The following is a 576,716-nucleotide window of genomic DNA, read 5'->3' as shown; positions in this document are numbered from 1 at the left end:
TGAAGTACCCTTTCAGTTATTTAACCGATACCGAAGCCTGCTGCTCCTCTCTGACTTGCCTTCCAATTTCAAGATCTCTCCTGTCAAGATCGTGAAGTACTGGCCCCCTTGGTCTGATGCTGAAATGCTGTCTGTGCCACAAGACACTGGTTTGATTCGAAATTAGATGAACTATGATGCACTTGAAAATGGGAAATATGAGACAGGGAGGGATGCGAGACTTAACCCAGAAGTCAAAGTTAATATGGGATGGCAAGGCTACAAAAGTGGGGGGAGAGAGAGAAAGAGAGAGAGAGAGGGATGCTGTCAAAATGGTAAAAAAAAAAAGGGGTTATATAAAGGCAAGAGAGAGGGGCAAGTTGTGAGGGGTTGTGAAAAGGTGAAAAAGGGTCTGTTATGAGTTGAGAGTGGTGCTAAAAAAGAAAAGGGGAGTGGGAGGCTGCGAAAATAGAAGTGAAAGGCTGGAAAAAGGGCATAAAGGGAAAATGTAAAATGGGAAGCAGGGACTGCGAAACACTTGTCAAACAGGTATCAAAACCCGTCAAGGTCAATTTACTGGCATCAGGACAAGCTGTGCTCAGAGATATCTGGAAGAAAAACTTCACAACCTGAGGATGGTAAACCTTCAAAGCATAAAGTATAAAGCAGCAGATTTGAAAGTATTAATACAGCTGCATCGTACAGATATTATTCAAGGGACAGAAACATGGCTCCAACCAGATGTTGCCACCTCTTCAGTATTCCCTGAAGGTTGTGCACATTTTTGTAAAGACTGCAAAACAGATGGCCAAGGAGAAGTCCATTAACCTGTAGGACTCAGCTTATGATACAGCAAAAAGACTTGAGTACTCATGCGAGATTATGGCATCAAGTAGAAATAAAAAGGAGACCACAAGACCTAGGAGCAGACTTAGGCTATTCAGCCCAGCGAATATACTCTGCCATTCAATCGTGGCTACATTTCTCACCCAATTCTCCTGTCTTTTCCATGTAAACCTTACCAATCCAAAAATCTATCTATCTCTATCTGAAATACACTCAGTGACTTGGACTTCACAGGCAGCATCCAAGGAGCAGGAAAATCAATGTTTTGGGCAAAAGCCTACATTAGGAATGGGCCCTCATTCCTGATGAAGGGCTTTTGCCCAAAATGTCGATTCTCCTGCTCCTCGGATGCTGCCTGACTTGCTGTGCTTGATTCTGATCTCCAGCATCTGCAGTACTTACTTTTTGCCCACTTGGACTTCACAGCCTGCTGCAGCAATGGGTTATTCAGATTGACCACACATTGGCTGACAAAATTCCTCCTCATCTTAATTCTAAAAGGTTGTCCCTTCATTCTGAGGCTGTGCCTCAGGTCCTTGTCTCTCGTACAAGTGTATTTATAGAATTCCTACAGTAGAAACAAGCTATTCAGCTCAACATGTCCATACCAACCCTCCAAAGAGCATCCTAGCCAGACCACCCCCCCTTATCCTATCACCCTGCATTTCTCCATGGCTAACACACCTAACCTGCACACTATGTGTAATTTAGCATGGCCAATCCACCTAAGTTGCACATCTTTGGACTGTAGGAGCAAACAGGAGCACCTGACAGAATCCCCCTCAGACACATGGAGAATTTGCAAATACAGACAGTCACCTGAGGATGGAATCGAGCCCAGGTCCCTGGTGCTGTAAGGCAGCAGTGCTGATCATTGAGCCACTATGCCACCCCTTCTCCATGTCCTCTCTATCCTGGCCTCTCAGTACTCTGTAGGTTTAAATGAGATCTTCCCTCAGCCTTCTGGACTCCAGTGAATAAAGACCCACATCCCTCAACTGCTCCACAAATGACAAATGTTCCATCCAAGGGCTCATTCTTGGAAACCTCCTCTGGGTCTTCTCCAAGGCCAACACATCCTTCCCGAGATAAGGAGCCCAAATCTGCTTATAATATTACAAATGCTGTCTGACCATAGCATTATACAGCCTCAGCAGTAAAGTCCTACTCTTACTTTCCAGCCCTCTTGAAATGAATGCTAACATTGCATTTGCCTTCCTAACTGCCAACTGAACCCATTTGTTAATCTTACGAGAATCCTGAACTAGGACTCCCAAGTACCTTTATGCTTCAGATTTCTGAAATAGTTTTCCATTTAGAAAATAGTCTATGCCTCTATTCTTCCCAGCAAACTGCACAACCCCACTTTCCACATTGAATTCTGCCACCTCCTTCAGCACCCTTCCAGCCTGTCCAAGTACTCTTGCAGCCTGTCCTGCTTTCTTAATACTATTTGCACCTCCACCTAATTTTGTGTCATCTGCAAACTTAACAACAATACCCTCAGTTCCTTGTCCAGAGATATATAGTCACTATAGGAACAGTCTATCAACCAAAGCATGGTGGTAAAGAGGAGGTTAACAAAACATTGTAAAGGAACCATAATAAGACTCTTTAAACTAACATCATGACAGGAGAAGACCTTAATCAACCCAAAGTTAATTGTAGTGTAGGAGATGCTATTCCAATTCACTACATTTATGGAAAAACTGTGAAAGATTTCTTAGATGTGATTGTTTCTGTTGGAAGAGTCCAGGTGGCTGAACAACCAGCAAGAGGGAAAAACTTTCTGGGCCTTGTGTTCATGAACAGCACAAATCTTCTTAAAGCTCACTACAGAACTAAGAATTGGTGAATACTCAGACTCCTATCTAAGCTATACGTCTTATGGAAATATAACAAAAAAGCTTGAGAGAAAATTTTCACTTCTGTCATCGGAAAAAAATTGACAAGGGAAAAATGTTTTAAAATCTTAAGAAGTTTGGGAACTGTTACTTTACTCACTTAATGCTTTTGTCAATGCATTAAAAATGGGACAATCTTCAATATGCCTTACAAGAGCACAGACAAATAGGCATCATCCATATTTTTGACCAACAGGAGAAAAATCCCATGGTTCCCAGAGATCACCATAAGCAATGCAGAAATAACAGCAGCTTTACAACAAAGGTAGGTCTAAGGAACAAATCAAGTAAAGATCACATTTTGGAATATCATACAATCTCCATGAAGGAGAACCCAAAGAGCTTCAGGTCATTGATAAAGAATTTGATTCTCCATACATCAAAATTGACAATAGAATTATACTTTATCCTGAGAATCAAGTAGAACCAATAATTAGTAAATTTTCTGGTATATTCATTGGAGAAAATTTAATACAGGCACTCAATTTAGACAGTGATAAACTAAACCTCAGTGTAGTACAGGTGGTATTTGAAATGGAAATAAGTCTCAATTAAACTCTAGGTGAAATCCGGCCCTGATTTTGTGACTATGAGCTGATAAAGTGGTTCCAGTATTGACCAATGTCTTTCAAGAAACAATCAACACCAACCATTTATCAGATCAATGGAGACAAAGAACATGTATGAGACATTCAAGAGAAGACCAGCTAGAAAATTATAGACAAAAATCTCACATCTGTGTCATTTTCAAAATGTTTGAACATTTCATTAGTTTTCATGTCAGGTAGCATTTTGAGCTCACCACAACATCCTGACAGACTGCATGTTTTTCAGATGATAAGTTGTAGCTAAACACAGCTTCTAGAAGCTGTCAGTAACCAAGCTTCAAATCTCCAAAATGATAAAACTACTCATGTGGAAATATTAGATTTCTCTAAAGCCCATGGCAACATTCCTCATGAGAAGCTCTTGTCCAAACTGCACTTTTATGAAATCAAAGGGACATTATTAAATTTGGTCCAGTATATTCTCACCAGCAGAACACGAAGAGTGATATGTGATAGCAAAATGGCAGGACCAATGGGACAATGCATGCTATGTAACAAAGCATTATATTATGTGCATCATCATCATCATCAAAAACAATTCACTAACTCACAAATTTCAAATCTGAAGTCATATTTATAGATACAAAGCCATTAGCAGATAACATGAGAAAGAGAACTTGGATTTCTGAGAAGGAATCTTTAGTATTAAACAACAAGGTCAGAGCTATAGCTTACTAAATGGTTATTTGTCCAATACAGGAAGCTGGGCAAGTTGTGCATGGGATCTGTATATGGCGAGAGTTATAAACAAGATAAAGTAATCCAAAGATGTACTGTATAATGTTACATAATCAGAATGGAAATTGCATCAATATCAAGTCATTTATCAATAATTGGGAATGGAAGTCATGAGACCATAGGAGGAAATATATATTCTATAAAATATGGAATGGACCGATAGAAATTGACAGCAGTGGTCTCGAGAAACAGCAAAATGTGAGACAGCCATTCATACAAATTATGAAGAGCATTTGTTCCCAAGAAAATAATTCAACATTTTTTCTTTCTAGAGATAATTCTACAGGGCAACAAACTGCCAAAGGAAATAGTCACAGTCCCATTGCATGAAATTTCCATTAGACTATTTCCATTTAAATGTTTTCATGACTTCAGGACTTCCATTTTAGCAGGATGTGCCTGGTTAGCAAGTACTATCCATCGCAATGTTGATATTATTTTGTTTTGTTGGAATAATTCAAACAGAAGAATTAGAAGCCATTGTTTATTGAACAGGTAACATGTCTCTATCATAGTTAAGCAGATGCTTCTGGGAAAATCGCAAAGGACGACTATTTTCCCCATGGGTCAGATTTGGGATCTGAAAATGTTTCTAATTCCTGTTTCCCACAGACAGAAATATTCAACTCCTCATGTCAACATTATATCTTCTTCAGTGGCCAAAGATAGTGTTATAACCTCTACCAGAGGAAGGACAAGGAGGTAAGTTCGAAATCCAATGCAACAGAATGGGGATCGAATCTTATATTGTTGATCGAGACCAGCTCTGCATAGGATGTATAGGAATGTATAGGATAATATGCACCTTCTTGGCCACATTATGAATTCAACTTCTGGATTCATATCCTGGGATGGTACCTGAACTTGTAGTTTCGCGCTCAGAACTCCACTACATTGTCACGAGACCCTCACTAGACATGCGATATTGACAGCAAAAGGAAAAGGTGGAATGGAATGAGCATAGCTAGTGATCTGAAAAAAAGCAAGGTATTCTGGAAAAGATCTCTAAAATCTGGTAAGTTGGCAGTACAGTCAGCTTCAGAGCCCAGGGCTCATCCACTATGTCAGCACTTCTTTTTTGTTTTTCCATTTTTTCTTGCTCTTTTCTATTTTTGTTCTCTTTCTTTCTATATTTTCTCTTCCATTTTACTTATCTCTTGTTGAAGAGCTCGGTCACGGTGATATCATTGGCAGTGAGTGGGCCCCATGTGGATTCCTGGTGGTTGGTGAATGGGCCCACTGTGGATTTCTGGTGGTCAGTGAGTGGGCCCCGTGTGGACTCCTGGTGGTCAGTGAGTGGACCCAGTGTGGATTCCTGATGGTTGGTGAGTGGGCTCAGTGTGGACTCCTGATGGTCAGTGAGTGGGCTCAGTGTGGACTCCTGGTGGTCAGTGAGTGGGCTCAGTGTGGACTCGTGGTGGTCAGTGAGTGGGCTCAGTGTGGACTCCTGGTGGTCAGTGAGTGGGCCCCGTGTGGATTCCTGGTGGTCAGTGAGTGGGCCCAGTGTGGACTCCTGGTGGTCAGTGAGTGGGCTCAGTGTGGACTCCTGGTGGTCAGTGAGTGGGCCCCGTGTGGATTCCTGGTGGTCAGTGAGTGGGCCCAGTGTGGATTCCTGGTGGTCAGTGAGTGGGCCCAGTGTGGACTCTTGGTGGTCAGTGAGTGGGTCCAGTGTGGATTCCTGATTGTAAGTGAATAGGTCTAGTGTTAATTCCTGATGGTTGGTGAGTGGGCCCAGTGTGGATTCCTGGCATTTGGTAAGTGTGCACAATGTGGACTCATGGTGATCAATGAGTGGACCCACAGTGGATTTGTTGTGGTACTCCTGGTGGTCAGTGAGTGGGCACTGCATGGACTCCTGGTGGTCGGTGATTGGGCACAGTGTGGACTCCTGATGGTAAGTCAGTGGGCACAGCATGGTGCCCTGGCATTTGGTGAATGGGCACAGCATGGAATCCTGGCAGTTGGTGAGTGGGCACAGCATGGACACGTGGTGGTCGGTAAGTGAACTCAGCATAGAATATAGAACATTACAGTGCAGTATAGGCCCTTTAGCCTTTGATGTTGCACTGACCTGCAAAACTAATCTGAAGCCCATCTAACCTACACCATTCCATTATTATCCATGTGTATGTCCAATGCCCATTTAAATGCCCTTAACGTCGGCGAATCAACTCCTGTTGCAGGCAGGCCATTCCATGCCCCTACTACTCTCTGAATGAAGAAACTACCCCTGATAACTGTCCTAAATCCAACACCCCTCAATTTAAAGCTATGACCCCTTATGTTATCCTTCACCATCTGAGGAAAAAGGCTCTCACTGTCTCTATCTAACTCTCTGATTATCTTATATGTCTCAATTAAGTCACCTCTCAACCTCCTTCTCTCCAGCGAAAACAGCCTCAGTTCCCTCAGCCTTTCCTCGTAAGACCTTCCCTCAATACCAGGCAAAATCCTAGTAAATCTTCTCTGAGCCCTTTCCAAAGCTTCCACATCCTATTTATAATGCGGTGACCAGAACTGCATGCAATACTCCAGGTGTGGCCTTACCAGTGTCTTGTACAGCTGAAGCACAACCGCATGGCTCTGAAACTCAATCCCCCTACCAAAAGTGCCAACACACCATATACCTTCTTAACAACCCTATCAACCTGGGTGGCAACTTTCAGGGATTTATGCGCCTGGACACCTACACTGCCAAGAATTTTACCATTATCCCAATACTTGGCATCTCTGTTATGTCTTCCGATGTGAACTACCTCACACCTTTTCGCATTAAACTCCATTTGCCACTTCTCAACCGAGCGCTGCATCTTATCTATGTCCCTCTGTAACCATAACATCCTTTCGTACTATCCACAACTCTATCTCTGCAAATTTGCTAACTTATCCTTCATGCCGATCTCCAGATCATTTATAAAAATGACAAACAGCAGTGGCCCCAAAACAGATCCTTGCAGTACACCACTGGTAACTGAGCTCCAGGATGAACATTTCCCATCAACCACCACTCTCTGTCTTCCTTCAGAAAGCCAATTTATGATCCAAACTGCTAAACCACATTCAATTCCAAAACTCCTCATTTTGTGCAATAGCCTACCATGTGGAACCTTATCAAATGCCTTACTGAAGTCCACATTAACCACCTTATCTTCATCCACCTGTTTCGTTATCTTCTTGAAGAACTCAATAAAGTTAGTGAGGCACAGCCTACCCTTCATCCTTGACTATCCTTAATCAAATTATTCCTTTCCAGATGATTATAAATCCTATCTCTTATAATCTTCCAACACCTTACCCACAGCCGAAGTAAGGCTCACTGGTCTGTAATTACCAGGGTTGTCCCAACTCCCCTTCTTAAACAAGGGAACATTTGCTATCCTCCAGTCTTCTGGCAGTACTTCTATCGACAATGATGACATAAAGATCGAAACCAAAAGCTCTGCAATTTACTCCCTGATTTCCCAGAGTATCCGAGGATTAATCCCTTCTGGTCCCGGGGTCTTATCTATTTTCTGATCTTCCAAAATTGCTGAAACCACCTCTTTGTCAACCTCAATCCCATCTAATCTAGTAGCCTGTATCTCTGTATTCTCACTAATATTGCCCTTTTCCAATATGAATACTGACAAAAAATATTCATTATGTGCTTCCCTATGTCCTCAGATTCCACACACAACTTCCCACTGCTATCTTTGATTGGCCCTAATCTTACTCTAGTCATTCTTTTATTCCTGATATACCAATGGAAGGCTATAGGGTTTTCCTTGATCCTATCTGCCAACAACTTCTCATGTCCCCTCCTGGCTCTTCTTCGCCCTCTCTTTAGATCTTTTTCTGGCTAACTTATAACTCTCAAGCCCCCTAACTGAACCTTCACACCTCATCCTCACAAAAGCCTTCCTCTTTCTCTTGACAAGAGCTTCAACTTCTTTAGTAAACTATGGTTCCCTCTCTCGACAACTACCTCCCTGCCTAATAGGTATATACTTATCAAGGATCCGCAGTAGCTGTTCCTTGAATAAGCTCCACATTTCAAGTGTGTCCATCCCTTCCTATGCATCCTAAATCTTGCCTAATCACATCATAATTTCCCCAAGTTATACCTCTTTCCCTGCAGTGTATACCTATTCCTGCCCATTGCTATTATAAACAGAACCGAATTATGATCAGTGTTGCCAAAGTGTTCACTTACCTCTAAATCTAACACCTGGCCGGGTTCATTCCCAAGTTCCAAACTCAATATGGAATCACCCCTTGTTGGCCTATCGACATACTGTGTCAGAAAATCCTCCTGCACACATTAAACAAAAACTGATCCATCTAAACTACTTGAACTATAGTATTCCCAGCCAATGTTCATGGGTGGCATAGTGGCACAGTAGTTAGCACTGCTGCCTCACAGTGCTAGGGACCCAGGTTCAATTCCCACCTCAGGCAACCGTCTATGTGGAGTTTGCAGGTAATGTGAATTGGCCATGCTAAATTGCCCCTAGTATTAAGTGGAGGGGAATGGGTCTGGGTGGGTTGCTCTTCAGAGGGTCAGTGTGGACTTGTTGGGCCGAAGGGCCTGATTCCACACTGTAAGTAATCTAATCTAATATTGGGGAAATTAAAGCATCCCCATAATAACTACCCTGTTATTCTCGCTCCTATCAAGAATCATCTTTGCTATAGTTTCCTCTACATTTCTGAAACAATTCAAAGGCCTGTACAAGACTCCCAACAGGTTGGCTTCTCCTTTCCTGTTTCTAACCTCAACCCAAACTACCTCAGTAGCTGAGTCCTCAAACATTATCTCAGCTGCTGTAATAGTAGCCTTCATTAACAATGTCACACTTCCGCCTTTTTACTGTCTTTTCTGTTCTTGCTGAAACATCTAAATCCCCATGAAGCCCTGGTGGTTGGTGAGTGGGCACAGCATGGACTCCTGGCAGTCAATGAGTGGGCACAGTGTGGACTCTTGGTGGTCAATGAGTGGGCTCAGTGTGGACTCTTGGTGGTTAATGAGTGGGCACAGTGTGGACTCTTGGTGGTCAGTGAGTGGGCACAGCATGGGCTCCTGGCAGTCGGTGACTAGGCCCAGTGTGGACTTCTGGCATCAGCATCAGAGAGAGTTGGGGTTCCCAATGGCTTCTGCATTGATTAGGCGGTTCTAGTATTGGCTCATGGCTGTTCCAGCAGAGATGAATTTGGGTCCCTGGCAGCACCTGTGTCCCACGTAGATTCATGGAGGCAACATAGGAAGTGAGTTTGGGACCAATATAAGATCTGACAGAATCAGCAGTGGCTGCATCAGTGAGGCGGGCCCGCAGCAGACTCATGGCGGAAGCAGGGTTGGGTTTGGGCAGGTGTGGTAATGGCAGCGGCGATAGCATCTTTGTTGGTACACCTGGTGAGGGCTCACAGTGGCACTGGCATTGGTGGGGTGAGATGGTGCCAAAGACTGGCGACTTGCATTCCAGCAGTGGCCAGTGGCAAAGGGACTTGTGCCTGGCCACCAGGACACTGGCCCATGACGGAGCACTGAACAAGAGGCACTGTCAAGTTGAACAATTTTTCTTCATTTCTTTATCCTTGTGCCTTTATATTCTGTGTTTTGGTGTGTTTTTCTGTGTTTTAAGATGGTGCTGAAGAGTGGCGATACTTTGCAACACTTCACTGGATTTTGTAACAAAATACACATGTCAATAAATGAATCCAATCAATCCAATCTCTCAATCAATGTGAAGGATTGGTCAATACTTCTAATGAGTGTCTTTAGACAATTCTGTTGCAGATTCAAATCCCCTAATTTTTTTTTTTTTAAAACTTCTTTTTGCTCTGTTGTATTGCATCTTCACCATAATCTATTCATACAATGTGGATACTAATTTCACATTGCATTTTAAAAGGACATTTAGTCCAACTCACCCAATTATCTCACTTAAACTGTCTGTTCAATGGTATTTGAATATCATTTCTCAGACTTCCAACTAACTGTAGATAATAGCAGGATTAACAGTCTGTTGATTCTGTTTAATTTGCTGCAGAGAATAACTAAGTTATGGTCTCCTCCCCTTCATTTGCCCTCTACCCTCCTTGTGCTGTTTAATACTTAATAATTACACCTCACTAATATTAAGTCAAAGTTAATTATGGCGATTATTTCCCATACTTCAGCCAAATAAATGACATTAGCACTCCCACACAAGTCATATTCTGAATTGCTGCATTTCTTCTTGAAATATATAATGTGCATAAATTATCTCTACACTTGCTTTTGAATGAAACATGTAAATTTGGCTGATTCAAAGTAAATCATAACAATATACAATGTAAAATGCATGTTCATAAACAGTTTATTTATTTTTTAATCATATCAATTTGTTTAATAGACTGTATTGGGCTTTTCTTTGGAAAAGGAACAAATTTACATTGCTTCTCTCAGTCAAAAATCATGCAGACATTTCAGATGACTTCTTCTTGCTACTAACTTTAGGTGTTTAAACATATTGAATACCCATTGAGAACCATTTTTTAATTCAAATTGCTGTATGCAGCGTCTGTCTGCCTGAAGTATTTTGAAGGAAGTGTCAAGATTACTTTGGCCTCACAAATGCTGACATGCTTCTGAAAATGGCTGACACTCTGGAACTAGCTGACAAACTGATCAGCAAACTCAACTGGCAGAACAAAATGCATGTAGAAACTAGAGCACAGAATGAACTGCCAGAAAAAGTCAGTCAGTCGAATGATTGATGGAACAAAACAACAGCACTAAACTACAAAGGATGTCAAGTAAATAATTTAGGCAAAGCATCTTCCAATAGGCAAAATGAAATGACACATGGCAAAGGCTAGCGAAAATTTGTAAGATTCAGCAAAAAAAATTAAACAATCAACCTATAACCATAATCTTATGTGGAGGCACTACCCAAAATCCCAATGGAAAAGTCAGGAGGAGCTCACATCCTCATAGCTGGAGTGTTCCAGGCTTATTTTATGACCAACATACCATTATTTGGCTCAGAGTAAGACTTTGTTCAGTGAAATCCCTCCTCCATGAGCTACCAGACATCAAACTAAGAAGTGGCTTTCCAGGTGCTGCCGCACCACTGGAAGTGGGGGCCACAACAGGAAATGCAACTAGTCCTTTCTTCCTCAGCTGAGGATTCCCAACCACTGTGTCAGATAGGGCCAATAGGCTTATTTGACCCATCTCCTGCACCTCTGCCCTCACCCTGTCCCCTCTCTCCCACAACAATGATAGGGTGCCCCCTTGGCCCTCACTTACTACCCATCAGTCTCTGTGTTCATAAACCACTATTTATGCCACCTCCAATGGGATGGCACAACAAAGCACTTATTCCCCTCTCCTCCCTTGTTTAGGGATTATCAGGAACAAATTAAAGAACAGGTCCTCAAAGGTTATAATCTCTGGATTACTGCCTGAACTATGTGCAAATTGATATAGGGACATAAGAATAAGCGAAGCAAATAGGTAGCTAAAAATGGTGTGGGAAAGAGAAGTTGTTTTTCATAGGGCATTGGCATCAGTATTGGAACAGGAGGGATATTTGCCATTGGGATGGTCTCCAACTGAACCAAGCTGGGGCCAATGTTCTAGTGAAAAGGGTAAATAGGGCGGTCAACAGCACTAGATAGTGAGGGGGAAGAGAAGGGTAAAACTCCAAGAAGTATAATGATCAATGGGAAACAAAGCTACAGGTGGAGGTGGGGCTGGATTCAACGGTACTGAAAAATATGAGAAAAAGAAAGGAGAACTCAGGAGAGGTTATTAAAGTCTCCAGAACACAAAACAGGACAGAGTGTTTGGAAAGGGTGAGGAATAAAAATTTAAACACACTGTATAAATGATTAACGATGAGAAGCGGGACTGAAAGTGTTGTATCTGAATGCACACAGTATACAAAATAAGGTAAATGAGGTTGTGGTACGGATCTATATTGGCAGGTATTAATCTGGTGGGTATCACAGAGACGTGGCTGTAAGGGGATCATGACTGGGAACTAAATATTCAAGAATGCACATCCTATCGAAAAGACAGGTGAGTGGGCAGAGGGTGTGGGGTACCTTATTAGTAAAAAATGAAATTAAATCAATAGCAATAAACGAAGTAGGGTTAGATAATGTAGAATCTGTGTGGGAAGAGTTGAGGAACTGCAAAGGTAAGAAAACCGTAATGAGAGTTATTTACAGGCCTCCAGACAGTCATCGGGATTTGGGACATAAGATACACCAGGAGATAGAAAAGGCATGTAAGAATGGCAAGGTTAAATTGATCATGGGAGATTTCAAAATGGTGGACTGGGAAAACCAGATTCGTAGCGAATCATGAAAAAAGGAATTTGTGGAATGTCTACTGGATGGCTTTTTGGAGCAGCTTGCAGTGGATGCCAGTAGGAAACAGGCAATTCTGGATTTAGTGTTGTGCAATGACACAGACTGGTTAAGGGAGCTTAAGGTGAAGGAACCCTGAGGAAGCAGTGACCATAATATGATAGAACTTACTCTGTAGTTTGATAGGGGGAAGGTGGAATCAGATGTAATAGTATTACAGTCAAATCAAGGCAACAACAGAGGCATGAGGGAGGAGCTGTGTATGATTGACAGGGAGAGGAGCCGAGCAGGAAAGACAGTGGAACAGCAATGGCAGGAGTTTCTGGGAGTAATTCAAGAGACGTAGCAGAGATTCATCCTGAGGAAAAAGCAGCATGTTATAGGGAGGGTGAGGCAACCATGGCTGACTAGGGAAGTCAGGATAGCATAAAAGCAAAAGAGAAAGCATGTAATGTGGCAAAGAGCAGTGGGAAGACAGAGGATTGGGAAGCTTACAACAACCAACAGAAGGCAACAAAGAAAGAAATAAGGAGGGAGAAGATTAAATATGTGTAAATTGCCAGTAATATTTGGAAAGACTGCAAGAGTTGTTTTAGATATGTAATGGGCAAAAGAGAGGCAAAAGTGGACATTAAGGATACAAGAAAATAACACTGGAGAGATGGTCAAGTGGAACAAGGAAATGGCTGAGGAACTAAATCATTACTTCATGTCAGAATTCATGGTGAAAGACATGAGTAACATCCCAAAAATTCAAGAGAGTTGGGGAGCAGAGCTGAGTATGGTGGCCATCACCAACGAGACGTTGTTAGAAAAACTGAACGGCCTGAAGGTGAATAAATTGCTGGACCATATCGACTACAACCAAGAGTTCTGAAGGAGATAGCTGAAGAGGCATTGGAGGTATCAGTGGTGATGTTTCAGGTATCACTGGAGTCAGGGAGGGTCCCAGAGGACTGGGAAATCACTAATGTAACCCCCCTGTTTAAAAAGGGAGTAAGGCAAAAGACAGGAAACTAGAGGCATATTTGCCTGACCTTGGTCATTGGAAAGACTTTGAAATCCATTGTGAAGGATGAGATTTCGGAATCCTTGAAAGTGCATGGTAAAATAGAGAAAAGTCAGGATGGTTTCATCAAGGGGAGGTCATGTCTGACAAATCTTAGATTCTCTGAGGTGATAATGAGCAGGTTAGACCAAAGAGAGCCAATGGATGTTATCTATCTGTACTTCCAGAAGGCCTTTGACAAGGTGTCGCACAGGAAGCTACTGAGTAAGATAAGAGCACATGGTATTAGAGGCAATGTACTGGCATGGATAGAAGCTTGGCTGTCTGGAAGAAAGCAGAGAGTGGAGTTAAATGGGTCCTTCTCAGGATGGCAGCTGGTGACAAGTGTGTTCCACAAGAATCAGTGTTGGGACAATTTTTCACTTTGTACATTAATAATCTGCATGAAGGAACTGAGGGCATTCTGGCTAAGTTTGCAAATGATACAAAGATAGATGGAGGGACAGGTAGTATTAAGGACTCAGGGAGGCTGCAGAAAGATTTAGACAGGTTAGGAGATTGAGCAAAGAAGTGGCAGATGAAATACAATATTGGAAAATGTGAGGTCATGCATTCTGGTAGAAAGAATAGAGGCATGGGCTATTTTCTAAATGGGGATAAAATTCAGAAATTGGAACTGCAAAGGGACTTGGGAGTCCTAATCCAGGATCCTCTTCAGGTTAACTTGCAGGTTGAGTCAATAGTTAGGAAGGCAAATATAATGCTGTCATTCATCTTGAGACAACTGGAATATAAAAGCAGGGATGTACTTTTGAGGCTTTATAACGCTCTGGTCAGACCACATTTAGAGCAATTGTGAGCAATTTTGGCCCCATACCTCAAGAAGGATGCACTGGCCCTGGAGTGGATCCAGTATACCCCCGGTTCATGAGAATGATCCCAGAAATACGATTTAGAGGTGTCAGTGTTGGACTGGGGTGTAAAAGGTTAAAAATCACACAACACCAGATTATAGTCCGACAGGTATATTTGGAAGCACTAGCTTTTGGTGCACTGCTCCTTCATCAGGTGGTATTGCAGTACAAGATTGTAAGACATAGAATTTATAGCAAAGGTTTACAGTGTGATGCTACTGAAATTAAATATTGAATAAGACCTGAATTATTTGTTAAGGCTCTCATCTTTTATCAACATGTTGGTTTCAGTTCTTTCATATGTAAATACCAGAACTTTTTTTTAACGTTACATTCTCAAGTGAACTTTAACAATGGGTGCCGTGGCAGCTCAGATAATGCATTGAAGGTGTGAGGTGCCCTGTGTGAGGCTGTCTGTGCCCAATGTTCAGACTGATTCTATTTCTAAAAAAGAGATTTACAGATTCTTACATGGATTCATACAGTTTTTGAGCAAAATTATATGTAATTCTGCAAGTACAAATTCACCCCACAAACTTATATGTGTGTGTGTGCAGTGGGTCACCTGCACTGCGACATGAACCCAAGGTCACAGTCTTAGTTGAGGCCTTCCCCATGGGTACCGAACTTGGCTATCAGCCTCTGCTCGGCTCATTGTTGCCTATCCCAAAGTCTGGAGGATGGTCACCCGAAGGTCCGAGGTCGAATGTCCTGGACCGCTGAAGCGTTCTCCAAATGGGAGGGAACATTCCTGTCTGTTGATTGTTGTGCAGTGTCCATTCATCCATTGCCATAGCCTCTGCTCGGTCTCGCCAATTTACCATGTCTCAGGGCATCCTTGCCTGCAGCATATCAGATCGACAATGTTGGCCGAGTAACATGAGCATCTGCTGCGTACATGTTAATGGTGGTATCTGTGTCAACACTTACTCAGCTTCTTTTCTTGTCTTTACCTGCTATCTCTAATCTCCTCGGTTATCTACCACTTTCATGTCTCCCTCTCTCTTCCTACCTCTTCCCTACTCCAGCACCCCCAACCCCACCCAACACCTCCACTCCACCTTGGCTCCAACACAAATACCACTTTTTTCTAGTTTCTAACCATTCTGATGAGTTGTCACCAGCCTCTGCTTTCTTCCCATAGATGCTGCCAGACCAGCTGAGTTTCTCCATCAATTTCTGTTTTTGTTTCAGATCACTAACATCCACAGTTCTTTGATTGAAGCAATGCTTTTAGTTCAGTAACCTGGCTACATTTTTTAGGAGCGTATTTTATTTCATAGAACACTTGGCAAAAGAAGTGAAAAGAGAAATGAATCTCTTTACTTGGGATTGAATGAGATGCAATCTAACAGTGGTTAAATGCACTGAGGTACATGTTACATAAATTAGTGGCTTTGAGGAGAGAGTTAATCATTTTCTGAGTAAATACTGCTTAAGTAATTCAAATGCTCACTCTCACTGAACAAGGACATTTAGCAGAGCGCATCTGGCAATCATATTCTGTTAAACAAAAACATGTTAAATGTATTTACACTTGACAATTATAATGAAACATGACAAGACTTTTGAGCGAGGCAAGTACAGAAGTCACTGAAAAAACATTTGGCACCCTATTCAACGAATATGCTTCACTTTGAATGTGGCCCTGTAGAATAGCTGAAGTTTGATCCGAAGATGGTCAATAAATGCTGGCCTATGCAATAATGCCCTCATCCCATGAGTAAATAAAAAACAATACAAGGGCACTTGACCCTTTGAGTCAATGTCATCGCCCTGATTTTCACTCAGACGCTTATAATTTATTGAATCTATTGGTTAATTCTTATTAAAAATGCAATATCTAGTATTGACGTAGATAATGGGAAAGAAAGTTACATACTTAAAAACTTGTTGATGGTTTAAAGATTGTCAGTAGTGTAGATAAAAGTGCAAAATCATGAAAAGATATGACAGTTTAAGTGAATGAAAGATATTTTGGCACATAAATTGCCATGTAAACCAATGTGAATCTATTCAATTTTGGGCATTCTTACAATAATGAGGTTTAATAAATTGGAATGTTTTTGGATTGTTTCTTGAATTTAGGATACAATGAAACAGGGAATGTGATCTGTTCTAAAGACTATTTGTCGACAATCCTGGGTGACATGGCTTTTAAAAATTAAAAAGAAGACCAGGTTGTCTTTTACTACCTTTGGAAAAGAATGTGAGGTGTTCACATTTGTAGACACTGGTTGAAACATTTGAGGTTGCAGTGATTCGACCAGTGGTCTCCAAAGTCCTAAGAATATATTAAGAATGCCTCTTTGTAAACATTAATGCTTGACGCTGTGTATTTACTTCAAAGATTTGAGGTCTCAAAGATAGAAAATCACCATTTTACCTGGATACCAATCCCATATTGATGGCCTTTAACAGGAAAAGAATTATAAAATTCACAGGCACAGGCAGTATTTGTAATGCACAGCACAGGAATGTGGGTGGGAGCTCATGCTCAAATGAACAAGGCCAAATTGATGGGAATTGAGAATGAAGCTGGAAGATTCAGCTTTCCCAATATGTGAGAGAAAAAAAAAATGACCAGGAAAAATCCTCACACTGAAATACAGTTCTGTGATTAAAACTTACTAGGGCATGAAATGAAATGAATGAAAAGAAATGATTGAGAACCAAAATACTGAGTTCACCCCAGTAAAATTGAAACACTACTTCATGGCCATTTCACGAGTATACAGCTCCTCTATTCTTCTCCTTCTGCCTTTTCCTTTGTTCACTTTTTGTTGTTTTTTGCTATTAAAACTTCCCAGTCCTATGGCTTACCACTAATCTTTGCCCCATCACATGTATAATTTTTCTTCAAATTCAATGCTCCATTACCACTCCCTCACCACACAATGCCTGGAGGAAGAACGCCTTAACTTCCGCCTTGGAACACTTCAACCCCATGGTATCAATGTGGACTTCACCAGTTTCCTCATTTCCCTTCCTCCCCCTTACCCCAGTTCAAACCTTCTAGCTCAGCACAGTCCTCATAACCTGTCCCACCTGTCAATCTTCCTTCTTACCTATCTGTTCCACCCTCCCCTCCGACTTATCACCATTAGCCCACCTCCATCTACCTATGGCACTCTCAGCTACCTTCTCCCCAGCCCCACCCCCTCCGATTTATCTCTCCATCCCCGAGGCTCCCAGCCTCATTCCTGATGAAGGGCTCTGGCCCAAAACGTTGATATTCCTGCTCCTCAGATGCTGCCTGACCTGCTGTGCTTTTCCAGCACCACACCGTCAACTCTTATCTCCAACATCTGCAAATCTCACTGCCTCCTGCCTGAGAGTGTAATTGAGGGGGTAACCTCACAACTTTTAATAAGTATGTGGATGAACACTTGAAGTATCATAATATTCAATGCTATGGGCCAAGTGCAGGAAAGTGGGACTAGAGAAGGCAGCAGCGTATTTTGACAGTACAGACTCGATGGGTGAAAGGCCTTTGCTCAACTGTGCAATTCTATGATTCTTAGTCTCTAACATTGTTTTAAGGGTAAAACATTCTGTACATTAATAACATGGGTCGCCACAAACATTTTTTCCTGACCTCTTAAGGCAATTAATGAGCCTGTAATGCCTTTTATAAGTTTCTTTAGGTAGTTTTTTTAGGAGTTGGCATGATGTTCCATCCAGTTGTTCAAGCACATTTGTATTATCCATTCTGATGACTGAAAATTTGATGTTGGAATTTTCAAACTCTGATTCTCTCATGAATCATTTCCAGTGCTTTCATTTAACTTCTTATTTCTTTAACCACTGCAAATATGTTCCTCTGCTACCTTCCCTGTCATAGTATCACTTTAACATATTAACATGATCCACTTGCTGATGTTTCCTGCTGTCTGGAGTACTCACTAGATAACTCACATCATTGAGCTTCTTTCAATTTGATGTGACCCAGTGAAGCTTGCTTTTAATGGTTCCCCAGAGACAGGTAACAATATTAAGGTATAAAGTAGCCACAGTCTTACCAGACCATAGGGCTGCTTTCTCATGACAGAGAGATGACTGGTGGTGATTTAACCTGAGGGTCAACATACCTCAGGTGAGGGGAGAGGTTGAGAAGAAGAGGCCTTCATGGTAACCTCAGCTGGTGAGGGAATTGAACCCATGCTGTTGGCATCACACTGTTTCACAATATTAATATATTGTCTCCAGCAACAAAATTCTGAGCTTTGGCTTTTTTGTCTGCTATCATTTTTGTTGTTTGATGAGCACACTTCAAATGCTTTTTGGCCGACTCACACACTTTGGTTAGATTTTCTTCTCAGAATCTTGAGACATTTGTCAGGAGTGCAGTCGCTGGCCTTTGGTTTATAATTTTTTTTCGCTCTGTTTACATTTAGGGAGCTTCTCACCTCATTCTATTTATCAGTTGGGAAGGTTGAATCCTGTGGTGTCGTTAGGCAAACAGTAGCAGGGTATTTTCTTTTTAATTATTATGATATGTTTGACAGTAAACTGCAATCATTGTCTTCAAAGTTTGACGACATCTTTCCATTGCTTCTTGAAACTATCATACAATAAGCTTCAATCTGCAATTTGAGAGGGAGAGGGTACAATGGGAAGTGACAATATTTCTGTTGAATAAAGGGAACTATGGAACTATGAGGGAGGAGCTGGCCAAAGTTCAATGGTGCAATACCTTAGCAGGAATGACAGTGGAGGAACAATGACGGATATTTCTGTGTATAATGCAGAAGTTGCAGGATCAGTTCATTCCAAACAGGAAGAAAGATCCTAGGAGGAGACATGGGTGGCCGTGACTGACGAGAGAAGGAAAGAAAGATATAAAGTTAAAAGAGGAAAAGTATAACATAGCAAAGATAAGTGGGAAAACGGAGGACTGGGAAGCTTTTAAAGAACAACAGAGGATAACTAAGAAGGAAATACGCAGAGAAAAAATGAGGTACAAAGGTAAACTGGCCAATAATACAAAGGATTATAGTAAAAGTTATTTTAGGTATGTGAAAGGCAAAAAAATGGTTAAGACTAAAATTGGGCCCTTGAAGACAGAAACAGGGGAATATATTACGGGGAACAAAGAAATGGCAGAAGAATTGAATTGGTACTTCAGATCTGTGTTCACTGGGGAAGACACAAGCAATCTCCCTGAGGTAACAGTGGCTGAAGGACCTAAACTGAAGGGAATTTATATTTGCCAGGAATTGGTGTTGGAGAGACTGTTAGGTCTGAAGGTTGATAAGTCCCCGGGGCCTGATGGTCTAAAGGAGGTGGCTCGAGAAATCGTGGATGCGTTGGTGATTATTTTCCAGAGTTCGATAGATTTGGGATCAGCTCCTGCGGATTCGAGGGTGGCTAATGTTGTACCACTTTTTAAGAAAGGTGGGAGAGAGAAAGCAGGAAATTATTGACCAGTTAGTCAATGGTGGGAAAGATGCTGGAGTCTATTATAAAGGATGAAATTACGACACATCTGGATAGTAGTAACAGGATAGGTCAGAGTCAGCATGGATTTATGAAGGGGAAATCATGCTTTGACTAATCTTCTGGAATTTTTTGAGGATGTAACTCTGAAGATGGATGAGGGAGATCTAGTAGATGTAGTGTACCTGGACTTTCAGAAAGCTTTTGATAAAGTACCACACAGGAGGTTAGTGAGTAAAATTAGGGCGCATGGTATTGGAGGCAAAGTACTAGATTGGATTGAAAATTGAGAGAAAGTGAGGGCTGCAGATGCTGGAGATCAGAGCTGAAAATGTGTTGCTGGAAAAGCGCAGCAGGTCAGGCAGCATCCAAGGAACAGGAGAATCGACGTTTTAGGCATAAGCCCTTCTTCAGGATTCCTGAAGAAGGGCTTATGCCCGAAACATCAATTCTCCTGTTCCTTGGATGCTGCCTGACCTGCTGCGCTTTTCCAGCAACACATTTTCAGCTCTGGATTGAAAATTGGCTGGCTGATAGGAAACAAACGGCTCCATTTCGGAATGGCAGGCAGTGACCAATGGGGTACCACAGGGATCCGTGCTGGGACCGCAGCTTTTTACAATATATGTTAATGATATAGAAGATGGTATCAGCAATAACATTAGCAAATTTGCTGATGATACTAAGCTGGGTGGCAGGGTGAAATGTGATGAGGATGTTAGGAGATTACAGGGTGACTTGGACAAGTTAGGTGAGTGGTCAGATGCATGGTAGATGCAGTTTAATGTGGATAAATGTATGGTTATCCACTTTGGTGGCAAGAACAGGAATGCAGATTACTACCTCAATGGAATCAATTTAGGTAAAGGGGCAGTACAGAGAGATCTGGGTGTTCTTGTACACCAGTCAATGAAGGCAAGCATGCAGGTACAGCAGGTAGTGAAGAAGGCTAATGACATGCTGGCCTTCATAACAAGAGCGATTGAGTATAGAAGCAAAGAGGTTCTTCTGCAGCTGTACAGGGCCCTGGTGAGACCACACCTGGAGTTCTGTGTGCAGTTCTGGTCTCCAAATTTGAGGAAAGACATGCTGGCTATTGAGGGAGTGCAGCGGAGGTTCACGAGGTCAATTCCTGGAATGGCGGGATTATCTTACGCTGAAAGACTGGACCGACTGGGCTTGTATAACCTTGAATTTAGAAGACTGAGAGGGGATATGATTGAGACATATAAGATTATTAAAGGATTGAACACTCTGGAGGCAGGAAACATATTTCCGCTGATGGATGAGTGCCGAACCAGAGGACACAGCTTAAAAATATGGGGTAGACCATTTAGGACAGAGATGAGGAGAAACTTCTTCACCCAGAGAGTGGTGTGTGTGTGGAATGCTCTGCCCCAGAGGGAAGTGGAGGCCCAGTCTCTGGATTCATTTTAGAAAGAGTTGGATAGAGCTCTCAAGGATAGTAGAATCAAGGGTTATGGAGATAAGGCAGGAACAGGATACTGATTAAGGGTGATCAGCCATGATCATATTGAATGGTGATGCAGGCTTGAAGGGCAGAATGGCCTACTCCTGCACCTATTGTCTATTGTCTATTGTCTATGGGTAAGGTGAAGATGCGAACTATTTCATTCTCAAACCATTCATTATTCCTTTAATATTTATGACTGAAATTTTGGACACTGATTTGATTGTATTTCTTTGATTATTCTACACCTTGTAAAAAAAATTTAATTGACTTCTCCGTTGTCATTTTTTTTCTGTATTTCTCCCCCAAGTCATTGCTTCATAAAATTTCATTGCATCATCCACAATTGTTACAAGATACAGACTCCCACTTCTGGTTTTAAATGTGAATGCTACACAATCTATTAGGTCTCTCTCAAAGATCTTTTTTGGAAGCTGGTATCAAATAAAAGGTACAGGGCTGATTTTTACCAACCTATCAATTTTAGTTTCATAAAGCATTTCTCTCCACAAGCCTGAGAGAATTTTCTTATACTAAGATCCCAAAGTCACCTCATTGCCTATGCACCATGTCCCCTTGATGCCTCTTCATTGTATTCTCCCAGTCACCACTGGCAGCAGTAAAAGCCACTGCTAAGATCTCCTGGGGTTCCTGGAGCTGGCACCATCTTTAAAGACCAGCCGCATACCTGGTCAAACATTAGAAGCTATTTTATTTGCTCAGACCTGTCAGACAAAAGTTAATTGGCTCACAGCCTTGCCAGTGAGGACATAGAAGTCCTATTGGATAGGGTGAGTGAGGTCAGTGCCCAAAGAACATGCCCTGATGCTTGTTGGAAGTCCAGAAGACAAGTTGGTGTCACCAGGTTGCTATCCTGATTTTCCTGAAGGGAATTTTTACTGGCTAGTTTCTGTGCAGTGGTTTCAAAAATAGGAAACTGCACATCAACGAGTCAAGGCAATGTACTGAGGAGGATGTTAATGCAAACTGATGCATTCAACCAGCCTCTCACTGCTCACTCGTGAGAATCTCACCAATCCTTCAACACTTGGATAGATAGGTGGTTAGTCAGGGGGAGATGTCAAAACTAGGTACATAGGTTTAAGGAGAGGGGGGAAATTTAAAGGAGAAATTTTTTTAAGTGCCTGGGAGGTGACAGAAGCAGATGCCATAGCAACATTTAAGAGGCATTTAGACACACATTTGAACTGGCAGGGAATAGAGGGATATGGACTATGTAGAAATGGGATTAGTTTAGATTGGCATCAGGGACAGAATAGACATAGGAGGCCAAAGGGTCTATTCCTAAAATGTATTGTTCAGTGTTCTTTCCTCAGGTCAGTCATAGTTTACTGTGTCATATAGGTTCTTACATTTCAGATTCCAAAGTTTATTATTCTTTGTTTTCTGACTATGTGTGGGTGATCCCTCTGGACATGGTAATGCAATCAGGAGTTTCAAGGCAGGCTATTTTTTGGGCAACTTTTCTAGGCTCCTTCCTTCCTGGGATGAGCAGTGCGAGCTTACACAGGGCTGCTTACCTGTGGTTGAAGCTGCGGAAATGCTGTATATTCCTTGTCCAGGAGCAAGGTGACTGAATCTGACGCATGCTGTCTCATGTGTCCATCTGTGACCAAGGACTTCCAGATATCACAGTCCTGCCCTCTCCATCACTAACTGATCGCTATCGGACTTTTATCCGGGATGTAAATAGGATTGGTACCTCTTGGGAGAACGCTTGTGCACGATGTCTTATAACGTGGGGAAGCTGGTGCACAGACAGTCACCACACAGACTTTGGCAAATGGGAATCGAAGCACAGTAGCATAGAGACGAAGACAACTAGTGGCCCTTCTCTATTTCAGCCTTCAATCCCCCTCACAAACATGGTGATCTCTAATTTAAGTTTGTGCTATCATCCTCCACCTGCTGTGCCATTGAGGTCTTGATGGATCACATTTTGTCGAGAACCTCACCCTTGTTTAGCACTTCCCCACCTGGGAAGACAGGCACACTGACCCCTGTGTCTCGGAGGAGGCCAACAGTACCATCACCATGATAGAACAGCAACTGTGATGGACCGACCATGTCATCCGAATGCCCTACTCACACCTCGCAAAACAGATCATGCACTGGCGGCTGACGGAAGGTCAGTGCAACCTCCAGTGCCCAAAAGAACATCCTCAAGAAATTCCTTATCAACTTAACACCTGAGAGTACATGGCTGGAATCACTGGAGAGACATCTTTGAGCAGGGAGCTATTTGCCATGAAAACGATATCTGCTGAACAGAAGCAATTCTCGCACAAGGAGAGACAGTCCACCACCATCTCCAACCACCAATGCTCACATTGCAGGAGAATCTATGAATTCTAGACTGGCCACTTCAACCATCTGAAGACCCACAAATAGATGCCCTCACGGAGGGTAATTGTACTCAGCCTATGTAATCGCTGAAGAAGACTGTTCTATGACAGCAAGAAGCTCCCTGTTGGCCAGCTCACACAAGGCTCCTAATTTTTTTCTAAGGTGCATGTCATTCAGAGGCTGGGTAGATTCATTCATTCTTTTAAATGCTGGTTGGTGCTTCCCACTAACCGAAACTTACACCCTGGCTGGCAAAATATAATATCTTTGTACCTTAAATAAAAATATTTTTGTAGATTAGCCTGCATTTTCCCAATACTTAAGTAATCTGCCATTCGAACATCATTATGAAACATGATGGATCTTTGTTCATTCTTCATTGACTGATATTTGAGGTGGACTCCATTTCCTCACTGACATTGTGCATTTTTAAATAATACCTTAGGCACTGGTTCTGATCGATTTTCTGACTTTGCTGTTTGATACATTTGTATCAACTCAAGATCCATCTTTTATGTTTATATTAAAGAAGATGGGCTTAACATGTCAGCCACATTCTCTTTTCTTTTCTCCTTTTCACGGATTTTTTTTTTTAAATGTTGTGTCAAATAACTGATTTTCCACATTGCCTCTGTTTTGTGTCGGCATTTACTCTTCCTCTCTAAACCTATTAGCCCGAGGTCCAGTTACAAAAGTCAGGAAACAATCCAGGGATTTCTTCCTGTAGCAACTCAGTTCCTTTTACTGCCATTGGTTGTTCTAACAGCCTCAGTGAACCCAATATTTTTGAACGAGATCCGTCATTCCTCAAGGAATTGATTCCTTCTACAGAGATTTGTTGCACTTATGCATCCAGAACCTCTCCACTTACTAAATCACTCTTTAATCCAACAAGATAATGGGACTGGTTTATAATTTCCATGTATACCTTCAGTTAATAGTTTTCCCTTCATTAGCTTCACTGGAAGACAAATTACACTGTCAGCCAGAACCAGCGACTGACTGATAGGAAGGAAATATTTCTCCCGTCGAAATAAAACAGTCGGAATAACCAGAGCTCTTTAGCAATAATCAAGGAGAAATTTTCTTGAGTAATCTCCCTTTCCTGATCGATTCTGAGGAATCGCACTTTACATATAATACTGTTGTTGTTTTAATATCCTTTTTCTTTCAGATACACCCTTTTCTGTGGATTATTTAGACATTCCTATACCTGCAATAGGTCTCCCATTTAGCTTCCACTAATTAGCTTGGTATGTCGAGTTGCATTACAATGGAAATAATATCATTTATTTTCATCCCTATAAAGTTCTAGCCTTTCTCCTTTATTATTTTGGCATCCTAGAACTAAAATGATTTTGTTCCCTAGAACTAAAATGATTTCCATACCCAGACTTTCTATTCCTTCAGTTTACTTTTTGATTCCCATATGACCATTTCCCCACATGTAGCCGTCTGCATGTTCAATTATAGGTAGCTGCCAGAACTGCTGCTTCTGAGATCTTTGATACTTGATATTCATCTAAGTCTTAAAGGTTACGGCAATATAATTTTGGTCAACCTAGCAGCCCTCACATAAGTCAAAGGAGATACTCAATTATGTCCTTCCTTTCTTAGTACTCACTATACAGAAATATAAATCAACTTAAAACTATTCATTTAAAACTAATTTAAAACCCAAGTTTCCAAATAACAATAACAATATTTCATGAAGCTTCATCACAACAGCTCTAGCTGCTCAACATTTGAAAATCAGTCTGATTGATTAATTGTTTGCAATGGTGCAGACGAGACGTGTCTTCAACCGTGCTATATTTTCTTCTGATAGAATGAGGATGTTCCTGCAGTAGCAGAAACTTCAAGGTAGGATCACTGTATGTTGGACTTACGTTATTACACAACTGCAGTGCTAGTGAAGGGAGGTTTTATATTGAGCCAGTCTGATCACTCAGGTTTATTGTAGCTATCGAATATGAGGAAGATGCTTATTAGAGGATAACGAGATTTTTGCTTATATAATGTCAGGCATAATCACCAAACAGCTAAAATTACTTCATTGCCAATGTCGTACTGTTGTACTGCAGGAAATTTGCACACAACACATGCTTACGAACAACAATGTGAAAAAGTCATCTGGGTTTTGTGATGTGATCGAGAGATAACAAAAGACTAGGCAAACTTGGTTCACACAACACATGCTTACGAACAACAATGTGAAAAAGTCATCTGGGTTTTGTGATGTGATCGAGAGATAACAAAAGACTAGGCAAACTTGGCTCAAATATCCTGGAAACCTCTTGCTGCTTGCCTTAAAAATAATACTATCTCCTTATTGACCCTTCCTGCGAGGGGTCACGTTTCTCCCTCTCGACCCTATCCATGCTCCTCACACCTTTGTACACCTCAATCAGATCCTCTCCCAGCCTTCTCTGCTTGATGGAAAATAAGTCCAGCCTTCTTAGATAAAATAAAGAACTGCGCACGTTGAAGATCTGAAACAAAAACAGCTCAGTTCTGAAGAAACGTCACTGGACTTGAAACATTAAGTCCAGAAATTTCTGTTTTTTGTATCAGCCTATTTAATCTCTCTTCAACTGAAACACCTGGGTAACATCCTGGTGAATCACTTCTGCACTGTCTCTAGTGCAGTCACATCCTTCCAGTATTATATTTTTTATCCACACATCCTTCCTATAGTGTGGCGATCAGTACTAAACCCAAGTCTGGCCTAATTAACAATATATACAACTCCACCATAGCCTCCCTGTTCTTGTTTTCAATGTCTTGACTGATGACATTGCCTCTTAACCAACTTACCTATCTGTCCGGCTGCCTTCAAGGATCTATGGAGATCCACACCAAGGTCCCTCTGATCCTTTGTGCTTTCTCGGGTCCTACTATTCAACTTGTACTCTCTTGCCTTCTTACATTTCCCAAAATTCATCACCTCAAGCTTTAAGGATTAAATTCCATTTTCCACTGTTCATCCATCTGATATATCTGATTTTATTAATCTATAGTCTACGGCTGAAGGTTATCTATGTCATCTGCAAACTTGCTAATCATACTGCCTCCATTCATGTCTAGATCACTAATGCAAACAACAAGCAGAAAGGAACCCAACACCAATTCCTCCAGTACACCACTGGATATAGGCTTCCAGTCATAAATTGAAGACCAAAATGTTGCAATCCCTGGCAAAAATGAACACCTATCTGGTACATAAAGAGTAAAAGAGTAACAATGGAAAGAGTAGGGCCCATTAAGGATCACAGCAAAAACTTGTGCATGGACTCAGAGGATGTAGATAAGATTGTAAATGAATACCTTGTGTCACTGTTTGGTATAGGTATAGATATGGGTATACCAATCAGGAATAAGGTCTGTGATATAATGAAAGAAGTTAGCATTGACAGAAAAGAGGTCCTGAGTGGTTTGGCACTCTTAAAAGTACATTAATATCTGGGGTCAGATAAAATGTATCTCAGGTGGTTGGGTGAAGTAAGAAAACATTCGGCCCACAAGAGTGATGCTGGAAGATTTGAGGACAGCCATTCATGTTATTCTAGAAGGGAGCGAGGGATAAACCAGCAAACCACAGGCTAGTCAGTCTAACCTCAGTGATGGGGAAAATATTGGAGGCAATTCTGAGGGACAGAATTAATCTGTATTTGGAGAGGCAGGAATTAGTCAAGAATAGTCAGTATGGTTTTGTTAAGGGAAAATCATGGCAGTCCAACGTGATTGAACTTTTCAAAGAGGTATCAAGCTGTAGAGATTTTGGCAATACCTTTGATGTAGTCTACTTGGACTTCAGTAAGGCTTTTGCATAGGGAGAAAAGATAAGAGCCCATGGGATCCAAGGAATGTTGGCAAATTGGATCCACAATTGGTAGTGTGGCAGGAAGCAGTGGGTGATGGTCAAGGGTGTTTTACTGACTGGACATCTGTGTCCACTGGGTCTCAAAGGGGTCAGTATTGTTGCCCTTGCTGTTTGTGGGTTCTGTAAATGATTTTAAACTTGAATGCAGATGAAGAAAAAGAAGAAAAATGAGGGGGAATCTCATAGAAACATATAAAATCATGATGGGATTGGACAGGCTAGATGCGAGAAGAATGTTCCTGTTGCTGGACAAGTCCAGAACTAGCGGTCACAGACTAGAAATAAGGAGGCTAAGCCATTCTAGACTGAGATGAGGAAGAATTTCTTCATTCAGAGAGTTATGAACACGTGGAATTCTCTGCCAAAGGAAGCTATTGTGGCCAGTTCATTAGATATATTCAAGAGGGAGCTGGACATGGCCCTTGTAGCTAAAGGGATCAAGGTATATGGGGAGAGGGTGGGAATGGGATATTGAGACTTCACATTCATCCATTATCATATTGAATGGCGGTGCAGGCTTGAAGGGCTGAGTTTTCTATGTTTCTATAATGCAAAAATTTGTGGGGTGGTAAATAATGAGAAAGACAGCCTTAAATGATACAATGGTGTAGGCTGGCTGGCTGGATGGGCTGATCAGAACAAATGGAAATATATCCAGATAACATGAGGTGATGTACTTTGGCAGGACAAGAAAGCCCAGGGAATACATGATGAACAGTAGGCTTGTGGCATGCACTGAGAATCAGAGGGACCTTGGTGTTCGTGTGCATTAAGGTCCCTTAAGGTATCAAGACTGCTGAATAAAGTCATTATGAAGACATACGGTATACTTCACTTTATCGATGAAGTATATTATTTAAGAGCAGGGAGGTTATACTGGAACTGTGTAAAACGTTGGTTAGAATCGAATTAGAGTAGTGTGTTTAGTTCAGAAATCCACATGATCGTACTGGAGAGGTTAAAGGGAAGATTTACCAGGATGCTGCCAGGGTTGGAGAGTTTCAGTAATGAAGAGAAACTGGTCAGACTGGGGCTGTTTTCCTTAGAGTCGAGGAGACTGAGCAAGGACATGATTGAGATGTGTAAAGGTATGAGGATCATAGATAGAGTAGACAGGAAAAATCCTTTCCCCTTGACGGAGTGATCAATGACCCAAGGGCATAGGTTTAAGTAAAGGCCAGGAGGTTTAGAGGAGATGTCAGGAAAATATTTTTATCCAGAGGGTGGTAGGAACCTGCAACTCACTGCCTGTAATGGTGGTAGATGCAGAACCCTCATAACATTTATGAAGCATTTGATGTGCACTTGCAATGCCAAGGCACACAAGGCTATGGGCCAAGTGCTGGAAAATTTAATAAGAATAGATGTGTCTTTTTTGATCAGTATAGACAAGGTGGGCCAAAGGGCTTTTTTTTCTGTGCTGTAAATCTCTATGACTATTAAACCAGCAAATTCATACTTTAATGTGAGATTCTTGAAAACAACTACGTAACATTAACCTGCACTTAAAGCAACTTTCCAAAGGCAGCAGGGAGGAACAATAAACTCTGATCACTCACCTCTGTGACCATTGGATCTCACTGCACACAGTTGTATGGCTAAGGCTCATACAGAACACATAGCCTTGTCCACAGTCAATAGATTTACCATGAGTCTCATTTTTAATGGTCTGTGTATTTCAAATAACCTCTTCATGCTGATACCACAGGCTACTTCCTTGGCACCATATCATCAAACATTCAAGCAAGGATGGCCACCTAATTTTCAAACCCAAGCCTACTAAGTGAATCTCCTTAAAATGAACAGCTCAACAATAGTAACAGTGTTTGTATAGTGGCATTAGCATCATAAAATATTTCAAGTCAGTTCACTGAGGTATTCTGAAACAAAACGTGACAGTAAGCCACATAAACATAAAAACAGTGCTGATCAGTGCAGAACTCAAATACTAAAGCAGGATATTTCTCTGTTGAAAAAGATGGCATTTTGAATACCACAAGTGGATACCAAAAGAGAGAGCATCCAGCTGTTCAACATGAATTTAGATGAGAGTTATGGGGAGGCAGGGTGAAGTGGTAATGTCACTGGGTTAGTAATCTTGAACCTCAGACAAATGTTCGCGAGGTATGGTTTCAAACACCACCATAGTAGACAGTGAGATTAAAACTGTGAAAATCTGGAATTAAACCTAGTCTAATGGCTGTTGATTGTGGTCAAAACTTATCTGGTTGCCTAATGCCCTTTAGGGAAGGCAATCAGCCATCTTCACCTCATCTGAATATTCACTGCCCTTCAGGTGATGGGGAATAGGAGTAAATAGAATCATAGGATCCCTACAGTGTGGAAGCAGGCCATTCGGTCCTTCAGATCCACACCAACCCCTCAAAAGAATCCCACCCAGACCCACTCTCCTACTTTATCCCTATAACCGTCCATTTCTCATGGCTAACCCACCTAGCTTTCACACCTCTGGACACTATGGGCAATTTAGCATGGCCAATCCAACTAACCTAGACATATTTGGACTATGGAAGGTAACTGGGGTAAACCCACACAGACATGGGGAGATCAAGCAAAATCCACACAGAAAGTTGCCCAAGGCTTGGATTGAACTCAAGTCCCTGGCACTGTGAGGCAGCGGTTCCAACCACTGAGCCACCATGCCACCCTGGCCTGGCTTAGTGTGAATATGAATCATGGAAAAATCAGAAACCTTTCAAACTCCACAGTGGAAATATTCAAAGCATTGCTCTCAGCTGTGAAGGTATTTAATCCGACAACAATTTTTTAATTAAATGAATGAAAAACAAAACATTTCTGAGAGTGACTATCAAAGCTGTACAGAAACACCTTAGAATGTTAAAGGATGGTACCGAAATGTCAATTCACTTGCAAGCGTAGGTTCTAATAAAATCTGATGAAGCATCAATGCAATATCCTTAATTGATTACAAAACTACAGAACAAATGAACCTGCACAACTGAATAAGTGTCAGATCGCGTAAACTATCAGAGGAAAACATTGAATCAAATACAAGCTATAAATCAGAGTTTAGAATACACTAACTGGTCAATGTGCACAAACATTATCATGAACTGAAAGCTAAGTTAAATCTCAATGGGAATGAGTGACTTTTTGGTAAATTAATTTTGGTTAGAGACTTCTAGAGGATACCTTCTCCTATAATTACCAATAGTAATGTGCTCTCAATGCTGTAAAGGAGCCATGTTAAGCTTCCTTTTAAGAGTCCTGGGCAATGAGATTAAACATTCTTTTCATATCCTCGTGGCTCACAAATTTGCCTTTAAAATGCTCGCATTTGAGGTCTCTCAGTGTCTCTGAGAGTTATTATAACAAGGCATAAAGTACAGCAAAGCATGATCCCACATTGGCGTTGAGTTATTCTAGGCTGTCTTGAATAAGATATTAAACCAATTTTCAACTGTCCCTCATGGGTGAATATAATATTGTCTGAGTGAAACTGATCAATATTTGATCCTTAATCAGCATTACTAAAACAGATGCCTGGTCATTGTCACATCACTGTTTATAGAAGGTGTGGTTGTGTCGTTCCTACATTAAAATCCTGTCTGCACTCCAAATGTATTTCATTAGCTACACTTTAGAGCTTTTAAGGAAAGGTGCTATGTAAGTGCAAATCTTGATTTTCTTTCTTAAGCAATAATGAAGGCACTGTTATCAACCTCAACATCCATGAAGGTTTTTTTTCCACTCTTCAGTGTAATGGTAATATATATTGTATTAATTACACTAGGTCAGGGCCTCCAACTCCCATCACATTGAACCGCTTTCTAAACAATAGATCTGAAGCTACAAAAGCACAGCAGGTCAGACAGCATCTGAGGAGAAGGAAAGTCAATGTTCCAGACTGAAACCCTTTGTCAGGACTGAAACGTTGACTTTCCTGCTTCTCAGATGCTGTCTAGCCTGCTTTGCTTTTCCAGCTTCATACCTATTGAGGCTGACTTCCACCATCTGCAGTCCTTACTGTCTCCAAGCAGTTTTCTAATGCTCATTGTGTAACCCATACGTGAATAATGCTGCTTTTAAAATGCTGCAGTTTTGCAGACTGATATCCATGTGTGCTTTCAGGAAAGATAAAAGATAGCAATTTGGAAAAAAAAAAGCAGCAAAGCTGACAGGCAGGTCATGCTGTTTGTCCAGTCCAGATTATTTAAGGTACATAATTGATAGGAGGTTGAGAACGTCCCCAGTGGACTGCCTCGTCCAGAGCATAATCGGTGAGGTTACAAGAAAGGGACAAGGGTCTCTCCCAGACAACTGGCAAAATTGTTTCCTCCATTTTCCAACTCCACAGCATGGAAAATCCTGCCCTCTCTCTTCATTATACAGGCCATTCCAGACAGTCTTGGACAAGAGAAAAGTGAAGGAGTGAAGCTGGTGAAGTCATTCCCTGAAGGTAATGGTTTCTTTCTTGATTGATTTTTCTGGTCAATCACTAATGTTTTATGCATGCACATGACTCAGCCACATTTTCCATTCCAAAAATATACTTCTTTCATAAGTTATCCATAACTTCATACAATGGTCCAAAATTAGATCTACACAGGCTTTGCAAAAGTTTGACATTCCTCAGTTTCAATCCAGTTGCAAAAAAGCATTTTCTAATCATGCAAGGAAACTATGTACATTCTCTCAAGGCAATGAGAAGGACTTGGATCTTAATGGACCCTCGTTATTGTTTGGCAGAAAGACAATAATCAGTGCTCTTTCCCCACTGCACCTTGCTAGCAGCTGCCTAAGCTTTACTAACTCAACCACATTTTTATTATTTCAAAAATATGGAAAGATATTCATAAAAATATCATTATGTACATACATAATCACTAAAGCAGTTCGGTTCTGAACAGTAGCATATGAAGAAACAAACAAACATTGGAGTTTGACTCTATCCAACAAACAAACCAAAGGCATTACTTGCTTGTACAAGATTATATTTACATATATTTGGTATCGGGAGTGTCCAATATTGAGCTGACCCTATTCAACTCCAGCAGAAAAACCTATGTTACTGTTAAGTCAACAGTCCTTGGAAAGGTATTTTACTACCAGCTTTTCTTGTAGTACACATTTAAATGGGTATGTGTATGTTTTCTATATGGATTGCTATCGAGTTAATGAATGTATCTTCAGGTGATTCAGAACTAGTTTCAGATTGTTCTATGGATGGTTACAACTCAGATACATACAACTCTCCAACTGTGTAATACTGTCAAAAAGTTTCAAATCCTAAATAAATGAACCTGTGCATTTTTGTATTAACCAATCCCTTGATGTTTAATAAATAAAAGGAGAAGAAACATATAACAGCATTCACACATGTTGTGCTGTTTTCTTGTGTTCCCAAGAGAACCAGCTCAATCTGCCCCAAATGGGAGTCACTCAGGAAAAAAACACTGGACATCAGAATATGTCAAGTACCATCTCTGTAGCAAAAACAGCATTAATATATCCACTCGAGGGTGGTGCACTGTCAAAGTCCCAGAATATGGCAGAGAAGAAGCCTTCTGTCCTTTTTATTGAATACAAAATGTTGACACATGTATTTAAACCAAGTGTGTGATATGACCACCAACATTTGAGTGACTGTGGTATTCTATACAATGCAAGGTGTCATGCAAGGAACAGTATCTTACGTTATCTTGTGCACTACTTAAGTTTATTTAAAATGTGATGGTTATGCATCAACTTCAGTGTCATGTGCATTTGAATCCACAGAAAGAGGCCATTTGCACAGTGGAATAATCTCTTAGGAATGCTTTGATGGCAGGCAAGGGGTGGACTTCACTCTTAGCTGGATTGTCTGTGCTGCTAAGAATCAGATGGTGGGAGTGATTTCACTCTCTGCCGTCACTCCTGGTCAGTGATCTGCTTCCATACAAAAGAATGGGTACTCTGAGAGAATGACTATTTATGAGAAATAAAGGAAGCTGCCAAGCATTGAGGCTGTTACATCTCAGGGCAACAATATGTGTATTTTGTTCTCTTCCTTAAATATGTATTGGATGCAGAAGAAATAGTTGCAGAAGCAGTTCCTACTCCAGTTCAAAGTGGTTTGAGATCATCACAATCCAAAGAGGCCCCCAGATTTGAACTATTCCATCAGAGGTGCACCCAGATGGTTAACTCAGTATCGATAAGAGTGACCATGGCACATTTCTTGTGGAAATGCAGTCCCACCTTCGCATTGAGAATAACCCTGTTGTGTTGTGGGGCTAAATGGGACAGACTTTGAACAGAGCTAGCAACTCAAAACCCTGCATCCATGAGGTGCTGTGGGCCATCAACAACAGCAGAATTATACTCCAGCACAATCTGTAGCCTCATGGGCTGGCATATCCCTCACTCAACCATTATCATCAAACCAGGGGATCAAATCTGGTTAATGGAGAGTGCAGGAGGACATGCTAGGAGCAGTATCAGGCATACCTGAACATGAGGCATCAACCTGGTGCAGCTAGCAAACAGGACTACTTGCATACTAAACAGCATATGCAGCAAGTGATACACAGAGCTCAGTGATCCCACAACCAATGGAACAGATCTGAGCTCTGCAGTCCTGCCACATCCAGTTATGAATGATGGTGGACAATTAAACACCTCACTGGAAAATGAGGCTCCACAAATATTCCCATCCTCAACGATGGAAGAGTCCAGTACCTCATTGCAAAAGATAAGGTTGAAGCATTTGCAGCAATCTTCAGCCAGCAGTGCCAAGTTGATGATCCATCTCAGTGTCTTCCACTGGATCCCAGTCTTCAGCTCCATGTGAAATCAGGAAATGGTTGGAGACACTGGATAGTGCAAAGGCTATGGGCCCTGACAATATTCTGACAATAGTACTGAAGGCTTGTGGTCCAGAACTTGCAGCTCCCCAAGCCAAGCTTTTCCAGTATAGTTACAATGCTGGCATCTACCCGACTAAGTGGAAAATTGCCCAGGTACGCTGAGTTTGTGAGTATTCTTAGAACTACACTAATTGAGGTAAGTGGAAGGTATTCCATTACAATCTGATTGTTCCTTGTAATTGGGCAAACGTTGAGAGTCGGGAGCCACAGACATCCCAGATTCTGATCTATGCCTACAGCTGCAGTATTGATATGGCTAGTCCATTTCAGTTTCTTTTCAATAGTAACCCCCACAATGGTTATAATATGGGATTCAAGAACAACAATGCATCAAATGTCAAGAGTAATGGTTCAACTTTGTCTTGTCGGAGACAGTCATTGCCTGGCAGTTCTGTGACATAAATGATACTTATCACTTATCACCATAAGCTTGAATGTTGATCAGGCCTTCTTGCATATAGTCATGGACTGCTCCAAAATCGGAACAGTCATGAATTAACTTGAACATTGTGCAATCATTAGAAACATCTGCATCTTTCACCGTCTGGTGGAGGGGTGGTTATTGATGAAGCAGCTGAAGATCGTTGGGCCTGGTGCTGTAGGAACCTCTGTGGAGACTGAGCTGATTGACTACAATAACCACAAGCATCTTCCATTATGCTAGGTATGATTCCAAACTCAGGAAAATATTTCTCCCCTTATTCCTAAAGATGCCCATTTTGCTGGTGTTCCTTGATGCTACACTGGGTTGAATGCTTCCATGATGTCAAGGGCAGTCTCTTTACTTAGTCTCTGGGATTCAGCACTTTTTGACCATATTTGGACCAGTAAATTCAGGAGATGAATGGGTATGGCAGAACCCAATCTGAGCTTCAGAGAATAGGTTATCGTTGAATAAGTCCTTCCTGATAATACCATTGATTACTCCTTCCAATGTTTTGCAGATGAATGAAAATAGCTGGAAGGGAAGCATTTGGTTGAGTTGTATTTTTTTCTGATTTTTGTGAACAGGACATACCTGACAATGAATCCCCACACTAGCTGAAATGATGTCAGTGTTCTCACTGTCCTGTAACAGTTTGACAAGTGGCACGGTTTGTTGCAGAGTGCAAATTTTCAGTGCTATTATATATACCTTATAAATACTCCAATGGCAAGTTTTTGTGAGTTCAAATTAAGCAAATTATTTACCTTTGCACACATGCATGCTTGTTGACTTGAATCTAGTTTCGGAATCTTCTTCTCAGACTGTCTGACAACTGATAATTCTGATAGCTCTGCTAGATCTGCCTGCAGTAAACTGATCTTTTAAACAAATAGAAAACAAACATTCTCCAACCATGTGGATTTTCACAAGTTCAAGGTTTTTTCCAAATGCCATTATAGATTCTACATGCTGTTTGTGGGTTGGCAAGTCTGAGAAACATCAGTCCTTTTTGGGAGGCCATTGTAATACAAACGGAATCAGATAGCAGCCATTCACTTCCATTTACCACAAATGAGTTTCAATTTTCCCTTTTGTACTGCGTGAAGCAAGGAAACAGACCAGACACTAAATCATCTTTACATGTTGTCCTCCACTTAAACAATGAGATTTGCGAATTCCTCAGATATCAGTAAAGATGTGTTAAATTAAGTGTTCATTGAAGAATTCATAGTTCAAATGTCAAAAGTGATATGCCAATGGCAACAGTTCTGAAAAAGTCATATTAGACTCAAAACATTAACCCTGTCTTGCTCTCCGCAGTTGCTGATGAACCTGCTAAGTTTCTCCAGCACTTTCAGTTTTTATTCTAAAAGTCACATAAGTTGGGTGAGCAGTCTCATTGAGCACACATAAAACAATGTCTAAAGGTTTATGATTAGATTAGATTACTTACAGAGTGGAAACTGGCCTTTCGGCCCAACAAGTCCACACCGACCCTCTAAAGAGCAACCCACCCAGACCCGTTCCCCGACATTTACCCCTTCACCTAACACTACGGGCAATTTAGCATGGCCAATTCACCTAACCTGCACATATTTGGACTGTGGGAGGAAACCGGAGCACCCGGAGGAAACCCACGAAGATACGGGGAGAATGTGCAAACTCCACACAGCCAGTTGCCTAATAAGCTTTATCTGAAAGTTTATAAAATGACTTGTCTACCCTGAGCAAAACCTTTGAAATATTTGATGGTCTTGATGTTCAAATGACAATCTTATTTATGAAATCATGTCATATGACACTTGTACTTGTTGCTGTTTGTTTATGAGACATTTAAATATTAACATAGAGCTTTCATATTGTATGTAAGCTCTCATTTAATCAACCATGAGGAATATATTTTAATTTCAATTCCTGGGCAGCCAATCTATTTCAGTGCCATTGGTTATGAATTTATTTTAGGAAATCTACTCCAACCTACTTGTTTCTCCTCTTGCTTTTAAACTCTGTGGCTCTTATGGTCAGCATCAGTTGTAGACAATCAATCTAATGCATTGTGCATCTACTTACTGTGGCAAAAAGTATATCGAGGTTAATCCTTTGGTTTAAGTCTCTCATGCAATGGATGAAAAGTATTGCTGGGCAAAATGACTCTCCTTTTAGAATCAAACAGACAGTGTCAAGGGACAGGGAGCATGAAACACTGTTCTTAATAAAAATTCAAGTGTGCCTTAGCATCTAATTTCTAGCATTTACTATCTGAAACACAGTTAATAAAGTAAAGAACTTGTTAAAAAAAGTTTATCCTCAGAAGATTTCTAATGCAGCAAAGTACCCAGAAATGATAAACAAACCTCAGCAGTTACTTAACATTGAACAAATGCTTTAGTTTTATAATTTACTAAAGTATCATTCTGGTTTGGAAAACTAATGGACTTTGTTTTAGAGGGGGAAAATAGCTTTTGAAATACTATTAATATGATAATTGGATTGCTGTTCTGATCTGTATCTAGAAATAACCGATTCACAGAAAATTACAGAACAAAAGCGTTTTTATTTAAAAATCCAATTTCCATTTATATTTTTGAGACAAAATTCAATGAAAAATTAACTTTGATGTATCTGTAACTTATCATCAATTCCCTTGGCATTTTGAATTACTCTTGGTTCTCAGTTTTGTGTGCTTCAAACGTTAATATTAAAATGAACGTATCACTGAAAAACAGATTGCTGCAGAATGCTTATATAAAACTGCATCATCCAGAACCATGACTTACACATCCACTCGAGGCCATTTATTGTCACAAACTATACGATGTCCTGTAGTTCAGTGGGACTTTCACGACTATTTATTTTCAAATCAATTCTCAATTACCAAGAGGAAGATTCACTCTCTAACCTATTTTCAAGATGAAATTATGGACTCGAGTAATGACACTTAGTCAAGGTAAGCCACTGTCCATTAACCCGTGATACTGTCACTGAGAAACCATTCAGCTACTTTATTAAACCTCACTTTTTTCAGTATCTAATTAATCACCATGGAAAAACCTTTCAGGATGCGACTGATGACCGTGCAGTGAAAACAATTTTCCTTTAACTGCCTTTTAATTTCAACTCTGGGAGAGCTCATCGACCACAGTGCACAACAACCCATCAGTGCTGTATATTTTTTGTAAATGTGCCTTCTGGGTTGTTATTGAGAAGAATGAAACAGTGATGAGGCATTGTGTTCTCTTTCATAACTCATATAATTGATAGCATGAAAGCTTCAGATAAAGGTGCTAGTGGCATTGATAGGCAGTTCCATAGAATTCAGGCCTTAAATAAAGTCTCCTGGTATGAACACTTTTTTTATTTCCATTCATCTTAAACCACAACCCACTGATTGTGCCTACCATTTTACTTACTTGCATTTGTCTATTTTCTTATTCAATCATGGGTTATGGGAATTGCTGATTGGGTCAGCATTTAATGCCTGTGTCTATTTCCTTGAGAAAGATTACACTAAAAATAGACAGTATCCTGGACAGCAAGGAAGGTTGTCATAAATTGCAGCAGGACCTTGATCAGCTGGGGATGTGGGCCAAGAAATGGCAAATGGTTTTTAATATAGATAAGTGTGAGGTTTTGCATTTTGGGAAGTCAAATCAAGATAGGAGTTTCATGGTGAATGGTAGGGCCGTAAGGAGTGTAGTGGAACAGAGGGATCTTGGAGTTCAGGTGCATGGTTCTCTGAAAGTGGAGACACAGGTAGACAGGGTAGTGAAGAAGGCTTTTGGCACAATGGACTTCATTAGTCAAGGCATTGAATATAAATGTTAGTAAGTCATGTTGTAGTTAAACACAACATTGGTGAGGCTGCATTTGGAGTATTGTGTTTGGTTTTGGTCACCTTGCTATTGAAAGGATGTTATTAAACTGGAAAGAATGCAGAAGACATTTACAAGGATGTTACCAGGACTGAAGGGTTTGAATTATAGGGAGAGGTTGGACAAGTGAGTACTTTTTTCTTTAGATGTAGGAGAACCAGGAGGGATCTTATAGAAACGTATAAGATCATGAGAGGCATGGATAGGATGACTCAGTCTTTTTCCCAGGTTTGGGGAATCAGGGTCAAGAGGGCATCAGTTTAAGGTTCGAGGGAAAAGAATAAGAAGGAACCTGAGGGGCAACTTTTTTACACAGAGGATGGTATGCATATGGAATGAGCTGCCAGCAAAAATGGTTGAGGCGATTACATTAGCAACATTTAAAAGGCATTTGGACAAATCATGGATAGGAAGGGATTAGAAGGATATGGAGACAGTGAGGTCTGCATATACTGGAGTTCATAGTTGAGAGTGTGTTGATGGAAAAGCACAGCAGGTCAGGCATAGCAGGATGAAGGGCTCTGGCCCAAAATGTTGATTTTCCTGCTCCCCTGATGCTGCCTGACCTGCTGAGTTTTTCCAGCAACACACTCTCAACTTAGAAGGATATGGGCCAAGTGCAGGGAAATGGGGCGAATGTGGATGGACATTTTGTTCAGCATGGACCAGTTTGGGCTGAAGGGCCTGTCTTTGTGCTGTAGGATTCTCTGACTCTATGTCTCTAAAGTGGTGCTGAGCTGCCTGCTTAAACTGTGCATTTCTGTGTAGGCAGACGCATAATTCCAATTTTTTTTTAACTTAGCATCACTAAAAGGAATGACAATAAATTTCCAAGGAGTACGATGAGTGGCTTGGAAAGGAACTTACATTTGGTGCTTTTGCTGCACTTGTCCTTCGAGATGGTTGTGATCATTGCTTTGGAAAGTGCTAAGGAGCCTTAGTGAATTTTTGCAATGTGTCTTCTAGATGGTATACATTGTTCTTATTCAGTGTTGATGCTGGAGGTAGTAAATGTTTGTTGATGTGGTACCAATCAATCAAGCAAGCTATTTTGTCCTGAGTTAAGAATCACACAACACCAGGTCATAGTCCAACAGGTTTAATTGAAAGCACAAGTTTTTGGAGCGCTGCTCCTTCATCAGGTGTGATTTTTCACTTTGTACACCGCAATCCAACACCAGCATCTCCAAATCATATTTTGTCTGGACATATTCAAGTTTCTTGACATTATTGGAGATGCATGCAAGTGGGGAGTATTCCATCACATTCCTGACTTCTAGCTTGTAAATGGTGGACAGAGCTGAAAATGTGTTGCTGGAAAAGCGCAGCAGGTCAGGCAGCATCCAGGGATGCTGCCTGACCTGCTGCGCTTTTCCAGAAACACATTTTCAGCTCTGATCTCCAGCATCTGCAGACCTCACTTTCTCCTCAAAAATGGTGGACAGACTTTGGGGAGTCAAGACTTGAGTTACATGCTGTAAGATTCATATCCTCTGAACTGCATTTGTAACAGTAGGTTCATGTGGCTAGTTCAGTTAAAGTTCTGGCCAGTAGCAACCTCCAAAATTGTTGATGGTGGGGGGATTCAGTGATAGTACTTCCATCGAACATTAAGAGCAATGGTTAGATTCTGTCTTGTTGGAGATAGTGGTTGCTTGGACCTCACATGCCACAATGGGTGGCATAGTGGTTCGCACTGCTGCCTCAGAGCACCAAGGACCTGGGTTCGATTCCAGCCATGGGCACTGCCTGTGTGGAGTTTGCACATTCTCCGTGCGGTCTGTGTGGGTTTCTTCCAGGTTCTGTGGTTTTCTCCCACAGTCCAAAGATGTACAGGTTAGGTGAATTGGTTGTGCTAAACTGTCCATAGTTCTTTTGGAGTATTTATGGGAAATGCAGCGTTACAAGAATAGAATATGGGAATTGGTCTTGGTGGAGTGCTATTTGGAGGATTGGTGTGGACTCAATGGCCTGTTTCCACACAGTAGGAATTCTATGATTGTCCCTACTCACACACCTGGCATTACTTAACAATGTGTCACGGGTGCACACATATAGGGTATAACTGGTCCAGCCAATATATTAGTGATTCTTATTTTCTCATTATGTTTTCTAAGCTTACCATCTGTAAGATCCAAAGGAATTTATCCTGCGCAGTTGACCACCGCAACTGCCATTGCTAATTCTTGATTAATTGCAATGAAATGTGATGCAAGCATGTAGTAATGTGAATCCTGATAATATGTGAGGCACATTAATTCTGTCAAAACTCAACCTAGTGAAGTGATGCACATTTCAAACTACAGTGTTAAGCATGAGAAACTAATTAGCTATTAAACTGTCAAGGGGCCTAGCAGAGAAGACAGTGAAGTAGCAGTGGCAGGGATCTCTGGGGGTAATTTAGGAGGCACAGCAGAAATTCATCACAAGGAAGAAGAAAGATACCAAGGGGAGGACAAGGGAAATCTGGAACAGCATAAAAGCAAAAGGAAAAGCATACAACGTGGTGAAGATTGGTGGGAAATCAAAGAAATGGGATGCCTTTAAAAACAAGCAGAGGATAACAGAAAATAAAGCAATTTGGTGGGAGAAGATGAAATATGAAGTTAGGCTAATTGGTATAATAAAAGAAGTTTGCAATAATTTTTTTTGATGTATAAACACTAAGAGGAGGGCAAGACTGGATATTGGACCACTGAAAAATGAGGCTGGAGAAGTAGTAATGGGGAACAAAGAAATGACGGAGGTACCAAATAGGGACTTTGTGTCAGTCTTCATGATGGGAGACACCAGCAGCATCTAGAAATTCAGAAGGGTCAGCGGCAGAGGCAAGTGTAGTAACCCTTACTAAGGAGAAGGTTCTGGGTAAGCTGAAAGGTCTGAAGGTGGATAAGTCACCCAGACCAGAAGGATTACACCCAGAGCTCTGAAGGAGATAGTGGAGACATTGGTCTTGATCTTTCAGGAATCTTCTGAGTCAGGGAGCATCCCAGAGGACTAGAAAATGACTAATGTAACATTCCTGTTTAAGAAGGGAGGTAGAAGACAGGATAAAGTAGACTGGTGAGCAGACATTGATTATTGCTACGATTTTAGAATCCATTATTAAGGATGAGATTGGGGAATGTTTGGAAATGCATTATAAAATAGGGCTGAGTCAGCATGGCTTCATCAAGGGGATGAATCTCTTAGAATTCTAACAAGCAAGTTAGACAAGGGAGACCCAGTGGAAGTGATCTGTTTGGACTTCCAGAAGGCCTTTGACAAATTGCCACACAGAAGACTGCTAAATAAGATAATATCCCATGGTGTTAGGGGCAAAGTACTGGCACGGATGGAGGATCAGCTGACTGGCAGAAGGCAGAGAATAGGGACAAAGGGATCTTTTTCAGGATGTAGCCTGTAACTAGTGGAGTGCCAAAGAAGTATTCACATAACACATTAATGATCTGGAAAAGAAACTGAAGTCATTGTAGTGAAGTTTGCCAGTGACGCAAAGATATGTGGAGGGACAGGTAGTATTGTGCAAGTGGAGACGTTGCAGAAGGACTCTGGACAGGCTAGGAGTGTGAACAAAGAAATTGCAGATGGAATACAAAGTGGCAAAGTATGGAGTTATGATTAGATTAGATTACCTACAGTGTGGAAACAGGCCCATTGGGCCATGCAGTCCATACCAACCCTCCGAAGAGTAACCCATCCAGACCCATTTTCCTCCAACTAATGCACCTGACACTATGGGCAATTTAGCATGGCCAATTCACCTGACCTGCACATCTTTGGACTTTGGGGGGGATCTCATGCAGACATGGGGAGAATGTGCAAACTCCACACAGATGGTGATCCGAGGCTGGAATCAAACTTGGGACCCTGGTGTGTGAGGCAGCAGTGCTAAACACTGAGCCACTGTGCCACCCCATGTACTTTCATAGGAAGAACAGAGGCATAGACTATTTTTTAAACAGGAAACAACTTCAGACATCTGAAGCACAAATAGACTTGAGATGCCTAGTTCAGAATTCTCTTAAGATTAACATGCAAGTTCAGTGGGCAGTTAGGAAGGCAGATGCAATGTAAACAGTTATTTTGAGAGGATTAGAATACAACATAGAAATATACTGTTGAGGCTGCATAAGGCTCTGGTCAGATCACATGTGGAACCTTGTGAGTAATGTTGAGCTCTGTATTCAGAGAAGGATGTATTGGCAATGGAAGGGTTCCAGAGGAGGGTTATAAAAGTGGTCTAGGGAAGAAGGGCTTATAATATGAGGAGCAGTTGAGGACTCTGGGTCTGTACTCAATGGAGTTTAAAAGGGAGAGGGGGTATCTCATTGAATTTTTCAGAATACTGAGGGGCCTGGACAGAGTTGATATGGAGAAAATGTTTCCATAGTAAGAGAGACTAGGACCTGAGGTCACAGTCTCAGCGAGAAAAGAAGACCCTTTAGAACTGAGATGAGGAGGAATTTCTTTGGCCAGAGGATGGTGAATCTGTGGAACTCATAAGGTTGTGGAGGCCATCTCATTGAGTGTCTGTACGACGGAGATAGATAATTCTTTATTAGTATGCGGGTCAACGGCTATAGGGAGAAGTCAAGAGAATGGAGATGAGAAACATATCAGCCATGATGAATGGTGGAGCAAACTTGATTGGCTGAATGGCTAATTCTTCTCCTATATAGAACATAGAACATTACAGCGCAGTACAGGCCCTTCAGCCTTCAATGTTGCACTGACTTGTGGAACCAATCTGAAGTCCATCTATCCTATACGATTCCATTTTCATCCATATGTTCATCCAATGATCATTTAAATGCGCTTAAACCTGTCTAGTCTACTACTGTTGCAGGCAGTGCATTCCACGCCCTTGTGACTCTCTGAGTAAAGAAACTACCTCTGCCATCTGACATTTACATATCTTATGGTCTGATTTGTTCAGCTAAAGGGAAGTTGAAATACAGGCTGCTATGTATGGATCTGACAGGGTTAATGCTGAAGAGTTCCATATAAACCACCTACTACTAGGAGTGAGACCTAACATCTGGTCTTCTTCAAGAGATTCTCCCAGTTAGACCAGGAAGTGATTTTCCTCTGCTACATTAGACTAAGCAGATCCTGTAGTTTTTGCAACTGAAGACAATAGTGTCAGCAATTTACAGCAATTCAAACAGTGTAGTGAGCTGGCATACCCATACAACAGAACAGATGTAACTGCAGGGATCTTCACTACAGAAACCCTTTATTGAAATCAAATCTGATTAACATTGTTCCAGGAGATTTCTCCATTGAAATATCAGTAGTGTTACTTTGATGCTGTACTGATTGATTGCAGTTCACTTGGAAAAGGACTTGGGACAAAACTGGGGGATTTGTCAGGGAAGATAGAAAAGCAATGGGGCAGAGTGACCGCAATTGTGAGGATTTTCCAGGCAGCTTGAAGTCCTCAATGGAGACAGTGATTGTACCTGTGGTCAGGAGGGGAGGACAGAGGGTATAGGAGTAATTGGGGTTGGAAACAAGTGACAAAGGAACAGAGTGGAAGGAATTTGTAGATGCTGAAATAACTCCACAGAGGTCATTACCCCATCACTAAGTCATCCTTTATTTATACGTAAAGAGTCCTTGTTACTAATCCAGCTCGCTCAGAGCCAGTTCCCAGGGTGAACAGGATATCTGACACTCCTGTTCTTATCTGAAAGCCAGAGCTCCCTGATTTGGCCAGATTAACAGTCCCAATCAGGGAGCTCATATTCTGTGAGGTCTATTGTCTAACCTTGTTATAATCACTTCAACCTGTCAATGGGAAGGGTGGGGAGGTGTGTGGGTTGGTACTCGAACAGCCTAATGACCAAGTTGAATTGAATGCCACCATGCTTCTGCTAGTGATTAGATCTTCCTTGGGTAGATTTTATGCCTCCAACCCTTTATATAATTTTCATCTACGTGGCTTAAATAGTGAAGGATTAATCACTGTAATATCAGAGGGATGAATTCTGGTCTTATGTTTGAGGTTACAGTGAGAAGATGGTGACACTTACCCTCCCAGAGTTTGGAAGATCATTCATCCCCTATCTGCATTGGGTCCCTCTTCTTAGATGCCTGCTCTGAACTGACATGCCATGAGACTTTGGTATATGTCACCCAGGTCAGATGAGAAGACTTCTAGTGTCCATCACTGAGTGAGAAGATCTCTTTCTGGCTAGGAGAGCCTGGTTCAGATTACCTAATGAGGCTTCAGTGAAGCAAGGAAACATCTTCTGGCAACATGCATTCACCTCTAGAGATGAAAAGATGGGTGAGGATTTGTGGTGAGAATGATGAGCTCAGGCTGCCATCTTGCTCCTGGCTTGTGGTGAATGAAAGGATGCCTGATGGCCTTTATACATGTCACCAGAACCCTCGATCCAGGAAGATAGCACCTGTGGCCAGGGCTTCCAGCCACCAGCAGCACACAGTTCACCCTTTGACTCATCCTGAGATCTGCTTGCAACTTAGATGACTGAATCTGGGGCACTTTCATGAGAAACTCCTGCAGTGAAGTCTTAAGACTGAGACAATGGCATCCAATAACGACAGTCATATATATTCCTCACATCAGACTAATTCACAGTTCAATATCACCAGTTCTGATTGGTGTTAGATATGTAATGAGAGGTAGAGGAGGTCCTGAGAATATCTTTACCCTTACTGACGACAAAGCCCAGCAAGTAAGCACAAAGGTTTGAAATAAAAACATAAAGTGCTAGACAAGCTCTGGCAAAATCTGTGGAGAGAGAAATAGAGATGAATTGTGCCCGAGGATACTGTTCTCCTGTTTTTATTTCAGATCTTCAGCATCTACAGTACTTTGTTTTTATTTAAAGATATTTGAAAGTGTGTGCTGCCACAACCAAAGATTTAAAGAGGTTAAAGGTTTAGAATTGTAGTTGAAATATTCGTAGGGAAAGTCAAAGAGACTGAAATCAGATATCAGAGAAGTAATTTGAAGGAGCAATGTCTGAAATAGATTTTAAAGCTTACAGAGGAGAAATTGTTTCAGTGTTGGTAGATAGCTAGCCAGCTTAGAAATCTATAAGAGACAGACCAACAAACATAGAACTCCATGGTCTGGAAGGTGCAGATATTCAGATGTATTGGCAAATCTCAGTCACTGATGACAAAATATTTATGATACCTTACATACCGAGGAATCAGAAGAACTCATTATTGAGCAGAAAGACAGAAATTTACTTAGATCTCTCAGAGAGAATGAAGACAAATGAGCACTTCAATAAGTATTTCCAAAACTATCGAAAACTTCAGAAAAACTGAAGCAGGCTTATCATATTGCTGCAAGAAGATGCTTAACCCATTTTCATACACGGTTTGAAGAAAATTCCTCATCTCTTGAGGAGAGAAATAGAATCTTAGACAGCATGACTAAAAGTGATATAATTTCACCAGTTACGTAACTGACACAGTGACACTCAAGGCTAACAAACAAAAACAAAAACAAAAATTGTTGGGTAACTCGGCAGGTCTGGCAGCATCTGTGGAAAGAAAGCAGAATTCACATTTTGGTTCCAATAATCTTTCTTAAGAATGTTCTGACGAAGGGTCACTGGCTGGGCTACAGATTACTATGGGTTTTGAATGGATTAAACAGATTCTACCTTCTATTGATATCTTGCAATCCAGTGCATGCTTATTCACCATAATAGCTGCAAATGCAAAATCTGCAAGACAATCCTCATTCAAGTGTAAATGATAAAACAAGAAAGCCAGTTTATTTTACATGCAGAATTTTGCTGGAGACTGAATGGAGTTGGGCAACCATAAAGAAGGAAAAATAAGTCATTACATGAGGAAGTGAAAAGTTTGCTGAATATCTCGTGCACCTGAAATTCCAGGTCAAGGCAGACCACATGCCATGACAAAGAAATCCCTATAATGCTGTACGCATTAGAGGATTCAGACTTAAATATGACAATGTTCGAGTCATCTGTATGCAACTAATAGCAGATACGCAATTCATCAAGCAAAAATGATGTTTTTCCTGTAAAATATGCCTCACAGCACCAGGTACCCAGGTTCGATTCCCACCTCGGGCAACTGTCTGTGTGGAGTTTGCACGTTCTCCCAGTGTCTGCGTGGGTTTCCTCCAGGTGCTCCGGTTTCCTCCCACAATCCAAAGATGCGCAGGTCAGGTGAATTGGCCGTGCTAAATTGCCCATAATGTTAGGTGCATTAGTTAGGGGTAAATATAGGGTAGGGGACAGGGTCTGGTTGGGTTACTCTTTGGAGGCTCAGAGTGGACGTGTTGGGCCGAAGGGGCTGTTTCCATACTGTAGAAAATCTAATATAAAGTAATCTAATCTATAATTATAACAAGCAGTTTACTGGCAACAGACAGCAATCTCAGACAAACCCATACACATTGAAAATTTGACAAGCAGTGCTCAAAGGTCAAAGAATTCTGTTTATAAAGCTGACCACAAAAATGGTTCAGCAGATGAAATGGTGAAGATGTACAACAAGTGAAATCAATACCTGAAAGATATATTTGGTTATGACTATGGAATGGTTACATCAAATTCAATGTGAAGAGAAATCCTACATAAACACCACAGGGATATCGAGTTATCATAAAGTACACATGTGACCAGGATTATATTTCATCACGCCAAGTGTACCAAACACAATCTAGCACTAAAACGTCCACTAAGAGTTCTGGAAAGGCAGTAGGGAAAGGCTAGTAATGAGTTTGTTTGATTTCAGAGAGCAGATGTATACACTCGTGGTTGACTATTGTTCAAGATGGGTTGAAATAACTGCAACTCCTCCACAATAACACTCAACACTGGAGCTCTCCAAAGATGCATCCTCAGCCCCCTACTGTACTTCCTGTGCAACCACAACTGTGTTGCCAAATTGTAGAATGCCATCTACAAGTTTGCTGATGACACCACTGTAGTGGAATGGATATCTACCAATGACAAGTCAAGATACAGAAGGGAGACAGAGGGCTTGGTGATGTGGTGCAATGAGAATGACTTCTCTGTCAATGTTGGCAAAACTAAAGAACTGATCATTGACTTCAGAAAAAAAGGAGGAGGACTCCCCCCCCCCCCCCCACCACCACCCACCCCCTCCCCCCAATTTACATCAATGGAACTGAAGTTGAGAGGGTCAAGATTGTCAATTTCCTAGGAGTGACGATAACTGACAATCTATTGTGGACTTCCCAGGTAGATGCGACAGTCAAGAAGACCCAACAATGCCTCTTCTTCCACCAGTGGCTCAGGAAATTTGGCATGTCCATAAGGACCCTAACCAACGTCTACAGATGCACCATTGAAAACATACTGTCTGGGTGCATAGCGGCCTGGTACGGCAACTCCTCTGACCAGGAACATAAGAAACTACAAAAGGTTGTGTGCACAGACCAGACAATTTCAGAAACCAACCTTCTATCCATGAACTCTATTTACATGACTCGCTGATGCAGAAAGGCTGCCAACATCTCAAAGACCCCTCCCATGCCAGTATTGGTCTCCTACAACCTCTTCCATCAGGCAGAAGATATATGTTCAGGAACAACTTCTTCCCAGCCTTAACTATACTGATAGATGGACTCTTTAGCCTCAAATAATATAGATTTCACAAAAATTGATGTCACTGAGTGCATGCCCTGTGCAATGTAGCTTGTACGCCTCTGTCTAAGTCTTTTTGATCCATACATCCTTGCTTACTACGATCTGCCTGTACTGCTTGCAAGAAAAGCTTTTCACTGTACCTGGTATGCATGAAAATAAACAAACAAACAAATCAATCAATCAATCAAGTATATCTGCATCCATTGGGGTAGTGCAATGTAAATAGACTGTCTCATGCAATTCTCAAGCCCAGGAGGAAAGAATATCAAGAGAAAAACTCTGTTGCTCCTTCAATAGCCTTTTCATCATTGTTGTTTATCCTTTCCAATTATAATTAAATGATTGCAAAATATTTTGTGCATCATTAATATTTAGAGTTGTTTCTAGTCTCACTTAGTCTAATGTATAAAGTTCACAGGATATTTCGCTTGTTCAAGCAATATAGCAGCAGCTCACTGTCTCACTTGGTTCAAAGCTGAATTTGATGCCCTCAGGAGTCTTGTTCAGTATCAGTACAAATGTAGAATGATCCTGATATCTTTGTTTGTGACAGAAAGCTTGAAGGCATGCAGAGTTTCCTACTGATGTCAAGGCATGTGCCTGTTCAAATGGTATGAATACCAATGTGATCTCTATGCTGTTTCAGATAGAGTGCTGTGTGGCTGTATTTGTGTAGGTTTAGGGTTTGTTTTAATCTTCATTGCTTTTTAAAATTTTTTTTCATGAACCTTCTATTTTGCAAGATGAGAAATTTTGATTCCACACAATTAGAACAATTTTCTATTTTCCGCCATCCAAGGTCCGTATTGAACACTCTCACCTCAGGTATAGAATGACAAGAGTCCCACAGAAAATGAAGAACAGAAACTCACCATCAGTCCACATGAGCTCTTATTCATCTAATTCCATCTCTGCTGGATGTATTATTAACAATTATTTTGAAGACTTGTTATCCAAAGTGTTGAATTCATTAAATCATTGACTGGATATATATATCATAAACTACTTTGGAAAGAACACATTAAAGTTCTTGCTACAGCAGTGACAAAGATGTATTTGTAAAGAAAATGTTCCTAGGGTGAGGATATCTAATTTGCAACATTTTCTGAGAGAAGTCACATGACCCAGTTTATGGGTATAAATAAAATGAGGAGTTTGAACACTATGTTAGAAAATTGCCCACTGGGATATCAGCCTCTGCTCCCTCACTCGCTTTTTTTTCCTGAAACACTTATTGTTAAACAATTGGAAGCTTCATTATCCCGAGTGGAAATGCGTTGAAGAAGAAGCCCAAATCGCCACTGTCTCCAGGAAAAGAGAATTCAACCAGCTGTAGTGATCAGAAGAAAATCCTGTGCCAAAAACTTATACAGAAAGTGAATTTGTCTACAGACTGGCATTTGAACAAACTGTGATTGGACCTGTTTCCAACTTCCAAGTTTCTTGGCCAAAGTATATTTTGTTAATAATTCTTGCATCTTCGCTTGAATAAGTCTTTTTTTGCAATTATTTAGTTAAGCATTTGTTAATTCCAAGAACATGGCCAAATAGTTTCTGATGCTGGGCTCTATATAATCTAATATATCACATTCCTTATTGAATCCAAACTTTGTTTCAGCCAGTGGAGGAGTCAGTTGTAACACTGTCTTAAATTTATAGCCCTTAGTTTTCACCCCAGCAACAGCAACCTGTATTAATATAATGGATTTAATCTCATGAAATATCCCAAAGTGCTTCACAGGGGAACCATAAAGTAAAATATGACATCAAGTTACATAAGCAGATATTAAGTTAAATGACAAAAAGCTTGTTTGGACTTGTAGATTTTAAGGAATATCTTAAAGGAGTTGAGGCGGAGAGATGGGGAGATGTAGGGAGGGAATTCCAGGCACAGATTTAAAGTATTTTGCCAAATGAACAAATGCAAATTGAGGGAACAGCTTTACCACGTGTGAGTGATTCTTCCCATTGCAGAAAATGGCTGCTTGAAAATGCGCAGAAATGTGCTGTGAGATCAGCAGGACACAACAGACCACAGGCCTGTTGATTTTAGGGGTCGTGAGTTGCCAAGAAGGTTTCTTGATCAAGGTTACCTAATATAGGCAGTTGACAACTTATAGCAATTTTCTGATAGATTATTGAGTTTAGATATGGTTCGTTAGTTAATTAGGGAAAGGAAGTTAAGATATGACCCATCACAGATGAGAAAGCTTTATCAGTTCCAGAACTGTTCCATAGAATGGTGGACAATTAGAACAGAGGAATAAAGGCAGTGCACGCCCATGTCCCAGTTGACATGAACGCTTTTATTTATAACAAATGAACATATTATAATCCTCCTTTTTTTGAATGTTTTTAGCTGTGGTTCATTGGAAGCACACTCAGTACTCAGGATTCAAGTTTCTACTCAAAAACTTCAGTAAAAGTCCAGACTTTAGTACAGCTTTAAGGGTTCATTGTTCTGTTTAAGATGCTGTCTTCTGAATGAGGCATTGAACTAAGACATCTGTCAATTTGAGGCCCCCCTCATCATTATATGAAGAGGAGAAGTGGGTTCATTCCAGTGTCCACCTCTTATTTATTCCTCACATCATATTCATTCATAGTTCAGTCCTGAATGGTGGTGGACAATTAAACAAAAAGTAAGAGGTGGGATGGAAACTCTCATGAACATTGTCATCCTCAATGATGATGCAGTCCAATAAGTAAAGGGTTTTGAGAAATCTGAAATATTTGAAACTATGCTGAACCAGAAAAAGGCTGTGTGAATTTATCATCTCAATTTCTTCCCAAGATCCACAGCATCAAGCTGTCTACAGCCAATTCTATGCGATCTCATGAAATGCCTGATTACACTGGATACAGAAATGAGTACCATAAGCATTCCAGCATTAGTGCTGAAGAATAACTACAACTCTAGCCATAATGTACAGCAATGAAACTCTATCCCCCAGACTAAGTAGAAAATTGCCATCAAATGCAATCCAGTTAATTTTCAGTCTGTCAACAAGCATATGCAAAGTGATGGAAAATATCATTGACAGTGGCATCAATAGTATTTATTCAATAATAACCTTCTCAATGTTTCTTAGCGTGTGCTTCACTGCGACCATTCATCTCCTGATTTCATTACAGACGTATCCAAGCAGAGACAAAGCAACTGAATTCCAGAGATAAGGTGAGAGTGACTGTTCTTAACATTATGACAATGCTGTGGCTTTAACAGGTGTATTTTGTCCTGGTTTTGAAGAGAGGTTTTCAGGCAGAGGTGCCAAGCTCGTCCATAAAGTAAACAGTTTGGAAGGCCTTGAGTTTTTTTTAAGTTTGTAACAATAAAAGCAGACTGAGTGGGTGTGGTCCAGCTCTCACAGGCCAGGATTTCTAGTTTTTTCTAAGTTTTTTTAGGTTTAGCTTTAAACAGTTGCTGTTGGAATCTCAAAAGGGTTAGAAGCTGCAGTAAATGTCTCCTCGCTGCTAAGTCTTCACTTGATATATTTTCTATTTGTCTGCTGCTATCTTGCATGTGTTATGAAAATGTGGGTGTACTGTAACTTTAAGAGAGTTAAAAGCTCTCAGAATTACCTGAGGCAGCACCAAGTGTTCTGAATAAGGTAGTAATGTAACACTTGGTCAAAAGCTAGTGTAGCTGGTTGCCTGGAAACCACAAAACAGATTCAAATTAGGCCAATCAGTTTAATTTATACCCTGAAAAATACCAAACGCCAATCAAGTTTGAATTTAGTATATTGACAATCTTGAAATCCGATGCTTTGGGGGTATAGGACCAGGGAGAATTGAACCATTGGGAGGAGAACTGCCAAGCCAATGACAACTGCAGACTGCCTGGAGAATAGCTCTCTTAAAGGTGCCTTTATTGATCCATGACCTGTGAAGCAGAGTTCCCTAAGAAAAAGAAAAGAAGACACAGGAAGATCAAAATAGAAGATCCGACAGCTGGCTGCGTTTGAAAACTTGAATTTTTGGTAAATCTAAATCAGGGAGTTTTATTGGACGACTATTATAGAAGGGCAAGGTAAAAGATAGGTTAGAGGAAGGAGTTTTAAATAGTTAGTTAGTTATTCTCTGTCATGCTTTAAGAAATAAAGTTGTTACTTTTTACTTTGAATAGTTCTTAGCTTCTTGAATTTTCACAGATTACTGCATGGAATAAATCTTTTCTGTGTTGCTGGTTTAAATTAAGCAGGAGAGTTTGCCCTGTATTGTCACACATGTAAAAAAAATCTTTTTTCTGCATTTGTCAAGGGATATGTTTATTGAATGTTACTGTATTGGATCAGTTAATTAGTAATAGTTACAACATCTATTATTCATTTAGGTTTTCCAATAGAGGAAGTTATTCTAAGTTCTTTTTTTTTGTATTTTAACTATTGTGTTTGAATAAATTGTGTTTTGCGTGGTGTGAGTCGTTTGACCAGTCACATTGCATCTGGATCACAGTACTTTATATTTGCCTTTAAAATAAAAGAAAGTCAAGGTCTGGGCTACCTTCTTAAAATATTTTGAGGGGGTCTGGTCTGGTCCATAACAACATCAAGGTCACATTTGACAAAGTGTGAGAGCAAAAGATGTTTAAGGAAATGAAAGCAAGGAAATTCAATGGGAAATTCTCCAGTAGCTGAAGTCATGTGCATAGGACAAATGTTATAGCTGCTGGAGGCCTAATAACCAAGTTGTTCAGTGCATTGTGCTCACCTTCTACAGTTTCACCAGTGACATTCCCTCCACCATCAGGTCTGAACTGGAAAAGTTAATTGATGAATGTACAATTGTACTAATAACAACACCTGAGATAATGAATAAGGCTCAGGCTGTAAATGGATGTAACATTTGTGCACACAAATGTCAGGCATGGACATCTCCAATGAAGGAGAGTCTAAACACTTTCTCTTGACACTCATCAGTATTAACATCATCAAATGCCCCACCATTAACATCTTGTGTTCACCTTTGAACAGAAATGCAACTTTCCTGACCATATAGAAAGGACAGCATGGTAGCTCAGTGGTTAGCACTGCTGCCTCACAGTGCCAGGGAACCAGATTTGACTCCAGACTCAGACAACTGTCTGTGTGGAGTTTGCACATTCTCCCCATGCGTGAGTTTCCTCGTAGTGCTCCGGTTTCCTCCCACAGTCCAAAGATGTGCAGGTTAGGTGAATTGGTCATGCTAAATTGCCTATATTGTTCAGGGATGTGTAGGTTAGGTGCATTAGTGAGGAGTAAATATAGGATAATAGAGTAGGATTCTATGAAGCTGAGTATTTTGTGGTCAGTGACTCATCTCCTGACTTGCCAAACCCTTTACCCTGCCTACAAGTCAAGAGCTAGGAGTGTAATGGAAAAGTCTCTACTCACCCTAACATAACTCCCATAGCATTCATGAATCTCTAATATTATTGAGCAAGGCAGCCTGCCTGATAGTCCCACCAATTGGATCCACCACCGTAGGCTTCCTTTCCTTAATCACCCCAGCAATATATGATCAATGTGTAACAAGATGTACTGCAACAAATCACTAGGGCTCCGTTAATGGCCTACTATCTCAACCATTTTAAAGGACAATGGCAGCAGGTGTATGGAATACCATCATTTATAAGTTAATTCAAAGTTACACACAATCCAAACTTGGAAATGTATCCCCATTCCTTTACTGTCATTGGGTCTAATACACTATCTGTGGGGCATTACAGGAGTAATACAGGGCAATGGTTCAAGAAGACAACTCACTACCACTTTTTCAATGGCAATTTAGAATTCTAGCCTTAGCGACAATGTCCAGATCCCCTGAATGAATTGCTTAAAATAAAAACATCTAAATAGAGTTGATTAGATCATTTATTTAATTACAGATCTGACTCTGGTCAAATTGGTTATGATAGCATTGACTCTTCCAAAGTAGTTTATTGGTTATAATGCACTTTGGGGTATCCTTGAGGTTCTGCAGAAGATTCTGTATGCAACATGTTCTTTATATTTTGCTGAATAAATTCTTGTGCTATTGAAGATTTTGGTGATCAAAATTGTATGAAATGTTTTAAGAAAAGCTCAGTAATGATTGGTACAATGTTGAAATATCAGGTTTCCTTTCTACCCAGAAGATCTGAGGATATATTTGATCGTTTGACTAGCTTCACCTTTAACAGATATTGTTCTTTTTTCACTCGGCTGATGATTGCTCTTCCATTGTCAATGTACTTTCTTCTTCCATTCCAATATTTTGATAATACTACTAATTTTTAGGGTTCTAAATTAATTTTTCTTAGCATTTTAGGATCTTGCCTGAGCTATCTTCTTAAATTATTAAATTTTGAATTTCTACTCATTAAATGAGACAATGAATGGTTAAAATAACCTGACAACTACAGCAGCTACCTAGGTGCGGGTTTTTGTGATTCAAAACAGCCCATCACATTTGTTTTAGTTTTGCTATGTGCCGTTCAAAGCTTCGTTTTCAGCTTTAAGGAAATGAGCGTAAGATTTGAACTTCATAGCTTCGACTTAATATTACACCTTATCTTTAAACAGGCAGCATCATGTCTTTTAATAAGACTCACATTTATAAAATGTCTTGATATATTAATTATATCTGTAGTACAAAACACCTATTTTGAAAAAATCTTTCCTGACATTATGTGAGGAAATACTACTGACATTTGTTCTTAATTTCCTTAGTTTCCATGGGGATAGGCTAGCGTGCTTTATGTGAAATGTTTACAATAGTTAGCATTACTGATAACAAGCTGTAATATTGTACAATTTTACTGTATTTGAAAGCATGTGTCAATTTTTTTTACATTGGAATGTAGGGATGGGCAATAAATACTGGCCAGCCAGCAACATGCATCCCATGAGTGAATTAAAAAACACTTCTGAAAAATAAGGGAAATGAAGGATATTTATCTCAGCCTACAGTGTCAGAAGTGTTCATGGATTGTCGGACATGGGTCTGAAAGGATTCATACTTGATTGATGACAGTAATCACCACCCAATGTCGTAATGCATGGGCACATGGTTAGAGTAAAGATAGATATTGCATAAGAGAAATTTGGGTCTAGTTTGTGCCTAATAGTGTCTATAACAACATAGGTCACATTCATGTAATATGCAAATAGTTATAGTACTGCAATAGTCTTCATATTGTTTACTCAACTCAACTCTCCTGGTTAGATAAAAAAAGTGGATAATCTAATCCATACTCGATCAATTTGGCACTGAAGGAGCCCACACATAATCCACCCTTTATATTTGATCGTCACCTTAATTCAATGGAAAAAGGTAATTGAGGCCATTTCCTACAAAGCAATGAGATAGTCAGAATTGGAGATTGAGGGTTAAAAATTCAGGGTCATTTTTCCAATAGTTTTACCATGGTTTCTGTGTTGTAACTCATCTGTGAAATAATACAACATAATGCCATTCCACCATCAGAAGAAAGGTATTTCCTGTTTTGGTAACATTTAAGGTCGAAAAGCGTGCTGCTAGAAAAGCACAGCGGGTCAGGCAACATCCTGCCTGATCTGTTGTGCTTTTCCAATGCCAAATGTCTTGGCTCTGATCTCCAGCATTTTCAGTCCTCACTTCCTTCCTGGCAACATTCAAGTAATTCTAGTCATGAAGTCATAGTCATTGAGCCATGCAACATGGAAACAGATCCTTTTGTCCAACTCGTCCATGCTGACCAAGTTTCCCAAACTAAATTATTCCCACTTGCTTGCAGTTGGCCCGTATCCCTCAAAACCTTTCCAGTCCATGTGCCAGTCCAAATGTCTCTTAAATGTTGTAACTGTACCTGCACCCTCTGGCAGTTCATTCCACATTTAAACCACCCTCTGTGTGAAAATGTTGCTGAGTCCTTGAAGGATAAGCAAATTCAACCCTACCTTCAACACTTTTTATTAAATAAATCTAACATCTTACTGAATAAATTTCATCTAATTCACAAATACTGGTTATTCCTATCTTGTTAGGTTTGATACAATTTGGGATGCCATTGTTACAAATTAAGAAATCAGGCTCTCCCAAAAGCTTACACTGAAAGGTATTTGTCATTCCATTTTGTATCTGATTTATTGATCTGGATTATATTGGCTACTGCCTATGTCCTTGACCTTTGTCACTTGAGCACAGAGCCTGATATCATCAACAGATTCCATAATAGAGTAGGAAGTAGTTTCTCTGAATTTACTGAAGGATAATATGATCAGCAGAGGACAAAAAAAAGCAGAACGAGATATAACTCCATTAATCACTACTGCTCTGACAGACATTTTTCTACTCATCATCACCTTTTGCTTCTTGTTGCCAATACATTTTTAAATCCAGTTAGCCATTCCTTTTCATGATTTATAAGGATAAATGTTTCCATTGTGTGCTCCAGCTGAGGATCTGATCTCAAAGGCAGTTGGAGAATCAGAGCTCCATTGTTAAGGCACAATCTTCAGTGCTTTGATGCCAGTTTCTGTATTGTTAGTGTTGCAGAGCTGAATTTATGTAAGGTGTCTGTTACCATCTGGATTCATTGTGTTGAGGTTTTGTCTTAATATCATCACGGGGATGCAAAAGAATTCATCCAGGCACTCATTAGTTTTAATAGAAAGGCTAAAGGGATAAGTTGAACCTTAAATACGACGACAGGTTTGATTTTGCTGGGAGATTAAAGGTTTTAAGAATTGGACTGTGACCTCAAACTGCTTCCAATCAGGCCTCAGGAAACCTGGAAGCTGAAGAAAACTAAGAACTGCTGGATCCAGGAGGAATTGAGTCCCACATTTCTGCTGGTCCACTTTTACCTGCCTTTCCAATCAGACACTCCATCTGACTTGCCCCGTAAGGCCACTGTCAAAATCTTAGTTCTTCAAATCCAACCAATGAGTCCACCACACGCGTCAGGCCTCTCAACGCAAACCCAATCAAGTGGGCTGCCAATAGCCAAAGTGCTCCCGCTTCACCCAATGATCCCTCACTCTCTCTGCTCTGCTGTAGCCTGGCACTGAAGGTCATAAGCCTGTAAGACCATAATATATGGGAATAGAAGTAGACCAGACAGCCCATTGTATCTGGCCCCCCATTCAGTACAATTATGGCTGATCTGAGAAGTCTCAATGCCACCTTTCTATCTTTTCCCCATAGTTCTTGACTCCCTTCCTAATTAAAAATCTGTCTGTCTCAGCCTTGAATATGCTTAATGACCCAGGCGCAATAGCCCTCTGCAGTAGAGAATTCCACAGATTTACTACCGCCCGAGAAAAGAAATTCCCTTAAAAGTGCAAGTCTTCCTTCTGAGGTTATACTGTCTGATCCTAGACTCTCCCACAAAGGGAAATAATCTTTCTGAATCTGCTTGGTCATGTCCCCTAAGAATCTTGACTGTTTCATAAAGTTGCCTCTCACTTTTCTAAATGTAATAATGAGGTAGGCCCAAGGTATTCAACTTCTCATCACAGGGCTGTTCATCCATACCCAGTATGAGGCTAGCTGTTGGTCAAGAGTTGCTGTTAAATTTAACAGAGTCTGAGGAATACTTACTAGTTCAATTTATCTACCCTAATCCAGGCATCTACTCCCTCCTCAACTGCAAATAAAAATCTAAACTTAAACATATCTTCACAATATGTTGCCATGAGAGTTTTGTTGTACTCTCAAAGAGCCATTACATAGAGGTCCAGCCTGTCTTCTGTATGAAAAAAATGATTGTGAAAGATGATAATTTTCCTTCTTTCTCTTCTTTCGTGTTTTTTCTTCCTCATGTTTATCTCTGAGTCATGAGGGTTTATTCCATTCCATAAGTTTTAAGGTCATTTTTAGAGTGTCAAACTACCATGCTTATTTACAAAGGAGGAAATATTCAAAAATACAATGATAAGTGTCACGCCTGCCCTTTGGCACAAAGATGTGAACATATTTGGAAGCACCCTGCTAGGCTTTCAACATGGTCACAATACAATGGAATAGTAGCTGTTACATCAGTATAGTGTGTCTATAGACTGCTTGTCTCAAATGTTTATATCTATTCTATGTGACTGAGCCAAAGGCATAAATGACATGACAGTAAGCTGGAGGCTGAGAGAACCCTTTGCCACAGCAGGTTTGCGAATTTGCAGTAACAGTTGGTGGTAACTCAGAAATGCTCTTGGGGCTAATCTTACTATCAAAAACAATATCAGAATGGTCACTGAAATGTCTCTCAGAATTAGAATGAGTCTCTGTGCGAATTATCACAGTCTTGTTTTTAAACATATTTGTCCCTTCTTTGCTAAATTCAGAGAAGTGCTAACAATTAAGGAATAATTGAATCCTAACACGTTCTGTCTGAATGGTCTACCATTAATGAAACCAATTTTCTCCAACTTTAACCCTGTTATGTCTAAATAAAAGATTACAATGCTCCTTTTGTAAATTTGTGGTAAGTGTTATGGTTCAACAATCAAACATTTTTCTTACCTTCAAGACAATTTGGAGGAAATTAGGCGATGTGGATTATAAAATTACTGAATTTTAAAACAAATCTCTTCTTACAACACAAGGTTAGGCTTATACTTCAGCATTAATTTATTTGTTTTGAAATCCTTGATTTATCACAATAATGTCTATCTTTTCTATTAGACTTTGTTGGTGATCCAATCATTCAGCATTTGTGCTTTGGAGTACAGATCGACAGAATAAATTCACCATGTACTTCCACTATTGATAAATACCTGATTTCAGCTGGGGCTTGATACTGAGCAGACAAAAGATACTTATAGGCAGAAAGGAAAAAGCAAGCCAAATGAACACTGGCAAAAAAAAAGTGAGCCTTGTAATTCTGGGAGAGAAATTACATTGCTGGGTGTACAAAGGGACTGGAGAAGTGTCTGCAACACTGTCAGCAGACAGCTTCTACCTGTCATAGAGTCATAGAGATGTACAGCATGGAAACAGACCCTTCAGTCCATGCCGTTCATGCCGATCAGATATCCCAACTCAATCTAGTCCCACCTGCAAGCACCCAGCCTGTATCCCTTCAAACCCTTGCTATTCATATACCCATTAAACTGCCTTATTTGTTACAATTGTATCAGCCTCCACCACTTCCTCTTACAGCTCATTCCATACACATACCACCTCTGCGTGAAAAAGTTGCCCCGTAGGTCTCTTTTATATCTTTCCCCGCTCACACTAAACCTATGCCCTCTAGTTCTGGACTGCCCGACCCCAGGGAAAATATTTTGTCTATTTATCCTATCCATGCCCCTCATAATTTTGTAAACCTCTGTAAGGTCACCCTTCAGCCTCTGACGCTCTAAGGAAAACAGCCCCAGCCTGTTCAGCCTCTCCCTGTATCTCAGATCCTCCAACCCTGGCAACACCCTGTGAATCTTTTCTGAACCCTTTCAAGTTTCACAACATCTATCCGATAGGAGGAGACCAGAATTGCATGCAATATTCCAACAGTGGCCTAACCAATGTCCTGTACAGCCGCAACATGACCTCCCAACTCCTGTTCTGTCAAAGTTAAAATATCATTTAGAGTTTACAGATAGTCAGACTGTGTCAAATCAGCCATTTTCTTTTTTGGCAAATCATGCAGATCACCTAATTTCTGTTTTGTATAAGGGTATGTCCAGTCAAATTCAGCACAGGTAGAAATGGTAGGATGTCTGGCAGATAATCTCATGGCTTCATTGTTTGCCTTGGAACCTTCTGCTCAAATCTATCTCTTGGATGAGAAGAGAAGGGACTCTGAATGTTTCTCACCTGACATGTCGAAGTGCCATTGCTGCCACAAAATATGCAGGGCCGGGTGCTTGGCCAAAAGTCATATGGAGGTGAGGGATTGCTGTTATTGTGCCACCACAGGGATCTGAAGGTGCTGATGATATCATGAAAGAACAAGGGGACAGGATAAAAAGTAATCACCATACTCAGGTACCACATCTTGAACTTGCCAACTTGTGATTGTGACCACTAAAAAAGCTGAGACTATCTTGTTCACTTAATTTAACAAGAGAAACAGATATCTTATTGTGACTATTAATTCCAGATTGTGTAAGAATCATCATTAGATCTAAAGATCTCATGTTAATTGTCACCTTCCACCTGTCCAGTTTAATAGCCCAACAATCAGCTTGAATTGGTAATGCTTTTCTGATGCAGAGAGAAAGAAGTGTGGATTTTACCAAATATTACTGTGTCAAATTGTTTATAAATTACACAAGTGGAACTATTATATATCCACAAAGTACAAACATCTGTTTGAGGTGCCAGAGGTGCCAAATCCAACAGCTGAATGTTGCTGTACTTTGGCTCAGTGCCATTTACCTAGAGTTTCATCGGATTTCTCTCCCTGAGGCCCAATGGGTTTTCTCACAGATTGATCTTTAACTACCTAGGATGCCCCTAGCTAGCTCCTCTTATCTAATGCCATCTCACTTCTCCTACTCACTGCAGCTAGAAGTACTCATCACTGCCAAGATATCCTGGCAGCCTTGGCCATGCATCATCTTTGAGCTCCAATTATGTATCTGGTCAAATGTTGGCAGTCCTTTATCACCCTTTACTCTGAATGTAGTAGGATGGTGAGGGAATAAACAAGAGGGAAAAACATACTTGACCTATCTTCATCAATCTGCCAGCTGCAGATGCATCTGCCCATGACAGTATCAGTAAGAGTGACCACTTTTATACTGAGAATAACCTTCACCATGTTCTTAGGCACTATCACTGTGCTAAAGGAACAGACTTCAAACAGATCTAGCAACTCAAGACTGGGCATCCACAAAACTCCATGGGCCATTAACAGTAGCAGAATTGTACTCCAGCACAATTTGTAACCTTGTGGTCCAGTATATTTCCCACTCAATCATTAGCATAAAGCCAGGGGTTCAATTCTGGTTCAATGGAGTGTACAGGGTGACATGTCAGGAGCAGCAACAGGCATACCTGAAAATGAGGTGTCAACCTGGTGGAGCCACCAAACAGGATCAATTGCATGCCAAACAGCAGAAGCGGCGAGTGATAGACCAAGCTAAGCAATCCCACAACTGAAGGGTTAGATCTAAGCTCTGCAGTCCGGCTCTATCTAGTCAAGAAATCAGAATTAATGTTTCAAGTCCAGTGACCCTTCTTAAGAATCCATCATCCTTACCTGGTCTGGCATACTTGTTACTCTATCAATGGTGCTGAGGTGGAGATAGTTGAGAGTTTCAAGTTCCTCGAAGTAAACATCACCAACAATCTATCCTGGTCCACCTATGCATATGCTACAGTCAAGAAAGCATGCCAAATCTCGACATCCTCAGAAGGCTAAGGAAATTCAACATGCCCGCAATGACTCTTAACAATTTTTATAGATGCACCATAGAAAGCATCCTATCCGGATGCTTCACAGCTTGGTATAGCAACTGCTGTGTCCAAGACAACAAGAAATTACAGAGAGTTGTGCAGTCCAGTCCATTCATGCAAGCCAACCTTCCTCTCATTGATTCCACTGTCTTAGGAAAACAGCCAATATAATAAAAGACCCATCCCACAGCCGTTGTATTCTCTTTCACCCTCTTTCGGGTAGAAGGTGCAAAAGTTTGAAAATGTACCAACAGATTTAAGAACAGCTTTTTAAAAACATATTCATTTGTGGAATGTGGGCATCGCTAGTTGGCCAGCATTTATTGCTGTCCCTAGTTGTCCTTGAGAAGTTGGTGGTGAGCCGACTTCTTGAACCGCTGCAGTCCATGTGCTGTGGGTTGAAACACAACGGATGATTTTGGGATGTAATTCCAGAATTTTGACCCAGCCACCCAGACTTATGAACAGGAATCTCATATATTACAGTTGATCTTTCTCTGCACCTTCTCTGTATCTACAGTTCTATATACTGCATTCATTTCTATTACCCTTGTGTACTTATGTAACATATGATTTGTCTGGATCGCAAGCAAAACAATACTTTTCACTGTTTCTCGGTACATGTGACAATAATAAATCAAATCAAATAAAATCCAGAACAACAGTAATGTGATTAACCCTTAATTGCCCTCGGAAATATTCCAGCATGTCAGTCAGTTATGTCAAACCTGCTGCAAAGTAAGGGATGAAACCGGACAGAGTACCAAACATTGACCCAGATACTGGAAACAACAGCAATCTGAGAACCATAGAGTCATAGAGTCCTACAGCACAGCCCTTTGGCCCAAACTGGTCCATGCCGACCAAAATGTCCATCAACACTAACCCCATTTCACTGCACTTGGCCCAGATAATTCTAATCCTTTCCTATCCATTTATTTGTCTGAATGCCTTTTCCATGTTGTTAATTTACCCGCCTCAACCACTTCCATTGGCAGCTCAATCCGTATACATACCATCCTCTGAGTAAAAATGTTACCCCTCAGGTTCCCTTCTATTTTCTCCCCTCTAACCTTAAACTGATGCCCTCTAGTCCTTGATTTCCCAATCCTGGGGGAAAAAAATGAGTGCATTCACCCTATCCATATCTCTCATGATCTTATACTCTTCTAAAAGATCACCCCCGCCCTTCAGTCTCTTGTGCACTAAAGAAAAAAGTTCTAGCTTGTTCAACCTCTCCCTATAACTCAGACCATTGAGTCCTGGCAACATCCTTGTAATTTTCTTCTGCACTCTTTCCAAAATAATAACATTCTTCCTATAGCAAGGTGACCAAAACTGAACATAATACTCAAAGTGTGGCCTCACCAACGTCCTGTACAATTGCAACATAATTTCCCAACTTCTATACTCAATGCCCTGAATGATGAAGGCCAGTGTGCCAAAAGTCTTCTTCACTACCCTGTCTACCTGTGGCTCCACTTTCAGAGAACGGTGCACTCCAAGTTGGACAAGGGTGGGGTCGGGTTGGAATGGGGGGGCGGGCAGGGGAGGTGTAGGCTGGTGTTGGGGGCGAGCAGGGGGCAGTGTTGTACGGGACTGGGGGCAGATGAGGTTGGAGGCAGGCTGGGGCAGTGTTGGACAGAATTGGGGACTGGCAGGGGGAGGTGTTAGATGAAGGCGGGAGGGCAGTTTGGGAGCGGGCGTTGGACAGAGTTGAAGAATGGATGGGGAGGTGTTGGATGGGGTTGGTTGGTGGGTGGGGGTAATGTTGGACAGGGTTGGGAGGTAGATGGGAATGGGGTCCGGCAAGGGGCGGGTGGGGGTGGGGTGCAGGTTGGGCCAGTGTTGGATGGGGTTGCGGGATAGTGGGTGGTGTTGTTGGATGGGGGCAGGGGCCGGGTGGGCTGAACTGCAGAGGAAAAGCATTGAACCGATTAACCCAATAATCAATTATCCGAATGAAAGAGTGCCCGCTAATCGAGGTTCTTCTGTATATCTGATCTGAGAATCTTACCCACCACAGATGTTAGGCTTACTGGTTTATGGTTCCCAGGCTTTTCTTTGCTGCATTTCTTGAATAATGGCCCAACATTTGTTACCCTCCAGTCTTCCAGAACCTCACCCTATTGAACTTGAAAACTCTTGACCAAAATTTGGGTCTTGCACTAAAATTGGGCGAGATGTTTCAGAGACTAGTTAACTAACAGCCTGATGTAGCCATGCTCATGGAATTGTTTGTTACAGAAAACGTCCCAAACAACATCACCTTCTCTGGGTATAATCTGGCCCATATTCAAAGCTGGTGGCGCATAGGTATATATTTCAGAGGGATTTGCCCTGGGAGTCTCATCATCAACTCCAGACCACACGGAGCCTCATGGCATCAAGTCAAACATGTGCAAGGAAACCTCCTGCTGATTATCACCAAACACTCTGTTATGAACTAAGCCAGACCACGCAAAGCATTCTTAAGCAGGCAGCCCCAAACCATAACTTTGCAACTTGTTTCAGTAAGTGTACAGTGAGAATTACCTGGAGTAAGATAGGTAGGTTGACTACTCAATTTTAAAACAGACAGAACAATTTATTCACATAATTACACAATGAAACACAGTTAACAGATTAAAGAACACCTACAGAACTCAACCAATCCAGCTAGACTTAATTATACTGTTCCAAATACACACGACAGTCCCAATAAGCAAACGCTCTCTAAATGCCAGCATAAATGGGACACATGCTTACAGGTTAAAATTGAAGGGCAGAAAAGAGAGAGAGTTTGCACACAGCTTCCCAGTTCAAGACTGAGCTAAAACTGCTCAGCCCAGCTGTGCTAGCTAAAGAGCTGACCATTCCCCTCTCTTTATACAGGTCACTTCAAAAACATGACCACATTGGCCTGAAGTCTCATCTGTTTACATATATACAAAATGCCTCTCAAATCCTTTATATCTCTGTACCAAATCAGACTGATCGAAGCCCGGCCCAGTTTATTGCCCCTCTGAAAAAAAATCAAGGACAGACTCTCCTTGAGCCAAGGAACAGCTTCTAGAGAAAAAAGGGACTAGCTTTGTGCACCTCCCTCAGCTGTAATTAGTGCTTATTCATGTTGAACACCATTTGGAAGATGAATTCAGGATGGCAAAGGCAAGGGAACTTCAATGTTCATTGTAAATAGTGTTTTAGTAGCACCACTAGTGACTGACCTGGCCAAGGTATAAAGAATACAGCGTTTGGATCTGTCCGAGACAAATGGTAAGGCAATAAAGAAGAGGCAAGAATTTAATTGACCCCTGACTCACCAATCCGCCTGTCACAGATGCATCTGTCCATGACAGTGTTATTCGAGGTGATCACTGCACAGTTCTAGTGGAGACAAAGTGTCATCTCTGCAATGAGAAAACCTTCCAATGTATTGTGTGGCACTATCAGATCTAACAACACTGGATTGGACATTCATGAGGCGCTGTTGGACATTAGCAGCAGAACTATATTTCAACACAATCTGTAATCTCTTGATCCTGCTTATAATTCTTTATATCATTACCAGCAAATGAAAATATTAACCTGGTTAAATAAAGAGTTTAGGAAGGCATGCCATAAGTGCACCAGTCCTACCTAAAACTGTGATGAACCAGGTGAAGCTATAACTCAAGATTACTTTGTGCCAAGCAAAGGAAGCAGCTTTCAATGGGCAAAGTGATCCCATAATGAGCATGACATTATTCCAGACAGGCCTGTTCAAACTGAAGAAAAGTTCATGAAATGAAATGAACTGGATTTCAGAAAAGAATAAAGAACTTGCAGCTTTGAAGTGTGGCTAAAATATTACCGAAATCTGATAGGATTTCACGATAGTAAAGGAAGGGCCCTGTACTCACAAGAGTCAACCAGCTCTACATATCCACTCTTCTACTAGGGTAAAAAGAAATAGTTGTGAATGTGACTACTACACCAAAGGATATTATAATGCCTGAAATCCAAGTTGAAGGAAATAATTACACAAAGTTCAATGACCTTGGTCTCTGGGGTGTCTTGACTGAGGACAATATTTCATTCTGGATGCAGAAAGGTCTCTCAGAGTGTCAATATTGGAATTGCCCATTTGAGATCTCAAAGTGATCCTTGGAAAGAAAAATGCGATTTGTTCAAATTGTCTATTTCGTTCAATGAATGTTAAAAATACAAGCGGGAGTAGTCAGTACACCGTCAAACAAGCAGTTGTGTTTACTGTTTTGTCTGCAAACCCTTCTCAACATCTTTGACAATACTGATTAGTAAGGGTTTAATGACTGGTGAAACACAATTAGTATCATGAGAATTCTGGTAATCATTGAAAAGCTTTGCTTACATATTTGACAAGACAACATCGATTAACTTTAGGATCACAAAAGTAAAAGCATTGGAAGCACATACGTTTTAATGTTTTAGCAACATAAAATGTTGCAAACAATTTCTCTATTTGTTTCATTTAGACGTCTCACAAAAAACAGCCATGTGAAGGTATAAAGCTTCTGAAAAAAGGATTATTCTGATAATGTTGATGTCAAGCTCATTGGAGGAATAGAGCATTGCCAAGCTGATATCAAGAAAATTTATTCAGATAAAATACATTTAGTCCATCAGAATTCGTATCAAGCCATCATCGAAGATAAGGTTCAGTTGGCTTTCCCTAATGTAAAAGCAATATTGTCAACTCGATTTTTGAGTCTAATGGTACCAAACTGCTCGGGTGAAAGATTTTCTTCTCTGGTTGAAAATGATTGAGAATGAATTGCAGACAACAGTGCAGCAGAAAAGGGGTCTGCACGAAGCATTGTGTGGATTGAAAGTGATAACCTTATCATTTAAGGATATTATCGATGACTTTCCTCTCCAAAATCATGAAAGAAAATATTTTAAAATGTCTTGCCGCTTCCATTTAGTAAGTGCTGATCTGTATAACTCTTCCTACGTTGCTTAGATTAAAAGTGTTTGTATAGCTAATTAAGAAATCATGAAATATTTTCATTTTAAATCAATTCACAATGTAAGAAGGCTTACAGCAAGATACATATTTTCCTGCGATTATTAGATTTTTATTGCATCTTCATCTATGTATCGATGCAAATATAAAGTTTTGATATTTCTATTTTTGTGATAATTTCTAATGAAGTAATACTTTATTTTGTAATGGTACAGGGACCTCTTAAGCTTTGATATAGCTCAGGGCCTCAGCATCTCACAATCTGATCCTGCAGCTGAAAGAGCTGAACCTTCAAGGTCGCTATCGAAGAGAAGCTCAGGACAGGATTGGACAAAACAGAATCTGCACTCAATGGGTAAAAAAGAAACCCTTACCAACCTCTAAAGAGATGTGTGGAGAAAGTATTAACTAGGAATTCCCTGGAACTGGAATATATGTCACACCCAGATGCCGAGACTCCCAGGTCAAACTATCAGCCAAAGAGTGAATGGATATCAGGGGTGATATGAATAAAGCTGGGCAAAGGAAAAGCTTCAAATAAATAGTACAATCACAGGCTGTAAGAGCTGGAATTAAGCAAATCACTTACAGTGTTCAGACAAAGTGTCTATTTTATAGAAAAGGAGGTACTGAAGATCTTAAAACATTGAGAAGATGTCTCCATTGACAGCAAAGATGAGGACCCAAGAGTACAGACTTAGAGTAAAAGAAAGACCCTTTAGAACCAAGGTAAGGAGAAACTCCTTCAGCCAGAGAATAGTGAATTTATGGAATTCATTGCCACAGAAGGATGTGGAGGTCAGGTCATTGAGTATATTTAAAACAGAGATGGATTTACCTTGGGAGTCAGGCCTCCATTTTGACAGAGCGGTGAGGAGAGAAGGTGGAGTGAAGCGAGGGCTGCTGGGAAGGGTAGGTTTTCCCACTTAAAAAAGGACTTACCTCAGGAATCGGGCCTCCATTTTGACAGAGCGGCGAGGAGAGAAGGAGGAGTGAAGCGAGGAATGCCAGAAAGCGTAAGTTTTCCCACTTAAAAAGGCACTTACCTCGGAAGTCGGACCTACATTTTAACAGAGCGGCAAGGAGAGATGGTGGAGTGAAGCGAGGGTTGCCGGGAATGGTAAGGACTTAACTTATATTTGGGCAGTGGCTAAACCTGAGATACTACATGTGTCGTCTCTCCCTCCCACGCCCCCTCCTCTAACCGGAAGAAAAAGACTCGGTAAGGTAAGCCTTTTATTCTTTATCTTTCTTTTTCATATATTTAAGTGCATTGTTTGGTTTTAGTTAGTTGATATAAAGCTAAGCTTACAATGGCAGGGAACCTCAGAACTGTGGCATGTGCCTCTTGCTTGACGTGGGAGCTCAGGGACATGGCTGACGTTCCTGACTCTTACACTTACAAGAAGTGTGTCCAGCTGCAGCTCTTGTTTGACCTATGATGGCTCTGGAGCTGCGGATGGACTCACATGGAGCATCCACGATGCTGACGAGGTCATGGATAGCATGTTTAGTGAACTGATCACACCGCAGTTAGAGTTGCTGAGGGAGACAGTGAATGGGTGACCAAAAGGCCAAAAAAGAGTAGGAAGGCAGTGCAGGTGTCCCCTGCAGTAATCTCCCTCCAAAACAGGTATACTGTTTTGGATACTGTTGGGGGAGATGGCTCACCAGGAGAGGACAGCAGTACCAGGATCATGGCACCATGGCAGGCACTGCTGTTCAGAAGGGCGGGAAAAAGACTTGTAGGGCCATAGTCATAGGGGATTCTATTGTGAGGGGAGTAGATAGGCAATTCTGTGGCCGAAAACGTGACTCCCGGATGGGATATTGCCTCCCAGGTGCTTGGGTCAGGGATGTCACCGATCGGCTGCAGAGCATTCTGAAAGGGGAGGGTGAACAGCCAGTTGTCTTGGCGTATATAGGCACCAATGAAATAAGTGAAAAATGAGATGAGGTCCTGAAAGAAGAATTCAGGGAGCTAGGAGAGATGTTAAAGAGGAGGACCTCAAAGGTAGTGATCTCGGGATTACTACCAGTGCCACATGCTAGCCAGTGTAGAAATGAAATAAATAGGCAGGATGAACACATGGCTTGAGAGATGGTGCGGGAGGGAGGGGTTCAGATTTGTGGAACATTGGGACCGGCTCTGGGGAAGATGGGAGTATTACAAAATGGACGGTCTACATCTGAACCAGACTGGAACCAATGTCCTTGGGGGAGTTGTTTGCTACTACTGTTGGGGAGGTTTTAAACTAATGTGCCAGGGGGCTGGGAACCAGAAGGGAAAACAAGTAGGCAGCGAGCTGGAGACTGGAGACTGTAAGAATTATGAAGATAGCATTAATAAGGAGAAGAGCAGGCAGAGAGCAGATGAACGCAAAAGAACTGGTGGCCTGAAAAGCATCTAGATTAGATTCCCTACAGTGTGAAAACAGAACCTTGAGCCCAACCAGTCCACACTGACCCTCCAAAGAGCAACCCACCTCTCTCTAATGCATCTAACACTATGGGCAATTCACCTGACCGGCATATCTTTGGACTGTGGGAGGAAACCCACACAGACACAGGGAGAATGTGCAAACTCCACACAGACAGTCACCTGAGGCTGGAATTGAACTTGGGATCCTGGTGCTGTGGAGGCAACAGTGCTAACCACTGAGCCACCGTGCCACCCCAATGAAGGAATATAGTGTGTAAGGCAGATGAACTTAGGGTTTGGATTAGTGCCTGGGAGGAAGACGTTATTGCAATCACAGAGAATTGGTTGAAAGAAGGGTATGATGATTGGCAACTAAATGTTCCAGGATATAGATGCTTCAGACAGGACAGGGAGGAAAGTAAAAAGGGGGGGGTGGGTGGAGTTGCATTGCTGGTCAGAGATGATATCACAGCTGTGCTAAAGGAGGACACTATGGAGGTCTTGGGTAGTGAGGCATTATCGGTGGAGCTGAGAAATAAGAAGGGTGCAGTTACATTGTTGAGGCTGTATTACAGGCCTCCCAACAGTGAGCGTGAGGTAGAAGAACAAATAGGTAAACAGATAATGGAAAAATGTAGAGGCAATAGGGTAGTGGTGATGGGAGATTTTAATTTTCCCAACATTAACTGGGATACACTTAGTGTCAGAGGTCTGGATGGGGTAGAATTTGTAAGAAGCATCCAGGAGAGTTTTCTAGAGCAGTATGTCAATAGTCCAATGAGGGAAATGGCCTTATTGGACCTGGTATTGGGGAATGAGCCAGGACAGGTGGTAAAAGTTGCGGTGGTGGATTTCTTTAGGAACAGTGACCACAATTCTGTAAGTTTTAGAATACTCGTAGACAAAGATGAGAGCGGCCCTAAGGGAAGAGTACTAAACTGGGCCAAGGCCAATTGTATCAAAATTAGGCAGGAGCTCAGAAATGTGAATTGGACACAGCTATTTGAAGGGAAGTCCACATTTGAGATGTGGGAGGATTTCAAAGATAGGTTAACAGTAGTGCAGGATAGGCATGTGCCGTTGAAGGCAAAGGATAGGAAGGGCAAGAGCCGTGAACTGTGGATAACAGGAGAAATTGTACGACTAGCCAAGAGGAAAAGGGAAGCATACATAAGGTCTAGGCAGCTAAGAACAGAATGGGCCCTGGAGGAATATTGGAAGAGTAGGACAAGTCTTAAACAAGGAATCAAGCAGGCAAAAAGGGGTCATGAAATAGCTTTAGCGAGCAGAATTAAGGAGAATCCCAAAGTATTTTATTCTTATATAAGAAGCAAGCGGGTAACAAGGGAAAGGATTGGTCCACTAAAGAATAATGAAGGAAGGCTATGTGTCGAACCTGAGAGAATGGGTGAGATTCTGAATGATTACTTTGCATCAGTGTTCACTGAGGAGGGGAACATGATGAATGTTGTGACAAGAGATAGAAGCTTGATTAGTCTGGATCACGTTGGCATAAGTTGGGAAGATGTGTTGGGTAGGTGAGTGGTTATTAAGGTGGACAAATCCCCAGGTCCGGATGGTTGCTGAGGGGGATGAGAGACAAAATAGCTGGGGTCCTGACAGATATCTTTGTGGCATCCTTAAACACAGGTGAGGTGCCGGAGGACTGGAAGATTGCTAATGTTGTCCCCCATACAGGAAGGGTAGTAGGGATATTCTGGGTAACTACAGACCAGTAAGCCTGATGTCAGTGGTGGGAAAGTTGCTGGAGAGGGTACTGAGGGATACGATCTATTTATATTTAGAAAAGAATAGGCTTATCAGTGATAGGCAACATGGTTTTGTGCAGGGGAGATCGTGCCTTGCCAATTAATAGATTTCTTTGAGGAAATGACTAGGTTGATAAATGAAGGAAGGGCTGTTGATGTCATATACATGGACTTGAGGAAGGCATTTGATAAGGTTTCCCATTGTAGACTAATGGAGAAGGTGAAGTCACATGGCGTGCAGTGTGTTCTAGCTAAGTGGATAAAGAACTAGTTGAGCAACAGGAGACACAGAGTAGTAGTTGAAGGCAGTTTATCGAAATGAAGAAAGGTGACCAGTGGTGTTCCACAAGGATCAGTGTTGAGGCCACTGTTGTTTGTCATATACATAAATGATCTGGAAGAGGGCACTGTTGATATGATCAGCAAGTTTGCAGATGACATGAAGATTGGTGGAGTAGCAGAAAGCATAGGGACTGTCCGAGAATATAGGAGGATATAGATAGACTGGAGAGTTGGGCGGAAAAGTGGCAGCTGAAGTTCAATCCAGACAAATGTGAGGTGATGCATTTAGGCAAGTCTAATTCTAGAGAGAATTATACATTGAACGAAGAGCTTTGGGAAAAGTTGATGGGCAGAGAGATCTGGGAGTGCAGGTCCATTGTACCCTGAAGGTTGCTGCACAGGTGGATAGAGTGGTCAAGAAGGCATATAGTATGCTTGCCTTCATCGGACAGGGTATTGACTATAAGAGCTGACAAGTCATGTTAAAATTGTACAAGACAATGGTTCAGCTACATTTAGAATACTGTGTGCAGTTCTGGTTGCCACATTACCAGAAGGATGTGAACATTTTGGAGAGGGTGCAGAGAAGGTTTATGAGGATGTTGCCTGTCATGGAAGGTGCTAGCTATGAAGAGAGGTTGAGTAGGTTAGGTTTATTTTCTTTGGAAAAAGGAGATTGAGGGGAGACCTGATTGAAGTTTACAAAATCATGAAGGGTATAGACAGGGTAGATAGAGATAAGCTTTTTCCCAGGGTGAAGGATTTAATAACGAGAGGTCATGCTTTCAAGGTGCGAGGTGGAAAGTTTAAGGGGTATACACACAGCAAGTACTTCACACAGAGGGTGGTGGGGTGTCTGGGGTGCATTGCCAGCAGAGGTGGTAGAGGCAGACACGGTAGATTTATTCAAGATGCGTCTGGACAGATGCATGAGTAGGTGGGGAGCAGAGGGATACAGATGCTTACGAATTAGGAGACAGGTTTAGACAGTAGATCGGCTCAGGCTTGGAGGACTGAAGGGCCTGTTCCTGGGCTGTAAATTTTCTTTGTTCTTTGTTCTTTATAAGTTCCTGATTGCGAAGGGGATCAAAGGTTACGGGAGAAAACAGGAAAATTAGACTGAGAAACCTATTAGCCATGACTGAATAGCAGAGCAGACTAAATGGGTTGAATTGCTTAACTTCTGCTCTTATGTCTTATGGTCTTATGGTTAAAAAATGAAAAGGTAGATAAATCCCTGGGACCTGATCAGGTATATCCGAGAACTTTGTGGGAAGCTAGAGAAGAGACGTCTGGGCCTTTTTCTGAGGTATTTGTACCGTTGAAAGCCACGGGTGAGGTGACGGAAACTGGAGGTTGGCTAATATGGTGCCATTATCTAGGAAAGGTGGTGAGGAAAAGCCAGGGAACTATAGCCCAGTGAGCCTGACATCAGTCATGGGCAAGCTGTTGGAGGGGATTCTGAGGGACAGGATTTGCAGACATTTGGAAAGGCAAGAACTGATTAGGGATAGGCAATGTGGCTTTGTAAATGGAAATCTTATCTCACAAATTTCATTGAGATTTTTGAAGTGGTGACAAAGAAGATTGATGAAGGCAGAGCAGTAGATGTTGTCTATATAGACCAGCAAGCCGTTCGACAAGGATCTGCATGGTAGACTGGTTAGCAAGATTAGACTGCATGAAATTCAGGGAGAGTTTGTGAACTGGATTCAAAATTGATTTGAAGGTTCAAGGCAGAGGGTGTAGTAGAGGGTGGCTTTTTGGACTGGAAGCCTGTGATCAGCATTGTGCTGCAAGGATTGGTGCTGGGTCCACTGATTTACATCATTTATATAAATGATGTGGATATGAATATCAGGGGTGTGGTTAGTAAGTTTGCAGATGACACTAAAATGGTTGGTGTAGTGGGCAATGAAGAAGGTTATCTCAGAGTAAAATGGGACCTTGATCAGGTAGGCCAATGGGCCTTGGAGTAACAGATAGAGTTTAATTTAGAGAAATGTGAGGCATTGCATTTTATGAAGGCAAGCCAGAGCAGGACTTATACACTTAATGGTAGGGCATCGGGGAGTGTTGCCGAACAAAGACACCTTGGAGTGCAGCTGCATAGTTCCTTGGAAGTAGAGTTGCAGGTTGACAGGTTAATGAAGGAGGTGTTTGGCATACTTACCTTCATTGGTCAGTGCATGATGTACATGAGTTGGGAGGTAATGTTACAGCTGTATAGGGCATTGGTGAGGCCACATTTTTCTATTCAATTCAATTCTAGTCTCTCTGCTATACGAAAGATATTGTTGAGAGACTGAGTAGGTTGGAGCTTTTTTCCTTGGCGCATTGGAGGCTGAGGGATGACCTTACAGAGGTTTCTAAAATCATGACAAGCATAGATAGAGTGAATAGTCAAGGTCTTTTTCCGAGGGGAGGGGGAGCCCAAAAATGGAGGGGGTACATTTAAGAAGAGAGGGGAAAGATTTAAAAGGGTGCAGAGGGGCAACTTTTTCATGCAGATGGTGGTAAATGTATGGAATGAGCTGCCAGAAGAAGTGGTGGATGCTGGTACAATTACAACATTTAAAAAACATCTGCATGGGTACATCAACAGGAAATGTTGAGAGGGAGATGGGACAAACACAGGCAAATGGGATGACTTTAGTTTAGGAAACCAAGTCAGCATGGATAATTTTCTGCACTGTATGATTCTCAGACTCTATGAGTGGCATAGTCAGTGAACACTGTAAGGCATGAATATAGTCAGGGGAATCAATGGCCACTAAAACAAATCAAAAAGAAGTTGCAGACCCAGGCACATTATAAAGCCTGAATTAAAATCATAAGAATCACTTTAGAAACATAAGCAGACAAGTTCAAATGGAAGAAGGAATTTAGGAAACTTTTGAGACCACAAAAATAGTATCGGGAGATCCATTATTTAAAATCATGGTAAATGTAGGAAGTATTTTGTTAAATGACAGCAGGATTCAGTCAGGAATAAAATATAAAGAAACAAGAATTTTGTTGCACTACATATGGCGTGAATTATCTTGTGAAACTGGTAAAAGAAACTGGATTCATTTAATACAGATACAAAGAGGTGGATTCATTCCATGCAGTTGTTAAGAGAACTGAAGTCATTTATTAAAGCTGCAGGCAGTAGGATTTATTCAATAAAAGTGGTAAGGAAATGGGAATTGTTTATTGAAACCACAAGCAGTGGGATTCCTTAAGTAAGGTCTTCAGGAAAATAAGAACCATTTATTCAGGGCGCAAACAGCAAGAGTGATGCAAAATCCTTGGAAAGGCAGAGCCATCTATTTTAAATGCAGAATGTGAAAATCATCAACGCTGCTTGCAAAAAGGTGGAAATATTCTATTTTACTTACTCGAAAGTGAAAATCATCCAGTTTGATTGCGAACGCGTGGGGGGGTCCTTCCATTATATTTGTACACAATGCCATTCAGGCAACAGAAATAAATAATCATATTGGGAAGATATGGCAGCAGAAATAACATTGATAAAATCAATGGATATATTAGAGATGGGCCAAATAGAACGCAGAGTTAGACATCTGGGAGAAATTAATTCTTAAGGTATGGATTTTTTTCCAAAACACATTAAATCAAAGCTGAAAAATTTAATACACTTTAATATTTGATTGGGACTATAGCTGATTATATTGTAGCTCATCAAGGTGTAAAGACAGAAAAAATACTTCTCAAAATATTCTTTAAGTTTTGAAAGTTAATTTAATCTCAGAACTAACAAAATTCTTGAAGACCAATATTTAATAGCTGATTTATTTTTATTAGTTCATGGGATGTGTGCGTTATTGGCCAGCACGTTTTTCCCCATTACAGAAGAACCTTGATTATCTAGCATTCAAATATCCAAATATTGGATTATCTGGCAAGATCGCAAGTTCCAGATGCTTGGCTAAACTATGTTATCTGGTATTTGATTATCCAGAATTTGATTAACCGAATGAAATACTCCCTGCCTGTGTCCTTCGGATACTCGAGGTTCCTCTGTACTAATCTCTGAGTCTCTGGAGTCATATGTAGATCACAGCATATGAGGATTTTCACTTTTATTGTCTAAAGGACATCAATAAAGTAGGTGAGTTTTCATAATAATTAACAATAGCTTCAATCATCATTACTGTAGATTTTTAGTGAATTTACGCTTTGCCATATATCATGGTGGGATTTGAACCCATGGCCTTTAGAACAGAACTAGTTGTGTAATGACAATACTGCTACGCCACTTCTTGTAGAGCTTCTACAGTGATACACTGGATTGAGATGACTGACACCTAACAACCACAACCATTATTGGTGATTAAAAAGACACATTTTGTTGAAGCTTTTTGTCTTGTACTCATCAGGACAATTAGCAATAAATGCCAAAGTAAAGAGAAAATAACCTTTATATGAAGCATGAGAAGTGACTGCTGAATTGGTAAGTGGAGTCTGATCAGTCAGGGCAGCCACAGAGAACAAACTAATTTGAAGAGATGGGCAGCCAACTGGCAAGTTTCTTTTAAGTTTAAAATCAGGCAGTTTGACTTGGATTGATCAAACAAATACTCAGAAAAATGGTCAGAGAATTGTTGTTATCTGCTTTGCTGAGTTGACCAAGGCCCAATGTATGTATATGTTAATACTATACAAAGAACAGAATCTTGTGTATTAATATATGTAACATGCAATTCTTGCATATGTGTCATGGTTGTGGGCATGTTTGCTGAGCTGGGAAGTTGCTTTGCAGACGTTTTGTCTCCTGTCTAGGTGAGATCTTCAGTGCTTTGGATCCCCCTGTGAAGCACCGCTGTACTGTGTCCTTTGGAATTTATTCGGTTCTTTTTCTGCTGTTTCCAGTTGCCAGTTACAGTTGTTCACTGCAATGGCTGTTACATTGGATCTAGGTCAATGTGCTTGTTGATGGAGTCTGTGGCTGAGTGCCATGCTTCTAGAAATCCTCCAGCTGTCCTATGTTTCGCTTGTCCTGCGATCGTTGACTGGGACAACATTACGATAATAGGACGAGTGAAACATAGGAGAGTCAGAGAATTTCTAGAAGCATGGCACTCAGTCACAGACTCCATCAACAAGCACACTGACCTAGACCCAATATAACAGCCACGACAGCAAACAACTGGAACCAGCAACTGGAAGCAGCAGAAATGGAACCAAATAAATTCCAGAAGATACAGGACAGCAGCACTTCACAGGAGGATCCAAAGTACTGAAGATCGCACCTAGACAGGGGATGAAACGTCTATAAAGCAACTTCCCAGCTCAGCGAACATGCCCACAACCATGACAGTTGGCTGCCCATCTCTTCAAATTAGTTTGTTCTCTGTGGCTGCCTGACTGATCAGACTCCACTTACCAATTCAGCAGTCACTTCTCATGCTTCATATAAAGGTTATTTTCTCTTTACATTGGCATTTATTGCTAATTGTCCTGAATTGCATGTTACATATATTAATACACAGGATTCTGTTCTTTGTATGGTAGCTCGGCAAACATACCCACTACTATGGCAACCGGCACCTGAGCTACATATCTTTACACAATCCTTGCATATGTGTCTAACTTGGAGTGCAAATAACAATCTCCAGTTGGTTGTCAGTGTAATTCTTAGCACACTCAAGATTATTTAACAAATGTTATTCAATTGTGAATGACATCTAATGTTGGATATCATGCTTTTAGTTTTGAAGTCATGTGCTGGTTGTACTTGGCAGACAGAAAAAACTGTTTCATCACTCTGCTGGAGACTTCCTTCCATTACTTTGCTGATAGTTGTGCTGATAGAGCAGTAATTGTTTGGGTCAGATTTATTTTGAGGTTTTTTTTGTCGACAGGGACAAAGCTGCACAATCTTCTACAAACCTGGAAGTGATTATGGGGCTCTGACCTAATGATTACTGATCAATGCTTTCTAGTTTTGATTTTTATTTAAAAATCTGAGGGAGCCAGAAGGAATACAAACAGCCAAAGTTGCAAATCTCTCCGTCAATCACTTGGTTGAAGCAACTGAGAAATTAATAACATTTCTACCTGTCAGTATGTTGATGACCATCTAAACCCTGAGTAGCTGCGTTGTCAACTTTTCAAAGGCTTAAAACCATTTTATTTAGAACCAATTCATTCCAAGCCAAGGCTTGATTAGAAGATTTATTATCAGTCGATGGCTGTCACAATTTATTTTCTCCAACAAAAAAAATCTGGTGGATTGTGAAAACTAACCACCTTCCAGCTATTGTTAAGACCATAAGACATAGGAGTGGAAGTAAGGCCATTCGGCCCATCGAGTCCACTCTGCCATTCAATCATGGCTGATGGGTATTTCAACTCCACTTACCCGCATTCTCCCCATAGCCCTTAATTCCTTGTGACATCAAGAATTTATCAATCTCTGCCTTGAGGACATTTAACATCCCGGCATCCACTGCACTCCACGGCAATGAATTCAAAAGGCCCACCACTCTCTGGCTGAAGAAATGTCTCCGCATTTCTGTTCTGAATTTACCCCCTCTAATTCTAAGGCTGTGTGCACGGGTCCTAGTCTCCTCGCCTAACGGAAACAATTTCCTAGCTTCCACCCTTTCCAAGCCATGTATTATCTTGTAACTTTCTATTAGATCTCCCCTTAATCTTCTAAAGTCCAATGAATACAATCCCAGGATCCTCAGCCGTTCCTCGTATGTTAGACCTACCATTCCAGGGATCATCCATGTGAATCTCCGCTGGGCACGCTCCAGTGCCAGTATGTCCTTCCTGAGGTGTGGGGACTAAAACTGGACACAGTACTCCAAATGGAGGCCTAACCAGAGCTTTATAAAGTCTCAGTAGCACAGCAGTGCTTTTATATTCCAACCCTCTTGAGATAAATGACAACATTGCATTTGCTTTCTTAATCACAGACTCAACCTGCATGTTTACCTTTAGAGAATCCTCAACTAGCACTCCCAGATCCCTTTGTACTTTGGCTTTATGAATTTAGAAAGTAGTCCATGCTTGTATTCTTTTTTCCAAAGTGCAAGACCTCACATTTGCTCACATTGAATTCCATCAGCCATTTCCTGGACCACTCTCCCAAACTGTCTAGATCCTTCTGCAGCCTCCCCACTTCCTCAGTACTACCTGCCTTCCACCTAATTTCGTAACATCAGCAAACTTCACTAGAATGCCCCCAGTCCCTTCATCCAGATTGTTCATATATAACGTAAACAGCTGTGGCCCCAACACTGAACCCTGAGGGACACAGCTTGTCATCAAATTAGGTGTTAGCTAATGCATTCCTCAGCATTAACCTTTCCATACCCTTCCACAGCATATGCCTTTTCTTTCTGGTCTTGACTATTCCATTGTTCTCTTGCCAGATGGGTCGCATTTTACTCTCCATCAATTTAGGAAGGTTCTGCATTATGTGCCTGAATTCATTTTATACCTGATTCTCTCAACGTCTTGTGCTGACTGACATACATGATCTCCTGGTAAAGCAATACCTCAAGTTTAAAAATATCATCCTTGTTCATGAATCTGTGCATGGCCTCATGCAAAAGGTAGTGGAAACTCATATAACATTCCATGATATTTGACACTAGTTTGGCTGATTTAAGCCAGACCACTCCAGTAGTAGCAATATTAGGTCCTTGTGACAATGTTTTTCATTTGTATATGAATCCCTTACATAGGAACAGCCACTATCATAGTAATATTGCAGACGCACACTGAGATCCATGTGTGATTCCCTTTTTTGATGCGTTACTGAAAGTTAACATTTATAAAAGTAAGCAAGAGTTTTTTTCCTGACATATTAACCTACAAATTCAAGAATAGAATTTGTTTTCTGTGGGTGAGCAAGTACTAGCAGAGGTTTCTGATCCATGTTTTTTTGCAAACAATATTAACCCAGCTATTATAAATATATTTATTACAAATAAATCAGTACCGATGCTAAATAAATCTAATTGCAAAAGTTAGGGCCGTTTTTCATTAATCTTGATTAAGTTAACCCACAATCAGCCACCCTGATTTCCAGAAGGCATTCGACAAGGTGCCACACAAAAGGCTGCTGCATGGGATAAAAGTGCACAGCATTATAGGTAATGTATTAGCATGGAAAGGAAATTGGTCAGCTAATAGAAAGCAAAAAGAGGGCATAAATGAGTGTTCTTCTGGTTTGCAATTAGTGGCTAGGGGTGTGCCTCAGGAATCAGTGTTAAGATTGTAATTGTTTACAATTTCCTTGGAAAAATTAGATTTGAGGACCAAGTGTAGTGTGTCAAAGTTCACAGATGACACTAAGATGAATGCGAGAGCAAATTGTACAGGGGACACTGTAAGTCGACAGAGGGATATAGATAGGTTAAGTGAGTAGTCAGGGGTCTGACAGATAGATTACAATATTGGTAAATGTGAGGTCATCCATTTTGTTAGGAATAACACCAAAATGGACTATTATTTAAATGATGAAAAATTACAGCATGCTGCAGTGCAGAGGGACCTGTCTGTCCTTGTGTATGAATCATAAAAAAACATGGTTTGCAGGTGCAGCAGGTAATTAAGAAGGCAAATAGATTATTGTTCATTGTTAGAGAGATGGAATTTAAAAATAGGAAGGTTATTCTGTAGCTGGTGAGGCCACACCTGGAGTAATGTGTATAGTTTCGGACTCCTTACTTCAGAAAGGATGTACTGGCTCTGGAAAGGTTGTAGAAGAGATTCACTAGGTTGATTCTGGAGTTGTGAGGGTTTGTTTTTGAGGAGAAATTGAGAAGACTGGGACTATACTCTTTGGAATTTAGAAGAATGGGGGGGAGGGGATCTTACAGAAACATATAAAATTATGAAGGGAACAGATAAGATAGAAGTAGGGAGGCTATTTCCACTGATGAGTGAAACTAGAACTAGGGGGTTTAGCTTCAAAATAAGCGGGAGCAGGTTTAGGACTGAGCTGAGGAGGAACCTTTTCACTCAAAAGCTTGTGAATCTGTGGAATACCCTGCCCAGTGAAGCAGTTGAGGCTAACTTGTTGAACGTTTTTAAGACAAAGATAGATTTTTGAATGGCAAATGAATTAAGGGTTATGCTGAGAAGGTGGGTAGATGGAGTTGAGTCCACGAAAAGTTCAGCCATGATGGAACAGGCTCAAAAGGCCAGATGGCCTACTCCTGGCCCTAGCTTAGATTAGATTCCCTACTGTATGGAAACAGGCCCTTCAGTCCAACAAGTCCGCACCGACCCTCCGAAGAGTAACCACCCTGACACATTCCCCTACTCTATATTTACCCCTGACTATGGGCAATTTAGCATGACCAGTTCACCTAACCTGCACATCTTTGGAATTGAACCGGTGGAAGTTGAACACAGGTCCCTGGTGCTATGAGGCAGCAGTGCTAAACAATGAGCCACCGTGCCACCCAAATAGCTCTTCTGTTCTTATGTAAACTAATTAATTCTATTTATGTCAGTTTGATTAAAAGACATCTGGAATGGGAGACACTCTTTGACACAAAGAAACAAACACTTAAAAAAAAGGAACTTTTGATATTGTTCCATCTGAAATCTCCCCAGGTAACCCCTTGTGCTCATGAAAGAAAACAAGCTTTAGTCCCAAGGAATTAAATCATTTTCCAAATACTGCAACTTGAATGCGCGCCTTCTCAGACTCTTACTGACATCTGTCAAGTCAATTCACTTGAAGATTCTTGTGTAAGCTACCTCAGATACATAGTTCAATAGTTCAGACCTTTTTTTTCTGTTTTACTGCTTCTCCACGAAACCAATCTCACCAGGTTGCCTTCACGTTATTCACCTGTATTTATAATGAATTGCCTGACTTTTAAGCACAGTCAACAATGTTCTCAACATATACAGACAGCAAGGGTCAGTGAAAAAAATAGACAATTTATGATTCAAAGCCAGACTAGTTCTTCGCAGAGACAAAGCTACAGATTTATTCCTTTTGGCCACAGATCCCATGGCTATTACACCAGTAAGGATCCAGGTTTTTTTGTTGTTTTGCCCAGATGGATTGATTTGTCTGCTGCAGCAAACACAGGCAGATCAGATGGGAAGGATCATATGACCGTAATGAAGGGCATTCAGTTGAAATCGGCTTCTTTCCCTCTGTCTTCTTGACTTGTGTTATATCTTTTTCTTTCTCTCATCATCTCATTCTCAATTTACCCATTTTATAACGGAAAAACAAAATCTTTTATTTAAACCTCCTACCAATCTGTGTCTGAGTCATCTTCAAAATCCAATTTTGACCGATTGACAGCAACATGATTTGGATTATTTCACTGAAGAATATGTTTGTTAATTGTTGATAACAGAAACATAGCAAAAATATCAACACAGTGCATTCAATACAGTATACAATCTTTGAAATAGATACATATTCTGCTTCTCATGTATTTATGTACACTACCACCTTGTTAAATGTCCACACAAATACATTTCATGAAATCCAGCTTTTGGAAGCTGGCTGTCAATTTTTCTTCAAATTAGTTTGTAAAATAACTGGATAGATACTGCACAAACTAATGAGAAACATAAGGTCAAATCTTTTGTTTTGTGTCAGGATCCCCAAGTTGATTGACATCAGATGGAAGTCTACACAGTCCAGGAGTAGGACCATGATATTGAATTGTCTTTAATTCAGTAATTAATGGCCAGAAGATACAATTTGCCATCCAATTAAGGACATTAGGTAAGTTCTCAAAACTGGAGTGTCAATAGGAGGCACTCCAGCACTGAAAAGACCGAAGCCTTTCCATTAAGAGAAAAGAGCATGCTTTCATCTTAAGATGATCTCAACATTTTTAAAACGAATTAAATAACAAATGGTCATAGTCGCTAGACCACCTGTTTGTGGAGAGAAATTGCATCTATGGTCAAATAAGTAACGAGGGGCCTAATCAAAAGAACTAGGAGCAGGAGTAGACATTTTGACCCTTCAAGCCTGCTCCGGCATTCAGTAAGATTACAGCTAATCTTTTTGTGGACTCAGCTCCACTTACCAGCCTTTTCACCATAACCCTTAATTCCTTAATTGTTCAAAAAATAAACCATCCTAGCTTTAAAAATATTTACTGAAGTAGCATCAACTACTTCACTGGGCAAGGAATTCCATAGATTTACAATGTTTTGGGTGAAAAAATTCCTGCTCAAGTCAGTCCTAAATCTGCTCCCCCTAATTTTGAGGCTATGGCCTTTTGTTCTAGTTTCAGCTGGCAGTGGAAACATAATCTTTATGTCAATCTTATCTATTCCCATCAGAATTTTATATGTTTCTATTAGATCCCGCACCCCCCCCCCCCCCAAAACATTATTCTAAATTCCAATAAGTATAATCCCATTCTACTCTGTCTCTCCTTATAAGCCAACCCTCTCGACTCCGGAATCAACATCTGAATGATGCACCCCCTGCAGTGCCAGTACATCCTTTCTCAAGGAAGGAGACCAAATCTGCACACAATACTCCAGGTGTGGCCTCACCAGCACCCTATACAGCTGCAATATAACCTCTCTGCTATGAAACTCAACCCCTTCAGCAATGAAGGACAACATTCTATTTGCCTTCTTAATTACCTGTTGTACTTGCAGACCAATTTTCTATGATTCATGCACAAGGACACTGAGGTCCCTCTGCATAGCAGTATGCTGCAATTTTATACCATTCAAGTGATAGTCCTTTTTATTGTTACTCCTACCAAAATGAATGGCTTCACATTTATTGACATTGCTTTCCATCTGCCAAACCTTTGCCCACTCACTTAAAGTATCTATGTTCCTCTGCAAAGTTTCACAGTCTTCCATATACTTTGCTCTGCCACTCACCTTAATGTCATCTGCAAACTTTGACACACTACACGTGGTCCCCAACTCCAAATGATCTATGTAAATTATGAATAATTGCAGTCCCAACACTGATCCCTGAGGCACACCACTTGTTACTGATTGCCAACCATAATAGCACTCATTTATCCCCATTCTTTGCTTCCTGTTAGTCAACCAATCCTCTATTCATGTTAATATTTCATCCGTAACACCGTGCAACTTTATCTTATGCAGCAGCCTCTCGTGCAGCACCTTTTGGAATTCTAGATATACCACATCCACTGGGTCCCTGTTGTCCAGCTTGTTCATAATATCTTCATAGAATTCCAAAAGATTTATTAAGCATGACCTGTCCTTCATGAACCCATGCTGTGTCTGGCCAATGGGACAATTTCTATCGAGATGCCTTGCTATTTCTTCCTTAATAATAGACTCAAATATCTTCCCCACTACAGACATTAGGCTAACCAGTCTATAATCCTCCATCTTTTGTCTACCGGCCTTTTTAAACAGTGGCGTCACAGTTGCTGTTTTCCAACCTGTTGGAACTGCTCAGCGCCCAACAAGTTTTGGAAAATCACCACCAGTGCACTTGCCATTTCTCCCACCATCTCGTTTAGTACCCTGTGATGCATTCCGTCAGGGCCAGGAGACTTGTCTATCCTTATTCCATTAGCTTACGTAACACTACCTCTTCCGTGATGATTGTTTCCAGGTCCTCACCTACATTTGTCTCTTCGTCAATTATTGGCAATTACTTTGAGGAATTGCTAGCCTTCCCATCTGCACCTCAAGGCAGTTGCTATTCTCACATCATCATGGTGTTGTAACTCACTATCAGGAAAATAGTGAGACTAGTGAAATATAAAGACTTCTTCTTTAGGTCCAAGTTGGCCTTACCAAGTTGCCGACTTCTTGCAGTCAAGTAGTCATTGCATGCTAGGTCTAACATTTACAAGAATGGCTTAGGAATGAGAAAATAATAGGCTTCTGTCCAGCTCAGTCTCCACACCCATCAGCCTCTGAAAATCCTACCTGTAATGTATCTTGGATGGTTACCTATATTCTCACTGTGGGAAAGGCATTCAGATAGCAGCCTATGCTCAAGTCAAAGTAAGAGCAAATTCAAGGTTTTGAGCAAGGTCCATGTATTAAGTAAAAACTTGTGTGAAAGTATCAGAAATCATAAAAGATTATAAAACAAAATAATAAAAATTCAGTGGACCTGAGGATGGAGAGCAACATATAAACTCCAGTAGGTTTCCCAATTGCTACTGTCTAAATGGACTCTCCAAGTCCTGGATGCAGCTTTATTTTACAAGCATATACTTGGAGATATTGTTGACAGACTTTACCAAGGTATGTGAGTTAGCTCACTGAGCTGAAAGGTTTGTTTCAGATGTTTCATCACCATGATTAGGTAACATCATTAGTGAGAGTCTCAGGTGAGGCGCTGGTAACTTACATACTTATCATCAACCTGAACTACAAATCTTCTCAAAAGTTGTTAAATTTACCAAGGTGTCTCTCTGGTACATTGTCAACATAGTGATTTATAGTCTTAATTCTCTCATTTCATAACAATATTTTCCTTTCTCATCTTTTATTTCATAACAATGTTTTCCTTTCTCATCTTTTATTTCATAACAATGTTTTCCTTTCTCGTCTCTCATTTTATAACAATGTTTTCCTTTCTCATCAGAGGCCATATTCATTGATGAAATGATTTCATGCATGCATCATGTATCCTTAATCGATAAATAGAGTTGTCCACATGAACTTTTCTTTCATCTCCACATAAGCCCTGCAAAATAATGTTAACACTGTGGGCCTAGTATTCTCTTTCTGTCACCGTAAGGTGGTTACCCAACCTTGTGAAAGTTGTTCGGTTTAATAACTTGCATTATGAGCCAGCTTCCCACGGAATTGACTATTCAATCCAACATTGAGTATATTTAAGATTGAGATAGATAGGTTCTCGAGTATCAAATGGATCAAGGATTACAGGGAGAAAGCAGAAGAATGGAGTTGAGAAACTTATCAGCCATGATTGATTGGAGGAACAGACTCGATGGGCTGAATGGTTTAATTTCTGCTCCTCTGCCTTATGGTCTTATAGTCTTTTCTAAAGTGTTGTCTACATTTCCCATCATACTTAGAAAAAGTGCTGACAGCAACCTTTGTTCATTCTAAGGTTTTCAATGCAGGATATAATATTAACATTAATTAATTATCTCAGTTCAGTTCCTCCTGGCTGCCCCTCACCAAAACCCTTTGAGCCAGAAAGGCTGCCCAGCTGGATATTCTACGTGATGGATGTCTAGGGATCTTTCCAGAGTCTGAGGGTATCACAACTCTAAACATTTACATTGTACCACTAATGACCTGATTTGTATCCTAACGATGGTGTGTTGCCTAGATTTTATAAATATCTATAGCCAATCCCCTTCAAGAGCAGCAACCCCCTTTTTTTCTTATTTCTTGACTACAATGTTGTCCAGACACTCATCCCACCTTTGATATCTCCAGCTATATACATTGGGAAGCAAATGCAGAAAGATTACCAATTATATAACTCATGTGAGGTGATGCGTATCCAGAAACAGACGTGCACATTATTCCATAAATCCTGCAAAGGAGTTGAGGTCTTAATGTCCTTAATATCTTTCTTAACAGCCTTGTTCTTCTGCTGCACGTTGTAGGTAACAAATCTGTTTGCCAACGTCTTTGCAACATTCAAGCAGATGGTTTGTCAGACCAAGTGCTAATAGCTGAACATGTTGACATAGTCCCGTAAGTCCAGTGAGCATTCCTGAAGAAGAGCTTATGCCCAAAACGTCGATTCTCCTGCTCCTTGGATGCTGCCTGACCTGCTGCGCTTTTCCAGCAACACATTTTTCAGCATAGTCCCGTAAGTCACCTGTGACTCTGTAATGGTATATTTCTATTAGTTCCTTGCACTAAATTTGGGTACAGATTTCTGGGTAAAGCACAAGGTTGTGTGAGGTGGCTCACAGATTTTATCTCAATTGCTAAAATACGTTTGATAATTAGCTCCCTAACAAACAAAAACAGCCTGTGTTTATTTATAGTTGACATCAATTACTTCCATAGTACAATTGGCCTTGCTGTTAATTGTGTTTAACCAACAGGTTGTCTCAAGATCATGATATAACCCATGAGGGCACACCACCATACCTTGGCATATGCTGCAATTTTCCAGTTTAATTCCTAAGAAACTATTCCCTTCTGGGGTGCATAAAATCATTGAAATATGCAAGATAATCAGATCATTTAATCATTTTGATTTGTTCAACTTGGTAAAAAACACAGATTTGGGTCTTTGAGGGCTATTACAGATTTAGTAGCACCAATCCCATTTAAATCCAGAAAACAGTGTTGCAACTTGTTGGACAGGCTATCCCGCAACATTCCTGAATTCAGTGAGTCACTGATAGTTCCCTCCTTCCAGGTTCGGGATAATTCAAACTCAGGCCCTGAACTTTCCTGTATACATGGCTGGGAAACAGATCCAAAACAGATCTTCACAATATACAATTCAATGTAACTCATTAAATTTCAAGCCATTACATTGTGTTAACTCATTGTTCTAACTGTGCTTCTTACAAATCTACAGTTACAAATACCCCAAGGCACAAATTACAATTCCTAAGCACTTTGCTTGCTCCCAGGAAGAATAATCATTTACACTCAAGACCTGCTTTGAATTAGTGCTACAGAAAAATATTCTGCTTTTCTCATTACATATGGTTCCATACTGAGCTATACGATTCTACTAGTCACCAATCAATTGATTAAATTTGTGCTCTGTCAAGCCAATTGACTTACTTCAGTTGACCTTTTAACTTTAAATTATAAATCACTGCTAATGACATTATAGCAACATCGTCTTTGGATTCCTTACTCATATAATGCTATACTCAGGACTCAAAATGTCAATGGGACACTCCATCAGCTTCCAATAACCACATGTTCCTATATTAAAGCATCTTACATTAGTGCATCCTAACTTGTTAATAATATTAATACACAATTCTTGACACTGTAAGCCTTTAAGTCTAAGCTCCCATATAATGGGGAGTAAATTAGCCCAACCCGTTTGAAACCTTAACAACATTCCTTGTACAATTCAAGCCTTTAGCAATTGTCTCCTTTCTGTCCTTTGGGGTAATTGATTGTACTGCTGGGGATACAGGCAGCTGCTGTTGCTGACATACACTTCTTATACTGCTAAAGTTATCAAGAAGGTGTTCACCGCTGCTGATACTCACCAGCTCCCACTTCTGATTTACCTTAAAGAAAATGAAATCTGTTTTGGGACTGTCTGTTGGCCAAATCAGAGAGCTGAAACTTACCAGAATTCAGCTGAGTGCCAGTTTTGTTGAGTTTCATGAAGGATTTCTTTCTCCAGCAAGTTTTCTAGCTCTATCAGCTGAATCTCTCCTCATTAATGATATACCATGGCCCAAACGACACCTTGATGCCAGCCCAATCCTCCCATTAGGCAGAAGGATTCACCACTGCCGTGACATCCCGGGACCCATCGTATTTAAAATGTCGTTGCACATGGCGGTCAAATGCTGTCAGTCTGGGCGTGCCCTGTATGGTTTGTAATGTTTACCTTGGACATGGCAGACAAGGAGGTATTAACACCTCACTTTACAAGAGGTGGCATCGATCTCATGAAAGGTAAATAATCTTCTCTGCTCCACCAGAAGAAGCACTACCATCTTCTCTCTGTTGTATCTTCTGATCACAGATTAGAAGTTCTATCAGAAGTCTGCAAGAATGCCAGAGTTTTGTAACCATGATGACACCATCTTCCTGCATTACAGCTTTCCCTTCAATGCTCAATTGTCTCCTAAATTATATATTGAGCTCCCCTTCCTTTTACATCTTTACCCCCACCTTCACAATTTTAATAATCTCTCAGCATGCAGCCTCCAATCCCTATCGCCAATCCAATCCCTCCAATCCAACCTCCTCAGCTTGTCTCCTGTAGCACTGACCCTGATAACAGGACCCTTTGCTTTTGAAAGAATGAACACCCAGGTCTGTGGCTCATCCCCTTGATCAACATTCCAAATGATGACTGAACAGATCTCTTATTGATATCCATCGAGCATGTTGACTGTCAACCCACAGTCTTCTAGTTGGACTGGACCAATTGGACTAGCCCTGGCCAATGCCAACGGCTGTCTGCCCTGAGCAGTCAACTGACCACGTCTGAGTCCCTGGACCAATACTGCAGGCTGTCCTTACTTGCTGAAGGGTGTCTCTCTTGACTTCACTGAGGAGCCTCCCTTAGTCTTTGAGATAAGGTGCCACGGTGGTTCAGTGATTAGCACTGCTGCCTCACAGCACCAGGGACCCGGGTTTGATTCCAGCCTCAGGAAACTGCCTGTGTGGAGTTTGCACATTCTTCCTTTATCTGTGTGGATTTCCTCCAGATGCTCCGATTTCCTCCCACAGTCCAATAAATATGTGCAGGTTAGGTGAATTGGCCATGCTAAATTGCCCATAGTGCTCAGGGATGTTTAGGTTAGGTGCATTAGTCAGGGTAAATGTAGAGTAGTAGGGGAATGAGTCTGGATGGATTGCTCTTTGGAAGTTCAGTATGAACTTGTAGGGTCAAATGACCTGTCTCCTCACTGTAGGGATCCTGTAAAAAAAAACATAGCCACTCAGTTGATAAACATGCAGTGCGTTTGCGATATTGACTGCAAAACAAACCATCTGCAAGTGATAAAATTAGTATTTTACTTTAGAAAAATGCCAGACAAGCTGACATTACAACTAATGGTCTCAGTTCAAGCCAAACACATTTCAACACATTCTTCCCAGACCTTGCATGGCATGGGCAATGGCAACAAAGTTATAAAATTGGGGATGGTGTTCAGCAATGATCTTCCCAATGTCAAGAGCAAAATGTCTCAGTTTCCAACCAAGTGTTAGATGGCAAGATGTGATTCTCATTCATGAGTGGCGAGAGGCTTATTTGCATGGATTATAGCTCATTAGCACCTTCATTGCTACCACATCTCACCTCAATAGAACATAGAACATTACAGCGCCATACAGGCCTTTCTGCCCTCGATGTTGCACCACCCTGTAATACTAATCTGAAGCCCATCCCATCTACACTATTCCATGTACATCCATATGCCTGTCCAATGACGACTTAAATGCACTTAAACTTGGCGAATCTACTACCGTTGCAGGCAAAGCATTCCATACTCTTACTACTCTCTGAGTAAAGAAACTACCTCTGACATCTGTCTTATACCTATCTCCCCTCACTTTAAAGTTCTGTCCCCTTGGGTTTGCCATCCCCATACTTGGAAAAAGGCTCTCCCTGTCCACTCTATCTAACCCTCTGATAATCTTGTATGTCTCTATTAAGTTACCTCTCAACCTTCTTCTCGCTAATGAGAACAGCCTCAAGGCCCTCAGGCTTTCCTCATAAGACATTCCTTCCATACCAGGCAACATCCTAGTAAATCTCCTCTGCACCCTTTCCAAAGCTTCCACATCCTTCTTATAATACGGTGACCAAAACTGTACACAATACTCCAAGTGTGGCCGTACCAGAGCTTTGTACAGCTGCAGCATAACCTCCTCATTCTGGAACTCAATCCCTCTATTAATAAAGGCCAAACCATTGTATGGAGAAAGTGAGGACTGCAGATGCTGGAGATCAGAGCTGAAAATGTGTTGCTGGAAAAGCGCAGCAGGTCAGGCTGCATCCAAGGAGCAGGAGAATCAACGTTTCGGGCATGAGCCCTTCTTCAGGAATGAGGAAAGTATGTCCAGTAGGCAAAAATAAAAGGTAGGGAGGAGGGACTTGGGGGAGGGGCATTGGAAATGTGATAGGTGGAAGGAGGTTAAGGTGAGGGTAATACACCGGAGTGGGGATGGGGGCGGAGAGGTGAGGAAGAAGATTGCAGGTTAGGAAGGTGGTGCTGAGTTCGGGGGTTGGGACTGAGACAAAGTGGGGGGAGGGGAAATGAGGAAACTGAAGAAATCTGAGTTCATCCCTTGTGGTTTGAGGGTTTCTAGGCGGAAGATGAGGCGCTCTTCCTCCAGCCGTCGTGTTGCTATGGTCTGGCGATGGAGGAGTCCAAGGACCTGCATGTCCTTGGTGGAGTGGGAGGGGGAGTTGAACTGTTGAGCCACGGGGTGGTTGGGTTGATCCTACTTGCGGAACGTTTCAGAGAACACCTCTGGGACACCCGGACCAACCCGGACCAACCAACCCAACCACACTTTCCTCATTCCTGAAGAAGAGCTCATGCCCGAAACGTCAATTCACCTGCTCCTTGGATGCTGCCTGACCTGCTGCGCTTTTCCAGCAACACATTTTCAGCCCAAAACACTGTATGTCTTCTTGACAACCTTGTCAATCTGGGTGGCAACTTTCAGGGATCTGTGTACATGGACACTGAGATCTCTCTGCTCATCTACACTCCCAAGAATCTTACCATTAGCCCAGTGCTTTGCATTCCACTTACTCCATCCAAAGTGTATCATCTCACACCTGTCCACATTAAAATCCATTTGCCACATCTCAGCCCAGCTCTGCAACCTATCTATGTCTCTCTGTAACCTATTAAATCCTTCGTCACTATCCACAACTCCACCGACCTTGGTGTCATCCGCAAATTTACTAACCCACCTTTCTAAGCCCTCATCCAGGTCATTTATAAAAATGACGAACAGCAGTGGACCCAACACCGACCCTTGCGGTATGCCACTAGTAACTGGACACCAATTCCATCAACTACAACCCTCTGTTTTCTTTCAGCAAACCAATTACTGATTCAAACTGCTATGTCTCCCACAATCTCATTCCTCCGCATTTTGTATAATAGCCTACTGTGGGGAACCTTATCAAACGCCTTGCTGAAATCCATATACACCACATCAACCAGTTTACTCTCATCTACCTGTTTGGTCACTTTGTCAAAAACTCAATAAGATTCGTTAGGCATGACCTACCCTTCACAAAACTGTGCTGACTGTCCCTGATCAGATTATTATCTTCTAGATGGCTATAAATCCTATCTCTTATAACCTTTTCCAACACTTTACCAACAACTGAAGTGAGACTCATTGGTCTGTCATTACCAGGGTTGTCTCTACTCCCCTTCTTGAACAGGGGAACCACATTTGCTATCCTCCAGTCCTCAGGCACTATTCCTGTAGACACTGATGATTTGAAGATTAATGCCAAAGGCTCGGCAATCTCTTCCCTTGCTTCCCAGAGGATCCTAGGCCCAGGGCCCAGGGGACTTGTCTATTTTCACACTCTGCAGTATTTCTAATACCTCTTCCTTGTGAACCTCAATCTCTTCTAGTCTAGATGCAAGTATCTCTGTATCTTCCTCACCAACATTTTCATTTTCTATAGTGAACACTGTCGAAAAATATTTATTTAGTGCTTCCCCTATCTCCTCTGACTCCACACACAACTTCCCACTATTATCCTTGATTGGCCCTAATTTAACTCTCGTCATTCTTTTATTCCTGACATACCTATGGAAAGCCTTAGGGTTAACCCTGATCCTATCCGCCAACAACTTCTCATGTCTCGTCCTGACTCTTCTAAGCTCTCTTTTTAGGTCTTTTCTGATTTCTTTACTATGCAAGCTTCCATTCTCTCAGCCACCAGATAGAGCCCACATGTCAAGAATTCCCAACACTGAAGCTCACTCACTTGCTCCCTCTATCCTGGCACTAACACCTTAGGCAAATTCCAATGAGCAATGAACATGTGCACGTCACATTCACAGACATTATATGGTCCTCACTACATTGTTATATCACATCACCAATCCACTTTCCCTCAGTTTCTGAACTTTAGGGCTGCACTTTGAGGCACACTGGCACCTTTCATTGCAATGCTGCTGCCACAACATTGTGTGTGACAGTGCAGGCACTCAGCTGTAGATGGTATAAATGTGAGATTGATGCAAGACAGTGCCACACAGCTACACATTCAGCTCCTTGACTAACCACTGCTGACAACCATGAGGAGCTTTGTGTCTTTGCTACAGGGCAAGGCAATTCAGAAGTGCTTTAAGATCTGGCGGAGGGAGTCAAAGTGCAAACAGGAAAGGCAGGATGCTGTAAACATCAAATTAGACAAGCAGGAAGCTGGAAGAACACAGCAAGCCAGGCAACTTCAGGAAACAGAGAAGTCAACATTTTGGTTGTGAGTGAGTGCTAAGAGAGGAAGTGGGAAGGTCTGAGATGGAGCCTGTCTAAATCTTAGGCTGGGTTCCTGCACTGGTCTGGGAAGGGAGTCCTCGTAGTCAGTGTCACCGTGAAATGGCCTAATAATGTTCCTGTGTCAAAGCTCCATGTGAAGGCATTCCATAGCCCTTCTTATTGGAGTCCTCCATGTCCCACTGAATGGAACAATATGCCAAGACTGCCATTTGTGAATGATGAGAATGCTGACTGATGACATTCCTAAAGACCAGTTCTATTCTTCACGCAAATTCCTGGGAGTCATAACCAATTGATTCAGTTACAGTAAGGGGCACCATTGCTTTGGCTACCGTACTCTGAAGGCATAGAGAAACAGAAGAAAAACTGATGCACCACCAAACAGCCTTAACGTGAAGATGCCATTTCCTCCTGATAAGTGAGGAACAGTGTTGCTGCCACAGACTGAGGATATTTACAGAACTATGCCAACTGCTGAAGTGGACTTAGAACATGAAGTGGTGGGTTTCTATCCTATCCCAGTGGCTGTCAAGGTGATAGCTGCACAAAATTCTTTTGCAACTGGCTGTTTTCAAGGATCCACAGGGAAACTGTGAGAACCTGCAATAGTCCACCCACAAATGTTGTTGCAATTTGTGTCAGATCACACCACTTTTGGTGAAGAACTTTTGGCTTTGAGAAACCCTCTATGTCCGTTGAAATACTGTCATTAAGAGGAAGTATAGAAAAGAAACCAGAGAAAGGACCGCCAGTGATCTCAAGGCCAAGGAGGAATTCCACCTCCTCAAAACCGTTACTAAAAATTGGGGATGCGGCTCTGGGATTGAGCTCATCAGCCACTCAATGACATATAGAACCAGGGACCTGGGATTTCCAAAGTGGACAAGCATGCTCCTTAGGGTGTAATTATCAAGTATGATGATTCATAAAACATTCACATTCACTCAGAGTAATGTAGGTCTCATCTATGACACAGCAAAGCCCCTCGCCAGATTTTAGTCCTCCCCTCATCTTGTAGCCTGCTTTGGGTTGAAAGCCCTAGAATCCAGTGTGATTGGCGTCCTGTAATATCTCAACCCAGTCTCTGCTTAAATTGTAGGCCCTGGATTTTAACACTTGGAAGGTCAGTGCCAACCTAACCTGCGATACCCCAAACAAATCATTGATGTGGGAATGCAGGAGGTAGCATTGATGCCTCTGAGGTCTATGTGTGGTAGCAGCTTGGAAAACCAGAACTCAGTGCTGGGACAATGATGGCACACTGAATGGCATAAAGGAAACCTCTGAGCATTCATGTAGCTTCCAGGAAATGCTACTGCTCATGGTGGACAAGGAAAATGGGAGAGGTAGCAGTTTGGTGCAACTGAGATATTCAAAACCTAATAATGACTAAACAGAAATGGCAGCACTGGAGGGATGGATAACCAATGAAAGAGTGAGTAACTTCAGTGAATCTGACCCACTAATGGAAACTGTAGGCCCGCATCTACATTTCAATTCCAATGAGCACTTATCCCTCTATCCAAAGACCTGAATGCTATTAACAAATGTTTGTGTAGCTCCATAACAATCGACATCAGCTAAAGTTTTGTGCTAAATTCATATTTAAACACGTTTCCACCTATTTTATCTCTTAATGTGTTTGGTTCTTACTGTGGTCGCCACTTAATTTTTTCAAAATAAATTTATGGAACCAATTCATCCTTTTTTGCCTTCTATTTTTCACTGTTTAAAGATCTTATTGCTTAATCAAGTGTCAAATCTTCCTATCTGCAACTGAAGGGAATTCTGCAGGCAATGTTCAAAGAGAGGGTTAGGAATCCAGCTGGTTAGTTAAAATCTTACATCTTTCACTACCTGCTGTGTAGGACTGCATGGGCAGGTTTATTTATCATCAGGTTCTGCCTGAAGTCTGCATGGGGCTCCTCACCTCTCAGTGTGCACAAGAATAGCTTTTCATCCACCTAAACCAGAAAGAGCACCAACTGTTGTTTTGATTCTTTTTGTTTCAACTTTTTATGTTTTGCAAATCTATCCAACTAAACACCTCTGTCAGTGCCTGAGTGGAACCAGTTAGAGCTTGATTACTCAAAGACATCTCCTTTTCATCATATTCCTATAAGAGACGAGAATGCCAGTGGGCAGGATTAGCTATTTGCTAACACATGAAAAAATAAGTTAATTGTCTTGCTTTTCTTCTCCCTTAGTAATAATCGCTCACTGACTGAGAGCAACTGATTTCCTAATCTTAGCTGGAATGGCTGCCTTTTCGTTGAGGGAAGGAACGTATTTTTGAAGAATTTTTTGATAAATGACCTACCTGCCTGCAGTGAATCAAAATTTCTCCTTTCCAAGGAATAGCACCAAAGCCAATCAATCTTGAAGGTATAGGAGTCTGCAATGTGTTTGTTTGTTAGATTTATTGCTTTAGGAAGGTTGTTAAGAATGTCTAGTTTCTTTGCTGGCTTTCTTGAAAACTCCCTCAGTCTTAATGTTATCCATTCAATATTTTCCTTCTCATGTTTTTACCATCAATTTCTTCGACAGTTGTTGATGGGACAAGGCTGCCAGGTCTTCATTTCCAGTGTCCAAATTTGGTTTTCTTTCTCTGTTTAACTGTACTTAGCAATGCTTTTGATTCTTGACCTTCTTCCCTTGATCTAACCCAATTATTTAAATTTCTGTCCTTCCAGCTTGTTCTGAATATCTTCCCCACGACCAAACTTTAAAAGCATTTGATGCCAAGACCAAATGGATGACAATGATTATGTATAGATCATTGCAAAGTTAATGTGATGACAAACGGGATTCACATCCTTTACCACAACTGGAGAACTGTGCAGAATAATTTCGAAGGTTCATTGAAATTATTAATTTACAAAAAGCATATTGGGAAGTTCCAGTGACCAGTACAGACTAAGAAATATCCAGTTCTGAAACCCCAGGTGGCTTTTGTCAATGAAAGGTCCATTTAGTTTGGAATGAAAAACACCAACATCCTTTCAGACATTCACCAACAAGATTAGTGATGGATTATATATATGGAGATGATTTTGTTGTGTTCAGCCAAACTTGGGAGAAACATTGACAACATGAGAACAGATTGTTTCATCAGTTATGAGGAGCCAATCTGATAATACACTTGACAAAAAATGAAATTGCCAAAGTGTAAGTTGTTTGTTTGGGCTACACTGTGGGATAAGACCAATCAGGACCAGAGAAACAAAATTAAGAACGATTGTGGATTTCCCAAGCAAAAGAAACAAAAAGAGGTCGTGAGTATACAAGTATGAGTGAAATTTATTGCCTGCTTGTTCTAAATTGCAGCACTGTGTAGCTCCCTGACAGTATTGTTAAGAAAACGCAAGAAATTTGAATGGGCAGAAGAGTGTCAAACTGTCTTCATGACTGACTTCTGAAGAAGGATCACTGGACCTGAAACACTGACTCTGTTTTCTCTCCAAAGATGCAGCCTGACCTGCTGAGTTTTTACAGCAATTTCTGATTTTATTTCTGATGTCCCACATCAGCAGTTCTTTGGATTATTTTTGTCACGACAATTGTACTGATTATCAGTTTAATAGTATAAAGTTATTTAAATTGGCTTTTGATAACTGTAACATGTTTGTTGGCACAATTTTATTACATAAGGATAACAGCCTTTTCAAATAGCCTTTTCATTTCACAACAGATAAATTCTTCTAACAGAACTATTCATCTGCGAAAGAAAAAGACTTTGAGTTTTGCATTGGCTCAACAATATAATTAAATTTACACATCCAGTTACTCTGCAGAGTTCCTTGCAATGTTTCATACCAGGAATCTGTTTCTTTTGAGTTTGATATGACAGCCATACGATTATTAAATAAAGCTGGTTCAAGTAACAGGAAGAAACTATATCAATGTCACTGACAAAGTCATATTTCTCTATATCATTTGAGATAATATGGAAGAAAAAAATGTCTTGATCAAAATGGACCTGTGCATAGATAGGAATTTTATGTAAATTCATTGTGTATTTGGTGCAAGTACTTTTGGAAAAAATCTTCCCAGTCCCTGAATGATGTGGAAATGATGAGTCAGTTGGAAAAATATGCAAGATAGACAGAAATGAGCTTCTTGATGTTGAAGGAAAGAAGTCCAATTCTGCAACTAAATTTTGAAGAGTGAGACAAGAATCTCACTAATGAGCAGTGAAATGCCTATTTGCATGCATTTGAATTTCATTAAAACTTAATCTCACTTCATAGATATGCAGTTTTCAATTCTCCAAAGTACCCGATAGAAACTAGATGACAACAATTTCAGGCATTTCAGGTACCTGGTAGCTCCCACTCACAGCTTGTTCCTCTGAATCTCCATCATGGACACAGTCACCACATCTTAAGGTCCTTCCTATAGGAAGTCATGATTTGGAGATGCCGGTGTTGGACTGGGGTGTACAAAGTTAAAAATCACACAACACCAGGTTATAGTCCAACAGGTTTAATTGGAAGCACACGAGCTTTCAAGGCGACGCTCCTTCATCAGGTAGTAATGGACGGCTCAATCCTAACACACAGAATTTATAGCAAAAATTTACAGTGTGATGTAACTGAAATTATACACTGAAAAATTGATTGTCTGTTAAGCCTTTCATCTGTTAGAATACCGTGATAGTTTCACTGCTTTCATGTGTAAATCACAAAACCTTTTTTAAAAAAGTTGCATTCTCGGGTTAGCTGTTAACAATGGTGATAGCTAGACAATACGTTGAAGGTGTTAGCCCCCTGTGTTCTCTGTCTATGCCATGATGTTTAGATTGATTCTAATCTAAAAAGTGAGATAACGGAGTTTGACATAAATTCATGCAGTTTTTGAGCTCAGAGTTCTACATGAATGCACGCAGTTTTTGAGCAAAGTACAATATAACCCTGCAAGTTCAAATTCACCCCACAAAATATACGTGTGCATGTGGGTCTTTGTCTGTGTGTGTGTGTATGTCTGTCTGGGGTGGGGGTTGTGAGTGTGAGAAAGTGTATGTGTGTGTGTAGTGAGTTCAGAGTGTCTTAAGTCTGTGATGGGGTGCATGTGTGAGCGTGGGACTGTGTGTGTCTGTAAGGGTGTGTGTGGGTATCTGTGTGCGCATCTGTGTGTATGTGTGTTCGTTTGTATGTGTGTATAGGAGTGCCTGTGTGTGTATGAGAGTGTGTGCGTGTGTAGGAATATCTGTGTGTATGTATAGTGCAATGGTGGTCACCTGTAATGTGACATGAACCCAAGGTCCCGGTTGAGGCCATCCCTATGGGTACCGAACTATAGGAAGTGACCACTTGCAACCTCATCCAAGAAGCTTGAGATTACCACATTGCCATGGTACATTTCCAACCCATTTACTTCACAGTTCCCCATTTCAATGTTGCACCTTGGAGCACAAAAGCACGTTTCAATGTAATGCTACATTGCATCTAGGGGCAAGTACCCAGTGCATCGATTGAACCAAGGTGCATCTCAGGACTCCTTGTTTGGTTTCATAGCACTCACCCCCTTTGCATCTATTTGGATAGTAAATACTTGGAAACGGAATCCTTGTGCTCTCACTCCCAGCAACCAGTATTATCCATGAAAGGGCACAATTCATATAAGCATGTGGTATAACAATAATGTGAGAGCATTTAATGTGAGAGCAAAGCAGCCCTGTGCTGTCATGAAGTCTATTAGACTTTGGAATATGTTTCGGAATTATCAACTGACCACGGGTGAGATTTTAAAGGTCACCTGTAATAATCACTTCTGCTTCACAGAGATTATCAAGATTAATTTGTAATAATGAATTGTAAAATGGTCAGCATTGTGTGTGGTCAGCAGATGTAATCTACTTAGTTGGGTCAGGCATGAGCTGCACGTGCAGATGTGATTGTAAGGGTCTATAATCTTGAATCTACGAGTGCCTGATTAATGCAAGCATCCCTTTAAGTGCCTCACGTTACCCACTAATGGAGCCCAACCCATAGACAAAGACAACTTACTTGACCCAACGGCTGTGCTGGCAGCCGTTTTCATGTTTATTGCACAGCTGAGAATCGGTTGAAGATAGAAGACTTCCCACACTATGCTTAACAGATTAACCTGCAGGCTCCACCTGTTCTTCTCGGTGCCCCTCCCCTCCATCACCCCCAACTTTCATGTTCCTTTTTGCATTGCAGTCCCTGTCAAGCCCATTTGCTTCCCCTTGTTCACACCCACCCTTTTACTTAACTATTCTTTGCCTCAATTTACCTTCTGAGCCCCAAGACTACTGCATGCCAAGGTCTAACACAGTGTTGCACTACCTCCCCATCAAGCCCAGAGCACTGGTAACAGTCAATAATCCCCCTTCTGAAATACACTGCATGCTCACAGTGTCATACAGACCTACAACTGTGTGGAGTTTGCACGTTCTCCCTGTGTCTGCGTGGGTTTCCTCCGGGTGCTCCGGTTTCCTCCCACAGTCCAAAGATGTGCAAGGTCAGGTGAATTGGCCATGCTAAATTGCCCGTAGTGTTAGGTAAGGGGTAAATGTAGGGGTATGGGTGGGTTTCGCTTCGGCGGGTCGGTGTGGACTTGTTGGGCCGAAGGGCCTGTTTCCACACTGTAATGTAATCTAATCTAAACACAGAAAAAGGACCTTCAGTCCATTAGGTCTGCTCCAACAAAAACAACCACCTATCTATTCTCATCCTATTTTCCAGAATTTGGCTGGATATTCTTGTCCTCCAATGCTATATCACTTTTATATCTAGTTTTGCAGAGATTTTTCTCTCTATATCCCAGTATCTCCTATCCCCAAACTTGACTTCCCTACTTTTCCCAACAAAGCAGTGCCGTATGATAAAGTCTTGAAATCTAATGCCTAAACTCCAAGAGCTGACAGTGACCCTGTCACTGTGTCAACTTGGGAGGACAGTCCTGACTGATGATGCAACAGATCCCTCACTTATTTTGATGCAGTTCCCCAATAAATGTATTAGTAATCCTCAATCTGGCTGGGGTCAACCTGCAGGACAGACAGTAACTCAATGCCTAGGCTATGAGAGTATGGATTCCTGGACCTTGATTACATGTGCCTGACTAGTAGCAGTGGCATCACCTGACTGACTTAATTCCAACAGGTGGGAGTAAGGACTACTCTCCTTTGACTTTGGATAAGCACATGCAGTGGGTTTACCATGGAAGCTGCTGGTATAGCTGTGACAATGATGTAGCATGGTGCTGTACAACAACTTGTCCATTCCATTCTCTTGATTGTTCACTGCTGGTAAACATGACAAGCCGCTTGACTTTCTGTCTGCACAAAAAGGCAAGCCAAGATACAACTGTGGTGAGTCTGTAAGTTGTAAATGAAGCAAAAATGTGCAAAAAGGCAAGACACAAATGCTATGAATATCCAAGTAGATGCAAAGTGAGTGAGCATTAAGAAAGCAAGTGAACAGCCCACAGATGAATTCTATTCTGCTGCAGGAGATGGGTGTGTACAAAGCAGCCAGCAGCAGCATTGCAATCTCATATGTTCATGAACTTCCAATGTGGTCTAGCCAAAACCAGGTCCAGCTGCAGTAATACTTCTTCACTTTTATACTTCTTTCCCCTTGCAATAAATACCCACCTTTGATATGACTTGCAAATCACTTGCTACTTAGATAGTAACTTATTTCTGTATCAAGATACCCAGACCCTGCTGAGCCACAGAATTCTGAATCATTGTCCCAATTAAATAGTACTAGTTTTGTCATTCTTCTTTCCAAAGTGGACAAATTCATTTTATTTGTTATTGTATACACCATCTGCCATTTTCCCCTTTTTTCACCAATCTAATAGGGCAGCACAGTGGCTCAGTGGTTAGCACTGATTAGAGTGGTGCTGGAAAAACACAGAAGGTCAGGCAGCATCCAAGGAGCAGAAAAATCGACGTTTCCGGCAGGAGCGCTTCATCAGGAAAGGCTGATGAAGGTTTCCTGATGAAGGACTCCTGCCCGAAATATCGATTTTCCTGCTCCTCCGATGCTGCCTGACCTGCTGTGCTTTTCCAACACCACTCTAATCTTGACCCTGATCTCCAGCACCTGCAGTCCTCCCTTTTGCCCAGTGGTTAGCACTGCTGCCTCAAAGCACCAGGGACGCGGGTTTGATTCCTGCCTCAGGCGACTGTCTGTGTGGGGTTTGCACATTCTTCCTGTGTCTGCGTGGTTTCCTCCGTGGTTTCCTCCGGGTGCTCTGGTTTCCTCCCACAATCCAAAGATGTGCAGGTCACGTGAATTAGCCATGCTAAATTGGATTAGCGTTACGTGCATTAGTCAGGGGTATATATAGGGTAGGGGAATGGGTCTGGGTGGGTTAATGTTCGGAGGGTCGGTGTGGACTTGTTGGGCTGAAGGGTCTGTTTCCATACTGTAGGGAATCTAATTGAAGTACTTTTGCAGACACTCTATTTTGTCTTGACAACTTATGTTCCTACTTGTACTGGTTTACCGGCCAATTCAGCCATTCAGTTCCTTCATCCACATCTTGGATATAAATCATAAATAATTGAGGCTTCCACCCCTGATCCCTGTCATATTCCATTAGCTTCAGCCTGCCAAAGCTCCCAAGAATACCCTTTCATTTCTACTCCATGCTTCCTGTCAGCCAGCCAGTCTTTTGTCTGTGCCAATTTGTTACCCTACATGAGAAGCCGTATTTTGTGCTGTATGCTTTAATGTAGTATCTTATCAAAAAGCTTTTGGAAATCTAAATCCACCACGGCCACTAGCTCCCTATTGTTCAAGATGAATGTTACTTCCTCAAAGAACTTGAGTCAATTAGTTTAAACCTGCATTGCTTGTCGTATTCCCATAATATATTTTGAAATAATTTTCCATAACATTTGATATCTCACTCTCAGATCATCTCTATCATGCATTTTTTGGAGCTGAAAAAGTCTAATTTCTTTCGTCTTTCTGTATAACTAGGAACTTGAACACTCAGGATCAGCCTTGATAGCTTTTTGTATAGTGGTGTTTAAGATTGACAATGTCTTTCTTGTGCACAAAGGACCAGCACTGAACACAATACATATGGTCTAACCGGCTCGAGTCCGACTCACTCTGACTTGTGCCCTGCAAGTTAATCAAGACACCTTGGTCAGAATTCTGCAAGTCCTGTTCATAAAATTGATAAAGTGATTTTCTTTTAACTTAGAATTGTAAGAAAAAGCATTTCTTCCAAGCCGTTATATTGAATATATTATCCTGGCCACAACAAATTTGTTTGCCTTTTTAAATGATTTTAATGACTGTTTATTACTACTGCTGATGAGAGAAACCTTTACACTGAAAGGATGTTCCTTCTGGTGTACTCTGCTATTGAACTGACATGTAAATTCAACAAGAAATGATTTTTTTTGTAAATATTCAGGGAAAATAATACTCTGTTCTTCTTGTAGTTTACAGATAATGTGTCGCCAAAGATCTTTGTCGATGCTGCTATTTTTATGACAATATCCACCACCGCCTAGCCCTCAGCTGTTAAAATCTGTACGGTGATCGCAACTAATGTGCATATACATCGGATTCATGGATTTTTCTATCAATGATGCAGCTGCCGAGCTGACCCATTCTGCTTAGCAATAAGAAGCTGCCCAGTATTCACTACAACTGTTCACCCATCAGTTTCCCTATGTGCACTGCAGCTTACATTTTTTTCTTCAAGATTATAGATTGCTAGTTACAATTCAAATGATACTGATAGCAATAACACTTTACTTTTATATCTAGAGAACTGAGCTACAAGGATGCACAGGTTATGCTGCTGTTATACAAAACAGTGGTTAGACCCCACTTGGAACACTGTGAGCTGATCAACATGGAAGGATATATTGCCTTGGAGAGATTACAATGGAGCTTTACAAGAATGATACCTGTACTTTGGAGGTTAAGTTATGAGGAGAGATTGCACAAATTAGGACATTTTTCTTTAGAATTTAGAAGGTTAAGAGATGATCTAAGCAAAATCTTCAACATATTAATTGGAAAAGGTAAGGTAGATAAAGATGAATGATTTCCACTGGCTGGAGATTCTGGAACTAGGGGGTGTAGTCTGAGAATTATTGTGAGACTGGTCAGGAGTGATGTTAGGAAGCATTTCTACACGCAAAAGGTGATAGATGTTTGGAACTCACTTCCACAAATGGCAAATGTAAGCTCTAAGTCTGAGATAGATAAACTTTTGTTGAGCAATTCCATGAAGGGACATAGGCCAAAGGCAGGTATGTAGAGTTAGGCCACAGATCAGCCATGATCTCATTGAATGGTGGAACAGGCTCGAGGGGCTGAATGGCCTACAGCTGTTCCTATAATAGGCCTGCTATGGTGTGATTACTGAGAATAACCCCAGACACCCTACTAGCATGGGAACATTTACTCTTGCAATGGAAGTTAGAGTTCAATAGACAATAATGTTGGTTTAACTCGCAAAGCTTATCATGCAGAGTTAGTCTTGATGGCACCATCAATTGGCCTCTCTTCTTTATCAGAAATAACAAATTTCCCTACACCAGCCCCATATCTCCTTCAAGGGAATAATTGACCTTTATCTGATAAAATGGCTATGAATTTAGAATTATCAATCAGCTGTGTAGTAAGACACACTTGTGTGTACTTGAGGTTCCATATGCTCCATACAGGACAGATACATACACATACTGCCCCTGTTTCAGATGACAGCTGTTAATAGTGAAAGCTGAAAAGGCTGTAGAAGCTCAGCAGGTCTGGCTTTATCTGTGGAGAGAGAAAAACAAAGTTAATGTTTTCAGTCCGATATGACTCTTCTTCAGAGCATTGGAATGAATGAGATCCAAAAATAAGACTTCCCCGGATCTGCATATTCAAAGGTATTTTAATTAAAATCATAAATCTGTGTAAGAGGTCAGAAATTTCAATTTTGACTCACATACCAGGACTTGTTTGCCACAAAAGGTGAATTCATAAAATTATCAAAAGGTTACAGTCAGTCTGTACATCTTTCCAAAACACATGATTGAAAGCTGTAAAACTAGAAGAATTTCTCACCATATCTCTAGTCCTAACCATTACCCTGACACTAATCTTCATTAATCTTGCAGGGGACAATAGCAAACCACTACTGTGGCTTTCCAAAAGAAATCCCATGGAAGTCCATGGCCCAACCCTCAAAATTGAGAATGAGCCAAAAGACAGAGAGAGTTATCACTGCACTTACTTTCATTACTCCCAGAAGAATGTGAAACAAAGTAAGAATTGGAGTTGTACTACTTGCTCACAGAAACATTGCACTGTACAGTCGGTTCTGCTATAATGTGCTTTTCCTTCATGCAAATTGGCTGAAATGCGATTGAAGAATTTAGATCATTATTTGTTGAAAGTGAACTTTCCTTACCTGTACTGGCTATAATGCAGTGCTGGTCCAATTGGTTTAAATGGCGCTGCTATTACTTTTTTATAATGCAGGATTGCGTGGGAACAGAACTGTTCCGTTATTTCAGAACAGACTGTAGTTAGATTTGCTAAATCACAGAATGATACAGTGCAGAAGGAGAGCCTTCTAATTATTTTGTTTGCCTTAGATCTTTGAAAAATCTGCTCCATAAGTCCCACTCTTCTGCTCTTTCCCCAGTGGCTTTGCAATGTTTCCAACTCAAAGTATTTATTCATTTTTCTTTTGAAAATTATTAGTGAATCTGCTTCTCCTACTCATTCAGGCTGTGATTTAAGACCTTAACAACTGACTGCATAAAGTATTTCACCAGAGGTTCTTTTGCTAATTATTTTAATAAGATAGAATAAATCACTTAAAGTGAAGTGCAACACTTACCTAGTAAGATCTCATAAACCATAACATTCCACAAAGATAAATTGAAAGTTAGATCACTTGTTTTTAGAGCATCTGCCTAGGGAAAATATTAGTCACTAGAGTTAGTTAAACTCTTAGCTTTTCTAAAAACAATACCACAGGATCACTGATGTCCACTTGTAACATTTCGGAATAAATGGGCAGTCCTTTAGTTTTAACATCTTAGATATTGAACTGCACTTCAGCGTACACCAGTTATTCAATAGCAAGGGGAGATACCAGCCTGAATTATCTGCTCACCCCCTGCAGAAAGACTTGAATCCACAAACATCTGACATAAAAATAAGAATGCTACCAAGCTCTTAACATAATCCATGCTAGTGAAGTGATGGGTGTGCATGAATCAGAATTTAATAACCCATCAAAGCAGAAAATAACATTCTTCCCATTAAATATGTCATGTCACAGATTATGTCCATTAATTTCATTGCAGACTCTACTCAGTGAGCACCATCTCTGAGAAAGGAAAGAGAGTATCCAAAGATTTAGTTTGGGAACTGATCCCAGTCTTCTGGTGACATTGCATATTGTCAGAATTCCATAAAGTTTTTCCTGTAAGCTTAGTTTACTATGACTTTTCATTCTCATTGTTCAGCACTGTTAAAATTTCTCACACCTTAATATGTATTATTTCTGATGGTGATTGTTTCTTTGCAGTGTCCCTATCCCTCGCAAGGATTCCTGCCACCACTCTGTTACCCCATCAACTCTTGATCATTGGAATCAGAGCATACCATGGTTAAAGATATTGTGCTAATGCCAGTCTGCCAGTCCTACGCTACTTTCCCTGGCTGATGATCACAGTGCCAAGAAGCTTTACATGTTCTAATTCCAAGTGATTGTCTTGTTTTACTCCTCCATTTTTGCAGGGTCAAGTGAGACCTCAGGAAGTATTTTGCGAGTCACCTCAGGTCGGATATAATGGTCCCATTCTCTGAATTGTGAATGGACTAATGGCTCTCTTCTGTTTTGCAAGTAACCAATGAATAGACAGAAAGCCCATTTGTGCCTTTGTTACCGGTGAATTCAGGTTAGATAAGGATTCTGTCAGAGGGTCATGAATCCTTGGAAATCTCTTCCTGAAAAGCTGGTGAAAGAAGACAATCTCTGAGTAGTTTTAAGACAGAGGTAGATAGATCCTTGTCGAGAGTGTGGTGCTGGAAAAGCACAGCAGGTCAGGCAGCATCCAAGGAGCAGGAAAATCAACGTTTTGGGCAAAAGCTCTTCATCGGGAATTTGCTCGATACACCGATTCTCCTGTTCCTTGGATGCTGCCTGAACTGCTGTGCTTTTCCAGCACCACACTCTCAACTTGAATCTCCAGTATCTGCAGTCCTCACTTACACCTAGATAGATCCTTGTCCAAAGAGAAGGTGAGAGGTTAGGAATGGGAGAAATTGCCGATTTGCAGTTACAATCACATCATGCATGATCACACTAAATGCCAGAGCAGGCTTGAGGGGCTGAATGGCCTACTCCTTAAGTTGTATGTGATTGAACATGGGTTCAACTGTGTTTATCTCTGTGGAACTCGGAAGGCATTTTTAATTAAAAATAGGAAGTTGAAGAAAGTCAAGGCTCACAGCAGGGAAGGACAAACATGAATGTTTAGGTTTCAACTTCGCCTTCAAATGATTATGAAACTAAAAATCAGGCTGCAGCAATCTAGTACGGGTGCATGCTGTCAGATATCAACACAATTAATCAATTTTCAATAAGACAACTAGGAATTTGATTCCACATCATTTGTAATGAAGAAGCCGTATTGCTTTAATTACAGTTCGAGATAGTCAGTCCACCAGCAGCAACCCACTATGACAAGGTGGAATTTTTCTTAAAAATTGTGAAGCTATTCATCCTTTAGATTATTTCTACAAATTGAAATGTTTTTCCGTTGGTCACAGACTTCAGGTAATGATAATAAATGTTATTTCATCTGCATAGAATGCTGTTTTTCAACTAGCTTTCAGCATCACACTTGCTTTTGTAAATTAACTCAAAACTGAAGAGGCAGACTACGTGGTAATTAATTATTTGAAAGATGTGAACATCTGGTATGCTTCTTGCAAGATTTTACCAGTGCTATATAATCATTTTTTTAAGGGAAATAAGACATAACAATCATAAACTGAAGACTCAAAATGGTCTCATGCTGTGATTACATGAAGATTTTAAATGATTTTTTTTGTCCCAGTGGCTGCTAATTTAAGCCAATCCACGCGGCCTATGCCACACTCTTGAATGAATAATAACACAGCAATCAAGCTCTTTTGTTTAGGTTTTGCATTAATTATGGTAGAAGCTGTCTGTCATTGTAAATGCAATTGGACAAAAAAATTATAACTTTGGCAGACCAGAAAACCTCCTCTGGTGACCTCCCCTCCCACTTTCCTTCTGGGTCCATGCGCAATATTACATTGTAACCTGAGAGAAGTGAAATAGCAACCATTTCATGTTTAACATTGAGACCTTAAAACGTAGCTTGAAACCAGGAAAAGTTAGGGGGAGAACATTTCTATTGATTTTTTAAAAATTCATTTAAAAATGTAACCTTCTCTGTTAGGCAACACACAAGAGAATCCATATAATCTGCTGTCAATTTTACGTCCAACAGGTCCTGGCTTTTAGCTTTTCACCCCAGAGTATTTATAGAAGCTAGGGCAGAGACTGCTGGGCTCCTTGCTCAGATATATCATCAATAGCCACAAATGCTGGAAGACTAGAGATTGGCTAATATGGTGCCATTACTTAAGAAAGATGGAAAGGAAAAGCCAGGGAAGTATAGACTGGTGAGCCTGACATCAGTGGTGGGTAATTTGTTGGAGGGGACTCTGAGGAGCAGGATTTATGTGCATTTAGAAATACAAGGACTGATTATGGATAGTCAACATGGCTCTGTGCATGGGAAATCATGCCTCACTAAATTGGTTGAGCTTTTCAAAGAACCGACAAAGAAGATTGATGAAGGTAAATATTGTGCATATGGACTGCAGCAAGCCATTCAACCAGGTTCCACACGGTAGACTGGTTAGCAAAGACAGATTGCATACCATCCAGGGGGAGGTAGCCAAATGGATCCAAAGTTGGCTTGGAGGTAGGAGACTGCAGACGGTGGTGGAAGGTTGTTTTTTGGACTGGAGGCCTGTGAGCAGTGATGTGCAGCAAGGATCAGTACTGGGTCCACTGCTTTTTGTCATTTACATAAATGATTTGCATTTGAATGTAGGAGGTATGGTTAGTAAGTTTGCAGATGGCACCAAAATGGGTGGTGTAGTGGACATTGAAGGCATTTATCTCAGCGTACAATGGGAATCTTGATCAGATGGGCCAATGGGCCAAGGAGTGCCAGTTGGAGTTTAATTTAGATAAATGTGAGGTGTTACCTTTTGGTTAGGCAAACAGTGCAGAACTTATACAGTAAATGGTTGGGCCCTGGGAAGTGTTGCCCAAACAAAGTGACCTCGAGGTACATGCACATAGTTCATTGAAAGTGGAGTCGCAGGTAGAAGAAAGCATTTAGCATGCTGCTTTCATTGGTCAGTGCATTGAGTATAGAAGTTGGGAAGTCATGCTGCGGCTGTACAGTGTGTTGTTTGGGCCATTTTTATAATACTGATTTCAATTATGGTCTCCCTGATATAAGAAAGATGTTAAACTTGAAAGGTTTCAAAAAGGATTTACAAGGATGTTGCTAAGGCTGGAGGGTTTGAGTTGTAGGGAGAGGCTGAATAGAGTCATAGAGATTTACAGCATGGAAACAGACCCTTCAGTTCAATTTGTCCATGCTGACCAGCTATCCCAACCCAATCTAGTCCCACCTGCAAGCACCCGGCCTATATCCCTCCAAACCCTTCCTATTCATATACCCATCCAGATGCCTTTTAAATTTCATAATTGTATTTGTCTCCACCACTTCCTCTGGCAGCTCATTCCATACACGTACCACCCTCTGTGTGAAAAAGTTGCCCTTTAGGTTTCTTTTATATCTTTTCCCTCTCACTCTAAACCTATCCCTCTAGTTCTGGACTCCCCGACCCCAAGGAAGAGACTTTGCCTATTTACCCTATCCATGCCCCTCATGATTTTATAAACCCCTACAAGATCACCCTCAGCCTCCGGTGCTCCAGGGAAAACAGCCCCAGCCTATTACACCTTTCCCTATAGCTTAAAATCTCCAACCCTGGCAACATCCTTGTAAATCTTTTCTGAACCCTTTCAAATTTCACAACATCTTTCCGATAGGAAGGAGACCAGAATTGCACACAATATTCCAGAAAAGGCCTAACCAATGTCTTGTACATTCTGGGATATCTCCTGCCTACCCTCTGGGACTCACCTCCCCGCGCCAGTCACCACTCTGGGTCTCAATTCCCTGCGCTGTCCCCTGCTCTGGGACTCACCTCCCCACACTGGCCTCCACTCTGGGACTCACCTCCCCGCACCAGCCTCTGCTCCGGGACTCACCTCCACTCTGGGACTCAACTCCCCGCCCTGGTCTCTACTCTGGGACTCACCTCCCTGCACCAGCCCCCCCTCTGGGACTCACTTTCCTGCACTGGCCTCTGCTCTGGGACTCACCTCCCTGCACTGTTCCCTGCTCCAGGATTCAACTCCCCGCGCGGTCCTCCACTCTGGGCCTCACCTCCCCGCACTGGCCTCTGCTCTGGGACTCACCTCCCTGCACTGTCCCCCGCTCCGGGACTCACCTCCCTGCGTGGTCCTCCACTATGGGACTCACCTCCCTGCACCAGCCTCCACTCCAGGATTCATCTCCCCGAGCCGGCCTCCGCTCTGGGACTCTCCTCCCCGTGCCTGCCTGCCTCCACTCCGGGGCTCTCCCCCGGGCAGTCCAAGTCAAAAATTTGGATGAAAATTAAAAGAGCAAAATCAAGAGGAAAATAGAAAAGGGATGGGTGGAGCAAAAGAGCATCTTCTTGTGCCAAAGCCTTGCTACAGAATGGAAGGTTGTTGTGAAACTTGTAAGCATTCAGAATAGATTTACAAGGATGCTGCTAGGGTTTGAGTGTTTGAGTTTTAGGGAGATGCTAAAGGGCTGGGACTGTTTCCCTGGAGCATCGGAGGCTGAGGGGTGACCTTATAAGAGGTTTATAAACTCATGAGGGGCACGGATAGGATAAATAGACAAAGCTCTTTCCCTGGGGTTGGGGAGTCCACAACTGAAAGATATAGGTTTAAGGTGAGAGGGGAAAGATTTAAAAGGGACCTGTTTTTGCACAGAGGGTGCTCCATGTATGTAACCAGCTGCGAGAGGAGGTGGTGAAGGCTGGTACAATTACAACATTTAAAAGGCATCTGGATGGGTATATGAATAGGAAGGGTTTAGAGGGATATGGGCCAAGTTCTAGCAAATGGGGCTAGGTCAGATTGGAATGTCTGATTGGTGTGGAGGAGTTGTACCAAAGGATTTGTTTCCGTGCTGCATCACTATGATTCTCTGTAACACTATGTGCAAAGCAAAAACGCCTTAACAAAATGTACCTTTTTTCAGAAACACTCATGTTCTGTACTATGAAGTGACTATCACTTAGTCTAATATTGTAAAATATTGTGATTCTGTTATACAGATACAAGGAAATGATGGAGCTGGACCAAATGTTCACTCGCTTTGTATTTAGTAAACTGTGCTGTGTGTGAATATTCTTTGGAGACCACACAAAAAATGTTTCACTCATAAATGGAATGCCAGGCAGGTAGTGCACTGTTAGGCACAAAAAAATCTTAACATTGTATCTCTTGTACCAGAGGTTATATCCAGAGATTATGGTACATTGCAGAGGATTATAGTGAACATCATCTGCTCATAATGCATTCAGTGTACTTATACCTATTGTTATTTTCATGCAATAAAGCACTACAGACAGTTCATGGCACCACACTTCCCACTTCAACCACATCTCACCCGTGTAGATAGATTGGTAAATGTTCCTCTTGGAATGAATTGCTGCAAATCTTACTTCCATTAATCAGCAATGATTCATAACCCAATAGACGAGCACAACACTGAAACAGACATTAAAACCAGCAATCATCAAGTTATATAAACTAGGGTAAAACATGGGTAGTAAGTGACAGCTACCAATTAAAAGAAAGAAATGTTACAACAGTCACATCAATTTGAATAATGTTTGCAAATTCTTGCACCCACTCTTTCCTTTCTTTATAACTGAGCAATAATTATATTAATGAATCGCCTACTATACGTCTCTTCTGATTTTTATTGCCATTGAAGAACATTGAGACGCAATACAGTAGTTAATATTTGCCATCTTACATTTCATAAAACCATAGAAATGTTATGGCACAGAAAAAAGCTGTTCAGCCCACCATGTCTGCATTGGCTGAACAAAGTCGCTGCTGATTCTAATCACACTTTCCAATACCCGGTTCATAGCTCTGCAACTTGCCGTTCTATAAGTGCAAGTTCAGGTTCCTTTCAAATGAGTTAAGGATTTCCATATCAATCACCAAACCAGGCAATGAATTCCAGAAGGCCATTACCTTCTGAGTGAAAACATTTTCCCCATACCCCTTCTAGTTCTTCTTCTAATTTCTGCTTAGAGAAATTATCCACTCTGTACAACCCCATCGTTGTGTCATACACCTCACTGAAGTCCCCTCTCAGCATCCTTTTTTTTCCATTGGAAATAAAATGAGCCTTTCTGGATTGCTGCAATCTTTAAGCCCTAGCAAAATTTTAGAAAATCTCCCTGATAATCTGTCTGGAACAATCATGGCCTTCCAATAATAAGATGTCAAGAACTGTACCACAAATTCAGCTGTGATGTTTTCAGTGTCTTATACAGTTCCAAATTTATATCTCTTCACTCTTTACTGTGTACTCCATTGCTGTACTTGCTTTCCTCAAATGAACAACCTCAAATTTCTCCAGACTGAAATCCATTACCATTTTCCTACTCAAATATTCAGTCAAACAACTGATGTCATCCTAGAAGAAGCAGCTATACTCTTCACTATCAAACACACTGTTAATGATTATATTGCTTGCAAATTTCCTAGTCAGGCCTTCCACATTTAAGTCTAAATTATTTAATCTACATCACCATCGGGAAGTGACCCAACACTGTGCTCTGTGAACACCACTGGAAACTACACTTCAGTCATAAAAATAGCCATCAACTGTAGCTTGATGGTTTCTGCCACTGAGCCAAATTTAGATCTTACTTACCACATTGTTTTTATCACGTGGGCTTCATTTATTCTGACCAATCTGCCATGTCAGACCATGTCAAATGTTTTGCAAAAATCCATACAGCCAACATCCGGTGCACTACTCTAATCAATCCTCCTTGTTAGTTTCTCAAAAATTTCAATTAAGTTAGAAAGCAGAACATTCTCAAGAATGCACATCACTTTATATTACATTAGAAGAGAGTGGCTGATTGGTTTGGCAATTGAACTCTGATTGGTAGTGACGCTGCCACAGGGAATGCATCAGTTAGTGATGACTGACAGTTAACTGCTGAGTTTTGTTCAAAATCTGAACCAAGCTAGTTGACTTGCATTGCTCAAGGCTTTGCCCAAAAGAATGAAGCATAGAATGGTCTTTTCTTTTCAGTTGAAAAATAGAATCATAGAACTATAAAGTTTGGAAAGGCCTTTCAGTCAGTCAAGTCTGTACTGCTAAAATTACATTTTTAAAATTCATTCATGAGATGTGGGCATTGCTGGCTATCCAGCACTTATTGCCATCCCTTATTGCCATCCCTTATTGCCATCCCTTATTGCCATCCCTTATTGCCCTTTGGAAGGTGGTGATAAGCTGCCTTCTTGAAATGCTGCAATACACATGCTGTAGGTTGACTCGAGGAGGGAATTCTAAGATTTTGACCTAGCAACCGTGAAGGAACAGTGATGTATTTCCAACTCAGGATGGTGAATGTCTTGGAGGGGAATCTTGCAGGTGGTGGTGTTCCCATGTATCTGCTGCCCTTGTCCTTCAAAATAGAAGTGGTCATGAGTTTGGAAGATGCTGTCTAAGGATCTTCATTGAATTTCTGCAGTGCATTTTGTAGATAGTACACACCGGTGCTACTGAACATTGATGATTGTTTGTGGATGTGGTGATAATAAAGCCGGCTACTTTATCCTCAATGGTGTCAAGCATCTTGAGTGTTGTTGGAGCTGCACCCATCCAGGCAAGTGGGGAGTATTCTGTCACACTCCTGATCTGTGTACTGTAGATGGTGGATAAGCTCTGGGGACTCAGGAGATGAGTTACTCGTTGCAGTATTCCAAGCCTCAGACCTAGTCCTGTAACCATTGTCTTCATATGAATCCATTTGAGTTTATGATCAATGGTAAACCCAAAATGTGGGGGAATTCAGTGAAGGTAACACCACTAAATATCAAAGGGTGGTGTTTAGATTGTCTCTCATTAAAGATGATAATTGCCTGGCATTTTGTGTAGTACGAATGTTACTTGCTACTGTCAGCCCAAGCCTCGATATAGCCCAGATCTTGTTGCGTTTGAGCATAGACTGCTTCAGTATCTGAGGAGTCATGAATGATGCTGAACATTGTGCAATTAGGTGAACATCCTCACTTCTGAACTTATATTGAAGGGAAGGTCACTGATGAAGCATTTGAAGATGTCTTGACTCAGACACTATGTTGATGAACTCCTGCAGAGTTGACCTGGAGGTGAGATGACTGACCTCCAACAACCACAACCATCTTCCTATCTGCCAGGTTTGTCTTCAACTAGTGGAGATTTTGCCCCCTGATTCCCATTGATTCCAGTTTTGCTTGGGTCCCTTGATGCCACATTCAGTCTAATGCAGCCTTGAGGTCAAGGTCTGTCACTCTCACCTCACTTCTGGAATTCAGCTCTTTTATCCGAGTTTGAACCAAAGTCAGGAGCTGAGTGACTCTGGCAGAACCCAAACTGGGCATCACTCAGCAGTTAAGCAGGTGCTGCTTGATAGCACTGTTGATGACACCTTCCATCACTTTACTGATGATCGCAAGTAGACTGATGGGGCAGTAATTGACTGGGTTGGATTTGTCCTGCTTTTTGTCTACAGGACATAGCTGGCAATTTTCCACATTGTTGGGATGTTAATGTTGTAACCGTACTGGAAGAGCTTGGCTCGGGGAGCAGCAAGTTCGAGAGCACAAGTCTTCAGTGTTATTGCCAAATGATGTCAGGACCCATAGTCTTTGCAGTATCCAATGCCTCCAAACATTTTTTTGATATAATGTGGAGAGAATCAAATTGGCTGAAGCCTGGTATCTGTAATGTTGGGGACCATTGGAGGAAACCAAGATGGAAACCACTTGGCAGGAAACCACTTGGCACTTCTGGCTGAAGATTGTTGCAAATGCTTCTGCCTTAGCTTTTCTGCTGATGTGTTGGGCTCTTCCATCATTGAGAATGGGAATATTTGTGGAGACTCCTTCTTCAGTGAATTATTTAATTATCCGCTCCCATTCATGACTGGATGTGGCAGGACTGCAGAGCTTAGACAATGTTCTGGAGACCTGGGTTCAAAACCAACCATTGCAGATGGTGGAATTTGAATTGAATAAAATTATGGAATTAAGAGTATCATAATGATCATGAATCCATTGTTGATTGTCAGAAAAACCTATCTGCTTCACTAATTTCCTTTAGGGAAGGGAACCACCATCCTTACCTGGCCTGGCATGCATGTGACCCCAGACCTACAGTAATGTGGTTGACTCTTAATTGCTCTCTGGCAATTAGAGATGGACAATAAATGTTGGCCTAGCTAGTGATCTGCTTATCCTGTGAATTTTTTTTTGGTTGTGGGATCGCTTAGCTCTGTCTATCACTTGCTGCTTTTGCTGGTTGGCACACCAGTAGCCCAGTCTGGTAGCATCACCAGGTTGACACTTCATTTTCAGGTATGCCAGGTGATGCTGCTGGTCTGACCTTCTGCACTCTCCATTGAACTTTACACGAGTGAAATCCACATTAGTCCCACTTTTCAGCAGTAAGCCCATAGCATTGAATGTTATGACATTTTGAATCGCATCCAAGTACATTTTGAAGATTGTGAGGTTACCTGCCTCATCAGAGCATAAAATTTGGAGCGGAATTAGGCCATTTGGCCCATTGTGTCAACTCCACCATTCCATCATGGAGGATCTGTTCTCAACCATATTTTCCTGCCTTCTCTCTATAACCTCTAAACCTCTTGCCTTTCATCTTAAAAATGCGCCTCTTGTTACTGACCTTTCAACTTAGGGGAACATCTGTTATCTATCCACCTTGTCCATGTTCTTCATAATCTTACCTCTATCGGGTTCCCCACTCAGCCTTCTCTGCTCCAAAGAAAATAACCCAACCTTATCTGTATGGCACAGTGGCTCAGTGGTTATCACTACTATCTCACAGTGCCAGGAACCTTGGTTCAATGCCACCCTTGGGCAACTGCCTGTGTGGAGTTTGTATGTTCTCTCTGTGTCTGTGTGAGCTTCCTCTAGATGCTCTAGTTTCCTGCCACAGTCCAAAGAGGTGGATTGGCCATGCTAAAATTCAGCAAAACGCCTAGGAAAATGCAAAATTACAGGGGTAGGGGGGAGGTGGATCTTTGGAGAGTCAGTGTGGATCTTATAGGTCAAGTGGCCTGCTTCCACACTGTAGGGAGTCTATGAATACATGGCTTCTCTTCAAGGTTGAAATGGTCTACCCCCAGAAAATATCAAAGAACCCCTATAGGTGGAAACAGGCCATTTAGCCCAACTAGTCCACACCAACTCTTCGAAGAGTAAACCCACCCACACCCATTCCCCTGACTAATGCATCTAGCCTACACATCCCTGAACACTATGGGCAATTTAGCATAGCCAATTCACCTAATCTGCACGTCTTTGGATTGTGGGAGGAAACTGCAGCACCTAGAGGCAACCCACACAGATATAGGGAGAACATGCAAACTCCACACAGACAGTTGCCCAAGATTGGAATCGAACCTGGGTCCCTGGCACCGTGAGGTAGCAGTGGTAACCACTGAGCCATCGTGCCACCCAATATCGTATACATGTTCTTTCTGTCCGCAAGGAACAGAGCTCTGGCTATTGATGCATGTCATTTCAGAATGTGTAAATGTGTCCTACTCTGTTTCTGACTGACATCATTAAATTGTTTTTCAACATAATTCTTCACAAATTCAGGATTGTTTCCAAAATGTCTCATCACAGAATCCCATCCATTGCTGGCTACATTCATCTGAGTTTGGGGGTACAGGTTAGTTGAATATTGTTCATAACTCACCTTTTGCAAACACTCAAAGGAAGGTGCTATTTTCTTCTTTTTTTCAGCAATGCTCATGTTTTGTACTCCCAATGATTATAATCATTCAGCGTGAGTTAAAATTTGAAACTGAAAAGCCCATTTCAAGTTACAAAGTTCCCAAAATAATTAAACTCTAATTGATTTGAGTCCATTTTTATTTGGCTGATATCGCAGAGGGAAGGCTGAACTGTTAGAGGTGCAATCAATTTGAATAAGCCGTTAAACGAAGATTTTGTCTTCTCTGTGTGATATATGCCATGGCACAATGTTAGAGAAGAGCATGGGAGTTATCTCTGATATTCCATCCAATTTAAAATTAAATCGGGTAAGGAGGTGATTAACATATTGCTGTTTGTAAGACCATACATAAATTTTTTTTCTACATCACAATATTGACCACGCTTCGATATAGACTTCAACGCAAAAGCAAAATCTTGCAAATGCGAGTGTTTGAATTAAAAGCAGAAAATGCTAAACATACACAGGCCAGGCAGCATTTGTGGAGAGCATCAAGGTTAATGTTTGATGTTGATCTGTCTTTGTAAGAACGCGATAAGTGGGCGGCATGGTAGCACAGTGGTTAGTACTGCTGCCTCACAGTGCCAGAGACCTGGGTTCAATTCCCACCTCAAGCAACTGTCTGCGTGGGTCTCCTCCGGGTGCTCCGGTTTCCTCTCACAGTCCAAAAATGTGCAGGCTAGGTGAATCGGCCATGCTAAATTGCCCGTAGTGTTAGGTGAAGGGGTAAATGTAGGGGAATGGGTCTGGGTGGGTTGCTCTTCGGAGGGTTGGTGTGGACTTGTTGGGCTGAAGTGCCTGTTTCCACGCTGTAAGTAATCTGGATTCTCAAATGGTATTTCATTGGTTCAAACAGATTTGGGATATCTTGAGGTTTTGCTAAATAAAAACTGTGGATGCTGGAAAACAGAAACAAAAACAGAAATTGCTGAAAAAGCTCAGCCAGTCTGGCAGCACTGTGGAGAGAAATCAGAGCTAACATTTGGATCCAGTGACCTTTCTCCAGCACTGTTCTGAGGGTGGGTCACTAGACCCTAAACATTAACTCTGATTTCTCTCCACTACTAGACCTGCTGAGATTTTCCAGCAATTTCTGTTTTTGTTGTTGTTGTTATTTCTGTTTTTCTTCCTTACAGCATTATATGAACACAGTTTACCTTCACATTAGGTACTTTAATTCTTCCAAAACAACACAATAGCAACAATATGTGAGGACGCAAGCTATGTCACATGTAGATACTACACACACGCTATCACGTTTGAAGTGGCGTGCTTTGCTCTACTTCTGAAACAAGTTTTGTACGTAGCTATTCGTAATACTAAACTTCAATATTGCTGAAAAGAGAAACATTTTACTGAAGATTTCCATCTTGCTGTCAATTGCAAGCGTATCAAAGTTTAATCAGCCATAACTAAATGTTCACTGTTAGATGTGATTAAGCAGCACCTGTTAAATAATCTTGAGTGCACATTATAGATTTACCAACAACCAGTTTAAGAAAATAAATCTAGTCAACACGTAATGTGGCTCCTTTACACTTGCTAGTAGTGACATACTGTGAAATGCAGGTACCCCTTCTCGAGAAACAAAAAGAATATGTTCAAGCCATGTGTTTTTTTCATCTGGGAGCATGAGAGGCTTACAGTCTCCTGTTGCTTTCTCCAGGGCAATGCCTCAGCTTGCCAATCTGGAGGGAATGCTTTCTTCCTGAAGCATAAGTTGTTGTTGCTGTGACAGGCAAATTACACACACACTCTCCTTCTTTAGGCAGTTTTGGGTTGGTTGATGTTTGGTCTTCCAGGAGAAGTGAAATGGCCCAATGTCTTCATAGGCCATTCGAAGCTCTAATGAGATGGATGGCAAAGGTGAAACTGTATGTAACTCTATTCCTATGTATCAGTGTGGATCTTCCTCATATGCAACACTTTAACAATTCCCTGCCTCGATTCTGCAGAAGATTAGAGGGTGAATGCTGCCATTTGCTTGAAGCTTGGGCGTGACATCAGGCATGATCCTTTCTGAACTGATAAAGAAGGATTGCCTTTCATGATCATTCTTCTGACTGAGGGCATCATCTCTTTCATTATCCTTGCCAGGCTAGAACCTTCTCTGGTGAAGTGTGAGAAATATAGTTGCTCTGGAAAGGGTCATGGTACCGGGTGCTAGTGGTACCTGTGGTGTCTGAGTGGAGTCTCTGTAAAATTCCAGCTCTTTAAAATTCCAGCATCTCTTTAGACCATCCCTCAGACAGGCGCAGGCGTAAGGTTTACTGTACAGATCGAAACAATGAAACATTGAAAATAGGAACAGGGGTAGGCTTGCTCCACCATCCAATATGATCATGGCTGATTACCCAATTCAATATCCTGTTCCAACTTTCTCACCATACCCTTTGATCTCTTTAGTCCGAAGAACTATATCTAACTCATTCTTGAGGACATTCAATGTTCTGGACTCAGCCACTTTCTGCAGCAGTAAATTCTACAGATTCATCCTCACTGGATGAGGAAACCTCTTCTCATTCCACTCCAAAAAGGCGTATTCCATATACTTAAACTGTGATCTCAGTTCTGAACTCCCTGGGCATCAGGAATATCCTTCCTGCATTTTTCCTGTCAAGTCCTGTTTGAATTTTCTAGGTTTCTGTGCGATCCCATTCTTCGAACTCCACTGAATACAATTCTGTCTGATCTAATCTCTCTTCATACACCAGACCTGCCATCTCAGGGATTAGGATAGCAACAATGGGATCTGTTATTTGCTGCACAGCAATCTGTACTGCCTGCCTCTTCAATCTGAATCTACACCCCCATCCACACCTACAATCACCTCTCCAAAGTCAGCCTTTTGCTCATCACACATGTCAAAGCTCCTTGACACAATGGAATATTTCTCTCCCTGGAGTCTCTAAAGTTCAGGGGATTTGCCAAGATGGTTAACCTAAGTCTCCTGTAGCTGTTGGCTCAACTCCAGTATTTGCAGCTTTCCAGCCTTGGTTACTGTCTATGGTTTGTAATGTTCATAGGCCTGGCTCCAGTGCTCATCCACCAGTCTTACATTCTGCTACCACTGTTGGTTGCTGTCCTGCTCTATATTGCTCTTTCTCTCCAGGAATCTGCTCCAACTCAGGCGTGCTGTAAGTCCATCTGGGGTTAACTGTACAGCAGTGCATGCTGGGGCCGGTTTTGCTTCCTGGCTCTTGAGCCACCATCAGAAGCTTCTAATCATTAATATGGGTCTTCGGCTGTATCTAATTGTCTCTTGGCCATCGTCTCAGTTGCCAACTTTCCCAAGTTTGCAAGCACATTGATCCCAGAAGCAAGGAACTGAGAGGAATTAATGAGTTCTCCCTTAGCATCGATATTTGCTGCCAGAGGTTATGCAATATTGTTTTCTTGCCTGACTTTTGGTGTTCTTAGAGTCATAGAGTCATAGAGATGTCCAGCACGGAAACAGATCCTTCTAACCTAATCTAGTCCCACCTGCCAGCACTGGGCCCATATCCCTCTAAACTATTCCTATTCATATACCCATCCAGATGCCTTTTAAATGTTTTAGTTGTACCAGCCTCCACCACTTCCTCTGGCAGCTCATTCCATACACGCACCACCATGTGCATGAAAATGTTGCCCCTTAGGTCTATTTTACATCTTTCCCCTCTCACCCTAAACCTATGCCCTCTAGTTCTGGACTCCCCCACCCCAGGGAAAATATATTGACTATTTACCCTATCCATGTCACCCATGATTTCATAAACCTCTGTAAGGTCACCCCTCAGCCTCCAAATCTCCAGGGAAAGCAGCCCCAGCCGAATCAGCTTCTCCCTTTAGCTCAAACCGTCCAACCCTGGCAACATCCTTGCAAACATTTCCTGAAGACTTTCTTGTGTCTGTCCTGTTGAGTACAAGATGTATCTTGGCTACATTTTTTCTGTTTCCAGCATCATTCAAAAAGAAAGAAAACCACTCTGGATTGGAGACTGAACCATACAAATGGTTGTAACTGACCTCTGAATAACTTTCTGAGTAGTTGCAATTACCAGCAAAACAGAGAGCATTGTCCTGAATGGAAGAAGCTAGTTTTACACCTCCACATCATAAGTGTGCCCTAGACCACAAATTACCTTAACCAGAATGCCATGAGGGATCCACTAATACTTGATATTATCCTGTAATTTCTTCTTTCTTGACTCTTTGAATCAAGCCAGGAAATATAATTTAAATAATGATACCACTTGCCCGCACTTTGATTGTTCAGAAACCTGAATCAAATAGCTAATGACCAGGACAACTGCTCTCATTTTATTATTCATCTCTGACCTACAGATTGTCACAGCTCCTTTATGCACTTGAGATGAAGTAAATGTAAAGTGACCTTGAATCAATGCCAGAGAAACAGTGGGTGAGTGACTGAAAACCAGACGGGTAACAAAAGTGGACTGTGGAACAGCATCCAAATCATAAAATTGAAACAGAGAATTGTTAGAGCACAGAAGGAGCCTATTCAGCCCATCGTCCCCATTTGAACTCCTTGCAAGAGCTATTCATCCAGCCCATTCCCCTGCCCTTTCTCTTGTAGCCCTGCTCACAATTGTTTTAATCTTTCGATCTTATTCTCTTTTAAAAGCCTCAAATGCATCTGCTACCATCTCACTTTCAGACAGTGCATTCCAGATAGCAACTACTTGTTGCATAAAAAGATTTATTTTATTTCAGATGACTAGATCTCCTTTTAGAAAAAACCCATAGAAAAGTTACAGCACAAAGACGGGCCATTCTGTCAATTATATCTGCACCAACCAAATAAACTGGCTGTCCACACTAATTCCATTTACTGGTCTGGTGTAGCCATGCCAGTCACTATATTTCAGTGCAGGTATAGGCTCCTTTTAAAAAAGTTGAGAGCTTCCACATCAACCACCAAACTGGGCTGTAAATTCCAGACATCTACCAGCCTCTCAAAGAAACAATCCTTCCCTTATTTTGCCCCTAATCCTTCTGCCAATCGCATTAAATCAGTACCCCCATCTTGCCCACCTGCTAAAGAAGCTGGTCTTCCCTGTCCATTCTATTTAACTCCTTCAATATTTTGTACATCACAATTCATTCACCCCTTAGCATCCCTTGTTATTAAGAAAACAACACAGGCCTTATCCAAGCTTTCCATATTCTTTCAAGCCCTGACTAGAATCCCAAACGGAATCCTATTTTCCAGCAATTTGCCTTTCTATGCCTTGGTAAGTGTACATTAAACTATGGGGGTTTCTGCCTGTATCACCCTTAGGCAGTGAGTTCTAGATTCTCATCAACCTCTGGGTGATAAAACCTTTTCTTAATTGACTTTAAACCTTCTAACACTTAACTTAAATCTATGCCCCCTTGTCATTGATCTTCCACCAAGGGGAAATGTTCCTTATTGTATACCTAGCTATACCCCTCATAGTTTTATATATCTTAATCATGTCCCTTCACAGTCTCTTCGGCTGCAGGGAAAACAACCCCAGTCTATACAACTTCCCTTCATAGCTAAAACTCTCCAGCCCAGGCAACATCCTGTTAAATCTCCTCTCCAGTACAATCACATCCCTCCTATAATGTGGAGTCCAGAACTGCATGTGATACTCCCGCTATCGCCTGACCAACATTTTGATTATGAAATATGTTTTGCTTTTCTGGTATCTCCTTTCACGCTATATGTTGTACTGACTATCCTGCAGATGATTATCTCTCCATCCTTAACACATTGACACTTTCTTCTGTTATATCGAGTTGCTTAACGAATTTCCAGCTGACCATACGATTTGTGGCGACATGTACATCATAGTTAGTTTTTGGGCAAAGGTTGTTGATTGGAAGATGAGACACATCCCTCAGGAGGGGCTGATGGCCGAGTGGTATGATCACTGGACTGTTAATCCAGAGACCCAGGCAATGCTCTGGGGACCCAAGTTTGAATCCTGTCTGGCAGATGGTGGAATTTGAATACAGTAAATATCAGGAATTAAAAGTCAAATGATGACCATGAATCCATTGCTGTTTAAATGGCCATCTGGTTCACTAACATCCTTTAGAGAAGGTAACCGCCTTCCTTACCTGGTCTGGGCTACGGGTGACTCCAGACTCACAAGAAATGTGTTTGACTCTTAACTGCCCTCTGGGCAATTAGGAATGGGCAATAAATGCTGGCCTAGCCAGAATTGCTCATATCCCATGAATGAATAATTTTTAACTCAAAAAGGGATCATGCTGTAAGGTTGAGTGAAATAGGAGTTGATGGGAAGGGTGAGGGCAGTAACAAATTAAAAATAGTATACATGAATGCACGAAGCATTAGAAATAAGATGGATGAGCTTGAGGCTCTTTTGGAAATTGGCAGATACGATATTGTGGGGATAACTGAGACGTGGCTTCAAATGGACAGGGCCTGGGAAATGAATATTCAAGGCTACATGTGCTATCATAAGGACAGACGACGGGCAGAGGGGGTGGGGTGACCATGTTGTTAAGGGATGATATTCAGTCCCTTGTGCAGGGGAACCTAGAGTCAGGGGATGTAGAGTCAGTGTGGATAGAGCTGAGAAATTCTAAGGGTAAAAAGACCCTCTTGGGAGTTATCTACAGGCCCCCAAACAGTAGTCTGGATGTTGGATGTAGATTGAATCAGGAGCTGAAATTGGCCTGTCACAAAGATGTTACTACAGTTGTTATGGGGGATTTCAACATGCAGGTAGACTGGGAGAATCAGGATGGTATTGGACCTCAAGAAAGAGACTTTGTAGAGTGCCTCTGAGATGGATTCTTAGAACAGCTGGTGCTGGAGCCGACCAGGGAGAAGGCAATTCTGGATCTGGTATTGTGCAACGAACCAGAATTGGTCAGGGATCTCGAAGTGAAGGAGCCATTGGGAAGTAGTGACCATAATACAATAAGCTTTAATCTGCAATTTGAGAGGGAGAAGGTACAATCGGAAGTGACAATATTTCTGTTGAATAAAGGGAACTATGGAGCTATGAGGGAGGAGCTGGCCAAAGTTCAATGGTGCAATACCTTAGCAGGGATGACAGCGGAGGAACAATGGCAGATATTTCTGGGTATAATGCAGAAGATGCAGGATCAGTTCATTCCAAAAAGGAAGAAAGATCCTAGGAGGAGGCATGGGTGGCCGTGGCTGATGAGGGAAGTTAAGAAACATATAAAGTTAAAAGAGAAAAAGTGTAACATAGCAAAGATGAGTGGGAAAACAGAGGACTGGGAAGCTTTCAAAGAACAACAGAGGATTACTAAGAAGAAAATACGCAGAGAAAAAATGAGGTACGAAGGTAAACTGGCCAAAAATATAAAGGAGGATAGTAAAAGCTTTTTTAGGTATGTGAACGGCATAAAAATGGTTAAGACTAAAATTGGGTCCTTGAAGACAAAAACAGGGGAATATATTGCAGGGAACAAAGAAATGGCAGAAGAATTGAATTGTTACTTCAGATCTGTGTTCACTGGGTAAGACACAAGCAATCTCCCTGAGGTAACAGTGGCTGAAGGACCTGAATGTAAGGGAATTTATATTTGCCAGGAATTGATGTTGGAGAGACTGTTAGGTCTGAAGGTTGATAAGTCCCCGGGGCCTGATGGTCTACATCCCAGGGGACTGAAGAAGGTGGCTCGAGAAATCGTGGATGCGGTGGTGATTATTTTCCAGAGTTCGATAGATTCGGGATCAGTTCCTGCGGATTGGAGGGTGGCTAATGTTGTACCACTTTTTAAGAAAGGTGGGAGAGAGAAAGCAGGAAATTATAGACCAGTTAGTCTGACCTCAATGGTGGGAAAGATGCTGGAGTCTATTATAAAGGATGAAATTACGACACATCTGGATAGTAGTAACAGGATAGGTCAGAGTCAGCATGGATTTATGAAGGGGAAATCATGCTTGACTAATCTTCTGGAATTTTTTGAAGATGTAACTCTGAAGATGGACGAGGGAGATCCAGTACATGTAGTGTACCTGGACTTTCAGAAAGCTTTTGATAAAGTCCCACCTAGGAGGTTAGTGAGAAAAATTAGGGCGCATGGTATTGGGGGCAAAGTACTAACTTGGATTGAAAGTTGGTTGGCTGACAGGAAACAAAGAGTAGTGATAAACAGCTCCATTTTGGAATGGCAGGCTGTGACCAGTGGGGTACCGCAGGGATCAGTGCTGGGACCGTAGCTTTTTACAATATATGTTAATGATATAGAAGATGGTATTAATAATAACATTAGCAAATTTGCTGATGATATTAAGCTGGGTGGCAGGGTGAAATGTGAGGAGGATGTTAGGAGATTACAGGGTGACCTGGACAGGTTAGGTGAGTGGTCAGATGCATGGCAGATGCAGTTTAATGTGGATAAATGTATGATTATCCACTTTGGTGGCAAGAACAGGAAGGCAGATTACTACCTAAATGGAATCAATTTAGGTAAAGGAGCAGTACAAAGAGATCTGGGTGTTCTTGTACACTTGTCAATGAAGGTAAGCATGCAGGTACAGCAGGTAATGAAGAAGGCTAATAGCATGCTGGCCTTCATAGCAAGAGGGATTGAGTATAGAAGCAAAGAGGTTCATCTGCAGCTGTACAGGGCCCTGGTGAGACCACACCTCGAGTACTGTGTGCAGTTCTGGTCTCCAAATTTGAGGAAAGATATTCTGGCTATTGAGGGAGTGCAGCGTAGGTTCATGAGGTCAATTCCTGGAATGGCGGGACTACCTTACGCTGAAAGACTGGAGCGACTGGGCTTGTATACCCTTGAGTTTAGAAGACTGAGAGGGGATCTGATTGAGATGTATAAGATTATTAAAAGGATTGGACACTCTGGAGGCAAGAAATATGTTACCGCTGATGGGTGAGTCCCAAACCAGAGGACACAGCTTAAAAATATGGGGTAGACCATTTAGGACAGAGATGAGGAGAAACTTCTTCACCCAGAGAGTGATGGCTGTGTGGAATGCTCTGCCCCAGAGGGCAGTGGAGGCCCAGTTTCTGGATTCATTTAAGAAAGAGTTGGATATAGCTCTCAAGGATAGTGGAATCAGGGGTTATGGAGATAAGGCAGGAACAGGATACTGATTAAGGATGATCAGCCATGATCATATTGAATGGTGGTGCAGGCTCGAAGGGCAGAATGGCCTACCCCTGCACCTATTGTCTATTGTCTATACAATTGGACATGTAATTAATGCTGAGATGAGCCGAATTTCAGGCTGGTCATTTTGCTCAATGTGTAATCTTTGTCATTTGCTTGAAGATTCTCATCCAATGGTAACTGAAGGTTGGCCCTCATGAAAAGCCAAATTTGGCATTGAAGAACAAACTAAGTGATTTGGAATTCCCTCTGTACTTGAGGAAACCATTCAAACAGCTGACACAGCAAAATCACTTCTTGGGTACCCTACCATCTTGGAGAAAGTGACGACTGCAGATGCTAGAGATCAGAGCTTAAAAATGTATTGCTGGAAAAGCGCAGCAGGTCAGGCAGCATCAAAGGAGAAGGAGAATCGATGTTCAAAATTTTGTATGAGACATTCAACCAGGATCCTAGTTCAGCCTTCTGATATGCCCATGAACGTTTCGAAGCATGATTTCAAAGAGCAGCAGAAGTATTCTCGATATTCTAGTCAATATTTATCCGTCAATCAGCATTACAAGAAACTAATCATCTGCTGATTATCACATTGCAGTTTGAGGGAATTTGTTGTACACATATTGGCTGCCACGTTTCCTTCTTTACAACGGTCACTCCACTTTGTTGACTGTAAAATGCTTCGGGACATCAGTAGTTATGAAACAATCTCTGGAATATCTTCCCTAAAGCTTTATGTCACTTTAAAACGTATCCCTTTGGCCAAGTCTTTAGTCATCTGGCCTTATATCTCGTTACGTCGTTCAGTGTCAAATTTTTATTTCCCTCCTGATATTTTTATTGAGGATTCCAATTGATCCAAGGATGGAGTTATAGTGCAGCACAGTTAGCGAGGATGGATTTCTTCCCTGACCCAGAAGTGTACTGAGTAGTCCGAGATCCCAAGCAGTGAAAATCTGACTTTCTGTGCAGGTATCAAAGAATAGAAGCATGGAAGACTGATGTGGTTGCAAACTTTATCACATGTGGCAGGAGACCTTTGGATAATGTGTATGCAGTTAATCATACAGGGGAATCTGCAATATCTGGAAACCCCAGAGCCCTATTTTGCTGTTTCAGGGAGTCCTGGATGAACTGTGATGGATCTTTTCCACTCTTCAAAACATTTTTATCAGTCACGTGCAAATAGCTGTCCACTAAATGTTTTAAATTGAAGCAGTGGGCTCCACTTTAAATATTGCTCATTCTGGCTGTCTCGCAACCTGCATCATATATGGGTATTAGACACGCTTAAGGTTCAGGAGGGGCAGTGATACATCAATCCCAAATTGTACTAGAGTCACAAATATAACATGGGATGTGATATTTAAAGATCCATAAAAGCTTTCCAGCTCGAAAGAGGGCTGCCTCAGTTGAGATCAACGTCATCAATTGCATCAAATGTATCTTGGGCAGATATTTGGCGTAATCTGTTTGTCTTTATTTCCATCCTACATCCTCGCCCTCAAGGAGAAAAATAGGACCAAAATAAAAGGAAAAGCACGCCAAGTTTTCAGACATTTTTATGAAGTGCTGAGATGCAGTAGGAGTACACTTAAGAGGGAAATCAGGAGGACAAAAGAGGGACGTGAGATAGCTTTGGCAAATAGAGTTGAGGAGAATCCAAAGGGTTTTTACAAATACGTAAGGACAAAAGGGAGAGTATAGGGCCCCTCAAGATCAGCAAGGTAGCCTTTGTGTGCAGCCGCAGGAGATAGGGGAGATAATAAACGAATATTTTGCATCAATATTTACTATGCAAAAGGACATGGAAGATATAGAATGTAGGGGAATAGATGGAGACATCTTGAAAAAAATGTCCAAATTACAGAGGAGGAAGTTCTGGATGTCTTGAAATGCATAAAAGTGGATAACTCCCCAGAATCTGATCAGGCGTACCACAGAACTCTGTGGGAAGCTAGAGAAGTGATTGCTGGGCCTCTTGCTTAGATATTTGTATCATTAATAGTCACAGGTGAGGTATCGGAAGACTGGAGGTTGGCTAATGTGGTGCCACTTTTAATAAGGGTGGTAAGGATGAGCCAGGGAGTCTGACGTTGATGGTGGGCAAGTTGTGAAGGGAATCCTGAAGGACAGGGTGTACATGTATTTGGAAAGACAAGGACTGATTAGGGATAGTCATCAAGGCTTTGTGCGTGGGAAATCATGTCTCAAACTTGATTAAGTTTTTTGAAGAAGTAACAAAGAGGATTGATGAGGACAGAGCAGTAGACGTGACCTATACGTATTTCAGTAAGGCGTTCAACAAGGTTCCCCATGGGAGACTGGTCAGCAAGGTTAGATCTCATGGAATACAGGGAGAACTAGCCATTTGGATACAGAACTGGCTCAAATGTAGAAGACAGAGGTGGTGGTGAGGGTTGTTTTTCAGACTGGAGGCCTGTGCCCAGTCAGGCAGTACAAGGATTGGTGCTGGGTCCACTACTTTTTGTCATTTATACAAATGATTTGGATGCGAGCATAAGCGGTACAGTTAGTAAGTTTGCAGATGACACCAAAATTGGAGGTGTAATGGACAGCGAAGGTTACTTCAGATTACAATGGGATCTTGATCAGATGGACCAATGGGCTGAGAAGTGGCAGATGGAGTTTAATTCAGATAAATGTGAGGTGCTGCATTTTGGGAAAGCAAATCTCAGCAGGACTTATACACTTAATGATAAGGTCCTAGGGAGTGTTGCTGAACAAAGAGACCTTGCAGTGCAGGTTCATAGCTCCTTGAAAGTGGAGTCACAGTAGATAGGATAGTGAAGAAGGCGTTTGGTATGCTTTCCATTATTGGTCAGAGTATTGAGTACAGGAGTTGGGAGGTCATGTTGCAGCTATACAGGACATTGGTTAGGCCACTGTTGGAATATTGTATACAATTCTGATCTCCTTCCTATTGGAAAGATTTTTTGAAACTTGAAAGGGTTTTAGAAAAGTTTTGACAGGATGTTTCTAGGGGTGCAGGATTTGAGCTATAGGGAGAGATTGAATAGGCCAGGGCTGTTTTCCCTAAAGCATCGGAGGCTGAGGGGTGACCTTATAGAGGTTTATAAAATCATGAGGGACATGGATAGGATAAATAGACAAAGTCTTTTCCCTGGGATGCTGGAATCTAGAACTAGAAGACATAGGTTTAGGATGAGAGGGGAAAGATATAAAAGAGACCTAAGGGGCAACATTTTCACATAGAGCGTGGTACATGTATGGAATGAGCTACCAGAGGAAGTCGTGGAGGCTAGTACAATTGCAACATTTAAAAGGCATCTGGATGGGTATATGAATAGGAAGGGTTTGGAAGGATATGGGCCGGGTGCTGGCAGGTGGGACTAGATTGTGTTGGGATATCTGGTCGGCATGGACGAGTTGGACCGAAGGGTCTGTTTCTGTGCTGTACTTCTCTATGACTCTAAGCTGCATTGTAGCTGACCTGTTTTGTGAAATATATTTGCTTAAAATATATTTAGTTTGAATGAGATTGGGAGAAGAATAATTGGCACCATCCTTGTTCATTAAACTCAAATGAAGAACTATAACCAAACGTGTCTTTGGGAGTGATAGCATACTATTGTTGAGTGTGATGTACTGCTGTGTAAATCATGTTGATGACTCAGAAAGTATAATGAACATGGTTTTTGTGTGGGAAAAGATAGAACATGCCATTTCCTCTCGTAACTTAATTAATTTTAGTTTTTTCAAGATGATTAGTCTCAGATCTGCAGGTAACAATATTTTGAGAGCATGCATTTCTGAAGGAGATGTTCAGTCCACCAGTTCAACAGAACCTAAATATTACCACAAATGCTGAAAACAGAACTGTGCATTTTGTTCCTTGAAAGTCACGGTACATTCTACTTGTTAATATATCATTTTGGGAGTTTCCGAGCAGTAATATTGCATCTGATGTCTTCTGATTTCACCCTCAATTTCCAAACTGTTGAGTTTATCCTCATGAATTGATCTGTTTCTCAAAAAACCTGAAGCACCTAACTCAAGGTAGTGTTACATTAGATTTGAACACATAACAGCCCAAACATCATGGGTTTATTCTCCTGGCATTGGGTGATTACAGGCATAAAGGGAATTAAGGTTAAACATGAAAGACACAAGATTCACATGTAATTACATTTATCATTTACATCTGGATGAGGAACTCCTTTGTCTGTCTGACCTTTCTTCCTATCAGGAATTCTTCCCTTAAAGACATTCATTCTTCCAGAAGGGAGATAATTCACATATCCCAACTTTCCTGCTCTGTGCCTTAGCGCTCACCATTGCCAAATGCTGCTGATGTTTTCATTATATGCTTCCCTGCTTGGGCCTTGCCATTCTGCCAATTATAGGGAGCTCACTATGATCATTTACTGAGCAGTTGTGTGATTAACAGGTTCAATTGTGCCATACCACATTCATTGCAGCATTCTCTTTGTGCCATTTTCTTCCGTCATTCATGGTACTTGTGTGGAGCTGTATTTGTTGGGCCAGTATTTGTCGCTCATCCCTAGTTGACTACAGGGCAGTTAAGAGTCGACCACATTGATATGAATCTGGAATCGCATGCTGGCCAGGCCAGGTAAGGTTTTGATTTGATTTATTTATTATTGTCACACGTACCTATACACAATGAAAAGTTTTGTTGTGTGTGCAGTACAGGCAGATCATCATGTATAAAGACCATTGCATGATCGAACAGAGTGAAGAATACAAAGTTACGGTTGAAAAGAAGGTGCACAAAAAGCAAGATCAACATTAGATTTGAAATTTGAGAGGTCCATTTAGAAATCTAAAGACAACAGGGAAGAAGCTGTTCTTGAATCTGTTGGTATGTATGTTTAAGCTCTTGCATCTTCTGCCCAATTGAAGAAGTTGGAAGAGATTATAACCAGGGTAGGAGAGGTCTTTGATTATACTGACTGCCTTTCCAAGGCATTGAGAAGTTTACTGGAGCCCATGGATGGGAGGTTGGCTTGCATAATGGACTGGGCTGTGTTTTCAACTTTCCATAATTTCTTATGGTCCTGGGCAAAGTAGTTGCCATACCAAGCTGTGATGCATCCAGATAGAATGCTTTCTATGGTGCATCTGTAAAAATTGGTGAGGGTCAGTATAGACATGCTGAATTTCCTTAGACTCCTGAGGAAAAGAGGTAAGGATGGAATTAGTGAACCAGGTGGGCTTTTGCAACAATTGACCGTGATGAGGCTAGCGTTCCTTGCTAGATTTTTATTGAATTTAATTTTGACCATCTGCTATATTGGGATTCAAACACATGTCCCCATAACATTAAGTTGGGGTTCTGAATCATCAGTCTGGGTAATGGTATTGGAGGGGGGGAGGGGGAATGATAACTAGCATTTGCTCATGAGGACCTTCTCATTTTCTCATCTGTATCCTTATCTTCGCAGAGGTCCAGTCTGTGACGGATCATCACATTAAGGTCTGGGTCACTCAGGGCTCCAGGAGTCATACAAACTGTAGCATTACATCAACCTTCAAACATCAAATTAAATCCCTCAATCAAGGTGTCAATAGTTTTAGGAAAGAAGAGGAAGTTGCAGGGTAAATGTAAACCTGACAGAAACAAAAAAAGAGAAAAATATAGCAACTGGCACTGATCAGACTAGACATTGGTAAGCACAAGGTCTGCTGATTGAAGAGTTGAAAGCTTAGGGGTTATCCAATGTGATCTCACCATGGATAAATAGGGGTGTCATTGTCTGTTCCTTTGTGGAATGTGAGCACCAGTATCCTGAACTAAAAATGAAACAAAATGAGAAATTTAAATTCAAAAAAATTAACAAGTTATTCATAGGAATACTTTATCTGCAAAGCCTCTAAACACATATATTTTCTGAATAAACATTTAACAAACGATGATCAAAACTTTGCTAAATTTTACAATGAGCTAGTAAACTGTTTGCAGTACATTTTTGTTCAAAATTCTTTTGCTCTGTAAGTTTCTGGATTTGGAGAGTTGTGGGAAAACAGTAGAGACCTAGGGATACAGATGCATAGTTCCTCGAAAATACAGTTGCAGATAGTTAGAGCAGTAAAGATGGTATTTAATGCATTCACCTTCATTGCTCAGATCATTGAGCATAGGTGTACATGTTGCAGGTGTACAGGATATTGATAAGGCCACTTTTGGAGTACAGTGTATAGTTCTGGTCACCCTGCTATAGGAAGGATATTACTAAATTGGAGAGAGTTCAGAAAAGGTTTACAAACGCGGAGGAGGTTGAGAGGTGACCTTATAGAGTTTTATAAATCATGAGTGGCAAGCATGAGGTGAATAGCAAAGATCTTTTCCTTTGGGTGGGGGAATATTTTAAGGTGAGAAGAGAAAGATTTAAAAGGTACCTGAGGGGGCAACATTTTCACACAGAGGGTGGTCATTAGTTGGAATGAACTGCCAGAGGAAGTGGATGATGCAGGTGCAGTTACAACATTTAAAAGCCATTTGGACAGGTACATGAATAAGAAAGGTTGAGAGGGATATGGGCCAAATGCAAGCAAATGGGACTAGTTTAGCTTGGGAAACTTGGTTGGCATGGATGCGTGGGACAGAAGGGTCTGAAGATGGGTCACTGGACCTGAAATGTTAACTCAAATTTTTCTTCACAGATGCTGCCAGACCTGCTGGGCTTTTCCAGCAACTTCTTTTTTGTTTCTGATTTCTAGCATCTGTAGTTCTTTTGTTTTTTTTTTAATGCTTGTCAACAATGCCTTAAGATTGACCACAAGGTTAAACAAAATGTGTATAGTCTCCCATGGTTTATTGATTCTATGTTTTGTTTGTTAGTCTTGTTCACTGATCATTGTAAAATTGCTTGAATGCTTAAATCTTTGGAAGTAGAGGGTTAAGCAACTGACCCCTGACAAAAATTGCTGAAGGATCTGACCTCTGAAATGTTAAACACGTGTGTATTAAAACCAATGTAAATTCTGAGACCTTCCAAAATTCCATAAGTAAGATTTTTGAGTTTAATACTAGAGTGCCTCTACATTGCTCTGAGATAAACAAAATATTTGATATGGAGTGAGTGAGGCCTGCAGATGTTGGAGATCAGAGTCAGAAAGTGTGGCACGGGAAAAGCACAGCAGGTCAGACAGCATCCGAGCAGCAGCAGCATTGGCGTTTTGGGCATAAGCTCTTCATCAGAAATAAAGAGGGAGAAGAGGGGTGCTGAGAGATAAATAGGATGGTGGGGGTGGGGATGGGGGTGAAGTAGCTGGGAAAGCGATACACAGATGCAGATGGGGGGGTGATGGTGATGGGTCGGAGGGGAGGGTGGAGCGGATAGGCGGGAAGGAAGATGGACAGGTAGGACAGATCATGAGGATGATGCCAAGTAGGACGGTTGGATCTGGGATTAGGAAGAAGGAGGGGAGATGAAGTAACTGGTAAAGTCGATATTGATGCCATGTGGATGGAAGGTCCCAAGGCGGAAGATGAGGTGTTCTTCCTCCAGGTGTTGGATGGCTTGAATTTGGCAGTGGTGGAGGCCCAGGACTTGCATCTCCTGGGTGGAGTGGAAGGGGGAGTTGAAGTGGTCAGCCACAGGGTGTTGGGGTTGTGAACCAACAAAAATATAACAACAGCCGTCATCAGGGATGGTTGAGAAAAGTTTAACTTTGCCTTCAATGGAACAATTTCTGAGAAATCCTCCCATTGTTGTGAGAGCAAAGAATTTAGGAGTTCAAGTGACTTACCTGCTACAGCGATTTGCAGTTTGGATGGAACCGTTCTGAAGAAACATTAACTCTGCTTTCTCACTGGATCTGCTGAGTTCCTCCTGCAATTTCTGTTTTTGCTTCAGATATAGCAGTAATTATTTAAAGAAGGATTAATTTACACTGTCAACGAGCTCACAACAAGATATGCCATATTTGCTAAAGCAGTTAGTGCTCTCAAAAAATACTTGATGCCAAAGAAAAATATAATAATTAAGCAAACATTCTGTCAGACATTGCTAGGAGACAGTCAATACATTTAACAGTATGTGACAATTGACTTGTATGTTTTCTACATGAACCAATTTTTTTAACTTTCATTCAATGAATTGAAAACACAGAAAAAGAATGCAGACCTTGCAGAAAAGGATTTGCTCACAAAACTGTGCACCAGATCCACAAAACGACACACTCAGAAGAGAGACCAATCCTGTGTGAGGTGTGTATGGCTTTGTGTCAGATTTCCTACTTCCTGCAGAGACCCTACTCATGCACAACTGTGAACAGATTTCCAGTCATCAAAAGATACATAGTGTAGAGGAGATTTGTCCATACTGTGTACAGGAATTTGTAAGTAATAGAAGTTTTTTTGCATATTTGATGAGCACCCTACTCAGTATCCCCACTTGCAGCAAGACATATGGATTAAAAATGCATAGAGTCATAGGGTCATAGAGATATACAGCACAGAAACAGACCCTTCGGTCCAACTCGTCCATGCTGACCAGATATCCCAACCCAATCTGGTCCCATCTGCCAGTACCTGGCCCATATCTCTCCAAACCCTTCCTATTCATATACCCATCCAAATGCCTCTTAAATGTTGCAATTGTACCAGCCTCCGCCACATCCTCTGACAGCTCATTCCATACACGTACCACACTCTGCGTGAAAAAGTTGCCCCTTAGGTCTCTTTTATATCTTTCCCCTCTCACCCTAAACTTATACCCTATAGTTCTGGACTCTCTCACCCCAGGGAAAAGACTTTGTCTATTTATCCTATCCATGCCCCTCATGATTTTATAAACCCCCTGATGCTACAGGAAAAACAGCTCCAGCCGATTCAATCTCTCCCTATATCTCAAATTCTGCAGCCCTAGAAACATCCTTTAAAAACTTTTCTGAAACCCTTTCAAGTTTCCAATACGAAGGAGACCAAAATTGCATGCAATATTCCAACAGTGGCTTGATCAATGTCCTGTACAGCCTCAACATGACCTCCCAACTCCTGTACTCAATACTCTGACTAATAAAGGAAAGCATACCAAACGCCATCTTTACTATCCTATCTACCTGCAACTCCACTTTCATGGAGCTATGGACATGCACTCCAATGTTTCTTTATTCAGCAACACTCCCAATGACCTGATCATTAAGTGTATAGGTCCTGCTAAGATTTGCTTTCCCAAAATGCAGCACCTCACATTTATCTAAATTAAATTCCATCTGCTACTTCTCAGCTCATTGGCCCATCTGATCAAGATTCTGTTGTAATCTGAGGTAACCTTCTTCACTGTCCTCTACACCTCCAATTTTGGTGTCATCTGCAAACTTACTAACTGTACCTCTTATGCTCACATCCAAATCATTTATATAAATTATGAAAAGTAGTGGACCCAGCACTTTCCAGGTCACAGGCCTCCAGTTTGAAAAAAACAAACCTCCACCATCACCCTCTGTCTTCTATCTTTGAGCCAGTTCCGTATCCAAATGGCTAGTTCTCCCTGTAATCCGTGAAATCTAACCTTGCTAATGAGTCTCCCATGGGGAACCTTGTCGAACGCCTTACTGAAGTCCATATAGATTCCTGAAGAAGGGCTTATGCCCGAAACGTCGATTCTCCTGTTCCCTGGATGCTGCCTGACCTGCTGCGCTTTTCCAGCAACACATTTTCAGCTCCATATAGATCACATCTATCGCTCTGCCCTCATCAATCGTCTTTGTTACTTCTTCAAAAAAACTCAATCAAGGTTGTGAGACATGATTTCCCATGCACAAAGCCTTGTTGACTATCCCTAATCAGTCCTTGCCTTTCCAAATACAAGTACATCCTGTCCGTCAGGATTCCTCTAACAACTTGTCAACCACTGATTTCAGACTCAATGGTCTATAGTTCCCTGTCTTGTCCTTACCACCTTTCTTAAACAGTCGCACCACGTTTGCCAATCCCCAGTCTTCTGGCACCTCACCTATGACTATCGATGATAAAAATATCTCAGTAAGGGGCCCAGCAATCATGTCCCTAGCTTCTCGGGTACACCTGATCAGGTCCTGGGGACTTTCCCTACATTCTATATCTTCCATGTCCTTTTCCACAGTAAATACTGATGCAAAATACTCGTTTAGTATCTCTCCCATTTTCTGCGGCTCCACACAAAGGCCGCTTTGCTGATCTTTGAGAGGCTCTATTCTCTCCCTAGTTATCATTTTATTCTTAATATATTTGTAAAATCCCTTTGGATTCCCCTTAACTTTATTTGCCAAATCTATCTCATGTCCCTTTTTTGGCCTCCTGATTTCCCTCTTAAGTATACTCCTACTGCCTTTATACTCTTCTAAGGATTCACTCGATCTATCCTGTCTATACCTGACGTATGCTTCCTCTTTTTCTTAACCAAACCGTAAATTTCTTTAGTCATCCAGCATTCCCAATACCTACCAGCCTTTCCTTTCACCCTGACAGGAATATACTTTCTCTGGATTCTCTGAAGGCTTCCCATTTTTCAGCCATCCCTTTACCTGCAAACCAATCAGCTTTTTAAAGTTCTTGCCTAATACTGTCAAAATTGGCTTTTCTCCCATTTAGAACATAGAACATAGAAGAATACAGCGCAGTACAGGCCCTTTGGCCCTCGATGTTGCGCCGATCCAAGCCCACCTAACCTATACTAACCCACTATCCTCCATATACCTATCCAATGCCTGCTTAAATGCCCATAAAGAGGGAGAGTCCACCACTGCTACTGGCAGGGCATTCCATGAACTTACGACTCGCTGAGTGAAGAACCTACCCCTAACTTCAGTCCTATATCTACCCCCCCTTAATTTAAAGCTATGCCCCCTTGTAATACCCGACTCCATACGCGGGAAAAGGTTCACACTGTCAACCCTATCTAACCCCCTAATCATCTTGTACACCTCAATCAAGTCACCCCTAAACCTTCTTTTCTCTAATGAAAACAGCCCCAAGTGTCTCAGTCTTTCCTCATACGATCTTCCTTCCATACCAGGCAACATCCTGGTAAACCTCCTCTGCATCCGTTCCAGTGCCTCCACATCCTTCCTATAGTATGGCGACCAAAACTGCACACAATATTCCAGATGCGGCCGCACCAGAGTCTTATACAACTGCATCATGACCTCAGGACTCCGGAACTCAATTCCTCTACCAATAAAAGCCAGTACGCCATATGCCTTCCTCACCGCACTATTTACCTGGGTGGCAACTTTCAGAGATCTGTGTACATGGACACCAAGATCCCTCTGCTCATCCACACTACCAAGTATCCGACCATTAGCCCAGTACCCCATCTTTTTGTTATTCTTCCCAAAGTGAATCACCTCACACTTAGCTACATTGAATTCCATTTGCCACCTTTCTGCCCAGCTCTGCAGCTTCTCTATATCCTGCTGTAACCTGCCACATCCTTCCTCACTGTCAACAACTCCTCCAACTTTCGTATCATCCGCAAACTTGCTCACCCAACCTTCTAACCCCTCTTCCAGGTCATTTATAAAAATGACAAACAGCAATGGTCCCAAAACAGATCCTTGCGGAACACCGCTAGTGACGGCACTCCATGAAGAAACTTTGCCATCAACTACTACCCTCTGTCTTCTTCCATCCAGCCAATTCCTAATCCAAACCTCCAACTCACCCTCAATGCCATATCTCCGTATTTTCTGCAGTAGCCTACCATGGGGAACCTTATCAAACGCCTTACTAAAATCCATATATACCACATCTACCGCTTTCCCTTCATCAACCTCCTTCGTCACCTTTTCAAAGAATTTAGAACTCCAACTTTTAGATCTGGTCTATCCTTTTCCATCACTATTTTAAAACAAATATAATTATGGTCGCTGGCCCCAAAGTGCTCCCCCACTGACACCTCAGTCATCTGCCCTGCCTTATTTTTCAAGAGTAGGTCAAGTTTTGCACCTTCTGTAGTAGGTACATCCACATACTGAATCAGAACATTTTCTTGTACACACTTAACAAATCCCTCTCCATCTAAACCCTTAACACTATGACAGTCCCAGTGTATGTTTGGAATGTTAAAGTCCCCTACCATAACCACCCTATTATTCTTACAGATAACTGAGATCTGCTTACAAATTTGTTTCTCATTTTCTCACTGACTATTAGGGGGTCTATAATACAATCCCAATAAGCTGATCATCCTTTTTTATTTCTCAGTTCAACCTAAATGACTTCCCTGGATGTATTTCCAGGAATATCCTCCCTCAGTACAGCTGTAATGCTATCCCTTATCAAAAATGCCATCTCCTTCCTCTCTAGCCTCCCTTTCTATCCTTCCTGTAGCATTTGTATCCTGGAACATTAAGCTGCCAGTCCTGCCCATCCCTGAGCCATGTTTCTGTAATTGCTATGATATCCCAGTCCCATGTTCCTAACCATGCCCTGAGTTCACCTGCTTTCCCTGGTAAGCCCCTTGCATTGAAATAAATGCAGTTTAACCTATTAGTCCTACCTTGTCCCTGCCTGCCCTGACTGTTTGACTCGCTTCTGCTCTCAACTGTATCAGTCTCAGATTGACCTCTTTCCTCACTATCTCGCAAGGTTCCACACCCCCACCTTACTAGTTTAAACCCTCCCGAGAAGCTCTGGCAAGTATATTAGTTCCTTTCCAATTTAGGTGCAATCCGTCCTTCTTGTACAGGTCACTTCTACCCCAAAACAAATTCCAATGATCTTAAAATGTGAATCTTTCTCTCATACACCAGCTCCGCAGCCATGCATTCATCTGCTCTATCATCCTATTCCTGCCCTCACTAGCTCGTAGCATCGGGAATAATCCAGATATTACTACTCTTGAGAACCTCCTTTTTAAATTCCTGCCTAACTCTCTGTAATCTCCCTTCAGAATGTCAACTTTTTGCCTTCCTATGTCATTGATTCCAATGTGGACAATGACCTGCTGCTGGCCCCTCTCCCCCTTGAGAACATTCTGCACCCTCTCTGAGACATCCTTGATCCTGGCACCTGGGAAGTAACACACCATTCTGACCTTTCGCTACTGGTCACAGAAGCATCTTTCTGTACCTTGGACTAAAGAGTCCCCTTACACAATCTATCTCTTGGAACCCGATGTACCCCTCATTGCATTAGAGCCGGTCTCAATACCAAAAACTTGGCTGTTCGTGCTACATTTCCCTGAGAATCCATCACCCCCTACATTTTCTAAAACAGCATGATTGTTTGAAATGCGTATAGCCACAGAAGACTCCTCCACTAACTGCCTACCTCTCTTACCTTTCCTGGAACTGACCCATCTATGTGACTGTATCTCTTCCCCCTTCCATATTCAAACAGACATTGAAACAAACTTAACAACACTCAGAAGGTAACAAAGCTTTAGTTAAAGAGGGGGCCTTGATGAACATATGAATTAACAAACTGGACTTCTGATTGATCAATATTTTGCAGTCCACTGCGCATTCTTAAATAATCAAAACTAGTTAAGGAGAATGTCAAAGGAAAAGAATTTGAAATTGCAAAATGATTGCAAAGCTGGGAAAGCAGCTGCTCGGTCCCAATGCTTATCTATTACATGGCAACACCACATTGTATGGGAGAGACTCATTAACACACAGCCCAGGATATGTGGAAAACAGTTGTGATGAAATTACATTTCTCAATATTCCCATTAGGAGTATTGATATGCAAAGAGATCTTGATGTGTAGGTCCACAGATCATTGAAGGTGGCATCACAGATAGATAAGGTCGGAAAAAAAGCCTATGGCATGCGTGCCTTCGTTGGCAGGGGCATTGAATATTAGGATAGACAAGTTACGTTTTATAGAACTTTAGTTAGGCCACACTTGAAATACTGCATACACATCTGGTTGCCATGCTACCAGAAAGGTGTGGATGCTTTGGAGAGAGTACAGCAAAGGTTTACCAGGATGTTGCTTGGTTTGGGGGATTTTAGCTACAAAGAAAATTTGGATAGACTGGATTTGTTTTCACTGGAACACAGGAGATTGAGGGTTGACCTCATAGAAGTTTATAAGATTGTGAGTAGCATGGATAGACAGGAAAGTATGAAGCTTTTTCCTACTTTCCACTACGGGTCCATTACTTGGGAACACAGGTTCAAGGTGTGAAGAGGGACATTTAAAAGAGATATGCAAGACAGGTTTTTCAAACAAAGGGTGCTGAGTGCCTGGAATGTTTTGCAAAAGGGTGGCGCGGTGGCGCGGTGGCTCAGTGGTTAACACTGCTGCCTCACAGCACCAGGGTCCCAGGTTTGATTCCAGCCTCGGGCGACTGTCTGTGTGGAGTTTGCACATTCTCCCTGTGTCTGCTTGGGTTTCCTCCGGGTGCTCCGGTTTCCTCCCACAGTCCAAAGATGCATGGGTCAGGTGAATTGGCCATGCTAAATTGCCCATAGTATTAGATGCATTAGTCAGAGGGAAATGGGTCTGGGTGGGTTATTCTTCAGAGGGTCGGTGTGGACTGGTTGGGCCGAAGGGCCTGTTTCTACACTGTAAGGAATCTGAAAGGAGGTGATGGAAACAGACACAATAGCAGTATCAAGAAGCATCGGGGCAAATACATGAATAGGAAGGGAATAAAGGGATACAGATTCTGTAAGTGAAGACAGCTTTAATATGGAAGGGCAAAATGTGTCAATGCAGGCTTGGAAGGCCGAAGGGCCTGCTTCTGTGCTGTATTGTTCTTCATTCTTTGAGTGATGTTGATCATGTCACACAGAACCACAGCAAACATCCATGGATCTAACTGTCAGCTGAAGAGATCTTCATTTTGCCAAGATGATTTATGTACTTAAAGAAAGCAGATCATAAAAACTCTACAGAGCGGAAGCAGGCCATTAGGCCCATTGAGTCCACAGCAGCCCTCTGAAGAGCATCCGACCCAGACCAACATCCATCTCTCTAACTCTGCATTTCTCATGGCTAATCAATATAGTCTACACATCCCTACGCAATGAGTAATTTAACATGACCAATTCCAGAACCTGCACATCTTTGTGCTGTGGGAAAAAGCCAGAGCACCCGGTAGAAACCCACACAAACATGGGGAGAATGTGTAAACTCCACACAGATAGTTGCCTGAAGCTGGAATTGAACCCAGATCCCTACGAATCATTATACCACCCCATCTGTGTTGAAGTACATTGAACTATAAAAAATAACTTGGCGTGCATATGTTTGTAGTTTACAATGGATTAATTGAAAATAAGGGCAGGTTGAATGTAGCATTCATCTGTGTTTGAATACTCAGTCTTGTTCACAACATTGTAAATATTTTAATTGCTTAAGCCTGTGGGTGGAGCCAGAGAGTCAAATGACTGACTCCACACATACACAATTTCAGAAAGGATTGGGACTTAGCTGTAAACATATGTGTGAGTTGAAATTCCTGTAAATTTTGTAAATAAACTGTTTGGATTTAGAACTAGAGTTATTTCTGAATTACTGTGAGATAAATAAGGCATATAGTAACTGCTACAAACATAACAATACTTGTGCTTAAGTACAAGTTCTAACTGTATGTAACAAGTTTATTTTGAGTTGAAGCAAATTAGATGATTTCATCATAAAAGTACACAAGTTAAGTGAGATCTTCCATGTGTGTGAGGTTGCCAGTAAAGCAGAATTGTGGCCATTCACATCTTTTCTTCAAGTGAACTTGCTGGTCAATTTGAGATCGATAATTGCATATATTATGAACTGGTTAATTGGCCAACAAGCATTGGGTCAGTATGTTTGTGATCTATTTAATCTGCAAATTAGACTGTTGCACTGTTAACACTTATTTCCCCCAAAGCAGATAGAAATATTTCAACACTGAATCTAATCATACCTATCCAGTGCTGTATGCAAAAGTAGTTTGGTTAGCTACACTTTTGATGATTTGCATTTATTGAATCCATAAAAGTGACTGGAACATTAGTTCTATTTGAAATATATGTTATGAGCATGCATGCATAGTTTAGCAATAAATAAGCTACTACTTATTTAAATAAAGATTTAAAGATTATAAGGGCATTGTATGGTGAAGGGGCAGGTCATGAAGAACAGAATGCAATATATCTCAAATATAATTTTAATTACTTCAAATTGTAAACAGAATGTAAACCTTGATGGACGATAATGTATTTTCAAGATATCACAGCTTTACAAGAACATGATAACAGTATTGAAAAAAAAACCTGAGATTCTTTCCTCCTCTCCTCTCTGACACCTTGATAAGGCAATTACAGCATAGTTATTTTAACAAGTGGCATTACAGGAAATTATTATCATTCTCTTGTTAAAATAACACATAATCATCTGCAAGTGAATTTCAGAATTGCCAATCAGCATCTCATTAACTACAGTAGATTCAGTAAGAAGTCTGCAATCTGCGGGTGATAAATGACAGCCAAATTACTGCAAAAGAAGGAAATAGTATAGAAAATCAACAAGAGAAAACCTAATTTCACTTCACACTACCAAGAGTGGAATGAACATCATGCTCAAAGCCTGGAGAAATCATACCTATCGGATCCAAATATAGAACGACAACATTGTATTCCCATTCATCGTTGTGGTTTTGACTGTACTATTCTTAAATGCCCGACTGTACAAGGATTCTAGATTCCACTGTCTACCAAGTGCATCTCTTATTAAATACAAAGTTATACATTTACAAAAATTCAGCTAAACTCAGATTAGGCCCATGTTACGTACTTAACAATTGCTGGCCAAAAAATTAACATACTACAATAAAAGTAGAAAAGTATTACTTGTACGGTTAGAAGGTACATGAGACAGCTGACCATTTGAAATATTGAGACTTATAACGCAATTTGTCCACTAAATTTTCCAATTCATTGTCAGAGACAATGAAAATGCTATTTTTTGACAGAGCTGGGTAAAATCTAATTTATCCTTGCCAAGTAGTCAGCACTGAACAGCTAAACTTTGGTGATCCAGCAGGTTCCTGGATGGGAGAGGTTCTCTGCTATGGCATCTCATGGCCCTCAGAGGAGTGTCTCAGGGAAAACTCCATTCTGCAGCCACACATTGTCTTTGGAGTGAAAGCATCCTTCTTGCTAAGGCCTGGCAAACTTGAAAGAAAACTTGACTTTGATTTGGCCTTAGCATTGACGTGACCTCTCCTGCATACTGCAGCCTCACCAAAAGCAGTTATATTATGGCAGAGACTGTAAAACTACGTAAGCAGTTTACTTTTCAAGATACTTACATGAATTCCTGATATGTGACACGATGGTTCAGAGATATCTGTCTCACCTTTAGTCACCCTGTTTGTGTAATGGAGTTAGTGTAGTCAGTCATTATGTCTGTAATGTGTATTAACATATTTGTACATGCACAGAATTAGGACTATGTGTTTATATCCGTGATATATATAATTCTTTTATATATATCATTTTTTGTTATTCATCTACTGATGTGGGCATCTCTGATTAGGCTAGTATTTATTACCCATCTCTAATTACCTATAGGGCAGTTATGAGTTTGTTAATACCACTAGATCATCATCTCCCAAACCTAATTAGTGGTATAATAAACTTCAAGATATCTGACTCAAAGAGAACCTGACTTCACATGGTATAGATTATTAGGATTTGATGGCATCATGGGATTATCACTAGATTATTAATCTGGTAAACCTAAGAAATGTCTTGGGGACCTGTGTTCAAATCCTGCCATGGCAGTGGCCAAATTTGCATTCAGTAACAATCTGGAATTTAGAGTCAAATGATGACCATTGAACTATTGTTGATTGTCTGGAAAAATTCCATCTGGTTCACTGATTTCCTTTAGGGAAAGAAACCACTGCCCTTATCTGGGCTGACCTATACGTGACTCCAGACCCACAGCACTGCGATTGGCTCTTACACCGCCCTCTGAGTAAGTAGAGAGGGTAAGAAAAGTTGGTCTAGCCAGAGACACCGGTGTTCTTTGAATGAATATCAAAAAGAACATGTAAAGTAAACCACAAAATGGTAACAGTAGTCACCTCGAACAGTGGAGCCACTGAGGCTGCCGAACTCTGACCCTCTAATCATGCTAGTAGCTTTGGGAAAAAGTGAAGACTGCAGATCAGCATCAAAAACTATGGCGCTGGAAAAGCACAGCCATTCAGGCAGCATCCAAGGAGTAGGAGAGTTAATGTTACGAGCATTAGCCCACATTCCTGATGAAGAGCTTATGCTTGAAACATCGACTCTCCTGCTCCTCGGATGCTGTCTAACCAGCTGTGCTTTTCCAGCACCATACCTTTTGACTAGTAACTTTGGGAAGCAGATTGCTCTCTTCATCTGGATGGTGAGCCAGGCAATACCCCCTTTTGGCCAGTGTGATAAAATGCCATTCAGGGATGCCACAATCCACTGGAACAGAACCATGTGTGGGTCTTATTTTCAGGGCCTGTTCAGATCTTAAACTCTGCACCTCTCTGTACAGATACTGTCTGACTTGTTGACTGTTTACAAAATTTTCTATTTTATTTACCCAGGTTTGATTCCAACCTTGGGCGACTGTCTATGTATGTTCTCTCCATGTCTGCGTGGGCTTCTACGGGATGCTCCAGTTTCCTCCCACAATCGAAATTGCGCAGATTAGATGGATTGGCCAGGGGAAATATGGGATTGTGGGGATAGGATAAGGGGCTGGATTTATTTGGGATGCTCTTCACAGGATTGACGAAGACTCGATGGCCAAATGGCCATCTTTCACGTGTAGAGATTCTGTGATTCTATGGTTTGTATTACAACTTAGTAAGAGAAGAGTAAACAGTTAGGAATGTTAACACATTGTTAAGAATGGACTTTCCATTTGTATTGTAAGCACAATGTTTTTCTCATTTTATGATTTATCATCAATAAATAAGAATCTTTTCCAAAACGTGGAGAATATCATTTACATATAACAATTATATTCATTGCTACGATCTACATTGGACAAAATAATTTCTGTAGACTTTCAAGTCCTTTGATTTGCAAGTTTGTCTTTAAAACCTCATTCATTAAATCAGTGTTTTGGAGCACAGGATTGCTATTTTCCAAGAAATAAATCAGTCTCTTGGTTGGTATAAAGCCAAACACAAAGTGTTTCTCTCATTATTCATGTGTTCTAATGCGGTGTTCTGTCTCACAGAATTTAGAAAATTAATGAATCATTTTGTTGCAGAATTTGTTTTATGTAATGTGTTTTAATGGTTGCCACAAAACTGAAAATAAAGCACAGCAGAGGTAGAGGTGACAGTGGCAAGCCAGCCAGAACATTATATACAATTTGCCTTTCTTCAACCAGACTTTATGAGCTGATTGCTTTAATACTCTCAAATGGAGCAAATAGTCATTTCTAGAGTACTACAGTACGCAAGTACTGGTGTCAGTGACTTTATATCAAAACTTTACCAGCTTTTGAATGAAGAATTATATAACTGTCTCACATTCTTCAAATCAGGTTACATTTAATATTGGAGTTTTTCCCTGTTGTTACATGCAGTTTGAAAATGAGACCCAAATTTCTGCACCTTGACATATCCTTTTCTCCTGGATGAATTAGTTAAGTGACTGAGAACAATGTATATTCAGTTCCTTATGCTGGAACAGAATCACTGCATCCCCATCAAAATATCATCATAAACTGTGCAAACAAAATCTAAATATAGAGAGAATGGGACCAAAAAGTAACAGCAAGTGCAATTTGCATTTAAATAGCAGTGAAAGTAGCCCAGTGTGCTTTAAACCATACGGGACTTAATTATAGAAAGATCAACATGAAATAAAAGAAGAACATTAGAACCAATCAGTGAAAATTGGTCAAAGAGATAGCTTTTAAGGAGTGTTGCTAAGAAAGAGAAAGAGGGATGAGTGGAGGGTCAAAGCAGGCTTGGGGAGAAAATTCCAGCACTTAAGGGTTAGGTATCTGAAGACACAACCATCTTTGAGAGGCAAAGGAAACAAATAGTATGAAAAATGGAATTGAAATGTAATTGAAGGCATTGAAGATATCAGAAAGTGCCAGGCTATGGAGAGTCTTGAACATGAGGATGGAAACGTTAAGGACTTTGTTGGGAGAGGAACACATGTAGGTCAGTGAGCATTGAGGTGACTTACAATACATTCGGCTATTAGCATTGGCTGGGAAAGTAGAACACTGGGATTAAGGTATTAATATTAATTTTAAAATAATTTCCATGACTCCAGAATCAGATTTGCCAGTCTTGTGGGAGCACCTTTGCCATACAGATTGCAATGGTTCAACAAGAAGAGTCACTGCCACTTTCTCAAGGACATGTAGGAATGAGTGACAAACGCTGGCATTGCTACAGTCACCCGTAGCACAGGAATTAATATTTGAATTTTCTTTAAGAGGAAATGGATGCTTGAGGCTGCAGAAATGGAGGAAGCGACAAATTTAAGCTATGAAAATTCCAAATGGACACTGAATAAAATGTCCAGACTTTGAAATAATATTCACAGAAGCCTGAATGAAATTTCAAAGTTAATCCTACTGACTTGCAAGCTTCTTACAATTATTGAAACCAGGTTAAAAAGGTATACTTCTGGTGGCTAAATATATGATGACAAATAATAGGAAACATGAAAATTATAGAAGAGGTCATGTGAAAGGTAAAAAAACTCAAAGAAAGAAATTAACAAATTCTACAAGCATTATAGAGTCACAGAGTCATAGAGATGTACAGCATGGAAACAGACCCTTCGGTCCAACCCATCCATGCCGACCAGATATCCCAACCCAATCTAGTCCCACCTGCAAGCACCCGGCCCATATCCCTCCAAACCCTTCCTATTCATATACCCATCCAGATGCCTTTTAAATGTTGCAATTGTACCAGCCTCCACCACATCCTCTGGCAGCTCATTCTATACACGTACCACCCTCTGCGTGAAAAAGGTGCCCCTTAGGTCTCTTTTATATCTTTCCCCTCTCACCCTAAACCTATGCCCTCTAGTTCTGGACTCCCTAACCCCAGGGAAAAGACTTTGCCTATTTATCCTATCCATGCCCCTCATAATTTTGTAAACCTCTATAAGGTCACCCCTCAGCCTCCGACGCTCCAGGGAAAACAGCCCCAGCCTGTTCAGCCTCTCCCTGTAGCTCAGATCCTATTAGCCTGTATAGTCTAACTTATAAAAGTTGCCATTGTTTACAGGATAATACCACCGTTCACTTATTATGGAGAGAGAGAGAGAGAGAGAGGACTGATGTTGGTTTAACCTAAGGATCACCATGTCTCAGGCAAAGGGAAGTCATTGAGAAGGAGGTAACCTGCATGTTAACCTTAGCCAGTGCTAACTCAGAGTGATACTGAACACGGCCCCTCGGCCCATCATTGCCCGTGTTTGCTCTTCAATCGAGCTTTCCAATTAATTACATTCACCTGTTTCTTTTTGTTGTCATCCCATAAATAATTTGTAAATGTAATTCTGAAAATTTCAGTTCAAAGGTTCTCATGGAATCATAGGAAAAAAAGAGAGTACTCACAGGCTGCTAACTATGTTTACATGGAACATAAATGAACTTTGTGTGAGCATACTAACTAGTGAGCGGTCAAGAAAGCAGTCTTGAGTATGGTGAAGGGAGCTGCACACCTTCTTTGTTAATATTGTCAATTTGTAATGTTGGATGTGCAGTTACACCAGGTTACATTGTGTTGTGGAATCAAACCAGAAAATGCTGGAAATACTCAGCAGGTAGCTCTCTAACAAGAGGGAAAAACTTAATGTCCCCTCACAGTCGCTGCCAGACTTGCTGAGTACTTCCAACATTTTTGGCTTTTATTTCAAATCTCCAGCATCCACAGTACATTGCTTTCCTCCTGAACACCAGATGTTATGATAAGAGCTCAAAGCAGGGCAAACTTTGCTGTACCTAATTTAAATGATACTGATGATACAGATGTACGAGGTCTCTGTGTTATCAGATCTGTGTATTCAAGCTGTAAGACAATGGAATGCTGCTTTTCAGAATGGAAAAAAAATGGTCGACAAGCAGGAGGCTGGAAGGGACACAGCTAGCCAGGCAGCATCAGGAAATGGAGAAGTCAACGTTTTGGGTGTAACATTTCTGCAGGGCTGGGGTGGGTGTAAGGGGAGCTGCAGGTAAAGGGGGTGAGGGGGTGGGGGACGATTTTGGGTGGGGAGAGGGACGGGGTGGTGAGGTAAGGATTGGTGAACATAGGTAGAGGGTACGATCTGATTGATCAATGGAAGGAAAGAATCTGGTTGGTCGCTGGAAGGAAGGGTCGGTCGGAAGAATGGAAGGGAAGAGGAAGGGTTGGAAAGGGAGTTTGGGGGTGGTAAGGGAGATTATTTGAAATTGGAGCTTTGTCACATATTCACCACTGCCCTGTACTAAAGAGCTCACATTTGTGTCCCACCCCCAACATCCCTTCTCCACCCCCGCCACCACCAGCACCAACTCAACAAGTTCTGTACCCACGAGGACGTGGAGCTCTTCTTCCACCGCCTCCACCTCCGTGCCTTCTTCTTTGACAAAAACCCCCAGCCACCCTCCGAGGACATATTTTCCCACCTCCAACCTTCCTCCTCCACTTGGTCACCCTTTCCGCCCCTTCTCAACCTCTGGCCTCGTACCCGCCCTCGAACTCTTCATTGCTGACTGCCAACATGAGATCGGGCACCTCAATTTCTCCAACCACCTCTCAAACTCCAACCTCACACCCTCTAAACATGCAGTGCCCCAATCTCTCCACATCAACTGCTAGTTCACCATCAAACCCCCGACAAAGACGGGGTAATGGTAGTCTGGAGGATGGACCTCTATGTCTCAGAGGCCAAACACCAACTCTCCAATACCAACACCACATTCTATCTCCTCCTTGACCATGACCCCGTCATGACCCATCAGGCCAAAATCACTCGCACTGTCCATGACCTCATTGCCTCCAGTGGTCTCCCTTCCACTGCCTCCAATCTCATAGTCCCCCAGCTCTGCACTGCCCGGTTCTATTTGCTCCCCAACATCCACAAACACAACTACCCTGGCCGACCCATCATCTCCACATGCTCTTGCCCACCAAACTTATTTCTTTCTATCTCAACTCCATCCTCTCCCCTTGGTTCAGGCACTCGCCACTGACATCCGGGACACTAGCCATGCCCTCCCCCTCTGCAGTAACTTCCAGTTCCCTGGCCCCCAGCTTTATCTTCACAATGGACGTGCTGTCCTTATACACATCCACACTCCACAAGAATGGCTTCCAGGCCCTCTGCTTCTTCGTTTTCAACAGCCATTCCAGACCCCCTCCACCAGTACCCTCCTTCGCCTTGCTGAACTAGTCCTCACCCTTAATAACGTTTTCTTTAACTTTTGCCATTTCCTCAAAATCCAAAATCCAGGGGCACCCAGAAGAGCCCCAGCTGCACCTGCCTCTTTGTCAGCTACATCGAACAGTTCCCCCTTCAGTATCTACACAGGCACTGTGACCCAATTCATCATTACATCGACGACTGCATCGATGCAGCATCCTGGCACCCAGGCTGAACTGGAACAGTTCATCGACTTTACCCACAATTTCCACCCTGCCCTTAAATTCATGTTGTCTATCTGGGAAGACTACCTCTCCTTTCTTGACCTTGCCACTTCCATCTTTGGCAACCATCTCCAGACAGACTTTTAGTATAGACCCAGAGACTCCCATAATCACCTGGACTACAACTCCTCCCACCCAATATCCTGCAAGGACTCCATCCCGTTCTCCCAATTCCTCTGCCTCTGCCGCATCTGCTCTGATGAGGAGAGATTCCGTTCCCAAGCATCCCAGATGTCCACCTATTTTGAACAACGTCCTTCCCCCCCCCCCCGCCCCCCGTCATCCATACAGCCCTCTACTCCACCTGCTCCATTCCATACCCCACTGCTCTAAATCCACCCCCCCAACACACTAAAAACAGAGTTCTCCTTGGCCTCACGTACCAAACCCGCCAGTCTCCTCATTCAATGCATCATCCTTAAATAGTTCCGCCAATCCAATTGAACCCAACCACCTAGAAGGTCTTCCCCTCCCCACCCCTCTCTGCCTTCTGCAAGGACCATTCCCTTTGCCAATCCTTGGTTCGCACCACTCTCCCCACCAAACCACCAACCCCCACGAACCCCCAGGTACCTTCCCCTGCAACCGTAAAAGATGCAAAACCTGCTGGCACACCACCCCCTCACCTCCATCCAGGGCCCCAAACAGTCCTTCCAGGTGAGATAGAGATTCACCTGCCTCTCTTCCAACTGTACAGTTTACTGTATCCGGTGATCCCAATGTCGTCTTCTCTACATGAAGGAGACCAGCGTAAACTCAGGGTACATTTCACCGAGCAGTTCAGCTGGGCCCACAGGGGCCAACCTGACCTGACCACTCATGTCAATTCCCCTTCCCACTCCCTCTCCAACATGACCATTCTTGGCCTCCTCCATTGCCATAGCGAATCAGACTGCAAATTGGAGAAACAACAGACTCTTCGGCGACACGGTGGCTCAGTGGTTAACACTGCTGCCTCACAGCACCAGGGATGCAGGTTCAATTCCAGTGTTAGGTGACTGCCTATGTGGAGTTTGCACATTCTCCCTGTGTCTGTGTAGGTTTCCTCCGGGTGCTCCGGTTTCCTCCCACACTCCAAAGAAGTACAGGTTAGGTGAATATAGGTTGCCCATAGTGTTCAGGAATGTGTAGGTTAGGTACATTAGTCAGGGTAGGAGAAATGGGTCTGGGTGGGTTACTCTTCAGCGGGTCGGTGTGGTATTGTTGGGCTGAAGGGCCTGTTTCCACACTGTAGGGAATCTATGATTCTATGAACATCTCATCTTCTGCCTGGGCAGCCTACAGCCTGAATTAGTCAACACTGAGTTCTCCAATTTCAAATGACCTCCCTTCCCATTCCCGAACTCCCTTTCCAGCCCTTCCCCTCCCTTCCATTCCTCTAACTGACCCTTCCAGCTACCACTCGAATTCATTCTTTCCATCTATCAACTAGATTATACTGTCTACCTGTGTTCACCTATCCCTACCTCACCACCCTGGCTCTCTCCCCACCCAACATACTGCCCCATTTCAGTCCTCACCGTCTTTATCTGCAGCTCCCTTTTAACCCACCCCAGTCCTAAAAGAAAAGTGAACCCAAAACATTGACTCCTCCACCTCCTGATGCTGCCTGCCTTGCTGTGTTCTTCCAGTCTCCTGCTTGTCTACCTTGGATTCCAGCAACTGCAGTTTTTTGTCTCTACTGTCACAAACTGGCCTGACTAGTCTGTTTCAAAATGGAGCTCTAGGATGCCCAGTTCACTGTTTTCCAAATATTACTTTTTTTTTTATATGCTTTTGTTTTCCCCTCTGGATTGATACAGTACTATGGAAACCTATCCTCAAAAATGCTTCTGCCAGGTTTGGCATACTTTGACAAGCAGGGGCATACCACATGTGCACAGAAAGCAAACAGAATGAATGAAATGGGACCTCCAACGGCCACCAATTCTGATTTGACACATGAGCAGTCATGTGAACGATTTAGGTGCTGCTTATGCCCTGTCTTGAACAATCCGAGCTGCATATTCATTTGCACAAAGGGCTCTCACAGCAGGTTTTCAAGGGAAAGCCGTCCGCATTTCAAGTGAAGAGCTTTTGACGTACATTTGCTGATGCCGAGTTAGTGGAGTTACTCTGTTCTCTGTTGTTGGGAGCATTTTCCAAATGCTTCAGATTTTAGATCACCATACCATAAGGTGGAGGAGCAGAAGTAGGCCATTCAGCCCTTTGGGTTTGTTCACCATTCTGTGAGATTCTGGCTCACCTAATAATCTTCAACTCCACTTTCCTGCCTTTTCCCTTTAGCCTCTGATACCCTTACTGATTAAAAATCTGTCTGTCTCAGACTTGAATATACTTAACATCCCAGGCTCAACAGCCCTCTGTGGCAAGGAATTTCACAAGTTTACTCCCTTCTAAAAGAAGAACTTTTTCCTTAATGTTTCTTAAAATTGTGATGCCATATTCTGAGATTACACTCTCTGGTCCTAGATTCTCCCAGAAGGGGAACAATCTCTTTGCATCAACCCTGTTAAGGTGACCAAAGAACCTTATATCTTTCAATGTCTCTTACTCTTCTAAATTCCTATGAGTATAAGTTGCATAAACTCACCTCATAATACAGTCCTTCCATACCCAAGGATCAGACTTGAAGACCTTCCTGGCTGCCTCCAAAGTCAGTATATCTTTCCTGAGACAGGGAACTGTTCATAGTGTTCCAGCCGTGGCCTGATTAGTGTCTTGTACAACTTGAGCAAAAACTTCCCTGTTTTTATTCTCCATTCCCTTTGAAATAAAGGATGACATTCCATTTGCATTGCACATTACACCCTTGAACTTGAATACCAGCTTTTTGTGATTCTTGGACAAGGACTTCCAAATCCTGTGGCTTTCTGCAATCTTTCTCCATTTAAATAATCTTCACTCCTTCAGTCTTCACAGAATCACATAAGTGTTCAAGTGAAGAAGGAGGCCATTTGGTGCATCATACCTGCACCAGTTCTTTGAATGAGCACCAAAATGCCAAATTTCGACTTCCTCCCCATAGTTTTGCACATTATTTATATCCAAATAACCATCCAATGCCCTTGTAAATGCTTCACACACTCTTCCTGCCAAAGTGCTTCAAGTCATAGTCATAGAGTCACAGAGTCCTTCAGCGTGGAGACAGATCCTTTGGCCCAAACTGGTCCATGCCAACCAAAATGTCCATCCACGCTAACCCCATTTCCCTGCACTTGGCCCATTTCCACCTAAACCTTTCCTATCCATATATTTTTCCAAATGCCTCAACCATTTCCACTGGCAGCTCATTCCATATGCATACTACCCTCTGTGGAAAAAGGTTGCCCCTCAGGTTCCTTTTATTTTTTTCCCCTCTTACCCTAAACCATTGCCCTCTGGTCCTCAATTCCCCAACCCTGGGAAAATGACTGAGAGCATTTACCCTATCCATGCTTCTTATGATCTTATACACTTCTATAACATCCCCCCTTCTAATCTCTATAAGACCATAAGACCATAAGACATAGGAGTGGAAGTAAGGCCATTCGGCCCATCAAGTCCACTCCGCCATTCAATCATGGCTGATGCGCATTTCAGCTCCACTTACCAGCGTTCTCCCCATAGCCCTTAATTCCTCGAGACAACAAGAATCTATCAATCTCGGCCTTGAAGACATTTAGCGTCCCGGCTTCCACTGCACTCCGTGGCAATGAATTCCACAGGCCCACCACTCTCTGGCTGAAGAAATGCCTCCGCATTTCTGTTCTGAAATGACCCCCTCTAATTCTAAGGCTGTGTCCACGGGTCCTAGTCTCCTCGTTTAACTGAAACAATTTCCTAGCATCCACCTTTTCCAAGCCATGTATTATTTTGTACGTCTCTATTAAGTCTCCCCTTAATCTTCTAAACTCCAACGAATACAATCCCAGTATCCTCAGCCGTTCCTCATATGTTAGACCTGTCATTCCAGGGATCATCCGTGTGAATCTCCGCTGGACACGTTCCAGTGCCAGTATGTCCTTCCTGAGGTGTGGGGACCAAAACTGGACACAGTACTCCAAATGGGGCCTAACCAGAGCTTTATAAAGTCTTATTAGTACATCTCTGCTTTTATATTCCAACCCTCTTGAGATAAGAGACAACATTGCATTCGCTTTCTTAATCACGGACTCAACCTGCATGTTTACCTTTAGAGAATCCTGGACTAGCACTCCCAGATCCCTTTGTGCTTTGGCTTTATTAATTTTCTCACCATTTAGAAAGTAGTCTATGCTTTTATTCTTTTTGCCAAAGTGCAAGACCTCGCACTTGCTCACGTTAAATTCCATCAGCCATTTCCTGGACCACTCTCCCAACCTGTCAAGATCCTTCTGCAGCCTCCCCACTTCCTCAGTACTACCTGCCTGTCCACCTAACTTCGTATCATTGGCAAACTTCGCGAGAATGCCCCCGGTTCCCTCATCCAAATCGTTAATATATAATGCGAACAGCTGTGGCCCCAGCACCGAACCCTGCGGGACACCGCTCGTCACCGGCTGCCATTCTGAAAAAGAACCTTTTAACCCAACTCTCTGCCTTCTGTTAGACAGCCAATCCTCAATCCATCCCAGCAGCTCACCTCGAACACCATGGGCCCTCACCTTGCTCAGCAGCCTCCCGTGTGGCACCTTATCAAAGGCCTTTTGAAAGTCTAGATAGACCACATCCACTGGGTTTCCCTGGTCTAACCTACTTGTTACCTCTTCAAAAAATTCCAACAGGTTTGTCAGGCATGACCTCCCTTTACTAAATCCATGTTGACTTGTTCTAATCAGACTCTGCTCTTCCAAGAATTTAGAAACCTCATCCTTAATGATGGATTCTAGAATTTTACCAACAACCGAGGTTAAGCTGATTGGCCTATAATTTTCCATCTTTTGCCTTGATCCTTTCTTGAACAAGGGGGTTACAACAGCCATCTTCCAATCATCCGGGACCTTTCCTGACTCCAGTGACTCTTGAAAGATCTTCTAAAGAAAAAGGTCCTAGCTTGTCCAACCTCGCCTTATAACTCAGTCCTTTGAGTCCTAGCAACATCCTTGTTGATTTCTTCTGCACTATTTCCAGTTTAATAACATCTTTCCTCTAGCAAAGTTACCAAAACTGTAAATTAACCTCACATGTTCCCAATGATATTTCACCTGCCAAGTTTTTGCCACAGGGATGCTGACTTTCACGAGGCAAGTCTGCAGCCAGCCTTGTTTGATTATCTCAGTTAGCCCTGGATCTAGAAGTCCAGCGTTGCATTTAACCAGCTCAGTGGATGTGACTAGGCTGGGTGACAGCAAAGAGACTGGAAGGTTGATAATGTGGGATCACGAGAGAAAAGGAAAAGAAAACAGGTTTGTGATCCATGGAGTTTTGCCATTCCCCTAGGTCCATGCCTCCCAGTCTGAGTGATCTGATGGAGAATAGACTTCTGCTTGCTGTGAGGGCCACCATTCCATTTTGAACACCAAGGTACACAGCCATAAGGCCAGCAGTCTGGGTCTGCATGACGCAAAGTTTAGACATCATGAACTCTGAGCTTCCACTTACTAAATTTCTGACAAATTCAGTGAAATGTTTTTTTTTTAAATTGGTTGTTTACTGAGAAAGGTGGTTGACCTTTCAGAGCAAAGCCTCCTTTGTGGTTCTCCAATCAGGCAGTTTTCAGGGCAGCAGTGGGCCTTCCACTGAAATTAAGTATGAGGGATGGGAACGGTCAGGCATTCTGCCCAGTGACAGCTGTCAGCCAATCGGATGTTAATACCTCTAGACAGTTGGAAGCATCACTAAGAAGGAAGATTTTGTTGCAAAAGTTTCGTCCCCTGGCTAGGCGACATCATCAGTGCTTGGGAGCCTCCTGCGAAGCGCTTCTTTGATGTTTCCTCCGGTGTTTATAGTGGTCTGTCCCTGCCGCTTCCGGTTGTCAGTTTCAGCTGTCCGCTGGAGTGGTTGGTATATTGGGTCCAGGTCGATGTGTTTGTTGATGGAGTTTGTGGATGAATGCCATGCCTCTAGGAATTCTCTGTCTGGCTTGCCCTATGATAGTAGTGTTGTCCCAGTCGAATTCATGTTGCTTGTTGTCTGTGTGTGTGGCTACTAAGGATAGCTGGTCGTGTCGTTTCGTGGCTAGTTGATGTTCATGTATGCGGATTGTTAGCTGTCTTCCTGTTTGTCCTATATAGTGTTTTGTGCAGTCCTTGCATGGTATTTTGTACACTACATTAGTTTTGCTCATGTTGGGTATCAGGTCCTTCGTTCTGGTGAGTTGTTGTCTGAGCGTGGCTGTTGGTTTGTGTGCCGTTATGAGTCCTAGGGGTCGCAGTAGTCTGGCTGTCAGTTCTGAGATGCTCCTGATGTATGGTAGTGTGGCTAGTCCTTTTGGTTGTGGTATGTCCTCGTTCCGTGGTCTTTCTCTTAGGCATCTGTTGATGAAGTTGTGCGGGTATCCGTTTTTGGCGTATACCTTATATAGGTGTTCCTCTTCTTCTTTTTGCAGTTCTGGTGTACTGCAGTGTGTTGTGACCCTTTTGAATAGTGTCCTGATGCAGCTTCGTTTGTGTGTGTTGGGGTGGTTACTTTCATAATTTAGGACTTGGTCTGTGTGTGTGGCTTTCCTGTATACCCTTGTAGTGAATTCTCCGTTTGGTGTTCTCTGTACCATCATGACTAGGAATGGGAGTTGGCTATCCTTTTCTTCTTCTCTCGTGAATCGGATTCCTGTGAGTGTGGTGTTGATGATCCGGTGTGTTTTTTCTATTTCCATGTTTTTAATGATTACAAACGTGTCATTGACATATCTGACCCAAAGTTTGGGTTGAATTTGTGGTAGGACTGTTTGTTCTAACCTTTGCATAACTGCCTCTGCTATGAGTCCCGAGATTGGTGATCCCATGGGTGTTCCGTTGATTTGTTCGTATATCTGGTTGTTGAATGTGAAGTGTGTTGTGAGGCACAAGTCCAATAGTTTAAGTATGCCATCTTTGTTGATAGGTTCAGCGTCCTGTTTTCTGTTCTGTATGTCCAGTAGGTTGGCTATTGTTTCTCTGGCTAGGGTTTTGTCAATCGAAGTGAACAGTGCCGTCATGTCGAATGATATCATGGTTTCTTCTTTGTCTATGTGTATATTTCTGATGATGTCCAAGAATTTCTGTGTTGATTGTATAGAGTGTTTGGATCTGCTGACCAGGTGTTTCAGTTTCTGTTGTAGTTCTTTGGCCAGTTTGTATGATGGTGTCCCTGGTAGTGATACTATGGGTCTGAGTGGGATGTCTGGTTTGTGTACTTTAGGTAATCCATAGAATCTGGGGGTGTTGTTGCTTTCCAGTTCCATTCTTTGTAGGTCAACTCTGGTTATCTGTCCGTTTTTTTGTAGATTCCTTAGTGTGTTATTTATCCTATTGGTGAGTTGTGGTGTGGGGTCAAATTCCTTCATTTGGTAGGTGTTGATATCTGCAAGTAGTTGTTGTGCTTTTTGGATGTAATCAGATTTATCTAGGATGACCGTCATTCTGCCTTTATCTGCTGGTAGTATGATTATGTTCTTATCGTTTCTTAATGATTTCAGTGCTTCCCTCTCCTTGGTGTTGAGGTTATGTGTTTGTCTTTTCCTTATTATCATAGGTACGACAGTTTGTCTCACTGTTTGTTGTGTCTCTTCTGTCAGTCCATTGTTCCTGAGTGTGCATTCTAGTGCTGCTAGGAAGTCTGCTGTCTTGGTGTCCCTGTAGTTGTACTTGAGTCCCTTGGCCTGTATTGTTCTTTCCGTGTCTGTGAGCTGTCTGTGGGAGAGGTTTTTAACCCAGGTGTGTGTTGTAGTGTCCTCTTTGTTGTGTGTTAGTTTGGCCATTTTTTCTTTTAGTGCCGTTTTTTTGCGGTGTGTTGTCCGGTTCTGTCCTATGGTGACAGCCTGTTCTATGGTCCGGGTCCATTCACGATTAGTGGTTTTTGAAATTAGCGACTTTTGGCGCGCAATTTCTTGTTTGTACTTGTGGAGTCGGTTGTGCGTGTCTGTGATCATTACCTGGATCATCCTGAATCTGTTCTGCTTGGCTGTTTCCCTGGCTTGTGGGTTGTTGACTGGTGGTCTGTATCTGACACATTGGGGAAGGATTCGATTCTTTAGGCATTCGTGTAGGAACCGGAGTTGTTCGTATGTGGCGCTTAGTCGGTTAGCGCAGGATTCCCATTTCCTGGCTTGTCTCAGCGTCTCTCACCCGTAAGTGTTCAAAGTTTGTGCGAAGATTTGTAGCTCGGGTGCTCGTTGTTGTGGTTCTGTTCGCCGAGCTGGAAGTTTTTGTTGCAAACGTTTCGTCCCCTGGCTAGGCGACATCATCATACAAACTGGCCAAAGAACTACAACAGAAACTGAAACACCTGGTCAGCAGATCCAAACACTCTATACAATCAACACAGAAATTCTTGGACATCATCAGAAATATACACATAGACAAAGAAGAAACCATGATATCATTCGACGTGACTGCACTGTTCACTTCGATTGACAAAACCCTAGCCAGAGAAACAAAGCCAACCTACTGGACATACAGAACAGAAAAAAGGACGCTGAACCTATCAACAAAGACGGCATACTTAAACTATTGGACTTGTGCCTCACAACACACTTCACATTCAACAACCAGATATACGAACAAATCAACAGAACACCCATGGGATCACCAATCTCGGGACTCATAGCAGAGGCAGTTATGCAAAGGTTAGAACAAACAGTCCTACCACAAATTCAACCCAAACTCTGGGTCAGATATGTCGATGACACATTTGTAATCATTAAAAACACGGAAATAGAAAAAACACACCAGATCATCAACACCACACTCACAGGAATCCGATTCACGAGAGAAGAAGAAAAGGATAGCCAACTCCCATTCCTAGTCGTGATGGTACAGAGAACACCGAACAGAGAATTCACTACAAGGGTATACAGGAAAGCCACACACACAGACCAAGTCCTAAACTATGAAAGTAACCACCCCAACACACACAAACGAAGCTGCATCAGGACACTATTCAAAAGGGCCACAACACACTGCAGTACACCAGAACTGCAAAAAGAAGAAGAGGAACACCTATACAAGGTATTCGCCAAAAACGGATACCCGCGCAACTTCATCAACAGATGCCTAAGAGAAAGACCACGGAACGAGGACATACCACAACCAAAAGGACTAGCCACACTACCATACATCAGGAGCATCTCAGAACTGACAGCCAGACTACTGAGACCCCTAGGACTCATAACGGCACACAAACCAACAGTCACGCTCAGCCAACAACTCACCAGAACGAAGGACCTGATACCCAACATGAGCAAAACTAATGTAGTGTACAAAATACCATGCAAGGACTGCACAAAACACTATATAGGACAAACAGGAAGACAGCTAACAACCCGCATACATGAACATCAACTAGCCACGAAACGACACGACCAGCTATCCTTAGTAGCCACACACTCAGACAACAAGCAACATGAATTCGACTGGGACAACACTATTATCATACGGCAAGCCAGACAGAGAACAGCCAGAGAATTCCTAGAGGCCTGGCATTCATCCACAAACTCCATCAACAAACACATCGACCTGGACCCAATATACCAACCACTCCAGCGGACAGCTGAAACTGACAACCGGAAGCGGCAGGGACAGACCACTATAAACACCGGAGGAAACATCAAAGAAGCGCTTCGCAGGAGGCTCCCAAGCACTGATGCCTAGCCAGGGGACGAAACGTTTGCAACAAAAACTTCCAGCTCGGCGAACAGAACCACAACAACGAGCACTCGAGCTACAAATCTTCGCACAAACTTCGAACTAAGAAGGTTGTGTATGTTGATGGGGGACAATTGACATCACAAGGACCAATGTGCAAAGGTAATACTTTGTTGGCCGCATTTCTCCAGACTGGCGAAGGCTGGGGCAAGGGATTGGCATAATGTCAATGAGTAGGTGTCAATTACCACAGTCCTGCCCTACCTCCAATCCCTCAGCCATGTACAATAAAGAAAGACATCTCCACGACAAGTAGACATCATGCCCACACTGGTTTTGCAGTTGGGTAGACCTGTTCTTTTTTTGCCTCATCTGAAACTGAGAGAATTGCAGTCCAGTCATGAATAGGGCCTTAATCAGTCCTTACATGGTCATCAGTGCTCTTACACTTCATGACATGGTTTTGCTGGTTGGCCAAGCAACATGTTCATTGGATCTGAAAGGAGATGTCATGGATACATAGAGGTACATAGTACAGAAATGGGCCCTTCAACCCAACTCGTCGATGTCAACCAAGTTTCCTATACTGAGCTAGTCCTATTTGCTTGCATTTGGCCTATATTCCTTTAAACATTTCCTCTCCACATGCCTGTCCAAATGGGACTGACTTCTAAATGTTAAAAATCATACAACACCAGGTTATAGTTCAACAGGTTTATTTGGAAGCACTAGCTTTTGGAGCACCGCTCCTTCATCAGGTGGTTGTGGAGTACACAATTGTAAGACATAGAATTTATAGCAAAGGTTGACAGTGTGATGTAACTGAAATTATACATTGAAAAATACCTTGATTGTTTGCTAAGTCTCTCATCTGTTAGAATGACCATATTAGTTTCACTTCTTTCATATGGATATTACAAAACTTTTTTTTTTAAGTTACATGCTCAGGTTAACTTTAACAATTGGAGTCAGCCAATATGTTGAAGGTATTAAGCCCCCTGTGTGCTGTTGTCTGTGCCATACTGTTTAGACTGATTCTAATTTGGGCGGCACGGTGGCACAGTGGTTAGCACTGTTGCCTCACAGCGCCAGAGACCCGGGTTCAATTCCCGCCTCAGGCGACTGACTGTGTGGAGTTTGCACGTTCTCCCCGTGTCTGCATGGGTTTCCTCCGGGTGCTCCGGTTTCCTCCCACAATCCAAAAAAAAAAAAAATGTGTGCAGGTTAGGCAAATTGGCCATGCTAAATTGCCCGTAGTGTTAGATGAAGGGGTAAATATCGGGGAATGGGTCTGGGTGGGTTACGCTTCGGCGGGTCGGTGTGGTCTTGTTGGGCCGAAGGGCCTGTTTCCACACTGTAAGTAATCTAATCTAATCTAATCTAAAAAAAATGAGTTAACAGAGTCTTATGTGGATTCATGCAGTTTTTGAGCAAAGTACAATGTAACTCTGCAAGTACAAATTCACCCCACAAGTGTATCTGTGAGAGTGTGTGTGTGTGTGTGTCTGTCTGTACCCTCCTCCACCACTTCCTCTGGCCGAAGAGTAGAGTTGTAGTCAAGAAAGGTGAGTCATTGGAAAGCAAGATGTCCATTATTTCACCATCTACAGCTTGCACTTCATGGGAAGCAGCACCTTGAGGATGAAATGGTACTTAAGAATTACTCAGTCTAACAAGGCATGGTCCTGGGGGAATGGCAATAGCTCCATGGATCACAAACCTGCTATCATTTCCCCTACTGATCCCACCATTACCATCCCTCCAGTGTCTTCGCTGTCACCCAGCCTAGTCATACTCACTGAGCTGGTGAAATGCAATGCTGGACTTCGTAATCATACCATCCTTCTGTATATTCTTGGTAGGACCAATTGCAACATCTTCAATAACAGCACTCCCTATGTGATATGGATTGTTATCTCTTTCAGACAGCATAGTCAACAAAGGTTTGACTTTCCCCATCAGATTATCTACAGTTTTTGGCCACCTTGGTCTGCAAGAGAGAAGGAAAAATGTAATTGGATGTTCAGTATGTGAGTTAGCTCGCTGAGCTTGAAGGCTTGTTTTCAGATGTTTCAGATGTATACTATACAACATCATCAGTGAGAGTCTCTGGTGAAGCGCTGGTGGTATGTCCCGCCTCTCTATTCATAGGTCTTGGTTTCTTAAGGTGGATGATATCATTTCTGGTTCTTCTTTTTCCAAGGGAAGGTAGGTAGAGTCTAAATGGATGGGTTTATTGATGAAATTCTGGTTGGAATGCCATGCCTGTAAGAATTCTCATGCGTGCCTTTATTTCACCTGTCCTAGGATGTGTGTGTGTTGACCCTGTCAAAATGGTGTCAATTCTTTGTCTGTATGTATAGAAACAAGTGAGAGTGGGTCACATCATTTGGTAGCCAGTTGGTGTTCATGTATCCTGGTGGCAAGTTTCCTGAAAATTTGTCCAATGTAGTGTTTTTTACAGTTCTTGCATGGTATCTTGTAAATGCCGTTAGTTTTGCTGGTTGTATCTATTGGATCCTTTAAGTATGTTTAAGTGTTTAAGTGTGTTGATAGGTTTGTGGGATGGGCTACCACAATGCCAAGGGGTCTGAGTAGCCTGGAAGTCATTTCTGATATGTCTTTGATGTAAGATAATATGGCTATACCTATATAACATTTTCAAGAAAAATGGGTACACAATAAACACAATCTGCTGATTCCTCAGAAACAAACCCAAACAAGGAAACACAACACAACCAAAATCTATAGCCACTTACCGACACACTTAAACAGCGACTAATGAACCTAAAGGATCCAATGGATACCACCAGCAAAACTAATGTCATTTACAAGATACCATGCAAGAACTATAAAAAACACTATGATAGACAAACTAGCAGGAAGCTTTCCACTCAGACAATTTAAATCCTTAAAAACTTACCTCAAGCATCGGAGCCCTCCATTTCTGTTTTTAGCAGCAGGAAGAGTGGGAGTTTGGACCAGGGGCCTGCTGGGAAAGGTGAGTCACTAATTCAAATCTTTACATCTGACATCGCAGAACAGAGGTTTCTGGGAAAGGAGGGATATGTTTTTCCCCTCAGCTATATAAGTGAGTGTTTTCTAAATCCAAGATCCTACCCTTGTAGGGCCTCCCACCCATTCACCTCCTCTAACCTTAAACACAAGGGACACATCAGGTAAGCTTATCTTTTTTTACTTTCTGGTAAGGAGACTAGCAGGGATGGCAGTGCAGGGAGAGGAATGTTCCTCTTCCATGATGTTTGACGTGAGGGACGCCATTAGTGTCCCATCCAAGTACATCTGCAAGAAGCGCACCTAACTCTTGCTCCTCCCAGACCGCATTAGGGAACTGGAGTGGGAGCTGGATGAACTTTGGATCATTCTGGAGGCAGAGTCTGTGATAGATAAGAGTTACAGAGAAGTCGTTACGCTGAGGCATGAAGAAAGCTGGGTAACTGTTAGAAGGGGGAAAATCTGTCGAGCAAGGATCCCATATGGTTGTTCACCTGAAAAACAAATATACCACTTTGGATACTGTTGGGAGAGGGCAACTTACCAGGGACATGCATTGGGGTGCAGGTCTCTGGCACAGAGTCTGTCCCTGTTACACAGAAGGGAAGGGGAGAAAGGAGGAGAGTGTTAGTCTTTGGGGATTCAATAATGAGAGGGTCCGATAGAAAGTTTGTTGGGAATGAAAGAGACTCACAGTTGGTGTGTTGCCTCCTAGGTGCCAGGGTCCATGATGTCTCAGATCGTATCTTTGGTGTCCTGAAGGGAGAGGGGTGACCAGCCCCATGTTGTGGTTCACATAGGTACCAACAACATAGGTAAAAAGAGGGATAGGGATATGAGGCAGGATTTTTGGGAGTGAGGGTGGAAGCTGAGAGCTAGAACAAACAGAGTTGTTATCGCTGGTTTGTTACCCATGCCACATGATAGCAAGGCGAGATATCATCTGAACACGTGGCTGCAGTGATGGTGCAGGAGGGAGGGTTTTAGGTTTTTGGGTAATTGGAGCTCATTCTGGGGAAGGTGGGACCTCTACAAACAGGACAGTCTTCACTTGAACCAGAAGGGTATTAATATCCTGGATGGGAAATTTGCTGGTGCTATTCAGGTGGGTTTAAACTAGCTCAGCAGGGGGATGGGAACCTGTGGTGTAGTTTCAGTGCACAGGAGGAAGAGAGTAGGGAGGACATGGCCAGGAATTCATGATAACAGGAGTGTGCTGGCAGACAGCAAGTTGGTTTGAAGTGTGTCTGCTTCAACACGAGGAGTATCCGGAATAAGGTAGGTGAGCTTGCAGCATGGATAGATACCTGGGACTTCAATGTTGTGGCCATTTCGGAGACATGGATAGGGCAGGGTCAGGAATGGATCTCAGGGTTTAGATCTTTCATTAAGATCAGGGAAGGCAGTAAAAAAGGGGGAGGTGAGGCTTTGTTAGTCAGTATAACGGTGGCTGAAAGAACATTTGACGAGGACTCATCTACTAAGCTATTATGGGCTGAGGTTAGAAACAGGAGAGGAGAGGTCACACTGCTGGGAGGTTTCAAGGATGTGGAGGAGAGGATTGGCAAAACAATTCTGAGTAGGAGTGAAAGGAATAGGATGGTCATTATGGGGGACTTTAACTTCCCCAACGTTGACTGGAAATGCTATAACTCCTGTACATTGGATGGATCAGTTTTTGTCCAATGTGTACAGGAGGGTTTCCTGCCGCAGTGTATTGAAGGGCCGACAAGAGGGGAGGCCAAACTGGATCTGGTGCTTGGTAATGAACCAGGCCAGGTGTTTGATGTAGTTGTAGGTGAGCACTTTGGAGAGAGTGACCATTATTCAGTTACATTTAGTTTAGCAATGGAAAGGGATAGGTAAATGCCACAGGGCAAGATTTATAGAGGAGGGAAGGGCAATTATAATGTGATTAAGCTAGACCTAGGAGGCCTAGACTGGGGTTGCAAAATGCAGAGGATGGGGACAATGGAAATGTGGAGCTGGTTTAAGGAACAGATATTTTGTATTCTTGATAGGTATGTCCCTGTGAGGCAGGGAGGAAATGGTAAGGTAAGAGAACTGTGGTTTACTAAAGAAATTATATCTCTTATAATTTATAATTATAATTATGAGGGAAGCTTATATGATGTTGAGATGAGATTATTCAGATGAGGTGATGGAAGGATTTTAAAAGAGAGTTAAGAAGAGCAAGGAGGGGCCATGAGCAGTCTTTAGCAGGAAAACCCTAAAGCTTTCTATAGGTAGGTGAGGAATAAAAGGATGACTAGGGTAGGAATAGGGCCAGTCAAAAGCAGAAGTGAGAAGTTGTGTGTGGACCCTGTGGAGATCGGAGAGATGCTAAACGAATATTTCTCATCTGTTTTCACTCAGGAAAAGGAGAGTATTGCAGAGAAGACTGACATATGGACTATTAGACTTGAAAGTATTGAGGTTAGTAAGGAGGAGGTGTTATCAGTTTTAGAAGGTGTGAAAGTAAATAAGTCCCCTGGGCCAGAAGGAATTTATCTGAGGATTCTCTGGGAAGCTAGGGAGGAGATGGCGGAGCCTTTGGCCTTGATCTTTGAGTCAGCATTGTCTATAGGTTTAGTACCAGAGGACTGGAGGATTGTAAATGTTGTGTCCTTGTTCAAGAAGAGCAGAAGAGATGATCCAGGTAATTATAGACCAGCGAGCCTTACATCTGTTGTAGGAAAAGTTTTGGAAAGGATTAAAAGAGATAGGATTTATAATCATCTGGCAAGTAACAATTTGATTTCAGATAGTCAACATGGTTTCGTCAAGGGCAGGTTGTGTCTCACAAACCTCATTGAGTTCTTTGAGAAGGTGACCAAGCATATGGATGAGATTAGGGCAGTTGACGTGGTATACATGGACTTCAGTAAAGCCTTTGATAAAGTTCCACATGGTAGGCTTTTGGAGAAAATGCAAAGGTATGGAATTGAGGGTGATTTAGCAGTTTGGATTAGAAACTGCTTTCTGAAAGAAGGCAGCGAGTGGTAGTTGATGGAAAATATTCAGCCTGGAGTCCAATTACTAGTGGTGTGCCATAAGGATCTGTTTTGGGACCACTGTTGTTTTCATTTTTATAAATGATTTGGACTCAGGCATAGGTGGATGGGTTAGTAAGTTTGCAGATAACACTAAACTTGGTGGAGAAGTGGACTGTGTGGAAAAATGTTAAAAGTTGCAGGGAGACTTGGATAAACTGCAGAATTGGACTGAGAGGTGGCAAATGGAGTTCAATGCAGATAAATGTGAGGTGATTCACTTTAGGAAGAATAACAGAAAGGTAGAATACTGGATCAATGGAAAGATTCTTGGTAGTGTGGATGTGCAGAGGGATCTTGGTGTTCATGTACGTTGATCCCTGAAAGTTGTCACCCAGGTTAATAGTGCTGTTAAGAAAGCATACAGTGTGTTAGGTTTTATTGGTAGAGAGATTGAGTTCCAGAGCCATGATGTCATGCTGCAAGTATACAAAATGGTAGTGCGGCCTCACTTGGAATATTGTGTTTAGTTCTAGTCACCATATTTCGGGAAAGATGTGGAAGCATTGGAAAAGGTGCAGAGAAGATTTACCATGATATTGCCTGGTCTGGAGGGAAGGTCTTATGAGGAAAGGCTGAGGGAAGCTTCTCACTGGAGAGAAGAAGGCTGAGAGGGGATTTAACAGAAACATAGAAGATTATTATCTGTGGGGTGGACAGTGAGAGTTTTGTTTTCCCAGGATGATGATGTCAGCTTGTACGAGGGGGCAGAGCTGCAAATTGAGGGGTGATAGATTTAAAGACAGATGTTTGAGGTAGGTTCTTCACTCAGAGAGAGGTAAGTGTGTGGAATGCCCTGCCTGTCAATCTCATTAACTCAGCCACATTAGTGGCATTTAAACAGTCCTTGGATAGGCATATGAATGATGATGGGAATGAGTAGGAGGACCTGCTTAAATGTGTTCACAGATCGGTGCAACATTGAGGGCCGAAGGGCCTGTTCTGCACTGTAATGTTCTATGTTCTATGATACATAAACATCAAGTGGCCAGCAAAAGACACAACCCATTATCACTAGTTTCTATACATAGAGACAAAGAAGGACACCACTTTGACTGGGACAACATACACATCCTAGGACAGGTGAAACAAAGACACACACGAGAATTCTTTGAGGCATGGCATTCTAACCAGAACTCCATCAATAGACACATCGATGTAGACCCTATCTACCTTCACTTGAAAAGAAAAGCGGAAATGACATCACCCACCTTAAAAAACCAGGACCTGTAAATAGAAACGCAAGACATACCACTAGCGCTTCACCAGAGACTCTCACTGATGATATTACCGAGTATGGTGACGAAACGTTTGAAAACAAACCTTCAAGCTCAGCGAGCTAACTTGCATACTTATCATCAAAATGAGCTACGAATCTGAAAAATTGTTACTGCATGTGTTGCAGTGCTCTCTCATGTCCTGCCTGCCACAACAGAAAAGCTAGAAATACATCAAACAGCAACGGGCAACAGCCTAAGGCAGACAGCATTGATGAGTGTGTGAGAGTGCAAAGATAACTCTCAGTGTTAGGTGAATGACTGTACAGCAGCTGAGTGAGTGACAGGGCTGAGTGGCAATGTGAAAACGTGGTCCAGTGGTGTCATTTGAAAGTGCACTCACTGTCCATGACAAGCATTATATCCAACACTGCAATCAAACTCTCCAGTACAGAATTCAGGAATTGATCAACCTATCCATCTGCTGCTGTTCTTTTCTTTGAGTGCCCCCAGAAACCTTTTTGTCTCCTCACAGATAGCTTTTGTCCTTTCTACCTCCATTACCAAGGCCTCCAAAGCTGCATTAGCAAATACACACTCTTTCTCATTGCTTCATTTTCTGTGATTTTCCATCGAGCCAAATATTAAAAAGATACATTCAGTAGCTGCTTTATCCTGAGTATAACATCCCTTCAAGTGGAGGCATGCTACCTTCAAGAGATTTAAGCTAACTTTCCATCATGCTAAGTCGTATATACCAGTGAGCCTCTCTTGAGTCTGCAGCTCATCAGGAAAATGCTTCATTTTGGGCTGCACTTTCATTTCATTTGGGTGAAATGGTGAACTGATTGGGCATGTTTTAGATCCTAAATCTCAAAAGCCACAAAATATTGTTTATTCTCCCCTTTCTTTGAAAATCCTATTAACGCCAACCTTTATTGTCTACAATGGAAGTGGGAGTACAACATAATCAGTGAATCACCCAGTAATTCCACAATTATTAATGTGTGAGTAACGTATATAAGTATTATTATATCACAGAGCGGCCTCAAGGGTAATCTAAATGTTATGAATAGTGTGCAGAATGCATGTGATTAATGAATAAGACTTGTCGACTGTTTTGTAACTACACATTTACCATTCTATGCATTTTAATACATAGATCAAGAAAATATCAAAGTATAACAAAGTATATACTCACCTGAATATATCTGGTTTGGATGGTTTTACCATAAGTGGTTGACTTTATAAATGCCTTTCTGACTGGTGGAGTTGAAAATCAATACATTTAATGGTCTACCCCATGACCCCAGAAAGAAATATTTTCATTTATTTGTACAGTTATAATCTCAATAGAAACCAGTAACATTTTAGTTTTGGAAAATCAGAAATTCACAGTTTTTTATTTGGGAATGATGTGACAAAGTTTAAACCAACAGAATGTTACAAAACAAAAATCAAAGAACAGTGAAAATGAATAATTATACTCTGTCTTAAATAGTCAGGCACTTGTCAGAAATTGGGAAGTTTAAGATTTATTGCTTTTCTCTTTATTTCCAGCAAGGTTCTCTCTACATTTCCTCCAATCATCTCATGGTTATAAACTTACAGTGTGCATCAAGTCACTATAGTCCTACCAAACCATTAGGCTGCTCTCTTATTCAAGAAAGATAATTGATGGAATTTAACCTCAGGCAAGGGGAGAGGTGGAGAAGGAACGTCCTTTACGGTAATCTCAGCCAATGAACATAGAACATAGAAGAATACAGCGCAGTACAGGCCCTTTGGCCCTCGATTTTGCGCCGATCCAAGCCCACCTAACCTACACTAGCCCACTATCCTCCATATGCCTATCCAATGCCCGCTTAAATGCCCATAAAGAGGGAGAAAGTGAGGTCTGCAGATGCTGGAGATCAGAGCTGGAAATGTGTTGCTGGAAAAGCGCAGCAGGTCAGGCAGCATCCAGGGAACAGGAGAATCGACGTTTCGGGCATAAGCCCTTCTTCAGGAATGAGGAAAGTTTCCTCATTCCTGAAGAAGGGCTTATGCCTGAAACGTCGATTCTCCTGTCCCCTGGATGCTGCCTGACCTGCTGCGCATAAAGAGGGAGAGTCCATCACTGCTACTGGCAGGGCATTCCATGAACTCACGACTCGCTGAGTAAAGAACCTACCTCTAACATCTGTCCTATACCTACCACCCCTTAATTTAAAGCTATGCCCCCTCGTAATAGCTGACTCCATACGTGGAAAAAGGTTCTCACGGTCAACCCTATCTAAACCCCTAATCATCTTGTACACCTCTATCAAGTCACCCCTAAACCTTCTTTTCTCTAATGAAAACAACCCCAAGTGCCTCAGCCTTTCCTCATACGATCTTCAATGATGGGAATTGAATCCACACTGTTGTAATCATACTGTTTCTCACATCAACCATCCAGCCAACTGAGCTAAACCTACCCCCTCAATGTGCATAGCCACTTTACATCAGAACTCTTTCATTATAATGTTCTTTAACTCTTGAAACTTGCATCTAAAATTCTCCCTCTCTTAGCTTGACAGTTCCAAAACTTTAACACCCTGTTAATAGAGTTCTTTGTTATCAACGAAGTTAAACCTTTTAGCCAGCAGAAAAGACTTCAACTATCTTGCGTGAAATAAATGTTTGCTATTGCCAGCTTGCTCGAAAATAAACCTTATTTGAAAACAGATACTCATCCAGGAATTTTGCTTATCTTTTTCTGTGGTCATTTTTCTTCCATGCAGCTTTGTCACATGATCAGTTAGTGGAAGCAAGTTGCCTTTTACAAGAAACCATCTTGCAGGGAAACCTAGTCTTTAAAGGGACTTGAAAGCCTATCTGAAAGCATGAGTCACTCAACACCTTACAAATCCGCAAGCCATCCCAAAGCACTTCACAGCTCATTAAGTAATTTATAAGTACAGTAGTATTGATGTAATGTTGGAAATGATGCAGCCAATTTTGCTCACAGCAAGACTCCAACAAGTAGCAATGAGTTAAATGACCAGGTGTATTGTTTTAATGGGGCTGGTTGAGAAATTATGGGTAAGAATATCAGGGAGAAATTCCTTATCTGTAGACAATTTTAAGGCAGGGTCTCAATCTGACACTTTATCCAAAAAGAATCGTACATTCAAAGGCAGCAATCTGTATAACCGAGAGAACTTCAACTAGCAAAGAGCCACAAAAGGAGGAGCCATGTCATTTGAGCGAAGCTTGGTCAAAGAAATGGAGGTTTAAGAAGCATTTGAAGAAGGCAGGATAGGTAGGATGGTTTAAGAAGTGTATTCCAGAGATTTGGGCAATAGTATCTTAAGGCAAACGCAGAAACGTACTCTTGCATCCTGCCAGAATTAGTCAATTCTGGCGAAACTAATGCAAAGGAAGATGCTTCCTGGACACATATCTCAGGTTTGATTGAATAATTATTGGAAATGTTTACCTCTGGCTGTTCCCCAGATAACAGATGGAAGAGATCAAGAACCAATTAATTGTACTGTGCTATGCTTACAGTCAATCAATTTTGCAAGTGAGGCTGCGCAATACTAAGATGTCATAGTTATGAAGGCAAGATGTTTACTGTGCTACCTTACCAGACTTCTTCTTGAATGTCTTTGCACAATTTGTCTTGTGCTATGGGTGTGAGTGGTGGTACTTAACATGAGATTCCCTTCCTTCTTTGGAGCAACTTATGTTCCTTCCTTCTCTAGCTTTTGAACTTAGCAATCTTTTTCTGCTATCCAAGACAAAAGACCTCTTACCACAACGTGCAGGAAAAATGTGATATACAAAATACCATGCAGCAACTGTGAGAAACATTACTTTGGACAAACAGAAAGGAATCTCGCCACCAGAATACATGAGCATCAGCTTGCAACAAAATGACAAGACCAGTTCTCCCTCATCAATACATCAATACTGACAATGAAGGACACCAATTCAACTGGGACAACATTACGATACTGGAACATGCAAAACAAAGGTGGCATGGTGGCACAGTGGTTAGCACTGCTGCCTCACAGTGCCAGGAACGCGCATTCGATTCCAGCCTCGGGTGACTATGTAGTGTGAGTTTCCTCTGGTTGCTCCGATTTCCTGCCACAGTCCAAAGGTGTGCAGGTTATGTGAATTGGCAGTGCTAAATTGCCCATAGATCTCAGGGATGCGTGGGTTAGGTGCATTAGTCTGGGGTAAATTAGATTAGATTAGATTAGATTTAGTGTAATAAGGTAGGGAAGGTAGTAATAAGGTAGTGTAATTAAATGTAGTGTAATAAGGTAGGGAAATGGTTTACTCTTCGGAGGGTCGGTGTGGACTTGTTGGACCAAATGGTCTGTTTCCACACTGCAGGGATTCTATGAACAAGCTTGGGAATTCCTGCAGGTCGGGTATTCATCCATTGAAATAGACCCCATCTACAGGTCACTACAGTACAAAACCAGAAAGAGAACCATTGCTGTGACAGACAGAGCCATATAAATCCTGGGCAGATCACAGCAACAGTGCTTCATCTGTAGGCTACATGGCACTGAAGATGTCACCCAGATGGGAGACAAAATGTTTGCAGAAAGATCGACCAGCTTGGCGAACCAACTAGCAACTTCAACCACAATCCGAGCTACAGATCTTCACAGAAACTTTAAATCTTTTCCTGCATATTCTCAGGTACTCTGAAAATTGCTTTAAAGGAGAAATTTTAATGAAACCTAAGCCACCTGCACAAAGATCTTTAACTGGAGCTTGAATTGTAAAACTTCAATCAGATGTAAGGCAGGGTGGGAATGAAAGGGTTTCTGAAAAAAATCCACACAAGTCTTGGAAGATCACACCTAAATTGAAATGTGGAAAAGAAACATAAATGATCTCCCCGACAAATTCAATGACAAAAGAATGATGATCAAAGTGCGACGGACAATTCGAAACAAGAGCCAAAATAGTCTATCAGATGAAAACAATGGCTGCAACGAAGTGTCCCAGCAGCCTCAAACAAAAATGAGATATGAGAAATGTAAATGGATATTAAAGGCATTTCAGATTGGTCATGTGACATAATTATGTAAATTTGAGTAATTCCATGAGGACATTCAGTGAAAAACCAAGACCATTTTGATTTGTGGAAACAGCAAAACTTCAAGAGAATTGTAATCCTAGGGACCCATAGTTTCTACTGTGAAATTAATCCCAATCTATTACAATTATCTCTCTAATGACACTTTTCATCTCTAGCTAGTGGGAAAATTACCTTAACACATGCAAGCTCATTAACTGATCTCCCTTGGCAGGGATACAGCAGACAATTTCCTCTGGCCACAATGTGTTAGTGGCACTGTAAATATAACAGGACAATTTCTCATGTTTGTTATTTTTAGCAAAAGTGGAAGTGTTTCAAAAGTTCATGTGTTGTCACTGAAAGTACTTGCTAGATGGAATATCCTTCTTTGGCTATAACAGCATGAAGCCACAACAGAGAAAGTCATTTATTGGCACAGAGCTTCAGCATTGCTGAGAAAACATGCATTTTGATCTTGTACTCATCAGGACAATTCAGGAACTATCAAAGTAAAGGAAATGCAACATTTACAGTGTATGAGAGTAGTGTGCTTATTAGTTTGTAAGTGGACTCTGGTAGATGTATTGTTATGGATAACATGCCAAACAAACAAAATCAGTGACAGCAATTCTCTGGTTAATTTCTGAGAGCATTGCCTTGATGTATCTGAGGTATCCTGCCTTGTTTAAAATTTAAACAAACCCTGGCCTTCAACTATCAATCATCATTCAATGATGCATGGGAGGACATGGCTGTGAGTTTCAGTCAATGATGCATGGGAGGACATGACTGTGAGTTTCAGTCAATGATGCATGGGAGGACATGACTGTGAGTTTGATTTCAGATTTGTTTTGTGAACAATGTCAGTGCCTGGTAATCTGTTTTGTTTACATGTGTTTAAATGAGGTATTTAAAACATTTGAGGTGAAGAGTTTAGTGTCTTAGAAAATGAATGGGTTGAAGAGAGAAAGTAAGTGTTGGAATTCATTAACACAGAAAGTGAGAATAATTCAGAAGCAGTTATGCAGTGTGCAGGTTAACTCAAAAAGACATAGTTTGTAACAGCAGAAGTGATATTAATAGTAGACGTCAAAGCAGTCAGGACAGGTGGAAAAGTCCTGAGTTGCTCAGAAGAAAGCCAGAAACCAAACGCTATTGAAGGTGAGCATTTAAGGAACATGTCTAAATTAGAGTGGTGCTGGAAATCCTGATGAAGGGCTTTTGCCCAAAACGTCGATTTTCCTGCTCCTCGGATGCTGGAAAAGCATAGCAGGTCAGGCAGCATCCGAGGAGCAGGAAAATCGACGTTTTGGGCAAAAGCCCTTCATCAGGATTTCCAGCACCACTCTAATCCAGACTCTGATTTCCAGCATCTGCAGTCCTCACTTTTGCCTTTAATGAACATATATTAAGGCCTGGGACCAGTGGTGTACCACAAGGTTCGGTACTGTGTCCACTTTTATTTGTTATTTATATAAATGATTTGGATGAGAATATATGAGAGATGGTTAGTAAGCTTGCAGATGACACCAAAATTGGTGGTATAGTGGACAGTGAAGCAGATTATCTAAGATGACAAAGAGATCTTGATCAATTGATTAAATTTAAAATATAAGCCATAACTATTAATTTAACCTGTGGCAGTGTTTGTAGAGGAATATGACGGTGTTATTTTCTGGGTCTGTAGATTGTGAAGAAGCAAAAATGGCCTTTAGTAGAGTGAAATATGCTTCTTGTCAGATGTGGGAGTTTAGAGAGGGTAACTGTGAATTATATCTGCCATAAATGCTCTTGGTTGCAAAACACATCAGATCGAATGGATTGGTTGGAGAGACAGATAGAAGCAATGAGGAATTTGCAACAACAACAGTATGGGAGGAATGGCAGTTATAGAAATGGGGGAAAGTCTCAGATACAGTCACATAGATGGGTTAACTCCAGGAAATGTAAGAGAAATAGACAGCTAGTGCAGGAGTCTTTTGTGGCTATACCCAGTTCAAACAAGTATGCTGTTTTGGAAAATGTAGGGGGTGATGGATTATCAGGGGAATGCAGCATGAACAGTCATATTTCTGCTATTGAGACTGGCTCTAATGCAATGAGAGGTATGTTGGGTTCCAAGAGATCAATTATGTTAGGGGACTCTCTAGTCTGAGGTACAGACAGATGTTTCTGTGGCCAGCAGCGAAAAATCAGAATGGTGTGTTGCTTCCCTGGTGCCAGAATCAAGGATGTCTCAGAGAGGGTGCAGAATGTTCTCAGGGGGGAGAGGGGCCAGCAAGAGGTCATTGTCCACATTGGAACCAACGACATAGGAAGGAAAAAGGTTGAGATTCTGAAGGGAGATTACAGAGAGTTAGGCAGAAATTTAAAAAGGAGGTCCTTGAGAGTAGTAATATCTGAATTACTAGTGCTACGAGCTAGTGAGGGCAGGAATAGCAGGATACAGCAGATGTTTGCATGGCTGAGGAGCTGGTGGTTGGGAGAAGGATTCACATTTTTGGATCATTGGAATCTCGTTTGGGGTAGAAGTGACCTATACAAGAAGAACGGATTGCACCTAAATTGGAAGGGAACTAATATACTGGCAGGGAAATTTGCGAGAACTGCTCGGGAGGATTTAAACTAGTAAGGTGGGGGGGAAGAGACCCAAGGAAATAGTGAGGAAGATGTCAATCTGAGACTGATACAGTTGAGAGCAGAAGCGAGTCAAACATCAGGGCAGGCAGGGACAAGGTAGGACGAATAAATTAAACTGCATTTATTTCAATACAAGGGGCCTACCAGGGAAAGCAGATGAACTCAGACCATGGAGAAAGTGAGGTCTGCAGATGCTGGAGATCAAAGTTGAAACTTTATTGCTGGAACAGCACAGCAGGTCAGGCAGCATCCAGGGAACAGGAGATTCGACGTTTCGGGCACAGGCCCTTCTTCAGGAATGGCAGAGAGCTTCTTCAAGGAAGGCATCCTTGTAAGAGCATTCGCAGTAGGTTGAAATCTTCGAGGAGAAAGTGAGGTCTGCAGATGCTGGAGATCAAAGTTGAAACTTTATTGCTGGAACAGCACAGCAGGTCAGGCAGCATCCAGGGAACAGGAGATTCGACGTTGGTTAGGAACATGGGACTGGGATATCATAGCAATTACAGAAACATGGCTCAGGGATGGGCAGGACTGGCAACTTAATGTTCCAGGATACAAATTCTACAGGAAGGATAGAAAGGGAGGCAAGAGAGGAGGGGGAGTGGCATTTTTGATAAGGGATAGCATTACAGCTTTGCTGAGGGAGGATATTCCTGGAAATATATTCAGGGAAGTTATTTGGGTGGAACTGAGAAATAAGAAAGGGATAATCACCTTATTGGGATTGTATTATAGACCCCCTAATAGTCAGAGGGAAATTAATAATCAAATTTGGAAGGAGATCTCAGCTATCTGTAAGAATAATAGGGTGATTATGGGAGGGGATTTTAACTTTCCAAACATACACTGGGACTGCCACAATGTTAAGGGTTTAGATGGAGAGGAATTTGTTAAGTGTGTATAAGAACATTTTATGATTCAGTATGTGGATGTACCTACTAGAGAAGGTGTAAAACCTGACCTACTCTTGGGAAATAAGGCAGGGCAGGTGACTGAGGTGTCAGTGGGAGAGCACTTTGGGGCCAGCGACCATAATTCTATTCGTTTTAAAATAGTGATGGAAAAGGATAGACCAGATCTCAAAGTTAAAGTTCTAAATTGGAGAAAGGCCAATTTTGACGGTATTAGGCAAGAACTTTCAAAAGCTGATGGGGGGCATATGTTCACAGGTAAAGGGACGGCTGGAAAATGGGAAGCCTTCAGAAATGAGATAACAAGAATCCAGAGAATCCTGTTAGGGTGAAAGGGAAGCCTGGTAGATATAGGGAATGCTAAAGACTAAAGAAATTAAGTGTTTGGTTAAGAAAACGAAGGAAGCATATGTCAGGTATAGACAGGATAGATCGAGTGAATCCTTAGAAGAGTATAAAGGAAGTAGGAGTATACTTAAGAGGGAAATCAGGAGGGCAAAAAGGGGACATGAGATAGCATTGGCAAATAGAATTAAGGAGAATCCAAACGATTTTTACAAATATATTAAGGACAAAAGGGTAACTAGGGAGAGAATAGGGCCCCTCAAAGATCAGCAAGGCGGCCTTTGTGTGGAGCCACAGAAAATGGGGGAGATACTAAACGAGTATTTTGCATCAGTATTTACTGTGCAAAATGATATGGAAGATATAGACTGTAGGGAAATAGATGGTGACATATTGCAAAATGTCCAAATTATAGAGGAGGAAGTGCTGGATGTCTTCAAAAGCATAAAGGTGGATAAATCCTCAGGACCTGTTCAGGTGTACCTTAGAACTCTGTGGGAAGCTGGAAAAATGGGCCTCTTGCTGAGATATTTGTATCATCGATAGTCACAGGTGAGGTGCCAGAAGATTGGAGGTTGGTTAACACGGTGCCACTCTTTAGGAAGGGTGGTAAGGACAAGCCAGGGAACTATAGACCAGTGAGCCTGACGTCGGTGGTGGGCAAGTTGTTGGAGGAAACCTGAGGGACAGGATGTACATGTATTTGGAAAGGCAAGGACTGATTAGGGATAGTCAATATGGCTTTGTGTATGGGAAATCATGTCTCACAAACTTGATTGAGTTTTTTGAGGAAGTAACAAAGAGGATTGATGAGGACAGAGCAGTAGATGTGATCTATATGGACTTCAGTAAGGCGTTCGACAAGGCTCCCCATGGGAGATTGATTAGCAAGGTTAGATCTCATGGAATACAGAACTGGCTCAAAGGTAGAAGACAGAGGGTGGTGATGGAAGGTTGTTTTTCAGACTGGAGGCTTGTGACCAGTGGAGTGCCACAAGGATCGGTGCTGGGTCCTCTACATTTTGTCATTTACATAAATGATTTGGATGCAAGCATAAGAGGTACAGTTAGTAAGTTTGCAGATGACACCAAAATTGGAGGTGTAGTGGACAGGGAAGAAGGTTATCTCAGATTACAACAGGATCTTGACCAGGTGGGCCAATGGCAGATGGAGTTTAATTCAGATAAATGCAAGGTTCTGCATTTTGGGAAAGCAAATCTTAGCAGTACTTATACACTTAATGGTAATGTCCTAGGGAGTGTTGCTGAACAAAGATACCTTGGAGTGCAGGTTCATAGCTCCTTGAAAATGGAGTCACAGGTAGATAGGATAGTGAAGAAGGCGTTTGGTATTTTTTCCTTTATTGGTCAGAGTGTTGAGTACAGGAGTTGAGAGGTCATGTTGCAGCTGTACAGGACATTGGTTAGGCCACTGTTGGAATATTGCATGCAGTTCTGGTTTGCTTCCTATCGGACAGATGTTGTGAAACTTGAAAGGGTCCAGAAAAGATTTACAAGGATATCGCCAGGGTTGGAGGATTTCAGCTGTAGGGAGAGAACTGAACAGGCTGGGGCTGTTTTCCCTGGAACATTGGAGGTTGAGGGGTGACCTTATAGAGGTTTACAAAATTATGAGGAGCATGGATCGGATAAATAGACAAAGTCTTTTCCCTGGGGTGAGGGAGTCCAGAACTAGAGGGCATAGGTTTAGGGTGAGAGGGGAAAGATATAAAAGAGACCTAAGGGGTAACTGTTTCACACAGAGGGTGGTAAATGCATGGAATGAGCTGCCAGAGGAAGTGGTGGAGGCTGGTATAATTGCAACATTTGAGAGGCATTTGGATGGGTGTATGAATAGGAAGGGTTTGGAGGGAAATGGTCCAAGTGCTGGCAGGTGGGACTAAATTGAGTTGGGATATCTGGTTGGCATGGACTGGTTGGACTGAAGAGTTTGTTTCTATGCTGTACATCTCTATCATTCTATGACTCTAATTGGATCAATAAGCTGAGGAGTGGCAGATGAAGTTTAATTTGGATAAATGCAAGGTGGTGCATTTTGATAAATCAAACAAGGACAGGATTTATACAATTAATGATTCTGTCCTGGCTTGTGTTGTAGGACAGAGAGATCGGAGGATTCAGGTACATAATTCTTTGAAACTTGGGTCACAGGTAGACAGGGTGGTTAAGAAGGTATTTGGCAGGTTTGCCTTCATTGCTCAGATCTTTGAGTCTAGGAGTTTGGATGTCATGTTGAGGTTGGTGAGTACTGTGTGTCGTCCTATTACAGGAAAGATATTATTAAACTGGGGAGGGTTCAGAAAAGATTTACCAGGATGTTGCCAGCAATGGAGCATTTGAGTTATAAAAATAGGCTGTATAGGCTGGTACATCTTTCACTGGAACATAGGACGGGTATCGATAAAGTGAATAGCAAAGATCTTTTGCCTAAGGTGGTGGAGTAGAAAACTAATGGGAATATTTTTAAGGTGAGGGGAGAAATATTTAAAAAGGGCATGAGGGGCAACTTTTTAACACAGAGTGTAGATAGTGTGTGGAATGGACTGCCACAGAAAGTGGTGGTTGCAGTGTTTAAAAGATGTTGGATAAGGACATGAATAGGAAAGGTTTGGATGGATATGGACCAAATGCAGGCTGAGGAGACTAATTTAGTTTGGGAACATGGTTGACGTGGACCAAAGGGTCTGTTTCCACACTGTATGACTCTATGACTCTCCTAATATGTGGGCTGAGTTAACAGATTGCTTGAACATCTCAAGACGATACATTGATGAACAACAAAGCATCACAACTTTACTGAAAGGAAACTGATGACAAATGTGCAAACTGAACAGGGAGCTTTCAACTGTCAACAAGGATTTACCTTCATTGAGGCTTGTGTGTCTGTAAGATTGTTGATGCAGGCCTTTCTTTTTGAGATTTGTAACAAGACTGTTTAAAATAGCTTTTGTATAGTATAACACAGCTTGTGCTTCCTTTTGTGTAAAAAAGGGAACTTCTTTGTTCGAAGTACCTCTTGAAAATATGTTCAGTGAATAACCTCCAAGGGAAACAAAATGCTTCTCATTTATGAAGCCAGATTGAGCAATTTTTACTGCCTTATCCCACCTCCAGTTCAAGGCTAGGCAAAAGTGAGGACTGCAGATGCTGGAGATTAGAGTCGAGGGTGTGGTGCTGGAAAAGCACAGCAGGTCAGGCAGCAACCGAGGAGCAGGAAAATCAATGTTTCGGGAAAAAGCCCTTCATCAGATGCTGCCTGACCTGCTGTGCTTTTCCAGCACCACACTCTCCAGTAAGAAAAGCTGTTAATCCTTTGCAATCCAACTAGTGAAAGAAGAAGGATTACCAATGGAACTTGGAACTTCCTTCTCACAATAGTTTATTATTGCATCCTACAATGAAAAGTGAAGAAGCTCTGGCACCATTTCCAAGATGGCGGCAGAGTAGAACTCTTCAGCCACAGCTTATCTGTTCCATCCGTTCCTTTTCTTTTCTCTTTTGCGTCTTCTGTCTTTCTTTCTTCTCGGCAAAGTCCTGAACTCCTGGCCTCAGGACACACTCACACACTCAGCCTCTGGATGGATTTGGACTCTCAGCCTCAGCGGTTGGAGACCTTTCAGCCCAATGTAGCTATCTCTTGGCCCAGCGATGCAGTCTACCAGCTTGGTGTGGTGGTCTCTCTGCAGCCTGACTTGGTGGCCTGGAGTGATGGTCTCTCAGCGGCCCAGCATGGCGGTCTCTCAGCCGGCATGGTAGATGCTGCCTGAACTGCTGTGCTTTTCCAGCACCACTCTAATCTAGACTCTGGTTTCCAGCATCTGCAGTCATTGTTTTTACCTAGCATCTTAGTCCAGCATGGCGGTCTCTTGGCAGCACCGTGTAGTCTCAGCATGGATTTCCATTCTCAAGGTGATTCCAGAGTGTCTCCAGACCTTGTAAGCTTTGAGGTGAATCCCAGTGCAATCTGGAATCAAGGCCCACTGTGGACTGGAGGTGCGGTGCTGGCATGGACTGGGTTGAAAGAACTGTTATTCTGAACTTATTATTTCTTTATTTTTGAAATTTATTCCTATGATCTGTAATGCTGGACTTTTAATTTATTTTTCTAATTTTCTATCCATAAGAAATTGTACCTAAGAATCTGTACCATGTACCTATGATGGCACTGTAGGTGTCAAACGTAAACGTATCACTGCACCCATTCGAATACATTGTAACAACAGAACTAACAGGGTGGCATGGTGGCTCAGTGGTTAGCACTACTGCCTCACAGCACCAGGATCCCAGGTTCAATTCCATCCTGTGTGGAGTTTGCACATTGTCTACATGGGTTTCCTGTGGGTGCTCTGGTTTCCTCCCACAGTCCAAAGATGTGCAGGTCAGGTGAATTGGCCATTGCGTTAGGCAGAGGGGAAATAGGTCTGTTTCCATGCTGTAAGGAATCTAATGCTAAATGCTTCTAAATTCTGAATTTGTGTGTCACAAATGTAAGAATAAGCTACCAATTTGATGGGAAAGAAAATACTTGTTATAATTCACCTCAGCATTCCGATTTTAAAATTTCAGCAGGATTTTAGTCTTGACTGAAATCTCTCACTTACACCACACAACTTGATAGATCGCCTGAAAGGAAAGGTCCCAGAGCAAGACTTTGCACCTGCAATCATTTTGTAATTCATGATTTCAGTCATTAACAATGTTCAGTTGTGCAGTCACATTATCCTCAAAGCTGTGGTTTTTCCTTTTAGTTGCATTAAAATTCCTCCATATAATTATAAGGTTTGATCATTGGTAATGAATAGTAATGAGGCTCTTCAAAATCTCCTTAATGAATACCATGATGGTTTTTTTGGAATGAGACTGATTTGCAATCATTGACCTTTAACTATGAATTGGTGGACAGGTTCCTTACAGATTTTTGATGTTGCAATTTTCACTGCAAGTCAGTAGTTGTAAATTTAAAATACTTTTGTGCATCTAAAATATATTTAGGAACTGATCAAATATGTGTTAACTGTTGACTCTTATTTTTTTCTTTTATATTCATGTTTTGTTTCTCATTGGCACCTTCTGTGTGAATGTGTTGGTCAATTAAGTAAAATTAGAAAACAGTGGGTTAACTCCCCAACCATCTCGAAACCTGCCTCGATCTATTTGCTGATGATATTCTTAATCAATCCTCCAGATTTGATTACTCCATTGCTCTTTTGGAGCATCTCCTAATCTCCGCCGTCTGTAAACATCAGCTGATATAAAACTCTCTTGTTTATATTTTGCCATATGTTAACTCATACGTGTCCATCAAGCTCATGCCCATCAGCTTCCATTTCCTCCCATTGTGCCAAGATCCCACATTTGTCCATAATCTTGCTCACCATTGTTTCAGGTATTTTATCCACCTCATTAGGGGTTCTCTCTTCAAATGACATGGTTCCAGTTCTTTCAAATTTCTTCCTTGAATCTCACCTCCTCTCATTCTTCCTTGCAGACCCATTGCAAAATCCACTATGATTTTAATTACTCTGTAACCTTTCTTTGACATAGTTGGGAACTTTCTGTGAAGTTTGTTGGCGTATTTTTCCCTGATAAAGTGCCCTATGTCAGTTCAAATTGTTATGTTTCAATTTACATTCATATTCCTTAGTTATTCTAAACTTCATCAAATCAAGCATCCTTGAACTATCTCCTTGTTTCCAGCACATCACTCCTTGATCTTTACTCCAATAAAAAGAGTTCAATCTCAAAGAATTTTACGGGGATTGGGGAGGATGTGTTGCTCATCCTGCCTCTCCCACAGAAATTTTAAAAAAAACAGCAACATGTGTAAATGATACATAAAGCTCTTACTTAGCTTGCAGACTTGGAAACAACATCCTACTCCAACCAAGTATTACTTCTATAACTTATTTTCCTGCTGAGAAGTGAGCCAGCAACTGATGCACTGAAAAAAAGCCAGCTCCCTCAGCTTTAACATGTTGCTGTGGCGCTGAACATAGAATGGGACTTTTGCCCCTGAGTGGGAGGAAGTCCCACTATTGAGATCTCCCACCAGCCAATCAGATTAGTTTGCCAACCATAGCTCAGAGGTGGGCACAACTGGGAATTCAGTCAGAACCAGAAAGAGAACTGATGGCTGCTGAAGACATGTTAAGCCCAGGCATTCTGAGGCAAGAGGATTCTGAGGCCTCAGGCAACACATTTTGGAAGGTAGCTGGCGAGGATAAAAGTATAGAAGGATTGAAGCTTGATAACTTTGGGGCATGGGTGCTTTGATAAGCAACAGGACGTTATCCTGAATGATGCTTCCCTGTACAAATTGGACTAAAAAAAAAATGAACACAATGTCTAGCCTCCTATATTCTAATCAAATTGAACTAGTCACAAGCTCAGTTGAATTTTATAGAGTCACAGAGGTCTCCAGCACAGAAAAAGGCACTTTGGACCATTGAGCCTGTGTCGATCAAAACTAACCACCTCACTATTCTACTCGCATTTTGCAGCACTTGCTCCATAACGTTGTATGCCTTTAACTATTTATTTGAGTATATAAGGTAGGCAGGTTGCTGATTTCTGCATTCATCCACTTACCATGTTACAGGAGACAGCTCGGGACTGGACAGGAATGTGAGGATCTGGATACACCTTGTGTTTTACACGAACCCCCTCAAAACCATATTAACAGGAAAACCACAACATCCATCCCCTCATTTCACAGTTTTCCAGCCTAAGGTAAATCCTTCTTATCTTGTTACCAAAAATACCACCACCTGTGAATTTCCTGGCATCATCTCACATCAGACTCCTCATCAAAGTCTTAGATTTGACCAAGCAAACCATGTTTCCATTGCAGTACTTGTTAACATCTTTTAGCTAATACATTAACATATGATGGATTTATCATATCCAAGCTGACTCTTTGCAATTATTTCATATCATTCCAAATGCCAAAACCATCTTGACCTTGAAATGAAGCTCTTTCATGCCATGAGAATGATAGCTTGTGAATGCCATATTTTAACTCAAAATATGCAAGTAAGATAATTGTACATTTAATGCAAGCTAAGAAGTTACTAATCACACTAGGTCTGCTGCATTTATACAGAATGCCACATACCTCAAAACCATGAGGTGAGGCAGGGACACTGCGCTAGTAGTCCAAAAGCTGCAGTCTAATGTTCTCGGGATGTGGGTTTAAATCACCATAACAGATGGTTCGAATTTGAATACATTGGGAGGGAAAAATACTCAGTGGTACAAAGCTAGTCTGATGGCTAACATCTTGTTCCCTGAGTGCAGGAGAAAAATCAGCAGATCTGGCAGCATGTGTGGAGACAAAACCAGAGTTAATGTTGTCTGTCTAGTGACCCTCCTTCAGAATGAGTCTTTATTAAATGCTATGCTTATCTGGTCTGGACCATACGTGATTCCAGCAACATGTTGCCTCTTAACTGCCCTTTGAGTTGGTCTGGCAAGCCCTTTAGTTCCAGGGCAATTAGGGATAGGCAATAAATGCTTTCCTTGCCAGCAAAATTGCAGTAACGTTTCTTTTTTAAACGACTGGCATCTAGCATCTTTTTATTTAAGTTGTTAAATTTTCTGCCCACTATCTGCAAATGACTGAGTATTTTGACAAACTAAAGAGTCAGTACGTGATCTGCTGGAGAGAGACACTATGTACTGGAGCCTTACTAATGGAATTCGGTTAGGTAAATTTGCAAAAAATTGACTTGTTAACTGCACACAGAGGAGTATTTTTCTGTAACAATTTGTAAAAACTTTGATTAAACATAGGTCCAGTACCCTGAGGTAGTCTCATGTTATAGCTTCATAGAACGCTTACTTTACAATTTAACTTTCCGCGCAAAATTTTTTTAACCGGTATCAACTTTTTTTTCATTCACTCATGGGACGTGGACACCGCTGGCTGGCCAGAATTAGTTTTCCATTTCTAGTTGCCCTTGAGAAGGTGGTAGTGAGCTGCCTTCTTGAACAGCTGCAGTCCACATTCTGTGAGTTGCCTACGATCCCCTCAGGGACGAAATTCCAGGAATTTGACTTAGTGACAGTGAATGAACATTGACATATTTCCAAGTCAAGATGGTGAGAAGTTTGGAGGGGAACTTGCAGGTACATCTCACCCATCTGATGCCCTTGTCCTTCTAGATGGAAGTTGTTGTGGATTTGGAAGGTGCTGTCAAAGGATCTTTGGTGAATTTCTGCAATGCATTCTGCTAATGGGTGTTAGTGGAAAGGTTGAGGCATGTGGATGTGATGCCAATCAAATGGGTTGCTTCGTCCTGGATGGTATCAACCTTCTTAAATGTCTTTAGAGCCGCACTCATCTTTGCAAGTAGGGAATATTCCATCACACTCCGGCTTTGTAGACAGCGGACAGGCTTCGCAGAGTCAGGAGGTTAGTTCCTGGCCACCGTACTCCTACACTCTGACCTGCTCTTGTAGACACTGTATATGTGATGAGACCAGTTGAGTTTCTGCTTAATGGTAACCCCAAGGATGTTGATAGTTTGGGATTCAGTGATGATAACACCTTTGAATGTCAAAGGGTGGTGATTAGATTATCTCTTCTTGGTAATGGTCATTGCCTGGCATTTATGTGGCGTGTATGTAACTTGCCACTTGTCAGTCCAAGCCTGGATATTGTCCAGAACTTGTTTCAATTGAACTTGTACTGCTTCAGTATCTGAGGAGTCATGAATGATGCTGAACATTGTGCAATTATCTGTGAACATTCCCATTTCTGACCTTATGATAGAGAGGATGTCATTGTTGAAGCAGCTGAAGATAGTTGAGTCGAGGGCACCAGCCTGATGAACTTCTCTGGAGTTGAGATGACTGACCTCCAACAAACACAACTATCTTCCTATGTGTCGAGTCTGACTCTAACCAGCAGAGTAATTACCCCTGATACCCATTGATTCCAGTTTTGCTAGTGTTTCCCGATGCCATATTTGGTTGATTGCAGCCTTAATGTCACTATCTCATCACCTCTGGAATTAACTCTTTTATCCATGTTTGAACCAAGGCTGTAATGAAGTGAGGGGCTGGGTGGTCTTGGCAGAACCCAAATTAGGCATCACTGAGCTGGTTATTGCTGAGCAGGTATTGTTGTATAGCATTGTTGATGACACCTTTCATCACTTTATTGATGATCGAGAGTAGACTGATAGGGTGTTAACTGGCCAGGTTGGACTTGTCCTGCTTTTTATGTACAAGATACATCTGCAATTGTTGCAATGCTTCAGCCTTAATGTTTGCACTTGCCTGTTGAGCTCTTCCATCATTGAAAATTGAGATATTTGTGGAGCCTCCTCCTCCAGTGAGTTTTTAAGTTGTCCAGCACGATTCACGACTGAATGTGGCACAACCAGCAGAGCTTGGATCTGATCGATTGGTTGTGGGATCGTTTAGGTCTGTCTATCATTTACTGCTTCTGCTGTTTGGCATGCAGGTCATCCTATTTTTTGGCTTCACCAGGTTGACACCTTAATGTCAGTTAAGCCTGGTGCTGCTCCTGGCATTCCCACCTGCACTCTCCATTGAACCAGGGCTGGTCATCTGCACTTGATGCCAATAGTTGAATAGAGGATACACCAGGCCATGAAGTTACAGATTGTGCTGGAGTACAGTTCTGCTGCTGTTGGTGGCCCACAGAACCTCAGTGATGCCCTGTCTTGAGTTGCTAGATCTATCTTAAATTTTTCCCATTTACCACAGTGATGGTGCCACACAACACAATGAAGGGTATTGTCAATCTGAATGTGGGACTTTGTTTCCACAAGGACTATGTGGTGGTCACTCTTCCCAATACTGTTATGGACAGATCCATCTGCAGCCAACAGGTTGAGGTCACATATGTTTTTCCTTCACCGCCTACCACAGACCCAGTCTGGCATCTATGTCCTTTAGGACCCGACCAGCTCAATCAGTGATGTTAATGCCAAGTAACATTGAAATCCCCCATCGGGAGTACACTTTACACCCTTACCATCCTCAGTGCTTCCTCCAACTGTTGTTCAACATGGAAAGTACTGACTCATCAGTTGAGGGAGGACATTTCATGGTAATGTGCAGGAAGTTTCCTTGCCTATTTTTAACCCGTAGCCATGAAACTTCATTGGGTCAGATGTCAAGTTTGAGGACTCCCTTCTGACTGTATACCACTGTACTGCCACCTCTGCTGGGTCTCTCCTGTTGGTGGGACAGGACACATCTAGAGATGGTTCTTTCATAGAATCTCTACAGTATGGAAACAGGCCCTTTGGTCCAATAAGTCCACACTGACCCTCCAAAGAGTAACCCACCCAGACCCATTCCCCTACATTTACCCCTGACTAATGCGCCGAACCTACACATTAAAACCATAAGACCATAAGACATAGGAGCGGAAGTAAGGTCATTCGGCCCATCGAGTCCACTCCACCATTCAATCATGGCTGATGGGCATTTCAACTCCACTTACCCGCATTCTGCCCGTAGCCCTTAATTCCTTGTGACATCAAGAATTTATCAATTTCTGCCTTGAAGACATTTAGCGTCCCAGCCTCCACTGCACTCTGCGGCAATGAATTCCACAGGCCCACCATTCTCTGGCTGAAGAAATGTCTCCGCATTTCTGTTCTGAATTTATCCCCTCTAATTCTAAGGCTGTGTCCACAGGTCCTAGTCTCCTCGCCTAACGGAAACAATTTCCTAGCGTCCACCCTCTCCAAGCCATGTATTATCTTGTAAGTTTCTATTAGATCTCCCGTTAATCTTCTAAACTCCAATGAATACAATCCCAGGATTCTCAGCCGTTCCTCATATGTTGGACCTACCATTCCAGGGATCATCCGTGTGAATCTCCGCTGGACACGTTCCAGTGCCAGTATGTCCTTCCTGAGGTGTGGGGACCAAAACTGGACACAGTACTCCAAATGGGGCCTAACCAGAGCTTTATAAAGTCTCAGTAGCACAACGGTGCTTTTATATTCCAACCCTCTTGAGATAAATGACAACATCGCATTCGCTTTCTTAATCACGGACTCAACCTGCATGTTTACCTTTAGAGAATCCTCAACTAGCACTCCCAGATCCCTCTGTACTTTGGCTTTATGAATTTTCTCACCGTTTAGAAAGTAGTCCATGCTTGTATTCTTTTTTCCAAAGTGCAAGACCTCACATTTGCTCACATTGAATTCCATCAGCCATTTCCTGGACCACTCTTCCAAACTGTCTAGATCCTTCTGCAGCCTCCCCACTTCCTCAGTACTACGTGCCTGTCCACCTAACATTGTATCATTGGCAAACTTTGCTAGAATGCCCCCAGTCCCTTCATCCAGATCATTAATATATAATGTGAACAGCTGCAGCCCCAACACTGAACCCTGCAGGACACCGTTTGTCACCGGCTGCCATTCCGAAAAAGAACCTTTTATCCCAACTCTCTGCCTTCTTTCAGACAGCCAATCCTCAATCTATACCAGTAGCTCACCTCGAACACCATGGGCCCTCACCTTGCTCAGCAGCCTCCCGTGTGGCATCTTATCAAAGGCCTTTTGGAAGTCTAGGTAGACCACATCAACTGGGTTTCCCCGGTCTAACCTACTTGTCACCTCTTCAAAGAATTCCAACAGGTTTGTCAGGCACGACCTCCCCTTACTAAATCCATGTTGACTTGTTCTAATCCGACCCTGTTCTTCCAAGAATTTAGAAACCTCATCCTTAATGATGGATTCTAGAATTTTACCAACAACTGAGGTTAGGCTAATTGGCCTATAATTTTCCATCTTTTGTCTTGATCCTTTCTTGAACAAGGGGGTTACAACAGCGATCTTCCAATCATCCGAGACTTTCCCTGACTTCAGTGACTTTTGAAAGATCTCAACCAATGCCTCTACTATTTCCTCAGCCACCTCCCTCAGAACTCTAGGATGTAGCCCATTGGGGCCAGGAGATTTATCAATTTTAAGACCTTTTAGCTTTTCTAGCACTTTCTCTTTTGGAATGGCAACCATACTCAACTCAGCCCCCTGACTCCCTTTAATTGTTGGGATATTACTCATGTCTTCCACTGTGAAGACTGATGCAAAGTACTTATTAAGTTCTCCTGCTATTTCCTTATCTCCCATCACAAGGCTTCCAGCATCAGTTTGAAGTGGCCCAATGTCTACTTTTGCCTGTCGTTTGTTTCTTATGTATTGAAAGAAACTTTTACTATCATTTCTAATATTACTGGCTAGCCTACCTTCATATTTGATCCTCTTCTTCCTTATTTCTCTCTTTGTTATCCTCTGTTTGTGTTTGTAGCCTTCCCAATCTTCTGATTTCCCAGTGCTCTTGGCCACTTTATAGGATCTCTCTTTTTCTTTGATACATTTCCTGACTTCCTTTGTCAGCCATGGCTGTCTAATCCCTTCCTGGAAAGTCTTTCTCTTCTTGGGGATGAACCTCTGTACAGTGTCCTCAATTTTACCCACAAACTCCTGCCATTTTTGCTCTACTGTCTTCCCTGCTAGGCTCTGCTTCCAGTCTATTTTCGTCAGTTCCTCTCTCATGCCCTCATAATTGCCTTTATTTAACTGTAACACCATTACATCCGATTTTGCCTTCTCTCTTTCAAACTGCAGACTGAACTCTACCATATTATGATCGCTGCTTCCTAAGTGTTCCTTTACTTTAAGATTTTTTATAAAGTCTGGTTCATTACATAGCACTACATCCAGAATAGCCTGCTCCCTTGTGGGCTCCATGACAAGCTCTTCCAAAAAGCCATCCTGTAAGCATTCCATGAATTCCCTTTCTTTGGATCCACTGGCAACATTATTTACCCAGTCCACCTGCATATTGAAGTCTCCCATGATCACTGTGACCTTGCCTTTCTGACATGCCTTCTCTATTTCCCGGTACATGTTGCGCCCTGGTCCTGACCACTATTAGGAGGTCTGTACATAACTCCCACTATGTTTTTTTTGCCTTTGTGGTTCCTCAATTCCACTCACACAGACTCCATATCATCCGACCCTATGTCATTCAGTGCCATCGATTTAATTTTGTTCTTAACTAACAAGGCAACCCCGCCCCCTCTGCCCACCTCCCTGTCTTTTCGATAAGTTGCAAACCCTTGGATGTTTACCTGCCAGTCCTGACCCCCCTGTAACCACGTCTTTGTGATGCCTACCACATCATAATCATTCACGATCTGTGCCATTAGTTCATCTGCTTTGTTACGAATGCTACGAGCATTCAAATAAAGTGCTAACTTTCTTATCATTTGAGATATTGGAAGTCATAAGATGTCCTAAGTTATCCTTCCTTTTTGCTGCATTCCCAGTCTGCCTCAAGTTTAAATCCACCTGCACACATGCTATTCTGCTGCTTATCTTTCCATTTAACTCCATACTCTCTGTCGCTTTCACTTTCTCTTCCCCCCAACTCAGAAGTTTAAAGTCCTACTGACCACCCTATTTATCCTCTTCGCTAGAACATTGGTACCTGATCGGTTCAGGTGGAGACCGTCCCAACGGTACAGATCCCCCCGCTGCCAAAACTGATGCCAATGCCCCATGAAGTGGAATCCCTCTTTCCCACACCAATCCCTTAGCCACACGTTTACTTCCCTAATTTTCTTATCCTATGTCAATTGGCATGTGGCTCGGGCAGTAATCCTTGAGGACCTGTACTTCAATTTCCTTCCTAGTGCTCGATAATCCCCAAACAGGTCCTCCACCCTAGCTTTGCCTATGTTGTTAGTCCCAACGTGGACCACAACAACTGGATCCTCCCCCTCCCACTCCAATTTCCTTTCAAGCCGGTCAGAGATGTCCTGCACCCTGGGTCCGGGTAGGCAACACACCTTGCAAGACTCCCGATCCGGCTTGCAAAGGATACTATCTGTCCCCCTAATTATAGAATCCCGTATAACAACTACTTGTCTTTTTGCTCTCCCCTCTTGAATGGCCTTCTGCACCATGGTGCTGTGGTCAGCTGGCTCATCCTGTCCAGAGCCCTTTTCCTCATCCGTACAGGGAGCAAGAATCTCATATCTGTTGGGCAAGGTCAAGGGCTGAGGCTCCTGCACTCCTGAACTCAGGTTCCCTCTATCTGCCTCACTTACAGTCACATTCTGATGTCCCTGGTCACTAACTGAATGTGAATTACTTAATCTCCCAGGTGTGACTGCCTCCTGAAACAAAGCGTCCAGGTAACTCTCCCCCTCCCAGATGTGTCGCAGTGTTTGAAGCTCAGATTCCAGATCATCAACTCTGATCAGGAGTTCTTCCAGCAACCAACACTTGCTGCAGATGTGGTCACTGCCGTTCACAATGGGATCAGCCAGCTCCCACATCATACAGCTACAGGACACCACCTGCCCAGCCATCTCTGCTTGGTTAATTACTTTATTACTTTGTATAGGTTTGAGTTAAAATACTTTCTGATACCTCTCTGCTATAGTCTTTTTCTAAAAAACAATTAATAGATAAACAAAAAAAAAGTAATTTTTTAACCAGTCACTGATAAAGAAATAGAAAATCCTTACCCTAAAAAAACCCACAGTACTTAATAAGGGGGGTTAGAGGAGGAGGGCAGGTGGGAGACACTACAGCTGTAGAGTCTCGGGTTTTGCCGCCTTCCTGATTTATATACTCACTGCTTTCCTTCCCGGCTGCCCCTCTGGTCATCGTCACCTCCCCCTGCTGCTCCCACTCTTTCTGTGAAGAAGAAAAAAAAACACCGCTGCCCGCTACCGGTAAGTAATTTTAAAACAAACTGTTTACCTTAGCTGTAGCCTTCCGGGTTCGTTTAAACTCAGCTGCTGCTCGCACTCAAAATGACCGTTGGCGTCGAAGGGTGAGTATTTATACTCACTGCTTTCCTTCCCGGCTGCCCCTCTGGTCGTCGTCACTTCCCCCTGCTGCTCCCGTTCTTTCTGTGAAGAAAAAAAAACACCGCTGCCCACTACCAGTAATTTTAAAACAAACTGTTTACCTTAGCTGTAGCCTCCGAGTTCGTTTAAACTCAGCTGCTGCTCGCACTCAAAATTCCAGAACACTATGGGACAGTTTAGCATAGCCAATTCATCTAACCTGCACATTTCTGGATTGTGGGAGGAAACCAGAGCACCTGGAGGAAACCCACACAGACACGGGGAGAATGTGCAAACTCCACACAGACAGTCGCCTGAAGCTACAATGGAACCCGGGTCTCAGGTGCTATAAGACAGCAGTGCTAACCACTGAATTACCGTGTGATGGTGGTGTCTGGGACATTGTCTGTGAGGTATGACTCCATAAGTATGACTTTGTCAGGCTTAAGGTCATAAGTGAACCAGGTGGGTTTTTCCAATAATTGTTTCATGGTCCTCTATAGATTCTTAATTTCAGCATTTTTAAAATTGAATTCAAATTCCATCTGCCATGACAGGATTCAAATCTGGGTCCCCAGGTGAGTTTCTGAATTAATAGTCGAGTGATAGTACCACCAGACCATTGTCTCCCTCTTGGCAGTGAGGTTGTCAAAGTTGGAAGAGGAAGTGAGCAACTTTTTTGGGTTGGGGCAGGATTATTGGCTACATGTGATTACATGCCAGCATCAGATCAATAGTCTGGGTGCCATATCTAAAGCCCATGCAGGCAGGTTTCATTGGCTGTAAGCCAAGAACAGTATTCCCACTATCTGAGGCATTGTTGGGAACTGCCAGTGCTGCTTTTCCTTTCCACCTGTTGACCAGGAGTTTTGCTGTTCTTGAGGGTACAGTAACTGGTGCCTACAGTTCAGCACCATTGCACTACAGATTCTCCTCCAGGCTAGCTGGGTTGACAACAGGAGGTACTTCTGTCTGAACGGAGGTTGCAACACAGGCTAGTGCCCATGGTGCCCATGGAAGAACTGGATCCAGTATCAAAAAAGAATGAACGACGTTCTGATCTCCACCTGATGGCACAGTGCGGTCATTGCAAAGTGGCCTGGGTACAATAGCTCCCATACATACATGCCTCAGCAGACACTGAGTCCTCCTATCTGACTGCCTTCTGCACTCGCATATTTGGCATGTCATTTTTCAATGACTGCACAGGTTTTTGAACCAATATGTAAGGGGATGGAATGATAAGTTGGAAAGAATTTGAGTCATTAGACTGCAGCCTCAAATCTTTACTCAGGAAGGTACGTGAGTTGAAGAAATTGTAACAGGCTGGTGAAGACTTTAATGAGTTTTTCACCCACAAACGAATACAGATTCAACTCATTGGATAACCTCTGAACATGATTATTGTAATTGATTTCATCTTTTGGAGAAAACCTGAGTTATTAAGATTACAAGTAATTTGTATTGATTTTGATATAATAGCAGCTATATTTGGAATAATGATAGTGGAGAAAGAATGAGACAGCCTAAATTTCCAGAGTATTAAGTACAGTCTGCATCGGATCACAGAACTCCTACTTGGTTGAAGCAAGCCATTTGGCCTTCAAGTCCACACCAACCTTCCCACCCAAACCCATCCTATCCCTGTAACTTGCATTTCCCATAGCGAATCTACCTAGCCTACACATCCCTGGTCACTATAGGCAATTTAGCACGGCCAATCCACATATCTTTGGCCTTTGGGCAGAAACCAGAATACCTGAAGGAGATCCACACAGACATGAGGAGAATATGTAAACTCCACACAGAGAGTCACCCAAAGGTGGAATCGAACCCAGTGCTAACAACTGAGCCACTGTGCCACCCACAAGAATTTTTGAGAGTTCATCAGAGAACCTGAGTTCAAATGCCATGGTAAATTGAGAAGTTGAATCCAATTTAATAGAAATAAGAGGCTGTCAAATTATTAAAAATCCTTAACTGTTCACTGATGCTTTTAAGGAACAAAACTTGCTGTCATTACTAAGTCAATCGGAGTGTGACTCCAATCCTAAATCATTATTATTGACTTTTAGCTGCCACCTGAAGTTGCACAGTAAAACACAAAAAACACAATAACCAATTCAAATGGTCCAGTGACAGCAATCCTGGCATTGTATCAGAACACAAAAAAAGCACATGTGGCCTTTTCAATCCTGTAGTGCTCACTAACATTTAGATATCCAGTGTAAAACAGCTAGAGTGGTTCCACACAGATGTCCAGCAACAGATAATCTGCACAATATGTGCAACTTGTCCTTCAGCATTGATGTTACTGTTGGCCCTTCTGTTGCTATTTTTTTCCTTTTCTCCACATTGTTGCATTTGAGATGCCAAACCTGCTTTTCAATACAGTGGACAGATCTGAGCTGCTTATCAAAGTAGTGTATAGGTTTGGCCTGCTACTCAATTCTTCTCCTGTGTGTGCACTGTAGCTGTTAACTTATGACTCAGAGCATGTGTTGATAATTTCTTTGAGAGTCAGATTCTCTTCCCTTAGCACTTATGCTATTATTGTGCATTCTCCCACAGACCAGTCAAGACCCGTAACTGCTGAAGCATGATCTCTCCGATTCGATTTCAAACAACTTTGTACTTCATTCTTATCGTAACTCATAACATTGATCACATTACGTGCACAATTTATCACATCACCAACCAATACAGCCATCCAACTGATACACACAGTTCATGTACTGAACACATGATCGCTGGATAATTCCATTGGATTTCATTTTGATTACACCACACTGCCCAGTTGCGCCATGCATGTATATCTTAAGAACCTAGACTTCATCGGTTTTAATGGTCTTTGTGACGCAAAATCTCCCAGTGGTCAGGTGATGGGTGCCAGGCTTTATTAGGTAAACCTAACTCTCTATCAATCATGGCTTGCTTTCAAACATTTCTTGTGACTGATTAGCTGCTTGGGAACAGGTTTCTGCCAGCTCCTTCTGCCTGGGAATGATGCATGGTATGTTAATGAACCAAAAGTAGACTGAAAATATCAGAAGGCCCTTGAGAAAGGAGATCAGACCTGGTTTTAAAGAAAAGTTAACTGCATTATGCAGGTGGATGAAATTACATTGAAGAAACCTATCAGGCAACATGAATTATTGCCACTAACCATTGGGCTAACATCTAGCCTACAATGAATATGCATTTATGATAATTTTACAACATTTATTGACTCCCACTGGTGTAGAGACTAGTTAAAACCTTCATATGGGTCATGAAGCAGGTGTTCTGCAGCAAATCCCAAAGTACAAATGATTATTTCCTCTCCATAAATCACAGAGTGTACTCATTGCTTCCAAGATCAGTGAAATTAGTTTATTACCACTGAAACATTCATTAGTCAAATGAAAATGTTGCAAAGTTGCAATAAGTCATGAATAAGGCTAACTTATTGTGATAAATTACATGCACAATTGTGGCGTCAATGCTCACATTCATTAATTGTTTTGAGGACTCTGTTAAATCACAGGAAGAATTAAGAACTACAAGGGAAGCTTCCACAGGTTACCCACATGGATAACAAAGGGGAGTCAATTGGGATTGGCGTGAGAAGCCTTGAAGGTATGCTTTGCATCTCGTGTATGGGCTGTAATTGTAACTTTAGAAGCTCAAAGATTCTACATGTTTTTATAGCTTTTTCAAGAATCAGACTCTCTTTCCTCAGCAGTTACTTGGCCAGATTAGCTGAAAATAATTCATCTTTCAGCTGCCCAAATTCACAAATTTCTATGAGCTGTGTTATGCAGTCACATATTGATGAATTGACATTTATTCTTGATTTCTACTGTTGAACACATGCCACTCATAATTTACATTAATTGTGGGGTTCACAATGTGCCTTCTAGAATTTCAAAGTTCCTGGAGGCTGCTTCTCCTGCTCTTCAGAGCAATTTAAGATGGAATATACATTGCAAAACCTTTTCCACAGTAGTGCTGAATGTCTAGCCATCTGTAAGCCGTAACATCATAAGATGTAGCCATTCATCCCAGGGAGATGGGTCCATCATTCAATAAGGTCAAGGCTGATCTGAATAATCCTCAACTCCACATTCCTGCTTTTTCCCTATTAACAATTTATTCCATTACTGACCTCTGCCTTGAATATTCTTCACAGTTCAGTCATTCAGTTGATAATTAGGAGGTAAAATGCAATGTTAGCATTCATTTCAAGAGGGCTAGAATACAAGAGCAGATATATTCTGCTGAGGCTGTATAAGGCCATGGTCAGATTGCACTTGAAATATTATGAACAGTTTTGGGCCTTGTACCTAAGGAAGAATATGTTGGTGTTGGAGGGGGTCCAGACAAGGTTTACAAAAATGATCCGAGGGATGAAGGCCTTTTCATCTGAGAAGTGGTTGAGGACTCTGAGTCAGCACTCGATGCAGTTTGGGAGGGTGAGGGGAAATCTCAATGAAACTCACAGAACGCCGAGAGGCCTGGACAGAGTGAATGTGCGGAAGATTTTTCCGCTAGTAGAATAGACTAGGATCTGAAAGCACAGCCTCAGAGTGAAGGGACAACCTTTTAAAAGTGAGACGGGATGGAATTTCTTCAGCCAGAGGGCGGTTAATCTGTGGAACTTGTTTCTGGAGAGGACAGTGGAGGCCAAGTCATTGAGTGTATTTAAGACAGAGATAGATAGGTCCTTGACTGTAAAGTGATCAAGGATCATGGGGAGAAGGCAGGAGAATGGGGTTGAGAAGCATATTAGCCATGATCGAATAGCAAGCAGACTTAATGGGCTGAATGCCCTAATTCAGCTCCTATATCTTATGATGTTTTGGTTTAAATAGATGTTTAAAGAATATGGTAAAGAATTCCATAGATGCACTACCCTCTGGAAGAAGTTAAAAATCACACAACGCCAGGTTATACTCCAACAGGTTTAATTGGAATCTCTAGCTTTCGGAGCGCTGTTCCTTCAGGTGGTTTTGGAGTATAAGATTGTAATTTATAGCAAAAGTTTACAGTGTGATGTAACTGAAATTATATATTGAAATTATATATTGTTTGTTAAGTCTCTCATCTTTTAGAATGACTGTGTTGGTATCAGTTTTTTCATATGTAAATCACAAAACTGTTTTTTAAAAGTTACATTCTCAAGTAAACTTTAACAATTGATCTAGATTAGAGTGGTGCTGAAAAAGCACGGTAGGTCAGGCAGCATTGAAAGAGCAGGAAATTTTGCTTTAACTATTGGTATCTGTCAGCTCAGATAATATATTGAAGATGTGAGTTCCCCTGTGTGATTCTGTCTGTGCCATAATGTTTAGACTGATTCTAATCTAAAAAAATGAATTAACAGAATCTTACATGAATTCATGCAGTTTCATCTCCTGATGAAAGAGCAGCACTCCGAAAGCTAGTGCTTCCAATTGGACTATAACCTGGTGTTGTGTGATTTTTAACTTCGTACTCCCCCCAGTCCAAGCTTGGCATCTCCAAATCATCCTCTGGAAGAAGAAAGTCATCCTCATCTCTGCCTTAAATGGGTGACCCTTCATTCTGAAATTATGCTCTCTTCCAGGGCCTCCCAGAAGGGGAAACAACCTTTTTACAACCATGTCAAATCTTCCAAGAATCTTTTGTTTCAAAAAGATTGGTTTTCATTCTTCTAAACTCTATTGAGTACAAGTCCAATGACACAAACTTTTCTTGTGAGAAAATGCCTCCATATCAGGAATCAAGCCACAGAGCCTTCTCTGGACAGCCTCCAATATCAACATTTCTTAATTAAGGAGACCAAATTTGTCCACACTGTTCTGGATGTAGTCTGACAAGTGCATGCATAGTTCCAGCAACATCTTCCTATTTTTAAATCTCACTCCCATTGAAATAAAGGACAACATTCTATTACCCACTGAATTTGGATGCTAGCTTTTTATGATTCACACAGAAAAATATCAAACCTTTCTCTGCTGCTGCTTTCTATAGTCTGTCTTCATTTAAATAATATTTAATTCTTCTATTCTTCCTGCAAAAACACATAACCTCACATTACATTATATTCCATTTGCCAAGTTTTTGCTCTGTCACATAACCCATTTATATCTATTATTAATACTTTTTTGTGTCATCCTCACTATTTGCCTTCCTACTTATTTTTGTGTCATCCACAAACTTGGCTACAGTCCATTCACTTTCTTCATCTGAGTCATGAATATATATCGTAAATAATTGTCAGTCCCCCAGCCCTAATCCCTGTGGCATTCCACAAGTTTCAGGCTGCCATCCTGAAAATTCTCCATTTATCCTTACACTCTATCATCTATCAGTTAATCCATTTTCTATCCATGCTAATGTACTACCCCTAACATGATAGTCTCAAATTCTATTAAATAGCCTTTGTGCGGTACCGTATTGAATGCCTTTTGAAAATTTAAATATACTACATCTACTGGACCCCCTTTATCCATCCTGCCATAGTTCCTCAAAGTATTCTAATAATTTTGTATGGCCTAATTTCCTCTTCAAAAAGCAGTGCTGACTGTTTTATTGCATTATTTATTTCTACATGTTCTGTTATCATATCTTTGTAATAGACACTAATATTTTTCCAATATCAGATGTTAAAATAACTGGTCTAATGTTAGATTTTCTCATTTCCTCTCTTTTTGAATAAGTTTTTACATTGGAAGTTTGCAACATCTGGGATTTTTCCAAAAGCAAGGGATTTTTAGAAGAATGTCATTGCACCCATCATCTGAATAGCTTTATATTAGGATATATAGCTGTCAGGTTCTGGTGAACTACTAGCCTTTCATTCCATTCCTTTCCCTAGTACTTTGTCTTCAGTGATATTTATTATATTTGTTTCCTATCTCCCTTTTGTCTCTTCATTATTTAGTAATTTTGAGATGTTATCAAGGTCTCCTATTGTAATGGCTCATACAAAGTGTTTATTCAACCCCAACCCTGCCATTTCCTGGTTGCTCATTATTATTATTTATTGAATAAAATAAATGCCCTCCTTAAAAGAAGGCTACCTTAAAAGAAACTTAGGCCTATATCCTATAAGGTAATGGTGGCACTGCTCACTGGCAGGAACATTGGTAACAAGCTCCATCTCCATCTCCTTTAAAAGTCACCAGCAGGTTTTGCAGTCATGAGGCAATTAGTTACCTGAGGTTGTGACTCTGCTTCATGGTAGTTGAGGGAGAATGTCCTACTTCCACTAACGGTCAGTCAATATCGCCAGTGCTGTCAAGTGTTAAAAATGCTGGTCCCTTGAACAGACAGCCAGAATAGCTTCAGAGTTGATTAGAGCAGATAATATTCATTGGGCTTTACATTTAAGTGCTGGGGGTTCACGCCCTTCCATCACTACTTGGGTTTAGACCCCTCCTCCTCTCCCAAACTCTCCCTCACATTTGACAGTTTACATCGCCATGACCAGGCTCTGTTGAGATTAGATTAGATTCCTTACAGTGTGGAAACAGGCCCTTCGGCCCAACAAGTCCACACTGACCCTTCGAAGAGCAACCCACCCAGACCCATTCGCCTAACTAATGCACCTAACACTACGGGCAATTTAGTATGGCCAATTCATCTAACCTGCACATCTTTGGACTGTGGGAGGAAACCGGAGTATCCGGAGGAAACCCATGCAGACACAGGGAGAATGTGCAAACTCCATACAGGCAGTTGCTCAAGGCGGGATTTGAACCCGGGTCCCTGGCGCTGTGAGGCAGCGGTGCCAACCACTGAGCTACCGTGCCATCCTGAGCTATTATGGTGCAGTGATAGTCATAGAGTCATACGACTACAGTAAAAGACCGTTCAGCTGATTGAGTCTGTGCCAATCACTTACCTATTCTAATTTCATTTCCCAGCCCTCAGTTCATAGCCTTGTTTGTTGTGGCACATCTAAATCCTTCTTAAATGTTATGAAGGTTTCTGGCTATACAATCCTTCGAGGTAATCATTTTCAGATTCCCATTACCCTTTGTGAAAATCTTTTTCTCTCATTCTCTTTAAGTCTCCTGCCCTTAACTTAAATCTATGCCTCCAGTCATAGATCCCCACAAAGGAGAAAAGGTTATTCTTGTCTATTCATTTTATTCCCCATAGTAACTATATAAATCTCAACCATGCTCCCTTCAATCTCTAAGGAAAACAGCCCTAATCTGTCTAATATTTATTCATACAAAAGCTCTCCAGCCCAGGCAACATCCTGATAAATCTCTTCTGCACCCTCTGCAGTGCAATCACATCTTTCCTATAATGTGGATTCCAGAACGACACACAGCACTCTGTATGTAGAGCTTATGCTCGAAACATCGACTCTTCTGCTCCTCAGGTGCTGCCTGACCGGCTGTGATTTTCCAGCACCACACTCTTTGAGTCAGCACTCTGTATGTAGCCTGACCAATGTTTTAATCAGTTCCAACATACTCTCCTTGCTCTTAAAATTGTTGTCTCAGTTAATAAAAGCAAGTATACCATATGCCTTCCGATCCACTTTAACTGCTACTCCCACTACCTTAAGGAGCCAGTGTCATGCACATTCATGTCCCTCTGATCCTCAAAGCTTCCCAGGGTTCTACCATTTATAATGCATTCCTCTTGCCTTGTTTATTCTGCTCAAGTGCATCACCTGATATTTGTCTGATTGAATTCCATTTGCCACTGACTGGCCCATCCATGTCCTCCTGTATTCTAAGGTGATCCTGCTCACTATTTACCACAGTGTCCCTATCTCTGGGTGTGTCATAACACCAGCAACTGTGCAATTATTTTACTTTTCTCTCAGACTATTACTGTGAAACAAAATCAAAAATTGCTGGAAATACTCAGCAGTTCTGGCAGCATCTGTGCAGAGAAAGCAGAGTGACATTTCGGGTCCAGTTACCTTTCCTCAGAACGACAAGTTGCACAGCTGCTGAATTATGCACGTAGTAATTCAAAATGATACTTTGCTTTTGCTGTGCTTCTTCTTTGCTCAGAGTTAATTTTTGCATTCCTTCTCTCATTTTGTTCTATACTGTTGTCAAACAGTATCGACAGCTATTGGTAATACTTTACATTGCATGTTCTGAAGAAGGATCACTGGACTAGAAGTGTTAACTCAGCTTTCTCTCCACAGATGCTGCCAGAGCTGCTGAGATTTTCCAGCAATTTCTGATTTTCCTTCTGATTTCCAGAATTTGCAGTTCTTTGGGTGTTTTTGTTTACTATTTGATGTGGTAAATTTCACTAAATGGATGAGATTTGTTTCTTCACCAATCTTGTCTGGCTGACAACATAACTGAATTGATAAATATAGGGCAGGATCTTCTGGAGATAATGGGAGTTTCAATCATGTTCTGGCCAGCCAGCCTGCAACCCAAACCACCCAAGATTCACTGACGTTTGTGCTGCTCAAGCACTTAAAAGGCCAGAAGTGGGCATTTCTCGATCAAGGACACCAGATAAGGGATTTCCTATTGACAGGAGCTGGGTCCCTCAAACATGCACTGAGTCCTAGACAACCATCTAAAGAACCTGTCAGCAAATACACCAGGGCTTGCCTGTGGTTCGCCTTTCAGAGGGTGAAGCCCCCTCCCTCCTGCTGTGTTAAAGTTTGTGGTAGTGGATGAGCAATGGTCATTAACTGTCCATTGAAGCACGTCAATATGTAATGATACTGGAAGGCTGCCCTCAAGGGGCACGGTTCAATACTGGCAGTCACTGATCAGGTATGCCACTTTGGTATCATCCTCCCTCTTATCAATACCTGTAGAGGAAGGCACATGTCAGGAAGCCATGGCAACATGATTTTGCTCCCACTTTCATCTATTCCCTGTGTCTCTGGACCCACCTAGGCAAGCCTTTAGATATCTTCCTCACTATGTTCTCCTCTCATGGTCTAAACCACACTTTACAATTCCTTTTGACTGATACATCTGTGGAATACTTTCTTTTGATTTAAAATGGTATTCTGCATTTTGTGAAGCTGAAATTTGTGAAAGAGCAGAGGGATTTAGAAGTATTGCCGCTTGGGACATTAAAGGTAGCAAATCAGATTGATTAGGTGATAATAGAAGCTAATGGAATTCAAAGTTTTATTACAGTACGTATAGAATTTAAAAGCCAGGGGCTAATGATGCAACTATCAGAAACCTTAATGACCTCAATTTGAATACAGTGTGCACTATTCCGCATGACAATCTAAGAGGCTTGTTGGAAACTTTAGGAAGGAGACAGGTAACATGATGATAGCTGAAAGCAATTTGAAATATGAAAAGACTGGACATCTTAGATGGGAAAAGATTGTTGAGGAGCCAAAAACATGAAGACATAGATGCAGGATTATGATAAGAATATACTTAAAAGAGCCAGGAGAAATGCAGATTTGTGAAAACGTAGATTTCACCTTCAGGATTACAATTTAAGACAGAAACCATGTCAAATATCCAAGGTATAGATTAGATAAATAGATACATTAAAATATGTTAAGCAAACCAAGGAACAGATAGTGTATTTTTTGCTAATCATTCCTGTGAATTGGCTAGAATAGCTTGACTAATATTTATTGTCCATTCCTAAATGGCCTTGAGAAGTTGATGATGAGCTGTCTTCGTGAACTGCTGCAGTCCTTTGGGTACAAGAACATCTACAAAACTGTTAGGGAGGGAAGTCCAAGATTTTGACAAAGCAACACTAAAGGAACAGGGATATATTTGCAGGTCAGGATGGTGAGTGACTTGGAGAGGAACTTGCAAGTGGTGGTGTTCCCATGTATATGTTGCCCTCCTCCTCCAGATGGTAATGGTTGCATGGTTGGAAGGTAAGAAGGAACTTTGGTGAATTACTGCAGAACATCTTTAAATGGTACACACTGCTGCTACTGTGGTGAAGGGAGAAAATATTTGTAGCCAAGGTACCAAATACCAAACAACCTCAATTATCCAAACATCAATTATCTGAATTTTGGATTATCCGAACAAGATCTCAAGGTCCCCTAAAACAGTATTAGGCAACTCAGCATTCAGTTAAACAGCATTATGGCATGCATTGCCGGACAACTGAGGTACATTCGGATAAACGGTGTTCATAAATTACCGCTTGTTTATGATCAGATAAATTATCCGAATGATCAATTGTCCAAACAAAATACCCCCCGCCCGTCTCTTTCGGATAATCGAGGTTGTTCTGTAGATGCTTTGGATCTGTATGGAGTCAATCTTCTTGAGTGTTGTTGTTGCAGCTGTACCCTTCCAGGCAAGCAAAGAATATTCTGTCACACGTGATTTAAATATGATTTTGTTTCTTTGCTCGCTTAAAGATAAAAGCTAACACTGACTAGTTGGGCAATAGAATGTTTCTGTGTTGTGATATCTATAGATTGCGATATAATCTTTGTCTTGCAGTTTTTTTCCTCATGCTCTCTCCTTTCTGTCTATATCCTGTTATCCCCGATCTTAAAATGCTTTCTTTAATCCATGGTATGCTGAAATTTACAGTGATTTTATCCTTTCTAATGACTTTTCTTCACTCTTGGCATTTGCTATGAATAGTATTTTACAGTTCTTTGTTTTGGATCTTCTATTTCACCTGAAGCTAGCTTAGTCCTTATCTTTCTAAAAATAGCACATTTTAATCTTGTGATCTTGACTTTCCTTTCCCTGATTTTCTTTCCTCCCTGTTTTAACCTGAAATCATTTTAGATCTTTATCATTGTTGTGGTTCTATTCGCCGAGATGGGAATTTGTGTTGCAGACGTCTCGTCCCCTGTCTAGGTGACATCCTCAGTGCTTGGGAGCCTCCTGTGAAGCGCTTCTGTGATGTTTCCTCCGGCATTTATAATGATTTGTATCTGCCGCTTCCAGCTGTCAGTTCCAGCTGTCCGCTGCAGTGGCCGGTATATTGGCTTGTCCTATAATAGTAGTGTTGTCCCAGTCGAACTCATGTTGCTTGTCATCTGAGTGTGTGGCTACTTAGTAGGACATTATAGGACAAGCCAAACAGAGAACAGCCAGGGAATTCCTAGAGGCATGGCACTCATCCACAGATTCAATCAACAAGCACATCGACCTGGACCCAATATACCGGCCACTGCAGCAGACAGCAGGAACTGACAACTGGAAGCGGCAGATACAAATCACAATAAATGCCAGAGGAAACATCACAGAAGTGCTTCACAGGAGACTCCCAAGCACTGAGGATGTCACCTAGACAGGGGACGAAATGTCTGCAACACAAATTCCCAGCTCGGCGAACAGAACCACAACAACAAGCACCTGAGCTACAAATCCTCTCCCAAACTTTGAAGATCTTTATCATATTAAACAGAAACTGTATGCAACCCTCCCTGGGGCTTTTGCTTGTCCACAGTTCAAGTTCACAACAATTGATTTCTTGAACAACAAAGAGGTGGGAATTCTGAAATCTGATTTCTGGATGTCAGAATTACTATTCAAAGGAGACCTAATAACTCAGGCTAAAACTGCAGCTAATTTGGAAGGACATTCAAGCCATTTTGTCCTTGTTTTGGATTTAGTGTAAAGAATCCTTTCCTGACCAGTGCAATGGAGGTTTCGGATTTAAGAAGAGGTTGTCAGGATTCTGTCAACTATCATCATTGCCAGTTATACCTTTCAGGGCTAAAGGTTTCACATCATACTATGTTCTGAAATCATACATTGGATTGTATTTTACTAACTCTCCTGCTTTCAAACACATCAAAAAATCTGCTTCCACTATCTATAGCATTGAAAGCGAACATGGCAGTTTGAGTGAGATATTGGACCAAGTTTCCCATCTCTAGGTTGTCAGAAATCTAACATACTCCAAAAGATACTTGTTGAGACTCAATGGAAATATCAAATCACTGACTGCAGAAACAGTAAAACTAGGAGCAGGAGTAGACCATTCAGCCTCTTAAGCCCACTCTGCCATTCAATACGATCATGGCTGATCATCTAACTCTGTATCCTGCTCCTGCTTTCCCCTCTGACCTTTTTGATCCATTTAACACTAAGAAATATACGTCCTGCTCGCATAGTATCGTGACACCTCCAGGGAGGGAAAATTTACACTCAAAGGATCTGCTCTGCATTGTAAATATGGATTCCAATCCAGATAACTAGCAAATTAGTAAATATATTACATATAATTTATAACTTACCATTTTTAGTGGAGAATATTGCAATGAAATAAACTTACAAGGCTCTCAAAAAGCAACCAATGATGTCAGGTTAATTGTGAAACCTGCTTTTTATTTTTTGTAGTCAGCAAAATATAAGACAACATGTCTTTTATAGGCCCAAAATATAATAGCTTTGTCTGGACAATACATTATACACAGATTCAACCTTTTTAGCCATGAAATGTTATATTTGTGTTCATACTCAGATTAAATTTTTCCACACACAAATGCACATTTAATTTAGAGATTCCACTGAACTAGCTACAAAGGTTCAAGCAGGCAATATCCTGCAAGCATGATACAAAACTTTCAGGCAGGTTTATTTTGCAAAGATGCACTGAAGTATAAGTCACACCCACACTTTGCCAATGTCATCTTAGTATAGTGACCACCCACACACATGCCAGTAGTTCCCAGTTAGATTTAACAAATAAGTCAACCCAATTTTTGAAGGGATTCTTTGAGTCATTCAGCCTCGGCTTATAGAGTGACATCTATGCTATATATAAATTCACATGAATTGTGATGATACTATTTCATAAAAAGTGTATTTTGTCCCTTTTTAAATGAAGAAATGTTGAGACAGGTCTGCTCAAAGTCAATAAAGTGAACTAATTTGACGTCTTGGGTTTGTTTTTAAATTTGGTACAATAGAAGCAGCCTGAATTGGTGAATCAAGCTCACATAGAACCAGGACTTTTAGTTTTAACTTTCAGTAGTTACTGGAGTCTTGAAGCTAGATTTGGAAGCTCTTTTTCCACTCTCTGTTACAGTTAAAATTTGAGATTGTCTTCCTATTGTGAGAATTGCATATGCAACAATCTATTTTAATGAATTTGCTTTTTGCCAACAGAGTGATTATGGGATGTTACTATATTGGAACAGTTAACTGAATTGAATTGAATTTATTGTCACATGGCACAGTGAAAAGCTTTGTCTTGTGAGCAATACAGGCAGATCACAGAAGTAGCATAGATAAGTAAATAATAGGTAAACAGCGGCAAAAACAAAAACACAGGTACAGGTGAATGTTAAGAGTTTGTGAGTCCATTCAGTATTCTAACAACAGTAGGGTAGAAACTGTTTCGAAACCGGCTGGTGTGTGTGTTCAGGCTTCTGTACCTTCTCCCCGATGGTAGAGATTGTAGAAAAACATTGCCAAGGAGGGATGGATCTTTGAGAATGCTGGCAGCCTTTCTTTGACAGTGGGCCTGGTAGACGGATTCTATAGATGGGAGGTTGACCTTTGTGATTGTCCAGGCCAAGTTCACCACTCTCTATAACCGTCTCCGATCTTGAATGGTACAGTTGTCATACCAGGTTGTGATATATCCAGACAGAATGCTCTCAATCATGCACCTACAAAAGTTGACAAGGGTATTCACTATCATGCCGAATTTCCTCATCTGCCTGAGGAAGTATTAGTTTGGATACGTGTATGTGAGCGTGTGTGTGTGTGTGTGTATACATACACAATCTAATATTAATTAACTGTTCCAATATAGTAACATATCTTTTATGAAATAAAACTATTGTTGCCAAAGTAAAATGGGAAATTATGTGTGACTTTGAAAACAAAATATATTTAAAGTAAACAAAGATACAGCAGCAAAATGGAACTAGAGCAGATAGATCTAATGAGATAATTAGTACCAGAAGGGGCAAAGTGAGCAATATACAGGAAAATTGGATCATGGGAACAGGAATAGGTCACTTAGCTTGACCCAGCAGTGCCATTCTAGATCATGGATGATCATCCAGCCCATGTCATTTTTCTATCCTCATATCACTAGATTTCATTGATGTGTAGAAATCCATAGATATACTCAATGATCAAGTTTCCATAGCCATTAGGGTCAGGAATTCCAAAGATTCATTATTTTCTGAGTGAAGAAATTCCTCTTCATCTCAGTCCTAAATGAATTATTCTTATTCTGAGACTGTAACCTATAATTCTTGAGTCCCATGGCCAGGGGAAATGTCATTACTACATGCAGAATTATGAATAGCTGGGGCCTAAGTACTGATCCTTGTGGCACCCCACCTGTTTCAGTCAGCCTTGAGAATGATTCATCTGGTCCTATATTCTGTTTTTGTTTTATTCACCAATCCTCAATTTATGGAGGATATTGCCCCCATCCCATATTCTGGATTAGTGGTGCTGGAAGAGCACAGCAGTTCAGGCAGCATCCAAGGAGCTTCGAAATCGACGTTTCGGGCAAAAGCCCTTCATCAAGATGGGAGTTTGCCTGAAACATCGATTCATCAATTCATCAACTTCACCAACACATTCCACCCTGACCTTAAATTTACCTGGACCATCTCTGACACCTCCCTCCCCTTCCTGGACCTCTCCATCTCCATCAGTGACGACCGACTTGACACTGACATCTTCTACAAACCCACCGACTCCCACAGCTACCTGGATTACACCTCTTCCCACCCTACCTCTTGCAAAAATGCCATCCGGTATTCCCAATTCCTCCGCCTCCGCCGTATCTGCTCCCAGGAGGAGCGGTTCCACCATAGAACACACCAGATGGCCTCCTTCTTTAGAGACCACAATTTCCCTTCCCACGTGGTTAAAGATGTCCTCCAACGCATCTCATCCACATCCCGCACCTCCGCCCTCAGACCCAACCCCTCCAACCGCAACAAGGACAGAACACCCCTGGTGCTCACCTTCCACCCTACCAACCTTCGCATAAACCAAATCATCCGCCGACATTTCCGCCACCTCCAAACAGACCCCACCACCAGGGATATATTTCCCTCCCCACCCCTCTCTGCCTTCCGCAAAGACCGTTCCCTCCGTGACTACCTGGTCAGGTCCACGTCCCCCTACGACTCACCCTCCCATCCTGGCACTTTCCCCTACCACTGCAGGAACTGTAAAACCTGCGCCCACACCTCCTCTCTCACCTCTATCCAAGGCCCCAAAGGAGCTTTCCACATCCATCAAAGTTTTACCTGCACATCCACTAATATCATCTATTGTATCCGTTGCTCCCGATGCGGTCTCCTCTACATTGGGGAGACTGGGCGCCTCCTAGCAGAGTGCTTTAGGGAACATCTCCGAGACACCCGCACTAATCAACCAAATCGCCCAGTGGCTCAACATTTCAACTCCCCCTCCCACTCTGCCGAGGATATGGAGGTGCTGGGCCTCCTCCACCGCCGCTCCCTCACCACCAGACGCCTGGAGGAAGAACGCCTCATCTTCCGCCTCGGAACACTTCAACCACAGTGCATCAATGTGGATTTCAACAGTTTCCTCATTTCCCCTTCCCCCACCTCATCCTAGCTTCTAACCTCCAGCAACTCGATCCCCTGACCTGTCCGGACTTGTCCGACCTGCCCAGCTCCTTTTCCACCTATCCACTCCACCCTCTCCTCCCTGACCTATCACCTTCATCTCCTTCCCCACTGACCTATTGTACTCTATGCCACTTTCTCCCCACCCCCACCCTCCTCTAGCTTATCTCTCCACGCTTCAGGCTCTCTGCCTTTATTCCTGATGAAGGGCTTTTGCCCGAAACGTCGATTTTGCCTGTCCTCGGATGCTGCCTGAATTGCTGTGCTCTTCCAGCACCACTGATCCAGAATCTGGTTTCCAGCATCTGCAGTCATTGTTTTTACCTCATTGATTTTAACCCTACTGCGAATCCTCTTGCAAGGATGCCTGCCTTGAAGAAGTTTTCCTCCTCTCTCTACAAGAATCTCAGGGAGTCTCTCTCTCACTGCAACTCCCAGGTCATTTCCTCAGCCCTGAAGCTCTTCAACCATGTCCTGAAACAAACTCGCTATCACAGCCACATTTGCTTCCTCAGTGCCTGTCTCCGTAACCAACTCACCCCACACGGACTCCGGACCATCTTTAAACCAGCAGAGTTCGGACCCGAACAGGACAAATAGTACAGATTACAGATTCAAAAACACCAGCAACGGTTCCCCATCAAGATCCTCCGCTCCACGCTTGCAGCAATGCGCCGGTACCTAACCTCTCTACAGTCTGCCCTGCCTCAGCTGAGGGCCACACTCTCTCAGAATTGCAAAGGACCCACTCTGTACTACATCCTCAGGAGAATTCATACTCTCAACAAACAGTATTTCAATTCCATCTCAAACATCAAAAACTGTAAGTACAACAAACTTTTATCTACCCAGCTCCATAACCAGCGCTCCTTGAACATTTCAGAAGATTCCCCTGGCCTCGGAAACACCATTAGCCATGCGGCTGATGCAGCTACCACCCCCACGCTGATTGATGACGTCATTTCTGCCCCCATCATGGCCACTCCCACAGCCACTTCCGGCCCTCACATCATTGCCGATGCCACACGCTCAGTGACTTCCGCCACCCCTACTGCCGTGTCTGCCACCACTTCCGACCCCACCAGCGCCACTCACCTGCATTCTGCTGACACGCCCCCCACAGACCGCACTGTCACTATCCCCACCACCCAGAACCCCGAGGGGAACACTACCCCTGCTCATGACTCTACCCCCATTCCCCCCACCATCACACCCACTCCAGGTACTGGCTCCGACCCCACTCCCAGCTCTACACCCACACCAGCTCCCAGCTCCCAGCCCTGCCGAGTTTTCACCATCCCCCCAGACCTCCCCCTCACTGAGGACGAACGATCAGTCCTCAGCAAAGGACTCACCTTCGTCCCCCTCCGTCCACGCATCAATGAATTTAATACACGCCGTGACATTGAACAATTCTTCCGTCGCCTCCGCCTCCGAGCTTACTTTCATAATCAGGACTCCCGCCCACCTTCCGAGGATCCCTTCGCCCACCTCCAACACACTGCATCCACCTGGACACCCCGCGCTGGCCTATTACCTGCCCTCGATCTCTTCATTTCCAACTGCCGCCGGGACATTAACCGCCTCAACCTGTCGACCCCCCTCCCCCACTCCAATCTCTCACCCTCACAACGCGCAGCCCTCCAATCCCTCTGCTCCAATCCTGACCTCACCATCAAGCCAGCGGACAAAGGGGGCGCAGTGGTAGTCTGGCGCACTGACCTCTACATCGCTGAAGCCAAACGCCAACTCGAGGACACCTCTTCCTACCGCCCCCTTGACCATGACCCCACCCCCCATCACCAAACCATCATCTCCCAGACCATACAGAACCTCATCACCTCAGGAGATCTCCCACCCACAGCTTCCAACCTCATAGTCCGGGAACCCCGCACTGCCCGGTTCTACCTCCTTCCCAAGATCCACAAGCCTGACCACCCTGGCCGACCCATTGTCTCAGCATGCTCCTGCCCCACTGAACTCATCTCTACCTACCTCGACACTGTCCTATCCCCCCTAGTCCAGGAACTCCCCACATACGTTCGAGACACCACCCACGCCCTCCACCTCCTCCAAGACTTCCGTTTCCCCGGCCCCCAACGCCTCATCTTCACCATGGATATCCAATCCCTCTACACCTCCATCCGCCATGACCAGGGCCTCCAAGCCCTCCGTTTTTTCCTCTCCAGACGTTCCCAACAGTACCCCTCCACCGACACTCTCATTCGTTTGGCTGAACTGGTCCTCACCCTTAACAATTTCTCCTTTGAATCCTCCCACTTCCTCCAGACCAAAGGGGTAGCCATGGGCACACGTATGGGCCCCAGCTATGCCTGTCTCTTTGTTGGCTACGTAGAGCAGTTGATCTTCCGTAATTACACCGGCAGCACTCCCCACCTCTTCCTCCGCTACATTGATGACTGCATTGGCGCCACCTCGTGCTCCCACGAGGAGGTTGAGCAATTCATCAACTTCACCAACACATTCCACCCTGACCTTAAATTTACCTGGACCATCTCTGACACCTCCCTCCCCTTCCTGGACCTCTCCATCTCCATCAGTGACGACCGACTTGTCACTGACATCTTCTACAAACCCACCGACTCCCACAGCTACCTGGATTACACTTCTTCCCACCCTACCTCTTGCAAAAATGCCATCCCGTATTCCCAATTCTTCCGCCTCCGCCGTATCTGCTCCCAGGAGGAGCGGTTCCACCATAGAACACACCAGATGGCCTCCTTCTTTAGAGACCGCAATTTCCCTTCCCACGTGGTTAAAGATGCCCTCCAACGCATCTCATCCACATCCCGCACCTCCGCCCTCAGACCCAACCCCTCCAACCCCAACAAGGACAGAACACCCCTGGTGCTCACCTTCCACCCTACCAACCTTCGCATAAACCAAATCAACCGCCGACATTTCCGCCACCTCCAAACAGACCCCACCACCAGGGATATATTTCCCTCCCCACCCCTCTCCGCCTTCCGCAAAGACCGTTCCCTCCGTGACTACCTGGTCAGGTCCACGCCCCCCCTACGACTCACCCTCCCATCCTGGCACTTTCCCCTGCCACCGCAGGAACTGTAAAACCTGCTCCCTCACCTCTATCCAAGGCCCCAAAGGAGCTTTCCACATCCATCAAAGTTTTACCTGCACATCCACTAATATCATCTATTGTATCCGTTGCTCCCGATGCGGTCTCCTCTACATTGGGGAGACTGGGCGCCTCCTAGCAGAGCGCTTTAGGGAACATCTCCGAGACACCCGCACCAATCAACCAAATCGCCCAGTGGCTCAACATTTCAACTCCCCCTCCCACTCTGCCGAGGATATGGAGGTGCTGGGCCTCCTCCACCGCCGCTCCCTCACCACCAGACGCCTGGAGGAAGAACGCCTCATCTTCCGCCTCGGAACACTTCAACCCCAGGGCATCAATGTGGATTTTAACAGTTTCCTCATTTCCCCTTCCCCCACCTCATCCTAGCTTCTAACCTCCAGCAACTCGATCCCCTGACCTGTCCGGACTTGTCCGACCTGCCCAGCTCCTTTTCCACCTATCCACTCCACCCTCTCCTCCTTGACCTATCACCTTCATCTCCTTCCCCACTGACCTATTGTACTCTATGCCACTTTCTCCCCACCCCCACCCTCCTCTAGCTTATCTCTCCACGCTTCAGGCTCTCTGCCTTTATTCCTGATGAAGGGCTTTTGCCCAAAACGTCGATTTTGCCTGTCCTCGGATGCTGCCTGAATTGCTGTGCTCTTCCAGCACCACTGATCCACTATCCTCCATATGCCTATCCAATGCCTGTTTAAATGCCCATAAAGAGGGAGAGTCCACCGCTGCTACTGGCAGGGCATTCCATGAACTCATGACTCGCTGAGTAAAGAATCTACCCCTAACATCTGTCCTATACCTACCACCCCTTAATTTAAAGCTATGCCCCCTCGTAATAGCTGACTCCATACGTGGAAAAAGTTTCTCATGGTAAACCCTATCTAAACCCCTAATCACCTTGTACACCTCTATCAAGTCACCCCTAAACCTTCTTTTCTCCAATGAAAACAGCCCCAAGTGCCTCAGCCTTTCCTCATACGATCTTCCTACCATACCAGGCAACATTCTGGTAAACCTCCTCTGCACCCATTCCAGTGCCTCCACATCCCTCCTATAGTATGGCGACCAAAACTGCACACAATACTCCAGATGCGGCCGCACCAGATTCTTATACAACTGCAACATAACCTCAGGGCTCCGGAACTCAATTCCTCTACCAATAAAAGCCAGCACGCCATATGCCTTCTTCACCGCACTATTTACCTGGGTGGCAACTTTCAGAGATCTGTGTACATGGACACCAAGACCCCACTGCTCATCCACACTACCAAGTATCCGACCATTAGCCCAGTACCCCGTCTTTTTGTTACTCTTACCAAAGTGAATCACCTCACATTTACCTACATTGAACTCCATTTGCCACCTTTCTGCCCAGCTCTGCAACTTATCTATATCCCGCTGTAACCTGACACATCCTTCCTCACTGTCAACAACTCCACCGACTTTCGTATCATCCACAAACTTGCTCACCCAACCTTCTAGCCCCTATTCCAGGTCATTTATAAAAATGACAAACAGCAATGGTCCCAAAACAGATCCTTGCGGAACACCGCTAGTAACTGCATTCCAAGATGAACCTTTACCATCAACTACTACCCTCTGTCTTCTTCCAGCCAGCCAATTCCTAATCCAAACCTCCAACTCACCCTCAATGCCATACCTCAATTATTATTTGCAGTAGCCTTCCATGGGGAACCTTATCAAACGCCTTACTAAAATCCATATACACCACATCTACCGCTTTACCCTCGTCTACCTCCTTAGTCACCTTCTCAAAGAATTCAATAAGGTTTGTGAGGCACGACCTGCCCTTCACAAAACCATGCTGACGATCCTTGATCACATTATTCCTATCCAGATGTTCATAAATCCTATCCCTTACAATTCTCTCTAAAACTTTGCCCACAACAGAAGTGAGACTCACCGGCCTATAGTTACTAGGGTTATCCCTACTCCCCTTCTTGAACAAGGGAACCACATTTGCTATCCTCCAGTCTACTGGCACTATTCCTGTAGACAACGAGGACATAAAAATCAAGGCCAATGGCTCTGCAATCTCCTCCCTTGCTTCCCAGAGAATCCTAGGATAAATGCCTTCTGGCCCAGGGGACTTATCTATTTTCACCCTTTCCAGAATTTCCAACACCTCTTCCCTACATACCTCAAAGCCGTCCATTCTAATTAATTGTGACTCAATATTCACATCGGCAACAATGTCCTGTTCCTGAGTGAATACTAAAAGTATTCATTCAGTGTCTCCCCAATCTCTTCAGCCTCCACACGCAACTTCCCACTACTATCCTTGACTGGATCTATTCCTACCCTAGTCATTCTTTTATTCCTGACATACCTATAGAAAGCCTTAGGGTTTTCCCTAATCCTACCAACTAAGGACTTTTCATGTCCCCTCCTTGCTGCTCTTAGCTCTCTCTTCAGGTCCTTCCTGGCTACCTTATAACTCTCAATCGCCCCAATTGAACCTTCACGCCTCATCTTTACACAGGCCGCCCTCTTCCATTTAACAAGGGATTCCAATTCCTTATTAAACCACGGCTCCCTCACACTACCCTTTCCTCCCTGCCTGACAGGTACATACTTATCAAGGACACTCAATAGTTGCTCCTTGAACAAGCTCCACATATCAATTGTGCCCATGCCTTGAAGCCTACTTTTCCAAGCCACACATCCTAAGTCGTGCCTCACCGCACCATAATTTCCTTGCCCCAGCTATAACTCTTGCCCTACAGTGCACACTTATCCCTCTCCATCACTAGAGTAAAAGTCACCGAATTGTGGTCACTGTCCCCAAAGTGCTCACCTACCTCCAATTCTAACACCTGGCCTGGTTCGTTACCGAGAACCAAATCCAGTATGGCCTCATCTCTTGTTGGCCTGTCTACATATTGTGTCAGGAAACCCTCCTGCACACATTGGACAAACACCGACCCATCTAACGAACTCGATCTATAGCTTTCCCAGTCAATATCTGGAAAGTTAAAGTCCCCCATAACAACCACCCTATTACTTTCACTCTTCTCCTAAATTATCCTCGCAATCCTTTCTTCTATGTCTCTAGGACTATTAGGAGGCCTGTAGAAAACTCCTAACAGGGTGACCTCACCTTTCCTAATCCTAACCTCAGCCCAAACTACCTCAGATGGCGAGTCTTCATCCATCGTCCTTTCCACCGCTGTAATACTATCTTTGACAAGCAATGCCACACCTCCCCCTCTTTTACCCCCACCTCTGACCCTACTAAAACATTTAAACCCTGGAACCTGCAACAGCTAATCCTGTCCCTGTTCTACCCATGTCTCCGTAATAGCCACAACATCGAAATCCCAGGTACCAACCTGCGCTGCAAGTTCACCTACCTTATTTCGTATACTTCTTGCATTGAAGTATACACACTTCAAGCCACTTTCCTGTTTACAGGCACCCTCCTTTGAGAATGATGCCATGTTCCTAACCTCCCTACACTCCAGGTCGTGCACCCTAAAGCTACAGTCTAGGTTCCCATGCCCCTGCAGAGTTAGTTTAAACCCCGCCCCCAAGAGCACTAGCAAACCTCCCCCCAAGATTACTGGTCCCCCTCAGGTTCAGGTGTAGACCATCCTGTTTGTAGAGGTCCCACCTTCCCCAGAAAGAACCCCAGTTATCCAGATACCAGAATCCCTCCCTCCTACACCATCCCTGTAGCCACGCATTTAACTGTTCTCTCTCCCTATTCCTTGACTCTCTATCACGTGGCACCGGTAACAAACCAGAGACAACAACTCTGTTTGTTCTAATTCTGAGCTTCCAACCTAGCTCCCTGAAAGCCTGCCTAACATCCTCAGCACTCCTCCTACCTATGTTGTTGGTGCCAATGTGGACCACGACTTCGGGCTGCTCCCCCTCCCCCTTAAGGACCCGGAAAACACGATCAGAGACGTCACGTACCCTTGCACCTGGGAGGCAAAATACCAAACGTGAGTCTCTCTCGCCCCCACAGAACCGCCTATCTGTGCTCCGAACTATCAAGTCCCCAATAACTATTGCTCTGCTCTTCTCCACTCTTCCCTTCTGAGCAACGGGGACAGGCTCCGTGCCAGATGCTTGAACCCCATTGCTTACCCCTGGTAAGTCGTCCCCCCCACAAGTATCCAAAACGGTATACTTGTTCTTGAGGGGAACGGCCGCAGGGGGTCCCTGCACTGGCTGCTTCCTCCCAGTCCCCCTCACTGTCACCCATCTGTCTGCAATCTTTGGAGTTACTACTTTCCTTCAGCTCAGATCTATGACCCCCTCTGCCTCCCGAATGATCCTAGGTTCATCCAACTCCAGCTCCAGTTCCCTAACACGGTCTTGGAGGAGCTGGAGATGGGTGCACTTCCTGCAAGTGTAATCAGCAGGGACGTCCATGGCATCCCTCACCTCAAACATGTTGCAAGAGGAACATTGCACTGCCTTCACTGCCATCCCTCTGAAAGTAACCGTTTAAAAAATAAACTAGGTCTAAAGAATACAACAAGCAAAATGCAGCACTTACCTACTTACCACAACGGGTCTTATTATTAGGTTAGAGGAGGAGGGAGGGTGGGAGGCACTACCTCTGTAATGCCTCGGGTTCCTCTCCTGCACGCTTTTATAGGGAAAAAAAACCTACCCAGGTAAGCTTGCGCTACACCAGCTTCCGGCTGCCCCTCTGGTCGTCGTCACTTCCCCCTGCTGCTCCCGCTCTTTCTGTGGCTTCCCTTTGGCTTCCCTTATCTGCTCAGTTAGTTACAGCCAGAGATAGCTCCAACAGGTTTATTAAACATGATTTCCCTTTCTTAAATCCACACCAACTCTACCTCATGAGGTCATTATTTTCTAATTATCCAGTTATCACATCCTTTACAATAAATTCTGTTTTGTTCCCTACTACTGACTGTACATCTGTACTACCTGTTTTCTCCATCCCTTCTTTCCTAAGTGTTATTTTGTATCTAAAATTTGTAATCTTGAATTTGCAGACACCACTCCAGAATCTATAAAATATTGAAAGATGCCCGCAAACACATCTATAGCTACCATTTACAACACTCTGGGATATAGATCAACAGCTCCTGGGGATTTGTTAACTTTCAGTCTCATCAATTTCTCTGAAAATATAGTCATAGTCATAGAGGTGTACAGTATGGAAACAGGCCCTTCGGTCCAACTGATCCATGGTGACCAGATATCCCAACCCAATCTAGTCCCACCTGCCAGCACCCCGCCAATATCCCTCCAAACTCTTCCTATTCATAAACCCATCAGAATGCCTTTTAAATGTTGTCATTGTACTAGCCTCCACCATTTCCTCTGACAGCTCATTCTATGCACACATCACCCTCTGTGTGAAAAAGTTGCCCCTTGTCCCTTTTAAATCTTTCCCCTCTCACCCCTTAACCTATGCCCTCTAGTTCTGGACTCCCCCACCTCAGGGAAAATACCTTGCCTATTTACCCTATCCGTGCCCCTCATGATTGTATAAACCTCTATAAGGTCACCCCTCAGCCTCCGACGCTCCAGGGAAAACAGCCCCAGTTTATTCAACCTCTCCCTATAGCTCAAATCGTCCAACTCTGGCAAGGTCCTTGTAAATCTTTCTGAACCCTTTCAAGTTTCACAACATCCTTCCAATAGGAAGGAGACCAGAATTGCACACAATATTCCAACAGTGGCCTAACCAATGTCCTGTACAGCCGCAACATGACCTCCCAACTCCTGTACTCAATACTCTGACCAATAAAGGAAAGCATACCAAACGCCTTCTTCACTATCCAGGAGCTCCACTTTCAAGTAGCTATGCACTCCAAGGTCTCTTTGTTCAGCAACACTCCCCAGGACCTTACCATTAAGTGTATAAGTCCAGCTAAGATTTGCTTAGGTCACAAGGTAGCAGGGATGCATTGGGAGAGTGGGCCTGAGGTTGGTTACTTGGGGTGGGAGTGGGGGTGACAAACTGAAAGGCTGAGGCTGATGGAGGCAGGGGTGGGGGTATATCGGCGAGCGCAGATCTACAAAGGGATCTGAACACCAGGGGATGAGGATCTACTTCTTTACCAATACTAATCCTGGAATTTCCTTATTCACAAGTCTCATTAATCTCTTTTCTTTCTGGGTAAGTATTTTTGTCTGTTTTCGTGAAAACAGGCAGAGTAATTATTTTTTCTGCATTTTACCTGTTTCCCACTAAAAATTCTTCTGTTTCTCTCATTAGAGGCAGATGCCTGGTGGTGGTTTAACCTGAGGGTCACCATGTCTCAGATAATTTGAACCCATGTTGTTAGCATCATTCTACATTGCAAACCAGCGTCCAGCCAACTCATCTCCTCCCAAAAGAATGAGCCGCTGAGACCCTGTAGCATCCTTGAACTTTGCACCAGAGGGGCAGCATACCATCCTTGGGTGATGCTCACGTGTATAATGCTTATGTTTTAGCACAAAGCAGTTTGACTTCCGAGATTCTCTTAATTGAATTCATGTCACCGTAGCTTCATCAAAAACAATGAAGATGTTGTCATCATATCAATTAAATTGTATCTTTGGGGTTTCTGTCAGTATCCACTGCAGTATCACCAAATCAAAAAGTGTAAGGCACCGAAGGAGATGATTTGGCACAGTCTGCTTGCAGCACCTCGTTAAATGAGCATCATTACCCAGTGTCAATCTCCTGTTTTATTCCCATACACTTGACACAATCACAAATGATTATAGTTTACCCCATAGTTTACAGCTTAACTGCCCACTATTGGCAAATAATATCAAACAAATTGGCACTCTCAGTGATTTCAAGAAGCTTTTTTACTTAAATCAAATTCATTCCTACATTAGTAACATAATGTTTCATGTACCAACAGTTCTGAGATTCTCTCTGTCTTTATATATTGTTCTCAATTGACCAAGGATTTCTGATCATGGCTACCCACACATTTCTAGTTGTCTGTTTATGATGTCTTCATATCATAAGAGGGGAAAGGTGTCAAGAGAGAGCAGCTCCTTGCCAGTGGGATCAGTTCCCCTATAAGAGGGATAGATTGTCTTTAAGAGGAATAGGTTTACGTGATCTCAATGAATGTAGCTCTTCCCGAGACTGAACTCTCAGATAGCTATCAGTCTGGACCCTATTCATAGCAGTGCTGCAATTTGGATGAATGGGGATGTAGCATCAAGTTAGCGCATTCTCTGGCTCAACAATAACTGGTTGTGAATAGCAACCTCCTGTGTCTTAAGATGGGCCATAACTAATTTTATCCTGAAATATTTTTAAAATTCTCATAAAATTATCACAAAACAATAGAGATAATACTACACTCTTCTAATGTTTCCATTATTTAAAAACAATTAAATAGTGTAGGTACAAGTGTTGCTATGCTTTCCATATTTCTTAATGGCTAAAAGTGAGAGTAGGCAGTAATCCATTCCATCCTGCCTTCCATTCGAATATTTGAAGGCATAAAGTTGGTAAGTTTATACAATGACACCGAGCTAGCAATAAGTAATGAATCTTAAATGGAGAATCCATTGAAAACTAGGACAATAACATGAAAGACCGGTGGAATAACAAGGCCATTACCATTTGGTTAATCATTTTAAGTTGGTTAGCTTTAGAAGTCGAGGTCCACGGTTCAGAGGCCACAAGCTGAATAATAAACGGGTGCATCTTCCTCCAGTAATGAATAGTTACCTGAAAAGTAACTAGAATTTGGCTAGACAAATACATAAAAATTCTACTTTTACTTTGTTGCAACTTCAGCAGCCAGAGGTTGATGTTGTTACATTAATATCTTCCAATCTTGACAACACTGCAGAGATATATGTAAGTGTTCTGAAAGAGATACTTGCAACCAAGTTAGTAAAGCGTAAGGTGCTGAGAAACAGACTTGGTAAAAATGATCTGTCTCAGCACGTGCCGAGACAGAAGACTGGAATTAAGACTGCTCCAAAGAGAATTTGACCCACAGAGCAAACAGATGGGAATCCCTGCAGAGCCATAAAAGCAGGGAAAAAAAAATGCATCCTTTATGCCTTGAAGATCATAGCTTCCTGAAAGAGAACAAATGATCTGTGTAAATACCATCAACACAAATGAGCTACTGTCTGCTAACTCTCTGATAGTCAGGGAATATTAATTATTTCACTTCTAGTTTTAATTTAGTACCCTGAAATTGCTTCTTTCTCATATTTATAATTATTCGGGTGGTTTGTGTCAAAAGAATATGCTGAGTCAACCACCCTTTTGTTAGTAAATTGCATTCCTAGTCAATTTTTTGTTATCATGTTTCCAGAATGGTTCGTAGGCTATTCAAACATTGTAGGCCACACTGTTACTTTATGGAGCTACCCAGGAAGCAGGTAATGGTCCCTAACTAGGAATAGCACTGATGTCTCTCATCTCTCCAAGCAATCCCACAAAACATCTCTACTTTTTTTCATGGGTATAACATCCCAAGCAATATTCTATCTTGTGCCATTCCAGACTATGGCCAAATCCCCAAGATTCTCACCCAGCAACAGTGAAGAAACAGCAGTACAGTTCCAAGTCAGAATGGAGTGCATTTTGGAAAGGTCTCTGTAGGTGTTAATGTTCTCATGCATCCGATGCCCCCTGTTCTTCAAGGTGGTAGAGGTAGTGGGTTTGGATAGTGCTGTCAAAGGACCTTTGATCTGTTACCGAAGTGCATCTTGCAGGGGTGCACACTGCAGCCATTTTTTTCCATTCAAGAGACAAGAGCGTCGCTACACCAGCGTTTATTGCTCATCCCCACTTACATAGAAGGCAGTTAAGATCAACCACATTGTTGTGGGTCTGGAGTAACATGTAAGCTAGACCAAGTAAGGATGGCAGATTTCCTTCCCGAAAGGACATTAGTGAACCAGATGTTTTTCTTAACAACTGACAATAGACTCTTATTTACAGAATATTATTGAATTCAGATGCCACCATCTGCAATGGTGTGATTCAAGCCCAGGTCCCCAGAATTTTATCTGAGTCTCTCCAATAACAGCCCAATGATAATACCACTAGGTCATCATCTTTCCATTTTACATTGGTGGTGAAGGAGAGAATGTTGAAGCTGGTGGATCTAGTGGAATGATTTGTTCTCAATGATTTGAAATAACTTGAGTGTTGTTAGAGCTACACCTATCCAACTAAGTGGGCACTATTACATCACACTCATGACCTGTGTCTTGTATGGGATGAATTGGCATTATGGTATCAAGGCAAGGTTAGAAGAGAAAAAGGTTATTAAATTAAAATGGATAAGATCCCAAAGGGCCTTCAGAGAAAGCTCTGAAGAGAATGTTTCCAATTATTCATGTGAATCCATCAGTTGGGGTGACATTACTTAAACATCAGGGCCATCTTTTTAAAACAGATGAGATGGCTTTTTTTCCGAGATGATTGTGTGACTTGTAACCCTTCTTCTGAAAAGGTGGTGGTAATACAGACCTTTAACATTTTTAAGGCTTTTAATAGACTTTTAATAAGCAAAAGGTGAAAGGTTATCAGGAGTAGACAGCAATGAAGGTTTGAGATTAGGATTTGATTCATGATGAGCTTATTAAATGGCAGTGAATGGCTATGCTCATATGCATTCGCGAGCAAAATTCCTGGACTTTAACTTGATTCTGGAGCCACATACAGTCCATGACAATATTGAATGCAATATTTCAAAATAGCTACCAATGCTCTCCGTGAAGCAACACAGGTAAAGGAGCACAAGATGCTGGGTGACTGGAAACTAATGAGATTAAGATATAATGAGAAGATTAGTGACACCAGCTGGAATCTTATAGTGGCCCGACGAATGTGGGCCATGGCAAAATAATGTACGAGAATCAGGCAAGTCCAAGGAGGCTATCTCAGCATCAGGAACAACTTATTGCATCTTTTAACTAGATTCCCAGTATTGAGGTGAGTCTTGCAGGGCAGCAGTGAGTTGACTATCAACAAGGATTATTGCTTATGAACTACAGAACTCACCTCACTAATATGCAGTGTTCTATTGTACCCTTCTATCTCAGATCCAGTTACGATAAACAACTGCAGCTCAATGCAGCACCTCAGGGTGAAAACAGCATCCAGCATTGTCATGCTACAGCGAGCACATTTTCCACACGGGTGGGTGAAATTGTATGGGGGTGAGAGCAACATGGGTTAGGGCAAGATCTGTGGCAGAATCAGATGGCAAGGATGTTGGGAGCAATGCGTTTCAACTTTAATACTTTTGATGAACATCTTACCGAGTTTCTCATTAGGCATCAGCAAGTTTCCAATTAAAGGGGATCATTGGTTCTCAAATCGCTTGTTCACAGCCCAACTTGCATCATTAATTTATCTTCCCAAACTTTTCAAACAAGCTGGATCTCAAGGAATCTTAACATAGAAACCAGAGCAGGCACCTGGCAAGCTCACTGCTTGCTCCAAAGGAAGTTGATGTTGGACACTAGGCGGCAACATTTCAGGGCATGCTCCATGAGCACAGACCACATGCATTCCATGTCCATGGACATTGGCATCCAATATTGGCAATCTCTAATTACCTTCATGACACATCTCCGTTTCACTTACAGGATACTTCTCTACGTCAATGCTGCACCACAGATTGCACCAGCAATTATCATTGCAATGCTGTAGCAAGGACACTGTTCTCAAAGATATGCACACAGCTCATAGAGTCATAGAGTTATACAGCAAGGAAACAGACTCTTCAGTGAAACTCATCCATGTTAACCAGATATCTTAAATTAATCTAGTCCCATTTGCCAGCATTGGACCCATATCCCTCTAAACCCTTCCCATTTATATACCCATCGAAACACAATTGTACAAGCCTCTACCACCACCTCTGGCCGTTCATTCCATACATGCACCACCCTCTGTATGAAAATGTTGCCCCTTTTTAAATCTTTTTCCTCTCACCTAAAGCTTATGTCCTTTAGTTTTGGAATCCCCTACGCTGGGAAAGAAACCTTGTCTATTTACCCTATCCAAACCTCGAGGGAAAATAGCCCCATTCTATTCAGCCTATGGCTCAACCCACACATCCCCAATTCTAGCAACATCCTTGTAAATCTTTTCTGAATCATTTCAAGTTTAATACATTTTTCCTATAGAAGGGATATCAGCATTGCATGCAGTATTCCAAAAGTGGCCCAACCGATGTCCAGTATAACCACAACATGAACTGGACAAAGCTGCCTTTCTTGGCTCTTCACTCCTTGTCATGGCTTACCTGAATGCTCACACTACCCTCACCTTGCCTTGAATGTTTTGACTATCTGACAGAGATAGGCCCATATGACTCCTATCTTGATTTTGCTGCTTAACACAGACACAGAGGGTTGAGATGATTGTTAGCAGGCCTCAAACAAGTCAAAGTGAATAGCCCTCAGTCAGGGGGTCCAAGCACAGTAAAGGGCAGCATCTAATACCAGTCTGGGGTCTTGGACCCATTCAGGCAGTCACTTAGGGTAGTCAGAGTCAGGCTACTCTCCACATACAAGGGATGGGAAGCCGAATGTCAGGCAGCACACTACTTGGCTTCAGCCTTTCTGTCCTGTTTTGGGCTTCTTCCTTTCTGGAATAGAGAGAGAAGCAGATATTCCAAGAGATGGAAGTGGGTGGCAGTTATTAGCTTTGTTGCCAGTGGGAGGTGTCCTGAGTGAGTGAGTAGGCAGTGCAGAGGGCAGGCAGGGTTAGTGGTGTTGAGGGTTGGGGTGGATGACAGTGAGTGCAGGAGGATATCTCTTGAAAGTATTTAGTGAGTTGACTCCCACAGCCTTCTAAAGTGGAGAATTGCATAGGTTCATTACACTTTAAGTCCAAAAAAATTTCCTCATCTCTGTCGTAAATGGTCAACTCCATACCCTAAGACAGTGTCCTTCCCAAATGAGGGAAACATCCTCCCTGCATCTAGTCGGTCCAAAACTGTTAAAATGCTATGCATTTCAATCAGATATCTTCTTATCCTTCTAAACTCTGGTGAATACAGCCCAGTCAAAGCAATTTCTCCTCACAGGCCTGTTCCACCATCCCCTTATCAGACCAATAAACCTCCACTACACTGTTATGAGAAATAAAACCTTCCTTAGATAGGGACACCAAAACTGCACAAAATTACAATGAAAGCCAATGTAGCATTTGCCTTCTAAATTGTTACTGAACCTGCTGTCTACTTTCATTGACTGATGTAAAAGGAAACCCAGATACCTTTGTCCTTCTACACTTTCCAATATATCACCATTTAAATAATATGCTTCCTTACTGTTCATCACACTGAACTGCATAACCTCACACATTTCTCCACATTGTACTGCAATTGCCATGTCTTTGTCCATTCACTCAACTTATCAAAATCAAGCTGCGACCTTCTCGCATCCTCTCGGAACTCACAATCCCACCCATTGTCAGCAAACTTGGAAATATCACATGAGGCCCAAGCACTGATCATCAATCACTGCCGCTCAAAAAAAGACTCATTTATTCGCACTCTCAGTTTCCTGTGTGTCAACCAATTGTCAATCCATGTCAATTTATTACTTAATCCCTTGTGCTTTAACTTTGCCCACTAACATGTTTAATGAACCTTTTCACAAGCCTTCTGAAAATCCAAAAAACATTTCCAATGGTTTTCCCTTATCTTTTGTACTAGTTACATCCTCAAAAAACTCTGGCACATTTTTGAGTAGGATTTGCCTTTCATTAACCTACATTGGTTTTCTTGAATCCTGTTACTAATTTCCAACTGTTCTGTTATCACGTCTTTTATAACAGACGCTAGCATTTTCCCAAGATTGAAGTTAGGCCAATTGGTCTGTAAAATCTGTGCTTTTTTTCTCTCTCTTTCCATCCTTTTTGAAGCAGAGTTTACAGTAGCTATTCTCCAATCTGGGAACTGCTCTCGAGTTTACAGAATTTTTGAAGTTGACTACCAATGCAATCAATATTTCCGGAGCCATTTCCATTCGTACTCTGGCTTGAAAATCATCAAGTTCTGGTAATTTGTCAGTCTTTAACCCCATTAAATGGTGATGGAAAGTGTCATCAACAATGCTATCAAGCAGCACCTGTTCAGCATTAACCTGCTCAGTGATGCCCAGTTTGGGTTCTGCCAGGGCCACTCAGCTCCTGACCTCATTACGGCTTTGATTCAAACATTGACAAAAGAGCTGAATTGCAGAGGGTGAGGTCAGAGTTGCAGACTCAGAGTTACTGACATCAAGGGTGCATTCAACTGAGTGTGACATCAAGTAGCCCTTGCAAAACTAGAATCAGTGGGTATCAGAGGCAAACTCTCTGCTGGTTAGAGTCACACCTGGCATCTAAGAAGATGGTTGTGATTGTTGTAAATCAGTCATCTCAGTGCGGGATATTGCTGCAAGAGCTCCTCAAAGTAATGTCATAGGCCCAATCATTTTCAGTTGCTTCAGTCAATGCCCTGTCTTTCATCATAAGCTCAGGAGTGGGAAGGTTTCCCAATGATTTCACAATGTTCAGCATCATTCACAACACTCCAGATGCTGAAGCACATCATGTACAAATGTAACAAGATCCGAACAATATCCAGATTTAGGCTGACAATTGGCATGTAACATTTGCACCGCACAAATGCCAGGCAATGACCAACTCCAATAAGAGACAATCTAACCACCACCTCTTGGCATTCAATGGTGTTGCCATCACTGAATCACCCACTTTCAACATTTCTGGGTTTTGGTCAGAAACTCAACTGGACTCACTACATAAACACAGTAGCGAAAGGAGCATAGTGGCTCAGTGGTTAGCATTGCTGATTTACAGTGCTAGGGACCTGGGTTCAATTCCACCCTTGGGCAACTGCCTGTGTAAAGTTTGCATATTCTCCTAGTGTTTGGGTGGGTTTCCTTCGTGTGCTCTGGTTTCCTCCCACAGTCCAAACCCGTCTGAGTTAGGTGCATTGTCTGTGCAAAATTGTGGGGGCTAGGAGGGTTAGCCACAGGAAAAGCAGGATCACAGGGATGAGGTGGGTCTGGGTGGGATGCTCTTCAGAGGTGTGTTGTGGACACAATAGGCTGAATTGCCTGCGTCAATGCTGTAGGGTTCTATGATTTTTGATTAGAACAGACAATCAGAGGTGAAGAACACTGTGGTGAGTAACTTACCTCCTGACTCGCCAAGACATAGCTAATATCTTCTAGGAGGCATAAGTCAGGAGTGTGGTGGAATACTCCCCACTTGCTGGATGGGTCCAGCGCCAACAATACTCAAGAAGCTTGACACCACTTGATTTGTATCATATGTACTTCCTCCAACACTGATGCTCAGTAGCAGCAGTGTTTACTATCTAAAAGATGCTCTACTAAAATTCACCAAAGGTCGTTAGACAGCACCTTCCAAACCCATGACCATTTCCATTCAAAAGGACCACAGCAGCAGATACATGGGAACATCACCGCCTACAAATCCCCTCCAAGTTGCTCAACAGCCTGACTTGGAAATATATCACCTTTCCTTCATTGTTGCTGAGTCAAACATCCTGGACTTCCCTCCCTCAAGGCACTGTGGTCAATCTACAGTACATAGACTTCAGCAGTTCAAGAAGGCAGCTCACCACCACCTTCTAAAGGTAACAATGCATGGGAAATAAATACTGGCCATCCAGCAATGGCTACTTCCTATGAGCAAATAAAAAATGTTCTCTCGTACCATTCTTCTTATGAATACTAACATCAACACTAATTATTCCTCAATTCCTTCCCCACACTCGTCCCTGGATTTGCTAACATTTCTGAGAGGTGATTTGTCCCCTATTTTGCAAAGACAGAACCAGAACATATGTTCAATTTTTCTGCCATCTCTTTGTTCCCTATTTAATTTTCACAGCACCTGACTGTAAGGAGCTTATATTTGTCTTTATTAATCTTATCATAGGGAATGCTGGATGACTAAAGAAATTGAGGGTTTGGTTAAGAAAAAGAAGTGAGCATATGTCAGGTATAGACAGGATAGATCGAGTGAATCCTTAGAAGAGTATAAAGGAAGTAGGAGTATACTTAAGAGGGAAATCAGGAGGGCAAAACGGGGACATGAGATAGTTTTGGCAAATAGAATTAAGGAGAATCCAAAGGGATTTTACAAATACATTAAGGACAAAAGGGTAACTAGGGAGAGAATAGGGCCCCTCAAAGATCAGCAAGGCGGCCTTTGTTTGGAGCCACAGAAAATGGGGGAGATATTAAATGAATATTTTGCATCAGTATTTACTGTGGAAAAGGATATGAAAGATATAGACTGTAGGGAAATAGATGGTGACATCTAGCAAAATGTCCAGATTACAGAGGAGGAAGTGTTGGATGTCTTGAAATGGTTAAAGGTGGATAAATCCCCAGGACCTGATCAGGTGTACCTGAGAACTTTGTGGAAAGCTGGAAGAGTGATTGCTGGTCTTCTTGCTGAGATATTTGTATCATCGATAGTCACAGGTGAGGTGCTGGAAGACTGGAGGTTGGCAAACGTAATGCCACTGTTTAAGAAGGGCGGTAAAGAGAAGCCAGGGAACTATAGACCAGTGAGCCTGACCTCAGTGGTGGGCAAGTTGTTGGAGGGAATCCTGACGGATAGAATGTACATGTATTTGGAAAGGCAAGGACTGATTAGGGATCGTCAACATGGCTCTGTGCATGGGAAATCATGTCTCACAAACTTGATTGAGTTTTTTGAAGACGTAACAAAGACGATTGATGAGGGCAGAGTAGTAGATGTGATCTATATGGACTTCAGTAAGGCATTCGACAAGGTTCCCCATGGGAGACTGATTAGCAAAGTTAGATCTCATGGAATACAGAGAGAACTAGCCATTTGGATACAGAACTGGTTCAAAGGTAGAAGACAGAGGGTGGTGGTGGAGGGTTGTTTTTCAGACTGGAGGCCTGTGACCAGTGGAGTGCCACAAGGATTGGTGCTGGGCCCTCTACGTTTTGTCATTTACATAAATGATTTGGATGCGAGCATAAGAGGTACAGTTAGTAAGTTTGAAGATGACACCAAAATTGGAGGTGTAGTGGACAGCTAAGAGGGTTACCTCAGATTACAACAGGATCTGGACCAGATGGATCAATGGGCTGAGAAGTGGCAGATGGAGTTCAAATTAGATAAATGCAAGGTGCTGCATTTTGGGAAAGCAAATCTTAGCAGACTTATACACTTAATAGTAAGGTCCTAGAGAGTGTTGCTGAACAAAGAGACCTTGGAGTGCAGGTTCATAGCTCCTTGAAAGTAGAGTCACAGGTAGATAGGATAGTAAAGAAAGCGTTTGGTATGCTTTCCTTTATTGGTCAGAGTATTGAGTACAGGAGTTGGGAGGTCATGTTGCGGCTGTACAGGACATTGGTTGGGCCACTATTGGAATATTGCTTTCAATTCTGGTCTCCTTCATATCAGAAAGATGTTGTGAAACTTGAAAGGGTTCAGAAAAGATTTACAAGGATGTTGCCAGGGTTGGAGGATTTGAGCTATAGGGAGAGGCTGAACAGGTTGAGGCTCTTTTCCCTGGAGTGTCAGAGGCTGAGGTGTGACCTGATAGAGGTTTAAAAAAATATGACGGGCATGAATAGGATAAATAGAGAAAGTCTTTTCGCTGGGGTCAGGGAGTCCAGAACTAGAGGGCATAGGTTTAGGGTGAGTGGGGAAAGATATAAAAGAGACCTAAGGGGCAACTTTTTCACGCATAGGGTGGTACGTGTGTGGAATGAGCTGCCAGAGGATGTGGTGGAGGCTGGTACAATTGCAACATTTAAGAGGTATTTGAATGGGTATATCAATAGGAAGGGTTTGGAGGGATATGGGTTGGGTGCTGGCCGGTGGGACTAGATTGGGTTGGGATATCTGGTCGGCCTGGACAGGTTGGACCGAAGGGTCTGTTTCTGTGCTATACATCTCTATGACTCTATAGGTCTATATATTTGGAAGCTGAAAATGTGTTGCTGGAAAAGCGCAGCAGGTCAGGCAGCATCCAGGGAACAGGAGAATCGATGTTTCGGGCATAAGCCCTTCTTCAGGCTTATGCCCGAAATGTCGATTCTCCTGTTCCATGGATGCTTCCTGACCTGCTGCGCTTTTCCAGCAACACATTTTCAGCTCTGATCTCCAGCATCTGCAGACCTCACTTTCTCCTCCTATATATTTGGAAGGCCAGTGTCTATGTTCCATCTAATGTTACTCTCATACTTTATTTTCCCCCTCTTTCTCAAACTTTTTATCTTTTTTTTGCTGGATTCTAAAATGCTCCCAATCCTTAGGCTTGCTGCTTTTTCTAGTAATTTAGTTTGTCTCTTTCTTGAATCTAACACTATTCCTAATTTCTTCTGTAAGCCATGGATGAGCCACCTTTCCTATTTTATTTTTGCACCCAACAGGAATGAATAATTGCCGTGATTCATGCTCTTGTTCTTTAAAGATTAACCACTGCCCACCACCATCAACTCCTCCAGTAAGGGTCCGCAGTGCATCGTTGGCAATTTTCATTTCATACTCATATTTTCCTTTATTTAGATTCAGGACCTCAGTATCGTTTTAAACTTCTTCACTCTCTATCTTAATGAGTAATTCTATCATATTGTGGTCACTCTTTCCAAAAGGACCTCACACAACCAGATTATTAATTAATCCTGTCTCATTATACAGTACCCAGTTTAAAATAATGTGTTCACTGATTGGTTCCTCAATGTATTGATTACAAAAAAACATTGTGTACACATTCCAGGAAATCCTACTCCATAATGTCATTAGCAGTTTGGTTTGTCCATCTTGGTGTTCACTCAGTTTGACTCTAGTTGAATACTCAGAGCATCCTTGTTTTGCACTTTTGTGCCTTATCTCTCAGACAGAAATACCAGACTCACAGTAACGCTGCATGCCTGTGCCATTTAGCATAGACACAAAACCAGGAAGATAGCCTGAAACTTTTTCCCAGGGCGGAAATGGCTATCATGGTGGAGCATAATTTTAAGGTGATTGGAGGAAGGTTTAGGGGAGATGTCAGAGGTAGGTTCTTTACACGGAGAATGATAGGTGTGTGGAATGCACTGCCAGCAGTGTGGTAGAGTCAGATACAATTAAACAACTCTTATATGGGTACATGGATGATTGTAAAATGAAGGGTTTGTAGGTTAGTTTGATCTTACAGAAAGATTAAAGATCGATACAACACCGAGGGCCAAAGGGTCTATACTGTGCTTACCGTCCTATGTTCTATGTTCTATTTTGTCAGCGATCCTCAAGGGAGATAACCTCTGGTCAAGTGCTCCAGAATAGTAAGGCAATGGTTACATCCGGTACCTGTCCAGGAGCTTGGCCATGATCAGGATGGTCAGAATTAGAACCCTTTCCACATAAGAAATATCAGGCAGTATGCAACTCTGATATAATTCTAACTCTTTCTTCTCTGTTGTGAGTTAATTTCCTCATGGAATAAGAGAGAGGCAAGTATTAAGGGAGAGAAAAGTAAGTAGCACAATGGTGACTTCTGATGACGTTGGAATGGTGTTCCATGTGAGTGAGTAGGCAACACAGATGGCATATAGAGGAGGGTGGGTGACAACAAGCAAGGGATGATGTTGCAAGCATTAACTAGAATGGTAGACCATAAGCCTTGTTGGGAGGTGTGCGCAGTAGCAGAGACAGAGTGAGTGTGAGGCATCAGAGAAAAAATGGCGGCACTTACACTAGCAAAGTGAGAATGGTCATTGAACATTTTTCAGTTGTGACTGCACTGACCTGGGTGGCAACGTTGGCACAGGCTGGCATGGTGTGCTGTTGTAGCCTCCACTGCTAGTCCTGATGGAAGAGAATGTCTCACCTCTACATTACAGCATCCACCAGGGATCTTTAGGTCCCTGTTTGCAAAGTGTGATGCCAATTTTCCTTTGTCTGCCATTGTCAGGAGCAAATGTTAGGAATGTTCCAGTGCAGCTGTGGACTGACAGTGTTTGACAAGGTACCTAATGACTTTGAAGCCTGGGATGTTGATTCATTCTGAGATATCCCAGCAGTAGTGAGTTATTGGGTACCAAAAGTCATAACATAGAGCTCAAATTAGATGGGGGGGCGGGGGGGAATGGTGAGGTCATAGAGGTAGAGTGGGTAATTAACAAGACGAGTTGGGTAAGATGCAACAAGGAAACTCACCAGGCCTCACCGAGAGAAGCCCTCCTTGAAATTGACCAAACTGATGCTTAGCCAAAAGATTTAGCCGGCAGTCTCCTTTCTTTAATAAATAACTACAGTGTCTGGATTTTCTTGCAATGCTTTCAAAGTGTTTTTTTGTTCTAACCTACAAACTATGTAGGCTATTTGAGCGAAATAGGTTAGTTATGTAAACACAAAACCAGGTTCACTCTCATCATTAAGTTGACTGGCTGGTTTTGAAACTACTGGTGCAGGCTTTATTTTTAGGCAGCTAATCATCAACAGATTACAAGGTTTAATTAATTTGCAAGTGTTAAGTTAAAGAATGCTGTAAATTATTTTGTGGTTGTCATACGTAGTGCTGCAAAAATAAACAAATTCTACCTTGAATTGGAAGACAACTCGAAGCACAGTTGGATTGACCACACTTTTTCACTCAAGAGAAATGCTTTACAACTTTTTATTTGATATGGCCAGAGTGAAGTCACTGTAGTAGACCATTCTGTGCATGTATGCACCTATAATTAGTAAGTTCTTGACTTTGGTTTTGGAATGGTGGTTGAGGGATAACGTATGGCAAACACTCCTTTCTCTTTTATGTAGTGCCATCGAAGTTTTTACAGATACCTAGGAAGATAAGACCAGAAAGCCAGCATATTATTTTAATGGAGAGAACTTTCTGAACTCTGAGGTACAGAGGGATTTGGGTGTCCTACATGAATTGAATAAAGTTAGTGCGCATATACAGCAAGTAGTTAGGAAGGCAACTGGAATGTTATCATTTATGGCATGAAGAATAGAACATAAAAGGCATGTTTTACTACTATTGTAAAGGGCATTGTGAGATCACATCCAGACTGAATTTATATCAAATTGGAACACAATACAGGACAACATTAAGTAACCATTTATAATTGTTAGAAAATGTTCATATGTCAGATCTTTAAAATTACATCACAGTTTGCAAATCGGAAGTACATAAATATTAGTGTTCGGATTGTCATAAATCAGGGACTCCCTGCACAAACAAATAGCACAGAACTGTGATGTTAAGATCTCTCTGAATAAGTGAAATCAGATGGCTCAGGTGGTTTGCCTCACTGTAATTTATCATAGGAGGTGGATAACTGAGACATGCATTACTCTAGTAGTATGTCAAGCACAGCAAGGTCAGAAACCTAGGTCTGAGAAAACAATATTAAATTGGAAAAGCCCAAGAAGAATAGGGAAGCAGTAACTGGCATTCAGATTTCTGTGGACTGGCTAGGGTTTATACGGTGCTTCAAAAAAACAACAGTGATTTCTACTGACCACAATCTTTATGTTATTCACCATTTCTATGTCACCAGAGGGAATGCATCACAATTTGCCATTTGTAATGGAATATACAAATCCTGGACTTAGGTGTAGCTCTGTATTGTGTTCCTGTCCCACTGGAGAAAAGCTTGAGGAGGATAGTATAATCAAAGTCTACAAATATGCTGTGAACGACAAGGTGGAACACTCACAGATAAAGTTTAACAACATTTGACATCAATTACATAGTGACCAACAGGCTAGATTTTTATTGCAGATTATTAAATTGAATTTGCATTGACAAGTTGCCAGAATGGGACTCAAGCCCACATCCCAGAACATTAGCCTGAGGTTGCAGATTATTAGTCCAATGATAGTACAAGTACACCACTGACTTCCCTATGCTAATATATAATGTGTTAATGATTGATCACTGTAGTCGTTTGAGCATCCAGCACCAATTCTACGATTCTCCCTGGTATGTAAGCAGCATGGACTGTTATTCCATTACACGTTAATGTTATGTGACCTCAACCAGATAAGAATACACTTAGGTACTTACTTTTGGAAAGCAGCATATGAATATGCAGGACATTCATGTTCTGAAATTAACATAATATAGTTTCTGGAGGGGACTGCTTAAAGACTTGCTGAATTTCTGGGGATGCCACTTTTGACTGAGACAGTAAACCAAGGCCTGGATAGTCTTATATAAGAACATATAAGTTAAAAGCAGGAGTGGTCTGTCTGTCTGTCTATCTGTCTGTCTGTCTAATCTCTATCTTTAAATATTCAATGATCCTGCCTTCACCGTTCTCCTGGAGAGTGTTCCAAACACTCTCAATCCTCAAAGAAAAGAAACTCTCAACATCTTCACTTGAAATGGAAGATATCTTACTTTTAGTCTGTTTCTTCTCGTTTTAGTCTCTGTCAGAAGAGGAAGCATCCTTTCAACATCTATCCTCTTAAATTTATCGGGATAATGTATGCCACAATGAGATCAACTCCTCCAATTCCAGTGAATGCAGGCTCAACCGACACAATTTCTCTTCATAATATACTCTCCCATCCCATGTATTAGTTGAGAGGACACTGTCTAAACTATGCATAAGTGGGTACTGCAGATGTTGGAGATTAGAGTGGTGCTGGAAAATGACAGCAGGCCAGGCAGCATCCGAGGAGCAGGAAAATTGATGTTTTGGGCAAAAGCCCTTCATCAGGAAACGACTTGTGAATGAATTCAAGAACAGAAACCGTTCACAACCTGGGAACTGCCCATATCTTAAATCATTCTATAGTTTTTCCTTCCATTGCTCAATCTGAAAGCTTATTCCAAAATTAATCTTCAAGTGAAGAAGGATTTCCTGATATCAGTCCTAAAATGGCCACTTACTTACTTGAATTCGTGTTTTCTAGTTTAGTTGTGGTCAAATTGAAATATGTGATTCAGGTTAGCTGCTTTCTATATATCACCATAAAATCACTCATTAGTTGCTGCCTTTCCATAAAGAAAGGTCTCACTCATTTAGTTTCCTGACTCAAGTTCGGTTTATGGTACTGGTGGCTTTTAACCATCCTGCCTTAAATGCTTTGATGATTCTCTCTTTTCTAGCAACTAAACTTGATGTAGCACTCAAGTTTTAGAGTGGATTAAGCACCGTATTTGATTATCACCCTCTTTGACTTCTTTTGGACACATGATTCACTGTGTCATAATTTGTTGAATTTGCAGAAATTAGTCAGGAAGGATCTGCCTTTCTTGAAGCCAACTGACGAAAGTCAGTGTTGAGATTATCTGTCTTTCTCAGTTCTAATATTGATCAGTTCTTCACTCTGAACTCTAGCTGTCATACACTCATTCATCTTTGAATCGAGAGTGTGCTGCTGGAAAAACACAGCAGGTCAGGCAGCATCCGAGGAGCAGGAGAATCAATGTTGCAGACAGAAGCCCTTCATCAGAAATGAGTCAGAAACTCATTCAACTTCCTCAAGCTTTGCTAACCATCCACCCTCATATTGCTCTTTGCAGTTCTTATGCCAACTCAGTCCAAACTCATGTCACCCAAAGCCCTCCCACAACCAGCCTTTGCCCCTACAGCAAGAATGCCAACACACCTAGTATCCATCATGGACAGACTTCAGGACCCATGCAGAAATGAAATAAAATAAAATTCAATCAAATAAATTTTGAAGTTTCCTTCACAGACTTCACTCAAGGAAAAAACATTTTGCAAATATTTCATCACAAGTGCATAGTACTTTAGAACAACATATGTGAATATTCTTGTTCACTCAAAAAGTTTATAATCACTATTAGCTGTCAATCAAACTGTGAAATGTCAGTCACTTTCCTATGATATTGGATGGCTGTGAAGTCAGTCCTACAGTATGAATCTAGTAATGGTAGCCATTAAAATTATGACAATGGACCAAGAGAAATTGCAGGCAATGTATTTTAACATTCCAGTATCTTTATTCCAAAGATTTAAAGGGCAAAACTTTCAAATGTCTTGACAGCTCCCTTTCACAAGTGTATGTAATAAATCCTCTTGATACTTTTGACAAGTGGTATGATAATAGTGAAAATGGACTCAAGATTCAACTTTAATCATTTGACTTTAATACATTCATGGACTAAAAATGGATTTTAAAGTTGCACATATGGGAATCAGAGAGGGAAATGTAAGGGGGAGAGAAACCTGACAACAGCACCATGCTACAGGGAGCATTCACTTGCGGTCAGGAAGTAGGATTGTAGTGGTGCTAGTGAAAAATATAATTAAGGGACACATATTTTTCTCTGCAGCATTGGTGTGAATCCTAAAGGTTCTGTTGCCTGCCTGGTGCAAGGATTAAGGCCATCTCCTCAGTGGAAACTGAATTGGATTTTCGAGAGGGTGGGGTTGAGATCCAGTTGTTGTTGTCCCTGTTGATATTACAAGCACTGATAGAACTGGAAAGGAGTTTGTGCTGAAATGTTTTGAACAGGTAAGAGCGAAACTAAAATGCAGCACCTTCAAGAAGATCATCTCAGAATTACTACCTGAGCCATGAGCAAACTGGCATCGGGTAAGTAAAGAAAGCAGTTTATTTTGCGGCTTAAAGATCGGCATGGAAGTAAAGGATTTCAGTTCATGGGACTCTGGCACCAGTACTGGGATATAAAGGAACTCTTGCTGTCAGACAGGAATTACTTGAACCATGCTGGGACCAGTGTCCTGGTGAATTGAATAATTCTGGCTGTAGAGAGGGAGCTTTAAACTAACTTGGGGAAAGGGGTTGCAGTAAGAATTTGGTAGGAGGGAAATATGGGCTTGGATATATGCCCAAAACAACTATTCTCCTGCTCCTCGGATGCTGCCTGACCTGCTGTGCTTTTCCAGCACCACACTCTCAACTTGGAAATAAAAGGACTTGGCAGCATTTCAAGATAACTGTTTTGAAAATGGTATCCAGAGTAGGACAGGATGAGACAAGATATAAAGTGTGAAATAAAAGCAGTAAATAGGGAAAAAGGGGGAAACCAAATGTAATAAAGCAAAAGTAATGGCAGTTTACTTGAATGTGTATAGCTTGCACTTAAATGCATTTGAATATTTAGAACAAAATGTATAAATTAATAGATAATATATGCGTTTAGATGTATGGTCTTATAAATGTCTCCATGGAGACATGGTTAACAGGAGATTGAAGCTGACAAGTGAACATTCAAAGGAATATGATGTTATGGACCAGGCCAGACCCACTCAAAACATTTCAAGAAATTGCCAGACCCTAACTTTCCTAGTTGTTTTAAGCAGGTCAGAGTGGATATTCCAGGAGGGATGCAGTTGATCAAACCACTTAGTTTTAGACAAAACAGAATTTATTCACAAGATTACTAAATGAAACACAAAGAAGAGAACAGAGTACCGAATAATTTAACCTATCTGAAAATCCAACAAATTATACCAACTTAGTGTTGCTGTTCCCAATACTTGCAACACTGCCCATAAATACCCCATGGCCCAAAAGGTAAAATCAAACAAAGGGTCTTACAGGAGAGAAGTCACAGAGAGAGGAGGATCAGCCTGGACCTGTTTCTTGGGTCCAGCAGCTTCATAACTGCCTGACTGCTTTTAGCGAATAACCAGACCAAGCCAAACCAGAGAAAAGCTGAGTCGGGAGAACTGGCCACTCCTCTTTCATTATACAATTTTTTTTAAACTTGAAAGTCCTTTGCCTGATGCAGTATATGGTAGCTATAATCAAATTGGCCCTAAAACCCTTCAAACTTAGACTTTTTGGGACTCATTTTTCACAACCTCCTGAAGAAAAACCAAGGACATCATAACCTTGTTAAAGGAGCAACATCATCACAATTGAAAGGATAGGCAGGAAAGGAGGGATGGTGGGGAGGCTTTGATAGTATGTGATGGAATTAGTGCATTAGCAATCATCTTGGACTGGGCAATGTAGAATCCAAGTAGGTAGAAGTGCTGAATAACAAGGGGAAAAAGTTACTGATGAGAGTAGTCTATAGTTCTCTAACTTTTCTCCCAGACAGAATTTAAATCAGTTGATAATGAGAACATGTAAAAAAGAGACAATATTTTAATCATGGGTGGCTTTAATCTTCACAATAGATAAGGAAAATCAAACTGGCCAAATCAGTCACAAGGGAGAATTCATAGAGTGCATTTGGGATAGTTCCATAGCACAATATGCTGTGGATCAAAACAGGGTTCAAGCTATTTTGGTTCTGCTATGTGTAATGCTGCTCCTCGGATGCTGCCTGAACTGCTGTGCTCTTCCAGCACCACTAATCCAAAATCTGGTTTCCAGCATCTGCAGTCATTGTTTTTACCCAGGTTTAATAAATTATCTCAGTAAAAGATCCCCAGGGGCACAGTGACTATAACACGGTGGACCTTAGCAATCATTTTGAGAGTGAGAGACTTGGGTTAGAAACAATTGTTCTAAAAGTTATGACCAATTACTTGGGATTGAGGAAAGAGTTGGCTGGAGTGGATTGGGAAGCGGGGTTAGCAGAAAAGATAGTCGAGGAACAATGGTAGACATTATAGTTCATGATCTTTATAGCAAAGGTATATTCTAGTGATGAGAAATTATTCTAGGAAGAGAATAATCTGAAGACTATTAACCAGAAAAATTAAAGACAGTACAATTTTTCTTTAAAAAAAGATGATGCAAACATTAGTGGTAAATTGATGATTGAGAAAATTTTAAAAACCAATAAAACAGGTTTGAGAAAGGAGAAAATAAACTACGAACTAACTAGCAAGCACCATACAACAGTCAGTAAAAGCTTCTTTAAATAAAAACAAATGAAGAGAGAGACAACAGTGAACTTAGACCCCTCAGAGAATGAAGCTGTGGAAATAATAGTGGCAAAGCAGAAAATAGCAGAGGGGTTAAGCAAATACTCGTGAAGAGGATGCGAAATAATCAAAGTACTAAAGGGAGGAGGAAATAAACACAATAACTATCACTAGTGAAAACACACTAGGTCAATAACAAGCTAAAATCAAAGCCTGATAAGTCCTGTGAGCTTTATTGGATGTATTCCAGGACTTTAAAAAATATAGTTACAGAGACAATGGATGTACTGGTATTCTTTTTAACAATTGTTAGACTTGGGAAACTATCTCGAAGATTGTAAAACTGCAAATATAACACCTTTATTCAAAAAGGAGGAGAAGAAAAACAAGAGAATATAAATCAGTTAGCTTAACATCTCTCAGCAGAAAATGTTTCAGCCTATGGATAAAGGATTCTAAAGCAAAGCATTTTGAAATACATAACATAATCAACTCGAACTAGTGTGGCTATTTTAAGCTGGGTGATGTCAAGCTTCTTAAGTGCTTTTGGAGTCGAATCCATCCAGGCAAATGGAGAGTGCTCCATCACACTCCAGTCTTTTGACTGGAGATTGTGGACAGATGTTGGGGAGTCAGTAAACCCAGATCAAATATCCAACCTCTGATCTGCTCTTGTAATTACAGAAGTTATATGCCAAATTCAGTTAATGTTTGTAGTCAGTGGTAACCTTGGATATTTGATATGCATGTTTTCAGTAATAGGGTAGACATAAAAGCATCTTGCATTGAATTATAAAAAATAATTATAAAAGCATATTGAAAAATGCAGAACATTTCACCATTTATGAAATCTAAATATACATATATACACAATGGAAATCAAATAATGGACATAATTTGATCCTATTTCTGATTAATTGTTTAGTTTAATGAACAGAACAACAAAGATAAGTTGAAATAGTACTTTGCAGTGTTAACATGGATATATTCAAAACAAAAGTTCCTCTTTAGTCTTTAATCCCATACAAGTAAATATGAAATGTGTAACCAGAGTGAAAGTGTAATTAATCAATTGAGTTGAATATATTGTACTTTTGCATATTTTAACATAGAAAATAGTCATGGGGACTAGTCATCCAGAAGCACAGAATAATTAGGACAAAGAGAAAGCTCCAGCACAATATTAATGAGTACATGATAACCATTTTTCAAATCTATGTATAGTGTAGTGATTTTATTTAATAATTCAATGGTAATTACCACTGAAAAGTTACAAAACTGTCAGATCTTATTCATGAGGATCCTACTAGTGGATGGGGGATAACCTTTAAAGATTTGTGTGCTCTGTTATCAGAGACATAATTAAGAGAGACCCATGAGTGTCCAAATTCAGTTCAAATGAAAGGTTCAGCACTTGTTCCACATGGGCTGAACTTGTTTAATCAATTTTAATCGGTGAAGTGACACACATAACATGGCACTAATCCATTCCTTCAGTCAACACTAGTTAAAAGTAGAAAAGGACACCTCTCAATGAGAACAGCAATATCGCCTTCTACCAATTTGTATCTTGTTCACACATTCCAGTTTCCTTATACAGGTGTATGTACACACACTGCTAAAATTGGCTCTATTCTCTCTGTTGTATATGCCCTCAACATTCATTTTTGTGGACTTTCTCAAATAGTCAACCCTTCTTAACTTCTCTCTCATACAGACATGCATACTCATTTTATATCTATTGTTTATCACTGCTTCACAATCTTCGGTTTTTTAACAAACCATCAAGATTGAGTTTGATAAACTTTTTACAGACAGAGGAGCTGAGAATTCTGGGGTGCAGTTATGAAAGTATATTGAAGACCATAGCCATATTTTTTTGGATTGAAATGCAATCATGTGCAAATATCCTTCCAGGCCAGTTGTACTCTACGACGTTGAGACATACATGCACGCAGTCATCTTTGATTCCAGTCTCAGGTGACTGTCTGTGTGGAGTTTGCACATTCCCCCCATTTCTGAGGGGGTTTCTTTCCACAGTCCAAAAATGTGCAGGTTAGATGGATTGGCATGTTAAATTGTCCAGGGAAGTGCAGGCTAGGTGGATTAGCCATGGGAAATGCACGGTTACAGGAATAGGGTCAAGGTTCTGGGGGCGGGATACCCTTCAGAGTGGCGGTGTGGACTAGATGGTCCAAATGGCCCACTTCCACACTGTAGGAATTCTATGCTTCTATTCCATGATCTTACAGACACTCGAATAAAGAACATTGTGACAGAAGTGGAGCTGAGATTGATTGTGGTAAAAAGTGCCGCTACTGACAGAGTGACCCAGAAATATTCAGAGATGTGAGCATTGGTCTAAGCAACTGAATCAAATTAAAATGTCACAAATAAGGATGTCGGTAAAACACAGGTAAGAGAAAATCTCTGCAAATTTTCCTTTCACAACTCTGGGAGAAAAGAAATGTGACATGAAGCAAAACTGACATTTGTCCATGCACATAAGTTGGCAACAGATTTTGCAACATCCAGAAAAGCAATGCATTGCTACATTCTTATCACCGTTGGAAAGAGACTGTTTTAAAATATGTTCCACCCTGAATGTCTCTAAAGAACAGAAACAAAATTGCAGAAATTTAGGAAGGCTTAAAAACACACTTTGAAACCAAGTGAACATAACTTATGAAAGGCACCTTCTCAATTTTCCAGCCCAAGGCCAAAAAACAGTACATTGATAGATCATGATTTGGAGATGCCGGTGTTGGACTGGGGTGTACAAAGTTAAAAATCACACAACACCAGGTTATAATCCAACAGGTTTAATTGGAAGCACACTAGCTTTTGGAGCGACCCTCCTTCATCAGGTGATTGTGATCACAACCACCTGATGAAGGAGCGTCACTCCGAAAGCTAGTGTGCTTCCAATTAAACCTGTTGGACTATAACCTGGTGTTGTGTGATTTTTAACTTTGATTGATCATGATTGAGTGGAGAATTCAGATCCTCCATGAATTCATTGAATGGAGGGCCAGACTTGATTGGCCGAATGGCCTACTTCTGCTCCTACACCTTATGGTCATATGATTAATATGTGACCTCATTAACTCAGTTTGCAGAATCCTGTGAATTTACTTTATGCAATTAAAGGATGATCAAATTAAAGTCAGGATTGTATTAAGTATAAATCATTTGACATTACAACCACTTCTACTGAGTGAGGAGAATCTCACTTCCAAAAAAGCAGTTGATATGCGCACAATTGCTGCAGTTGTAAATCAGTAGCTAGATCATATTCATGGCAGAAAAAAACAGATCTTGCATTATACTGGTAGATGCTCCCAGCACAAAGGTCAAACCAGTCAAAGGTAAAAAAGGTAGGTTAAAAATACTGTGGAAAACAGCATGTAAAGTAGAAGAGATCGTGTCATGTCCAGCTTGGAATGAAGATGAATCATTTATCAAACAAATGTGGCTAGAAGGAAACACAAAGTATGGGTACATGGAGCACTGAAGATTCTGATGTCTCATTTTACTCTGTATCAAAGGTTGGTTCAGTCAAGTCAGTTGGTGATACATAGTTGATACTGTTGGAATGAGGATTGCAGAAGAAGAACATTGTATTAACATAAAGTGTCAGACAGATACCGGTGCATCATGCTACAACCTGAGCAGAACAGACCAGTATAGCTCAACATCATCATCTAACAATGAAGCTCTCAACAGCAAGTATGAGGCTATATAATGGCACCACACTTACGCCAAGCTGACAGATTACTCTGCTAGTCCAATGCAATAACTGGAATGGAGGTCTGGAGTTCCAAATCCTGGATGAGATAAAAAAGACAGTTATTTCTTAATTGGACCAAATCTAACACTTGGTCTGGTAACCCTCAATATGCCAAAGGATACTTGCAACATGTTGCAGCAAACTGAACCATCGACTGTCGAATCAACCCTAGAGAAGTCCAATGATGTTAGAAGACCATAAGACATAGGAGCGGAAGTAAGGCCATTTGGCCCATCGAGTCCACTCCGCCATTCAATCATGGCTGATGGGCATTTCAACTCCACTTACCCGCATTCTCCCCGTAGCCCTTAATTCCATGTGACATCAAGAATTTATCAATTTCTGCCTTGAAGACATTTAGCATCCCAGCCTCCACTGCACTCTGCGGCAATGAATTCCACAGGCCCACCACTCTCTGGCTGAAGAAATGTCTCCGCATTTCTGTTCTGAATTTACCCTCTCTAATTCTAAGGCTGTGTCCACGGGTCCTAGTCTCCTTGCCTAACGGAAACAATTTCCTAGCGTCCACCCTCTCCAAGCCATGTATTATCTTGTAAGTTTCTATTAGATCTCCCATTAATCTTCTAAACTCCAATGAATACAAGCCCAGGATCCTCAGCCGTTCCTCATATGTTAGACCTACCATTCCAGGGATCATCCGTGTGAATCTCTGCTGGACACGCTCCAGTGCCAGTATGTCCTTCCTGAGGTGTGGGGACCAAAACTGGACACAGTACTCCAAACGGGGCCTAACCAGAGCTTCATAAAGTCTCAGTAGCACAACGGTGCTTTTATATTCCAACCCTCTTGAGATAAATGACAAAATTGCATTCAATTTTTTAATCATGGACTCAACCTGCATGTTTACCTTTAGAGAATCCTCAACTAGCACTCCCAGATCCCTCTGTACTTTGGCTTTACGAATTTTTTCACCGTTTAGAAAGTAGTCCATGCTTGTATTCTTTTTTCCAAAGTGCAAGACCTCGCATTTGCTCACATTGAATTCCATCAGCCATTTCCTGGACCACTCCTCCAAACTGTCTAGATCTGCAGCCTCCCCACTTCCTCAGTACTACCTGCCTGTCCACCTAACTTTGTATCATTGGCAAAGTTCACTAGAATGCCCCCAGTCCCCTCATCCAGATCATTAATATATAATGTGAACAGCTGCGGCCCCAACACTGAACCCTGCGGGACACAGCTTGTCACCGGCTGCCATTCCGAAAAAGAACCTTTTATCCCAACTCTCTGCCTTCTGTCAGACAGCCAATCCTCAATCCATACCAGTAGTTCACCTTGAACACCATGGGCCCTCACCTTGCTCAGCAGCCTCCCATGTGGCACCTTATCAAAGGTCTTTTGGAAGTCTAGGTAGACCACATCCACTGGGTTTCCTGGTCTAACCTACTTGTCACCTCTTCAAAGAATTCCAACAGGTTTGTCAGGCACGACCTCCCCTTACTAAATCCATGTTGACTTGTTCTAATCCGACCCTGCTCTTCCAAGAATTTACAAACCTCATCCTTAATGATTGATTGCAAGATTTGGATATCTTTCAGGACAATATCATCTCAAAGTGAATGAATGTATAAGACATATATTTAATTTTAAAATTTATTATTGTCACATGTACTGAGAGTGAAAAGTATTGTTTTGCTTGCTAAACAGACAAATCATACCTTCCATAAGTACATCAGAGTAATAGAACTGAATACAGAATATAGTGTTATAGCTACACATAAAGTGTAGAGAAAGATCAACTCTACTATATGAGAGGACCGTTCATAATCTGTTAGCAGTGTTGAAGATGCTGTTCTTGATTCTGTTGTTACGTGGTTTCAAGCCTTTAAAGTTTCACCTGATGAAAGAGAGTGGAAAAGACTATAACCAGGTTGGAAGGGGTCTGTGATTATATTGGCAGTTTTCCTGAGGCAGAGAGAAGTGTCGACCGAGTCAATGGAAGGTAGGCTGGTTTGCGTGACTGACTGGGTGTGTTCACAACTCTCTGTAATTTCTTGTGGTCTTGGGCAGAGCAGATGAAATACCAAGCTGTGATGCATCTGGATAGAATGTTTTCAATGGTGCATCAACAAACATTAGTAAGTGTTATTGTGGACAGACTGAATTTCCTTAGGCTTCTGAGGAAGTAGGGTGTTGGTGTGTTTTCTTAACTATAGCATTGACGTGGATGGACCAGGACAGTTTGTTGGTGACAGTTACACCTCAGTGCTTGAAAGTCTCGACCAACTCCACCTCAGCTCCTTTGATACAGAGAGGGGGCGCAATCTCTATTCTGCTTCTAAAGTCTGTAACCAGCTCCTTCATTTTTGCTGACATTGAGGGAGAGATTGTTGTCTTTACACCACGCCACTAAGCTGTCCTGTGCTCTACCTAAAACAGCATCTGGTGAGGAATATTCCATCTGCCAGCAAGGTCGGTCTGAAAGCCAAGATAGACGAGATTGAAAAGAAGAAAGGCAATCAAGAAAGCAATATCTCCTAGAGAACAGAATAACAGTGTGAGAGCTATGCAACAACCTTGAAAGGCAAGGGTTTTGAATAAAACAAGTTAGTGTCTGGCTCAAATGGAGCAAGCTATCCAACAAGACACAACTCTCCAAATGTTGCAAAAAATGTGGTCATAAAAGCATGGTCCAAAAGCTTCAAGAACACACCTGTATCTACAAGAGCATGTTGGGATTACAAAAAAGAACTGACAGCTCAATGTCGCATATTGAATAAATGAAATGGATTTGTTATCCTTAAGGACTCATGAGGAGCACAGATTTGGGGCCGCACTCTGACTCAATGGTTAGCACTGCTGCCTCACAGCACCAGGGACCTGGGTTCAATTCCAGCCTTGGCAGACTGTCTGTGTGGTATTTGCACATTCTCCCTGCATTTGTCTGGTGGTCTGATTTCCTTCCACAGTCCAAAAATGTGTAGGTTAGGTGGATTGGCCGTGCTAACTTAAATATAATGTCCAGGGATGATGGGATGCTCTTTGGAGAGTTGGTGTGGACTTGTTGGGCCGAATGGCCTGTTGTCATATTGCAGGGATTCTATGAGCATAAGAGATGCTAAAATGCAACCAAACAATCCATCAAAAAGAAAAGGAGGCAGACAAATTAAAGAAAGACAGAGATTTTGAAGAATACAAAGATAGCAGAAAAGACCTCAAACAAAGGATTTTGAGGGCTGAAAGGAGCCATGAAATGTTCTTGGCAGTGGGATTAAAGAAAATCATAAGGCATGTTATATGTATAAAATGATCAAGATTGTAGCCAGAGAAAGGGTATGTTCACTCAATGACAAAGGAAGAAATTTATGTGTGGAACCAGAGGAAGTGGAAGAGGTTCTTAATAAATAGTTTGCATCAGTGTTCTCAAAGGATAAAGACATGATGGATGGTGAATCTAAAGAGGGATATATTCTAAATCATGTCAATATAAAAAAAGGAGGTGTTGGGCATTTTGAAAACTGACAAGTCCCAAGGACCTGATTTGATCTGTCCCACAACACTGAGGGAGGCAGGTGAGGAAGTTGTCGGAGCCTTGTATAAGATCTTTGTCTCCTCTTTAGTCACAAGAGAAGTCCCAGAAGACTGAAGAATAATCAACATTGTTCCTTTGTTTAGGAAGGGCAACAGGGATAATCCAGAAAATAACAGTCTGGTGAGCCTTACGGCAGTAGTAGGGAAATTGTTGGAGAAGATTCTTGGGATAGGATTTATTCACATTTGCGAAAATATGGCCTTATTAACAACAGGCAGAATAGCTATGTGCAGAGAAAGATGTGTCTCACAAACTTGATTCAAGTTTTTGATGAAGTGACAAAAATAATTGATAAGGGTAGAGCAGTAGATGTTGTCTGTATGGACTTCAGCAAGGCCACTGACAATGTCCTTCATGGAAAGCTAATAGAAAAGGTGAAGTCACATGCAATCCGTGGTGAGCTGGTAAGAGGGATGTAGAACTGACTTCATCATAAAAGGCAGAGAGCAGCAGTGGAAGGTTGTTTTTTTTTCTGTCGAGAAATCTGCGTCCAGTGGTGTTCCAGTGGGATCAATGCTGGGACCCCTGTTGTTTGCAATATATATAAATGATTTAGAAGAGAATGTAGGTAGTCCAATTAGTAAGTTTATGGAGAACTCAAGGCTTGAAGAAGCTGCAGATAATGAGGAGGGTTGCTAGAGGATACAGCAGAATATAAATAGGCTGGAGACTTCAGTGGAGAAAGGGCAGATGTAACATAATCCAGGGAAAAGTGAGGTGATGCATTTCGAAGATTTAATACAGGAGAGAAGTATACAGAATTTTTAGGAGCATCAGGAGACAGAGGGATCTAGGCATATGTGTCCACAGTTCCCTGAAAGTGGCAACATAACTGAGTCAAGTTGTCAAGAAGGCATGCAACATGCTTACCTTCATCAGTCAGGGCTTGCAATATAAAAAGAGGCAAATCATGTTGCAGCTGTAGAAGAATTTCAGTTGGGCTACATTTGGGATATTGAGTATAGTTCTGGTCATGACACTACCAGAAGGATGTGGAGGCTTTGGAGAGGGGACAGAAACAATTCACTGGGATGTTATCTGGTTTTTTGGGTGTTAGCTATGAGGAGAGATTGGAAAAAAGGGCTTTGTTTTCACTTGAACATCAGAGGATGAGAGGACATCATAGAAGTTTACAAAAGTATTAAAAGCGTGGATAGAATTAATAGTTAGTCTTTTTCCCAGGGTAGAAATGTCAATTACTGAGGTAAAAGAGAGAAAGTTTAAAGGAGATGTGAGAAAGCAAATTTTTTAACTCAGAGGGTAGTAAGTGCCTGGAATATTCTGCCAAAAGACATGGTGGAGACAGAACCAATTGCAATATTTCAGAGGCATCTTGGCAGATGTATGGATAGGCAGGGATCTGAGGGATTTAGACAGCATAGAGGCAAAAGGGTTTTAGTATAAAAAGGGCACATATGTCAGTGCAATCTTGGTGGTCCAAAGGGCCTGTTCATGGGATGTATTGTCCATTGTTCTTTGAAATGAATGAATTTGAAAAGCACAAGTGATATTCCTAGCTGGCCAAAAATGAGTAACAAAATTAAGGACCACATCAGCCAGTGCAGTGCTAGATAACCACTGATGACACACAACATACTAGACAAATTGGAAACTGGCTGGGCTGGATTTGTCCTGCTTTCTGTGCGCAGGTCATAACTGGATAATTTTCCACATTGTTTGATAGACGCTAATGTTGTAACTTTACTGGAAGAACTTGGTTAGGGGAGGGTCAAGTTCTGGAACACAAGTGTTCAGTACTATTTCTGGAATGTTGTCAGAGCCCATAGCCTTTTCAGTATTCAGACCCTCCAACCATTTCTTGATATCACATGGAGCGAACCAAATTGGCTGAAGACTGGTATCTATGATGCTGGGGAGCACAAGAGGAGGCTGAAATGGGTCATCCACTTGGAAGTTCTGGTTAAAGATTGCTGCAAATGTTTCAGCCTTATCTTTTGCATTTGTGTGTTGAGCTCTTCTGTCAGAGGATGGGAATATTTGTGGAGGCTTCTCCTCCAGTTAGTTGTTTAATCATCCACCAGTATTCACAACTGTACATGGCAGGACTGATTCTTTGGTTGTGGGGTTGTCTAGCTCTGCTTAGGACTTGCTGCTTATGCTGTTTGGCATGCAACTAGTCCTGTTCAGTAGCTTTACCAAGTTGATACCTCATTTTTAGGTATATCTGGTGCTGCTCCCACACTTTGAACCAGGGTCAATCCCCAGGCTTTATGGTAATGGCTATAAGGTTGAAGATTCTGCTGGGAATCAATTCTGTTGCTATTGATTACCCACAGTGCCTCAAGTCCTGCATTGTTCCTCACTTGCACAAAATCACCTCTTATCCATCCTTATCAATGGTCTTGTATAATGGTGCAGCATACTCACACTTCTAATGGGAAGTGAAATGGATATGTACATCTCATGCCTGCCAGATCCAGCAGACAAAGTTTATCTCAATATCATTACTGTCATTTTCAATTAACACTCCAACTTATGCTATCTACTGACATTTAAAATGTCGATCACTGAAATCACTCCGCAGAGGGCAGTATCCAATCAACATGTCACCTTTTATTTACAGGTGGAGAGTTCTTGACATTGATCCAGCTCCCTCAGAGGTAGCTCTCAGAGTGAACAGGGCTGTCTGACACTCCTGTTCTTATTCTTCAGCCAAGGCTCCTTAATTGGACCAAGTTAACAACCACAATCAGGGAATTCATATTCTATGAAGTCTACCTGGCGACCTCATTATAATCACTGCAATCACATGATTAACTGATATAAAAAAAACCTCACCCGTGCTATTTAAAGGGATCACGAACAATTCATAGGCTGGTTCTTCTGAATGCTGGTATAATTCTGTGTGTTTGGACCGTTCTGCACTCCTGCTCAAATTCCTGTCCTGTAGTGTGCAATCCAGCTGATGCTGAAGAATTTTCTCGATCATTTAACAATGTCTGGAGGTATGAATTGCTACCAGATATGTACAGTCTGAAAGGATTCCCTCTTGGATTTCAGCATAGGTGATGAAAGGAACAAAGGTTTTGCAGAGTGGAACAAGCTGCTGGAGGATGAGGAGGAGGACTAGGCTAAAATATTCAGCAAGGAGCTTTGTCTGCTGATGGATTTCAGGGAGAAATTCACTTACCTGCCCATCAGTAAGGAACAATGCTTTTAGAGTTTTTGCAGTCTCAAAGCAGCACTTGGACAGCACCAAATAATACACTAACTGTGTTATTTAAATTATAGCACAGCCTGTGGCTAAAAAGGTGATTGTGGCTTCTTTGCATTCTCGGATTTTACATGATGCAAGCGTTGCTGATTTCAAAAAGTGTAATCATCCAAAGGTTTCTCAGTTCAGGGACTGTTGATTTTTATTGGAAAATTGAATGTGCCGCTTTTCAATTTAATAAAGCTGAGAGAGGGAACACAGGGAATTAGATATCAGTTAGCCTAACATCTGTTGTTGGGAAATTGCTAGAGTCTGTAATTAAGGGTAGAGTGGCTAAAAGCCATGAAAATGTTCTGCTGATCAGAGAGCCTGATGAATCTAATTGATTTTTTTTTTGAAGATGTGACAAAAGTATTGAACAGGGGAATGTCTAAAAAGATGTCACTTATTTCCAGAAAGTACTCGCTAAAATCTCTCATTAGAGGCTACTAGCTTAAGTTGAAGTTCATGAAATTGGGGGCAAATTTTAACCTGGTTATGCATTTGGCTGAGCGGCAGGAGGCAGAATAGCAGTCAGGTCCTGTCATTGACAGAACAGCGTCAGTGCTGTTCCAGAGGGGCATGTAGACAATAGACAATAGGTGCAGGAATAGGCCATTCTGCCCTTCAAGCCAGCACCACCACTCATTATGATCATGGCTGATCATCCTCAATCAGTATCCTGATCCTGCCTTATCCCAATAACCCTTGATTCCACTATCCTTAAAAGCTCTATCCAACTCTTTCTTGAAAGTATCCAGAGACTTGGCCTCCACAGCCTTCTGGGGCAGAGCATTCCATACACCCACCACTCTCTAGGTGAAGAAGTTTCTCCTCATCTCTGTTCTAAATGGCCTACCTCTTATTTTTAAACTGTGTCCTCTGATTTGGGACTCATCCATCAACGGAAACATGTTTCCTGCCTCCAGGGGGCCCAATCCTTTAAAAATCTTATACATCTCAATCAGATCACCTCTCAGCCTTCTAAACTCAAGGTATAGAAGCCCAGTCACTCCAATCTTTCAGTATAAGATAGTCCCACCATTCCAGGAATTGACCTCGTGAACCTACGCTGCACTCCCTCAATAGCCAGAATGTCTTTCCTCAAGTTTGGAGACCAAAACTGCACACAATATTCCAGGTGCAGTCTCACAGGGCCCTGTATAGCTGCAGAAGAACCTCTTTAATTCTATATTCAATTCCTCTTGTTATGAAGGCCAGCAGGCTATTAGCTTTCCTCACTGCTTGCTGTACCTGCATGCTTGCTTTCATTGACTGGTGTACAAGAACACCTAGATCTCTTGTACTGCCCCTTTACCTAAAATGACTCCATTGAGGTAGTAATCTGCTTTCCTGTTCTTGCCACCAAAGTGGATAACCACACATTTATCCACATTAAACCGCATCTGCCATGCATCTGTCCACTCACCTAGCCTGTCCAGGTCACCCTGTAATCTCCTAACATCCTCCTCACATTTCACCCTGCCGCCCAGCTTTGTATTATCAGTAAATTTGCTAATATTACTTTTAATACCATCATCTATATCATTAATATATATTGTAAAAAGCTGCGGTCCCAGCACTAATCCCTGCGGTACCCCACTGGTCACTGCCTGCCATTCCGAAAGGGAGCTGTTTATCACTACTCTTTGTTTCCTGTCAGCCAACCAATTTTCAATCCAAGTCAGTACTTTGCCCCTAATACCATGCGCTCTAAGTTTGCTCACTAACCTCCTATGTGGGACTTTATCAAAGGCTTTCGGAAAGTCCAGGTACACTACATCCACTGGATCTCCCTCGTCCATCTTCAGAGTTACATCCTCAAAAAATTCCAGAAGATTAGTCAAGCATGATTTCCCCTTCATAAATCCATGCTGACTCTGACCTATCCTGTTACTGCTATCTAGATGTGTCGTAATTTCATCCCTTATAATTGACTCCAGCATCTTTCCCACCACTGCGGTCAGACTAACTGGTCTATAATTCCCAGCTTTCTCTCTCCCACCTTTCTTAAAGAGTGGGACAACATTAGCCACCCTCCAATCCACAGGAACTGATCCCGAATCTATCGAACTCTGGAAAATAATCACCAATGCATCCACGATTTCTAGAGCCACCTCCTTCAGTACCCTGGGATGTAGACCATCTGGTCCCGGGACTTATCAGCCTTCAGACCTAACAGTCTCTCCAACATCATTTCCTGGCAAATATAAATTCCCTTTAGTTCAGCTCCTTCAGTCGCTATTACTTCTGGGAGATTGCTTGTGTCTGCCCCAGTGAACACAAATCTGAAGTACCAATTCAACTCTTCTGCCATTTCTTTGTTCCCCGTAATATATTCACCCGTTTCTGTCTTCAAGAGCTCAATTTTAGTCTTCACATTATTTTTCCTTTCACATACCTGAAAAAGCTTTTACTATCCTCCTTTATATTTTTGGCCAGTTTACCATCGTACCTCATTTTTTCTCTGCGTATTTCCTTCTTAGTAATCCTCTGTTGTTCTTTAAAAGCTTCCCAGTCCTCCGTTTTCCCACTTATCTTTGTAGAACACACCTATTTAAATAATAGTCACTCACTTCCCAAACGTCTCTGCGCTCGACTTCATGTCTGCCCAGTTCCCGCCGCTCTCTGCTGCAAAAAGTCCGTTGGCTTTGAGGTAAGTACTTAAATAACAGTCACTCACCTGTAGTGAGGCCTCAACTGTGCACTGAATCAGGGGCGTAGATCATGGGATGGAAAGTCACATATTTAAATTGCTGCTGACAAAAAGATAAGCAGCATTATGAGCTGGAAGCATAAATCTACATAGAGATATTAATCGATTGGTTGGTTAAAACTCTCTGACACTTCCATATCAATAGAGGCAAATGTGAAGGCACCTAATTTGAACCAGGACAAAATCATTTTAAATGGTGACAAATTAATACCAGTGGAAATTCAAAGAAACAACAGGGTCCATATGCTTAAAATAATGGACGTAAAACATCAGGCACAAAATGGTGGTCAAAAAAATCTAATGGAATGCTATCAGTTATATTCATATCATGGAAGCTTAGAAAATAGGACCAGGGTTAAACCACTCAGCCCTTCAAACCTACTCCACCATTCAATATGATCACGGCTAATCGTCCAACTGTTTCTGTTTTCTCTCCATAGCATCAGAGCCCTTTCGACCTAAGAATGATACTTACATCTTCTTGAAACCATGCAATGTTTGCTCTCATTCGAGACTGTGCTGCTGGAAAAGCACAGCAGGACAGGCAGCATCCAAGGAGCAGGAAAATCAATGTTTCGGGCATAAGCCCTTCATCAGGAATGACACTTGTGGGCAGGGGACTGAGGGACAAATGTGAGGGGAGGGTTGAGGTTGGGGAAGGTAGTTGGGAATGCAATAGGTAGATGAAGATGGGGAAGAAGGTGATAGGCTGGAGAGGAGGATGGAGTAGACAGATGGGAAAAATGATGAGACTGTTTCCACATTGTAAGTAATCTAATCTTATCTAATCTAAAAGTCAAGAGGGCGGTGCCAAGTTGGAGGCTTGGGACTGGGATAGGTAGGGGAAGGGGTAATGGGGCAACTGGTGAAATCCACATTAGTCCCGTGTGGTTGCAGGATCCCAAGGTGGAAGATGCGGTGTTCCTCCTCCAGTCGGTGGTTAGGGTTTGGTGATGGAGAAGGCCCAGGATCTGCATGTCCTTGGAGAGTGGGAGGGGGAGTTAAAGTATTCAGCCACAGGGTGGTTGGTGCAGGTGTCCCAGAGATGTTCTCTGAAACAATCCACAAGTTGGCGTCCTGACTCCCCAATGTAGAGGAGACTACTTCGGGTGCAACAGATACAATAGATGACATTTGTGGATGTACAGGTAAATTTATGTTGGATGTGGAAGGATCCTTTGGGGCCTCGGACGGCAGTGAGGGGGGAGGCGTGGGCGCAGGTTTTGCATTTCCTATGGTGGCAGGGGAAGGTGCCGGGAGTGGGGTGAGGGCTAGTGGGGGGGTGTTGCAGAGGGAATGGTCTCTCTGAATGCTGATAGGGGTGGAGAAGAAAGTATATCCCTAGTGGAGGGGTCTGTTTGTAGGTGGCAGACATGGCGGAGGAAGATGCAATGTATGCGGAGGTTGGTGGGGTGGTAGGTGAGGACCAGGGAGGTTCTGTCCTAGTTGCATTGAGAGGGGCACTTCCTGCCACCACAGGAAGCGCAAAACCTGCACCCAAACCTCCACCCTCACCTCTGTCCAAGGCCACAAAGGATCCTTCCACATCAACAGAAATTTACCTGTACCTCCACAAATGTCATCTCCTGTATCTGTTGCACCTGACATGGTCTCCTCTACATAGGGGAGACAGGACGCCAACTTGCGGAGCATTTCAGAGAACATCTCTGGGACAACCGCATTAATCAACCCCACTGCCCCATGGCTGAAAACTTCAACTCCCCCTCCCACTCCACTAAGGACAGGCAGGTCCTGGCTCTCCTCAATCGCCAAATCCTCACCACCCAACACCTGGAGGAAGAACGCCTTATCTTTCACCTTGTAAACCCTGCAACCACATGAGATTAATGTAAATTTCATCAGTTTCCCCATTTCCTTTCCCCCGACTTCCCAGTCCCATGCTTCCAACTCGGCACCACCCTCTTGACATGTCCATCGTCTTTCCCATATATTCGCTCCACCCTCATCTCTGACCTATCACCTTCCCCCCCACCACCTTTATCAACCTATTGTATTCTCAGCTAGTTTCCCCCCAGCCTCCCGGCCGACAAGCCTCATTTCTGATGAAGGGCTTATGCCTGAAACGTCGATTTTCCTGCTCCTCGGATGCTGCCTGACCTGCTGTGTTTTTCCAGCACCACACTCTCAACTCTGAGCTCTGGCATCTGCAGTCCTCACTTTCTCCCAATGTTTTGACCTCAACTGATTTCTGTGACAGAACATTCCACAGGCTTACCACTTTCTGGGTGTAGAGACTTCTCCTCATCTCATTTAAAGTTCCTCTTTGCAAGAGATTAGAAGCCATACCAAAATTTCACAAAATCTTGAAGTACAGGGTTCAGTTTTAGCCCCCTTTTTTGTAGAAAAAAAAATGTTGGCCATGGAGGATGCATAGTGTTGATTTATCAGAAGACAACTGGATATACAAATTAGCTCCTGACCATCTAGTTTTTCAATGGTCATAAAATATATGAGCAAAATTATCTGACCTGGCCCACTGAGCATGCTCCACCATTCGATCATGGCTGATATGTTTCTTAACTGTATTCTCCTGCCTTTTCCTCATAACCTTTGATCCCCTTACTAATGAAGAACCTATCTATCTTTGTCTTAAAGACAAAACAATGACTTAGAGTCTACAGTCTTCTGCAAAAGTACTTAACCTTACAAATGTGCTCATCTCAGTCTTATATTGGCACCCCTTTATTTGGAGAAATATTCTCCCATAAAAGAAATATTCTCTCAGCATTCATCCTGTCAAACCCCTTAAGAACCCTATATGTTTCAATGAGATCAATTCTCATTCTTCTCAGCTCCAGTGAGTAGCACCCCAAACTGTTCAGGATTGCTCATAAAACAATCCTTCCATCTGAGTAAACAATCTCTGCACTGCCTCCAGTGAAATTATATATTTCCTAAAATAACGGGACCAAAACTGCTCATAGCACTCCAGATTTGGTCTCTCCAGCACCTTATACAGTTGCAGTAAGACTTCCCCCCTCCTATACTCCAACCTCATTGAAATAGAGGCCAATATTCCATAGACTTCCAGATTACCTGCTGCACCTGAATGCTACCTTTCTGTGTTCTGTGCACAACTACATCCAAGTCCCTTTGTGTTGCAGATTTTCGCAGGTTTTCTCCACTGAAATAGTTTTTTTTTTGTTCTCCCTTCCAAACTGAACAATGTCACACTTGCTCACATTATACTTCATTTGCCAAGTTGTTGCCCACTCATTTGACCTATCAATATCTCTTTTTAAACTATTTGTATCCCTCTCACATTTTGTGTTTCCACTTATTTTTGCATCGTCTGCAGATTTGGCTATGGCACATTCACTTCCTTCCTCCAAGTCATTAACATGTATCGTAAACAGTTGCAGTCACAGTAATGGAACCAACTGGTCACAGATAACCTGAAAAGGAAACCCTTATTCCACTCGCTGTTTCCTGTCCATGAGCTCTTATCTTACGACTTAACCTTTTGTGAGAAATCGAATGCCTCCTGGAATTTCAAATACAACATATACCTTGATTTGCCTCAGCCAATCCCCTCAGTCAGCCAATCCTCTATCCATATCAATACTTTGTTCTTAACATCATAGCTTCTCATCTTATTTGGCAGCCTCCTGTGTCAAAGGTGTTCTGGAAATCTGAACAGATTATGTCCACTGGGTCTCCTTTGACTAGCTTGCTCATTATCTCCTCAAAGAATTCAAACAGATTTGTCAGGTCTGTCATCCCCTTGACGAAGCTGTGCTGACTCAACCTTATTTTACCATGTACATCCAAGCACTGAGCAATCTCATCCTTGATAATGAACTCTAAAATCTTACCAACAACTGATGTCAGGCTAACTGGCCTCCCAATTCCCATCTACTGCCACCCTCCCTTCATATATAGAAGTGTTACATTACCTATTTTCCAGTCCTCTGGGACCTTTTCTGACTCCAGTGATCCCTGTAAGATCACCACCAATGCCTCCACAATCTCCTCAGCCATCTCCTTCAGAGTCTAAGGGTGTAGATTATCTGGGTCTGTATGATTTATCTACCTTCAGATCTTTCAGCTTCCTCAGCACCTTTTCCTTAGTGATGGCCATCATATTCACTTCTGACCGTGACTCTCTTGAAGTAATAGTATGTTACTGTTTTCCATTGTGAAAACTGTTACAAAGTACCTATTCAGTTCCGATACCATTTCTTTGTTCCCATTACTACTTCTCCAGCCTCACTTTCCAGCAGATATCTGAAAAAAACTCTTGTTTCAGAACTCTTCTGGATCAGAAATTGGCTAGCTGAAAGAAGACAGAGGGTGGTAGTTGATGGGAAATATTCATCCGAGGATTTAGTTACTAGTGGTACACCACAAGGATCTGTTTTGGATCCACTTTTGTTATTTTTATGAATGACCTGAATGAGGGTGTAGAAGGATGGGTTAGTAAATTTGAGGATGACACTAAGGTCGGTAGAGTTGTCATTAGTGACAAAAGATGTTGTAGGTTACAGAGAGACATAGATAAGCTGCAGAGCTGGGCTGAGAGGTGGCAAATTGAATTTAATGTGGAAAAATGTGAGGTGATTCACTTTGGAAGGAGCAACAGAAATACAGAGTACCGGGATAATAGTAAGGTTCTTGGTAGTGTGAATAAGCAGAAATCTCGGTGTCCAGGTACATAGATCCTTGAAAGTTGCAACCTAGGTTGATAGGGTTGTTAAGAAGGCATGCGGTGTGTTAGCTTTTATTAGTAGAGGGATTGAGATTTGGAACCATGAGGTCATGCAGCCGCACTTGAAGTATTGCATACATTTCTGGTCACTGCATCATAGGAAGGATGTCGAAGCATTGGAAAGGGTTCAGAGCAGATATATTAGAATGTTGCTTAGTATGGAGGGAAGGTACTTTGAGGAAAGGCTGAGGGACTTGAGGCTGTTTTCATTAGCGACAAGAAGGTTGAGAGGTGATTTAATTGTGACATATATGATAATCAGAGGGTTAGATAGGGTGGACAGCGAGTGCCTTTTTCCTCGGATGGTGATGGCTAGCATGAGGGGACACACTTAAATTGAGGTGTGATAGATATAGGACAGATATTAGGGGTAGTTTCTTTATACAGAGTGTAGTAGGGACTTGCTAATTTTAAGGTCATTTAAATGGTCATTGGATGGACATAGGGATGAAAATAGACTGGTGTAGGTTAGATGGACTCCAGATTGGTTTTGCAGGTCACCACAACATCAAGGGCCAAAGGGCCTATACTGCACTGTAATGTTCTATGTTCTAAGTTTTCTATGTTCTCTGTTTTATGTACTAGCTAGCTCTCCCTTACATATCAAGCTCTCCCTGCCCCTTTTTTTTTGCATTTCCTCTGGTTTTGTGGTATTTGCTGACTCCAAAATGCTGCCAGCAATCTTTATGAAGCAAGAAATGAAGCATGTTGAGTGGATGGTTTGTTTTATCCATTGGCATGCAAGTATGATTTGACATTGTCACTGCCATTTCTTTATCTCGATAATCTAGCTGATGCCTTGTGTTGAATAGCACCAGCAAAGAACTATGCCTGTCTGGAGGAATGCATTTGTGTCTTACCATAGTCATGTGAACTCAGATGTAACTGAACAGAACAGCCATTCAAACATATTACATGAAAAATGCTGTTAGAAGTGCCCAGTTGAAATTTGGAAGAGTTTCAGAGCTATAAAAAGAACTAAAACAGCAATCTGTGACTTTGAATGACTGGGTGACAGCTGTGAATTGTCCACCCCTTAGTTCCATGGAAATGAAAGGTGATCTGACACAGAATTGGAAATTCTTCCAGTCTTGGTATCAAGACTGTGGGGTAGCTGCAGAATTGAAAAGCAAGACTGAACAAATAAGGGTAGCAACTCTGTTATCAGTGCTGGGAACAGGTGTTAGAAGTAACACTGCACTCTCGACCCCAGTGAAGAGAAGACGAGCCAAACCGCCAAAATTTTGAAAGGCCTTGGAGATACATTCTGAATTGTCTATGAAAAACGTTTGCTGAAATGACCAGAAAATGATCAAATACTGTGCAGAGCACTGCACAAAAGAAAAAAAAAACATATGTTTTGTGAGAAAAGCTGAATTGGATTGCAAGCAAATGCTTCTCTGGAAGAAATTATAGCAAGCAGAGAAAAGTGTTTGTTCGAGAGATGTGAGGCAATGATGCTGGCGAATCATTCCACTCCACGTGGCAAGGTTGGCATTGTCAAGTCTAAAGTCAAATCTAAAGATAAACAGTCTGTCATTATTAGACAGATAACTGCAGAAAGTGAACATGAACAGCCAGATAGGCATCAATTGTTGTGAACTGGCTCAAGATATTGATCTAAAAATGAAGTTGTCTAACCTGAGTCCTTCTGATGGAACATTACTCACCAAAGCTGTGAGTCCAAAGCAATGGGAAGAATGAACAAAGGACATAGGCCACTACAGCACAGGAACAGGCCCTTCAGCCCACCAAGACTGCACTGACACATGATTCCCTTCTAAACTAAAAATCTTTTGCCTCTATACAGTCCATATCCCTCTATTCCCTGCCTGTCCATATATCTATAAAAACATCTCTTAAATATTGCTATTGTATCCACCTTCGCCACCTCCTCTGTGACAGTGCATCCATGCACTTACCACCCTCAGTGGAAAAGAAAATCTCCTTTAAACTTTCCCCCTTTTAACTTAAACCTGTCACCCAGTAATTGACATTCCTTTCCTCGGAAAAAGATTCAACTATCTGTTCTACCCATGCCTCCCATAATTTTCTAAACCTCTATCTGGTCACTCCACAGCTCTTGACATTCAAGTTAAAATGAAGTTTGTCCAATCTCTCCTCACATCTAATATCCTCCAGACCTGGCAACATCCCAGTAAGCTGCTTCTGTACCCTCTCCAAAGCCTCCACAAACCTTTGGCAGTGTGGTGACCAGAACTGTGCACAGTATTCCAAACATGGCCTAGTTAAAGTTTTATACAATTGCAACATGACTTACCAAGTTTTATACTCACCGAGCATGTGGATGAGGATAGGGCAGTTGACGTGGTGTACATGGACTTCAGTCAGACCTTTGAAAGTTTCCACATGGTAGGCTGTTGGAGAAAATGCAGATACATGGGATTAAGGGTGATGTGGCAGTTTGGATTAGAAACTGGCTTTCTGTAAGAAGGCAGCAAGTAGTGCTAGATAGAAAATATTCAGCCTGGAGTCCAGTTACTAGTGGTGTGCCACAATGATCTGTTTTGGGCCCACTGCTATTTGTTACTTTTATAAATGACTTAGACGCAGGCATAGATGAATGGCTTAGTAAGTTTGCAGATGACACTAAAGTTGGTGGAGTAGTGGACAGGCAGGGGGACTTGGATAGACTGCAGAATTGGGCTAGAGGTGGCAAATGGAGTTCAATGCAGCTAAATGTGAGGTGATTTACTTTGGGAAGAATAACAGGAAGAAGGAATACTTGGTAGTGTGGATGTGTAGAGAGATCTTGGAGTCCATGTACATAGATCCTTGAAAGTTGCCACCCAGGTTGATAGTGCTGTTAAGACAGCATACAGTGTGCTAGGTTCAACTGGTAGAGGGATTGAGTTCTGAAGCTATAATGTCATGCTGCAACTATACAAAATGATAGTGCAACCACACTTGGAATATTGTGTACAGTTCTGGTTGCCCCATTATAGGAAGGATGTGGGAGCATTAGAAAAGGTGCAAAGGGGATTTACCAAGATGTTGCCTGGTCTGGAGGGAAGGTCTTATGAGGAAAGGCTGAGAGACTTGTGGGGTTTGTTCTCATTGGAAAGAAGAAAGCTGAGAGGGGATTTGATAGAGACATACAAGATGATCAGAGGATTAGATAGGGTAGACAGTGAAAGTCTTTTTCCTCGGATGATGATTTCAGCTTGTATGAGGGGAAATAGCTACACATTGAGGGGTGATAAATTTCAGATTGATGTCAGAGGCAGGTTCTTTACTCAGAAAGTAGTAAGGGCGTGGAATGCCCTGCCTGCCAATGTAGTTAACTCAGCGACATTAGTGAGATTTAAACAATCCTTGGATAAGCACATGGATGATGATGGGATAGTGTAGGGGGATGGGCTTAGATTCAGTTCACAGGTCAGCACAAGATCAAGGGCCGAAGGGCCTGTTCTGCACTGTATTATTCTCTGATCTATGTTCTATATTCTATGCCCTGACTAGTGAAGACAAGTATGTCATACACCTTCTTGACCACCTTATCCACTTGTGTTGCAACTTTCAGAGAACTGAGGATCTGTACATATAGACCTCTCTGTATGGTGATGCATCTAAAGGTTCTGCCAATTACTGTATACCTCCTTCCTGCATTAGATCTTCCAAACTGCATCATCTTGCATTTGAATGGATTAATCTCCATCTGCCATTTCTCCATCTCAGTCCCTGGCCTATCCATATCCTGCTGTACCCATTGGCAATCTTCCTCACTATCTGCAGGTTCCCCATCTTTGTCATCTGAAATCTTACTAATCAGACCAGCCACATTCTCTTCAAAATCATTTATATATAAATACAAATCACATCACTGATTCACCATGTCATATGGTTGAAATTTGAATTCAGTAAAAATCAAGAATTAAGAGTCAAATAATGACCACGAGTTGCTTGTTGGAAACCCATCTGGTTCACTAATGTCCTTCAGGGAAGGAAACTGTTATCCTTAGCCAATCTGGCCTACATGTGACTCTAGACCCACAATATGGATAACTCTTAACTGGGCAATTTAAAAAACGATAAAAATTTTCCATGCCTGAAAACATAAGTTGTCATTTGCACATAACTTCTCAAATCTTCATACTGTAATAAAATGAGAAACAGCATGCTGAACATATGGCTCTAATGTGTTTTCATTTTGAGTTTATTGCTGCCATCACAAATGAGAAGAGAATAGACATTGAGGTGGAGCAGAAGCTGTAAAAGCAGAGAGTAATGGAGCAGGATCTGTGAGAGTGGAGAATCCACATGAATACATGTGACAGTGAGGAACTGAGGAGGGTACAGAGCTGTGATGGGAGGGAGTCAGAGGCAGGAGCTGTGAGGATTTGGAGGTGGGATTATTCAATATATGAGCTGTGAGGGTAGGCTTTGAGACAAATGTGACAATGACAGATTGCTCATATAGACTTTAAATATGATGGCATGAAAAGACACAAGGAGACGGGATGTGGTTTAATGCTGAGTACGGTTGGTTCACACTGAAAAGTTATGAGAGCTACTGGTGCCATATTTCTGACCAGTAAGAATGTCCAGTGTCCACTTCCAATATTTGTCCAGATTTGGCCAGATCGAAACCAATATATGCCAGCAGATCTTGAATTGATGCCATATGGGTTTCACATTGGTATGTACGGGTTCTTCCCTCTGCGATTTTACAATCTTCTCCAGCTTTCCACTCATGGAATCCCTTAAAAGTTTTGGTTTTTGAAAGGCTGCACACATAATTTTGAAAACTCCTCAGTGCCCTACACTTTTGTTAGGTGGTAGTTGTACAGCTAAACTCTGAACAAATATTTGAGTTGACCTGGTAAATTATGGTGGGGTCAGCACTTGAAGTCATTCATAAGCCAAAGGTCCTCTCCTTGCCTTTTCCAGTGGATTTGCAGGGACCGATTGGTGTGGTTGTCATATTGAAGCATGTGAAGTGTGGCTTTTCAGCAGACACAATGCTAGTTGTATGTCGTAGACTTTGAGGACATTGCCAGTATTAGCAACGGTCCCATTTATGTACTGTGCTTTCAAGGCATTTAATTGAACTGGATGGGTTGCGGAGAAAGAAATATGTATTCTCGCCTTATCAAATGTCTGAGGCTGTTTTTCACTCATCGGGGACTAACCTGTAAACTTTTGTTTTCATTTATGCTCAACACATTGAGTTTCATATTTACTAGGATTGCACTTTCGCAAAATGCTTTGGGACTTTTGAGGATTGGAGTCAATTTTCCTTTCAGCAACTCTTGCTGATGCATTTTCTCAAGCATTGTGGCACTCAACAGATGTTTAAAATGATATTGACTCTATGTCAAAGTCAAACACTCATTTACTGACCCCTTGGGCATTCTTTTACATAACTATTTTTTTACATTTTATGAACTGTACATAAACATTCCAGTGTAACGAAACATGGCTTCCTGTTGTTTACTGCTGGACACTATTTTCCTCTCTTTCCCAAGCCCTGCAAATGATATTGCATTTGTTCAGCAGCTTCTGATTGTGCCTTCAATTTACTTCTGATGGAACAATCTCAATAAGTGTTAATAAGCAAATTACAGCTTCTTTGGAAATTGTAGCTTTCCTCAATGGTTTGGAAGCAATGGTGTTTCAGAGAAAACATGCTAGGCCTCCTGCCCAGTTAAGGCACAAACGTCCAAAACCTTGTTTCTCACTGGTGTTGTTTGCACACTGCTTAATATCTTCAATGGATAGTGTAATACCATGGGCATGATTATAAAAATCTCTTTGTTTCATGGTTTCCTGATGAGATCTCAAAAAAAACGTCAGATACAGTGTGCAGAGAATCTTTGAGGATGAATCGACAGTTGATAGGGCAAAGTTGCAGTCAGTGTGATGGGTTGACTTGTGTTAATTTTAATACAAGAAGTATCAGGAATAAGGGTGATGAGCCTAGAGCATGGATCAATACTTGGAACTCTGATGTTGTGGTCATTATGGATATTTAGATATCACAGGAGCAGAAATCATTGTTGGATGTTCCACGGTTTAGATGTTTCAAAAGGAACAGGAGAGAAAGTGAAAGAGGTGGGGGAGTGGCATTGCTAATCAGGAATAGTATCGCAGCTGTAGAAAGGGAGGCCGTCGAGGAGGGTTTGCATATTGAGTCAGTATGGGTGGCAGTCAGAAACAGAAAAGGAGCAGTCACTTTATTCGAAGTTTTCTACAGATGCCCCAATAGCAACAGAGACACAGAGGAGCAGATTGGGAGGCAGATTTTAGAAAGATGCAGAAGTAACAGGGTTGTTGCTATGGGTGACTTTAACTTCCCTAATATTGATTGGAACCTCTTTAGTTCAAATAGTTTGGATGGAGCAGTTTTTGTCAGGTGTGTCCAGGAAGGATTCCTGACTCAGTATGTAGATAGGCCGACCAGAGGAGAGGCCATATTGGATTTAATGTTTGACAAAGAGCCAGGCCAGGTGTCAGATCACTCAGTGGGAGAACATTTTGGTAATAGTGATCACAACTCCCTGACATTTACTATAGTCATGGAGAGGGAAAGGAGCAGACGGTATGGGAAAGTATTAAATTGACCGGAGGGGGAATTACAATGCTAATAGGTAGGAACTGGGGTATCTAAATTAGGAACAGAATTTCTCAGGAAAATGCATGACAAAAATGTGGAGGTTGTTTAGGAAGCACTAGCTGATGGTGCTGGATAGGTTTGTGCCACTGAGGCAAGGAAGGGATGGTAAGGTGAAGGAACCTTGGGTGACAAGGGATGTGGAATATCTAGTCAAGAGGAAGAAGGAAGCTTATTTAAGGTGGAAGAAGCAAGGATCAGACAGGGTTCTAGAGGGTTACAAGGTAGTCAGGAAGGAATGAAGAATGGACTGAGGAGAGCTAGAAGGGGGCATGACAAATCCTCAGCTGGTAGGATTAACGGAAAACACTAAGGCATTCTACAATTATGTGAGGAAAAAGATGATGGCCAATATAAAAGTAGAGCCAATTAAGGATAGTGGAGGTTCTTAATGAATACTTTGCTTCAGTAGTCACGACTGAGAGGGACCTTGTCATTTGTAAGGAGAGAGTGAAGCCGACTGATATGCTCAACGAGGTTGATGTTAAGAAGGAGGATGTGCTGAAAACTTTGAAAAACATGAGAATTGATTAGTCCCTTGGGCCAGACTGGATATACCCTAGATTACTACAGGACATGAGGGAAGAGGTTGCTGCGCCTTTGGTGATGATCCTTGCAACCTCACTGTCCACTGGAGTAGTACCAGATGATTGGAAGGTGACAAATGTTATTCCCTTGTTCAAGAAAGAGAATTGGGATAATCTGGGAATTACAGACCAGTCAGTCTCACATCTGTGGTGGACAAATTATTGGGGACGTTCCTGAGAGACAGGATTTATAATTATTTGGAATTACTAGTTTGATTAGAGATAGTCAGCATGGCTTTGTGAGGGACAGGTCATGCCTCACAAATCTTATTAAATTCTTTGAGGATGTGACAAAACACATTGATGAAGATAGAGCAGTGGATGTGGTGTACATGGATTTTAGCAAGGCATTTGATAAGATTCCTCATGGTAGGCTCATTCCAAAAGTAAGGAGGTATGGGATACAGGGAAATTTGGCTGTCTAGATACAGAATTGGCTGAACCATAGAAGACAGAGGGTGATAGTAAATGGAAAGTACTCAGGCTGGAGCTTAGTGACCAGTGGTATTCCACAGGGACCTGTTTTGGGACCTCTGCTCTTTGTAATTTGTATAAATGACTTGGATGAGGAAGTGAAAGGATGGGCTAGTAGGTTTGCTGATGACACAAAGGTTGGTGGAGCAGTGAATAATGTGGAGGGCTGCTGTAAATTTCCATGGGACATTGACAGGATGCAGAACTGGGCTGATAAGTGACCGATGGAGTTCAACCTGGACAAGTGTGAACTGATTCATTTTAGAAGGTCGAATTCAAATACCGAATACAGGGTGAAAGGCAGGATTATTGGCAGTGTGGAGGAACAGCAGGATCTTGGGATCCATGTCCATAGATCCCTCAAAGTTGCCATCCAAGTTGATAGGGTTGTTAAGAAGGCGAATGGCATGTTGGCTTTCATTAACAGGGGAACTGAGTTTAAGAGCCACGAAGTTTTGCTGCAGCTCTATCGATCCTTGATGAGACCACACTTGGAATATTGTGTTCAGTTCTGGTTGCCTCATAATAGGAAGGATGTGGAAGATTTAGAGAGGGTGTAGAGGAGATTTACCAGGATGCTGCCTGGACTGGAGGGCATGTCACACTCCATCCAACTGGACACCCCACGCTGGCGTATTACCCGCCCTTGACCTCTTCATTTCCAACTGCCGCCGAGACATTAACTGCCTCAAACTGTCTACCCCCTCCCCCACTCCAACCTCTCACCCTCACAACGTGCAGTCCTCCACTCCCTCTGCTCCAATCCCAACCTAACCATCAAACCAGTGGATAAAGGGGGTGCAGTAGTAGTTTGGTGCACTGACCTCTACACCGCTGAAGTCAGATGCCAACTCAAAGACATCTGCTCCTAGTGACCCTCGACCATGATTCCACCCCCCCCCAAGACCAAACCATCATCTCCCAGACATACAGAACCTCATCACCTCAGGAGATCTCCCACCTGCAACTTCCAACCTTGTAGTCCGGGAACCCTGCACCGCCTGATTCTACCTCCTTCCCAAGATCCACAAGCCTGACCAGCCCGGCCGACCCATTGTCTCAGCATGCTCCTGCCTCACCAAACTCATCTCCACCTACCTCGATATTGTCTTATCTCCCCGTAGTCCAGGAACTCCCCACCTACGTTTGAGACACAACCCAGGCCCTCCACCTCTTCCAAGACTTCCATTTCCCCGGCTCCCAACATCTCATCTTCACCATGGACATCCTATCCCTCTACACCGTGGGCGGCACGGTGGCACAGTGGTTAGCACTGCTGCCTCACAGCGCCAGAGACCCGGGTTCAATTCCCGCCTCAGGCGACTGACTGTGTGGAGTTTGCACGTTCTCCCCGTGTCTGCGTGGGTTTCCTCCAGGTGCTCTGGTTTCCTCCCACAATCCAAAGATGTGCAGGTTAGGTGAATTGGCCATGCTAAAATTGCCCGTAGTGTTAGGTAAGGGGTAAATGTAGGGGTATGGGTGGGTTGCGCTTCGGCGTGTCGGTGTGGACTTGTTGGGCTGAAGGGCCTGTTTCCACACTGTAAGTAATCTAATCTAATCTAAAAAAAAACCTCCATCCGCCATGACCATGGCCTCCAAGCCCTCCATTTCTTCCTCTCCTGCTGTCCCCAACAGTACCCTTTCACCGACACTCTCATTCGTTTGGCTGAACTGGTCCTCACCCTTAACAATTTCTCCTTCAAGTCCTCCCACTTCCTCCAGACCAAAGGGGTAGCCGTGGGCACATGTATGGGCCCCAGCTATGCCTGTCTTGTGTCGGCTAAGTAAAACGGTCCATCTTCTGTAGTTACACTGGTACTACTCCCCATCTCTTCCTCCGCTACATTGATGACTGCATCGGCACCACCTCATGCTCCCGCGAGGAGGTTGAGCAATTCATTCATCTTCACCAACACATTCCACCCTACCCTTAAATTCACCTGGACCATCTCTGACATCTCCCTCCCCTTCCTAGACCTCTCCATCTCCATTAATGACAACAGACTTGACACTGACATGTTTACAAACCCGACTCCCAAAGCTACCTGGATTACACCTCTTCCCACCCTATCTCCTGCAAAAATGCGATCTCGTACTCCCAATTACTCCGCCTCCGCCGTACCTGCTCCCAGGAGGACCAGTTCCACCACAGAACACACCAGAGGGCCTCCTTCTTCAGAGACCGCAATTTCCCTTCCCACGTGGTTAAAGGTGCCCTCCAACGCATCTCATCCACATCCCGCACCTCTGCCCTCAAACCCCACCCCTCCAACCGTAACAAGGACAGAAACACCTGGTCCTCACTTTCCACCCTACCAACCTTCGCATAACCCGCATCATCCGCCAACATTTCCGCCACCTCCAATCGGACCGCACCACCAGGGATATATTTCCCTCCCCACCCCTTTCCGCCTTCCGCAAAGACCATTCCCTCCGTGACTACCTGGTCAGGTCCACGTGACCCAATAACCCACCTTCCCGTCCTGGCACACTCCCCTGCCATCGCAGAAATTGCAAAACCTGTGCCCACACCTCCTCCCTCACATCCATTCCAGGCCCCAAAGGAGCCTTCCACATCCATCAATGTTTTACCTGCACATCCACCAATGTCATTTATTGTATCCATTGCTCCCGATGCAGTCTCCTCTACATTAGGGAGACTGGACGCCTCCTGGAACATCTCTGGGACACCCTAACGCCATCGCCGCGTGGCCCAACATTTCAACTCCCCTCCCACTCTGCTGAGGACATGCAGGTCCTGGGCCTCCTCCACCGCCGCTCACTCACCACCCGACGTCTGGATGAAGAACACCTCATCTTCCACCTCGGAACACTTCAACCCCAGGGCATCAATGTGGAATTCACCAGTTTCCTCATTTCCCCTCTCCCCACCTTACTCCAGTTCCAACCTTCCAGCTCAGCACTGTCCTCATGACCTGCCCTACCTGCCAATCTCCCTTCCCACCTATCCGGTCAACCCTCCTCTCTGACCTATCACCTTCATCCCCACCCCCATTCACCTATTGTACTCTTTGTTACCTTCTCCCCCAGCACCCCCCTCCCACCCCCCCCCATTTATCTCTCCACCCTGGAGGCTTCCTGCCTCCATTCCTGATGAAGGGCTTTTGCCTGAAACGTCGATTTTCCTGCTCCTCGGATGCTGCCTGACCTGCTGTGCTTTTCCAGCACCACTCCAATCTAAACTTATGAAGAAAGGTTGAGGAAGCTAAGGCTTTTCTCATTGGAGCAAAGAAGAGTGAGGGGTGACTTGATAGAGATGTACAAGATGATGAAAGGCAGAGTTAGAGTGAATAGTCAGAGACATTTTCCCCAGGGCAGAAATGGCTATCACAAGGGGGCGTGATTTTAAGGTGATTGGTGGAAGGTTTCAGGGAGGTGTCAGTGGTAGATTCTTTACTCAGAGACTGGTGGGTGTATGGAATGCACTGCCAGCAGTGGTAGTAGAATCAGATACATTAGGAACATTTAAACAACTCTTGGATAGGAATATGGATGATCGTAAAATGAAGGGAATGTAGGTTAGTTTGATCTCAGAGTAGGATAGAAGGTTGGCACCACATCAAGGACCCAAGTGCCTTTTCTGCATTCTATGTAGTATGTTCTATGTTCTATGTCCAACCTATAAATTGAGTGCCACAGATCTGGAGGGTTAAGGTTGGGTAAAAATGGATCTCCTTAATGCTCTTTGCAATTGTCTTCAACCTGCTATTTTGTTGCAAACTATGGAATCGTTTTCAAAATACTCTATCGCAGAATTCTTCATGAAAGGAGAAATAATTTAGAGTCATAGTCATACAGCAACACATCCCAACACATCCATGCTGACCCACTGAACTAGTCCCATTTCCCTGCGTTTGGTCCATATCCTACTAAACTCTTCCTAATACTGTACCTGCCCAAATAATTGATTTGCTTTGATTTGATTCAATTTGATTTTATAATTGTCAAGCGTACTGAGATACAGTGAAAAGTATTGTTTTCTGTGCTAACCAGACAAACCATACCTTACATAAGTACATCAGGGTAATAGAACTGAATGCAGAATATAATGTTACAGCTGCAGAAAAAGATCACATCTCATATATGAGAGGTCCGCTCTGAGGTCTCATAACAACAGGGAAGCTGCTGTTCTTGGATCTACTGGTGTTTTCAAACTTTAGTATCTTCTGCCCAATGAAGAAGGTGGAAGAGAGTATAACTGGTGGGAGGTGTCTATGAATATGTTGGCTGCTTTCCTGAGGCAGTAGGAAGTGTAGATGGAACTAATAGGTGGAAGGCTAGTTTCCATGATGGACCGGGCTACATTCACAATTCTGTGTAATTTCTTGCAGGATTGGGCAAAGCAGTTGACATATCAATTTGTGATGCATCTGGATAGGATGCTTTCTATAAAATTGGTAAGAGTCGTAGCCGAATTTCCTTAGTCTTCTGAGGAAGTCAAGACTTTGGTGTACTTTCTTGACTGTAGGGTTAATGTAGGTAGACCAGGATAGATATTTACTTGAAGCTCTCAACCACCAAACCTCAGCACCATGATACAGACAGAGGTGTGTTCTTCCCTCTGCTTCCTGAAGTTGACAATCAGCTCCTTCGTTTTGTTGATAGAGAGGAGAGATTGTTTTCTGTTCACCATGCCACTAAGCTGTCTGTCTCTTTCTTGTACCCTGTCTTGTTGTTGGTTGAGATCTGACCACTACAGTGCTGTCATCAGCAAATTTGTAAATGGAGTTGGAGCTGAATTTGGCCACACAGTCAAGGGTATATAAGGAGTATACTCAGGGGCTGAGTACACACGTTTCGTCCCCTGTCTAGGTGACATCCTCAGTGCTTGGGAGCCTCCGGTGAAGCGCTTCTGTGATGTTTCCTCCGGCATTTATAGTGATTTGTACCTGCCGCTTCCGGTTGTCAGTTCCAGCTGTCCGCTGCAGTGGCCGGTCTATTGGGTCCAGGTCGATGTGCTTATTGATTGAATCTGTGGATGAGTGCCATGCCTCTAGGAATTCCCTAGCTGTTCTCTGTTTGGCTTGTCCTATAATAGTAGTATTGTCCCAGTCAAACTATGTTGCTTGTCATCTGAGTGTGTAGCTAGTTTCGTGGCTAGTTGGTGTTCATGGATGCAGATCGTTAGCTGTCTTCCTGTTTGTCCTATGTAGTGTTTTGTGCAGTCCTTGCATGGGAGTCTGTACACTACATTGGTTTTGCTCATGCAGGGTATCGGGTCCTTCGTCCTGATTCAAATCAATAAGCACATCGACCTGAACCCAATATACCGGCCACTACAGCGGACAGCTGGAACTGACAACCGGAAGCAGCAGATACAAATTACTATAAATGCCGGAGGAAACACCACAGAAGCGCTTCACAGGAGGTTCCCAAGCACTGAGGATGTCACCTAGACAGGGGACGAAACGTCTGCAACACAAGTTCCCAGCTCGGCGAACAGAACCACAACAACGAGCACCCGAGCTACAAATCTTCTCCCAAAGGCTGAGTACACAGTCCTGCAGGGCACCGTTGTTGAGGATTATTGCAGAGGAGGTGTTGTCACCAACCTTACTGACTGCAGTCTGTTGGTCAGGAAATCAAGTTACGGAGAGGGAAGCAGCATCCTAGGTCTCGGAGTTTGGAGATAAATTTTGTCGGAATTATGGTGTTGAAGGTGGAGCTGAAGTCAATAAATAGGAATCTGACGTAGTTGTCCTTTTCATCCAGACATTCCTGGGATGGTTGGAGGCCCAGGGAGATGGTGTCTGCTGTGGATCTACTACAAGGGTAGGCAAATGATAGTGGATCAAGGCAATCTGGGAGGCAGGAGCTGATATGTGCTGAAACGTTATTGCTGGAACAGCACAGCAGGTCAGGCAGCATCTAGGGAACAGAAGATTCGACGTTTCGGGCACATGCCCTTCTTCAGGAATGAGCAGAGAGTGTTCAGCAGGAGAAGATAAAAGGTAGGGAGGAGGGACTTGGAGGAGGGGCGTTGGAAATGTGATAGGTGGAAAGAGGTCAAGGTGAAGGTGATAGGTCGGAGTAGGGTGGAGGCGGAGAGGTCAAGAAGAAGACTGCAGGTCAGGAAGGCGGTGCCGGGCTGGAGGGATTCGGCTGAGACAAGGTGGGGGGAGGGGGGATGAAGAAACTGGTGAAGTCCAAGTTCATCCCCTGTGGTTGGAGGGTTCCCAGTCGGAAGATAAGACGCTCCTCCTCCGACCGTCGCGTTGTTGTGGTTTGGCGGTGGATGAGTCCAATGACCTGCATATCCTCGGTGGAGTGGGAGGGGGAGTTGAAATGCTGTGCTACAGGGTGATTGGGTTGGTTCGTCCGGGTGGCCCAGAGGTGCTCTCTGAATCGCTCCGCAAGTAGGCGGCCTGTCTCCCCAATATAGAGGAGGCCACACCGGCTGCAGCGGATGCAGTAGATAATGTGTGTGGAGGTGCAGGTGAATCTGTGGCGGATATGGAAGTTTCCTTTGGGGCCTTGGAGAGAAGTGAGGGGGGAGGTGTGGGCGCAAGTGTTGCACCTCCTGCGGTTGCAAGGGAAGGTGCCGGGAGTGGAGGTTGGGTTGGTGGGGGGTATGGATCTGACAAGGGAGTCGCGGAGGGAGTGGTCTCTACGGAAAGCTGATAGAGGAGGGGAGGGAAATATATCCTTGGTGGTGGGGTCCGTTTGGAGGTGGCGGAAGTGACGGCGGATGATGCGCTGTACATGGAGATTGGTGGGGTGGTAGGTGAGGACCAGTGGGGTTCTGTCCTGGTGGCGGTTGGAGGAGCGGGGCTCAAGGGCGGAGGAGCGGGAAGTGGAGGAGATGCGGTGGAGGGCATCGTCGATCACGTCGTGGGGGAAATTGCGGTCCTTGAAGAAGGAGGCCATCTGTGTTGTGCGTATTTTGAACTGGTCCTCCTGGGAGCAGATGCGGCGGAGACGAAGGAATTGGGAGAATGGGATGGCGTTTTTACAGGGGGCGGGGTGGGAGGAGGTGTAGTCCAGGTAGCTGTGGGAGTCGGTCGGTTTGTAGTAGATGTAGGAGCTGATATGTGCCATGACTAACCTCTCAAAGGACTTCATAATGTTGGATTAGGCAAAAGTAAGGACTGGAAATCAGGGTCGAGAATAGAGTGGTGCTGGAAAAGCACAGCAGGTCAGGCAGCATCCAAGGAGCAGGAAAATCGATGTTTTGGGCAAAAGCCCTTCATCAGAAATGATTCCTGATGAAGGGCTTTTGCCCGAAACGTCGATTTTCCTGCTCCTCGGTTGCTGCCTGAGCTGCTGTGCTTTTTCAGCACCACTCTAATCTAGACTTCATAATGATGAATGTCAGAGCCACTGGGCAGTAGTCATTCAGGCACGTTGCCTGATTTTTCTTTGGCACTGGGAGGATAGAGGTCTTCTTGAAGCTGGTAGGAACCTCACTTTTTATTAAAGAGAGGACTGAAGATGTCTGCAAATACTCGCACCAGTTGCTTCATGTTGGATCTGAGTGCATGGCCAGGTTCTTCATCTGGGCTAGTCATTTATCAAGGATTCACTCTCAAGGTTGAAACTTTATTGCTGGAACAGCACAGCAGGTCAGGCAGCATCCAGGGAACAGGAGATTCGACGTTTCGGGCACAGGCCCTTCTTCAGGAATGAGCAGAGAGTGTTCAGCAGGAGAAGATAAAAGGTAGGGAGGAGGGACTTGGAGGAGGGGAGTTGGAAATGTGATAGGTGGAAAGAGGTCAAGGTGAGGGTGATAGGTCGGAGTAGGATGGAGGCGGAGAGGTCAAGAAGAAGACTGCAGGTCAGGAAGGCGGTGCCGGGCTGGAGGGATCCGGCTGAGACAAGGTGGGGGGAGGGGGGATGAAGAAACTGGTGAAGTCCAAGTTCATCCCCTGCGGTTGGAGGGTTCCCAGTCGGAAGATAAGACGCTCCTCCTCCGACCGTCGGGTTGTTGTGCCACCGCCAAACCACAACAACCCGACGGTCGGAGGAGGAGCGTCTTATCTTCCGACTGGGAACCCTCCAACCGCAGGGGATGAACTTGGACTTCACCAGTTTCTTCATCCCCCCTCCCCCCACCTTGTCTCAGCCGGATCCCTCCAGCCCGGCACCGCCTTCCTGACCTGCAGTCTTCTTCTTGACCTCTCCGCCTCCATCCTACTCCGACCTATCACCCTCACCTTGACCTCTTTCCACCTATCACATTTCCAACTCCCCTCCTCCAAGTCCCTCCTCCCTACCTTTTATCTTCTCCTGCTGAACACTCTCTGCTCATTCCTGAAGAAGGGCCTGTGCCCGAAACGTCGAATCTCCTGTTCCCTGGATGCTGCCTGACCTGCTGTGCTGTTCCAGCAATAAAGTTTCAACTTTGATCTCCAGCATCTGCAGACCTCACTTTCTCCTCGAAGATTTCACTCTCAAGGTTGTCAATCTGACATCTGTGGTGGTGCCTGTGGGTATAGGAGACCCAAGGCTTTCAGGGCAAGTGATTTCACTAACCTTCTGATCAAAATGAGCACAGAATGCATTGAGCTCATCAAGAAGGGATTACCGTCCGTGATTCCATTTGACTTCGCTTGTAAACTTTTATATCATGTAAGCCTTTCCACAATTGATGTCTGTTCACGTGGTTAGTCTGGAACTCTAGTTTGGTCTGGTATTGTCTCTTGGCACCCCAGATGGCATTGCAAAGATTGTCCTGAGAGTTTGTGTATAGGTCAGGGTCACCTGACTTGAAAGCCTCAGACCTGGGCTGCAGTATGGAGTAGATCTCTCAGTTCATCCATGGTCTCCAGTTGGGGAACATTCGGATTCACTCCTTTGCCATGCAATCCCCTTGACCCTCACTGCTGAAGTCTGTGATGGCAGTGGCATGTTCATTAAGGTTGACCACTCAGTTCTTGAATATGGACCAGTCCACTGACTCCAAGCATTCACAATACCTGAGACCAGCACTGTATCACTTTCTGTACGCTGTCCTCATGCTTCCATTTCTGCTCGTAAGCCGGGAGAAGGAGCACAGATTTATGGTTTGAAATACCAAAATGCGGACAGAGGATGGAGTAGTAGGTTTTCGATGTCTTTTAATGTTGTCACTGTAACTGCATCCAGTACTGGCAGTTCATTCCATATATTTACCATATTCTGTGTGTAAAAGTTGCCTCTCAGGTCCCTTTTAAATCTTTCCCTTCTTACCTTAAAACTATGCCCTCGAGTTTTGAATCACCCTACCCTGGGAAAAAAACATTTGTTATTCACCTTATCTATGCCCCTCATGATTTTATAAACCTCTATACAGTCACCCCTTCAACTCCTACCGCTCCAGGGAAATAAGTCCCAGCTTATCCAGCCTCTCTTGATAGTCTCGGTGACATACAGTCATATAGCATGGAAACAGACCGTTTGGTCCAACTAATCCATTCCAACTTAATTGAAAATTAAACTAGTCTGATCTGCCTGTGCTTGGCCCATATCCCTGCAAACCTTTCATATGTATGTACTTATCCAAATATCTTTTAAACCTTGTAACTGTTCCTGCAATTGGAAGTTCATTCCACATACAAATCACCATCTGTATAAAAGCATTGCCCCTTATGCCTTTATTAAATCTTTCTCCCCTTACCTTAAAAACATACCCCCTAGTCTTGAAGTCCCCACATTTATGGAAAATTAACTTTATCACCTTACTCACCTTATCTATGCTCCTCATGACTTTATGAAGTTAAAATCACACAACACCAGGTTATAGCCCAACAGATTTATTTGGAAGCACTAGCTTTCAGAGCACTGCTTCTTCAACAGCTGGTTGTCATAATGACCTGATGAAGCAGCGCTTTGAAAGCTAGTGATTCCAAATAAACCTGTTGGATGAAAACCTGGTATTGTGTGATTTTTAACTTGGTCCATCCCAGTCCAAAACCAGCACCTCCAAATCATGATTTTATAAATCTCTAACCTACTGTGCTCTGGTGAAAAATGTCCCAGCCCATCCAGCATCTCGTTAAAACTCAAACCTTCCATTCTTGACAACATCCTGGTCATTTTTGTTTTCTGGACCCTCTCTAGGTTAAAGTATCCTTCCTATAACAGGGCAACAAGAACTGGACACAGTACTCCAGAAGAAGCCTCATCAACATCCTGTACAACCTCAACATGACGTCCAACCCCTAAACTCAAAGGTCTGAGCAATGAAGGCAAGCATGCTAAACACCTTCTTAACCATGCTATCTACATGTAACACAAACTTCAAAGAATTACGTAGATGAACCCCAAGATCTGCCTGTTCTACAGCACTATCCAAGGCCCTACTTTTAATTGTATAAGTTCTCCCTTTGTTTTTTTTTACCAAAATACAATACTGCACGTTTAGCGAAACTAAACTCCATCTGCCACTCCTCAGCCCACTGACCCAATTGATCAAGATCTCTTTGTAAACTTAGGAGACCTTCTTCACTCTCCATTATACCACCAATTTTGGTGTCATCCGCAAACTTACTAACCATGCCTCTTATATTCTCATCTAAATCATTTCTGTAAATGACAAACAAAAGTGGAGCCAGCAGCGATCCCTGTGAAACACCACTGGTAATATGTCTCCAGTCTGAAAAACAACTCTTGACCACGACTCTCTCTATTCTCCTGTTACATCCTTGTAAATTTTTTCTGCATCCTTTTCAATTTAATAATATCTTTCTTGTAACAGGGCAGCCAGCTCCAATCTTTGCTCTGTTTTCAGTCCATACATAGTTTTGACCAGAGCCAAAAAAACAATCAGTACTACTGTATGAGGTGCTCTTTTATGCAGGCACCCAGAAATTCTGTTGGTCAGTCCTGCTGGTGTAGTGACATCTTCCTGCATGGCACACAGATGTCAATCTAATACCCACAGCTGCCTACTCTGCAGACACACTGCATGACAGATGCAACAATGCTGATCTTCAAAAGGGACAACAATTTAGGCTGCATGAAGAAAGCCATGTTAATTAGTTGGCAAGTCAGCCCTGGTTCACCGCTTGCCTATATTTATTCAAAAATGCTGCAATGTACAGACATTTTCCTTCCGGTGCCAGAGGAATATACGCAGCTTCTAATAGAAGTAGAAGTGGGCTATGATACAAGCCTGGCTGTCCAGACAATTCTAAGCTCCCATGGATTTCTCCAGTAAGTGCTGACCAATCATAGAAATACATCTGCTGTTCGATATTACGTTCTGTGTTTTGCAAAAATTGGTTTTATGTGGTCAGTACTCTGCCTATTGAAGCTGTTGAAAGAACGTGTTTCAATTTTGAAATTTTGAATGCTGTTTGAAACTTGAATTCAATAAATTCTGGAATAAAAATCTTGCCTAAAGTTAACAATGCAAGGACTGTTGATTGTCACAAAAATCCATCTCGTTCCCTAAGTATCCTTTAGAATCTGCCATCCTTAGCTGGTCTGGCCTCCATGTGACCTCAGATCCACAACAATGTCGGTGACTCTTAACTGCCCTTTGGGCAATTTGTATTGAGCAATAAATGCGGTACAGCCAGCGATATCATATCCTATATATACAGGATTTAATACAATCTGCCAGTCATTGGGACATACGGCCTGTGATCCTTCTCAGGCAGCAGACTCAAAAAGTACTTTTATTTCTCAGTATAAAAAACAATTATATGGGGCTTAAGTCAGGATATGTGAACTTTTACTAATATAAATAATGGCAACCCTTATGGTCACCTTGGTGGCACAGTGACTCGGTGGTCAGCATTGGTACCTCACCAGGGACCCAGGTTCAATTCCAGCCTCAGGCAAATGTCTGTGCAGAGTCTGCACATTCTCCTTGTGTCTGCGTGAGTTTCTTCCAGGTGCTCTGGTTTCTTCCCACAGTCCAAAGATGTGCAGGTTAGGTGAATTGGCCATGCTAAATTGCCATAGTGTTAGGTGCATTAGTCAGAAGGAAATGGGTCTGGGTGGGTTACTCTTCGGAGGGTTGGTGTGGACTTGTTGGTCCAAAGGGCCTGTTTCCACACTATAGGGAATCTAATCTAATATCCAGTATTTATACTGTTAGCATTAAAATTACTGAAGATAGACCTCTCCTTCAGCTTCTACCAAAACATAGGTTTTAACTTGTGGGGACACCTCCCACCCTGTACGCGCAAGTTCTCATGCAACTCAGCCAACATGGTCTATCTCATACCCTGCAGGCAAGGATGCCCAAATGATACATTGGTGAGACCGAGCAGACACTATGAAAACAGATGAGTGCACACTGTGCAACAATCACCAGACAGGAGTGTTCTCTCCTAGTCAGGGAACACTCCAGCGGTCCAGGGTATTCGGCCTCAGACATTCGGGTGACCATCCTCCAAGGCGGACTTCAGGACAAGCAACAACAGGCCGAGCAGAGGCTGATAGCCAAGTTTGGTACCCATGGGGATGGCCTCAACTGGGACTTTGAATTCATGTCACATTACAGGCGACCCCACTGCACGACACACACAGACACACACACACGCATACTCACATCCAACGCAGACCCTTCTTCACACAGACGCTGTCTCTCACATGCACACATAAACATCCCCCCTGCACTCACCAACATATGCACCCTCTCACACATACCCCATCACACACACACACACTTAACCAAGCTTACACACACACATATACAAACACACTATCACATGCACTCACACCCACATGCACACACTCACATGCACACTCATTCTGTCGCTCCTACATGCGCACACATATAAACTTATGGGGTCAATTTGGTTTTGCAGAATTACATTTTATTTGGCTCAAAAATTGCATGAATCCATGTAAAACTCTGTAAAACTATACAGAGGGTTTGTCAGTCTGACATAGCATTGGGACACAGACAGATTTCACACCTATTTGTTTAAAAAGCTGAGCTAAATTGAAAATGTAATTTAAAAGAAGTTCTGGGATTTACCTATCAAAGAACAGAAACCAGCACATCCCATCATAAAAGATTCAAGTTTTAATCTAAGATTGTTTACTGTATCACATCTCCATGACACTGGACTCCTTTAGCTATAAATTCTGTGAGCATGATCTTAACCTCTACAACCATCTGATGAAGGAGCAGGCATTTTTTGTACTGCTGTTGTGAAGATGTTTCATGGTTAAACTTTGTTTTGAGGCTTCATGTTTAAAATATTGTGAACAGTGGGATCATTTGGAATGATGCCGAAAGTGGGACATTTTCAAACCTATTTGTTAGAAATCATTTCAAATCAAACCTGCCAAACCTGTGCAGCTGCTGGATTTACTGGAATTTGCCAGTCTAGGTTTTAAAACTTTCTATTAAATATTGTTCGGAGTTTACTTCAGGTACAACCCGAAAGAGAGATCAAAAGTTAATCTGCATTCTATGGAGACTTGGTCATGTGGTAGCAATGTCATTAGTTATCCAGAACCCCTAGCCTATTATTCTGAGAGCATAGGTTTGGATCCCATCATTGTAGACGGTGAAATCTCAATTTTTAAAAAAAACACTCTATAACGTAAAACTAACTTAATGGTAACCGTGTAAACATTGTCAGTTGTCATTAAAACTGCCTGGTTTCATTAGGGAATGAAATCTACCCTCCTTACTCAGTATGGTCTCCATTCTAACTCCAGACCCACAACACTATGCTTTACTCTCAACTGCCCTCTGGACAATTACTGATTGTCAATAAACATTGATGCCCATATTTAATGAACTAATTAAAACAAATTCTAAGAAAACTATCTTATGGGGTGCAGTGTGAGATCTGAAAAACTAATTCAGCTGTTCTATTCAAAATCCACTGAAGGAGTCATCTCAAAATTTCTTCATAATCTTCTTGAATGAACGATGCTTGGAAGTTCCAGTGACAACTGCATGTTTAGATATATTTCCCTCCCCACCCCTTTCCGCCTTCCACAAAGACCGTTCCCTCCGTGACTACCTGGTCAGATCCACGCCCCCCCCTACAACCCACCCTCCCATCCTGGCACTTTCCCCTGTCACCGCAGGAACTTTAAAACCTGCGCCGTCACCTCTACCCAAGGCCCTAAAGGAGCCTTTCACATCCCATCAAAGTTTTACTTGCACATCCACTAATATCATTTATTGTATCCGTTGCTCCCGGTGCGGTCTCCTCTACATTGGGGAGACTGGGGCCTCTTAGCAGAGCGCTTTAGGGAACATCTCCAGGACACCCGCACCAATCAACCACACTGCCCCGTGGCCCAACATTTCAATTCCCCCTCCCACTCTGCCGAGGATATGGAGGTCCTGGGCCTCCTTCACCGCCGCTCCCTCACCACCAGACGCCTGGAGGAAGAACGCCTCATCTTCTGCCTCGGAACACTTCAACCCCAGGGCATCAATTTCTCCGTCCCCCACCTCACCCTAGTTCCAAACTTCCAGCTCAGCACTGTCCCCATGCCTTGTCTGGACTTGTCCTACCTGCCTATCTCCTTTTCCATCCTATCCACTCCACCCTCTCCTCCCTGACCTATCACCGTCATCCCATTGTACCCTATACTACTTTCTCCCCACCCCCACCCTCCTCTAGCTTATCTCTCCACGCTTCAGGCTCACTGCCTTTATTCCTAATGAATGGCTTTTGCCCGAAACGTCGATTTTGAAACTCCTTGGATGCTGCCTGAACTGCTGTGCTCTTCCAGCACCACTAATCCAGAAACTGGTTTCCAGCATCTGCAGTCATTGTTTTTACCTTGTTAAAAGCTGGAGGCAACAGTGAAAAACTCAGAAGAAAATTTTTAAAAATCTGAACGAAGATTCATGAAAGCAAGATATTTTTATCTTAGGCCTACTGCAGTGTTCCTACAAAGCCAAATGCAAGTTGTCAGAACAATACATCAATTTCCAAATTGGCACTTCAGGACTCAACGCAGTGTTTAATAGTTGAGAGTATAGTGCTGGAAAGGCACAGCAGGTTAGGCAACATCCGAGGAGCAGGAGAATCGACATTTCGGGCAAAAGTCCTTCGTCAGACCATACAGAAGAATGGTTATTTCATGAAAGAAAATGTATTCCCAGTCTATGCCAGCACAAAGGGCAGCAGGTCCGACTAAACTCAAACACATTCACAAGGCACAGACACAAAAATGAGGATTACATCTGATTTGCTCACAATATATATAATGTTAGCCAGAACAATGACCTAGTAGGCATTAAAAACTTCCTTCAATTTGAAAATCTATCGCGGACAATATATTACTGTACGACAACAGATTAGTGATTCCGACAACAGATTAGTGATTCCGACAACAGATTAGTGATCCCTGTTTCACTCCAAGAAGAAACCATGGAATAAAAATGCCAAGGTCGCATAGCTATCACAAAACATAGAGCATCAGCTCAGTTATCCACTTGGTGACCAGGAACTCTGAAAGATAGTCACAAAGATGTACAGCACGGAAACAGACCCTTCAGTCCAACTCATCCATCCCAACCAGATATCCCAACCTAATGTCGTCCCACTTGCCAGCACCTGGCACATATCCCTCCAAACCCTTCCTATTCATATACCCATCCACATGCCTTTTGAATGCTGTAATTGTACCAGTCTGCACCACTTCCTCTGGCAGCTCATTCCATACATGTACAATCCTCTGCTTGAAAAAGTTGTCCCTTAGGTCTCTATTATATCTTTCCCATCTCACCCTAAACCTATGCCCTTTAATTTGTAATTACCAGTTCTGGTTAATACACAAACTAGAACAGAACATGATTTGGAGATGCCGGTGTTGGACTGGGATGTACAAAGTTAAAAATCACACAACACCAGGTTATAGTCCAACAGCTTTAATTGGAAGCACACTGATGAAGGAGCGTCGCTCCGAAAGCTAGTGTGCTTCCAATTAAACCTGTTGGACTATAACCTGGTGTTGTGTGATTTTTAACTTAGAACAGAACAAACACTGATATCAGATCAATTTCCTACCATTCCCTTGGAGTGTCTAGGCATGAATTCATTTACTTTCAATGGCAAATCAAACTGGATAGTTATCATTGACATTTCAAAATGGATTGAGATCAAACAATTGTTTACCATGACTGCAGAACAGTCATCAGTGCGGTGAAGAAGGCATATGGCGTACTGGCTTTTATTGGTAGAGGAATTGAGTTCCGGAGTACTGAGGTCATGTTGCAGTTGTATAAGACTCTGGTGCGGCCGCATCTGGAGTATTGTGTGCAGTTTTGGTCGCCATACTATAGGAAGGATGTGGAGGCACTGGAACGGGTGCAGAGGAGGTTTACCAGGATGTTGCCTGGTATGGTAGAAAGATTGTATGAGGAAAGGCTGAGGCACTTGGGGTTGTTTTCATTGGAGAAAAGAAGGTTTAGGGGTGACTTGATAGAGGTGTACAAGATGATTAGGGGTTTAGATAGGGTCGACAGTGAGAATCTTTTTCCACATATGGAGTCAGCTATTACAAGGGGCATAGCTTTAAATTAAGGGGGGGTAGGTATAGGACAGATGTTAGGGGTAGGTTCTTTACTCAGCGAGTCGTGAGTTCATGGAATGCCCTGCCAGTAGCAGTGGTGGACTCTCCCTCATTATGGGCATTTAAGCGGGCATTGGATAGGCATATGGAGGCTAGTGGGCTAATGTAGGTTAGGTGGGCTTGGATCGGCGCAACATCGAGGGCCGAAGGGCCTGTACTGCGCTGTATTCTTCTATGTTCTATGTTCTATGTTCTATCACTAATTGAAGGAGACTTGGAATTTATGAGAATCCAGATTAAGTTGTTTCTGATAATGGGCTGCAAGTTGCAATTGAATATTTCATGCACTTTTCAAAATACCATGGATTTGTACATCGTATAAATGCATAATGGCATCCTTAGTTCCATGGTGAAGCTAAACACATCCAACCAGTTACAAGAATTATCACATTGTTATTTGTGGAAGATGCTGTGCACAATTGAACTGTCTCCATTTCGAAATTACTTTAGTGATTACAGTTCAAAATATTTAAGTGACTGCAAAAGACTTTGGAATGATGTGAGGTCATGAAAGGCACTATATAAAGGCAAGATATTATTTCTTTGAAGCAATAGAGAAGACACTCCAGGTTAATTATAATTTTGTGGTGGGTTTCTAATGCTAATATCAGTCAAACCAGCTTTCACACCCCTCATTGTCTGTCCTTAATAATCCATGTTTACCTCGAGTTTATTGTGCAATGTTGAAGATGTGGAAATTTGTAAGCAATTGCCATCCTATCAGAAGAATGTTGTGAAACTTGGAAGAGTTCAGAATTTAATTACAAGGATGTTGCCAGGGTTGAAGGGTTTGAGCTATAGGGAGAGGCTGAATAGGCTGGGGTTGTTTTTCCTGGAGTGTGAGGGGTGATCTTATCGAGGTTTAGAAAATCTAGGGTAAATAGACAAGGTATTTTCCCTGGTTTAGCTGAGTCCAGAACTGGAGGGCATAGGTTTACAGTGAGGGGGTAAAGATTTAAAAGGGACCTAGGGGACAACGTTTTCATGCAAAGGGTGGTGCATGCATGGAATGAGCTGCCAGAGGAAGTGGTGGAGGCTGGTACAATTACAACATTTAAAAGGCATCTGGATGGGTATATGAATAGGAAGGCTTTAGAGGGATATGGGCTACATGCTGGCAAATGGACAAGATTAATTTAGGATGTTTGGTTGGTGTGGACGAGTTGGACCAAAGGGTCTGTTTCCATGTTGCACATCTCTATGACTGTAACTCTAAGAGATAAAGTCCAAACAAAAACTGAGAGAACTGCGGATACTGTAAATCAGAAGTGAAAAGGAAATTGCTGGAAAAGCCGAGCTGTATCTGTAAAGAAAAATCAAAGTTTCAGGTGCAGTGACCATTCCTCAGAACAGTTCTAAATTCTGAGGAAGGGTCACTGCACCTGAAACATTAACTGCGATTTCTCTTCACAAATGCTGCCAGACCTGGTGAGCTTTTCCAGCAACTTCTGTTTGTGTAAGAGATAAACTCCCCACAATAACAGCAATTCTCTGCCAATTTATCAAAGAATACATCAAATTTTAAAATATGTGTTTAAAAATATTCCCATGAAAATAATTCAGCAGTTCTAGTCTAATTTGATTTTCGTCAATGTGATCAAACTTGTTCGTTTGGTTTTAATGGAATGATTATGATTAAACAAGACCAATATTGCTTCATGTGGTTTTAAAATAAGTCGTCTTCATTTAAATGTATTTTATACTCTATATATTCAACGCATATTTGAGCAACAAATTAATGGTTCTTTTTCTCAATTTAGCAAAATCTGTAAATTGTTTCCTCAAATGGATCAGTTTAACACCTCATTACATACTATATGCTGGTGTCTAGCCAGTATAAATGCCATGCATTAACTCTGTACAAAATTGCAAAACTGTCCTTTCATTAGAAATATAATCCAGTGAATTAATTAGCTGCTTTGCAAACATTCAGTTTTTATTTCATTGAAGAGCACTGCCCATGTAAGTGCAGAGGTCACACTCCTGAAAATATTCCCAGACACTGGAAATCCATTTGTTTTAAAGCAATTTCAATCTCGCTCATTTAAACTGATATTTCAAGTTTATTATTGTTACTTTACCTTTATCATCAATTTGCTTTCTCAACCTATTCATTATTTTCTCAGATTCAGAATTATTTTAGAAACATCTTTCTGTGATGGTTCCAACATATTATGATCCTGAAATCAATGGATGCCAATGACACTACAAACAAGAATGATATGTAGGTTGGAATACATCTAACATGGTAAAGACATGATAAACATGGAACAATGGGTGTTTACAGCATAGAAGATAATTTGGACACAGGACATTGGTTAGGCCACTGTTGAAATATTACAAGCAATTCTGGTCTCCTTCATATCAGAAAGATGTTGTGAAACTTGAAAGGGTTCAGAAAAGATTTACAAGGATGTTGCCAGGGTTGGAGGATTTGAGCTACAGGGAGAGGCTGAACAGGCTGGGGCTGTTTTCCCTGGAGCGTCGGAGGCTGAGGGATGACCTTATAGAGGTTTACAAAATTATGAAGAGCATGGATAGGATAAATAGAGAAAGTATTTTCCCTGGGGTGAGGGAGTCCAGAACTAGAGGGCATAGGTTTAGGGTGAGAGGGTAAAGATATAAAAGATACATAAGGGGCAACTTTTTCATGCAGAGGGTGATACGTGTATGGAATGAGCTGCCAGAGGAAGTGGTGCAGGCTGGCACAATTGCAACATTTAAAAGGCATTTGGATGGGTATATGAATAGGAAGGGTTTGGAGGGAAATGGGCTGGGTGCTGGCAGATGTGACTAGATTGGGTTGGGATATCCGGTCGACATGGATGGGTTGGACCGAAGGGTCTGTTCCCATACTGTATATCTCTCTGACTCTATGATTTTATAAGTCCTCAAAATTGAATTGAACAGGTTGGCATTCAAAGCTGCAAATGAGTTGAGAAGAGGAGAGGTAATCCAGGGGATGTGACAGAAGGTTCAAGGTTGAATGTTAGTGTTACCAATGAGTGGCCAATGATGTGGAAACAGAAGAAACAGTGAGTTTCTGCAAAACATCACATGGTTACAAATTACAATATTATTGGCAAAGGCCAAATTTGAGGAATACAGAGTTGTGGGCCTCAAGGAATTTACAAAAATAGGGAATGAGTGAGGCCGTAAGGGAATTGATGTCAAGGATGTACAGAGGAACCTTGATTATCCACCATTCAATTATCCAAACATCGGACTATCCTGCAAGATCACAAAGTCCCGATGCTTGGCTAAACTATATTATCCGGCATTCAATTATCCAGAATTCAATTAACCAACTAAAATACTCCTTGCCCATGTCCTCTGTAATCCAGGTTCCTCTGTACCTATTAAATGTAAACATAGCTGGACAGACAATCAATGTAGTACAGTGAGCATGACAACAACAATATTTTGTAACAGGAACAGAAGTTGCTGGAAAAGCTCAGCAGGTCTGGCAGCATCTGTGAAGAGAAATCAAACTTAACATTTCGGGTCTGGTGACCCTTCCTCAGAACTGATGGTAGCTCGGAAATTGTCAGTTTATATGCAGAAGAGAGGAAGTAAGGAGCAAAAAAGATAGGTATGGATAGAGCCCAAAGAGAGAGAACAGCTGGAGAGAACAAAGGAGTCTGTGACAATCTGACTAGGAGGGTGAAGAGCTGTTAATGGAGACTGTTATGGCTATCAATAGATGGTGTGTAATGGCAGACTATGTGATAACAAGGCCTGGTGTGTGGGGTAAGGGCTGAGACATGGGGGAATACAGGAATGTAAAATTATTGAATTCGATATTGAGTCCGGAGGGCTGTAGGGTCCCCAAGTGGAAAATGAGATGCTGCTCTTCCAGCTTCTGCTGAGCTTCACTGGAGATGTTGGCCAGGAAACAGAGTGGTGTGTTAAAGTGGCAGACAATTGGAAGCTCAGGGACATTTTTTGCCGACAGAACATAGATATTTGCAGACTCTGAGCTTCCAGTTGCCTGCCACTTTAACACACCACCCTGTCCCTTGGCTAATATCTCTGCCTCAGACTTGCTGCAGTGCTCCAGCGAAGATCAGTGCAAGCTGGAAATACAGCATCTCATTTTCCACTTGAGGACCGTGCGGACTCTTTGGACTCTATATCAACTTCAATAATTTTAGTGCCTGAACTCTTCCATGTCTTAGCCCCCTAACATACATACCAGGTTTTTTATCATGTTAGTCTGCCATTACACACCACCCATTGTTAGCCACTAACAGGCTCCATTAACATCTATTCACCCTCCCAGGCAGATCATCATCAACTCTTTTGTCTGTCTAATTGTTCTTCTCTCTCTTTGGGCTCTATCCCCACCTGTTGTGTACTCCTTACCCCTCTCCACCCTATTTTCTGCACATAAACCAACATTTTCTTAGCTACCATCAAGTTCCTTGGACCCGAAATATTAACTCTGACTCTTCTTTATGGATACTGCCAGACCTGATGAGCTTTACCAGCAACTTCTATTTTTGTTTCTGATTAACAGCATCTGCAGTTCTTTTGGTTTTTAACAATATTTTGTACTTTTATGAGGCCTTTACTGTAATAAAATAGTCCAAAGCACTTTGCAGGAGCAGTGTAAAATGAAATAGGATACCAACCCACATAAAAAGATATTAGGGCAGATGACCAAAAGATTTGTCAAAGAAGTAGATTTTAAGGACTGTCTTGAAAGCAGGCAAGTGTGGTAGAGAACTTTAGGGAGGGAATTCCAGAACTTAGGGAAAAGGCAATGGAAGTTTCAGCCACCAATGAAAGCGCCAAAAATGATGGAGGATCCATAATTATCAGAACACACAGATAACTCAAAGGATTGTGAGAGATTACTGAGAATGGGAGGAACCAGGCCATGAAGAATTTGAAAAATATGATATTTTTGATAACAACTTATAGATCCTTCAACAACATGACATGTCCAAATGCACCTCAGAAGAGCATTACAAAATAAGGTATGGCACTGAACAACATAACTCAGATCAGACAAGCAAAAGCTTGACTGAAGAGGTACATTTTTTAAGAAATGCCTTAAATGCCCTGGTGCAGAGGGATCCAGGTGTCCTCATTCATGAGTAACAGGAAGTTAGCATGCAGGTACAGCAGGTAACAAAAAAAGTGAATGGAATTTTGACCTTTATAGCTAAAGGAATAGAATATAAAGTTAAGGAAGTATTGAGGCAACTGTACAAGGTATTGCTGAGACCGAACCTGGAGTATTCTGCACAGTTTTGGTTCCCTTATTTGAGCAAAGATGTAGTGGCATTGGAGGCAGTTCAGAGGAGGTTCACTAGACGGATCCCAGAGATGAAGGGTTTGTCATATGAAGAGAGGTTGAACAGTTTAGGCCTATACTTTCTGGAATTTAGAAAAATGAGGGGAGATCAAATTGAGGTGTTCAAGATGATAAAAGATGCTTCCTCTTGTGGGGCATTCTAGGACGAGATGTAATAGTCCGAAAATATAGGATAACAAATTTAAAACAGAATTGAGGAGAAACTAATTCTCCCAAAAGGTTGTGAATCTGTGGACTTCACTACCTCAAAATGCAGTGGATGCTGGGACAGTGAGTAAATTTAAAGGACGAGTTAGATTTTTAATCGGTAATGAGTTGAAGGGATATGGAGAGAAGATAGGACAATGGGGGTGAGGAGCATATCAGGAATGCTCGAATGGCCTAATTCTGCTCCTAATATGCACTTATGAACTTATGATGAAAGCAAAGCAAAGAAGCTAAGATGTATAAGGAAGGAATCTAGAGCTTGGTTCTTGGTAGTTGAAGCAGAGCAATTATATTGAAAATGCAACAGCAAGAATTAGGGGGAGGGAATACATATATTTGAAAATCACAATGAGAATTTTAAATGAAGATATTGATTAACTCAGAGCTAAAGTAGGTCAGCAACCCTACTGGTAATATAGACACAAAGCTCAATATGGGTTATGATACAACATTATGAAGTGATGTGAGAATCAGCACAACCTACTCATCTGACACAAAATTCCTCCATACCTGAAGTCAACTGAGTGCAATCCTGATTGCCTCCAATTCCGATATAACTTCCCCAGATAAGCGGACGAAAGCAATTCACAATATTTTGTTGTGGACTGGCTGGTGCCTTGTATTGTTTTAACAAGGCCTCCTTATTTTCATACTCTATTCCCTTTGAAATAAAAGGTCAACAGTCCATCTGTCTTTCCTGTTACCTCTGACCCTAGATATGAGCATTTTGTTATTCATGCACAAGGATCCCACATCCCAGTGTGATGCTGCTTTCTGCAGCTTTGCTCCATTAAAACAATATTCAGCTTTTTATTCTTCCTGATAAAGTGCATAACATCACATTTCACACATTATATTCCATCTGCCAGTTTTTAGCCGACTCATGTAACCGATGCGAAACCCCTGGTAGACTCCTGTGATATCCTCATTACTTGGCTTCCCACTGATTTTTGAGTCATCCTGAAATTTGACAATAATACATTCACTTTCTTCATTCAAGACAATACTGTAGATTGTAACTAATTGTGGCCTCAGCACTGATTTCTGTCCCAGTTCATTATTTATAGGTTGCTATCCTGAAAATGCCCTCTTTATCCTAATTCTGTTTTCTGTTCGTTATTTTCTCCCATGTTATTGATATTTTTAAGTCATCATTCGCTGGCTTTTATAACTTTCCAATCATCTGATTTACCATTAATCTTTTTTTTGAAATTCCTGTTAGCCGCAGTCATTTTATCCCTTTCCTAGAATCCCCCTATCTCAATGGGACAAATCTTTGCTGCGATTCAGGAATTATTTTTTTCACGTCTGTCATTATTCTTCAACTGTGCTTTCCGCTAAATTCTTTTCCCAGTCCACTCCAAGAAAGCATTTATTACTATGTAATTACCTTTATTTAATTCCTGTCTCTTCGATCAAACACAGGCCAAGAACTAGTGCATTACAAATATTAGTTTGCAATCTAGGTACATGAAGAATTCAATTCCATCTGAAAATACGGTAAGTAAATCTTTGCATGAAATTATCCTGTACAGTCACTGAAAATAGATGGGTCAATAATTGTTAAAATATGCACATAAATGCATTAAATACTGTACTAGCAGAGAAAAATAAATGCTTTCATAACATTTAAAACAAAAGTGGGAAATTGTCCAACAAGAGATGCATTTTAAATTAAACTATTACTTTTCACAAATGGTTCAGCAGTCTTACTTCTTTCTTAGAATCTAATTGACTCTCAGCTTCCTTAAATGTTTTCACTTGACATTTCCACATTTGAGGTAATAGGAATAAATAATAAAAAGCACATATTGAATTCAAGTAAAGATAGGAAGTGCTTGGAAATCTCAGCAGATCGGGGAGCATTTGCCAAGGTATTGGGGAGGTATCACAGAGATCTTGCAGGGTTAGTGGCATGGGAGGTTAGAAGAGCAAGTGAGGAAACATGTTGCAAGCAACAGAGAGAGTATCAGAACATGAGCTTTGGATGGGACGTGGATGTAGTATAAGAGATAGAGTGACTGTGAGAAAACATTAGAATGTAGTACATACCCTGGCAGTGCAGAGACCTTCTTCTGGGTCTGCCACAATTCCTGTGGACCATAGAGAAAGGACTGACTAGGATAGGCTGCCAGGGTTTGCTGATGTGACCACCTGTGTCAGTCCTTTAGGAAGAGGATGGCTTTCTTCTGCATCAGCCCCTTAACCAGGCCCTTCAGATTCCTGTTGGAGAATCACAATCTGATTATTTGTTTCACTTATTTGTTCAGAAGGTAGTTAATGCAATGTGCTTGATATGAGAAAAATGACTAGGCCTCGCAAAAAAAAATCCCTCCCAAAAACTTTAACACAATTCAGGCTGAGCAGAAAGAACCCTAAGATTTTGCCCACATGATCTTTTAGTCATTTTGGTTTAAGAATGAATTTTGACCAAGGACACCAATGAAGAACTCAGCTGCTTGTCTTCAAAATGGTGCAATAGAATCTGTTACATCCTGAGAATGCAGACAGGACCCCAGTTTAATGTCTGTTTAGAAAGAGAGCATACCTCTGGCAAAGCAATGCTGCCTCACTACTGTACCAATTTGTCAATCTGCATATTGTAACACACCCCCGGAGTGAGACCTGAACCAATACCTTCTGGTTCAGAAGCAAGCTTGATACTTTAAATGTCAGTGGACAATGTTTAAATTATATTTTCATTTAGTTTCATGAATTTGCCGATAGCAATGCATTTCTGATCAGTATCTCAGAGCAAAAAATGCAGTTGTGTCAAGATAGAGTTTGTAAAATCAATATAATCTTAAATAGTCAGATGAGAAACTTAGGATAAAATTTTAAGTGGAAATCCATTGGAAAATTATAACAAGATTGTTACAAATACATTGATAAAGGAATAAATGTACTGCAGATATCCAATCTCTATTCTCAAGCTTCAATGTACGGATAGCGAGAAATGCACCTTGATCTTCTCTTTATTATTTGCTGAACTAGGCCTCAGTGGAAACTATGAAAACTCATTTAATGTTTCCCTTTATTGCAGAAAAGTGTCTCCTCCAAGTCTTTTGAAGCTAGTAAAATAGCATCTACTCTTTTCTATTTTATAGCTTTGAAAACCATGCAGCCATCATTGTGGATAATGAAAAAGAGGAAGGTGATAAAATTAGTGCACAGGACATTTCTTGACTAACAGCTTCCATTGAATTGAATGAATAGTGTTATCATGAAATTATTATCTAGCCAGATATGCAGAAGTGCTTTAAAACTTCAGGGTTCAAACAACCAGAGACTTGTGTTCTTTTAGCCATAGACTTTTTATGAGGTAAACATGTTTTATATCATAACTAATTGAAAGCTAGTTCTGCTTACAGCAAAAATAATTATCATAAGCTAACTTGCTCTTTGCAAAATATTTTCTGGGACACGAAGCACAAGTATAGGGTATCATCCCATTCTTAATGGCTTATCAATTTAAAATTACCCTTTCTAATCTCTCATAATACACTTTAGAAGTTCCACATATTTCATTTTATCTCAGAATTGTTGCTGATTTGTCAATCATCTGGCTTGACAACCTTCAAACATTGTGACCTTTAAGAAGTTATGTGCATCATGTATGACAGACTATGTAGGCAGTGGTGTCCATTGTGCACTTCTTTGCACTAACACAGTATTTTATAAATTACTATACAAAACATACTGGCAATAATTATGACAACATTCTTAACATACTGTTAAACTTACTTACTGTAGTTTGTTGGACAATATTTAACCATCTTGGGCTGATACTTGGAATTTTTTTAATCATACTTATTGATCACTGCAGTTTAGGAGCATGATTAGCACATTCAGAGTTAAGCCAATTGTGTAAATGTGTGTCAAGCAGGACTGATATGTTTCTCAACTCCATTGACCTATATTTTATTCATTTGCTTTGATACTTAGACCTAATGAGAAAACAACCTTAACTTTGAAAATTAAATGTGACCCAGTGTCAACTGACATCCGGGGGACAGAGTTTTTTGTGCAAGTTTGTGTCCTGATTTCAATCTCACTGCTAATATGCTAAAGTCTTATTTAGCAAATGTCCCCACCACCCCCATTCACCAAGCGAAATTGTTTCTCTATTGAATCCATTTATCATTTTACATAACTATTACTTTCATACTCAACCTCTGATACTCAAGGAAAAGCACCTAATCTAATATACTTTGGTATCATTCTGTTGAATGTACAGTTTATTTTTTTCCAGAACCAATATGTCTTTTATTAAACAGATCTGCAGCATCTGTGGAGAGAAAACAGATTCTCCTGTTCTGAAGAAGGGTCACAGAATTTCTGACATTAACAGTGTTTTCTCTCCACAGGTGGTGCTGGACCTCCTGAATTTTTCCAACAATTTGATTCAGATCATGAGCTAGATTTTATATTTATTTTTGTTTTATTTGAAGGCTTTTAATGAATCTGGAATTAACATCTAGTCTAACAATTAATGTAAAAGCCTATCCCATTCTTAACATCTTGTGGGGAAGGAAATCTGCCATCCTTACCTGATCTGACTTATGTGTAATTCAAGTCCACAAGCAATACAGTTCACTTTAAACAGACTTTGAAATGACTTAGCCAACCAGTTTTAAATATTCATGACAATGTGGAAAAGTAATGAAATTGGCAACAGTGAAAAACTCAAACCTGCAAAATCTGTATCAACATCAGGAGGTTTGTGCCAATATTTGACTAGTCAGACTAATCAAGCAACAGAATAACATAATCAGATTCAGGGAATCATACTTCACAGTGTCCCAGATACCACCATCATCACTCAGTATGTCATGTCCCACCAGCTGGACAGACCCACTCAAGATGGCGGCACAGTGATCTACAACAAAGAAGGAGCACAACTGAACAGCAGAATTGACAATGAAGATAATTATTGGTGAAGAAGAGAAAAGTTCAAAATGGAAGTCCTCTTAGAGAGAGGAACAGAACTTCTTAAAGGTGGGTCAATTCAAAAGAGATATGGCAGTGAGTAAAACACTAAACAATGTCTATTTGTTAGATTAACTGCCATAGGGAAAGCACCATTTCGATGATCACTGACAATTAACTGCCAAGATTTATTTAAATTTAAACCAGATGTGCTGACCCTAATTGGTCAAGTCATCACCCTGAGAAATAAATAGGAGAATGTTTGAACATGTGTACCTATTCTTTATGCCTGCAAATAACAGCGTCTTATGTATTACTATACATTACTTGGAGTATGTGTGAGTGTGCCACATTTTGAGCCCAACTAATAACCTTAAATTGGTAAACAGTATAATTTGCATGTTCAGGATTATTTAGCAAAGGTTGCTCTATGTGTTATTGAGCTTCTGATGCAGTTGTGCTTATATTCTACCATAGCCTTGATTTGCGGTTTGTGGTTGGATTGAAAAAGAAGGAAGCAATATGTCAGGTATAGACAGGATAGATTGAGTGAATCCTTAGAAGATTATAAAAGCAGTAGGAATATACTTAAGAGGGAAATCAGGAGGGCAAAAAGGGGACATGAGATAACTTTGGCAAATAGAGTAAGGAGAATCCAAAGGGTTTTTACAAATACATTAAGGACAAAAGGGTGACTAGGGAGAGATTAGGGCCCCTCAAAGATCAGCAAGGTGGCCTTTGTGGGGAGCTGCAGGAGATGAGGAAGATACTAAATGAGTATTTTGCTTCAGTGTTTACTGTGGAGAAGAACATGGAAGATATAGAATGTGGAGAAATAGATGGTGACAACTTTAAAAATGTGCATATTACAGTGGAGGAAGTGCTGGATGTCTTGAAAGGCATAAAAGTGGATAAATCCCCAGGACCTGATCAAGTGTACCCTAGAACTCTGTGGGAAGCCAGGGAAGTGATTGCTGGGCCTCTTGTTGAGATATTTGTATCATCGACAGTCACAGGTGAGGTGCTCAAAGACTGGAGGTTGGCAATGTAGTGCCACTGTTTAAGAAGGGGGTAAGGATAAGCCAGGGAACTATAGACCAGTGAGCCTGACGTCAGCAGTGGGCTAGTTTTTGGAGGGAATCCTGAGGGACAGAATGCACATGTATTTGGAAAGGCAAGGACTGATAAGGAATAGTCAACAGGCTTTGTACATGGGACATCAAGTCTCACAAACTTAATTTAGTTTTTTGAGGAAGTAACTAAGAGCTTTGATGAGGGCAGAGAGGTAGACATGATCTATATGGACTTCAATAAGGCATTTGACAAGGTTCTCCATGGAAGACTTTCTCCCCCATGGGAGAATTAGCCATTTTGATACAGCATTGGTTCAAAGGTAGAAGGTGGTAGAGGGTTGTTTTTCGGACTGGACCTCTTTGACCAGTTTTCGTTGTTTATGTAAATGATTTGGATGTGAGCATAAAAGGTATCATCAGTAAGTTTGCAGATGACACCAAAATTAGACATGTAGTGGACAGTGAAGGTTACTTCAGATTACAATGGGATCTTGATCAGATGGGCCAATCAGCTGATGAGTGTCAGATGGAGCTTAATTTAGATAAATGCAAGGTGCTCCATTTTGGGAAAGCAAATCTTAGCTGGACTTATACACTTAATGGTAAGTTTCTAGGGAGTGTTGCTGAATAAAGAGACCTTGGCGTGCACGTTCATAGCTCCTTGAAAGTAGAGTCACAGGTAGATAGGATAGTAAAGAAAGTGTTTGGTATGCTTTCATTTATTGGTCAGAGTATTGAGTACAGGAGTTGGGAGGTCATGTTGCGGCTGTACAGGACATTGGTTAGGCCATTTTTGGAATATTGCATGCAATTCTGGTCTTCCTATCAGAAGGATGTTGTGAAACTTGAAAGGGTTCAGAAAGATTTACAAGGATGTTGCCAGGGTTGGAGGACTTGAGCTATAGGGAGAGGTTGAATAGGTGAGGGCTGTTTTCCCTGGAGCACAGAGGCTGAGGGGTGACCTTATAGAGGTTTATAAATTAATGAGGGGCATGGATAGGGTAAATAGACAAGGTCTTTTCTCTTTGGGAACGAGAGGACAGAGGTTTATGATGAGAGAAGAAAGATTTAAAAGAGACCTAAGTGGCAACTTAATCATGCAGAGGGTGGTACATGTGTGGAATGGGCTGCCAGAGGAAGTGGTGGAGGCTTGTAAAATTGCAACATTTAAAAGGCATCTGGATGAGTATATGAATAGGACGGGTTTGGAGGGATATGGGCCAGGTGCTAGCAGGTAGGACTAGATTGGGTTGGGATATCTGGTTGATATGGATGAGTTGGACTGAAGGGTCTGTTTCTGTGCTGTCCATCTCTATGACTCTAAAACTCTATAAATAGGAAGTGAGTTACTTGCTGCAGGATTGCCAACTTCTAAATCATCCCTGCAGAAAAATAGGTGTTTACATGGCTTGTTCAGTTTTGTTTTGTTCAGCAGTGACCTCCAAGATGTTGACAGTGGGAGATTCAGCAATAGTAGTAATACCATTGTATATCAAGGGCTGGTGGTTACTTTCATTTATCTTTGAGATGGTTACTGCGGAAGACTTGTTTGGAGGGAGTATGTCTTGTCACTTATCAGCCCAAATCAGAACATTGTCTTGGCATTGTAATTTGCAGGAACAGACTACTTCCTTGTCTGAAAAATTGCAAATAGAAATGAACGTTGTGCAATCATGAGCAAACATACCATGTCTTATGTTCAAATGGAGGGAAGGCCATTGCTGAAAATGGCTGGATATGACTTAGAAAAGTATGAACTGGTGAATTTCAAATTTTATTCTTTGATTAATACCTGAGTCATCCATTTGTTAACATTGTTTTTGGAAAGGAACCATAAACACTGACTGACTTAAAATGGCTAAAGTTAAAAATTACACAACACCAGGTTATAGTCCAATAGGTTTACTTGGAAGGGCAAGCTTTCGGAGTGCTGCTCCTTTGTCAGGTAGCTAGTGGGGCAGGATCATTGGACACACAGCTTATCGTAAAAGATCAAAGTGTCATACAACTGATGCAACATACTGAACAAACCTAGATTGCTGTTAAGTCTTTAATCAGTTAGAATGGGATTGCAGGTTTCGATTCATTGGTATATAAATCCCAGAACTTATTTCAAGTCACACGCCCAAGATAACTTAAGGTTGCAAATTCACCCCATAGATGTGTGTGTGTGAGAGAGAGAGGGAGAGTGTGTGAGTATGTGTGCGTGTGCATGCTTGATTGAGTGTGTGCATGAGTGTGACAGAGTATATGCCTGAGAGAGGGTGAGTGTGTCTGAGAGAAACCATCTATGAAAGGGGGTCTGAGTGAGTGTGATCATGTGTAAGAGTGTATGTGCATGTGTACTTGTGTGTGTGTGAGAGTGTATATAATGTAGTGGGGTCACCTGTAGTGTGATGTGAATCCAAGGTCCCAGTTGAGGCCATCCTCATGGGTACCAGCCTCTGCTCAATGACTCTGCATTGCTGCATATCCCAAAGTCCGCCTTGGAAGACGGTCACCTGAAGATCCAGGGCCAAATGTCCCTGACAACTGATGTGTTTCCCTACTGGAAGGGAACATCCCTGTCTGACGATTGCTGTGCAGTGTCCTTTCGTCCATCGTCATAGCGCCCGCTTGGTCTCGCCAATGTACCATGCAACAACCGCCAGTAGGGAATCACTTCAACGGTCAAGAACATTTGGCCTCGGATTTTTGGATGCCTGTTATCCAAGGCGGACTTCTGGATACTCAACAACGTAGAGTGGCCAAGCAGAGGCTGATAGCCAAGTTCGGTACCCATGGGGATGGCCTCAACCGGGATCTTGCATTCATGTCACACTACAGGTGACCCCACTACACTATACACACTCGCACACATGCACACACACTCTTACACATGATCACACTCACACACTCACATAGACTCCCTCTCTTTGGCACAGCAAAGTGCCTCAGTGGTTAGTACAGCTGCCTCACAGCGCCAGGGACCCAGGGTCGATTCCCACCTTGGGCAACTGTCTGTGTGGAGTTTGCACATTCTCCCCGTGTCTGCGTGGGTTTGCTCCAGTTTCCTCCCACAATCCAAAGATGTGCGGGTCAGGTGAATTGGTCATGCTAAATTGCCCGTAGTCAGGGTAAATATGGGGAATAGGTCTGGGTGGGTTACTCTTCGGAGGGTCGGTGTGGACTTGTTGGGCTGAAGAGCCTGTTTCCGTACTGTAGGGAATCTAATCTAATCTCATCCACATGTTGTCTCTCAGACACTCATGTGCACACACTCATTCAAACAAACACACACACACGTCTATGGGGTGAATTTGCAGATATATTCTATATTGTTCAAAATGCACACTATCTGTAGGCAGTCAGTCCACATGACATATTATAAATTCCTTCTTTGGAAATAGAACCAGTTTGAATCAAGGTTATGAAACAGGCAGACTCTAACCTCACACCTTTGATGCATTGTTCTGAGCTGAGATGTCATTTTTGTTTATAAAACCTTCAGTTTTCTAGGGAGTGTGACTTGAAAGAAGTTCTAGGATTTATATATTAATGAATAGAAACCTGCAACCCATTCTAAGTGATTAAAGACTTAGGCTTGTTCAATACACCACATTAGTTATAAGACACTTTGATCTTTTACTATAAATTCTGTGTCCTATGATCCTGACCCACTAGCTACCTAAGGGAAAGCTTGTACTTCCCAATAAACCTGTTGGACAATAACTTGGTGTTGTGTGATTTTTAACTTTGCCCACCCAAGTCCATCACTGGTACCTCCACATCATGGCTTAAAAAACCTAGAAGCATCACTTGGCCACAAGTGATTATGTTTCAACAGTGAAACAGATGCACTGTATAGAGTTGACACCTTATCAAAAGGCACCAAAGTCAGACAGCAGACAGGTTTCATTACTAATCAAAAAAGTAAGGCATATTTATTCTACATAATCTTTTAGCCTTTGACAGCTGGAAAAATGGACTATTCACTATTTAAATTATTTAATTACTTACATACAAATTTAAACTATATCTCCTCAATACCTAAACATGCACAATTAATTCACAACTAAGATAGACAAGAGAGTTATATCAGAAGAAATAGCAAGGGTAAAAACCTTAGGCAAAAAGGAGCAAATTCAGTGGATCAAATGTGCAGAACAAAATGGTAGAATAGGATGACTTCTTCATAATTGTTTTGGTACTTGGTAACGGTATCATGTTTGCTTTATGCACTCATGGGATATAGATGTTTCTGCCTAGGCCAACATTTATTGCCCATTCCTAAATGTCCAGAGGGCTGTTGGGAGTCAACCACATTGTTGTGGATCTACAGTCACATGTAGGTTGGATCAGGTAAGGATGGCAGATTTCCTTCCCTGAAGGACATTAGGTTTTCTGACAATGCACAATGGTTTCATTGTCATCATGAGACCCTTAATTCCAGATTATTTATTTAATTCAAATTCCACCATCTACCATGGTGGTGTTGATCACAGAGTGATAGAAAGTCTTCAATTTGGCAATGGTCAGTTCTGATTTAGGTCTTTTCTAGAGTAGTTCCTTTTTCTTTCAAAGTCTTTCAGTGTCATTTCCTGATTACAAAGGGTAATAAAGAGCATACTATCCCTTCTTGTAGGCTTTTTGGAGGTCTGAAATCCAATGCCCCCTTCCCCACCTGGATTCCATGATAAACTTCAACTAAAATAATTCAAAGACTATTGCTTAGCAGCCTTTCAACCAAAGAGTCAGCAGGTGCCAGCTTATCCACAAAACTATCAAGTCAAGCTTCTCCAAATATTACATGACCAAGAGTCATGAATAAGTGAATAATGCACACTTCCACTTTTGAGGTTTGAGTTGCTTAAGTAAAGACCTGGTTCATTCATTGCAATACAACATCGTTCAAACTTCAGTTTTTCCCAGTTCATGTACCAAACAAAATGTAAAGGAAACAACAGGACCAGGAAAAACTCAAAAGCTGAATGCAATATTTGCCACTGCTGAAGCCCAAGAGACTAAACAATTGCAGAATCAAGTTAAACCTTATGTTTCAAAGATTGCCTGAGAAATTTAAACTGTGTACTTCTTTCATCTCCTTTTGTACTGGATGCTTTCCCTTTCAAACTTTGTCCCTTTATGTGTGTGCATTTCAAATTGTGTTGTTACTATTTCTTCTTGGGGTTAGCAAATAATAAAATTGCTATTTCTTTCATTCTAGAAGACTATGTTATTGATGCAGTAAAAATTAGCTCACGACATTTTGATTGGAGAGAAGTATAGCCTTGTCCTTAGAGAACTTAAATCTTGTTGTGGCCAATTGGCAAAGTTAAAAAGGGAGCAAATTTACCCTCCATGGTTGGTCGTAATGGGACTGTGGTGCGGGAAAAGCACAGCAGGTCAGGCAGCATCAGAGGAGCAGGAGAATCAACGTTTTGTGCATAAGCTCTTCATCACTCATTCCTGATGAAGGGGTTATGCCTGAAACGTTGATTCTCCTGCTCCTCCAATGCTGCCTGACCTGCTTGCTTTTCAAACACCACACTCTTGACTCTGATCTCCAGCAACTACAGTCCTCACTTTCTCCCTGTAATGTGATTGTCCTGGGACTGAGAAGATTGGCTTGCAATAACCACTAAAAGCCTACTCCTTCCTGGGTATAACCCCACCAGTGAAACACTTACCCCTTGATTCCCACTACTGTACACTTTACTGGAACTTCTTGTTTGGTCAAGTGCTTCTTTGATCTCAAGGGCAGATATTGGTGGAACCCAAACTAAACATCAGCGAGGAAGTTACCTGATGTGTGAGTTCTCCTTCCTACCATTTTCACTATTCATAATGCCTTCCATCATTTTGCTGATAATTGAGAGTAGACTAATGGATGTAAATTGCCTGAATTCTATTGGTCCTGCTTTTTTGAGAGCAGAATAAATGCGGGAAATCTTCCATGTTGCCAGACAGATGGCAGTATTGTAAATGCATTGTAAAGATAACAGTTTGCATGCCCTGAAGGACATGAGTGAACCAGATGAATTGTTATAACTAAGCAGTAATTTCATGGTCACCGTTACTGATGCTTGCTTATTTACTTCAGATTTAATTAATTAATTGGCTGTATTTAGATTTCCCAGCTGCTGTGGTGAAGTTGAACTCAGAGCTCTTGATCATTAGACAAGGCATCTGGATTACAATTGGATCATTTGAATTTTTTGTTTTGCATTTTATCAGTTTTGTTTTAGCTACATTGGCTAATTGGAATTACAGAATAATACAAATTCTAATCAAATAATGATGCAATCTTAATTTATCAGCAGGTAGCAATAGATTAATTAAAACATAATAGATTGCAAAATGTGTTGAATTAACTACATAATGCAGTATGATAGCAATCAGAAGGAGTGGATTCACTGCACTAAATGGAATTTTTGCCCAAATTATTTGATCTTCCTTTGTAATCATGCACTCTCTCCTAAGTAATAGACATCAACAACAGGTGTAGGCAATAGTTAAATATCTGACAATAAGAAACTTAGAATTTTCTGTATGTTTTAAAATACTTAACTTGAAGAAAGCAATACAAATCTCGATTTTTTTTTCATTTGGAGAAATAATAAATAATTGAAAAACATATCTTTTCTCATGTAATGAAAAGTTAGCAGTTAACATTGGCGCAAATTTACATAGTTGTAAACTAAATAATTTACTCCAGAATAATGTGGGACCAACAGGATAAATTGTGAGTCTGCTCAGACTAGTTTGTATTCCCTTGAGTGCAGAAGACTAGGCATTGATCTAATTGAGGTACTTAGGATGATTAAATAAGTTAATAGGGTAGATAGAACTCTTTGGTAGAGCTATCCAATTAATCCCATTTTCTTCTGCTTTCCATATTATGCTGTAATTTGTTTTCTTGCAAGTAGTTAACCAATTCGCTTTCAAGCATTATTGTATTCAGGTTCTTGTGGTGCAGTGGTAGAGTCCCTGCTTCTGAACCACTCAGAGCTGGGTTCATGTCCTGCCTCCTCTGGTAATGTTTAATAATATTTCCAAACAGATTGATGAAGAAAATCAAATGTTACTGTTGAGTGTGTTCTTACAACTGGTGGTGCTGTATTCCAGGTCATAATAACTCAATGCTTAGGATGTTTGTCAATCATTTTGCTAGCCAATTTAAACATATACATCCCACTTCACCCTTATTTGTCACAAAAAGATCATGATGATGATGTTGTTATTTTAAGTTTCAATCTGTTGTGACTTTCTTTTGGCATGTGAGCAATATATATTTATCCTTTATATACATTCACTGTTCATATTTTTTTTTAATGAAATATCCAGACAGCACTTCTTTCAGTAAACAGCCTAAGGAGAATGGAAAAGTAGAAATCTGCCCCAGGCAGGATAACTTCAGTCTGTCTACCTATGGTCTCAAAGACAGAGGAGAAAACATAGGTTGTTTTTAATTGTTTTATATTGCTAGAGTACTTGAACTATTGTCCACTCAATATCAAAAATGCACAATCCCAGTGGGAGGTCTCAGCTGCTGGTTGAAGCTACGTGAGCAAGGCTGGTTTCTTTTACCAGCAGAAACATAATCAGTTGGCTGTCTACAAATTGACCAAAGAGACTATGCATTATTCAGAGAAGCCAATAGAGTCATTCAATCATACAGAAAAGGAAACAGACCCTTCGGTTCAACTGGTCCACACTGACTAAACATTCCAATCTGACCAAGTCCCATTTGCCAGCATTTGGCCCACATCTCTCTAAACCTTTCCTATTCATATATCCATCTAGATGCCTTTTAAATGTTGTAACTGTACCAGCCGCCACCATTTCTTCTGGCAACTTTTTCCATACTGCACCACCCACCGCGTAAAAAAGTTACCCCACAGATCTATATTAAGTCTCATCCCTCTCAACTTGAACCTATGCCCTTTGTTTTTGAACTCATCAACTGTATTTTCTAAATGGGGAAAGGCTTCAGAAATCTGAAACACAGAATGACTTAGGATTGCTAGTTCAGGATTCTCTAAAGGTTAACATGCTGGTTCAGCTGGCAGTTAGGAAGGATTCATTTCAAGAGGGCAAGAATACAAGAGCAGAGATGTACTGCTGAGGCTGTATATGGCTCTAGTCAGACCGCATTTGGAATACTGTGAACAGTTTTGGGCTCTATAGCTAAGGAAGGATATGCTAGCATTGGAGGCCGCCCAGAGGAGGTTTACAAGAATGATCCCAGGATTGTAGGGCTTGTCATAGGAGGAGCGATTGAGGACTCTGGGTCTGTACACAATGATGTTTAGAAGGACGGGGGTGGGTGGATCTGTTTGAAACTTACAGGTTACTGAGAAGCCTGGATAAAATGGACATGGAGAAGATGTTTCCATTAGTCAGAGAAGCTAGGACCCAAGGGAACAGCCTCAGAGTGAAGGGGATAAACCTATAGAACTGAGATGAGGGAGAATTTCTTTATCCACAGTGTAGTTAATCTGTCGAACTTTTTTGTCACAGAGGGCTGTGGAGGCCAAGTCATTGAGCATATTTAAGACAGGTTCTTGATTGGCAAGGGGATTGAGGATTACGGGGAGAAGGCAGGGGAACAGGGTTGAGAAACATTTCAGTTATAACCAAAAGGCGGAGCAGACTCAAGGGGCCTTTTGAGACTGAATAGCCTAATTCTGTGCCTATATCATGGTCTAAAATTGGCAATATCATGACCGGATAAAACATTAGAATGATAGTGTGCTCTCCTGTCTCAATCTTGTAAGATATTTGAGTGCTTAAAAGATAACCCAAATACAGGAAAACATATTTGGAAAAAGGCAATAATGGTTGGAAACAATGAAAGAAAAGACATCAGGTTTTTTTGTATTTGAGGAAAGCTTATACAGGTAGACGATCCTTTATCCAAACATCCAAAAACTGAAAAGCTCTGAAATCCAAAGGTTTTGTTTGTGAAGTTTTTTTCTCATTAACAAGGTTGTTTGGCGTGCAAACAGTTCACCCAAGTTGACACCCACTTGATGCGTGTCACTCAGATGCGACGGGGGAGGGGCATGGCCAAGCACCGACTGGGTTGTTTTACTTAGAAGTCTGCTCCTCCAATAAGATTTTTAAAAATTTCACCATTAAACTGCCACTTATTCTGAAAACCGAAAAATTTTGAATTCCGAAAAACAGCTGGTCCTGAGCATTTCGGATAAAGGATCATTTACTTGTAGTAGAAAAATAACTACGTGTCTACTGCACAGCTGCTGAGTATTGTGCAGAAACTTACAGTTAGATATTACACCGATAACCAGGAAACCAGAAAATTAGAAACAAGTCAGGAAAAAGTTGAAGATTGAATTGAGAGAGTCAGAGGGACTAGTAGAATTAGAATACAAAGTTACTATGGCACAAATTACATTGGAAAGGAAGAAATTTGAACGAAAATTTCAGAGCAAAGGACTGAAAAGTGTGGTGAGTTGCAAGCATGCATTCACCTTTACGAGACAGGACTTCACAAGGAGATGGTACAGTTTTGTAAAACGTGTCATATGTGCCATATGACGGGAAAACTGCAACTTGCCATCAGACTAGCTCCACTAATTTCCATTCCAGAAACCATTTAATACAATGGTGAAAGAGTTGACTGAAAATAAGACTGAAAAATCAGTATATCTTTACTGTTATGGATATGGCTATGCAGCTCCCAGAGCAAATTCTACCAAGGTAATGGGAATGAAGTTAATTCAGTTCTTCACCTGATCTGGATGACAGATTGAGACCTAGTTGGATTGAAGTTCCAAACGTTTTCTCTCATATATTTCAGGAAGTTACGAGCAGTCAGGGTGAAACACAGTTAAAGTCCTCCATGTATCATAGCAGGCACAATGGACTTGAAAATGATACCATTCCATCATCAAAACGATGATCAGGGAATGCTTTCATGATGAGACAAACGGCTAGATTTTGTTTTATTTTCCACCCAGTATTCACCAAGTGAAGTTACCGTTTTTACTTGATTTGAATTAGTTTGTGGATGAGGTAAGGTATCCTCTGAAACTACCTAATATTTGTAAAACTGACAAACAAGTCTTACATGTTGGGCTGTGTACTTGTGTTTCATGACTGGCCCATTTGAGCCCACAAAGTGGCTCAGGAATACCTTAGAGTTTCACCACTGGAACAGTAGATCCCGCCGAAAGCAGTAATCCAATACATGTTGGAATACGTCTGAATTGAACACAGTTAAAGCAACTGGAGTGTCCTAGTCATGTTAATGCCTGTGTCTGATGGTGCAGACTAGTTCTACAGAGACTATAGAAAGGCCAGTGCAGTAAGACTCCTATTCAATTCCTTGCTTGGAAGATTGTATTGATAGAGTTAGTAGTGCCACATTTCTTAGCAAAGCAGATTTTATAAAGGGATACTGGCAGGTTCTTTTATCCCACAGCACTGAAGAATTATCTGCCTTTCACCACACTGTCATGCAGACATTTACAATGCCAAATGATACCATTCAGGCAATGAAATAACTAAAAAGAGTGAAAGCTCCAAAAATATACCAATTCTCAGTCTAAGGGCAGCCCAGCAAATTAATACAAAGACAAGACTGAAGTATTTGTATCCATCTTCAGTCTTGTGTTCAAGTCCTCACATTATGGATAGCACTCATCAACCGACTCAATTCACTCTGCATAATGTCAGTAACTGATTAAAGATTTTGTAACCTGCAAACACGACAGGCCTTCACATGGTTAAGAAAGCAAATGTAATGTTGTCATTTATATCAAGATGGTTGGAATGTAAAAGCAGTGAGGTGCTGCTAAGACTTTATAAAGCTCTGGTTAGGCCCCATTTAGAGTACTGCGTCCAGTTTTGGGCCCCACACCTCAGAAAGGACATACTGGCACTGGAGCATGTCCAGCCGAGATTCACTCGGATGATCCCTGGAATGGTAGGCCTGACATACGATGAACGGCTGAGGATCCTGGGATTGTATTCATTAGAGTTCAGAAGGTTGAGGGGAGATCTAATAGAAACAAACAAGATATTGAATGGCTTAGAAAGGGCGGACATTAGGAAATTGTTTCTGTCAGGCAGGGTTATTATGACTCGTGGGCATAGCCTTACAATGAGAGGGGATCAATTCAGAATGGAAATGAAGAGACATTTCTTCAGCCAGAGAGTGGTGGGCCTGTGGAATTCACTGCCACAGAGCGCAGTGGAGGCCGGGACGTTAATAGTCTTCAAGGCAGAGATTGATAAAATTTTAATCTCGCAAGGAATTAGGGGATATGGGGAGAGTGCGGGTAAGTGGCGTTGAAATGCCCATCAGCCATAATTAAATGACAGTGGACTCGGTGGGCCAAATGGCCTGACTTCCACTCCTTCTCATGGTTTATGGTCTTCAGTAAGAATACTGAAGACTTGGTCTGGCTCACAGTGGTGTCTCGGCCTGGAATGACAGTCACTCGGCCCAGTCTGGTCTGACCCATGGCAGTTTCTCAGCCTGGAATAGCAGTCTCTCAGCCCAGCTGGGCCTGGCCTGTGGCTGTCTCTCAGCCTGGAATGGTGGTGTCTCAGCCCAGCCTAGTCTGGCCCATGGTGGTCTCCATGCCCGGAATGGTGGTGTCTCAGCCCAGTCTGTCCTTGTCCATGGCGGTCTCTTGGTCAAGCCTGGCCAGACCTGTGGCAGTCTCTCAGCCTGGAATGGTGGTGTCTCAGCCCAGCCTGGTCTGGCCGTGGTGGACTCTGGGCCCAGAATGGCGGTCTCTCGGCCCAGAATGGTGGTGTCTCAGCTTAACCTAGCCTGGCCCATGGCAGTCTCTTGACCCCGCATTGCCAGGCTTGGTCTGGCCGGTGGCAGTCTCTTGGCCCAGTTTGGCAGTCTCTCAGTTCGGTCTTTTGACAGGCCATGGCAGTCTCTCGGCCTGGTTTGGCAGTAGCTCAGAATGCGGAGGGGTTCTGCCCAGGCATGTTCCAGAGACAGCAGGGGGTGACTGGGAAGTTAGCAGCTACAACAGCAGCAGCGACGGCATCGTGGCCCAACACGGGAAGAGTGACCAGTGAAGGACGCACCACTATCTGCTGCAGCAGCACTGAGAACAAGGAACGAGCTAAGCAGAGTACTCATCAAAGACTCATCAAAGACTCATGGAGGCCTACAGCACCGAAACAGACCCTTCTGTCCAGCTCGTCAATGCCAAATAGATATCCTAACCTAATTTGGTCCCATTTGCCAACACTTGGCCCATATCCCTCTAAACCCTTCCTATTCAATTAAGATGTTGTGAAACTTGAAAGGGTTCAGAAAAGATTTACAAGGATGTTGCCAGGGTTGGAGGACTTGAGTTATAGGGAGAGGCTGAACAGGCTGGGGCTGTTTTCCCTGGAGCATCGGAGGCTGAGGGGTGACCTTATAGAGGTTTACAAACTTATGAGGGGCATGGATAGGTTAAATAGGCAAAGTCTTTTCCCTGGGATTGGGGAGTCCAGAACTAGAGGGCATAGGTTTAGGGTGCGAGGGGAAAGATAGAAAAGAGGCCAAAGGGGCAACTTTTTCATGCAGAGGGTGATATGTGTATGGAATGAGCTGCCAGAGGATGTGGTGGAAGCTGGTACAATTGCAACATTTAGGAGGCATTTGGATGCGTATATGAATAGGAAGGGTTTGGAGGGATATGGGCTGGGTGCTGGCAGCTGGGACTAAAGTTTGGGTTGGGATATCTGGTCGGCATGGACGGGTTGGACCGAAGGGTCTGTTTCCATGCTGTACATCTCTATGACTCTATTCATGTACCCATCCAGGTGCCTTTTAAATGTTGTAATTGTGCCAGCCTAAAAAATAATAAACAAAGACAAAAAAAAACTTGCATGAAACATAGTCAGGAGCCGAGCAGAGGTACAATGTAGCTCATGCTGCAAATGGAGTTATTGAGGAACATCTTGCTGGGAGCCTGAAGCACCATCTCAGCTGTTTCAACTGGTCAGAGACAGTTTACACATTTCAAGAATAATTGACTGCCACATTTTCCATAGCATTTTTCTTGCAACCCAAGCACACAGATTGATGTGCAGGAATGGACAAAAATAAGCAGAACCAGAGTGTTATAGAGGAAAGGAAGCAACAGGAACAGAGCAAAAAGCTGGTGGTTTAGCCACTAGGGCAAGTTATGATCCGAGGAGCACTTCAACAATAGTATTTCTGTAAACTACAGATTTCAATTGCGGAGTAATTAGGCCGATATTACTTCTAGCTCTTCTCATTCCTTCTAATTACTGTTAATGGTCTTACCTAGTCTCAATCTTTATTACTCTTTTCTGCCTTTAAGCAGCATCCTGAACTTTCAAGAAGAGACTTCACCTTGGTTCTCATGGAACATAAAAATTAAAATCTCCAATCAGATGAACAACTACTGAGTTGTAGGGCAGCTTGTGGAACATTAATGGATTACTCGAAGATACTATCAGTGTTAGTTATTCTTTTTGAAGGGGGAAAATAAAATAAAATGAAAGACAATATAAGGAACAGCAATGAGATAAGTGTTTAAAATAGATTTTTTAAAAAGTGTGGAAAATCACAGAGAAGAACAACATCCACATTTAATCGCCAAACGGCTATTACTTCCATGTGCAAAACTGCTAAGGCCAGTTTTCATTTGATAATGAGTTTGCTAGTTATGTAGAGTCATAGAGTCACAGAGATGTACAGCACAGAAACAGACCCTTCGGTCCAACTCATCCATGCCAACCAGGTATGCCAACCCAATCTAGTCCCGCCTGCCAGCACCCAGCATATATTCCCCCAAACCCTTCTATTCAAATACCTATCCAGATGCCTTTTAAATATTATAATTGTACTAGTCTCCACCACTTCCTCTGGCAGCTCATTTCATACACGTACCACCCTCTGCGTGAAAAAGTTTCCCCATAGGTCTCTTTTATATCTTTCCACTCTCGCCCTAAACCTATGCCCTCCACTTCTGGACTCCCCCATCCCAGGGAAAAGACTTTGTCTATTTATCCTATCCATGCCCCTCATGATTTTATAAACCTCTATAAGGTCACCCCTCAGCCTCCGATGCTCCAGGGAAAACAGCCCCAGCCTATTCAGCATCTTCCTCGAGCTAAAATCCTCCAACCCCGTCAACATCCTGGTAAATCTTTTCTGAATCTTTTTGAGTTTCACAACATCTTTCCAATAGGAAGGAGACCAGAATTGCATGCAATATTCCAAAAGTGGCCTTACCAATATCCTGTACAGCCTCAACATGACCTCCCAACTCCTGTACTCAATACTCTGACCAATAAAGGAAAGCATACCAAACGCCTTCTTCACTATCCTATCTGCCTGTGGCTCCACTTTCAAGGAGCTATGTACCTGCAGTCCAAGGTCTCTTTGTTCAGCAACACTCCCGGGGACCTTACCATTAAGTGTATAAGTTCCCCTGCTAAAATTTGCTTTCCCAAAATGCAGCACCTCACATTTACCTAAATTAAACTTCATCCTCACTTCTCAGCCCATTGGTTCACCTGATCAAGATCCCAATGTAATCTATGGTAACCTTCTTCGCTGTCCACTACACCTCCAATTTTGATGTCATCTGCAAACATACTAACTGTACTTCTAATGCTTGCATCCAAATCATTTATGTAAATAACAAAAAGTAGAGGGCCCAACACCGATTCTTGTTGCACTCTACTGGTCACAGACCTCCAGTCTGAAAAACAACCCTCCACCACCACCATCTGTCTTCTACCTTTGAGCCAGTTCTGTATCCAAATGGCTAGTTCTCCCTGTATCTAACCTTGGTAATCAGTCTCCCATGGGGATCCTTGTCGAATGCCTTACTGAAGTCCATATAGATCATGTCCACTGCTCTGCCTTCATCAGTCTTTTTTGTTACTTCTTAAAAAAACTCAATCAAGTTTGTGAGACATGATTTCCCATGCACAACGCCATGTTCACTATCCCTAATCAGTCCTTGCCTTTCCAAATACATATACGTCCTGTCCCTCAGGATTCCCCCAATAACTTGCCCACACCAATGTCATGTTCACCAGCTTATAGTTCCCTGGCTTGTCCTTACCACCCTTCTTAAACAGTGGCACCACATTAGTCAACCTCCAGTCTTCCGGCGCCTCTCCTGTAACTAGCAATGGTACAACTATCTCAGCAAGGGGCCCAGCAATCAATTCCCTAGCTTCCTACAGAGTTCTAGGGTACACCTGATCAGGTTCTGAGGATTTATCCACCTTTATATGTTTCAAGATATCCAGCACTTCCTCCTCTGTAATATGAACATTTTTCAAGATGTCACCATCTATTTCCCCACATTCTATATCTTCCATGTCCTTCTCCACAGTAAACCCTGATGCAAAATACTTGTTTAGTATCTCCCCATCTCCTGTGCCTCCACACAAAGGCCACCTTGCTGATCTTTGAGGGGCCCTTTTCTCTCTCATTTTCTCTCTTTATCTCAATAACGGAAACAATTGGATGAGAGGTCACATGCCTATAGCAGGTAACAGTGTGCAAACAGTTTGAAAAATAACTCACCTGAACATCTGGAAATCTTCTCCAGTCCAGCAATGCAGGACAAAAACTTCAATTTTCATGTTAAAAATATAAATGGTGTTCATATCAAATTGAAAGGCATTAAAACAATGCCTTTTGGAATATCTGGATTGATATTTATAATTGCATGAAAAATTAAATATCCCATTATGAATATATGCATTTACAGCAGAAAGCACATTTCTCGAACTGATCTGTAATGAAAATAATGGAAGTATCATTAATAACAATAATTAAGCGGAGTCCTATAACACTTAAGAATTTTTTTCCTGAAAACTGACAATGTACATGTATTTTAATAAAACATGTAACAGTATAATTTGTGCCTAGGTTGTAATATATTAGAGGTTTAGTTATATAGTCTGCACACACCATATCACGGGTCTTTTTTAAGATGACTGCATAAATGAGCCTCCACAGTCTCAAATTATAGGGTTTGTGAACTTGAAATTGGACACGTTGAATATTAATCCAGTAATTACTTTTATTTTGATGCAGATCTTCAGAAAAAAGTTTCAAGTACAAGCTCCTGCACCTGAAACAAAACTCTACCCGACTTGTAATCCACAACAAAAGTGTGACATGAGTCACAGGCACCTTCTCGGACACAAAAAAGCAATAAAGGATGAAAGCAATGGTTACTAAGGAGAGGTCAACATGTTTAACACTTGGCAAAAATGATGGGCAGCAATCATTTTGGAGTGAATATTATTCTTTACTTACTTAGCTAAGTATCAGTTGCAACAAATTTAGATTCTCAAGTTCTGAAAAAGAGTCACTGGACCCAAAACTTTGACTTTGCTTTCTCTCCACAGATGCTGCAAGACCTGCTGTGTTTTTCCAGCAATTTCAGTTTTAGTTTAAAATTTTTGTGGTTTTTGTTTTGCCTTGAGGCCTAGCGAGATTGCTTGTTCTATCTGACCAACACACCCCAGGTGCCCACTCCTACGGGACATTCCTCATGTCACATTTTAGCTCCGTCTTCATGCACCATTCTCAAAACAACTCGTTATTCAGCAATTTTTCAGCCAAAGGAACAGTATCCTGGACACCCACACCATATTTGGAAGGCCACTCCACACCAAGTGAACTCTTGTTGCTGATATCAGGAGATGTTGGAGAAGGGGAAGATGGCAATGTAATTCTTCCACATGGAGCCAGAGATCCTTGGGGCGGAGATGGTTACAGAGGAGGGATGTTCTCCTCCTGGAGGACTGGCAGAGGAGGCCATGATACTAGATCCTGGCAGCCTGGTTGCCAGCTGGGTCAGTGTAGTCTCCATGGTGTGGAGGAGCAGCAAGTAATGCCATAAGTGGGTAGAAAGCCTTCTCCACCTTGTCAAGGTAAGCACCTCACTCTTCTCTCTGTTAACACTATCACTGCCACTAGGCCCTAACCCTTCAGGGATCATGCTCTGATGCTCTCATTGTAACCTGCAATATCTTACCTCACTCACTCTTGTTACCTTCCAATTTCCCATGTGACTAATACTCCATTGTGTCTGCATTGTTTACTCACTCATCTCAGAGACCTCCCCATCTTTCAACCCTCTGTGCCAGCAGCAACTTACATCTCACTCAGTCTCTTCACTTCTTTCTTTCCAGGAAAACACAGGATCTGCCAACAGTGCAAGTAGCATTCTTTATTCCACTGTAATTTTCACCTTGACTCTGCTATTAGTGCCATTTATTGCATCCTACTTCTAACCACTGGCTACAACACTTTCACTCCCTTGTGTATTGCAGGTACCAGCAGGATGTCCACAGCCTCAGAGGAGATATAGCCTGCTCTGCCAGAAGCCACTTCCTCAGCCCCTGAGGAAGAAAGTACTGAGGCCGCAGACAAGCATCATTAAGGCTGCTATTGAAGGCTGACCTTCCTTTATTGTGCCAGCACCTCTGCATTGCTGCACAGGCAATGTATTTGCGACATAAGCTGCAGGCATCTGATGCAGTCGTTGAGTTTATGGAGCACACTGCCATGATGTAAGCCCTTTTTTGCTGTGGACTGCTTGACAAGCAAGGTGATCTGCCCGGTTGTGAGGGTACATTAATTGGCAAGAGAAGGCATGGATGCTGTGAGCATGCAAGCTGGTGTTAAGTGAGTATTAAGAGAGCAAGCAAGCTGCTCACAGATCCAGCTTGGTCCAATCATGAGCTGTGTGCCTTTTGCTGTTTGCAAAGTCTCCTTGCAGCAGCCTTTCAATGTTAGTCGTTGGTGTGTCATACTATGAATGTCTGTGCTTCCTCAACATCATGCAAGTGGATTGGGGAGGTGCTGTGAGGATCGTGAGGACACCAATGTCCGTGGATGTGGAGTGCAGTGTCTGGGACGCATGGATGATGCCCTAAGATGCTATTTTGTAATGAGATAAGCTAAAGTAACCAGATTGCCACTCAACAGGTTGGGCTGCAATTCATAAAAGAATGCTGTAAGCTTATAATTGTCAATGTGTGCACAAATGTAGTACCAGTCTAAAATCTATATTGCTAAACACTGAAAAAAAAGGTTTCTCAGGAAAATGTGAAATCAACTCATCAGTGAAACAGTCTGTCTTTTAGCTCGCATTAAGGACATCACATCAGGACATGCCAAGTGATTTACAAAACTAATTTGCCTTTGAAATGCTGTCATTATTATAATGTAGAAAATGTTGCAAACAATTTGAGCAAAACAAAATCTCACAAGGAATAATCTGAAAAAAAATAGCTTATTGATTGAGGAATAGGTTTTGACCGAAAACCATCACTGCAGAGAGCCAACACCTCTAACTGTGCAGCACCTGTCCAATACTGCACTGGACAATCAAGCTAGATTTTGCGTTCAAGTGAGGCTTGAATCCACAGTCTTAAGTACCAGAACGAATGGTGAACTATAGCTGACCTTGCTGAGTTACTGTGTAGCATTTGCTGCTTATGATTCGGACCTGGTGTTGTGTGATTTTTAAATTTGCTGCTTAGTCATTGTTTTAGAAATCTCTTTTAACAACTGAATTGCTTCCACTACAACATCTACATATTCTTCCAAAGGAAAGCTTAATGTGACATTAGAGGACATAGTATCATTTAAACGTACTTTAATAAAACAACCAATATCACTCGCTGCATTCATAAATAAAGTGTCTTATTGCAAAGAACTAAATTATGTGACCAATGCACATGGAATTATACCAGAGCAAGAGTCAGTACATTTAGGAGAGACCATGCATGTTTATTTGTTTAAAGACAGACGAACAGACATCATTTTCAGTGACCAGTTGCAACACTGGGAAATCTTCCTGAAGAAATTTGCTATTAACAAGTGCTGGCCATTTAGCATTATAAAACAAGCTGGCAGTGTGTTCAGCTTTAATTTAGCAGGGACAGTGAACACTTTGAATAGCTCTGACTCCACAATGTAATTAAAGGACTTAATGATGACAAGACCACTTTCACTTGTCAGTCATGCATGGAAATTTTCTTGACATCAGTGGGTATCAATGCCATTCAATCATCTGGTGTAATTTAGTGCTTCTTTTAATGCATAATTTTAATTTATCCAAAATTAAAGAAAGTCATCCATCCAATGACTTATTTAATTCAAGGTCTCCAAATTAAATGCTTGTTTGATTGGGGCAAACAAATGAAGAAAGAAATCCCTTCACAAAGGCAAACAATGTTACTTAATTCTGTGAGCACATTAGCAGAAGGATAATAGCTTCAGTTAATGCCTTTTTACTGCCCCAGACAAATTAACCTTACATTCTAAATAGGGTATAAAAGGACAAATTCTGAAGTCTAATGGAATCATACAACAGAGCTGGTTGTTTCAACCCAGGGAACTGCAAGTCCCTATTAAACTCAACCTTTGTGTATGAATAAGGGAAATGTAACCATAAAATGTGGGCCAAGTTGTTTCCAGCTAAAAAAAACTGCATTATGTTTGATAGAAACACCCTAATTTTATTGAAAATTAGCCACCAGCTAGGTCTCTATTGTGTCTATCTTAAAGCAGCTGTTCCTGACATTTCCACAGATAACCCAACTGACACTGCATCATTGAGACTTGCACCCATTAAAAGAATTGCACAATTTCTGCCACACCGTTCCATAACAGTCACTTCAAACTTGTCCATCATAAGATTTCAAGACATCCTCAAACTTATTTTAGACTTAATTGCTCTGCCAGTTGAGCATTCTTTGGTGGATGCCTCAGATTCCATCTGCAGCTGATGTTCCAGGCACCAACAATTGAAAGTCTGGATGTAAACTACTATCAGTACCACATCTTCCAAAGAAGAGTTTACAGAGGAACCTCGATTATCTGGTATTCGATTATCTGAATAACGGATTAACCGGCAAGATTGCAAGGTCCCGATGCTCAGCTAAACTATGTTATTCAGCATTCGATTATCCAGAATTCAATTAACTGAACGAAATACTGCCTGTCCATGTTCTTTGGATAATCAAAGTTCCTCTGTATTCGGTTTCATCCCTTCCCCTCCCCATCTCTTTTGTCAAACTCTACTTTTGGAACAGGCCTTGAGACCTTCATAACGTAATGTTCACATGTATTACACTTGGCAAATTTCTCAGTTGCCAGGTGAAACCAGCTACTCTTTACACCATGTTCGCATTCATTGTCATTTTAATTTGGAAAACTTATGACAGAGAGATGATATTGACACAAAGTTTCTTAGAAAGGTGTGATTGGCCATGCAGAGCATAAATTGTTGTATTTTGCCCCTCAACTTAGCATTGTGAACTTACTCCAAAACATCTTGGAAAAGTTCTTTGAATACACCATAACAAGTACAGTGGGTGAAACTAGAACATCAGAAGTGATAGAGTCTTTAGCTCTCTCAAAAATGTACAGTAAATACAGCAATATAACACATTCAGAGCCCATGCTGAAACATGAGGCCTGGGTGTATGAGTAAATCACCAGCAGATGATATATTTATCTGGTCTCAAATCACTTTAACTCACCTTTACTTTTTTTTTAATTTGTTATTTAATGAAATGATATTCAATGGGATAATCTCTAGAGGTAACAGAAGTACGCCTACCATGATAGAAGAAAGAGAGGACGCTACTTCAGTGGGTAACAAGACCTGGGAACACATATTGCCAGAACCAGCCAAAAAAGTGGCTGTTGCTGGAGTTGCTGTAGTGGTAAAGGATGACAGCCCAGCTCTCCCACTCTCCCAGCCTCCAAGAACTGCCACCAGACCCAGCAGTATCAGTGGTGGGTTCTGTGGGAGTGGATGGCCAAAAGCCCAATGAGGGGATGAGACAGGTGGCTGAGGGTGGGGGAGTGTGGAGGGGAATGTTAATTGAACAAAGGCAGATTTGTTGCTAAAGGGGCATTAAATTGTTCCATCAAAGTGTACCCACAATTACAGTGTATATTTGGTGCTCTCTCCTTGTGGTAGTGACCCTTCCTTATGCAGAGGCAGAACGAGGTCCTTAATTGTCCACCTAGAGTCATAGAGTCATAGGGATGTACAGCATGGAAACAGACCCTTCGGTCCAACCCGTCCATGCCAACCAGATATCCCAACCCAATCTAGTCCCACCTGCCAGCACCCAGCCCATATCCCTCTAAACCCTTCCTATTCATATACGCATCCAAATGCCTCTTAAATGTTGCAATTGTACCAGCCTCCACCACTTCCTCTGGCAGCTCATTCCATACATGTATCACCCTCTGTGTGAAAACGTTGTCCCTTAGGTCTCTTTTATATCTTTCCCCTCTCACCCTAAACCTATGCCACAATTTGTGGGCGGCACGGTGGCACAGTGGTTAGCACTGCTGCCTCACAGCGCCAGAGACCCGGGTTCAATTCCCGACTCAGGCGACTGACTGTGTGGAGTTTGCACATTCTCCCCGTGTCTGCGTGGGTTTCCTCCGGGTGCTCCAGTTTCCTCCCACAGTCCAAAGATGTGCAGGTCAGGTGAATTGGCCATACTAAATTGTCTGTAGTGTTAGGTAAAAAGGGGTACATGTGGGTTGCGCTTCGGCGGGTCGGTGTGGACTTGTTGGGCCGAAGGGCCTGTTTCCACACTGTAAGTAATCTAATCTAATCTATGCCCTCTAGTTCTGGACTTCCTGACCCCAGGGAAAAGACTTTGTCTATTTACCCTATTCATGCCACTCATAAGTTTGTAAACCTCTATAAGGTCACCCCTCAGCCTCCGATGCTCCAGGGAAAACATCCCCAGCCTGTTCAGCCTCTCCCGATAGCTCAAATCCTCCAACCCCGGCAACATCCTTATAAATCTTTTCTGAACCCTTTCAAGTTTCACAACATCTTTCAACAACATCATTTCACAACATCATTCCAACAGTGGCCAATGTCCTGTATAGCCGCAACATGACCTCCCAACTCCTGTACACAATTCTCTGACCAATAAAGGAAAGCATACCAAACGCCTTCTTCACTCTCCTATCTACCTGCGACTCCACTTTCAAGGAGCTATGAACCTGCATTCCAAGTTCTCTTTGTTTAGCAACACTCCCTAGGACCTTACCATTATGTGTATCAGTCCTGCTAAAATTTGCTTTCCTAAAATGCAGCACCTCGCATTTATTGGAATTAAGCTCCATCTGCCACTTCTCACTTAAGTGGATCAATTAGACTTCAGAAAGGTAGATCATAAGAACATAAGATCTAGGAGCAGGAGTAGGCAGTTCAACCCATGGAGCCTGCTCCACCATTCAATATGATCATGGTTAATCTCATCTCAGCCTCAACATCAACTTTACTGCCCACTCTCTGTAACCTTCGACCCTTACAAAATAATGCTTAAAAATCTGTCTATCTCCTCCTTAAGTTGACTGTCTGCCCCAGTAGCTATTGCACTTTGTAGTAATGAATCCCACAGTTTCATGTTCCGTTGAGAGAATTTATTTTGCCTCATCATTGATTTAAATTGGTACCCCTTACCCTGAAACCATGACCTCTTGTTCTAGATGGCCCCACATAATGAACCTTCTTGCCTCAGTCTACTTTGACAATCCCCTTTAATACCTTATGTACGACAATTAGATATTTTCTCATTCTTCTAAACTCCAGATAGTGTAAGTCTAAACTGATCAAGCTCTCTTCACCTTTCCCATTGCTGGCAAAATGACATGGCATGGGATGATATTGGACATGTTACTAAATGCCTTCCTTGTGATACCTGGTCAGCCTTCCTGCCTCTTGGCTCTTTACCAAGATTAATTCAGTCTAGCAGTGTCTGAACATCTCTTTCATAGAGACGCCACAAGATGAAGCTGATATGATAGCTGGTAGCTCTTTGGGAAGACAGGAGGATATTTTGAGTATCTGTAAATGAGGACGAGAAACCTTCCTGCAAGCTTCATGGAATGCAGTGGCTATGTCTCTCCGCCTCACTTTACAAATGTCCCAGTCCTGGAAGCACTCTTGGAAACAGTACGTGACACGATACTGTTAATCGGATACAAGCCAAAACATTGATCCAGAATTCCCTTTCTTTGAAGTGAATGCCTGTCCTCCTGTGTATTTCCCACTTGTTCTGATTTTCTTTCATGCTGTTACAAAGGAGAGCCATGGTTTGAAAACTTCAGACGGTGTCCAAAGGTTTGCAGGCATGATTAGAGATGGGGAATGGCAGGTGCTCCCATTACAGCTATAACTTGTTTGGTCAGGTCAGCACCAATAGAAAATGTGTTTACAATCTCCTTGCATCCAGACTGCCTGGGGAGGCATGTTTTTAAAAGTAATTTGTTATTAAATTTGACACAAGCAGGCCCTAGCTCAAGGACAGAGTTGCAATGCCTGCAAATGTTCCTCTGAAAACAGCGATCAAAAGCAATCACAGAACCCCTCAACCAAGCTGGAAGCTGATACCTTCAGCCCCCACATGCCAACTTAATGTTCTGTACGTTTCACCTAAATTCTGCTTCCTCTGGGCAGAGAGACCAGCCTTATGTTTTTCTCAATTTCTGATGTGACAAAGTCTACTTTTCACTTCAATGGCAGATTGTCAAGCTATTTAAAGGATACCATTTTATCAATAGTTGTAAGTGTTTTGCAAATGCATAAATCACTAACAGAGAATTTTCTTCTTTGGGACATGCTAAATTTCACATTTTTGATTACTGAACTCATCATGTTTATGAGTATTTCTCACTCTTCCAAAATAGAATTTTATTTTCATTTCTGAGCAGAATAATAATATCTTTTGACATACAGAGAATTTGATTTCATAATCTCATATGAACGTTAGTAAAACAACATAGGTAGGCTTTTCAGCGCCCAGAACTGGGGAGGGGTGTTTGATGAAGAGAACATGATACACAAAGGAAGATCAGGAAGGGAGGAGAGCACACTGGCAAGGAGCCTGGTTCAATTCTTTCACATATTGACACTTAATGAATGGAGAAATAACCATTTAAGAGGAAATAATTTTTTACGCAGCCTTAAGATCTGGATTTTATCGGAGCATCCAAACTATGGCCTGTATGAGCTGCTTACACTAAAGGTTGTGGGAAACTACAGGGTCCATTTGGTCTACTGTGATAATTGGAACCACTTCTTGGTCTAAAAAGAGGAGTCTCTTGTATTTAACAATAAATTGCCTGCAGCATCTGCTTATATAATTTCAGTGACTGGTACACAAAGACACCCAGGCCTCATTGAACATTCCCTTTTCTTAATTTACAGCCATTCAAATAATAATATGCCTTCCTATTTCTGCTACAAAAGTGGATGACCTCATATTTATCCAGATGAAACTTCATCTGCCATGCATTTGCCCACTTACTCAGCTTGGTGCAAATCACACTACAACATCTCTGATCCTCTTCACAGCTTATTCTTCCACCCAGCTTTGTCATCTGCAAATTTTGAGACATTACGCTCAGTTCCCTCATCTAAATCAATTACATATATTGTGAATAGCTGGGATCCTAGCACAGACCCCTCCAGTACCCCACTAGTCACTCCCTACCATTGAGGAAAAGACCCATTTATTCCTCGTCTTTGTTTCCTGTCTACTAGCCAGTTTTCTAACTAGTACTGTGAAATTCCCAAGCATTTTAATTTTACACATAAATCTCTCAGGTGGATCTCTGTTGAAAGTCTTCTGAAAGTCAAGGTAAACCAACTTGTTTGGCTCCCCTGATCAGCTCGACTAGTTACATCCTCAAAGAATTCCAGTCGATCTGTGCTGGCTGTGTCTGATTCTACCATTGCATCTTCCACATAACTGACGTCACATTCACTGGCCTATAATTCCCTGACGGATCTAAGGATGAGAAACTTCAGTTATGTAAAGAGATTGGAGATGTTGAGACTATTATCCTTGGGAATGGGGAAAGGCAAGGGAATTGCCATCATTCCTCTTAAATTTCACATTCAGAGTTGATGTCACATCTTTAAGTTCAACTCTACTCATTCTTTCCTTTTTTCCTTCCTGTGAATTGTGAAGTCCTCTTAAATGGAATTTCACAAAACTATGAGCTTAGACTTCCTCAGATTTCAATAGCTGTCAGATTTCTAAAACAAACATTCCTGATTTGGCAGTTAATGAAACTAAGTTTCAATTAAGACAACTTATTTCATGAACTATTCTACACTCCTTTCTAGGAGAAATATTGTACTGTGCTTCTGATCTCAGTCAGGTTTCCTCCAAACTTCTGCTAAGCTTTCAATCTCTGGATATCTGAAGCTAAAACCAGTCTTTGATTATCCTCAACAAAAAAAAACAAGTATTGGTTCTCAATGTTTACATTCACAGTTGCAAATCCAGTATAACACAAACTATTTTCCATTATAGCTCAGGTTTCCCTACTCTCTAACATAGATTGGGTAATGGTTTCGAAAAAACCTATTGACCTAGTTAATTTTTTTCAAAACACACACAAAGCTAACCAACACCCATTTGCCACTAGTTTGAAATCTAAACTCTGAAAGCTGCATTTTTATATGTACATACATAACTTACAAGCCATTACAAGTGCACACATTCCAGTATTTCATTTACTTCCTATGCACTGCAGTTAGTAAATGCAATTCGAAGGGCAGCAACAACTTGAACGGCGGGAGCTTGCACCAGGGGCCTGCCGGGAACAGTGAGTCACTGATTTGTGCTTTTAAATTTGAAGTCAGAGAGCAGAGGTTTCGGGGAAAGGAGGGACTTCTTACTTTTATTTCCATCCAGCTATATAAGTCAGTGTCTTCTCAACCCGAGACCCTACCTTTGTAGGGCCTTCCACCCAATCACCTCCTCCAACCTTAAAGACCAGGGACATATCAGGTAAGCGTCTCTTCTTTTTTACTTTATGATAAGGGGACTAGCAGGGATGGCAGTGCAGGGCGAGCAATGTTCCCCCTGCATGATGTTTGAGGTGAGGGACGCCAGTTGTGTCCCAACCAAGTAAATCTGCAGGAAGTGCACCCAACTCTTGCTCCTCCAAGACCATGTTAGGGAACTGGAGTGGGAGCTGGATGAACTTCGGATCATTTGGGAGGCAGAGGCTGTGATAGGTAAGTAGTTACTCCTAGGCATGAAGAAAGCTGGGTGACTGTTCAAAGGGGGAAAAAAACAGTCAGTGGAGGGATCCCCCAGGTTGTTGCCCTGAAAAACATGTATATCGTTTTGGATACTATTGAGGGGGACGACTTACCAGGGGTATGCAGTGGGGCCCAGGTCTCTGGCACAGAGCCTGTCCCTGTTGCACATAATGGAAGGAGGGAAAGGAGGAGAGTGTTAGTCATTGGGGACTCAAAAGCTGGAGGCTGAGATAGAAGGAGAAAATGAGGACTGCAGATGCTGGAGACCAGAGTTGAAAGGTGTGGTGCTGGAAAAGCGCAGCCGGCCAGGCAGCATCTGAGAACCAGGAGAATCAACGTTTCGGGCATAAGCCCGTCTTCAGGAATGAGGCTGGGGTGCCAAGTGGGCTGAGATAAAAAGTGCGGGGGGGGGCAGAATTTGGGGGAGAGGTGCTGGGAATACGATAGGTGGAAGGAGGCGAGGGTGAGGGTGATAGGCCGAAGAGGGGGTGGGGGCGGAGAGGTCGGGAAGAAGATTGCAGGTCAAGAGGGCGGTGCTGAATCCGGTGGTTGGGACTGAGATAAGGTGGGGGAGGGGAAATGAGGAAGCTGGAGAAATCTACATTCATCCCGTGTGGTTGGAGGGTTCCTAGGCGGAAGATGAGGCGCTCTTCCTCCAGGCGTCGTGTGGTCAGGGTCTAGTGATGGAGGAGGCCAAGGACCTGCATGTCCTTGGCAGAGTGGGAGGGGGAGTTAAAGTGTTCAGCCACGGGGTGGTTGGGTTGGTTGGTGCGGGTGTCCCAGAGGTGTTCTCTGAAACGTTCCGCAAGTAGGCTGCCTGTCTCCCCAATGTAGAGGACATCATATCGGGTGCAGCGGATACAGTAAATTATGTGTGTGGAGGTGCAGGTGAATTTGCAATGGATATGGAAGGATACATAGGGGCCTTGGAGGGAGGTGAGGGGGGAGGTGTGGGTGCAAGTTTTGCACTTCTTGCGGTTGCAGGGGAGGGTGCCAGGAGTGGAGGTTGGGTTGGTGGGGGGTGTGGATGTGATGAGGGAGTCACGGAGGGAATGGTCTCTCCAGAATGCTGATAGGGGTGGGGAGGGAAATATATCCCTGTTGGTGGGGTCTGTTTGGAGGTGGCGGAAATGACGGAGGATGATACGATGTATCTGGAGGTTGGTGGGGTGGAATGTGAAGACTAATGGGGTTCTGTCCTGGTGGCGATTGGAGGGGCGGGGTTCAAGGGCAGAGGTGTGGGAAGTGGAGGAGATGCAGTGGAGAGCATCGTCAACCACGTCGGAGGGGAAATTGCAGTCTTTGAAGAAGGAGGCTATTTGGGCTGTTCGGTATTGGAATTGGTCCTCCTGGGAGCAGATGCGGCGGAGACGAAGGAATTGGGAATATGGGATGGCGTTTTTACAGGGGGCAGGGTGGGAGGAGGTGTAATCTAGGTAGCTGTGGGAGTCGGTCAGTTTGTAGTAAATGTCTGTGTTGAGTCGGTTGCCTGAGATAGAAATGGAGAGGTCTAGGAAGGGGAGGGAGGAGCCTGAGACGGTCCAGGTAAATTTGAGGTCAGGGTGGAAGGTGCTGGTAAAGTGGATGAACTGTTCAACCTCCTCGTGGGAGCATGAGGTAGCACCAATACAATCATTGATGTAGCGGAGGAAAAGGTGGGGGATGGTGCCAGTGTAGCTGTGGAAGATGGACTGTTCCACATATCCGACGAAGAGGCAGGCATAGCTGGGACCCATGTGGATGCCCATGGCTACTCCTTTGGTTTGGAGGAAGTGGGAGGATTGGAAGGAGAGGTTGTTAAGAGTGAGGACCAGTTCAGTCAGTCAAAGGAGGGTGTCAGTGGAAGGGTACTGGTTGGGTCGATGGGAGAGGAAGAAGCAGAGGGCTTGGAGGCCTTCGTGATGGCGGATGGAAGTGTATAGGGACTGGATGTCCATCGTGAAGATAAGGCGTTGGGGGCCGGGGAAGCGAAAATCAAGGAGGAGGTGGAGGGCATGGTGGTGTACCGAACGTAGGTGAGGAGTTCTTGGACTAAGGGGGACAGGTCAGTGTCGAGCTAATCAGAGATGAGTTCGGTGGGGCAGGAGCAGGCTGAGACAATGGGTCGGCTGGGGCAGTCAGGTTTGTGGATTTTGGGCAGGATGTAGAAATGGGCAGTGCGGGGTTGTGGGACTATGAGGTTGGAGGCGGTGAATGGGAGATCCCCTGAGGTGATGAGGTTATGGATGGTCTGGGAGATGATGGTTTGGTGGTGGGAGGTGGGGTCATGGTCAAGGGGGCAGTAGGAGGAGGTGTCCGCGAGTTGGCATCTAGCTTCAGCAGTGTAAAGATCTGTGCGCCAAACTACCACTGCGCCTCCCTTGTCTGCCGGTTTGATGGTGAGGTTGGGGTTGGAGCGAAGGGAGTGGAGGGCTACACATTGTGAGGGTGAAAGGTTGGAGTGGGTGAGAGGGGTGGACAGGTTGAGGTGGTCAATGTCGCGGCGGCAGTTGGATATGAAGAGATCAAGGGCAGGTAAGAGGCCAGCACGCGGTGTCCAGGTGGATGGAGTGTGTTGGAGGTGGGAGAAGGGGTCGTCAGAGGTGGGCGAGAATCCTGGTTGAAGAAGTAGGCGCGGAGGCGAAGGCGGCGGAAGAAATGCTCAATATGTATCTGCGTGTCGAACTCATTGATCCGGGAGCGTATGGGGATGAAGGTGAGGCCTCTGCTGAGGACTGATCATTCATCCTCAGAGAGGGGGAGGTCTGGAGGGATGGTGAAAATACGGCAGGGCTGGGAGCTAGGACCTGGTGTGGGGCTGGAGCTGGGAGTGGGGGTGGAGTTAGGCGTGGGGTTAGTCACACGACGCCTGGAGGAGCACCTCATCTTCCGCTTAGGAACCCTCCAACCACACAGGATGAATGTAGATTTCTCCAGCTTCCTCATTTCCCCTCCCCCACCTTATCTCAGTCCTAACCGCCCTCTTGACCTGCAATCTTTTTCCCAACGTCTCCACCCCCACACTCTATCCGGCCTATCACCCTCACCCTCACCTCCTTCCACCTATCGTATTGCCAGCTCCCCTTCCCCGAAGTCCCCCCCCCTCCCCCCCACCTTTTATCTCAGCCCGCTTGGCACCCCAGCCTCATTCCTGAAGAAGGCCTTATGCCCGAAACGTCGATTCCTTGGCTCAGATAGAAGGTTTGTTGGGAGCAAATGAGACTCACGGTTGGTGTGTTGCCTCCCAGGTGCCAGGGTCTGTGATGTCTCAGATTGTATTTTTGGGGTCCTGAAGGGAGAGGGTGACCAGCCGCAAGTCGTTGTCCATGTAGGTACCAACGACATAGGTAGAAAGAGGGATAGGGAAGTAAGGCAGGATTTCAGGGAGCTAGGGTGGAAGCTGAGAGCTAAAAGACACAGAGTTGTCATCTCTGGTTTGTTACCCGTGCTACATGATAGCGAGGAAAGGAATAGGGAGAGATATCAGCTGAACACGTAGCTGCAAGGATGGTGCATGAGGGCGGGTTTCGGGTTCTTGGATAATTGGGGCTTATTCTGGGGAAGGTGGGACTTGTGCAAACAGGATGATCTTCACCTGAACCAGAGGGGTACTAATATCCTAGGTGGGAAATTTGCTGGTGCTGTTCAGGTGGACTTAAACTAGCTTAAAAGGGGGATGGGAACCGGAGGTGTAGTTGCAGTGCACAGGAGGATGGGAGTAGGAAGGACAGGGACAGGATTTCAGGGTCACAGGATTGTGATGGCAGATAGTGAAGTGGTTTGAAGTGTGTTTACTCCAACGCCAGAAGTATCCGAAATAAGGTAGTTGAGCTTTCAGCATGGATAGGTACCTGGGACTTCGATGTTGTGGCCATTTCGGTGACATGGATAGAGCAGGGTGAGGAATGGATGTTGCAGATTCCAGGGTTTAGATTTTTTCAATAAGTACAGGCAAGGTGGTAAAAGAAGGGGCGGTGTGGCCTTGTAGTCAAGGATAGTATAACGGTGGCTGAGAGAATGTTTGATGAGGACTCATCTACTGAGGTAGTGTGGGCTGTGGTTAGAAACAGGAGAGGAGAGGTCACACTGCTGGGAGTTTCTTATAGGCCTCCGCAGAGTTCCAGGAGGTGGAGGAGAGGATTGGCAAAATTATTCTGGGTAGGAGTGAAAGGAACAGGATGGTCATTATTGGGGACTTTAACTTCCCCAACGTTAACTGGAAATGCTATAACTCCTGTACATCGGATGGATCAGTTTTTGTCCAATGTGTACAGGAGGGTTTCCTGCCGCAGTGTATCGAAGGGCCGACAAGAGGGAAGGCCAAACTGGATCTGGTGCTTGGTAATGAACCAGGCCAGGTGTTTGATGTAGTTGTAGGTGAGCACTTTGGAGTGAGTGACCATAATTCTGTTATGTTTAGTTTAGCAATGGAAAGGAATACGTACATGACATAGGTCAAGAGTTATCGATGGGGCAAGGGCAATTATAATGCAATTAGGCAAGAATTAGGATATACATAGAACATAGAATATTACAGCGCAGTACAGGCCCTTCAGCCCACGTTGTTGCGCTGACCTGTCATACCAATCTGAAGACCATCTAACCTACACTATTCCATGTACGTCCATATGCTTTCCAATGACGACTTAAATGTACTTAAAGTTGGTGAACCTACTACCGTTGCAAGCAAAGCATTCCATACCCTTACTACTCTCTGAGTAAAGGAACTACCTCTGACATCTGTCCTATATCTATCACCCCTCAACTTAAAGCTATGCCCCCTTGTGCTCGCCGTCACCATACTTGGAAAAAGGCTCTCCCTGTCCACCCTATCTAACCCTCTGATTATCTTATATGTCTCTATTAAGTCACCTCTCAACTTCTCCTCTCTAACGAAAACAGCCTCAAGTCCCTCAGCCTTTCCTCGTAAGACATTCCCTCCATACCAGGCAACATCCTAGTAAATCTCCTCTGCACCCTTCCCAAAGCTTCCACATCCTTCTTATTCTGCGGTGACTAGAACTGTACACAATACTCGAAGTGCGGCTGCACCAGAGTTTTGTACAGCTGTAGCATAACCTCATGTTTTCGGAACTCAATCCCTCTATTAATAAAAGCTGAAACACTGTATGCCTTCTTAACAACCCTGTCAACCTAGGTGGCAACGTTCAAGGATCTATGTACCTGGACACCGAGATCTCTCTGCTCATCTACAATACCAGGAATCTTACCATTAGCCCAGTACTTTACATTCCAGTTACTCCGACCAAAGTGAATCACCTCACACTTGTCCACATTAAACTCCATTTGCCACCTCTCAGCCCAGCTCTGCAGGGGTCTCTCTGTGTCTCTCTGTAACCTACAACATCCTTCGTCACTATCCACAACTCCACTGACCTTAGTGTCATCTGCAAATTTACTAACCCACCCTTCTACGCCCTCATCCAGGTTGTTTATAAAAATGACGAACAGCAGTGGACCCAACACTGACCCTTGCGGTACACCACTGGTAACTGGACTCCAGGATGAACATTTCCCATCAACCATCACCCTCTGTCCTTTTTCAGCAAACCAATTACTGATCCAAACTGCTATGTCTCCCACAATCCCATTCCTCCGCATTTTGTACAATAGCCTACTGTGGGGAACCTTATCGAACGCCTTACTGAAATCCATACACACCACATCAACCGGTTTACTATCATCCACCTGTTTGGTCACCTTCTCAAAGAACTCAATAAGATTTGTGAGGCACGACCTACCCTTCACAAAACCGTGCTGACTATCCCTAATCAAATTATTCTTTTCTAGATGATTATAAATCCTATCTCTTATAACCTTTTCCAACACTTTACCAACAACTGAAGTAAGGCTCACTGGTCTCACCAGGATTGTCTCTACTCCCCTTCTTGAACAGGGGAACCACATTCGCTATCCTCCAGTCTTCTGGCACTATTCCTGTAGACAATGACGATTTAAAGATCAATGCCAAAGGCTCGGCAATCTCCTCCCTGGCTTCCCGAAGGATCCTTGGATAAATTCCATCTGGCCCAGGGGACTTGTCTATTTTCACACTCTGCAGGATTTCTAATACCTCTTCCTTGTGAACCTCAATCACACCTAGTCTAGTAGCCTGTATCTCAGTAATCTCCTCGACAACATTGTCGTTTTCTAGAGTGAATACTGTCGAAAAATATTCATTTCGTGCTTCCCCATCTCTTCTGACTCCACACACAACTTCCCACTACTATCCTTGATTGGCCCTAATCTTACTCTGGTCATTCTTTTATTCCTTAAATACCTATAGAAAGCCTTAGGGTTTACCCTGATCCTATCGGCCAACAACTTCTCATGTCTCCTCCTGGCTCTTCTAAGCTCTCTCTTTAGGTCTTTCTTGGCTACCTTGTAACCCTCAAGCGCCCGAACTGAGCCTTCACATCTCAAGCTAACATAAGCCTTCTTCGTCCTCTTGACCAGAGATTCCACTTCCTTCATAAACCATGGCTTCTGCGCTCTACACCTTCCTCCCTGTCTGACAGGTACATACTTATCTAGGACACTCAGGAGCTTTTCCTTGAATAAGCTCTACATTTCTAATGTGCCCATCCCCTGCAGTTTCCTTCTCCATCCTATGCTTCCTAAATCTTGCCTAATCACATCGTAATTGCCTTTCCCCCAGCTGTAACTCTTGCCCAGTGGTATACACCTATCCCTTTCTATCACTAAAGTAAACATAACAGAATTGTGATCGCTATCACCAAAGTGCTCACCTACTTCCAAGTCTAACACCTGGCTGGGCTCATTAACGAGTACCAAATCTAATGTGGCTTTGGCCCTTGTTGGCCTGTCTACATACTGTGTCAGGAAGCCCTCCTGCACACACTGGGCAAAACTGACCCATCTATAGTACTCGTACTATAGTGTTCCCAGCCAATATTTGGAAAGTTGACAACTACTATGTCTCTCTCATTCCTATCGAGACTCATCTTTGCTATCCTTTCCTCTACATTCTGGAACTATTCGGAGGCCTGTAGACCTCTCCTTTCCTGTTTCTAACCTTAGCTCATACTACCTCAGTTGACGAGTCCCCAAACATCCTTTCTGCAACTGTAATACTGTCCTTGACCAACAATGCCACACCTCCCCCTCTTTTACCATCTTCTCTGTTCTTACTGAAACATCTAAATCCTGGAACCTGCAAAAACCATTCCTGTCCCTGCTCTAACCATGTCTCCAAAATGGCCACAACATCGAAGTCCCAGGGTCTAGATTACAGTGGTGCTGGAAAAGCACAGCAGTTCAGGCAGCATCCGAGGAGCAGTAAAATCGATGTTTCGGACAAAAGTCCTTAATCAGGAATACCTATCGAAGTCCCAGGTAACAACCCATGCTGCAAGTTCACCAACCTTATTCCAGATGCTCCTGGCATTGAAGTAGACACATTTCAAACCAATTTCTTGCTTGCCGGTGCCATCTTGCATCCCTGAAACTTGATTTTGAACCTCCCTACTCTCAACCTTTTCTATACTCGAACTACAATTTTGGTTCCCATCCCCCTGCTGGATTAGTTTAAACCCAAGCCAATAGCCTTAGCGAATTTCCCCTCCAGGATATTTGTACCTCTCTGGTTCAGATGAAGACCATCCTACTTGTAGAGGTCCCACCTACCCCAGAAAGAGCCCCAATTATCCAAGAGTCCAAAACCCTCCCTCCTGCACCATCCCTGTGGCAACATGTTCAACTCCTCTCTCTCCCTATTCCTCACCTCACTAGCACGTGGCATGGGCAACAAACCAGAGACAACAACTCTGTTCGTCCTAACTCTGAGCTTCCATTCTAGCTCCCTGAATTTTTGCCTTAAATTCCCATCTCTCTTCCTACCTATATCGTTGGTTCCTATGTGGACCACAACTTGGGGCTGCTCTCCCTTCCCCTTAAGGATCCCAAAAACACAATCAGAGACATCACGAACCCTGGCACCTGGGAGGCAACACACCAACCGTGAGTCTCTCTCGTGCCCACAGAACCTCCTATCTGTCCCCCTAACTATGGCGTCCCCAATGACTACTGCTCTGCTCCTCATCCCCCTTCCCTTCTGAGCAGCAGGGACAGACTCTGTGCCAGAGCATAGAATGGGGTAGCAAAATGCAGGAGATACAGACAATGGAAAAGTGGAACTGGTTTAAGGAACGGATATTGCATGTCCTTGATAGGTATGTCCCTGTCTGGCAGGGAGGAAGTGATAATGTAAGGGAACCGTGGTTTACTACAGAAATTGCATCTCTTGTTATGAAGAAGAAGGAGGCTTATGTGTTGATGAGGCAAGATGGTACAGATGAGGCGATGGAGTGTTACAGATCAGCTAGGAAGGATTTAAAGAGAGAGTTAAGAAGAGCAAAGAGAGGAGATGAGCACTCTATAGAAAATAGAACAAAGGAGAACCCTAAAGCTTTCTATAGGTATGTGAGGAATAATAGGATGATTAGGGTAGAAATAGGGCCAATCAAAGACAGAAGTGGGAAGTTGAGTGTGGACCCTGTGAAGATCGGAGAGGTGCTAAACGAACATTTCTCATCGGTGTTCACTCAGGAAAAGAAGAATATTGTGGAGGAGAAGAATGAGGTACGAGATATTAGACTAGAAAGGATCGAGGTTAGTTTCGCACAGGTGTTATCAATTCTCGAAGGAGTGAAAGTAGACAAGTCACCTGGGCCAGATGGGATTTATCCAAGGATTCTCTGGGAAGCTAGGGAGGAGATAGCAAAGCCTTTGCCTTTGATATTTGAGTCGTTATTGTCTATAGGTTTGGTACCAGAGGACTGGAGGATTGTAAATGTTGTGCCCTTGTTCAAGAAGAGCAGTAGAGATGACCCAGGTAATTATAGACCAGTGAGCCTTACATCTGTTGTAGGAAAGGTTTTGGAAATGATTATAAGAGATAGGATTTATAATCATCCAGCAAGCAACAATTTGATTTCAGATAGTCAACATGGTTTTGTCAAGGGCAGGTCGTGTCTCACAAACCTCATTGAGTTTTTTGATAAGGTGACCAAGTATGTAGATGAGGGTAGGGCAGTTGATGTGGTATACATGGACTTCAGTAAAGCCTTTGATAAGGTTCCACATGGTAGGCTGTTGGAGAAAATGCAGAGGCATGGAATTGAGGGTGATTTAGCAGTTTGGATTAGAAACTGGCTTTCTGAAAGAAAGCAGCAAGCGGTGGTTGATGGAAAATATTCAGCCTGGAGTCAGGTTACTAGTGGTGTGCCACAAGGATCTGTTTTGGGACCATGGCTGTTTGTCATTTTTATAAATGACTTAGACGCAGGCATGGGTGGATGGATTAGTAAATTTGCAGATGACACTAAAGTCGGTGAAGTAGTAGCCGGTGAGGAAGAATGCTACAGGTTGCAGGGGGACTTAGATAAACTGCAGAATTGGGCTGAGCGGTGGCAAATGGAGTTCAATGCAACTAAATGTGAGGTGATGCACTTTGGGAAGAATAACAGGAAGGCAGAGTACTGGGTCAATGGAAAGATTCTTGGTAGTATGGATGTGCAGAGGGATCTTGGAGTCCATGTACATAGATCTCTGAAAGTTGCCACCCAGGTGGATAGCTGGAAATGTGTTGCTGGAAAAGCGCAGCAGATCAGGCAGCATCCAGGGAACAGGAGAATCGACGTTTCGGGCATAAGCCCTTCTTCAGGAATGCTTATGCCCGAAACGTCGATTCTCCTGTTCCCTGGATGCTGCCTGACCTGCTGCGCTTTTCCAGCAACACATTTCCAGCTCTGATCTCCAGCATCTGCAGACCTCACTTTCTCCACCCAGGTGGATAGTGCCATTAAGAAGGCATACGGTGTGTTAGATTTCATTCATAGAGGGATTGCATTCTGGAGCCGCAATATCATGCTGCAACTATACAAAACGCTGGTGCGGCCACACTTGGAATATTGTGTACAGTTCTGGTCCCCATATTCGGGAAGGATGTGGAAGCATTGGAAAAGGTGCAGGGGAGATTTACCAGGATGTTTCGTAGTCTAGAGGGAAGGTCTTATGAAGAAAGGCTGAGAGACTTGAACCTGTTCTCATTGGCAAGAAGACAGCTAAAAGAAGATTTGATAGAGACATACAAGATGATCAGAGGATTAGATAGGGTAGACAGTGAAAGTATTTTTCCTAGGATGATGACGTCAGCGTGTACGAGGGGGCATAACTACAAATTGAGGGGTGATAGATTTAAGACAGATGTCAGAGGCAGGTTCTTTACGCAGAGAGTGGTAAGGGTGTGAAATGCCCTACCTGCTAATGTAGTTAACTCAGCCATATTAGGGAGATTTAAACAATCCTTAGATAAGCACATGGATGATTTTGAGATAGTGTAGGGGGACGAGCTGAGAATAGTTCACAGGTTGGCGCAACATCGAGGGCCGAAGGGCCTATTCTGTGCTGCATTGTTCTGTGTTCAATGTTCTATATTCTATGTTCAATGTTCTATGTTCTAAAACTCTCAGGAACTGGAGTGTCTCTCCTTATTGATGATATTATTTTCTGGTGATACACCAACATATATTGTCCATGTTTTGTGAGTTTTTAAAATGTAATTATTTCACAGTAATAACAATTTGTATTATCTAAAGTGTGCCCTGAAATGGCACCAACTATCCTCCCCCTCTCCAGCTTCCCTGCATGACCATCTAGTTGGTTGGAACAAAATAACTTTTTTTGTGCCATTAGGTGGCATTGCTCATATGATCACTTGAAACATGCCTGCAGCAGGAGATCTGCTCTTCGTGCACTGTTTGAAACCGCACCAGCAGTTGGCCGGGTGCCTTCCAAACAGTTAGCAAGTATCTTTAAGAAGTTCTTCATGAACAGCATTTTCATACCTTAATCAAGGCTACACATAAGACAAATATTGCAGTAGTCTATATGGCAAAACACCATAAATCTTTTTTATATCGAGTGCTTTTGTAATGGAGTTTGTCAATTAATGTCTAGTTTTAATAAGTGACAATAAGCAAATCTGTTTATGAATGTCAATTGTTGCTGTCCTCCTTTGCACATCACTTTCTTTCTCAATAGTTTGCAGTCTTAAAACGCTTTACTTGACTCCAATATCAAGTATAAATCTGCAAAGCTCTTGACCTGCTGGAGATTATGATGGCTTACCACACAACATAGCTGAACATGTTCTGTCAAAGTATCCTCAAGGAAGACTTGACTTCTCTAATCGAAGTTGAACAGACAACACTTCATCAATAAGTACACCGACCTATAAAGAGGCACAGTCTTCACTGAATAGTTTTATGGTGATCATTTTGTTTGCTGAATAGTAATAATAACTTGCATGCATGTAACAACATTAACACTGTAAAAGGGCCCCAGGAACTTTATAGGAGGGTTATCAAGCAAACATTTTAATTATTTCTGCACATGATGTGACTAAAAGCTTGATTACACAGTTTTCAGGAGCATCATAAAGAAGGAGAAAATAGTGTGGGAGAGAAATTAAAATAGGTTAGCAAAGGAGCCAGAATACTAGGTGCACAGTGAGCATGTGAGGCCAGAGGACGCTGCCACAGCATTAATTTCCCTGGATCACGAATCATTGATCATGAAAGGTGAATTCTCGACCTGATAATCTGTTGTCAAAAGACAGTCTGTTAGAACCAAGGAATGAAATAGTGAGTGCATCAGAAAAGAGATTATTGCAACAAGACAAGATACGGTGAAACACTTTAACGGAACACTCGAAGGTAAATTGCATTATTATGTTCAAATGTAATCTAAGGCAACATTGTTGGAATGAAAGTGGATGCAGTAATGACAATAATAACTGCCAAATTTGAACTTTATTTAATGTGGGTAATATTCCAAGACATTTTTTGAAAACAAGGACAAAATTCGTGGATCAAAGGAAGTGAAAAAATCAACAATGACCTGTGGAACGTGTGTTAGAAAACACAATTGAAAGCTTATTTGAAAACTGTAGGACTTGAGCGGATTTTCAAAGTTGGGGGCCCGAATGTTCTGCTATAGTAGCAAAAGGGAAGAATTGGGGAAAAGCTTTTTAAGTTGAAAGAGTGGTCAAAGCAAATTCCATTGCAATTTCAAAAGGGAATTCAACACAGACTTGAACCCAACTAATTTTTAGTGTCGGGCCAAAAAAACATGAGGCCTGGGATTAAATTGGGCAACTCTTTCAAAAATTGAAAATGGGAGTAATGTGAAACAGCAGTTGATTTGAAAATGTACAACATTGCTGCACAAAGTCAAAGCCAAAGCAAATCATGTGAACAGGGAATACGAGTAGGCCATTCGGCCTTCAAGCCTGCTTCACCATTCAGTAGGTTCAGTTTAACAGTTCCAGGCTAACTCTTCAGGTAAGTATCACAGAACTATCTATTCGAGACTGTCACTAACAGTCCAGGGCAGCAGAGGAATTGTCCACCAGATAATCAAACGTCCCAGGAAATTCTTATAGAATTTATAGATCTGATGACCCAACGCATGGAAAATTTGTCTCATTATTTCAACTGATGTTTCACTTACCTAAACTAGGAAATTTTAATTCAGTAAAGGAAAAAGTGCAAGTGTTTAAGTTTACCAGACTGAATCCTGGGATGTCAGGACTGATGTGTGAAGAAAGACTGGATCATTTAGGACTACATTCAGTATGAAGTCTGCTATAAGGACAGATCACAGATAAAGAGTTAATTAGTATAAGGCAAAGATGGCAAGCTGCATTTATGAAGAGAAATTTGAGACTATTTCCAAGGAAGCCAAGACAGAAAGAATCAGAGGACATTTCATGTAATTGTGTTTTTAACTTATCAAAGAGTTTTGACAGTTTAGGTTAGGGAGTCAATGATGAGAGGTCGTCAATTCAAAATGATCACAGCCAGCATGACAACTGATATTAGGAAGAAACCTCCCTGCTGAAGCATAGCATGTTTACTTCAGGGTGTGCTTGACGCAAAGAAAGTTGAATCTTTTAAGAGAATGTGTGGAAAGCTATCGAAACAGATAAAGTTAGGGAAAAGGGGCAAGCCGTCAGTGGGAATAGCCTTGCATTGCTGTAGCAGTGAACTGATAGAGATGGCCTTAGCAGAATAGTTTTATTCCATCTACAAACCTGGTGCTTCAAAGTAAAAAAAAAATTGATCAATGCAAATATTTCAACAAGGGAAGCTAGAGATTTTTCCTAATCAACCTGTTCAGAGATATTATTACACACCTTGTAGTGGGTGGGACTTTAACCTAGGCCTCCAAACTCAGAGGTAGCGATACTACTACTGCCCATCAAGGAAGCTAGATTGAGAGTGTTACAATGTTCATTGGCTTGAAGGATCATTTGTTTACACAAAGCCAAGCTCACTACTTCTAGTACATACTATTGACATTGGTAACTTTAACCAGGCAACATTATCACCAATCCCACCTCAGCAAGTCCCAGACAGCCTTCTCCTTCCACGTTCGCAACTTCCCTTCCCCACCAGCGCATCTCTTCCACTTAACGCACCACCGCCCTTGAACCTCACCCCTCCCAATGCAACAAGGACAGAACTCCCCGATCCTCACTTTCCATCCCACCAACCTCTGCATACAATGCATCATCCTCCGCCACTTCCAAACGGACCCCATCACCAGAGATATATTTCCCTCCCCATCCCATCAGCGTTCCAAAAAGACCATTCCCTCCACGACTTCCTCATCAGATCCACAACCCTCACCAGCCCACTTCCCACTCCTGGCACCTTTCCCTGCCACCACAGGAAGTGTAAAACTTGCACCCACACAACGCCCCTCATCTCCATCCCAGATCCCAAGAGATCCTTCCACATCGTCAGAAATTTACCTGTACCTCTACCAATGTCATCTACTGCATCCGCTGCACCCGGTGTGGTCTCCTCTACATCAGGGAGACAGGACACCTTCTTGTGGATCATTTCAGAGAACACCTCTGGGACACCTGCACCCACTAACCTCACCACCCCATGGCTGAACACTTCAATTCTCCCTCCCACTCCATCAAGGACATATAGGTCCTGGGCCTCCTCCACCACCCAATGCCTGGAAGAGGAATGCCTCATATTCCATCTTGGACCCTGCAACCACATGGGATAAATGTGGATTTCAAAAGCTTCCGCATTTCCTCTCCCCCCACATTATCCCAGTCCCAAGCTTCCAACTCGGCAACACCTCCGGACATGTCCATCACTCCCCTCGACCTATCATCTTCTCCCTCACCTTCATCCACCTATCACTTTCTCAGCTACCTTTTCCCAAACCCCAGCCCCTCCCATTTATCTCTCAGCCACGACCCACAAGCCTCATTCCTGATGAAGGGCTTATGCCGAAAACGTCGATTCTCCTGCTCCTCAGATGCTGCCTGACCTGACTGGGCTTTTCCAGCACTACGCTCTGAGCTCCAGCATCTGCAGTCCTCACTTTCTCTAACATAATCAACAGCATTGGTTAAATGGAAGTAAAATTAAATAAAATAAAAACTTACAGCAAAATAGGGGGGCATAGTCTGAGAATTAGGGCCAGGCCATTCAAGAGAGATGTTAAAAAGGACTTTGATATATAAAGGATGGTAGATGTTTGGAACTCTCTTCCATAAGGGCAATTGACGCTAGACTAGTTGTTAATCAGTTGAGATAGATACATTTTAGTTAAGGAAGGGTATTAAGGGGTATGGGTCAATGGCAGATATATGGTGTTAGGTCACAGATCAGTCATGATCCCATTGAATGGTGAAGCAAGCTCGAGGGGCTGAATGGCCTACTCCTGTTCTTAGGTTCCTAAACTGAAAAGTTTACTACTCAGAATAATAGTAATTCTTGATCTTAGGTTGTAAGTGTAGCTTTTTTCTGATGGGAAAACTAAATGGTAATGTGAAAAAACACATTACAAAATAAAAATCTTCCCAGGCTTCTTTTTTTTCAGTGCCCTAAACTGAGGAGACTCTAAATCTCCTGATTATATTTTTTCCCCTAAACTGAGGAGACTCTAAATCTCCTGGTTTTATATTTTTTAAATATTTATCTTCCCAGGCTTCTTTGTATGTCTATTAAATTTGATCTTCATTTAATTCAAAATGATCAAAGATCAAGAACATTCCCATAAACAATAAATGAATCAAGTTAAAAGTTTTTCTCTGAATGAAGAGGTGAGAAGTAATAATAGATTTGTGGGCAAGCAAAACCTTTCATATTTTGTTATGCATAATGGCACGTTTTCCCTTAATTGCTGACTGCTTAATTAAACAAACTAATTCATCTGTAAAATTCTCAAGGTCTCATTTTTCCCCAATTATCTTCCACATAATGGCAACGACCTGCTTATTTGACTACTTACATTTTGAGAATCGCTTTTGTTCAATTGAGATTCTTCCACTCCATTGTGATCCTGCCACTCAGGGCAGACTGAAAGCCTTTATCACTATAGCATTCAGCATTCTGCTCTGCTGTGTTTGCTTTCATGTTTCGCAGCAATGAAGTGTTGTTCTTTCTATTCTTTTTGTTGTAAAAATGAGCAAGAGACGGCCTTATTTTCTCTGAGGCATTACCAACACAACTGTGTCTAAACAGAGCGGTATGCAATTTTGCTTTGCCAACTCTGCCACGGTCCTTGGAAAGGGCATTTTAAACCTATTAAACCTTCTCGATGAATGTACCGATAATCATGGAGCATAAGCTTTCAAAGCGTCCTTGCCCATTGTGCATTGTAAGCAGGTGTTTCTGCGAAGTTGTGTTGATTTTTTTTTCATGCAATTAACCTGAAAGCTTTTCTATCAGCACAAAGATTTAAGGAATTGCAAATGCAAATTGCATGTCTGCAATCTTTTAAATCCATCTTGAAATACTTGCTAGAAATCCTCAAAATTGATCCTCATTTCGAGTTGATATTAATTTCCATTTGTAGACCTTTGAGGAAGCTGTCAAAATTAAGCACTTTTCTCAGTGCAAAAACTTTTGAATATAGTTTTTAGTTTGATGAAACTGTGGTTTAGTGCACTCCTATTGTCTTTAAATAACTGACAATATTTTCTGCAGTTATTTTCAGGAACTTAAAATTGAATTATTTGTGGGTGGGGTATTAGATGCTGTTACTGCTGCTTGTAGCTGCTCTGACCAGATCTACTGCCACAGTATGCCACACTCATCTTCCTAATGTCGTCATTGTATATTTGACTATAGCTGGTTTTCAAGCACACTGTTACATTCATCAACCAACTATACCAGGTCAACTTCCACTGCCCTTCATTTTGCCCTCTCAAAGAGAACTCTGTAGCTTTTCAGCTCTGAATGAACATCTATTCATACTTTCTTATTTGGGTGTCATTTTCTAAGAGTTCTTGTTGCTTTTAAAATTTCATGTGCATTGTCATTTGTCATATGGTCTTCATGTGGAATTTTCAACATATATCTTAGCACCCATATTTCAAAAGCCTTAATTTTCTTCCATAGACCTTTATTTATTGTTCAGGTTTCAGAGTCATATTGTAAGTGGATTGAATGTAGCATCTTATGAGTTTTTTTCTTTTTACAAAGCTTGAGTTTTATTTTTGTGAACACGTCTTTCATCTTTGCAAAATTACTTCTGACTGTCTCTATCCTAACTTCTGCATCATAACTGTCATCTTCTGTTACCGTTTGTCTTAAAGAGACAAGTTGATCGATTTATTCTAGCGTACCAACATTCACTTCGATTTTTACTGTAGTTTCTTTCAGTGTGTTCCTGCTAACAACCATTATTTCTGCGTTTTGAGTGTTCATGCTCAATCCATAATTTAAACTTCTCGGTTTTACTTGATCCATGATATTTTATGATGTAGGATTATTTGGGTAAGACACCAATGTTAGTAATGATTTGGTACTTCTCTATGTGTTAGCACATGTAATACATACCACGATGTCTGGGCCTTTGTTGAGGCCAACATGCCAGGCCAGGTGGCCGCCATGTCAGCTCTGAGCTGAGTCCAAGGCTGGGAGTCAGAGGCCAGGAATCCTTGGCCTGGAGTCTGTGGCCAGGAGACAAAGAGAGAAAAAGGAAAGAAGTAAAAAGAGAGAAAAAAAAAAGAAAATAAAACAGATGGAATGGACAAGCTCTGTCTGAAGAATCCCACCCTGCTGCCATCTTGAGACAATGATGTCATGTCATCTAGCTATCTTAAAGATATAGTGCCTTTTCTGAGATCTGTGCAAAAATACAATATTCTGCAGTCTTCTTCTGATTCTGAAGTGCTCCACTTCCCAGCAAAGGCATCATGATTACAGGCAGCCAGAAGTATACAATGTATAAATGCATTTCTCTGAATACCACCCTTGGCATAGAGAAACAAAAGTTATAATTGTATGAAGCATCATTTGTAGTCACAAGTAACCCAGTAAAATGGTCAATAAAGTAAATTACGATTCGTGACAGAAACAAATTGTTACTTACTTTTGCCTATCTCCGCACTTGCATTTCTTCTACAGTCTTAAAAGCGTTTAGATCTTTTAATGGCACATGCACAGTACGCTTGAATATTTGCTTGCATTAGGTTGATGATCCTTCTCTTGAGTGTGTCTTCTTGGTAGCAAGTGTTGGATCAGATCAAAAATCTTGTCTTTCAGATTCAATGTCTCTGATAGTTTGATGACTTCCAGACTGTGTTGAGTTTTTTTATACATATTCACTTGCAGGATGTGGGTGTCGCAAGCTGGCCCTCATTTATTGTCTATCTCTCGATGGCCTTGAATCACTGCAGTTCACCTGCTGTGGGTCGACTCACAATGCCATTAGGGAAGGAATTTCAGCATTTTGACCCAGCAACAGTGGCAATATATTTCCAAGTCAAGATGGTGAGTGGCTTGGAAGGGAACTTGCAGGTGATGGTGACCTCATATGTCTGCTGCCGTTGACCTTCTAGATTGAAGTGGTTGTGGGTTTAGAAGATGCTGCCTGAGGATTAGAATTAGAATTAGAATTCCTACAGTGTGGAAACAAGCCATTTGGCCCAAGACGTCCAAACCAACCCTTCGAAGAGTAACCCACCCAAACCCATTCCCCTACCCTATTGCTCTACATTTACCCCTAATTAATGCACCCAACCTAAACATTCCTGAACACTATGGGCAATTTAGCATGGCCAATTCACCTAACCTGCACATCTTTGGATTGTAGAGGAAACTGGAGCACCCGGAGGGAAACCCACGCAGACACAGGGACAATGTCAAGATTAGGGTGGTGCTGGAAAAGCACAGCAGTTCAGGTAAGCATCCGAGGAGCAAGAAAATTGACATTTCGGGCAGGAGCCCTTCATCATTCCAGACGAACCTGCTGTGCTTTCCAAGCACCACTCTAATCTTGACTCTGATCTCCAGTCCTCACTTTCACCTACAGGGACAATGTGCAAACTCCTAGCAGGCATTCACCTGAGACTGGAATCAAACCTGGATCCCTGGCACTGTAAGGCAACAGTGCTAATCATTGAGTCACCTTGTCATGGATCTTTGGTGACATTCTGCAGTGTTGGTGGTGGAGGGAGTGGATGTTTGTGGATGTGGTGTTAATCAAGCAGTCTGCTTTGTTCTAGATGGTGTCAAGCTTCTTGAGTGTCATTGGAGCTGCAGTCATCCAGGCAAGTGGGGAGTATTCTTGACTTGCACTATGTAGATGGCTGACAGGCTTTGGGGAGTTAGGAGGTGAGCTAATCACTGCAGTATTCCTAGTTTCTGATTTGCTCTTATGGACATTGTGTTTATGTAGTGGATCTTGTTCAGTTTTTGGTCAATGGCAATCCCAAGGATATTGATACAGGAGAACTCAGTGAAGGTACCACCATTGAATATCAAGGGTCTATGGTTAGATTGATTCTTATTGGTGATTTGATTTGATTTGAATTATGATTGTCATGTACTGAGATAAGGTGAAAATTAGTGTTTTGATGGTTATAGTCTGGCAGTTTTGAAGCATGAATGTTACTTGTCACTTGTTAGCCCAAGCCTAGATATTGTCCAGATCTTGTTACATTTGGCCATGGACTGCTTCAGTTTCTGAGGAGTCATGAATGGTGATGAACTTTGTGCAAAATTGGCAAACATCCCCACTTCTGACCTTATGATGGACGGAAGGTCATTGATGAAGCACCTAAAGATGATTGGGCCAAGGACACCACCCTGAGGACACCTGCAGAGATGTCCTAGAACTGAGATGACTGACCTCCAACAACCACAACCATTTTTTCTATGTGCCAGGATGACTCTAACCCCGATACTCATTGATCCCAGTTTTGCTGGGGCTCCCTGCTGCCACACTGAGTCAAATTCAGCCTTAATGTCATGTGCTGTCACTCACCTCTAGAATTCAGCTCTTTTGTCCATGCTTGAACCAAGGTTATAATGATGTCAGGAACTGAGTGACCCTGGCTGAACCCAAACTGGGCATCACAGAGCAGGTTAATGCTGAGCAGGTGCTGCTGATATCACTGTTGGTGACACCTTCCATCACTTTACTGATAATTGGGAGTAGACTGATGGGCTGATAATTGGCTTGGTTGGATTTGGCCTGCTTTTTACGTACAGGATATACCTGGGCAAATTTCCACATTGTCGGGTAGATGCCAGTGTTGTAACTGTACTGGAACAGCTTGGCTAGGGGAGCGGCAGGTTCTGGAACACCGGTCTTAATATTATTGCTGGAATGTTGTCAGGGCCCAAAGTCTTTTTCAGAATCCAGTGTCTCCAACTGTTTATTAATGTCATGTGGAAATAATCAAATTGGCTGAAGACTGGTATCTGTAATGCTAGAGAATACTGGAGAGGGCTGAAATGGATCTTCCACTCAGCACTTCTGACTGAAGATTGCTGTGAAAGGTTCAGCCTTACCGTTTACACTGATGTGTTGGGCTGTTCCATCATTGAGGATGGGATTTTTTTCGTGCCTGCTCCACCAGTGAGTTGTTTAGTTGTCAACCACCATTCACAACTGGTTGTGGGGGATATGCCAGGCCATGAGGTTGTAGATTGTGCTGCAGTATAATTCTGCTGCTGTCAATGGCCCACAGTGCTTCATGAATGCCCAGTCTTGAGTTGCTAGATCTGTTTGAAGTTTGTCCCACTTAACACAGTGATAGTGCCACAAAACACAATGGAGGATATTCTTAATATGAAGGTGGAACTTTGTCTCCATAAGGGCATATGCAGTGAACACTCTTACTGATACTGTCATGGACAGATGCATCTGCAGCCAGCAGACTGGTGAGGATGAGGTGAAGTATGACTCCCTCACCATTTGCTGCAGACCTAGTCAAGCAGTTATGCTGTATGGACCCAGCCAACTCAATCAGTAGTCCTGCTGCCAAGCCACTCATGGTGATGGACATTGAAATCCCCCACACGCACTATATTTTGCACCCTTGTCATCCTCAATGCTTCCTCTAAGTGTTGTTCAACATGGAGGAATACTAACTCATCAGCTGATGAAGGATGGTACGTGGTTATCAGCAGGAGATTTCCTTGCCTATGACCATAGTTACCATAGTCGCAGAGGACAATACAGCTACTCTCAGATTATAGACAGACTGGTGGTAACTTAACCTGAGCATCTCCATACCTCAGGCTTGGGACAAAGATGAGAAGGCAGGACCTTCATTGTGACCTCAACCAGTTCAGGGATTGAACCCATGTTGTTGGCAACACTGCATTGCAAATCAGCTGTCCAGCCAACTGAGCTAACCAAACCCCTAAGCCAATGGCTTAATGGACTGACAAATGCTGTAAATCTTTTATGATATGTTACCAGTCCAAGCTTCAGCTCATTTTAGCTGAATTGATTGAGTTCTTCTTAAAGTCTACTATCTGGAACTGCAGAACTTCAATCCCCACATTGCATGGTTTCTGGCTCCATTTGGCCTCTTTGAATGAGCATCATCTAACCATAAAGCCTCAACTTTATCTTCAAGAGCTCCATTTTCGGATCACCATCTCAACCACTTCAGACAGATCTGCAAAGTTCAGGATCTTGCAAATTGCACCAGCATCTACTTGGCATTTCTCATTCACTCGATACTTTCCTTCTGCCATCATTCCAGAAGTCACAAATCACTTCTCACCTTTAGACCTGACAATGTCAACCTGTTGTATGATATACAGTGCTTCATTAGCAGCAATATCTGACATCTATCTTGCAGTCAACCTTCTAGGTTTGCTAAGTTTCCTTCCAGCTAAATACTTGTGTACAAAGCGATTCAGGTTCTTGCAGTTAAAGTACAACTTTTGCCTCACTTGACGTGCTTTCTCGTCTTTTGTCATGAGCCCTCTGCAATAGTTACACCTGAACTCAGACCTTGATGTTTTTGATAGCATTTCTGCATATATTACTGAGTACAGAATTAAAACATTGACTTAAAAACCTTCACAATTTCTTCAGTCTGGCTTGTCCACTCCTCAGTGAGGTCGAGAATGCTGTATCACTTGTCCGCAGTACTGATAACAGATTTGCTCTCTTATTTGATCAGTTTTCTTATTGAATTGTGATTCAACTCATGGTGTTCCCACTGAGACTGATTCCAATTTTGTCTCATATCATCTTCCATTTCCACAGCACCAAGGATTGTGAAATTAACAGTTATCCCGGGTCAACCAGCTGCAGTCTGCTGTTTTAATTTTTCTTTGTTGTACTTTATCATAGCTGACTTTATCACAACTATGAAAACTCACGCAATTTCAGTTGGACACTTCTGATCCAATGTTTCATTTGGTTTGCTTTAAAGGCTACTAATACTAAAAAGGCAATTTACAGATGATGTCATATGACTAAAACAAATTACAATTGTACAACATACAAATGCATTTGTGTTATGGTATTGCACAGTTAATGTACAGAAAATGTATGTTCTTGCCTCAAAATTGAAATTTGCTTTTATAATCACTGTGATGACTGTAACAAGGTTAGCCAGGTTGACCTCATAGAATAGGAGTTCCCTGAATGGGGCTGTTAATCTGGTTCAAACAGGGAGCCCTGGCTGACAGATCTATACAGGAGTGTCAGAGGTTCTGTCCACTCTGAGAGCTGGCTCTGAGGAAGCTGGATCAATGTCAAAGGCAGAATAACTAAAATGTTACATCATATCTGCACCATCTCTCTAAATGAGCACCATTACTTTGTCCCATTATTCTGCCTTTTTTGTTAACTCTTGCATATTGTTTCTGTTTAAATAATCAATTAATGTCCTCATCAAGCCTCAGTTGACATTTTTCTAACTCATTCATGGGTTGTGGGCATCGTGAGCAGGACCAGCATTTATTGCCCTTACTATTTTCATTGAGAGGGTGAAGGTGAGCTGCAGTGTTAGTTCCTGTCTATTCAGAGTAGGTAGACCCACAATGTCATTGGGGAGGGAATTCCAAAATCTTGACCCAGTGACACTGAAGAAATGGCGATGTATTTCTAAGTAAAGAGGTGAACTTGCAGGTCGTGAAATCTACTGCACTGCTCTTCAAGATGGACGTGGTCATGGGATTTGAAGGTGCTAATTAGGAAGCCTTGGCCAATTTCTGAAATGTATCTTGTAGGTAGTACATAATACTTCTACAGAGCATCAGTCATGGTGGTGAATGTTTGTGGGTATGGTGTCAATCAAATGGGCTACTTTGTCCAAGATGGTGTTGAGCTTCTGAAGCAAGATGTAGTTTACTGCATGATAGTAATAAGGTCCAATTTACATTCGCAAATGAGACCATAGAGATAGGAGCAGAAGTAGGCCATTTGGTCCAATGCCTTGACTATTCGTACCAACCCAACCTTTAGAGTCCTCTGCAACAAAGAATTTACTACCTTCTCAGAGAAAAAAAAATTACTCCGCATCGTTGCCTTAAATGGGCTAGTGCTCACTCTGAAATTGTTCTCTCTGGCCTTAGTCTCTCCCACAATGGAAACAAACACTTTATCAACATTCTCAAACCCCCTTAGAATCTTATTTGTTTAAAGGAGGTTTCCTGTCATTCTTCTAACCTACTCAACCTTGCCTCATAAGAAAATTCCTCCATACCCAAAATCAATCTCGTGAAACTTTGCTAAACTGCTTCCTATACCTTAGGTAAATGAACAAATGTTAAACGTCGTTAGTAAGACTATGAGGAGACCTAAATGATAGTTCATTTGATTCAATTTCAACTGTAAAAAGTGTCTTTAGAAGTAGTTTTCCTTTGTTGTTTTTTACTTCCCCTCCTGATTATTCAAGAGGTGTAATGGTTGCGTGACAGAGATCCACCCACCAGGAGCCTTTTCTTGTGGGCGAAACTTGACAATGATTGTCAGTTCAGGCATGAATGGCAGCTTATCATATCCCTACCTGTATGTGCTGTCCGCATGAATGCACCTTCCAGCAGGAATCACAAGCTGAGTTTCTGACTAATTTTGACACTATCAAACTCAGGAGTGCTGAAAAAACCCAAAATACTGCCTGAAATGCAAATAACCCGTTAGAAATCAGATTCGGTGCCTTCCTGAAGCACGATAACAAGCGTGATCTTTTTGCTTATTTCTTGCAGTTTAAGTTCTCTGTCTCTCAATAAACTTATCAAGCAATTTTCATTGCATTTGCCTTTAACAAGCAGATGATGTCATCTGATATACAGATTTGTTGCACAGATCAATTGCTGATTGATGGCTTTTGGTAATTATGATTGAATTTCCACAGATTGTGAAAGAAATGAATTATTTTGGTATCTATTCAGCATGTCACTCTAATTTTACAAAGCATTTTATTCACAACATTGGTTTGCATTGTCATATGAATTGTCAATCCTGAAAACAGTGCAAAACTGCCTGAATCTGCCATTACAGACACAAAACATTTTTTTCTTACTTCAAACAATCCTTATAAAAATTAATTCAGACTTTCGTTATTGTAATTATATGATCCTTCAAACAGTTACCTGTTTAATGCTTCATAACTCCATATTATTTACAAAAATCGCGCTGTGATTACAGCTCCTGCGGTCAACTCTGCGTATAGTATTTGTTAATGTGCAATGAGTGAATTGCATTTTGGAACATCTTGAGAATCAAGAAAGATGAGATATAGATTATTTCCTTTACAAAGTGTGGTCACTTTGGAAGGCAGTGATGTCCACTCATAGACAGAATTTTCTAGGTTAGGTGGGTGTATCCTGTACTGCCTGACAAAGAAGAGAGATGTGCATGCTGACTCTTCAGATGAGCACCCACCAGATCTTTTGCCAATCTGCCAATTCCATGGACACTGTGGGCGTTCATCTGGAATCAGGTCCCCCAGCTGTGAAAGCTCTCCTGAAAGGAGATGCCAGCCAAACATAGGCGAGCAGTTCCCAAACTCAGCAGTGCCACATAGAAGGCTGTGGCTGCTACTGATAGTGCAATCCCAGACATGAAGGACTCATGGCAAACATAAATGATTTGTTTAGGGGCTGGGTAGGGGCAGGAAGCAACAGCAATATGACCATTGATTGACCCTCCTCCCACAAGCCAATAAGCCACCACACTTTTTACCTCAAGGAAAGAATCATATTAAGAGGCCTGCTTGCACCTGTATTAACCTCAGCACCAGTGGGCTCTGATTTTTAAGTGATCCATATTACCCACTTCAGTGATTTACTTAACAGTGAGCTGGAAAGCTCAACCCAAATTTAATTCAGGTGGAGGCAGGAAGGTGTCACAGATCAGATCTTAACTGCCAAATTAAATGCTATTCCTGCCTCTTGTCTCATCTCCTCTAAGTCTGCAAGATTTCATCCATACAAATTGCCAAGAAAGTGTTCAGGGACAAAAAAAAATCTCTATAATAATCTGAAATGGTAGCAACAACCTTGTGAGCTAGTTAATAATCCCTGCCAACCCCAGAACCTTCACAGCCCAGCCAAACCACAATGATTTTTCTCAACATTTCAGAACAGATCCTTCACTTTTAACCATTCTATCCGTTTGTAAATTGAGGAAGGTAGTTACGTTATGGGTCAAATTGAAAGAAGTTCAAATTCCAGGATGGCAGCTGAGAAATATAACTTCAACTAATTAAATCAATCTGGAACAATCAATCTAGTGTCAATGATGGTGACCATAAAACGACCAGACTGTCATATGCCTGTCTTGTACACTGATGTTCTTTACAAACAGGCTATCTACTGTTCCCAGTTTCATTTATAGGCCAAGGGCAAAGTGTTTGAATCTTAATCAAAATGACCTAACCAGCAAATCAGTTGTCATGAAGTCAGTTCACCACTACCTTCTCAAGAGCAATTCGGGATGAACTAATTTTTTAAAAAATGGAATCATACGGAACAAGAGACCCTTCAGCCCATCAAGTCTATATTGCCAAAAGTACAGTACAACATACACTAGTCCCACCTTCCAGCACCAGGCCCATAGTCTCGAGTGTTACTATACTTCAAGGGTTCATTTAAGGAATTTGTAAAGGTTGTGAGATTATCTTCCTCAACTACCTTCCCATGCAGTGCATTCCAGACTCTCAACACCCTCTGGATGAATATAATTCTCCTCAAATCCTGTCTAAACCTCCTGCCTTTCACCTTATAATTATAGATCTTTACTATTTAATCTTCTACTCAGGGGAGTGGCTGCTTTCTGTCCGTCTTGTCCATGCCCCTCACACTCTTAAACCCTCAGTCAGGTCTCCCCTCAGCCTTTCTTGCTACAAAGAAAACAATCTGAGCTTATCCAGCCTCTCTTCAATGCTGAAATGCTCCACACCAGACAATATCCTGGTGAATGTCGCCTCTACCTGCTGCAATGTAATCACATCCTTCCTATAGTGTGGTTATCAGAACTGTACATAGCACTTCAGCCATGGCTAACTATAGTTCTGCACAGCTCCAACATAACCTTCGAACACTTTGAATCAATGCCTTGATTGATAAAAGCAAGCATCCCATGTGCCTTCTTAACTATTCCATTAATGTCTCCCTCCACCTTCAGGGATCTCTAGCAAGCAACTAAAGATCCTTTAGTTCCTCTGAGCTTCGTAATTCCCTGCTATTCATTGAGTACTCCCTTGTATTGCTACTGCTTCCAAAATGCATCACCTCACACTTAACATGCCTAAATTCAATCTAGCCTGCATTTAGTACCTACCCTGAATTGCCCTTAAAAAGGTGACGGTGAGCCTGTTTGAACTTCTGCAGTCCTTTGTGTGGAGTTGCATTCACAGCACTGTGCGGGAGGGAGTTCCAAGATTTTGACCCAAAGACAGTGAGGCAATGAGAATATATTACTGTGTCAGAATGGTGTGTGGCTTGGAGGGAAACTTGCAAGTGGTAGTATTCCCAAGCATTTGTCGCCCTTATCTTTCTAGCTGGTGGAGACTGAGTTGTAAGTTATCTTCAGAGGAGCCTCAATGAGTTGCTGCAGTGCATTTTCTAGATGTACAGACTGCTGATATTATACACGGTGGTCTTAAGCTTCCTGAGTGTTGTTGGAGCTGCACCTTCCAAGGAACTGGAAAGCATTCCATCACACTTCTGACTTGTTCCTTGTAGTCGCTGGGAGACATTGAGGTGTCAGTAGGTGAGTTGCATGCTGCAGAATTGCCAAACTCTGACCTATTTTTGTAATTACAGCATTTATATGCTTAGTCCAGTTCAGTTTCTGATCAATGGTACTCCAGGATGTTGATAGTGATGGTAATGCCCTTGATTATCCAGGGGAGATGCTTAGAGAGTCTTTTATTTGAGGTGGTTATTGCCTGGTATTTGTGTAGTGTGAATGTTATACAAATGTTGACTTCATTAGTTGATCCGTCTGAACATCTCCAATCATTCTGAAGTAAACATTGTTGGTTTTCCAAAGAAGAAACAATGTATGCAGTTGGTCAAACAATCAGTTATGGATTCCATAAACACTCTATTTTTTTGATTTTCACATTCGTCACATTGAGTGGCATGGTGGCTTAATGGTTAGCACTGTTGCCTCACAGCACCAGGGTTTAATTTCAGCCTTGGGTTACTGTCTGTGTGAAGTTTGCATATTCTCTCTGCATCTAAGTGGGTTTCCTTTGGTTGTTCTGGTTTTTTCCCATTGTCCAAACATGTGCAAGTTAGGTGGATTAACCATGGGAAATACAGGGTAGGTGGGTGATCAGTGTGGATTTGTTGGGCTGAATTGACTGTTTCCACACCACCGGGATTCTAATAATTTTGTATCATGAGGCTTATCACAAAAAAAAATTCTGCTGTTAGACTAAGAAGTAACACTTGAAAATGGGATTGGAATACATAAGTGGTTGTGTTTGACCAGTGTGGACATAATGGGCCAAAGGGCCTTTTTTCTATGTTGTAGACCACTATGGCTTTCAGGTTAATGCATGATATTTGTAAAGACAGTGAGGCACATGTGAAAAATATATTAAAATGTGAGGAAGATAGCTAGATACGCCATATGCAATGTTTAGTTTGATTATAAGCATTATTTATGAGCAGCATAAAAGAAAATTTGATTCTTTACAAAGTAATTTGGTTCATATTTCATCCATAAATATTTCATATCTATGACCCAGGTAATAATGGTAGACCTTTGCTGATTTTTTTACAGCTATTTCAAATTACTTTCCGGCCCACCAAAAGATGCCTGCAGGGAAATTTAAAAAACATCCTTTGTTGCAATTTGCAGCACCATAATAAACATTGTTGTGAAGGTTTCCATTGGCTAGTATTTTGAGTTTCATGGTGAATTATTTCCAAGAATAACAGATTTATAAAATACAAACAGGAGGGAATCATGAGAAAATAAGAGATACAAAGTGGAAGAAAACTCTATGAATGCATTTATAGCAACAATAACTGGCAATGTATAATTGTGTATCAAATAACAGGCAGGCAGTTCAAGCCATTATTCCTTCAGGGGTTACTAATATTGTCCAAAACCATAAAAATAAAACAGCTTGCTAAAATAGGATTGAATAACAACTTCCTCACCAGCAGATCTTTTCTCGTATGCAATAAATATGAAATGTTTATTTAATTTATCAATCATCACAATGATAGTTCACTGGCTCAATGGTAGCTCAATTCAGCTGTTTCATGCCCTACACCAGATACTTCAGACTGACAGTCAATGCAGCATTGAGGAATCACTATTCAGGTGCAATGAGACCCAGACCACAATTTCAAGTCGACATAAACATGCACTAATGAATGATTATCATAGTTGTTCCAGAATTTATTTATTTCTCAACCAACACCATGAAAATAATCGATTATCTGATCATATACCTAATTATTATTTCTGGGAGTTGCTATGAATAAATTAATTACTTTCACTTCCTTACATTCCAATACAGACAAAACTTAAAGAGCATTTCATTGGCTATAACAATGTTGGGATATCCTAAAGTTGTGAAAGCTGTTATAAACATTTCCTTACATAATAGGCATCCCAGTCCCTTTTTGCTGCAAGTTTGCACCATGAATGGAAATATTATTTTATTCACAATGTAATCTAATACATTGGTAAATAAGACTTGCTAAATAATAAGCTGTTTTACCACCAGTGCTTACACTATAAGATGTAACTCTGAGCATCTTAGATTTAGGGACAAGTAATACTTGAACAGAGCATAAATCATGTATCAACCTTATTGAATGGTAAAATTTATGTAATAAAAAGGTAAAACGACAGCAAGAGATAAAGACATCACCTGCCTTACTTACAGAATCTGTTTCAAGACAATATATTGGATGAAGATTGCATTGATATTGACAGTATGGTCTCAACTTGGTTAATACTGTTGTTGTAATACACATGCCTTAATTTGAATATTTGAAAAGTATTCCACAAGTCCCAGCTTGTAAACATGTGATAAAGTAAAAGTTACTGAAAATGTCTTGACACTGAGCATTTTCTTCATTTGTTCATGGAATGTGAGTGTCACTGGTTCAGCTAGCATTTATTGCCCATCCTAATTGCCTCGAGGCAGTTAAGAGTGAAAAACATTGCCGTGGGTCTGGAGTCACATGTACGCCAGACCAGGTAAGGATGACAGATTTGCTTCCCAAAGGGGCATTAGTGAACCAAATGTATTTTTAATGACAATCAACAGTAGTTACAAGGTTGCCATTAGTTTTGTATTCCAGACTTCTTTATTGAATTCAAATTTCAACATTCGTCATTGTGGGATTAATGCCCACAATGTTAGCCTAGGTTCTGGATAACTAATTCAGTGGTGTTACAGCTATGTTATCATCACCAACCCTTCTTTTTAATGTTTGAACCACTCCAAATAATATTATTGTAAATGGTATGAGAATATATTATAGGTCTAATGCAGGTGCAATAGTAATTAATTTAGTTGCTTCCCTCAACATTTACAAAAATGAGATCAATTGAATTTTGTTAGGTAAGATTATCAAAGTTTAAGGTTATCTATGTTTTAAAGAAAGGTGACTGAAGTTGAGTTACTGAATATTCATGATCTGATTGAATGGCAGAACAAGTTCAAAGACCTAATATTATTCTTAGGAAAATGAGGCATACAAGAGGACAACAGGTGATTGTTTCTTTTCAAATAATGTGCAGGATATGGAGAAAAGGCAGGAGAATGACATGAAGTTTGGGCAGCCAATGCAGGCACGATGGATCATATGGCCTCCTCTTTGCAATTACCCTTCTGCAATTCTGTGGCATCTAGCTCTATTGAGTCTTTTATTACTGAATCAAGTCAGATCCCCAGACTGTCACATACAGCAGATAACAGCTGATCCATTAACTTCACACACACACATGGTTAAGTTTCAGTTCATAGGAACATCAGACTTCCAGAAGGAAAGAGTATTTCGATGCGGGATGCAGGACATGAGGGATGTATAAACAGGGCCTGGGGATAAAGGGGCTGTGCTTAGTTCGGACCCTGGGCCAGGAGCAGCACAGGGGTCCCTAACATCTATTATTGCCAGGTAATGAGTTCTGATGGTCCACTATATGACCATCTAAGTCACAATTTCCTTTTACTATTAAAAATGGCGCTATTCCACAACAGTAAATCTTCCCCAATACTTTTAGTTGACCACAGTTATTCCCAGGAATTTATTTTGTTCAACTAAATTTTCTATTTACAAATGCCTCTTGTTGGGCTAAGCAAAGGACTACTGTGATGAAAAGAATTTGCAGGAATGATTCACAATAAAATTTGTATTGCTGGAGGTGACAACACAACATTATTTTTCCTTTCCTTTCAGACAAAAAATACTTCCTTATTGAATGCTTTTGTAAATGTTCGAAGTAGGCAAAATATTTAAATGACTACTGCAGTACAAGTCTTTTTAAATTTGCTACCCCAATCAGTTACTTCACTGAATAGACTGGTAAGATTCAGAATCAATACTGCATTCTGCCAACATCAATTGGAAATTATCTGAAAAATCCAACACATTATAAGCAGGAATTAGATTTCAAAACTTTTACTATTTTTTTGAACACTAAGTAATTAATAATTAGTCTGCATGGGCACCCAGAATTGGAAAGTTTTTTTTTAAAAAGCATATCATTATGCTGACAAAATGCTGTGTGGGAGTAAATGAGTCACTTTTGATATAATAGTCAGGAAATAATAGCAAAAAGCGAAACCTGTACTTAATGCCTATAAACGCAACATGCAGTATTAATTACAGCAGACATGCTCATGACACCTTATTCATTTGTTCCCAGGAGCAGGCCACCTTTTTGTTCCTGATTAGCTGTGACAGGCTTCTGACAGGTTACATTCTAGGACGATTTGCAACACAGCTACAAAGTTAGAAGAAATTCTACCGATCTTGTTTGATGTAGACTAAACTCCCAAGCTAATAGCTGCACAAAATATTCACAGACGGAATGGTTTAAATAATATTTCCTCCTTAACATGAAACAAGAATTTGATTCATTGGTGTGCCCTTATTACCTTGTTGGGGGAAAGAAAATCATTTCAAATTAGTCGTTTAGTTAGAAATGCTAAGATGGTGAACAACGTGGAAGGACAACAATATTGCTTCCAACAGCATGTGGAATTTATGAGCTGAGCCTTCCCAATCTGTTTTGATGAGCCTCCTAACTGATTCTAAATCTGGGTCACAATTCTCTCAATTAATAAAGTTATGTGGAATCGAGAGCATAGGCCAGCTATATTATTCATTTTACTCTACGTGGGCAACTTCCCATCTCACTTCACCTTAACGCCGAAGAAAAATACTTGAGGATGCTGGAAATAGAGAAAGTTCTGAAAATATTTGGCAAGTTTGGCAGCATCTGTGCAGAGGTAGAAACACTGTTAGCATTTCAGGTCTTTGACCTTTCATCAGAAATGTGTCATTTTCAGCAAGCAGGATGTCACAAGTGGTGAACCATAGGGGTCGGTGCCAGCGTCTCAACTCATTTTGCAATTTATATCTGGGTGAATGGACTGAAGGTGTGTATGGTAACTAAATTTACAGTTGACACAAATGTAGGAAAGGCAGTCTTTGGCAGAGTAGGGCTTCTGTCCTCTGGGTTAATCCACTCTGTTTGCTTCTCTTTTTTTTGTTCCCTTTTTGTCTTTTTTCTTTATTTTACTTTTCTCTTGGGACAAACTCTGTCACGGTGTTAGCATCCACCGGCGGTGGTGAGTGGGCCCAGCAGCACGGACTCATGGTGTTGGCGCCAGAGGCAAGTTTGGGTTTCTGGCAGCTTTTGACAAAGTGGTTCCGAGTGACGATGCGTCATTGCTGTGGCGGAGGGCGGTTTGGCTTCCCGACGGAATCTACTGCACAGATTCGTGGAGGTGGCAGCAGGGGCGAGTTTCAGCCCAGTGGCTGCAAGGGCAAGGTGGGCTCTCAGCGGACTCGTGGTGGAGGTGGAGTCGATTTTGGCCTAGTGGTACCCACCAGCATCAACAGTATCTGCATTGGGAGGACTCATAGTGGTAAGGGCATTGGTGGAGGTGAGTTGGCATCGAAGGATGGCAACTTTCATTCAGCAGTGGCAGCAGCAAAGGGAGCTGATACCAGGCCACCAGGCCCACGGCCTAAGACAGTGCACTTAACAAGATGGACCATAAAGCTGAATACCGTTGCTTTATTTGTTCATCTTTCTGCTTTCATATTCTATGTTTCAGTTTGTTTTTCTGTATTTTTAGATGGAGCCAGGGAATGGCAACACTAAACAACATGGAGGGGCATGGATAGGGTAAATAGACAAAGTATTTTCCCTGGGTTGGGGGTATTTAGGGTGAGAGGGGGAGTATTTAAAAGGGGTCTCAAGGCCAACGTTTTCATGCAGATGGTGGTGTGTGTATGGAATGAGCTGCCAGAGGAAATGGAGGCGAGTGCAATTACAACATTTAAAATGCATCTGGATGGTTACATGAATAGGAAGGGTTGAGATGAATATGGGCCAAGTGCTGGCAAATGGGACTAGATTAGGTTAGGATATCTGGTCAGCATGGACAAGTGGACTGAATATTCTGGTTTTGTGCCTTACAACTCTATGACTCTTTGACTCTGTAACTGGGAGAAGTTAGAAATGTAATGGATGCTGAGCAAATGAAAGGGGAAGGGGAACTAACTGGAACTGCATGCTTCCCAACTCAGAGATTTTCTTGGAAGTGGGTGTGGATCAAGGAAGTGACTCATCGCTGGTAGCTTAAGGGCAAATGTGGGGAGGATGAGAGTCAGTGTGTGATGGGGGTGTGGAGGCGGAATGGGAGGTTGAGGATCATTGTGAATGATAAGGATCAGCCTGCATCTTTTATCAACAAGGAAAGGTACCACTCCCTTAGTGTGCAATTGGGTTGCAACCATTGGATATTTGCCCTCTAAGTGTGCACTCAGCCAGGAGCATGTTAGGATTGATAGCCAGGTGCCAACTCACAGACACCTCTTCTCACTGCCCCCTCGACCACGACCACAACTCCCATCACCAAACCATCATCTTCCAGACCATCCACAAACTTATCACCTCTGAGGATCTCCCATCCACAACGGCCAACCTCATCGTCCACGAATCCTGCACCGCCCGATTCTACCTCCTTCCTAAGATTCACAAACCAGACTTCCCCGGTCGACCCATTGTCTCAGCCTGCTCCTGTCCCACTGAACTCATCTCTGCATACCTTGACACCATCCTGTCCCCCTTAGTCCAGGAACTCCCCACCTACATTTGGGACACCACCCATGCCCTTCACCTCCTCCAAGATGTTCGTTTCCCCGGTCCCCTACACTTTATCTTCACCATGCTGTCCTTGTACACATTGATCTGCCATGATAAAGGTCTCCAAGCCTTCCGTTTCTTCCTCTCACACCACCCAACCAGTACCATTCCACTAACACCCTCATCCGCTTGGCTGAACTGGTCCTCACCCTCAACAACTACTCCTTCCAATCCTCCCACTTCCTCCAAACCAAAGGGGTAGCCCATGGGCACCAGCATGGGCCTCTGCTATGCCTGCATCTTTGTTGGGTACACGGAACAGTCCATCTTCTGCAGCTACACTAGCACCATCCCTCACCCTTTCTCCACCTACATTGATGACTGTATTGGCACTCCCGCATGCTCCCATGAGGAGGTTGAACAGTGCATCAACTTCAATAACACCTTTCACACTGACCTCAAGTTCACCTGGACCATCTTGGACACCTCCCTCCCCTTCCTAGACCTCTCCATCTCCATCTCCTTCTCTGGTGACCAACTAATCATGGACATCTACAACAGACCCATGGACACCCACAACTACCTAGACTGCACCTCCTCCCATCCTACCTCTTGTAAAAATGCTATCCCTTACACCCAATTCCTCCGCCTCTACTGCATCTGTTCCCAGGATAATCAATTTCACCATAGAAAATCCCAGATGGTCTCCTTCTTCAAATACCGCAATTTCCCCTCCGATGTGGTCGACGATGCCCTCCAGTACATCTCCTCCACTTCCCGCACGTCCACCTTGAACCCCATCCCTCCAAAAGCAACATGGACAGAACCCCCCAGTCCTCACCTTCCACCCACTAACCTCCATACACATCGCATCATCCTCTACCACTTCCACCACCTACAAACAGACCCCATCACTAGAGATATATTTCCTTCCCCACCCGTATCAGCATTCCAGAGTGACTATTCCCTCCACTACTCTCTTGTCAAATCTACTCACGGCACTTTCCCCTGCCACTGCAGGAATTGCAAAACCTGTGCCCACACCTCCCCCTCACCTCCGTCCAAGGCCCCAAGTGACCCTTCCACATCCAGCAGAAATTTACCTGTACCTCCACAAACATCATCGACAGTTTCCATTGCACCCGATGTGGTCTCCTCTACATCGGAGAGACATGACGTCAACTTGACGGTCATTTCAGAAAATATCTCTTGAACACCCGCACCACGCAACCCCCACTACCCCATGGCTGAAAACTTCAACTCCTTTCAACATGCAGGTCCTGGGCCTCCTCCATCGCCAAACCCTAACGACCCAACATCTGGAGGAAGAATGCCTCAACTTTCATCTTGGGATCCTGCAACCACACAGGATTAATGTGGATTTCACCAGTTTCCTCATTTCCCCTCCCCCCACCATATCCCAGTGCCAAGCCTCCAACTCAGCATGGCCCTCTTGACCTATCCACTACCTTTCCCATCTATCCATATTCTCAGCTACCTTCCCCCAACCCCACCCCACCCCCATTTATCTCTCGTCCCCTCCCCCCACCCCAGTCCACAAGCCTCATTCCTGATGAAGAGTTTGTGTCAGAAACATTGATTCTCCTGCTCCTCGAATGCTGCCTGACCTGCTGTGCTTTTCCAGCATCACTCTCTCAACTAAGATCAATACCTTACTGATGACTCTGGTGCGGCTCCCTCAGTATTCAGCTTCCTCAACATCCCATGGATTTCATTACATTGGTCGAGTAGTCCACATGCTGATTAAAAGATATGATTGCACTCTCTGAACCCTCTCTCATGTGTACCTTGGAGGGTGTCCAGAATTATTGTCATCTGTTTTGTATGTTAAACAAACTTGCACAGGGAGACAGTGAGGACTGCAGATGCTGGGGATCAGAGTCGAGAGTGTGCTGCTGGAAAAGCACAGCAGGTCAAGCAGCATCCGAGGAGCAGGAGAATCCACGTTTTGGGCCAAGCTCTTCATCAATAATCCACAAACTTGCACAGCAGAGGTTGGAGACCGTGCTAATATTTGGATTGGATGATAATTAAGTGTAGGTCAGGCAGCATAATAGAGGGTGATGGTAGGATGTGTGAGCGAAAGCCATGAATCATTTATTCACATCAAGTTCCATCAGGCATTGTGTCTTATACTGTGACCTTTATGTCCCTTGCTGGGGCAACTCACCATTGCCTGCCAATAATACTCAAGAAGCTTGACACCATCCAGGACAAAGCATCCATTTGATTGACACCACATCCACAAACATCCACTCCCTTCACTGTTGACGTTCAGCAGCAGTAGTTTGATGCAATGTAGAAATTCACCAAAGATCCTTAGACAACTCCTTCTAAACCCACAACCACTTCCCTCCTCAGGACAAAGACAACAGATACATGGGAACACCAGCATCTGCAAGTTCCCTTACAAGCCACTCATCATCCTGACATGGAAATATATCACCATTCCTTCACTGTCACTGGGTCAAGATCCTGGATTTCTATCTATGAGTGCATTGTTAGTGTACCTACAGCAGATAGACTGTAACAGTTCAAGAAGGCAGCTCACCACCACCTTCTCAAGGACAACTAGGGATGGGCAATAAATGGTGGCAAGCCAGAGATGCCCATAGCCCACAAGTGAATAAAAGAAAAATAAATGCTGCCACTTTCTAATCAGAGAAATACGTCAAAAAGTTTAAACGGTAAATGTCATAGAGTCATAGATTTAAGCAGCACAGAAACAGATGCTTCAGTCCAACTTGTCCACATCAACTAGATATCCTAGCTGATCTAGTCCCATTTGCCAGCATTTGGCCCATATCCCTCCAAACACTTCCTCCCTCTGATATCGCTTAGCACTTAGTTCAAGGGCAACTGGAATGGTACCCAATGTCAGCCTTGACTGCAATGCCCACATTGATTAAAGAAGTGAAGTTATGGTCATCAGTTTGACATAATTATTCTCTTATTTTAGCCAAATATATTTCTGCAAAACCTAATGCTTTATAATCTCTCATTCACCTGGAAACCTCCCTTTAAATTGACTTTTTATTGCATGCAAAATAGTCATTAAAATATCATGTTACCTTTTAATGGGACAACCAATTTTATGCTTCCCCTTTCATCAGTGAGTCCCATACCCAACAATGGTGCTGAGTACTGTATGTGTTGTCCTCTGTCTGATACATTTATATCCACAAGAATGAGAACATAGACAAAACCTCAGTTAACTGACCCCATGACAATTACCAGATTTTGTGGTAAAAATCACTGTGAAGCTATCACACTCAGTGATTTTAAGGTGTAAATTGAGCGGTAAATTGTGGGATCTGTACATGTGCAATTAAATGCAAAAATCAGAAAGGTATTGTCTGATGTACACTGCTACTCCAGATGGTACAGTTTAACAGTAGCTTGTCAAGAAACTTAATGACAAGCCAGGTGCGAACTTGCACTATATGTATGATACCTGCTATGCACACCAGAAAACTTTAAGTTTCATCCATTCATGTGTAAGTGAATATTTAATGCCCTGATGTGTCTTAATTACTGTCAAACAATCTTGTATATGTGTAGTGTTATTTTTTAACGAACGTATTGATTATAAAAGTCACTTAAAAAGTGTTTATAGTGTTTCTGTCTCTTTTATCACTCTCTCTTCAACCTATTTTCCACTATTTTCTTTATTTTATCTTCTGTAGATGTTTGGCATTGAACTTAGTTTTGAAGTAATTAGCGTCTGTTGTTGGAAACGTTTGTCGTGTGTGGTAATGGTTCAGAAAACTTAACGTTCTCATTTCGCAGAGTTCTACTACTTCTGATGGTGTCACATACAGTTTGTGGATGGAGACCATGAATTCTATATTAGCATTTGTAGAGAACACATGTGACTAATATAGTTCCCGTGAGTCCTAGTAATTACACCTGGCTAGTCATATAGTTGTGTTTCTTGCTATTGTTCAATAAGCCATCTTGTTGTTATCTAAGAACAATGTCTCTTCTGTACAGGCTCTACTGTGTAAATGATCATCAGACATGCTCTAGGCAAAGCATAGCTGGTGGATGATGGGAGGCAGTGAATTGCCCTAAACCATCCTCACTCAGAACCATATACTGGCAGAGGTGGAATATATAATGTGGTCCCAGTAGTGGAAATCGAGATAATGCTATATTGAAAAGACTGCTGCTAAAACACAATTGATTGCTAACTTGGACAAATAGCAAGGGATGTTGGGTACATTGTCCAAGTAAAACTCTGAAGTCACAAAACTTAAGACACCAGGCACAATGCAAACACAGCAGTGAGGTTCTAATGACATTAGCGGCGTGTGAAAAGAAACAGTTGTCCTGGGCTGACAAATCCCCAACAATTTACCGATCAATAAAAAAAGGAGGACCCAGACAGAAAGGCACCGGGACCAGCAACACAAAGAAACAAAGAGTAACAAACTATCCAAATGATTAACAATGTTTCATACTGAGGTCTTCCTGATTCACCAGAACTATAGAAAATTCCAGAAAACCATCCAAAAAGGTATAAAAATAGAGTTTACCCGCAGACTGATCTCTTGGACCCTCTTGGCTCTTCCTCAGAGGCCAGAATGGCAAAAGACAGAGACTTGCTGACCATCCAGAGAAAGAGAGGGTAAGAGAGAAAGCAGTTTCTCATTCCCACAATGACAGAAAGAGAGAGTGTGTGTGTGTGTGTGAGAGAGAGAGAGTGCTCAAATCTACAAGAGACTCAAGAAGTATTGTAAGCTTAAGGGCTGAATATGATTAGAAATAGTATTCGAGGAGCTGGAAAATCGACGTTTCGTGCAGGAGCCCTTCATCAGGAATGAGGCTGGGAGGCTCCAGGGTGGCGAGATAAATGAGAGGAGGGTGGGGCTGGGGAGAAGGCCCCACCGCCCTTCCATTTATCCTTCCCCCCAGGCCCACCCCCTCCCATTTGTTCCTTTCCCCCAGCCCCACCCCCTCCTATTTATTCCTTCTCCCCAGCCCCACACCCCTCCCATTTATCTCTCCACGCCGGAGGCTCCCAGCCTCATTCCTGATGAAGAGCTCCTGCCAAAAACATCGATTTTCCTGCTCCTCGGATGCTGTCTGACCTGCTGTGCTTTTCCAGCACCACTCTAATCTTGACTCTGATTTCCAGCACCTGCAGTCCTCACTTTCGCCTTAGAGGTAGTATTGTTTTGTAGTAAAAGCTATTGTGACATATTTCCTAATAAAGTTGGCTCGGTTTTGCACAGGTGCTGGCTTGTGTTTGTAGTGATTTGATTGCTTTGGTATTGTGGAACACCTTGGTAAATTCATTCCTAACATTCTGATTTCATTTGTCTAACTTGTTTTAAGGAGGAACTAGGCAACATTTTGCATCCCATGGTGGGCTTCGATAAGAGGTGACCAGACGTTAAGTACAGAATCCTGGTATACTCAGAAGTTAAGTGCAGAAACCTGGCCAATGCTTTCTATCAAGCTGGGTCTGAAAATCAAATAAGTTAGGAAACATTGCATACTTCCCTAAAGTCTTTAACGTTTGTGATAACTGGGAAAAGTAGAACTTGTTCTCCGACTGTGATAATGCTATGGCTTTAAGAGGTATATTTTGCCCTGTTGCTTTTTTAAATGAAAAAAGGTTGAGACAAAGGTGATGAGCAGTCTGCTCCAAAGCTAATAAAAATAAACAGTATGTGAGGCCTTGGGTCTTTTAAAAAAATTGGAACAATAGAAACAGCCTGAATGGGTGGGGTCAAGCTTCTACAGGAGCAGGATTTTTAAAAATTTTTACCTTTCAGCAGTTGCTGGAATCTTGAAGCTGGATGTGAAAACTCTTATTCCTCTCTCTGTTACAGCTAAAACTGGGGTTCTCATCCTGCTGCTAGAATTGCATGTGAGAAAATCTTTTTTATTGAATTTGCCTTTGCCAATGTATTTATGGGGTGTTACTATATTGGAACAGTTAATTAGTAGTCGTTAATATATATTATATATCTAAAATATTGTTAAGCATTTTAAGAGTTACCATTCTTTTGAATTATTTTTATTTTGTCTGCACTTTAATTATAGTTTATGAAAAAAGTGTTTTATTTCAAGCTTAGTAGTTTGACCAATCGAATTGCATCTAGAATGCAATACCCTACACCTTTCATTTATATAAGAAAAAGTTAGGGTCCAGACTATCTTCTAAATATATTTTGATGTGTTTGGTCTGGTCCATAATACCAATGTGGTATTATGGTAAGTTGTGGTGTAGATCTGGATTTCATGCAGAGATGCTCGCCGCAAGGAGAAGACTACCCAGAAGAAATGAAGCATTTGAAGGCAAGTGAATTTACCACTTTAACAACCTTACAGCTCTTAAAATATGTAAGTGGTCAATCTGCAGTTGGATCACAACAGGATTGAGAGAAAGTGACTGCAGCAGCAATAGGTCAAGCCCAGCATTCAAAAGGCAAACAAGAAGCTAGTAAGAGCCCAAGGAAGGGCAAGTGGGTTAGGGAAAGAGGGAAAAGCAATGCACCATTAGAAAGATAAATCTTAGCAATGGCAGATTTGAAGGGAGCAAGAGGAGACATTTGGAATAAAGTTTGACATCCTGAAAGGAAGCGGGGATAGACTTTACAAAGATTGTGTAAAATCCAGGAAGAGAAGGCAAGGACGTGAAAAAGACCATTCTCAGCTGTCAGGCAGAGCATTGTCGCCATCAAAAATAAGCTGCACAAGGCACAGCTGAAGAGGAAGTGTAAAAGAAAGGAATTTTACAGGATGGTTACAGATTCAGGAGGCTCTCCGAGTCAGTTTAAGCTGGAAAGAAAGCAAATTTAGGGAAATCTCTGAAAGGGTCTTGGAGAAGAAGAAAAGTCAGGAGAAACTAAAACTTAAAGGCACTGGGACTTAGTAATTACATCATTATTTCGACAGGTAGATTTATAAACGTCACAGCCAGATTTGTGTTTAAAAATCTTTGTAGAAGACTATTTGTTGTTTTAAACTATGGAAGCTGGCAAAAATCCCTTAAGACTATAAGTTAGAGGAGCAGAATTGGGTCATTTGGCCCACCATCCTTCTCCACCAATTCAATCATGGATTGAAATGTTTCTCAACACTACTCTACTGCCATTTCTTATAACATCTGATACCCTTGCAAACCAAGAATCTATCTATCTAATTCTATCATAAATACACTCAATGACTTGGCCTCCACAGCCTTCAGTAGCAATGAATTTCACAGATTCATCACTCTCTGGCTAAAGAAATTCCTCCTCTTTCAGTTCTTAAAGGTTGTCCCTTCACTCAAACCATCTTGGTTTCTGAAGGTGAATGGATCTGGAAATAGTGGGGAACCATCACCTTAATAATTGAAAAGACAGGAGACTCTGAAAAGTGCAGAAAACCTCAGTATGCCATATAAAGGTACAGAGTCAAAGAAACAGAAATCTAAATGTTAAAAGAAGTGATTAATTCCAGGTCAGTTAACATTTTAAAGCTCTATTGGAGAATTTCATACAGTGTTACAGCAATACAAAGTTTAAAAAGACTGACAAAGAAGCAAAATACTGTACTGTTGAGTACACACTGCTTTGAGGAGGCAACTCCAGTTAAGAAAGAAGTTAACTATGACATTCTCCAAAGCAAGTAATGATGGACAACAAATACTGACCTGGCTGGTGATGTCAACATCCAATAAACAAATAAAGCAAGATTGAATTTAAAACTGCATTTGTGAATGCAGTTTAAAAAAGAACAGGTTACAAGATTATTGAAATACTACACATTTGAAACACTGATAAGCATTAAGAAAAATGTTTTGAAGAAATGGAAAAGCATATAATACTTCCACAGTAAGAGAAGAAATATACAGAATACAAGAATGAATATCATGCCAAGGTTTTAAAATTAAATATCACATTTGAATCTGAGCAGGTGATACACTATTATATTCAGTGGAAGTGTTGTAAATGAAATCAGAAATACTCGTAGACAAATCCTGAGAAAAGAAGACCCATCCCACGTCAAGAGAACAACACAGTCTATTCACTTTACAAGGTTATGCAGGATCTAAAAAGTCATGTGACAAATCAGCACAGAAAACAAACTAAGTATTTGATGCTAAGAATCAGTGTTAGCATTGGGGATAACAAAGCATCATAGACACAGACTCAGCCATCACACAAGATCGCTATACCTGTAACCTTGTAGGTTAGAATAATAGAATCCCTACAGTGTGGAAATAAGCCATTCGGCCCAACAAGCCCACACCATCACTCCGGAGAGTAACCCACACAGACCCATTCCCTCTACCTTATTACTCTACATTTACCCCTGACTAATGCACCTAACCTACACTTCCCTGAACACTATGGGCAATTTTGCATGGCCAGTTCATCTAAACTGCACATCTTTGGATTACTTTGAGAAGATATGCAAAAACAAGACACAGTTTCAACATAAATACCGATGGTCCCACATGGAAGAGTTGAAGGAGATTAACAACCTTCCAGGGAATAACTGATCTGGAAACAAACAGTTGTTCAAACATCACTCTAGGAACAATCCAGTGATGACTGACAGATGATTCAAGCAATCACAGAGAATACTGGAGAAACTTAGCAGATCTGGCAACATGTGTGGAGAGAGAAACAGAGTTAACATTTTGAAGAAAGTTCATACCGGACACAAAATATTACTTGTGTTTTTTTCTCTCTGCAGATGCTGCCAGACCTGCTGAGCTTCTCTCTGGCACTCTATGTAATTGTTTCAGATTTCCATCATGTGCAGTATTTTGGCTTTATTCCAGTAGATTCCAGGGCAGCACGGTGGCTCAATGGACAGCACTGCTGCCTCACAGCACCAGGCACCCGGGTTCAATTCCAGTCACGGGTGACTGTCTGTGTGGAATTTGCACATTCTCTCGGTGTATGTGTGGGTTTCCTCTGGGTGCTCCAGTTTCCTCCCACAATCCAAAGATGCGCAGGTTAGGTGAATTGACCATGCTAAATTGCCCATTGTGTTCAAGGGTGTGTAGGTTAGGTGCATTAGTCAGGGGTACATGTGGAGTAATAGGGGAATGGGTCTGGGTGGGTTACTCTTTGGAGGATTGGTATTTCATATTGTCGACAGATGAAGTCACAGATTTTATATGACTGGAAGAAATTTTCAACAATCTTCAGTCTTCTGAAACAGAAATTTCAAGGCCAGTGATAGAGGTATTACTCAGTGAGCAGTGTTGTTCAGTGATACAACTGAGAGTCTGGAAAATTCTACTTCACCAGTAATCAGCCACAACAGGTAACTGAAAACATCCACGTCCACCAACAAATCGAAGGAGATGAGTTACTTGTAACTCCATTTGTCTCAGGCCATGCCCACAGATGCAGGGCACAGTTAAGAAGAAGAATCTGTTTCATCCAAGCATCCAGGATATTGCAAAAAGAAGAATGCCTCCTCAGTTGGCAATATATCACTTCACCCAGGAACCTATGCTGCTACAAGGATGAAAATATCTTGTAATCAACAGAACAGCTGTGATGAACTTTCATTAGAGTAGATGTTCTCCAAGTGCTTGTGTGGAGAACTACTAAAGTTAGCACTCCTGAGTAAAGGGAATTGAGGAGATACATTGTCATCTATTTAAGGAAACTGGCCAACGACAAGAAGTAATATTCAATATGTGGTGTATAATTGAGATAAATCATCATCCAGTGGAGAAATGATCCACAGATTAGAATCAGGTTAAATCATGTTTCGGGAAGGCAATGACTTTACGTGATCATCACATGACCTATGATCCTGGAAAATCAGGTAATGTTCTGGGAATCTGGGTTTGAATCCTGCCAGAGCAGATGGTGAAATTTGCATTGAATAGAATTCTGGAATTAAGGGTAAAATGAAACTGTTGTCAATTGCCGGGGAAAACCCAACCAGTTCACTAACATCTTTGAGGGAAAGAATTCTGCTGTTTTTACCTCGTCGTGAGGTAAATTGTGACTCCAGATCCACAGCAATGTGGTTGACTCTTAACTGCCTTCTGGGTAATTAAGGATGGGTAATAAATGCTGACCTAGCCAGCGGTGCCTAGATCCCATGATCAAATTAAGAAAAGCCATCAAGCAAAAGACATTTTTTCAAGAACGTATATTCTGTGAAAATTGTTCAACATTTAGACCTCCTGCATTTATGAAAACAGAGATTTGGGAGAAAGAGGTGGCTGTAAATCATTACATGTATGATTTTATGATGATTAATTATGGAACATAAAATCTGAATGGGCTATCTGCATTAGGTAATGATTCTCAAGGAGATAATGTTCTTGTTACATTGGGATTAGGATTTGGATCAATACCTTCTAATAATGTCACACAATCTCTGGATGGAGATAATGAGTCTAATCTTGGTTTCTTAGGGACCAAGAGTCCTGGCTTCTTAGGTGCAACACCTGAGAGTCCGAGTACTTACGTCTAACTAGTAATGTAGTTGTACTTATTGTTATCATCCAATAAACTACCTTTTAACCAAGAACAGTGCCTCTTTTACATAAACTCCGAAGTGATGTATTCTTAACCACTGATCATTAGGCTCTCGACAAAGTATAGACAGGTGAGAATTGGTGGTAATGAGCCGGCTCTAACAAACTTTGTGCTGAACCACTTATTGACAGAGGTGGTAGATACCCCAAAGTATCAATGGTGGCAACAAGGGGAATACCACAATAACCATTGCTTAGAGCTTGTGAGGTTTGAATGTTACAATTTTTAGCCAAAACTTTAAAGCTGCCACGCATTGTTATACTCATGATGAACATGGATTGTCATATTTTAGCTTTTAATGTCTAATTGTTACATGGATTCAATCTTTTTTAAAAGAAAGGAGAATGGACCTGAAATGGCTTCAGTGATTGACTGTTTACAGATTGAGGCAAGTTTTAGAAGATATTATCAGAATAAAATGAAGCCATTTGCACAGATGTTACCAGTTTTTATCGAGATGGATCAAAAGTAGGTAACTGAATCAACGTGAAGAAAGTTACAATCTCCTGGTTTAATTGATAATTAATTGATTATGTGATCATTTTACATATTGAGACATAAACCTCTCACTAGCCAATTAGCCAGCCTTGGACAGGCAATGGGGATAGACTCCAGATTACACAGTGAACAATCTTTCAGAAGCTGTGTTTGAACAGCAGAACCAAGAGAAGAAAAAGTGGATTTGTAAGCAAGAACTAGAAAGTTCTCTTCCCTTCTCCTCTTGTTTCTTTTCATCACCCCAGAATTCATCAACAAACCAAAAAACAGGATGGGAAAGCATCCATTGACTGAGATCTTAAAAATCTGTACAGCTGAAAATAAAGTCAATCATTCAATAACTATGCTCTCGGGTTAAGAACTTAACACCTCAAGTACTTCTTTAACTGTGTATTCTTTATTTTCCCCTTTGAGTTTATTATCTGTGCTTGTCTGGGTGTTTGATGTCACATTTCTATTAATTCTCTTTCTAAAGGTTTATTGCAAATAAAGTGTCTCTTGCTGACTCAAGAAAATCTCAGTAATTACTCCTTCATTTCCTAATCAACTATATTTTAGTTGACGTAATGATAGCAGAGTGCTAAAAGACAACAAAAGATATTTGTTTTGGCCAATTGAGAATGGGTTAAAAAGAAGCCAATTCCCCTTCCTCAGCTGGTCATACCAATACGTAATTTCTCAGAAGATCACTCACTGATGTTACTTCAGACAATGCCAGATGAGTCAGTGAGCAAGCTAATAGTTGATTATATGCTTTAACAGCCCTGAATTTTGTTTCCAGGCATTAGAACATTTTAAATTGTGGGGGTTGTTTGCATTTTGCTATTCAAAATGATCCAGAATACTCTGAAGATTGGAGGTGAAATTCTATCATGGCAGCTGGGGGGAATTTAAATTTGATTAATTAATAAATCTGAAATAAAATGTTGGATTACATGAGGTTAATGGCACAATGGCTAACGTGCCTGGTTGCCGACCAGAAGATCGTACATTTAACTCCTGCCTAGTTCGAGTGTGATTCACAACTTTAAGTTACGTTCAAGTCAAGCCTGTTTAGAGAGGGAGCATGCAGTATCCACTGATGTTCTTGATGCTTTTAGGGACAGGTGAGCACTATGGGGGAATAGAGCACTTTATATTCCCCTCCAATTTTATTTTGATTTAATCCCTACTCTCCCCCTTCATCTTCTTCACATAAGCATTGCCCTTATCAGGCCTTGCTTGGTAATGTTTCACTAGCCTCCTGGGTGCTTTCCTGGTGGTGGAAATTACGGAATAAAATTCTTGCACGAAGGTGTCATTTTACTGAATCACTGCACAGGAACAGACATCCACATGTGAAGTGAGGAAAATATAAGCACTATTGCTGTGCAATGTTAGTGTGGAGGATTACAAAAAAAGAGAAAAGTAATAAACAGGAGATTCAGAGTCTCAGAAAAAAAAAACAAGTGATTCAGAAGGTCTCCTCAGTCTAGGGACTGGCTTTGAGCTGGCTGGGTCATTCCTGAAGAAGGGCATGTGCCCGAAACGTCAAATCTTCTGTTCCCTAGATGCTGCCTGACCTGCTGTGCTGTTCCAGCAATAAAGTTTCAGCTTTGATCTCCAGCGTCTGCAGACCTCACTTTCTCCTGGCTGGGTCAGGGCCTGTGTACTGAGTAAAGTTGGGAAACAAGAAGTTCTGAATTGTTGTAAAAACCATTGAATCCCTACATTGCAGAAAGAGGCCATTCAACCCTCCTACTCTAACCCTGCATTTATCATGGCTAATCCGCCTTGACTGCACATCCATGGATACTACAGGCAATTTACCATGACCAATCTGTGTCACCTCCACACCTGTGGATTGTGAGAGGAAACTGGAGAACCTGGTGGAAATGTCAGACATAAGGTGAACATGCAAATTCCACACAGGCAGTCACCCGAGGTTGGAATCAAACCTGGGTTCCCTGGCACTGTGAGGCAGCAGTGCTAACTGCTGAGCCACCATGCCACCCTACTAGATTTATAAATTTCTTCTAGGGGAACATATCTGCCATTCTTGGCTAGTCGTGGTACCAATTGACAGCAATGTGGTTGACTCTTAATTGCCCTCTGAAACAACTTAACTTGTCAGTTGTGGGCAGTTCACCATCACCTTTCCTAAGGACTATTAAGGATGTGCAATAATGCTGGCCTTGTCAGTAATTCTCATACCCTGAAGCTTAACATAATGTATTCCGGAAATCAAAATTTCAAATTGATTTGCTTATTTAGCTTCAATTGTAATTATCTCACAATAATACTTAGTGCCATGATGCCATTCAAAAGTGAAAATATTATCCGCAGTGAGGGAAGGAGTAGTGCATCAGAGCTATAATTCTGTAAATGACATTGTAAATTTGGAGATACCACACCCAACGCAACTATATCCAGCAGATTGACAGTAGCAATATATAAATGGGAGAAACAGCATTAACCACAATACTATTACCTGCAATAAGTTTTACATTAGCCTGATTTGTTAGCATCAATTTATCTCATTCAGTTTACGCCAAGAAAGATCATATAAAAATGATTCCTCTTAATCATTTGAACTCCTCATGGGAACAATCACACAAAGGTATTCAGCACAGATTTCTGAGATATTGAAAGAAAACAAAATCCAGTAAAGTCTAGGAACTCATTGGTCAGAGATGGAATTATTTATTATTTAGACAGAAAGCTGTTACCAAAACTTTTATAGGCTCTTGTCCATATCAGAGAATGAGCTTCACAAATCCCTGAGACATCTGAGGTAAAGTGTAAAGTCCAGCAAGTGCATGGCACATATCTTCAGTTTCATAAGACTTCAAGGTCAAACTGCTATCTTTGCACACCAGAAGGCCAAGTGCTACAGCTTAGGTCAATAGCATATGATACTCTCATATAAGTCTAAAATAATAAGAAATATAAAGGCCAAAATACCATCGGACCTCTGAATCACTTGCTGCACCAACATCCTAACCTTCAGTGACCTATTAACAAGGACACCTTTGGACATCAACACTTCCCAATCTTTTATCACGTAAGAAGTACTCTGCATCTCCTTTCCTTCTACCAAGCTTGATTACTTCACACCTATTCACTGTATATTCTATCTGTCATATTCTTGCCCACTTAGCATGTCCAAATCCCATTGAAGACTCTTTGCATCCTCTTCACACTTCTCATTCCCACTAAGTGTTTTGAAATCCAGTGCAGATTCTATGGGTCAAATAGACTACTTCTGCACCTTAACAATTCTGTGATCATGTGATCTACAAATTTCAAATTGATTAAATTAAATTCAAATTAAACGTGAATTACATTTAAATCATTGATATAAATTGTGAACAGCTATAGGCCAAGCACAGAATGGGACAAATCTGGATGGAATAGTTCAGAAACCCTAAACAGAACAAGAGTAGGTCTCTCAGTCTTTCCAGCCTGTTCCATCATTCAATATGATCATGCTCTTAATACTAAATATCTGCTTTCTTTCCATACCCCTTGATGTCTTTAATACCAAAACATTTACCGATATCTTTCTTGAATATACTTAGTAATTTTTCTCTCTAGCTCTGCTTTAGAAACATAGAAGATAGGAGCAGGAGTATGCCATTTGACCCCTCAAGTGTACTCCACCATTCAATCTGATCATGGCTGATGATCAAGCTCGATACCCGAATCCCACCCGTTACAAAATCCTTAAATCTCTTTAGCGGCAACTGTTATTGATTAGATTAGATTCCCTACAGTGTGAAAACAGGCCCTTCAGCCCAACAAGTCCACACCAACTCTCTGAAGAATAACCCAACTAGACCCATTCCCCTACCCTATATTTACCTGTGACTAATGCACCTAACACTATGGGCAATTTGGCATGGCCAATTCACCTTACTTGGACATCTTTGGATTGTGGGAGGAAACCAGAGCACCCAGAGGAAACCCATGCAGAGGGTTGCCTAAGGCGGGATTTGGACCCAGGTCCCTGGCGCTATAAGGCAGCAGTATTAACCACTGAGCCATTGTGCTGCCCTATATCTACAGCCTCCTTGAAAACATAAAATGCTTTGGCCTCAATCACCTTCTGTGGTAGTGTATTTCACAAGTTCACCCCCCCGCCCCCCCACTCTCTAAATGAAGGAATTTCTCCTCATCTCAGACCTAAAAGCATAAGAATACAAACTTGTTTTTATTGGTTAGCTCTGTTCTTGGGACCTTTCAAAGGTCATTTTTACTAATTATACTTTGTTTAAAATGATTAATTAAGTACGTCGACATTAATTTTTATTTGTTTTGAAATTCACGTTTAATGCACTACCAAACATTATCCTTTCAAAATTTGCTTATCCACCCCTTTAAACCTGGGGAATCTACAAAAATATTGAGGGAGAGGAAGTGAGTGCTTCTAATGATAGGTTCAGGTGAGAAAAGTTGGGTGGAGTCTGAAGTGAAACAGAAAACCAGCATGGGCTGAAGTTTCCACTTCTCTCTTGGCTAACTCCAAGATGCAATGATTTCTTTTGGAGGTTTTCTTGCTGTGAAACCTAGTAGGTTTTCTCACCCAACTCTATCGAGTTTGCTATGTCAACTACCTACCCCACTCCATGTGTGTTTGCCCGTGTAGCTGCAGAAAAGCAACTTGTGGCAAGTTCTAACAAGCAGAAACTACAGTAAATGCAAAAATGAGAAGAGCAGAGGCAAACCATGATCTTGGAGCTACAGGTTATAATCCCTTAGAGCAGCTGGTGGAACATGAAGTAAATTCATAAAATAAGAAATTGACAGCTTGAATCAATAATGTCCTCCGTGAAACAACCATTGCTTGCTGTAAAACAAATTCTGGTTCACAAAGGTCCATTAAGGAAGGAAATCAGCCAGCCTTACCCTGTCTGGCCTACATGCACCATCCAGATCCATTGTACTGTGCTCGACGTTTTGGCTGTTTTCTGAAATGGTCAAGCAAAACACTCAGGTCAAGGGCAACTAGGAGTGGGTGACAATTGCTGGCCTCAAATAATGTTCACATCCCCATGAAAGAATAACAAAAATGTAAAGAGAATGACATTCAGTAATTGAGCCTGTTGCTGGGAGGGGACCGAAGTGTGGTGGCACCGCGAATGATTGTCCTTCTTGCTGCCTGCCCTGAAGGAGCAGCAGAGGTTGCATACTAAGCAAGAAATTATACTGAGAACCAAGCCCTCTTCCTAATATTGCAATGCAGTGGTTCAACATGCATCACTATAAGGTCATTACATTTTTAATGAGAACCATAGAATTGTTGCAGAAGAGAAACAGGCCAGTCAACCTATCTTTCCAGACTGGACCTCCAACTGAATCATTCACATTCTGCTACTCCTTGTCCACTCCCCCCACATTCCATATGTTACTTCTCTTCAGATATTCAGAACAAAATTTAAAACAACTTCTGACACGGGAGGCCACTCTGCCCATTACCTCTGCCACTCACTGATAAAATTAACCTCCTATCTAATGCCATTTTCCAGTATTAAGCCTATTTCCCCACGGGTTACAGGACTACGGATGCATTGCCACCTACCTTCAATATTAGTTGAGGATTTCTGCTTTTACTATCTTTTCAGACAGGGAGCTGCAGACCCCTACCACCCTCTGATGTAGAAATAGTTTGCATCCTACTAAGGGTTAATAAATAAAAAAAATCTATCTTATTTACTTTGCAAAGGTGTCTGATCCTGCATCACTACACAGTTTCTGCACTAACAGAGCAAGACAACTGTGTTGTAAAAGGTCCCTGATGGATTGTTAGTATCACACAACCCCATTTCTGCACTGAAATATCAACTTCCCATTAGATCAACATGAATCTTCCAAACATGAGGTGAATGTGTGAGAATTGACCTCTCTCCTGTGTCGCACAATTAAAAGGCAGCAGGACACAGTCTGAAGACTTCAATTTTAACTGCAATTATCTTTCCCGGTGAAGTGCAGTCGGGTAACAAATGGGGCAGATACTTGAAACACAAGAAAGATTCAACCAGGAACATTAAGGTCACAGGACCTGGAGAAACAATTAATGAAAAAAAGAAACCACATTTTGAATTCACACTATTATTCAAATATCAGAAGCTTCCACATTTCTAGTGTTATAGAACTTGATGCTTAGCTGGTTCCTGCTTAGGGACTGAGACTAAAACCGATTTTTGCAAGATACTTGGATGTGATGTGGAAACTGAATGAGAATGCAGTGAACATGATGTAAATATATTCTAAAATAAAGTGACAATAAAAGTAGTCAGAAAATATGGGAAATGACAATACTTTTGTTCTTGATGCAATGTTTTCTATTAACCTGCTGAGTTAAGCATGGTGAAGTGCAATGTGATTGGAACTGAGAGCTATTGACCTTTATTTATTTGTGGTTCCTTGTTGTAAAACGAAGCCTGCCTGTACCCAGATGATAACTGTTTGCAAAGGTTGACTTCAATAGGAGCTCTGGGATGAACTGTCAGCACAGGGAGGTAAAACCATTACCTTTATCACATAGCAGATGTGAGTGACACTGACATAATAGACAAACCAGATGACATCAATGTCAAAAAAAAACACAGCCATCATATCCTGATTAGTGAATTTCGTGAATGTCTCTAAGGGCATTTTTTTTTGTATGATTGCAACATTTGTATCTGCTTCCTCATAGTAATAGGACATATCCAGTGTCTTAATCTTCCAAATAGCATAAAGATGTTGCAATCAATGTACTCTTCAAGTCATGTAAGCTGTGCAAAAGATTGCCTCAGGCATGCAGACATGCAAAAGAATTAAAGAGCCCATGCACTAGGTTGCACACTACACAAAAAGTTAAAAGGTTGCAATCTTTCTGCCTTTTTGTCCAACTATTTTAAAACAATAATAATTTGTATTTATATCACACCTGAACATAGTAAAATGTTTCAGGGTGCAGCACAGAAAATATTATGTGACCATAAACCACATAAGAAGAAGTTAGCTCAGATGGCAAGACACTTGATGAATTAGGTAAATTAGAAGGATCTTCTTAAAGATTAGATTACTTACAGTGTGGAAACAAGCCCTTGGGCCCAACAAGTCCACACCGACCCTCCGAAGAGCAACCTACCCAGGCCCATTTCCCTCTGACAAATGCAGCTAACACTATGGCCAATTAACCTAACCTGCACATCTTTGGACAGTGGGAGGAAACCGGAGCATCCAGAGGAAACCCACACAGATATGGGGAGAATGTGCAAACTCCACACAGACAGTTGCCTGTGACAACTGAAGAATCATAGAATCTCTAGAGTGTGGAAGCAGGCCATTCTGCCCGTCAGTCCACACTGATCCTCTGAAGACCAACCCGCTCAGACCACGCCTGCTACCCTATTCACATAACCCAGCATTTCCCACCGCAGCTGATGCACCTAATCTACATATCCCTGGACATTACTAGCAATTTAGCATGGCCTATTCATATAACCTGCACATCTTTGGATTGTGGGAGGAAACCAGAGCACCTGGAGAAAACTGGCATCGAGGAAACATGCAAATTCCACACAGACAGTCACCTGAGGGTGGAATTGAAACCTAGTGCATGGCGCTGTGAGACAGCAGAGCTAACCACTGAGCCACTGGGGTGGGGAGCTGCTCAAGAGTCTATAATTAGATGAACAGAGATATGTTCGGAGAGTCTTGGGAGTGGACAATATAATAGAGATAAATGTATGTGTTGTGTAACCACGAGCCATGGTTTGCCAACTAGTGCCAGGCATGATTGGTGAATGGATCTGGATGCAATTTGTATTACAAGCAACAGAGATTTCATTTACCTGATTTCAATTAAGGTGGATGTGGGAGATAAGCCAGGACTGTGTTGAAGTAGTCAACTCAAGAGATAACAAATGCGTGGATGCAATATTTCAACTTCTAGTCTCCCTCTGGCAATCTTTAAATTATGTACTACCAAGCATTATTCTTTTGTCACAGTGCATGTTATGTTTCTAGACTGAAAAATGTGTTGCTGGTAAAGCGCAGCAGGTCAGGCAGCATCAAAGGAGCAGGAGAATTGACGTTTCGGGCATAAGCCCTTCTTCCGAGCTTATGCCCGAAACATTGATTCTCCTGCTCCTTTGATGCTGCCTGACCTGCTGCGCTTTTCCAGCAACACATTTTTCAGCTCTGATCTCCAGCATCTGCAGTCCTCACTTTCTCCTATGTTTCTAGACTGACAGGCAAAGTTTGCATTAACTCAAAAAGCAGCACAGTAGCTTTCAACTCCAATGGCTTCAGATGAGGAATTGGGACTTCAGATTTCAGATCCACATATATATTTACTCTTTCTTTCTGGGCACCTTACCACTCACAATTTCTACTTCTCCCACTACCTCTGTTCTCACTAATCTACATCAATTAAAAGGCACATCTGTGTCTTAAACTTGATATTTTCAGGGGAAGGGTCACTCAACCCACAACGTTTACTCTGATTTCGCTCTACAGATGCTGCTAGACCTGCTGAGCTTTTCCAGCAATGTCTGCTTTTGTTTTGGATATTTTCGGGTTTGTGTTCACTTCCCTCCATTCAATGAGTTATGGCGACTTTGGAAAAGGTTGAAAATCTATCTTGGCTCAGCAGCACTCTTTGGTTAGAATGCAGTGGAATTGCAAGGGAAAACTGAAAGCAAAGGGAATGTAATAGTGAAATCCGAGTCTCCAGGTAAACAATAGAACAATCTAATCTGTCCAACCCACTGCTTGGCTGCTGACATAAAGGTGTTCAGAGATTGACTAGCTGTGAAGAGTAATTATTCCCCTTTGACCTTCATGTCTTCACTTGATCAATCAGGATCTCTCCCTTCCTTTTCTCTATGATATCCTTTATGCCGACAAAAATCTGCATTCCTAAAATTCTTGCCTGTTGAGTTCCTACAGTAGCTGTTGTTTGTTCTGTCTTCAAATATCTGCACTCTAAACTCTGAAATTCCCTCTTTCATACTGTCTTCCCATTTAAAACGCAGTATGACAAGCAGTTCTTCGGCCAAGAGATTTGGGACCTGTCACAACTTTCTTTCCACGATTTGCCGTCAAACCTTTGACAAATTATTCTTTTCTGGAAGAATAAACATCTTGGGTGTTTTCCTAAATTAAAGCTGCTACATAAATGCAAATTAGTGCTGTTTCTCAGAGACTTTTTGCAGCGAGATTATATAATTATCATCTTTTTGCTATTTACAAATTTATATCTCATTCTGGCTCAGTGGTTAGCACTGCTACCTCACAGCACCAGGGACTTCCAGCACCACTGATCCAGAATCTGGTTTCCAGCATCTGCAGTCATTGTTTTTACCACACTGGTTCAATTCCAGCCTTGGGCGACTGTCTGTTATGGAGTTTGAACATTCTCCCTAGGTCTGCGTGGGTTTCCTTCGGGTGCTCCATTTGACTCCCACAGTCCAAAGATGTGCAGATTAGGTGGCTATGACATGCTAATTTGTCCATAGTGTCCAGGGATTTGCAGAGGTAGTTGGATTAACTATAGGAAATGCAGTGTTATAGGGTAAGGAGGTCAGTCGAGATGGGCTGCTCTTTGGAGGGCCAGTGTGGATTCAATGGGCCGAATGGGCTGCTTCCACACTGTAGGGATTCCATGATTCTAGGCACTTTAGTCATGAAAGAAATACCAGCTTCAAACTCCAGCAGTTCAAACGCTCACATAATTAACTGCGGGAAGCTGATAGACTGACTGTTTTGTTGCTTTGTATCTGATAAGAAGCTAGTGAAGTTGTTTGATTGAGGTACAGCATCCTCTCAGGTCATGTGTTTAGGGGATTATTGCTGCCGGTATATTCTTATCATCGAAGTGCCATAAGGTACATTTGCATCAAGAGATATGTTAAATTTGCAATAATGGTAGAATACAACATCAGTTCAACTGCATAATTTTCTGTCAGTGGTGGCAATGCTATGACATCGCTGAAAATAGAACTTGGTGATTTTGGCATTAAGCGACGGTGATTAAAGTAGAATAGAAGTTTCTGATCGCTTTATGGCTGACAGTTGAAGGATCTCACCAGTAACCCATTTAGTCGGCCTTTATTATCACATTTTAATTTTATTGAAAAAAAAGGACATGCTATAATTCTGATTTATCAAGGTGATGACATGGACGGGTGAAAAAGATAATTACTCCTTGCAATCACTCAAATTTTCACCACCCTTACATCAGCAGCCTGACACTGGGGTCAGACAGGTTGGGCTGATCTGTCATATACTTGGAAAACTAGATTTGCACATTGAATTTCTTCCCTTTCATTTAACCCTGCGACTCCACTTTAGTCTGCTGTTGATGGGCCCAGATGCATTCTTAGTCTTTTTCTAAAGTCTCCACAACTCAACCGTTTGGTCCACATCAAAGAGCATCCCAGCCAGACCTATTTCCCTGCATTTTCCATTGCTAACCCACCTAGCCTGCACAACCGTGAACACTAAGGGCAATTTAGCATGGCCAGTCCACCTAACCTGAATATCTTTGTACAGTGGGAGGAAACTGGAGCACTCGGAGGAGGCCCATGCAGACATGGAGTGAATGTGCAAACTCCACACAGTCGCCCAAGGGTGGAATCGAACCTGGGTCCCGATCGCTGTGAGGCAGCAGTGTTAACCACTGAGCCACCATGCTGCCAATGGTTGCTACGAATTATATCACAAGCAAAAACAGAAATTACTGGAAAAGCTCAGCAGGTCTTGCAGGTAATTCTGAATTCTCTCCACAGATGCTGCCAGGGCCTGTGAGCTTTTTCAGCAATTTCTGTTTTTGCTTTAGATTTCCAGCATCTGCACTTCTCTTGGCCACAATTAATTGTTATTTTTAATTGTGTGGAAAGAAAGTGTGAATTGGTCATTGTGAACAAGCTATTAAAATGTAATTGACAAGCAAAAGAAGGATATTAGGAATTGTGATTTAGGTCATTTATCAAACATTTTTCTTTTCGCCATTAATTTATTTGACCCCTGATTTCTGGATTCCTTAAATAGAGTAACCCTCTTCTAAAACATTTAAAGAGTCTCATGAAGCAGTGAGATTCAAGTAAATTGAGGAATTAAGCAGTTATGGATGAGACTTGAAACTTTTCCCAGTTATGTAAAGTCTTAATACCTGTAATCTCATAGCATTTAACAGCCCACTGGCTCATTATGCATTAAGTTGCACTTATAATATGATCACTGTCATGATGTTCCAATGGTAGTGAAAATGGTCAGTGCTATTCAACATCTGTAATTCAATTTTAACACTTGAGCCCTTTCATAGACTAAAATCAGTAGTGTGCCACAAGGATCGGTGCTGGGTCCACTGCTTTTCGTCATTTATATGAATGATGTGGATGTGAAAATAAGAAGTATAGTTAGTAAATTTGCAGATGACACCAAAATTGGAGGTGCAGTGGACAGCAAAGAAGGTTACCTAAGAGTACAACAGGATCTTGATCAGATGGGCAAATGAGCTGAGAAGTGGCAAATGGAGTTTAATTTAGATAAATGTGAGGTGCTGCATTTTGGAAAGACATATCAGAGCAAGACTTATATACTTAATGCTAAAGTCCTAGGGAGTGTTGCTGAACAAAGAGCCCCTGAGTTGGGGGTTCATAGTTCCTTGAAGGCAGAGTCTCCAGTAGATATGATGTTGTGAAAATTGAAAGGATTCAGAAAAGATTTTCTAGGATGTTGCTAGGGTTGGAGGGTTTGAGCTGTAGGAAGAGGCTGAATAGGCTGGGGCTGTTTTCCCTGGAGCATCGGAGGCTGAGGGGTGAACTTATAGTGGCTTATAAAATCATGAGGGGCACGGATTGGATAAACAGAAAAGTATTTTCCCTAGGGTGTGGGAGTCCAGAATTAGAGGGAAAAGGTTTAGGGTAAGAGGAGAAAGATTTAAACGGGACCTAAGGGACAACTTTTTCACGCAAAGCATGGTGAGTGTATGGAATGAGCTGCCAGAGGAAGTGGTGGAGGCTGGTACAACTGCAACCTTTAGAAGGCATCTGGATGGGTACAGGAACAGAAAGAGCCTGGAGGGATATGTGGCAAGTGCTAGTAAATGGGAACTAGCTTAATTTAGGATATCTGGTTGGCATAGACAAGTTGGGTGGAAGGGTCTGTTTCCATGCTGTACATCTCTATGACTCTATGACTCGAAAAGAAATTTGGCCTACAATTACTGCTATGATCACCTGATTACAGATTGGGGCAAATTTTGCGATACCGCTGTGAGATATATGACGTCCAACTGCAGTGTTATTACCATATCATCCAAAGACAGTGAAACCAGACAAGAAAGTTTGCATCAAGATTTTCACCCTGTTTAATTCACATTTGTATGATAATTTCACAAACAGGCTACGGAGAAGGCTTACCCCTACCAGTTAGCCTGCTTTGAAAAACCATGAGGAGCCTCAGGAATATACAAATTGACTTTTACCAATACATTTTTGGGACAGCAAAGCAGAGACAAGAAGCAGTAGATTTATAAGCAAGCACTGGGAAACATTCTCCTTATTTGAGTCTGTGTCAAACTCAATGAAAGGGAAACTTAGAAGCAAGAATTTACTCAAAATCTCCAAATTTTGCCATTGTTGAAGTAACAAGATAACAGCTAACCATTTGGGACTCAGGCAATTCTCACAACATAAGACTCTCAAATCTTGAACTTGGAACTGCCTTTACCTTCCAGTCTGTATGGACAATCATTTCACTCTTCCATTCAATCTTATTATCTTTGCCAGTGTGTGTTTGATGTCACTTTTTTTTTGTATACTTCTTAGGATAATGGAGAATAATTCATGAATTGGCTCCTTCATTTTGATCTAGTTAATTATATTTTAATTGAAGAACGATAGCAGCATGCTAAAAAGAAAAGAAAATATTTGCTGTGAAGGAAATTAAAGACAGGAGAGCTAATTACCCCTTCTCACCCAATTCTAAAAATGAACTCAGATAATTTAAAGTTATAGTTTCATATGCGACTTTGCTTTTTAAATAAAGTAATACTTCTGTGACACAGAGATTCAAGAAAAGTAGTCATTCAGTACATTGAAAAAACATGAGATATATTTTCAAGAAAGGAGTTAGAATTTCATTCATTACTTTTAAAATTGGCAGAAAGAGAAAAGATACAGTGTTAAAAAAAGTATAATTGAATCCTGATAAGTACATTTTTCGTTATCCAAAAAATTGTCAGCTTGCTCAGATATAATGAAAAGGGGCCAGTGTCTAGTAGGTAAGTATCTTTAAATCATGTATACACTGAGTCAACTCAATATTATCCAATATTAATGTTATTAATTTGACTGACTCAGAATGGAAATGATGCAAGATATATAAAGTACTTCTGAGAAAATATTGTGAAACCCTAAATAACAGCAACATGTGAAATATAGTTGAATCTCACACTTGAAAAAGTATTTACAATAGGAAACACAAGGTCAATGAAGGAATTTAGCAACTTCACAAGCTGAAGCATATTTTATAATACTCACTTCCAATTTTCCACATAGTTGTAAATTCTTCAGCAACTAATCACTATTTCAAGTCCTATTTTATGGTCATTATTGTTAATTGTATGATAATTGTGTTCAATCATATGCAAGTGTTGGATTTAATTGGGCATTCATTTTTACCCCTATAAATTGACACAGATCAAACCTGTGATAATGAGTAAAGAAGCCTTTGTCTGTAATGTGCAACTCTTTAAAGACGTGTGTGTAAATATTAGCTCCTGTTCGATCCTTCTTTAACTTTCTAGATTATAAAAGCCATTAATTTTCTTCACTCTGCTTAATTATGCAGAAGGCACAGACGCTTCCCTACAAGAACGCATTGAGACAGAGACTATTGGTCCTTCCAAGGGATGGCTGAGGGACCTTTGAACAAGCTGAAAATACAACAAACTTTATCTTAACTGGCACCTTATGAATCAGCACTTTTGATAAACTGACAAAACTAATATACCTCAAATACCTTCAAGTTTACTGTATTATTCTGTCCAGTTATCATAGCTATTATTGTTCAATTGAATTGCCACCTGAATTATCAACAGTTGATTCAACTTTGAGTCAATTTCTCCTCAAATACCGCAGTCTATCGTGATGTCCAAGTTGTCAATTGAAGGAGCAAGTGAGAAGGCTATCTGACAGTAAGGTTTGTTTAAGGCAAAGTCACATTATTACTTCAGTGATTTATGCTGTAAACAAAGAAAATAAATACAGTGATGTATATACTCCTGAATTACATTTCTATTAATTAGCAGATACTTTTACATTAATTACCGGGACCTTTTAATTATCTGGAACTAGCTAATTCTTGATCCCATTGGTGCCAGTGAATAAAAAAGTTTGCAGTACATAATTAAGGGGCAAGTCAAAGCAGAGAAATTCATGTTAGAGTTTGGCAGCAAATAGCTAGCATAGGTTCAAGAGGATGAATCAACTTGGTAAAAACAAGGACTGCAGATGCTAGGAACCAGAATCTAGATTAGAGTGGTGCTGGAAAAGCACAGCAGCATCCGAGGATCAGGAAAATCAATGTTTTGGGCAAAAGCAGGAAATAGAGGCAGGGTGTCTGCAGAGTGGAGAGATAAATGAGAGAGGGTGGGGGTGGGGAGAAAGTAGTATAGAGTACAATAGGTGAATGGGGGTGGGGATGAAGGTGATAGGTCAAGAGAGGAGGGTGGAGTGGATAGGTGGAAAGAATGATAGACAGGTAGGACAGGTCATGAGGGTGGTGCTGAGCTGGAAGGTTGGAGCTGGGGTGAATTGTGGGAAGGGGAAATGAGGAAACTGGTGAAATCCACATTGACGCCCTGGGGTTGACATGTTCCGAGGTGGAAGATGAGGCGTTTTTTCTCCAGGCATCGGGTGATGAGGGAGCAGTGGTGGAGGAAGCCCAGGACCTGTATGTCCTCGGCAGAGTGGTAGGGGGAGTTGAAATGTTGGGTCACAGGGCGGTGGGGTTGATTGGTGCGGGTGTCCCGGAGATGTTCCCTAAAGCGCTCTGCGAGGAGGGATTCAGTATCCCCAATGTAGAGGAGACCGCATCGGGAGCAACAGATACCATAAATGATATTGGTGGATGTGCAGGTAAAACTTTGATGGATGTAGAAGGCTCCTTTGGGACCTTGGATGGAGGTGAGGGAGGAGATGTGGGCGCAGGTTTTGCAATTTCTGCGGTGGCAGGGGAGGGTGCCAGGACGGGAGGGTGGGTTGTTGGGGTGCGTGGACTTGACCAGGTAGTCACGGAGGGAATGGTCTTTGCGGAAAGTGGAAATGGGTGGGGAGGGAAATATATCCCTGGTGGGGTCCGTTTGGAGGTGACGGAAACGTCTTCGGATGTTGTGGTTTATGCGAAGGTTGGTAGGGTGGAAGGTGAGCACCGGGGGGGGGGGGGGGGGGGGGGGGGGGGGTGGTTTCTGTCCTTGTTATGGTTGGAGGGTTGAGGTTTGAGAACAAAGGGTTCTCCCCACTCCCACCCACCCACCCTCATTTATCTCTCCACTCTGTAGGCACCCTGCCTCTATTCCTGATGAAGGGCTTTTGCCCAAAACATTGATTTTCCTGCTCCTTGGATGCTGCCTGACCTGCTGAGCTTTTCCAGCACCACTCTAATCAAGAGGATGAATGGCTTCTCCCTATACTGAAAACTCCAATAGGTTCTATGGCCCTATTTTACTTCAAACCAATTGCAAGTAATTAGAATACTGCAGTAATGCTTACATATTCTGCACATGACGTAATTTGTTCGACCTTTCCAGCAGCTTTGTGCATTTAGCTGTACAAACCTCCTACATCCTGCAAATCTGAACATTCATCATTGCTAATGCCTATCTAAAATTTCTAATTATACAAATAGAAAAAAATTACTTTAACCAAAGTGATTTTAAAGTTATAAATAATAATTCCATCATTGTAAGTTTCTGGCAATTGCTCATTTGGAACCCTCAGTTTTTGGTGGGGATTTTTTAGGTCTGGTGGAGGCAACACTCCAACCCATTAAACCAGCATGAGTCTAGAATTTTAATTCCAGTTTTCAGCTGAATTGTTATGTAGAACATATCGCCATAGGGAAAGAATTATGTTCTGTCTATGTCATTGTAATACTAGTACATTAACAGAGAAAATCATTAGAAAATAAAAAGCATAAAAGTAATTAGCTCTGATTTAATAATCTCAAATAAATAAAAGATTCCAAGCTAACTGTTTAACTGAGAACAACAAATTAGCTTCAATAAAATGCAGAGCAGACATTTCGAGAAATACAGGTGCTGTTATATGTAAAGAATAAATGTTAAAGAAGATTGCATAAAGAACTACTGTTGAAAAAAAGCTTTTCTTCTGTATGGCTAATATACAATAACATTTCTTTCTTAGAAATAGATTTTATTGTATTAAAAATATTAGACATTGTAGTGGGAATAATGGAGGTGCTTGGGAAAGATGTATAATTTTAAAAAAACCTATGGCTTTGAAAACCTTAAAAAGCAAAAGCATAGAGAAAACACTTTTTGCCACAACCTCAAATTCCCTTGTTGCACATCCTTCTATCTTCTCTCTCTCTTATCTTCAAAGCTTATATTTCAACCATTTAATCTTTATCAATTTTTGCTTGCTTTTATTCAGTTTGTGCCCACCTCATTGGTTCCCTGTGGAATTTCATAGATCTCTCCAACTACACTGCGCTTAAAAACTGCAGTGGCACAGATTTTGTGCTGCATTTCCTTTACATCCTCTATTACCCCTCCCAGTTCATACTGAGACAGACAATTTATATAAAAGGCTTTCCTCTGCTTTCATCAAGCCCAGGTTGCAGGCCCATTTTGTAACATTAATTCTCTCCCTCTAACCACCAAATCAATTCTGCACTTTATAAACTATTTCAGGCATCCGATTTATCAGCCTTGACAGAGCTTCACATCGAAATAAACAGCATTGCTGTGGCCTAGATCACTCAGTAGTCCTATTTATCATTATTTAATTCAGAGTCCTAAAATTCTCTGACATCATTAATAGCAAGATGAATCGCTGGAAAATTCCAGAATCTGTGACCAACGAGGCTGAAATAATCCATTTCTGGAGAAATGTCTGAACAGAATTGCATTCCCTGATGGGTAGCCTCTCTGTCATTAGCTTCTCCATATGCATGGGTGGTAAGCTCCTGAAGCATGAAATCCCGAAAGAGTTAGATACTTCAACTACAATTCCATTCTACATGTTGGCACTTTACTAAACGATTGTACCACCGTCTTAACAGCCTGTGGATGTTGAATCTAAATGCAACAAATTAACCCTGTTGAAGTGTTCTTAAGTTTAACTTGTTTGCAGTTGAGCTCGTGCTTTAACCAGATCCGAAAATTTTATGCTGTTTGGTCAATGTCAACCAGGGTTCTTTCTTTCAGTGAAACAACGTGATACAAACTAAACATTTGCTTGAGATACAAACGACACACTCCATAAACCATTTAAAACTGCAGTTTGATTTGAGGCATTTGTGGTCATGTTTGATGATGCACAGATTGTCTGGGATGTTGTTTTACACCTACAACTTCACTGCAGTTCACAATAGCAGTCACCTGGCTACTCAGCGGTATCATGAAATCAATGACTATGCAAGAAGGGAGGTCAGTGGGCAGGAATCCCCCCTCCTCAACACTCTCTCCAACTTCCCCATACTTGATGCTGTCTTGCCCCTCCTGATGATTCAAAATTACTGACAGTCTTTTCACTCTCAGCTTAGATTCAATTCATAAGTGAAAGTTATAAAAAATTAACTCGCTTGAAAATTTGTATGGGCATTTTTTCCAAACTTGGATCTAAGGGAAAATACAGGGATGCTGTGGTTCTGTTCGCCGAGCTGGAAGTTTTTGTTGCAAACCTTTCATCCCCTGTCTAGGTGACATCCTCAGTGCTTGGGAGCCTCCTGTGAAGCGCTTCTGTGGTGTTTCCTCCGGCATTTATAGGGGCCTGTCCCTGCCGCTTCCGGTTGTCAGTTTCAGCTGTCCGCTGTAGTGGCCGGTATATTGGGTCCAGGTCTATGTGTTTGTGGATGGAGTTTGTGGATGAGTGCCATGCTTCTAGGAATTCCCTGGCTGTTCTTTGTTTCGCTTGCCCTATAATGGTAGTGTTGTCCCAGTCAAATTCATGTTGCTTGTCGTCTGCGTGTGTGGCGACTAGGGATAGCTGGTCGTGTCGTTTCATGGCTAGTTGATGTTCGTGGATGCGGATCGTTAGCTGTCTTCCTGTTTGTCCTATATAGTGTTTTATGCAGTCCTTGCATGGGATTTTGTACACTACATTAGTTTTGCTCATGCTGGGTATCGGGTCCTTCGTTTTGGTGAGTTGTTGTCTGAGAGTGGTTGTTGGTTTGTGTGCTGTTATAAGTCCTAGTGGTCGCAGTAGCCTGGCTGTCATTTCAGAAATGTGGAGTTGATGATCCGGTGTGTATTCTCTATTTCTGTGTTTTTAATGATTACAAAGGTGTCATCAACGTATCTAACCCAGAGTTTGGGTTTAATTTGTGGTAAGACTGTTTGTTCTAACCTTTGCATTACTGCTTCTGCTATGAGTCCCGAGATCGGTGAGCCCATGGGTGTTCCGTTGATTTGTTCGTATATCTGGTTGTTGAATTAAAAACACGGAAATAGAGAATACACACTGGATCATCAACGCCACACTCACAGGAATCCGATTCACGAGAGAGGAAGAAAAGGACAACCAACTCCCATTCCTAGACGTGAGGGTACAGAGAACACCGAATGGAGAATTCACCACCAAGGTACACAGGAAAGCCACACACACAGACCAAGTCCTGAACTATGAAAGCAACCACCCCAATACACATAAACGAAGTTGCATCAAGACACTATTCAAAAGGGCCACAACACACTGCAGCACACCAGAACTGCAAAAAGAGGAAGAGGAACACCTATACAAGGTATTCGCAAAAAACGGATATCCTCGCAATTTCATCAACAGATGCCTAAGGGAAAGACAACAGAACGAGGACATGCCGCAACCCAAAGGACGAGCCACACTACCATACGTGAAGAACATCTCTGAAATGACAGCCAGACTACTGCGACCACTAGGACTTATAACAGCACACAAACCAACAGCCACTCTCAGACAACAACTCACCAAAACGAAGGACCTGATACCCAGCATGAGCAAAACTAATGTAGTGTACAAAATCCCATGCAAGCACTGCACAAAACACTATATAGGACAAACAGGAAGACAGCTAACGATCCGCATCCACGAACATCAACTAGCCATGAAATGACACGACCAGTTATCCCTAGTAGCCACACACGCAGACGACAAGCAACATGAATTTGACTGGGACAACACAACACTACCATTATAGGGCAAGCCAAACAAAGAACAGCCAGGGAATTCCTAGAACCATGGCACTCATCCACAAACTCCATCAACAAACACATAGACCTGGACCCAATATACCGGCCACTACAACGGACAGCTAAAACTGACAACCGGAAGCGGCAGGGACAGGCCACTATAAATGCCGGAGGAAACACCACAGAAGCGCTTCACAGGAGGCTCCCAAGCACTGAGGATGTCACCTAGACAGGCGACGAAATGTTTGCAACAAAAACTTCCAGCTCGGCAAACAGAACCACAGCAACGAGCACCCGAGCTACAAATCTTCTCACAAACTTTAAAAGACAGGGATGTCAACTGAATTAAATGGCATGTTAATATTTCTGATAAACCCTATGTATTGCCAAATTCACTGTGCCTCAAAATCAGTTCTATCCATGTAGTTGTTTCTTGTGCCTCATATTTTAAAAAGATGTTATTTCTATAAGGGTTTAAAGGCTATAAACCCATCCTGATATAGGGAGTCCTAAAACTCCTCTCTTCACCTCATAAAACTTTTGCAGATGCAGTTTATCAAATCTACATCAAAGTACCAACGAAAGTAAACTGCATGAGTCCATGACAAGAGAGTTTCATCTCGCTTATAAGACCATGATTAAAGAAAGGGGCTGAAGGCAGCTTTGAAAAGCTGCTGGGTTCAGTCAGAAACTCTGTTTTGTCTGCTTCTTATAATAAATCACAGTGAGAGAAAAGGGAGATAAAAGGGTGATAAAGTGTTGGGTTTTGTGAGTGTGATTCAGGTAAATTTGTGACTTTCCATAGGTTGACGGTGTTGCATTCAAGGGCTTGTAGCCAAGTGGCTGGTGATATGTTACAAAGATTGGAACTAACAAGGGGATGAAAGGCAAGGAGCAGATTATGCTGATGCTTAAGGGATGCTTAAACTGGATTGAAAGGCCATAGTCGTTTCCATAAGGTCAAATAGTAACCTGAAGACAGAATGTGAACAGATTTTGCTGTGCAATGGATAGGATAGCACTTGGTGGAAGAAACAGCAGATGGGGTACAGGAGCAAGGGGTTATGGTCTGGCATATAGCTGGACCACACTTTATACAAAAACCTGCAGGCCATTTAAAGAGATTATAATAAAATGCGTTCTATGAACAAAGATTCAAGAACAAAGAGAAATGCACAGTCATTGATTTGTCAAACTGTTATGCAAATCCAAAATCAACATACCTTTTGAAAGAGAATTGTTGCACAATGTAAAATATTTTATTTCCCTAGTCTTATGAAGTTTCCACTCTGTATATTTTAATGTTCACAGTTTCAAGTGTTCTTATCTGCTGACATTCATCACCGAGGCTATTTGGCATTTTGATGAAGCAGCAGAGGTTTTGGATGACTTTGAGATTACAGAAGGGGAAGTGGCCAGTAATGCTTAGTTAAGATCAAAGGTATCAAAGGCATGCAGAAAGGCTTCACAATCTGAAAGCTGAGACAAGGTCAGGGTGGAGAAATGTCCCAGAAGTATAAATAGGCAGTTTTAGCGATAGCTGGTTTTGAGGTAGATTTGTGTATTGCCATTGTACCTGAGGAAAGCAACATTGAGAGGCAGCATGTAAGTAAGAAATAAGAGGAACCAGCAATCAATCCTTGATGGGCAACAGAAGTAATAGTGCAGGAGGGGAGGTGAGAGCATTTCATTTAATACATTGGCAGGATTTTATAAAAAAGGAATGGAACAGATGAACTTAACCCTACCCAGATGGAAGACGGTGTAGAGGCTTTGGATGGCAAGGTCAACCTTGCAAAGGCTACAGACACATTGAGAATAATGAGAAAAACTAATTTACTTTTGTCATAGTTATAAAAGATGTTGCTTGTAACATTTGCTACTTTACTAGGAGCAAACCTGATTGAAAGGCGGGTAGGTTTGGGAGGAAATGACATGTTGACAGACTTTAGATAGAAAAGCACTTTTGAAGATAGGGCGATAGCTGGCAGAGCTAGAGGGGGTCAAGTGTTGGTTTTGAAGGAGAGAGAGGGTGATAGCAGCTTTGAAGGCATGTTGAAAAACTTTGATGAGAGAGGAGCATTAACAATATCAGCTAATGTGAAAGCCAGAAACAGAGGTTGAGTGGTCAGCAGTTTAGTACAAATACAGCTGAGAAGGAGGGCCTCATAAACAAGATAAACTTGATTGAGCATATGAGGGATAATAGGACTGAAACTGGTGAAAAGTTGTGAATTCAAGTCTAGGGCAGGGAGTTGTCAGGAAAGTTTGGCCGAGGGAGTAATGGTCAGAGCGAGATGTGCCAGAGACATAATGCTGGTTTGGTGCTAATCTTAGGAATAAAGAAATTTATGAATTCCTTCCACTTATTGTTATAGGTCATTAAACTAGCTTTTGTAGATGACTGGTAGGTACAGAAAGGGATGGGGGAGTAGCATCTGGACATTATTTTCTAAGGCTATGGATTTGGTGCATCGTTAAGGAAGAGTCACTATAAATATAGTACTAAATGTTAGGAGACTTCAGCGCCCACCACAAATCATTGAGAGTCTACACGTTACTCAGTCCTTGAAGGTGTGCCTGATGTGCTGTCTACATGCTTCAGTAATCTAACACACAGCTTAAGTGGAGAAATTGCTGTGCACAAGATACAGTATATTAAAGCACGTCACCTATAATGCATTTTAAGCTGTTCTCCACAATGGATGGAGCTACTAATCTTGGCAAGGAATTTCTGTTTGCCGTTACTTAACCAAATGAGACAAGTGATCATGCAAGAGAATTACCCACTGATGAGAGGTTACAGTGCTCTCACTTCTACCACAGGCTGTTGAGAATAATGCAGGGGTGTTTCAACATTGAAATTTCATAAAGATTGATGGCTGCATCCATAATTTGCTAATTTTGTATTCAGTCAAGAATTTAAAATGGAACTGGTAATTTTTAGTGCTGTAGCCAGATTTCCTTTGTGTTTTTGCTTGAAGCAAATGGGCAGGAAGGAACAGCCCATTAAGCAGGCAGTGAGAGTTATAAAAGGCATGGTTAGAAAAGCACCAGTTTCTACAATGCAAGCATTTTTAAGGGCATTTTTCATTTACACTTAAAGCAATAGCTATATACGAGATTAGCGTGTAGTGCTTAAATTAAATCCATATAAAATTGTCCTATTAGATCTGTTAATATATCAATGCATTTCTAAGCATTCGCTACAGTTTGTTTCCTGCAGTGAATTACTTAAGAAGTGAAATTATCTTTTTATTATGTACTTCTTTTCTTTCACCTCGCCCCAACCTCTGATGCTACATTTAAATGCTCATTATGAACCTACAATCATCATGGTCAGTCATTATTGACCCCCATCCCCCGACCCCTGACAAATTTGTCTCTTCTTTTGACACAATTTTCCACAGAGTTTTTGAGAGAGGCAATTTTATAAGCTGAGCGAAAATACTGATAGGGTTTGAGAAGGGGGAAAGAGAAGTGAAGAGCCAAAGGACCTTAAGGAAGAAGTTTCAGGGAGTGGGGTTATGGAGCCTAAAAGACTGTCATCAATGGGACAGGGAGCAGAGGACACACAGGAGTCAGAGGACAAAGAGGAGTGAGTAAGGTATAAATCTGAAGGAGAAAGTGAGGATGCAGATGCTGGAGATCAGAGCTGAAAATGTGTTGCTGGAAAAGCGCAGCAGGTCAGGTCCTGAAGAAGGGCTTATGCCCGAAACGTCGATTCTCCTGTTCCCTGGATGCTGCCTGACCTGCTGCGCTTTTCCAGCAACACATTTTCAGCATAAATCTGAAGGAGCAGAGAGTGTCAAGACCATGGAGCAACTCAAATATAGAGATAACAGGCTTAAATTTACTCTTTGAGGCAGAAGGAGGCAATGAAATGGAATAAAGATCTATACAAACCCAACTGAAATGAATGGACATAAAATCACCAAGGCACTCATAAGTTCATAAGATATAGGAGCAGAATTAGGCCATTCGATCCATCGAGTCTGCACTACCATTCAATCATGGCTGATGTGCTCCTCACCCCCATTTTCCTGCCTTCTGTCCAGATCCTTTCAACCCATTACCAATTAAAAATTTATCTAACTTCTCCTTAAATTTACTCACTGCCCCAGCATCCACTGCACATTGGGATAGCGAATTCCACAGATTCACAACCTTTTGGGAGAAATACTTTCTCCTCAATTCTGTTTGAAATTTGCGACTCTTTGTCATAACAATAAATATCGCGAGAACATGAATGCTGAGTATACGTTGTTCCAGGGCCATTCAAATCCTGACCTCGTGACAAACTTGGTCCAAACATAGATAAAGATGCTGAACTCCAGAGATGAGATGAGATGAGAGTGACCACCTTCAAAGTCAAGGCAGAGCTTCACCAAATGTGGCTTCAAGCAGCTCCAGAGAAACTGGAGTCAATAGCAATCAAGGTTGATATTTTCCACTGGTTTGTGCCATATTTAGCCAAAGGTGGCTGTGGCTCTTGGAGGTCACCATCTCAGTCCCAGGACATTGCTACAGGAGTTCCTCTGGGTAATGTCATGGGTCCGACTTGCTTCTGATCTTTTATCAGTGACCTTCCCATGATTGTAAGATCAGAAATGGGAATGCTCCTCCTACACTGAAGCAATCCGAGTCCATGTGCAATAAGACGTTAACAACATCCAGGTCTGGACTGTTAAATGTTAAGTAAAATTAATGCCACACAAGTGACAGGCAATGGCCATTTACAACAAGAAAGAATCTAACCATCACCCCTTAATATAAATAGCATTATCATTGCTGAATCCCCCAGTCATCAACATCTTGGCAGCTGCCATTGACTAATCAATGAACTGGACTAACCATGGAAATGCTATAGCCACAAGAGCAAGTCATGAGTTAAGACTTCTGAGGTGAGTAACTTACCTCTTGACTCACCATAGCTTGTCCACCATTTACAAAGTACAAGTCAGGAGTGTGGTAGGAATATTCTCCATTCACCTAGATGAGCGCAGCTCTATCAATATTCAAGCAGCTCGCCTTGACCATCCTGAACAAAGCAGCCCAATTTCACCCATCTACCACCATCAAGACTCATTCACATCACCGCTGACTGTGGCTGCATTATCCAAAAGATACACTACGGCAACTCTCAAGGCTCTTTCAACAGCATCTTTCAAACACAGAATCTACCACCTGGAAAGGCAAGGGCAGCAGTTTCAAGGGAGCAGCACTACCTGCAAAGTCCCTGTAGCCAGACATCATCCTGTCTTGGAATTACACCACCTTTCTCTCAATGTCGCTGGTTCAAAACCATGAAACTCTTTCCTTAACAGCACTGTGGTATACATATCCCACCATGGACCGCAGAAGTTAGGGAATTTTCACCACTACCCTTTCTAGGACAATTAGTGATCAACAATAATTACTGGCATAATCAGGGACACCCACATACTGTGATTGAATAAATAAAAACAGACGCTATAAAAATACCTACAGATAATTTTAATGTTTTTACTTTTTGCAGCATTTGAAATGTTAATTATTGGGTAATGCGTTATGTTAGAAAACAATCAGCATACTTCAGAAATCAAGTTGAGGCTCAAATTAAATCAGGTTTGCAATCAGATAGACCTCCTTTCCTCCCAATCTTAACAGCTGCTCTGAGTCACTGCAGTCTTCAGCTTGTTTCAATACCATTCCAAATGTACAAAAAATTGTACTGTAAAGCTGCCTCAATTACAACTCTGATTGTCTCAAACTGACAATCAACAGTATTGATTTGAAAGTCTTTGTGGATATAGAATCTCTAATAAGCTTATGACCAACTATACACTGGGAATTATCAGGCAGTCTTTTATCTATTGAATAGATTTATGCCTGGTCCTTGTCATTGCTTGTCTGCAATATTCACTTAGTGCTCAAATTAGTCAAATATTTCACTCATCAACTCGATTATCCTTCATATTTAGCAGTGACTCACACCCAGTAGGTATTTGAGTACAGACTAAAAAGTTGGTCTTGCTATCAGTATCCTCTGAAAAATTAAATTATCACAAGTAATTATGATTAATTTTGATTTTTTGAATGTCTTTTAAACTTTGAAAGCATTTGTTTTTGAGGAAGATGTGAAGTTGATGGACTCATTTGGGGTAAAAATTGCTTACAAAATTGTTGAGCCCAACAGTATAAAGGATCTAAATAGTTATGCTCACTTACATTACGATTAAGAACTTGAATACGGGTTTTATTATGACTTGATGTTAATTCATTCTGAACATGTATTTCATTATTTAATTACTATGTTATCTTTTTTTGAGTAATGTAAGATATTTTATCATATGCTTTGGTTATTTGTAGGTTAGATTAGTACTTAGTTGAGTCTTTTATTTTCCTCTTTTTTTTGTTTGTTGTGTTTTGGTTATTATTTATTTAATATTTAATTGTATATTAGTGTTTATATTTGTTTGTGTTATTTTGTAAGTTTGTAAAAAAATGCTTTAAAAATTTCCTTATTCTTCAATAAAAATATCTATTAAAAATACTTGAATTGTACCTGTTAACCCAACTGTTAGCTTTAGAGTTATGCTGCTAATTTGATTCTCTCCTCAGCATTATTAATTCATCACCGCTGCCTGTGGGAATATGTGTATTTTATCATTTAGTCTTCTAAAATATGTTTTTCTTTGCCAGATGTTTGACAATATATCTGAGAAGTGGAACTCATCCCAATGTTCAGGAAGTGTACTTCTTCAGAAACCCAGCTCTTCCTAGAGATTGTGTGGTCCAAGACTAACAATGGATTGAGTGCATTGGAATAAATTAATGTAAGCTCCATTCTGAGTTCACGTGGAATTGACCATTTAATCATGGCATGACTGACAGCAGTTACAGGCTCAAAACTCACTACAGCATTCCTTAAATTATATTAAGTCTACATAGAAGCTTAAGCAATAGATCAAGTACATCAATCGCAAGGGAATAACGTTATTGACTCGGTTTGAAGGTGAAGTGAGTGATCTGGGCACTTCCAGTATATGTTGAGCTTGTGATTTCTCAGGATGTTTTTCCTGGAAACATTGTTCGCCACGAGGTGTGGCCGATCACATAATCATCTACAGACTGTCTATTGAAGCTATTATTAGCTTTCTCAGATTTTCTCCATTTGTCTCCTGATTGCAGACAGGTTAACAAGACATTTCGTACTGGGTGATGTCTCTTACTTTGTTCCCCTACTGCTGCTCTTCACTTATACTAAAATCTATCAGTTTAACAAACCTTTATTGTATAAAAGATGAACAATCTGCCAAGCTTCCAACATATCAAAGCAACCAATTCAATTAATAAAGAGTTTCATTCACCCAGTAATTTTGCAGAACATGACATCTTCCATATCAAAATATATTTGATACATGCAGTTTATGTCAGTTTAATTAAAACAGCAATAGAACATTAGAAAACAGCAATACACATCCTCTGAAAAATGTGTTCAGTGTTACACGCAAACTGGATGAAATTCTAATAAGCAGTTTTGACATTTTCTGCGATTTACCTTATGGCTAGTTGATGCATATGTGTGCATAGTTGCCATTGCCTGCTTTTAACACCCAATATATCAAACAACAAACTATACAAGGGACAATTGGAAATCTTTCCTTCTGGAGGAATTCAGATAAATCAGGACAGACGGTTATAGAGTCATAGAGTTGTGCAGCACAGAAATAGACCCTTTGGTCCAACCTGTCCATGCTGACTAGATATCTTAAATTCATCCAGTTCTTTTTGCCAGCATTTAGCCCATATTCCTCTAAACCCTTCTTGTTCATATCCCCATCTTAATGCCTTTTAAATGTTGTAATTGTACCAGCCTCCACCTCTTCCTCTGGCAGCTCATTCCATACACATACCACCCTCTGCATTAAAAAATTGCCCCATAAGTCATTTGTATATATTTTCCCTCTCACCTTAAACCTATGCCCTCTAGTTTTAGACTTTTACCCTGGGAAAAAGACCTGAGCTATTCATCTTATCCATCCCCTTCATGATTTTATAAGCATCTATAAGGTCACAGGCTCCCAGCATACATCATTCCAGAGAAAACAGCCCAGCCTATTCAGCTTCTCCCTATCACCCAAACCCTCCAATCCCACCAACATCCTTGTGAATCCTTTCTGAACCCTTTCAAGTTTAACAATATCTTTCCTATAGCAGGGAGACCAGAACTGAATGGAGTATTCCAAAAGTGACCCAACCAATGTCTTGTACAGCTGCAACATGACCTCCCAAATATTGTATTCAATGCACTGACCGATAAAGGCAAGCATACCAATTGCCTTCTTCACTACTCTGTCTACTTGTGAGTTCACCTTCAAGGAACTAAAGTTAAAGTTAAAATTAAAGTTAAAATTGTACAAGTCTTTTATATTCATTTATGTCTCTGTTTGCCTTGTCAATCGAATGACAGCAGCTCCAACAACATAACATTCCTGCAACAATGGATGTCAATCTAGAATTTGAGTGGGAATGGGAAGCACACCCTCAAACTTCTAATGGAGGTGAGAAGATATTCACAGAGACAATGATTACATTAAAATCATGGTTATAGTGAATTTGTCTTGAGCTTATCTCTGGACTGAACTTAATTGCCATAGCTACAGCTCCAGTGAGGGCATACCATTTTTTGGAAGCCATGCTGGATTTCGAAGTTAATCAGGCAATTCACTGCCTGCTGTTGGACAGAGGCAGCACTTCCCGGGGTAACAGTTCTTCATTCCAGCAATGCCCACCATGAGCAGTTCTAAAAATGCCAATGTGGCTGACGCAGAGGAGTGCAGGTAAATTGGTTGGGCTCACTGGGACCAGTCAGGGCAGGTGACAATGAGATGAGAAAGCCATTGTTTAGAGCAGGGAATTGATCTTTGATGCTAGTGGTGCCGTCTTAGGTCACGCAATACCTGATTAGGTGAGATCTCTTCTGAACCTCTGCCTGGTAGCCCACATAGTGCAGTGTGCTAACACTTCGGGTAAGGTGCCAATTATTAAGACCTTAGCCACTTCAATTAACCTCGACGTAGTGGGAAAGCATTCCTCAACATTCCTTCCCACTGACTTAATCAGTGAGTGAATTCAACAAGGTTTTGGTGAACTCTACTCCCTGTCTTTCCTCCTGAATCAACAATCCCACATCCTCCCCAACCGTCCCTGCTACTTCTCAAGGTTTAGAGTTATGTTCATCCCAATGGTCCTTGCAGAGTTTGCTGGTCCTTCATTTTCTAACACTTTTGGGATGTTGGCTTATGAGTGTCGCAGGTAAGATATGACTTGGAGGTGCCAGCGTTGGACTGGGGTGGACAAAGTTAAAAGCCACACAACACCAGGCTATTGTCTAACAGGCTTATTTGGAAGCACTGGCTTTCAAAGCACTGTTCCTACATCAAGTGGTGATGAAGGAGTAGTGCTTTGAAAGCTAATGCTTCCAAATAAACCTGTTGGACTATAGCCTGGTGTTGTGCTACTTTCAGCAGATAAGATAGTACTTATTTAACATTGTGAGAAACCCTAAAAGTTAAACCCCCAGTGAAAAGTATACCAACGCTCAGTCACATAAATCAATTGGAGTTTTGCAAAGTCTCTCAGAGAATCATAGAGTAATAGAGATGTACAGCATGGAAACAGATCCTTCAGTCTAAACCATTCATACCAACCAAATATCCCAATCCAATCTAGTCCCATCTGCCAGCACCCAGCCCATATCCCTCCAAACCCTTCCTATTCATATACCCATCCAAATGCCTGTTAAATGTTGCAATTGTACCAGCCTCCACCATTTCCTCTGGCAGCTCATTCCATACCTGTAACACCTTCTGTGTGAAAAAGTTGCCCCGTAGGTCTCTTTTATATCTTTCCTCTCTCACCCTAAACCTATGCCCTCTAGTTCTGGACTCCCCGACTCCATGGAAAAGACTTTACCTGCTTACCCTATCTATGCCCCTCATAATTGTTTAAACCTCTATAAGGTCACTCCTCAGCTTCCGATGCTCCAGGGAAAACAGCCTCAGCCTGTTCAGCCTCTCCCTATAGCTCAATTCCTCCAACCCTGGCAATATCCTTGTAAATCTTTTCTGAACCTTTTCAATTTTCACAACATCTTTCTGATAGAAAGGAGACCAGAATTGCATGCAATATTCCAACAGTGGCCTAACTCTCATGTTTCTTGGTTGCTGGCTGTATGTATTGAATTCAATTTCACAACTTTCTATGGTTGTTTTGTGGACTCTCAACTGTTGGTTTGCTACCAGCATTGGTTCCACTACTATACCATAAAATAAGTGGAAGCTGCATGATTCTGCAGAGAACAAGGAAGTTTCTGTTTCCATGTTACAAAGCAAGTAAGATTTGGCACTTGGCTCCTAAACTGTTATCCTTCTGGGGAGGTAAGATGCAGAGAATAAGGATAAAGTGTCCTTTCTCTGACTCAGTGCATATGATAAGTTATGTTTCCCAAAGATCTCCACAAGGCCCTGTATTTCCCCCATGCATAAACAATAAAGAGTTACAAGTGTGTAATGACATGGTGATGAACCCCTCTGCTAATTAAACTAACCACCCAGAAAAGTTCACCTCGCTTCATAGTCTGTTAAACTATGAGTGAGAGAGAACTCCCAGATTCTACTACTTAAAGAAAAATAATATATTTTTTCTCCTTAACTTTAAGAGTGAACATTAAACAACAATTATTCACAACTCTAAGCCACTCTTTCTCTTAACCGCTTGTTATCCGCCTCCAACTCCATAACAATATACTGTTCCAATAAAAACCCATATTAAAATTACATCAACTTAATTTCAGCCTACACAGCAGTTGTAATCTCCAGTGTCCTTTCTCTTTTGGTTGAAGATCTTTCTGGGGCATCTTCTGTCTTTTACTGCAAAGATGTTTCATTTGAAAAAAAAGGTACCTTAGATAGAGAGTGTTTTGAATAGCAGTCTTTCTTGATGGTAGTTACTCTGTCTGACTTTCAAAATGCCTGCCGTTTTATATACCCCAGTATCAGATTGTTTCATTGGTAGGTTTTTGCAAAAGCAATAAATTCAAACTCAATTGGGTTTTAGTATCCTGGGGCATAATTTAAACTGATTGGTTACATTTGAATTGTTGTCAAAACAGCAACTAACTCAGATATCTATTTCACAGCCAAATGTTATGTATTTCCAATTTTCCAGAACACTCTGGATTTGCTCGTTAGTCATATGACAGGTGCTTGTAAGCTGTCATGCAAAACAGCATTCACTCTCTATTAAAGGTACAGTACACACCTTTAACTTCATAACAGGTGACACTCAGTTGTTGGATACTGAGTATTAGCTACTGTACTGTGTTTTTGGTGAATCAGCTAATATTGATAGCAACACTAATACAAAGTCTCTTGGTTAAAATATTGTGTGCAATTCTGATCTCCTTATTGGAAGAATGTTGTGAAACTTGAAAGGCTTCAGAAAAGATTGACAAGGATGTTGCTAGGGTTGGAGGGTTTGAGCTATAAGGACAGGCTGAACAGGCTGGGACTGTTTTCCCTGGAGCAACGGAGTCTGAGGGGTGACCTTATAGGAGTTTATAAAATCATGAGGGACATGGATAGGATAAATAGACAAAATCTTTTCCCTCATTTGGGGGAGTCCAGAACTAGAGGCCATTGGTTTATGGTGAGAGAGGAAAAATTTCTAATGGGTCTAAGGGGCAATTATTTCACGCAGAGGGTGGTACATGTATGGAATGACTTGCCAGAGGCTAGTACAATTGCAACATTTAAAAGGCATCTGGATGGGTATCTGAATAGAGGGATATGGGCCAAATGCTGGCAAATGGGACTAGATTTGGCTGGGATATATGGTCGGCATGGATGAGTTGAATCGAAGGGTCTGCTTTCGTGCGGCACATCTCTATAACTCTAAAAAATGATTTGGGCCATGGCATGTTTATCTGCATATTAGTTCATCAGGGTTTGATGATTTTCAAGTGTTCTCAGGCCACTTCTCTGGCTTCAGAACTGAAAGGTTCGGTTGAGTTCAACCTTAGCGTATAAATGATCATGTTTATTTATTATATTTATTGTAAATTATATTCATCAAAGACTCTCGGAACTCTGCCACATCGTCTGACAAGGAGACGTCTTCATTCTGTTGTGAAAACCTCTCCTCGAGTCATTTTAAGAACCCTTGCACTTCAGGCCTGTCAACAAATTCTTTCAAACTGTTGGGTCATTGGGTGAATCCCTGGTGGCAAACAAAGTAACACTGCATCTTTTACCCAAGTCAAGGGAGTACTGATGACTGTGCTGAACACTGTTATTAGGTCTAGTACCATTCTAATAGCCAAAATAACTGGTTATATGTTGAAGACATCCATTAGTTATCCATGACTTCCTGGAATATTTTGTATAACACATTTGAGCCTTGATCTGACTGTATGTCAGTGGGCAGACCACATTAGGTTATGAATTGGGTCAATTTCTCATTGACCGATACAATTTTCATACAATTTATGGTCTCTGGAAAACATGATGGAAAGGACATACATGTTCTCGCCTTTTTTGGTTTGGGCAGGAGTTTCGTACAGTACGGTAACACCTTTCAGAATAGCAACCCAGCACATGAATCATAGGTGTATGTCTTATTGCATGATGGGGTTTTCCCACAACATGGTAGATGTGGGAGGCTCTGCCGAACCTTGCTACATCCTTATGGAGTTGTGGTCAGTAAAAATGCTAGATGATGTGGTCTTGAGTTTTGTATATATGCCTAGCCATTAGAATCTTGTGACCTCATTGCAATATATCCCCACTGTACCTTAGCAGTGCCACTGTCTTGTGGATCACAGAGTCTCCTCATTCACCTCTATGAGGGGTTCTCTATTTCACCATTGTCACCTCATTTTTAACACAGTAACATTCAGGGCCTAGTCCTTCCTCAGTGTTAGCTGCCTGAGCTCATGTTCTAACAGTAGCTCAGCTTGCTGGGCTGCTACCAAGGAAGTACTATTTATTACCTTCTTGGGGTTTTCTACATTCCTGAAAAAGGTTTAGGACAGCAAGACAGAGGGTCTTCTGATTGCGGTGCCATTTACTGAGCTGGGCTGGCCACGGACTAGGTGACCACACAGTCAAGAAAAATGCCAGGCTCTGTCTCCTACAGGTGTACAGTCTCCCTGATTTCAATGGAGTTCTCAGAGATCAATGCTATTAGCTTTGATCCTGCCAGATCATTGCTGAAAGCCAGATCGTTCCTGTCCAGAGGCAGTGTGGGACAATTCCCAAAGTTACTGACACTGACATAAATGCACTCGGTAGATGGAATGAGCATGTACCTCCTCCAACCCCTTTTACCAGCACCTTGGCACTCAGTGCACTCTCTAGTAGGAAGGCTATGCCTTTTCCCAGCTTTAGAATTTAGCTGGCCCTGGTATCCCTCCGTATCACTACAGGCTTGCTACAGGCTTGCAAGGGAAACGTAGCCGCCCTTCCTTTAGATACAAAATCCAGGTAATTCTCAGGGATTTGTTTGACTGTGTCAACACTCTCAGGAGTGACTTTGCAGAGATTCACAGGTGTAGTCAGAGCTGAAGGGACTAAGTGCATTGCTGAATCTTTTTCATTGTTCGTGAGGCACAAATTTCAAATCCTCAAAAGTAGCTTCCTCCTATTCTGTAAGGAATGCACTGGAATCGAATGAGGACATTTATATGCTGCAGGGATGTAAACTTGAGACAGTATTTTCAAGTTCTTTCTCTTTCAAAAGTTGGTTTTGAAGTGGCAATTTACCCTATTTGATTTGCTTTTTGTTCCATCTATAGATTTGACTCATAGATAAGAGCCTACAATTTGTTCTGACCATCCATGGTTGAGGTTCCCTAATTTTCCTAAGGTTCCAGACAGGATATTGCAAAACATTTCAGTTCCCAGCTGAAGAGAGGTGAACAGGTTCCCTTTGGTTATTCACCCACCCCATCGGTTGACCACAAAATGGCTATTTTTTAAAGGATCCCTTCCTTTTGGAGATAACTTTCTCCCAGACCTGAATTGCCTCAAAAGGAGGTAATTTAACCCAGTGAGTTTGAATTAACAAAAAAAGTGAGCTTATTAATTACTAAACACAAGAAGTAAAAATAAAACACGACACACATACACACAGATTAGAAATCAGAGGTATGTCAATAAAGTTATAGGTTACAAAGAATATGTACAGATTAATTACTGAATTGTTTATGAAGAAATGGATAGTCGAATATTGCAGTTCTCACAGTGGATGTCACCAGTAGCATTGATGTTGGTAGTTGAATAGCCAACTTTGAGATTTTTGGTTTTGTAATTTGAAACAGGCTGACTGGCAATACCTCGAATGAGAGATTGTTTATTCTTCTTTCTGTCCTGCACTGCAGAGGCACTTAAATGGTTGTTCCCAAGTTGTGACCATTACAGCACATTAGTTCAAATATTAGGATGTCAGGCCACTAACACAAACAGGAGGAAGTGAGGACTTCAGATGCTGAAGATCAGTGTCGAGACTGTGGTGCTGGAAAAGCACAGCAGATCAGGCAGCATCTGAGGAGCAGAGAATCGACATTTTGGGCATAAGCCCTTCATCAGGAATGATGGTCCTGTTGAAGGTCTAATGCCCAAAACATCAATTCTCCTGTTTCTCAGAATCTGCCTAACCTGCTGTGCTTTTCTAGCACCACAGCCTCCACTAACACAAACAGATCAGCATAGAAATTTACTTTAAACCCTTGTCTGTTTGCATTTCTGAAAGTGCTAAAAAGGCAAATATGTCTCTTACCTATCAAGCTGTCTTTTTTAACCATCATATTGAGTCTCAGATACTCTGAGGAATTTACAAGTAAAGTTTGCAGTGCACTTTCACCTTTTGAATCTCCTTATACATCTCATTAAAGTATCTCTCTCCAGGCAGCCAATAAATTCACATCTGCAGTCACCTTTTGGCTGCAAGTCTTTTTTTAATTAAAGAAAAGCATTTTTAGGCCAGTAGTCCAGTATGTCTATCAATTATCCAAGGATAGGATTTATGATTGTGCCAATGCTATCAGTTGTTTTGCAACAAGATTCTGCTTACAAAATTTTAAAACCTGTTTCTTTCTATTCCTGTAGCTCTGTACTGCTTTCTAAGTTTTTGCACTTCTTTCAATGTTTTCCCTCCTTTTACAATCATTAAAATGTTGGATTCTTTGAGGATTTTCCTGCTTTTCACAATCAAGATGGTGATCTCATCCTTCTGCTTGGTTGCACAGGACATTTTTCCACCTTGGTCTAAAACACCAAGCATATACTTCTGCTGAAATTTTCAATTAAAGATCTTGTGTAAAAATAATGGCTTAATTACTGAGTCCATATACGTTTAGTTTAATTAAATCCTGATATTTTCCTGATTCTGTAAGCCTGTCTAAACTTCCTGCTGGTTCTTTCATGGTTGCTTCTAGTTGCACCTCATGGAATCTAGTTAATAATGGCAATGCTCACTGTGAGAGGTGACATCTCACTTTTTTGCACTCCCTTGCTTTCCTTTTCTAGTCTCAGAAAGCTTTCCTAGAGTTAGTTCCGTTTCACTTGAGATCTCTACAGTTAATTCAGAGATTTCAGCTGCTCCTTCTCTGAGGCATCTACATTCTCTGATTGTGGCTGGCTTTTCTTTTTCTCTTTTCCTAGTCCTTACACTTACCTTTGTGTTTCGTAACAGTATTTGAATGAAGTTTGTCTTTGGAGTGCCAGCTTTGCCTTTTTGCTGTTGTAATCTCTGACCTTTCAGCTGCTGCCTGACTTTTCAAGTTTTATTTTCTTCCGAGCCCTCTGGATGTTGTCTCCTCATGGCGGTGGTCAATTTGACTCCACTGCAACCATTTTGTATTTTCCCTTCAGTACTCCTGGTACCTTGTCGTATTTGCTATTTCTACCAGTACAAGGTTGTAGTGATTGGAACCTGCTGGACCTTGTTGACTACAAGGTCCTTGCTTGAGGTTGTTAACCCGTGCCAATCAGGAAATCTCTGGCTGACCAATATAAACAGGGGATCAGGTCCAGGCAGCGGGCCGTGGAGGGGGTCGTTAGGGCCGACTGCCTGCCCCTCTTCCGCGGTTACGTTAGGGCCCGGGTGTCCTTGGAGAAGGAGCACGCGGCGTCGACCAACACCCTTGAGTTGTTCAGGGAGAGGTGGGCGCCACAGGGAGTGGAGTGCATCATTTCTCCCTCCAATTCTATTTTGATTTAGTCCCTCCCCTCCCCTTCACTGTTTTGATCACACAGCACTGTCCCTTGATGTGAAGGGCATTGCTTGTCACTGGCCACCCGGGTGTTTTCCTATCTTTCTGGTGGTGGAAATTGAATAAAGAATGGTGCACTTTGTGTCTTCCACTGTGTCTCCCACCTGCACACACACCATGGGTGCTGGGGATAAAATAAGCACTACTGCACTTAGGTGGTAGTGTGGGGGTTAAAAGAAAAAAAAAGAAAAAAAAACCCATCTGGTCCTTTCACGGTGTCTCACACCTGCGAAAAAAAAAATAATAAATAAATAAACAGGGGATCAGGTTCAGGCAGCGGGCCGTGGAGGGGGTCGTTATGGTCAATTGCCTGCCCCAATTCTGCGGTTATGTCAGAGCCAGGGTGTCCTTGGAGAAAGAGCACGCAGTGTCCACCAACACCCTCGAGATTTTCAGAGAAAGGTGTGCACCGCGGGGTGTGGAGTACATTATTTCCCCCTCCAACCCTATTTTGATTTGATCCCTGCCCTCCCCTTCACTGTTTGATCACGCAGCATTGCCCTTTGATGTGAAGGGCACTGCTTGTCACTGCCACTCAGGTGTTTTTGTTCTTCCTGGTGCTGGGAATTGAATAAAGATTTGTACACCTGTTGTCTTTCACTGTGTCTCACTGCACACATACAACATAGTTATGGGGAAAAAATAGGCGCAGTTAGACAGTGGTGTGGGGGTAATAAAAAAAAGAAAAGGGGAAAAAAGAAAAAGAAAAAATATATAACCAGGAGATTTAGAATCTCCTCAGTTAAAAGAAAAATAAATAGGGAATCTCCAGAAAGATGCCAGTGGCAGTAAGTGAAAATGTTCAATGGTGCTGATGGAGAGTATTTCTGGCAAATTGATGGAAATCTTCTGAAGTTTGTAAATTACAACAATAAAAAACCTTACACAGTAAAAACGAACAAGGGGATTTAGAATCTCCTCAGTTCAGGGACTGACACCGAGCTGGCTGGCCACAGCTGATAGTGCTGGTACAGGTGAGGGAAAGGTTGTGAGGTGTCCCATGTGAGGGAAGATGTTGAATGAAATATTGAGAGTGGTAGAGCATCAGCCTTGGTAAGAAATACGTGAGGAGAAAGTGAGGTCTGCAGATGCTGGAGATCAGAGATGGAAATGTGTTGCTGGAAAAGCGCAGCAGGTCAGGCAGCATCTAGGGAACAGGAGAATCGACGTTTCGGGCATAATGCCCGAAACGTCGATTCTCCTGTTCCCTAGATGCTGCCTGACCTGCTGCGCTTTTCCAGCAACACATTTCCATCTAAGAAATACGTGCACTGGCAGAGTGAAGTGTGAGATAGCTGAAAGCAAGTGGTGGCCCTTGCCCTTTCAGTATGCAGAAGATCAATGAATGTTTCCCTGTAATAGTAGGTGTTCTTCCAGACAATTAACAATCATGGGCAGGCAACATTGGAACAGGCTGGCAGAGTCTTATGCCATTGCCCCTGCAGTGGGGCCTGGAGAAAGCAGATGACTCGCTTTGTCACCACCCTATCTAGGATGACTCCAGGTCCCTGTCTCTTCCTCCACCATTTCTAGTGCAATTCTTCACACCCACAGTTGTGAAAGGCAGCCCCTGACTAACAGCGCTTATAGCGTCATAGAGGCATACAGCATAGAAAGAGACGCTCCCAATCTGAGCAAACGCCATTTGCCAACATTGCAGCAAGCTTGAAAGGCCAAATGGCTATCTTCTGCTCTTAATTCAGATGTTCATAAAGCTTTTTATACATAGAAGACAGTAAGATTTTAACACAAACATCAAAATAATATTTCAACCAATTTCCAACAGCATTCAATTCAGATGAAGAAATGTAACTCCTAACACAACTCTTTTAATATTTACTTAGAATCATAGAGTCATACAGCATAGAAACAGACCCGTTGGTCCAATTTATCCGTGCCGACAAGACATCTCAATCTGACCTAATCCCATTTGCCAGCATTTGGCCCATATCTCTCTAAACCCTTCCTATTCATACACACATGCCTTTAAAATGTTATAGCTGTACCAGCCTCCACCACTTCCTCTGGCAGGTCAGTCCATACACGCACCACCTTCTGCATGAAAAAGTTACCCTCAGGTCATTTTTCAAGCTTTCCCATCTCACCTTAAACCCAGGTCCTCTGGTTTTGGACAGCCCCACCGTAAGAAAAAGACCTTGGCCTTGGCCTTGGCCTTGTGGGCGGCACGGTGGCACAGTGGTTAGCACTGCTGCCTCGCAGCGCCAGAGACCCGGGTTCAATTCCCTCCTCAGGCGACTGACTGTGTGGAGTTTGCACGTTCTCCCCGTGTCTGCGTGGGTTTTCTCCGGGTGCTCCGGTTTCCTCCCACAGTCCAAAGATGTGCAGGTCAGGTGAATTGGCCATACTAAATTGCCCGTAGTGTTAGGTAAGGGGTAAATGTAGGGGTATGGGTGGGTTGCGCTTCGGCGGGGCGGTGTGGACTTGTTGGGCTGAAGGGCCTGTTTCCTCACTGTAAGTAATCTAATCTAATCTAATCTTCACCCCATCCATTCCCCTTATGATTTTATAAACGTCTATAAAGTCACCCCTCAACCTCTCATGCTCCGAGGAAAGAAAAACCCAGGCTATTTAGCCTCACCCTATCAGTGGGCGGCACAGTGGCACAGTGGTTAGCACTGCTGCCTCACAGTGCCTGAGACAGTGCCGGGTTCAATTCCCGCCTCAGGCGACTGACTGTGTGGAGTTTGCACGTTCTCCCCGTGTCTGCGTGGGTTTCCTCCGGGTGCTCCGGTTTCCTCCCACAGTCCAAAGATGTGCAGGTCAGGTGAATTGGCCATGCTAAATTGCCCGTAGTGTTAGGTAAGGGGTAAATGTAGGGGCATGGGTGGGTTGCGCTTCGGCGGGTCAGTGTGGACTTGTTGGGCCAAAGGGCCTGTTTCCACGCTGTAATGTAATCTAATAACTCAAACTCTCCATCACTGGCAACATCCTTGTAAATCTTTTCTGCACTCTCTCAAGTTTAACATTAACCTTTCTGTAGAAGGATGACCAGAATAGACAATAGACAATAGGTGCAGGAGTAGGCCATTCTGCCCTTCGAGCCAGCACCACCATTCATGATGATCATGGCTGATCATCCTCAATCAGTATCCTGTTCCTGCCTTCTCCCCACAACCCTTGATTCCACTAATCTTAAGAGCTCTATCCATCCCTTTCTTGAAAGTATCCAGAGACTTGGCCTCCACAGCCTCTGGGGCAGAGCATCCCATACACCCACCACTCTCTGGGTGAAGGAGTTTCTCCTCAACTCCGTTCTAAATGGCCTACCGCTTATTTTTAAACCTATCCTCTGGTTCGGGACTCACACATCAGCTGAAACATACTTCCTGCCTCCAGAGTGTCCAATCCTTTAATAATCTTATACGTCTCAATCAGATCCCCTCTCAGCCTTCTAAACTTAAGCATATGCAAGCTCAGTCACTCCAATCTTTCAGCGTAAGATAGTCCTGCCATTCTGGGAACTGTACATAGTATTCTAAAAGAGGTCTCACCAATATTCTGTACAGCTGCAACATGATGTCCCAACTCTTAATGTTTTTAATGTTCTGACCAAAGAAGGCAAGCATACCAAATACCTTCCTCACGATCCTGTCTGCCTGCAACTCCACTTTCATGGAACTATGCATCTGCTCCCCTCGGCCTCTTTGTCAACTTGAAAGGGTTCAGAAAAGATTTACAAGAATGTTGTCAGGGTTGGAGGATCTGAGCTACAGGGAGAGGCTGAACAGACCGGGGTTGTTTTCCCTGGAGCATCGGAGGCTGAGGGGTGACCTTATAGAGGTTTACAAAATTATGAGGGGCATGGATAGGATAAATAGACAAAGTCTTTTCCCTGTGGTCAGGGAATTCAGAACTAGAGGGCATAGGTTTAGGGTGAGAGGGGAAAGATATAAAAGAGACCTAAGGGGCAACTTTTTTACGCAGAGGGTGGTACATGTATGGAATGAGCTGCCAGAGGATGTGGTGGAGGCTGGTACAATTGCAACATTTAAGAGGCATTTGGATGGGTATATGAATGGGAAGGGTTTGGAGGGATATGGGCCGGGTGCTGGCAGGTGGGACTAGGTTTGGTTGGAATATCTGGTGGGCATGGACGGGTTGGACCGAAGGGTCTGTTTCCATTCTGTACATCTCTATGACTCTATGACTCTATTAACTGCATAAGTACTGCCCTGGTTTGCCTTACCAAAATGCACGATCTCACATTTATCTAAATTAAATTTCATCTACCACTCTTTAGCCTGCTGGCTCATCTGATCAAGATCCCGTCGTACTCTGAGATAATTTTCTCACTGTCCACCATCAACTGTGGTTTCATCTGCAAAGCTACTAACCATGCCTCCTATATTAACATTCAAATTATTTGTATAAATGGCAAAAAGCAATGGACACAACACCAATTCTTGTGGCATACCGCTAACCAAAGGCCTCCAATCCAAAAAGCAACTGTTTACCATCACCTTCAATCTCCTAACTTCAAGCCAATTTTGCATTTAGTTGGTTAGCTGTCTGTGGATTCCATGTGATCTAACCTTATTAACCATTCTACCATGCAGCATCTTGTTGAAATCATTATGGATAACATCCACCACTCTGCCTTCATCAACCTTCTTTATCACTTCTTCAAATAAGATGACTGGAATACAGTCTTGCTTCAATCGTATAGAACCTTGGTAAAATAGGATCTGAAGTATTCTATGCTGGTTTGGTTCCCTTGCCCAAAGAAGGATATATTTCCCGTAGAAGGAGTGCAACAGCATTTCGCCAGAATAATTCCTGGTGGGTGAGATTGTATTATGAGGAGAGATTAAGGTGACTGGGCCTGTGTTCTGTAGAGCTTTGAGGAAAGAGAGATGACCTAATTGAAACATACAATTTCTTAAGAGTTAAATAGGATGGATTCAGAAGGGATTCTTCCCCTGGCTGTAGGGATAAGCAGCAAGCTTTATTCCATTGAATGATAGGCCTGAGATGAAGAGGAACTTCTTTACTCGGTGATTAGTGAAGCTTTGATTTGCTATACCTGGAGGGCAGGGGAAGTGCAAACATTGAGTCAGTAGATTTTACGGTAATAATGACAAACAGGGTTATGGGGATATCACATAAAAAGAATGCTGAATCAGATGATCAGATATCTTCTGGAATGGAGTTGGCTCAAAGCATTGAATAGTTTACTCCTGCTCAACTGTTCTGACGTTTCCATAGGGAAGGAAACAAAGGCAGTGGAACTAGTTTTAATAACTTTGGCAAAGAACCAGCACAGAAACTACTGAATGTAAAAGTAAAAGTAAAGGCAACTAAGTATAGGGGTGCTGTCTAACAACTGGGAGTGGTTTAACCTGAGCCTCAGGCAAGAGAAGAGTTGAAATGGAGAATCCTTCATAGCAACCTCAATCAGTGCAGGAACTGAACCCACATTATTGACGATGCTTTGTATTGTTGGCCAGCTATTAACCAACTGAGCACTTTACTGAACAGGCAGTGGTTTCTTCCCATGTCTTTCCATTGAGCCAGCTGTTTGTGTCTTCAAAGCAATTATTAACTTGCAGCTAGAGACTTCTGATGTCAGTACCACTTTAAAAAACACCCGATTCATGCCAAAATGATCCATTAATCATTGCCATCATTACTGCTCTAACAACCTTAGCTTTCAAGAGGCAGCCTTCATTTGTGATTACTGACTTTATAATACATTCTAGCAAGCTGATTTTGAAAGTCCACAAAATCATTTGTGACTTCATGAACAGTGAATTGAACATTTTATCCCAGTTGCTTTTAATATAGTAACAGGCGGTAGACTAGATTTTCCATTGAATTATAGTGATACTTGAGGATTTTTGAATACTTAGATACTGCTGCACCTTTCTGTAATAAAATAAATAATTGTCACTTTAAATGCTAACAGTAATCATGTTAAGTATAAATGTGAATATTATCTCCAGTATAGACTATTACTGTTTTCAATTATAATATATCACACAGCAAATACAAAATAAAACTGCCTGATCCTTTTTTCCTCCTCTCATCAAAGTATCTCAGAAACTCCTGCTAGTACACATATTTTTAGGAACTTCATTCTCTCATTTCCCTTACCCAAATGGCAATATTTAAGCAGTGGCAAAAGGGGATACCCTGTCTAGTAGTCTATGAACTCTTTTACTATGTACCCATCACTGATCATCATGTCGTATAATTAAACTTTAATTCGTTCAGGAGACATGGATGTTACTGGCTAGGCAGTGTATACCACACATCTCTAATTGCCCAGAGGACACTTAAGAGTTAAATTGGGCAGCACAATGGCTCAGTGGCTAGCACTGCTGCCTCACAGCACCAGGGAGCCAGGTTCAATTCCATCCTCAGGCGACTGTCTGTGTGGAGTTCGCACTTTCTCCCCGTGTCTGCGTGGGTTTCCTCTGGGTGCTTTGATTTCCTCCCACAATCTAAAGGTGTGCAGGTTAGGTGTATTAGCCATGCTAAGTTGCCCATAGTGCTCAGGCATGTGTAGGTTAGATGCATTAGTCAGGGGTAACCTAAAGTAATAGAGTGGGGGAATAGGTCTGGGTGGAATACTCTTCAGAGGTTCAGTGTGGACTTGTTGGGCCAATTGGCCTGTTTCCACACTGTAGGGATTCTATGAAACATTGCTGTGGATCTGGAGTCACAAGTAGGCCAGACTAGGTAAGGATGGCAGGTTCCTTCTCTCAAGAACATTAGTGAACCAGATGGGCTGAAAATAAAGAATGCTGGAGATCACTGGTCAGGCAGCACCCATGGAGAGAAAGAAAGCTAACATTTTGAGTCTAGATGACTCTTCAACAGAACTACGACTTTTCCCAACAATCAACAATGGTTTCATGGTTATCATTAGACTGTTAGTTTGAGACTTTTATTGGAATTAAATTCCATCATCTGCCATGGCAAGATTTGAATCCAGGTCCAAAGAACATTCATGGGTGGCTGGATTAACAGTCCAGTGATAATACCACCAAGCGAATACCTCCCCAGTTGGATTATTGGTCACAATAAAGAAAATTTGCTGTCAATATCTTTCTTCCTGAATGTGATCTACAGGGATCTGCTTTCTCTTGTTATTGAGGATCAATGAAGTAGTCAAATGATGAGAATTTTGCCTGCAATAAACTGTTTATTACATGATAGTAATCAAGTACAAGTAGTGACATGATAGGCATTGTTGTTAAGATAATAAAGAGGTCTAGATGGCAGGTCTCAACATGGCCACTAGAGAAATAAAACACATTTCATAATATGATATGGAAAGTTAGAGCCAGTACTGGTAAACATGCCAACTATCAACAATTACTGTAACAACCAATGTGGTTTACTAATGTTCTTTAGAGAGGGAAATCCTGCTGTCCTTACCTGATCTGACATATATACGGCTCCCCCACCCAGTGGCAATGGTTGATGAAAACACTAATGCTAGTATTCCACAAGTCCCAAAGGGATCTGTTGCAATTGTAAGAACTTTTGTAGAAGGGGTCATGCTGCCCTCCTCTCCCCTGTCCTGCTCTGAGGCCATTCACAGTTCTGGTGCTTGCCTTTGTACTGCTCCTTTTTTCTCCCTTTTCTTTGGCTGCCCTCACTTCTCTTGATGGAGTTGAGAGGAGGACCTTATTGTCAGACCTCCCATTCTCCCAGGTCTACCCATCATGATTAATCAGACAGCAATCAAAAAAGTCAATTCCTAATGACTAAGCCAATATGACGTCACCCAATAGCCCACTACGGACTAAAGCAGAGGGTGGGACTTAGAAATACCCACTAACCCTGGTGTCCAACAGTGGTCAACCCTTGGTCCCTCCAATTTCTCATCTTCATGATGCCTCTTGGCTAAATGCTCTGAAAGCATGGTGTTAGTTTTGACCTGCACACTGATAACACCAATTTGCCCCTCACCACCATTTCTCTTTCAATCCCTCCACTGTTGCTAAATTATCAATCTGCTCATTTGACATGCATACTCAGATGAGCGGACATCTCCTCAAACTAAATTTTCGGAAGACTTAAGCCATTGCTTTCAATCATCATTCCAAACTCAGCTCTTCAGATACTGACTCCAAACCTCTGACAGCCTGCGATTAAACCGGTCTGTTCACAACCTTGGTATAACACCTGATCCTGAGCTGAAAGTCCAAGCCTCATGCTCGTGCCATCTCTGAGATACCGATTCCCACTTGTGTAACATCACTCAGCTTCACCCATTGACTCATCTGTCACTTTTGTTACCTCTAGACTCAACTAATGCTGAGCTGGCTGCTCTCCCACATTCTACCTTCCATAACTTTGAGGTAATGCAAAGCTTTGCTATCCCATTTTAAATCATGGCAAGTTTCATTGCTTTGTCAATCTTGAGTTAACTGACCAAAGATAACATTGCAGATAGGAATAGAAACCATTTCAAATGATTCTCTGGCTGCAGTATATAAGAGTGGAACCAGGTGAGTATACAGTAGAAACAAACACGAAGAATGCTGGAGAAAAACTCAGCAGATCTATCAGCATTTGTAGAGAGAAACAGAGTTAACATTTTGAGTCTGGAATCACTCTTCTTTGGAAAAGCAGGATATAGGTCATAAAGGGCAAGTTTATCCTTGTGACAGTAACATGGGATGTTATTTTGTGACTTCCACAAGACTCACTTGTACCGGGTCCACATCTCTCCATCTCTTTAGGCTCTGATTTACACTTTGATTTCTTGTGAAGGTGGGGCTTCGGTTAGAATCAATCTACACTCAGATTTTAGCCATTGACCAACATAGATCGACCTGCATCAAACCAAGGGGTCACCCAAAGGGTAAGAGATTCAGTCCTTGAGGAATTGTTCTCAGCGCAAACTCTGCTAAATTTAACTTAGCTCCAACAGCTCTAAATCACATCCTAAGGGCAAACTTAATGATGGAGAGTTTTCATCAAGCAATGGAAAGTACAGCACAGGAAAAGGCCAAATAACCCCAGGTGTCTGTGCTGGTGCCATCTTTGATAAACCTATAATGTCGACTTCACCAGTTTCCAAATCTTCCCTCCCCACCACCTCATCCCAGATCCAACCCTCCAACTCAGCACTGTCCTCTTGACCTGTCCTATCTATCCATTTTCCTTCCCAACTAACTGCTCCACCCTCCACACCAACCTAGCACTATTACCCCCACGTGCATCTACCTGTCGCCTTCCCATCTACTTTCCCCCCAGTGCCACCCCCCACCCCTCTATTTATCTGGCAGCCCCCTTCCCCTCCACACGTATGATGAAGGGCTTATGCCCAGAATGTTAACCCTCCTGCTCCTCGGATGTTGGCTGACCTGCTGTGCTTTTCCAGTGCCATACTTTTCAACTCTGACTCTCCAGTACCTGCAGTCCTCACTTTCTCCTACAATTATCTAAATCCTTTTGTGTCATTCCTTTTCAGTAAATTATCCCATGCTTTTTTAAATGGTGCTAATTCTTTCCAAATAGCAAATTGCTTAATAGCTCCCTTGACTGTTCCAATGAGAATTGTTGGCTCCTTATTCACCATCAGTCTAAAACAATCTCTCATTGTTAACCCACAGTGAAGTCTCAGGTTTCATTTTTTTTTATATGACTTTCTGTGCCATCATCCATTTCCTTAACAAATAACATCTATAATTGAGGACCTAACATAAGTCCTTGTGAGATACAACTGGTTACATCCTGCCAATTGACTACCTACCCATTATCTCTACAACACTCTGGTTCTTTTTTTTTAAATATTAACCCCCACACTACCACCTAAGTGCGGTAGTGCTTATTTATTTCCCCAGCACCCATGGTGTGTGTGTGCAGGTGTGAGACACAGTGAAAGACACAAAGTGCACGAATCTTTATTCAAATTCCACAACCAGGAAGATAGGAAAACACCCGGGTGGCCAGTGACAAACACTGCCCTTCACATCAAGGGGCAGTGCTGTGTGATCAAAACAGTGAAGGGGAGGGTAGGGACTAAATCAAAATAGAAAAAGGAAAGTCGCTTAAGGAGACACTGAGCAATAGCAGAGGAGGGTTTAGATCCATCAACCTCTGGGTTATGGGCCCAGCACGCGCCCGCTGCGCCACTCTGCTCCGACAAGTCTCAGGTTTCACTCTGACTTTTACTGATAGATCCTCTCTTAATTATCACCAATCAGAATTGCTTCAGCTGCTCCCAACCCTGCAGGAAATGCTGTGCCTCATGGCTATCACATTCTTTGATATGAGTCTGGGAACAAACATTTAGATGGACATCAAAAATATTGGCTGCTACATGTTTTCACAATCCTGAATGCCCAACAGCACTCAGAAACAAAAGCACGACACGAAAATCAGTTCAGTAAGAGCAGGCCACAAGATGTTCAACCATAGAATTCAACGCAACATCCAATTGAAAGCACACTTTTCAGCAGGTATCACCAGGGAACTGGCAGGAATAAAGTATATATCCAGTTTGATTTTCTTCCACTTCCTCAAACAGCAATATTCATCTCTTCTTTTTGACGTAACAACAAAAGATTTCTCATTTGTTATCTAAAGCTGAAGAAACAGTAAAGCAATACATTTGGTCATAGAGGGGAGAATAGCAGGGGATTGAAGCCTCTGTCTTCTCTCCCTTTCCTGTCTCATACAACACTGTAAGTTCTATAGTTTTATTTTGAAGCAGGAGTTAGTGCCTCAGGCACTTAATGTTCAACAGGAATATCATCACACCAATGAACATTGTCAGAATTGTCAGAATACTGCAGATCAGATACCATATATTGTTGCTGCCACCTTCAGGCGTCCAGAGTGAAACTTAATTTCCAGTGAAAAACAAGGAAACTGAGGATTTGTCAACAAACCACACACTTAGATATTTCACAGTTCCCAATGGGAAAACACATGTTCTCTCTCTTCCTGTTTAAAGGAATTCCACCGCTTTAGTGTTCTGTTAAATTTGTAACAAGAGCATATCTTCCCCAAATCCAACTTCAAATTCAACAAGGAAGAGCCCACATGAAAGGTAAAAATAATATTTTAATTACAAAACCAACCATTTTGCACCATCTCCCCATCTCCAACCATTCTATCTTATTGGTATAGACAGGGTGGATAGAGAAAAGCTTTTGCCCAGGGTGAAGGATTCCATAACGAGAGGTCACACTTTCAAGGTGAGAGGTAGAAAGTTTAAGGGGGGTACACACGGCAAGTACTTCGTACAGAGGGTGGTGGGCATTTGGAACGAGTAGATTCATTTAAGATGCATCTGGATAAATGCATGAGTAGATGGGGAGTAGAGGGATACAGATGTTAAGGAATTGACCGACAGGTTTAGACAGTACATTTGGATTGGCTCAGGCTTGGAGGGCCGAAGCGCCTGTTCCTGGGCTGTAAATTTTCTCTTTCTTTGTATGTTATGATGTCCGGAGAAACCAATACTCTTTTAAAGGATGCAATTTTCCCAGTGACTTACATGAAGGAAGAAAATAAATATTAAGATTTGTACAGTAACACATTGAAACTAACATTAGTTGAACGTTTTTAGTAGTTAAATGATAGCATGATAAATTTTTCACAACAACCGAAAATACCATGCCATAAAGCAAGACAAAGCTTTTCACTGTACCTCGGTACACATGACAATAAATTCAATTCAATTCAAGAATAATTTTCCTCTCCTTTGCATTCAGGTGAATTGCCATCTGGCTTTTAATTAGTTTTGATCAGGATTCCTGTCCCTATGCCATTGGGTCACAAAGGCTTGTTTCCATCGAAGCAGAGTTCCTATTTACCATTCTTGGACATTCTGTTTGCCTTAAATTAAAACTGAGAATTTAAAATGAAACAATCTTATGAAATCTAGAATTTGTAACCATCTGCAATTGTTTTCAAATTTCAAAAATTGGCTTTTTCAAGTGAAGCAATCTCCACAAGTGGAATGGGTAGAGTCATAGAGTCATAGAGATGTACAGCATGGAAACAGACCCTTCGGTCCAACCCATCCATGCCAACCAGATATCCCAACGCAATCTAGTCCCACCTGCCAACGCCCGGCCCATATCCCTCCAAACCCTTCCCATTCATATACCCATCCAAATGCCTCTTAAATGTTGCAATTGTACCAGCCTCCACCACATCCTCTGGCAGCTCATTTCACACACGTACCACCCTCTGCGTGAAACAGTTGCCCCTTAGGTCTCTTTTATATCTTTCCCCTCTCACCCTAAACCTATGCCCTCTAGTTCTGAATTCCCTGACCACAGGGAAAAGACTTTGCCTATTTATCCTATCCATGCCCCTCATAATTTTGTAAACCTCTATAAGGTCACCCCTCAGCCTCTGATGCTCCAGGGAAAACAGCCCCAGCCTGTTCAGCCTCTCCCTGTAGCTCAGATCCTCCAACCCTGGCAACATCCTTGTAAATCTTTTCTGAACCCTTTCAAGTTTCACAACATCTTTCCAATAGGAAGGAGACCAGAATTGCACGCAATATTACAACAGTGGCCTAACCAATGTCCTGTACAGCCACAACATGACCTACCAACTCCTGTACTCAATACTCTGACCAATTCACTATCCTATCTACCTGCGACTCCACTTTCAAGGAGCTATGAACCTGCACTCCAAGGTCTCTTTGTTCAGCAACACTCCCTAGGACCTTACCATTAAGTGTATGAGTCCTGCTAAGATTTGCTTTCCCAAAATGCAGCACCTCGCATTTATTGGAATTAAACTCCATCTGCCACTTCTCAGCCCATTGGCCCATCTGGTCCAGATCCTGTTGTAATCTGAGCATAGAATCATACAGTTATACAGCATGGAAACAGACCCTTCAGTCCAACTCAGTCACGCTAACCAGGTTTTAGTCCCATATGCCTACACTTGGCCATGTCCTTCTACACCTGTTATTGGCCTAAAATAAAGCAAAGTACTGCAGACAATGGAAATCTGAAACGAAAATAGAAATTACTGCACAAACTCATCAGGTCTGGCAGCATCAGTGGAAAGGAAGCAGAGTTAATGTTTCAAGTCCAGTGACCCTTCTTTAGACTCTTCTTCTAATCTGAAGAAGTGTCACTGGACGCAAAATTGTTCGCTCTACTTTCTCTGCACAGGAGCTGCCAGAACTGCTGAGTTTCTCCAGAAATTTCTGTTTTCATTATTAGCCAGATGAATTCTATCTTTTTATTAGCATCCCCAAGGATATTACCGCTTATGTCTTTTTTTGTGTGTGTGCAGATCTGGGATGTGTTCAGGATGATGCAAGGGGTGGGCTGCTAGTTAGCAAACAGGATGGAATCTGTCAGAAAGGGAGAGAGATGACCAAGGGTCAGCAGTGCACTTCAGCACTCCTCGTAAAACTGAGCAATACATTCCTATACCACCTAGCCAGAGATGCAGGGAAGTTTTCTTTTACATAAAATGTACCTTTTAAATCAAGTTGTAGGTGTACCATGTTTTCTAGAACACAGCTTAGAGCTCCAGCCGTTTTCAAAGGAACACAAACACGTCATCAAATGGGTGCTGACTGGTGTGCATTTTGCATTACTAATGTTTCAACTTATGTTTCATGCTGAGATATTGGGCCTCCCCTTTTCTACTTTTACCAATATGAAGGTCACTGCAATTATTTTGTGCATGCAGCATGTGCACATTACGTTGAATGCTTGGTTATCCATTTTAGCAATGTAGATTAATCTCTATCACAACATTAAATAAACCTATATAACCAGAAGCTTGAAATATATTTGCATCCCTGTTCCATTTCAATTGCTTTCTGTTAAAAGGATGGTAACAGACTTGTAAATAGCACAGTGTAAATGGAAACCTAGCTGGCAGCTACAGCAAATGGACCTAACACAATTTTGAGTTTTTAAACCCAATCTACGGCCCAATGAAACATACATATTTAGACTCGAAACTCTAATTAGATTCACTCCCATCATGTTCCTGTAATCTGTGAATGAATAATATTCTTATCCAGTTAAAATTAGATGTTAAAACAGTTCTAGGGAACTCTATAAAATAAATTTTATGGAGCACTGCTGCATAAAAGCAAATGACTGGAATAGAGTACAATTTGAGTGAAATGTTTAAAGAAGTTACAGTTGCATTACGTGAATGCTTAACCTGATATTCCAGATTTCTCACTGGCCTGTTCTACTTATAACATGAATGTAAACAGTCAGCTGTGGCTGAGAGCACAGGCCACTAGTCCAGCTAATTCTGCAAAGGGATTAAAGCTGCCGTCTTTACCTGCCTGGTGCCAACAGGGCCTTTGCCATTCTTCCAGTCAGTAACAAGTGTTTCCTGAGCTTGATTTGAATATCTAAGCAGAGTAAGGACCATCTGGAGAAAGGCAATAAGAGTTGACCAAAGCTTTGTGCTGAGATTTGCAAGTTCTGCAGGAGTAATTCTTTTCTTACCTAACAAATTATGCACAAGATTATCGATGCAGAAAAAAAGAGAATTTTTTGTCACAACACTTCAATAATAGATTCAGTTGCAACATGTTAAAAGGAAGAAAAACAGTCAAACTGAAGTAATGAGGACTGAGCCCATGCAAGATCCGTGAAATAATTGTCTTGGTAACAGGGAATGCAGAGGTGACCACAAGAGCTATACAATTAGCAAGATAATATGCAAGTCAAAAATTCTGTCGATCTCGCCCATGTTACTTTCTCTGCCTTACCACAGGTTGTGTTCTTTTCAACAATCTCACACCAAGCAATCTCTGGTTCTATGCCAGAAGCAATTTCTCCAATTCCCTGGCAGTGTAACAAACATGATGTAAGGGAAGAAAAGTGATACAAAACCTACACCTCCTCTCTCCACATGAATTTTTGGCCTTGCTGTAAGAAGAAAGTAATAACAACAAACAGCAGAAAAAGGTCCTCACTTGGAGACATTCAAAAGCATTTCAGTCTAAATTGTTCTTGGATATCCCTCAATGACTTATGTTGGTGGAATTAATATGCTAAATGGAGCATCTTTCTTGATATCCTACTTGTCTCAGACCCACAAAGTTTCTCGCAAACTAAAAATTTTTAAACATTATTGCTTCTCTTGGGTATTTGGACTGTGGGAGGAAACCGGAGCACCCAGAGAAAACCCACGCAGACAAGGGGAGAATATGTAAACTCCACAAACAGTCATCCGAGGTTGGAATCAAACTCGGGTCCCTGGCACGGTGAGACAGCAGTACTAACCACTGAGCTGCCACCAATAACTCTGTAGGATTGTGGGATTGAATTCTTGAATCAAGATGGTAGAACGAGCCTTGACAGAAACATGTCTTATCAGCACAGGTGCCAATCTTCAGCCAATTTGACATTAAAAAATGGCTGAAGGCATTGGGTTCTGCAAAGCCCTGTGATCTCTGACAACATTCCAACAATACAACTGAAGATATGTGCTCCAGAACTTGGTGCATCCCCAGCCAAACTCTTTCAATACAGCTACAAAACTGATGCCTAACTGACAATGTGGAAAATCATCCAGGAAAATCCTGTACACACCAGAAAACAGAACAAATCCAACCTGACCAATTACTACCCTATCAGTCTACTATCAATCTAGGAGAGTTCAGAAATCCTGTGGTGTCTAACACACCTCCAAATTCCCCAAAAGTGTGTCTACCTTCTCCAACACAGGAGTGTAATGGAATGTTTCCCAGTTGCTTGGATGGTGTTATTCAAAAACACTCAAGAAGCCTGATATTGCTCAAGATAAGGCAGCCCACTTCATTCGTCCCACATCCATAAACTTTCATTCCCTCCACCACTTAATCTCAGTAGCAACAATCTGTACCATCTACAAACTATGCTTCAGAAATACACCAAGGCTCCTTCGACAGCACTTTCCAAACCTGCAACTACTGCGATTCATAAAGATAGGTGCAGCACTTCAATATCATGACCTGCAAGTACCCCCTTCGCCCCATCAAATTACTCACTACCCTTGAGATTCATGAGACCTGTTCTTCAGTATGCTTGACAAACAGACTTGGTTGTTTGATGGATCAAAGGAAGGTTTAGATGATTGAATAGGAAGAAATTGCAAGGTATTTGTTATATTGTTGCATTGAGTTCAGCAAGGCACTATACATTTATGACAGCTAGATTACATCACAGCATGTGACACCAGTACAAATATATAAATGAATTAATATTTATGTTCGAAGAGGGTAGCATTAGTCTCTGAATTTGGATTTGGAGTCTCCCAAAGTCTCAGAATTGTGTTGTTGGTATTGAGATGAAAGGAAGCTGGGAACAAAGATAACCAGCCAACATATTTACTTGGATGCAAGGTTCACATGTTTCACATTGCCATGGGAAAGAAGATCATGCAAGTTACTTTTTAAATCATGCTACAGGCTTCCCGACAAATCTATGAGCTATAACAGAGAATTGTGATGAGTGGCAGATGGAGTTTAGATAAATGTGAGGTCTTGCATTTTGGTAAGGTAAACCAGGGCAGGATTTATACACTTATCGGTAGGACCCTCAGGGGTGCTGCCAAACAAAGAGACCTAGAGGTACAGTTGCATAGTTCTTTGAAATTTGAGTCACAGGTAGACAGGCTGGTGAAGAATGCATTTGATACGCTTGGCTTTTTTGGTCAGTGCATTGAGTACAGGAGTACAGACACCATGTTGTGGCTCTACCGGTCATTGATGAGGACACTTTTAGAATACTGTGTTTCATTCTAGTCTCCCTGCTAAAGGGAAAGGATTGTTAAACTTGAAAGGGTTCAGAAAAGATTTATAAGGATGTTAGCAGGATTGGAGGATCTGAGCTCCAAGGGAAAGATGTAACAGGCTGGGGATGTTGTCCCTGGAGCGTTGAAAGTAAATGTGACCTTATAGAGGCTTAGAAAATCATGAGGGGCATGGATAGGGTGAATAGCCAAGGTCTTTTTCCCAGGGTAGGGGAGTCAAAAACTAGAGGCCATACATTTAAGGTGAGAGGGGAAAGATTCAAAAGGGACCGGAGGAGCTACCTTTTCATACTGAGGGCAGTGTGTGGAATTAACTGCCAGAGGAAGCATACCAAACGCTTTCTTCACTATCCTGTCGACCTGCGACTTCACTTTCAAGGAGCTATGAACCTGCATTCCAAGGTCTCTTTGTTCAGCAACACTCCCTAGGACCTTACCATTAAGTGTATGAGTCCTGCTAAGATTTACTTTCCCAAAATGCAGCACCTCGCATTTATCTGAATTAAACTCCATCTGCCACTTCTCAGCCCATTTGCCCATCTGGTCAAGATCCTGTTGTAATCTGAGGTAACCGTCTTCGCTATCCAATGCACCTCCAATTTTGGTGTCATCTGCAAACTTACGAACTGTACTTCTTATGCTCGCATCCAAATCATTTATGTAAATGACAAAGAGTAGAGGGCCCAGCACCAATCCTTGTGGCACTCCACTGGTCACAGGCCTCCAGTCTGAATAGGACATCTGATCAGCACAATGAGTTGGGCCTAACGGTCTGTTTCAGTGCTGTATATCTCTATGACACTAACTCTATTTTATGAAAAAACAGTTTTTAAAAAGTACGTATTTGCCCAAGATCTTTGAATTGTATAAAATGATAAAGGCCCTTAGGCTGGAAGATAAAGGCTTTAAACAAAGCTTCAGCCACAAAAAAACCGCTGGCATCACAGATGTTCAATTGAAGCTTGTCAAATTCTGTCATCCATAGAACTGGCTAAGCAGATCCATTAGAATGTCAAAGTCTCATCCAGGGATGTCGGTTGAATGTTCTAAAAGGTGTCAAGGCTCCTTGTCTTCTGAGAGAATAAGAGTCAAGGAGATACTTCAAAGGACTCTAGTACATAAAGTGGCTTTGTTTGATGGAACAATGGCTCTTTTGAAAGTAACATAACAGCTATTCCACTTCCATTGTGGTAAGGGCAGATTGTGAAAGCTATTTTGTGAAGGACCTAGAGGAAAAACTCTGAGAGACACCATCTAAGAGGGTCTTGGCCAGGGGAGTACAAAATGGATGGTCGTCATAAATTGAATTCTGTTCTAAACAAAGTATCCAGCAAACTGCAAGTATGGTAGATGTAATACCAGTGAGAAACAAGACATCTTCCCTCACTTCCTCAAGATCCACTGACCCTCTGAGCTTACTGTAAAGGCAAATGTCATGCCAGAAGTTTTTATAGTTGCTAGATTTGACTTCAGGTTTCAATCCCTTCACCTCAAAGGAGAACTTCAAAGAACAACAGAATGATATTGCTTGTATCTTTTATCCTTGCCCCTACTCTTAATGTGTATATTTAGCTGATAACCTTATGACTTTTACTTGAATCATTATAATAATAGTAGTTTAGCATAAATTAACTTTTATCTTGCTTGCTTAAGACTAAAACTTTACTACTGGTTACTTTTTCAATCCAAACACTTGCAAAAGAAAAGGGTACTGCATGCACACACATTAAAAACTGTCAATTCTCAGATGAGTTTGAGGAAATGCTTTATATGTGTTTTTTGGTAAATGGAAAATGCAGACAAAAGAGTGGTTCAGTGTGGTCAGCAGAGAGAAAGGGCTGTTTTGCTTTATGAACTAACACAGCCAGGAGAGAGATGCTCTCAATTTAAGAAGACGTATGCTACAGCCTTTTAAGGATTCTAGGAGATTTGTCATGGATGGCTGGAGGGAAGAAAAATTAGGAGGGAACAGGTTTACTGCTGCCACTGGATTTAAGGAATTCACTGAAAGCTGAGAAAATCACCCTGAGACAGTTACTCAAAGTGACTATTTATCGAATGTAAGATATAAAAACCCATTGGAAGTTGGGAGCAACTGTGAACTAAATGCCAAAAGGGATGCAATTCAGAGAGAATGGAATGTGTGACAAGTTTTCACCTACTGCCTGGAGTGGCATGCTGCAGGACTGAAGTTTGAACAGCCTATTCTTGCCTGAAGAAATGAGACATGAAATATTTGCTGGACACGTTTGCAGAATATGTATGGTACACAGCCTCACCAGATGTAGCATGCATAACTGAATCATTAATGAAATTGTACTTACTTGTATGAGCAGAAAGTGAATTTCAGTACAACCAGTTCAGTAATGCGATCCTTCTTTTACACATATTGGGTCAAACTAAGTCAGTATAAGTTTGCGATAGAGGTACAGCACCACCTAGGTGGCGTCTGGAAGTTTTACAAACAAGTCTCCTTAACTGTATCACGTATGAAGAATTGTTAACAAACAGTTAGAGTCTGAACTAGTCAGTGCCATTTTGAATAGTGAAAACAGAACACAAAACTATAAGAGGATAAGAAAGATCTAGTGATTGAGAGACAAGAAGAGAGATGAAGATAATGTTTTGATTTAGTATTTTATAACCCCAACAATAAGGTGCTGTGAGGCAGCAGTGGTTAGCACGGCTGCCTCACAGCACCTGAGACCCGGGTTCAATTCCCGACTCAGGTGACTGACTGTGTGGAGTTTGCACATTCTCCCCGTGTCTGCGTGGGTTTCCTCCGGGTGCTCCGGTTTCCTCCCACAGTCCAAAGATGTGCAGGTCAGGTGAATTGGCCACGCTAAATTGCCCATAGTGTTAGGTGAAGGGGTAAATGTAGGGGAATGGGTGGGTTGCGCTTCGGCGGGTCGGTGTGGACTTGTTGGGCCGAAAGGCCTGTTTCCACACTGTAATGTAATCTAATCAAATAACAGAAATCTGAAAAAAAAGACTTCACATTTGTAGTAGTTAATTTTCAGTACCTGCAATTATTTGGCTCAAAACTAACACTCATCAGGCTGTTTAAAGAAAACCTTAAACTTGATTAGACTAGATCCACGAGTGTAGGAACTTAATAGATGAAACAAAATCGGAGGTTGCTGGAAAAACTCAACAGGTCTGGCAGCATCTGTGAAGAGAAATCAAAGTTAACGTTTCAGGTCCGGTGACTCTTCCTCAGAGCGGAACTCTTCAGTTCTAAGGAAGGGTCACCTGGGCCCGAAACATTAATTCTGATTTCTCTTCACAGATGCCGCTAGACCTGTTGAGTGTTTCCAGCAACTTCTGTGTCTTTTTTTCTGATTTCCAGCATCCGCAATTCTTTTGGTTTTTATTTAGAACTTAATACATGATTCGCTTCACTAGTGAGCTGGACAGAAAGGTGTGTTATCACAACACCAAATGTCAGCCAGTACATCTCAGACCACAACTTGTACTTTTTTTGAGTTCAACCTCATCAGTCCTTCTTTGAAGTACATCTTGCAAATAGGCATAAATCCAGTTATCTTTGTTATTCTGCAATTATTTTGACTGCAAATTATAGCCCATTTCATCCAGTAAAGAAGCTAGAAAGAAAACACATTCAACCATAAAAGAAGCTGTCGAACGAGCTGAGAAGAAAAGCATGTTGATATATGCTGAAAGTAAAGAGTTTGCTCAAAACATTGTGTAAAATCTGAAGGAAAAAATATTTTCACTTGAAACCAACAGCAGTTCCAGCAAGTTCTAAACAGTGTGGCTAATTAGAGATCTGGGCTGGCATTAGTGTGAATGCAATTCTAAAGAAGGAAATTAAGTAGATTGATGAAACTTCGTACAAACTTGTCCTGAGACATAAAAACAGGAAGGACCTTAATCTTTAATCCTGCAAATTATCATGAAAATAATCCAAAGAAGGACCTGCTGACCTCAGACCATTTGAAATGTCAGCGTTCCACTGACTGTCAGGTTTAACAAAAAGTGATGTTTTAACAAGTATAAAGCCTGTAGAATTATTATTAATTGAAGCTTGTATTTTCTCTGATATGAAGGCAGTATAGGATAGAAGCTTATCTTGGTCAGTGGAACGGAATAACAGTGTCAGATCGACTGCCTAATACACGACTATATAGCGAATGAAGCAATACCACTGGAGAGTACCATTGGCCATGGTCTCAGTATAACAGCTAGGATCACAGCCCATAGAGTTAAGCACTTTGACTAGGATTTTAAAATCTGCCTTAAGCCTTTTGTCTTCATTGAGCAATTACATCTGGTCATATCTAAATTAAATGTCAAGACCATCACTGTCTGTCAAAAGATGCGCAACTAAACCTTTACATATGTTAGCATCTGTACAAACTAATTACTACAACCAAAGAGCTTGAGATTTGTGTGTGTGTGTGTGTGTGTAAAACCTATGCTGGTATTCATGTTAATAAATTTGAATTTCATAAGCAAATGCCAATCACTTGTCATAGACTACCATCTTTCACAGTACATATAAAAATAGGCCTGCACTAACTAGACCCAATCTTCTAATACAAGCCTGGAAATGATGCCTGATGGTAATAACAGATGAATGCTCAGCAGATTTATGTGATAGCCCTTTGTCACCTAATTTGGATGAAGGGATTAATCTATTGACTTTAAGTTTTCAGTTAATACAGCAGACAGGAAAATGTAATTCAAATGTGTTAAGCATTACAATGTGATATTTCCAACAACCATTTCTACCCTTTTGTTATTTTGTCATGATGGATAAACACAGAAAGCAATTTTCCTGTCCATGTCCCACTTTTGCATTAAAATGAAATGGTAGCTTAAATAATATTGTGTGAACATGTGAAGTACTGATTCACTGCTTAGTTTCTGTCATTTCCAATTTTTCAGTGGACTCCAAACAATGTGTTTAGTGTACTGCACAGATAGATATGTCTCATCAATAAATTAAACACAGAATCAGATGATCAGGATCTTATCAAATGAGAAAGTTAACTAATATTAGCAGAAAGAATATACAACAGCAATTTATGAATGGGATTAAAATCTAGGGCCTGGTGATTTACGAAAGAAAATTGCTGTAGAGAGTAGATGCATTGGATAAATTATGCAGAATTCCCTAAATGCTAGATCAGTCCCTTCAGATTGGAAGTTGGAAACTGTAACACTGCCATTCAAAAGAGAGAAAACAGAGAAATGCAAGCTAATTATCTGAAGGTCAATCATCAGTAATTGCTGAAATCTATTGCCAATGAAGTCTTAACAGCACACTCAGAAAATCCTCATGGGTAGAGGTAAAGTCAATATGGTTGCCCAAAAGGGAAATCAGTTTTGAGAAGTTCATTGGTCTTTTAAGGATGTAAATATTGCAGTACATTAAGGGGAACCAATAGATGTTGTATGTGTAAATTTTCAAAATGCATTTAATAAGGCATTACATGGAAGGTTAACTTACAAGGCAAGTGTTCATGGATTTAGGGATAATATATTAATATGGACAGAGGAATGGTTAATGGACAAAAGTAGGGATAATAAAGTATTTTCAAGTTGGCAGTCTATATCTAGTGAGTTTTGTGAGAACCACTATTGGAGCCTCATCAATTAATAATCTATATTAATAACAAAGACAAGGTGATAGAGAATAACGGATCAAGGTTTATTGATGATAAAAACTTGGGTGGGGACGAAAGCTGTGAGGAGGGAACAAAGAAGCTATAAAGAGTCATAGACAAATTAAATGATCGTTTGTCATCCTGTTGTTCAGAATGGGTGGGGTGGGGAAGTGTGAAGTTATTCATTTTGGCTATATGTACAGAAAAACAGAACTTTTTTTAAAATTTAGATGTTCTCAGAAATTTACTCAGACAAGGAATACAGCAAGTTAACATGAAGGTGCAGCAAGCATTGAGAAAGACAAATGTTGTCCTTTATTATAAGAGATTTGGAGATAAGTATAAAAAGTCTTACTAAGATGTAGAGGGTCTTAGTGAAATGACATCCGGAATATTGTTCACAGTTTTGGTCTGCATATTTAAGGAAGAATGTGTTTGCGTTGGGGGTGGTAAAGCAAAGGTTCCCAGGATTGGTTCCTGGGATGAGAACTTAGATTTATAATGAGCAACTAAACACTTTGGGCCTTTACACTAGGAGTTAAGAATGAGAGGTGATCTAACTAAACATGCAAGATTCTTAAACAGCTTGGCAGGGTAGAAACTGAAGTTAGAATCTTATAGGAGCCTGAACAACAGGGGCCAGGCAAGATTTTTGGTGGAATCATGTGCAAAGTCCAATGAGGCCTATCTCAACATTGGGAAAAACTCTTTGCATCCATTATGCATCTAATGAGCATTGAAGCAAGTTTCTCTCGAGGCAGCAGTTCTTTGCCAAGAATGTGAATTATTGTCTGTTAATAATTTTATTAATGGCACAACCCACCTCATTAAGATATAATTTCCTTTCTTTTGAAACACATTGAACAAATTAGATATTGAGAATGCTTACCATGGAAGTCAGAGTGGATATCTGACATCCTCAGCCCTCTACTTCCTCGAAAGGAGGTCAGTGGTGGGCACTAAGCACCAACATTAAAGAGCATGCTCCATGAGCACCAGCCACACACACAACACCCCACCCCTACCCCATCCACGGGTATTGGCATATGATATTTTCCAGCTGCTTAGAACCCTCGGACACATGTTGACACCATCCACTTACAGCATACTTCAGTGCTGTACCTTGAGCTACACCTGTAACTATCATTTAATGTTGCAGCAAGAGTATGGTTTGCTCAGACTAATGCTCATAGACTGGATCAGGCTGCATCTCAGGTCTGTTCACTTGCTGCCATCACACTCACCACTCTGATTCTACCTCGATGCTCTCAGCATCTGTACATTGCCTTGCCATTTTCACTTTGTTCTTCAGCCAGAGACACTGTAAATTAGAAGTTTTTTTTTAAAACAAGTATCTGTACTTGGCATTTAACTGAGAAAGTTAGGGACAGTATAATATGGCAATAAAAGTAACATAAAGAAAGTAAAGTTAAGATATACCTTAAGGTCTCCAAAGTTTTAAAGTAAGGTTTGGAGTGAAATAAGGTCACGAGCATAATTGTTGGTCTTTAACTGGATTAACTAACAAGCTTAATCTAAAGGGAAGTCATGGCAGCAGAGCTCACAGCTGTGATATACTTCTCTTATGCCACATGGGAAGCTGTATTTCTGATGAAGGGCTTTTTGCCTGAAACGTCGATTTTCCTGCTCCTTGGATGCTACCTGAACTGTTGTGCTTTTCCAGCACCACTAATCCAGAACATGGGAAGTCATGGCCACTTCCAGTATCCCAGTGATGACCACAAGTGTAGGAAGTATGTCCGGCTGCAGCTGCTGGCTAAATGCATTTAGGTGTTGGAGAAATGGGCGGCCTCACTTTCGAGCACCTGTGATGCTGAGATGACTATATACAGCATTTTCCGTTAGATGGACCCACCGCGCATAGTGAATGAACAGATAGAAAATAGAAGGGTTATCCCCAGGCAGTCCAAAGGAAGGCAGGTAGTACAGGAAGCCCTCATAGCCATCACCTTCTCTAACAGATATACATTTTGGATACTGTTGAAGTGGAGCAACGTCTACGAGGATAAGAGCAGAAGGCAACTTCATGGCACCATGAGTGGCTCTGGTGCACAAGAGGGAGGCTAAGAGCAGCAAGGCTATAGTGATAGTGTATTCAATAATAAAAGAAAAAGACAGACATTCCTTCAGATACAAAAGAGACTCCAAGATGGTGTGTTGCCTCAAATGAACAGCTGGTGATTATGGTACACATTGGTACTGCAATAACACCTCAGAGGCCAGAATCCTATCACCAAGTTAACGTTCATTTACACTTGGACGGTCCTTGACACTGATCCAGCTCCCTCAGAGCCAGCTCTGATATTCCTGCTCTTTTTTTTTCTTTTTTTTCTCTTTTCTTCCCCGCACTACCACCTAACTGCAGTAGTGCTTATTTTTTCCCCAGCACCCATGGTGTGTGTGTGCAGGTGTGAGACACAGTGAGAGACACAAGGTGCACGAATCATTATTCAAATTTCCACCACCAGGAAGATACAAGATGCACAAATTCTTTATTTTTTTTTATTTTAACCCCCACACTACCACCTAAGTGCGGTAGTGCTTATTTTTTCCCCCAGCACCCATGGTGTGTGTGTGCGCAGGTGGGAGACACAGTGAGAGACACAAAGTGCACCAATCTTTATTCAATTTCCACCACCAGGAAGATAGGAAAAACACCCGGGTGGCCAGTGACAAGCACTGCCCTTCACTTCAAAGGGCAATGCCATGTGATCAAACAGTGAAGGGGAGGGCAGGGATCAAATCAAAATGGAGTTGGAGGGGGAAATTATGCACTCCACTCCCTGTGGCGCCCACCTCTCCCTGAACAACTCCAGGGTGTTGGTGAACACCGCATGCTCCTTCTCCAAGGACACCCGGGCTCTAACGTAACCACAGAAGAGGGGCAGGCAGTCGGCCCTAACGACCCCCACCACGGCCCGCTGCCTCAACCTGTTACATTCCTGCTCTTTTTTTCATGAATAAGACTTTTTTTTTCTCCTTTTGTAAAACCCCCACACTACCACCTAACTGCGGTAGTGCTTTTTTTCCCCCCAGTAACCAGGTTGTGTGTACGCGCGCAGGTGTGAGACACAGTGAAAGATACAAGATGCACAAATTCTTTATTCAGTTTCCACCATCAGGAAGATAGGAAAACACCCGAGTGGCCAGTGACAAGCAGTGCCCTTCACAAAAAAGGCAATGGTGTATGATCAAACAGTGAAGGGGTGGGCAGGGACTAAATCAAAATAGAGTTGGAGGGGGAAGTAATACACTCCACTCCCTGCGGCGCCCACCTCTCCCTGAACAACTCCAGGGTGTTGGTGGACACCGCGTGCTCCTTCTCCAAGGACACCCGGGCCCTAACGTAACCGCGGAAGAGGGGCAGGCAGTCGGCCCTAACGACTCCCTCCACGGCCCGCTGCCTGGACCTGTTGATGGCCAGTTTGGCCAGGTCCATGAGCAGACCCACTAGGAGGTCTTCAGACCTGCCCTCCTTCCTCCGTACCGGGTGCCCGAAGATCAGGAGCGTGGGACTGAAGTGCAACCAAAAGCAGAGGAGGAGGTTTTTAAGAAAAATCAAAAGGGGATTGCAAACGCCCACACCCAATATACACGTGGTCCACGGACTCCACAGCGCCACAGAACAAGCAGTTGGGCTGGGAGTCCGTGAAACACCGCAATCTGCAGTTGCAGGGGACTGCTGCGTGCAGCACCCTCCACCCCAGATCCCCGAGAGAAAGGGGGAGGATTCCCACGTAAAGAGCCCTCCACTGGGGATCCCCACCGCCCGGTGGCAAAGGGGCACGCCAAGGGGTGTCAGTGGATGAGGGAGAAGAGGTGGACGGTGTGCAGCAGCAGTCTATACAGCGCCCACCTTTTTACCCCCTGAAAGTGAACAAAATTAAAATTCCGGAGGCGGCTCAGGTTGTGGGGCACAGGCTCCGGCGGGAAGTACGGGACCCTGGGGCCAATGTGAAATTCCGTCCGGGCTGGGGTGAGCGCGGACGGGATCCGACCGCACACCCGAGCGTCCTCCAACTGGTGCACGACAGCCGCTACTCCAGCCGGAGAGTAGGCGCAATGTGATTCAACCATGTTCCAGACAGTGATCAGGTCTTGGTAAAAGACAGGCAGCGTCTTGAGGGCGACCTCCAAACCGTCGCGGTCGACGAACAGGAGCTGCGTGTCATAGTTGAGGCTGCGCACCTGGTAGAAAATACACACATACACACACACACCAGGAGTGCCCCCAGGAAGTTCCTGACTTGCTTTCGCTCGTTCACATTGAGCCCAGGTGCCTGGCGAGCAGCGTGGGCCGACCAGTAAACTCATTCGAATGAGCTCCAGCAGTCGAGCACCAGTTGGGCTCTATCCTGGCAACTCTGGAGTTTCCTCGACAAACTCCTGGAGTTCCTCGAGGGGGCACCTGGAACTCGAAAATGTCGCTGCCGACAGAGTCTGCGTCGTCTCCGGTGTCCACCACCGATCCCAAACCCTCCTCCGGGAGGTCGCCCTCGGTCACCGACCCCTCCCCCACCGAGAGGATGGGGGCTGGTCCAGCACCACCAACTGGCCTCAAAGCCCCGGCGACCCACCCACAGGGTCACCGGCGGTACCTTCCTCAGCGCACCCCTTCCCAGAACTCCGAGTTTGGGTCATTGGGCAGCAGACGCTCGGGGTCCTGCTCCTCTCCTGACACTGAGACATCCGTCTCCTCAGGGAAGAGGTCCTCCCCAGGGCCAAGACCCCCAGAAAAACAGTCTGGGAGGGAGGAGCGAGGATAACACCTACCTCCCCTCCACTGCTCGACAACCCAGCAGAGGGTCTGCCATTGTCACCTGCACCACAGCCCATGTGGTTATTAAAGTCCTCCCCAGGGGCCTAAGGAGTTGAGGCAGCAGGAGGCCCTGCTGTAGCCCCTGGGGGTTTGGGTAAGTCAGGCCGTGGTGCAGGACAGTCAGGAGGCACTGGAAGCTCTTCCCCTGGAGAGGAGCAGCACCGCCAGCACACTGCTGGGATGTCTCCCCCCTCCAAGGCCCAACACCTCTTCCCTAGCGAGGCACGGGGGAATTTCTGAACCTTCCCCTCCCCGCCCACTTTGGTGGTCATGGGGCCTGAGGTCCCTCCCCCCAGCCTTTCCCGGAATACGATTAGCTGGGGGAAGACGGGGGTGTGGCCAGGGTGGGGAGGGTCAGCTGTGTCACTTCCTGCCCCGCCACTTGTTTATCAAGTGATGGTGGGCAGGGCCCAGAGACATAGTCGCTGCAGGAGGTGGGGCAGTGGTGGTTCCCCCCAGGTTAGTGTCAGGGTGTGGATTGGCGGGGTGGGGCGGGGCTCGGGCTCGGGCGCAGGCGCCCCTGGGCCAGGTGTTGCAGCGCCAGGGGCAAGCGTTGAAGCCCCAGGGGTTTCTGTATCGGGGTGGGGGGTGAATGTGGGGTCAGTGGGACCGGGATCAGGTACGGGTTTGGGGTTTTGGGGGTCAGGGTTCCCACGCTGGGGCGACGCTGGCACGGCCGCAGGGGCATTGTCGTGCGGGGCAGGTCATGGGCTAGGTGTCGGGGAAGGGGATAGGGTGGTCTCCCCGTGGGCGGGCCTGATGCGTTGCATCTTCCTGAGCACCTTCTGGCCATCCAGATGCTCACCCCCCTCCCCGCCAGAGGTATTGGAAGCCTTCGACTTAGTCTCCGGTGCCGGGGCTTGTGGTGTTGACTTCGGGGGAGGGGGAGTGGGTGCGGCGGCACCACCATCAGCCGTTGGCATGGGCTGGGCAGCCTTCTGGGTGGGGCAGTTTTTTCTAATGTGTCCCACCTTGCGCAATAGGTGGCACCGCACGCTGTCTGCGTCCAGAAGGCACGGTAGGCCGCGCCCTCGTGGAGGAGGGTGAAAGAGCCCTCGGTGACCTCCTCCCGGGCCAGGCAAATGAACACCTGGCGTCGGAAGGAGTATACGTGTCGGAGGGCGGGGTCCTTAAGACCGAGCACGAGCGGTTAGACACCCGACCGGATCTCCCCCAAGGTGGTGAGGTGGGGGAGAAGGAGCTCACTGGCAATGAAGGGCGGGACGTTAGAGATCATGACTCGCTGGGCCGTAACCTCCAGAGGGTCGACTGGCAAATGTGTCCCGCCCACAGTGAGCCCCCTCTCCACGGCCAGGTGGACAGCCTGCTCGGTTTTCAGGAAAAAGACGGCCTTCCCGTACATCCGGGCCACAGCGACGATGGCCAGTGGGCCGACCACACTAGCCATGGCCTTACTGCAGGCCTCAATGGTCATATTGGGGTGGGGATAGGCCTTGACCCCCAGGAGTTTAGTTATGTGCCTGAAGGGGGTTGCAGTTGCGGCCAGGGTTGGGACAGCCGAGCCTAAGACAGCGGCTACCCCGGCGTAGGTGCGGCTGGGCCCCGCGACCTTCGGGCTCGCCATACTCTGCTGCTGGATGTTAGTAGGTCCCAGGCAGCAGCATTGGAGGTGGGCCTCTGGCAGCAGCAGTGGCGGAAGTCCTGGGGAGGTGCCCAAGACGAGTCACCCAAAGAGAGTCCCAGGCAGCGGTGGTGGAGACCGGCCTCAGGCAACAGCAGCAGTGGAGGAAGGCCTTGGGCGAGTCCCCGGTAGGCCTTTGGTCGCAGCAGTGGGGGCAGACCTGTTGGGGACGGTCCCCAAGGCAAGTCCCAGGTGGCCCCAAAATTGAGTCCCAGGCAGCAGCAGTGGAGGTGGGCCTCCAGCAGTGGCAGTGGTGGAGGTCCTGGGGAGGGGCCTAAGGCGAGCCCTAGGCTGTGGTGGTGGAGGCAGGCATCAGGCAAGAGCAGCAGCGAAGGCCGGCATCAGGCAAGTCCCAGGCGGGCCGTTGGTCGCAGCGATGAGGGAAGGTCTGTTGGAGAGGGTCCCCCCGGCAAGTCCCAGGCAGCCCCAAAATTTAGCCCCAGGCAGCAGCGGTGGAGGTGGGCCTCCAGCAGTGGCAGTGGTGGAGGTCCTGGGGAGGGGCCCAAGGAGGGCCCCAGGCAGCGGTGGTGGAGGCAGGCCTCAGGCAAGTCCCAGGCGGGCCCTTGGTCGCAGCGATGGGGGCAGACCTGTTGGGGAGGGTCCCCCAGGCAAATCCCAGGCAGCCCCAAAATTTAGTCCCAGGCAGCAGCGGTGGAGGTCCTGGGGAGGAGCCCAAGGCAAGTCCCAGACAGCAGCAGTGAGGCTGGCCCCAAGCAGCAACAGCTGAGGCAGGTCCGGGCGAGGTCCCAGAGTCCAGCAGTGGGAGTGGGCCCCAGGTCAGCAGCAACACTCCCTTGACCTGGGTGAGGCCCAGGCTGCAGCTCCAAAAGTAGGCCCCGGACTCAAAGCTCTCACCTCCTTCTGCTTCTGTCTCCTTCCTTCCTTCTCCTTCCTTCCTTCTCCTTCCTTCCTTCCTTCTCCTTCCTTCCTTCTCCTTCCTTCCTTCCTTCTCCTTCCTTCCTTCCTTCTCCTTCCGTCCTTCCTTCTCCTTCCGTCCTTCCTTCTCCTTCCGTCCTTCCTTCTCCTTCCGTCCTTCCTTCTCCTTCCGTCCTTCCTTCTCCTTCCTTCCTTCCTTCTCCTTCCTTCCTTCTCCTTCCTTCCTTCTCCTTCCTTCCTTCTCCTTCCTTCCTTCTCCTTCCTTCCTTCCTTCTCCTTCCTTCTCCTTCCTTCCTTCTCCTTCCTTCCTTCTCCTTCCTTCCTTCTCCTTCCTTCCTTCTCCTTCCTTCCTTCCTTCTCCTTCCTTCCTTCTCCTTCCTTCCTTCCTTCCTTCCTTCCTTCCTTCCTTCCTTCTCCTTCCTTCCTTCTCCTTCCTTCCTTCCTTCCTTCTCCTTCCTTCCTTCTCCTTCCTTCCTTCCTTCCTTCTCCTTCCTTCCTTCCTTCCTTCTCCTTCCTTCCTTCTCCTTACTTCCTTCCTTCCTTCTCCTTCCTTCCTTCTCCTTCCTTCCTTCCTTCTCCTTCCTTCCTTCTCCTTCCTTCCTTCTCCTTCCTTCCTTCTCCTTCCTTCCTTCCTTCTCCTTCCTTCCTTCTCCTTCCTTCCTTCTCCTTCCTTCCTTCTCCTTCCTTCCTTCTCCTTCCTTCCTTCCTTCTCCTTCCTTCCTTCTCCTTCCTTCCTTCTCCTTCCTTCCTTCTCCTTCCTTCCTTCTCCTTCCTTCCTTCTCCTTCCTTCCTTCTCCTTCCTTCCTTCTCCTTCCTTCCTTCCTTCCTTCCTTCCTTCCTTCCTTCTCCTTCCTTCCTTCTCCTTCCTTCCTTCCTTCCTTCTCCTTCCTTCCTTCCTTCTCCTTCCTTCCTTCCTTCCTTCTCCTTCCTTCCTTCCTTCTCCTTCCTTCCTTCCTTCTCCTTCCTTCCTTCTCCTTCCTTCCTTCTTTCCTTCCTTCTCCTTCCTTCCTTCCTTCCTTCTCCTTCCTTCCTTCTCCTTCCTTCCTTCCTTCCTTCCTTCCTTCTCCTTCCTTCCTTCTCCTTCCTTCCTTCCTTCTCCTTCCTTCCTTCTCCTTCCTTCCTTCTCCTTCCTTCCTTCTCCTTCCTTCCTTCTCCTTCCTTCCTTCTCCTTCCTTCCTTCTCCTTCCTTCCTTCTCCTTCCTTCCTTCTCCTTCCTTCCTTCTCCTTCCTTCCTTCTCCTTCCTTCCTTCTCCTTCCTTCCTTCTCCTTCCTTCCTTCTCCTTCCTTCCTTCTCCTTCCTTCCTTCCTTCTCCTTCCTTCCTTCCTTCTCCTTCCTTCCTTCTTCCTTCCTTCCTTCCTTCTCCTTCCTTCCTTCCTTCTCCTTCCTTCCTTCCTTCTCCTTCCTTCCTTCCTCTTCCTTCCTTCTCCTTCCTTCCTTCTCCTTCCTTCCTTCTCCTTCCTTCCTTCTCCTTCCTTCCTTCTCCTTCCTTCCTTCTCCTTCCTTCCTTCTCCTTCCTTCCTTCTCCTTCCTTCCTTCTCCCTCCTTCCTTCCTTCTCCTTCCTTCCTTCTCCCTCCTTCCTTCCTTCTCCTTCCTTCCTTCTCCTTCCTTCCTTCCTTCTCCTTCCTTCCTTCTCCTTCCTTCCTTCCTTCTCCTTCCTTCCTTCCTTCTCCTTCCTTCCTTCTCCTTCCTTCCTTCTCCTTCCTTCCTTCTCCTTCCTTCCTTCTCCTTCCTTCCTTCTCCTTCCTTCCTTCTCCTTCCTTCCTTCTCCTTCCTTCCTTCCTTCTCCTTCCTTCCTTCCTTCTCCTTCCTTCCTTCCTTCTCCTTCCTTCCTTCCTTCTCCTTCCTTCCTTCTCCTTCCTTCCTTCAGCTCCCTGGAAGTGGGGCAGCTGGTCCAGGGACAGTCCCCTTCCTCTCAGACCCCTTCAAGGAGGAGAGTCCTTGCACGTGCACACACACTCACACAGATCCAGCTCTCAAAAGGAAAACACCCGAGTGGCCAGTGACAAGCAGTGCCCTTTACATCAAAGGGCAATGCTGTGTGATCAAACAGTGAAGGGGAGGGCAGGGACTAAATCAAAATAGAGTTGGAGGGGGAAATAATGCAGTCCACTCCCTGCGGACCTCTCCCTGAACAACTCCCTGAACAACACCACGTGCTCCTTCTCCAAGGACACCCAGGCCCTAACGTAACCGCGGAAGAGGGGCAGGCAGTCAGCCCAACGACCCCCTCCATGGCCCATGACCCCCTCCATCAACCTATTGATGGCCAGTTTGGCCAGACCCATGAGCAGACCCACGAGGAGGTCTTCAGACCTGCCCTCCTTCCTCCGTACCGGGTGCCCGAAGATCAGGAGCGTGGGACTGAAGTGCAACCAAAAGCAGAGGAGGAGGTTTTTAAGAAAATCAAAAAGGGATTGCAAACGCCCACACCCAATATATACACATGGTCCACGGACCCCACAGCGCCACAGAACAAGCAGTTGGGCTGGGAGTCCGTGAACCACCGCAATCTGCGGTTGCAGGGGACTGCTGCGTGCAGCACCCTCCACCCCAGATCCCCAAGAGAAAGGGGGAGGACTCCCACGTAGAGAGCCCTCCACAGGGATCCCCACCGCCCGGTGGCAAAGGGGCACGCCAAGACGTGTCCGGACGGTGGATGAGGGAGAAGAGGTGGATGGCGTGCAGCAGCAGTCTATAGAGGGCCCGCCTTTTTACCACCTGGAAGGGAACAAAATTAAAATTCCGGAGGCGGCTCAGGTTGTGGGGCACAGGCTCCCGCGGGAAGTACGGGACCTTGGGGCTAATGTGAAATTCCGTCCGGGCTGGGGTGAGCGCGGACGGGATCCCACTGCACACCTGAGCGTCCTCCAACTGGTGCATTATGTCAGGTCCGAGCACCGTCGTTTTAAGGCGTCGGATGGCGGTGGCCACGTACCGGACGTCTACCGCTGCCCTGCTCGCTATGTCGTGCGGCAGCGTCCAGCCCAGGCCCCCGGCACCCAGCACGTCCCCGACCCCGGTCACCCTCGCCGCCACGGCCCTCCCCTCCGACAGCCACTCGAACCCGCGAGTACGGAGGTGCGGATTCCTGAGCAACGGCTCCCTGACGACAGCCGCTACTCCAGCCGGAGGGTAGGCGCGACGCGATTCGACCATGTTCCAGACAGTGATCAGGTCCTGGTAAAAGACAGGCAGCGTCTTCATAGCGACCTCCAAACCGTCACAGTCGACGAACAGGAGCTGCATGTTGAAGTTGAGGTTACGCACCTGGCGGAAAAAATACGTCGCCAGGGCGCACCACCTAGGAGGAGGCTCGACGTAAAGGTATCGCTGCAAGGTCTGAAGGTGGAATGTCGCGACCTGGGTGCGGACGCACACCAGCGACTGACCGCCCTCCTCAACAGGGAGACTCAGAACCTGCGCGGCGACCCAGTGCATCTTTTTGTCCCAGAAGAAGTCGACCAACATTCTCTGGATGTCAGCGACAAAGCCAGGAGGAGGGACCAAAGTGACCAGCCGGTACCACAGCATGGCGGCCTCCTGCTGGTTTATGACCAGCACTCGACTCCTGTAAGATAACACTCGGAGCAGTCCTGTCCAGCGGCCTAGGCAAGCCAAGACTTTAGCCTCCAGCTCCTGCCAGTTGGCTGGCCAGGATTCCTCAGCCGGGCTGAGGTAGACCCCCAGGTAGAGGAGATGGGTGGTACTCCAGCTGAACCCCCATAACTCCTCTGGCAGAGAGGCCACCCGCCACGGACCGACCAGTAGTCCGGAACATTTGGCCCAGTTGATCCTGACGGAAGACGCTGCCGAGTACACGGCCTGGCACTCGCGCATCCTCCCCAGGTCAGCCGGGTCGGTGAAAGTGAGGAGCACGTCGTTGGCATAGGCCGAGAGGACCATCCCCGTGCCCGTGCCGCACAGAACCAGCCCTGACAACCTCCTCCACAAGAGGTGCAGGAAAGGCTCCACGCACAGGGAATACAGCTGGCCGGACAGGGGGCAGCCTTGACGCACTCCTCTCCCGAAGCGAAGGGGCAACGTCAGGGACCCGTTAACTTTAATCAGACACTCTGCGGCGGCGTACAAAAGTCGGATCCGGGCGATGAACTGCGTCCTGAACCCGAATGCCCGCAGAGTCCCGAGCAGGTACTCGTGATCAACCCTGTCGAACGCTATCTCCTGGTCGAGAGACAGGAAGGCGCTCGGCAGACCAGCCCGTCGACAGAAATGGATCAGGTCCCGGACCAGGTGGACGTTGTCGTGTATCCTCCGGCCCGGGACCATGTAGGACTGTTCCGGGTGAATCATGTGGGCCAGCACGGAGGCCAGGCGAGAAGACAACACCCTGGCGATGATTTTGTAATCCGTGCTGAGGAGGGAGACCGGACGCCAGTTCTTTAAAGAACGAAGGTCCCCCTTTGGCAGCAGGACGATGACCACCCTGCACCAAGAAAGGGGCAGCTCTCCGCCATTTAGACACTCCCCCAGGACCTGTGCATAGTCGCTCCCCAGGACGTCCCAGAACGCCCTGAAGAACTCCACAGTCAGGACTTGCCCCTCGAGAGACGGTCGAGGGCGCCGGTCAGCTCCTCTAAAGTGACGGGAGCGTCGAGCCTTCCAGCATCCTCCAGGCCGAGCTGCGGAGGGTCCACCCACAGAACTCTGCGAGCATCCTCACTGGACGGATCCGGAGAGAACAGAGCTGTGTAATAGTTTCGAACGTGAGCCCTGATCCCCTCCGGATCCGAGACGAGGGACACGTCGTCGGCCAGCAGCACAAGGAGCTGCTGACGGGTGCCACGCCTTTTTTCCAGCGAGTAGAAGGGGGAGCCGCGGTGCAGGTCCTGGAGGAGCTGGATCCACGACCACACATACGCGTCTCGAGCCCCAACGAGTTGCAGGTCCCGGAGCACGGCCTTCTTCTCTTCATACACCCCGCACAGGGCCGGGTCCGCGTTGGGCTGACCGAGGCGTGACTCCAGGTCGAGCATCTCCCTCTCCAGCTCCCGGATCCTGGATTTCCGCCTCTTCGTCGACCCCCTCGCGTACTCCTGACAGAAGACACGGACGTGAGCCTTGCCCACAACCCACCATAGCCTCAGGGAGGGGAAGCTTCCCCACTTCCTTCTCCAGCCGGCCCAGAAACGACGAAACGAGTCCCGGAACCGCTCGTCCTCCAGCAGCAGGTTGTTAAAGTGCCAGTACGCGGAGCCCAGCCTGGCGCCGAACGGAAGGAGTTCCGCCCACACCAGGTGGTGGTCCGTGCACGACACCTGCCGCGTGGAGGCCTTCGGAAAACAGGAGGCGTACGCCCGCGAAACGTACAGGCGGTCGATTCTGGACGCTCCGACCCCAGGCCTCACTAAGGTGAAGGCGATGGAGTCGGGATGGAGATTCCGCCAGACGTCCACCAGGTCGAAGGACTTGACCAGGTCCCCCAACCTCCTCCCCGATGCCCAACCGGTGCGGGCACTGCTGTGGTCCCTGCCCTCGAGGACGCACTTAAAATCTCCCCCGAGGACGACGCACTAGCTCTTGTCGATGGAGGCGAGATGAGCAGACACTTCTGCGATAAAGCTCGCTTGCCTCGGCCCAGCCAGGGGAGCATAGACGTTCACCAAGTGAAGCACTGCGCTCCTCCCAGCCGAACCGTCAGGTGAAGCAAACGGCCTGGCACGGGCTCCCTGACCCCCAAGATCTCCGGCTGAAAATGCCAGGACTGGATCTTTCTGCATCCAATGTTTGATATTGTCAGCTGTGACTGAAAGTGTATCTTGAAAATTTTTAAAAATTATAGACTGTTTCAGTGCCAGTACCACCATTGGTGTATCTGCCACCAGGAGGCAGGTCAATGCATATACATTTGCTACTTGGCCTCCCAGACTCTAGTCCAACTTGTAATTATTGCACTCCGTATTAGAGTTTGGGTGGGATGTTCTTTGGAGGGTCAGTGTGGACTCGATGAACCGAGTGGCCTGCTTCCAAACTATAGGATTCTATGGACAAAGTTCTGGATGAATATGCTGTTAGGTGTTCCTCTTCATTGGGCCACCCATGAGTTAGTACTGTCTCGATGCCATATGGGAAGGCATCACATGTCAATACCAGATCTTGCTTCGGATGATAGTGTGCCAGCACCTTAGAGGATGATGGCTGTTTCTTCACTTCCCTGGCGGCTATAGCTTCATTATGCCACCATTTCCAGAGCTGGCCCTTTTTTAAGAGTTGTGGCAAAGGTGCCAGGGATGGAGGTCAGGTTATAGATGAACTTGCCATAATAACTCACCAACCCAAGGAAAGATCTAAACTCTGACGTGGGATCCAGGACACATTTAATCAAGATTCGGAGATGCCAGTGTTGGACTGGGGCGTACAAAGTTAAATATCACACAACACCAGGTTATAGTCCAACAGGTTTAATTGGAAGCACACTAGCTTTCGGAGCGACGCTCCTTCATCAGGTGTTTGTCAATGAAGATGGTTCTGTAATCACTGAAATGACCACGCCAGTATTGACTTTTGTTAGAATCAGGTGATCATTTAACCAGATGTTTATTTTGATTGGTCCTAATTTGGATGTTGCTCAGCAACCTAATTGTTCCAAACCAAATGTAGGTTAACCTTCCAGTGTATACATTCTCCTGGATACTAGCCTTGGAGTTGTCTTATCAATTTAGATATAGAGGGATGCTTTGCTGTCTCAAATCCACATACTGGCAGCAACTATAATAGCTGTAAAAAGAATTACTTACTGCTTTTCATTTGCCCCAATGTCATTTGCCCGAAAAATATATCGCATTCTCTCCAATCTTCAATGTCAGAATTGAATGAGTCAAGCTTCCCAAACCACAACTTTTCCAAACAAATTCCTTCAGAATGCTTCTCTCTCATCGTCATTGAAATAACTCCACAGAGGCCTGTATTCCACACCAAGTCATTTTGGACACTCTTGTGACACTCTTGTTCTTTTCTCCTCTTTTGTTTTCTATTTTTTACTGCAGTAGTGCTTAAATTTTCCCCTAGCACCATGTTGTGTGTGTGCAGGTGTGAGACACAGTGAAAGACAACAGGTGTACAAATCGTTATTCTGTTTCTACCACCAGGAAAAAAAGAAACACCCAAGTGGCCAGTGACAAGCAGTGCCCTTCATATCAAAGGGCAATGCCATGTGATCAAACAGTGAAGGGAGGGCAGGGATTAAATCAAAATAGAGTTGGAGTGGGAAATAATGCACTCCCCTCCCTGCGGCGCCCACCTCTCCCTGAACAACTCCAGGGTGTTGGTGGCCACCGCGTGCTCCTTCTCCAGAGACAGCCAGGCTCTACACTCCTGTTCATTTTCTTTTTATCCTATTTATGTTTTTTCCTTTTTATTTTCCCCCACACTACCGCCTAACTGCGGTCGTGCTTATTTATTTCCCCAGCACCCATGTTGTGTGTGTACAGGTGTGAGACACAGTGAAAGACACAATGTGAACGAATCTTTATTCAGTTTCCACCACCAGGAAGAAAACAAACACCCGAGTGACCAGTGACAAGCAGTGCCCTTCACATCAAAGGGCAATGCCGTGTGATCAATCAGGGCAGGGCAGGGATTAAATCAAAATAAAATTGGAGGGGGAAATAATGCGCTCCACTCCCTGCGGTGCCCACCTCTCCCTGAACAACTCCAGGATGTTGGTGGCCACCGCGTGCTCCTTCTCCAGAGACAGCCAGGCTCTACACTCCTGTTCTTTTTTTTTTTAGAGTGAACAGAATGCGAGCAGCAGCGAAGGTAAGACCGTTTGGTTTTAAAAGTACTTACCGGTAGCGGGCAGCAGTGTTTTTTTTTTCTCTTTCACTCTCTCTTCACAAAGAGCGGGAGCACCAGGGGGAAGTGACGACGACCAGAGGGGCAGCCGAGACCCGGAAGCAGTTAGTGTAAGCTTACCTGGGTAGGTTTTTTCCCCCTTTAAAAGCGCGAAGGAGAGGAACCCGAGGCACTACACGGGTGGTGCCTCCCCCCCGCCCTCCTCCTCTAACCTAATAATAACATCTGTTGTGGTAAGTAGGTAAGTGCTGAATTTTGCTTGTTGTATTCTTTAGACCCAGTTTTTTTTAAAATAAAAGTTAGCTTTAGAGGGATGGCAGTGAAGGCAGTGCAATGTTCCTCCTGCAACATGTATGAGGTGAGGGATGCCATCGACGTCCCTGCCGATTACACTTGCAGGAAGTGCACCCATCTCCAGCTCCTCCAAGACCGTGTTAGGGAACTGGAGCTGGAGTTGGATGAACTTCGGATCATTCGGGAGGCAGAGGGGGTCATAGATCAGAGTTATAGGGAAGTAGTAACTCCAAAGATGGCAGATAGATGGTGACAGTGAGGGGGACTGGGAGGAAGCAGCCAGTGCAGGGACCCCCTGCGGCCGTTCCCCTCAAGAACAAGTATACCGTTTTGGATACTTGTGGGGGGGATGACTTACCAGGGGTAAGTAACGGGGCTCAGGTCTCTGGCACGGAGCCTGTCCCCGTTACTCAGAAGGGAAGGGTGAAGAAGAGCAGAGCAGTAGTAATTGGGGACTCGATAGTTCGGGGCACAGATAGGCGGTTTTGTGGGAACGAGAGAGACTCACGTTTGGTATGTTGCCTCCCAGATGCAAGGGTACGTGATGTCTCTGATCGTGTTTTCCGGGTCCTGGAGGGGGAGGGGGAGCAGCCCGAAGTCGTGGTCCATATTGGCACCAACGACATAGGTAGGAGGAGTGCCGAGGATGTTAGACAGGCTTTCAGGGAGCTAGGTTGGAAGCTCAGAGTTAGAACGAACAGAGTTGTTGTCTCTGGTTTGTTACCCGTGCCATGTGATAGAGATTCGAGGAATAGGGAAAGAGAACACTTAAATGCGTGGCTACAGGGATGGTGCAGGAGGGAGGGATTCCGGTTTTTGGATAACTGGGGTTCTTTCTGGGGACGGTGGGACCTCTATAAACAGGATGGTCTACACCTGAACCTGAGGGGCACCAGTATCCTTGGGGGGAGGTTTGCTAGTGCTCTTGGGGGGAGTTTAAACTAACTCTGCAGGGGCATGGGAACCCAGATTGTAGCTTCAGGGTGCAGGGCCTGGAGTGTAGGGAGGTTAGGAACATGGCATCAATTTCAAAGGAGGGTGCCTGTAAACGGGAAAGTGGCTTGAAGTGTGTATACTTCAATGCAAGAAGTATACAAATAAGGTAGGTGAACTTGCAGCATGGGTTGGTACCTGGGACTTCGATGTTGTGGCTATTACGGAGACATGGCTAGAACAGGGACAGGATTGGCTGTTGCAGGTTCCAGGATTTAAATGTTTTAGTAGGGTCAGAGGTGGGGGTAAAAGAGGGGGAGGTGTGGCATTGCTTGTCAAAGATAGTATTACAGTGGTGGAAAGGACGATGGATGAGGACTTGCCATCTGAGGTAGTTTGGGCTGAGGTTAGGAATAGGAAAGGTGAGGTCACCCTGTTAGGAGTCTTTTACAGGTCTCCTAATAGTCCTAGAATCATTGAAGAAAGGATAGGGAAGGTGATTCAGGAGATGAGTGACAGTAATAGGGTGGTTGTTATGGGGGACTTTAACTTTCCTGATATTGATTGGGAAAGCTATAGCTCAAGTTCGTTAGATGGGTCAGTGTTTGTTCAATGTGTGCAGGAGAGTTTCCTGACACAATATGTAGACAGGCCAACAAGAGGTGAGGCCATACTGGATTTGGTTCTGGGTAACGAACCAGGCCAGGTGTTAGATTTAGAGGTAGGTGAGCACTTTGGGGATAGTGACCATAATTCGGTGATTTTTACTCTCGTGATGGAGAGGGATAAGTGTGTACTACAGGGCAAGAGTTATAGCTGGGGTCAGGGAAATTATGATGCGGTGAGGCATGACTTAGGATGTGTGGCTTGGAAAAGTAGACTCCAAGGCAAGAGTGTAAATGATATGTGGAGCTTGTTCAAGGAGCAACTATTGAGTGTCCTTGATAATTATGTACCTGTCAGGCAGGGAGGAAAGGGTCGTGCGAGGGAGCCGTGGTTTAATAAGGAATTGGAATCCCTTGTTAAATGGAAGAGGGCGGCCTATCTCAAGATGAGACGTGAAGGTTCAATTGGAGTTATTGAGAGTTATAGGGTAGCCAGGAAGGACCTGAAGAGAGAGCTAAGAGCAGCAAGGAGGGGACATGAAAGGTCCTTAGTCGGTAGGATTAGGGAAAACCCTAAGGCTTTCTATAGGTATGTTAGGAATAAAAGAATGACTAGGGTAGGAATAGGTCCAGTCAAGGATAGTAGTGGGAAGTTGCGTGTGGAGGCGGAAGAGATTGGGGAGACACTGAATGAATACTTTTCTTCAGTATTTACTCAGGAACAGGGCATTGTCGTCGATGTGAATACTGAGTCACAAATAAGTAGAATGGATGGCTTTGAGGTATGTAGAGAAGAGGTGTTGGAAATCCTGGAAAAGGTGAAAATAGATAAGTCCCCTGGGCCTGATGGCATTTATCCTAGGATTCTCTGGGAAGCAAGGGAGGAGATTGCAGAGCCATTGGCCTTGATTTTTATGTCCTCTTTGTCTACAGGAGTAGTGCCAGAAGACTGGAGGATAGCAAATGTGGTTCCCTTGTTCAAAAAGGGGAGTAGGGATAACCCTAGTAACTATAGGCCGGTGAGTCTCACTTCTGTTGTGGGCAAAATCTTAGAGAGAATTGTAAGGGATAGGATTTATGCACATCTGGATAAGAATAATGTGATCAAGAATAGTCAGCATGGTTTTGTGAAGGGCAGGTCGTGCCTCACAAACCTTATTGAATTCTTTGAGAAGGTGACGAAGGAGGTTGATGAGGGGAAAGCGGTAGATGTGGTATATATGGATTTTAGTAAGGCGTTTGATAAGGTTCCCCATGGTAGGCTACTGCAGAAAATACGGAGATATGGCATTGAGGGTGAGTTGGAGGTTTGGATTAGGAATTGGCTGGATGGAAGAAGACAGAGGGTAGTAGTTGATGGCAAAGTTTCTTCATGGAGTGCCGTCACTAGCGGTGTTCCGCAAGGATCTGTTTTGGGACCATTGCTGTTTGTCATTTTTATAAATGACCTGGAAGAGGGGTTACAAGGTTGGGTGAGCAAGTTTGCGGATGATACGAAAGTCGGAGGAGTTGTTGACAGTGAGGAAGGATGTGGCAGGTTACAGCAGGATATAGAGAAGCTGCAGAGCTGGGCAGAAAGGTGGCAAATGGAATTCAATGTAGTTAAGTGTGAGGTGATTCACTTTGGGAAGAATAACAAAAAGATGGGGTACTGGGCTAATGGTCGGATACTTGGTAGTGTGGATGAGCAGAGGGATCTTGGTGTCCATGTACACAAATCTCTGAAAGTTGCCACCCAGGTAAATAGTGCGGTGAGGAAGGCATATGGCGTACTGGCTTTTATTGGTAGAGGAATTGAGTTCCGGAGTCCTGAGGTCATGATGCAGTTGTATAAGACTCTGGTGCGGCCGCATCTGGAATATTGTGTGCAGTTTTGGTCGCCATACTATAGGAAGGATGTGGAGGCACTGGAACGGGTGCAGAGGAGGTTTACCAGGATGTTGCCTGGTATGGAAGGAAGATCGTATGAGGAAAGACTGAGACACTTGGGGCTGTTTTCATTAGAGAAAAGAAGGTTTAGGGGTGACTTGATTGAGGTGTACAAGATGATTAGGGGGTTCGATAGGGTTGACAGTGTGAACCTTTTCCCGCGCATGGAGTCGGGTATTACAAGGGGGCATAGCTTTAAATTAAGGGGGGGTAGATATAGGACTGAAGTTAGGGGTAGGTTCTTCACTCAGCGAGTCGTAAGTTCATGGAATGCCCTGCCAGTAGCAGTGGTGGACTCTCCCTCTTTATGGGCATTTAAGCGGGCATTGGATAGGTATATGGAGGATAGTGGGTTAGTATAGGTTAGGTGGGCTTGGATCGGCGCAACATCGAGGGCCAAAGGGCCTGTACTGCGCTGTATTCTTCTATGTAGAACTCCAGACACTCTCTTTTGCTCTAACAGGATGTCTTACACTTCTGTTTTTTTTCTTTTTTTTCCTTTTTTCTTTTTCCTCAGCAGCTATGTTTTGTGTGTGTGTGTGTGTGCAGGTGTGAGACACAGTGAAAGACACAAGGTGAACAAATCTTTATTCAATTTCCACCACCAGGAAGAAAAGAAACACCCAAGTAGCCAATGACATGCAGGGCCTTTCACATCAAAGGGCAATGCCGTGTGATCAAACAGTAAAGGGGGAGGGCAGGGATTAAATCAAAATAGAGTTAGACGGATAAATAATACACTCCACTCCCTGCGGCGCCACCTCTCCCTGAACAACTCAAGGGTGTTGGTGGCCACCGTGTGCTCCATCCCCAGAGACACCCGGGCTAGATTAACAACCTCAGTCAGGAATCTCAAAATCTGTGATGTCCACCTGGCTGACCGCATAACAATCACTACAGATATCAACAACACAGGTTTAAAAGCAAGCTGAATAAAGCCAGTTATGGTGTAAATGATGTCAGGCCCGCTGAATGATTATCAATATTAGAACATAGAACATAGAAGAATACAGCGCAGTACAGGCCCTTTGGCCCTCGATGTTGCGCCGATCCAAGCCCACCTAACCTACACTCGCCCACTATCCTCCATATGCCTATCCAATGCACGTTTAAATGCCCATAATGAAGGAGAGTCCACCACTGCTACTGGCAGGGCATTCCATGAACTCCATTCTGGAAATGTGAGTTGAAAGGCTACTATAGCAAATCGTGAAATTCGACTTCAATAAAAATTGTGAATAAAAAGCCAACCTAATGGTGGTCTTGTAACCACTGTCCATTTTCATAGTGACCCATCTGTTTCAACAATTGAGAAGCAAATCTGACATCCCTTCCTGGTGCGACCTATATGTGACTCATGACACACAGCAATGCCTTAGGGCAATTCATGATGGGTAATAAATGCTGGTCCAGCCATTGGTGCTCACATGCTATGGCTGGATTAAGAAAAATGGCCCATAACATTTCCTATTGTAAGCACAGTGCAGGTCCTGTCAATTATTCTTAATTAATGAAGATCACATTCCTGCTTAAAACCATATATTTAACTGTTGCCCTCAGACAGGTGATCAGTTCAATTAAGAAAACAGGATTCAGCTCCACCGGTCCAAGCTTGTATTTCAGTGAAAAATAATACTTATTCTGCTTATTTTATGGTTTTGCAGACATCACAGATATATGTTATCAGAACTGACGAGAAATATTTGTAAATGCAGCTATTTTGTTCTATATGTCAGAAAAATTTTGAACAGAGTAAATCAGATTAGTTTATATATGGATACATTGAGTGAATAGAACAAATGCTGCTTGGGCAGAAATTCATATTCTGGATTTTTTGGGAGAGATAGAGTGGAGAGGTTGACTAAAATTTAACAATTATTTCAAAAGTGTTAAGAGAAGTACAAACCTGGTTGAAAATCTTTAAGTCATAGCACATTGTTGGAAAATGGACTGATTTTAACTTCGTTTTTGTTGTCTCATTCAAATGAGCAGCCATCTGAATAACGAAAGCAGGCTACAACGTACAATGTGGTGTCGCAGATCCTTAGTACTTATATAGTATGATCCACTCTGTATTCTCAACCTCACCATCAAACCAGTGGACAAGTGTGGGGGGGGGGGGAGCGGGGTAGGAGCGCAGTGGTAGTTTGGCGCAGTGGTAGTTTGGCGCACTGACCTCTACACGACTGAAGTCTGGGGCCAATTCAAAGACACCTCCTCACCACCATGACCTCACCCACCAATCACCAAACCATCACCTACCATACACAACCTCATTGCCTCTGAGGATCTCCCATCCACAGCATCCAACCTCATAGTTTGGAACCCTGCTCAGCCCAGTTATACCTCCTACTGGCAGGGTGGCTCAGTGGTTAGCACTGCTGCCTCACAGTGCCAGAGACCTGGGTTCAATTCCCGCCTCAGGCGACTGACTGTGTGGAGTTTGCACATTCTTCCCGCGTCTGCGTGGGTTTCCTCCGGGTGCTCGGGTTGCCTCCCACAATCCAGAGATGTGCAGGCCAGGTGAATTTCTGGTGCTAAAATTGCCCTTAGTATTCAAGAATGTGTACGTTAGGTGCATTAGTTAGGGGTGGGTTATTCTTCGGAGGCTCAGTGTGGACGTGTAGGACTGAATGGCCTGTTTCCACACTTTAGGGAGTCTATGATCCATGATGATACCAAAGATTCACAGACCAGACTGCCCTGGCTGACCCATTGTCTCAGCCTGCTCCTGCCCGACCCATTGTCTCAGCCTGCTCCTGCCCCACCGAATTCATCTCCACCTACCTTGATACTGTTCTATCCCCAGGTCCAGGAACTCCCCACATTTGTTTGGGACATCACCCATGCCCTTGATCTCGTCCAAGACTTTCATTTCCCTGGCCACCAATGCCTCATCTTCACCATGGACATCCAGTCCCTATACACCTCTATCTGCCATGATGAGGGCCTCCAAGCCCTCCGTTTCTTCCTCTCCCGGTATCCCCACCAGCACCCTTCCACTGACACTAATTCATTTGGTTCAACTGGTCATCACCCTCAATAATTTCTCCTTTGAATCCTCCCGCTTCCTCCAGATGAAAGGGGTAGCCACGGGCACTTACATGGGCCCCAGCTATGCCTGTCTCTTTGTCAGCTTCATGGAACAGTCCATCTTCCGGCGTTACATCGGTACCACTCCCCACCTTTTCCTCTGCTACATTGATGACTGTATCAGCGCCACATTGTGCTCCCACGAGGAGGTTGAACAGTTCATCAACTTCACCAACACATTCTCCCGACCTTAAATTCACCTGGACTATCTCAGACACCTCCCTCCCCTTCCTGGACATCTCCGTCTCCATCAACGGTGACCGAATCAATCCTGACATCTTCTACAAATCCACCAACTCCCACAGCTATCTGGATTACACGTCCTCCCACTCTGCCTCCTGTAAAAATGCTATCCCTTATTCCCAAGTCCTCCACCTCCACTTTATCTGCTCCTAGGAGGACCAGTTCCACCACAGAACACACCAGATGGCTTCCTTTTTCAAAGACTGCTATTTCCCCTCCCACGTGGTCAATGATGCCCTCCAGCACATCTCATCCACTTCCCGCACCTCTGCCCTTGAACCCCACCCCTCCAGCAGCAACAAGGACAGAACACCCTTGGTCCTCACCTTCCTCACCACCAACTTCCGTACACATCACATCATCCTCTGCCATTTCCACCACCAGAGATATATTTCCCACCCCTATCTGCTTTCTGTAAAGACCGTTCCCTCTGTGACTCCCTTGTCAGGTCCACGCACCCCCCACCCCCACCCACAACAACCCACCCTCCCTTCCCGGCACCTTCCCCTGCCACTGCAGGAATTGCAAAACCTGCATCCCCCCAACTTCCCCCCCAAAGAGGCCTTTGCACATCTATCAAAGTTTCACCTGCACTTCCACGTATATCATTTACAAGCAGCACAGTGGCTCAGTGATTAGCACTGCTGCCTCACAACGCCAGGGACCTGGGTTCGATCCCCATTTTGGGTGACTGTCTGTCTGTGTGGAGTTTGCACGTTCTCCCTGTGTCTGCATGGGTTTCCTCCCGGTGCTCCAGTTTCCTCCCACAATCCAAAAATGTGCAGTTTAGTTGAGTGAGCCATGTTAAATTGCCCATAGTGTTAGGTGCATTACTCAGAGGTAAATATAAGGTAGGGGAATGGGTCTGGGCGAGTTACTGTTCAGAGGGTCTGTGTGGGCTTATTGGGCCGAAGGGCCTGTTTCCGTACTGTAGGGAATCTAATCTAATTACTGTATCCGTTGCTGCCAGTGCTGTCTCCTCTACATTGGGGAGACAGGAGGCCTACTTGCAGAGCGCTTCAGAGAACATCTCCAGGACACCCGCACCAACCAACCCTACGGCCCCATGGCCGAACACTTCAACTCCCCCTCCCACTCCACCAAGGACATGCAGTTGCTGGGCCTCCTCCATTGCCACTCCCTTACCACCCAACGCCTGGATGAAGAATGCCTCATCTTCCGCCTCCGGACCCTCCAACCCCAGGGATTAAATGTGGTCTTCACTAGTTCCCTCATTTCCTTTACCCTGACCTTATCCTGGTTCCGATCTTCCAACTCGGCACTGCCCTCATGACCTGTCCATCTTCCTTCCCATCTATCCGCTCCTCCCTCCTCTCCGACCTATCACCTTTATCCCAACCTCCATCTGCCTATTGCACTCTCAGCTACCTTGCCCCCAGCCCTACCCACCCCCTCCCATTTATGTCTCTACCCCCTCAGCTCACAAGCGTCATTCCGAAACATCGATTCTCCTGCTCCTTGGATGCTGCCTGACTTGCTGTGCTTTTCCAACACCACACTCTCGACTGTGATTTCCAGCATCTGCAGTCCTCACTTATTTCCACTCAGTACTGTACCCTATTAAAATGTGCACATTCATTCCACATTTATTAATATCAACTAAAGCACTTGCCCAAAATGACTCCATGCATTATGAGATCAAGTCCATCTCCACACCACCTCACCCCACGTCACCACCCCCACTTACCCCCACCCAAACTCAATAGCCAGTTCCTTCTTCCAGGACTTAGCTGAGGATCATTGTCCTTTGTAAAATTGTCTTAGCTGCCATTATAGGTGTGCACATTGTCAGTAGCCTGCTCCCCCATGAGAAACAAATGTCATTGCCCATTGATCCTTGGCCTCTCAGTTTGCACATGTGCCTAAGTTCTATTTTACTATAAACAGCAAGCTAAAAGGTTGGATTGGACTGAGTTAAAGTTTCCTTTTAGGAACAATCCTGTTTTGCAGCTTTGAGGAATTAAAATATAAATTCTTTCCAGTGTGCAAATAGATTTCAAAAGATAGACATGAAGGTATTTATTTTCTCTGTGATTAAAGTGAATCAGTGGCTGCATTCTGAAATGCTGAGATGAAAAGTAAACCTGCTAAATATGAATTTAGCCTCAAAGCAACTCCAGAAAATCAGATTAGAAGGGATTCTCAGCGCATTAGCTTTAGCCCTTTGCAGAGATTTCTATGTCCTGATGCTCAACTTGTGAAGAACTCTTTGAAAATCTATCTTTGGTATACACCTGTACTTCTGCCTCTGTTAGTGGAGCAGAAATATATTGCTAGAAAGTACAGTCCATAGAAATAACAGTACATTATAGTCATTGATAGCTGGACTCATTAAAATAGCAGGATAAAAATTCACTCTCTCCATTCCAGTGCAAAGTGACACCAAGATATACCATATAAAGTATGCACTGCAACAACTCTTCAAAGCTACACAGCACTTTCAACACTTATGAACTTTAAATGGCTTGGAGAGGGTGGACGCTAGGAAATTGTTTCCGTTAGGCGAGGAGACTAGGACCCGTGGACACAGCCTTAGAATTAGAGGGGGTAAATTCAGAACAGAAATGCGGAGACATTTCTTCAGCCAGAGAGTGGTGGGCCTGTGGAATTCATTGCCACAGAGTGCAGTGGAGGCTGGGACGCTAAATGTCTTCAAGGCAGAAATTGATAAATTCTTGATGTCACAAGGAATTAAGGGCTACGGGGAGAATGCGGGTAAGTGGAGTTGAAATGCCCATCAGCCATGATTGAATGGCGGAGTGGACTCGATGGGCCAAATGGCCTTACTTGCACTCCTATGTCTTATGGTCTTATGGTCTTAAATCTTAGACGGACAAGGGCATCTGATACATGGAAACAGCAAGATCCCATCCAAGCCATACACCAGTACAGACTTGGAAATATGTTGCTGTTCCTTCAGCCTCATTGGGTCAAAATCTTGTAACACCCTCCTGAATGGAGGGTGCACCAACTGGGCAGCAGGATTGAAAAAGGCAGCTCACCATCACCATCTCAAGGGTGGATCGGGATGGGCAACAGATGGTGGCCCAGCCAGCAACATCCGCATTCTATGAATGAGGTTTTGAAAAACACTGTAGGTGCACCTACACTACATGGACTGTAGTGGGTCAAGGAGGTGTTTCAACCACCTCTCACTGAAGGGAAGTTAGGGCAACAAATGTTGATGATGCCAATGATGCCCACATCCTGAGAAAGGATGAAAATAATGTTACTAAGATATTGATAGTTCTGAGAATGCAAGGTTTTTCCAATTTCTTTTGCCCTTATTTCAGGTGACCACAGTATCTTGCTTCTGTGTAGAGACAAAGTTATATAGGGGTGGGGGCTAGTCTAAATTGCACATATACTTCCACTGTACAAATTTCCATGCTGGAAGCAATAACTCACGAAATTAGCTCCAAAACATAGGGGAAAACTAGTCATAGAAGTATCGTACAAAATTTACAAACCAAAAGCATACATGACCGAAGGATGAGGATTCAAGAGATTGAATCTCTATTGCTTAAATTTTTATCAAAGTGGTTGTGTAAAAGTGTGCTGCTTTAACCGGTGAATTTATTTTAAATGAACCGTTTGTTTATTTTGAAAAAAATAACTGAAATTATTCATCTCATTGCAAAGTTCTGTGTATCAAAGACATGAGTAGCAATGGTTGCCATATAAGCAAATAAATGTCAGATGAAGGAAGTAGCAGAATAATCTTTTTTTCTCCATTGTATGTCGGATAAAAGAATACCACAGAGCTTCCTGCAGTTTGCAGTGTTTGAATGAAAATACCTTTGACATGATTCTGGCATGTAATCACATTTAATATTTGAAAAGGTCTGCCTAGAGGAATTCAGTTCTTCAAGATTTGTTTTGTGAGCCAAGAATTCTGTGAGGTGACAAAGGTTTATCAGACTGGTCCCCTCCTTTTATTGGGGTGCAGCAATATTGGCCACTGTGCAAACGATTGACATGCTCAAAATCTAAGTTAATGGTTTAGATAAGACAGAAATATGATCTGAGTGTAAGGGAAACAATGGACTGACTTTTCCCAGGCCCGGAATGTCATGAGACAATATTACTTACAGTGTGGAAACAGGCCCTTCAGTCCAACAAGTCAACGCCGACCCTCCGAAGAGCAACCCACCCAGACCATCTACCCGTTCACCTAACACTGCAGGCAATTTCGCATGGCCAATTCACCTAACCTGCACATTTTTGGACTGTGGGAGGAAACCAGGGCACCCGGAGGAAACCCATGCAGACACAGTGAGAATGCAAACTCCACACAGACAGTTGCCTGAGGCGGGAATTGAACCCAGGTCTCCGGTGCTGTGAGGCAGCAGTGCTAACCACTGTGCCGTCGTGCCACCCACATGGTGAGACAATGAGGCAAGAGTAAAAAAAAAAGACAATCTCAAAATTAAGAGAAAAGTCTCCAACTTCCGCATGGTTTTAACAACCAGTTGTGAATCTCACTTGGGTGAAGTGAGGGATCTATGTACATGTGTTTACATTCCATCATTAATTAATCTCTTGCCAGTCATTTGCAGGTTGCTATTTTCCAAGTTGCAGAGAGAAACACACAGTGACATTTTCCGACTTGAAGGTCAGATTGCATAAACTCCCATTTCCCCACATTACATTCCACCTGTCAAGTTTTTGTTGCACATTTGCTTCACCTGTCTATTTTCCACTGCAGATTATTTGTGTTATTCTCACCTGCTGCCTTCGAATGTATATTTGTCATCTGTAAATTTGACTAGAGAACAATCACTTTCAAGTCAATAATATATTGTAAATAATTAATAATATTAATAATTTGTAATATGAGTACATAATTCAAATAATATATAGTACTTTAGATAATATATAAATAGAAAGCAGAGGCATTAGGCTCCTCAAAACAAAACTTTGCCTTAAAAGTAAACGGAAATATAAGCTGCTTCTGCCTGTTACTGATGAAGTTGTATAAAGTGAAGGCCGACCATCGACTAGCTTGGGTTAAAGTCCAAAGACTGTGCAACAAAGAGGTTAAGTGGAGGACCAATTATTTTAATTCCCTCTACTCCTAGGGAATGGACAGGTCAAGGAGATTAATTTAGCAGCTCAATCCTCCTCAGTTGACATTTTAACTGCAACTTTTTGTCAGAATTGAAAGGATAATACATTAATCCATATGGAATCACATTGATGCAATGTAAAACACCTACGGGGAATGCGTTGGTCAAGAGAAAGAGGCCCAAAAAAGTTAAACTTAAAATTGCTTTTAAGTCTGATTTCCACAAAAACGATTCTCGTCAGTACCACCCGTCTTCATGCTATCTCATCTCCCTCCCGACCGTGGATCTCCATACCTGACTTACATTCTTTTCAACTGGACTGGCTTTGTCTGTATTGTTTGAAATTGCCCTGGGCATGGGGCCAACAGGCTACAGTTCAGGCCATTCAGAGCCCACCAACTGCATGTTAATATGGCCTTGTTAACAGTATCTAATACTTGAGAGTCTTTGAAGCAGATAAAACTGATTTAATTAATCTGAAGCCATGATGCCTGCAAATTATATTCATTTCCCCTCTTAAAAATAAATTATAACACTACAATACTTAAGCACTTTATGAATTTGACAAAGTTCATTTCTGTAAGTGAAATGCAAACTTTAGAATGGGAAAATAATTGGTCAATGTTCCTTCTGAAATGAAAACCTCTACTAGATCTGCAATGTAAGTTAGCACCTAGCACAGAAAAGTTGCACAAATGCTTCCATTCTGCATTTGTCAAAAAGCACAGTTAGAAAAATGTAGATTACAGGCATGTTAGTTTCAGGATATTTAATTTGGAAAGTGTGTGAACAAAACATTTCTGTTTTGCAGACAAGGTACGTTTCCTACTGATGTGGATTTCAGTTTTTACTTATTCTTGAAGTGCTTATTCCACTCACATTAAATGGGATTTGTATTGTCTACAACCGCATTGATAGTCAACACAAGCAGGCTCATCAGTACAAATAGTGTTGAACTAAAGAACAGCATAAAAAAATCAGTACACTTCCTGAGACACTAACTAAACAACAAAGCTAATCACATTTTCTAGACAATATCTTGAGCTATCATGATACATGGGTCATTTGGATAATGATGCAAAATAAATTAAATATGAATCACTGAGCAAGTGAAATGGTGTGCAACGCATAATCATCTAAGCAATAATGAGACAATCATTTTACTGACCTGAATAGATTGTGCACAGAGGAGTTTGACACAGTGACGAAAACAATAAATATTTCCATGTGTGAGATCAAAAATACCCTGCAGCCCACTATAAAAAGATGCAACCCATATTTGTACTAATTTTTCAACCTATGAATCAGACCCATAGCACAAAAGTACTGGTTACATGCACAATTGGCTGTAAAGCTGCGAAGTTTGGTTCTGTGGCAGTGCTGTCACCTCTGATTCAGATAGCTGTGCTCTTCAACACCATTCTAAAGACTTGAGTATACACTGAGTATTTTGAGTACATTGAGTACATTTATGTTGAGTATTTTCTTTATTGTGGTGTGGACAGAATCCTGCACTATTCAAGGCATTAAGCTGAGAACTATCTGCTCTATCAGGTAGAAGCACTGTAAAAGGTCTTATAAATCGTTTAGTGATAGCCCCCATGAACAAGAGCAGAGAGGTTTTCCTGGTGTCCAAACAAGTTACCATGCCCCCACCAACACTGCAAAAACAGATGCTGTGCCATTTCTCATTTCTGCTTTTGGGAATTTGCAATGTGCAAATTAATGATAATGATTTATATTGCTGAAATATTGAAAGCAAGTGGGCAATCCATTTTGTAATATGTCCTTAAAGTTTCTACAGAAGTGATTTCATTGAAATCACATTTAAGATTTTGGGGAAGATTCTGAGAGGATGTTTCTCTGTGTGGAGAACCTAGAATAAAAAAGCTGAATCTCAGGATAAGGGATCAAACATTTCAGGCTAAGATGAAGAGAACTTTTTTTCACTCAAAGAATTGTCAGTCTTTGAATTTCTCTGCACCAGAAAGCTGCAGATGCTCAGCTGTTTAGTATGTTCAAATAGCAATCAACAGATTTTAAACACTGCTGGTAACAAGAGATATGTGGAGAGAGCAGAAAGGTTGACATTGAGAATGAGCCATGATGTTAATATCTTATCGAGTCATAGTCATGCAGCACAGAAACAGAGGCTTAGGTCCAACCAGTCCATGCGGAACATAATCCCAAACTAAATTAGTCCCACCTGCCTGCTCCAGGCCCACATCCCTTCAAACATTTCCTATTCATGTATTTATCAAAGTGTCTTTTAATGGTTGTAATTGGACCCACATCAATCACTTCCTCAGGTAATTCATTCAATACGTGAACCACTTTCTGTAAAAAAATTGCCCCCTTGTCTTTTCAAAATCTCTCTCATCCCACCTTAAAGATATTCCCCTAGTCTTGAAGTCCCTCATTCTAGGTAAAAGACGCTTACCATTAACTCTACCTATAACCTTCATGAATGTAGTGTGGAGGGAATCCTGCACTGTTTGAGATGTTGATTTCCAACTGAGGCATTAAGCTGAGAACAATCGGGTTGGTGTGGACTTGTTGGGCCGAAGGGCCTGTTTCCACACTGTAAGTAATCTAATCTAATCTAAACAATCCGCTCTGTTAGGTAAATGTACTGTAAAAGGTATCATGAATCAATTAGTAATAGCATCCATGAATAAAAGCAGAGAGGTTCTCACAGTGTCTAAACTAGTATCCATGCCCCTACCAACTTTGTAAAAACAGATGCGCTGTCACTCCTCATTTCTGCTTTAAAAGGTCACTTCTCGACCTCCTACAGTCCAGAGAAATAAGTCCCAGCCTATCTTTATAACTCTAACTTTCCATGCCCAGCAACATCCTGGTGAATCTCTTTTGAGAGAAAGTGAGGACTGCAATTGCTGGAGATCAGAGCTGAAAATGTGTTGCTGGAAAAGCGTAGCAAGTCAGGCAGCATCCAAGGGGTAGGAGAATCGACGTTTCGGGCATGAGCCCTTCTTCAGGAATGAGGAAAGTGTGCCAAGCAGGCTAAGATAAAAGGTGGGGAGGAGGGACTTTGGGACGGGCATTGGAAATGCGATAGGTGGAAGAAGGTAAAGGTGAGGGTGATAGGCCGGAGTTGGGTGGGGGCGGAGAGGTCAGGAAGAAGATTGCAGGTTAGGAAGGTGGTGCTGAGTTTGAGGGTTGGGACTGAGACAAGGTGGGGGGAGGGGAAATGAGGAAACTGGAGAAATCTGAGTTCATCCCTTGTGGTTGGAGGGTTCCTAGGCGGAAGATGAGGTCCTCTTCCTCCAACCGTCGTGTTGCTATGGTCTGGTGATGGAGGAGTCCAAGGAACTGCATGTCCTTAGTGGAGTGGGAGGGGGAGTTGAAGTGTTGAGCCATGGGGTGGTTGGGTTGGTAACCCTCTCTAGCATAATAATATCCTTCGATAACAGGGTGCCCAAAACTGGACACAGTAATCCAGAAGAGGTCTCATCAATGTCCTGTTCAACCTCAACACGACTTCCCAATTCCTACAGTCAAAGTACTGGGTAAGGTAAGTGTGTAAAATGCCTTTTTAGCCATTCTGTCTATATGTGATGCAAATTTTAAAGAACTATTTATCCAGTATACCTACGTCCCCCTGTACTACAACAATAACCATTAATTGTATAAGTCCTGTCTTTGTTTGTTGTAGTGGGATGGATAGACCAAATAGCCCATTTGTATTCTTATGTTTTACATTCTTACACTTGATTCTGGATTTAAAAACACAATTTCTGGCACTCAGTCTGAAACTACAGTCCTATCTCAGATCTGTGTGACAAGAAAGACTGCACTTCAGCAGCTTTTTATTGACCACAGTGGGCATTAGGGTGCTCTGAGGACGTGAAAACTGCTAGATAAAATAAAATAATTCCATTATCCATTTCAATGACCGCGAAGGCAATGTCTTACTAGCATGCTTTCAATGTATGCTGCCTGAATTGCTGTGCTCTTCCAGCACCACTGATCCAGAATGCTTTCAATGTATCCCTATCTGTAAAAAAAAAGTCACTGTACAATGCTTTATCACAACTCTCAGATAAGTTGCAAATCATTTTACATAAATTGAGATATTGTGGTATAATTCATATTATGTAGTAAAACACGGTAGTGATGAGACCGATGATCAACTAAACCTTTTTAAAAACCAGATTGATTAGAGTTATAGAGTCATACAGCATGGAAACAGACCCTTTGGTTCATGCCGACCAGATATCCTAACCCAATCTAGTCCCACCTGCCAGCATCCGGCCCATATCCCTCCAAACCCTTCCTATTCATATACCCATCCAAATGCCTCTTAAATGTTGCAATTGTACCAGCCTCCACCACATCCTCTGGCAGCTCATTCCATACACGTACCACCCTCTGCATGAAAAAGTTGCCCCTTAGGTCTCTTTTATATCTTTCCCCTCTCACCCTAAACCTATGCCCTCTAGTTCTGGACTTCTCGACCCCAGGGAAAAGACCTTGTCTATTTATCCTATCCATGCCCCTCATAATTTTGTAAACCTCTGAGGTCACCCCTCAGCCTCCGACGCTCCAGGGAAAAAAGCCCCAGCCTGTTCAGCCTCTCCCTGTAGCTCAGATCCTCCAACCCTGGCAACATCCTTGTGAATCTTTTCTGAACCCTTTCAAGTTTCGCAACATCTTTCCGATAGGAAGGAGACCAGAATTGCATGCAATCTTCCAACAGTGGCCTAACCAATGTCCTGTTCGGCCACAACATGACCTCCAAACTCCTGTACTCAATACTCTGATCAATAAAGGACAACATACCAAACGCCTTCTTCACTATCCTATCTACCTGCGACTCCACTTTCAAGGAGCTATGAACCTGCACTCCAAGGTCTCTTTGTTCAGCAGCACTCCCTAGGACCTTACCATTAAGTGTATAAGTCCTGCTAAGATTTGCTTTCCCAAAATGCAGCACCTCGCATTTATCTGAATTAAATTCCATCTGCCACTTCTCAGCCCATGGCCCACCTGGTCCAGATCCTGTTGTAATCTGAGGTAACCCTCTTCGCTGTCCACTACACCTCCAATTTTGGTGTCATCTGCAAACTTACTAACTGTACCTCTTATGCTCGTATCCAAATCATTTATGTAAATGACAAAAATGGAGGGCCCAGCACCGATCCTTGTGGCACTCCACTGGTCACAGGCCTCCAGTCTGAAAAACAACCCTCCTTCTGTCTTCTACCTTTGAGCCAGTTCTGTATCCAAATGGCTAGTTCTCCCTGTATTCCATGAGATCTAACCTTGCTAATCAGTCTCCCATGGGGAACCTTGACGAATGCCTTACTGAAGTCCAAATAGATCACATCTACTGCTTTGCCCTCATCAATCTTCTTGGCTGCTTCTTAAAAAAACTCAAGCAAACATGATTTCCCACGCACAAAGCCATGTTGGCTATCCCTAATCAGTCCTTGCTTTTCCAAATACATGTACATCCTGTCCCTCAGGATTCCCTCGAACAACTCGCCCACCACCGAGGTCAGGCTCACCGGTCTATAGTCCCCTGGCTTGTCTTTACCGCCCTTCTTAAACAGTGGCTCCACAACTAGGAAAGAAATATTGATCAGATGCCAGCAGCATTGGCTAATCTTCTTCAAGAAGTAGCATACCATCTTTATATATCCAGTTGGACTGACAGATTCTATGTTGAATGAATCATTTGCAGGATGGCACGAACAACAAAGCCACATTTCCCTCCCAATGCACTGGTTTATTAGCCTAGATTGTGTGCACTTGAACCTCCGTGAAGACAGGATGTTTCGCCATTTGATCCATGCAAGTGTTTATGTTTCACATGAACTTCCACTCCTCAGGAATTTACAAATACAAGGAACAAGAATAGACCATTTGCCCCTTCAAATCTGTATCACCATTCAATAAGATAATGGCTGACCTGATGTTAACCACAGCTCTACATTCCTGTATACCCAACAACCTCTCATCTATTTGGTAATCAAGGATCTATCGAGTTCTGCCTTCAAAATAATTAAAGATTATGCACTCAGTGCCTTTTGTGGAAGGAAATTCCAAAGACTCACAACCCTGTGAGGGAAAAAATGTTTTTTCATCTCTGTTTCAAATAGGTGATTCCTTATTTTTAAACAATGACCCCTAGTTCTAGGTTTTCCCATAAAAAGAAACATCCTTTCCACATGCGCCTCGTCAAATCTCATCAGGATCTTATACTTTTCAACTATGTCAACTCTTACTCTTCTTTAAAAAAAACAAATTGCTGCGGATGCTGGAATCTGAAACCAAAAAAGAAAATGCTGGAAAATCTCAGCAGGTCTGGCAGCATCTGTAAGGAGAGAAAAGAACTGACATTTCGATATTAACTGACCCTTTGACAAAGGGTCAGTTAGACTCGAAACATCAGCTCTTTTCTCTCCTTACAGATGCTGCCAGACCTGCTGAGATTTTCCAGCATTTTCTCTCTTACTCTTCTATACTCCAGTTTTAAGTTCTATACTCCTGTGTAGAAATTAGGCTATTCAGCCCATTGAATCTGTTCCGCCATTCAATCACAGGTTTCTCAATCCCATTCTCCCATTTTCTCCCCATAACCCTTGATCTCCTTGATACTGAAGATAAAACAATACAGCACAGAACAGGCCCTTCGGCCCTCGATGTTTCGCTGACCTGTAAACTAATCTAAGCCCATCACCCTACACTGTCCCAACATCTTCCATATGCTTATCCAAGGATTCTTTAAATGCCCCTAATGTGGCTAAGTTAGCTATATTGGAAGGTAGGGCATTCCACGCCCATACCACTCTCTGGGTAAAGAACCTGCCTCTGACATCTATCACACCTCAATTTGCAGCTATGCCCCCTCATACAAGCCGACATTATCATCCTAGGAAAAATACTCTTATTGTCCACCCTATCTAATCCTCTGATCATCATGTATGTCTCTATTAAATGCCCTCTTAGCCTTCTTCTCTCCAATGAAAACAGACCCAAGTCCCTCAACCTTTCCTTATAAGACCTTCTGTTCAGACCAGGCAACATTCTGGTAAATCTCTTCTGCAACTTTTCCAAAGCTTCCACATCCTTCCTGTAATGGGGTAACCAGAACTGTACACAATGTTCCAAATGAGGCCACACTAGCATTTTGTATAGTTGCTGTGTCACATTACGGCTCCGGAACTCAATCCCTCTACCAATAAAACCTAACACACTGTATGCCTTCTTAACAGCACTATCAACCTGGGTGGCAACTTTCAGAGATCTATGTACATGGACACCAAGATTCCTTTGCACATCCACACGACCAAAAATTCTTTCCATTGATTCAGTATTCTGTCTCCCTGTTATTCTTCCCAACATGAATCACCTCACATTTAACTGCATTGAACTCCATTTGCCACCTCTCAGCCCAATTCTGCAGTTTATCCAAGTCCCCTTGAAACCTACAACATTCTTCCACACTGTCCATCACTCCTCCGACTTTAGTATCGTCTGCAAATTTACTAACCCATCCATCTATTCCTGCGTCCAAGTCATTTATCAAAAAGACAAACAGCATTGGTCCCAAAACAGATCCTGTGACACACCACTAGTAACCGGACTCCAGGCTGAATATTTTCCATCAACCATCACTCGCTGCCTTCTTTCAGAAAGCCAGTTTCTAATCCAAACTGCTAAATCACCCTCAATCCCATGCCTCTGCATTTTCTCCAAAAGCCTACCCTTTTGGAACCTTATCAAAGGCTTTACTGAAGTCCATGTACACCATGCCAACTGCCCTACCCTCATCTACATGCTTGGTCACCTTCTCAAAAAATTCAATGAGGTTTGTGAGACACGACCTGCCCTTGACAAAACCATGTTGACAACCTCCAATCAAATTGTTGCTTGCTAGATGATTATAAATCCTATCTCTTATAATCTTTTCAAAACTTTCCTACAACAGATGTAAGACTCACTGGTCTATAATTCCCAGGGTCATCTCTACTGCCCTTCTTGAACAAGGGCACAAAATTTGCAATCCTGTTTGTAGAGGTCCCACATTCCCCAGAATGAACGCCAATTATCCAATTACCTGAAACCCTCCCTCCTGCACCATCCCTACAGCAACGTGTTCACCTGATATATCTCCCTGTTCCTCATCTCGCTATCACATGGCATGGATAACAAACCAGAGATAACAACTCTGTTTATTCTAGCTCTCAGCTTCCACCCTAACTCCCTGAAATCTTGCCTTACATCCTTATCCTTCTATCTACCTATGTTGTTGATGGACCACGACTTGGGACTGATCATCCTCTCCCTTCAGGGCCCCAAAAACATGAGCTGAGACATCACAGACCCTGGCACTTAGGAGGCAACACACCAAACATTTTGTTCCAAACAAACCTTCTATCTGACCTCTAACTATTGAGTCCCCAATTACTAACACTCTCCTCCTTCCTCCCCTTCCTTTCTGTGCAGCAGGGACAGGCTGTGTTCCAGAGATTTGCACCCCAATGCATGCCCCTCATAAGTCTTTCCACCCCCACTCCTTCCCCCAACAGTATCCAAAATGGTATACTTGTTTTTCAGGGGAACAACCACAGGAGATCCCTGCAGTAACTGTTTTTTCCCCTTCTAACAGTTACCCAGCTTTCTTCATGCCTCGGAGTAACTACTTCCTTGTAACTCTTATCTATCACAGACTCTGCCTCCTGAATGATCTGAAGTTCACCCAGCTCCCGTTCCAGTTCCCTAATGCGGTCTTGGAGGAGCAAGAGTTGGGTGTACTTCCTGCAGACGTACTTAGATGGAACACTAATGGCATCCCTCACCTCAAACATCATGCAGGAGGAACATTCTTCTCTCTGCACAGCCATCCCAACTAGTCTCCTTATCAGAAAGTAAAAAAGAAGTGAAGCTTACCTGATGTGTCCCTTGTGTTTAAGGTTAGAGGAGGTGGATGGGTGGGAGGCCTTACAAGGGTAGAGTCTCAGGTTTAGAAAATACTCATCTATCTAGATGAGGGGAAAAAAAGTCCCTCATTTTAACAGAATCCTTTCCTCTCCGATATCAGATGTAAAAGATTTAAGTTAGTGACTCACCTTTCCCAGCAGGCCTTTGGTCTAAGCCCCCACTCTTCCTGTTGCTGAAAACAGAAAAGGAGGGCTCCGACACTCGAGGTAAGGTTTTAAAGATTTAAGTTAGTGACTCACCTTTCCCAGCAGGCCCCTGGTCTAAGCCCCCACTCTTCCTGTTGCTGAAAACAGAAATGGCAACCTATCTATCTCAGTCTTAAATATACTCATGACCTGGCCTCCACAGCTTTCTATTGCAATGAATTTCACAGATTCACCACTATCTGGCTGAAGAAGGTTTTCCTTATCTCCATGCTAAAAGATTTTACCCTTTACTCTAAGGTTATGCCCTTGGATTCTCGTCTCTCCAACCAATGGAAACATCTTCCCAACACCTACTCTGTACAGGCCATTCAGTATTCTGTATATTTCAATTAGATCTCCTCTCATCTTTCTAAACTCCATCGAGTATAGACCCAGAATCCACAAATGTTCCTTATATGTTAAGCTTTTCATTGTCCTGAATCTCCTCTGAATACACTTCAGAGCCAATACAGCCTTCCTGCGATATAGGGCTTAAAACTGCATAATATGCTCCAAATGTGATCTGACCAGAGCCTTATAGAGCCTCAAAGTACATCCTTGCTTCTACACTGAAGCCGTCTCAAAATAAATGCCTTCATTGCATTTGTCATCCTAACTACTGACTCAACCTGCAAGTTTACTTTGAAAGAATCCTGGACTAGAACTCCCAAGTCTCTGCACTTCAGACTTCTAAATTTTCTCCCCGTTCTGAAAATAGTCCATGACACTATTCTTCCGATCAAAGTCATAACTTCACACTTTCCCACGTTGTACTCTATCTGCCACTTCTTTGCCCACTCTCCTCACCTATCCAAATCCTTCTGTAGCATCCCTGCCTCCTCAATGCTACCTGTTCCCTCTACCTATTTTTGTATCATCTAACCAGAATACCTTTAGCTTCTTCATCTAAATTATTAATGTACAAAATGAAAATTGTGGTCTTAACACTGACCCATGTGGAACATCACTTGTCACCAGCTGCCATCCTGAAAAGGACCCTTTTATCCCCACTCACTCCTTTCTGCCAGACAGCCAAGCTTCTATCTATGCTAGCACCTTGCCTCTAATTCCATGGGCCCTTATCTTACTCAGTAGTCACCTGTGCAAAGGCCTTCTTGAAGTCTAGATAGATAACATCCATTGGCTCTTCTTTGTCGAACCTCCTCGTTACTTCCTCGAAGAATTCTAGATTTGTCAAGCATGACCTTCCCTTGATGAAACCACGCTGACTTTATTCTATTTTATCATACACTTCGAAGCATTCAGAAATCTCATCCTTCACAATGAATTCCAGGATCTCCCACGACTGAGGTTAGGTTGATTGGTCTGTAATTTTCCATCTTTGGCCTTATTCCCTTTTTAAACAGGGGTGTCATGTTAGCGATTTTCCAGTCCTCTGAGACCCTCCCTGAAAGATCATCATTAAAGCCTCTGCTATCTCTTCCCTTAGAACTCTGGAATGTTATCCATCTGGTCCAGGTTATTTATCCACTTTCAGGCCATTCAGTTTTTCTAGCGCCTTCTCCTTAGTGATAGCCACCATACTCAGCTCTGCGCCCTCACTCTTTTGAATTTTTGGCATGTTACTTGTGTCTTCCACAATGAAGACTGACGTGAAGTAATTATTCAGTTCCTAAGCCATTTCTTTGTTCCCCACTACTATCTCTCCAGGATCATTTTCCAGTGACCCAATATCCACATTTACCCTGTATATCTATCTAAAGAAACTCTTACAGTCCTCCTTCATTTTACTGACTAGCTTACCCTCATATTTCATCTGTTCCCTCCTTATTTCTTTTTTTTGTTGGCCTCTGTTGGTCTTTGTAAGCTTCCCAATCCTCTGGTTTCCCCCAGCACTTTGTCACATCATATGCTTTCTCTTTTGCGTTTATGCTGTCCCTGACTTCCCTGGTCAGCCATGGTTGCCTCATCTTCCCTGTACCATGCTTCTTTTTCCTCAGGATGAATGTCGGTTGTGTCTCCTGAATTACTCCCAACACCTCCTGCCGTCGTTGTTCCACTGTCTTTCCTGCTAGGCTCCTCTCCCAATCAATTCTACCCAGCTCCTCCCTTGTGCCTTTGCAGTTGTCTTTATTCAGCTATAATACAGTTATCTTGGTTCTAGCTTCTCCCTCTCAAATTGCAGAGTAAACTCAATCATATTATGATCACTGCTCGTAAGGGTTCCTTCACCTTCAGCTCCCTTATCAATTCTGTCTCATTGCACAACATTGAATCCTATATTGCTTGTTCGCTAGTGGACTCCACCAGCAGGCTGCTCCAAAATGCCATCTTGTAGACATTGAACAAATTCCTTTTCTTGCAACCGACTATCAACCTGATTTTCCCAGTCCACCTGCATATTGAAATCCCCCATGATTTCTGTAACTCTGCCTTTCATACACATCTTTAAGATAATCCACTCCATTCAGCATGAGTCTAGTAATCCCATCAATAAACACTTCTCTTTCTTTCCCTCTTCGCAGGTTTATCTCATGGACAGAAAAATGGCAAATGGAATATAACGTAGGAAATTATCAAATTATACACTTGGCAGGAAGCTTAGAAGAGTTGAATATTACTTAAATAGGGAGAGACTGCAAAAAACTGGAACACAGGGAGATTTAGGAATCCCTATGCATGAATCACAGAAAAGTTGGCATCAAGTTCAACAGGCAATAGAGAAGATAAATGAATTGTAAGCCTTTGTTTTAAAGGGAATAGTGTATAAAATAGGGAGGTGTAGCTAAAGCAAAACAAGTTAAAAATCACACAACACCAGGTTATAGTTCACCAGATTTATTTGGAAGTACAAGCTTTCAGAGCGCTGCTCCTGATGAAGGTATGCTCCAAAGGTTTGTACTTCCAAATAAGCATTTTTTTTTTAATAGTTTTTTTTAATAGAATCCCTACAGTGTGGAAACAGGCCATTTGGCCCAACAATTCTACACCGACCTTCCAGAGAGTAACCCACCCAGACCTATTCCCAAAGTACTCAACATTTACCCCTAACTAATGCACCTGACCTACATATCCCTGAACACTATGGGCAACTTTATGCATGACAAATTCATATAACCTGCACATCTTTGGGTTGTGAGAGGAAACTAGAGCACCCGGAGGAAACCCAAGCAGACATAGGGAGAATGTATAAAGTCCTACTGGAATATAACCTGGGCTTGGTCCATCCCAGTCCAACAGCAGCACCTCCACATCAAAGTTAAACAAGACACTGTCAAGCTACACCTGGAATATTATGGACAGTTTTGGTCCCTTTATTGAAGGAAAGATATACTAACACTAAAAGTAGCCCACAGAATATTTACTCGATGGAATCTGAGTATGGAGAGATCTTGTTGTGAGGAGAGGTTCATTAAGTATTTTCAAGCTGAGATAGAAAGACTTTAAATCAGGAAGAGATTCAAGAGTTATGGGGGTATGGTAGAAAAATGGGACTAAGGATTATCAGTTCAGTCATGATCTCATTAAATGGTGGAGATAACTTGATGGGCTGAATGGCCTACATCTACATCTTATAGTATGTGGTTTTATCTAGCTTCCACATATATGTATCTATGCTGTTTGCCTCAACTGCTCCATGTTATGATGAGGCCCACATTATAACCAATTATTGCATCAGCAAATTTTTTTCCTGAAATTCTTATTGGATGTGTTATACATGTGGTCCAATCTATGACACCCTCATAAATGGGAACATTGCCTCTATATTCACACTGCTAAATCCCTTCATAGTCCTAAATGTCATTCTTAAATCATTCCTCAGCCTGCTCTTTTCTTATTGGTAAGCAGGAAACTTAGCCTGACAAATAAACCATGTTCTGCTTTTGAACTAACTACCTTCAGGTTCAAGTTGATGTTGTTTCATCAATATTGAGAATTGTATTAGGTTTTCAGCATGTGGACGGAAGCAACTGTGGAAAGAGCAAAAGGAAACATCATCATTGACTAGAAAGACTATTGGCTATTCAATAATGGTAATGTCATTGAATATGAAGGTGAGATGGTCAGAATCTCTCGTTGAAGATTGATGTGGAGATGCTGGTGTTGGACTGGGATGGACAAAGTTAAAAATCACATGACGTCAAGTTTTAGTCTAACAGGTCAATTTGAAAGTACGAGCTTTTAGACCACTGCTCCTTTGTCAGTTTAACATTACCTGGCACTTGTTTGTCAGAAAAGTTACTGCCAATAACCATCTCATCCCTGAATGTTCTGCACATCTCATAACATTTGCCTTGATCCTTTACAATTCATCTACTGGTGCAACCAGTCCACATCAACCTGACCTAACACCCATCCCTGGAACATCTGAATTAGAAGGATTCCTATGTCAGGTTCCTACTAATTGATTACAGTGCCAACTTCAACATCGTAATTTCAAACAATCTCATCACTATACTCTGAGACTCTCGCCACTCTGTAACTGGATCCTCGACTTCCTGACCTACAGACTGCAATCAGTAAGAACAGGAAGAACAGGCGACAACACCACCTCCACTCCAATCCTCAACACCAGTGTCCCGCAAGGCTGCGCACTCAGCCCCACGCTGTACTCCTTGTACATTTACATCTGTGTGGCCAAATTCTGCCCCAATGCCATTTAAGTGTTTGCTGATGACACCACCATTGTAGGTTGGATCTCAAACAACAACAATACAGAATACAGGAAAGAGATTAAGTGCTTAGCGGCACAGTGTAAAAACAACAATCTCTCCATCAGTATCAGCAAAATGAAGGAGCTGCTCACTGGCTTCTGGAAGGAGACTGGAGGCTGTATAGGATGGGCTGAAGGGGTAACATTGTTGATGATATTCGACAGCTGCATGACCTGAAATGAGTCCTGTGAGCATCCTTGTACGTGCTGCTGACGACATAATTAAAGTTGTTTTTCTGTCCTGTTTTCTGTGCCTTGCTGTTTGTTGCATTGTATAAAAGAGAGAGTTTTGTTCCAAATTGTTGAACTTCACCTCACACCAGAATTGTGAATGGTACCAGGGACAAACCTAAGCTTCCAGACTAGCTGTTGATGGAGAGACACCTGACGTGCCCGAGAGCATGAGGCTTATTGCTGTCTTTTCCTTCATTTTACATCTTCATTTATTACTTCCCAAATGCTCATTTATTTTTCTTTTTCTTTCATTTTCCGTCTTTACTCAATAAATGTTCATAGTTAAACAATTTGCCATTGCCAAGTCTTCTCTTAATGGCATTTAACCGGATCTGAAAAGAGCCACTTGGTAACACTCTGTGATCCAAGACAGAGTCTTCATCAATGTTGCTGAGGTGGAGATGGTCAAGAATGTCAAGTTTATGTCACCAGGAGAATGCCACCAACAATCTGACCTAGTCCATCCATGTTGATGCAATGCTCAAGAAAGCACAACAATGTCTTCCTCAGGAGACTAATGAAATTCGACATTTCCATATGGACTCTTACCAATTTTTACAGATGCACCATAGAAAGCATCCTATCTGGATGCTTTGCAGTGTACTTTGGCAACAGCTCTTCTTTAGACCGCAAGAAATGACAGAAGTTGCGAACACAGCTCAGTCCATCCCTATTTCATTACTAGATTCTCTGGATTCATTGTCTAGCATTAATATCACGAGATAATTGCTTCGCCTAGCATTCCCTCAACACTAGACTGTTAACCCTGATATTACTGCTCAGATATGAATTTCATTAATCTCCTAAGGACCACAGTGTCAAATAAAGCAGATTTATGCTGGTGTTTGAGCAGGTTGACTTGACTTTCGACAGAACTGTCTTGTTCTACAGAGGGCCTGGGTTCTCCACAAGGGACCCCATTGAGCTTGTGCCTCTCTCCTGTGAAATTCATACACATCCTTTCTCCTCACAAGCAAAAATCAGATCTGCAGGCTAAATCTTTAAACAGGGGTCCCGCCCGCTATTCATAAAGACCCCCAGAGTTGGATCGAGTCCGCAACTATCCAGTCAGAAACAGGACATGGTTAACTGTAGAGCAGAGAAATAGTAAAGCACATAATGAATGGTGTGAAATTATTAACTGAAAATGGGACAAAAAAACCTATGAGGACAAAGCCCAAAACTATAATATGCGGAACTTCGAAAGAACAACAAAAATGATGAACCAAAATTCAAATTACATCTGTGTGGTGAACTATGGCTTTACCTGACAGACAATGCTGCCCTCTGAAGGCCGTGAACTGGAATTACTTTGGTTAATGTTCCGCGTTGTGTGCCCAGTAAATGTATTTTACACCAAGTTCAATGACCTCCGAGATTGACTCATTGCAAGGCAGGGCCTGCTCTGTGGCTGCACTGACCCTGATCAGTTACAAGAAAATGGAAAGATGAATCCAATTCCAAGTTGATAAGCCCTGCACTTTTGGTGGATGCAGTAACAGACTGCTTTCCGAGTGCAGGCCTGTGGCCTGGGTATCTCATTCAGACTAGCCTGGGCAAAGAGATACAGAAACAATCCAGTCTTGGTTGCTGAGTCCTTGGTTGCTAAGCAGATCCTTGGGGAGCAAGGTGCTGCCTGCAATTGCAGCAGTTGCACTGCTCCAATTGTAACTTTTCACATCATCAGTCAGTACTTCGATTAGATACATTGTACAACTGAATTCTGAATCCAATTTGGCTAAATTTTGAAACCTGCTTGCCACTGGTGGGAAGCACTGTTTTAGAAGTGGTATGGACCAAGCCGGACCCCCTCAAAATATTTCAAGAAAGGAGCCCAGACCCTAATTTTGCTAGCCATTTTAAGCAGGTGTAACACTGAGATTACAGGAGGGATGCAGTTGGTCAACCACTTAGTTTAAAACAAAACATAATTTACCCAACAAGATTACTGAATAGACAATAGACAATAGGTGCAGGAGTAGGCCATTCTGCCCTTCGAGCCTGCACCACCATTCAATATGATCATGGCTGATCATCCTGAATCAGTATCCTGTTCCTGCCTTATCTCCCCCAACCCTTGATTCCACTATCCTTGAGAGCTCTATCCAACTCTTTCTTAAATGAATCCAGAGACTGGGCCTCCACTGTTCTCTGGGGCAGAGCATTCCACACAGCCACCACTCTCTGGGTGAAGATGTTTCTCCTCATCTCTGTCCTAAATGGTCTACCCTGTATTTTTAAGCTGTGTCCTCTGGTTCGGCACTCACCCATCAGCAGAAACATGTTTCCTGCCTCCAGAGTGTCCAATCCTTTAATAATCTTATATGTCTCAATCAGATCCCCTCTCAGTCTTCTAAACTCAAGGGTATACAAGCCCAGTCGCTCCAGTCTTTCAGTGTAAGGTAATCCCGCCATGCCAGGAATTGACCTCGTGAACCTACGCTGCACTCCCTCAATAGCCAGAATGATTTTCCTCAAATTTGGAGACCAGAACTGCACACAGTACTCGAGGTGTGGTCTCACCAAGGCCCTGTACAGCTGCAGAAGAACCTCTTTGCTTCTATACTCAATTCCTCTTGCCAGCATACTATTAGCCTTCTTCACTACCTGCTGTACCTGCATGCTTGCCTTCATTGACTGGTGTACAAGAACACCCAGATCTCTTTGTACTGCCCCTTTACCTAAATTGATTTCATTTAGGTAGTAAACTGCCTTCCTGTTCTTGCCACCAAAGTGGATAACCATACATTTATCCACATTAAACTGCAGCTGCCATGCATCTGACCACTCACCTAACCTGTCCAGGTCAACCTGTAATCTCCTAATATCCTCCTCACATTTCACCCTGCCACCCAGCTTAGTATCATGAGCAAATTTGCTAATGTTATTACTAATACCATCATCTATATCATTAACATATATTGTAAAAAGCTGCGGTCCCAGCATTGATCCCTGCGGTACCCCACTAGTCACTGCCTGCCATTCCGAAATGGAGTTGTTTATCACTACTCTTTGTTTCCTATCAGCTAACCAGCTTTCAATCCAAGTTAGTACTTTGCCCCCAATACTATGCACCCTAATTTTGCTCACTAACCTCCTATGTGGGACTTTATCAAAAGCTTTCTGAAAGTCCAGGTACACTACATCTACTGGATCTCCCTCATCCATCTTCAGAGTTACATTCTCAAAAAATTCCAGAAGATTAGTCAAGCATGATTTCCCCTTCATAAATCCATGCTGACTCTGACCTATCATGTTACTACTATCTAGATGTGTCGTAATTTCATCCTTTATAATAGACTCCAGCATCTTTTCCACCACTGAGGTCAGACTAACTGGTCTATAATTTCCTGCTTTCTCTCTCCCACCTTTCTTAAAAAGTGGTACAACATTAGCCACCCTCCAATCCGCAGGAACTGATCCCGAATCTATCGAACTCTGGAAAATAATCACCAATGCATCCACGATTTCTTGAGCCACCACCTTCAGTACCCTGGGATGTAGACCATCAGGCCCCAGGGACTTATCAACCTTCAGACCTAACAGTCTCTCCAACACCAATTCCTGGCAAATATAAATTCCCTTAAGTGCAAGTCCTTCAGCCACTGTTACCTCAGGGAGATTGCTTGTGTCTTACCCAGTGAACACAGATCTGAAGTAACAATTCAATTCTTCTGCCATTTCTTTGTTCCCTGCAATATATTCCCCTGTTTCTGTCTTCAAGGTCCCAATTTTAGTCTTAACCATTTTTTTGTCTTTCACATACCTAAAAAAACTTTTACTATCCTCCTTTATATTTTTGGCCAGTTTACCTTCAGGCAGAACTTGGTATAAAATACATTTACTGGGCACACCACACAGACGAAAGAGAACACAATATAGAATAACTTAACTGATCCGAAAATGCAACAGATCATCCCAGCTTAATGATGCTGTTTCAATACTTGCAACAATTCCCATAAACACCCCTCAGCAAAAAAGGTAAAATCAAACACAATGTCTTACAAGACAGAAGTCAGAGAGAGAGGACCACTATGGACCCGCTTCTTTGATTCTAGCAGCTTTACAACTGCCTGACTGCTTTCAGTGAATAGCCAGCCTGCTAAAAACCAAACCAAATCAGAGAAAAGCTGAGCTGGGAGAATTGTAAAGTGATACATTTTTAAACTCGAAAGCCCTTTATCTGAGGCGGTATCTGTTAGCTATTGTCAAATTGCACTAAAGTCCATGTAAGCCCAGACTTTTTCAAATCTGTGTTTTTTTTTACAAAACCCAAGGCTAACATAACCTTGTTAAAGAAACAGTATCATCACAGAATTTTGGGAGTTGAAGTCCCAATCCAGGTGGTAAAATCAAGGCTAACGTTCTAGTGCTGAGGCAATGCTAGGGAAGGCAATGGCCCAATGGTGTTGTCATTTGGTTATTAATCCAGAGACAAGTATTTTGCATCAGTATTTATTGTGGAAAAGGAGTACAAAGATATAGACTGTAGGGAAGTAGATGGTGACAACTTGAAAAATGTCCATATAGAAGAGGAGGAAGTTCTGGATGTCTTGAAATGCATAAAAGTGAATAAACCCCCAGAACCTGATCAGGTGTACCCTAGAACCCTGTGGGAAGCTAGGGAAGTGATTGCTGGGCCTCTTGCTGAGATATTTGTATCATCGATAGTTACAGGTGAGGTGCCGGAACACTGGAGGCTGGCTAATGTGGTGCCACTATTTAGGAAAGGTGGTAAGGACAAGCCAGGAAACTATAGCCTGATGTCGATGTGGACAAGTTGTTGGAGGGAATCCTGAGGGACAGGATGTATATGTATTTAGACAGGCAAGGACTGATTAGGGATAGTCAACTTAGCTTTGTGCTTGGGAAATCATGACTCACAAACATGATTGAGGTTTTTGAAGATGTAACAAAGAGGATTGATGAGGGCAGAGCAGTAGATGTGATCTACATGGAACTTCAGTAAGGCATTCAACAAGGTTCCCCATGGGAGACTGATTAGCAAGGTTAGACCTCATGGAATACAGGGAGAACTAGCCATTTGGATACAGAACTGGCTCAAAGGTAGAAAACAGAGGGTGGTGGTAGAGGGTTGTTTTTCAGACTGGAGACCTGTGACCAGTGGAGTGCCACATGGATCGGTGCTGTGTCCACCACTTCTCATCATTTATATTAATAATTTGGATGTGAGCATAAGAGGTATAGTTAGTAAATTTGAAGATGACACCAAAAGTGGAGGTGTAGTGGATAGTAAAGATTACCTCAGATTACAACAGGATCTTGATCAGGCGGGCCAATGGGCTGAGACATGGCAGGTGGAGTTTAATGTAAATAACTGCGAAGTGCTGTTGGGAAAGCAAATCTTAGCAGACTTAGATGCTTAATGGTCAGGTCCTCAGGAGTGTTGATGAACAAAGAGACCTTGGAGTGCGAGTTCATAATTCCTTGAGAGTCGCAGGTGGATAGGATAGTGAAAAAGGCTTTTGATATGCTTTCCTTTATTGGTCAGAGCATTGAGTATAGGAGTTGAGAGGTCATGTTGCAGCTGTACAGGACATTAGTTAGACCACTTTTAGAATATTACATGCAATTCTGGTCTCCTTCCAGGAAGGATGTTGTTAAACTTGAAAGGGTTCAGAAAAGATTTACAAGGATGTTGCCAGGGTTGGAGAGTTTAAGCTATAGGGAGAGGCTGAATAGGCTGGGGCTGTTTTCCCTGGAGCATCGGAGTCTGAGGGGTGACCTTTTAGAGATTTATAAAATCATGAGAGGCGTGAATAGGGTAAATAGACAAGGTCTATTTCCTGGGCTGGGGGAGCCCAGAACTAGAGGACATAGGTTTAGGGTGAGAGGGGAAAGATATAAAAGAGACCTAAGGGGGAATTGTTTTCGCGCAAAGAGTGGTGCGTGTGTGGAATGAGCTGCCAGAGGAAGTGGTGGAGGCTTGTAAAATTGCACCATTTAAAAGGCATCTGGATGGGTGTATGACTAGGAAGGATTTGGAGGGATATGTACTGGGTGCTGGTAGGTGGGATTAGATTGGGTTGGGATATCTGGTCGGCAAGGACATGTTGGACTGAAGAGTCTGTTTCTGTGCTGTACATCTCTATGACTCCATAATAACCTGGAGTTGTGACTTCAAATCCCACTATGACAAGTGGTGGAATTTGGACTCAATTGAAAATCTGGACTTAAGAGCAGTCTTTAGTAAATGGAATAAAGGAGAACCCTAAAGCTTTCTATAGGTACGTGAGGAATAAAAGGATGATTAGGGTAGGACTAAGGCCAGTCAAAGACAGAAGTGGGAAGTTGAGTGTGGATCCTGTGGAGATCGGAGAGGTGCTAAATGAACATTTCTCATTAGTTTTCACTCAGGAAAAGGAGAATATTGTAGAGGAGAAGAGTGAGGTACAAGATATTAGACCAGAAAGGATCGAGGTTAGTTACGCACAGGTGTTATCAATTCTAGAAGGAGTGAAAGTAGACAAGTCCCCTGGGCCAGATGGGATTTATCCAAGGATTCTCTGGGATGCTAGGGAGGAGATAGCAGAGCGTTTGGCTTTGAAATATGTCATTGTCTACAGGTTTGGTACTAGAGGACTGGAGGTTTGCCAAGGTTGTGCCCTTTTTCAAGAAGGCGAGAGAGATGACCCAGGTAATTATAGACCAGTGAGCCTTACTTCTGTGTAGGAAAGGTTTGGAAAGGATTATAAGAGATAAGATGTTTAATCATCCAGCAAACAACAATTTGATTTCAGATAGCCAACATGGTTTTGTCAAGGGCAGGTCGTGTCTCACAAATCTCATTGAGTTTTTTGAGAAGGTGACCAAGCATGTAGATGAGGGTAGGACAGTTGACGTGGTATACATGGACTTCAGTAAAGCTTTTGACAAAGTTCCACATGGTAGACTGTTGAAGAAAATGCAGAGGCATGGGACTGAGGGTGATTTAGCAGTTTGGATTAGAAACTGACTTTCTGAAAGAAGGCAGCGAGTGATAGTTGATGGAAAATATTCAGCCTGGAGTCCGGTTACTAGTGGTGTGCCACAAGGATCTGTTTTGGGACCACTGCTGTTTGTCATTTTGATAAGTGACTTAGATGCAGGCATAGGTGGATGGATTAGTAAATTTGCAGACGACACGAAAGTCGATGGAGTAGTGGACAGTGTGGAAAAGTGTTATAGGTTGCAGGGGGACTTGGATAAACTGCAGAATTGCGCTGAGAGGTGGCAAATGGAGTTCAATGCAGCTAAATGTGAGGTGATGCACTTTGGGAAGAATAACAGGAAGGCAAAGTACTGGGTCAATGAAAAGATTCTTGGTAGTGTGGATGTGCAGACGGATCTTGGAGTCCATGTACATAGATCCCTGAATGCCACCCAGGTAGATAGTTCTGTTAAGAAGGCATACGGTGTGTTAGGTTACGTTTGTAGAGGGATTGAGTTCTGGAACCGCAATATCATGCAGCAACTATACAAAACGCTGGTGCGGCCACACTTGGAATATTGTGTACAGTTCTGGTCCCCATATTTTGAGAAGGATGTGGAAACATTGGAAAAGGTGTCGAGGAGATTTACCAAGATGTTGCCTGGTCTGGAGGGAAGGTCTTATGAGGAAAGGCTGAGAGACTTTAACCTGTTCTCATTGACAAGAAGAAGGCTAAGAGGGTATTTGATAGAGACATACAAGATGATCAGAGGATTAGATAGGGTAAACAGTGAAAGTCTTTTTCCTAGGATGATAACGTCAGCGTGTACAAGAGGGCATAACTACAAATTGAGGGATGATAGATTTAAGACAGATGTCAGAGGCAGGTTCTTTACACAGAGAATGGTAAGGGCGTGGAATGCCCTACCTGCTAATGTAGTCAACTCAGCCGCATTATGGAGATTTAAACAATCCTTAGATAAGCACATGGATGATTTTGGGATAGTGCAGGGGGCGAGCTGAGAATAGTTCACAAGTCGGCGCAACATAGAAGGCTGAAGCCTGTTCTGCACTGTATTGTTCTATGTTCCACGTTCTAAGAGTCTAATAATGATTCTGAAACTGGTGCAAATTGTCAGGAAAAAAACCCATGAAGTTCACTAATGTCCTTGGCGTGAAAGAAACTGTCCTCCTTACCTTGTCAAAATAAAAATAAATGGTCAGCACGTCATCTTTCACATGAACCCTTGAAACAAAGCCCCATCTGCCTATTGGGTGAAGGTAAGCAATCCACTATTTTGCAGGAGAGTTGGGGAGTCATGGCCAATGTGTCCCTCAATCAATATTATAAAAATGAATTTTCCAGTCTTTATCACATTGCTTTTTGCTGGGGTTTGCTGTGCACACTTGGTTGCCATGTCTCTTATATTATAACAGTGACTACAAAGTGCTTCATTGAATGTGAAGTGCTTTGAGATATGGTCCTAGAAGATGCTATTAAATCATTCTTCCCTTCAGAACTCTGTGAAACAATCAAGCTGAGAACTCCTTAATTACATCTCACAGCATCCTAAGAGAAATTGGAAACTGGGGTCACAAATACAACTCGTCCTAATCATTTAATAAAATGTGACCTTGAAGCCATAATGCACTAAGTTCAGCAGCCATTTGCCCAATTTATGTTGCTCTTTTATCCAATTTCATCAGTAAATACTATGAACTAAAATGTAAGTTATTGGGCTTCAGTATCTTTGTACTAAACTGTATCGGAGTAAAAATAGATCTACACCTGCATTGCGATATAGAGAAAATATAGCAATGCTTTTCTTTAATGGTATGGAAATCGAAAGCAGACATAGAAGGCAAACAAGGATGAATCATGACACAGTGTGTGTTTGAACTTGTGCAATTATCTTCTTAAATACTAAATATTAATGTGGTTTCATCTCCATTGGTCTGAAGGTAAAAGAACTTCAGTAAGACATAATGTTAATTATTATTGAAAAATAAATAATTTTGTTAGTGGGCTGTGGTTTATTTACGTTTCTAGCTACTAGTAAAGCTGGACTGCGCTTATTTTTTCTTATAGTACTGGGCAAGTGTGATAATATGAGATGCAATCTGGATGAAATACTAAACAAGAAATATTACCATTTCCCTATTTAATTAGTCTTAAAAGATCGATAATGGAGAAGAGTGAGGGTGTTTGCTCAGTGTCATGGTTAACCCTTTGTAAATCTTAGACTCATGCTCTGATCCTTGCCTACATGACATAAATAAGATTCCAGATGCAGAGATCAAACGCTGGCAAGTTTCCTTGGAATTTTATGAACATACTCACATACATAATCTTGGAAACACAGGAATACTTTTGATGTAGAAGATCACTTTACCATTGTTGAACATTAAGTTTAAACTCTTTTTGTTCTGCTTATTCTTCTAATCTCACATTCACATTTTTCTGTATTCCTGATTATATTCGCTCTTATGACATAGAACACTGAGCATAGAACATTACAGTGCAGTACAGGCCCTTTGGCCCTCGATGTTGTGTCGACTTGTGAAACCAATCTGAAGTCCATCTAACCTACACTATTCCATTTTTGTCCATATGTCTATCCAATGACTATTTAAATGCCCATAAAGTTGGCGAGTCTACTGCATCTGCAGGCAGTGTGTTCCACACTCCTACTACTCTCTGAGTAAAGAAACAACCTCTGACATCTGTCCTAATAAAAATGACCCTTGCTATCACTTCACACCAAGCTTTATGAAGAAACAATTAATTCTTGAACTGTTGTTCACAGACTAGCAGGTTGCTATTAAGATTAATAGATTAGAATAAATTTATATAGCTTTATAACATAGTTTATTCTAAACATGCAAAAACAATAATAAGACAAAATCTTAATGTAATCAAAATCCAACTCTACCTACAATCAAGTTGCTTGTATGAAGATTTTTAAGTTGAGGTATTAGTTGAAAATATATTATTTGCATTTAAACCAGAATCCTTAATTTATTCTTGTTCCCTGAACAATACCTCCCTGAACAAATACCGCCAAATATAAATTGTTTGGTTATTTATCTAGTTGTCTCTGGGGATCCCGATACATGAAAAAGAATGACCTCACTTGCCTGGATGCCTTTCAAAAATAATTTTTCAACCATGAAGTTCTTTCAGATAATCTGACAATATGATGCAGTGCTTCTGACAAAAAAATCTGCTGTTGCTTTGAGTTTAATTGTTAACTTATGTTCCTTACTACTGAGACAGCATTTGATAATCAAGGACCAAATAAAGATTATTACAGCGGACAACATAATAGACTTGTCCCGAAAAACGATGTCTGATCAGGACTAAACATGCCAGAGGATCTTGCAGTCTACATAGTGAGATGATTGCCGAGTTAATTTTTACATAATCAACTCAGCATCATTACAATCAATTATAAACATATTCATAGTTGTCAAAACATGTCTACATTTAAATATAGTGATTTAACTGTTTATTTGTAATTTTGAGGTCCACAGATATCTACTACATTTCTTAAAAGATAACAGTTGTTATGGCTGGTCCTGAGGTGAATTTGTTAGAATTCCCAAAGGGAATACCTCCAAACGGTTATATTTCCAGTTAGGAGAGGTGAGTGGCTCCCTTTCTTAATTTAATACCTCTCTTGGTTAGTCATAACAAGGTTAATTTAAGAATGGATTCCAGACCTTTACATACCTCTTCCCAATCTAAATGTATTTATGCTTCAAAAGGAACCAAATTAGCTATGCTTTCTTGAACTAAAAGGGCTACATTTATCAGCTGCAAAATATGATACAAGGTAAAACAAAAAAGAAGCTACACACATACAACAGATTAGAAATGTGAATTGAGTGAAAGATAGCCATGCAAAAGATATACAAATCTGTCTCTGGGTTCAGTGAAATATGGTGGAATGTTACATTCATTAAATTGGATGATACTAGTAATACTGTTGTTAGTAGTGAAGCAGTTGATTTCAAGCTTCTTGCCTCTGCTATTAGATGACAGGCTTTTGTCTTCTTTAATAGTAACTTCACTGGCTTGCTTGGCTTCTAGTACTCAGACTGAGATGTCTTCTTCCTTTACCTGCAGCACAGGGGTGTCTAATGGCTATCCTCAATTTGTGACCTTCACAAACAGTAGCCCACAACAGCACATCAACCCACTAACACAGATAGACCAGGAGCTCCAACTGGCTATTAAATTCTATTTTTGTATAATCCAGGAAGGATTAAAAATGTAAACATTCTTGCAGTTTGGGACATAATCCACAGGAGATGGCTTTCTGTTGAGAGGGTTAGTCAGCTCTCATTGTCTCTGGAGCCACAGGAGATCAGTCCAGAAACTTAGAATTGCAACTTTTCCTTTGAATAGTTGCTGTTTGAAGTTCATTTGGCACCTTTTCAGGAGAGGCATTACATGTTGCCTCTCAGGACTTTGCCAGATAATCACTGAATTTATATCTCCAGTCAACTTTGGCTGTATGCCAAGTTTTAAAAAGAAACGCTTTAATTAAAAGTTCAATATGTTCTCGGATTATGGGATTATGATCCTGGTCATTATATGGTGAGAGCATGTCCCACTCATGTTGAAATTGTGCAAAAGTCAGGACTCAACCTGCAGTAATATATATGATGGACAGGAAATAAATAGGATTAAAGGACAAAATAGGATTAATTAATGATCTCACAGTAATGCTGCCCCCGGTAGCAAAAACCATAATATAATTGACTTTTACAGGCAGTTCAAGACAGAAAAGAGTGGGGGATCCAAGACCAATACTTTATACTTAAATAAAGTCAATTATGATGACATGAAGCTGAGTTAGAAACTAATTCGAATGAACAAGCAACTACTTCTGTTGTGGTTCTTCTTGATACATAAATCACAGGAAGACTCAAGTGTGCAAGTTAACCTTATTCTTATTCTGACAATCTCAATCTTTGACTGGCTCAACAGAGTTCTGCCTAATAGTTCTGACTTCTGTCCTAGCTCTGACTGACCCAGTTCCACCTTTGTCCAACCTACGTAAAAATAATTTTCTCATTATTTTATCTTTCCCATCTTGGAATTGCCAAGCATTTTCATGTTTTTCACTCATGCTGGAGCTTTGATTTTGTCCCTTTATGGAACCATGTGAATGAAGATATCTCCAGCTCTGCAGGATAACTATAGACTCAGATAGTTCTGAAGCATTCCTGGAAGCTTGGATCACACAATGCACAGTGAATTTGCAGAATTTAGCACTGAGAAGTGTATGGAAAAGCATTTTGGCAGAATGAAGATATACTTAATAGCATAGTTCTTAGGGCTAAAAGGATTAAATGGCATGGGGAGAAAGCAAAGCAAGGATATTGAGTTGGATTATCAGCTATGATCATATGGGGAACAGTAGAGAAGATTGGAAGGGCTGAATGGACTACTCCTTCTCCTATTTTTTATGAGTCTATGTTTATAAATTCTGCTAGGGATAGAAGAGTTGTGAGGTTCATACTCATAGATCTTTGGAGATAGCAGAACTACTTGAGGGATTGGTTGATGTTATATGAGCAATCCACACCATTGCTTATCATATTGCAAGATTGCTTTGCAATATTGCTCGTTATAAGGTAAGTTTCTGACACCTTCCTCTTTCAGAGTAGGGATCTATACAATCTATAGGGACTTCTTGGTTGAGTATAGCAGAGGAAAGCTAGTCAGTTGACTTATGAAATAGGCTCTTATCTTAAATAAGATTTTCTTTGCATGTTAATAATATGTACAAGTAACACTGATGTGATAGACATTGTTATAGAGACCTTGAGGGAGACCCAGCTGTTGCATTTCTGAGATTGGAATCTTAGTATGTCCTATGGGACCTTGGCTTTCATAAACACAGACTCTGAGTACAAATGGTGGAAGAAATGATTGGTTTTCTTAAGTGTAATGTGCCCAGTTCAATTCTCCTCCCTTTAGCAAGAATATACAAATCATTGAGAGAATGCATAGATTTACTAGATTTAGCTAAACAACCACGCTGGGAAGACTGGGGCAAAGATAGACAAGATAGATAAAGCAGACAAAGAAAAGCTGTTCTCATTGGTTTATGAAACGCCAGTGTGGAAACAGGCTCTTCAGCCCAAAAAGTCCACACCGATCCTCCAAAGAGTAACCCAACCAGACCCATTCCCCTACCTTATTACTCTATATTTACCCCTGACTAATGCACCTAACTTACAAACATCTCTGAACACTACGGGCAATATAGCATGACCAATTTACCGAACCTGCACATCTTTGGATTGTGGGAGGAAACTGGAGCACCCAGAAGAAACCCACGCAGACACAGGGAGAATGTGCAAACACCACAAAGACAGTCACCCGAAGCTGGAATCAAACTTGGGTTCCTGGCGCTTTGAGACAGCAGTACTAACCACTGAACCACCATGCCACCCTGATGGTATAAGGACGAGAGGAGAAGTCAAGATTGAGACAAAAGATACAGAGAGGATGTGAAGAAGCACTTTTATCACACAGCCAGCGGAAATGCTTTAGAACTTGCTGGCTATGACAATAGTGGAAGTAGAGATTTCAAAAGGAATTTGTGAAGTTATTTAAGAGAAATAAACTTGCAGGACTGTGGGGATAGATAGGAAGATTTGAATGGATTTCTCTTTGTGGAGCTAGCGTGAATTTAATAGGTTAAATTGTCTCCATCTATGTCAGAATGATATGTCTTTATGACAACGATTTCCTCTTACGGTCACTTAAGTCATAATCAAGGTTGCATAGTGTAAGAGCACCTCAAACAGACTGAAACCTCTCTGTTCAGTGAATGATCTACACTGTGGTTGTGAAATTGCAAAGGTTAAAAAATTCTGCTGGGTTTCCAGCAGTCTCCTGCCACCATTCTGCTGGAGAGTTTAATGGAACTATTAAGAAAATAATATGATGCATTGGCCCAGAGCTTTCAATCAGGGTCTGAAATTTTACCTTTAGATGACTTTGACCATAAGATATTGGAGCAGAATTGGCCAGTTGGTCATCCAAATCTGCTCCACCATTATGAACTCTTGTTATGGCCTCATGTTATGCATCTAACTAGGAATCCTCAATCCCAGCAGCAAAGATGACAATGGTCAAAACCACCCTCCAACCCTTGACATCACATGTCCAGCAGACATGTTGACAGAAAGAGTGAAAGGGTAAATATGCAACATGAGTGAGGTGGTAGAGTATCCGGTATGTGAGATGGGAAATGGGCTTTGCTGTGAGGACAGTATTCATTGTCCATCCATGGTTGCACTTGAGAAATTGGTGGTGAGCTGCCTTCTTGAACTGTTTTAGTCCACTGGCCATTCGACCCGGTGGGTAGGCTACCATGTTGACAGGTGCCAGGATGAATACTCAGGTAGGTTTTGGGATTGGATCAGGTGGTTTATCAAGTTCAACAGGTGGTGGTGGAAAGTTGGGTCAGGTTGGGAGTTGACAGGTCCAGCAGGAGCCAGGGGGAGGGAATGTGATTCGTATCATGCACAACTTGTGATGTGAGATGTTGGTTAAATTATTCAGAATCTCCGGTTTGGTTGGAGGGGCCTCAGGTCTGGAGACATGTCAGGGGTCACATGGGGTCTAGTTCAGAGTGGAACAGGGGCTTTTTTAGTGATAAGTTGAGGATCAATTCAGATACCTAGGAGTCAAAATAAATTTTTAATCTTCTGGAGTTTTGGAGTTAACTCTTAACCTTATCTGAATCAGAACCTCCCAACTTCTCTGATTTTAAGAGTTCTTCTCAGAGTCTTCCAGATACAGGCAATTACTCAACAGAAAATTCAATATCCTGGACAATTCCCTGGAGTCAGCTGTGTCAACTGTAACATGCGCAGTAGATAAATAGGCGACTGCAAGCAAACAGTTCTTTAATCCAGCATTTGATAAGGTGTTCTAGTGGAAAACGGAATCTCATGGTGAAAGGGTAACATATTAGCACAAACAGAAGTTTGGTTGGGCTGGCAGAAAACAATTCTAATGTTAGGATGGAGGGAAGGTAATTGATGAAGCAGCTGAAGATGCTTGGGCCCAGGACACTACTTTAAGGAACTCCTGCAGAGATTAGATTAGATTCCCTACAGTGTGGAAACAGAGCCTTCGGCCCAACAGGTCCACACTGACCCTCTGAAGAGTAACCCACCCAGAATCATTTCCCTCTGACCTATCACTATGGGCAATTTAGCATAGCTAATTCACCTAACCTGCACATCTTTGGACTGTGGGAGGAAACCGGAGCTCCCAGGGGAAACCCACACAGACAAGGAGAGAATGTGCAAACTCCACACAGAGAGTCACCCAAGGCTGGAATTGAACCTGGGTCCCTGTGAGGCAACAGTGCTAACCACTAAGCCACCGCGCCACCTAATGTGTAAGGGCTGAGATGACTGACCTCCAACAATCGCAACCAAACTTCATAGTACTAGATATGACCCCAACCATTAAAAAATGTTTTCCCAATTCCTATTCCTAGGGCTCCATGATGCAATTTTCAGTCCTCTGCTGCCTTGATGTTAATGGCAGTCCACTCTGAACTTTAACTTAATTACTTCTTAATGTCTGTTGGATTCATGCTAGATATCACACAATAGTTTGCATGTAACTGGTACCGGTCAAAGTATTAATGTGCAACACACAAAATAGCATATTCGAACTATTGTCGAAAAGGTTCAGTTATATAAGATTTGTTCTAAATATATAGATCCATAGAGGAGGATTGATTTCAAATAGTGATCTCACATTAATCCGGCTGCTTCATTATCTCTCCCAGACCTTACATCCACTAGGTCAGGGTTATGGCAGGTTAGGTGAAGTTCTTTGATTACAGATTTTGGGAACTTCTGGATGCTGGTATAATTCAGGGCAAACACATCTGTGGTAAGAGCCTGTGGCGACAGGAAATTAGGCTTGGAGTTATTTCGCCAGAGGATGAGCTGTAAGACGGAGGACCATAGGGCTGCTCTGTCACTAGAAAATGACGACTGGTGGTGAGCTTAACCTGAGGGTCACCAGACTTCAGGCAAGGGTTAAGGTTGAGAAGGTGGTATCTTAATGGTAACTTCAGCTGGTGTGGGATGAGCTGTTGTGATTAATCAACCAGTATGAGGGTTTCACAGTTTGTATGAGTGAGGGCTGCATGGTAGATGATCTAAATCACTAAATCACCGTGATGCATGAAGCCATTCAAGTGGGAATGTCAAGAAGGAATGTCATGGAAACAGAGAACATTCCAGCAAGATGGATTGACACAGTTCTTTGTAGCAAAGACATGAGACCAAATGACTATGTTGTCTGCGCAGATACAGGATGCCTGCTTTGGGCTGCTTGAGTACTTTCAGTGAGAAGGGAATGATCCAATGGTCCTGGTCAATGTTGGTGCCAACGATTAAGTAGAATAGAGAATGAGGTTCTGGTGAGGAATTGTGAGAACTTATGTTCTAAATCGAAAAACTGAACTTCAAAAGTTAATAATTGTTGAATGCAACATGCAACTTGGCATAGGATGAATAAGATTAGAGAAATAATTGAAAGGCAGGTGGATTCCAGGTCAAGAGGCACTGGGGAAATTAGGGATTTGTATTGTTGAGACTGTATCTACTAGAATCAGCCTGAGACCAGTGTTTCTACTTCTTGGGGAAGTAGAGAGGGGTTTAAATCAAACAAGAGCAGGAGAAATCATGCTTGGAAAGACAAAATTCTACGAGGACACTTAAACAAAGAAACCTGAAGGCTTTGTATCTGAGTCCATTTAACATTCATAATGAAGTGAATGAATTGTTGGCACATATTGAAGTGATTAAATATGATGTGATAGACATTATGGAGACTGGCTTCAGGATAACAAAGATTGCTTTCTGAATGTTGAGCAGTATGTGACGTTCAAGAACAATGAGAAGCTAGGTAAAGCCAGAGTGGTAACACTCCAACTCAAAGATACTCTGGTACACTGGTTAGAGCTTCAGGAGATCAAGATTGGTTTGCATTCAGGTGAAGTGTGGCAAAGAAAAGAAATCATAGTGGGAATGATCTACAAGTTTCTGAAAATAAACCACAATGCAGGATTAATTGTAGACATAGGTAGAGTCATAGAGTCCTAGAGTCATTGAGATGTAACACCACGGAAACAGATCCTTTGGTCCAACTCGTCTATTCCGACCAGATATCCTAAATTAATCTAGTACAATTTACCAGTACTTGGTCCATATCCCTCTAAACCCTTCTAACTTGTACATCCATCCAGATGCCTTTTAAAGTTGTAATTGTACCTGCCTCTGTCACTTCCTTTGGCAGCTCATCCTATATATACACGCACCACCCTCTGCATGAAAAAGGTTACCCTTTTTAATACAAATTTTAATACAAACATCAAAACAATGTTCCATCCAACTTCCCGACAGCATTCAGTTCAGAGATCCAATCCTGAAGAAATGTAATTCCTAATGCATCTCTTCCAATCTTTACTTAAATTCATAGAGTCATGCAGCACGAATACTGACCCTTCAGTCTGACTTGTCTGCGCCAACAAGACATCTCAATCTGACCTAATCCCATTTGCCAATATTGGCCATATCCCTTTAAACCCTTCCTATTCATATGTACATCCAAATGCCTTATAAAAGTTGTAATTTTACCTGCCTCCACCACTTCCTCTGGCAGTTTAATCCATAAGTGCATCACCCTCCGCATGAAAAAGTTACCCCTCAGATCTTTCTCCTCTCACTTTAAACCTATGCTGTCTAGTTTTAGACTCCCACATCCCAGAAAAATGACCTTGGCTATTCACTTTCCTCATTCCTGAGGAAGGGCTCATGCCCGAAATGTCGATTCTCCTGCTTCTTGGATACTGTCTAACCTGCTGTGCTTTTCCAGCAACACATTTTCAGCTTTGATCTCCAGCATCTGCAGTCCTCACTTTCTCCTATTCACCTCATGCCCCTCATGATTTTAGAAACCTCTATAAGGTCATCCCTCAGCCTCCGAAGCTCCAAGGAAAACAGCCCCAGCCCATTCAGCCCCTCCCTATAATTCATATTCAAAATGGGAGGTAGAGAGAAAACTGGAAATTATGGGCCAGTAAGCCCAACATCAGTAGTGGAGAAAATTCTTGAATCCATTATCAAGGACTTTATAGCGGAACATTTAGAAAACAGTGGCAGGATCAGACAGAATCAGCATGGGGAAATTAAGCTTGACAAGTCTGTTGGAATTGTATGAAGATGTAACTTGTAGAGTTTGACCGGGCGGGGGGGAACCACTCGATGTGGTATATTTGGATTTTCAGAAAGCATAGTCCCACATAAGGGATTATTGTGCAAAATTAAAGTGGGGGAAGTGTGTTGAGACGAATAGAAAACTGGTTGGCAGAGAGGAAACAAAGAGCAGGAATTAATGGGCCTTATTCAAATTGGCAAGCAGTAGCTAGTGAGCTGCCATGGGGTTCAGTGCAGAGACTCCAGCTATTCACAGTATATATTAATGATTTGGGTGAGAGAACTAAATGTCACATCTCAAAGTTTGCAGATGATACCAGGTTGGATGGGACAGTGGACTGTGATGAGAGTGCAGAAATCCTTCCCCATGATCTGGACAGATTGGGTGAGAAGGCAAATCAATGGCAGATGTAGTATAATTTGATAAATGTGAGGTTACTCCCTTTGAAAGCAAAAAAAGAACAAGACAGATTACTACCCGAATGGCTGTAAATTGGGAGAGGGGAGTGTACGGCAGAACCTGGGTATCCTTGAGCACCAGTTGCTGAAGGTAAGCATGCAGGTGCAGCAGGTGGTAAAGTTGGCAAATGGTATGTTGGCCTTCATTGTGAGAGCTTTCGAGTACAGGAGCAGGGATGTGTTGTTGCAGTTATACAGGGCCTTGGTGAGGCCACACCTAGATTATTTGGTCTCCTTCTCTGAGGAATGAAGTTCTTGCTCTCGGGGGAATATAGCAAAGGTTTACCAGGCTGATTCCGGAGAAAGTGGAACTGACGCATGGGGACAGATTGACGAGGTTAGGATTGTTTTCACTAGGGTTCAGACAAATGAGGGGGTAATCGCTTCGACTTATAAAATTCTAACAGGGTAGATTCAAGAAGGAGGTTCCTGACGGTAGGTATATCCAGAACCAGGTGCCACAGTGTGAGAATTCTAGGTGGATCATTTAGGACAGAGATGAGGAGACTTTTTTTTCCCAAAGAGTATAAGGCTGTGGAATTCACTATCACCAGAAGTAGTTGATGCAAAACTATTGAATATATTCAAACGGTGGCTAGATATAGCATTTGGGGCAAATGGGATAAAAGGTTATGGGAAGAAAGCAGGATTAGGCTATGAGTTGGATGATCAGCCATGATTGTGATGAATAGCAGAGCAGACAAGAAGAACTGAATGGTCTCCTCTTGTTCCTGTCTTCTCTGTTTCTATGCTTCTATTCTCCAGTCCTAGCAACATCTTTGTAAATATTTCTACACTCTTCAAGTTTAACAACATCCTTCCTATAGAAGAGCAACACGAATTGTACATAGTATTCTTAAAGTGACTTTACCAATGTCCTGTTCAGCTGCAATATGATGTCTCACCTCCTTTACTCAATGTTCTGACCAATGAAGGCAAGCTTGCCAACTACCTTCTTCACCACCCTGTCTACCTGTGACTCCACTCCCTAGGAACAATACACCTGCACCCCTAGATCTCTCTGTTCGGCAACATTCTCCAGGGTCCTACCATTAACTGTATAGGTTCTGCCTTGCTTTGCCTTACCAAAATGCATCACCTCGCATTTATCTAATTTAAGCTCCATCTGCCACTCCTTGGCCATTGACTCATCTGATCAAGGTCCCATTGTACTTTGAGATAACCTTCTTCACTCTCCATGACACCACATACATTGGTGTCATTTGCAAACTTACTAACTGTGCCTTCTATGTTCACATAAAAATCATTTATATAAATGATGAAAAGTAGTGGAGTCCGCACTGATCCTTGTGGAACACCGCTGGTCACAGACCTCCAGTCTGAAAAGTAAACCACTACTTCCACCTTCTATCTCTTACCTTCAAGTCAATTTTGTATCCAATTTGCTAGTTCCCCCTGGATTCCATGTGATCTATCATTCGAAACCTTGTCAAATGCTTTGCTGAAGCCCATATAGACAACATCAACCTTCATCATTTTCTTTGCCACTTCTTCAAAAAACTCAATCAGATTTATGAGACACAATTTGCCACACACAAATCTACGTTAGCTATCCCTAATCAGTCCTTGCTTTTCTAAACGCAAATGAATCCTGTTGCTCAGAATCGTCCTATCAACAACTTTCTACTTGACTGACCTTTTCTAGTATCTTGATCGTTAACCGCAGAGATAATTTTATGATTATTTTCTGCCTCTACTGACATAAATCTCTCACAATTCTGATAGTCTAAACTGTTTCAGTTTGAAGAACTTGAGGATCTCTTTCCAAACTTTCCTGGCTGAGATGCTCCACAGACTGGAAACCACTTCTCCTGAAATGAACTGGGAAAAATGCTCAGGAGAACCATTTTTCTCTTCTGAACTGAACTCCAATTTCTTCTGAGCTAAATCTTGAGACTTGCTGTTTTATAATCAAATGTAAATGAAGTTCCTTAGTGTTATTACTTTACCTGCCACAAACAGTGCAGTATAAATAGTTCATCCACTAACATCATAGGAGTTCTTCTCGGCATTTAACTGCAATGACATGTTTTCTTGGAATTGTATATTTCAGTCACTGTTCCAAATTGACTTCCAAACATAGCCTTCACCGAACTGACCTTCCTCCACCTGATCCTATTTTGAAATACAAATCCCAAAACATGATATATATGTTTTGGGATATATATACGTATTTCTTACACATCTCCAAGATACACTGCAGCAACCCACTCACACTCATTCAAAGCTCCTCTCCAAATCAAGCACCATCCCAATTTGGAATTATATTGCCAATCTTTCACTGGATCAGATTACTGGAAATCCCTTCATAACAGCAGTGTAGGCGTGCCTATCCCAAGAATTGCATAATTCAAGAGATCAACTTATTACCAGCTACTCCAGCTGAATTAGGAAGAGGGATAAATGCTATCCCAGCCAGGGACATGCACATCAATTGAGCGACTAATAATGTTTAAGAAATATAGAACATAGAACAATACAGCACAGAACAGGCCCTTCGGCCCACGATGTTGTGCCGAACATTTGTCCTAGCTTAAGCACCTATCCATGTACCTATCCAATTGCCGCTTAAAGGTCACCAATGATTCTGACTCTACCACTCCCACAGGCAGCGCATTCCATGCCCCCACCACTCTCTGGGTAAAGAACCTACCCCTGACATCCCCCCTATACCTTCCACCCTTCACCTTAAATTTATATCCCCTTGTAATACTCTGTTGTACCTGAGGAAAAAGTCTCTGACTGTCCACTCTATTTATTCCCCTGATCATCTTATAAACCTCTATCAAGTCACCCCTCATCCTTCGCCGTTCCAATGAGAAAAGGCCTAGCACTCTCAACCAATCCTCGTACGACCTATTCTCCATTTCAGGTAACATCCTGGTAAATCTCCTCTGCAGCCTCTCCAAAGCTTCCACATCTTTCCTAAAATGAGGCGACCAGAACTGCACACAGTACTCCAAATGTGGCCTTACCAAGGTCCTATACAGCTGCAACATCACCTCACGACTCTTGAATTCAATCCCTCTGCTAATGAACGCTAATACACCATAGGCCTTCTTACAAGCTCTATCCAACTGAGTGGCAACTTTCAAAGATCTATGAACATAGACCCCAAGATCCCTCTGTTCCTCCACCTTACTAAGAACCCTACCATTAACCCTATATTCCGCATTCTTATTTGTCCTTCCAAAATGGACAACCTCACACTTGACAGGGTTGAACTCCATCTGCCACTCCTCAGCACAGCTCTGCATCATACCTAAGTCCCTTTGCAGCCAACAACAGCCCTCCTCACTATCCACAATTTCACCAATCTTCGTATCGTCTGCAAATTTACTGACCCACCCTTCGACTCCCTCTTCCAAGTCATTCATAAAAATTACAAACAGCAGAGGACCCAGAACTGATCCCTGTGGAACTCCACTTGTAACTGGGCTCCAGGCTGAATATTTACCATCTACCACCACTCACTGGCTTCGACCGGTTAGCCAGTTTTCTATCCAACTGGCCAAACTTCCCACTATCCCATGCCTCCTGACTTTCCGCATGAGCCTCCCATGGGGAACCTTATCAAATGCCTTACTAAAATCCATCCACTGCTCTATCCTCATCCACATGCTTGGTCACCTCCTCAAAGAATTCAATAAGACTTGGAAGGCAAGACCTACCCCTCACAAATCCGTGCTGCCTGTCCCTAATCAAGCAGTGTCTTTCCAGATACTCATAAATCCTATCCCTCAGTACCCTTTCCATTACTTTGCCTACCACCAAAGTAAGATTAACTGGCCTGTAATTCCTGGGGCTATCCCTATTCCCCATTTTGAACAGGGGCACAACATTCGCCACTCTCCAGTGCCCTAGCACCACCCCCGTTGACAGTGAAGACGAAAAGATCATTGCCAACGGTTCTGCAATTTCCTCTCTTGCTTCCCACATAATCCTAGGATATATCCCGTCAGGCCCGGGGGACTTGTCTATCCTCAAGTTTTTCAAAATGTCCAACACATCTTCCTTCCTAACAAGTATCTCTTCTAGCTTACCAGTCCATTTCATACTCTCCTCTTCAACAATACGGTCCCTCTCATTTGTAAATACTGAAGAAAAGTACTCATTCAAGACCTCTCCTATCTCTTCTGACTCAATACACAGTCTCCCACTACTGTCCTTAATCGGACCTACCCCTCGTTCTCGTCATTCTCATGTTTCTCACATACGCATAAAAGGCCTTGGGGTTATCCTTGATCCTACCCACCAAAGATTTTTCATGCCGTCTCTTAGCTCTCCTAAACCCTTTCTTCAGCTCCCTCCTGGCTATCCTGTATCCCTCCAATGCTCTGTTTGTACCTTGTTTCCTCAACCTTATGTAAGCCTCCTTCTTCCTCGTTACAAGACATTCAACCTCCCTCATCAACCAAGGTTCCCTCACACGACCATCTCTTTCCTGCCTGACAGGTACATACATATCAAGGACACGTCGTATCTGTTCCTTGAAAAAGTTCCACATTTCCACGACATCCTTCCCTGACAGCCTATGCTCCCAATTTATGCTCCTCAGATCCTGTCTTAAAATATCATATTTACCCTTCCCCCAATTATAAAACCTGCCCTGTTGCACGCACCTATCTCTCTCCATAACCAAGGTGAAAGTCACAGAATTGTGGTCACCATCACCAAAATGTTCACCCACTAACAAGCCCATCACTTGTCCCGGTTTGTTACCAAGTACCAAATCCAATATGGCCTCCCCTCTGGTCGGACAATCTACATACTGAGTTAGAAAAGTTTCCCGGACACACTACACAAACACTGCCCTGTCCAATCTACATGATCTAAAGAGCTTCCAATTAATATTTGGGAAGTTGAAATCGCCCATGACTATTACCCTGAGGCTTCTGCACCTTTCCAAAATCTGTTTCCCAATTTGTTTCTCCACATCTCTGCTCCTATTGGGGGGCCTATAATAAACACCCAACAAGGTGACTGCTCCGTTCCTATTTCTAACTTCAGCCCACACTACCTCCAAAGGCAGATCCCCCTCAAACTGCCTTTCTGCAGCCGTTATACCATTTCTAATTAGCAACGCCACCCCCCCTCCTTTTTTACCACCCTCCCTAATCTTACTGAAACATCTGTAACCAGGAACCTCCAACAACCATTCCTGTCCCTCTTCTATCCACGCTTCCGTGATGGCCACAACATCGTAGTCCCAAGTACCGATCCACGCCTTAAGTTCACCTACCTTATTTCTGATACTCCTTGCGTTGAAGTATACACACTTGAGCCCATCTTTGTGTCCGCAAGTATTCCCTGTCAGTGCTACCTTCTCCACAGCCTCCCTACATTCTTGGACATCCTGAAAGACAGCTAACCTACAAGTCCGGATCCCATCCCCCTGCCAAATTAGTTTAAAACCCCCGAATAGTGCTAGCAAACCTACCTCCCAGGATATTGGTGCCCTTCTGGTTTAGGTGCATCCTGTCCTGCTTGTACAGGTCCCACCTTCCCCAGAATGCAGTCCAATTGTCCAAATACCTGAAGCCCTCCCTCCTACACCATCCTTGCAGCCACGTGTTCAACTGCACTCTCTCCCTATTCCTTGCCTCACTGTCACGTGGCACTGGCAACAACCCAGAGATGACGACTCTGTCCGTCCTAGCTTTCAGCTTCCAGCCTAACTCCCTGAGCTCCTGAATGACCCCCCACCCCTCTTCCTACCTATGTCATTGGTGCCAATGTGCACCACGACTTCTGGCTGCACACCCTCCCCCTTAAGGATTCTGAAGACACGGTCCGAGACGTCTCGGACCCTAGCACCCAGGAGGCAACAAACCAACTGAGAGTCTCGCCCATGTCCACAGAACCACCTGTCTGTCCCTCTAACTATAGAGTCTCCTATAACTAGCACTCTCCTCCTCTCCCCCTTTCCCTTCTGAGCCTCAGAGCCGACCTCGTGCCAGAGACCCGGCCACTGCAGCTTACCCCTGCTAGGCCGTCCCCCCCCAACAGTATGCAAAGCGGTATACTTATTGTTAAGGGGAATGACCACAGGGGATCCCTGCACTGCCTGCTTCCTCCCCTTCCCACCTCTAACTGTTACCCAGCTACCTCTGTTCTCTGGCGTAATTATGTCCCTGTAGTTTCTATCTATCACCCTCTCAGCCTCTCTAATAATCCTCAGTTCATCCAACTTCAGCTCCAGTTCCCTAACGCCGTCTGTGAGGAACTGGAGCTGACTGCACTTCCTGCAGATGAAGTCGGCAGGAGCATCGGTGGTCACCCCTACCTCAAACATCCTGCAGGAGGAACATTCCACTGCCTGCGCTGCCATAACTCTACACTTAGTCTCCAAAACAAGAACACTAAGTAGCTTACCTGTTCAACCTTTTTTTTAGGTTAGAGGAGGAGGGAGGGTGGGAGACACTACACGTGTAGTGTCTCGGGTTCCTTCTCCACTCAAACTTCTTACCTTCCCAGAAGCCTCTGTTGACAACTTCCGGGTTCCCTCTCCTAGTTGAAAAAAAAACAGACTGCAAAAAGAAAAACGTTAATTTTTCTTTTGCCCTCTCTGTGTGCCCTTGCTTTCTCCCCATAACCGTAAGTATTCACTTATTCAATTCCCTTTTGAGATTTAACATTTGTCCCCTATTGGTTTCTTTCCACCAACCATTTTGGTAGATAATTTGCTGAATAAAATAAATGGCTACAACCCTCACTGGTTCTTTGGTTATTTACTTTAAATATGTATCATTTAAGTTACCTATCCTTTTGCTGGTGCAAATAACTGAATTTTCCCAGTCCATGAGGACGGGGTTGGTCAGAGAAATAGGGGGGAACTACATTCGACCAATCAATGTGCTTCTTGAATACCAGCTTGAGATCTGGTTATTTTGATAGTTGATGCCTAATCTGTCACTTCCTGGGACCCAATTCTATCACTGTCATTTCTCGACTCGATACTTTTGAGTTTGAATATTGAAGTGACAGAAGGACTAACTCCTGATCTGTTAACTCCAATCTAATGCTGTTGAAGTGAGGAGAGATGATGACAGAATGGTAATGTCATTGACCTGATATACCACAACACACAGGCCAAAATACGGATGGCACAGATTCAAATCCTACCACACCCATCTCTTCCTTCTCATGGGAGCACAAGGAGGTTGAACAGTTCATCAACTTCACAAACACCTTCCACCCTGATCTTAAGTTCACCTGGACCATCTTGGACACCTCCTTCCCCTTCCTGGACCTCTCTGTCTCCATCTCTGGTGGCCGACTCAACATAGATATCTATTTCAAACCCACCAACTCCCACAGCTACCTGGACTACACCACTTCCCACCCCACTCCTGTAAAAACACAATCCCTTATTCCAAATTCCTCTGCCTCCACCCTATCTGCTTCTAGATGGGCTCCTATTTCCAGGACCACAATTTCCCTTCCCACATGACCAACAATGCCCTCCAGCACATTTCTCCCACTTCCCAAACCTCCGCCCTTGAACCCCACCCCTCTAACCGCAATAAAGATAGAACCTGCTGGTCCTCACTTTAAAACTCACTAATATCCAGATACAGCGCATTATCTTCCATCAGTTCCGGCACCTACAGTCAGACCCCACTACCAGCGACATATTTCCCTCACCACCACTATCTGTGTTTCATGGAGACCATTTCCTCTGACTCCCTCGTTAGGTGCACACACCCCCTCTAACCCACCCTCCACACCCAGACCTTCTCTTGCCACTGTAAAACCTGCGCCTACACCCCCCTCCTCACTTTTATCCAAGGCCCCACAGGATCCTTCCATATCTGGCAGAGACTTTCCTGCACATCCAAACACTTCATCTACTGTGTCTGTTTCTGTCAATGTGGTCTCCTTCATATTGGGAAGACAGGACGCCAACTCATGGAGCATTTCAGGAAACATCTCTGGGAACATCTCAGGGACACATGCACCAAACAACTCAGTGGTCGACCATTTCAACACCAACTCCCACTTCACCAAGGTCATGCAAGTCCTGGGCCTCCTCCACTATTAAATCCAAGCCTTTTATCAACTGAAGGAAGAATGCCTCATCTTCCACCTTGGGACCCTTCAAAAATGTCAACTTCACTAGTTGCCAAATCTCCCCTCCCACAACCTCATCCCAGACCCAACCCTCCAATTCAGCACTGCCTTCTTGACCTGTCCTACCTATCCATCTTCATTCTCACCTATTTGCTACACCCTCCCGACTATCAAAATCATCCCCCGCCTGCATCTACCTATCACTTTCCCAGCTACCTCTACCCCCAGCCGCAGCCTCACCCTCCTATTTATCTCTCAGCCCCCTTCCTCCCAACAATCCTGATGAAGGGCTTATGACCGAAACATTCACTCTCCTGCTCCTCAGACGCTGCCCAACCGGCTGTGCTTTTCCAGCATCACACTTTTTGGCTTCCACTTATTATCTGATTGAGGGACTTGTGGTGGGTCACTCAAAGCCAAATCCCTGCCCTTACTGCCAAGGCTCCTCCCCTCCCACAAGTCCCAACCCTCATCCATCCTGCCTTCATCTACATGTGACCTCGGGTCCTTTGCTGATCTTGGCCTTTCGGTTAATGCATTGTCGACACTTACCACTACTTCTACTGGCACCCAAGTGCCTGGCATTTAATATGAATCACCTTCCCCGAAACACAGCAATGCAGGGCCCCCTTTGGCTCTCCAACCAGTAGACAAGATCTCTGCCAACTGGATTAAATACCGCCCAAAGACTTTAAAAAATAAATCAGCACTAACTCTACTCTTTGGCAGATGGAAATCCAATGTAGGATTTAACAGAGTAGTTCAAAATCAGGAAGGAAATAGTGGGCTGGATTTTCCAGCCCATTTCAGGGTCAAAATCCCACATAGTGCGACAGTGTCGAACAATTTATATTAATATCTCTGTTCCACCCTTGTTCTCAATCTTGCCTCATACCTTAAGCCACAGTGTAATATAAGGATAACTTTGGAGTGACATTTGGGGTGAATGCACATTTTTCTGTAGAACTCGAAAATTCCCTGATTTTTTGAATCAATTTACAAACTGCCTCATTTGTCATTTTCCTTCTTTGCACTGTTTAATGGTGGGAGGTCAAGTTCAAATGAGGATAACTGAGAAGTCAACATGTTAACAGTCAGAGCCCTGGCTCTACTGAGTAAATTATCAGCTGTCGAAAGGAGTTACGCCCAGGTTAAATTTATACATTGTGGCAACTCTGACCCTGCATTCTAATGGCCGCCTCACCTTGAATGGTAATTCAGCCAGCCTGACTCTAACATAGTCTGCCTTTCATACAGCATAATTATATATTACATAGCACATAGAACATAGAACCTTACAGCGCAGTACAGGCCCTTCGCCCCTCGATGTTGTGCCGACCTGTCATACCAGTCTGAAGCCTATCTAACCTACACTATTCCGTGTACATCCATATACTTGTCCAATGATGACTTAAATGTACTTTAAGTTGGGGAATCTACTACCGTTGCAGGCAAAGTATTCCATATCCTTACTACTCTCTGAGTAAAGAAACTACCTCTGACATCTGTCCTATATCTATCACCCCTCAATTTAAAGCTATGCCCCCTTGTGCTCGCTGTCGCCATACTTGGAAAAAGGCTCTCCCTGTCCACCCTCTCTAACCTTCTGATTATCTTATATGTCTCTATTAAGTCACCTCTCAACCTTCTTCTCTCCAATGAAAACAGCCTCAAGTCCCTCAGCCTTTCCTCCTAAGACCTTCCCTCCATACCAGGCAACATCCTAGTAAATCTCCTCTGCACCCTTTCCAAAGCTTCCACATCCTTCTTATAATGCATTGACCAGAACTGTACGCAATGCTCCTAGTGTGGCCGCACCAGAGTTTTGTACAGCTGTAGCATAACCTCATGGTTCTGGAACTTGATCCCTCTATTAATAAAAGCTAAAACACTGTATGCCTTCTTAACAACCCTGTCAACCTGGGTGGCAACTTTCAAGGATATTGGCGCTTTCATATTCAAAATATGCAGTAAGATCTTTATGAAATTAATCATTCTGCAAAAGAATGTCCTTCATTGCATAAAGATTTCAACAGGCTTTTTGAAATATTTCCAAAGATTGACATGACATACATGGAAGCAACCTCAAGGTGTCACCGTTTCACATTTATTCAAGACAACTGCACATCATCAATGTGTTCTGTTTGAATTTTAAGAATTGACTTCAGCCAGACATTATTTAACCTCAGGCAAAGAAAGCAGTCTAAAAGTATCTACATAACACTGGCCTCAGATGAACAGGAGAAAGCGCCCTTGAGATTCAGGTCCAGAGCTTCCAGCACAAATTGACCAAAACAGAACAAAGGGGAAAGTGAGGTCTACAGATGCTGGAGATCAGAGTCGAGAGTGTGTTTCTGGAAAAGCACAGCAGGTCAGGCAGCATCCGATGAGCAGGAGAATCAACATTTCGGGCCGGAGCCCTTTAACAGGAATTCATCAGGGCCCTGATGAAGGGCTCCTGCCCGAAACGTTGATTCTCCTGCTCCTCAGATGCTGCCTGACCTGCTGTGCTTTTCTAGCAACACACTCTCAAAATAGAACAAAGTACAGTGCTAAATAATTTTCCAAGTTGCTTTGCAGTAGTATAAAAAACATTGTGTTAGAAGCAACCTCCATCTGCACAATTGTCTGTATGTCTTCATAGAATGAGTCATCTTTGAGGACCCTGGATTTTAAACATTTTTTAGGGCAGTTTTAAAGCTTCTTTCTTCATTCGTTCATAGAATGTGGGCATCACTCACTAGGTCATCCCATCCCAAATTGCCCTGGAAAAAGTGATGATGAGCGGGCTTCTTGAAATGCAGCAGCCGTTAGGGTATAGGGATCCGATAGTGCTGTCAGGAAGGGACGTCTAGGATTATGTCCCAATGACAGTGATTTATTTATTTATTCATTTGTGGGAGGTGGGCATTGCTGGCTTGTCAGCATTAATTGCTCATCTCTAATTGCCCTACTGTGCTGAGCTGCCTTCTTGAACTGCTGCAGTCCACCTGCTGTAGGTTGACCTGCAATGCCCTTAGGAAGGGAATTCCAGGATTTTGACCCAGCGACAGTGACAGAACAGCGATATATTTTCAAGTTAGGATGGAGAGTGGCTTATCGGAGAATTTGAATGTCGTGGTGTTCCCATATATCTGCTGCCCTTGTCTTTCTAGATGGAAGTGGCTGTGGGTGTGGAAGATGCTGTCTGAGGATCTTCTGTGAATTTTTTCAGTGCATCTTGCAGATAGAGCACACTGCTATTACTGAAAGTCAGTGGTGGAGGGAATGGATGCTTGTGGGTGTGGTGCCAATCAAGCAGATTGCTGTGATCTGGATGGTATCAAGTTTCTTGAGTGATGTTGGAGCTGCACCCATCCAGGCAAATGGGGAGTTTTGCCTTGCAGTTGATAGACAGTTGGTGAGTTACTTGCCACAATATTTCTAGCCTCTGATCTGCTCTTGTCATCACTGTGTTGAGTTTCTGATCAATGATAGTGGGCGATTGTGTGATAGTAACAACATTGAATGTCAAGGGGGATGATTAGATTTTCTCTTATCGGTGGTGGTCACAGCCATCATTTATGTGGCTTGAATGTTACTTACCACCTTTGAGCCCAAGCCTAGATATTGTCCAGATCTTGTTGCATTTGAAGTGGACTGCTTCAGTATCCGAAGGCTCATGAATGGTGCTGAACATTGTGCAATGATCAGCAAAAGGCCCCATTTCTGTCTTTTTGATGGAAGGAAGGTCATTGATGAAGCAGCTGAAAATAGTTAGGCCTAGGACACTACTCTGGGAAACTCCTGCAAAGATGTCCTGGAGATGAGATGATCAACTTCCAACAGATGTCACTCTCACCTCACCTCAGGAGTTCAGCTCGTTTGTCCATATTTGAACCAAGGCAGTAATGAGGTCAAGAACTGAGTGGCCTAGCGGAACCCAAACTGGACATCACTGGGCAGGTTATTGCTGAACAGGTGCTGCTTGATAGCACTGTTGATGACACCTTTCATCACTTTACTGATGATCAAGAGTAGACTGATGGGGTGGGTAAATGACTTGTTTGGATTTGTCTTGCTTTTTATGTACAGAACATACCTAGCCAGTTTTCCACAATGTTGGGAAGATGTCAGTGTTATAACTGTACTGGAACAGTTAGGCTAGGGGAGCGGCAAGTTCTGGAGCACAAGCCTTCAGTATTATGGTTGGAATGTTGTCACGGCCCATAGCCTCTGAAGTATCCATTTCTTGATATCACGTGGAGTGAATCAAATTGATTGAAGACTGATGTCTATAATGCTGAGGAGCACTGGAAGAGTCCAAGATGGATCATCCCTTTGACACTTCTGATTAAAGATTGTTGCAAAAGCTTCAGCCTTATCTTTTGCACTGATGTGTTGGGCTCTTCCATCATTGAGGACGGGGATATTTGTAGAGACTTCTCTTCTAGTGTGTTACTTAATTGTCCACCATCATTCAAGATTGAATGCAGCAAAATTCCAGAGTTTATGTATGATCCATTGATTGTTGGATTGCTTTGCTCTGACTATTACTTCCTACTTGTACTGTTTGATACACAGGTAGCCTTGTTTGGCAGCTCCACCAGGTTGACACTGCATTTTTAGGTGTGCTGGTACATCTCCTGGCATGCCCTCCTGCATTGTCCATTGAACCAAGATTGATCCTGGGACCAACCCAGGATTGAGTGGGAGATATACTGGGCCAGGAAGTTACAGGTTCTGCTGAAGTACAATTCTGCTGCTGTTGATGACCCACAGCACCTCATTGATGCCCAGACTTGAGTTGCTAGATCTGTTCGAAGTCTGCCCCATTTAGTACAGTGATAGTGCCACACAATACGATGGAGGTTATTCTCCTTTTGAAGGCAGGACTTTGTCTCTACAAGCACATGTGCGGTGGTTTCTCTTACTGATACTGTCATGGACAGTTGCATCGGTAGCTGCCAGGTTGGTAAGGATGAAGTCAAGTATGTTTTTCCCTCTTGTTGGTTCCCTCACCACCTGCCGTGGACCCAGTCTAGCAGCTATGTCCGTTAAGGCCCGACCAGCTCGATCAGCAGTACTGTTGCCGAGCCACTGTTTGTGGTGGGCATTGAAATCCCCCATCCAGAGGACATTTTGTGCACTTATCATTCTCAGTGCTTCTTCCAAGCGTTGTTCAACATGGAGGAGTACAGATTCATCAGCTGAGGGAGGATGGTACATTGTTATCAGCAGGACGTTTCCTTTCAAATGAAGTCACCAGACTTTGTGAGATCCAGATTCAATGTTGAGGACCGCCAGAGCAATTCCCTCCTGACTGTACACCATTGTGCCACCACCTCTGCTGGGTCTGTCATGCCGGTGAGGCAGGACATATCCAGGGATAGTGATGGTACTGTCTGGGACATTGCCAATAAGGTATGATTCCGTGAGTAAGACTATGTCTTGACTAGTCTGTGAGACAGTTGTCCACGTAACGCTTACCACTGAGGCTCCGTGCTGCCTGAGTAGAGGTGGAATACGCCACAATCTGTAAAAGGTGCATTCATGAGCCCTTGGAACATCATAACATTTAAAACTATGAGGAAAATGCTAGAAAGTGAGGTTAATGTAGATAGGTTAGTGCAGACTCGATGGGCCAAAAGGCATCTTGTGTGGTTTTTCATATGAACGCTGCTCCCATTTTATAAAAGGCCATCACACTGTGACTTATCTTTCCATATTACATATTAAAAGTTGTTAAGATTGTTCAGAGTGCAAGGTGTTATATAATCATCTGATTACATTAAATGCAGCCACATTTTGGTTGTATCAATATTATCCTATTTCTGGATTAGTGGTGCCAGGTGAGCACAGCAGTTCAGGCAGCATACAAGGAGCTTCGAAATCGACGTTTCGGGCAAAAGATGGCTTTTGCCCGAAATGTCGATTTCGAAGCTCCTTGGATGCTGCATGAATTGCTGTGCTCTTCCAGCACCACTAATCCAGAATCTGGTTTCCAGCATCTGCAGTCATTGTTTTTACCTCAATATTATCCTATGTCTCTCAAGTAAATTAGATTTGATTAGATTCCCTACAGTGTGGAAACAGGCCCGTGAGCCCAACCAGTCCACACCGACCTTCTGAAGAGACCTATTTCCCTCAGACTAATTGACCTAACACTATGGGACAATTGAGCATGGCCAATCCACCTAACCTGCACATCTTTGGACTGTGGGAGGAAACTGGAACACCTAAAGGAAACCCACGCAGACACGGGGAGAATGTGCAGACTCCACACAGACAGTCACCCGAGGCTGGAATGGAATCTGGCACCCTGGTGTTGTGAGGCAGCAGTGCTCACCACTGAGCCACCATGAAACCATACAAATCAGAAACAACCATCCTGCAGAGATTACATTTCAAACAAGATGTGAGTTGTTTACAATCACCTTGCGAAATCAACTTCCAATACTTGCAGGGGTGTTGGCTATTGCTTTTGTTGGAAAGCAGAAATATTTGGGAAATCATATAACCTTCTCTAACAAGGAAAGTGAAACAACTAGATTCAGATCATTATTAATATGCTCACTTTTATCCATGCATATTATAACTCATTGTTGGAGTGAACTCCCAAACTCAGCTTCCTTATTTTCCATTAGGTTTACACAAAGAGTAGTGTGTGTGTATGGAATGAGCTGCCAGAGGAAGTGGTAGAGCAGATACAATTACAACATTTAAGACATTTAGACAGCTGCATGAATAGGAAAGGTTTAGAGGGATATGGGCATTGGGACTAGTTCAGTTTAAGGTACTGATCAGCATGGATGAGTTGGACCAAAGGGTCTGTTTCCGTGCTGTGTGACTCAATATCTCCACCTGATCCACAAATGTCCCAAATATGCTGCAACTTCCTATGAATCTTGCCAAAGTTTACTTGGGACTTAGCTCATCTTGAGTCAATGGAGCAATTTAGACATTTGATGATTGTGTAAAATGGAGGAATATTGGATCAATGAAGTCGATGTAAATGAAAATTGGGAAAAGTGTGTAATGTTTGGTTGTGCGTGTATGTGTGTGTGAATATGTACGTTCATATATGTGTGCATATGCTAATGTGGTAATCCTTAGAAATAGGCTTGCTCATAGCAAGAACCTGTGCGAGGAGTTTATTTTAATGTGGGGAAGCAAACTGAGAAAGTTTTGCATTATTTGAGGTTGATTGAAGGATAGATATTGGCCAGGGATAACTGGGATCCTTCTTTCCATATCTGAAGTGAAATGTGAAACTCAGGATGAGCTGAGTGACTCTGGTTTAATACTTGGCTTTAACACCTAATCCAAAGACAATACTTCTAACACTGCAAATGTCCAGAAACAAGTTTGCAGTTAAGTGTCAGTCTTAGCTCTTTGTGCTCAAGCACTGAGCACAACTCACAGGCACAAGAGGACTTCAGTGAACAAGATGAATTATTCTGATAATTAATTCATAGTTATTATTAGCCTCTTAATTGTAGGATTTTTTTGTTTTGATTCAAGTTCCACAATCTGACATGGTGGATTTGAACCCAGCTCTCCAAACCTTTACCTGGGTCATTGCACTATTAGGCTATCGATAACCCTGCTAAGCCATCACCTCTTTGCTAAAAGCAAGTGAATAGTGCAGAAGAACAGAGGTCTATGGATAAGCTGAGATGGTGCAGCACAGTTATAATTAAAGGAAAGACGGTGGTCATTCTCCGAAATTGTCAAACTCAGTGTTGAGTCCTGTGGATTTAGCAAAGTCTTGATGGTAGAGACTCAATGGGCCAAAGGGTCTCTTCTGTACGATTTGATTATTTACCTACAAGGCAGATGCTGCCAGGCCATGGTGTCAGAGAATGAAACTCAGTCGCAAGAAAAGTTTAAAATTGATCAGGAGGTGATCCTTATCAGTATTTAAAGTTAATAAGGCACTATGACCAGTGCTGGCTGAAGGAAGTGAGAATGAAAATTGTCAAGGCACTGGCAATAATCTTTCAATCTTCATTAGATTTGGAGTGATGTCAGAGAACTGGAGAATGACAAATATACCAAAATGTTGTAAAGCATGGCTCAGTATTTGCGGACCAATTGGTTTAACTTTGGTGATGAGAAAACTAGAACCAATGATTAGGGTTAAAATTAATAGTCACAATGGAAAATATGGATTGATTCAGAAGGGTCAACATTGGTTTGTTCCAGAAAAGTCATGTCCAAATAAAACCAGCTAATTAGTTAAAGTGATAACAGAGAAGGTTGATGAAAGCCTGGCTGTAGCTGTGGTATACATAGATTTCCATATGGCACTCAATATAGTGTAATGTGACAAACCAGTGAGGAAAGGGATAGGTCATGGAATAAAAGGGACATTGTGACATGGATATAAAATTGGCTGAAAGATACGTAACAGAGAGAAATGGTTCTGAAGATAGGTCACTGGACTCGAAACATTAACTTTGCTTTCTTTCCACAGAAAGAAAGGGTGGTGTGGTGGCTCAGTTGTTAACACTATTGCCTCACAGCACCAGGGTCCCAGGTTCAGTTCCAGCCTCATATAACTGTCTGTGTGGAGTTTGCACATTTGCCCTGTGTCTGTGTAGGTTTCCTCTTGGTGCTCTGGTTTCCTCCCACAGTCCAAAGATATGCAGGTTAAGTGAATTGGCCATGCTAAATTGTCCATAGTGCTAGATGTATTAGTCAGAGGGAAATGGGTGGACTACTCTTTGGAGAGTTGGTGTGAACTGGTTGGGCTGAAACAGTTAACTGTTTCTACACTGTAGGGAATCTAATCAGATGCTGCCAGACCCGCTGAGTTTCTTCAGCTACTTCTGCTTTTGTTTCAGATCTTCAGGGACCACAGTTCTTTGTTTTATATTAAACAGTAATGGTTAATGGGTGTTTCTTGGGCTGGATGATGGTTTGCAGTGATGTTACGGAGGAGTTGGTATTGGGATCCTTGCTTTTCCTTATACAATGATCTAGACCTTGGAATGCAAGGAACAATTTTGAAGTTTGAGAGGATGTTGCAAAATTTGGAAGAGCTGTAAGTTGTGAGGACTACAGTGCAGAGCTTCAAAAAGATATTGAGAAGTTAGTTGACTGGGCAAATAACTGGTAGATGAAGTTCAATGTGGAGCAGGAGTTTTGTATTTTGCTAGAAAGAACATGAAGTGACTGTCCAACCAAAAGATGCTATTCTGAAGGCTGCACATGTGCAGAGAGTTCTGAGCGTGTATAATTCATTAAATGTAGCAGGACAGGTAGACAGAGTAGTTAATAAAGCATACGACATTCTATGCTTCATAAAAAGGGACAGAGTATAAGAGCAGGAAGGTTATGATGAACTCATATAGGATACTATATAGATCTCGACTGGAGCATTGTGTATAATCTGCACATTACATTTTAGGAAGGATGCAGTTATATCCTACATAACAGGATATCCTATATGGTAGGGGTAGAAGGGGTCGCACAGTGGCTCAGTGGTTAGCAATGCTACTTTACAGTGCCTGAGACCCCCGGGTTCAATTCAATGCCTTGGGTCACTGTCTGTGTGGAGTTTGCACATTCTCTCCGTATCTATGAGTTTCCATATGGGTTACTTTTGGGTGCTCTGGTTTCCTTCTACAGCATCCCACCCAGACTTAATCCTCCACCCTGACCCCGTAACCCTGCATTTACCATGGCTCACCATTTCCTCCTACAGTCCAAAGATATTCAGGATTGGGTGGATTGGCCATGTTAAGTTGCCCCACACTGCCCAGGGATGAGCAGGCTAGGTGGGGTAACCATGGAAAATGCAGGGATACAGAGTTAGGTGGAGGATTGAGTCTGGGCAGGATGCTCTTCTGAGCATTGGTGCAGATTCGAGGGGCCAAATAGCCTCTTTCTGCACTGTAGGGATTCTGTGGTATTGGACAGAGTGCAGAACAGATTTACAAGAATGGTTCCAGATTGAGAGATTTCACTTATGAGGATAGGTTGGACAAATCAGGACTGTTTTCCCTGGAGAGAAGATGGCTGAGGGGAGATTTGATCAAAGTTTTCAAAATCATGAATGGTCTGGACCATGTAGATGGGGAAAAGTGCCACCACTTATAAGAGGATCTTGAACAAAAGGACACAGTTTTGAAGTGTTTTGCAAAATAAGTAAATCTGATGTGAGAAAAAAACCTTTATCATACTGTGAACAGTTCAGGTTTGGAATGCACCACTTGGAAGTGAGATTTTTGAGAGAGCATTGCATGAATACTTAAATAGAAGCAGGGTTAAGGGGGAAAGGGAGGTGTTCAGGACAAAGTCAAAATACTGAGAGAGCCGATGCAAATAAACTAGGCTGAATGGCTTCCTTCTGCACGGTAACAATCATGTGATTTTATGAGAATCTCATGTTCTTAAATCATTAAACTTCAGCTCTACATGGCATCTCATCAGCAAGTTTTAGTAAGATGATGGACATGCAACATGAAGGAGCTTCACTATTGCTAACAGCTGAAAAGGTCAATCCATGAGACCCAGGTTCTGCTACAAATGGGGCACATCAAAATGGTTATCAGGTGTAGTTGTAGTTGTTATATTTGGTGTTGGCACCTAATGCCAAGCTGCTGTAGCCACTGATCATCATGTATGCCGCCGCAGTTGATCTTGCTATTTTACTCTGTGTCTCCTGGTTACAATCATCAATGTTTAGGGTCTTCATGTCATTCTGTCAAGTATCCTTAAAGTGGAGCTTTAGGTGTCCCTAAACAAACAGTTCTTTCTAGCCATATCGGAAATTAAAGATAGTAAGTACCAAAAACTTTCATGTATTTACCCCCACACTCTGGATTCCTCAACCGTTCCAGAATCTTCCATCAGCCTCCGGAAGCGCTCGGGCGCAACTAACCAGGCGGCCGCTGCAGCAACTGCCGTCACGAACCATGACGTCACTTCCGCCCCCACCGACCACGCAACCTCCGCGATCGCCGCCCAGACAACTGCCTCCATGATCGCCAGGAAGACCATCACCGACAGATTCACGGCCTCCGCGGGGTCCACAGCGACCGGGAACAATACCGTTTCTGCATTCACCGCAGCCACTTCTGCCCCCAGAGTTGCCGTCGCAGCATCTACTTCCGCCCCCAGTGACGTCACTCGCCTACACACCGACCATGCCGAATGTGTCTCCACCCCCGCGCCAATCTCCACCTCCGCACCGATCTCCACCCCTGTGCCAATCTTCGCCCACGCGCCGATCTCCGCCCCCGCGCCGATCTCTGCCCTCACGCCTAACCCCGTCCCCACTCCCAGCCCCAGCCACACCAGGTCCTAGCTCCCAGCCCTGCCGTATTTTCACCATCCCTCCAAACCTCCCCCTCTCTGAGGATGAACGATCAGTCCTCAGCAGAGGCCTCACCTTCATCCCCCAACGCTCCCGGATTAACGGATTCAACACACGGTGAGACGTCGAACATTTCTTCCGCCGCCTTCACCTCCACGCCTACTTCTTCAACCAGGATTCTCGCCCACCCTCTAACGACCCCTTCTCCCACCTCCAACACACCCCATCCACCTGGCCTCTTACCTGTCCTCGGTCTCTTCATAGCCAACTGCCGCCGCGACATTGACCGCCTCAACCTCTCCACCCCTCTCACCCACTCCAACCTCTCACCCTCGGAACATGCAGCCTTCCACTCCCTCCGCTCCAACCCCAACCTCACCATCAAACCGGCAGACAAGGGAGGCGCAGTGGTAGTTTGGCTCACCGATCTTTACATTGCTGAGGCTAAACGCCAGCTCGCGGACACCTCCTCCTACTGCCCCCTTGACCATGACCCCACCTCCCACCACCAAACCATCATCTCCCAGACCATCCATAACCTCATCACCTCAGGGGATCTCCCATCCACCGCCTCCAACCTCATAGTCCCACAACCCCGCACCGCCCGCTTCTACCTCCTGCCCAAAATCCACAAACCTGACTGCCCCAGCTGACCCATTGTCTCAGCCTGCTCCTGCCCCACCGAACTCATCTCTGCATACCTTGACACGGTCCTGTCCCCCTTAGTCCAAGAACTACATTCGGGACACCACCCACGCCCTCAACCTCCTCCATGATTTTCGCTTTGCCGGCCCCCAATGCCTTATCTTCACCATGGACATCCAGTCCCTATACATCTCCATCCCCCAACACGAAGGCCTCAAAGCCCTCCGCTTCTTCCTTTCCCGCTGAACCAACCAGTGCCTTTCCACTGACACCCTCCTTCGACTGACTGAACTGGTTCTCACCCTGAACAACTTCTCCTTCCAATCCTCCTACTTCCTCCAAACCAAAGGAGTAGCCATGGGCACCCGCATGAGCCCGAGCTATGCCTGCCTCTTCATTGGATATGTGGAACAGTCCATCTTCCGCAGCTACACTGGCGCCACTCCCCACCTTTTCCTCCGCTACATTGATGACTGTATCGGCGCTACCTCGTGCTCCCACGAGGAGGTTGAACAGTTCATCCACTTTACTAACACCTTCCACCCCGACCTCAAATTTACCTGGACCGTCTCAGACTTCTTCCTCCCCTTCCTAGACCGCTCCATCTCTATCTCGGACGACCGACTCAACACGGACGTATACTCTAAACCGACTGACTCCCACAGCTACCTAGATTACATCTCTTCCCAATCTGTTCCCAATTCCCTCACCTTCGCCACATCTGCTCCCAGGAGGACCAATTCCAATACCGAACAACCCAGATGGTCTCCTTCTTCAAAGACCGCAATTTCCGTTCAGATGTGATTAATGATGCTCTCCACCGCATCTCCTCCACTTCCCGCTCCTCTGCCCTTGAACCCCGCCCCTCCAATCGCCACCAGGACAGAACCCCACTAGTCCTCACCTACCACCCCACCAACCTCCAGATACATCGGCTCATCTTTCGTCATTTCCGCCACCTCTAAACAGACCCGACCACCAAGGATATATTTCCCTCCCCACCCCTATCAGCGTTCCGGAAAGACCACTCCCTCTGCGACTCCCTTGTCAGATCCACACACCCCCACCAACCCAACCTCCACTCCCGGCACCTTCCCCTGCAACCGTAAAAAATACAAAACTTGCGCCCACACCTACCCCCTCATTTCCCTCCAAGGCCCCAAGGAATCCTTTAATATCCATCAGAAATTCACCTGCACCTCCACACACATCATTTACTGCATCCGCTGCACCTGATGTGGCCTCCTATACATTGGGAAGACAGGCTGCCTACTTGCGGAACGTTTCAGAGAACACCTCCAGGACACCCGCACCAACCAATCCAACCGCCCCATGGCTGAACACCTTAATTCCCCCTCCCACTTCGCCAAGGACATGCAGGTCCTTGGCCTCCTCCATCGCCTGACCATGGCAACACGTCGCCTGGAGGAAGAGCGACTCATCTTCCACCCAATAACCCTCCAACTACAAGAGATGAATACAGATTTCTCCAGCTTCCTCATTTCCCCTCCCCCCACCTTTTCTCAATCCCAACCCTCAGACTCAGCACCGCCTTCTTGACCTGCAATCTTCTTCCCGACCCCCTCTCCGGCCTATCACCCTCACCTTAACCTCCTTCCACCTATCGCATTTCCAACGCCCCTCCCCCAACTCCCTCCTCCCTACCTTTTATCTTAGCCTGCTTGGCACACCCTCCTCATTCCTGAAGAAGGGCTTATGCCCGAAACGTCGATTCTCCTTCTCCTTTGATGCTGCCTGACCTGCTGCACTTTTCCAGCAACACATTTTTAAAAACTGTAGAGCTTGCCAATTAATCCAATAAGTAGGCAATCTTCATCCATGCTTGTAACAGAGTCAAGGGTTAGGAGTATAGAAAACAAAATGCCAAATAAATGTGGAATTAGGATGCAATCTTGTTTCACTCCAGTCTTCACCCAGTTGGATATGGTGCTACAAAACTTAGAATGTGGTGCACTTAAGGCTACGGGTGAAATTGAGGAATTTTGGCATTCAGCCAACTTTCTCCAAAATTATGTTGAGTCTTTCTCTGCAGATGGTGTTGAATGCTTTAGTGGGATTTATGAAAGCAAGTTAAAAGGATATACCCTGTTCCCGACACAGTTCTTGTTGCTAGTGCATGAGGAATATCGCTTCCCCAGTAGATCTGCCAGCATGGAATCTGTAACTGTGCTTGGATCCATTCAGTATGCAAGTAGATAGGATTAGTTTTCCTTCACATTACTTTCAGGATGGTTTCTCAGTGATTACAAGGAATGGGATGTCCTTGTGGCTGTTGCAATCTCCTCTGGGTACATTTGCTTTTGCCTATTGTGATGATTTTTGCATATGCCTTCCTATGGAACAGATCCTACATCTCAATGGAGAAGGAGGTCATGAAATGGTGACAGTCGATGGGACATTCCAGGCTTGAGCAGAATTTTACCTTTGCTGCATGCCTGCCAAGAACTCATGGTATTTCTGAGCTCAGTGATGATGTTCCCCATTAAACTCAATCCTAACAGGAAGCTACACAGAGCCAAACACAGATTGGGAAATGACTGTCTCACAAGACTTCAACCTATAATAATGTTCAACCATCAGGACATGTTTTCAATTGTGTCAATGAGTTCTTCACCATCTGCTAATATCAGAAGGGCAAATCTGGTGATGGTAGGATCAATGTTTACAAAGTATTTCTCCTACATTCTTGAATTTTTAACTTACACTTAGCAGAAACAACAGCTGAAGTTTGTATCAAAATCTATTCTCCCTCTTATCCCTCACAGGAAAGCAAGTTAAGTCTGTGAACAACATACTTTCATATGTCAATTTTGTCAACTTGGAAATAAAGTTTTCTGATCTCAGTACGTTCTGTTTTTGCCTATTTTGCTTTGAAACATATCTTAGCTTTTCACGTAATTGTGTGTTGTCAGTTAAGTGCTTCTACATGTTTGGAAATTTCTTAATTGCAAAGGAAGTGAAATAACTTCACAAAGGCTGACATCCCATTACCAAGTCACATTTTATTTACATATGGCCTTCAGAGCCAGTCCTCAGAGCCTCGATGCAGATTCCCCTGGTCATTGAATTGCTGAGTAAAAATGATAGTGACTCAGAATTAAAGGAGGCTTGGGGCATTAATATTCCTCAACTAAATCCATCAACTCTTGAAAGGTTTTAGTATCTGGTGCTTCAAGGAAGGTTAGCCTCCTCATAACTGAGAAAGCTGTGGGTCCACAAGCTATCAGGAGAATTATTCTTTGTTTATCATCTGCCCTAATGTCATTTGCTCAAAAAGAAAATGCATTCTTTCCACATACTGGGCCTAATCTTTGATGGCTGGAACAAATGAGTCAAGCTTCCCAAATAACAGCATGATGTCAAAAATGCTTAACACGACTCAGACAACTGTTGTGAGAAAATTTCCTCAGAATTTCTTTCGTGTCACCACTGAAATAGTGCCACAGAGGCTAGTACCCAATCATGAAACCTCTGCGGCACCATCAAAGACTGGGCCCAGTATGTGGAACGAATGCATTTTTGGGGGCAAATGACATTGGGGCAGATGAAAAACAAAGAGTAATTCTTCTGATAGTTTGTGGGTCCACAGCTTTCTTGGTTATTAAGAGGCTTAGAAAGTCCTGCGAGGTAAAAACAATGACTGCAGATGCTGGAAACCAGATTCTGGATCAGTGGTGCTGGAAGAGCACAGCAATTCAGGCAGCATCCGAGGACAGGCAAAATCGACGTTTCGGGCAAAAGCCCTTCATGGGGGCTTTTGCCCGAAACGTCGATTTTGCCTGTCCTCGGATGCTGCCTGAATTGCTGTGCTCTTCCAGCACCACTGATCTTAGAAAGTCCTGCGTCCAGCACCTTTGGAGCCAGCTCTCAGAGTGTCAGAATGTCTGATACTCCTGTTTTTATCCATCAGCCAGGGTTCCCTGATTGGACCAGATTAACAGCCCCAATCAGGGAGCTCATATTCTATGAGGTGCACCTGGCTGACTTCATTACAATTCCTATTGGAAGTTGCCTGTGTATAAAGATGCAAAAAGAGATAAGGTTTAATGATCTACCTGAAACCGAATGTGTGCCTGATATCTCGTCAATAAGATGAAAACTGATACATTTTGATTGAAGCTATTTTAACATTGAACATAGAATATAGAACATAGAACACTACAGCACAGGAACAGGCCCATTATATCTGTGCTGACCTGTTGCCATTCTAAGCTAATCCCATCTGCCTGCACATAGCCCCTATTCCCTGCCTGTTCATCTGTCTGTCTGAATGTCTCTTAAACTTTGCTTTTGTACCTGCTTCTATCACAGCCCCTGGCAGCACATTCCAGGTACCTAACACCGTTTGTATGAAACTCTGCCTTAAACATATTCTCTCTCACCTTAAACATAAGCACCTAGTTTCCGACCTGAGATAAAGACTTTGACTTTCCACCTGATTTGTGCCATTCATGATTTTACGTACTTCTATCAGCTGGCCCCTCATCCCCCAGACTAAAACAATCAAAGTTTGTCTAACTTCTCCTTATAGCTAATACACACCAATTCAGGCAACATCCTGGTAAAAGGCAGAGTGGGAATAAAGGAATCTTTTTCAGGATGGCAGCTGGCAACATGTGGATTTTTGCAGAGGTCGATGTTGGGACCACAACTATTCACTTTATGCATTAAGGAACTCAGGGCTTTGTTGCTAAGTTTACAGATGACAGAAGGATAGGCAGAGGGCCAGGTATTGTTAAGGAAGTGGGGAGGCTGCAAAAGGACTTGGATAGAGTAAGGGAGTGGGCAAAGAAGAGGCAGATAATATACAACCTGGGAAAATGTGAAGTTATGCACTTTGGTAGTAAGAATAGAAGCATAGACTATTTTCTAAATGGAGAAAAGCTTTGGAAATCTGAAGCGCAAAGGAATTTGGGAGTCCTAGTTCAGGATTTTCTTAAGGTTAGTGTGCAAGCTCAGTTATCAATTAGGAAGGTAATTGTAATGTCAGCATTCATTTCGTGTGACTAGAATACATGATTAAAGTCATACTGCTGAGGCTGTATAAGGATCTAGTCAGACCATATTTCGAATATTGTGAGGGTGGTTAATCTGTGGAACCTGTTGCCGCAGAAGGCTGTGGAGGCCAAGTCATTAAGTGTACTTAAGACCGATAGGTTTTAGAGTCATAGAATCATAAAGTCAGACAGCATGGTAAAGGAATCAAGGGTTATGAGGAGCAAACTGGAGAATGGAGTTTATAAAGCTATCAATTATGATCAAATAGTGGAGCAGACTCGATGGTCAGAATGGCCCAATTCTGTTCCTGGATCTTTATGATTTAAATCTCTTTTTCACCCTCTCTAACAACTACGCACCCTTCCTACAGAATGGGCGCCAGAACTGCACACTATAGAATCACAGAATTCCTACAGTGTGGAAAGAGGCCATGTGGCCATTGGATCTGCACCAACGTTCTGAAGAACATCCCATCCAGACCCAGCGCCACCACCTGATCCACTCAACTCTGTGTTTACCATGACTAAACCACCTAGTCTTCTCATCACTGCACACTACAGCGATTTAGCGTGGCCCATCCATATCCAGACTGCACATCTTTTGGCTGTAGGAGGAAACAGGAATACCCCATCAGAAACCCACACAGACATGGTGACAATGTGAAAACTCCACACAGTCACCCAAGGCTGGAATCAAACCTGGGTCTCTGGTGCTGTAAGATAGCATAGAGTCATACAGCACAGAAACAGACTCTTCAGCCCAGTTCACCCATGCTCACCACGTTTTCTAAACTAACCTAATACCATTTGGCCCATACTATTCAATAGTTTTCCCATCCATGTATCTGTCCAAATGCCATTTAAAAGTTGCAACTTTACCCACCTCTACCACTTCTTCTGGCAGTTCATTCTTATATACACTACTCTTTGTGTGAAAACGTTGCCCCTCAGGTCTCTTTTAAATCATTCCCCTCTCACCTTAAACCTATACCTTCTCGTTTTAGATTCCCGTATCCTGGGTTATTCACCTTAACAATACACCTTATGATTTCATAAACCTTTGTAAGTTCATACCTCAGCCACCAATGCTTCAGGGTAAAAAAAAGCCCCACCCGATCTAGCCTCAAACCTTCCAATCTCAGTAATGGCCTTGTAAATCTTTTTTGCTCCCTTTCCAGTTCAATAACATCCTTCCCAAAGCATGCTCACCATTGAGCCATCACACCACCCACGAGTCTGCATGATTAGTTTAGAATGACATCATTACTCTTGTCATAGGGGAAAATATCAAAGAGGAGGCTTGAGTTCTGTGTTAAGCAGTACAAGTGACCTTTATTCAGAGCTCTTTTATCACACATCTGGGAGAGGCAAGGGACCACTCCAAATTTGGCTTTCACATAGAACCCAGTTGTCTTTTTAATTACAGCTCAGTTCGGAGAAGAGGTCAATGAGAGTCTAACTTGTCCCCTGAATACAACATTTTGTGCCTGCTGCATTACAATAATTACATGCAATATTGATGTCATTGTTAGCAACATCCCCTTAATCTTTACACTCAATCCAGTAAATATGCAGTCAATGTGGACAACTCTATGGCCCCTCCAGGTCCTCCCATTATTTCATAATGTTTACCAGATACCTCTATCATTTGTCTTTGAGACCTTACAATGTTTCTGACAGTTATACTCCTTCCCAGACACTTGCCAGATCCACCACATTATTTGCCAATATCCTAAATACTTGCTTATCACTAGGAACTCTTCCAAATTCCCTACTAACTTTAATATGGAAGATTAGGAATGATGTTAAGTTCTACCAATTTTATAAAGTATTTAAAATCAACTCTAATGTAAAGTAACTCCAATTCTGTGGCACAGCTGACAAATGGGGAAAAACCCCTTTCTCACTCCAGCCTGAGAGCTCAAACAGTCCTTCTAACTTGCAGTTGCAATTACAATCCCTGCTATTTGCAGGCTGTAAGTGAGAGTTTAGTTCTTGGTTAAATACTTTATGATTTCTTCTCTAAACACTTTCCATTACTAATCTTCTTTCCTTAACAGAAACCATCTTTTCAAATTCCACTGCGGAGAATTAAATTCAATTACTTTACAACTTTACCAAGTCATTAAATGAAACTTAAAAATAGAAATTGTTGGAAAAGCTCAGCAGGTCTGGCAGTGTCTGTGGAGAGAAATCAGAGTTTACATTTTGGGTTGACTGACCCTTCCTCAGTTTTTAGATTAGAGTGGTTTGCCCGAAACGGCAATTTTACTGCTCCTCAGATGCTGTCTGAACTGCTGTGCTTTTCAAGCACCACTCTAATCTAAACTCTGGTTTCCAGCATCTGCAGTCATTGTTTTTACCTAGTTGATTTTGACCCTTCCTCAGAACTATTATTAAATGAAACTAGTTTAGACTGTGTTCGCCTTGTAATTTGTAATCTATCTCTGTCACTCTTCCCTTGATCTTTCGATATAAAAGTCTGTCTTTGAGCTGCAATTGTTTATCTCTTCATGTTCTACAACCTCTTTTGCTCTCTTAGAGGTCGTCTGTTTACACCATTTATTGCTTTATCTTCCCTAATGATGCAGTGAGCTTCTTTTACTGCTAACAAACTTTTGCTCAAGGAATTTAACTAATCTTTTCACATTAATTTGTTGTTTGCATTTCTAACTTACAATTACCTAAGAATTCATAATACTGTAAGACCAGACTTTTCCTTCTACTTTTTACTAAATGCCAAAATTGGGACTGTGGTTCAAAAAAGAACATAGGTCATTACAGTGCAATACAGGCCCTTTGGCACTCGATGTTGCACCGACCTGTGGAACCAATCTGAAGCCTATTTAACCTGCACTATTCGATTTTTTTCCATATGTTTATCCAATGACCATTTAAATGCCCTTAAACTTGGCAAGTCTACTACTGTTGCAGGCAGCATGTTACTCGCCCCTACTACTGTCTGTGTAAAGAAACTACCCCTAATATCTGTTCTATATCTATCACACCTCAATTTAAAGCTATGTCCCCTCATGCTAGCCATCACCATCCGAGGAAAAAGGCTCTCACTGTCCACCCTATCTAACCCTCTGATTATCTTATATATCTCTATTAAGTCACCTCTCAACCTTCTTCTCTCTAACAAAAACAGCCTCAAGTCCCTCAGCCTTTCCTCATAAGACCTTCCCTTCATACCAGGCAACATCCTCGTACATCTCCTCTGAACCCTTTCCAAAGTTTCCACATGCTTCTTATAATTCGGTGACCAGAACTGTATGCAATACTCCAAGTGTGGCTGCACCAGAGTTTTGTACAGCTGCAGCATGACCTTGTGGCTCCGAAGCTCAATCTCTCTACCAATAAAAGCTAACACACCTATGCCTTCTTAATAACCCTATCGACTTGGGTGGCAACTTTGAGAGATCTATGTACACGGACTCCAAGATCTCTCTACTCATCTACACCACCAAGAATCTTACCATTAGCCCAGTAATCTATATTCCTGTTGCTCCTTCCAAAGTGAATCACCTCATGCTTTTCTGCATTAAATTCCATTTGCTACCTTTCAGCCCAGCTCTGCAGCATATCTCTGTCCTTCTGTAACCTGCAATATCCTTCAGCACTATCCACAACTCTATCGACCTTAATGTCATCTGCAAATAGGCTTAGCCAGACCTTTCAAAAATGTCCCTTATTAAAATGTTTATGTGATTAGAACTGCTTGCTTACAGAAACCTAATTACCTTCCTTGATGTTTCTTCCTATGGAGAATCTTATCCAGTATCTCTACATAGACACCACAAGTCTGACTGTGAACATCTGCCATTGATAGCTGCCAATCCTTTTTGGCCATGTTGTGTCAGCTAAAAAGGACCAGACAGCCATTTTGTCAACTTTAGCCATGGGCCGCTACAACAGCTCTAAATGTGGCCTAACTAAAGTCTTATACAACTGCAATGTGACTTGCCAACTTTTATATTCAATGCCCGATGAATGCCTTCTTTATCACTTTATTCACATGGATTGCCACTTCCAGGAAATTATGGGCATGGACCCCAAGATTTCTCTGCATATCTACGATCCTAAGGGACCTGCCATTTACTATATGCTTTCCTCTTGCATCTGACCTCTCAAAATGCATCACTTCATATTTGTCTGGATGAAACTCCATCTGGCATTTCTCCACCCAAATTTCCAACTGATTCTGTATCCTGCTATATCCTTGATAACCTTCTTCACTATCCACAGCTCCACTAAGTTTTGCGACATCTGCAAACTCACATACCAGACCACTGATGTAAGGTTCACTGGCTAATTTTCTGGATTATCCCTGTTGCCCTTCTTAAACAAAGGAACAACATTGTCTATTCCTCAATCTTCTTTGACCTCACCTGTGGCTAAAGAGGATACAAAGATGTCAAGGCCGCAGCAATCTCCGCCCTTGTTTCAATCAGTATCCTGGGATTATTCCTATTCACTGTCACGCAATTCTCATCCCCAGCACTAGGTGTTGCGGTGTGTGGAAGACTGGACTCCATGTCTGCATCGCATGGTCAGTCAGCTAGTGTGCTTTCTCATAAGGATCTTAATGAAAGATGTTGTGAAATGTTTGTGCTGGTGGATTTGGAACAGCGTTGTGATAATGTCTCTGCAGCCTGAGGACATGAAGCTGGAAGCTATTTGTTCATTTAAAAACTTAAAAAGTTGAGATAGGAGTGAAATTTCGCTGGAATTGAAATGTTAAAAAATTCTGCAGACTTACGTGAATCTGTTTTAGTGACTAATCACTATTGAAACCAACTACAAATACTAGCACAGGGGCTTGGACACGATCAGTCAGCTGCTCAGTATGGTCAGAATCAGGAAACTATACACATATTGGGTGAGGGAGAGAAAGGTGGGTGGTACACTATTACATTTGGTGCATGTGTAGACGTGTCCTGAGGGGATAGGTAATATGTGCAGATGAGATTCAGGGTTAGTCAGGGTCAGATGTTAGTGAGGATGAGTGAGAGTGGGGAAGATGTTGCAGGAAATGATGAGTACTGTAGCAGAGATAGAGTGAGCGTGAGGTATCAATGAGAAGATGGTGGTACTCTCACTGGCAGAGTAGAGAAAATCATTGAATTTCTTCTTCCATTCGTTCAGATGTTTGGGACTACACTGGTCTGGATGTTAACCCTGGTTCAGGTTGACATGGTTCCAGTAGAATGGCTTCCTCTGTTGGCCTGGGAGAAAAGGATATTCTGCCTCTGCATCACCTCACCTCTATGTCACTGCAGACAAAGAGAGGCCTACTCCTCGGATGCTGCCTGACCTGCTGTGCTTTTCCAGCACCACTCTAATCTAGACTCTGATCTCCAGCATCTACAACCCTCACTTTTGCTCCTTTGACTAATTTTCCTTAATCTGTCATGTCTAGGATGTGGTGCTAGAAAAGCACAGCCGGTCAGGCAGAATCAGAGGAGCAGGAGAATCGACATTTCGAGCATAAGCCTTCATCTGGAATGAGGCTTGTTTCCCCTTTCACCTATCGCCTTCTCCCTCACCTTCATCCATCTATCGTTTTTCCAGCTGCCTCTTCCCAACCCTACCCCCCTCCCATTTATCTCTCAACCCCTCTCACAAGCCTCATTTGTGATGAAGGGCTTGTGCCGAAATATCTATTCTTCTGCTGTTCGGATGCTGCCTGACCAGCTGTGCGTTTCCAGCACCAAACTCTCAACTCTGACCTCCAGCATCTGCAGTGCTCACTTTCTCCCATGTCTCGGGCCAATGTCAGAAACCATACAGGGCAGCTGCAAAATTACAGCTCTTGTCTGGGCGCACAATATCATTTTAAAGATGGTGCTGCACCACAGATGTTGGTCAATTCTGGGATATCCAGTAGGTAGTGAATTCTTTTGGAAATGGCACATGGCATGAGGGTGCTAGAATGTATGAGAGGGGCACCAAATGGTGGGGTCGGTAATAAATCATCAGGCAAGTTTTATAAAATAAGTGATAGACATCCCCTAGCATCACAATGTAAAACCCACTGAAAAACTTGACAAAACTGACACTTAGCGAAAGAAATTAAGATTCAGCCCTTGATCTATCAAGGCAGGATTCATTCTGGGATCTGACTTGTGCAGTGTTAGCATTGGATGGGATCAGAAGACTGGCTGGAACATAGTGCAGCCAACAGGTATAGATGCCAATCAGGGGTAATCAGTTGAGGATTCTGATGAATTGCACTATACAGTAGTGTACAACAGGCCAGTTACAACAGGTCAAAATTGACTTAAGCTGAGCTATCATTTGTGTTATGCTAACTAATATTTCTGTTTTGATTTTTACTCGCATTTTTGGTGGTTCGCCCCAATCTTATTTTTGCCATAGACCCCATTATTTCTCCTGCATGATTTTCTATAACACTATGTCACACAGGAACACAAATACAGCGTTAGAGGAGAACTACTTGTATTAGAATTTTCTGAATTAACATCAACCTTTTCCTCAATCACTCCACATTTTAATCTACTGCTCTGGTTCCCACTCACTGCCACATTAGTTTAAACTCTCTCGAATGGTACTAGCCAACCTCCCAGTAAAGATATTGGTGCCCCTCCAGTTTAGGTGCAACCTGTCCTTCCTCTTCCAGCCCTGGAAGAGTTGCCAAATATCCAGATACCTGAAGTTCATGCTCCTACACCAGCTCTTGAGCCATGCACTTGGCTGTATTTTCTTGCTATTTATGGACCCACAAGCATATGACACAAGGAGTAATAATCACAAGATTTTCAACTTCCTACCTAACTTCCTAAATTCCCTTTGCAGGACCACGTCTCTCTTTCTGCCTCTGTTGTTAGTACCCGTATAGACCATGATCTCTAGCTGTTCACCCTCCCCTATCCTTTGTCCCTTCATAGAAATCCTTCATCCCTGCACCATGGAGGCAGCACAGCAGCCTAGAATCTCAGTCATAGCCACAGAAACACCTAAATTGTGCCCCTAACCTTAAAGTCCCTTATCACTGCTGCTTGCCTACACTTTGACCCTCCTTGCTGTACAACAATGCCAATCATGGTGTCATTGACCTGGCTACTGCTGTTGCTTTCCTGGAGAGCTCATGCTCCTCAAACAGTATCTAAAACAGTATCACTGTTTGAGACGGGAATGACCACACTGGACTCATGCACTGCCTGCAAACGCTTGCAGTATTAAAAGAGAAATAAGCAGAGTAAGCACATTGTGCTTGAGGCATAGGTGCTGGGGCCTCTATGGGGACAGAATAGAGTCCACACCGACCCATTGAAGTACAACCCACCCTGGCCCATTCCCCTACATTTATTCCTTCACCTAACTCTATGGGCAATTTAGCATGGCCAATTCACCTAACCTACACATTTTTTGGACTATGGGAGGAAACTGGAGCACCTGGAGGAAGCCCATGAGGGGAGAATGTGCAAACTCCACACAGACAGTTGCCTGAGGTGGGAGTTGAACCCGGGTCTCTGGTGCTGTGAGGCAGCAGTGCTAACCACTGTACCATCGTGTCACCCCACGTATAGCATGGAAACAGACCCTTCAGTCCAATCCATCCATGTCAAACAGATATCCCAACCCAATCTAGTCCCACCTGCCAGCACGGGGCCATATCGCTCCAAACTCTTCCTATTCATATACCCATTAAGCAATTTTACTGTTCTGTCACTTCAGTTTCAATATGACTATGCTCCTGTGCTATTGCACTCTCAGCTATCTTCCCCCAGCCCCATCCTCTCCCATTTATCTCTCTACCCCGTTGGCTCACAAACCTCATCTGTGATGAAAGGCCTCTTGCCCGAAACGTCGATTCTCCTGCTCCTCGGATGCTGCCTGACCTGCTGTGATTTTCCGGCACCATACTCTCAACTCTGATTTCCAGCATCTGCAGTCCTCAGTTTCTTCTATGCTCCTGTGCTGTCAGTCAGAATTCAACAGGCAATTCAATGGTGTTTTAACATGATTGCTGAACAATGACGACTTGAGAAATCATATTACTGCAGAGAAGCAGGCCACTCAGCCTATTATTATGCCTGTATCAGCTCTTTCAGGGGGTTACTCAATTAACCACATTCCCATGTCTATTAGATACATGGTTGAAATTATTTCACCTTCCAACTATTTATCCCATCCCTTTAGCACATAGTCTTACTGACTTGGCTTCCACATTCCATGATCCTTTCAGGCACTGCTTTCCCAATCACAAATCCTAATTGACCAGTATTTGGAGGCAGGAAGGATATTTAATCAGGTGGAAGGGTGGCAGTTGAGAACAACATCACATTCCAATCTCTATCTCTTGGCTTTTTCCCCTGGAGCATCAGATGCTGAGGGGTGATCTTGTAGAGATTCATAAAATCATGACAGGCATGGACAAGGCAAATAGCCAAAATCTTTCCCCCAGATTAGGGGAGTCCAAAACTAGAGGGCATGAGTTTAAGTTGAGAGGTGAAAGATTTAAAAATGACCATGAAGTGCAACTTTGTCACGCAGAGGGTAGTGTTTGGAGGTGCATATAATTACACCATTTAAAAGGCATCTGGTTGGGTACATGAATAGGAAGGGTTTTGAGGGATATGGTCCAAATGTTGGCAAATGGGTCTCGATCAGTTTAGGATATCTGGTCAGCAAAAATGAGTTGGACTAAAGGGCCTGTTTCCATGCTGTATGCCTATAAATCCTTGGAAAGATAGCCACTAGATGGCCCCACTAATTAAATATATTATGAGAGAGGCCAAAGTAAATCACTTTAAAGGATTGGCCATTATTTTGATGGTTTTCCCCAGCCGTATACTTCTAATATAGTGTATGGGAACTAAGCCTGAACCTTCTCTTGACCTGCTACTGATTCTCATAGAACCGCCTACACAATCCCCATGCTACAAAACCCACCTCATCATCCCATACCTCTGGCCTGGGTTATTACCTAATCCTGTTATCTGGTAGCTGTTGTGCCTGCAGATGCTGCCTCTCCAATGGTATTACAAAGCAAAAGCACTGCCAGTTCCTCCTTGGCCAATAGCCCCTGGTAAATAGGACCATCCTACCCCTTGATCTTGTGGGAGCTCCACCATGGTGTCCTATTAATTACAAGTTAATGGTTGGGCCACAATTCAGTGAGCCAAAGGAGAGAAGGTAACATATTTTCCACCGGTCCATCATTATGGCAGCGTAGATCCAACTTGCACATGGAAATCATATGGAATCCCCATTGTAGCACTCTCCAAAGGAATTGCCTGGAAAATTGAATTTTCCTTGAGGTTATTTCTCTACACCTGAAACCCTACAATAATCTCAATAAAATTCAGAGACCGCAGATAGTTCCAATGAAATTTAAGTGAAATAGTTTCTCAGGAAGATTTGGGTGATTAATTTCACATTCTGACTCCTGAGTAACTGCGAAATTAATCCTATACTTACCTCATTCACAATTTCCAATCACATTACACTTTCAGCATTCATGCCCCAACATTCCTCATTCCTGAGACCCAATTCACTTGGCACTTTACCCTTCCAGGAGCCAGACATAACACTTACCTTAAGTACTTACTAGGAGAAAGTGAGGACTGCAGATGCTGGAGATCAGAGCCGAGAGTGTGGTGCTGGAAAAGAACAGCAGGTCAGGCAACATGCGAGGAGCAGGAGAATCTACATTTTGGGCAGGAGATCTTCATCAGGAAATACTTACTTAGTTACTGTTTGACAGCAAATGTCAATGTGGCTGTGAGGATCTTTAAATGTCAGATTGCAGCAGCTGTGAGTTCTATGTTCTGAGCGGACTATCAGAATGGAAGCATAGCTCCACATTTCTGAGGGAGACCTGACCTCATGGAGATAGCCACTCACAGAAAATCTGGACCAATGTGAATTTTTCACTGACTCGCAAGCCAGAAAGCATGATAGCTATCATCAATAATTGCCCTTTGTTGTGTCAAATAAATTCTCTGCATCTTTTTCCTATAGAGTTATACGTGTTCAGCATACAGTCTGAGGGAAACCAAAGAATTTATTTTCTTTTTAAACAAAGTACGATTTGACTTTAATACTAAAGTGTCAATCTGTTTCAAGGGAAACTTAGCGAAAACAGAGATATATTGCATAAAATCATTTGAACGATAGGAAATGACGATGGCGATTAAAACATTTTACTCTGATAAAATGCAATTTTCATTTCGCATTGATGCTAAGAGTTGTTCTTTTTCTTTTAATTACTTCACAGCATGTGGTCATCACTGGCTAAGCCAGTACCAGTTACCCATTCCCTACTTGCCCAAGAGGCATTTAAGTGTCAGCCACATTTGCTGTGGGTTTGGAGTCATGCGTAGGCTAGACCAAGTATGGATGGCAGTTTCCTTCCCATTAGGGAATCAGATCAACTAGCCCAGCAATCAATTCATTGGTGTCATTGGACTCCATATTCAATTCAACCATCACCTCCTGCCAAGGCAGGATTCAAACCTGCATCCCTAGAACATGGCCAGGTTTTCTGGATTGACAATTTAGTGATAATATCAGTAGGCCATCACTTCCCATATACTCCAGGCCTGTTGGAACCAACATATTGAGCAAGATGAAGAAACCTAACAAATAAAATTGCATTTGAGTAGTCTCTTAAACTTTGTTGCCACTAACCACATTATGGTAATGCGCACAATCTTTTGATAAAGTAATTTAATATTTAACAAATGTCTTATTGGTCTTGAACATATCTATTTCTATCCTAAGGGAAAACTTATTTAGGAGAAAGTGAGGACTGCAGATGCTGGAGATCAGAGTCAAACAAGCAGACACAATTTCCCCTCTACCCCTAAACCTATGCCCTCTAGTTCTGGACTCCCCGACCCCAGGGAAAAGACCTTGTCTATTTGTCCTATCCATGCCCCTCATAATTTTGTAAACCTCTATAAGGTCACCCCTCAGCCTCCGCCACTCCAGGGAAAACAGCCCCAGTCTGTTCAGCCTCTCCCTGTAGCTCAAATCCTCCAACCCTGGCAACATCCTTGTAAATCTTTTCTGAACCCTTTCAAGTTTCACAACATCTTTCCAATAGGAAGGAGACCAGGATTGCACGCAATATTCCAACAGTGCCCTAACCAATGTCCTGTACAACCGCAACATGACCTCCCAACTCCTGTACTCAATACTCTGACCAATAAAAGAAAGCATACCAAACGCCTTCTTCACTATCCTATCTACCTGCGACTCCACTTTCAAGGAGCTATGAACCTGCACTCCAAGGTCTCTTTGTTCAGCAACACTCCCTAGGACCTTACCATTAAGTGTATAAGTCCTGCTAAGATTTGCTTTCGCAAAATCCAGCACCTCACATTTATCTGAATTAAACTCCATCTGCCACTTCTCAGCCCATTGGCCCATCTGGTCCAGATCCTGTTGTAATCTGAGGTAACCCTCTTCGCTTTCCACTTCACCTCCAATTTTGGTGTCATCTGCAAACTTACTAACTGTACCTCTTATGCTCACATCCAAATCATTTATGTAAATGGCAAAAAGAAGAGGGCCCAGCACCATCCTTGTGGCACTCCACTGGTCACAAGCCTCCAGTCTGAAAAACAACCCTTAACCACCATCCTCTGTCTTCTACCTTTGAGCCAGTTATGTATCCAAATGGCTAGTTCTCCCTGTATTCCATGAGATCTAACCTTGCTAATCAGTCTCCCATGGGGAACCTTGTCAAACACCTTACTGAAGTCCATATAGATCACATCTACTGCTCGGCCCTTATCAATCTTCTTTGCTACTTCTTCAAAAAACTCAATCAAGTTTGTGAGACATGATTTCCCACACACAAAACCATGCTGACTATTCATAATCAGTCCTTGCCTTTCCAAATACATGTACATTCTGTCCCTCAGGATTCCCTCCAACAATTTGCCCACTACTGAGGTCAGGCTCACTAGTCTATAGTTCCCTGGCTTGTTTTTACCGCCCTTCTTAAGCAGTGGCACCACGTTTGCCAACCTCCAGTCTTCCGGAACCTCACTTGTGACTATCGATGATACAAATATCTCAGCAAGAGGCCCAGCAATCACTTCTCTAGCTTCCCACAGAGTTCTCGGGTACACCTGATCAGGTCCTGGGGATTTATCCACCTTTAACCGTTTCAAGACATCCAGCACTTCCTCCTCTGTAATCTGGACATTTTGCAAGATGTCACCAACTATTTCCCTGCAGTCTATACCTTCCATATCCTTTTCCACAGTAAATACTGATGCAAAATATTCATTTAATATCTCCCCCATTTTCAGTGGCTCCACCCAAAGGCTGCCTTGTTGATCTTTGAGGGGCCCTATTCTCTCCCTAGTTACCCTTTTGTCCTTAATATATTTGTAAAATGTCTGAAAACAAACCTTCCAGCTCAGTGAACTAATTTACATACTTATCTTGTTCCTCTGTTCAAAAAAGGCAACAGGGATAATCCAGGAAACTAGAGACCACAGAGTCTTATATCAGTGGTTAGGAAGCTATTGGAGAGAATTCTTAGAGATAGGACTTATGAGCATTTGGAAAAGCATGGCCTAATTAGGGGCAGTCAGTATGGCTTTGTGCAGATCAGGTCATGTCTTACTAACTTGACTGAATTTTTTGAGGAAGTGATGAAGATGATTTATGTGGGTAGAGCAGTGGATGTTATTTACATAGATTCTACAAGGGTTTTGACAAGGTCCCTCATGGTAGGCTCATCCAGAAGATTAAAACGCATGGGATCCACAGTGACTTGGAAGGACTTTTGCCCGAAACGTCGATTTTCCTGCTCCTCGGATGCTGCCTGACCTGCTGTGCTTTTCCAGCACCACTCTAATCTAGACATGTGGATTCAGAGTTGGCTTGCCCATAGAAAGCAGAGGATAGTGATGGAAGGTTGTTTTTCAGGCTGGAGGTCGTGATTAATGGTGTTCCTTCTGCTGTTTGTGATATCTATAAATGACTTGGATGAAAATGTAGATGGGTGGATTAGTAAGTTTGCAGACGATACAAAGATCAGTGGAGTTGTGGATAGCATAGAAGGTTGTCAAAGAAAAAATTAGGATTGTAGACCAGTTGCAGATATGGGTGGAGAAATGGCAGATGAAGTTTAATCTGGGTACATGTGAGGTGCTGCATGGTGGGAGATCAAATGTTAAGGAAAAGCATACAGTTAATGGCAGGACCCTGAACAGTGTTGATTTACAAGAGATCTTGGGGTTCAAGTCTATAGCTCCCTGAAAGTGGCCACACAAGTAGACAGGGTGAAAGAAAGCTTATGTTTTGCTTGCCTTTATTGGTCAGAAAATTGAGTACAAGATTCAAGATGTCATAGTGTGACTTTAGTTAGGCCACACTTAGAGCATTGAATTCAATTCTGGTTGTCACATTACAGGAAGGATGTGAAGGCTTTGGAGAGGGAGCAGAAGAGGTTTACCAGGATGCTGCCTGGATCAGAGGGTATGAACTATAAGGAGAGGCTAGAAAAACTTGGGTTGTTTTCTTTGCAGCAGAGGTTGAGGAGAGACTTGATAGCAGTCTATAAAATTATAAGGTGCATAGATAAGGCTGACAGTCAGAATCTTTTTCCCAGACTTTAAGTGTCTAAAACTATGGGATATACATTTAAGGTGAGTGGGGCAAGTTCAAAGGAGATGTGAGGGGCAAGTTTTTTACACAAAGAGTGGTAGGAGTGTGGAACGTGCTGCCAGGGATGATGGTGGAGGCAGGTATGAGAGGGACATTTAAGAGACTTAAGGTAAGCACAGCCAGTGCAAGAAATGGAGGGATATGGACCAAGGGTAGGAGAAGGGATTAGTTTAACTTGGGTCATGTTCAGCACAATATCATGGGCCAAAGGGCCTGTTCCTGTCCTGTACAATACAATGTTCTATGTAGTCTGTTCTATGCTCTATAGTTAACATTGACTTTGAATTGAAGCTGGGACATATCAGTCTGTTTGCACAATCACAAAGTGGTTTTATAATTCAGCCATCAGTGAATGAAATGTTAGCATTTGAACACAATGTCACACAAAGAGATGAAATTAAATCAAACTGATCAGCTTAAGGTAACTGGACAATCTCTTATCAAGTCAACTGAAGTGATCAATTATGTCCTCGGTTAATACTGGAAGCAAAAAGCAGCTCCAGGTATGGTTATTGAACAATATGTTGGCTATTAAGTTTCAGGTTCATTTTCAGAAGTTGTTGGTAACTTTTGGTTCTCCACAACTTACCCAAAGGTTGGATGGAATCAGAATCTCTCTGCCCCTAATATCCATTGAATGTAAAGTTCAACTGCATATTTCAGAAGAGGCATTGATAAATCGTTGATATTCGAGCATGTTAAAAGCCCTGAAAGGAACGTAGTAGATGTATTTTAATAGCCAGGATCTAATTAAATGGCAAAACACGTTCAAAGAGTCGGATGATTTACTCCTGTTCCTATGTTTCGATTTTGTGGATTAACTTAATTGAGTCAAATATTTTGCTGAACTTGGCATTCAACCTAATTCATACACAGCATGAAGTTTTAATTTACTGAATTGTTCTTACCATTTTCTCCCCTGTCCTGGCTATGTCAGAATAAATGTTTTCCAGCAATTTAAAAGTTAATATTAAAAGTAATGTATGATTCTCCCCTCACACACTGTAATACAACTCTACGAAAAGTTGGAAAATAGAAACTAAAAGACAGGAAGTCCTCTTTCTGGTAAAGAATATAGATGTTGCTTCACTTCACCATCGTTTCCCTTTGCATTCATGTTATCAAATTACAAAGGTGCGCAGAGCAGCATCTGATTTCCCCTTGAACATTTACCCTCCGCTCTGAGTGCTCGAGGTTTTCTTAGGTTAAATGAAATGCTATTAAGATGGTTACCTTTTAGTATTACATCAATTTTAGTGTTAGTTACAAAAACCTTTGTACACCTGTTGAGTGTGTGAAAGATACAAGTTTATTGCCAACCAATGAATACTGATCAAACTTTCCCATGAATTTATCACAAAATGCTTTTTCAAATCAGTACACTCAAAAGATAGAAATTGTTTTTCATAGCTTACAATTGCATTATATAAAATTAACATGTGCCAGCATATTTATGTATCTCATGGCTTCAATAACAATACCTCAAGAACACAATGTTTTCAAGTATTTTCCTTCATATAACATCTGGCAGTTTGGTAGCATAGAAATGAAGAATTGCCATAGACAAAAAAGACATTTTATTGACATTTTTGGTCTTCTATTCACCAGGACAATTTACAAAAATATGAAAACATGATGTTCTTGTGTGCTGAAAGTTTATTCCACATTTTTCAACACCAAAAAAGCACCCATGTGGCCAGTGAAACAAGTAAAACCCTGACAAGTGCAATGCTTATGTGAAAAAAAGTGAATGGAGAGAAGGAGGCACCCATTGGTGCCCATCTCTCCCTAAAAGCATCAAGAATATTGGTGATCACCACGTGTTCCTTCTCTAAGGAACCTTGTTTTACACTGTGTCAGAAAAACTGCTTGTTCTTTGGCAGATTCTACTATAAAGTCCATTTGCTAACCAATTCACGTTTTCTTTCAACAGAGCGCTTTTCAATTTGACATCGCTAACCCTACTAATGACCTAATGATGAAAACTTTCCAGAAAACCATTTTTTTCAGCTTTACTCAATCTTCCATTTTGAACATAGATCCGTTTTGCAGCATTTTGGTTTTGCTGAACAAGAGATTTATTTCACCTAAACTCTCTACATGCTAATCTCAATCTTTCCCTGCTCAATGTACAGTATCTCTAACACTTATAATATTGAATAAATATAAATTATAAATTTCTGAGTTGGTTCAGAAGTGCGCTATTCTCTGGTCTCAAAGTCTTGGATTTTTACCCAGTTCTGAGACTTGACCCGATAACCTGGACTGCAATTCTGAGGGATATGGTCTTTTTTTTTCCAAGTCTGATATTAAACTGTTGTCCCATCTATACTCTCAATTGAATATAAAGATATTCACAAGGAGTAGAGAGAACACCTGATATTGTGCTGGCACAAGTCCACCATCTAAAGACAGTTAAATTGTCACTTGTATTTTCATACCTAGGTTTGTTCAATACATTTCATCAGTTGTATGAAACTTTGACCTTTTACTATAAATTCTGTGTCCAATGATTCTGCCCCATGAATTAAAGGAGCAGTGCTCCGAAAGTTTGCACTTTCAAATTAACCTGTTGGACTATAACCTGGTATTGTGTGATTTTTAACTACGTGTTGTAAACTGAAACAATAAACTAGCAATGTCTCGGCCTTTGGGGCATAGGTTATGCTTCCAAAGGAAACAGTCATTTCATTGGCTCTAGAGCATTTTGTGACCTGTAATGCATTCACTGGGTTTTGTTTTAATTTGACTCCATTTGTTATTATCATAGACACAGTGAAAAGTTTTATTTTGCGTGCAGTACAGACAGATCATATCATACCAAGTGCATAAGGGTAATAGAACAGAGGGAAGAATACATTGTTAAACAGTAAAGAACAGTAAAGGGCGAGGTCAATTGTGAACTGAACTCCCAAAGGATATCTAATGTTTACCTTTCATGAAGCAAGGTTCTCAGATTTTGTTTTCTGAAACCTTTTTATTTGTAAATATTAAATAATTCATCAGGGGACAGGAAAGGGACCTGCTTGAACGAGACTGGGCTGAAACCAATGTCCATCCACCGCCTTGCCTCCATATCCCTTCATATACTTGGCCAGTAAGAAACAGTCAATTTCTGATGGAACCAGACAAACTGCGGAAGACGCAAAGTTTGTGCTTATTGAAATTAACTAACAGTGTTCGCCGCGGGGATTGATTATTTTAAATTCACTCCAGTACCAGAAGATCGGAAACTGCGATAATGTCACTGGGAGATTTTCAACTTCGTACCAAAAGGTTAAACCTTCCCCGGTAACACCACTCATAGGGAAATAAAACTCAGATTTTGTTTTATATTTTAAACGACAATTGAGTTGAATTTAATGATCAATTCTGATCCTGGCTGAAACAGATAAAATTATGAGTTAGCTGCAGAATATGCTGATGTGAATCGGACGCAATGGATTAGTACAGATCCCAGTCCTGACCTGTTAGACATATGGGAACTGAATTCTCAATGTGTGAAATGAAAGTAAGTTGGAGTTGAGCTGGTGACCTCAATGTTTTCACCCATCCTAAATCTCCGGACAAAGAATTCGGAAACAAACGTTAGTTTCGATCTTAATCCTGAGGAGTGTCTGGGGGAGCAGGGAACTTTAAAAAGGCGACAGTCAGGTGGGTGATAGAGCTCAAGGTGAGCACCAAGCGGTACCAGGTAAGGGAGACTCCACAAGGAATCATTCACCCGAGCAAACTGCTATTGCCTCTGGGTTGAGTTCCAGTGCTCAGGCTCCCGTTACTTGACTGACTAGATTTTGCAGCCTCGTTAAGATGATGTCCTGGATCAGAGTCGGTCTGCCTCTTGCTCTGTTGTCCCTGTGCTCACAAAGTGCCTGTGGGCAGCACCCTGACCGGCTCTGTATGAGGAGGGGCTTCTGGAAGGATCTGCTGCGGGGATTGGAGAATCTAGTAAGTGATTTCGAGATACAATCGAGCCTTGACTTACAGACCTTTCCTTGCGTTTCATTGTCAGACACTAATAATCACTAATCACTGATCAGGAACTAATGCTCCGATGTGAAATATGTGATGATGAGGGAACAGAGATTTGTACATGGACTAGAATTTCCATTTGACTTGTTTTGGAATTTACGATTAGAATATGGGATTGAAACTGACATGGGTTGATTTTATATAAATAGTAATTCCGATTATGATTCACACAATTACAATCCATTCCAATGTAGTTTTTTTTTGTTTGTTCAGAATCCTGTTTTTTCACCGGAGTGCAGAAGCGAATACGATGCGGATCTGGAAGTGCCTCTGATTTTAAAACCTGTGAGTTTGACTTTAATAACTTGGCAGATTCCAGAGTAGGTTTCACACGCTGCCATCCTGACCCATGTCTTTCCCCAGGCGGAACATCACAAAGCGGCTGTTGCTGTTGAAACCCTGAGCGGGCTGTTAACTCTCTTCAGTGAATCCGAATCTCCTTTCGGCAGGAGCCAGCGGCTCAGCTTCCTGAACAGACTGACTGAAATCCTGGCTCATCTCCAGTCCTGTGTAAGTCCCAGCCGCTGCAGCACCTCACATCCCACTTTACCTAGAGCTTCCAAGCCTCCTGAAGTCCAGAGGTTTACGGAAATATCTTTTGCTTTTGCAGATGGAGTCTCCTCAATCCCATAATAGCCACCAACGAGCTATACGGGAAAGATTCCAGAAACTGGGCACGTTTCTACTGGAAAAGGTACTAATTCCATAAACCTGCCTGATTTAGTTCCTTTTCGTATTACGCTGGACCTAGTTAGTATCTGATGATCTGTTTTCTATATTAACTATTTCTGTTGATATGTTCAGTTGCAGTCTGTTAACTCGTACACTCCGACAATAATGTTGGGATAATCTCACTAACCCTCGACTAAATGTGACAGAAATTACATTTAAAGTTCACCATGAAATTCTCTTTTGCCTCTGCACAGGGAAACAGCGGCTGTGCCTGGGAAATCGTCCATGCAGCCACTAGAAGGATCCTACATGAAACATCAAGAAACCATGCCAGGAAATAAAATGGAAACCTATATTTTGAATGGAATTCGATGAAAGATAACATTCACAGTCCTTTAGCTTTGTCTCACTGGACATTGTCTTTCTCGGCAGTTAACTGTAATCCTATCACTGTTAGCTTTTCACTCTATACTGACAGTATTTGTAGATGTTAATTTAAATTGTTTCATGCAAGTCTTGAAGTAAGGCAGGGAGATCTATTTATGTTTTGTTAAAGTTTATCACAATCTTTTGATGTTTTCTCTTGTAGCAATTTCACCCACCCGGGCGGCAGTGAAATGCAAATGAAATGTTCCTGAAGTATTTATTTCAGTAATTATTATTTTCCCTGTATATTATCAAGAAAATAAAGTTTATCTTTCTTACCACCTGCCTCCTTGTATTTGTTTAATATTCTCTGAAACATATCTTTGTTATCTATACTCATCAAATAGATAATTTCACTCCATGAAATCCCAAGTTCCCATTGTTTATGACCATTCCTTTCCTGCTGAGTAAAGTATACCTGTGTAAGAATAGCTGGAGATATGAAGGCAAAACAATGTTCGCCATTCCGAGGACATCTGTGAGTCTAAAATGTGTCTTGGTATCATTTTAGTAGGTCAAAATAGTTTTAATTCACGACAGTACAGGTTCGCATTAGATTGCATTAATGTCAGATTCAATGTTCTCTTTTTTGAGAAACATACAGTGTGTTTAGATAGGTTTGTTTTATGTTTGAATGTCTATCATTCTTGTGAAGTAACATAATAGCACCATGTCAGTGTATTTGGGTTTTGAATTACCACATTATTTGCAAAAAATATTCATGTCCAGTTGATAAACATTGGTTATTTGATGAGTTGACAGCACATCTCCCTTTTTTACAGGTCCTGCAAATGGTTATAAAGTCCATCATTGTCAAAGTGTTGTTAATCAACTTTATCAGGTCTTGACTCTCTTCATAACTGCAAAATTATAGTCAGCACTTACACAGGAACACAGGAAAGTAGGAATTAGGAGCAGGAGTAGGCAATTCAGCGTATGGAGTCTTCGTCACCATTTAACATGATCGTGGCTGATCCTTGCTGGTCTCAACTCCACTCCTATCCTGCTTTCTATCTGTCATCCCACTGCCACATCCTTGTAATCTCAGTTATACCATCATATATCCCTTCTGTTAAACATATCGTATACTTGGTGTGTGAGTTTAAAATATAATAAATTATATGCTGAAATATGAAACCAACATACAACCAACACCTACTGCCAGATGTAAGATCACAACCAGTGACTACATTTATTCTTTAAACATGCAAGGAATGAGACTGATGTTCTGCTGAGTTTGAAGAGGTTGAGTAAAAATTAAAAGGCAAACATCACCTCAATCTGTCCGGTCCACCCATGTGGATATGACATAAAGAAAGCACAACAATGCCTCTAATGTCTTAACAGGTTAAGGAAATTTGGCATGTCCATTTTTATCAATTTTTACAGATGCATCATGGAAAACATTTTAATCAGGTGCATTACAGCCTGGTATAGCAACTGCACTACTCAGGACCATCAGGAACTAAAAGGAGTGAGAAACACAGCCGAGTCCATCACAGACGCCAACCTTCCATTCTTTGAGTCGAAGAATGAGGTGCTGGAAAAGCACAGCCAGTCAGGCAGAATCCAAGGAGGAGGAGAATCATCATTTTGGGCATTAGTCTTTCACCAGGAATGTGGCTTGTGGGCCAAGGGGGCTGAGAGATAAATGGGAGGGTGGTGGGGCTGGGGCGAAGGTGATAGGTGGATGAAGGTGGAGTTGACACTGGGGAGACAGGACGCCAACTTGCAATCATTTCAGAGAACATCCCTGGGACACATGCACTAACCAGCCCCACCACCCTGTAGCTGAACACTTTAATTCCCTTTCCCAATCCACCCAGGACATGCAGATCCTGGGCCTCCTGCATCTCCAAACCTTAAACACCGCTGCCTGGAGGAAGAATGCCTCATCTCCACCTTGGAACCCTCATGCCACACACGATCAATACCGATTTCACCAATTTCCCCATTTCCCCTTCCCCCAACTTATCCCAGTCTCACCATTCCAACCCACCACCCTCCATTTATCTCTCAAACTCCTTGGCCCAAAAGCTCCAATCCTGATGCAGGGCTTATGTCCAAAATGTTGAATCTCCTGCTCCTCGGATGCTGCCTGACCGGCTGTGCTTTTACAGCACCACACTCTTCGACTCTGATCCCCAGTATCTGCAGTCCTCACTTTCTCCTTCCATTCAGTGATTCTATCTATAATTTTCACTGCCCGGGAAGGCAGTCAATAAAGTTGAGGACCCCTCCTACCCCAGTTATCATCTCTCCCAACCTCTTCCGATGGGCAGAAAATACAAAAACATCTACATACATACCATCAGATTCAAGAACAGCTTTTTCCCTGCTGATATTAGATGTCTGAATGGACATCTTGAATCTTAAACTTAATGTTGATCACGCTTTTTATGCATGTTTTCTGCAGCCATAACATTGTATTCCTTACTCTATTACCCTCATACACTTTGTATGTTATGATCTGCCTGTACTGCACACAAAGCAAAACTTTTTAACTGTACCTAGTTAAATAATGGTTAAGCAAATCAAATTGCATGGAGTCATGTCTGAACTTTTACCTGACGTAAACCACATATTGATGAACATAGAATTAAGCAAATTAGCGAATTAAACAAATAGCCGTAAGCTTGATAATGGAAGAAGGCATTTGAGTTTGTGAGGTGAGTGCAACTCATCAGGGAAAAGAAAGGACTCCTTCAGCCTTGATTCCAAATTGGCTAGTCTTGGACAGCCATCCTGACAAATCTAAACACTAGGGCTCTGCGTTAGCCTTTAAATTGTTTGAACAGAGGAGCTTTTAGTCAATGGGCAACTTAGAAAACAAAAGAACTAAGTTGCGGCAACAGGAGACTGCAGCAAATTCAGGAAAATCAAGCAGAGTTGGACAGGAAGAGATAGAGAGGTTAACCATACTTGTGCATCAGCAAGTAAGATAGATGCTGCTCGCAGTTCAAAAAAACTAAAGTGTTTTAATACATGTGTGAAACATTAGTTAATCAACAGATAAAGTAACAGCTCAGATAGAGGTAAAGGCTTTGATCTAATCACCATTATACAGATATGGTAACATGTTGACTAAAAGATGGACAAAAGTCTTCCATGGGGCATATTGTTTCAAAACTAGATTAAATGGCAAACATTTTAATACATGCAACAATGTTTCAAATGAATGATTCTTTTACAAACATTCTCAAGAGATATCGGAGACCAGATGATGCACATTAGAGCAGGCACATAAGGGCTTAGTTATAGGAGACCCGATAATTACGGAGACTGACAGGAGTTACAATGGCTGCAACCAGTAATCCAGGATGGTGTGTTGCCTCCTGTGTGCCAGTGTCTAGGATGTCTCAGAGCAGCTGCAGAACGTGCTCAAGATGGAGGGTGAGCAGCCAGAAGTCATTGTGCACGCTGGCACAAATGACATAGGTAGAAATAGGGATGAGGTACTGTAAAGTGATTACAGAGAGCTGGGAAAAACGATAAAAGCAAGGACTCCGTTGGTGGCAATCTCCAGATTAATTCCAGTTCCACATGCAAGTGAGAGTAAGAACAGGAAAATAGGGCAGATGAATGTGTGACCAAAGAATTGATGTGGGGGCAGGGATTCAGAGTTTTAGATCAATGAGATCTTTTCTGAGGCAGAGGTGATCTGTTCAAGAGAGAGGGGTTACATCTGAACTGGACAGGGACCAATATCTTGGCACCTAGGTTTGCTAGTGCAACAAAGAGGGTTTAAACTAGATTGGCGGCGGGGGGTGGGATCCTCAACGGCAGGGAAGCAAGTGCAATGCTGGAAGGAGATACAGTAATCAGTAAAGAGAAGAGACAGGTCAGGTTGCAACATGACAGGGAGCAAGGAATACCCGTTGGATTAAATTGCATCTATTTCAATGTTAGACGGCTGACAGATAAGGTTAACGAACTCAAGCTGTGGATAGGTACATGGGACAGGGAAATTGTAACCATTACAGAAACATGGCTAAGAGAGGGACAGGACTGGCAGGTTAATGTGCCAGTGTTTTAGGTGGGACAGAGGTGGAGCAAGGAGAGGAAGGGGAGTTGCATTTTTGACTACAGAGAGTATCATATCAGTAATCTGAGATGAAATAACTGACGGATCATCCAGTGATGCTTTGTGGGTGGAGTTAATAAATAAGAAGTGAATGGTGAAGTTTTTGGGGTTATAGAACATAGAACATAGAACAATACAGCACAGAAAAGGTCCTTCGGCCCACGGTGTTGTGCCGAACATTTGTCCTAGCTTAAGCACCCATCCATGGACCTATCCTATTGCGGCTTAACGGTCACCAATGATTCTGACTCTACCACTCCCACAGGCAGCACATTCCATGTCCCCACCACTCTCTCGGTAAAGAACCTACCCCTGACATTCCCCCTACACCTTCCACCCTTCACCTTAAATTTATGTCCCCTTGTAACACTCTGTTGTACCCGGGGAAAACGTTTCTGACTGTTTACTCTATCTATTCCTCTGATCATCTTATAAACCCCTACCAAGTCACCCCTCATCCTTCGCCGTTCCAATGAGAAAAGGCCGAGCACTCTCAACCTATCCTCGTACGACCTATTCTCCATTCCAGGCAACGTCCTGGCAAATCTTCTCTGCACCCTCTCCAAAGCTTCCACATCTTTCCTAAAGTGAGGCGACCAGAACTGCACACAGTACTCCAAATGTGGCCTAACCAAGGTCCTGTACAGCTGCAACATCACTTCACGACTCTTGAATTCAATCCCTCTGCTAATGAACGCTAATACACCATAGGCCTTCTTACAAGCTCTATCCACCTGAGTGGCAACTTTCCAAGATCTATGAACATAGACCCCAAGATCCCTCTGCTCCTCCACCTTACTAAGAACCCTACCGTTAACCCTGTATTCCGCATTCTTATTTGTCCTTCCAAAATGGACAACCTCACACTTGACAGGGTTGAACTCCATCTGCCACTCCTCAGCCCAGCTCTGCATCATATCTAAGTCCCTTTGCAGCTGACAACAGCTCTCCTCACTATCCACAACTCCACCAATCTTCGTATCATCTGCAAATTTACTGACCCACCATTCGACTCCCTCTTCCAAGTCATTCTTAAAATTACAAACAGCAGAGGACCCAGAACTGATCCCTGCAGAACTCCACTTGTAACTGGGTTCCAGGCCGAATATTTACCATCTACCACCACTCTCTGACTTCGACCGGTTAGCCAGTTTTCTATCCAACTGGCCAAATTTCCCTCTATCCCATGCCTCCTGACTTTCCGCATGAGCCTCCCATGGGGAACCTTATCAAATGCCTTACGAAAATCTATGTACACTACATCTGCTGCTCTACCCTCATCCACATGCTTGGCCACCTTCTCAAAGAATTCAATAAGACTTGTAAGGCAAGACCTACCCCTCACAAATCCATGCTGGCTGTCCCTAATCAAGCAGTGTCCTTCCAGATACTCATAAATCCTATCCCTCAGAACCCTTTCCATTACTTTGTCTACCACCGAAGTAAGACTAACTGGCCTGTAAAACCCGGGGTTATCCCTATACCCTTTTTTGAACAGGATCACAACATTCACCACTATCCAGTCCCCTGGTACCACTCCTGTTGACAGTGAAGACGAAAAGATCATTGCCAACGACTCTGCAATTTCCTCTCTTGCTTCCCACATAATCCTAGGATATATCCCGTCAGGCCCGGGGGACTTGTCTATCCTCAAGTTTTTCAAAGTGCCCAACACATCTTCCTTCCTAACAAGTATCTCTTCTAGCTTACCAGTCTGTTTCACACTCTCCTCTTCAACAATACGGTCCCTCTCATTTGTAAATACTGAAGAAAAGTACTCATTCAAGATCTCTCCTATCTCTTCCGACACAATATACAGTCTCCCACTATTGTCCTTGATCGGACCTACCCCTCGTTCTCGTCATTCTCATGTTTCTCACATACGCATAACAGACCTTGGGGTTATCCTTGATCCTACCCGCCAAAGATTTTGCATGCCCTCTCTTAGCTCTCCTAATCCCTTTCTTCAGCTCTCTCCTGGCTCTCCTGTATCCCTCCAACGCTCTGTCTGAACCTTGTTTCCTCAACCTTATGTAAACCTCCTTCTTCCTCTTTACAAGACATTCAACCTCCCTCATCAACCAAGGTTCCCTCACACGACCATCTCTTTCCTGCCTGACAGGTACATACATATCAAGGACACGTTGTATCTGTTCCTTGAAAAAGTTCCACATTTCCATGACATCCTTCCCTGACAGCCTATGCTCCCAACTTATGCTCCTCACATCCTGTCTTACAGCATCGTATTTACCCTTCCCCCAATTGTAAAACCTACCCTGTTGCACGCACCTATCTCTCTCCATAACCAAGGTGAAAGTCACAGAATTGTGGTCACCATCACCAAAATGCTCACCCACTAACAAGCCCATCACTTGTCCCGGTTCGTTACCAAGTACCAAATCCAATATGGCCTCCTCTCTGGTCGGACAATCTACATACTGAGTTAGAAAACCTTCCTGGACAAACTGCACAAACACCGCCCAATCCAATCTACTTGATCTAAAGAGCGTCCAATCAATATTTGGGAAGTTGAAATCGCCCATGACTACTACCCTGTGGCTTCTGCACCTTTCCAAAATCTGTTTCCCAATCAGTTTCTCCACATCTCTGCTGCTGTTGGGGGCCCTATAGTAAACATCCAACAAGGTGACTGCTCCTTTCCTAATTCTGACCTCAGCCCATACTACCTCCCCAGGCAGATCCCCCTCGAACTGACTTTCTGCAGCCGTTATACCATTTCTAATTAGCAATGCCAACACCCCTTCCTTTTTTACCAACCTCCCTTATCTTACTGAAACATCTGCAACCAGGAACCTCCAACAACCATTCCTGTCCCTCTTCTATCCACGTTTCCATGATGGCCACAGCATCGTAGTCTCAGGTACTGATCCACGGCTTGGGTTATCCTACAGACACCCAAATAGTCAACGGGAATTAGAGGAACGAATATGCAGGGAGGTTGGGAAGACTTACAGGAGCAATAGGGTTGTCAAAATAGGGGTTTTAATTTTCCGAACATAGACTGAGACTTCAGAGCATTAAGGGCATAGAAGGGGTGGAAATTTTTAAGTGTGTTCAGGAAACCTTCCTCAAGCAGTAAACAGAGGGTCCTAAAAAGGTAGGGGCAAACATCAACGAACTCTTGGGAAATAGGCTAGGACAGGTGATGGAGTTAACAATCAGGGAGCACTTTGGCACCATTGACCATAGTTCTATTAATTTTAAAATACTTGTGGAGAGAGACAAACCTGGTCTTCAGGTTCAAGCTCTAAACAGGGGCAAGGCAAATGTTGATGAAATAAGGCCGGACCTTGTAAGGGTTGATTGAAGTAGTTTGTTTGCTGGCAAAGAGACCTCAGGCAAGTGGGAGACCTTTCAAAGTGAGATAGTGTTCCTGTGAGAGTGAAAGACAAGGTTGACAGGAATAGGGAACCCTGGGTAACAAGAGATATTGAGGCTTTGACCAGAAAAAAGGAGGCGGTATGGCTCAGGTAGATGCAGCTGTGATCTAGGGAATCTCTGTCGGTATATAAAGGAGACAGGTGTGATGATGCTGTGCCTTTAACAAGGTTAGCTTATCCTTGTTTTATTTAGGAGGCCATAAAGACACAGACTCTGAAATGTCTGGGTTGATCTACTTGAGAATGCTTTCTAGTTTTAAAAAAAATCATTTGTACAATGAAAGGGGTGTGGCCTGGTCCATAACAGATTTAGGGCTCTTTGTGAGATTTGTTCTGCAGTTCCAATTTGGGAGTAGGGATGCTGGACTCAAAGATAGTGAGTGGTAGGTGTGAGTGTCTTTTATTCTGTGTATTGATTTGGTAAGTTCAAACAGTGCTTGGGATAGCAATGGCTCTTTCAATCACCAAGAGTTTTCTGGGAGTGGAAGAAGTGACTTTGGGAGTTTTGCAAAAGGTGATTAAGGCCAAGCTGCTGGAATTAGCAGACAAGCTGGAGCTGGAGCTACCTCCTTCCGTGATAACTACAGCAGTAGTTCAGCATTGAAATTTGCTGGAAATGCCATTAGAATCTTTAGAGATGGCTCATAGTCAATTAGCTTGAGTTAGAGGCAAAAGACAAGGAAAGGGCAACAGAAATGAAACAGTCTGAATAACGATTAAAAGCAGTAGAGACAGAAAAGGAGAAATGAAGGGAGTTTGAACTTCAGAGATTGGCTCTTAGATAGGAAAGTCAGCTTAAAAGGATGAAGATGAAAGCTGAAGGTAAGCTTAGTGAGGGAGAGAGTGAGGATGAGCAAACCTATGGTAGACAAAGGGTTGGTGAGAAATTGTTTAAATATATTCAAGCATTGCGTCAATTTGATGAAAATGATTTGAAAGACTTTTACATCTTATTTGAAAAGGTGCCGAAACAAATGTGGTAACCAGCGACCATGTGGGTTTTGTTGATCCAAACAATATTTGCAAGTACAGCTAACGAGGAATTCGCATCACGATCAGAGGAGATATCTAGAACGCTTGAGGAGGTGAAGAAAACCATCTTAAGTGCATATGAGCTTGCGTCACAACCCAAGAGACAACTTTTCAGGAATCTAAGGAGGGACCCTGCTCAAACATATTGAGTTTGAAAGGATCAAACAAAGTAGCCTTTACAGGTGGACAAAGGCATTAAAAATTGAGCAAATCTATGACGCTTTTAGAAAGATGATTATTTGGGAGAAGTGCAGAAATTCACTTCCTGAAGTACTGAGAACTCATGTGGAAGAGCAGAGAGTTAAAATGGTAAGATTAACAGCTGAAATGGCTGATGATTATGAGTTGGTCCATAAAGCAAAGTTTGGCTTCCAAAATCAATTTCAGTCTGTGAGGGATAGAATTTGGGGAAAAGAGATATGTTTGCATGGAAAGAGAAAGGTAGATATCAGTGAAGATCATAAAGATAACTTACCACAGGATAAAAAATAAATCCTTGAAGGGGACAGAGAAGTTAAAAAGCTCCAGTGTTTTCATTGCTATAAAGTAAATCACAGTGTTCGTGAGTTAGGAAAAGCCAGATGTAGGTAAACAGGAGAAGCCAGTGAATTTTGATGGAATGGTAACGGAAAGCCCAGTGGATGCTAGAAAGTTCTACCAGAACGTTCAAGCTGGTCGAAGGTTGGTTAATGAGGAAGTGCCAGGTCTTAAACCAAATACCTGTGGAGGTCAAATGTACTCGTATCGGCCAGAAGCAGCAGGTAAAGAGGTTACAATATTAAAAGATACAGGATCCTCTCAATCTGTGATGTTGAAAGATGAGATATGTACCTCAGAGAGACTATTGCCAGAAAAGGTATGAGTACAAGCACTTAATTACATAAAGTGAGGATAGAGTGTCCGGTGAAGATTGGAGAATCTATGGTATGAGTACAAGACAGACCTTCAGCTCCAGAAATACAATTTGTCCCTGCTAATGATATAGCTGGTTCACAGGTAGGAGTGCAGCCCACTGTGGTTGAAAAGCCAGTGGAAACTCAGTTAACTGAACTATTGCAGAACACATATTCTAGGATTTTTCCAGACTGTGTGGTAACAAGGTCACAAAGCCACCAGTTGAGATATCAAAGAGTACAGATAAGAAAGTTGAACTGCAATTAGCAGAGACCCTATATGATTTAATGGTTGACACAAGCCAGGAGCAAATAGATGACACAGCAGATACCTTTAACTCAGATAAATTAAGTGAATTACAGTAGAAAGACAAAAATTTCAAGTGATTGCATCAAAAGGCATACACGGAAAAAGAATCCGAATGTATCCCTGAACGTTATTATTTTAAATATGATGTCTAAATGAGGAAATGGAGACCATCACATATTCAGGCAGATGGGAAATAGGCAGAAGTTCATCAAGTCATATTGCCAGTGGGTTATAGAAAGGAGGTGTTGCAAGTAGCACATGAAAAACTCAAGCTAAAATACAAAAACATTTTTACTGGCCTGAACTGCACAAGGATGTAGTTGAATTTTGCCAGACATGTCATATATGTCAGCTAATTGGAAAACCACAAGCAGTAATAAAACCTGTACCTTTAGTAACTATTCCTGCAGTTGAGGAACCATTTACAAGAGTCTTAAGTGATTATGTAGGATCCCCACCTCCAACAAGTGGTCATCAGTATTCGTTTTCAGTAACAGATGTGTCTTGTAGATTTCCAGAGGCCGTTCCATTATACAAAGTCACAGCTGAAAGGATTATAGAAGAATGACTCAAATATTTCACTAGGTACGGACTACTCACAGAGATATAATCAGATCAAGGGTCAAACTTAACATCAAAATTATTCAGGGAAATTGTGGACTGCTTCGGAATAAAGCAATTCAAATCTACTGAGTACCATCCAGAGTCGCAGGGAGTGCTAGAAAGGTGGCATCAGACATTAAAGACCATGTTGGGGGCTTATAGTCAGGAATATCCAGATGGTTGGAATAAGGGAATTCCCCAACTTATCTACCACCTGTGTCCCCATTTAATACTGGATACAACAAGCAATAGCAGGTATGATTGTTTAACATTATGTTGACTGAGAAAATGAAGATTCATTGTCAGATGTTGTTAGCTTTTGATATTTCACTACCTGCACAAAGATTACTGAGAATTGGAATCTCTTCTGCACCAAAAGGCCATTGAATCTGAGAGTTGATTGTATGTTTCTGATAGTCAAGGCTGTTAAAAGGAACTGAGTTGATGTATTTAAATAGCCAGGATCTAACTGAATGGTGAAACAGGTTCAAAGTGTCCAATGATGTATTCCTGTTCCTGTGATCCTATTTTAAGAAGTTAACTTAGTTGACTCAAATATTCTGCTTCACTCAAGAACTCATTTTGATTCATACATAGCACAAAGTTTTAATTCATTGAAACTTTCTTGTTGCTTTCTTTCATGCTTTGCACATGTTTGAATCAGTGATATCCAGAAATGTAAATATTAATATTCTTCCAACACACAAGTAATATGACGCCATGGCAAATTGGAAAATAGAAACTAAAAGACAGGATGCCTTCTTTCTGGTAAAGAATATGGATGTGGCTTTAATTCTCCACAGTTTCCCTCTGCATTCATGTTATCAAATTACAAAGGTGTGCAGAACAGCATCTGACTTCCTCTTGAACACTCAATGACAGCAAGACTTTTTCTTGGAGTAATGCCTGACAGTGTGGTCACATTTCATGTCACATCAATTTTAGTGTTAATTACCTAAATGTTCATACAACTGTTGAGTGTTTAGAAGATACTATTTAATTGTCATCCACTGACTACTGATCAAGCTTACCCATGATTTTATCATGAGATGCATTTGCACATCAGATTAGATTAGATTTTTAGATTACTTTAGATTAGATTACTTTACAGTGTGGAAACAGGCCCTTCAGCCCAACAAGTCCACACCGACCCGCCGAAGCGCAAACCACCCATACCCCTACATTTAACCCTTACCTAACACTACGGACAATTTAACATGGCCAATTCACCTGACCTGCACATCTTTGGACTGTGGGAGGAAACCGGAGCACCCGGAGGAAACCCACGCAGACACGGGGAGAATGTGCAAACTCCACACAGTCAGTCGCCTGAGGCGGGAATTGAACCCGGGTCTCTGGCGCTGCGAGGCAGCAGTGCTAACCACTGTACTGTGGTTAGCACTGCTGGTAACCACTGTGGTAACCACTGTACCACATCAGTACTGTCAAAGGGTAAAAATTGTTTTTTTCATAGCTTATAATGTCATACTGTAAAAGTAACGTGTGCCACAGTATTTGTATACCTTCTGTCAAAGTTTCAATTAACAATAGCTGGAAAAATCCCACATTTTTCAATATTTTCCTAAATGTTATATCTAGCAGTTTGCTAGCACCGGAATAGAGAAGTTCTGGAAACAAAAGATTTTTTGAGAATTGTTTTTGTCTTCTATTCATGGGACAATTTGCCAGAATACCAAAACAGAAACCACATTTTACACTGTGTGAGAATAAATTGCTGATTATTTGGCAGAATCGACACCAAAGTCCATTTTCCAACCAATTAACAGTTTCTTTCAACAGAGTACTGTTCCATTTGATGTTGCTGTTTTGTACTGATGATGAAAATTTACTACCAAATCACCTTTCTTCAGTCACATTCAATATTATATTATATTTAATTCCCTCATGGGATGTGGTCATCACTGGCTAGGCTTGTATCTATGTGTCCAGAAGACATTTCAGTGTCAATCATGATTAAGTCTCAACCACATTGCTGTGGGTCTGGAGTCACATTTAGGTCAGACCAAGTAATGATGGCTGTTTCCTTCCCAGATTGGCTTTTCCAGAAATCAATTCATAGACATTTTTTGACTCCAAATTCCAATTATGCATTGAATTCACACTTCACCATCTGCCATGGCAGGATTCACACCTGGGTCCCTAAAACATGACGAGGGTCCCTGGATTAATTCTCTATCAATAATACCACTCGACTATCACCTCCCATGTGCTCCCAGCCTGTTTGAATCATTATTGAATTTCGGCGGGATGTTACTCATGCCTCCCCCTACACATTAACAGCACCGAGGTGAAACAAGTGGAGAATGTCAAGCTCCTGGGAGAGGTCATCAACAACAAACTTTCTTGGACTCTTCATGTGGATGCACTGGTTACAAAGGCCCCACAATGTCTCTTCTTCCTCTGGCAGCTGAGGAAATTTGGCATGACAGCGAATACCCTTGCCAACCTTTATAGGTACGCCATCGAGAGCATTCTGTCTGGATGTATCACGACCTGATATAGCAACTGTACCATTCAAGATCGTAGACGGTTACAGAGAGTGGTGAACTCAGCTGAACAATCACAAAGGCCATCCTCCCATCTACAGAATCCATCTACCAGGCCCGCTGTCATGGTAAGGCTGCCAGCATTCTCAAAGACCCATCCCACCCTGGCAATGCTTTTCTACAACCTCTACCATCAGGGAGAAGGTACAGAAGACTGAACACATGCACCAGCCCATTTTGCAACAGTCTGTACGCTACTGTCGTTAGAATACAGAATGGACTCACAAACTCTTAACATTCACCAGTGTTTTTTGTTTTTGCCGCTGTTCACCTTTTATTTATTTATCTATGCTATTTAACTATGTGATCTGCCTGTAGTGCTCACAAGACAAAACTTTTCACTGTGACTCGGTACACGTGACAATAAAATCAATTCAATTCAGTCAATATATTCATCACTAACTTTGAAAATGAAGCTGGGATATATCAGTCTGGTTGCACAATCACAAATTAACTTTACAAATTCAGCCACCAATGAAGGAAATGTTAGCACTTTAACACAATGTCATACAAAGAAATAAAATTAAGTAAAAATGACCAGTCTAAGGTAACTGGATCAATCTACGTTCCAGTCAAGTGAAGGGACCAATTAATTGCCCGGTTAATACTGGAAGCAAAAAGCAGCTCCAGGTAATGTTGCTAATGGCTGATGAGACTGCAGGTTCATTGGCAGAAGTTGTTTGTTGTTGTTAGTTCTTCACAACTTACACAAAGTTTTGTCAGAATCAGAATCTCTCTGCCCCAAATAGCCATTGAACCTGAAGATCAATTGCATGTTTCAGAAAAGGCAATGATAAACCACTGATAATTATGAAAATCTAAAAAATAAACCCGGAAAGGAGCTTAGTAGATGCACTTTAATGGCCAGGATCTCATTAAATGGCAAAAGACAGAGTCAAAAGATTTACTCCTGTTCCTAATTTCTAATTTTGGGACATTAAACCAATTGAGTCAACTATTTTGCTCAACTCTTCATCCAAGCTGATTCTTACAAAGTGTGATGTTTTCACTCACTGAATCTTTCTTACTGTTTTCTCCCCTGTCTTGGATATTTTAGAATAAATGTTTTCCAGCAGTGTAAAGTCAGTATGAAAAGTATTGCATGAGTCTTCCCACACACAGTGTAATACCACTCCATGAAAAGTTGGAAAATAGAAACTAAAAGACAGGAAGTCCTCTTTCTGCTAAAGAATATGGTTGTTGCTTCACTTCACACTAGTTTCCTCTGCATTCATGTTATCAAGTTACAAAGGTGTGCAGACCAACATCTGATATCCCCATGAAAAGTTACCTTCTGCTATGAGTGTTCAATGTCTTCTAGGAATAAACCAAATGCTGTTGAGTTGCTTGCATATTACGTCACATCAATTTTCGTGTAAATTACCAAAGCTTTTGTACACCTGCTGAGTGGAAGGTACACTGAATACTGATCAAACGGACCCATGATTTAATTACAAAATGCTTTTTCACATCAGAACACTCAAAAGATAGAAATTGTTTTTCATAGTTTATAACTGCAAACTACAAGATTAACATGTGCTACAATATCTTTTGTATCTCAAGGTTTCATTCAACAATATCTCAAGAACACAAACCTTTCAGGTCTGTTCCTTTGTATAATATCTACCAGTGTGATAACACAGAAACAAAGATTTGCTGAAAAGAAAAGACAATTTAGTGAAATGTTTGTTTTAAAAGCTCAGCGGGTCTTGACAGTATCTGTGGAGAGAAATCACAGTTAATGTTTTGGGTCTAGTGACATTTCCTTAGAATCTGAGTGTTCTGAGGAAGCGTGACTGGATATAAAACATTAACTCTGATTTCTCTACACAGATGCTGCTACACCTGTTGAGTTTTTCCAGCTATTTGGCTTTTGTTTCTAATTTCCCACATCCATAGCCCTTTTGGTCTTTAATTTGTTGAGTTTTTAGGTCTTATATTCTATATTCAGGACATGTCATAAAAATACCAAAAGAGGCACCATTCTTTATACTGTGTGAGAGCAAATGACTGATATGTTAACTGATTCCATTTCAAAGTCCATTTGCTAACCAATCTCTTTCAACTGAGCAATATTCCATTTGACATCACAATCTCTACTTGTGTCCTGATGATGAAAACTTTCCACAAAACTATTTTCAGACATACACAATATTATATTTATTGTGTTTCATTTTGAACATAACATCCATTTTACACCATTTGTTTTTGCAGTACAGATGATTTCTTTCACTTAAATTTTCTGTACAATAATCACAAACCTGCCTCACTCAATATATCTGGAACATTCATAAACTTGAATAAATGTGAGTAATAAATGTCAGAGTTGGTTCATGAGTGCAATCTTATCTCTTGGTCTCAAGTTTGTGGATTTAAACCGACACCCAAGACTTGATTTGATGACCAGGACTGAGATTCATCTATGACAATCTGAGGGAGATGGTTGTTTTATTTTAATATTAATCTGACACCCCAGTTGCACTCTCCAGTGGATGTAAAGATCTTGAAAATGGGCAGAGAGAGCAGCTGATATTCTGCTGGCACTCGTCCATCATCTAAAGAAGATTGAATGGTCACTTATATTTTCACTGGACAGGGGGACATTGCTGTGCACATAGTGGTTGCTGAATGCCCAAACCTCCAGAAATTGCTACAATTCACTTTCGTGCAGTGAACACCATGAAGTACAATTCCTTCCCTCTGTCTCCAGCTAACATCATTCTGGAAAACAATCATTGTCCAAGCAGGTTCCACATGTCCTGCGATTTCTTGTTCAGGGCAAACTAACGAGGGAGAGGTGGCTGAAGAGGAATGCCGCTTAAAGGGGACAGCAGGTTTTGCAGGATAGTAGGGTTCTCTGCAGATATGCAGTACCATGTGGCTACTCTCAATTTAAAACACAACTGCTCCTCACCACAAATAGCTGCTTCATTTACACAAGGGAACTGTCAGGTCCTGGAGACTGACAGGCGCTAAACAGCTACATTCACTCGAGTAGACATTATATCGGAAAAGGAGATAATCTCACACCCAGATTTCCATATTCTTGCCATTAAACTCTACTCTTCCACCGGTAAGATCGGTGGAAATAAAACTTTTTTTTTACATTTTAAATGAAAATTGATTTGAATTTAAACATCCTTTCTGTTTCTGACTGAAACACAGATACACCGGATGAAATTATGAGATAGATGCAAGATTTGTTGATGTCAATCGGTTGAGAATAGAACCCAGTCCTGACCTGCGAGGCATACAGGGAGCTGAATTCTCAATGTATGAAATGAAAGTAAGTTGGAGTTGAGTTGGTGACCTCAATGTTTTCACCCATCCTAAATCTCCGGACAAAGAATTCGGAAACAAACGTTAGTTTCGATCTTAATCCTGAGCAGTGTCTGGGGGAGCATGGAACTTTAAAAAGGCGACAGTCAGGATGGGTGATAGAGCTCAAGGTGAGCACCAAGCGGTACCAGGTAAGGGAGACTCCACAAGGAATCATTCACCCGAGCAAACTGCTATTGCCTCTGGGTTGAGTTCCAGTGCTCAGGCTCCCTTTACTTGACTGACTAGATTTTGCAGCCTCGTTAAGATGATGTCCTGGATCAGAGTCGGTCTGCCTCTTGCTCTGTTGTCCCTGTGCTCACAAAGTGCCTGTGGGCAGCACCCTGACCAGCTCTGTATGAGGAGGGGCTTCTGGAAGGATCTGCTGCGGGGATTGGAGAATCTAGTAAGTGATTTCGAGATACAACCGAGCCTTGACTTACAGACCTGTCCTTGCGTTTCATTGTCAGACACTAATAATCACTAATCACTGATCAGGAACTAATGCTCCGATGTGAAATATGTGATGATGAGGGAATCGACATTTGTATCTCGAATAAAATTCGAATTTGATGCGCAAATGTGATTTGCAATTTACGATTAGAATTTGGGATTGAAACTGACATGGATTGATTTAAAGAGTAACTCCGATTATGTGTTTTTTTTCTTTTTGCTTGTTCAGAATCCTGTTTTTTCACCGGAGTGCAGAAGCGAATACGATGCGGATCTGGAAGTGCCTCTCATTTTAAAACCTGTGAGTTTGACTTTAATAACTTGGCAGATTCCAGAGTAGGTTTCACACGCTGCAATCCTGACCCATGTCTTTCCCCAGGCGGAACATCACAAAGCGGCTGTTGCTGTTGAAACCCTGAGCGGGCTGTTAACTCTCTTCAGTGAATCCGAATCTCCTTTCGGCAGGAGCCAGCGGCTCAGCTTCCTGAACAGACTGACTGAAATCCTGGCTCATCTCCAGTCCTGTGTAAGTCCCAGCCGCTGCAGCACCTCACATCCCACTTTACCTAGAGCTTCCAAACTTCCTGAAGTCCAGAGGTTTAGGGAAATATCTTTTGCTTTTGCAGATGGAGTCTCCCCAATCCCATAATATTCACCAACGAGCTATACGGGAAAGATTCCAGAAACTGGGCACGTTTCTACTGGAAAAGGTACTAATTCCATAAACCTGCCTGATTTAGTTCCTTTTCGTATTATGCTGGACCTAGTTAGTATCTGATGATCTGTTTTCTATATTAACTATTTCTGTTGATATGTTCAGTTGCAGTCTGTAACTCGTACACTCCGACAATACTGTTGGGATAATCTCACTAACCCTCGACTAAATGTGACAGAAATTACATTTAAGGTTCACCATGAAATTCTCTTTTGCCTCTTCACAGGGAAACAGTGGCTGTGCCTGGGAAATCGTCCATGCAGCCACTAGAAGGATCCTACATGAAACATCAAGAAACCATGCCAGGAAATAAAATGGAAACCTATATTTTGAATGGAATTCGATGAAAGATAACATCCACAGTCCTTTAGCTTTGTCTCACTGGACATTGTCTTTCTCGGCAGTTAACTGTAATCCTATCACTGTTAGCTTTTCACTCTATACTGACAGTATTTGTAGATGTTAATTTAAATTATTTCATGCAAGTCTTGATGTAAGGCAGGGAGATCTATTTATGTTTTGTTAAAGTTTATCACAATCTTTTGATGTTTTCTCTTGTAGCAATTTCACCCACCCGGGCGGCAGTGAAATGCAAATGAAATGTTCCTGAAGTATTTATTTCAGTAATTATTATTTTCCCTGTATGTTATCAAGAAAATAAAGTTTATCTTTCTTACCACCTGCCTCCTTGTATTTGTTTAATATTCTCTGAAATATGTCTTTGTTATCTATACTCATCAAATAGATGATTTCACTCCATGAAATCCCAAGTTCCCATTGTTTATGACCATTCCTTTCCTGCTGAGTAAAGTATACCTGTGTAAGAATAGCTGGAGATATGAAGGCAAAACAATGTTCGCCATTCCGAGGACATCTGTGAGTCTAAAATGTGTCTTGGTATCATTTTAGTAGGTCAAAATAGTTTTAATTCACGACAGTACAGGTTCGCATTAGATTGCATTAATGTCAGATTCAATGTTTTCTTTTTTGAGAAACATACAGTGTGTTTAGATAGGTTTGTTTTATGTTTGAATGTCTATCACTCTTGTGAAGTAACATAATAGCACCATGTCAGTGTATTTGGGTTTTGAATTACCACATTATTTGCAAAAAATATTCATATCCAGTTGATAAACATTGGTTATTTGATGAGTTGACAGCACATCTCTCTTTTTTACAGGTCCTGCAAATGGTTATAAAGTCCATCATTGTCAAAGTGTTGTTAATCAACTTTATCAGGTCTTGACACTCTTCATAACTGCAAAATTATAGTCAGCACTTACACAGGAACACAGGAAAGTAGGAATTAGGAGCAGGAGTAGGCAATTCAGCGTATGGAGCCTTCTCCACCATTTAACATGATCGTGGCTGATCCTTCCTGGTCTCAACTCCACTCCTATCCTGCTTTCTATCTGTCATCCCACTGCCACATCCTTGTAATCTCAGTTATACCGTCATATATTCCTTCTGTTAAACATATCATATACTTGGTGAGTGAGTTTAAAATATAATAAATTATATGCTGAAATATGAAACCAACATCCAACCAACACCTACTGCCAGATGTCAGATCACAACCAGTGACTACATTTATTCTTTAAACATGCAAGGAATGAGACTGATGTTCTGCTGAGTTTGAAGAGGTTGAGTAAAAATTAAAAGGCAAACATCACCTCAATCTGTCCGGTCCACCCATGTGGATATGACATAAAGAAAGCACAACAATGCCTCTAATGTCTTAACAGGTTAAGGAAATTTGGCATGTCCATTTTTATCAATTTTTACAGATGCATCATGGAAAACATTTTATTCAGGTGCATTACAGCCTGGTATAGCAACTGCACTACTCAGGACCATCAGGAACTAAAAGGAGTGAGAAACACAGCCGAGTCCATCACAGACGCCAACCTTCCATTCTTTGAGTCGAAGAATGAGGTGCTGGAAAAGCACAGCCAGTCAGGCAGAATCCAAGGAGGAGGAGAATCATCATTTTGGGCATAAGTCTTTCACCAGGAATGTGGCTTGTGGGCCAAGGGGGCTGAGAGATAAATCAGAGGGTGGTGGGGCTGGGGCGAAGGTGATAGGTGGATGAAGGTGGAGTTGACACTGGGGAGACAGGACGCCAACTTGCAATCATTTCAGAGAACATCCCTGGGACACATGCACTAACCAGCCCCACCACCCTGTAGCTGAACACTTTAATTCCCTTTCCCAATCCACCCAGGACATGCAGATCCTGGGCCTCCTGCATCTCCAAACCTTAAACACCGCTGCCTGGAGGAAGAATGCCTCATCTCCACCTTGGAACCCTCATGCCACACACGATCAATACCGATTTCACCAATTTCCCCATTTCCCCATCCCCCAACTTATCCCAGTCTCACCATTCCAACCCACCACCCTCCATTTATCTCTCAAACTCCTTAGCCCAAAAGCTCCAATCCTGATGCAGGGCTTATGTCCAAAATGTCGAATCTCCTGCTCCTCGGATGCTGCCTGACCGGCTGTGCTTTTACAGCACCACACACTTCGACTCTGATCCCCAGTATCTGTAGTCCTCACTTTCTCCTTCCATTCAGTGACTCTATCTATAATTTTCACTGCCCGGGAAGGCAGTCAATATACTTGAGGACCCCTCCTACCCCAGTTATCATCTCTCCCAACCTCTTCCGATGGGCAGAAAATACAAAAACATCTACATACATACCATCAGATTCAAGAACAGCTTTTTCCCTGCTGATATTAGATGTCTGAATGGACATCTTGAATCTTAAACTTAATGTTGATCACGCTTTTTATGCATCTTTTCTGCAGCCATAACACTGTATTCCTTACTCTATTACCCTAATACACTTTGTATGTTATGATCTGCCTGTACGGCACACAAAGCAAAACTTTTTAACTGTACCTAGTTAAATAATGGTTAAGCAAATGAAATTGCATGGAGTCATGTCTGAACTTTTACCTGACGTAAACCACATATTGATGAACATAGAATTAAGCAAATTAGCGAATTAAACAAATAGCCGTAAGCTTGATAATGGAAGAAGGCATTTGAGTTTGTGAGGTGAGTGCAACTCATCAGAGAAAAGAAAGGACTCCTTCAGCCTTGATTCCAAATTGGCTAGTCTTGGACAGCCATCCTGACAAATCTAAACACTAGGGCTCTGCGTTAGCCTTTAAATTGTTTGAACAGAGGAGCTTTTAGTCAATGGGCAACTTAGAAAACAAAAGAACTAAGTTGCGGCAACAGGAGACTGCAGCAAATTCAGGAAAATCAAGCAGAGTTGGACAGGAAGAGATAGAGAGGTTAACCATACTTGTGCATCAGCAAGTAAGATAGATGCTGCTCGCAGTTCAAAAAAACTAAAGTGTTTTAATACATGTGTGAAACATTAGTTAATCAACAGAGAAAGTAACAGCTCAGATAGAGGTAAAGGCTTGGATCTAATCACCATTATACAGTTATGGTAACATGTTGACTAAAAGATGGACAAAAGTCTTCCATGGGGCATATTGTTTCAAAACTAGATTGAATGGCAAACATTTTAATACATGCAACAATGTTTCAAATGAATGATTCTTTTACAAACATTCTCAAGAGATATCGGAGACCAGATGATGCACATTAGAGCAGGCACATAAGGGCTTAGTGATAGGAGACCCGATAATTACGGAGACTGACAGGAGTTCCAATGCCTGCAACCAGTAGTCCAGGATGGTGTGTTGCCTCCTGCGTGCCAGTGTCTCGGATGTCTCAGAGCAGCTGCAGAACGTGCTCAAGATGGAGGGTGAGCAGCCAGAAGTCATTGTGCACGCTGGCACAAATGACATAGGTAGAAATAGGGATGAGGTCCTGTAAAGTGATGACAGAGAGCTGGGAAAAACGATAAAAGCAAGGACTCCGTTGGTGGCAATCTCCAGATTAATTCCAGTTCTACATGCTAGTGAGAGTAAGAACAGGAAAATAGGGCAGATGAATGTGTGACCAAAGAATTGATTTGGGGGCAGGGATTCAGAGTTTTAGATCATTGAGATCTTTTCTAAGGCAGAGGTGATCTGTTCAAGAGGAAGGGGTTACATCTGAACCGGACAGGGACCAATATCTTGGCACCCAGGTTTGCTAGTGCAATAAGGGAGGGTTTAAACTAGATTGGCGGCTGGGTGTGGGATCCTCAACGGCAGGGAAGCAAGTGCAAGGCTGGAAGGAGATACAGAAATCTGTAAAGAGAAGAGACAGGTTAGGTTGCAACATGACAGGGAGCAAGGAATACCCTTTGGATTAAATTGCATCTATTTCAATGCTAGAGGGCTGACAGATAAGATTAACGAACTCAAGCTGTGGATATGTACATGGGACAGGGAAATTGTAACCATTACAGAAACATGGCTAAGAGAGGGACAGGACTGGCAGGTTAATGTGCCAGTGTTTTAGGTGGGACAGAGATGGAGCAAGGAGAGGAAAGGGAGTTGCATTTTTGACTACAGAGAGTATCATATCAGTAATCTGAGATGAAATAACTGACGGATCATCCAGTGATGCTTTGTGGGTGGAGTTAATAAATAAGAAGTGGATGGTGAAGTTATTGGGGTTATAGAACATAGAACATAGAACAATACAGCACAGAACAGGCCCTTTGGCCCACGATGTTGTGCCGATCATTTGTCCTAGCTTAAGCACCCATCCATGGACCTATCCAATTGCCGCTTAAAGGTCACCAATGATTCGGACTCTGCCACTCCCACAGGCAGCACATTCAATGCCCCCACCACTCTCTGGGTAAAGAACCTACCCCTGACATCCCCCCTATACCTTCCACCCTTCACCTTAAATTTATGTCCCCTTGTAACACTCTGTTGTACCTGAGGAAAAAGTCTCTATTCCTCTGATCATCTTATAAACCTCAATCAAGTCACCCCTCATCCTTCGCCGTTCCAATGAGAAAAGGTCTAGCACTCTCAACCTATCCTCGTATGACCTATTCTCCATTCCAGGCAACATCCTGGTAAATCTTCTCTGCACCCTCTCCAAAGCTTCCACGACTTTCCTAAAGTGAGGCGACCAGAACTGCACACAGTACTCCAAATGTGGCCTAACCAAGGTCCTGTACAGCTGCAACATCACTTCATGACTCTTGAATTCAATCCCTCTGCTAATGAACGCTAATACACCATAGGCCTTCTTACAAGCTCTATCCACCTGAGTGGCAACTTTCAAAGATCTATGAACATAGACCCCAACATCTCTCTGCTCCTCCACCTTACTAAGCACAATACCATTAACCCTCTATTCCGCATTCTTATTTGTCCTTCCAAAATGGACAACCTCACACTTGACAGGGTTGAACTCCATCTGCCACTCCTCAGCCCAGCTCTGCATGATATCTAAGTCCCTTTGCAGCCGACAACAGCCCTCCTCACTATCCACAACTCCACCAATCTTCGTATCATCTGCAAATTTACTGACCCACCCTTCGATTCCCTCTTCCAAGTCATTAATAAAAATTACAAACAGCAGAGGAACCAGAACTGATCCCTGCGGAACTCCACTTGTAACTGGGCTCCGGGTTGAATATTTACCATCTACCACCACTCTCTGACTTCGACCGGATAGCCAGTTTTCTATCCAATTGGCCAAATTTCCCTCTATCCCATGACTCCTGACTTTCCGCATGAGCCTACCATGGGGAACCTTATCAAATGCCTTACTAAAATCCATGTACACTACATCCACTGCACTACCCTGATCCACATGCTTGGTCACCTCCTCAAAGAATTCAATAAGACTTGTAAGGCAAGACCTACCCCTCACAAATCCGTGCTGGCTGTCCCTAATCAAGCAGTGTCTTTGCAGATACTCATAAATCCTATCCCTCAGTACCCTTTCCATTACTTTGCCTCCCACCAAAGTAAGATTAACTGGCCTGAAATTCCCGGAGTTATCCCTCTTCCCTTTTTTGAACAGGGGCACAACATTCGCCACTCTCCAGTCCCCTGGTAACACCCCTGTTGACAGTAAAGATCAAAAGATCATTGCCAGTGGCTCTGCAATTTACTCTCTTGCTTCCCACATAATCCTAGGATATATCTCGTCAGGCTCGGGGGACTTGTCTATCCTCAAGTTTTTCAAAATGCCCAAAACATCTTCCTTCCTAACAAGTATCTCTTCTAGCTTACCAGTTCGTTTCACACTCTCCTCTTCAACAATACGGTCCCTCTCATTTGTAAATACTGAAGAAAAGTACTCATTCAAGATCTCTCCTATCTCTTCCGACTCAATACACAGTCTCCCACTATTGTCCTTGATCGGACCTACCCCTCATTCTCGTCATTCTCAAGTTTCTCACATACGCATAAAAGGCCTTGGGGTTATCCTTGATCCTACCCACCAAAGATTTTTCATGCCCTCTCTTTGCTCTCCTAATCCCTTTCTTCAGCTCCCTCCTGGCTACCCTGTATCCCTCCAACGCTCTGTCTGAACCTCGTTTCCTCAACCTTATGTAAACCTCTTCTTCCTCTCTACAAGACATTCAACCTCCCTTGTCAACCAAGGTTCCCTCACACGACCATCTCTTTCCTGCCTGACAGGTACATACATATCAAGGACACGTTGTATCTGTTCCTTGAAAAAGTTCCACATTTCCACAACATCCTTCCCTGACAGCCTATGCTCCCAACTTATGCTCCTCACATCCTGTCTTACAGCATCGTATTTACCCTTCCCCCAATTGTAAAACCTACCCTGTTGCACGCACCGATCTCTCTCCATAACCAAGGTGAAAGTCACAGAATTGTGGTCACCATCACCAAAATGTTCACCCACTAACAAGCCCATCACTTGTCCCGGTTCGTTACCAAGTACCAAATCCAATATGACCTCCCCACTGGTCGGACAATCTACGTACTGAGTTAGAAAACCTTCCTGGACAAACTGCACAAACACCGCCCCATCCAATCTACTTGATCTGAAGAGCTTCCAATCAATATTTGGGAAGTTGAAATCACCCATGACTACTAACCTGTGGCTTCTGCACCTTTCCAAAATCTGTTTCCCAATCAGTTTCTCCACATCTCTGCTGGTATTGGGGGGCCTATAGTAAACACCCAACAAGGTGACTGCTCCTTTCCCATTTCTGACTTCAGCCCATACTACCTCCAAAGGCAGGTTCCCCTTGAACTGCCTTTCTGCAGCCGTTATACCATTTCTAATTAGCAATGCCAACCCCCCTTCCGTTTTTACCAACCTCCCTAATCTTAGTGAAACATCTGTAACCAGGAACCTCCAACAACCATTCCTGTCCCTCTTCTATCCACGTTTCCCTGATGGCCACAACATCGTAGTCCCAGGAACCGATCCACGCCTTGGGTTATCCTACAGACACCCAAATAGTCAACGGGAATTAGAGGAACGAATATGCAGGGAGGCTGGGAAGACTTACAGGAGCAATAGGGTTGTCAAAATAGGGGTTTTAATTTTCCGAACATAGACTGAGACTTCAGAACATTAAGGGCTTAGATGGGGTGTAAATTTTTAAGTGTGTTCAAGAAAATTTCCTCAAGCAGTAAACAAAGGGTCCTACTCAGGTAGGGGCAAACATCAACCTACTCTTGGGAAATAGGCTAGGACAGGTGATGGAGTTAACAATCAGGGAGCACTTTGGCACCATTGACCATAGTTCTAATAATTTTAAAATACTTGTGGAGAGAGACAAACCTGGTCTTCAGGTTCAAGCTCGAAACAGGGGCAAGGCAAATGTTGATGAAATAAGACAGGACCTTGAAAGGGTTGATTGGAGTAGTTTGTTTGCTGGCAAAGAGACCTCAGGCAAGTGGGAGACCTTTCAAAGTGAGATAGTGTTCCTGTGAGAGTGAAAGACAAGGTTGACAGGAATAGGGAACCCTGGGTAACAAGAGATATTGAGGCTTTGACCAGTAAAAAGAAGGCGGTATGGCTCAGGTAGATGCAGCTGTGATTAAGGGAGTCTCTGTAGGTATATAGAGGAGACAGGTGTGATGATGCTGTGCCTTTAACAAGGTTAGGTTATCCTTGTTTTTTTAGGATGCCATAAAGACACAGACTCTGAAATGTCTGCGTTGATCTACTTGAGAATGCTTTCTAGTTTAAAAAAAAAAATCATTTGTACAATGAAAGGGGTGTGGCCTGGTCCATAACAGATTTAGGGCTCTTTGTGGGATTTGTTCTGCGGTTCCAATTTGGGATTAGTGATGCTGGACTCAAAGATAGTGAGTGGTAGGTGTGAGTGTCTTTTATTCTGTGTATTGATTTGGTAAGTTTAAACAGTGCTTGGGATAGCAATGGCTCTTTCAATCACCAAGAGTTTTCTGGGAGTGGAAGAAGTGACTTTGGGAGTTTTGCAAAAGGTGATTAAGGCCAAGCTGCTGGAATTAGCAGACAAGCTGGAGCTGGAGCTACCTCCTTCCGTGATAACTACAGCAGTAGTTCAGCATTGAAATTTGCTGGAAATGCCATTAGAATCTTTAGAGATGGCTCATAGTCAATTAGCTTGAGTTGGAGGCAAAAGACAAGGAAAGGGCAACAGAAATGAAACAGTCTGAATAACGATTAAAAGCAGTAGAGACAGAAAAGGAGAAATGAAGGGAGTTTGAACTTCAGAGATTGGCTCTTAGATAGGAAAGTCAGCTTAAAAGGATGAAGATGAAGGCTGAAGGTAAGCTTAGTGAGGGAGAGAGTGAGGATGAGCAAACCAATGGTAGACAAAGGGTTGGTGAGAAATTGTTGAAATATATTCAAGCATTGCGTCAATTTGATGAAAATGATTTGAAAGACTTTTACATCTTATTTGAAAAGGTGCCGAAACAAATGTGGTAACCAGCGACCATGTGGGTTTTGTTGATCCAAACAATATTTGCAAGTACAGCTAACGAGGAATTCGCATCACGATCAGAGGAGATATCTGGAACACTTGAGGAGGTGAAGAAAACCATCTTAAGTGCATATGAGCTTGTGTCAGAACCCAAGAGACAACTTTTCAGGAATCTAAGGAGGGACCCTGCTCAAACATATTGCGTTTGAAAGGATCAAACAAAGTAGCCTTTTCAGGTGGACAAAGGCATTAAAAATTGAGCAAATCTATGACGCTTTTAGAAAGATGATTATTTGGGAGAAGTGCAGAAATTCACTTCCTGAAGTACTGAGAACTCATGTGGAAGAGCAGAGAGTTAAAATGGTAAGATTAACAGCTGAAATGGCTGATGATTATGAGTTGGTCCATAAAGCAAAGTTTGGCTTCCAAAATCAATTTCAGTCTGTGAGGGATGGAATTTGGGGAAAAGAGATATGTTTGCATGGAAAGAGAAAGGTAGATATCAGTGAAGATCATAAAGATAACTTACCACAGGATAAAAAATAAATCCTTGAAGGGGACAGAGAAGTTAAAAAGCTCCAGTGTTTTCATTGCTATAAAGTAAATCACAGTGTTCGTGAGTTAGGAAAAGCCAGATGTAGGTAAACAGGAGAAGCCAGTGAATTTTGATGGAATGGTAACGGAAAGCCCAGTGGATGCTAGAAAGTTCTACCAGAACGTTCAAGCTGGTCGAAGGTTGGTTAATGAGGAAGTGCCAGGTCTTAAACCAAATACCTGTGGAGGTCAAATGTACTCGTATCGGCCAGAAGCAGCAGGTAAAGAGGTTACAATATTAAAAGATACAGGATCCTCTCAATCTGTGATGTTGAAAGATGAGATATGTACCTCAGAGAGACTATTGCCAGAAAAGGTATGAGTACACGCACTTAATTACATAAAGTGAGGATAGAGTGTCCGGTGAAGATTGGAGAATCTATGGTATGAGTACAAGACAGACCTTCAGCTCCAGAAATACAATTTGTCCCTGCTAATGATATAGCTGGTTCACAGGTAGGAGTGCAGCCCACTGTGTTTGAAAAGCCAGTGGAAACTCAGTTAACTGAACTATTGCAGAACACATATTCTAGCATTTTTCCAGACTGTGTGGTAACAAGGTCACAAAGCCACCAGTTGAGATATCAAAGAGTACAGATAAGAAAGTTGAACTGCAATTAGCAGAGACCCTATATGATTTAATGGTTGACACAAGCCAGGAGCAGATAGATGACACAGCAGATACCTTTAACTCAGATAAATTAAGTGAATTACAGCAGAAAGACAAAAATTTCAAGTGATTGCATCAAAAGGCATACACGGAAAAAGAATCCGAATGTATCCCTGAACGTTATTATTTTAAATATGATGTCTAAATGAGGAAATGGAGACCATCACATATTCAGGCAGATGGGAAATAGGCAGAGGTTCATCAAGTCATATTGCCAGTGGGTTATAGAAAGGAGGTGTTGCAAGTAGCACATGAAAAACTCAAGCTAAAATACAAAAACATTTTTACTGGCCTGAACTGCACAAGGATGTAGTTGAATTTTGCCAGACATGTCATATATGTCAGCTAATTGGAAAACCACAAGCAGTGATAAAACCTGTACCTTTAGTAACTATTCCTGCAGTTGAGGAACCATTTACAAGAGTCTTAATTGATTATGTAGGATCCCCACCTCCAACAAGTGGTCATCAGTATTCGTTTTCAGTAACAGATGTGTCTTGTAGATTTCCAGAGGCCGTTCCATTATACAAAGTCACAGCTGAAAGGATTATAGAAGAATGACTCAAATATTCCACTAGGTACGGACTACTCACAGAGATATAATCAGATCAAGGGTCAAACTTAACATCAAAATTATTCAGGGAAATTGTGGACTGCTTCGGAATAAAGCAATTCAAATCTACTGAGTACCATCCAGAGTCGCAGGGAGTGCTAGAAAGGTGGCATCAGACATTAAAGACCATGTTGGGGGCTTATAGTCAGGAATATCCAGATGGTTGGAATAAGGGAATTCCCCAACTTATCTACCACCTGTGTCCCCATTTAATACTGGATACAACAAGCAATAGCAGGTATGATTGTTTAACATTATGTTGACTGAGAAAATGAAGATTCATTGTCAGATGTTGTTAGCTTTTGATATTTCACTACCTGCACAAAGATTACTGAGAATTGGAATCTCTTCTGCACCAAAAGGCCATTGAATCTGAGAGTTGATTGTATGTTTCTGATAGTCAAGGCTGTTAAAAGGAACTGAGTTGATGTATTTAAATAGCCAGAATCTAACTGAATGGTGAAACAGGTTCAAAGTGTCCAATGATGTATTCCTGTTCCTGTGATCCTATTTTAAGAAGTTAACTTAGTTGACTCAAATATTCTGCTTCACTCAAGAACTCATTTTGATTCATACATAGCACAAAGTTTTAATTCATTGAAACTTTCTTGTTGCTTTCTTTCATGCTTTGCACATGTTTGAATCAGTGATATCCAGAAATGTAAATATTAATATTCTTCCAACACACAAGTAATATGACGCCACGGCAAATTGGAAAATAGAAACTAAAAGACAGGATGCCTTCTTTCTGGTAAAGAATATGGATGTGGCTTTAATTCTCCACAGTTTCCCTCTGCATTCATGTTATCAAATTACAAAGGTGTGCAGAACAGCATCTGACTTCCTCTTGAACACTCAATGACAGCAAGACTTTTTCTTGGAGTAATGCCTGACAGTGTGGTCACATTTCATGTCACATCAATTTTAGTGTTAATTACCTAAATGTTCATACAACTGTTGAGTGTTTAGAAGATACTATTTAATTGTCAACCACTGACTACTGATCAAGCTTACCCATGATTTTATCATGAGATGCATTTGCACATCAGATTAGATTAGATTTTTAGATTACTTTAGATTAGATTACTTTACAGTGTGGAAACAGGCCCTTCAGCCCAACAAGTCCACACCGACCCGCCGAAGCGCAAACCACCCATACCCCTACATTTAACCCTTACCTAACACTACGGACAATTTAACATGGCCAATTCACCTGACCTGCACATCTTTGGACTGTGGGAGGAAACCGGAGCACCCGGAGGAAACCCACGCAGACACGGGGAGAATGTGCAAACTCCACACAGTCAGTCGCCTGAGGCGGGAATTGAACCCGGGTCTCTGGCGCTGCGAGGCAGCAGTGCTAACCACTGTACTGTGGTTAGCACTGCTGGTAACCACTGTGGTAACCACTGTACCACATCAGTACTGTCAAAGGGTAAAAATTGTTTTTTTCATAGCTTATAATGTCATACTGTAAAAGTAACGTGTGCCACAGTATTTGTATACCTTCTGTCAAAGTTTCAATTAACAATAGCTGGAAAAATCCCACATTTTTCAATATTTTCCTAAATGTTATATCTAGCAGTTTGCTAGCACCGGAATAGAGAAGTTCTGGAAACAAAAGATTTTTTGAGAATTGTTTTTGTCTTCTATTCATGGGACAATTTGCCAGAATACCAAAACAGAAACCACATTTTACACTGTGTGAGAATAAATTGCTGATTATTTGGCAGAATCGACACCAAAGTCCATTTTCCAACCAATTAACAGTTTCTTTCAACAGAGTACTGTTCCATTTGATGTTGCTGTTTTGTACTGATGATGAAAATTTACTACCAAATCACCTTTCTTCAGTCACATTCAATATTATATTATATTTAATTCCCTCATGGGATGTGGTCATCACTGGCTAGGCTTGTATCTATGTGTCCAGAAGACATTTCAGTGTCAATCATGATTAAGTCTCAACCACATTGCTGTGGGTCTGGAGTCACATTTAGGTCAGACCAAGTAATGATGGCTGTTTCCTTCCCAGATTGGCTTTTCCAGAAATCAATTCATAGACATTTTTTGACTCCAAATTCCAATTATGCATTGAATTCACACTTCACCATCTGCCATGGCAGGATTCACACCTGGGTCCCTAAAACATGACGAGGGTCCCTGGATTAATTCTCTATCAATAATACCACTCGACTATCACCTCCCATGTGCTCCCAGCCTGTTTGAATCATTATTGAATTTCGGCGGGATGTTACTCATGCCTCCCCCTACACATTAACAGCACCGAGGTGAAACAAGTGGAGAATGTCAAGCTCCTGGGAGAGGTCATCAACAACAAACTTTCTTGGACTCTTCATGTGGATGCACTGGTTACAAAGGCCCCACAATGTCTCTTCTTCCTCTGGCAGCTGAGGAAATTTGGCATGACAGCGAATACCCTTGCCAACCTTTATAGGTACGCCATCGAGAGCATTCTGTCTGGATGTATCACGACCTGATATAGCAACTGTACCATTCAAGATCGTAGACGGTTACAGAGAGTGGTGAACTCAGCTGAACAATCACAAAGGCCATCCTCCCATCTACAGAATCCATCTACCAGGCCCGCTGTCATGGTAAGGCTGCCAGCATTCTCAAAGACCCATCCCACCCTGGCAATGCTTTTCTACAACCTCTACCATCAGGGAGAAGGTACAGAAGACTGAACACATGCACCAGCCCATTTTGCAACAGTCTGTACGCTACTGTCGTTAGAATACAGAATGGACTCACAAACTCTTAACATTCACCAGTGTTTTTTGTTTTTGCCGCTGTTCACCTTTTATTTATTTATCTATGCTATTTAACTATGTGATCTGCCTGTAGTGCTCACAAGACAAAACTTTTCACTGTGACTCGGTACACGTGACAATAAAATCAATTCAATTCAGTCAATATATTCATCACTAACTTTGAAAATGAAGCTGGGATATATCAGTCTGGTTGCACAATCACAAATTAACTTTACAAATTCAGCCACCAATGAAGGAAATGTTAGCACTTTAACACAATGTCATACAAAGAAATAAAATTAAGTAAAAATGACCAGTCTAAGGTAACTGGATCAATCTACGTTCCAGTCAAGTGAAGGGACCAATTAATTGCCCGGTTAATACTGGAAGCAAAAAGCAGCTCCAGGTAATGTTGCTAATGGCTGATGAGACTGCAGGTTCATTGGCAGAAGTTGTTTGTTGTTGTTAGTTCTTCACAACTTACACAAAGTTTTGTCAGAATCAGAATCTCTCTGCCCCAAATAGCCATTGAACCTGAAGATCAATTGCATGTTTCAGAAAAGGCAATGATAAACCACTGATAATTATGAAAATCTAAAAAATAAACCCGGAAAGGAGCTTAGTAGATGCACTTTAATGGCCAGGATCTCATTAAATGGCAAAAGACAGAGTCAAAAGATTTACTCCTGTTCCTAATTTCTAATTTTGGGACATTAAACCAATTGAGTCAACTATTTTGCTCAACTCTTCATCCAAGCTGATTCTTACAAAGTGTGATGTTTTCACTCACTGAATCTTTCTTACTGTTTTCTCCCCTGTCTTGGATATTTTAGAATAAATGTTTTCCAGCAGTGTAAAGTCAGTATGAAAAGTATTGCATGAGTCTTCCCACACACAGTGTAATACCACTCCATGAAAAGTTGGAAAATAGAAACTAAAAGACAGGAAGTCCTCTTTCTGCTAAAGAATATGGTTGTTGCTTCACTTCACACTAGTTTCCTCTGCATTCATGTTATCAAGTTACAAAGGTGTGCAGACCAACATCTGATATCCCCATGAAAAGTTACCTTCTGCTATGAGTGTTCAATGTCTTCTAGGAATAAACCAAATGCTGTTGAGTTGCTTGCATATTACGTCACATCAATTTTCGTGTAAATTACCAAAGCTTTTGTACACCTGCTGAGTGGAAGGTACACTGAATACTGATCAAACAGACCCATGATTTAATTACAAAATGCTTTTTCACATCAGAACACTCAAAAGATAGAAATTGTTTTTCATAGTTTATAACTGCAAACTACAAGATTAACATGTGCTACAATATCTTTTGTATCTCAAGGTTTCATTCAACAATATCTCAAGAACACAAACCTTTCAGGTATGTTCCTTTGTATAATATCTACCAGTGTGATAACACAGAAACAAAGATTTGCTGAAAAGAAAAGACAATTTAGTGAAATGTTTGTTTTAAAAGCTCAGCGGGTCTTGACAGTATCTGTGGAGAGAAATCACAGTTAATGTTTTGGGTCTAGTGACATTTCCTTAGAATCTGAGTGTTCTGAGGAAGCGTGACTGGATATAAAACATTAACTCTGATTTCTCTACACAGATGCTGCTACACCTGTTGAGTTTTTCCAGCTATTTGGTTTTTGTTTCTAATTTCGCACATCCATAGCCCTTTTGGTCTTTAATTTGTTGAGTTTTTAGGTCTTATATTCTATATTCAGGACATGTCATAAAAATACCAAAAGAGGCACCATTCTTTATACTGTGTGAGAGCAAATGACTGATATGTTAACTGATTCCATTTCAAAGTCCATTTGCTAACCAATCTCTTTCAACTGAGCAATATTCCATTTGACATCACAATCTCTACTTGTGTCCTGATGATGAAAACTTTCCACAAAACTATTTTCAGACATACACAATATTATATTTATTGTGTTTCATTTTGAACATAACATCCATTTTACACCATTTGTTTTTGCAGTACAGATGATTTCTTTCACTTAAATTTTCTGTACAATAATCACAAACCTGCCTCACTCAATATATCTGGAACATTCATAAACTTGAATAAATGTGAGTAATAAATGTCAGAGTTGGTTCATGAGTGCAATCTTATCTCTTGGTCTCAAGTTTGTGGATTTAAACCGACACCCAAGACTTGATTTGATGACCAGGACTGAGATTCATCCATGACAATCTGAGGGAGATGGTTGTTTTATTTTAATATTAATCTGACACCCCAGTTGCACTCTCCAGTGGATGTAAAGATCTTGAAAATGGGCAGAGAGAGCAGCTGATATTCTGCTGGCACTCGTCCATCATCTAAAGAAGATTGAATGGTCACTTATATTTTCACTGGACAGGGGGACATTGCTGTGCACATAGTGGTTGCTGAATGCCCAAACCTCCAGAAATTGCTACAATGCACTTTTGTGCAGTGAACACCATGAAGTACAATTCCTTCCCTCTGTCTCCAGCTAACATCATTCTGGAAAACAATCATTGTCCAAGCAGGTTCCACATGTCCTGCGATTTCTTGTTCAGGGCAAACTAACGAGGGAGAGGTGGCTGAAGAGGAATGCCGCTTAAAGGGGACAGCAGGTTTTGCAGGATAGCAGGGTTCTCTGCAGATATGCAGTACCATGTGGCTACTCTCAATTTAAAACACAACTGCTCCTCACCACAAATTGCTGCTTCATTCACACAAGGGAACTGTCAGGTCCTGGAGACTGACAGGCGCTAAACAGCTACATTCACTCGAGTAGACATTATATCGGAAAAGGAGATAATCTCACACCCAGATTTCCATATTCTTGCCATTAAACTCTACTCCTCCACCGGTAAGATCGGTCGAAATAAAACTTTTTTTTTACATTTTAAATGAAAATTGATTTGAATTTAAACATCCTTTCTGTTTCTGACTGAAACACAGATACACCGGATGAAATTATGAGATAGATGCAAGATTTGTTGATGTCAATCGGTTGAGAATAGAACCCAGTCCTGACCTGCGAGACATACAGGGAGCTGAATTCTCAATGTATGAAATGAAAGTAAGTTGGAGTTGAGTTGGTGACCTCAATGTTTTCACCCATCCTAAATCTCCGGACAAAGAATTCGGAAACAAACGTTAGTTTCGATCTTAATCCTGAGCAGTGTCTGGGGGAGCAGGGAACTTTAAAAAGGCGACAGTCAGGATGGGTGATAGAGCTCAAGGTGAGCACCAAGCGGTACCAGGTAAGGGAGACTCCACAAGGAATCATTCACCCGAGCAAACTGCTATTGGCTCTGGGTTGAGTTCCAGTGCTCAGGCTCCCTTTACTTGACTGACTAGATTTTGCAGCCTCGTTAAGATGATGTCCTGGATCAGAGTCGGTCTGCCTCTTGCTCTGTTGTCCCTGTGCTCACAAAGTGCCTGTGGGCAGCACCCTGACCAGCTCTGTATGAGGAGGGGCTTCTGGAAGGATCTGCTGCGGGGATTGGAGAATCTAGTAAGTGATTTCGAGATACAACCGAGCCTTGACTTACAGACCTGTCCTTGCGTTTCATTGTCAGACACTAATAATCACTAATCACTGATCAGGAACTAATGCTCCGATGTGAAATATGTGATGATGAGGGAATCGACATTTGTATCTCGAATAAAATTCGAATTTGATGCGCAAATGTGATTTGCAATTTACGATTAGAATTTGGGATTGAAACTGACATGGGTTGATTTAAAGAGTAACTCCGATTATGTGTTTTTTTTCTTTTTGCTTGTTCAGAATCCTGTTTTTTCACCGGAGTGCAGAAGCGAATACGATGCGGATCTGGAAGTGCCTCTCATTTTAAAACCAGTGAGTTTGACTTTAATAACTTGGCAGATTACAGAGTAGGTTTCACACGCTGCCATCCTGACCCATGTCTTTCCCCAGGCGGAACATCACAAAGCGGCTGTTGCTGTTGAAACCCTGAGCGGGCTGTTAACTCTCTTCAGTGAATCCGAATCTCCTTTCGGCAGGAGCCAGCGGCTCAGCTTCCTGAACAGACTGACTGAAATCCTGGCTCATCTCCAGTCCTGTGTAAGTCCCAGCCGCTGCAGCACCTCACATCCCACTTTACCTAGAGCTTCCAAACTTCCTGAAGTCCAGAGGTTTAGGGAAATATCTTTTGCTTTTGCAGATGGAGTCTCCTCAATCCCATAATATTCACCAACGAGCTATACGGGAAAGATTCCAGAAACTGGGCACGTTTCTACTGGAAAAGGTACTAATTCCATAAACCTGCCTGATTTAGTTCCTTTTCGTATTATGCTGGACCTAGTTAGTATCTGATGATCTGTTTTCTATATTAACTATTTCTGTTGATATGTTCAGTTGCAGTCTGTAACTCGTACACTCCGACAATACTGTTGGGATAATCTCACTAACCCTCGACTAAATGTGACAGAAATTACATTTAAGGTTCACCATGAAATTCTCTTTTGCCTCTTCACAGGGAAACAGTGGCTGTGCCTGGGAAATCGTCCATGCAGCCACTAGAAGGATCCTACATGAAACATCAAGAAACCATGCCAGGAAATAAAATGGAAACCTATATTTTGAATGGAATTCGATGAAAGATAACATCCACAGTCCTTTAGCTTTGTCTCACTGGACATTGTCTTTCTCGGCAGTTAACTGTAATCCTATCACTGTTAGCTTTTCACTCTATACTGACAGTATTTGTAGATGTTAATTTAAATTATTTCATGCAAGTCTTGATGTAAGGCAGGGAGATCTATTTATGTTTTGTTAAAGTTTATCACAATCTTTTGATGTTTTCTCTTGTAGCAATTTCACCCACCCGGGCGGCAGTGAAATGCAAATGAAATGTTCCTGAAGTATTTATTTCAGTAATTATTATTTTCCCTGTATGTTATCAAGAAAATAAAGTTTATCTTTCTTACCACCTGCCTCCTTGTATTTGTTTAATATTCTCTGAAACATGTCTTTGTTATCTATACTCATCAAATCGATGATTTCACTCCATGAAATCCCAAGTTCCCATTGTTTATGACCATTCCTTTCATCCTGAGTAAAGTATACCTGTATAAGAATAGCTGGAGATATGAAGGCAAAACAATGTTCGCCATTCCGAGGACATCTGTGAGTCTAAAATGTGTCTTGGTATCATTTTAGTAGGTCAAAATAGTTTTAATTCACGACAGTACAGGTTCGCATTAGATTGCATTAATCTCAGATTCAATGTTTTCTTTTTTGAGAAACATACAGTGTGTTTAGACAGGTTTGTTTTATGTTTGAATGTCTATCACTCTTGTGAAGTAACATAATAGCACCATGTCAGTGTATTTGGGTTTTGAATTACCACATTATTTGCAAAAAATATTCATGTCCATTTGATAAACATTGGTTATTTGATGAGTTGACAGCACATCTCTCTTTTTTACAGGTCAGGCAAATGGTTATAAAGTCCATCATTGTCAAAGTGTTGTTAATCAACTTTATCAGGTCTTGACACTCTTCATAACTGCAAAATTATAGTCAGCACTTACACAGGAACACAGGAAAGTAGGAATTAGGAGCAGGAGTAGGCAATTCAGCGTATGGAGCCTTCTCCACCATTTAACATGATCATGGCTGATCCTTCCTGGTCTCAACTCCACTCCTATCCTGCTTTCTATCTGTCAACCCACTGCCACATCCTTGTAATCTCAGTTATACCATCATATATCCCTTCTGTTAAACATATCATATACTTGGTGAGTGAGTTTAAAATATAATAAATTATATGCTGAAATATGAAACCAACATCCAACCAACACCTACTGCCAGATGTCAGATCACAACCAGTGACTACATTTATTCTTTAAACATGCAAGGAATGAGACTGATGTTCTGCTGAGTTTGAAGAGGTTGAGTAAAAATTAAAAGGCAAACATCACCTCAATCTGTCCGGTCCACCCATGTGGATATGACATAAAGAAAGCACAACAATGCCTCTAATGTCTTAACAGGTTAAGGAAATTTGGCATGTCCATTTTTATCAATTTTTACAGATGCATCATGGAAAACATTTTAATCAGGTGCATTACAGTCTGGTATAGCAACTGCACTACTCAGGACCATCAGGAACTAAAAGGAGTGAGAAACACAGCCGAGTCCATCACAGACGCCAACCTTCCATTCTTTGAGTCGAAGAATGAGGTGCTGGAAAAGCACAGCCAGTCAGGCAGAATCCAAGGAGGAGGAGAATCATCATTTTGGGCATAAGTCTTTCACCAGGAATGTGGCTTGTGGGCCAAGGGGGCTGAGAGATAAATCGGAGGGTGGTGGGGCTGGGGCGAAGGTGATAGGTGGATGAAGGTGGGGTTGACACTGGGGAGACAGGACGCCAACTTGCAATCATTTCAGAGAACATCACTGGGACACATGCACTAACCAGCCCCACCACCCTGTAGCTGAACACTTAATTTCCCTTTCCCAATCCACCCAGGACATGCAGATCCTGGGCCTCCTGCATCTCCAAACCTTAAACACCGCTGCCTGGAGGAAGAATGCCTCATCTCCACCTTGGAACCCTCATGCCACACACGATCAATACCGATTTCACCAATTTCCCCATTTCCCCATCCCCCAACTTATCCCAGTCTCACCATTCCAACCCACCACCCTCCATTTATCTCTCAAACTCCTTAGCCCAAAAGCTCCAATCCTGATGCAGGGCTTATGTCCAAAATGTCGAATCTCCTGCTCCTCGGATGCTGCCTGACCGGCTGTGCTTTTATAGCACCACACTCTTCGACTCTGATCCCCAGTATCTGCAGTCCTCACTTTCTCCTTCCATTCAGTGACTCTATGTATAATTTTCACTGCCCGGGAAGGCAGTCAATAAAGTTGAGGACCCCTCCTACCCCAGTTATCATCTCTCCCAACCTCTTCCGATGGGCAGAAAATACAAAAACATCTACATACATACCATCAGATTCAAGAACAGCTTTTTCCCTGCTGATATTAGATGTCTGAATGGACATCTTGAATCTTAAACTTAATGTTGATCACGCTTTTTATGCATCTTTTCTGCAGCCATAACACTGTATTCCTTACTCTATTACCCTAATACACTTTGTATGTTATGATCTGCCTGTACTGCACACAAAGCAAAACTTTTTAACTGTACCTAGTTAAATAATGGTTAACCAAATCAAATTGCATGGAGTCATGTCTGAACTTTTACCTGACGTAAACCACATATTGATGAACATAGAATTAAGCAAATTAGCGAATTAAACAAATAGCCGTAAGCTTGATAATGGAAGAAGGCATTTGAGTTTGTGAGGTGAGTGCAACTCATCAGAGAAAAGAAAGGACTCCTTCAGCCTTGATTCCAAATTGGCTAGTCTTGGACAGCCATCCTGACAAATCTAAACACTAGGGCTCTGCGTTAGCCTTTAAATTGTTTGAACAGAGGAGCTTTTAGTCAATGGGCAACTTAGAAAACAAAAGAACTAAGTTGCGGCAACAGGAGACTGCAGCAAATTCAGGAAAATCAAGCAGAGTTGGACAGGAAGAGATAGAGAGGTTAACCATACTTGTGCATCAGCAAGTAAGATAGATGCTGCTCGCAGTTCAAAAAAACTAAAGTGTTTTAATACATGTGTGAAACATTAGTTAATCAACAGATAAACTAACAGCTCAGATAGAGGTAAAGGCTTTGATCTAATCACCATTATACAGTTATGGTAACATGTTGACTAAAAGATGGACAAAAGTCTTCCATGGGGCATATTGTTTCAAAACTAGATTGAATGGCAAACATTTTAATACATGCAACAATGTTTCAAATGAATGATTCTTTTTCAAACATTCTCAAGAGATATCGGAGACCAGATGATGCACATTAGAGCAGGCACATAAGGGCTTAGTGATAGGAGACCCGATAATTACGGAGACTGACAGGAGTTACAATGGCTGCAACCAGTAATCCAGGATGGTGTGTTGCCTCCTGTGTGCCAGTGTCTAGGATGTCTCAGAGCAGTTGCAGAACGTGCTTAAAATGGAGGGTGAGTGGCCAGAAGTCATTGTGCACACTGGCACAAATGACATAGGTAGAAATAGGGATGAGGTCCTGTAAAGTGATTACAGAGAGCTGGGAAAAACGATAAAAGCAAGGACCCCGTTGGTGGCAATCTCCAGATTAATTCCAGTTCCACATGCAAGTGAGAGTAAGAACAGGAAAATAGGGCAGATGAATGTGTGACCAAAGAATTGATTTGGGGGCAGGGATTCAGAGTTTTAGATCATTGAGATCTTTTCTCAGGCAGAGGTGATCTGTTCAAGAGGAAGGGGTTACATCTGAACTGGACAGGGACCAATATCTTGGCACCCAGGTTTGCTAGTGCAACAAAGAGGGTTTAAACTAGATTGGCGGCTGGGGGTGGGATCCTCAACGGCAGGGAAGCAAGTGCAAGGCTGGAAGGAGATACAGAAATCAGTAAAGAGAAGAGACAGGTTAGGTTGCAACATGACAGGGAGCAAGGAATACCCTTTGGATTAAATTGCATCTATTTCAATGCTAGAGGGCTGACAGATAAGGTTAACGAACTCAAGCTGTGGATATGTACATGGGACAGGGAAATTGTAACCATTACAGAAACATGGCTAAGAGAGGGACAGGACTGGCAGGTTAATGTGCCAGTGTTTTAGGTGGGACAGAGGTGGAGCAAGGAGAGGAAGGGGAGTTGCATTTTTGACTACAGAGAGTATCATATCAGTAATCTGAGATGAAATAACTGACGGATCATCCAGTGATGCTTTGTGGGTGGAGTTAATAAATAAGAAGTGGATGGTGAAGTTATTGGGGTTATAGAACATAGAACATAGAACAATACAGCACAGAACAAGCCCTTTGGCCCACGATGTTGTGCCGATCATTTGTCCTAGCTTAAGCACCCATCCATGGACCTATCCAATTGCCGCTTAAAGGTCACCAATGTTTCGGACTCTGCCACTCCCACAGGCAGCACATTCCATGCCCCCACCACTCTCTGGGTAAAGAACCTACCCCTGACATCCCCCCTATACCTTCCACCCTTCACCTTAAATTTATGTCCCCTTGTATTACTCTGTTGTACCTCAGGAAAAAGTCTCTATTCCTCTGATCATCTTATAAACCTCCATCAAGTCACCCCTCATCCTTCGCCGTTCCAATGAGAAAAGGTCTAGCACTCTCAACCTATCCTCGTATGACCTATTCTCCATTCCAGGCAACATCCTGGTAAATCTCCTCTGCACCCTCTCCAAAGCTTCCACATCTTTCCTAAAGTGAGGCGACCAGAACTGCACACAGTACTCCAAATGTGGCCGAACCAAGGTCCTGTACAGCTGCAACATCACTTCATGACTCTTGAATTCAATCCCTCTGCTAATGAACGCTAATACACCATAGGCCTTCTTACAAGCTCTATCCACCTGAGTGGCAACTTTCAAAGATCTATGAACATAGACCCCAACATCCCTCTGCTCCTCCACCTTACTAAGCACAATACCATTAACCCTCTATTCCGCATTCTTATTTGTCCTTCCAAAATGGACAACCTCACACTTGACAGGGTTGAACTCCATCTGCCACTCCTCAGCCCAGCTCTGCATCATATCTAAGTCCCTTTGCAGCCGACAACAGCCCTCCTCACTATCCACAACTCCACCAATCTTCGTATCATCTGCAAATTTACTGACCCACCCTTCGATTCCCTCTTCCAAGTCATTAATAAAAATTACAAACAGCAGAGGACCCAGAACTGATCCCTGCGGAACTCCACTTGTAACTGGGCTCCGGGTTGAATATTTACCATCTACCACCACTCTCTGACTTCGACCGGTTAGCCAGTTTTCTATCCAATTGGCCAAATTTCCCTCTATCCCATGACTCCTGACTTTCTGCATGAGCCTACCATGGGGAACCTTATCAAATGCCTTACTAAAATCCATGTACACTACATCCACTGCACTACCCTGATCCACATGCTTGGTCACCTCCTCAAAGAATTCAATAAGACTTGCAAGGCAAGACCTACCCCTCACAAATCCGTGCTGGCTGTCCCTAATCAAGCAGTGTCTTTCCAGATACTCATAAATCCTATCCCTCAGTACCCTTTCCATTACTTTGCCTCCCACCAAAGTAAGATTAACTGGCCTGTAAAACCCGGGGTTATCCCTCTTCCCTTTTTTGAACAGGGGCACAACATTCGCCACTCTCCAGTCCCCTGGTAACACCCCTGTTGACAGTGAAGATCAAAAGATCATTGCCAGTGGCTCTGCAATTTCCGCTCTTGCTTCCCACATAATCCTAGGATATATCTCGTCAGGCTCGGGGGACTTGTCTATCCTCAAGTTTTTCAAAATGCCCAACACATCTTCCTTCCTAACAAGTATCTCTTCTAGGTTACCAGTTCGTTTCACACTCTCCTCTTCAACAATACGGTCCCTCTCATTTGTAAATACTGAAGAAAAGTACTCATTCAAGATCTCTCCTATCTCTTCCGACTCAATACACAGTCTCCCACTATTGTCCTTGATCGGACCTACCCCTCATTCTCGTCATTCTCAAGTTTCTCACATACGCATAAAAGGCCTTGGGGTTATCCTTGATCCTACCCACCAAAGATTTTTCATGCCCTCTCTTTGCTCTCCTAATCCCTTTCTTCAGCTCCCTCCTGGCTACCCTGTATCCCTCCAACGCTCTGTCTGAACCTCGTTTCCTCAACATTATGTAAACCTCCTTCTTCCTCTCTACAAGACATTCAACCTCCCTCGTCAACCAAGGTTCCCTCACACGACCATCTCTTTCCTGCCTGACAGGTACATACATATCAAGGACACGTTGTATCTGTTCCTTGAAAAAGTTCCACATTTCCACAACATCCTTCCCTGACAGCCTATGCTCCCAACTTATGCTCCTCAGATCCTGTCTTACAGCATCGTATTTACCCTTCCCCCAATTGTAAAACCTACCCTGTTGCACGCACCGATCTCTCTCCATAACCAAGGTGAAAGTCACAGAATTGTGGTCACCATCACCAAAATGTTCACCCACTAACAAGCCCATCACTTGTCCCGGTTCGTTACCAAGTACCATATCCAATATGGCCTCCCCTCTGGTCGGATAATCTACGTACTGAGTTAGAAAACCTTCCTGGACAAACTGCACAAACACCGCCCCATCCAATCTACTTGATCTGAAGAGCTTCCAATCAATATTTGGGAAGTTGAAATCACCCATGACTACTAACCTGTGGCTTCTGCACCTTTCCAAAATCTGTTTCCCAATCAGTTTCTCCACATCTCTGCTGGTATTGGGGGGCCTATAGTAAACACCCAACAAGGTGACTGCTCCTTTCCCATTTCTGACTTCAGCCCATACTACCTCCAAAGGCAGGTTCCCCTTGAACTGCCTTTCTGCAGCCGTTATACCATTTCTAATTAGCAATGCCAACCCCCCTTCCGTTTTTACAAACCTCCCTAATCTTAGTGAAACATCTGTAACCAGGAACCTCCAACAACCATTCCTGTCCCTCTTCTATCCACGTTTCTGTGATGGCCACAACATCGTAGTCCCAGGTACCGATCCACGCCTTGGGTTATCCTACAGACACCCAAATAGTCAACGGGAATTAGAGGAACGAATATGCAGGGAGGCTGGGAAGACTTACAGGAGCAATAGGTTTGTGAAAATAGGGGTTTTAATTTTCCGAACATAGACTGAGACTTCAGAGCATTAAGGGCTTAGATGGGGTGGAAATTTTTAAGTGTGTTCAAGAAAATTTCCTCAAGCAGTAAACAAAGGGTCCTACTCAGGTAGGGGCAAACATCAACCTTCTCTTGGGAAATAGGCTAGGACAGGTGATGGAGTTAACGATCAGGGAGCACTTTGGCACCATTGACCATAGTTCTAATAATTTTAAAATACTTGTGGAGAGAGACAAACCTGGTCTTCAGGTTCAAGCTCTAAACAGGGGCAAGGCAAATGTTGATGAAATAAGACTGGACCTTGCAAGGGTTGATTGGAGTAGTTTGTTTGCTGGCAAAGAGACCTCAGGCAAGTGGGAGACCTTTCAAAGTGAGATAGTGTTCCTGTGAGAGTGAAAGACAAGGTTGACAGGAATAGGGAACCCTGGGTAACAAGAGATATTGAGGCTTTGACCAGTAAAAAGAAGGCGGTATGGCTCAGGTAGATGCAGCTGTGATCAAGGGAGTCTCTGTAGGTATATAGAGGAGACAGGTGTGATGATGCTGTGCCTTTAACAAGGTTAGGTTATCCTTGTTTTTTTAGGAGGCCATAAAGACACAGACTCTGAAATGTCTGCGTTGATCTACTTGAGAATGCTTTCTAGTTTTAAAAAAAATCATTTGTACAATGAAAGGGGTGTGGCCTGGTCCATAATAGATTTAGGGCTCTTTGTGGGATTTGTTCTGCGGTTCCAATTTGGGATTAGGGATGCTGGACTCAAAGATAGTGAGTGGTAGGTGTGAGTGTCTTTTATTCTGTGTATTGATTTGGTAAGTTTAAACAGTGCTTGGGATAGCAATGGCTCTTTCAATCACCAAGAGTTTTCTGGGAGTGGAAGAAGTGACTTTGGGAGTTTTGCAAAAGGTGATTAAGGCCAAGCTGCTGGAATTAGCAGACAAGCTGGAGCTGGAGCTACCTCCTTCCGTGATAACTACAGCAGTAGTTCAGCATTGAAATTTGCTGGAAATGCCATTAGAATCTTTAGAGATGGCTCATAGTCAATTGGCTTGAGTTGGAGGCAAAAGACAAGGAAAGGGCAACAGGAATGAAACAGTCTGAATAACGATTAAAAGCAGTAGAGACAGAAAAGGAGAAATGAAGGGAGTTTGAACTTCAGAGATTGGCTCTTAGATAGGAAAGTCAGCTTAAAAGGATGAAGATGAAAGCTGAAGGTAAGCTTAGTGAGGGAGAGAGTGAGGATGAGCAAACCTATGGTAGACAAAGGGTTGGTGAGAAATTGTTTAAATATATTCAAGCATTGCGTCAATTTGATGAAAATGATTTGAAAGACTTTTACATCTTATATGAAATGGTGCCGAAACAAATGTGGTAACCAGCGACCATGTGGGTTTTGTTGATCCAAACAATATTTGCAAGTACAGCTAACGAGGAATTCGCATCACGATCAGAGGAGATATCTGGAACGCTTGAGGAGGTGAAGAAAACCATCTTAAGTGCATATGAGCTTGTGTCAGAACCCAAGAGAAAACATTTCAGGAATCTAAGGAGGGACCCTGCTCAAACATATTGAGTTTGAAAGGATCAAACAAAGTAGCCTTTACAGGTGGATGAAGGCATTAAAAATAGAGCAAATCTATGACGCTTTTAGAGAGATGATTATTTGGGAGGAGTGCAGAAATTCACTTCCTGAAGTACTGAGAACTCATGTGGAAGAGCAGAGAGTTAAAATGGTAAGATTAGCAGCTGAAATGGCTGATGATTATGAGTTGGTCCATAAAGCAAAGTTTGGCTTCCAAAATCAATTTCAGTCTGTGAGGGATAGAATTTGGGGAAAAGAGAAATGTTTGCATGGAAAGAGAAAGGTAGATATCAGTGAAGATCATAAAGATAACTTACCACAGGATAAAAAATAAATCCTTGAAGGGGACAGAGCAGTTAAAAAGCTCCAGTGTTTTCATTGCTATAAAGTAAATCACAGTGTTCATGAGTTAGGAAAAGCCAGATGTAGGTAAACAGGAGAAGCCAGTGAATTTTGTTGGAATGGTAACGGAACGCCCAGTGGATGCTTGAAAGCTTTACCAGAATGTTCAAGCTGGTCGAAGGTTGGTTAATGAGGAAGTGCCAGGTCTTAAACCAAATACCTGTGAAGGTCAAATGTACTCGTATAGGCCAGGAGCAGCAGGTAAAGAGGTTACAATATTAAAAGATAAAAGATACAAGGTACGAGTACAAGCACTTAATTGCATAAAGTGAGGATAGAGTGTCCGGTGAAGATTGGAGAATCTATGGTATGAGTACTAGACAGACCTTCAGCTCCAGAAATACAATTTGTCCCTGCTAATGATATAGCTGGTTCACAGGGAGGAATGCTGCCTACTGTGGTTGAAAAGCCAGTGGAAACTCAGGAAACTGAACTATTGCAGGACACATATTCTAGGATTTATCCAGACTGTGTGGTAACAAGGTCACAAAGTCACCAGTTGAGATATCAAAGAGTACAGATAAGAAAGTTGAACTGGAATTAGCAGAGACCCTATATGATTAAATGGTTGACACAAGCCAGGAGCAGATAGATGACACAGCAGATACCTTTAACTCAGATAAATTAACTGAATTACAGCAGAAAGACAAAAATTTCAAGTGCTTGCATCAAAAGGCATACACAGAAAAAGAATCCGAATGTATCCCTGAAAGTTATTATTTTAAATATGATGTCTAAATGAGGAAATGGAGACCATCATATATTCAGGCAGATGGGAAATAGGCAGACGTTCATCAAGTCATATTGCCAGTGGGTTATAGAAAGGAAGTGTTGCAAGTAGCACCAGAGGCCATTCCATTATACAAAGTCACAGCTGAAAGGATTATAGAAGAATTACTCAAATATTTCACTAGGTACAGACTACCCACAGAGCTATAATCAGATCAAGGGTCAAACTTAACATCAAAATTATTCAGGGAAATTGTGGACTGCTTCGGAATAACGCAATTCAAATCTACTGAGTACCATCCAGAGTCGCAGGGAGTGCTAGAAAGGTGGCATCAGACATTAAAGACCATGTTGAGGGCTTATAGTCAGGAATATCCAGATGATTGGAATAAGGGAATTCCCCAACTTATCTACCACCTGTGTCCCCATTTAATACTGGATACAACAAGCAATAGCAGGTATGATTGTTTAACATTATGTTGACTAAGAAAATGAAGGTTCATTGTCAGATGTTGTTAGCTTTTGATATTTCACTACCTGCACAAAGATTACTGAGAATTGGAATCTCTTCTGCACCAAAAGGCCATTGAATTTGAGGGTTGATTGTATGTTTCTGATAGTCAAGGCTGTTAAAAGGAACTGAGTTGATGTATTTAAACAGCCAGGATCTAACTGAGTGGTGAAACAGGTTCAAAGTGTCCAATGATGTATTCCTGTTCCTGTGATCCTATTTTAAGAAGTTAACTTAGTTGACTCAAATATTCTTCTTCACTCAAGAACTCATTTTGATTCATACATAGCATAAAGTTTTAATTCATTGAAACTTTCTTGTTGCTTTCCTACATGCTTTGCACATGTTTGAATCAGTGATATCCAGAAATGTAAATATTAATATTCTTCCAACACACAAGTAATATGACGCCACGGCAAATTGGAAAATAGAAACTAAAAGACAGGATGCCTTCTTTCTGGTAAAGAATATGGATGTGGCTTTAATTCTCCACAGTTTCCCTCTGCATTCATGTTATCAAATTACAAAGGTGTGCAGAACAGCATCTGACTTCCTCTTGAACACTCAATGACAGCAAGACTTTTTCTTGGAGTAATGCCGACAGAGTGGTCACATTTCATGTCACATCAATTTTAGTGTTAATTACCTAAATGTTCATACAACTGTTGAGTGTTTAGAAGATACTATTTAATTGTCAACCACTGACTACTGATCAAGCTTACCCATGATTTTATCATGACATGCATTTGCACATCAGTACTGTCAAAGGGTAAAAATTGTTTTTATCATAGCTTATAATGTCATACTGTAAAAGTAACGTGTGCCACAGTATTTGTATACCTTCTGTCAAAGTTTCAATTAACAATAGCTGGAAAAATCCCACTTTTTTCAATATTTTCCTAAATATTATATCTAGCAGTTTGCTAGCACAGGAATAGAGAAGTTCTGGAAACAAAAGATTTTTTGAGAATTGTTTTTGTCTTCTATTCATGGGACAATTTGCCAGAATACCAAAAACAGAAACCACATTTTACACTGTGTGAGAATAAATTGCTGATTATTTGGCAGAATCGACACCAAAGTCCATTTTCCAACCAATTAACAGTTTCTGTCAACAGGGTACTGTTCCATTTGATGTTGCTGTTTTGTCCTGATGATGAAAATTTACCACCAAATCATCTTTTCTTCAGTCACATCCAATATTATATTATATTTAATTCCCTCATGGGATGTGGTCATCACTGGCTAGGCTTGTATCTATGTGTCCAGAAGACATTTCAGTGTCAATCATGATTAAGTCTCAACCACATTGCTGTGGGTCTGGAGTCACATTTAGGTCACACCAAGTAATGATGGCTGTTTCCTTCCCAGATTGGCTTTTCCAGAAATCAATTCATGGGCATTTTATGACTCCAAATTCCAATTTTGCATTGAATTCACACTTCACCATCTGCCATGGCAGGATTCACACCTGGGTCCCTAAAACATGACGAGGGTCTCTGGATTAATTGTCTATCAATAATACCACTAGACTATCACCTCCCATGTGCTCCCAGCCTGTTGGAATCATTATTGACTTTCGGCGGGATGTTACTCATGCCTCCCCCTACACATTAACAGCACCGAGGTGAAACAAGTGGAGAATGTCAAGCTCCTGGGAGAGGTCATCAACAACAAACTTTCTTGGACTCTTCATGTGGATGCACTGGTTACAAAGGCCCTACAATGTCTCTTCTTCCTCAGGCAGCTTAGGAAATTTGGCATGACAGCGAATACCCTTGCCAACTTTTATAGGTACGCCATTGAGAGCATTCTGTCTGGATATATCACGACCTGATATGGCAACTGTACCATTCAAGATCGTAGACGGTTACAGAGAGTGGTGAACTCAGCTGAACAATCACAAAGGCCATCCTCCCATCTATAGAATCCATCTACCAGGTCCGCTGTCAAGGAAAGCCTGCCAGCATTCTCAAAGGTCTATCCCACCCTGGCAATGCTTTTCAACAACCTCTCCCATCAGGGAGAAGGTACAGAAGACTGAACACATGCACCAGCCCATTTTGCAACTGTCTGTTCGCTACTGTTGTTAGAATACTGAATTGACTCACAAACTCTTAACATTCACCAGTGTTTTTCGTTTTTGCCGCTGTTCACCTATTTTTTATTTATCTATGCTATTTAACTATGTGATCTGCCTGTAGTGCTCACAAGACAAAACTTTTCACTGTGCCTCGGTACACGTGACAATAAAATCAATTCAATTCAATCAATATATTCATCACTAACTTTGAAAATGAAGCTGGGATATATCAGTCTGGTTGCACAATCACCAATTAACTTTACAAATTCAGCCAGCAATGAAGGAAATGTTAGCACTTTAACACAATGTCATACAAAGAAATGAAATTAAGTAAAAATGACCAGTCTAAGGTAACTGGATCAATCTACGTTCCAGTCAAGTGAAGGGACCAATTAATTGCCCGGTTAATACTGGAAGCAAAAAGCAGCTCCAGGTAATGTTGCTAATGGCTGATGAGACTGCAGGTTCATTGGCAGAAGTTGTTTGTTGTTGTTAGTTCTTCACAACTTACACAAAGTTTTGTCAGAATCAGAATCTCTCTGCCCCAAATAGCCATTTGAACCTGAAGATCAATTGCATGTTTCAGAACTGATAATTATGAAAATCTAAAAAATAAACCCTGAAAGGAGCTTATTGATGCACTTTAATGGCCAGGATCTAACTAAATGGCAAAGGATAGAGTCAAAAGATTTACTCCTGTTCCTAATTTCTAATTTTGGGACATTAAACCAATTGGGTCAAATATTTTGCTGAACTCTTCAATCCAAGCTGATTCTTACAAAGCATGAGGTTTTCACACACTGAATCTTTCTTACTGTTTTCTCCCCTGTCTTGGATATTTTAGAATAAATGTTTTCCAGCAGTGTAAAGTCAGTATGAAAAGTATTGCATGAGTCTTCCCACACACACTGTAATACCACTCCATGAAAAGTTGGAAAATAGAAACTAAAAGACAGGAAGTCCTCTTTCTGCTAAAGAATATGGTTGTTGCTTCACTTCACACTAGTTTCCTCTGCATTCATGTTATCAAGTTACAAAGGTGTGCAGACCAACATCTGATATCCCCATGAAAAGTTACCTTCTGCTATGAGTGTTCAATGTCTTCTGGGAATAAACCAAATGCTGTTGAGTTGCTTGCATATTACGTCACATCAATTTTCGTGTTAATTACCAAAGCTTTTGTACACCTGCTGAGTGGAAGATACACTGAATACTGATCAAACGGACCCATGATTTAATTACAAAATGCTTTTTCACATCAGAACACTCAAAAGATAGAAATTGTTTTTCATAGTTTATAACTGCAAACTTCAAAATTAACATGTGCTACAATATCTTTTGTATCTCAAGGTTTCATTCAACGATATCTCAAGAACACAAACTTTTTAGGTATGTTCCTTTGTATAATATCGACCAGCATGATAGCACAGAAATAAAGAATTTCTGAAAAGAAAAGACAATTTAGTGAAATGTTTGTTTTAAAAGCTCAGCGGGTCTTGACAGTATCTGTGGAGAGAAATCGCAGTTAATGTTTTGGGTCTAGTGACATTTCCTTAGAACTCTGAGTGTTCTGAGGAAGCGTGACTGGATATCAAACATTAACTCTGATTTCTCTACACAGATGCTGCTACACCTGTTGAGTTTTTCCAGCTATTTGGCTTTTGTTTCTAATTTCCCACATCCATAGCTCGTTTGGTCTTTAATTTGTTGAGTTTTTAGGTCTTATATTCATCAGGACATGTCATAAAAATACCAAAAGAGGCACCATTCTTTAAACTGTGTGAGAGCAAATGACTGATATGTTAACTGATTCCATTTCAAAGTCCATTTGCGAACCAATCTCTTTCAACTGAGCAATGTTCCATTTGACATCACAATCTCTACTTGTGTCCTGATGATGAAAACTTTCCACAAAACTATTTTTCAGACATACACAATATTATATTTATTGTGTTCCATTTTGAACATAACATCCATTTTACACCATTTGTTTTTGCAGAAGAGGTGATTTCTTTCACTTAATTTTTCTGTACAATAATCACAAACCTGCCTCACTCAATATATCTGGAACATTCATAAACTTGAATAAATGTGAGTAATAAATGTCAGAGTTGGATCATGAGTGCAATCTTATCTCGTGGTCTCAAGTTTGTGGATTTAAACCTACACCCGAGACTTGATTTGATGACCAGGACTGAGATTCATCCATGACAATCTGAGGGAGATGGTTGTTTTATTTTAATATTAATCTGACACCCCAGTTGCACTCTCCAGTGGATGTAAAGATCTTGAAAATGGGCAGAGAGAGCAGCTGATATTCTGCTGGCACTCGTCCATCATCTAAAGAAGATTGAATGGTCACTTATATTTTCACTGGACAGGGGGACATTGCTGTGCACATAGTGGTTGCTGAATGCCCAAACCTCCAGAAATTGCTACAATGCACTTTCGTGCAGTGAACACCATGAAGTACAATTCCTTACCTCTGTCTCCAGCTAACATCATTCTGGAAAACAATCATTGTCCAAGCAGGTTCCACATGTCCTGCGATTTAAGGTCCAGGGCAAACTAACGAGGGGCAGGTAGCTGACGAGGAAAGCCGCTTAAAGGGGACAGCAGCTTTTGCAGGATAGCAGGGTTCTCTGCAGATATGCAGTACCATGTGGCTACTCTCAATTTAAAACACAACTGCTCCTCACCACAAATTGCTGCTTCATTTACACAAGGGAACTGTCAGGTCCTGGAAACTGACTGGCGCTAAACAGCTACATTCAGTCGAGTAGGCATTATATCGGAAAAGGAGATAATCTCACACCCAGATTTCCATATTCTTGCCATTAAACTCTACTCCTCCACCGGTAAGATCGGTGGAAATAAAACTTTTTTTTTACATTTTAAATGAAAATTGATTTGAATTTAAACATCCTTTCTGTTTCTGACTGAAACACAGATACACCGGATGGAATTATGAGATAGATGCAAGATTTGTTGATGTCAATCGGTTGAGAATAGAACCCAGTCCTGACCTGCGAGACATACAGGGAGCTGAATTCTCAATATATGAAATGAAAGTAAGTTGGAGTTGAGCTGGTGACCTCAATGTTTTCACCCATCCAAAATCTTCGGACAAAGAAATCGGAAACAAACGTTAGTTTCGATCTTAATCCTGAGGAGTGTCTGGGGGAGCAGGGAACTTTAAAAAGGCGACAGTCAGGATGGGTGATAGAGCTCAAGGTGAGCACCAAGCGGTACCAGGTAAGGGAGACTCCACAAGGAATCATTCACCCGAGCAAACTGCTATTGCCTCTGGGTTGAGTTCCAGTGCTCAGGCTCCCGTTACTTGACTGACTAGATTTTGCCGCCTCGTTAAGATGATGTCCTGGATCAGAGTCGGTCTGCCTCTTGCGCTGTTGTCCCTGTGCTCACAAAGTGCCTGTGGGCAGCACCCTGACCAGCTCTGTATGAGGAGGGGCTTCTGGAAGGATCTGCTGCGGGGATTGGAGAATCTAGTAGGTGATTTCGAGATACAACCGAGCCTTGACTTACAGACCTGTCCTTGCGTTTCATTGTCAGACACTAATAATCACTAATCACTGATCAGGAACTAATGCTCCGATGTGAAATGTGTGATGATGAGGGAATCGACATTTGTATCTCGAATAAAATTCGAATTTGATGCGCAAATGTGATTTGCAATTTACGATTAGAATTTGGGATTGAAACTGACATGGATTGATTTAAAGAGTAACTCCGATTATGTGTTTTTTTTCTTTTTGCTTGTTCAGAATCCTGTTTTTTCACCGGAGTGCAGAAGCGAATACGATGCGGATCTGGAAGTGCCTCTCATTTTAAAACCAGTGAGTTTGACTTTAATAACTTGGCAGATTACAGAGTAGGTTTCACACGCTGCCATCCTGACCCATGTCTTTCCCCAGGCGGAACATCACAAAGCGGCTGTTGCTGTTGAAACCCTGAGCGGGCTGTTAACTCTCTTCAGTGAATCCGAATCTCCTTTCGGCAGGAGCCAGCGGCTCAGCTTCCTGAACAGACTGACTGAAATCCTGGCTCATCTCCAGTCCTGTGTAAGTCCCAGCCGCTGCAGCACCTCACATCCCACTTTACCTCGAGCTTCCAAACTTCCTGAAGTCCAGAGGTTTAGGGAAATATCTTTTGCTTTTGCAGATGGAGTCTCCCCAATCCCATAATATTCACCAACGAGCTATACGGGAAAGATTCCAGAAACTGGGCACGTTTCTACTGGAAAAGGTACTAATTCAATAAACCTGCCTGATTTAGTTCCTTTTCGTATTATGCTGGACCTAGTTAGTATCTGATGATCTGTTTTCTATATTAACTATTTCTGTTGATATGTTCAGTTGCAGTCTGTAACTCGTACACTCCGACAATACTGTTGGGATAATCTCACTAACCCTCGACTAAATGTGACAGAAATTACATTTAAGGTTCACCATGAAATTCTCTTTTGCCTCTTCACAGGGAAACAGTGGCTGTGCCTGGGAAATCGTCCATGCAGCCACTAGAAGGATCCTACATGAAACATCAAGAAACCATGCCAGGAAATAAAATGGAAACCTATATTTTGAATGGAATTCGATGAAAGATAACATCCACAGTCCTTTAGCTTTGTCTCACTGGACATTGTCTTTCTCGGCAGTTAACTGTAATCCTATCACTGTTCGCTTTTCACTCTATACTGACAGTATTTGTAGATGTTAATTTAAATTATTTCATGCAAGTCTTGATGTAAGGCAGGGAGATCTATTTATGTTTTGTTAAAGTTTATCACAATCTTTTGATGTTTTCTCTTGTAGCAATTTCACCCACCCGGGCGGCAGTGAAATGCAAATGAAATGTTCCTGAAGTATTTATTTCAGTAATTATTATTTTCCCTGTATGTTATCAAGAAAATAAAGTTTATCTTTCTTACCACCTGCCTCCTTGTATTTGTTTAATATTCTCTGAAACATGTCTTTGTTATCTATACTCATCAAATCGATGATTTTACTCCATGAAATCCCAAGTTCCCATTGTTTATGACCATTCCTTTCCTGCTGAGTAAAGTGGACCTGTTAAGAATAGCTGGAGATATGAAGGCAAAACAATGTTCGCCATTCCGAGGACATCTGTGAGTCTAAAATGTGTCTTGGTATCATTTTAGTAGGTCAAAATAGTTTTAATTCACGACAGTACAGGTTCGCATTAGATTGCATTAATCTCAGATTCAATGTTTTCTTTTTTGAGAAACATGCAGTGTGTTTAGATAGGTTTGTTTTATGTTTGAATGTCTATCACTCTTGTGAAGTAACATAATAGCACCATGTCAGTGTATTTGGGTTTTGAATTACCACATTATTTGCAAAAAATATTCATATCCAGTTGATAAACATTGGTTATTTGATGAGTTGACAGCACATCTCTCTTTTTTACAGGTCCTGCAAATGGTTATAAAGTCCATCATTGTCAAAGTGTTGTTAATCAACTTTATCAGGTCTTGACACTCTTCATAACTGCAAAATTATAGTCAGCACTTACACAGGAACACAGGAAAGTAGGAATTAGGAGCAGGAGTAGGCAATTCAGCGTATGGAGCCTTCTCCACCATTTAACATGATCGTGGCTGATCCTTCCTGGTCTCAACTCCACTCCTATCCTGCTTTCTATCTGTCATCCTACTGCCACATCCTTGTAATCTCAGTTATACCGTCATATATTCCTTCTGTTAAACATATCATATACTTGGTGAGTGAGTTTAAAATATAATAAATTATATGCTGAAATATGAAACCAACATCCAACCAACACCTACTGCCAGATGTCAGATCACAACCAGTGACTACATTTATTCTTTAAACATGCAAGGAATGAGACTGATGTTCTGCTGAGTTTGAAGAGGTTGAGTAAAAATTAAAAGGCAAACATCACCTCAATCTGTCCGGTCCACCCATGTGGATATGACATAAAGAAAGCACAACAATGCCTCTAATGTCTTAACAGGTTAAGGAAATTTGGCATGTCCATTTTTATCAATTTTTACAGATGCATCATGGAAAACATTTTAATCAGGTGCATTCCAGCCTGGTATATCAACTGCACTACTCAGGACCATCAGGAACTAAAAGGAGTGAGAAACACAGCCGGGTCCATCACAGACGCCAACCTTCCATTTTTTGAGTCGAAGAATGAGGTGCTGGAAAAGCACAGCCAGTCAGGCAGAATCCAAGGAGGAGGAGAATCATCATTTTGGGCATAAGTCTTTCACCAGGAATGTGGCTTGTGGGCAAGTGGGCTGAGAGATAAATGGGAGGGTTGGGGCGAAGGTGATAGGTGGATGAAGGTGGAGTTGACACTGGGGAGACAGGACGCCAACTTGCAATCATTTCAGAGAACATCTCTGTGACACATGCACTAACCAGCCCCACCACCCTGGAGCTGAACACTTTAATTCCCCTTCCCAGTCCACCCAGGACATGCAGATCCTGGGCCTCCTACATCTCCAAACCTTAAACACCGCTGCCTGGAGGAAGAATGCATCATCTCCACCTTGGAACCCTCATGCCACACACGATCAATACCGATTTCACCAGTTTCCCCATTTCCCCTTCCCCCACCTTATCCCAGTCTCACCATTCCAACCCAGCATTGCCCTCTTGACTGGTTCTACCTGTCCATCTTCCTTCTCACCTATCTCCTCCACCCTCCTCTCTGACCTAATATTTTCTTCCCCACTACCTATCCACCTTCAGCTCCATATCACCTTGCCCCCAGCCCCACCACCCTCCTTTTATCTCTCAAACTGCTTGGACCAAAAGCTTCAGTCGTGATGCAGAGCTTATGTCCAAAATGTCGAATCTCCTGCTCCTCAGATGCTGCCTGACCGGCTGTGCTTTTACAGCACCACACTCTTCGACTCTGATCCCCAGTATCTGCAGTCCTCACTTTCTCCTTCCATTCAGTGACTCTATCTATAATTTTCACTGCCCGGGAAGGCAGCCAATATACTTGAGGACCCCTCCTACCCCAGTTATCATCTCTCCCAACCTCTTCCGATGGGCAGAAAATACAAAAACATCTACATACATACCATCAGATTCAAGAACAAATTTTTCCCTGCTGATATTAGATGTCTGAATGGACATCCTGAATCTTAAACTTAATGTTGATCTCACTTATTATGCATCTTTTCTGCAGCCATAACATTGTATTCCTTACTCTATTACCCTCATACACTTTGTATGTTATGATCTGCCTGTACTGCACACAAAGCTAAACTTTTTAACTGTACCTAGTTAAATAATGGTTAAGCAAATCAAATTGCATGGAGTCATGTCTGAACTTTTACCTGACTTAAACCACATATTGGTGAACATAGAATTAAGCAAATTAGCGAATTAAACAAATAGCCGTAAGCTTGATAATGGAAGAAGGCATTTGAGTTTGTGAGGTGAGTGCAACTCATCAGGGAAAAGAAAGGAATCCTTCAGCCTTGATTCCAAATTGGATAGTCTTGGACAGCCATCCTGACAAATCTAAACACTAGGGCTCTGCGTTAGCCTTTAAATTGTTTGAACAGAGGAGCTTTTAGTCAATGGGCAACTTAGAAAACAAAAGAACTAAGTTGCGGCAACAGGAGACTGCAGCAAATTCAGGAAAATCAAGCAGAGTTGGACAGGAAGAGATAGAGAGGTTAACCAGACTTGTGCATCAGCAAGTAAGATAGATGCTGCTCACAGTTCAAAAAAACTAATGTGTTTTAATACATGTGTGAAACATTAGTTAATCAACAGATAAAGTAACAGCTCAGATAGAGATAAAGGCTTTGATCTAATCACCATTATACAGTTATGGTAACATGTTGACTAAAAGATGGACAAAAGTCTTCCATGGGGCATATTGTTTCAAAACTAGATTGAATGGCAAACATTTTAATACATGCAACAATGTTTCAAATGAATGATTCTTTTACGAACATTCTCAAGAGATATCGGAGACCAGATGATGCACATTAGAGCAGGCACATAAGGTCAGTGATAGGATACCCGATAATTACGGTGACTGACAGAAGTTACAATGGCTGCAACCAGTAATCCAGGATGGCGTGTTGCCTCCTGCGTGCCAGTGTCTAGGATGTCTCAGGGCAGTTGCAGAACGTGCTCAAGATGGAGGGTGAGCAGCCAGAAGTCATTGTGCACGCTGGCACAAATGACATAGGTAGAAATAGGGAAGAGGTCCTGTAAAGAGATTACAGAGAGCGGGAAAAAAACGATAAAAGCAAAGACTCTGTTGGTGGCAATCTCCAGATTAATTCCAGTTCCACATGCAAGTGAGAGTAAGAAGAGGAAAATAGGGCAGATGAATGTGTGACCAAAGAATTG

The 576,716-nt window shown here is 42.4% G+C and overlaps 4 protein-coding genes and 1 pseudogene across 4 annotated transcripts; all 5 read left to right on the top strand.

Annotated features, from left to right (window-relative positions):
- The first annotated feature begins 47,604 nt into the window (after positions 1-47,604).
- On the top strand, positions 47,605-48,283 carry LOC148150005 (uncharacterized; annotated as a pseudogene).
- A 470,804-nt stretch (positions 48,284-519,087) lies between these two features.
- On the top strand, positions 519,088-520,665 carry LOC148150004 (interferon alpha-6-like). Its single transcript, XM_087986854.1, has 5 exons — positions 519,088-519,225; positions 519,523-519,594; positions 519,673-519,819; positions 519,920-520,003; positions 520,236-520,665. The coding sequence occupies exons 1-5, from the start codon at positions 519,088-519,090 to the stop codon at positions 520,320-520,322; spliced, it is 528 nt and encodes a 175-aa protein (XP_087842980.1). The 3' UTR covers positions 520,323-520,665.
- Positions 520,666-536,793: 16,128 nt separating this feature from the next.
- On the top strand, positions 536,794-538,294 carry LOC148150003 (interferon alpha-6-like). The gene is made up of 5 exons (XM_087986853.1): positions 536,794-537,021; positions 537,298-537,369; positions 537,448-537,594; positions 537,695-537,778; positions 538,010-538,294. The coding sequence occupies exons 1-5, from the start codon at positions 536,884-536,886 to the stop codon at positions 538,094-538,096; spliced, it is 528 nt and encodes a 175-aa protein (XP_087842979.1). The 5' UTR covers positions 536,794-536,883; the 3' UTR covers positions 538,097-538,294.
- A 16,294-nt stretch (positions 538,295-554,588) lies between these two features.
- On the top strand, positions 554,589-556,053 carry LOC148150002 (interferon alpha-6-like). Its single transcript, XM_087986852.1, has 5 exons — positions 554,589-554,780; positions 555,057-555,128; positions 555,207-555,353; positions 555,454-555,537; positions 555,769-556,053. Exons 1-5 carry the CDS (start codon positions 554,643-554,645, stop codon positions 555,853-555,855), a joined length of 528 nt encoding a protein of 175 aa, XP_087842978.1. The 5' UTR covers positions 554,589-554,642; the 3' UTR covers positions 555,856-556,053.
- Positions 556,054-571,694: 15,641 nt separating this feature from the next.
- Positions 571,695-573,142, top strand: LOC148150001 (interferon alpha-6-like). Its single transcript, XM_087986851.1, has 5 exons — positions 571,695-571,832; positions 572,109-572,180; positions 572,259-572,405; positions 572,506-572,589; positions 572,821-573,142. Exons 1-5 carry the CDS (start codon positions 571,695-571,697, stop codon positions 572,905-572,907), a joined length of 528 nt encoding a protein of 175 aa, XP_087842977.1. The 3' UTR covers positions 572,908-573,142.
- The last annotated feature ends 3,574 nt before the right edge of the window (positions 573,143-576,716 follow it).

The sequence above is a fragment of the Chiloscyllium plagiosum genome, unplaced genomic scaffold (assembly GCF_037043375.1).
Source record: "Chiloscyllium plagiosum isolate Xiang-an unplaced genomic scaffold, Cpla_swu_hap1 HiC_scaffold_5, whole genome shotgun sequence".
NCBI lineage: Eukaryota > Metazoa > Chordata > Chondrichthyes > Orectolobiformes > Hemiscylliidae > Chiloscyllium > Chiloscyllium plagiosum.
Note: the sequence above shows the minus strand (reverse complement) of the source record. Positions and strands in the feature narration are given on the sequence as shown.

Coding starts and splice junctions, on each gene's coding strand:
- LOC148150004 (XM_087986854.1), top strand. CDS start 519,088: ATGATGTCCTGGATCAGAGTCGGTCTGCCTCTTGCTCTGTTGTCCCTG. Junction 519,595..519,672: donor TGCCTCTGATTTTAAAACCT/GTGAGTTTGACT, acceptor GTCTTTCCCCAG/GCGGAACATCACAAAGCGGC. Junction 519,820..519,919: donor TGGCTCATCTCCAGTCCTGT/GTAAGTCCCAGC, acceptor TTGCTTTTGCAG/ATGGAGTCTCCTCAATCCCA.
- LOC148150003 (XM_087986853.1), top strand. CDS start 536,884: ATGATGTCCTGGATCAGAGTCGGTCTGCCTCTTGCTCTGTTGTCCCTG. Junction 537,595..537,694: donor TGGCTCATCTCCAGTCCTGT/GTAAGTCCCAGC, acceptor TTGCTTTTGCAG/ATGGAGTCTCCCCAATCCCA. Junction 537,779..538,009: donor GCACGTTTCTACTGGAAAAG/GTACTAATTCCA, acceptor GCCTCTTCACAG/GGAAACAGTGGCTGTGCCTG.
- LOC148150002 (XM_087986852.1), top strand. CDS start 554,643: ATGATGTCCTGGATCAGAGTCGGTCTGCCTCTTGCTCTGTTGTCCCTG. Junction 554,781..555,056: donor TGCGGGGATTGGAGAATCTA/GTAAGTGATTTC, acceptor TTGCTTGTTCAG/AATCCTGTTTTTTCACCGGA. Junction 555,129..555,206: donor TGCCTCTCATTTTAAAACCA/GTGAGTTTGACT, acceptor GTCTTTCCCCAG/GCGGAACATCACAAAGCGGC.
- LOC148150001 (XM_087986851.1), top strand. CDS start 571,695: ATGATGTCCTGGATCAGAGTCGGTCTGCCTCTTGCGCTGTTGTCCCTG. Junction 572,181..572,258: donor TGCCTCTCATTTTAAAACCA/GTGAGTTTGACT, acceptor GTCTTTCCCCAG/GCGGAACATCACAAAGCGGC. Junction 572,590..572,820: donor GCACGTTTCTACTGGAAAAG/GTACTAATTCAA, acceptor GCCTCTTCACAG/GGAAACAGTGGCTGTGCCTG.